Consider the following 566,994-nt stretch of genomic DNA (forward strand, 5'->3'; position numbering starts at 1 on the left):
GAGTGTAAAGTGGCATGGAAAACAGTATAAGAAAGTTGAGAATAGACCCACCATACGATCCAGCTATCCCACGTCAGGGTATTTATGAAAGAATACAAAAGCACTAATTTGAAAAGATGTATGTATCCCTCCATTCACTGCAGCCTTATTTACAGTAGGTAAGATACGGAAACAACGGAAGTGCCCATGTGGTGCACACATATAAAAACACGGGCAGAAGTAGATAGAGACACAGACAGACGCATACCATCAAGTGCCACTCAGCCGTCACACATGGAGTCCTGCCATTCGCAACTAATCGTATGGAACCTGGAGGTATTTTGCTGAATGAAATAAGCCAGATGGAGAAAGGCAAATGCCATATGAACTCACTCTTATGGGGAATATAGTTGGTGTCCACTCGCCCAGTCATGCCTGACTCTCAGCAATACCTGGGACTGCAGCATGCCAGGCCTCCCTGTCCATCACCATCTCCCAGAGCCTGCTCAAACCCATGTCCGTCGAGTCAGTGATGCCATCCAACCATCTCATCCTCTGTCATCCCCTTCTCCTCCCACCTTCAATGTTTCCCAGCATCAGGGCCTTTTCCAATCAGTCAGCTCTTCACATCAGGTGGCCAAAGTATTGGAGCTTCAGCTACAACATCAGTCCTTCCAATGAATATTCAGGACTGATCTCCTTTAGGATGGACTGGTTGGATCTCCTTGCTGTCCAAGGGACTCTCAAGAGTCTTCTCCAACACCACAGTTCAAAAGCATCAATTCTTCGGTGCTCAGCTTTCTTTATAGTCCAGTTCTCACATCCATACATGACCACTGGAAAAACCATAGCCTTGACTAGACGGACCTTTGTTGGCAAAGTAATGTCTCTGCTTTTTAATAGGCTATCTAGGTTTGTCATAACTTTCCTTCCAAGGAGCAAGCGTCTTTTAATTTCATGGCTGCAGTCACTATCTGCAGTGATTTTGGAGCCCAAGAAAATAAAGTCCATCCACTGTTTCCCCGTCTATTTGCCATGAAATGATGGGACCAGATGCCATGATCTTGCTGTTTTGAATGTTAGAGTTTTAAGTCAGCTTTTCCACACTCCTGTTTCACGTTCGTCAAGAGGCTCCACAAACAAAATAAAATACATGGACAAACCAAACCGGACAACCAAACAGGAAAGAACAAGCAGGAACAGAACAGTGGCTACTAGAGGGGAAGGGGCTGGGGGAGGGGAAGGAGATCAACTGAATGGCGAGAGGCGGAGAGTAGATATTCGGCAGTGAGCAATGCCGCAAGGCATACAGAAGCAGAAATATAATGTCACACACCTGAGACTCATATAAAGCTATAAGTCAATGTTAGCTCAATAAAAATAAGTAAAAAGAAACCCCTCGAAAGTGTTTTTAACACTGGAAGAATTAATTAATTTTAAAAATAGCATCTTACCCATTACTATAGAGTCAGAGATACTCTTTACAATATTCTAAGGACAGCCAAAGAAACAAGCCTAAAACTCTTTTACTGAATTTTTAGTATAATATTCCTGAAAATGTTGTGTTTTTATACACAATTCTGGATCTTTAAATAGAAACACGAGAGAGAGTGAGGTCATTTCTTTGACTATTATTTTACTTGCCAACTCTGGTCAGAATCCTCCTTGATCGATTTTTTTGGGTTTGTCAACATTACAAAACCTGTGTGCGACCGCTATTAGGTATTCTCCCTTGAAATAAATGAAAGTAAACAGAAAAGTATAATAACATAAAACAATTTTAACAAGTCAGGACTAGGGGTTTTTAATGCAAATTAATATTTAACAGCAAATCTTTAATGCCTGTGAATGAAGATGCTGAGTTCAAGAAAAGCAATGAGCTGTTCCAAATGGTGAAATTATAAGTTTCATTATATAATATGACTTTCTTATCCTTCTGGGACTAAATCCAAGGGATTTTAAAATTTTTATCAGACTCCTTAAAACCACTTTCAGGAAACAGGACCCGACTTCAGGTGTGTGTAAGGAGACGGGGGATACAGTTCTCTGAGCAGCTAGAGTCAGAACTGGCTTGAGAGCAGAGCCCACTGTCACTGCCAACTCTCTTGCAGAAGGCGCACCGTTCCGGCAGAGGCGGAGTCAGCAGCTCCTGAACCCAGCCGGGCAAGGAAAGGTGGGCAAAGCGAGGGTGGTGCTGACCTGCACGTCTGGAGGTGGAGTCGCTCCTCAGCTCCGACTGCCTTTTGGAGGTAGATGGCATAGTGTATTCACATATTCACGTGTTTCTTATTAAATACATTTTTCTCTTTCTAAAAATTTCAATCATTACAGAAAAAGCTACAGTCTCTCTCAACCATTCCCCCACCATCCCCATCACGCTCCCAAAGGCAATCCAATTCCTAGGTTGGGTATATAAACTTCTAGTCCTTCCCTCCCTGTGTTTCTTGTATGAATTGTTTTATTTTTTTCTCTTCTGAGTTCTGTTTTCTATGTCATGTATCTATTTTTCTAAATCAATGGAAATATAAAGACTATAAAACACAGACACGAGAGAGGAAATATTTGCAAATTACATATCCAACAACGATGTGTATCCAGCCTATTTAAAGAACACTCAGATTCAACAATAAGACGTTCAACAGTCCACTTTTAAAACCAGCAAAAGAACTGGACAGACCCTTTTCCAAAGAGGCTTTATAAATGGAAACTGAGGACGCGGAAAAGTCTTCACCATCACGAGGAAATATGGAAATACAGCTTTAAACTATAGCTACACATTTACTGCTGCTGCTGCTGCTAAGTCGCTTCAGTCGTGTCCAACTTTGTGCAACCCCATAGACGGCAGCCCACCAGGCTCCACCGTCCCTGGGATTTTCCAGGCAAGAACACTGGAGTGGGTGGGCATTGCCTTCTCCAACACACTTACTAGAAGGGCTAAAATGAAGGTAAAATAAATACATGGATACATACATAAGTAACCAGTCCATCCTAAAGGAAATCAACCCTGAATATTCACTGGAAGGACTGATACTGAAGCTGAAATTCCAATACTCTGGCCACCTGATGCAAAGAGCCATCTCTTTGGAAAAGACCCTGATGCTGGGAAAGATTGAAGGCAAGGGGAGAAGAGGGCGATAGAGGACGAGATGGCTGGATGGCATCATCGACTCAACGGACATGAGTTTGAGTAAGCTCTGGGAGATGGTGATGGACAGGGAGGCCAGGCAAGCTGCAGTCCATGGGGTCCCAAAGAGTTGGACACGGCTTAGTGACTGAACAACGACAATATACAAGTAAGGAAGCAAGTTGGTAAGTTAACAGAGCCTGACAAGGCGCACAGCGGCCGGCACTCTCACACACTGCTAATGGGAATAAAGAAAGTGCAGTCCAGTCACTCTGAAAAACAGCCTGCAGCTCCTTACACATCGGAACATCCACTTACTATACAGCCCTGCAATCTCACTGTGTTTGTCCTAGAGCAGTTAAATTGTGTGCTCAGCCCCAAACCTACACGTAAGTGTTTGCACAGCTCTGTTCATCAAGATCAAACTGGGAAACAACCAAGTGGGACATCGAGGGTTGCTTCTGCACTGATGGACGTGGACGAGGAGGGTAAGAGGCCAGTATGTACACTTAACAGCTTTCAGGGGCTTAAAGGACAAAAACTGGAGTCCTGGGTCCTGGTTGTTGCTCTTGGCAACAATCCCCCATTTTAGGTGGAGACCCCAAAAAGGTGAACTCATATGGTAATAAGTAAATTTTCAACAAATAGATCTCCACGATAAAAAGTCCTGACTTGTAACATTTGCTGGTTTCTATGGTGTAAATACACCCAGGAGAGCCAATTTCAAGCTACCACTGTGACCTCACTGAACATGTCACTGGGAAAAGCCACACAGAATCAGTTCTGATGAGCCCGTGCTGCCTGGCCCCGGCACACCACTTCCTAGAAGTCGGATGAACGTGAGTAAGCTGCCTCTCGTACCAGCTCTGAATCAGCAGGATGGTGCAGAAAAATCTCTCAAATCCTGAGACTAGATTAAAGTGACTGCAGATTGCCAGTGACTCACAGGGGCCACGCATGTGACTCATAAGAAATAAACTCCTCTGAATGAAGAAAGCACAGCACACGTCTCAGTTGTCCCCTGGGAAGAAGATAATGCACTGCCCACCCCACCAGCAAGGGTGAAAGATGACCAGGCAGGTAAGTAAGCAAGACCACGGAACAAGAACCAGCACGAACAACAGACTGCAGCGACCGGCCTCCAAGGTCCTCCAAGAAGGGAAGAGCAGAGAAGAAGCCTGCTTCTCAGGAAGACCACCGTATGGCTACTTCCATTTAGTGAGTGTGAAAGTGTTAGTCGCTCAGTCGTGTCTGACTCTTTGCGACCCCATAGACTGTAGCCCACGAGGCTCCTCTGTCCATGGGATTCTCTAGGCAAGAATATTAGAGTAGGTTGCCAGTCCCTTCTCCAGGGGAATCTTCCTGAGCGAGGGATTGAACTTAGGTCTCCTGCCTTGCAGGCAGATTCTTTACCCTCTGAGCCACCAGGAAAGTCCTGATTCCATGTAGCTGGTGGTAAAATGGCAAAATGAGATTTAAGTGTTTGGAGAGGCATACTCAGGTTGAAGCCTGTAAGGAAAATAGGAAGTCAATACAATAAAAGCCAGCACTGTGGCTGGTTTGGCGGGTGGTAAGGGCTGTTGCTGGAAGTGCACCTGAGGGGAAGTTGTTTCTTCTCTGGGATGATGAAGCCCTGAGGCTCACTGCACAGCAATCTGTTAAACTGGAGATGTTTGTCTTCTGCATTTTCTTCTTTCCATTCTGTTTCACAGGGGAAAAAAAGTTTAAAATAGTCCATTACATGCAAGGAGTCTTTATCCAAGTAATCCAGAGGTGACCCAACATGTGGGAAATAGATCAGTGTCATCTCTGTAATAGATGAACGGAAGAAAGACTCTTAATTTTTATTCACCAAATAAAAGGGCTTTGATGGATTGAAACCACGTGTGTGTGACTGAAAAGAAAACTCTTAGGAAACTAAGAATGAAAGAAAACTTCTCTCCTTGATCAAAAGCATCTACCGGTTACGTAAAGCGATGACCATACTTAATGGTGAAGTCGCAGAAGTGTTTTTCACTGATGTCAGGAAGAAAAGAAACCCTGCTCATTATCCTCACTGTCAGGCAGCGTTTTAACCAGAAGTTGCAGGCAATACAAAGCGAAGAAAAAGGAATTCAGGGACTGACAATTCAAACAGAAGAGAAAATAATTGTCACTCTTGGCAGCGTACGTTTATCGGCAGAAACCCCAGGAGAATCAAGTGGTTCCTCCCAGATGCTCACCTCTCAGAGCTGCCATTTGAGAGCAAGCTTGTGTGCAATGTGGCTAGGAAGGCACTAGGTTTGAGAAGAGTGTTGGAGGAGACAGGGTCGAAGATGGAGACACAGCATTCACCTCGAAAATGTAACAGGAAAGGATCCCTCAGTCACAACGTCCACACAAACTAAACAGCCTCAGAATGCATCCAACAGGAAGTATGCTTTGTCTAAAAGGAGCTGTGAGGGTGCATGGAAGGAGTTTGCTTACTCTGACCTCCAGAAAACAGGGAAGAATGGCACCTATGTTGATAAGATTCAAACCATATAGACACCAACGCTCCCGGAAGTTAATCCAAGAATTTGATGAAAATCTAACCAAAATTCGACCAAGATTTTACACAGAGGGTTTCAAACGGCTCCTACAATTGGTGCAGAACACTCACGAATAGTTAGGAAGGTTTAAGGAAACAGCAGTGGAGAACACTTGCCAGCCGGATGTCAAAATCCATCATAAAGCCACTTTAAGCGATGAGTGCGGAGTCAGCTGTGAACTGACAGGTCGGTCCTGGTTCCGCTCCCTGGGGAACCCATGGACGAGCCAGGTAGCAGCCCCACGTGGCTGTGGGAGTAGCCAAGACACACCAGCTCAGCCGTGGTCAGGAGTTGCTGGGGCTCCTGTGGCTACTAGTCCACAGGTGTGCTCACAAGTCTTGCAGAAGATTCTGAACTTCATTAGAATCTGGAGTTGGGGAGGAGGCAACTTCTGCAGGGAACGTTCTCTGTTGATGCAAAGGGCAGGAGGCTCCCAGCTGACATAGGAGCCTCGCGCATGTGTCCACCATTAAAAGGGACGTAAAAAACAACAGGGGATCCATGAGGTAGAGAGTTGATTAATAATCATGTGACCTTCATTCATCGTCAGAATTTTCTGAAGTTACTTTTCCAAAGATTTATTTCATTTCCATTTAAAATTGTATTAATTTTTATTATTACCACATGCTTAACGTAAGTTTTTTTTTTTCTTTTTTGCATTTCTTTCTCTTGGGGATGGTCTTGATCACTGCCTCCTGTACAACGTCATGAATCTCCGTCCGTAGTTCTTCAGGCACTCTGTCTATCAGATCTAACCCCTTGAATCCATTTATCACTTCCACCGTATAATCGTAAGGGATTTGATTAAGGTCATACATGAATGGTATAGTGGTTTACCCTAAGTTCTTCAATTTAAGTCAATATTGCAATAAGGAGTTCATGGTCGAGCCACAGTCGGCTCCCGGTCCTGTTTTTGCTGACTGTATAGAGCTTCTCTATCTTTGGCTGCAAATAATATAATCAATTGGATTTTGATATTGGAAGAGAAACTAAACGCAAAGGAGAAAAGGCAAGATATACCCATTTGAATGCAGAGTTCCAAAGAATAGCGTGGAGACGTAACAAAGCCTTCCTCAGTCAGTGATCAATGCAAAGAAATAAGGAAAACTATAGAATGGGAAAAACTAGAGATCTCTTCAAGAAAATTAGGGATACCAAGGGAACATTTCATGCAGAGATGGGCTCAATAAAAGACAGAAATGGTCTGGACCTAACAGAAGCAGAAGATATTAAGAAGAGGTGCAAGAATACATGGAAGAACTGTACAAAAAGGATCTTCGTAACCTGGACAATCACGGTGGTGTGATCACTCAGCCAGAGCCAGACATCCTGGAATGAGAACTCAAGTGGGCCTTAGGAAGCATCACTACGAACAAAGCTAGTGGAGGTGATGGAATTCCAGTGGAGCTATTTCAAATCCTGAAAGATGATGCTGTCAAAGTGCTGCACTCAATATGCCAGCAAACTGGGAAAACTCAGCAGTGGCCACAGGACTGGAAAAAGTCAGTTTTCATTCCAACCCCAAAGAAAGGCAATGCCAAAGGATGTTCAAACTACTGCACAATTGGAAACATTTCACACAGTAGCAAAGTAGTGCTCAAAATTCTCCAAGCCAGGCTTCAACAGTGTGTGAACCATGAACTTCCAGATGTTCAAGCTGAATTTAGAAAAGGCAGAGGAACCAGAGATCAAGTTGCCAACATCCGGTGGATCATTGAAAAAGCAAGAGAGTTCCAGAAAAACATCTACTTCTGCTTTATTGACTGCCAAAGCCTTTGACTTGTGGATCACAACAAACTGTGGAAAATTCTTCAAGAGATGGGAAAACCAGACCACCTGACCTGCCTCCTGAGAAATCTGCATGCAGGTTAAGAAGCAACAGTTAGAACTGGACATGGAACAACAGACTGGTTCCAAATCGGGAAAGAAGTACATCAAGGCTGTATATTGTCACCCTGCTTATTTAACTTAAATGCAGAGTACATCATGTGAAATGCTGGGATGGATGAACCACAAGCTGGAATCAAGATTGCTGGGGGAAATATCAATAACCTCAGATATGCAGATGACACCACCCTTATGGCAGAAAGGGAAGAGCCTCTTGATGAAAGTGAAAGAGGAGAGCGAAAAAGTTGGCTTAAAGCTCAACATTCAGAAAACCAAGATCATGGCATCTCATCACTTCACCTCGTGGCAAATAGATGGAGAAACAGTGGAAATAGGGACAGACTTTATGTTTGGGGGCTCCAAAATCAGTGCTGATGGTGACTGCAGCCATGAAATTAAAAGATGATTGCTCCTTGGAAGAAAAGCTGTGACCACCCTAGACAGCATCTTAAAAAGCAGAGACATATTTTGCCAACAAAGGTCCGTCTAGTCAAGGCTATGGTTTTTCCAGTGGTCACGTATGGATGTGAGAGTTGGACTATACAGAAAGCTGAGCGCTGAAGAATTGATGCTTTTGAACTGTGGTGCTGGGAGAAGACTCTTGAGAGTCCCCTGGACTGCAAGGAGATCCAACCAGTCCATCCTAAAGGAAATCAGTCCTGAGTGTTCCGTGGAAGGACTGATGTGAATCCCAATGGTTGGGATGATTTAGGAAAGGAGGCTTTCTGTTGTGATTGTTTTCTGCTTTTTTTTTTTGTCTTGGTTTGGGGGGCTTTTTCAGATATAAGTAAGGTGGAGCGCAGCATTCAGAGAACAAACTCTCAGGGAATCTCACAGCTTTTACCAAAACAAATCGCTTATACTTTCTGAAGCTGATCATTTATACTTTATAGTTGCCTACGGAGTCTGATGGCTTCCCTGGTGGCTTAGAGGGTAAAGCGTCTGCCTGCAATGCAGGAGACCTGGGTTCGATCCCTGGGTTGGGAAGATCGCCTGGAGAAGGCAATGGCAACCCACTCCAGTATTCTTGCCTGGAGAATCCCATGGACGGAGAAGCCTGGTGGGCTACAGTCCATGGGGTCGCAAAGAGTCGGACACGACTGAGCGACTTCACTCACACTTACTTACTTATGGAGTCTGATGGAGAAGGAAATGGCAACCCACTCCAGCATCCTTGCCTGGAGAATCCCCTGAACGGAGGAACTTGGCCAGCAATAGTCCATGGGGTCGCAAAGATTCAGGCATGACTGAAGCAACTTAGCACATGGAGTCTGAAGGAAGCGGTAGGGAAATGGCAGGCCCTTACCCGTGCTTCGTCCAGCCAGGGCCGGCTCCCTGGTGGCCTGAGGAGCCGTGTGTGGTCCCAGAGCCTGGCCTGGCCGCGTGAGAGCGTCTCTCGGGAGGGCTCTGGGGACCGACCGCGTGCGCGCCCGGCCGCGCAGCACCACCCGCGGCCCACGCGGGGCGGCTGGCCCCGGCGCATGCGCTCCAGCTGCCGCCTCAGGCCGCTTGTCCTCGCGTTTGCGGCGGGAGGGAGGACGGCGCTCTCCCTCGTCTGTGCGCGGCTAGGAGAGCGAGCAGTTTTGCATCCGTTCTCCATTGAGCTCACTGTACCGATCGTGAATCAAGAGTTAAGGAAAATTTTTAAAATTAAATCTGAAACCACAGGATATGTACAAGAGGGTGATGATTATGCCTGGGAGTTTTTATCAGCCACAGCTGTTCCATTATGTTTGTTTACTTTAGGGTAGAAATGGTCCTTTGAAATACATGACCGAAGTAAACACACTGGCAGCTGTAGTTAGCATGGGTAAGTGAGCAAGCGAGCAGAGCCTGCCCGGGAGGCTGCGGGTTCACAGTCACCCCTGTCAACGGCAAAATAAATAACTCTGTGCTCTGGGCCTAACGACACCCATGAGCAGAAATCTTCTATGAAAAATCCTTTTGGAATCTAGAAGTTAGGAAATGTTGTGAAATGCTGCAGTTCCAGCAAAAGTCAAATGGTTTTTTAAAAAAGCAAAAAACACTGGATATGGAATTAAGTGTGATGCTACAACAAAGTACAATGATAATACATTTGCACTGACCATAATTAATATGCAGAAAGACTGACTGAGCGCTTGTTATGTGCCAGGCTTGCTACTCAGTGCTGGGCACTCACAATAAAATGGAAAGTAAAAGTTCCTCTCTCATGGGAAAACCAAAATTAACAAGAAAACCAATACATAATATAATTCCATGCAATGATTAATGCTATTAAAATGTTTCAGTAGCAACTACTTTAGTTTAAATTATTAAATCTGGTTGATCACATATGTATAAACACATGCTCCTTGAATTAGGTTAAAAACTTTATATGCTTATGAACCCCAAACCGTCTCTAACCAAACATCAAAAGAGGAAAATAAAAGCAAAGGGGGTCCCCAGGGACGTGTTCTCATACAGAGAGTGTGCATGGCCTGTGGATCCACAGTGTTCCACTCCCTTTACTTAACTTTCTCAGAACGTTGGGAAGGAATCAAATATGAGAGTTTGAAAACAAGTAAATTTGAAATGCTGGCATTGGTGTCCCAATCTGAGATAATTTCATTACGGTTTCTGACAGTGTTTCCCTTTTTATTGTAATTGAAACCACTCCATGAATAAGGAACTGCTTATACAAACATGTTGTATGCAACTATCCGTTTCCAAGACAGAGGGGCTCTCAGTGATACCATCGTTCTCTGAGGTAATGGCCCAGAGAAAAGGGGATCTTGTTTGCTTCTCACTCCCCAGAACACAAAATGCATCAAAGGAGATGAAACAGAACCGGTGGGACCATTCCGTGAAGAGAGACTGTGCTGAGACAGCCAATGGATCGTCCACCCCGAGTCTGATTCTGACTTTGCTGGAAAAGGATGGGCTGGAGGCAGTGCCCACCCTGCGCGGCTGCAAAAGAGACTGGTGCAGACCGGGGAGTGCTTTGTTCTTGGAGCGACTGAGAGCAAATCCCAGTCTCGGGCTGCTGCAGTTCCTCCGTAACAGGGCCGTCCTCCAGTGGCATCAGAGGACGGGAACTAACAGACACACCCAGATGTCAATACCGCTTTCCAGAAAAGCATATCCTTCAGTCTCACTCCTGGGTCCTCAGCGTCGGAGCTGTATCTATTTCCATCCAAGATGTCTGTACTAAGTGTGTCTGTACCGCATGAAAATGTGGCGGAATTCGGTAGGACGCTCTAGATTACAGAGAGCTAAATAATGCCCACTGTGGTCCTACCCGCCCTGAGTGCGCGTGAGATCATCTTACTTTGCTTCTATTTTGTCTGCACTGGTTCCGCATTGCAGTGTGCAGTCTTTCTCTCTAGTCGTGGCCTCAGGCTTGGCTGCCCAGTGGCCCGCGCCATCGGTCTCCACTGTTATCGTCATCGTTCAGGTGCTAAGTCGTGTCTGACTCTTTGCAACCCCAGGGGCTGTAGCCCTCCAGGCTCCTCTGTCCATGGGATTCTCCAGGAAAGAATGCTGGAGCGGTTGCCATTTCCTTCTCCGGGGGATCTTCCTGGCCCGGGGATCAAACCTGCATCTGCATTGGCAGGTGAATTCTTTACCACCAGCACCACCTGGGCAGAGAAGGCGATGGCACCCCACTCCAGTACTCTTGCCTGGAAAGTCCCATGGACGGAGGAGCCTGGAAGGCACAGTCCATGGGGTCTCTGAGGGTCGGACACGACTGAGGGCCTTCACTTCCACTTTTCACTTTCACGCATTGGAGAAGGAAATGGCAACCCACTCCAGTGTTCTTGCCTGGAGAATCCCAGGGACGGGGGAGCCTGGTGGGCTGCCATCTCTGGGGTCGCACAGAGTCAGACACGACTGAAGTGACTTGGCAGCAGCAGCAGCACCTGGGAAGCCAGGGAATGAAACATAGGTAGCTTTTAAAAAGGTAGCAAATCATCTTCACCAGAATTCTTAAAGAAGGAGCTGCTTTTGTTGGGAGAGGACTAAGGTAGAGAGGAAGACCCAGGGGAATGGCTAGGACTGTCCCTTGTGAGGCAGGGGAGGGCTTTCTGAAGATGGAGGGGGAGAAATCCCGGAAGTTCTTGGGAGCTGTTCTGAGCTGCGCAGGGTATTGACTTACTCAATCCTCCCTATAGCCCTGTGAGGCACTGCTGACCCCAGAGAGGTTCGTTTGCTTCTCAGCCCCACAGCTGCAGGGCTGGTCCCTGTGGCCACGCGTCTGTGCTGTTATCCAAAGAGGAAGAGAAGGGGCAGCCCCCATGCAGGGCCTCTCCTGCGCCTCCTGTGGGGACTGAGTCCACAGATGCTTGAGTGGATCTTGGAGAAGGAAGGGGCATGTGCCTACAGGCGTGAGAAGGGGGAAGGACAGTGATGGGGATTCAGGAAGCTGACTCAGTGGTTGCGGGCCGAAAAGTATGGAATTTGAGTTTCCATCAGGTTGCCCTGGCTCTGTGAAGGATGAGGGCCGGGCTGACATCTGGGCTCTGCCCAGTGAGGACTCTGCAAAGGACAGTGTGGACATGGCTGTGGCTTATGGGCAAGGGGGGCTTGCTAAATGTCGATTGGCTTGGAGAGAGGGCACAAGGATGCGGCTGCCCCAGAGAGCCAGGTTCGCCTGAAGAGAGTGGACAGAAAGTTCCCGAGGTGTGGTCTCATATCTCATTCTGGGGCTCCAAAGAGTCGGACACACGGATCCACTGAGCACCCCCCGACACACGCCACCGTGACACTCTGCTTCCAAAGATGCTAAGGGTACCGTAAACCGCAAGCCTCTGAGTGTCTCATCCCAAGACTCAGAATCCAGAGTAAAAAGATGCCAGTGTTCAGGTGAACACATAGAGAGGACGTGGCACACTCATTCAGTGGAGCGCTGCTCGGCCGTAGAAGCGGAACAATGCCGTCTGCAGCAACACGGATGGACCCAGGTCTTACCACACCGCATAAACCAGATAGATACCGTATGATGCGACTTACATGTGGAATCAAAAACATACGCAAGTGAGCGGAGTGTGAGACATAGACAGACTCACAGAACAGAGAGACAGACTCACGGCTGTGAGTGCGGGGAGGGGAGGGACGGACTGGGAGTTGGGGGTCAGCAGACGCAACCTAGTGTACAGGATGGATGAACAAGATCCTGGTTGGAGAAGCCTCTTGAGAGTCCCTTGGACTGCAAGGAGATCCAACCAGTCCATTCTAAAGGAGATCACCCTGAATATTCATTGGAAGGACTGATGCTGAAGCTGAAGCTCCAATACTTTGGCCACCTGAATTCAAGAGCTGACTCGCTAGAAAAGACCCTGATGCTGGGAAAGATTGAAGGCGGGAGGAGAAGGGGATGACAGAGGATGAGTCGGTTGGATGGCATCACCGACTCAATGGACATGAGTTTGCACAAGCTCTAGAAGATGGTGTTGGGCAGGGAAGCCTGGCGTGCTGCAGTCCATGGGGTCACAAAGAATCGGACACGACTGAGCGACTGAACAACAACTGTATAGCTCAGGGAACTATACCCAATATCCTATGATAAATCATACTGGAAAAAAACAAGAGGTCCATGTTGCCCAGGCATTTGAGATGGGGGTGGGGACGGGGACTCAGGGCTCTACGTTGTGAGCGCAAGAACCGAGAGCCTGGGTAGGACCACAGAGGCCAGCGGGCGCCTGGGGACGCTGAAGGCGCCTGGGGACGCTGAAGGCGCCTGGGGATGCAGGGCTGAGTGTGGCTCCAGGGCAGGCGGTGTGTGAGCATCGAATCCACACCCAGACTTCAGGCCTCGTGCCAGCGTTTCTCCCACCAGGCTGGGGTGGTCCTCAGGCCTCCAAAGGAGCTGCCCCATGACAGCTCTTCCATGTGCTTCTTCCCAACCCTCCGATAACCACAGGGATCTCTCAGAGCAAGTGTCCAGGGACTCCCTGCTTTGCCTGCGGATGTGTCCGGGGCATGGCGTCAGTAGATGGGGCAACTGACATGAGAGCGTCCGAGCCCCAAGAGTGATGCTGTGCGCACCATCGTGTCCTCGTTCCTCCTGCTGGCCCGTTCTTCTCTAACTCTGGAACACGGTATCGCGTGTGAGCCACGGCTGACATGCTGACGGCTCTTCCTGCCTCTCTTAAAAATGTCATTGTAAAGAGCACGATGCCTTTACGTTTATCAAGGCCCTCCTCTGCCCCAGGCTCACGCTTCTGTCTCCAGACACTCCAGTAAGCCTCACCCCAGCCCCACAAGTACCCACAAGCGAGGCTGCCTTGCGTGCAATCTTCATTTTGATTGGCGTGTAAATTTCAGGTGCTCTCAAGAACCATCTTTCTCTGTCCTTCCTCTGAAACTACCAGTCTGACTTGACTTTTTCTCTCTTAAGGTCTCAGTCTTGGCCTTGTCTCACAAATGATGTTTCCAGGTCTCATGCACGCTTGTAAAAAACAGTTAGGAAAAGTCGTTTTCCACCACGTTGGACCCCCGAGTCCCCGCCTCAGCTGTCACTCAGTCCTAATCAGCCAGTCCTCTTCCTGGGCTGGGCTCTCTGGGGCAGGTGCTGGGCACTCAGTCTTCACTGGGACCCTTGGGGGCCCCGACGGGGGCTCTAAGGATCAGCCTGCAGTGCTTGGTGCTTGGAGAGACAGTGTCAAGACTGAGGAGCCGCCCTCATGTGGGCCCTGATGAGCCTGGGGTACAGACCCCTTGCCCCCCACCCCACGCTGCCAGCAAGCCTGCCCCTGAATACTCAGGTCCCTGGCAGGGAGGACAGAGGACGCCTGCAGCAGTGCTCCCTCAAAGCCAGTGAAGGCCCAGGCAGCCACGGTCAAGGATGCTCTTTGAGAAGTTCTCTGAAGGAAGCCACTCAGGGCTGTAACCGAGGAAACCCGGGACCCTGCACCAGAGGGGGTGCCCGAGAACCAGCCGGTGGCCCCAGCCTCCCTGCCCGGGGGCCGTGGGCTTCAGCGGGGGTAAGAAAAGAGGACAGGTGTAAGGCACTGACTAAATCCAGGATCGGTATTCCTCTTTTTCATAAATACATGCAGATGACTTTAACGTGATCAGCACACCTGCCCACACCTGCACGTTTGTACTGACCCCCTGTACCCGTTTGAAGGTCCTTTCCTGTCCTCTTTCTTGACTTCCACCCTGCTTTTTATATTCTCAAGGGTAACCTTCTTCTCAAAATATGGGGAATGGTTTTTCCAATCGATCCCTTTCCTTCCTGGTCTGCCCTGCCTCCCACAATTGCCCGAGCTCCTGTTGCCTGACTGGCGGGGTGAAGGCAGGGACCACAGATGGAGGCGGCGTGGAGAGTTCATCTATTAGTGTGTGCTGAGCACTCACAAGTGTGCTTGGCCAAAACTGAGGTTCTCACAAAGGTAGCTTGGTAAATCACGGTTCTAATTTCCCAGTTATACTCTGAGTTCACCAGGGAACCTCTACCGGGAAAAAAAGAACAAAACAACTTTCAATATTTAAGAGGATCACTGGCAAATCATAAAGTCTACTGCTAAAAACAAAACAAAAACAAAAACAACTGTCTCTGACTTTGAGTCCAGATTTTCATATGCTCAGATTCAGCATTTCACCCCTAGGGGCTGTGATTTCCACCCACGTGTAGCCATAGAAGGTCATGCGGTGTGTGGGAACATACATGGTCCGCCTCTGGTCCTCAATTATCTAGCTGTGCGGCTTTGGGAAGCTGCACAGAGTCTCGAAGTATTGCTTTTCTCTTAGGGAAAGAGCAATAATAATAGAGAGGGGCTTTGCTGGTGGCTCAGCAGTAAGGAACCTGCCTGCCCATGCAGGAGACGTGGGCTCCATCCCTGGGTTGAGAAGATCTTCTGGAGAATGAAATGACAACCCACTCCAGTACTCTTTCCTGGGAAATCCCATGGACAGAGGAGCCTGGCGGGCTATAGTCCATGGGGTTGCACAGAGTCAGACACGACTGAGCGACTGAAACACCAGCAATAGATACAGATTCTGGGTTGCAGCAAAGAGTGGTCCATATGTGAGATGCACACGGGGCCAGGCAAAACAAAGATGCTCGTGAGATATAAGTTCTTTTTCCTGCTCATCCTAGTTCCCTTAAACCACTCAGGATAAAAATAAGAATCTTACTGGGTAAGAATACATCCCAAATAATCCTTCAGTATGACCCTCCTGTCCTCAGAATTTCCAGGGCAGTCTCTCCCTACCACCCCTCTAACTGGTAGGATCACATCTAGTTGAGCTTGACAGTCAAGATCTGAGATCAAGAAAGATGCCACGTCAGGCGGCCTGGCTGGGAGGGGGTTTTGGGGGAGAATGGACCCATGGGTCTGCATGGCTGGGTCCCTCTGCTGTTCACCTGAGACTGTCACGACTTTGTTAATCGGCTATACCCCAGTACAAAATAACAAGTTAAAAAAAAAAAAAATGATACATAAGAAGCCCAAGCCTGAGAGCTTCATCTCAGCAAAAGTGGGGATCCTGTGAGATGGCCATGAAGGGGGCTGGGAATCGGAAGTGAGGGGCCCTGGGGAGACTCGCCCCGCACCCCCACCCATCAAAATCCTCCAGATGAGAGTCCCCTGGAGCAGAGCGAGCCCGACTACAAGTCTGGGCCTGGAAAGGCAGTGCTGCCCAGGAGTGAGGGTCCAGGCGCCATCCCCGAAACAGCCCTGCCCTCTCACTCCTGCCAGACCTCCCCCCCTCCCCGCCTGCCCCAAGATGAGTGCTTCAGCCACACCCACCCGCTAAAGCCCAGCTCCAGTCCCAACTCTTCTGTGACCCTTCCCGGCACTTCGCAGAAACCCCGGGGAGTTTCCTCATATGCAGCTCACTTAGCACAGCGGTTTGCAATCCTGGCTTCCCACTCTTGATAGACTTCCAAAATTACTCACTCCCGGGCCCCACCCTCTCAGGTACAAGTGTGTGTGAGCTACTGCGCTGAGTGCTGGGGGAGACGAAGATGAATAAGAGAGGGTCCAACCCACAGATGTTTTCAGTCCAAAGGGAAAATAACGCATGCGTGCAAACAACGTTACACAACGTGGGGACTGTTGAGTGTCGAGAGAAAATTATGCTGTGTTGCAAAAAAAGTTCAAAGTAAAGATTTCTTCTGTCCGAGGGATCAAGGAGGCTTTGTGGAAGAGAAGGCATTCAAACGTGTCTTTAAGCATGAGAAATATGGGGATAGTGTCAGACTTTATTTTTTTTGGGCTCCAATATCACTGCAGATGGTGACTGCAGCCATGAAATTAAAAGATGCTTACTCCTTGGAAGAAAAGTTATGACCAACCTAGACAGCATATTCAAAAGCAGAGACATTACTTGGCCAACTAAGGTCCGTCTAGTCAAGGCTATGGTTTTTCCTGTGGTCATGTATGGATGTGAGAGCTGGACTGTGAAGAGGGCTGAGTGCTGAAGAATTGATGCTTTTGAACTGTGGTGTTGGAGAAGACTCTTGAGAGTCCCTTGGACTGCAAGGAGATCCACCCAGTCCATTCTGAAAGAGATCAGCCCTGGGATTTCTTTGGAAGGAATGATGCTAAAGCTGAAACTCCAGTACTTTGGCCACCTCATGCGAAGAGTTGACTCACTGGGAAAGACTCTGATGCTGGGAGGGATTGGGGGCAGGAGGAGAAGGGGACGACAGAGGATGAGATGGCTGGATGGCATCACAGATGGGATGGACATGAGTCTGAGTGAACTCCGGGAGATGGTGATGGACAGGGAGGCCTGGCGTGCTGCAATTCATGGGGTCGCAAAGAGTCGGACACGACTGAGCGACTGAACTGAACGTATGTATTTGGATGCACTCCTTGTCCTCCCAACCACCCTGTTGGCTCCTAGGGGTCCAGGCACACGAAATCTAGATATTTTCATTAGTATCTTGAGTGTTTTGAGTTGGCATTGGAATAAGTTCTTTTTTAACATTTATTTTTAAATGGAAGATAATCATTACAGAATGTTGTGTTGGTTTCTGCCATCCAGCAACGTGAGTCCGTCACAAGCATACGTATGTCCCCTCCTCGTGAGCCTCCCTCCCACCCCCTCACCCCGCCCCACTAGGTTGTCGCAGAGCCCTGGGATGAGCTCTCTGTGGCGCAGCAGCTCCCCACCAGCTGTCTGCTTCACACACAGCCACGCGCTGTTTCAATCCTACTGTCTCGGTTCGCCCCACCCTCTCCTGCCCTTGTTGTGTCCACAGGTCAGTTTTCTATGTCTGAGTCTCGACTCCTGCCCTGCTAATAGGCTCATCAGTACTATTTTTCTGATGCTAGAGTTTGAGTGTCCCTTGGACTTCAAGGAGATCAACCAGTCAATCCTAAAAGAAATCAACCCTGAATATTCACTGGAAGTGAAAGTCACCCAGGCATGTCTGACCCTTTGTGACCCCATGGACTATACAGTCCATGGAATTCTCCAGGCCAGAATACTAGAGTGGGTAGTTTTTCCCTTCTCCAGGGGATATTCCCAACCCAGGGATAGAACCCAGGTCTCCCGCATTGCAGGCAGATTCTTTACCAGCTGAGCCACAAGGGAAGCCCAAGAATACTGGAGTGGGTAACCTACTCTTTCTCCAGTGGATCTTCCTGACCCAGAAATCAAACTCGGGTAAGGGCTGATGCTAAAGTTGAAATTCCAATACTTTGGTCACCTGATGAGAAGAGCCGACTCATTGGAAAAGTCCCTGATGCGGGGAAAGATTGAGGGCAGGAAGAGAAGGGGATGACAGAGGATGAGATGGTTGGATGGCAACACCGACTCAAATGGACCTGAGTTTGAGCACACTCTGGGAGACGGTGGAGGACAGAGGAGCCTTGCTTGCTGCAGTCCCTGGGGTTGCAAAGAGCCAGACACGGCTTAAGAGACTGAACAGCAACAATATATATGTGTTAGTATCCGATACTTGTCTTTCTCCTTCTGACTTATTTCACTCTTCATAACAGGCTCTAGCTTCATCCACCTCGCACTGAAGAAAGAATTCAAAACCTCAGTCCACAAGGGTCACCCACTCATCTAACTCACTGCCTCAGAAGACTAAAAAAACTCCAGCTTCTGCTCATGGCATTTTCTTAAGAAGTGATTCAGTGAGAACTGGAGCTCCATGAAGAAGAAAGGGCATATCCTATCAGAGGCCTCTGGTCCCATTGCCAGACACAGCTTAGGGCCCAAGAGGGCAGGCAGGGGCTTGTCCGGCATCCACCTCGGGCCACCTCTACAGGAGGCCAGTGGATCAGTGCACACTGGCGGCATTGACCTGACTGCCCGCTGGCCTGAGCGTCCTGCAGGATGGCCCAAGACGCCGCCTCACATGGACACGCGTGCTCCACCCAGTGCTCACGGGACCAGTCTGGGTTAGGGCAGTGCCAACCCTGATGGTTGCCATGTCTGCGTGCGTCTTCCTCCACGGCCCACAAACATCACCCTCGGGAAGTGCCATGATGGTGGGCTTGCATTTTCAAGCAGCAATTGGCTATCAACTCCCCTGTGAATCTGTTTCAAGAATAAAAGAATCTTAAAACCCAAGGTTCATCCTGGGAGCTGGAGTCTTTGTCTCGCCTCCTGCCCCCTGTTTTGGAGAGTGTTCCCGTCCGCGTCGTCCTCTGTGGGAAATGGATTGTTATCAAGAGGGCAGGCGCTGGAGAGGCCCTTCAAGGGCAGCAGACAAAACACAGCCTTTCAGCGTGAGAAAGAGGATTTATGGGCGAAACGCAGCTATTCCGAGGCTCCTCAATAAAGATATACAACCTGAACAAAAGGTAAGTATTTCACTCAGCCTATGAAAGCCCGTGAAATTTATTTTTTGCAAGCTTTTACAGTCCATGGCCTTCCCATTCAATCCTGAATAATAGCACTGAATTGAGCTGTAAAAGCTTCCGAAGTTTGAAGCCTTTTGACAAGTTAATTTAGCAGTATGGTAAAAAGTTTTTCCCCAAGATAGAATAAAGCCATCCTATCATGAACGTGGCAGCCATCCTGACGAAAGAAAACACCATTAGGATTAGAAATGATGTGCTTTATGGAGCTAGTTTGTGGTTTCGCGTAATCTACTATCAATATTTCAGGAGAAAGGTGCTCTACTCCTCAGTCAGCTGGAAGTCAATATCTCCACTTAAAACCAACACCCAGGGGCCAGATCACATGTCTCTGTTATTGGAAAAATAACATTCTGTACAGCTTTCCTTCCTGCACTTCTCTAGATTCTAATCGTGAGGGGGTTTGTGAGATATATATATACATAAAACAAAGAGGTCCTTTTTTTTGGTTTCTAGAAAAAGAAAACAAGGAAAAGACAGAAGTGATGCTTTCTTTGTCTGTCCCCGACACACAGCACCTGCCACCCACGCTTCTCCTCCAGCGGGTGGAAGTCGCTTTTCCTTGGCCATTCAAAGTGAAACAGAATAAGCTTAGTCACTTTCTTAGCAAAGAGGAAGGTCAGTTCTATGTGGTGGTGGTGGTGGTGGTTTGCTTGTCGAAATGTAAGTCAGGAGCACAAAGTCCGGGCCAGGGACGGCCCCCCGTTTCAGGAGACATGCACAGCAAAGGCAATACCACTGCTGCCTGCCTGCGGGCACGGCGTCTCGGTGGCGGTTGCTGAGACTCTTCGGGGAAAGAACGTTTGCACCAGTAAATAGGATGAATGGTACAGCTCTGGCTTTGTCATGATGGAGGAAAAAAGCCAGGAAAAATTAATTATATTTAACAAAGAAACGCTCAGATGCCATTTGGTCCTGTGCCCTGAATATAAATCTCCAAATGTTTCTCACTTGAATATTTTAGTGGGAAAATAAAATTAAAATTAAAAAAACAGATGCCCTATTACTGTGTTTACATAGTGAACGCCCCGGTTGCTTTGTAGCCCTCCTGGCTAGTCAGGCAAGTTTGGCGATGGTCTAGGGATGTGAGTTCCCCAGGTTTTGGCTGGTGGGGTCTCGGGAGAGGCCTGAAGATGCCAGTGTCCAAAGACAAACTGCAAACTGTGCCAGAGTGGAAAGGGAAACCCTTCCTGGATGACCCTCACCTTTGGCCCAAAGAGCAGGGAGTGATATTTTCCTTTAGGAAGGGAAAGGTTATTTAATTATTCCTGTTTTACTGGAGCATTTTAGCAGGACAATGTCCAACAGGTTGGGATTGAAGAGAGATTTAACAAAATTTATGGGCCTAATTCAAAAAAAGAAAAGGCACGAGCTTTGAATCAGCTAGACCTGGGGGCAGACGCTATCTCCACCTCAGTAGAGGATGCTCCCCGAATAATCCGCTGAGAGGGTGCTCTCTGAGTGCCTACTATGTGCTGGGCAGTGTGCTAAGCACTAGGGCTGCATTTTGAGTGTGACAGACTTGTCTCCCCACACCCACCCTCATCCGCTCCCCCCCACCCCCACGGAGTTTATAGTCCAGACGTGTGTCTGCAGGTAGGGTCTTCTTCTTGTCTTAATTTTTATTAGCGTATAGCTGCTTTAAGGACTGATGCTGAAGCTGAAACTCCAATATTTTGGCCACCTGATGCAAAGAGCCAATTCACTGGAAAAACCCTGATGCTGGGAAAGATCGAGGGCAGGAGGAGAAGGGGATGACAGAGGATGAGACGGTTGGATGGCATCACCGACTTGATGGACATGAGTTTGAGCAAGCTCTGGGAGTTGGTGATGGACAGGGAGGCCTGGTGTGCTGCAGTCCATGGGGTTGCGAAGAGTCAGACACGACTGAGCGGCTGAACCACAACAACAATAGTCGCTTTACTCTGCTGTGTCAGTTTCTCCGCACAGCAAAGCGGATCAGCTATGTACACACACATATATGTGTGTGTGTGTGTCCCCTCTGTTTTTGGATATTGGCAAGTTCTTAGGTCACCAAGTCTATCTGTCTTCATCCGCACTGCAGATGATGAGAATTCCTGTCTGGGGAGGCTGCTGTAAGGCTTAAGTGGAAAAAGGTCAGCCTGTGTGCCTGGCACGAACTTGCTGCACAAATGTCTAGAACACAATTCGGTGGCTCAGTTGGCCCAAGCTACAAACTGTGGCAACGTTTTGGGGGTCAAATGTTTAAAAGATTTGCAGAAAAATAATCATTTTCACTTAAAAGTGAAGTCATGATAAAATGTCGTGGCTCCTAAGACATTTCTCTCTTCTAAACAAAAACACTGCGACAGACGTGGTCGCTGAAAGGTAAAAAGTTTGTCCCCTTTAGACATTTATCTGAATGATCATTATGATACTCTGAAATTTCTTTGGTGTCTACAAATAGCAACTACTTGTTGGTGAACCTGTAATTTGATTTTCATATAGAAATAACTGACTGCAGCAGCATCCATAAGACATTTATATTTAAGACTAACAGCCAATGAAATTTTATGAGTTTCAACTGTGCAAATGGGTCTGCTCCTAAGTGCAGTTAATACACAATGCACCAGTCTTGTCTTTTCGGGATCACAGAAATGATTTTGTCCACTCAGGATACGTTTATTGAGGCCTCAGGAGCTGAGTGAGGTGGACAGAGTCCGTTCTAGGGAGCTTCTTGTCCGGTGTGGAAGACACGCATTGAGGAAATGACCATTGGCATTTAAATACTAATAATATCTTGAAAGAGAAAGGTTCTGGTCTTGAGATGTCCCCCATAATTTTCTTACATAGGTATGTGTTTTATTTTGTATATCCCTGTTAAGTATTTCAAGCTTGCAGAAAAGTAGAAAGAACAGCAAACGCGTGTTCCACTGTGTCCCTGCGCGTCTCTGTGACGGTTCGTTCCGTGTTACTTTGCTCCGTGTCGCTGCCGTCCAGGGCACCGAGCATCTCCGCGACGGTCACTCCGTGTCGCTGTTATCCAGCGTCCTGCGCGTCTCTGTGACGGTCACTCCGTGTTGCTGTTATCCAGGGCCCTGCGCGTCTCTGTGACGGTCACTCCGTGTCGCTGTTATCCAGGGCCCTGCGCGTCTCTGTGACAGTTGCTCCGTGTCACTGTCGTCCAGCGTCCTGCGCGTCTCTGTGACGGTCACTCGGTGTTGCTGTCGTCCAGCACGTCTCTGTGACGGTCGCTCTGTGCCGCTGTCGTCCAGCACGTGTCTGTAACGGTCACTCCGTGTCGCTGTTGTCCAGCGTCCTGCGCGTCTCTGTGACGGTCACTCGGTGTTGCTGTCGTCCAGCACGTGTCTGTAACGGTCACTCCGTGTAGCTGTTGTCCAGCGTCCTGCTCGTCTCTGTGACGGTCACTCCATGCCGCTGTCGTCCAGCGCGTGTCTGTGACAGTCGCTCCGTGCCGCTTTGCTCCGTGCCGCTGTCGTCCAGCACGTGTCTGTGACGGTCGCTCCGTGCCGCTTCACTCCGTGTCACTGTTGTCCAGGGCCCTGTGCGTCTCTGTGACGGTCGCTCCGTGTCACTGTTGTCCTGTGGGTCTCTGCGACGGTCGCTCCGTGCCGCTTTGCTCCGTGCCGCTGTCGTCCAGCGCGTGTCTGTGACGGTCGCTCTGTGCCGCTTTGCTCCGTGCCGCTGTCGTCCAGAGTTCTGCTGTGGGCACGTGCCGCCTTTTGTGTATTCACTCAGTGCTCTGATACTCTGAAATGTCTTCTGTGTCTACAAATAGAAGCTACTTGTTGGTGAACCTGGAATTTGATTTTCATATAGGAATAACTGACTCCAGCAGCATCCACACACGTTCATATTTAAGACTAAGAGCCACTGAAATGTTATGAGTTTCAGTTGTGCACGAAAACGACCTGCGGCTTGTGTCCAGGTTAGGGCTGTGGCAAACAGAGCTGCCCTGAGCCAGCATGCGTGGATTTTCACGTGAGCATCGCACAGGCGTAGATCTTCACGGGAGCAGCACTTTCATGCCTCCAGGGGAAATACCTGAGAGCAGGCTTGCTGGGTCACATGGCAGGTGTATGTTTACCTTTAGAGAAAACACTGCCAAGCAACTTTTCAAGTGGCTGTGCCATCTTGCATCCCCCCAGCCCACTGTGAGTGTTCTGACGGCCGAGCATCCTCGCCAGTGCTTATTATCGCCACTAATCTTCACTCACCTCTCAGAGAGGTGTGAAGCGGTTCCTCATCGTGGTTTAATTTGCATTTCCCTCATGGTTAGTGATGCCCAATTTGTTGATATTTTCCTTTACAGTTTATGCTTTCTTGTGTGTCCTAGAGAAAAATCTTTATAAAAAAATAAAGAATCCTTCCATGAATTACAAAACTGTCCCACATTTACTGCTAAAACTTTAAAGTTTTGCTTTTTACATATAGATTTTTTTTCTGCCAAGTTTAATTTTTGGATGTGAGATAAGAGTTGTATTTTTTTTTTTCAGCATGGTTGACCAATTGTCCAAGCATCAATTATTCAGTGGTCCTCCTCCGCTCCTCGGTAATGCAATCACTGTCAGAGATCAAATTTCTATAGCCCGTGTGTCGCTGTCTGGATTCTACCCTGTTACACAGCTCTGTCCCCCCCAGCCAGTACCACATGGCTGAATTCCTAAAGTTTAGAGAGATCATGACACCGGGTAAATGCAGCTTCCTCCACCACCATGTATTCGTTAACATTGCCTTGCCTGGTCTCAGCTGTTTCCTATTCAATGGTCTTCAGAAGCAACGCGCCAAAAATTGCTCTTAAGTTACAAAAGACCCTGGCAAGAGGAGCCAGTTTTCAGTCTTTCCATCCATTGACATGGTACTCATTTAAACTGAATCCAAAGGCCATTGAGTGAAAGACATATTATTATTTTACGTGCTGCACAAAGAGAAAACGTGCTGCTGATTGTCGGTTACCTGTGACACAGAGTCAGGGGCCATTAATTTAAAGACATGTCTGATTTTTGAGATGTTAGAAAGGTGAAAAAATGCATGTTTCAGAAATGATGAAATTTGGTGTATGTCTCCAGTTATCTGGCTCCTTATTAGACGTTTTTCAGTTAAGTTTCGCGTGTATCCATAGATAGATTAGGCACACTTTGCTGGATATATGCCTAGGAATCATGAGGCTTTTGCTTTATAAATGGAACTTTCCTTACAGTAGAGTGTTTCTTTCCACCTGGTATGCAGAGACACAGTTAAGTTTGATAAATGGATCTCATATCCAGCAATCTTATCAAGTTCTCCTACTAGTTCTAATAGTTGGCTTACAGATGTTCTTGGAGATATCTCTTAGGAATTGCTTTCTAACTCAATCACGTTGTAGTAAAAGAAGGTGGTCTGTGTGGCTGGTTCTTTGGACTTTGTTGAAATTTGCTATGTAGCCTAATGTGTGGCCACGGCCAGTGTTTACGTGTTCTACATGTACCTGACAAGAATGTGTACTAATTCAGGAGGGCAGAATCCCTTTGCTATGGCATTTGTATAAACTTACTAATTTTATTATGCAAAACTTAGTTCAGTTCAGTTCAGTTGCTCAGTCGTGTCCGACTCTCTGTGACCCCATGGACTGCAGCACGCCAGGCTTCCCGGCCATCACCAACTCCCGGAGCTTGCTCAAACTCACGTCCATGGAGACGGTGATGCCATCCAACCATCTCATCCTCTGTCGTCTCCTTCTCCTCCTGCCCTCAATCTTTCCCAGCATCAGGGTCTTTTCCAATGAGTCAGCTCTTCGCATCAGGTGGCCAAAACTTGGAGTCTCAGTTTCATCTTCAGTCCTTCCAGTGACTATTCAGGACAGATTTCCTTTAGGATGGACTGGGTGGGTCTCCTTGCAGTCCAAGGGACTCTCAAGAGTCTTCTGCAACAACACAGTTCAAAAGCATCAATTCTTCAGCGCTCAGCTTTCTTTATAGCCCGACTCTCATATTCACACATGACCACTGAAAAAACTACAGCTTTGACTAGACAGATCTTTGTTGGCAAACATATCACTGCTCTTTAATATGTCTAGGTTGGCGATAGCTTTTCTTCAGAGGAGTAAGCGTCTTTTAATTTCATGGCTTCCATTACCATCTGCAGTGACTTTGGAGCCCAGAAAAATAAAGTCTGTCACCGTTTCCATTGTTTCCCCATCTGTTTGTCATGAGGTGATGGGACTGGATGCCATGACCTTAGTTTTCTTAATATTGAGTTTTAAGCCAGGTTTTTCACTCTCCTCTTTCACTTTCATCAAGAGGCTCTTTAGTTCCTCTTCGCTTTTTGTCACAAGGGTGGTGTCATCTGCATATCTGAGGTTATTGATATTTCTCCCAACAATCTTGATTCCAGCTTGTGCTTCATCCAGCCCAGCTTTTCTCATGATGTACTCTGCATAGAAGTTAAATAAGCAGGGTGACAATATACAGCCTTGATGTACGTCTTTCCTGATTTGGAACCAGTCTATTGTTTCATGTCCAGTTCTAACTATTGTTTCTTAACCTGCATACGGATTTCTCAGGAGGCAGGTAAGGTGGTCTGGTTTTCCCATTTCTTTAAGAATGTTCCACAGTTGATTGTGATCCACACAGTCAAAGGCTTTGGCATAGTCAATAAGGCAGAAGTAGATGTTTTTCTGGAACTCTCTTGCTTTTTCCATGATCCAGCAAATGTTGGCAACTTGATCTCTGGTTCCTCTGCCTTTTCTAAATTCAGCTTGAACATCTGGAAGTTCATGGTTCACATATTGCTGAAGCCTGGCTTGGAGAATTTTGAGCATTCCTTTGCTAGCGTGTGAGATGAGTGCAGTTGTGCAGTAGTTTGAGCATTCTTTGGCATTGCCTTTCTTTGGGATTGGAATGAAAACTGACCTTTTCTAGTCTTGTGGCCACTGCTGAGTTTCCCAAATTTGCTGGCATATTGAGTGCAGCACTTTCACAGCATCATCTTTTAGGATTTGAAATAGCACAACTGGAATTTTATCATCTCCGTTAGCTTTTTCCATAGTGATGCTTCCTAAAGCCCACTTGACTTTGCATTCCAGGATGTCTGGCTCTAGGTGAGTGATCACACCATCATGGTTATCTGGGTCATGAAGATCTTTTTTGTATAGTTCTTCTGTTTATTCTTGCTACCTTTTAATATCTTCTGCTTCTGTTAGGTCCATACCATTTCTGTCCTTCATTGTGCCCATCTTTGCATGAAATGTTCCCTTGGTATCTCTAATTTTCTTGAAGAGATCTCTAGTCTTTCCCATTTTATTGTTTTCCTCTATTTCTTTGCATTGATCGCTGAAGAAGGCTTTCTTATCTCTCCTTTCTATTCTTTGGAACTCTGCATTCAAATGGGTATATTTTTCCTTTTCTCCTTTGCCTGTGTATATCAGAAGTTGTATATTAGTTATTAAAAGACTATTGTTCTCCAGTACTGTGAGTTTGTAAGTTTCTCCTAGGAACTTTGAAAATCGTTGTTTTATATTTTTGGAGGCTGTTGTTCATTTGTGTGAATGAAAGTCGCTCAGCTGTGTCTGAACCTTTGCAGCCATGTGGACTGTCATGCGCCAGGCTCCTCTGCCTGTGGAATTCTCCAAGTAAGAATACTGGGGAGAGCAGCCATTCCCTTCTCCAGAGGGTCTTCCCAATCAGAGACTGAACCAGGGTCCTCTGTACTGCAGGCAGATTCTTTAGTGTCTGAGCCACCAGGGAAAACCTGCTTTATATTATTTGAATGTTACTATTACTAGGTGGAAAAGTGTTTAAACTGACCATCTCCCTGAGGAGCGTCCCTCTTGCCATTACGCAGCGGCCACTTTCATCACTGATGCAGTTTTCCCTCAGAGTCAGTTTAGGTGATACTCTAGTGACAGGGACTTCCTTTGATCAGTGTTGGCCTATAACATCATTTTTTGCCTCTGCTGACTCTCAGTTTTTAGCGTTTTCATGTCTAGGGCCACCACTTGAAAACATCTGGGAGACGGATCACGCTTTTAAACCCAATCTGACAACCTGTCTCTAACTGGAAAATTTAGTCTGATTACGTTTGTTGTGATAACTGGCACATCCTGACTTGTTCCCACTGTTGTTCTAGGTTTTCTATTAAACTTGCTCTTCCCATGATTCTTTCATTCTTCTTCCCTAATTTCTATTGGGCTGATTTTTCCCCATTTTCTTCTTTTTTCCCCTCACCCGCGGCATCCCGGCTCTATGGCCATGAACGTGGTATATTCTGTTTTAAGTCTTCACGTGTTTTCTTCAGATCTTGTAACAATGCTTTCACTTAACAAAATCTAAAGTTCAGCCACTCGGACAACACCAGGATGCTAAAATGCCCAAACTGCGGTGTCCCCAGCTGCCTTTCCAGCCCCCCGCACTAGGCAGCCCCAGAGAGCCCCCGTCACCTTAGTCTGCGTCCTGGTTGCTGCAGTGCACGGCTGCACTGCCTCACCCGCACGTTTCCAATTGCTTGCTCAGAATTCTCTCTTCAGCTGATGCATGGCCTTGAGCCAAGCAGGAAGCGGGGTCAGGGCGCCAGGAGGCCTGTGAGAGGGCTTCCCCGTGGCCTTTCCAACCATGATAACTGTTACTCCACAGGTGAGGGGACCAAGGGAAGAGCTCCGCCACCTTCAGGATAAGTCCACCCCAAGCTTCAGTTCAGGTTCGTGCACGGAAAGAGTTCTGCACGCCTGGATCAGCAAGCATCTCTTTTTGGGCATGTATGGAACACTGGTGACCTCTGGCCACAGCCACATACTGAGCCTCGAAGCAAAACCTTACCCAGTCCCGTGAAAGGAACTGGGCAAAGACCGCAGGCAGCCTGCAGACCCAGAGCCCCACGGGAGAGACTTGGGGTGTGAGGAAGAGTGCCCTGTACCCCAAGATTCAGAGCCTTCTGGGTCATTTCCAGCTCATCTCCCTCTGGTGGCCATGGCAAGTCTGGCCCGCCCGTCGTCCACTGCCGGCCACCGTCTCCACGTTTCCAGGGGAAGTCCTGGGAATCTACGAGTTGCGGCTTCCGCTGTCCTTGCCAGGACCCTGAGCAGCGGAAGAGGACTGCCCTCCCTCCCCTGTTCACATGCCCCTCTGCTTCTGCTCTGCCTGGACCACAGGAACCAACTCCTGCCATGGGAGCTGTCAGCCCGCTGCCCGGCCCACGCGTGGAGCTGACCTTCACTCTAGAAGCCAAGAGGGCAGGTGAGGGGAGTCTTGAGCTGGGCAAGAGGGGCCACCGTCCCAGCTGAGGCCTCAAAGTCCCCTCCTCCTGCCCGGTCAAGGACCCTCCTTCCAGGAGACCGCAGAGGCTGAGGTTCTGGGCACACTTTCTCAGTACCCTCTGCACTCGGGATCTATTCCTCCCCGACCAGGCCCTTGGCTTTAGCAGCAGAAACTTGAATGGGAGGAAATCAGCCTCCCTGGTAACTCAGCCTGCTGCACTCAGAGGTCACGCTGAGTTTTCAGGACAGTTTGCCCTCCAACCGCAGAAGCCGAGGCCTTTTCCAGCGTGGCCTTCTGCCCCAGGCGTTCTCTGGCCGGTTGGCCTTTTGCTTTCTTCCTTCCAGGGCTTCTGCTGCAGCCAATAACCGCGAAATCAACTCCATCATCCCTAAAATTGCCCTTTGCGCCCCATCTTTCAGGCACTGGGGGTGGTGGTTTAGTTGCTAAGTCATGTTCGACTCTCTATGACCCCATGGACTGTAGCTTACCAGGCTCCTCTGTCCATGGAATTTTCCAGGCAAGAATACTAGAGTGGCTTGCCATTTCCTTCTCCAGGGGATCTTCCCGACCCAGGGATCAAACCCCTGTCTCTTGTGCTGCCGGTGGTCTCTTGCAATGCACCCGGATTCTTTACCAACTCCAGGGAAGCCCCCTCAAGCACTGCAGCCCCGCACTACTCAGAGCACTCGCCTCCTCCTTGGTCTGTGTCCACCCACTGCAGGGGCCAACTTAGTAACTGTGATGCCTGGACTCACAAGGTTTACGCCGCCCCACGTCCCTCCAGCAGTGAGGCCCTGTCCTGAGAGTCAGCTTCGTAGGACCAGTTCTGGTGTGGGGTCTCCAGCTGGGACTCCATCTGTCCCTCAGACAAGGGTTCAAGCGCAGTAGCTTATCTGGGGAGGTGACCCCCTGGGCACAGGACAGGAAAGCAGGGGCCTGAGAGAGGGAAGGAGGAGGCTAAGGCAGGGTGTCTGAAGGCACAGCTTTGGGCAACTGGGACTTGTCCTGATGGGGCCCCTGGAAGTTGCCCAGGGCACCCCACAGAGGGCCCCCTGCAGGGAGAGGAGCCTGGTGTTACCCACTCCTCTTGGCCACTGGAAGGCTGGTCCAGGGCACCATGTCCTGCCGTGTGCAGGCTGCCCTCGGGCAGAAGGCAGCAGGCACAGCTGTGGGACTCCTGGGTGCTGGTGGTCCCGAGCCCGAGTGCCCAGGGACGTGGGGGTGGGGGTCACACACAATGGCTGGTCTAATGTCCTTGCTGAGTTCTGTCAGTGAGCCTTGCCTTGGTGGATGCTTTCAAAGTTTGTCTGGGAAATGTCATGATTTTACCTTCATCACTGAATGAAAGGTTCGCTGGCCCAGAATTCTAGGCTAACCTGTATTTTCTCTTCGCACTTGGAACATGTGGGTCCTAAGACGTCCAGAAGGCGGCTGTCGACCCAGCTGCCGGTGCACAGGAAGGGGTCTGTCATTCCTTCCGGGGGCTTCTATTTTTATTTTTAAGCTGAGGATAATTGCTTTATAATATTATGTTAGTTTCTGCCATACATCAACGTGAATCAGCCATAGGCATACATATGTCCCTTCCCTCCTGAACCCCCCTCCCTTCTCCCACCCCATCCCACCCCATCCCACCCCTCTAGGTTGTCAAGAGCACCAGATTTGAGCTCCCTGCGTCATGCAGCAAATTCCCCCCAGGTGTCTGTTTTACAGATGGTAATGTATATGTTGTGAAGACGAACTAAAGAGCCTCTTGATGAAAGTGAAAGAGGAGACTGAAAAAGCTGGCTTAAAGCTCAACATTCAGAAAACTAAAATCATGGCATCTGGTCCCATCACTTCATGGCAAATAGATGGGGAAACAGTGGCTGACTTTATTTTTCTGGGCTCCATAATCACTGCAGATGGTGATTGCAGCCATGGAATAAACGTTATGACCAACCTAGACAGCACAGTAAAAAGCAGAGACATGACTTTGCCAACAAAGGTCCGTCTAGTCAAAACTATGGTTTTTCCACTAGTCATGTATGGATGTGAGAGTTGGACTATAAAGAAAGCTGAGCACCAAAGAATTGATGCTTTTGAACTGTGTTGTTGGAGAAGACTCTTGAGAGTCCCTTGGACAGCAAGGAGATCCAACCAGTCCATTCTGAAGGAGATCAGTCCTGAGTGTTCATTGGAAGGACTGATGTTGAAGCTGAAACTCCAATGGTTTGGCCACCTGATGTGAAGAGCTGACTCATTGGAAAAGACCCTGATGCTGGGAAGCATTGAAGGTGGGAGGAGAAGGGGATGACAGAGGATGAGATGGTTGGATGGCATCACCAACTCGATGGACATGGGTTTGGGCGGACTCCAGGAGTTGGTGATGGACAGGGAGGCCTGGCGTGCTGCGGTTCATGGGGTCACAGAGAGTCGGACACGACTGAGCGACTGAACTGAATGTACATGTTTCAGTGCTACTCTCTCAGTTCGTCCCACCCTGTCCTTCCCTTTAGGGAAGTTTCTTTCACGTTCGGTTCAGTTCCCCTTAGTCGCTCAGTCGTGTCTGACCCTTTGCCACCCCGTGGACCGCAGCACACCAGGCCTCCCTGTCCATCACCAACTCCCAGAGCTTGCCCAAACTCATGTCTATCAAGTCAGTGATGCCATCCAACCATCTCATCCTGTTGTCCCCTTCTCCTCCTGCCCTCAATCTTTCCCAGCATCAAAGTCTTTTGAGATGAGTCAGTTCTTCGCATCAGGTGGCCAAAGTATTAGAGTTTCAGCTGCAGCATCAGTCCTTCTGATGAATATTCAGGACTGGTTTCCTTCAGAATGGACTGGGTGGATCTCCTTGTAGTCCAAGGGACTCTCAAGAGTCTTCTCCAACAACACAGTTCAAAAGCATCAATTCTTCAGTGCTCAGCTTTCTCTATAGTCCAACTCTCACATCCATACACGACCACTGGAAAAACCATAGCTTTGACTAGACAGACCTTTGTTGGCAAAGTAATGTCTCTGCTTTTTAATATGCTGTCTAGGTTGGTCATAGCTTCTCTTCCTAGGAGCAAGTATCTTTTAATTTCATGGCTGCAATCACCATCTGGAGTGATTTTGGAGCCCCCCCCCAAAAAAGTCTGTCACTGCTTCAATTGTTTCCCCATCTATTTGCCAGAAATGATGGGACCAGATGCCATGATCTTAGTTTTTTGAATCCTGAGTTTTAAGCCAACTTTTTCACTCTCCTCTTTCACTTTCATCAAGAGATTCTTTAGTTCTTCTTCACTTTCTGCCATAAAGGTGGTGTCATCTGCATATCTGAGGTTACTGATATTTCTCCCAGCAATCTTGATTCCAGCTTGTACTTCATCCAGCCCAACATTTCTCATGATGTACTTACTCTGCATATAAGTTAAATAAGCAGGGTGACAATATACTCAACATTCAGAAAACTAAGATCATGGCATCTGGTCCCATCACTTCCTGGCAAATAGATGGGGAAACAATGGAAACAGTGACTAACTTTATTTTTGGGGTTTCCAAAATCACTGCAGATGAAGACTGCAGCCATGAAATTAAAAGACACTTGTTCCTTGGAAGAAAAATTGTGACCAACCTAGACAGCACATTAAAAAGCAGAGACATTACTTTGCCAACAAAGGTCTGTCCAGTCAAAACTATGGTTTTTCCAGTGGTCATGTATGGATGTGAGACATGGACTATGAAGAAAGCTGAGCACTGAAGAACTGATACTTTTGAACTGTGTTGTTGGGGAAGACTCTTGAAAGTCCCTTGGACTGCAAGGAGATCCATCCAGTCCATCCTAAAGGAAACCAGTCCTGAATGTTCATCGGAAGGACTGATGCTGAAGCTGAAAGTCCAACACTTTGGCCACCTGATGTGAAGAACTGACTCATTGGAAAAGACCCTGATGATGGGAAAGATTGAAGGTGGGAGGAGAAGGGGATGACAGAGGATGAGATGGTTGGATGGCATCTTCAACTCAATGGACATGAGTTTGAGTAAACTCTAGGAGTTAATGGACAGGCAGGCCTGGCCTGCTGTAATCCATGGGATGGCAAAGGGTCGGACACGACTGAGCAACTGAACTGAACTGAACTGATGTACTCCTTTCTGGATTAGGAAGCAGTCTGTTTTTCCATGTCCAATTCTAACTCTTGCTTCTTGACCTACATACAGATTTCTCAGGAGGCAGGTCAGGTGCTCTGGTATTCCCATCTCTTGAAAAATTTTCCACCGTTTGTTGTGATCTTTCACGTTAGCATTGAGCAATAGCACCACAGTATGAAAAGCGTGTAATTAGTATCATTTCCCATCTTCAGGACTTGGAGGGCTTCCTGAAGCTGAAGATCCTCTTCATCAGTTCTCGCAATCCCTTTGGCAGAATCTTGCCCCTCCTCCACTCTCCGCCATTGGAACGCCTTGCAGTGGATCAGGTACCCCAGAAGAGCTGGAGTCAGGATGCTCATGCAAAGATTTCAATGGGAAACTGCTCTAGGGGCAGCACGGTGGGGCAGGAGAGAAACTCAGCAGCCTTGTGATTCAGGCTCAAGCCTCAGCTCAGCCTAATTCCATGGGGAACGCAGGGGGAGCTGGCCTTTTCTACCACTATCAATCAGACATTGGCCTTTTTGGGAGGGTGTCCCCTCTTGGGGGAAGGGGGTGACCTCCCAAGCACTTCCAGGTGAGGCAACTCCTTTTGCCGAAGGACAGCACTCTGCAGGATGCAGCTGGGGGCTGTAAGCAGACCACTCGTCCAACAGCTGGGGCTGGGCATGCCCGGGGCAGAGGAGAGGGGCTCACGGCGTCATTACAGCCCCTCTCCTCCTGAACCTCTCTTTCCACCTCCTCTTCTTGCTGGCCTGCTTTGGGATAGCTTCCTCAGAGCTGTCTTCCAGTTTGCTAGCGAGGTTTTCTGTTTTTCTAACATGCTTTTGTCTTCCCCACTGAATTTTTTATTTTAATGACTTCACTCTGCATGTCTGAAAGTTTTATGTGGTTCTTTCAAAAATTCATCGTCTTGTCCTTTTGTTACTTATTCAATTCTCCCTCAGTCTCCGAGTGATCTCTCATACGTGTGTGTTAAGCTCTCCTCCCTGACCTCAGTTCCTTGGGTGGAAGTGTGGTCCTTCTGTCTATTACCCTGCTGACTGTTGTCTATGGTTGAACTACTCCCTTTGGGTTCTGTAATCTTAGGTTGTGAGCTCATTTCGATGAGGCTTGGTCTGGGGGTTGCAGTGTTTCCCTGGCTAGAGCTGTCACTCCTGAGAGTACCCCATCCCTGGACTAGTTTTTATGTGACCTTTTGGGCCTGAGTTTCCAGATCCTGAAGGTGGTATGAATTCAAACCCGAGAGGGGAAGCCCTGTGCCAAGTTCCCAGGGGAGCCCTTTCCCTACTGAGAGTCAAGGTGAAAAGAGATACTCTACCTGGTCTGTTCCAGTGGGCAGATTTCTTCCGAGTCTGTCCTTTCACGCAGGATGCAGAGCTTGAAAACCCCAGCTTCGTACAAGGACCTCACACTCAACTCCACAGCTGGGCATCAAAACCCAAGCCCTGGTTAGAGCACCCAGCAAAGGATCCTCCTGACGAAAACATCGCTGAGGAGACTGCTCATCCACGTTTCCTTCTTCACAGCTGCCCTCTGGGGACTACCCTTACTATCTTGTGCAGTTGGCTCTGGGTTTTTAAAAGCCTTATCTTCGAGACAGCTTTCCTAGGTTTCCTGCAGGAAACTCTTTCCAGGCTGTCTGAGTCCTGCTCTCGGCCCTTTCCTCCACTGCCAAAATTAAACTGCAAGGAACAAATCTTTCCCTGGCCTTCCACATCTCCAGATCTTTCTGCCCCTAACCTGAGCCTGCCTGTCGATGCAGCTCACAAAACCCCCAGTTTCTCCCCTTGGCCCTTCTTCTAGCACTCCCCACTTCCTGTCCCATCCAGCTGGACCCCATGGTGAGTCACACCCCCACTGTGGCCAGCACCCAGGGTCTCCATTCTTTGGCTCTTCATCCCAGCCACCGACCCTTCATCCGTCCAACTGTACACCTTCTTTGCATGTAGCTTCTGAGTTAACAGAAAAAACAAAGGGCCTGGTGCCATCAAACACACACTACCTGAGGCTTCAGCCAGGCCCTTGGCACCACTTGGTATGCCTTCCAGCCCCCTTTCCAACACCCATTCAAGCTGCTTCGGACACACTAGGCTCAGCAGGCACGCGGGTACTGCTGGATGCCGCCACTATTACCAGCCTGCACTGGTTCCTGTGTCTCAGCTGTGACCTTATCTCTTACACAGTCAAGATGCCATCCCCAGCCTCCCACCCCTGCAGCTAGAAACACGTCTCTCTCTATCCTTGTGCCGTAAAGAAGGCTGGGTACCGAAGAACTGATGCTTTGGAATTGTGGTGCTGGAGAAGACTCTCGAGTGTCCCTTGAACAGCAAGGAGATCAAACCAGTCAATTCTAAGGGAAATCAACCCTGAATAGTCATTGAAAGGACTGATGCTGAAGTTGAAACTCTAGTACTTTGGCCACCTGATGCGAAGAGCTGACTCATTGGAAAAGACCCTGATGCTGGGAAAGATTGAAGGCAGGAGGAGAAGGGGACGACAGAGGACGAGATGGTTGGATGGCATCCCTGACTCAATGGACACGAGTCTGAGAAAGCTCCGGGAGACAGTGGAGGACAGAGGAGCCTGGCGTGCTGCGGGCCACAGGGTCGCAGAGTCAGACATGACTGAGCGACTGAGCCACAGCAAATCCTTTCACACCCTTTCCTCTTTGTCTTTCGAGTCTCCTTCCTGTCAAGGCTTTTCCTGCCTGGGCTTTCCGGTCCTTCTCTTTGGCCGGAGAAGAGGGTCCCCCGACCTGGACTCACGCTCTCCAGGGCCCCCTCTGCCTCTCCTCCAGCAGGTCTTTCCCCCAGAGTGGGAAGTGTGTGGGGCGGGGTGCTGGTTCCCACCTGGGGCCCAGGCTCCCCTGTTCCAGGTCTGATTCTAGTAACTGGAGCCTCAGATTCCCAGTCCAAATGGCAGAACCCATTTCCTGCAGCCATGCAGGGGCCTCTTCTGCAAGGGAGCACTCGCCCCTATCCTGCCCTCAGTGGACAGTTCTGGCCAGTGGGACAACAACAGCCTGGCATCGACCCTCCCTACTTCCCAGCCCCTTGTCCCCAGCCCCCCTTTCCGTCACCCCAGGCCCTGGGATCATGGCTCCGAGCAGCGGCTGGGGCTCGAGCCCTGTGTCAGGCTCTGCTCTGGGGGACCTAGGATAAGACCTTCGGCAGTTAAACCCCTCCAAATACCGTCATGCTCAAATGGATTTTCTCATCCCCCATTCAGTCACCTCTCTGCTTAAAACAGCAATGGCCTCTCACAAGAACCTCTTCCAGGCGCCCCTGCCTCCAGCCTCTGGGTCCCCTTCTTCCTCCTGCTGTTTACATGCAACCCTCCTGCCCACCCCCTCCTGAGCCTCCCTCCTCCCATGACTGCACCTGCGGCCACACACTGCCGACCTCCAGATTGTATCTCAAAACCTGAGACGACTGAGAACAAACAGAGAAGATGGGATAGCCCTCTCTGGCAGGTTTCGATGGGAGGGACCCAGTCGAGGTCTCCTCCACCCAACAATGATCGGAGCCCGACGCCTGGCTGGGAGGAGCCCAGTGGGGCAGGGCTCGGGGATGCGGAGACCGTCAGGCCGCAGAGAAAGGGCCTGGAAGAGACGGAATTCTCAGGGCTGGGGGACGAAACTTGAGCCCACCCCCTAGAACCCCCCGCACACCGCCCTCTCCAACTTGGCAGCCTCTCCCACCTGCCCTGCCGTCCTGCGCATCACTGACGGGCTTGACAAGTCTCCCAGCTACTTGCCCCACATGTTTCTGGGTCAACTTCATGTCCTTTCGGAGACTCTTTTTTTTTTTCACGTGGAAGTAATCCGTGTTCACTGGAGAATTCAGAAAGCTAGGATGCACAGATGGAGAGCAGCACCTTGTAGGAAGCAAGCCCTGGAACTCTGATGGGTGTCTTCCTGCCTCCTCCGTGTCGGCACATGCTCGCGTTTATAAACCCTGTACCGAGCTGTGACAATGTTTAAAGCTCTTCTTTGTCACTTAGAACTATCATGTGAATTTCCTTCCATGGTATCAAGTCCCCTGTCGGGAAGCATTTGACAGGAGGCTTCCTGTGTGCTCTTTTGGATGTCAGGAATCCTCTGTTCCTTATTGATGCCTGAACATTCAGGAATTAAGAGGAGGCGAGCCTCTCCCGGGGGCTGAGGGATCCAGGCATTTCCTTGGATAGTTTGTCTGTATGGTGATAAGTACCCTCTTCCTTCTTGTGAGCCATACGGTAGAAGTGACTGTTTACAACTCTCTCTCTCTTTAATATGGATCGCCTATGTTTTGTAAGCCTGGAATTTAAATCTTTATCTTTCGTGAGAATAACTACCTTGTTCAGTTCAGTTCAGTCACTCAGTCGTGTCCAACTCTTTGGACCCCATGAATCGCAGCACGCCAGGCTTCCCTGTCCATCACCAACCCCCGGAGTTCACTCAGACTCATGTCCATCGAGTCCGTGATGCCATCCAGCCATCTCATCCTCTGTCGTCCCCTTCTCCTCCTGCCCCCAATCCCTCCCAGCATCAGAGTCTTTTCCAATGAGTCAACTCTGCGCATGAGGTGGCCAAAGTACTGGAGTTTCAGCTTTAGCATCATTCCTTCCAAAGAAATCCCAGGGCTGATCTCCTTCAGAATGGACTGGTTGGATCTCCTTGCAGTCCAAGGAACTCTCAAGAGTCTTCTCCAACACCACAGTTCAAAAGCATCAATTCTTCAGTGCTCAGCCTTCTTCACAGTCCAACTCTCACATCCATACATGACCACAGGAAAAACCATAGCCTTGACTAGATGGACCTTAGTCAACAAAGTAATGTCTCTGCTTTTGAATATACTATCTAGGTTGGTCATAACTTTTCTTCCAAGGAGTGTCTTTTAATTTCATGGCTGCAATCACCATCTGCAGTGATTTTGGAGCCCAAAAAAATAAAGTATGACACTGTTTCCACTGTCTCCCCATCTATTTCCCATGAAGTGATGGGACCGGATGCCATGATCTTCATTTTCTGAATGTTGAGCTTTAGGCCAACTGTTTCACTCCCCTCTTTCACTTTCATCAAGAGGCTTTTTAGCTCCTCTTCACTTTCTGCCATAAGGGTGGTGTCATCTGCATATCTGAGGTTATTCATATTTCTCCCGACAATCTTGATTCCAGCTTATGTTTCTTGTGTCCAGCGTTTCTCATGATGTACTCTGCATATAAGTTAAACAAGCAGGGTGACAATATACAGCCTTGACGTACTCCTTTTCTGATTTGGAACCAGTCTGTTGTTCCATGTCCAGTTCTAACTGTTGCTTCCTGACCTGCATACAGATTTCTCAAGAGGCAGGTTAGGTGGTTTGGTATTCCCATCTCTTTCAGAACTTTCCACAGTTTATTGTGATCCACACAGTCAAAGGCTATGGCATAGTCAATAAAGCAGAAATAGATGTTTTTCTGGAACTCTCTTGCTCTTTCACAGTATATATGCCCACACCATGTTGATTAAAACACCTTTGCTCCATCAGAGCTCTGGTCCCCGTGTCTTTCTCTCTCACACACTTTTTCAGGCTGATCCCCTGGAGTGCAGAGGCCCTCTGAGTTCACTTTCCTACCCGGGCTTCTAAGACCCTCTCGAGAAGGCGCTCTGCGCCTTCACCCCATTGAGAGGGTGCCTGAGGCCCTCGTGAACAGAGCAAGCCCCGTGTAGGGGCTTTATTGGCTTTCTGCGTAAACCAAGGTAGATCAGCCTCTTTCTCTCTCCTTTACTTTCTTATCAGTCGACTCCAGACCACCAGGTTCCAGTTCATTAAAGGACCTCAACAGTCCCCTACTTTTGTAAACTTGGAGATATACAGATTTCCATATATCTTCCAATCACTGTTGGATACTTTTAGCTAAATCTGTGTCAACATCCACATTTATTTTCTTAGAATGAAGCTCCAGAGGTGGGGGTCACAAGACGAGAACACGCACACGCTCAGGCGAAATGACTAGTATGTGTCTGGTTAAGCACCCGTCTGAAGGTTTCTGCCTGTTGACGCCGCTGTTAAGGTGTGAGTTCTCACTTCGCATCTGCTGTTATAAAATGGGTGGATAAGGCATCAGACTTCTCTTTTGGTTAGGGAGCGGGGTGTTGCGTCGTGTTCACAGGGCATTTCTCCCTCTGTGCTCCCTCTTCATGTCCCAGCCCGCCCCGCTCTTGGAACGTTCATCTTTGTCTCTCTTCTTGAAAGCAGCATACCTGTGAAGGAGACCCGGATTTCCTGAGATGCAGTGACCTTCCCCAGTCATTCAACTCAACTGTCTTTTTACGCACCAGGAGGCCCCACTCCTCCCCTTACTCCTACCCCGTATCGGGGCCGTACTGCCTTCAACACTCTTCCTTTGGAGGTTAAGATCTCTCTGTGACGGGCACAGCTCTTAAATCTCAAGAGATTTGCTCAGTGTTTACCCCGTGTGACTCCAGCCCAGTAATGTGTCTCCACCGCTTCAGAGAGTGCTCTTATCCTTGGTTCTCAGTTGGCCCCGTCTGCCCCACCACAGAACCAGGTTGCTGACTGCCATCCTCATAACCAAGGAGTGGTTCCCGAAGTTCATGTCAGTGGAGTCATGTAGTATCTAATCTTCCGGGTCAGACGTTTTTTTAACCACATTTTGACGTCCATCTATCTGTGATCTGTGTCAGCAGTTCATTCTTTATATTACTGAGCTGTCTAGTCAAGGCTGTGGTTTTCCCAGTGCCCATGTATGGGTGTGAGAGTTGGACTGTGAAGAAGGCTGAGCACCGAAGAATTGCTGCTTTTGAAGTGTCATGTTGGAGAAGACTCTTGAGAGTCCCTTGGACTGCAAGGAGATCCAACCAGTCCATTCTGAAGGAGATAGGTCCTGGGATTTCTTTGGAAGGAATGATGCTAAAGCTGAAACTCCAATACTTTGGCCACTTCATGCGAAGAGTTGACTCATTGGAAAAGACTCTGATGCTGGGAGGGATTGGGGGCAGGAGGAGAAGGGGACGACAGAGGATGAGATGGCTGGATGGCATCACCAGCTCGATGGACACGAGTGTGAGTGAACTCCAGGGGTTGGTGATGGACAGGGAAGCCTGGCGTGCTGCGATTCATGGGGTGCAAAGAGTTGGACACGACTGAGCGACTGAACTGAACTGAACATTCCCTTGCAGGATATGTCCCAATTGGGATTTATCTAGTTCCTTGCCAATGATGCTCCAAATTATAATTGTAACATAGTCAAATTTATCCACATTTTCCTTTATGACTGTTGGCAGTGTCCTATTCCATAACCTAGAGAGACTTCAACTCACAACTTTTTCTTAACACTTCTATGGCCTCTATTTTTTAACACTTAAATCTTTACTCCATCTGATGACCTAGGAATTCAACTTCATTCATTTCTCTCTGAATGATTGACAAGGGTCCTACCACACCGTTTTCTCACTGATTTGTAAAGCTGCCTTTATCATATTTTAAATCCTTACAGGAGTGATGTTCAAAATATTTAGAAAGTGGTGCTCTCACAGAGCGCACATACTGGCTGGATATCTGATAGAGTTCTTCCCCTTGCTTGGGGCTGTTTCTTTACTTTCTATTATTTCCCATCGTTCTCAGCCAAGACCGTGCAGTTGTCATTATGGAGCCTGGATAATATGTATTGTTTTCTGGGAGCACAGTTTCTCTCTGATTTCTCTTCTTTTGGACTGTTCTCAAATGTTTATCCTTCCAGCTGAATTAGTCAACCATTCTGTCAATTCCCATGAAGTCCCACTGGAATTTCACGTTACATTTAGGTATTGAAAACGTTCTTTTACTAATGTAGATTGGGCAACTTCCATTGTGTTTTTCTAATGCATATAAAGTGCTTAACACACGGTTGCCACATGGCAAAAATTCAATACATATTAACATATATAATTATTGTTTAGAATATCAGTTTTTTTACCCCCCTGCATGGATCACAGCCTTATCCTAGAGCAGGGGCTTGCATAACTCGATGAGTCCTGCTGCGCAGGGTCACCAAAGATGGATGGGTCAGTGAAGAGTTCTGACAAAACGTGGCCCACTACAGGAGGAAATGGAAAAACCACTCCGGTATTTTTACTGAGAGAACCCCATGAACAGTAAAAAAAGGCAAAAAGATATGACACCAGATGAGCCTCCTGTGTTGGAACGTGTCCAATATACTACTGGGGAAGATCTTTATAATTGAACACCTTGCTGAACTAATTCTAGACTTTTAATTTAATTTTTTCTGAGTCTTTAGTGGCATCTTTATTTTTGAGCAAAGGACTTTTTTTATTAACACCGGGATTTGTGTTCTTCTGAAACAAAGCCCTTTGAGTTGGGACCCTGTCCAACACCTTTGTAGGAAGCCTCATGAGGACCTTACTTGGTTTCCTGGCCATCCCTTCACCTTGAATCTCAGCCCCAGCCTTAGAGACCCCCCTCATAGTGTGCAGACCTGCGGTATTGAGCTCTTGCTACCTGCTGTGAACAGGTCTCCTTCGGCCAGATGGCGTCTCAGAGACCTGTGGACAGACACAGCCGCCCAGGCCCCCATGTTCCTCTTCTGCAGAAAAGGGAACTGGGCCTCACCCTTGCCAGGCCCTCACTCACCTGGAGGAGCTCTCAGGACTCCCAGGAGGCCTAAGTGTCAGAGAAAGGAGCCTACTCGTTTCTGGGCTGGAATTCCACCTTTTAATGAGTCCGGCTTAGAATCCACATCCCAGAACTCCTTGGTGAGACTTTTCCTTGTGGCCCGTCTCTCTTGCTCTGCACTTATACGAGTTTTACTAGACATATAGGCAGCATTTTCCCCTGACTGTTGTACACATTAAATCACCTGTGAAATGACTTTGTACCTTGATTTTTATCTAAATGTTCCTCGGCCTCTGGTCTTGTTTCACCTTCCATGAAAATCTGATAAGGGCACTGCTTCCGTTACTGCCCAGGTCACTAGTAGTCATTTCCTTCAGCTGTGTCTGTTTTAGATTTTTGCCATTCACCACTCACTTGCTTCATAGCTAAGCTACCTCAGGACAGGCATTACTATTTACACTGCCCAAGGTTTGCTAGTCATTACTTGTTATTTCAAGACATTTTCAGTTCAGTTCAGTTCAGTTGCTCAGTCGTGTCCGACTCTTTGTGACCCCATGAATCACAGCACACCAGGCCTCCCTGTCCATCACCAACTCCTGGAGTCCACCCAAACCCATGTCCATTGAGTCGGTGATGCCATCCAACCATCTCATCCTCTGTTGTCCCCTTCTCCTCCTGCCCTCAATCTTTCCCAGCATCAGGGTCTTTTCAAATGAGTCAGCTCTTCGCATCAGGGGGCCAAAGTATTGGAGTTACGTATTGCAAAATACTTTTTCATTTTGAAAATTGTGTTTTAACCCATGCAGCTACATTTCTCCTAAGAGAATCACCTGCCACAAATATTAAGGCCAATCTCTGCTCATTTCTGAACGGAAAGGCCCTGCTGAGGCATCACAGGTCTCTGTCGGCATCCTGGTCATTGGCTCTGCCGGATACTCCGACAGCTTTCAGCTCTGTCTCTAGGGCTGTTCTAAGACTGACGGCTAAACTGGCCTACTCTCCAATTTAAACTCTGAAGAATTTAACAAAATAATTACAAAAGATAACACAAAGCAGTGATTTTTATTAAAACAGAATTACTTCTACTCTTCTACTCTGAAAAAGCATCTGGGCCATGAAACTTAGAAAAGCTCAAGCTTTAAGCCAATCAGTGATGAAGGTTATCAGTGCCTATTTTTCTTGGTGTAACAATGGCTATGAAGACCTACCAGACCTTTTAGAACTAACACCCAAAAGAGATGTCCTTTTCATTATAGGGGACTGGAACGCAAAAGTAGGAAGTCAAGAAACACCTGGAGTAACAGGCAAATTTGGCCTTGGAATGCGGAATGAAGCAGGGAAAAACTAATAGAGTTTTGCCAAGAAAATGCACTGGTCATAGCAAACACCCTCTTCCAACAACACAAGAGAAGACTCTGCACATGGACATCACCAGATGGTCAACACTGAAATCAGACTGATTATATTCTTTGCAGCCAAAGATGGAGAAGCTCTATACAGTCAACAGAAACAAGACCAGGAGCTGACTGTGGCTCAGATCATGAACTCCTTATTGCCAAATTCAGACTCAAATTGAAGAAAGTAGGGAAAACCACTAGACCATTCAGGTATGACCTAAATCAAATCCCTTATTATTATACAGTGGAAGTGAGAAATAGATTTAAGGGCCTAGATCTGATAGAAAGACTGCCTGATGAACTATGGAATGAGGTTCGTGACATTGTACAGGAGACAGGGATCAAGACCATCCCCATGGAAAAGAAATGCGAAAAAGCAAAACGGCTGTCTGGGGAGGCCTTACAAATAGCTGTGAAAAGAAGAGAAGCAAAAAGCAAAGGAGAAAAGGAAAGATATAAGCATCTGAATGCAGAGTTCCAAAGAATAGCAAGAAGAGATAAGAAAGCCTTCTTCACTGATCAATGCAAAGAAATAGAGGAAAACAACAGAATGGGAAAGACTAGAGATCTCTTCAAGAAAATTAGAGATACCAAGGGAAAATTTTATGCAAAGATGGGCTCGATAAAGGACAGAAATGGTACGGACCTAACAGGAGCAGAAGATATTAAGAAGAGGTGGCAAGAATACACAGAAGAACTGTACAAAAAAGATCTTCACGACCCAGATAATCACGATGGTGTGATCACACTTCTAGAGCCAGACATCGTGGAATGTGAAGTCAAGTGGGCCTTAGAAAGCATCACTACAAACAAAGCTAGTGGAGGTGATGGAATTCCAGTGGAGCTGTTTCAAATCCTGAAAGCTGATGCTGCAAAAGTGCTGCACTCAATATGCCAGCAATCTCAGCAGTGGCCACAGGACTGGAAAAGGTTAGTTTTAATTCCAATTCCAAAGAAAGGAAATGCCAAAGAATCCTCAAACTACCGCACAGTTGCACTCATCTCACACGCTAGTAAAGTAATGCTCAAAATTCTTCAAGCCCGGCTTCAGCAATATGTGAACCATGAACTTCCTGATGTTCAAGCTGGTTTTAGAAAAGGCAGAGGAACCAGAGATCAAATTGCCAACATCTGTTGGATCATGGAAAAAGCAAGAGAGTTCCAGAAAAACATCTATTTCTGCTTTATTGACTATGCCAAAGCCTTTGACTGTGTGGATCACAATAAACTGTGGAAAATCCTGAAAAAGATGGGAATACCAGACCACTTGACCTGCCTCTTGAGAAATCTGTATGTAGGTCAGGAAGCAACAGTTAGAACTGGACATGGGATAACAGACTGGTTCCAACTCGGAAAAGGAGTACATCAAGGCTGTATATTGTCACCCTGCTTATTTAACTTCTATGCAGAGTACATCATGAGAAACGCTGGACTGGAAGAAACACAAGCTGGAATCAAGATTGCTGGGAGAAATATGAATAACCTCAGATATGCAGATGACACCACCCTTATGGCAGAAAGTGAAGAGGAGCTAAAAAGCCTCTTGATGAAAGTGAAAGAGGAGAGTGAAAAAGTTGGCTTAAAGCTCAACATTCAGAAAACGAAGATCATGGCATCCAGTCGCATCACTTCATGGGAAATAGATGGGAAAACAGTGGAAACAGTGTCAGACTTTATTTTTTTGGGCTCCAAAATCACTGCAGATGGTGACTGCAGCCATGAAATTAAAAGACGCTTACTCCTTGGAAGAAAAGTTATGACCAACCTAGATAACATATTCAAAAGCAGAGACATTACTCTGCCAACAAAGGTCCGTCTAGTCAAGGCTATGGTTTTTCCTGCGGTCAGTATGGATGTGAGAGTTGGACTCTGAAGAAGGCTGAGCGCCGAAGAATTGATGCTTTTGAACTGTGGTGTTGGAGAAGACTCTTGAGAGTCCCTTGGACTGCAAGGGAATCCAACCAGTCCATTCTGAAGGCGATCAGCCCTGGGTGTTCTTTGGAAGGAATGATGCTAAAGCTGAAACCCCTGTACTTTGCCCACTTCAGGCGAAGAGTTGATACATTGAAAAAGACTATGCTGGAAGGGGTTGGGGGCAGAAGATGAGACAGCTGGATGGCATCACTGACTCGATGGACCTGAGTCTGAGTGAACTCCGGGAGTTGGTGATGGACAGGGAGGTCTGGTGCTGTGATTCAAGAGTCGGACACGACTGAGCCACTGAACTGAACTGAACAATGGCTAGAGGGTGTTGGCTCAGCACCCTCCCTTAAGGCAACTATCTCAGATAACATCATCACTTTTGACAGTGTGTCCACCCGATTTTTCTTCTCGACCAAGTTCTCCAGCTAAGAAATGTTCCTGTTTTATCCGACCTGCCTGCATGTATATCCTCATCTGTGCTGCTGTGCTTAGTCGCTCAGTCGTGTCTCCCTTCTTTACGGCCCAAGGACTATAGCCGGCCAGGCTCCTCTGTCCATGGGGATTCTCCAGGCAAGAATATTGGAGTGCATTGCCATGCCCTCCTCCATGGGGTCTTCCCCACCCAGGGATGGAACCCAGGTCTCCCGTATGGCAGGTGGATTCTTTACAATCTGAGCCACGAGGGAGGCCCATCCTCACCCTACAACTCTGGTCTTCGGGTTCACGTTCCAAAGCCTGTCACCTAAGGACATTTTACCTTTGAGGGGAACATAATACCCTTGGATGCAGTCCTCAGGTGAGCTCCCCATATTCCGCTTTCTAGGAAAGAATCCGCTTTAGTTGAAACACAACACTGTTATCTAACAACATTTGGCTGTTCAATCTCAAAAGTTTTTTGAGCACGGGTCACTATGTTTGGTGTGACATATCCTGAAAGGTTCAAAGTCTCTTGCAGGAAATCAAGCTTCATGGAACCGAAGTCATTCTAGAACCATAGAGCTCCCAGGCAGCATTTTCACTACAGCAAGCGGTTTTTTTTAAATAAAACAGTTCCGAAAGGGCTGCAGTTTGAACGTCACTGTTCTAGGTGCTTTCTTCTCTGGAGGCTCCATCCTTCGCAGGAGCACCTCCCTACGCCGGCAGGGCTGTCCCCACGCAGGTGTGACACTCGGGATGGGCTGCCCAGTGGGCTTCACAGCTCCGACCTCGCCGCAGACCCCATCACGCCCCCCTGGGGTGCGACCCAAGGGGAGTCTCTGAAGGCCTCCGCAAGGCACAGCACGGACTCTGAGCACTCGGGGTGAACGGATTGGCCCGGACCCCCGCCCAAGGTGCATGCGAGCCCGGAACGACCGTAAAGTGGGTGGGAAGCCGTCTCTGCGGCCTCCGCCCGGGACCGGGGAACTCAGACCAGACTCGGAGAGCGCTCGCGCAGCCCCTGGCCCTCCGCCGGCGCAGGCGCACTGCGCTCGCCCCGCGCCCGCCGGGAAGGCCGGCCGGTCCGGCCCCGCGCCCCCAAGGCCGCGTTCCCGCCGCGGGGCAGGGCGGGGCCCTCCGCGCCTGCGCACTCGGCCTTCGCACCGCCCCTGCGTCGCCGGGAGCAGGCCGCACCACGTGATCGCTGCCCGTACCCAAGATGGCGGCCGCGGCCGGGCCTCACCGGCTGCCCTCTTCAGCCCGCGCCTCAGCCTCCCCTCGCCAGGAGAGCGGCCCGTCCGGCCCTCACGGCTGGGCCCCGCGGCGAAGCTCTCTGGGGGCGGCGAACGAGGCTTTCCGGGGCTACGGCCCGTGTTGACAGTCACCACCCGCCTGGACTCCCAACACTTTCCCAACCATCAGGCGTCCACCGGCTGGCGCCTGTAGCGTCCTCTGATAGCCCCGCCCCTGGGATTGGCAGCTTCGGCAGCCAATGGGGACCAGGAGGCGGGCGGGGGCGGAGCATCCCTGGCGTTCGGAGGGCGTTGGGCCTGGCGAGTTGGACGCCGCGGGGCCGATGGGCGGGACCAAGCGGGGCTGTTCCCGCGACCCCCCAGTGGGCCAATGGGAGGGCCGCCGGGCGCCCGGGGAGGGCGGGCAGAGGGCGGGGCCGAGCCGTAATTGACGAGCTCTTCATTAGAAACCGGGCGGGAGGGAGGGACCCGCGAGGGGAGGTGATGCAAGGCTGGTGCAGCCAATAGCCGCAGGGCCGACGGCGGGAGGGCGGGGCCGGGGCCGCTGACAGGCGTCGGGGCTGGCCTATCAGCGCTCGCCTCGGTGCCGGAGGGGGGGAGCAGCATCATGGTTCAACGTGGGTCAATTTTTTGTGAATGAGGAGGGGAGGTTGTGGGGCCGCCGCTTGCGGAGCACCGTCCCCGCCGCCGCCGCCGCCGCCGCGCCCGAGCCCGCGCGCCCGCCCGCCCGCCCGCGCCGCCGCCTCAGCCGCCTGGGCCCGGCGCGCCGCGGCCGCGTCCCCGCCGTCGCCGCCGCCCGAGCTCCCTCCCGCCCGCCCGCCCGCCGCCGGCGGTGGTGGTGGTGGTGGTGGTGGCGGCGCAGGCTGAGAAGATGCGGCTCGGAGCGCCCGCCGCCGCCGCCGCCGCGGTAAGCGCTGCCCCGGCCCGGCCCGCGGGCCATTGTCCGCCCCCCGCCCGCCCGCAGGCCGCCCGCCCGCCCGCCTCCACGCCCCCGCCGCCCGGCCCGGCAGGTGGACGCCGGGGGTCCGCCCGCCCGCCGGCCTGGCCCCGGCCCGGCCCCGCGCGCCCAGGCCGCGCGGCCCCGCGGGCGTCCGGAGCGGAGCCGGAGCCCGTCCCGGACCTTCCCCGCTGCAGCCCCCCGGCCCGGCGGGGGCCGCCCGCGGGGCGGGGGCGCAGGACGGCCGGCGGGCCTCCCCAGGGGCGCCCGGTCCCGTCCAGGCCGAGCCCTCGGCAGGTGGGCCGGGGGGCTCCCGAGCCCCGGCGGGCGCCGTTTATGTAACTTTGTCGAGGCTGTGAGTTTGCAGAAAAACGTCCCTCCCGGGGCTGGCGGGCGGGCGGGCGGGCGGGGGTGCGCCGTCGCCGGGTGTGTGTGCCCCGGACCGGAACGGCAGGGGTGGGGCGCCCGCGACCCGAGGGGTGCGGGCAGGCCGAGCCCTGGGCCCCGTCCTGCCCAGGTGACGGGAGCCGCGCTTGGCGGCATCGCAAGCTCACACCGTGGCATCCGAAGCAAATTATCTCGTATTTACATTGAGCGTTGAATTATTTGACACTGTTATAGCAGGAGATCGTGCGTATCAGTCGGAAAGGCCGGGGGTGGAACCCAGTGTACTCATTTAATGCACATCAGAAATTTGTAATAACTTGCAGCAGCTGATACGCGTGTTTTCTTTATTGCATGTTGTAAATTGACCTGCTGTGACACAATTTTCAAATAAAGTGTTGCAGAAATTAAGCTCAAGTTATTTTAAAACTAATGACTTTCTTAACTAAATCCTAATTGCATTACTGTAGAGACCTACCTAATTGCTTGCAGCAGCTCTCTGCCTGCCCTGGGCGAGGGAGGGAAGGGGCCTGTGGAGTTACTTTCCTTCCCCTTTTCCCTCCGCTCAGGCTTTTCTGTTTATTCCCACAAACCACCTAAGCCGGGGAGGCCTGGGAGTAAACATGTAAACAGCCCTCGCCCAGCGCCAGCCTAGCAAGACTGGGGTAATACTAGTGGGTCTGCACCTTGGCCTGGTTTCACTTTTTCTTTTGTACTGTGATCGTCCGTGGCCTGGAGTTTTAGTTGCTTTTGATAATTTTCTTTGGGTTGAGCCAGGAAAGGTGGTGGTGGTGACTGGCGGAGGGGGACAGGCAGGGGGAGGGAGAGGGATTGAATTAAGAAAACTCAGCTGCTTGTACACAAATATACACTACAGCAATTACAAAGCAACAAAAGTTATTGCAGAATTTTGCGGTCACTATGGCAACACAATTACTCTATTATAATTGGAAATGCAAAATGCCACCCTCTTAGAAGTTTCATCAGAATGGAGTTTGGATATCAAAAATATGTGAGATTTAATTTTCTTTTTCAGGTAGCTCCTGAGCATTCTCAAATCTGTGTTCAATCATCTATTTTTAAGACCCAGCAAGCTTTCCCAGATATTCTGTTCCCTGGGCTCCGTGGCATCTCCCCCAGAACTCACATTTGTGTGGGAGGGAAGTATTTTCCTGCCTTAAAAACACACACCCTGACACATTGTTAGACTTGTATAGCTTTCTGTGTTCTGGGCTTTTATTTTAAAGATCAAATACCTTCCTAAAGAGAGCAGTAATCAATCAGAAAAGAAGCACGGTTTATGCGGCAGGCAGATGTAACACTGCCCTCTTTAGGGTTAGTTCTCTCTCCTGTGATCGGAACTGGCAGCAGGAGCGCCCCTGGGAGAGCCCTGGGCTGGGGGTGTGTGCGGGGGCGGAGGCCCGCGGGGCCTGGGGACCAAGGACAGATGTGGCCTCAGCAGCCCTGAGCCAAGAGAGAATGTTCTGTGGTCAGCAGCTTCACAGCCATGAGAAAGAAAAATCTCTAAATGCCATGTTCTCGGAGGCCTTGGGGGCCGTTACTGTAGCAAGATGGGCAGAACAACATGGCCCCTGGGCCACGTGGGTCCAGAGGACCGAGCTTGGCTCAGTGGCCAGAAGTGTGCTTTCTAAGGATGCCCCTCGTGTTTACCAGGAGGACTCCAGTTCTGGAAGTTTCCGCACGTCTTTGGGTTGCTGCAGTTGAATTTCGTTCTAACTCTTTGCTTTTAACTACTGCATATTTATGTCCAGTAATCGACTTCCATTTTCCAGCTGCATTGTGAGGTTTCAATGCAGCATGAAAGGCTTTGAATTCTCATCCTTTGATGTTGGGGGTGGCACCGGAGGAAAGGCGACTTTGTGCCGTCTTAATTGCCAGAGCAGAAGAAACATTTCATCACTTCTGGAGAATCCGTCCCTACCGTTCTCTATTGAAAACGGCTGGGCTTTCATTGCTCAGAAGCTGCCTGAGCTATAGATTGGTACCTGATGGAGGGAGTAGGGGAGATGCAGAGAGCGGGGTACGGCTCTGCTGGGGTGGTGGGATGGCGGCCCCTGGACCCGAAATCCCTGCTGGGAATCAGCTGCCGAACCGCGTTAGCCCCGCCTCCGCGGAAGCTCCCTCGCTCTGTGGCCTGCGAAGCTCAGCCCGAGTCCCCGCTGTTCTAGCCGGAGGGCAGGTTCTGCCCCAGCGGTTGCGGCCCTTGCTGGTTCTGGGGTGGGGACTGGGGAGCCAGTCTGGAGGGGGCTTGGTTTGAGTCTCAGACGGTCAGTCGGGATACGTTGCAGTGTGCAGTGGGTTGTGGTCTTTTGGCCTTGAGTTAGAGAAAAGCAAAGGGTCTCTGGTTCAAGTCAGATGACGGGCCCTGTGTCAGAAGTGACGTTGCGTCTTCACACGCCTCAGCAACGTGTGTTCACAGGCCGCTTCTTTGGGGAGACGCGTCACCGAGCTCAGATCAGCGAGTTCTGTTAGGAGGTCATTTTCGTCTCTTGGGCTCGTGTGGCTGAGGAGATGGAGTAGGTGGCTCTGTTTCGGGAGCGGGGTGGGCTCTCGGCCGCCTTTTCTGACCGGCGGACCTTCTGGATTCCCTCCAGTGAAGGGCCAGGGCCCCACACAGGTTGCCTCCCGTCACGGCGGGGCCAGACCGGCCCGGCATCAGCAGAGATGGAGCCTGCCTGGTTCTCTTTCCTAGTGAGGAGATGATTGCACTCGTCCAGTTGACCCTTGAACAGCGTGAGCTTGAAGCACGTGGGTCCACTTATCCGTGGGTTTTTCAGTGGATACTACCCCATCTGCTGTTGTCTGAATCTGAGCTGTGGAGCCTCGGATGCGGAGGGCTGACTATAACGTTATCCTTGGGTTCTCCACCGTGTGCGTGGCTGGCGCCCCTCTCCCCCACGGTGTTCAAGGAGCAGCTGTGAGTGTAGCTTAGCCCAGTAGCTACCGTTTAATGAGCAGCTACTTGGGGCCATGTGCTGTCGTAAGTAGTCACCATGGGTACCCCATTTCTCTCTCCCCACGGCCTTAGGAGGTGGCTCCTCTTACCGGTTTTGCAGAGGAGGAGCCTGAGATGGACCTGAAGCGCCTGGTGCGCTTGTTTGTGTTAAGCCTCCGAAGCGGACTCCTCCTCTTCCATGCCTCTGCTCTGGGCCCCTGATGGTCTTGAAGCTGACGCTCAGCATTGTCCGTGCTGGTGTTTGGGAGAGCACAGCCTCTTTGAGAAGAGGGCCGTTTGGAGCACCTTTTAGGCGTGGGTGTGTTGGGTGGTGTCGCGCTGTCGTAGGCGCGTCTGTGTTTCCTAGGGTTTCTTGCTGTGTTCTGTGCTGGGAAGGCTCTGGACGGTCCCATCGACCAGCGGTGGTTGGCCCCACGCTTGGCTCTTCTGGGGCCGCCTGCGGGCGGGTGAGGGTGGGGGGGCACCCAGCGCCCTCCGCCCACTGCAGCCGGAGTGCAGTGGCCTCCACCGTTCTGTCTGTGGGGTTGCCTTGGAAGAGAGCATCCCGAAGATCAGAAACTTTGAAAACCACTGACTTAATCCGTTCATATTGTATGAGTGAGCCAGAAACTTTAAAGAAAACATCGACAGATTTAACACTCTTAAGAGTTAAAGAAATTCTCCGTGTCAAAAGATTGCATAAGTGAGGTTAAGGCATAGTGAGAGAAAAAAGAAGGTTAATAGTCAATATGTAAAGAGCTCTAACAAACCAATAAGAAAGCAGTGACCATTCCTATTGTACGATGAGCAGAGCACATGAATCTGCGAATCACAGTGGCTGACAATAAAAAGACCCAGCTTTCCTGATAAAGAACTTCAGCCGGAAGCATTTGTTTATGCCCCCGCAGCAGCACAGGCTGTTTGTCAGCAGCTGTTGGTGGTGATAACAGTAATTCTCTTCCATGGGTTTTGTGAAATTTAAATAAGCTAATATATGAGAAGTGCTTAGAGTAGTCTGGCACAGTAAGCACGTTTAAGCTTTGGCCTTTATCAGTTGTTAATTACTTGGTTACTCTCAGGAAAAGTTTCTGTGTCAAATTTTTAAATGGCTATTCCTTTTCTTCCAACTATTCTATTTATTGGAATTCATTCCTAGGAGGAATGTGATAAACACATGGGTATCCAGATATGTACAGAATGTTATTGCTGCATTGTTCATAGAGGTGGAACTTACTAAATACATTTTGGCATTTTTGTCCTGTGGAAATCTCTGTGCAGGCTTGCTGGGCAGCAGAAGCGTTCGGCGTGTTAAGTGAAAGGAAAAAGGGGGTCTGGGACAGTATCCAGGGGACCCGTCCTTTCTGCTTTTCAAGTTCACGGGTCTCCAGAGTGACAGCAGTGGGCTTCTGGGGTGCCAGGAAAATGGGATGTGAGCAACTTTCATTGTCTCTGTATGTTTGTGAAGTGAAGTAAGTGGCAGTCACTCAGTCGAGTCCGACTCTTTGCTGCCCTAGGGACTACACAGTCCATGGAATTCTGCAGGCCAGAATACTGGAGTGGGTAGCCTATCCCTTCTCCAGGGTGTCTTCCCGACCCAGGAATTGAACTGGGGTCTTCTCCATTGCAGACAGATTCTTTACCAACTGAGCTATCAGGGAAGCCCCTTTTATGTTTGGTGATATTGTTTAAATTTTACACAATATATAAAAATGGTTTCTGTAAGCATGTATGGCTTTTTAATAGTAATACTTTCTCTTAAAGAGTCTGATATTTCCGTGGGGGCGGGGCGAATACTCTTCAACCTCGTTATTGTAAGGGAGGAAAACCAGATCCTTGGTAGGTTGACACATGTGCTTGGCATTGAAGAATCGAGGGGATCTGTTTCTCTGGGTCTCGTAAGCTCTCCGAGGCAGTGCTGGCCTCCTGCGTCTGGCAGGCTCTGGCCCGGGCTGCGCTGTGCAGATGGTACCTGGGTGGCCGTGACCAGGGCAGACCCTTTCCGCCATTCCCGTGCTCACGCCCTGCCGTGCGGTAGGATCCTGGAAGGCCTGTGATCCTGCCCTCTGTTCTGCCTCCTCACCCCGTAGCCCCTGTCCTGCTCGTCTGCTTGCTTCCCTGCTGCCTGCAAGCCCCCTGGGCCCCTGGGCCTTTGCACACACTGTTCCCAGTTCTTGGAACTGGCTGTCTTTATCTGGTGTCTTCTCTGGCCCCTCAGTCCAAGCAGTGCCTTCAGTCCCCGTTGAGCATGGTCTCACACCCTCTCCCTCCTCCCTAGCGGGATCTGCTGTGTAATTTCAGTGGCTCGTTGCGACATCAGCGGTTGACTGTCACCTTTCTTACTGGCAGGGGCCTCCGTGCGGTGGAGGGGCCCCGAGGGCCTCCTGCCGGCTTGGTGCTCGGCGCCTGGCAGTGTCCGCGTGAGCCGCTGGGAGGCTGGCTGCAGAGTACCGCGCGGGACCAGGAGGAGAGCCTGGTGCGGGCTGGCCCCCTGACTCCAAGGAGCTGCCCGCTATCTGCCCGAGTGCTGGGATTGCCTGCTTTCTCCCACCTCAGTCTGGGGACTCCTGATTCCCGAGATCATATGCTCTTAAGTAGATGCCATAAATACAAGGGAAGTGGGTTTATGATGCAGAGAGGATCGAGGGGAGGAACAGCTTTAAACTCGCAGCTGTCAAGTGGCCAGCGCGGCCCTCATGCACAGCCCGCAGCGCAGTGCGACCTCGGCCGGAGGCCTGGGGCCCGTGCTCCCGGCGGCCAGCCGCTGCCTCCGCCACAGGCTCTTTCCCCTGCTGGTTCCAGATCACAGTTAGTGACAATATTTAGTCTTTTCTTGTTTAACCTCATCATTTTAACATGGTACCTTCACATGGGCATGTTTTTGAGCATTTTGAAGTCTGCTCCCTTTAAAAACACGACTGTTCGGCTGTTTGTTCACCATTGTTTATGAAGTATTCTGTCTGTGTGGGTCAAGTGCTTCCGCTGGATTGCTGTTTGAGCTTGAAACAGTCAGTCAGTTCTTAGGGCCTAAAAGCCCGAGCTGGCCTTCCAAGTGGGAGGGTGGTTGTGCCTGTGGTTGGTGGAGCTGCATGATCTTTTGGGAGCGACCGTCAGCTGGCTGGCATGGTGCTCTTGGCTGCAGTGGGTCTTTTTCAAACTCGGGGAGAGCAGTTTTGGTGACTCTGTGCCCCGCCGCTACCCCGTTCCCCCGTTCTCCAGCCCCGACTTTGACAGGGGAGGGTGAAGGGTGGCGGTGGTGAGAAGGAGCCTGTTTCTAGAAAGTTTCTAATTGATCAGTTGCTCAGTGGTAAAGAATCCGCCTGCCATTGCAGGAGATGCAGGTTCCATCCCTGGGTCGGGAAGATCCCCTGGAGGAAGAATTGGCAACCCACTCCAGTATTCTTGCCTGGAGAATTCCCTGGACAGAGGAGCCTGGCGGGTACAGTCCATGGGGTCCCAAAGAGCCAAGCATGACTGAGCGACTGAACAGCAACAGGAATTTTGCAAGCAGTCTGCGCCTCGCCCACGCAGGATGCTTTCCACGAGCGAGGAGGGAGTCGAGCAGATGCTCTGGTATCGAGGGGCCCAGAGGCGGTTCCCGTGGCTCCGTCTTGGTCAGGCCCCAGCCGCAGGGAGCTGAGTCGTTGGTGGGGACGGGCTAGGGGTGGGGTAACCCCACGCAGGTGCGCCAGGCTGTGGGAGGCTGGGGTGGGCAGGCTGCTCAGCTGGGGCGGCCCATACTGAGGGGCAGGGGTCCTGGTCCCACACCCTCCAGTGGGGAGGCCCTTCCTCTCTCCCCGCCACCTGTGTGACCTGAAGCCCTCTCCCAGGCCCAGGACTCCTAAGAGTAGCCGTCTGGACCCAAGCCTTGGCAGTCAGCATCAGGAACATTCTGGAAGGGGCCTGAGCCAGCGTCTCATCCAGCTGTTGGTCTTAAACATCGGGAGGGAGCCTGCTCTCAGCCCTTCTGGCCCCCGAGGGGCTTCCCGGCAGACCCTTTGGAGTAGGACGCCAGCAGGTCAGCAGAGCCTGGGCCTCTGCTGAGGAGGGTGGTGGGGGCTTCCAAGACGATGCTCGGAGCCCTCCCAGAACGGAGGTTCCACCCTCAGGGCTGAGGGGTTGGGGGGCCTGGTGAGCCCGCCCCCCAGCTCTTGGGGGTGCGGACGTAGACGACCCCCCGGGGCAGGGGCCTGTCGTTGATGACGGAAAGTGCAGAGGGGAGCACTCCGGGGGTGTGACCTGTGAGGAGAGTCATGGAGAAGCGGCCGGGCAGTGCTCCAGTGGGTCAGAAACCTCTCTGCTAGGAATTCATGCAACATTTTGCACTGAAAATCCATAGTAGGTGTTTCAGCCCCGTTCTTTGGAAAGCCTGCCCTTGCCAGTGTGAGGGCTGAAGCGAGGTTCCTTCCCGGCCCTCCGGGTTGGAGGGACGCGCCACAGGGCTTGTCACAGGGCGCATACGTGCCTCCTTCTGTCTCCTCTCGAGGTTTGTGGTCCGCATCTGGCTGGATTTGCAGCGGCCTAAGCATGACCTCTGACCGCTCCCAAAAGGCGTCCCACCCTCCCCCGGGGAAGTGTGTCCCTGTCGGAGTAGATTGTCTTCGTCCACACTTGGGTGCGTCTTGAGGGAGCTCCTGTTTTCAGAATTCCTCTCATCAGAGAGGACGGAGCTGAAACGCAGAGAGGCACGCGGTGGGCCTCTGCTCTCGTCTCGGGGGCCTCCTCTCCTCGTGGCTCCTCAGACCTTGCCCTATGGGTGTGGGTCCCGCCCCTGTGAGTGTGGGTCCCGCCTGTGGACGTGCTGCGTGTCCAGCAGCAGGCATTCAGGACGGTGTCCGCAGCCATCCAGGCTTCTTGTGGCACGGGGGTGCAGAGGACAGACCCTGGTGTTAAGGCGGCTGGGCCTGAGGGCTCAGCTTCATGGTGTGCTCGCCCAGCGGGCTGCCTCTTCTCTGGGAGCTGGGTGTCCTGAGCGGGGGTGGAAGAGGGCTGCTCCTCAGGCGGCCGGGAGCCTCTCCCCAGGCTGGGTCTCAGGTGGGATGCTGTCTGCAAGGGGAGGGCTGGCGGCCGGGCCTTTGATGTACGTTACACACTCACAGGCTCCCTGAGGCCCCCACGCCAGCTCCAGGCATCTCTGCCTGCGTCTGCTGAAGTCACGGCTGGGCGAGCACCTCCCTGGAGGACCTCAGTCACGTTTGGGAGCCAGTTGTTGTCTGTCTTTGTCCTCGCAGGCACCCTTTCGTGGCTTGCAGAGATCCTGTTCTCGAAAGCTCAGCAGCACGCCTTCAAGTGTTGGCTCCCAGAGCGCTGCCCTGCGTGAGAGGCGCCCAGCGCGGGCCCAGCGCAGGCAGGGGCTGCTCCGCCACCACGCAGGGCCTCGACCGCTGCGGGATCTGTCCCCAGCCGGCGGTGCCGAGGTCCCTGGTTGCCAGGTGGTCCGTGAGCCGGGGCGGTGGACGTCCACGGCGCTTCCTGGTGTCCACAGAGGGGCCCCTCCCGGGACGACGTGGATGTGCATTGCAAACCCAGTTGCGAGTTTGCGTTTCCCCCTCTTTCCACTGTTGTTGAGGAGGCACCAGCTGGGACTCCGAGGACAGCATGCCCCTCACCTGCCGCGGCCTTGGGGAAGCGGTGTGGCCTGAGCGCCTGGGCCAGGATGGAGCCGTGGGGCTGGCTCCTGGTGGCAGTGTTCCGGGGATGTGCTCCCAGGATGGGGGGAGGGGGCCGATTTAGAGACAGAAAGGTGGGTGCTTCTGGCGCCCAGGGGTGCAGCCCTCTGGGGGTGGCTCTGTGGGTGTGCCCCCAGGGCAGGCGACAGTGCGTCAGATAAGGTGGCTTTCAGCAGATGGAGGAACAGGCCGGGGCCAGACTGTCCTCCCTGAGGTTGTGGGACCTGCGCTTGACCAGGAGTTCTCTGTGAGCGGCGCTCAGCGTGAGCAGGAAGGTGTCTGCAGGAGGTCTCGCTCAGAGGGGACCCATCACGCAGGGAGGACCTCTCCACGGAGGGTTCCGAGCGCGCGGGGTGGACTGATGTGCTTTCGGGGAAGTGCAGGTGCGGCAGGGCTCAGGCAGGGCTTGATGCAGCCCCCCTGCAGCTCATCAAGGCCTTGTGTCTTCCCCCTGCTTTGGGCGAGTCCGCTTCCCGGTGCTGAGGTGGCCCTGCTGGCTGCCCTCGGGACTGCACGCTCACCAGTTGCTGTCCTCCAGGACGGACAGCAGAGCTTCCTGGACTCACTTGCTCACCCTGGCTGAGGCCTCTCGTCCGCTCTGAACGGTTGCTGTGGCCAGGCAGGGGTGTCGGGTGCCCCGTGTGGGTCAGCCTCTTCCAGAAGCTGGCTGGGGAGTCAGCTGCCCTCCTGGGAATGTTGCTGCTGATGGAGAGGAGAGGGAGGGGCAGAGGCTGAGGTGGGCCCGCGGGCAGCGTCCCCCTCGGGCCCTGCCCTCTGTAGCCCAGGCGCAGTTCCAGACTGGCCTGCGTGTGGGCACCTTGTATGCAGCGACATGCTGACCGTCTCACAGACCCTGTCTCTCGGAGCCACGGGCAGCTCCCAGGAGAGCACTGGCACTCGTTCACGAGGAGGAGGGAGGGCTCAGCGAGGTCAGAAAGCGAGGCCTTGGTCAGGGCTCTCTGCTGGCCTCCTGGGTTTTGTTCCTCTGCCTGGTCATGCGCTGGGCCCTGGAGGCCGGGCTACTGCCGATGGCACAGTGGGGAGAGGTTGAGTAGGAGCCTGTCAGGGGTTCCCTGCCCTCCTCTGATGGCTGACGCGCAGGGTGCGGCAGTCCCACGGAGCGGCCCGTAGAGCAGGGACAGCGGAGCTGGGAGACGGGGGGCTGGGCCCTTCCAGCTGGCCTGCTGCTCTTGGAGGTGGCCACGCGCCGGGATATCCTGAGACTGTGCCAAGCTGGTCCTGTCCGCCCCGCCCGCCCCGTCACCTCAGCCTGTGTGCGGCGGGCCTGAGGACGAGACAAATGGGCTGCCACATTGGGGTGCCTCAGTCTTCTCATCTGCGAACTGGGCACGAGAGTTTCTGCTGTGGAGGGTTGTCATCGGGCTCAGGGGCGATCGCAAGGGGCCTGGCCCAGCCCTACCAGGCTGCACCAGAGGAGGACACGCCCTTGTTGCCGGGCTCCGGTTCCCCGGATGGGAGCCTCCGCCTGTGTCTGGTGGCGTTCCTTTTGCGCCAGGCTCCCTGCTGTGGTTAAACACGCTCTGTTCGCCCTGCGCCCCTGTGGCTTGGCTCCCCTTCCTGCTCCCGGCTGACCGTGGGGCAGCTGACACCAAGACAGGGAGCCTGATGGATGGGCTTGCCCCTGTGCCGGGTGGCGCATCTGAGCCCGTGCCTTTGTGTTCACGCGCGGGTTGGGACCCTAGGTCAGAAGCGCAGGCGTTGTCCTGGGCTGTGCTGCTGGGTGGGAAAATCGGAGTGTGCAGGCCTTGCTGCAGACAGGCCCACGCCGCCCCAGGGTGCCCTGCCCTTGCCCCTGGCCTCCCCTGCTGCAGAGTCCGAGCAAAGAGCCCTGGCTTGGCTGCGTTGTGACAGCGGGGGGGCGCAGGCCTGCTTCACTCCATCCCTACTCACTGTGCTGGGTGCTGGCCCCTCCCTGGGGTGGGAGGTGCCCCCAAGGGGGAGGCAGAGAACCTCTGGCCTGCACCCTCCCTGCCAGGAGCAGTTCTTTCTTGAGGGGGCTCTTCCCTGAGCCTGGAGGTGGAGACTCTCCTGGTGGTGTGGCTGGCCTTGGGGTCCCTGCCGGGCAGGCCCCGTGGGATGGTGTGAGGAGGCACAGCCTGAGCTGCGGAGGGAGCTGGAGGTCTGCAGGGGGTGCGGGGCGGGCGGGCGGGCAGGCGCCCAGTGCTGGCGCTGGAGCCGTGGGTAGGCCAGCCCTGCTTCAGCGACCTCCTCTGGGCCCCCCTTCTTCAGCCCACAGTGAGGTTCTGGGGGTGCAGCCTTGGCAAGGGCGGCCCTCCCTTGCACACAGCCCAGGTACGCACGCACACAGACGGGCACATGCGTGAACATGTGTGACCCTGGTTGGCCAGCTCCTGTCGCTGTCCTGTCGGGTGTGCAGGAGCTGCTGGCTGGGCTGACCCCAGCCCCGCTGCCGAGGAGCAGATCCCAGGGCCAGGGCGCCCAGACGCTTGGGTGCTGAACCCCCTCCTCGCGGCTCAGTCCTCCCTACTTCCTCATCGGCCGAGCGGAGGTGCTCTGTGCTTTGATCCCTGCCAGTCGGGCGTCCTCGAGCACAAGGGTTGTGAGAGCTGTCCCCGAACAGGGCTGGGGGCTGGGTGGGGCGGGACCTGCTGGTTCTGGCAGGCTGAGCTCCTGAGGCTGCCGCATGGCAGGGCTTCCTCCAGCCGCGCGGCTCTTGGCCTGCCGCCGGGCCGCCACGTTCCAGCGCTCCGGCTGGCCTGGAGGCGTGTCCCAGCGAGCAGGGCAGGCGCGGCGGGGGCCTCAGGCCTGTCGGTCAGCGGGCCCCCTGGGCCCGGCACCCTCTTCTGTTCTGAGCCCACCCGTGAGAGCACCCTTCTCCCCTGCAGCCTCAGCCCGCAAGTCCGCGCGGAGGGGCCGCGGACCCGTGTCGCGTGGCTCCTCCTGTGGCTGGGCGGCCGTCACGTGAGTGCGGTGACCCGCTCCCGCTTCCCGTCTCTGCTCTTTGCTCTGCCAGCGCCGACTGCCAGGGTGCCCTGGCCTCAGTGGGGCACCGACGTGGGCAGGGCCGTGTCTTGTCGCAGCTCTGAACCACTCCCTCGTCCCGGGCTCGCGCTCCTGCCCGAGTCGGGGCCGCGCGGCCGCCACAGGAGGCTCCTGGCTGCCTCTGAGGGGTGGCGGTGGCCCCCTTCAGCTTTGGGAGCGAAAGAAGGTGTCCTCCCTTCCTGGAGCCTGTGACCCTGGCCCCTGCTTCTCCTGCCCCCCGGTGCCCTCCGGGGGCCGTCACGAGGAGTGGGCGAACCTCGGTGGGGCCTCCGCGTCCTGCTGTCGCACGGTCCTTCAGACGCACCCAGGGCGGGGTCCGGGCGAGGCTGTCTCCTGAGCCTCGGCCCTTCCCTGTGGCCCCTCATCAGAGAACAGGCGCCATCCACGCTTCCCCAGGACTGACCCTGCTCTAGCTCGGGACTCAGGACGGCCGCCTGGCGCCGAGCCGCAGCTGGGCCTGCCTCCTCCAGCCCTGGCCCCGCCGTCGCCTGGGCCGGCTCCCCAACTGCTCAGCGGAGGTGCTGAGCGTGGGCACTTTTCTTTGCCCACCACGATGTGAAGAGGTTTGGGGGCCTTTGAACTAGGGGCACCGAGGGTCAAGATTTCTCCATAAGGCCTGGAGTTGGGCTGTTACCTGGGGGGCTGGGGGAGGGATTGCTCCCACAGCAGGAGGGGCCCTGGGCCTGGGACCACGCCAGTCCCACGGGGGGCTGCGTGCAGTGCCGAGGGGCCTGGGCTGGTGAGAGGATCAGGAACGGGGGACGGGGTCCCCGCAGGCACCCCTCTGCCCGGGCCCTTGCCGTCTCCCGCCCCTGGGTCCACCTTGTCCCGTGCTGGCCTGTGCTCCAGGGGTACGGGGGGAGCTGGGCGTCGCCAGGCCTTCCTGCCCCAGGGACTGCCTTACTCGGGGGTTTCCTTAAGCTGTTGTGAAGACGCCATCTGGGTGTACTCTTTATTGGTCAGAGGTGGGGCGGGGCCCTTGGGATTGATGGTAGTGCAGCCTGTCTCTGAGACAGCTGACCCACCTTTGGGGTCCTAACGATGCAGAGTTATTTTCTGTTTTATTAATGTTTCCCTGTGAGAGAGACACTCAAAAATGCCATCTCGCATGCCACTTTAGGGACTTCCTGGACCTTTTCAGCCCATCAAGGCCCAGGCTAAGCTTCCTGATAAAGGGGAGATGGGGTATGAGCAGCCCCCGCAGCTGCTGAGGTCCGGAGAGCCCCAGCTTCCCGGCCTTGCCTGGGGGCACGGGGTGCCCGGGCCACTCTTGTCCCAGGGTGTTCGTGGCTTCCCGTCTTGAGAGGTGCACGCAGGTCTCATCTGTCAGTCGCTGACACGCTCAGGATGGCCGTCCTTGCCCTCGCGTCGTCTGCCCTGTTTCTGCCTCGCGGCCGGCTTTCTCGGGCTCCAGTGTCCGGGCACGTCCCCGCTGAGCGCTCCGAGCTGGGTCAGGGCACCGGGGCGCACACCTGCCTTCCAGCTGCAGCACTGGCGGCCTTGAGGCACACATGGGGCAGAAAGGAGTCAGTTGTCATTGGTTATCCGGCCGGCCTTTCAGTGGTCGGACTGGAAAGCGAGCATTTCTCTGTGGCGTCACCGTGGACTGTGTGTGTGTTGAGGACTTTGCTGTGATTTTCGGGGAAGTTAGGCACTGAGGCCCCTGATCTGGCCGGGTGGTTAAGAAACCGGGCCCTGTCTCTGCCCTGCCTGCGTCCCCGTGCCGGCCCCTGGCCTTACCTCCGCCACATGTTCCCCCTCTGGCTCCATCTCCCAACAGCCAGTCTCATTCTTTTGGAATCCCAGCTCAGGACAGGGGAGTTTGCTCATGAACAGGCAAGGCTGAGTTGCAGTGTGAGTGACGGGTCTGCTTAGCGAGGCTCAGCAGTGCAGGATCTCAGGAAGGTGGGCCCCAGGAGGCTGCTGGGGGAGCAGGTGGGGGTGGTGGGCACCAGAAGTAGGTGTGTCTTCCTGGGCATTGGCAGCCCGGCCAGAAGCTGGTGAAATCAGTGGGTGAGACACCTTAATGTGAACATAGACATGCGTGTAACGTGGGTGTGTTTTGAAGCAGGATGCATGCTTTACCTGATTTCTTAGGTAAAATAGAAGCTGTTACCTGAAGCTCCCACCTGGGGTGGGCTGGCTTCTCCTGGCCTCCCATTGCCAGGAGCTCAGCGAAGGAGCCAGGGAGACCCTCTGCCCGTGGCCCTCTGTGCCCGAGGTCCTGCGGGCCCGCCGTGCGGAGTGCCCTGTGGCGGTGGGGCTGTCCAGTCCCTGGGGAGCCGTCTTGGTCACCACTGGGTGGGCCTGCAGCTCTGGGGTCAGAGAGGCGGGGAGTAGAGAGGATTTCTTGTAGGGCCTCGGAGTGTTTCACTGAAGCGTCTCCAGCATCATTAATACTGGGCTTCCTGGTGGCTCAGTCAGTAAAGAACCCGCCTGCAGTGCAGGAGACCTGGGTTCAGTCCCTGCGTCAGGAAGAGCCCCCACTCCAGGACTGCTGCCTGGAGAGTCCCCTGCCCAGAAAAGCCTGGTGGGCCAGCGTCCATGGGGCCACAAACAGTCGGGTGTGACGGAGCAGCCAATGGTAAAGGAACAAAACGGGGAGACGAGATCAGCAGTAGAAACAAGCAGTCACGTAACTGGGAAGATACTAATGATTTAATTTGCATACATGGCCGAAGCATTTTTTTATGACTGCCTCGATAATAAAAGACAGGCTGACGATCACATTGAAGCAAATAAAGAAATCCATTAATTCGCCTATTCATTTTCTAAAAAAAAAAAAGGTACTCCTGGCTCTCACAGTGACAGTTTAATGATTAGGGTGCCTAATTTTAATCCGTTACGTGGGTGCGTGCCCCGCCGAGCTTGGGAACCCAGCTCCCGTTGGTGTGCTTGTGTGCGGTGAGGAGTACAGAGATCCGGGGGACCTCGGGTGAGATCAGAGCCTGGCAGCCCTCTGTCCCCTCCTCTCCCTGCGGGAGCGCCGGCCTCGGTGGGCAGAGCCCGTGTGCACGATGTCCTGGGTGGTGGCCTCAGGGAGGCGGTTTCTCGCCCCAAGATGATTTGGAGGTCGCCAGAGCCAAGGTTGAGAAGCCTTCCCGTTGAATGCAGAATATACCATTTCCTTAAGCGTGAAGGCAAACGGCACTGCATTTGGTTCAAGGTGGATTTGGTTCTACCACACAGTCATATAACTTGAAACAGTAATCTTGAATCCACTTGGGGACAAGTTACGTATGTCATTTACCAGCTTGGGGTGAGGACCTGAGGTCAGCTTGCAGTTACATTTTTTTGCATGTGAATAAAATGCACCTTTATTCTCTCCTTTTCATTTCTTTTGAATTTGAGAAATGGGTTTCAGTTCCCCAGACCTTACAGTTTCCTAGCTAAAGCGTGTTTCGCATGCAGATGTAGTTAGATAACAAAGAGGCATGTTTGTGTTGTAGTGACTACATTAAAAAAAAAAGATGTTGCTGAATTGTAAATTGCATTTTTAGAACACGCTAAACTGAAGTGCGAGGGTCATTTGTCTGCCGCCGCAACTCAGCTGGCTTCCTGTTTCCCTTATAATGATTGAGAACGGCCGTTCAGGGAGGCCACGCCCCTACTCTTAATTCTTAGGGCCTGCTGCTTCCATCACGAGTGCGCGTGCTTGTCACCCACTCCGGTGGCAGCTCAGTTGCCACACGTGTTTTTTACGACGTGTTTGCTGGGTGAGGGTGTTTTACTCAAGTTTGGTCATTTTGTCAGGTTACCAGGACACAGGCGTTTGTTCACCCTGTCACATCCTGGAGGTTATGCAGCAGAGGGGCCTCTGATGAGTAGTCAGTATCACTGTGTGCTGGGAAGTTCAGATTCCGCGTGTTTCCTTAGTTTCTGAAACGGGATTGCAAGGCTAGGTGGAGAGTGACGCTCAGCAGGCATCCGTGAAGTTGGGGACCAAGAAGGGAAAGAGTCCATGTTGTAAAGAAGCTGGGCAGTGCACAGGGTGTGTGTGTCTCTGAGGAGAGAAGGGAGCAGGGCACAGCCGTTAACAGCAGGAGACGAGAGCAGAGAGCAGCCACCGGGCCCGAGTGCCGGAAGGGCCCGGCTCCCAGGAGACCCCGGGCCTCGCTACGCGTGCTGCAATGTGTGTGTGTAGAGGGGGCTCATTGTAATAGATTCACATCTAAATGACACACCCACCGGAACCTCGACCATAAAAGGCCAGAAGGTGGGCGGTGCCCCAGTTCCTGGAAATGCCCACCCTTCTTGAAGACAGAATATTCCTCCCCCTTGTCATCCTGTGACGTGGCCCTGCCCATAAACTCCAACCCCCCTGCACTAGGGGCCCTCTCACACTTTCCAAGATGACCCCATGCCCTCGGGCTGCCTCTGGACTTCTGAGAAGGTCTGCGCTGTCTGTGTAGCGTGTGTCTCTTTAAACAAGCCTCTTTCCTCACTCTTGAGTTCTTTCCTGCATGAGCCAAGGACCCTCACTTGGCAGCCCGTCCCAGGAACTCACTTAGTACCTGGGACACGACCATCCTCTTGTGCCCCATTTTCCCCCTGCGGCATCTTTTCTGGCGACCATAAAGGGACCCCAAAGGGCATAATCCCGATCTCCTGTTGGGCTAGGGCTCCCCTCACCTCAGGGCGGCTGGGGCTTGTACTGAGCTGTGTCATCTGTTTGACTCAGGGTCTAGCTCTCCCTTCCTCTGTCTCTGAAGGGCTCCGGCCCTGGGACTCTGGTTGCCTTTCTTCCACTGACTGTTGTTGTTGCTTTCCTTGACTAATCCAAGGGGCCTCCTCAGGCTCACCAAACAGACAGGTTTTTGGGTGCCCACAAGGACCCCACTGTTGCTTGCTTAATTAAATACTTTTTCTGCTGAATTCCAGGAGTCAGGGTTTTTACAGATCAGTCCAATTATTCCATCTCCTGAATTGCCGTTGAACTTTTCTCCATGGCACTCCCTTAAGGGGGTCCACCCATGAAGGTCCCTGCAGCACACTCCCTTGGACTCTTTGAATATTAGGGAGAGCACGAGGACAAATGGCCACTATCTGCCCAGGATCCATCAGACCCATGTCCTGTGGCGTCTTAACCAAAATGTACGGGAAGACCCATACATCCAAAAATTCACAAACCTATCCCACAGTCCAGGTCTAAAGACCTCCTACTGGGTGTGCCTGGCTCACACCCCCTTAAAGGTTCCTTCTTTCCCAGCAGGAGCCTGGTGTTTTAGACAGTCCCTTTATGAGACCACCTCCCCGAGGTCCACCACTGGGAACTGATGCCAGCTGCAGTTCTGAGAGGCTGACGGTCTGCTGAACCATCTACCGCCAGTGTCACGACTGGGGAGCTGGAGATCCCAGACCCCTGAGAGTCAGCTCATGGACTTGGCCTCTGGAGCACCCAACGGTAGAGATAAGGTGAAGAAGAAGACGATTCAAGGACAGCAGCAAGAGTCACCATTACTGGTGGCAGCCCCAACGCCTGCACCACGTCAGGCTTGCATCCCTGCAGAAGCCCATGGTGGGGACAGGGTCCAGGAAGCCTGGGTCAGAGCCACTGCCTTTCCAGGAAAGGGTCGATCTGTTTTAAGTGCGGCCAAGAGGACCACTGGAAAGACGAGTGCCCCCTGCATGGGGAAAGTCCGTCGGGACCCTGCCCAGCACACAGATGACAGGATGATGGCAAAAACTCAGCCCCCGTGTACCAGAGCCGAACCGAATTTTGGAGACAGTGTTTTGGATGAAATAGAAAAGACGAGCTTTATTGCTTTGCCAGGCAGAGGGGACAGCAGGCTCCTGCCCTGAAAAGCTGTGTGCCCCAACCTGGGAGGATTTGGTGAGGAGTTTCTAGCAGCGGCTCGAGGGCAGGGCTGGTGGGAAAGGTAAGGATGAGTGCAGGGCCTGCACCCCTTTCATCTGGCCTCAAGGGGCCCTGATGAGCTGCTCAGGGATATCAAACTGTGGTTTTTTTCTCTGGAAGGAAGAATACTAATGTCTTCCACTTGTCGGGGTTTTTAGTTCTGTAAAAAGCTCAAAGACACTGTTAACGTGTATTCCGTGAGGCAGAGTCAGGACCTCGCCCCAGGCTGCACGCATCCTCTCCTGTCCCTGATGAGCAGCTGTTTGAATCTGCCCTTTGGAACTCAGGGAAGGTCAGAGATGAGTCTGTTCCCTACAAACGAGAGATGGGAGACATGGGAAGCCCGCAGGGTTCTGCTTGGTTTCTGGGGCCCCTGAAGGAGGGCATTCCCCAGTCCCAAGGGGGCCTCAGGGCTCCCAAGCCAGTGATGGCCGAGAGGATCAGAGCCTGACGGGCCCAGGACCTTCCCTGGCTCCCAGACGACACCTGGTCGTTTCTCCAGCGGAGCCTCGGGTGACCCTCGACAGACAGCTGGGACAGTTGTTTCCTTACTAGATAACACGGTTGCCCGCTCCTCACTGGCTGGTATCCGGGGCCCCTTGTTCCTCCAGTCCTGTGTAATAATGGAAATGGAGGGAAGACCCCAAGCCAAGTGATGGACCCTGCCCTGCCCCCACCCCCCACCCCCGGCTCCTTTTGGGAGACTTTGCCAAGGAAAATAGTTGCCCTTGGTCAGGGGAGCCTCCTGGTCCTAAGCCAGAGGAGGTCTCCATTCTACCCCATCTGCATTTTTAAACTGTTTCACAGAGCTGGAACTAAAGGTAAGTTTCTTCTGCTTTCCCCCTGCACCCAGACTCCTAGAATCTCTTTGCCTTTGAGTGGATGAATCCAGACAGTCATGGACAGCAGGAACGCCCACACACTGTGTGCTCGTAAACTTGAGGTTGAGATGGAAATGGGATGGACAGAAAAGTTGGGTTAAAACTGTCAGGCTACCTTTAGAGATGGGACCGTCTGAGGCTGTAGGCAAGCCTCTTAGATCAAAGGCCACACTGCTTAAATTCAGAGAGGATCCTCGGAAGTGTTTATGAATGGATTACTGAAGTGGGAGGCCACTGTCTGACAAAACTGACCAGAGTTGAGATTCAGAGCCTGGTAGGGATTTTGGGGGAGGCCTTCTCCCTGAGCTCAATGACGGTCAGTGAGACTTGCCGACAGAGCTGCATGGCCCCATCTGTCCTTTGATAATCATTGAGGTAAACCACCCAGTTTCCTTTGAGGAAACAAACGATCCTTGTTTTAAAAATCTAGGCTCTACCAGACAGATGGGTGGCTCCCGAAATAATCCAAAGCCCACCAATTCTTTTACCACTCCTAAGACCTCCCCTATTTATTTTCAGAGACCAGTAAGTACTAAAAAAAAAAAAACAAAGTCTGGCTTTAGAGGAGGAAGTGATCCAAGGAGGAGCTGGTATTTCTCCTACACCTTTGAGACGACAGTACTCGAACCACTTTCCTCCAGGAGCCCTTATTTCCCCTAGCCTTTTAAAGCTCACGTGTCAGGAAAGAGGGTAGGTGATTTGGAACTTGACTTGTTCAAGAAGAATAGGAACCTCAAGTGTCTCTTCCATAAGTAGTAGTAAAAAGAGCTTAGTCGTCTAGACAGTGAGCATGCTTTGTTTCACCTGCCTGAAGTCCAATTTGAATCCAACTCCTTGTAACTGATAGACTTTACATTGTTGTACCTGAATCACGATAAAACGTGATCACTGGAGGAGGAAATGGGAAACCATCCCAGTACACTTGCCGTGAGAACCTCATGAACTGTATAAAAGGGCAAAAAGATATGATGCCAAAAGATGAGTCCCCCAGGCCTGAAGCTGCCCAGCATGCCCCTGGGGGGGAGCAGAGGAGCCTGAAGGTGTCCGCATGCCCCTGGGGAGGAGCAGAGGGGAAGTACCAGGAGCCCCAGAGTGAGTGAAGCAGCTGGGCCAAAGCAGATATGATGCTCAGCTGTGGCTGTGTCTGGCAATAAAAGTAAAGTCTGATGCTGCAAAGAACAGTATTGTTTAGGAACCTGGAATGTTAGGTAAATTTACGAATCAAGGTAAACTGGACCTGGTCAAGCAGATGATAAGAATAAACGTCGGCATCCTAGGAATCAGTGAACCAGAATGGACTGGAATGGGCGAGTTTAACTCAGATGACCACTGTCTCTACTACTGTGGGCAAGAATACCATAGAAGAAACGGAGTGACTCTCATAGTCAACCAAAGAGTCCAAGATACAGTCCTTGAGTGCAACCTCAAAAATGACAATGACCTCTTCATTTCCAAGGCAAGCCATTCAACGTCACAGTAATCCCAGTCTATGCCCCGGCCACCAATGCTGAAGAAGCTGAAGTTCGTCAGTTCTGTGAAGACCTTGAAGACCTCCTAGAACTAACGCCTAAAAAAGATGTTTAATCATCACTGGTGATTGGAATGTAAAAGTAGGAAGTCAGGATTATACCTGGAGTAACAGGCAAGTTTGACCTTGGAGAACAAAGGGAAGCAGGGCCAAGGTTAACTGAATTCTGCCAAGAGAATGCACTAGTCGTAGCAAAGACCCCTTTCCAACAACACAAGAGACGACTTTACACAGGGACGTCACCAAATGGTTAGTACTGAAACCAAATTGATTGTGTTCTTTGTAGTCAGAGATAGAGAAAGCAAAAACAAGACCTGGAGCTGACTTGTGGCTCAGATCATCAGCTTCTCATAGCAACATTCAGGCTTAAACTAAAGAAAACCAGGAAAAACACTAGGCCAGCCAGGTATGACTTCAGTCAAATCCCGTATGACTTCGCAGAAGAGGAAACGAGTGGACTCAAGGGGCTAGATCTAGTTACCAGTGTGGTTGAAGGACGACGGGCAGAGCTCTGTAACAGTGTGCAGAAGGCCACGAGCAGGACCGTCCCGAAGGAGAGAGAGGCGAGAAAGCAGAGTGCTTGTGAGGAGAAGAGTGAAGAGCAGCGGAAAGCGAGGGAGAGAAGAGTGAAGAGCAGCGGAAAGCGAGGGAGAGAGGGGAAACGACATCCAGAGGTTGCCATTTCCTTCTCCAGTGCATGAAAGTGAAAAGTGAAAGTGAAGTCGCTCAGTCCTGTCTGACTCTTAGCGACCCCATGGACTGTGGCCCACCAGGCTCCTCCATCCATGGGATTTTCTAGGCAAGAGTGCTGGAGTGGGGTGCCATTGCCTTCTCCGAATTAAACACAGAGTTCCAAAGAATATCTAGGAGGGACAGGAAGGCCTTCAATGAACAGTGCTTAATAATATAGGAAAGTAACAAAAGGGGAAAGACTGGAGATCTCTTCAGTAAAATTCGAAATACCAAGGGAGCGTTCTGCCCAAAGATGGGCACAATAAAGGATAAAAATGGTAGAGACCTAGTAGCTGCTGAAGAGATCAAGAAGAAATGGAAAGAATACATGGAAGAGCTGTATAAAAAGATCTTAATAAACTGGGTTACGACGACGGTGTGGTCAGTCACCCAGGTCAGACATCCTGGAGTGTGCAGTCAGATGGTCCTTAAGAAGCAGTGGATGTGATGAAATTCCAGCAGAACTATTCAGATCCCTAAAGGATGATGCCGTCAAGGTTTTGCACTCATTCCGTCAGCAAATCTGGAAGCCCAGCAGCGGCCACAGGACTGGAAAAGGTCAGTCCTCCTCCCAGTTCGCACGAAGGGTAGTACCAGAGAGTGTGCTAACCGTAGAACAGCCGCACTCGTCTCCCGTGCTGGTGAGGTCACGCTTGGAACCTTGCCTGCTAGGCTTCAGCATTATGTGAACCAAGAACTTCCAGATGTCCAAGCTGGGTTTAGAAAAGGAAGAGAAACTAGAGATCAGATTGCCAACTTTTGCTGATTATAGAGACAGCAAGGGAATTTCAGAAAAACATCTATCTCTGTTGCATCAACCTCACTAAAGCCTTTGTGTGGGTGATGACAAACTCTGGAAAGCTCTTAGAGAGATGGAAGTGCCAGACCATCTTACCTGTCTCCTGAGAAAGCTGTATGTGGGTCAAGAAGCAACTGTTAGGACCCTGTACGGAACAACTGACTGGTTCAAGATACAGAAAGGTGTCTGATAGGGCTGTCTGCTGTCAACCCGTTTGTTTAACCTATGTGCTGAGCACATCATGAGCAGTGCTGGGCTGGATGAGTTACAGGCTGGAATCAAGAGAGGCGGGAGAAACATCAGCAACCTCAGATATGCTGCTGACACCGCAGTAATGGCAGAAAGCGAAGAGGAACCAAAGAGCCTCTTGATGAGGGTGAAGGCGGAGCGTGGAAGAGCCAGCTTAAGACCAAATATTGAAAGAACTAAGATCGTGGCATCCGGCCCCATTACTTCATGGCAAACAGAAGGGGAAACAGTGGAAGCAGTGACGGATTTCCTCCTCTTGGGCTCCAGAATCACTGGGGACGGTGGCTGCAGCCGTGAAGCCGGAAGATGATCGCTTCTTGGCAGGAGAGCGGTGACACGCACAGTGCTGAGGAGCAGAGACGTCGCTCTGCCGACCAAGGGCCGTGTAGTCAAGTCTGTGGTCTTCCCGGTGGTCACGAATGGTTGTGAGAGCTGGACTGTAAAGAAAGCTGAGCGCTGAAGAACGATGCCTTCGGACTGTGGTGCTGGAGAAGACTCCTGAAAGTCCCTCGGATGGCAAGGGGATCCACCCTGACTGTTCCCTGGAAAGACTGATGCTGAAGCTGAAGCTCCAGGATTCTGGTCATCTGATGAGAACAGACGACTCATTGGGAAAGTCCCTGATGCTGGAAAGGATTAAGGGCAGAAGGGGAAGAGGGGGCCAGGGGATGAGGCGGCTGGCTGGCATCACCGAGGCAGTGAGCGTGGACTTAGGCAAACTCCGGGAAGTGCTGCGGGGCAGGGAGGGAGGCCTGCTGCAGTCCATGGGGTCGCTAAGAGTCAGACTCGACTGGGCGACTGAATCCACAGCAGCCAGCTGAATCGTGGCTGAGGTTCTGGAACGGGAACTGTAAGGTCTCTATGTTTTGTGTGTTCATACGAACCTATATGTGTCGTCCATGTGTGGCACTGCCAAAACTACTTCATAAAAGGGCTCCAGTTAATTGGAATAAAGAAACTAAGAGCTGATAGAAATACTCAGAAATTAAAAAAAAATCTGGCCAGAATGCATTTCAGGTTCACACGACCTGGGAAGTTCTCAGTACTGAATTGATGTCTGGTACTGAAGGTAACTTAAGCGTGTGGTTCGGTTCGTATAGACATGTCTTTACGAGTCACCAGTAGTAAGAAGAGCACTTCTGTTGTGCCTAGGCTTGAAAAAAAGTGAAAGTGTTGGCTGCTCAGTTTTGTCCGACTCTTTGCAACCCCTGGGCTCCTCTGTCCATGGATTTCTCCAGGCAAGAGTACCTAGGTTTATTAGAGTGTAGTAAGGCCGTCTTATATCTGTTGCAAATTTGTCAGCAAGGAAAGTAAGTAACTCGTAAGTAAAATCAAACAAAAAACATTTGAAGAAAGTAAATGTAAATGAGATAAGAACGTTTAGGTAAACTGTAGAAATAATTGTTTTGGGCCTGTCTATCTAAAATAGTCTCTCTATATTTTGGTAACTTAAGACTTGACTAAATTAAATGGTGAGAACTCACTGACTATCTGGGTCATTTCAGATAGGATTTGTATTAGAGTATTAGTTGCTGGGTGGGTCGGGGTTGGGGGGGGCGGCGTCTAAATTTACTAACTTTGCCTTAGGAGAGGAAGCATAAAACGTAAGTTTTCCAGCCAGGAAGTATGGACATGACCGTTTACAGTTACTTTCTGCTCATCAGTTTTGCTGGAGGTAAGGTTGTTAAGGGTTAAAATGATATAATGTTATTAAGCGAAAGAAAGTGGGAAAAGTGAAAGTCACTCAGTCATGCCTGAATCTTTACAACCCTGTGGACTATACAGTCCGTGGAACTCTCCAGGCCAGCACACTGGAGTGGGGAGCCTTTCCCTTCTCCAGGGGATCTTCCCAACCCAGGGATTGAACCCAGGTTTCCCGCATTGCAGGCAGATTCTTTACCAGCTGAGCCACAAGGGAAGCCCGAGAATACTGGAGTGGGCAGCCTATCCCTTCTCCACGATATCTTCCCGACCCAGGAATTGAACCAGGGTCTGCATTGCAGACAGAGTTTTTACCAACTGAGCTATCAGGGAATTAAAGCTAGTAAAAAAGAACCATTTCAGTGCATCAGGAAAGTAAGGTGTGAGTTTCAGTGAAAGAAGATGAGGAATGGAACACATTTGTTAAAGGGAAAGAAATTGCCAGTCTTTTTTGTCCTGGAGCTGGTCGTTTCAGAATGGGAAAAAGTTAGGGACAAATAATATGGATACAGATGGTTGTAGAAGGTTCCTGGAAGAGAGGCCCTGAGACATTGAATTGACCAGCATTATTTAATATGTTCAACTACATGGGAAGCAATGTCAGAGGAGTGGCAAGCCTCTGATTGTGCCCTGGGTCGACGGTATTCATAGCGATAGACTTCTGTAGAATTTATGTGAAGTTTCCATAAGGCTGAGGGTCACAATCCTGGTGATTCCTGCCAAGTTCCTGTGTCAGTTACAGCGTCGGTCGTCAGACGCCTAACCTGCCTTCCAAGTCTCCCGTCATTTATAGGCCTGCACTGCTGGGCTCTGGTGCTGCTGCAGAGGAGCCTCGTGAAGACCCCCAGGAAGGCTCTGGAAGCAGTTATGAGGGTTCCACACCGAGATGATGCCTTTGAGGACTCCAGCCCGTACTGCCGCCCAGACTTAAAGCCAGATGCCCTCCTGCCCCTGGGGCCCCCAGAGGAGGCACTCAGAGAGTGTTTACTCCCTGACAGGCAGGGTCACACCCCTACTCAGCCCCCAGAGAAGCAGCGGCAAAGATGGACCCTTGTCCCTCTGCTTCTCATGATCGTGGGACTCAGCCGCAGAGGCAGGAATGAGACTGGAAGGAAGGGGGCAGGACACGCGCTTCACAGAAGGACACAGCCGAGAAGAGCAGCAGGATGCGACAGCCGGTTCCAGCCAGCTCAGCCGAGGGTTGCAGGAGGTTGGGTTTCCAGTAGACCCGAACCTCGTTACCTGTTCACTGTAACACCTTAGCATCTAGATGGCGCACCTACAGGCGCAGCTGCGCTGGAAGGCCAGAACGCGGGTGGCGCCCCAGTTCCAGGAAGTCTCCCCACCTTCTTCAGGACAGGCAGAGTCTCCCTCCCTCTTGTCATCCCGTGAGATTGCCCAGCCCGTGAACCCGAATCATCCCGCACTCTGTCCCTTTCTAAGATGACCCAGTGCCCTGGGGCCGCCTCTCGCCTGCTGGGACAGCTCACACTCTGCTTATGGAGCGTTCAGTTCAGTCGCTCAGTCGTGTCCGACTCTTTGCGACCCCATGAATCGCAGCATGCCAGGCCTCCCTGTCCATCACCATCTCCCGGAGTTCACTCAGACTCGGGTCCATCGAGTCAGTGATGCCGTCCTGCCATGCTCCTCCCTAAATGCACCTGCTTGCCCTTCACTGCCTTGCTCTCGCTTTCTTTCCTGTGTGAAGCCAAGGACCCTCGCTTGGAGGCTCTTCCCAGGGGCTCACTTGACCCTGGTCTGGGAACGACCACCCTTTGGCAGCCCTGTTTTTTCCCTGCACCACTTCCAGCTTTTTTTTTTTTTTTTAATTGTTAATTGTGGTACTTGGCATTTAACATAAAATTTAGCATCCTAACCATTTCTAAATGTATATAGGTCACTGGTGTTAGGTGAATTCACAGGGTTATACAGAAGTTCCCTAGAACCTTATCTTGCAAAATTGCAACTCTGTACCTGTTAAACATCAGTTCTGTTCGATTTTTAAAAAGACATGTTGCTCTTATTCTAACATTTGCCAGCTCTAAAGGAAAAGATGGTGAGAGACGAATGTATATACAATAACTATGTGTATACGGAACTCTATAAAACAAGATGTACAATAAATATATACCGCTTGGCACACTCTATATGAGGTTAACATTAAGTGATACACTGAATATGCACGTGTGTGCACACGTGTGTGTTTGTGCACGTACACAGGAGCCTTGTCAAACCTCCTTTACGAGGAGCCTTTGGGGACTGTCTCTGTGATGGTCGCCTAGCGCATCCCCCCTTATCACTGTGGTCCATCTTCTCAGGCCTGACCCCGTCCTCTCCCCTCAGTGGCCCAGCTGCCAGCACCAGCCAGGCCTGTGCCAGGTCCAGGGCCCCATGTCCCACCCTCCCGCTTCACCCTGACAGCCCAGAGAAGCAGACATGCCCCTGGCTGGGGCTGAAGCTCTGGGTCTGGCCCTCCCCCGCGCCCCCACACCCAATGCCCCCTGGCCTGGCCTGTCAGCGCCTTGGTTCAGGACAGACTCCTGCTGTCCTCCCCCATCCCTCAGACAACACCGCTGCAGAGGCTTCCAGGGTCCTGGGGAGGCGGTGGCCGAGAGGCCGGCAGCTGGCGGGCACCCCGAGGAAGGGTGGTACCCTGCCGGGGTTCAGCCGGGCGCTTGGGTGGGCCTCGCGGTCCCTGAGCTTTCTCCCAGGGATGCAGAGTGGAGGGGTGTGGGTGGCTGGGACCGGAGTTCGGGGCTGCGGGGAGGCCTGGAGGTGAGCAGGGCCCTGCGGACACATGGCATCAATTCCCGGCTCGATGGTCACCAACAGGGCAGATGTCACGGTGCTTTCTCCTCTCACCGTTGCAGCTGCTTGTCTGCCGGCGCTCACGCACCTCCAGCGAGGCCCCAGGGCTGCAGGAGGCCCCCGTGGCTGGCTGGCCCCCGGCCCCCACCGCTGACCTCCCCACCCACGCCCCCAGCACTTGTGCGGCCCCTTCCCTCCAGCGGGGTGGCCCCCCTTCCCGAGGCCCAGCCTTCCTCTGGGCTCGCCTCTCCCCTCTGCTCAGCCCTCCCCCAGGGCCCCCCGCCCCGATGGCGACGCTTCCTCCTCACGGTGCTGTCCACCCCTAGGCCCGCGGGGCCTGCTCCGAGCTGCCCTCCCGCCCTGCCGCTCTGGGTCCCACGACACACCTTCCCTTAACCTGCCAAGGGAGTGGCCAGAGCGAACGTGGGGTTGTTTTCCTTGGGATGAGGGAGGAGAAAAGATGGTCCTGGGATGCTGGACAGACGCCGGAAGCCTGCAGAGAGGCCTGTCTGCTTTCTGTTCGTTTCTGGAAGGCAGTTTCACCCAAGGAGGCCAAGGAGAGGGTGGGCCACAGCTGAGCCTTCGGGTGGAAAGCGGGGTCTGGGGACAAGGCGGGGTAGCTGAGAGCAGCCCAGGCAGCGTTCTGCTGTGAGCGGCCCCTCGCCCCAGGCTCCCAGGGCCCCCTCGGCCCCCAGCATCCCCGGCTGCCCCCCACCGCGTCCTGACTGCCCTGGCCGCCTCCCAGCCTTCAGCACCCCGAAATGTCGTGCCTGCTTGCCCATCTTCCAAGGCCCAGTGCGCCGCTTACCCCGGGCACCTTCCCTCCGCTGGATGGCCTGGCTGGGCTGTGAGCTGCTCGGATCTGTGCTCCAGGGACCCCGTGCGCCCTGGGTGCGGGGCGGGCTGGGCCGGGGCATCAGGAGCCGGGAGTTGCTCAGTTTCCCCTGCGGCCGCCTCTGTGTCTCACTGTGTCCTCCCTGCCTTTCTTGAAATTCAAGGAGAGTTTGGACACCAGTTTGATTTCTGCCCAGGTTCAGTGTCTGGAGGAAGGTGGATGTCCTGGAGAGGGGCAGCGTTGGGCCGGTGTGGGGAACAGCATCCACTTCTGGGCTTAGCGGGGGCGGCAGGGGGTGTGCCAGGGCCTCCCTCTCGGGGCGCAGACCTGCCAGCCTGCGTGTGGGTCATATCAGTGAGGTGTGCCCGAGGCTGCTGGGTGGTCTCGTTGCTCCGGCCGCTGTGCTGAGGACTGGTGTCAGCAGCTGGACGTGCTGCCTGCCCTGTGCCTCCCCGGGGAGCAGGGCTCTGGGCTCCCTGCCTGCTCACCTCTGGGCCAACGGGGGGTTTGCCTCCTCTGGGTCACACTGGGGATGTCTGGGGTTGCTGAGGGCAGGACCCCTGGGGCCCGCCTTCCTTGCTGGAGGTGACAGAGATGTGTAGGCCCTGCCAGTGACTGGGAGGGCCTTGGGGCTGGGTGCAGCCAGCTGGACAGGGGTGCTGTGTTTGGGGCGGACGGTGCTTGTGGAACCAATGGCACATGGACTCACGCGACGGGGAGGGCCCCGGACGCCTGGACACAGGCAGAGGCAGTGGGCACAGCTGGGCGGGTCTGTCTGGTGACGTTTTCCTGGGCTCGCGTCGATGATGCTTTCAGAGGCGACTCAGGTCAGTGACAAGGTCACGGACAGAGCCAGAGAGGGTGTTGTTTGGAGGCACCGCCGGCCCTGAAACAGCTGTCACTGCGGCCGTGGGCTGCCAGGGCGTCTGGGGAGGAGGTGTGGCCCTGTCCCGGAGCCCTGCGGTGTCCATCCGCGCGTCTTGGTGTCCAGGTCCAGCGGCTGAATGGCGGGGGCGGCAGGAGGCAGCCTCTGTCCAGAGTGGGCTGACTCAGAGCCACCTCCCCCTGTCAGTAAAGACCTACCTCCTCTGAAAAGCCACGTGGGTGCCATGCAGGCACTTTCTCTCTGTCGTCCCGCAGCTCCCTCGATGGCCAGGAGCGTCCTTGCTGCTGCTGCTGAGTTGCTTCAGTCGTGTCCGACTCTGTGTGACCCCATAGACGGCAGCCCACCAGGCTCCCCCGTCCCTGGGATTCTCCAGGCAAGAACACTGAAGTGGGTTGCCATTTCCTTCTCCAGTGCATGAAAGTGAAAAGTGAAAGAGGAGTCGCTCAGTCGTGTCCGACTCTTCGCGACCCCACGGGCTACAGCCCACCAGGCTCCTCCGTCCGTGGGATCTGCCAGGCAAGAGCACTGGAGCGGGTGCCGTCGCCTTCTCAGAGGAGTGTCTCTGCCTGGGGCTTGTTCATGATTGTGAGTCCTGATTTTGCAGCGGCCTAGGGCTTCTTGGCCCTCTGCTGGGGCTTCACTCTGCTTCCCTGTGTAGCTGACAAAGTTTTGTGCGTGTAACCTGTGTGCGTTGTGAAATGATTCCCATGATCAGGTTGACTAACACGCGCATCCCCTGATGCTCGCCTTCTCACCGAGTCGCCTTCTTCCCGTGTGGGGGCCGCTCACAGTTAATCTCAGCACACTGCCGGTGCGCGGCGCAGGTGACTGACCGAGGTCACCACCCGGCACATGGGACCCGCACTCATCCGTCTCAGGACTTGGGGTGTCGCCACCCAGCCCCTTGCTGCTGCTGCTGCTGATTCTTCGCTGTCCCGGGTCTTTGTCGCTTCGCACAGGCTTTCTGTGGGCGAGCAGGGCTGTGCGGTGTGCGAGCTTCTCTTGGCGGCGGGACTCTTGCGGTGCCCAGGCTCTGGAGCACAGTTGCAGCAGCTGGGGCACATGGGCTTAGCTGCTTTGTGGCACGTCGAATCTTTTTGGAGCAAGGATCAAACCCGTGTCCCCCACCTTGGCAGGTGGACTCTTAACGACTGCACCATCAGGGAAGTCCTTCCCTGCTCTTTTCTTAACTAACCATCACTCAGGTCTGGCCACTCAGGCTGTGTCCGGGGACACATGGAGCTGAGAAGCATCAGGGTCTGAGGCAAGCGAGGTCATCAGGAGGGCTCTGGACTGGACCTGTCCACTTTCTGTCGGGTCCGTGACTGATGGGCGTTAATCACCTCTGGCTGGCCACCAAGCACAGTGGCCAGGAGGTCACAGATCTGGGCCTGGCCGGGGAGGCCCGCGTCACTTAACGCAACAGACGCACACCTTAGGGCCAGCATCTCCTGACTGTCGCAGCGACAGGCCCTGTCTAGAAGGTTCGCCGAGGGGGCCATGACCAGATGTGCCTTGTTTGGGCTGAAGGAGGATTTGGAGCTCGGGAGCCAGCGCAACAGGCAGCTGGCCCCCTGCTGCTGATGAGAAGCGCAGAGCCGCCCAGTTCTCACGTTCTCGGGCTCTCGTGTGAAGTGCTTCCCTCTGAAGCTGCAGGAGCTTCTCTTCACACTGCTGTTCTGACATTTTATAACGTGGGACTTAGATTTATCCTGGTGGGTGCACAGGGAACTCCTTCTTGTAAGGGCTTATTGTGGGCTCATTTAGAGGGGAGTTCCCTTTTCCTTCCCTCATCACCATCATCGTTCACCACCATCCCCACCATTATCTCACCATCACCAGTATTCACACCACCACCACCATCACCATCATCCACCATCCCCACCATTATCTCATCACCAGCATCACCACCATCACCATCATCAGCAGCAGCATTCACACCACCACCACCATCACCATCACCAGCATCTCACCATTATCTCATTATTAGCATCATCACCACCATCACCAGCATCAGCAGCAACATTCACACCATCACCATCACCAGCATCCCCACCATTATCTCATTATCACCATCATCACCACCATCACCAGCATCAGCATCCCCACCATTATCTCATCATCACCAGTATTCACACCACCACCTCCATCACCATCATCACCACCATCCCCACCATTCTCTCATCATCAGCAGCATCACCACCATCACCAGCATCATCACCAGCATCCCCACCATTATCTCATTATCACCATCACCACCATCACCAGCATCAGCAGCAGCATTCACACCACCATCACCATCGCCAGCATCCCACCATTATCTCATTACCGTCATCACCACCATCACCAGCAGCATGACCATCACGACCACCATCACCATCACCACCACCATCGGCAGCATTCACACCAGCACCACCATCACCAGCACCAGCACCACCACCGTCGTCACTGTCGTCATTTCCTTGCTCTCCTCCGTCTCTGCTGCCTGTTGGTGGAGTTCCCGTGGATCCATCCAGGGCACCAGCTTTGTCCTCAGGTTTACTCGGCTGGGAACCGCCTCCCGGCCCCGCCCCGTTCCTCTGTGGGTTTCTTCCCTCCGTGCTTGCCTGCTTGAGTTCTCAGCATTCTCCCTGTGGCCGGCCGCCCCTGCTGGCATTTCCAGGGCTGTGTTTCGCCCTTGGTGTCGCATTCTCTGTGTCACTTGTTCGGGGGCTCCAATTACTGTGGTGTCTTCTGAGGTCAGTTTTTCTATTTATCTTGGTCTTATTTTTTTCTTGTTGGCAAAGTAATGTCTCAAAATATGCTGTCTAGGTTGGTCATAACTTTCCTTCCAGAGAGTAAGCATCTTTTAATTTCATGGCTGCAATCACCATCTGTAGTGATTTTGGAGCCCCCCAAATAAAGTCTGATACTGTTTCCAGTGGTCATGTATGGATGTGAGAGTTGGACTGTGAAGAAAGCTGAGCGCCAAAGAATTGATGCTTTTGAACTGTGGTGTCGGAGAAGACTCTTGAGAGTCCCTTGGACTGCAAGGAGATCCAGCCAGTCCATTCTGAAGGAGATCAGTCTTGGGTGTTCTTTGGAAGGACTGATGCTAAAGCTGAAACTCCAATACTTTGGCCCCCTCATGTGAAGAGTTGACTCATTGGAAAAGACTCTGATGCTGGGAGGGATTGGGGGCATGAGGAGAAGGGGACGACAGAGGATGAGATGGCTGGATGGCATCACCGACTTGATGGACGTGAGTTTGGGGGAACTCCGGGAGTTGGTGATGGACAGGGAGGCCTGGCGTGCTGCGACTCATGGGGTCGCAAAGAGTCGGACACGACTGAGCGACTGAACTGAGCTGAACTATTTTTTTCTTATTTCAACTTTTCCTTAAATGGCCAGTGAATTGCCTGTTCATGTTTAAAGAAGATGAAGGGAAGGTGAATTCCAGCAGGATTCAGCGTGTCAATAGAAAAAGCAGAGCCGTAGGAATCTGCAGTGACAGTCACCCCGTCGCTGGGCCCAGGGTTCCCAGAAGCTTCAGAGGACACCTCTGACAGTTTAAAATTTAGGACTTTTGATCGGATAAGGATACCATCAACAAAGTCCAGGAGTCAATGAGAGGTTTGGGTAAAACGTGTGTGACATTTGACAGCTAAGGAAGAATGTTTCTGTTCTCCAGAGGCCTCTTCGAGACTGGAGTTTAGGAACCAAACATGGGGCTTCCCTGCTGGCTCACTGGCAAAGAACCCGCCCGCCTGTGCAGCAGGCGCGGGCTGGAGGCCTGGTCTGGGAAGATCCGCAGGCTGTGGAGCAGCCAAGCCCGTGCACCGCACTTCCTGAGTCTGCACTCCAGAGCCCGGGCGCCGCGACAACTGAAGCCCGGGCGCGGCTGAGAGCCCGCTCTCCGCAGCTGGAGAAACACCTGAGCAGCAGCGAAGACCCAGCACAGCCAAGAGTAAATACAGAAAATTACACATAAATATAAAATTAAAAAAAAAACGCGTGAACAGAGACTGGGCGGCACAGAGAGCGCATCACAGGGCAGAGATGCTCAGACGCCCCGTCGGCGGCGTGAGGAGACGCAGATCCAGGTGGCGGGGACTCTGCGTCTCGGCCGGAGCGGCGGGAGAGAGACGTGACGTCCGCTGCAGGCGGGACTGTGGGGCCGCGGTGACCTCGCGTGGGGCTGGAGCAGGTGTGAGCGGTGGCCCGGCTCTGAAAGACGTCCCGCAGCTGTGTCCTGAGACGGGAGACACGTGGTCCCCGACTCAGCGCCCTCCCCCAGGGAGCCCGGGCACCCGCAGGTAAGGGTGTGTGTACTGAGCCGTCCGGCAGTGACGCCGCGGAAGGAAGCCCGCAGCCCTGAGTAGGGCGGTGACGGGCTGGATTTTGGTGCACCCGCACGATGGGTGGGACGTCCCGGGAAGTACTGTGGAGGCAGAGAGGCCAGACGCTGAGGAGGCTGTTGGTAAAATCTCGCTTGTGTAAGGCAGAGTGTGAACACCTGGGGTGAGTGTGTGCCGCTCTGTGTGTGAATATGTCTGAGAGAAGACGGAGAGCAGTATGGACCGTACCCACGCAGAGGTGCCCTGCTGTGGCTGGTGGAGAGGGGAGGAAAAAGAAGGAAAAAAGGCAAGGACTCCAGAGACGGGGCGGTGCGGATGCCCTGCGCTTACGCGCACCGAGTGCGTGCGCTAACGTGCACACGCCGAGCAGGGGAGACGCAGTGCAGCTCCTGGCAGGCAGGGCAGGCCCTGAGGCCGCAGAGTGCCGGGGTGAGCGGGAGCCCACTGGGCAGTTTGCAGGCCCGTCTGCCGGTGGGGGCCGTGGCCAGCACAGTGGAAGTCCTTGCACGTCTCCGCTGCGTCGATGCGCTTGGTAAACGGAAGGACGAGGATGGAGGGTGGCTTCCTGGGGGTTGAGGGGCCCCGGGGGTGGGGGTAGACCCTTGAGTCCCTGCTCGCTTCCAGCCTCTGGGATCTGTCCTCAGGCCTTTAGTGGAACACTGGGGACATCGAACCGCCGGTACCTCCCCACCCCTGGGGATTCTTCACAATCCTGGGTTTGCACTGGTTTTCTCCCTTGACCCCCACTTAGTGAGACCAGGCGGGGAACCACATGGGGGCTTAGCACCCCACCTTGATGCGGAGTGCCCTGGGTGCTCCGGCCGTTGGCGTGTCCGGCCTGTGCCTGCCTGCCCCCCACCCCCCATCTGACTCCTCTGCTCCCAAGTCAGATTTCCAGCCCCTGCCTGCCTGCTGGAACCTTTTCCTCTAAAATTATTTTATTTAGCAGCTCAGGAAACAAACGTTGTTTTATCTGGACGCTATATCTATTTGGACTCTCAATTAATCTAAAGTTTGTTTATGTGGCTAATTATCAATCAACAGACATGGCCGTGTGGAGAAGCGATCCAGAGTGCTGGGAGGCTGCTTACTTCGGGAGAGAGGGTAGATTCTGTCATGCTTCGGATGGCGTGTGCACACGTGTGTGCGAAGGATGACACAGTGCCCGTTCCCTTTCTCCTCTCGGGGTTAGACCTTCTGGCCTCTCCAGAGCAGGCAGAGGGAGTCAGGACTGATGGAATCGTATCCCTCTGCTCACCACAGAGCCTAATTTCAGAGTTAGTGAAGTTCCTGTTGGAACACAGAAATGAAGTCTTATTATTTTCAAGTGTAGAGCCTATCGGCTCTTTTCCAGGTGGCGCTAGTGGTAAAGGACCTGCCTGCCAATGCAGGAGGCATAAGATAGGCGGGTGTGGTGCCTGGGTCGGGAAGATCCCCTGCAGAAGAGCATGACAGCCCACGCCAGTATTCTTGCACGGAGAATCCCATGGACAGAGGAGCCCAGCGGGCCACGGTCCATAGGGTTGCAAAGAGTGGGACCTGACCGAAGCAGCGCCTCACACGTAGAGCCTGCTGTGCAACTGAAATATAAAACTGTCCGCACAGACCATGGGGAAAACGTCTTGTCTTCGACGTTTGACGGTGTGACCATCCGTCATCAGATGTCACTCTTACAAAACGTAGTTGCTCGACCTTACAGCCCGTATTTCATGAAGGGTGTCTGGTGAACAAAACGATGCTTATTTAAGAAGCTGGCTATGGATAAATAGGGCTCAGAAAAATCATACAGTCAACAGTCTGTTTTTTGACTGAAACGTATTTAAACTTATTAATCTTAATTCAAATTAAATTTACTATTTAATTGAAAAATATTTGAATTAAAATCATTCCACTATACGTTTCTCTGTCTGACAGCCCGGCTTGGGGCCTCCTGGGACTTGCCTCGGTTTGAATCCACTGCCCCCGCCCCCGTCACTGTATTTGCGTTACAGACTCGCACTCACGCACCCTGCGCGGCCTCGGTGAGCGTTTGCTGTTTCCAGACGAGGTGATCCGGTAAATATTTCCCGAGTGCACGGTGGTTGTGAGAGCGCAGCAGCAGGAGCCTGCTGCGTCGTGGGAGCCGGAGCCCAGAAAGCCAGTGCTGCTGAAGCCGCGCAGGTGGAGTGGGCCCGCCCAGCAGGCACGATTCTGAGTCTTTCTCCCTGCGAGACGACCTCTGAGTGCTTGGTTCCCTGTCTCTGTTAGGCAGCCCAAAGCATTCAGCTGGGTGATTTCTGCCCCTGCATGGAGTTTTCACTGGGGTCAGGAAACAGAACCCTTCCGCACACCCCTTGGCTCTTCCTTGCACACCCAAGGGTCATGTGTGTCGGCTTCTCCCAGCGCAGGTTGTTTGACCTGCTCTGGCGTCTCACACCGGGGCCCCCGCACTGTGTGCTCCTGAGTGTCTGCTCTGCCCCGGCCGCAGAGCGCGGCTGTGCTCTGCTCCTCGGACCGCTCTGTGTGGTCTTGTTGCTGGACCACGCTCTCCGCAGGATTGGATTCTGATTCACAGTTATTTACTCTACTGCTGATGAACACGAGGCAGGTTCCCAGTTTTCACCGACTGCGGACGGTGCTCCTGTGTCGCCTGGGCGTGGCTCCAGGGAGCCTGCGTGAGCCTCAGCGGGTGTGTCTGCAGGGTATCACTCGTGCATGGCTTGGGGGAGCCCGCGTGAGCCTCAGCGGGTGTGTCTGGGTGTTACCCTTCATGCATGGCTCCGGGGAGCCCGCGTGAGCCTCAGCGGGTGTGTCTGGGTGGTATCCTTCGTGCATGGCTCCGAGGAGCCCGCGTGAGCCTCTGCGGGTGTGTCTGCGTGGTATCCTTCATGCATGGCTCCGGGGAGCCTGCGTGTGAGCCTCTGCGCGTGTGTCTGGGTGATATCCTTCGTGCATGGCTCCGGGGAGCCTGCGTGAGCCTCTGCGGGTGTGTCTGCGTGGTATCACTCGTGCATGGCTACGGGGAGCCTGCGTGAGCCTCAGCGGGTGTGTCTTCGTGGTATCCTTCGTGCATGGCTCCAGGGAGCCCGCGTGAGCTTCTGCAGGTGTGTCCGCGTGGTACCCTTCGTGATGGCTACGGGGAGCCCGCGTGAGCCTCTGGGGTGTGTCTGCGTGGTATCCTTCGTGATGGCTCTAGGGAGCCCGCGTGAGCCTCAGCGGGTGTGTCTGGGTGGTATCCTTCGTGCATGGTTCCAGGGAGCCCGCGTGAGCCTCTGCGGGTGTGTCTGGGTGGTATCCTTCATGCATGGCTCGGGGGAGCCCGCGTGAGCCTCTGCAGGTGTGTCCGCGTGGTACCCTTCGTGCACGGCTCCGGGGAGCCCGCGTGAGCATCTGCGGGTGTGTCCGTGTGGTACCCTTCGTGCACGGCTCCGGGGAGCCCGTGTGAGCCTCACAGGCCGCTTTGAGTATCCCTTTCCCACAGTTCTTCTGTCCCGCCCACTCTCAAGGCAGCACCTGAGAGGTCTGGTCGTTCCGCCCTTGCTGGTGCCAGGTTCTGCTCTGCTTTTATATTTTCGACTTTTGTGGGATCCTGTTGTGGGCTTGATTTGCATTTCTTTAGTATTTCAGTTGCTGAGAACCTCTTCCTGTGATGATTGACCGTTTGAAGTCCTGTTTTGTAAAAATGCCTGTTCATAGTTTTTGCCCATTTTTTATTTGGGTTGCTTGCCTTTTCTTTATGATTAGTGAATTACTTATTTTGGATTCTGATCCTTTGTTGGATGTATTGGGCGGATTATCTTCTGCTCTCTGGGTTACCTTTTTGCTTTTCTGCTGGATTTCTCTACAGACTGAAGTTCTTCGTTCTGATACAGTATAAGATGTCATTTTCTCTCCTCCACAGTTAATGCCTCACACTTCTAAATTATTACGTAGGTTTAAGGAATCTTTGTCTGCCCACAGATCTTTTCCTTAAGCTTTTGTCTTCTAGGTGAGGCTTTCTCGTCTTGCCTTTAACATTTAGGTCTGTCGTCCATCTCACATCAATTTGCTTGTTGATGTGCTTCCAGGTCATAGTTCATTTCTGTTTCCATAAAGATCCTAGTAACTCAAGCACTGTTTACTGAAAAGACCCGCCTGTTTCCCTGTGGGTTTGGAATGCAGCCTTTGCTATAACCATATTACTATGTGTGTGCTGGGCTCAGTCTAGAATATTCTGCTCTTTGTTTTATTTATCTACTCTCTCACAATGTCTTAATTTCATAGGTTTACAATGCATGTGTTACCCACTCAGTCTTGTCCAAGTCTTTGCGACTACATGGACGATAGCCCAGCAGAATCCTCTGTCTGTAGAGTTCTTCAGGCAAGAGTATTGGGGTGGGTCACCACCGCCTTCTCCTGTACAGGGTATATGCCTCCATTTGTTTAGACCTGTGACTTGTAATTTGTTTCATGGACTTCCCTGTAGCTCAGATGGTAAAGAATCTGCCTGCAATGCAGAAGACCTGGGTTTGATCCCTGGGTTGGGAAGATCCTCTGGAGAAGGGAATGACAACCCACTCCAGTATTCTTGCCTAGAGAATCCCACGGATAGAGGACTTTGGCAGGCTACAGTGTGCGGGGTCACAGAGAGTTGGGCACGACTGAGTGGCTAACACCACTACTGTAGTGTTTCATGGCTTAATTAGAGTTCTTATATATGTATCTTTCGGTGGACTTAGCCCTGGGTATCTGCGATTTTAGGTGTCATTGTCAGCGGCATCCTTCTTAAAGATGGTATCTTCTTCTTTTCTATGTGCTTACTGCTGGCATGTGGAAAAACAGTGGCGTTTGCATGTCAGCCTTGTACCCTGTCCTCCGGTTAAGTTCATTCAGGAGTTTTGACGGTTGTTAGTGAATCGTTTTGGGCTTTCCGTGTGTGTAGCATGTCGTCCATGAGCAGTGCAGTATCTTGCCTTTCCCCTCCTTGGGCCTTTCGTTTCTTTTTCTTGCCTTGTTGTGTTGGCGAGCGTCACCAGCGTGGTGTTGAATGGGCATGGTGTGGGGACACCCTGGCCTCCCGCTTGCTGCCGGGAATGGCTCTGCACTGTCCTCGGCTGCTGACTCGCTTCCTTCATCCTGCTCTGGGGCGTTGCCGGCTGTGGCTCTTGGTTCTCTTTTCGGGCTCGCTGGCAGCCTGCTGTTTCCCCACCAGCCTGGCAGGCCGAGGCCACGGTGGGGAAGAGCGTGGAGTCTGGGCTGCGGTCGCTGCTGTCTGTGTGACGGGATGCAGAGGGTTGCAGGGAGTGGCAGAGCGTGTCCTCCTTGTGGCTGCTTAATAAGATTTTTTAAAGAACGTTCTCTTAAGGATTTATAGTTTCTAAGACTTTTACCCTTTGGAACATTTATGGCTTATTTTGTGAAATTAGGTCAACTGAAATTTCCAAGGGCCGCTGCAGGAGGGAAGAACTATGGGTGATTCTTGAGTCAAAGGGTTTGGTGAAGGGAATGTGAGCACACACAGGCAGTGGTGATGCGTTTGGTCTCATCTGTTTTGTATGGAGCAGAAATAAATAAAGAGGTGTCTTCATATAAATACATGCATGGTGTCAGAGATTGCTTATTTGTGGATGATCATTCCTGTCTTTGTAAAAGTGCTACTGACTTAGAATTACACATTCCTTGCTAGTGTTCGCCTTCACAAATGTGGGCTTTAATTTATATGATAAATCAGGAAAGAATGAAATTATAAGTGCAGTTGCTTTTGTAGTCATCACATGTTCAACATTTGTCTAATATTTACCAGAAATATATAATTCAGTTAGAGCTGTACAGAGCTATATTTAAAATGTTATCCATGAATGGTTCTCACACACCTTCAGTTCAGTTCAGTTCAGTCGCTCAGTCGTGTCCGACTCTTTGCGACCCCATGAATCGCAGCACGCCAGGCCTCCCTGTCCATCACCAACTCCCGGAGTTCACTCAGACTCACGTCCATCAAGTCCGTGATGCCATCCAGCCATCTCATCCTCTGTCGTCCCCTTCTCCTGCCCCCAATCCCTCCCAGCATCAGAGTCTTTTCCAATGAGTCAACTCTTCGCATGAGGTGGCCAAAGTATTGGAGTTTCAGCTTTAGCATCAGTCCTTCCAAAAAACACTCAGGACTGATTTCCTTTAGAATGGACTGGTTGGATCTCCTTGCAGTCCCAGGGACTCTCAAGAGTCTTCTCCAACACCATAGTTCAAAAGCATCAATTCTTCAGCGCTCAGCTTTTTTTCACAGTCCAACTTGCACATCCATACATGACCACAGGAAAAACCATAGCCTTGACTAGACGGACCTTTGTTGGCAAAATAATGACTCTGCTTTTGAATATGCTATCTAGGTTGGTCATAACTTTCCTTCCAAGGCGTAAGTGTCTTTTAATTTCATGGCTGCAGTCACCATCTGCAGTGATTTTGGAGCCCCCAAAAATAAAGTCTGACACTGTTTCCCCATCTATTTCCCATGAAGTGATGAGACCAGACGCCATGATCTTCGTTTTCTGAATGTTGAGCTTTAAGCCAACTTTTTCACTCTCCTCTTCACTTTCATCAAGAGGCTCTTTAGTTCCTCTTCACTTTCTGCCATAAGGGTGGTGTCATCTGCATATCTGAAGTTGTTCATATTTCTCCCGGCAATCTTGATTCCAGCTTGTGTTTCTTCCAGTCCAGCATTTCTCATGATGTACTCTGCATGGAAGTTAAATAAGCAGAGTGACAATATACAGCCTTGATGTACTCCTTTTCCCATTTGGAGCCAGTCTGTTGTTCCATGTCCAGTTCTAACTGTTGCTTCCTGACACACACAAACCATAAACTCCTCTAATGTTTCGGTTCTTAATACCAGGTGTTGTCTATGTGTGTGTGTGTGGTTTTTTTTTTTAGAAAAGCAGCAATCTGCTGGTTGGTAAAGTGTCATCAGACATTTACGTCAGGAGGAAAGGCACTGCTTCACACTTGAGTTTCATTCTGTGGAGAGGGTAGAGTCCTAGTCAGTGTCTTCGTGGGCTGTCCACCCGCGGCGATGGTGATGCGGTGGGGCGGGGCAGACGAGAGATGCGGCCACGCCGGTGGGTCACGGTGTTGGTGGGCCACCCCCTTAGGCTGCGTAGAGCAGCCTTGCTCTCCTTGTGGGGTTGAGCGGTTTGCTGCCTTTGTTAGGAGCTACCTTAGTTTCAGCTGTGAGACCGTTTGCTCTTGTCATTTTCTCCTATGCCCTGGCATCTTCATGACAGTGAGCGGGGTCCTCATGTGACCCAGGAACCCCGAGGGTTCACAGGCGCCTCAGTCACCCACAGGGTCCTTATGTACCCTAGGGTCGTACCGCTCAGAGAGGGCGGGAGACCGGTCTAGGGTCATACCGCTCGCTGGGAGATGCGGGGCTGGACAGAGCTCAGCCCCCAGCTCCAGGGATGGGCGCTGTGCGGGGACAGACGAGTGCCTGCTGGCTCCGCGGCACCTCCCGTGAGCGCAGGAGGCAGACGGTAATCTGACGGGGGCGCCTGCGGGGGCACGTCGGGGAGCTGGGGAGGCCCCAGCAGTGCTGCCTCTTGGGGGACCTGCGTCAGTCCCCCTGAGTGTAACGCTCGGGCCCCATCCTGACCCCTCACAGCAACTCCTCTGGCCTCTGGGGAGAGAGCCCTCCCACTGGGTTCACTCTGAGGGGCTGCCAGTCGAGACGTCCGGCCCCGGCCCAGCCAGGAGGCGTGCATCAGGGCTGAGCCCTGGAGCCCTCCTGGGAGTCAGTCTCACCGGCTGCTGAGGGCTGCCCCTTGCGTCCTGCCTCCAGACCCCCGCTCCTGCGTTCTCCAGATCCTTCCGGGGGGTCTCTGCCCAGGTCGTTCAGGGGCCTTTTCTGTCACCTGTGACTCTGAAGCCCTGGCGGGTACGCCTTCCTCCTCACAGGCCTGTGTTCCGGAACCCGAGTTCTTGCCTTGCTCTGCTCTCTGGAGAGAAGGGCTCACTGTCCAGGCGCCGGCATTTCGCCTTGCGGGTTTGGGAACTGGCTCCCCTGTCTCCTGGCTCCTCGAGCACAGTTCCAGACTCTCTCCAGAGTCTATCCTCCATCCCGGCTCCTGCTACCTTTCTCCCAGGGGAGCCAGGGGCCCTGGCGCAAGCTGCTCTGAGACGGGCGTGACCAGCGCCGAGCGGGGGCCGATGGCCCCGGCGGACTCCTGGCCCGGGGAGGTGCCCTCTGGAGGAAGAGGCGCGTCTCCGTTCACACTGTTGCCTGTGCTGGGCCCGGCCCCACGTCTCAGCACTGCTTCAGTGCCCTCCTGCTTCCCCCGAAATAGAGGGCATGGTGTCGTGCAGAGCGCATCGTTTGTAAGAGAACTGGATCCTGAACACACCAGATCACAGGGACTGTCTCACGCAGCAATAGGGTTCCACGGGTCCCCCCTGTCGAAACTGCAGCCACCTCCGGGCGTTGCGGTGCGTGCCGCAGGGTTTGCAGGGGAAGCCGGCCTGGCAGGGCGCCTGCCGACAGTCCCCGGGTCTGGGTGCTCAGACTCGTTATCCGACTGTGTTTACCTCGTGTAGGTTTGAATATTCTGTAAGACCAAAGCTTGCTTTCTTTAAGCAAGAGAAGTTCATGATCAAACCCTGTAAAATCTTAAAACATCAATATGAACATGTGTGTGGTGGTTTTTTTTTTAATATTTAAAAAGTTTGTATTTCTTACTCTTCATATGTCCAAAAAACAAACAGTTAAAACCAACCAGGATGTGGGAAGAACCAAAGTGAAACACACACACTGGCAAAGGAACCGAGCTCTAGCACAGGTACATGAGCCCCCGCACAGAGGGGTGCAGAAGAGCGGCCCGGGGCCACCGTGGGGCCTGGGGACTGTGTCCCGGCCACACACTGCGAGGCTGGAGGCAGGGACTGGGCCTGAATTCTGAGTCTTGTCACGTGTGTGCCGCTTGTGTGCGGGCCAGCTGTTCTGAAAGCACTTTATACTAGAGTTGTATCCTGGAGGTGAACAAGTAAGCAGCTGGATTGTAACCAGTAAGAACCAGGTTTCTCACTGTTGGAGAAATCAGTGAAAATCGGGAAAGGAGGAGACTGAACTCAGCCTGTGATGCTGGGTTGAATCTGAGGTGTCATTGTGAACTCATGGTTTAACCAGTGTACGGAATATGGATGTGTGAGTTTGCATCCAGCGTCCCGGGTGCAGGACGGGTCCTACGGCAGTGGCACCCAGCTCTCGCTGCCCACACGCAGTTCACCAGAAAAGGGAGCCAGGACCTCCCGGAGAAATGGTTGAATCCCAGGTTGTGGCAGGGGTATCTCGTGGAACTGGAAAGTAAGACAGTGCCAAAAAAGGTAAAAGTTGGGGATGGGGGCTTGTCAGAAAAACATAGGAGCTCCCAGTGGCCAAAGCTTGAACGGCAAAATAAATAATGATGGTTGTGATCACGCACAGAATAAAATAAAAATCCATAATTTCATAATGATGCAAACAGATGATCAAACAGCAAGAAGGGCAAGTGACAGGCCCTCCCCGCAGTGGAATTCCGATAATCGACACGTGCAGAAGGAGGGGAGGTAAACATCACCCTTAGGCAGATCACAAAGACAGGGAGAGTCGCGGATGGGACGCAGTGGGCGTGGCAGCCACGAGAAGCCCGGGTGCTGACTCGGTCTCTCTTTCCTTGAGTGAGCTTTGATGGTTGGGGCCTTTTAGGCATTTATTTATTTCACCCAAACTGGCAGATTTATTCACATAAAGTTGTTCATCGTCTCCCCTTATCATCCATTTAGTATCCGTGTGGTCTGTGGTTAATTCCCCCTTATTCTGGATTTCGTTGATTTGCTGCTTCTTTCTCTGATTTTTTTTATGATCTGTTTAGCTAGGCTCAGATGGTAAAGAATCTGCCTATAACGCAGGAGACCTGAGTTTGATTGTTGGGTCAGGAAGATCCCGTGGAGGAGGGAATGGCTGCCCACTCTAGTATTCTCGCCTGGAGAATCCCATGGATAGACGACCCTGGTGGGCTACAGTCCATGGGGTCACTAAGAGTTGGACACGACTGAGCAATTTTACTATTGCGAAGAATCAGCATTTAGTTTCATTGATTTTTATATTTTGTTGATTTCTGCTTTTTGCTATTGTCTTTTTTTCTGCTCATTTTGGGTCTGATTGATCCTTTTTCTAGTCTCTTACAGTGAAACCTGAAGTCACTGACTTGAGACCTTCATCTCTGACGCAGGTTTTCAGTGCAATAAGTGTCCCTTTCAGCACTACGTATTTTGATATGTTGTGTTTCATTTTTGTTCATTTGAAAATACTTCATAATTCCCGTTTTACTTTTTTCGTTGACCCGTGTAGCGTATTCTTTAGTTCTGGGTTTAGATGTCTGGTCTATTATATTTGTTATTTAGATGTTTGGTTTTCCAGATATCTTTCTGTTACTGATTTCTAATTTAACTTCATTTTAGGAAATGAAATTAAATTCATTTTATCAGAGGACAGTCTTTCTATATCTTGACTTGAGTGCTTTTAAACGTACTGAGGCTCGTTGGATGGCCCCAAAGACGGCCTGTCTTGGTCAGTAGTGTGTGCATTTTAAAAGAACGTGGGGCATGTGCATTCTGCTGTTGTCCGCAGCGTTCTATAAATGTCATTTTGATCAGGTTGGGTGATGGTGGTGGTCACATCTTGTACGCTTTTACTAATTTTCTGTCGCTTGTTCTAACCACTGCCACGAGCAGGGTGTTGAAGTTCACAACTACAGTTTTGTCCACTTCTCCTTATACAGACTTTCTGCCTTTCCTGTCTTTTGCTTCATGTATGAAGCTCTGGTATCAGGTGCATACGTGTTTAGGAATGGTAAGTCCTTTTGGTGAGTTGACCCCTTGATCGTTATGAAACGACCTTCTTTGTCCCTGGTAATATTCTTTGTTAACATTTACCTTGTCTGAGTAAGTGTTAGCCATTACAGCTTTCTTTTGAGGAGTATTTGTATGCTGTATCTTTTTCCATCTATTACTTTTAACCTACTTGTGTCTTTATAAATAAGGCCTGTTGCTTGTTGGCTGCTATAGCTGGGGCCTCGCATCTTGGGGAGGATTCGTTTTACAGTGAAATGCGTGCCCTCTTCTCCGCCGTTTTCAGGCCTTCCCCGCACAAGTCCTCCTTTACTCCGGAAGCAGGGTCTGGCCGTTTCACCCGCTCTGGCAGCATCTGCCCTTTGAACTGGGGGTGTTTAGACGGTTGGTTGTCGACACCGTTCGGCTTAAAGCGGCCGCCATGCTTTGTGCCCTCCGTCTGCCGCTTTCCTGCCCTTTCCCCTTTTGCCGGCTCGGTTTGGGCTGCACCTTTCTACCATCGTGTTATATTTCCCCTGTTGACCTGTCAGTCGCTTGCTGACTAGTTAGTCAGTCATTTTCTAAGTGGAGGCTTAGGGTCTCTGGTCTGCATTTCAGCCTGTCATGGTTCTATCTTCAAGGGTAAACCACTCCCTGTCTCGTGTAACAACACACAGCAGTACGCCTCTCTTCCTCCTCTCCTGGGCTTTGTGTTGTTTCTGACATGTGTTTTCTTGGTGCATATGATCTAAACTTCTTAATACATTGGTATTTTTGCATTAAACTGTTCTCTTTAAAAGACATTCAGCATCAGAGAAGAATCGTTTACATTTACACGTACAGCTCTCATTTCTGAAACTCCTCTCCTCTCTGTGGATCTGTGTTTCCATCTGACCTTGTTTTCCTTTTGCCTTTGAGATTTCTTGCAGTGCAGGTCTGCTGGTAAACACCTCTATTTCACCTTTGTTTTTGAAAGATTTTTTTCATGGGGTGCAGCATCCGAGGCAGAAGTGTGAGTGTGTGTGTGTGTGAGAGTTTGTGTGTGTGCGTGTGTGAGTGTGTGTGTATGAGTGTGTGAGTGTGTGTATGTGTGTGTGTATGAGAGTGTGTGTGTGTGAGAGTGTGTATGAGTGTGTGTATGCGTGTGTGTGTATGAGTGTGTGTGTATGAGAGTGTGTGTGTGAATGAGTGAGTGTATGTGTGTGTATGAGAGTGTGTGTGTCTGTATGAGAGTGTATGTGTGTGTGTGCGTGTGTGTGAGTGTGAGTGGGTGTGTGTATTTGAGTGTGTGTGTGAATGAGAGTGAGTGAGAGTGTGTGTGTGAGTGGGTGTGTGAGAGAGTGTGTGTGTGTGAGTGTGTGGTGTGTGTGTGAGAGTGTGTGAGTGTGGTGTGAGTGGTGTGTTGAGAGTGTGGTGAGTGTGTGTGTGAGTGTGTGAGTGGGTGAGTGTGAGTGGGTGTGTATGAGAGTGTGTGTGAGTGTGTGTGTGTGAGTGGGTGTGTGAGTGTGAGTGAGTGTATGAGAGTGTGAGTGTGTATGTGTGTGAGTGGGTGTGTGAGTGGGTGTGAGTGTGGGTGTGAGTGTGAGTGGGCGTGAGTGAGTGGGTGTGTGAGTGTATGAGAGTGAGTGTGTGTGTATGAGTGTGTGTGAGTGGGTGTGTGAGTGTGTGTATGTGTGTGAGTGGGTGTGTGAGTGGGTGTGAGTGTGAGTGGGTGTGTGAGTGTATGAGTGTGTGTGTATGTGTGTGAGTGTGTGTCTATGTGTGTGAGTGGGTGTGTGAGTGTGTGTGAGAGTGTGTGTTCACACACGTGTGCATGAGTGTCCCACGGAAAGGGGCTGCCCCGTCGTCCTCTGCCTGGCATTCTTCCCACTGAGAAATCTGCCTTTCCTCTTGTTTTTGTTTCTGTCTGTGATGTGACTTTTCCGTCCCAACTGCCTTTAAGACATAATCTTAAAATTGGTTTTAAGTAATTTGATTATGCTCTGGCCTGGTGTAACCTTCATAGCGTGTTTGTGCTTGGAGTTGATTGAACTTCTTGGATCTATGGGTTTATGAAAGTGAAAGTGTTAGTTGCTCAGTCACGTCTGACTCTTTGTGACTCTCTGGACTGTCACGCGCCAGGCCCTGTATCCATGGGATTTTGCAGGCGAGGACACTGGAGTGGGTAGTCATCCCCTTCTCCAGGGGATCTTTCTGACCCAGGGGTTGAACCTGGGTCTCCTTCATTGCAGGCAGGTTCTTTACTGTTTGAGCCATCAGGGAAGCCCTGTGCGTTTATGGTTTTCATCAAATTTGGGAGCTTTTAAGCCGCTCTCTCTTTAGGCTTTGTCTGTGTCCACCCTGTGCTGCTGCCTGGAAGCTCTCGGTCACCTGGGCAATTCATCAGGTGTGTATCTCCTCAAGGGCCCCACGCCTGATGTCAGCGTCTGGAAACCACACAAATTTTGTCTTTTGTAGGTGCTTCGTGTGGGGGACTAAATCTGGTCTGTATTATTCTTTTTTGACCAGAAGCAGACTTCTGATGTTTCCCAAGGAAGTTGTCAAAACTGTATCAGAAGCTCTTGGTTTGGAGTAAGTAACAGCCGTAGCGATGGCTGGTGTGCGGACGTTGCCGTGTGCCAGCCCTGACACGGGGCTCCTCCTGCGCCGGCGCCGTTGTCGCCCTTTCACACCCCTGTGATGTTCCCAGTGCTGTGTGCGCCTCCCTCCCCATCTCCGCAGGTGAGCAGCTGAGGCGGAGCGCGCTCAGGTCACTTGCTTGAGGTCACGTCCATATTAAAGTGCTGTTTCTGAGCTTCACATCTGGCAGCCTTGGTCCTTCTGCTCGCCCTCTCAGCTGCTAGCTAGACTGCCACCGACAGTGGGCTGGAAGTTTCTGGTTAGGACTCTGATTCCTCTCGGAGACCCAGAGTGCAGAGTCTCCCGACAGGCTCGGTGTGGCTGAGGTCAGAGCACCCAGGCCAAATGAGGCATCCGGAGGTTCAGCGGAAAGCAGGGAGGGAGACCCTGCCCCGCTGCCTTCCCTGGACGCACAGCGTCTCTGTTGGGCTCTGTGCCACACGGGGCTGCTCTCCAGACCCTCTGCCTCTCTGCCTCGTGGTGTTAGGGGCATCCAGCGGGAGCTGGCCTGTGTGGGATGTGGTCTGGTTGTAGTGCAGGGGTTGAGAGATGAGGAGAACGTCAGCTTCACACAAGGCTGGTGAGGCTGGCGGGGAGCCCCTAGGGGAGGCCTGGGCACCCTGCCTCCTAGGCATTAGGGCTGGCACTGTGCCTCCCTTCCAACAGCTACATTGCAGTCCTAACCCCCAGCACCTCAGAGTGTGACCCCATATGGAGACAGGGTCCCTGTAGATGTAACGCAGACGAAGTCGTGCTGAGGTCAACTGAGCCTCTAATTCTGGGTGACCGTCCTGGGAAGTCGGCCAAGTGAAGGCAGACACACGAGAGATGAGGAAGGCAGGGTTTGGAGCTCTGCAGCTGCTGGCCCGGGGACCCCAAAGATGCCAGCAGTCCCCAGAGGCGGGAAGAGGCCAGGGCGGGTTTCCCTGCAGCTTTGGACTTTAGATTCCTGGAGACGAGACTCCACGGCTCCTGACCGTGAACAGTGCGTTTCTGCAGTTTTTACACCGCTCAGTCTGCGGCCCTTTGTTCCTGCGGCAGCAAGAAATGAATCCACCGGGGTTGGGAAGGTCCTTTCACGCACATCCCCCCTTGGAACAGGGCATGCTTGTGTGACTCAGAGTGGCTCATGTCCTCCCTGCACCTGGTGGGGAGGTGTCGGTGTGATGCAGACGCCGAGCTGGGTCCACTTGGCTGTTCCTGCTTCAGCAATGCTTCTTAACGTCAAGGAGCAGGGTGTGGCCACTGGGGACCCTGGAAGGCGCCTCTCCCCCCTCCCCCCACCCCACCGCGGCTCCCGCCTCTTGCTCGTGTTGGCCGTGTGCTCTTTCTCGAAACCGGTTATTGCGTGGTTTCCTCCATCTCTGTACGCTCTGTCCCGTTCCGTGACCCAGAAGCTTCAGTTCTCCCTCTCAACCTCTCCCGTCACCCCGTCGCCCCGTCGCCCCGTCGCCCCGTCGCCCCGTCTACAGACCTCTACCTTTGCGGGACATCGTACACGGGACTAGGGCTTTTACGTGTCTTTTTGGAAAGTGATGACTTTAAAACTAGAGTTAGTATGGATTTGGAGCATCCTAGTCATTAAATTGCAGCTTTTGATAGTCTGCTCCAGCCTGTTCCCCCCCGCTCCATAAACCCTGGTATTTTTATGCAAGTTTTCGGAGCGTGAGATTTTCCCAGAGTGCGTTACTGTATTATAGCAGAAGCTTCTTAATACAGAGGCGCTTATGCAGGTCAAAGCTGTGTTGCAGCAGTTCTGCGTCTCGTTCTGTCTGCGTTTGGTTTGTCCCAGCCCCTCAGCCCTGGGCTAGCTGAGAGCCTGCTGACGCTGAGCACTTACCTTGGGTTCTGTGCGTGTCAGCTGCCAGAGGGGCGGCTCTGAGAAGCGTTTAGCCACTGTCGCGGTGGACAGAGGAGGGGTAGGATCAGAGGTACAAAGTCTTTGGGCAAAACTGAGATCTAGGCCACAGTTATGTTCACTTGAGGATAAACAAACAGAACTGAATCCCCACCACGGAGTCTTGAAAGGTATTCTGGCACGTGGTGGAAAGGGAACTCTCCTGAAAGGCAGAAGAAACCAGTCAGTCGTCAGAATCAGAAAAAAAGAAATTTCGGAAGGCTTTGGCCAGAACTACACAGAACAGAGGTCGTGAGGAGGGACTCAGCTGAGAGGAGAAGGCAACGGAGTGAGTCACGAAGGAGATGATTGAAGACAAGAAGCTTGGTTTAGTTAGAACTTGTGCGAAAAGCCGTAGGAATGAAGTGGAGATCATGGGAATTAGCAGCAGTGACCTGGCGAACACTCGGGCAGAGGCACCTGGGGTGCAGAGTGGAGCACGAGGCACCAGTGCTGAGATACGATGGGTTTCGGGTTCCAGCCAGACGGTGTGGGGAGCTATGAAGATGCCAAGACAGGTGTGGCAGAGCAGCCACCAAAACTCGATCAAAGAGCATTTTCCTGAGCAGAAGAGAGGACCTGTGCGTACCAGAAGGTTCATGTTTGGAGCAAGTTAAATGAAAAGAGATTCTTACCATACATCTTCTGACAACATTTTTGAATTTCAAGATCAAAGTAACGGCAAAATCCTGGCAGAGTGCAGACGGAAGAAAGCATCAGAAACCAGCCCCAGAGGCTCCCTGGAAACGCAGTGCTGCCTGGCTGGCCAGAGGGACGGCCCCTAAGGCCATGAGGGAGAAACAGTTGTGACGCAAGGCTTTTATACCCAGCCACGCTGTGACTTTTGGGTGGAGGATCCAGAGATTTGTTGTTGTTCAGTTGCTAAGTCGTGTCCAGCCGTTTGCGACCCCATGGACTGCATCACGCCAAGCTTCCTTGTCCTTCACTATCTCCAGGAGTGTGCTCAAATTCATTTTCGTTGAGTCAATGATGCCATCCCACCATCTCATCCTCTGCTGCCCCCTTCTCGTTTTGCCTTTGGTCTTTCCCAGCATCAGGGTCTTTTCCAGTGAGTTGCCTTTTTGCATCAGGTGGCTAAAGTATTGGAGCTTCAGCTTTAGCATCAGTCCTTCCAATGAATATTCGGGACTGATTGCCTGTAGGACTGACTGGGTTGATCTCCTTGCAGTCTCAGATTTGTAAGAGCTTGCAAAATATACCACCAACATTGCTTTCAAGACTGCACTGTTTCTTTCTGGTCAAGAGATGAATAAACGTTCTGTTTATTTTGAAGTTTTCCTGAAGTACAGTTAATTTACAACGGGTGGATTTCTGCTGTACATCAGAGAGACTCAGTTGCACGCAGACACATCCCTTTTCATACTGTTTTCCATTCTGATTTGTCTCGGGGTTGAAGGCAGTTCCCTATGCTCCGCAGCAGGACCTTGTTGCCTCCTTCCTGTGTATGTTAATGATAGTTGGCATCCGCTCACCCAGAACTCCCAACTCATGGCTCCCTCACGCCTCCTTCCCCAGTCGGCGGCCACAAGTCTGTCCTCTTTGTGTGGCTGTTTTTGTTTTGCAGATATATTTATTTGTGTCTTGTTTTAGATGGTTTTTGTCTTGTTCTTTCTGTCCTAACGTCACTTAGTATAATAATCTTTAGGTTCATCCACGTTACTGCAAGCGGCGTTATTTTTTTGTCTTTTACGGCTGAGTAATATTCCGTTGTATATGTGAACTATATCGTCTTCATCTATTCAGGAGGAGAGTAAAAACTGTGAACGTGAGATAAGTCATTGTGTTTCCTAAGGAAGTAACCATGTACAGAATAATAAGCGTAAAGATGCTGGTCAGTTATGGGTGGATGTGTTATTGGGTACCACCTCAGCAGACACCTTTTGGGATTTAGTTCTTTACGTGATAAATAGGTTGGAGGTCTTTGGTTATAAGCAATAGGGGGAAAATCCTTGAACAGTTTAATCAAGAACAGAAATTTGTCACCTGGTAAAGGAGCCTTAGAGGAACCCTGGCCGGGGTCAGCATGAGGATTTTCATAATTAGCGTGTTCTCAGTGTATGTCTATATTCCAGCTGTAATGCATGCTCATCGCAGCAAGGAATTCAGAGAGTCCTAGGTGGTGCCGTGCTGCAGAGGCACGCGCTCGGCGGGGGGCGTTTGTGCCCCTGTTTCTGTGGGTTCTTCTGTTAGTGACTGTGATCTGGGGAAGAGGCTGGACTTGGGAAGAGGGTTGGTGTCTGTCAGGTGTCGCCCTCCAGGGGTCTGGGGACGGGACCTGTGATCTGACGGCCAGGGCTGCCAGACCCACCCACGGTGGGGGAGGAGGCAGGCGGCTCCCAGCACAGCCTCAGAGCAGTGTTCCCAAGAGCAGATCCTGATGCCGGGGAGTTCCCAGCCGTCATGCTGGCAGAGAGGGCAGGGCGCCTGGCTGTGGAGCCAGCCGTCTGTGCGGGGAAAGGTGACGGAGCCCAGCGCCAAGGACACGCGTCACAATGCTCCCAGCATCTGCACATGTGTCACGGCGTCGGGATGGCTCTTTAGACACTTCCTGTGAGGAGCGTGTTGTCCTCTTAAAATCAGAGCATGGGAGTGGATCGAGGAAATGGTTATCGTGAAGGTGGAGATCAGGGAAACTATTTCAGGCACAAATGAGCTGAATTTAGAGAGACTCTCAGATTGTCGCTGTGTAAGATAGAAATTTTGCTGGGGTTATCGCGAGAATGGAAGAATGTGTGTGTGTGTGGGGGGATGGGATGGGCTTCAAGTGATTTCTCTTTTAAAGTGTTTTCCATCAACAGTTCCGAGCTTGCACTACAGATACATTATTACACGTATCCACATAGATATATTTACTAACAGAACCTCAAGTACAGGACGTCCCCCATCTATGAGCCTTAGAACTGTGAATCTTCAAAGGTGCAAATGTGTGTTCACACGTCAAGTCACATAAGTCAGCTCACGTGTCTGACGTTATCTGTAAGGCTGGGTACGTAGATGAACTCGGTTGGGCTCATGAACAAAGCAGACTTATGGATGGGCTCTCGGGGGGAACTCGTGTGTACGTAAGGACTTCTATAGTCTGTAGGACTAGAAACGGTGAGTCCACGCGAGTGTTTTAGCACTCCACCGAAGGGGCGGGTAGGGCTAGAAACGGTGAGTCCACGCGAGTGTTTTAGCACTCCACCGAAGGGGCGGGGGGGCATGCACATGACTGAGTCCTGGCTGCACCTCCTAACCGAAGCCGCCCCTTTCTCTGCCCACACAGGTTGTCTCCTAAGAGCCCCTGGAGATCCCCACCCTCCTCTGGATTTCTGGGCCCACGACGTGGTCAGCGAGACCAGGGTGCTTCGGTGGCTGTGGGCCGGCCCTGCCCGTTGCTGGACTTGTATGTGCCGCTCGGACTCCGGGCTCCTTGGAGCTCTCGTTTACGTGGAAGTTTTGAGCCATTTTGAATCTTTTGAAGGAGAAGCCGCTGCTCGCAATGAGCTCGCAAAGCCATCCAGGTAAGCCGGACCCTGGGTCCTCGTGGCGGTTGGGTCCCAGGTCTATCTCTGTGTTCATGATCACGAGCGCAGCTGGTTTAGGTCAGCCCCAAGGGCCGGGCAGCCAGCTCTCCGTCTCAGCGGCAGAAAGATGAGTGGGGCCTCTCGGGGGTCGGGGTCCAGGCTTGGCCCTGACCCGCGTGCCGATGTGGGCAGCGCGCGCCTCCCCAGCGCCTCAGGGAGGCAGTGGGTGCAAGGCCATGTGTGGTCTGGAGAGCTGCTTCCTTCTCCCTCTGCTTTGATTCTGGGGGTCATGGGAGTGGGCTGCCCCTGGGCTGGACACAGTTGGTGCCCCTCGGTGGTGGGCGCCCACAGGCATCAGTCCTGGTGCCCAGGGCTTCACCAGGCATGGTGCTCGCATCTACACGCAGCGAGTCTTCACAGGCCCGGAACGTCCCCCACCTGCTGGGAAGAGGTGACTGGTCCAGGGCCACAGAGCTCGTGGCCCGGTGGGATTGGGGAGCATGTTTGTGCGGCTGTCAGGTTCAGAAGCGTGCAGGGACACAGCACTCAGGCTTCTCCAGCCCCGTCACCAAGTCACCTGGCCACCCCATGGCAGCGAGCCGTGGCTTGTCCAGCCTGACCATCCGCTGCAGCGTGGCCCCTGGGCCGCTTACACTGTCGTCCTGCGTCCACTCGGGCCTCCATCAGTGTGGCTGGGGTCCCCACTGGGTGAGAGTGGGGGGCTTGGTCTGCTCTCCTCCCTGGGGATCGGACCCCTGCACGTCCTCTCCTGCCCTGAGCAGAGTTGTCTGAAGCTCCAAGCGCAGGGTTCCCGCTTGTACTTAGATACGAAGGCTTTATTGATTTAGATTGTTCGTGTATTGAGTGATACTGAGTGTAAAATATAATTTAACAGTCTGGATCGAAGTGGGTGAACGTGGACTCCCTTCCACCCAGAGCTGGGGAGCCTGCCTTCGTCCTGTGTCTGAAGATAAGGGTATGTGTAGAAATGTTTTAATAGAGGATAACCATCCTATCTGTGGAGTTCTGTTTCATTTGGCTTTTTTTTTTTTTTTCTCATTTAGTACCTTATGAGCATCTTTTGATGTCAGTATGTGCATAAACCTAACTCATTTTTGGTAGCTTACAGGTAGACACTTCTGTGGCTGCAGCAGCGTTTAGAACAGCCCCAGATCATCATCGGACGATGATCAGCGTACCCGTTTTGTTCGCACGCTTCTGTGACTGTCTCTGTTGGATCACTTCCAGGCAGCAGAATTGCTGGGTGGGTGGGCACCTGCACTGGAAACTTTGTTTCCTCTGCCTCAGTTTCTCCCCTTATCCTCGTTTATGATCATATGCATTTTTCTACATGTCCACAGGCACTAGGTGGATTCAGTTTATTTTGTTCTTTTCAGCATGCCAGGGGAAATTTGTATTGTTTGAATTTGCATTATTGTATAAATGAGGGTGCACATTTTTAAAAGTTTTATTTTATACTGGAGTGTAGCTGATTTACAGTGGTGTGTTAATTTGTGGTGTACAGAGTGATTGAGTTTTATATGTGTGTGAGTGTGTGTGTGTGTGTGTATGTACATATCCACACATACATCTGTTCTTTGTCATGTTGTTTCCCACTGAAGTCAATACAGAATACTGAGTAGATCTCCCTGCGCTGTGCAGAAGGACCTTGTTGTTATCTGTTTTACGAATAGTAGTGTGTGCCTGTTAATCCCAAACTCTTTAGCTTCTCCCTCCCACCTTTCTCCCCTCAGTTAGCCATAAGTGTGTTTTCTAAGTTCGTGAGCCTGCTTCTTTGTAAGTTCATGTGATGTCTGTCTCTCTCTGACTGAGCCTCACTTAGTGAGACACCCCGCTTTACCCACTCCTCTGCTGACGGACGCTCGGGCTGCTCCCATGCCCTGGCTGTTGAGTCGGGCTGCAGTGAACGCCGGGGAGCTGGTATCTTTCCAAGTTACGATTTTCTCTAGATATACGTCCGCATGTTGCCGCGTCATACAGCAGTTCTGTCAGTATTTTAGTTTTTAAGGAACCTCTATATTGTTCTCCGTAGTGACCGCCCCAGTTTACATTCCCACCAACAAACGGTGTAGGAGGGTTCCCTTTTTTCACACCCTCTCCAGCGTTTATTGTTCATAGACTTTTTGATGATGGCTATTCTGACCAGTGTGAGGTGATACCAGATTTTTTATGAGCTGCTGTAGACATAAATCTCATACATGCCAGTAGGCATTTGAAGAGAAAAAATATTCCCCCCCCCCACCATTTTTTTTCTCGCTCTTTCTTTAACCTAATGACGTCTATGTGTCTGCATCAGGACTGTGTGTGAAGTTTTCTCCTGCATGTGTGTTGTGTACAGCTGGCCCTGGGCCAGCCTGGGAGTCAGGGGTGCCAAGCCTCCGCACAGTGGAAGATCCATGTGTGGGTTGTAGTTGGTCCCCGCATCGGAAGTTGGCTACTCTGGATCTGTGAATCCAAGCCTGTGGATTCAGCCAGTCACGATGGTGCGGTGCTGTGCGTGGTAGTAACCATAAAAAACCCTGCTGTAAGCAGACTGTGTGGTGGTTCAATCCCATGCTGTTCAAAGGTCAAGTATATTTATATATAGGAGTGTGCGTATGTATTTTTCTCTCTGTGTTATCCATACATAATAACTTCAGGTACTTAAATCAGTGATTAAAGTATTATATCAGCATAGCCTTATCCTCTTTGTCTCCTTGATTTCTAGAGAAATGTGTACTTTCTCTTATGATTATAGTTTGTGGTTTTCTTTTTACAATAAGACGCTTGTGGCTTTGTTTTTCAGTGCTTAAAATCTAACGAACGTGTCTTGCTGGCCCCGGTCTCTTAACAAGATGCAGTGTGTTTCTCTCTGTTTCGTGCCTCTTTGCCCCAGAATTTATCAGTCTCCTAAAAGTGTTTCTGCCCTTGGGTTCTCTTGGCTGATGAACGTTTCTCCACCCACTTATCTCCAGTGCTCTCACCTGGAAAACCTCATGGACGGGGGAGCCTGGTGGGCTGCAGTCCATGGGGTCACTAGGAGTCAGATATGACTGAGTGACTTCACTTTCACTTTTCACTTTCATGCATTGCAGGAGGAAATGGCAACCCCCTCCAGTGTTCTTGCCTGGAGCATCCCAGGGATGGGGGAGCCTGGTGGGCTGCCATCTATGGGGTCGCATAGAGTTGGACATGACTGAAGTGACTCAGCAGCAGCAGCATCTTTGCGTCTCAGACCTCCTCCTCATGGCTGGTCCCTGTGAGCAGCAGAGATCTAGCGGGGTGTTGCTTTCCCCTCCTTCCCAGAGTCCTTGCGTCTTGCGCAGAGTCCTTGCGTCTTGCGCAGAGGCCTTGCCCGTGGCTGTTAACTGAGGTCGGGTCCTGTCTGCTGTGCGTGACCCTCTTGGTGGATGGGCCTGGCCCCCGTCCTCCTCTCTGTCTGACGCCCCCTCCTCCCAGGGCAGTCCTGCAGCGGCCTGGGTAGCTGATGCCCGGCAGTAGCATCTGCCGACGTGAGGGTGGGCTTGCTGGTGGGTCTCTTCCGGCTGCTCTCCACCCCCCCCATCCCCACCCCGGGTGGGTGCAGGCTGGGGGTTGGGCTGAGCCGTGGTCGGCACGCACCCCCCTCCACCGTCCGCAAGCCCGTGGCCTGCCAGGGTGACCATCTGCTCACTCGTGGTGGTCCCCCATCACTTGGATCCCCCAGATGGGCATCTCCTAGGGGGCCCCTCCCCGTCCCGTGTCAGCTGACGCCGCTGTGTTCCCAGCGTGCAGACCCGCTGCGAATCTTTCGTGCTGGTGTTTGTGCCTTGTCATTTCAGTGGATTTGTGGGAGGAGGAGAACACTTCACACCAAACGTGTTGGGTTTGCTGTTCGGAGCAGGGCCCCTCCTGGGGTTCCCTGTCCCGTCTTCGGCCCCAGCCTCCCTTGAGTCCCGCGTCCGTCTCTGCCTCCCTGGGTCGTGCGGTGTCCGTCTGTCTGGCCGCCCGCCGGCCCCGCCGCGTCACTGGCTGTCCCCCATCCCTCCCCGCCGCGGCCCCGCCAGCCCGTGTGGCCCTCGGGCGCCGCGGGGCCCCCGGTCACGCCTGCGGAGCCGGCCGGCTTGGCCCCGGTCACGAAACGAGCTTTTCAGTTGACGGGGAGGTCTTCTCCCCGGCCCCCCGCGCGGACCCCCTCTGGTGCTGGGTGAGGCGCGCATTATGGTTTTATTGCCGTTCCTTCTGCGCTTTGCCAGAGCCCGGCCCTGGTGCTCTGACGTAAAACTGCTGACTGGTGGGGCTTTTATTGCTCTGAATAACGATTGCGAATGCTGTGAGCGGCCCCGAGCAAGCGGCCCGGCCTGACTCAGGCTGAGAGAACTCTCCTTGGAGAGCAGGAGGAGCGAGCAGAGGTGCTGAGACGTGATGCCTCTCCCGCCCCAGCGCCGCACGCCTTCCAGCGCGGGTGTGCGGGGCGGGGGGTCGCTGTGAGGACGCGGGGCCTCCACGTGGAGGGCGAGTCCCCCTCCCACACTGAGGGGCCGGGCACAGGCCCCCCGCCTTCCCTGCCTCACGAGTCCCCCACGTGGAAGGGCGAGTCCCCCTCCCACACTGAGGGGCCGGGCACAGGCTCCCCGCCTTCCCTGCCTTCGTGTTCCTCAGATGACAGGCTGTGGCCGTCCCCGTAGCCCGAGTGTGCTGGGAGGTGGGGGCCTGGGTTGGCTCAGAGTGAGACCAGAGGCTGTCCCTCGGCCACGTTGTTAGCACCGCCCCCCCCGCCCCACCCCGAGCAGCTCAGCTTCCTTGCAGCGACATTTCTGCCCAGAGGGCATCTGAAGGAGCAGCTGTAAACCTGAGGGGGCTGGCGTGCAGTCCTGTGGACCGCTTGTGGGCATCTGAAGCCCGCTCTCGACAGGAAGCTGGCCGAGCAGGACTGGGATCCAGTCACTCAAGTGTCCCGACCCTCCTGGGAGCTTGGCAAGAGGCTTGCATGTGTTAAAACACAAGATGAGCCATTTTGAGGGAAACCTGTGTATTTTAGACCCGTGTGTTAGTTTGGACCACACTCTGATTTGTCAGCATTCTCGTCAGTCTGAAATGCCTCGTCCACATGAAAGCAGCTGAATGTCTGCGTCAACAGTGACTTGGTGATTGATGAGTTTCGACACAGTTTGATTTCTTCCGACCTCCATGGAGTTCTCATCCTGCGGGTCCCAGGAGGAGGCTCTCAGCTCCACCGGCCCGAGCCCGAGCCCTGGTCTTGCCCTGTTGGATCTTGAGTCTTGTTTCTTTCCACTCGGTTGGCCACCAGGGTTATATTATATTTCAGTTTAGAAATGGCCTCAGAAGGATGCATTTTTCTGTCTTTTAGATTGTGCTGTGCAAGGGTGGAAGGTTTTAGGAGTATGTTTCAAGGGGAGGAAATGAATTTTGAGGACCTGCAGGGAACACAAAGGGAGCATTGATTCTGAGCCACTGGTGGTGGGTCGTGGGCCCTGTGTGAGGCGCTGGGCCACAGGGAGAGCTGGGGCCCTGGGAGAGGCCGCGGACGAGGCCCCAGGAGGCCCAGGTCAGGGCTTTCGGGGGACAGGTGTACAGCCAGCAGGGGCAGCCCTGTAGTCCTGGGGGCTCGGGCCCGGAGACCTGTGCTCACACCCTCAGGGAGCCGGGGGAGGCGGGAGAGCTTCTTCAGGACGCATCTGGGAGGCGAGGTGACTCCCCAGCCGCTGGTGGGCAGGCCCAGGGGCTTCTGGACAAGACCGAGGCTGGGTCCCCAGTGTCCTGTGGAACGCAGAAACAGACTCGAGAGCCAACAGAGCGAGACCAGGGCTCTGGAGACCAGTGGAAGCAGGTGTCCTGTGGGGAGGGGCAGCCTCATTGTTTTAGCCTGACCTTGGGGAAGGAGGCGCTCACGGGCCCCTCATGGCACCTGCTTCTGCTTCCTCCAGGGCGGGTGCAGAAACGGCCTGCGAGGCTCCCAGCTGCGTGCGGCCCCAGGCTCCTCCGGGCGCCCGCCCGCGCAGTTACAGCTCCTGAATTGTCGCGGCCCGGATCCTCCATGCCATGATTATCTGGGATCTTAATCAGTCAAGGTTTGTTCTGGAAATCATGGAGACATAACGGCTTCTTTTGCAGCCTCCTTTTTTTTTTTTTTTTTTCCTTTTTTTCTCTAAATCCTCAAATTGTGTTTTGTCTTTTAAAAATCACGAATGTTCAGTCGTTATGAAGAGCGGAGAAAATCTCTGTCAATGGCGCGCTGATGGTTTATTTTGGCAGCTCTCTGAAAACTCTTATACGGTTTGTGGAACATTTGCATCTATGTCCCCTTTTTCAAAACCGCCATTGTAGAAATGCAAATTCCTGAATTCCAAGATGCTGAATGTTGGATGATTAATGATATTGAAACTTAAGAATGAACTCCCGGTATGTGTTTGACATAGAAAGCCCTGAGCCGGGATCATTAGAATCCACAGCGCACAGCTTGTCGGTGGCACAGAAGCGTGGTGATTGAGGCGCCCAGCAGAGGGGCAGGTGGACAGGTGGGTGCTGGGCGCCCACCCCAGACGCTGGGCTGTGAAGGGCCGGGGCTGCTGTGTCTGCAGAAAACATAGACGTTTCAGGCTTCTAATAGTAGTAGACCGACACTGGTTCCTTGCTTACTGCCAGCCAGACCTTGCTGTGCGCTTAGGGGCCTGGAATGAATAGCGATGTGGTTCTGAACGGTGCTTTATGGTTGCTTCATGGTCTTCCACGATGAGCCCAGCAAGTGAGATGCATGCACGCGTGCTAAGTCGTTCAGTCGAGTCTGACTCTCTGCTATCCCGTGGACGCCTGGCTTCTCTGTCCATGGGGATTCTCCAGGCAAGAATACTGGAGTGGGTGGCCACGCTCTTCCCCCAGGGGATCTTCCTGACCCAGGGATCAAGTCACCCTCTCTTTCACTTCCTGAATTGGCAGGGAGTTTCTATTCCACTGGTACCACCTTGGGAGCCCGGGAAGTGAGATGGAACATGGTCATTCCTGTTCTGTCCACGAGGAAACCAGCACTGACTGCCGTCCAGGGCTTGGGCCAAGGCCAGGTATCCACTCAGACACCATCCTGGAGCCAGAATGGGTCGTCTGCCCTTGAGGGACGTGGGCCCCTCTGCCGAACAGACGCTGGGCACCCTGGACCAGTTAGCAGTGGATCCCGACCATTTATGTGGGGTGCCCGGGCAGGGCCAGGTGGAGGGAAGCACGGAGCCACGTTGACACAGCGGGGTTCACGGGAGAGAGGGGATGGGCGGGGGGTAGGGGGCACAGCGGGGTTCACGGGGAGAGAGGGGATGGGCCGGGGGGTAGGGGGGCACAGCGGGGTTCACGGGGGAGAGGGGATGGGCCGGGGGTAGGGGCACAGCGGGGTTCACGGGGAGAGGGGATGGGCCGGGGGTAGGGGGCACAGTGGGGTTCACGGGGAGAGAGGGGATGGGCCGGGGGTAGGGGGTGCAGTGGGGTTCACGGGGAGAGGGGATTGGCGGGGAGAGAGGGGATGGGCCGGGGGCAGGGGGCACAGCGGGGTTCACGGGGAGAGGGGATGGGCCGGGGGTAGGGGGCACAGCGGGGTTCACGGGGAGAGGGGATGGGCCGGGGGTAGGGGGCACAGTGGGGTTCACGGGGAGAGAGGGGATGGGCCGGGGGTAGGGGGTGCAGTGGGGTTCACGGGGAGAGGGGATTGGCGGGGAGAGAGGGGATGGGCCGGGGGCAGGGGGCACAGCGGGGTTCACGGGGAGAGGGGATGGGCCAGGGGTAGGGGCCCCTGAAGGGACGTGTGAGCAGAGGGTGCAGGGCAGGAGCTCCACTGCCCCGTGGGGCATAGAAGGGCCTGCAGGTGCAGGTGGGCTGGCAGAGGAGGGAGGGGGTGGAGAGGCAGGCATCGGGAATGGGTCCAAACCAGGAGGGTCTGCTGCGCCCAGGTCCACACGGGCCCACCCCTGGCTGTTCTGAGACCCTGTTGGCCTGGAGAAGGGGCCCCAGCCCCCCTCCCAGGACGCAAGCCTGTTCTCTGCTGGTTTGAGGCAGCAGGTCCCTGCCGCGCCTGAACCTCTTGGCTCCCGCAGCGTTTCCAGTGTGTCTGAAGTGTGCTTCTGAACTTCTCTTGAGCTTCTCTCTGCCGATCCTTAGAGCTGGCTGGGGGTCTGGCCAGGTTAACGGGAGAGATTTTGGTTGAAACCTTTTGTTTCACTTCCACTTTATTTGCTTATTTCACGAGACCATGATGCAAAAGTAAACATTTTTTTTGGAAAATGATTAAGAAAAAAAATCAAATGAGGCAAATGACTGTGAACTTTGTCGAATCGTCTCTCAGTTCAGTTCAGTCGCTCAGTCATGTCCGACCCATTGGGACCCCATGGACTGCAGCACGCCAGGCCTCCCTGTCCATCACCAACTCTTGGAGTTTGCTCACACTCATGTCCATTAAGTCGGTGATGCCATCCAATCATCTCATCCTCTGTCCTCCCCTTTTCCTCCTGTCTTCAATCTTTCCCAGCATCAGGGTCTTTTCCAAGGAGACAGTTTTTCACATCAGGTGACCAAAGCGTTGGAGTTTCAGCTTCAGCATCAGTCCTTCCAATGAATATTTAGGACTGATCTCCTTTAGGATGGACTGGTTGGCTCTCCTTGTTGTCTCTGCTGCTGCTGCTGCTGCTAAGTCGCTTCAGTCATGTCCGACTCTGTGCGACCCCGGAGACAGCAGCCCACCAGGCTCCCCCGTCCCCGGGACTCTCCAGCCAAGAGCCCTGGAGTGGGTTGCCACTTCCTTCTCCAATGCTGTCTCTAGCTCTGTGTTTTTAAATGGGTTTTCTCGTCCCCACTTGGTAAGAGTAGGGGTATCAGCCTGTGACAGGGAGTGCTAGGCAGGGTGTGATGGAGAGAGACCTCATTGTGTGATTTTTGTGTCCCCCCCACCCCCCACAAAAGAGGCAGAAACGAGGGGGATGGACTTGGCTTCTCTTAGACGCAGACACTGGTCCTCAGGTGCTCTCGGTCCCGGCAGGCTCCCGGCAGAGCTGCGTGGGGCTCTCGGCTCTGGCCGTCGGCGAGGTCAGAAGCCCTGCAGTCCGACGACGGCCTCATCCTGTTGGGCTTTAGGCTGTGTGTCCCCCAGCCCTCCTCCTTCTCCTCCTTGGCACAGGGTTCCTGCTGCCGCTGCTCAAATGGGGCAATCCTGACTCGGAACCGGAACATTCCAGGCTGCGGCGCACCTTCAGCGCTTTTGGGATTTTAGCGTGAAAAGCAGTGTTCCGTGTTACAGCCATTCTCTCGCTTCTACAAATATTGGATACTTCTGAAGGGTAGCAGGAGGCTTGGTTAAAGGTGATATGAAGAAAACTACATATATATGTTACATCTGCTGCTTTTTTCTCTGTTTGCAATAATGTTTGTAAGGACTTGTGTGAGATGGTGTCAGCATCCCGATGGAGGCTGTTCGGCGCTCACTGCCTGGGGGCTTCGTTCGCCTGGGGCTCCCACGGGCCCTCTGATACTGTACCCTTGCTGGATGTTTATGAATTGTTATTGTTAAGCCCTGTCTTCAAGCCTCTTCTGTTGAGGGGACTTTTGTGACTGATGGCGAGTTATTTCTACCTTTAAACTCCGAGGCTGTCTTGTAGAAGATTGCTTCTGACGGTGCAGTTGTTCAAGGTGCTGATGCCAAGGGAAGACCTTGTGATCCAGGAGCTAAAGATTCTGTTTTGATTTGCCTGCATTCAGAGCCAAGTTTCTTTCTTCTTAAGTGCCGTGTTTTGAATTTCCCTGCGACGTCCTTTGTAGAAACTGGGCGTTTGTTAGAGCTGCACCTCGCGCTGACCTGCTGATCCAGTAGGATTTGTGCGGTGCTGCTGGAGTTAGAAGGGATTCCACGGACTCTGTTCTTAGCACAGCCTTACTGGACGTTGTGCTGTACGAAGGGCCCTTTCTGACGTGTTCCCATTTCTTGCAGTAGATGTATTCAGCGAAAGTTCCTCCAGTGTTGAACCGCGTGATTCAGAATTCTTAATGCTCCTCATTTGCACATGTTTTATTGATTTCATCCAAGTCAGGGGCTGATTGACTATTTCTAAGGGCCCCGCCCTCACCAGGGTCTGACACACAAAATGCAAGCCTGCTTGCCACTTTTTGTGCTTGAAAAGCCGCCCATCCCAGCGCTTTGCCCAAACACCTGCAGTCTCCACGTGGCTTTTCATCCAGACCCGTCACGCCTGGGCCCGGGGAGCTGACTGCTTTATTTCACTCTCACTGAAAGAATCAGGGAGTGGGAGGAAGGCGGGGTAATGGATCTCTTTCTTAGGTGCTAATACACAGAAAGGGCTTTTAGAAAATTTGGGAAGGCACTGGGGAGGGCGGAGACCTTGGAGGGCAGAGGTTTTCGCTGGGAGGTTTAGCCAAAGCTGGAGATGAGGGCTTTTGTGTTTTGCCATGCCGGACACTCAGAGCGTGTTGGAATCGAGTCACTGACGGTGATAGGATGAAGACCGGGCGGTGGGTCAGGATCACATTGGCGGCTGGTGGGTGTCTGTGGTCGCCTGTTAGCTGTAGGTCCTGAACGTGAGCACAGTTCCCTGAGTGACAGGGAGAAGGCGTTGCTGCCGGGGAGGAACAGGTCAGAGAGGCGCTCCTCGTGGGGGGTCTGAGGCTCTGAGTGGGGGCGGGGTGCAGGCGGCTGCTGCCTGGGGGCTGTGCATGTGGGGTCCCCGTGACCCGGGCCCTTTTGTGGGACCCTGCGTCTCCGTCCTCTCAGACAACGCTGCACCCTGGGCAGCTGCTGCTTTGCTGGATACGGTTTTGGCCGTCAGTGTCCTGAAAGACTTTTGGAAGGGGTGGGTGTTGGAGCCAAGGCAGGTGAGGGCTGGAGGATCGCAGGGGAGAGTCTGACCTCAGTGCTGCAGGAGGCCTGGCCTGGAAGTGCTGAAACCCCACTGAGGCTTTTCTGGCCCAAGGAGCCCAGCCTTCAGGAAACACCCTGCCTGGGGTCTGAGCAGCCGGCAAGGCGCCCAGTTCAGCCACGCCCACCAGGGCCGCTGGGGCCTCAGAAGGGTGCAGCCGTCTGTCTGCCCTTCCGTCCTTCTGGGATTGGGCTCCTTCTGTTACGTCCCCGGCATCTGTGGCGTTTGTGGTGGCGTGGAAAGGGGGCTGGGGCCACACTAGCCGGTGAGGGGCCACCTGGGCACGCCGGGTTTCGCGGAGGGGCTGGAGCGGTCCCGGAGGCGGGGGGCAGCAGGGCCTGGTGGGTGATGAGCCGCCGCGTGGAGCCGGGAGACCCCAGACCCGGGACGTCCGTCTGTCCCTGCCCCGACGTGCTGCAGAAGGAGACCCCGGCGGGGGCGCGTGCTCCCCGCTCTGCCCCCCTCGGCATCCAGCCTTCCCACCCCTTCCTCTCTCGTCTCAGCGCCTCGTGCTCCACTGGCTGGCCCCTCTGCCCAGCGTCAGGCTCACACGGCTGCTGGCCCTGGCCTGGACCGAGCCGCGGCCTTCTCGGTTCTCAGCTGGGCTTTCTCTGAGCTCCCCATGGGGCCAAGGACTCGGCGCCTGAGACCCTCGGGGCGAGGGTTTCTTCGTATTTATAGGCACTCCACTTTCTAAACCGGAAACTCCAGCATCCAGTCCATGTTATGTGGACCCTGTTATGAGTGGATCGGTGACCGATTGGCACGGACACGGCCTCAGCGGCTGTGGTTCTGAAGGAGATGCTGTCTCTAAGGGCTTTCCCATGTGTGTTCCTACGGGGTGAGCCTGCTCTGACTGAGGGGTACGGTTTCAAACATCCGTATTATCTGTGAGAAGAAAAGAGCCTTTCTCACGTCCCGTGTTGTCTGAGAGAACATCACGCTAGTGCTTCTTAACTAGTGTTTCCAGTTCTGGAACAGCTGGAGGTGCTGGGGGTGGACGGGGAGGCTGGCCTAGCTACTGGCCGAGCAGCCACGCGTCCCCCGGCTCCTCCGCGGGAGGATGGCTGGGCTCTGAGCCTGCCGTGGTGCCTCCCAGTGGGGGCTGCGCTGTGCCAGGCCTTCACCCTTCAGGAAGACATGGGCCACTGGACTTTGCCTTCAGCCTGGTACCTGCCCGTGTGGAGGTGGTGCAGTGAAAGGTGGGCAACCCCGTGTCTCCTCCTTCCGGAACCCCGCACTGGAGCAGAGGGGGACAGGGGTCTGTGTAAGGTGGCCCCATATTCACTGTCAAAATCCAGACCTTTCTACCCTGGAAAGGGGTGGGCATGGCCTGCCACCCCTGGGTGGACAGCCACACAATGGAGGGGTACGTATCCCCCCCACCCCCCAGAGGGCAGCTGGACTCCACCTGGACGGGGCAGACAGGTGGCTCGAGGTATGAGTTTTTACATTCATTTTGAGACATTGGTTAAAATCACTGATCAAGATAACATCTTCACCCATAGTTTCTACAAAGCCAGGGTCTATATTTTCCAGTTTTATGGCAACTAAACCCGTAGTTTTCCCGTTTCACTGTTCAGTCGCCAAGTCACGTCCGACTCTTCGTGACCCCATGGTCCGCAGCATGCCAGGCCTCCTGTCCCCACTGCCGTCCAGAGTTTGTCCAAGATCTTGTCCGGTGAGTTAGCGATGACATCCAGCCATCTCATCCTCTGCTGCCTTCACAATTATTGTGGAGCCCTTTCAAGTGAGTTCCATGCACGCATGCTTGCTGGAAACAAAACTCTGCCATAGGAAGCGGAAGCTCAGGTCCTAGTGGACGCCGGACAGGGGCAGGAGCTGCTGGGCCTGCCCCATGTGATCTGAGCGTCTTGCCCTGGAACCTTCCGCCACTGGCTGAAGTGCTGTTTGCAGCGGAGCCTCCCTCATCCTTTGGAAGCTTCTGGAATCTCCTAGACTGACTGAGCTCAGAGCCCCCCTGATTGCACTGGCCTCTGTCACTTCTAAGCTAAACTCATCCAAACCCAAAGAAGTTCCATGACAGCTGTGGCAGATTTAAGAAAAGGCCTGGAAAAAGTACGAATTTGTCTCACATTTTATAGTGATATCTCAATTCTGAATATCAAATTCTAGTTTTGGATTTAAAAAGCAAACATGAAAAGACTGAGCGTGGAATGGTACCTTGTTTAGCATCATGGGAGTTGGAACGTTCACTCCATTGGATGTTGACACCCGTCCTGGCGGCAGGGGTGGCTGAGGGTCAGCCTGGAGAAGTACACAGTCCCACGTGCTCTGCAGGGGCTGGAAACGCCTTTCAGGTCCTGCCCCAGAGAAGGGGAACAGGGACCTGGGCCTGCTGGGGTGTGAGGAAGGAATAAGGGGCTGAGCAAGGAGTGAGGGAGAGGAAGCCCCCTGCCCCCGGGACACACCAGCTTTGGGGTGCCAGCGAGGCGCACCGGGGGGCCTCAGGGGGGTTTGCTTGGGGACCAGGGTGAGCCAGTGCCCCTGGGGTCCTGGACCCCCAGCCAGGAGCTGAGCTTCCCCTCCTTGCAGCCCGCTCTCCTCTATGAGCAGCCGGGACCTGGTGGGTGAGTGGGATGGAGGTGCCACTTCCCCAGGGCGCGGGCGTCGTGGGGTGCCCTCCCGCAGCCTGCCTCGGACTCGGGCCAGAGACTCACAAACTCGCCTCCACTCCTCTCTGCCCGCGCCTGTGCGCAGGGAGGAGGTGTCCGAGCCACTCCTCCCCTTTGTCGCTTTCCTTCCCTCCCGGCCGAGACAGCAGCGAGGAAGAGCGAGCCAGCAGGGCTCACTCTCTGTGTGAGTCGTCACTTGCCCGAGCCGGGCCGCTTCCAAAGCTGCTCGCGGGTCCGTCGGGGCCGGGGCCGTCGGGGCCGGGGCCGAAGCAGCCGTTTCCCCCTGGGCACGTGCCGTTCCTGGGAAGGCAGGGCCTGGGGGTGCGCCCTTGCCGTGGGAAGCTCGTGGGGCCCCAGGGGAGGGCCAGCAGCGGCGGCCGTGGGACGCGGCTGCCCGTCACCAAACGCGCGATTGGGACGAAGCCCCGGCTCTTCTCCCCGTCTGCCAAACTTGGGCTCACTTTGTTTACTCTGATGAGTCCTAATCTCCTCCTCTTTCAGAGAGGTAGCCAGCTTCCTTTCCCTGGAGTGTTTGGTCGATGTGGCTGCCTGCTGGTGAGATGGGAGGGAGGCCCCGCGGTGTGCCAGTGCCGGAGTGAGCCCGGCAGGCACCCCACGACCTGAACCTGGGCCGTGTGTCCTGTGGTGAGGCCGCTGAGGCCCGCGTGCGCCTGGCCGCCGGGCCTTCGGGGGGCCGTCTGCCCGGTCCCCTTGGGGCTCCTGCTGTGCCCGCTGTGCTGCCCGTGCGGTGGAGTGCGGGCATGTGTGTTCTCTGGGAATTTCCGATTAAGTTGCGTGGAGATGATGGCGCCTTACCTCTGTGATCTTCCTGCCCATGGGGCAACCTCGAGCCCTGGTCGTGCCAGCCATCCGACCCCCGTAGAGGTGCGTCTTGTGATACACCTGCCCAGGAGCCCTGCCCCATGCCTCCAGACCATCAGCGTCCTCGGCAGCCAGATGTACAGCCCAGGGGAGCCTGGGGAGACAGATGTGAGGACTCAGCACAGCGCGGGGCCCGGACAGGCTCCTGGGGTGGATACGAGGGGATCTGAAGGGAGCAGTGACCTCAGTCAAAAATGCCGTCATCAGTGTAAAGAATGGACTGTGGCCACGGCGGCAACGCGGGTGGACTGTATAGATGGCCACACTAGGTGACTAGGACAGACAGAAAAATGCCATATGACCCCCTGTATATGTGGAATCTCAACTGTGATACACGGGAGCTTCTTCACCAGTATATTCAGCGTCCTGTAATCACCTGTAACGGAAAAGAATCTGAAAAAGTAGATATCTGTAAACTGGGTCCCTTGGCTGTGTGCCCGAAGCGTTGCAACTCACCCGCACTTCACCAAGAACCGAGGGGAGCCGAGTGCGGGCTGGCTGGTGGGGCACACGGGAACTCTGCCTGTCTACTCCACGTTCAGTGAAGTCTGCCGATAAACTTAGGAAAAATAAATGCATAGGTGTTCTCTCTTGCCCAGTCTCTGTTTATGAATGATAATAGACTGCAGATGCTTAGGCACCCAGCTTTTGAACTTTTTTCTTTGGGGATTGTTCTAAATTGGTACAGAAAGTGAACGTGAAAGCCGCTCAGTTGTGTCCGACTCCTTGCGACCCCGTGGCCTAGCCCGTGCACTCCTCCAGGCCAGAATCCTGGAGTGGGTACTGGTTCCCTTCTCCAGGGGATCTTCCCAGCCCAGGTCTCCCGCATTGCAGGCGGATTCTTTACCAGCTGAGCTGCAAGGGGAGCCCAGATTGGTACAGAACAATGTCCTGTTCTTTTTTATGGTTGTGTGTGGGTGTGACGTTGCCCGTTTAAGGAGGCCCTCGGGGTGGATCCTGGGTTTCTTTCCAGCCCTCTCACTATTGCTGCCGCCCCAAACAGCGCTGCCTTGAGGGTCCCCACTGCTGAGTGAACTTTGTACTGGGGTAAGACACGCGTCTTCTCTAGATGCACAAACCACCAGTGCTTCTCTTGAATTCTCACGAGAGGAAGACACTGGTGAGCGCTGTGCAGAGTGGGAAGAGGGGAGCTCGGGGGACCCCAGCAGCCCTTATGCAGCCCCTTCCCTGCCCCCACCCCCCTCCCGCCCCTCTTTTTCAGCTTCTCACACCTTGGACCAGCCCCTCCTGGTTTTGAACCTAATATAAACTCAGCCACAGAACATCTGCCTGTTCTGTCCGCCTTTCTTCCCGCAACAGTTTGTGAGGCTGACACCGCGTGACCCAGGCTGTGTGCTCCTTTGCACGGGTGTGTGATATTTCATTGTGTACGCAGATCACACTTTGTCTGTTGTCTGTTGACGACACCTGGGTGGTTTCGGGCTGCGGCTTTTACACACAGCTCTCCCACGCGTTCTTTTGATAAGGTGTGCGTGAGCCCGCTGCTCAGATCTCCTGTGCCGGGTTACGCTCCGGGAGGCCTCCAGGCTGCCCGCCGGCCAGCATGTGGCACTGACTCCTTTCTGTTCCGGCCACTGAGACGCGTCTCCTATTTCCCCAGTCACTGAATTTGCTGAGCATCCTGTCATATATATGTCAAACAGCTGGATGTCCCCTTTGCTGAAGTGCCTGTTTAAGTCTTTTGCTCATTTAAGAGACTCGATTGCCTTTATTTTTCCTACTGACTGGTCGTTGTTTTCGTAGGCGAGAGATGAATCCTTTGTTGATTGTTTCCTTGGCTGTTTTCTCTTAAGTCTGTGGGTTGCTTCTTCACTTTCTTAATGATGCTCTTTGATGAACAGATGTTCTTAATTTTCACATTGTCCAGCTACTGGTCATTCTATTTATGCCTGCTTGAATGCAGCAGAAAGAGTCTGTTATTTTCTGTTGTAGTTGCTGTTCAGTCGCTCAGTCGTGTCCGACTCTTTGTGACCCCATGGACTGCAGCACACCAGGCTTCCCTGTCCATCACCGTCTCCCGGAGTTTGCTCAGATTCATGTCCATTGAGTTGCTGATGCCTTCCAAATGTCTCATCCTCTGTTGTCCCTGTCTCCTCCCGCCCTCAATCTTTCCCACCTTCAGGATCTTTTCCAGTTGAGTCTGCTCTTCGTATCAGGTGGCCAAAGGACTGGAGCTTCAGCTTCGGTATCAGTCCTTCCAGTGAACATTCAGGGTTGATTTCCTCTGGGATGGACTGGTTGGGTCTTGCAGTCTGTTATTTTCTAGAAGTGCCATTTTACCAAATGGATCTGTGGTCTACCTATAATTGATTTTTTAAGAAAACAGGATGTGCACTAGTGGCTGAGGGCTGGTTTTCCCGTTTGGATGCTCCTTTGGCCCATCAGCTTGTTAAAAGCTGCTCCCTTCCTCCACTGCTGTGTTGCCACTGTGTCCGCAGCCACCGTCACACACGCGGCCCTGTTCCTGGGCTTTATCTGTGTGTCAGTGAACACAGAGTTAACTGATGGGGCTGTATGATTGCTTCTAACAGCTGGCATTGTTTGTCCTCCAGCTTTTTTGAATCATTTTAAAGGCTGTCTTGGTTCTTCTTGGCCCACTGCCTTTCCATATGAATTTTAAAATCAGCTTTTCAATTCCAGCAGAATACCTACTGGGATCTCAATTGGCATTTCACTGGTTTGTGTATAAAATCAGTTTGTTTTAATCTTCCAACCCGTGGATGTGATGCATCTTTCTGTTTGGGTCTTCTTTAATCATTTCGATCACATTTTTCATTTTGTATTTCACAGGGCAGAGTTCTTTCACGTTGTCTATTTCATTTGCTTCTAGGTATTTTATGGGGTGCCTTTAAAAAATTTTACCGTTTGTTTGTATTTAGAAATACAGTTAGTTTTTGTGTAGCCACTGTGTCTCTAGACAGCTTTCAGAGTTGGCTTATTATTATTCTAGTTTACCTGTAGACTCTTTGGGATATTAATGTATACTGTTTGTGGATAGCAGACGTTTTAATTTTTTTTGTTGCCAAGTTTTCAACTTTCGATGTATTTTTCTTGCTTTACTGAACTGTCTGGGGCCTTCAATCAAATGTTGGACAGAACTAGTGGTAGTGAGCATCAGTGTCTTGTTTGAACATCAAGGGAGAAGCTTTCACATTTCATCATTAAGGATGAAATTTGCTGTAGGTTTTCTGTAACAGCCTTAATCAGACCAGCGCAGCTCTCTTCTGTCCTTACTAGTTGAATTTTCTCAGGAGTCAGTGTTGCAATACTAGATTGAACCACATGGTATGCAGACGTTTGATCTCTTTCAATCTACAAAAATGACACTTTGACTTGGTTCACCTTAATATATTATAGGGCTTCCCAAGTGGCTCAGTGGTCAAGAACCCACCCGCTAATGCGAGAGACGTGGGTTCAGTTCCTGGGCCGGGAAGACCCCCTGGAGAAGGAAATGGCCACCCCCTCCAGGACTCTTGCCTGGGAAATCCCACGGACAGAGGGGCCTGGTGGGCTACAGTCCATGGGGTCGCAAAGAGTCAGAGGTGACTTAGGGCTAAACAACAGCGACAAACAACAATATATTGCATTTTGTTCTGCATCCACTAATTGTATGATTCCCCCCTTCTGTTTCATTAATGTGGTGAATTTTCTTGAATACTTTCTGAATGTCAACCAGTCTTACCTTTCTGAGTAAATCTGACTTGATTATAATATATTATTCTTCTTTTATCTGAAATCATTTTGCTTCTATTTTGCTTAATTTTTTTCATCTAAATTCATGACTGAAATTGGTCTGTGGTTTTCTTTCCTTGAAATGTCTTTGTTCAATTTTAATATGAAGTTTATACTGGCCTCTTAAAATGGAATGAGATTATCTTCTTTTTCTATTCCTAGAGTTGACAGAATTTTTTTAAAAGAGTCAGATGGTAAATATTTTGTGGAACACATATGGTTTCCGTTGCATATTTTTCTTCTTTTTTTAAAAAACAGGCACTCAAACTTGTAAAAACCAGTCGTCTTACTTAGCAAATTGTACAAAGTGAGGCCACAGATTGATACAGCTTTGGGCCATCGTTGTCTGATCTTCGATGGATTAGAGTTTATATAAGGGTACCTTGTTACTTCTTTCTTAAATATTCGGAAGCGTTCACTGGTGAACCTATGTTGTAGTTTTCTCAGTAGGATGATTTCTAAACTATACCCTCAGCTGATGTAGGACTATTCAGAGTTTCTCGTTTTCTTGTGTCAGTTTTGATGTGTTTAGTTTTTCTCAGAATTTTTTTCTTTCTGTCTAAAATTTCAAATGTACTGGTGTAGGTTTTAAAATGCTCTTGTGTTATCTTCGTAGTGTTTGTAGGATTTATACTGATGTCCCTTTCATTCATATTGCTTGTTTACTCTTTCTCTTTTTTTTCCTCCGCTGGACTTTCTGGGACAGTTGTTTTAATATTTGCAAACAACCATGTTTGATTCTCTTCATTCTGTTAGATATTTTTTAAAAAGAATTAATTTCTGATCTCATTGCTAGTATTTCCTTTTATTCTCTGGATTTTCTTTGTTTTTTTTTTTTAAAGTAATTGAGGCAAATATTTATGTCCATTGAATTTATTCCCAGATTTTCTTCTTTCATAGTGCATGTTCTTAAAGCAGTAATTTTCACCTATATTTGACTTTTCTGGATCACATAGGTATTTTAATGCCATTTTCATTATGAGTCAGTTTGGAATAATGGCTGATTTTCTTTTTGATTTCTTCTTTGACTCATGGGTTATTTTATTTCTTTATTTCAGCCTTTGGTGCCTTTCTTAGTGTTTTGCTTTTGTCACTGATTTCTACTTTAATTTCATTGTGGTCACTGAATTTTTATTTACTTTCAGTTTTTAAAACCTTTTGTATTTTGGTTTATCATGATATAGTCAATTTTGTAGGGTTTGTATTTATTTGAAGAGAATAATTGAGATTTGTCAATTCTGTGTGTGTCTATTAAGTCAAACGTGTTAATCACCGTGCTTAGCTCTTCTGCTGCTTGCCTGGGTTTTGTGACCTGCTTTTTCTGACAGGTACTGAGAATGATATTTTAAAATTCCTTGCTGTAATTGTGAGTTGGTGTTCATTCTTCTGCTGTTGTTCATTGTTCAGTTGCTAAGGCCTGTCTGACTCTTTGCGACCCCGTGGGCTGCAGCGCGCCAGGCTGCTTTGTCTTTCCCCAACTCCTGGAGCTTGCTCAAACTCAGGTCCATCGAGTCGGTGATGCCGTGCAACCATGTCATCCTCTGTCGTCCCCTTCTCCTGCCATCGATCTTTCCCAGCATGAGGGTCTTCTCCATTGAGTCAGCTAATAAGTAAGCGTCCCAGCTAGGAGGCTTGCATGAACCCTCCGCACGGGCAGGCTCTGAAGGCGTTTCACTCCCCAGGGTCTGCTCCTCACCCTCCGCGTGGAACCTGGTGAGTCAGCAAATGCCTCCTGAGGGAAATGGGCTCAAACCCTGCCCTCCTCTCCCTTTCTTTCTCTCTCCTGCCTTCGCCCCTCGAGTCTGACTCCAAAGCCTTCATGGTACACATGTATGTTTTTATGTTAACCGCTGTGCTGCAGGGCTGGCCCAACGTGGGCTAGTTGGCCGGAGCCGAAGTGGAAGGTGCCACGTAGTGTGTGGAAGGGCTCCTGGGTGACTGTCCCGGCGTGCCCTGACCTTTCTGTTCCAGTGAAGTAACTGCCGAGCACACTTTATAGCGGACCGAAGCGGGCCTGCGGCCCCGGCTGCTCTTGCGGCACTGCTGCTCGGGTGTTTTACGAGGTGATTGATGTCACACCTTATAAACGCCCAGCCCCCAGATCTGAGTGCAGCGCACACTTGGCGAGCGCCTCCCTGCCAGCCTGCCTCCCCCGCCTCCCCCCCTTGCTTCTAGCTGACCTGTTTTCCCCCCAGAGTGAATGAAGAATCCACCCCAGGCTTAGCTTGAGCATTGTTTCGTAGGACATTGCTTTCCATGCCGTCAGTGTCGAGGCTGCAGCAGCGGTGGTCTCTGCGCTGGGCAGGGCGGAGCTCACGCAGTCCTGGGCCCCATTTCCATTGTGTGTTGAGAAGGGGGTGGGGTCGGGTAGTAAAGGATCCCTCGGCTCCTTCCTCCTCTGAGATTCCACGGTTCTCACGTTCAAGCGGCAGCCAAGGCTGGCAAGGTTGGAAGTAAGCCACAGGTCCGCAAACAGCGGCCTGGGGATCTTCGTGCTCAGGGGCAGCGTTGTGAGACAGCACCTCGTCTTTAATGGCTTCTGGTTCTGTGTGTGTGCGGGGGAGGCTGTGGGTGGAAACTGCTTTCCCCATTAAAATTCACTTTTTCTGTTTTCTGACACATGCGTTGCATATAATGTGGTTACCTTGTAAATACCACGTTTGGCTTTTTAGAAGTATATTTTCCTCCTATAGTTGCTAACTTAGACCTTTTAAAAATAAATACGATTTTGTTGTTGCTGTCCCGTCAGTAATTCTGCTGTTGTTCAGGCGCTCAGTCGTGTCTGACTCTTTGCGACCCAACCCCATGGACTGCCACACGCCAGGCCTCCCTGTCCATCACCAGCTCCCGGAGTTTACCCAAACTCACGTCCATCGAGTCGGTGATGCCATCCAGCCATCTCATCCTCTGTCGTCCCCTTCTCTTACCCTCAGTCTTTCCCAGCATCGGAGTCCGTTCTTCACATCAGGTGGCCAGAGTATTGGAGCTTCAGCTTCAACACATAATTTTACTTACAGATAGTTGAATTACAGATTACTAGTTTTCAGTATCGGAGAAGGCAACGGCACCCCACTCCAGTACTGTTGCCTAGAAAATCCCATGGATGGAGGAGCCTGGTGGGCTGCAGTCCATGGGGTCGCTAAGAGTCGGAGAGCGACTTCACTTTCACTTTTCACCCTCATGCATTGCAGGAGGAAATGGCAACCCACTCCAGTGTTCTTGCCTGGAGAATCCCAGGGACGGGGGAGCCTGGTGGGCTGCCGTCTGTGGGGTCGCAGAGTCAGACATGACTGAAGTGACTTAGCAGCAGCGGTAGCAGCAGTTTTCAGGATACGGAGAAGGCAATGGCACCCCACTCCAGTACTGCTGCCTGGAAAATCCCATGGACGGAGGAGCCTGGTAGGCTGCAGTCCATGTGGTCGCTAAGAGTCGGACACAACTGAGCGTCTTCACTTTCACTTTTCACTTTCATGCACTGAAGAAGGAAATGGCAACCCACTCCAGTGTTCTTGCCTGGAGAATCCCAGGGATGGCGGAGCCTGGTGGGCTGCCGTCTATGGGGTCGCACAGAGTCGGACAGGACGTGACTGAAGCGACTTAGCAGCAGCAGCAGCAGCAGCAGCAGTATTCAGGAAGTCAGCGTTTCCCTCCCTGCAGGAGGTGAGGCCTTATGACCAGGAGACCACCTCAGCACTGCAGTCAGTTACTTTGTTTTTCTGGAATGTGCATCCTGAGGGCTGGCCGACCTGGGAGCCCCGGCTCCTCCCTGGGATCAGCGGAGGTCCGTGCCTGCTTGGTGGCAGGGAGCAGCCTCTCTGAGGGCCAGGCCCCGGCAGGCCTGCTTGGCCACACGCCTCTCCGTGGCCTGCTGCCGCCCTGCCTGCCCTGCTGAGCGCCGAGGCCTGTGTCCAGGCAGCTGACGGGGCCCGGCAGTTCTCGTCTAGAGACCCAGGCAGGACATGCGGCTGCTGCTGGCCTGGCGGCTCCTGCTCTTGCACAGAACTCCTCCGCCCTGGCCTCTTGGGGTGCTTCACTCCATGTCACCAGGACGCCACAACCAGGCTCCCCCGTGTGGTCTGGGAGGTGCTGAAGCCAGCATCCGTGTTGGCGAGTGAAGTGCCATTGTGACACGATGCAGGGGCTTCCCTGGGGGGTGGCAGCTAGTGGGTCGTCAGTTTGGGGAGGTGGAGGCTTGACAATGGTGTGGCCTCCCTGTCCCTTCTCACTGTGCCCCCAGCAGCCGGAAGGATAGGGTGCTCGTGATAGGCCTGGGGAGGCGCCATCGGGCGCTCACAGCCTCCTCCGCCGAGCTCCCAGCACTGAGTGTCCTCTGGGAGTGGGCTGCGGGGCTCCCACCCTGGCCCTCCAGGGAACTGGTGACCTCCGCTCTGGGCTCAGCTTCTGAGAATGGAGGTCACACGGAGAGGCCAGTCCTGGGGGTCTGCCGCGAGGGTTGGCGGGGTTGGCGGGGCCAGCGTGTGCCCAGCGTGGCAGCTGCCGTCCTTGTCACGAGGCCCAGGCCCGGCCCCAAGTGTCTGGCAAGTCTCACGCTCATCACCCTTGTCAGGCTCAGGCCCTTTTGATAAACATAAACACCGCGTGTCTTTTCGTGTTTGAAACTTGAGAACTGCTGACATCATTTCTGAAAGCAGATTCCAGCGAGGGTGTTTGCACACGTCTGCTCATCGGCACGCCCCCCCCCCGGCCAAGACCAACTGCCGGCCTGGTCCAGACGGTCCCACCTGCTGCTGCCTGGGCACAGGCGGCACAGAAGGGGGCTGCCAGCGAAGGGGGGCGCCTGGCAGGCAAGGGCAGGCGCATGAGGCCAGCAGGCGGGTGGGGGGCTGTGCGAGCTTGTTCTCTGCCCTCCCCGCCCCCAACACCGGCGCACAACTCTTGGGCCTGCTGCCCTGAGACCGTGGACCGGGACCAAACGTCTGTGTTTCCACGTTTTTCTCCTTGGTGATTAGTGACTGCAAACTTTAAAGGCCAGCTCTTGAGGAAGGCATTTTGCCAACATGAAGGATGGGGGGATGCATCGCCCCAGCAGGAGAACCTGCCTGCAGGTCTGCCCAGCCTGCCGTGGTCCCCCAGGACCTTCTGGAGTCGCCTGGGCCCTGGGAGGGCTGGCGGAGGCCCTGGCTTCCGTCTGGGGAGTAGTGGCCCGCGGAGGGCAGGGCGGGCCATGCGGCTGGACTCCGCACCCAGTTCTGGGCCTCGCTCTCCCGGCCTGGGAGCTCTGCCCACGCTCGGCCCTGTGGCCTGTGGGCCCCGGGCATGCTGCCGCTCCCTGGCGGCCCGGGGCCTGGAGGGAGAGCTCCGCTTACACTCTCAGCCCGTCAGGCGGGCCGTGGCCTCCAAGTGGTCTCTGAAAAGAATTCCTCCTTCCGCGGTGGATTTCTGGCATGCAGCGTCGGGGCGCTCTCGCGTCAGTCAGTCGTCATAAGCCCTCCGTTGTCCGGACCAGACATAAACAGCCTGCCCAGCCCCGCCGTTCCTGACTCCCGGCCAGCTCAGCGGCTCTGGGAGTGCCAGCAGGGGCGGCCGGGGGAAGGCGCCCAGCGCCTCTTTTGTGCGGCCAGGCCCTTCCTCCAAGGGCCCGAGCTCCCCGACCGGTCACTGGGGCGGGGCTGGCAGAGACGTGCCTTCTGCTCTGAAGTGTGCGTTTCCTCCCCCGTCTTCCGTGTCAGTGACACGATGTCTTCACCGTCAGGAGTGTTTGCCTCCCCTCAGTGGGGCGTCTGTGCATGGGTTTCAGTCTCATTTCGGCCTGTGGGAAGCCCACACCCTGCAGACCCTAAGCCTGTGCAGCCTCCTGTAAAACTCCTCTGAGGCTTTACATCAGCACCTGCGATCCTCCGCGAGTCCCTGGGCCGAGCCCCATCCCGAAATTCTCCCTGTGGAAGCTTTTCCGCCAAGGCACCCTGGCAGTGCTCCCCCTGTGTCATCAGAAAGGGCTGGAAACCAGATGGCACGCCATCCCCAGAGTCCCAGTTTACAAGGGGGCGGGCTCAGGCCTGCGTCATGGATCCTCCAGGGGGACTCGGAGCCGGAGCCTGGGCCTCCAGTGTTTCCGTGGGTCATTCGGGCAGTTGGCACAGTGTAACTGAGCCCGCTGCAGGTGAGTCCTGCAGAAATCCTGGCCTGCAGGACGTCTTCAAGGAGCTTGCCTTCCTAACCAGAGTGGAGAGGGGTCCAGAGGGATGGGCCTGGGGGGATTGGGCTTGCTTCCACCTTCAGGAGGAGAAGCGATGGGCCATCTGGGCCCCTGGCTGGAGGGTGTGCAGGCAAGCCCTGAGAAGGTGGCTCCGGCCACCCAGGAGGCCTGTGGGATGCTTGCTCGCAGGTGTAGGAGGTATGGGCACAGTGTGGCCACTCCCTTGGGCTCGGCCAGTGGGTCTGCAGGCGTGCTTCAATTTCCAGGCGCCCGCAGGGCCCAGATGCTTTCTGGGGACCTGTGTCCGGGCCCTGTGTCCCGATTCCGGTCCTGTGAAACAGGCACAGGTTTTTAGGGAGAAGAGCAGCCACCGGGCCAAGTCCGCACCAGCCAGAGGCTGAACCCAGCCGTCCGGCCGCAGGGCCCTCCGTGTCTGCGTGTTGCGGCCTGTGCTCAGGCTGGGCTGAGGACCGCGCTTTCCAGGAGCACCCGTGAGTGAGGAGCGGAGACCAGGCGTCTGAAGTGCTAACTTCCTTGCTGGGCTGATGAGGGGACCGCCCTGTCCCGGGTGGGCAGAGGAGGCTAGTCCTGCCACCTGCGTCTCGGGGCCCCACGCCGTGGCCGGAAGCAGGGTCTGGAAGCCAGTGTGCCTTCTGCTGCGGGGGGTAGGGCCCCTCCGCTCCCCTGGTGTGCCCCCCCTCCCCGTCACCCCAGAAGGAGCCTCCCGGAGCATCAGCTCAGCCGCGGCGCTGGGCGCTGGCCCCCTGGGACGCCGGCGGGCTGGCCCGCGCTTCCTCGCGGCTCCGCACATCAGAGGCTCGCAGACACTTGCGCGGGAAGGCCGTTGGTTTATCGTTGGGGCTAAAGCCTGGCGCTCGCCAGAGCGGGTGCAGCTGCGAGGAGCCGCAGCTGAGGGCTGTGGTCGCCTTGTTCTCTGCGTCTTGTGTGGGGGCCTCTGGTTTGTGTCTCTTTAGGAGCCCGGCTGGGCGTGTTCCTGGGGAGCCGCTCGCCCACCCCAGGTGGCTGCCGCGGTGGAGGCAGGGGCTCCGGCCGCTGGCTTGGGCAGTGCTCAGCAGGAGGGCCGGGGAGCTCTTGAGAAAAGTCACCTGGGTTTAAAGAGCCACCTGTTTGCTTTTCCCAACCAGCCCCTCTCTGTGTTCATCCTTCCATCCTCAAGTTTTTTCCGTATTAGTTAATAAAATGACTCCTCATTCTCTTTAGATGCTTGGCTGATGCTCAGTCCCGTTACAAACTCGTATGCCAGTGTCTCTGTTTGCTGTGCCTTCTTAATTGTTGTGGAATATAAATAGCACAGACTGGCGATCTGAGCCGTTTCTAAGGGTTGTGCCTTCAGAGTGCTGTGTCATCGTCAGTACCATCTATTTCCAGAACGTCTTCCGCATCCCAAACAGAAGCCCTTTCCCTGTAAGGATTAGCTCCGTTCCTCTCTGCTGTTAGCCCCCGGCTTGCTTTTCTGTCCCCGTGAGCCTGTCTCTTCTGGAGGCCTCATACAGGTGGAATCGTAGATGTTCATTCTTTTGTGTCTGGGTCATTTCACCTGGCGGAGCATTTTCAGCGGTCATCCGTGTTGCACAATGCATGAGAATTTCGCTCCTTTTTAAGGCTGGTGACCCCCCACTGTGTGCACGGGTCGTGCTTTGTGTCCCCATTCACCCGCTGATGGGCCCCTGGGCCGCCTCCACTTGTTGGCTGTTGTGAGCAGCGCTCCTGTGGACACTGGCGTGCACGCTGTCTGTCAGTCTCTGCTTCTGCATTTTTGGGGAAGATGCCTAGGAATAGAACTGCCGGGTCATATGGGGATTCTGGTTTTAACTTTAGAAAAACGACTGAACTGTTTCCCACTGTGACTGTGCCATTTCGCATTCTCTTTGGCAATACCAGAGGGTTCCAATTTGTCCATATTTCCCCCACATTTGTTATTTTCCTTCTTGGTTTGTTTGCTTGTTTGTTGATGATAACCTTCTGCTGGTGTGAAGTGGTGTCTGAGTGTGGTTTTAATTTGCGCTGCCCCGATGTCTAATGGACTGAACATCTCTTCCTGTGCTTGTCGGCCATGTGTGTCTCTCCTTCAGACAAATGTTTATTCAAGTCTTTTGTTCAGTTTTGAGTTGAGCGGTTTGTATTTTGTTGTGGAGTTGGGGGGGGTGTTTTCCATATATTCTGGATTTATGCTCTGCAAATAGTTCCGCCTATTCTGTGGGTTATCTTTTTACTCTATAATGCCTGTCCTTTGCTGTGCAGACGTTTTAATTTTGATGAAGTCCAGATCTATTTATTTATTTTTCTCTTGTTCCTCATCCTTTTGGGGTCGTAATGAAGCTCCGACTGCCGACTCTACTGTCATGAAGGTTCCCCTCTGTCCTCTTCTAAGAGCATTCTGGTTTTAGTTCTTTTATTTAGGTCCTTGATCTGTTTTGAGTTCAGTTTTGCACATGGGGTGGAGTCGGGGCCCAGCTGCGTTGTCTCTGGGATCCCTTTGTTTCGGCATCGCTGGTTGAAGAGGACATGACTTGTTTAAAGGTTTTCTTTGGAAGCATTCAGAGGTACAATCTCAGATCAGTATAGATCTTGCTTTTTGTAAAAAGTTGGTTAAATATCTGGTACATCTTTGGCTACTCTCGGTCTCCATCACTGCTCCCGGGCTCTCTCTAGTTGCAGCGGCCGGGGGTCTCTTTGTCGCGGGTGCAAGGGTCTTCTTGTTGGCGTCACTTCTCTTGGGGAGGGTGGGCCCCAGAGCCCACGGGCTTCAGTGGTTGTGGCACATGGTCTCAGCTGCTCCGCAGCGAGTGGGATCTTCCTGGACCAGGGAGGAAACCCATGTCTTCTGTGTGGGCAGGCAGATTCTTAACCACTGGACCACCAGGGACGTCCTGGATCTTGCTTCTCCTAAAGAGACGTGGTCTCCAGTTACAGTCTCTCCTTCTCTGGCTCCAGTCCCTGCCGCTGTGCCTCCCGAGTCCGCACCTCCCTTAACCTCCCCCACTCAGGTGCCCCTCTCTCCAGGGATGCTCCAGGGATGCAGAGTTTGAGAGCAGTGGGCTCGACTTTATACAGGGGACAGAGCAGGTGGAGTTCAGCCGAGGCTCACAGTTGACGCCCCCTCTTACTTGTAGCCTCACGGGATTAGAGCCCTGCCGGCCACATCCTCAGTTTGCCAGCCTGGAGCCTCTTGATTTTCTGCCCAGGGATGCAGGACATGATGTCCACGCTGGCGATGTCCAACACCTTGGGGGCACACACAGACCCCCAGCCTCGCCCAGGGCCCACTGGGAGCACACACAGAGAGCCGTGGGTGTCACGGAGAGCTTTCTTTATGCAGGATTTATTTATTTTATTTTAATGGGCTTCAGCATTGCTGCTCTCATATTTAATCAACACTATTTAGAGACCCAAGTTGCTGTGTCCTCTTGGCTTGCGTTTTCCGTCTTTTCCTAACTCTCCGAGTCCGTGCAGAGCGGACACCTCTGTTCACGCTGGTGATTTGCAGCAGGACAGGCTTTCTTGTCCAGTGCCTCCGGGCTGTGTTTCTTTCCACTGACTGTGGTTACATTTTGGCCTTTGCTTGTCCTAGTTGGGTTTACAATTCAGGTTCTCTCAGCACTTTCTGTTTGAAAATACTCCTCAGATGCCAAAAGTTTCCCGTTGTTATACTACAGCTGTTTCTTTTTCTTTTTTAAAAGCTGCCGCCCAGTTTCACACTTTCAATTATCTTAATCCTTAGCCTTTGAAGAGTTATATCAGACTTCCTCGGTGCTTAATAAATGCACACCCTTGTGTATGTATCCTCGTCCAGATAGACATTTTGTAACGTACATTATAGAGGGCGCTACAGAAACTGTATTTCATTCTGAAATTGTTAGTGTTTCTTCCAAGTGAAACATTTTAAGAGCAATGCACAGGTCTTGCCTTTTTTATTGTCAGTGAGTTCACCTTTTGTTTTTTATTTATTTTCTGGAGTGAGCCATTCCTAAAGTCTCCGTTCGCTTCGGCACACCATTGCTTCTGTTTTACTCTTTGGGATTTAGCCGCGGGAGCATGTGGAATCTTAGCTTCCGGACCAGGGATCGAGTCTGCACTGCCTGCGTTGGAAGGCGGGGTCTCAGCCACTGGCCTGCCAGGGAAATCCCTGAACTGAGTTTTGTGCCCCTTCCGCCTGCTCGGAGGCGGGTGTTTCTTCCCGCACAGGCCCTGTGGGTCTGTGACCTGGCTATCCCCGGGCGCAGCCCTCCCTGGCCCTGGGCCTGAGCTGTTGTCCTTCAGACGCTTCCCTCAGTCCTGCGGGATCTTCCTTCCTCTCCAGGCCTGGGTGGGGAAGAGCTGGAGACAGAGGCGTGGCTGCAGGCCTTCCTCCGTCCTTCTGCGTGATCCGTTGTGTTGCTAGGCTGTGTGTCCTTGGAAAGTGGAGGCTGACCTTTGTGCCTCTGTAGGCTTGCCCGGCGCCCAGCAGGTAGGCTCCACGGAGCAGCTTCACCAGGAGTTGGCGAGAGTTACTGGGTGGCTTTCGTCTTCGTGAAAGCAGTTTATTTCGTAAATGGACAGGGGTCCCCTGACCCCTTGGGGGTGGTCTGTAGGAGTTCTGAGACAGGGCTTTCCTTCTCACTGCGCTGCTGTGTCTGCTGGTGGCCGGGAACAGCAGTGGTGAGCGTGCCTGGGTCCCAGCTGGCAGCAAAGCGGTGCCGCAGCACACCACCCAGGGCTTCCTCCCCGCCGGGCGCCGCACGGAGGAGCCAGCTTCAGTTGGGAATATTCCGCACGAGGCAGGATGACGGTTCCTTCCACGCAGCGTCTCCATCCTGGGGGCGCACGTCTTTCTGACATCCTAGACAATGAGGGGACGTGCACAGATAGCCCTTCTGCACCGAAGCCGAAGCACCTCGATCCGCTCAGCCAGCGAGTTGCCAGCTGACCTAACCGCTCTTTTCACGGGACACGGTCCTCGCCAGAAAGAACCACCACAGATGAGCTATGGTTATTCAGATCTGAGGACCTGCCACGATTTCCCTTAGAAGGAAGTCAGTCCGTCACGTGAAGGGAAAGAGCCACCCGTGTGAGCCACCAGGGTGACCCTTCAGCTGGAACCCAGCATCCTGGAGCGGTGCATCCCTCCGGGTGTCTACTGACCCGAGACGCCTTGGGCAGCCCCCGCGGGAACAGCCTCTTCCCGGGACGAGTGCTGGCGTCGGGGCACGCGGTGCGGGGCTGCGCCGGGGTGGTGGGCATGGCCGGGTGCATGAGCTCACCCGGGACCAGCCCCCCCCCCGAGGTCCCTGTGCGCCCGGCCTACTCCCGGCGTCACGTCAGACAGGCCCGCCCACGGCCATCCTGCAGCCGCAGAGATGCTCCCCCGGATCCAGCCGCGTCTCCTCGGCACTTCCCCGCATCACTGCCGCCCAGACACCTGTCACAACACACGAAGCTCGGAAGCAGAGGTGACGGCTCCCCGCCTGAGCGATCCCGTCGGGGTTGGCAGACAGCGCCTCCTTCCACCAGCTTTTTTTGGTTTTAGAAAAGGTGCTTTTTTTTTTTTTTCTCCTAAAAATAGGTGATCTGTGTTCATCACTATTTTGAAATGAATTAGGTGAATGTTTTTTAAAAACTCTCCGTTTCAACTTCTAATACGGTAAATATTGATTGGGCTTCTCTGCTGTCTCAGCAGTAAAGAACCCGCCTGCCAATGCAGGAGACGTGGGTTCAGTCCCTGGGTTGGGAAGGTCCCCTGGAGAGGGAATGGCAGCCCACCCCAGTGTTCTTGCCTGGAAATCCCATAGGCATAGCAGCCTGGCAGGCTGTGGTCCATGGGGTCTCAAAGAGTCAGACACGACCTTGCAGTTTAACAGCAACAAATACCATTAGGTCCCACCACGTCATGAAAGGTCTTTGGGGTCCTGGGTAATTTTTAAGAGACTTGAAGTTGTGGGAGCTGCTGTTCTAAGCCGTTGGGGGTGGACAAGCATATATTTCTTAAGACACTTCAAAAGACTTTGTCCTCCGTGATCTGAGGCCCCAAGGAGGTGTGATGGGCTGTCAGAGGGAGTGTTGACCTCCTTGGGTGTGTGTGTGCCTGTGCGGGGGCTTGGGGGGTGCATAGGCCTGGCAGGTCAGGGTTTTTCCATGGTCCCCCTGAGCGGCAGGTGGTCTCAAGGGTGCCAGGAGGCCTGCTGCAGGCCCATAGGCACTGCCACACAGGACTTGCAGCCATTTAAAGCAATTGATTACCTGCGCGTGCATTATACTTACGTTACATTGAATTAGGGATTATTACGCTTATCCCATAAATAGGTGCTAGCTGATGCAGAGGAACTTGCTAGAATTTTTCTTCTCATTGAACCTTTTGTCATTTTGCAAAAAGATAAACGTCAGGGAAGACAGTGGACCCGTGTGGATCTTTGGAAAGCTGCTTCTGAACCCAGGTTCTCAGAATAAATATAGTCACCTTGAAGATACATGCCAATGTTCGAAGTGCCGAGTCATAAAGAAAACAAGCAGGAGGAACTGGCCGAAATCTCCAATAAGAAGCTTAGACAGAAACACTCTGAGTAAATAGCCTTTTCTGCCTTCCGTAAAAGGAAGGCTCTGCTCTTAGAAACTTTGAACTCAGGCTTCCTGGCCTTCATAGGCAGTGAGAGTGTGCTGGGGGCTGGTGGTTTGGGGGTAAAGGACCCATCTCAATGTTTCTTTTCTTAAAAAACAGTTTATTGGCGCATATTTGATTTATACTGCTGTTAATTTCTTCTGTGTAGCAATGTGACTCAATCATACATATATATACATTCTGCTTCGCACTTTTCCCATTACGCTCTGTTACAGTGTATTGAGTATAGTTCTGTGTGCAACACGGTAGGACCTTATTGTTTATCCATCCTACAGATGGCAGTTTGCCTGAATGTTTCTTAAAAGCACCTACTCCTTACTCAGTATTTTCCCAAAGTTTGTGTGATGTCGACCCTCCTTAAGATTGCCTCTAAACCTAGGAAAATATTATCAAATTCCGTGAAACTGAAAGTGCCTTCATTCTAGAACCTGCTGGAGACAAAAATGAGACAAAACTTCTGTGCAGCTTGTACTTACATGTGGAAACGTAAAACCCTACACGGAATATTGGGGAAAGACTTCGAGAGCAGCTTCTCTGGTTATTCCCAACCTAAGGCTCTGTTGCAAGAGCGTTGTGGCCCAGGGAAAGTAGAGAACTTAGGAAATATGTGAGAATGTTTTTTTTTTAATAAAAACGATGAGATAAATATTCCAGTTTTCATAATGAATACCAAAAAGTCCCCAAATTTGGAGGAAATGATCAGTTTGTATAAATAGTTAAGGATTATTTGAAAGCAGAAGCAAGCCTTTTTCACAGTGGGAACTTCTGGACGCCTTGTCCTAACAGCAGCAGTTCAGCAAGTCACCTATTGATTACATTTGAGACGTCGACACGGCTTCCCCGATAGCTTGCTTGGTGAAGAGTCCGCCTGCAATGCAGCAGACCCCAGTTCGTTCCCTGGGTCGCGAAGATCCGCTGGAGAAGGGATAGGCTACCCACTCCAGTATTCCTGGGCTTCCCTTGTGGCTCAGCTGGTCAAGAATCCTGCAATGCGGGAGACCTGGGTTCGATCCCTGGGTTGGGAAGATCCCCAGGATAAAGGAACAGCTACCCACTCCAGTATTCTGGTCTGGAGAATTCCATGGCCTGCATAGTCCATGGGGTCGCAAAAAATCGGGCACGACTGAGTGACTTTCACTTTCACTTTGAAATGTGGACAGTGTCAGAAAAGATATGAAAAACCAGCAGAGATAAACAGGAAACTCTCAACAGATTCTCAGATTGTAAGAAACCCATGATAATCCGTCTAGTTTGCACTTGCCAGTAATCAATAGAAAAGTGCAATAACAAAGTAGACAGTTTTGATTACATGAGATTCCCGATTTCTGCAGAGAGGATCTCAGACGCTGCATTCCCTAGTTTCCCTGTTTAGCACATCTGGACCTGCCCATATCTTCTGTCCCGGGCTGGTGGGGTGCCGCAGTCAATTCTCCACGATTCCCTTCATTTTTCTTTTCTGTATTGACTTATTACTTTCTTAGCCCGCTTCAGGTATACATTTAAAAATTTTCCCACACATTTTAAAAAAATTTTGATTATGGAATATTTTACCTCCTGAAGAATGTGAAGAGTGTCATTTAAAGGAGAAAACAAGCCGGAGCCGTGCACTCACTCCCTCCCCGCTGTAAGCCAGGGGCTGTTGGCGGGGCTTCTGTGTTTTTGCTTTAAGAAATTCATCCCTTGGTTTTAAGAAATTCATCTGTCCGTGTTCCTCAACAATGCGACTTCATCTTACGTGTCTTTGAACCTGATGTTAATGGAATTATACTGTATGTTTCATGCTTTTTGTTTTTTTTGAACACGACTATTTTGGAGGCTGATTCACGTTTATGCGTGTAGCTGTGACTGATTTTCGCTGGTGCTGAGCAATCGGTTGTCTGAGTTTTCACAGCGTGCTCATTTTCCTGTGGATGGCCCTGCAGCGGACCTTGGGGTGCTGCTACCTTCAGACGCGGCTTTCAGCATCCTCCGCGGTGCTTTCTGGCACACGTGCGGGGTCCTCTGAGGGTCACTGTGCCAGTCCATCCCCACGGGCTGCCCGGCGCCCTCCTTCCCTCACCCCCACCCGGGCCCCTGCCAGAGGCTCGGAAACTGCACCTTACCGTGTTCGCCTTAGGGAACGGAGCGCCCTGGTTCCGGCGTCGATAGCTTCTCTTTTGATGTCCCCGTTTTTCTGTTCAGCTGTGTGTTCTCTTTTCTCTTTCATCTGTAGAACTGCTCTCTCTGGCTGTACGCATGTGTGTGTGTTTGTGTGGGGCACGCACGTGTGTGTGTTTCCTTCCAGTAGCTGGATGCAAAGCCACTGTCAGGCGTGTGTGTTGCCCTCTGCACGCGTGCCGGATCTTTTCACTCTGTGTCCTTCTTAATGAGTCCAGCTTCCTAGTTTTAATCTCATACTTATTCTGTTTGCACACCATTGCTTCTCTTTGGATCTCACTCTGCTGACAGTGACACCCCTGAGAAGTTTCTCTAGCAGTCCTTGCAGCGATGAACTCTCGCACGTTCTGTCTGTCCGAAACGGCGTTCTCTCCCCAGCACCGCGGTCTGCCGTCCCGGGGTGGACCCTTCTGGGTTGACAGCTGTTTCTTCCAGCACTTTGAAAACATTGTCAGCCCGCAGAGTCCCACCGCCGCTGTCTAAGTGTCCCTGCCCGCACTCCTGTCCGCCGCTGTCTAACTGTCCCTGCCTGCAGAGTCCCTCCGCCACTAAGTGTCCCTGCTCGCACTCCTGCCCACCGCTGTCTAAGTGTCTCTGCCCGCAGAGTCCCTCCGCCACTGTCTAAGTGTCCCTGCTCGCACTCCTGCCCGCTGCTATATAAGTGTCCCTGCCCGCCACTGTCTAAGTGTCCCTGCCCGCACTCCTGCCCACCGCTGTCTAAGGGTCCCTGCCCACACTCCTGCCTGCCGCTAAGTGTCCCTGCCCGCACTCCTGCCCACCGCTAAGTGTCCCTGCCTGCAGAGTCCCTCCGCCTCTGTCTAAGTGTCCCTGCCCGCACTCCTGTCCGCCTCTAAGTGTCCCTGCCTGCATTCCTGTCCGCCACTGTCTAACTGTCCCTGCCCGCACTCCTGCCCACTGCCATCTAGGGGTCCCTGCCCGCACTCCTGTCCGCCGCTGTCTAAGTGTCTCTGCCCGCAGAGTCCCTCCGCCGCTGTCTAAGTGTCCCTGCCCGCACTCCTGCCCGCCGCCGTCTAGGGGTCCCTGCCCGCACTCCTGCCCACCGCTGTCTAGGGGTCCCTGCCCGCACTCCTGCCCGCCGCTGTCTAAGTGTCCCTGCCCGCACTCCTGCCCGCCGCTGTCTAGGGGTCCCTGCCCGCACCCCTACCTTCGCAAGGATCTGCCGCTTCTCTCTTGGTGCTTTCGTGGTCTTGGTCTCAAGTATTTTCTGCTCCGTTTTCACTGAGTGTTTTCATCTCATCCATCTTGACGTTTTTTTGGAGCTGCTGAAGGTGGGGGGTTAATGTCTTTAAAAAAATTCTGGGGACGTTTTAGCCCTTTTTCTGTTTTTCCTTTTAACTTTGAATTTTGCTATAATTTCAGACTTACAGCAGCGAGAATAGTACAGAAAATTACTGTATTCGTTTGTATTTTTAAAAATGAACTTTCTCAGACTCATTTGAAAGTGAGTGGTTGAGATGACAGCCTTCCCCCAACTAATGCGTCGCCCAGGAACAAGGGCAGCTTGTCAGCAGCCGGCATGGCAGCCGACCTCAGGGAGCTATTAATACCAACCACGCCGCAGCGTTATCTCCTCGGGGGCCTGACGCATGTTTTGCCAGGTGTCCTAATAAAGCCCTCGATCTCAAGAGGGGCCTCCGCGGCATCCAGGCCCCGAGTTTCTGACTCTGGTTTCTGTATCCAGCGATGATTCGTGCCTGAAGCCGCTGCTGTGATGATGGTGCTCTTGGTGATCTTCCAGTCCTGTCTTTCTTGTTAGTTCAGCCGTTGGCTCTTTCCTGTGAAAAAGAACTTCCCTTTCTTATACATTCGTTTATGAATTTATGTTCTGCTCTGTTTAGTCGCTGAGTCGTGACCGACTCCTGCACCCCGTGGGCCGTAGCCCGCCAGGCTCCTCTGTCCATGGGGTTCTCCAGGCGAGAATACTGGAAACTGCCATTTCCTCCTCCAGGGGGTCTTCCCGACCCAGGGGTCGAGCCCACGTCTCCTGCTTGGCAGGCAGATTCTTTACCACTGCACCACCTGGGAAGCCTGACAGCTCTCCAGCCGTCAGAGAGATCATCCTTGGGTTCGTTTGGACTAGTGGGCTGTTGTGCTGACCGGCTTGTAGTCCTGTCGTCACCATGATCTCGTGGGAGCCCCCCGGGCCGACCCCGCACCTGTGAGCCCTTTACTCTCTGCGACACAGGGAGGTGTTCTCGTGTCCGCCTGCCCCCCTGCCCCGGAGTCAGCTGGTTCTCCGCAGAGGCCGGGGTCTGTTTCCAGGGGCTGGTATTTAGGAAGCAGGCTTGGCGTGCGGGAGGTGCCACCCAGCGCCTAGCACAGGAACACGGATGTCCGTGTCAGCACTGACTCGGGCACACACGCACACACACTCACCTAGAGCCCCATGGACTCGCACTGTGCTTCCAGCTCCTCACAGGGTCCCTTAAAGGCCCTTGCTCTTTGCCATACGTGTGACTGACTCTCCGTCCGACACTGGGAAGCGTGGCTCCCGGTCTCCATGATGTATTTACTCATTTGCTCAACCCCAGAATGCCCAGAAGTTGTTAATCTACGCCTCTGTGAGAAACACTCTTATAACTGGAGCTCAGTCCTTGCTCAGGGGTGAAGTCCAAGCATCGTCCAAATACCGTGTCCCCAGGCTCCGTGATCCGGTTCTTCCCTGCCCCTCCTCTGGCCCAGGGCGTCACATTCTTCATCTGCAGTGGGTTTGGGGTCATCCTTATTGCTTTTATCTCACTGTGCGGTATTTTCATTTGTTTATTTTTACTTTTTGAGTACATAGAACATGAGTGTGGCCCCCGAGGCCGGTGCTGTGTAGGAACCTGGATTGAGCAATGGTGTCCATCCCCCCCACCCCTCTGGCTTCCGTCCCTGGGCCCTGCGCCCTCCCCACCCCCACTCTCGCCCTCCCGCGTTGCCTCCTGGACAAAGGAGGAGCATCCCACAGGCTGCTCCTGTGCACTCGGCTTTTCCGCCCCAGCACACTCGCCCCATCCCTCCCGGGGCTCCTCCCCGCCCCATCCCCTACCTGTGCGTGTTGCCGGGTCTTGCTCCTGCGTCCGGCGGTCAGGCCTCCAGGAGGGGCCCGTATCGTGCCTGAGAGCCATGCCCCGTGGTCCTCTGGTGCTGGCGCGCTTCCCTGCCTTGGGAGGTGTGTCTCCAGACTCAGGAACCGAGTGCCACGGACCGAGGAGGAGCCGGCGTCGTGCAGGACCAGGGGCCAGGGGCTGGCGCCAGGCAAGTGGGTGCGCACAGGCGTTCCCGGCATGGCCTGCAGGCGGCCCGCTCTGTCCCCACACCGCGCGGGCAGAGGCCCTTACCGTTTGTCCATCTGACCGATAAGGGGGGACCGCGGCGTGAGGCCTCTTCTCTGTCTTTATGCCTTTGACCTGGTTTTCGGTCAGAACTTTAGGCTCTGTTCCCACAGTTTCTAAGCCTTCTTTATATGCAGGGGTATTAGCTTTTATCTGTGAGTCTGCAAACAGCTTCTCCCAGTTTGTCAGTTATTCTGTGAACTCTTTATGGTGAATTCTCCATATTCTTCACGCTTCTGCCCTGTTGACTGCCTCTCCCGCCTCCCCCTGTGGTGGTTCAGACGTACCAAGTTCTGTTTTTTCAACTGCATCTGGCTTTTGAGTTGCCGTTAGGAAGCCTCCCTCTGTCCCCAGGCCACCTCCTCCTCTGGGCTCGTGTCTTCCATCCTGGGCAGGTGGGGCCCGTGTCCGTGTGGAGGTTGCTGGGACCTAGCTGTACCTTTTCCTGGGGGCAGGCACCCAGCCCTCCGTCAGCGCCAGTCTCCCCTTCTCCCGTCCTCCCTCCAGCTCTGTCTAATCGACCATGTCGCTCACTCGTTCGTCTTCGACCTTTCACCATTAGCTTTCTTATTGCTACCGGTTCTGTTCAGATCATTTTCAAACGTGCCTGGCCGTGTTCTGCATCAGCAGCGCTCGTTCGCGATCAGCGGAGCCCACCTTGACGGTCTCATTCGCCCCTCCCTCCGCGGTCTCTCGGGGAAGCTGCAGCTCTGTTTCTTCTGGCGGGTGAGAGCCTGAGACGCAGACAGGGCCTGGGACCCAGGGCCGAGCAGCTGCTGAGTGCAGGCCCCGTCACCCGCTTTCTGCTCCGTGACCCTCCGGTGGCCCCGTTCCCTCAGGCCTGTTGCAGCGGTGATCTTGGGGGCACATTAGACTTTCCTGAAATCGCAGTTTGCCCTGGCCTGACTCCCGCCGCCTGGGCTTTTTTTTTCCCTGCACTGGGATCTTCAGCTGTGACTTTCCGCCCATGCAGTGTTCCCGGGCGTCCTGTGTGGCTGACAGCACGCTCGGCCAGGGAGGATGTGTGCCTCGTGCCGGCGCAGAAGCAGCCCCTGTGGGTGCAGTGCTACGCCCTGGTGTTGGCCGGGTCTCCCCGGCCCCGCGAGGCGGTCTGTGACTAGCGATCAGGTCTCCCTGGCCCCGAGAGGCGGTTTGTGACTAGCGATTGGGTCTCCCCGGCCCCGCCAAGTGGTCTCTGACTATTGATCGGGTCTCCCCGGCCCCGCCAGGTGGTCTGTGACTAGCGATCAGGTCTCCCTGGCCCCGCGAGGCGGTCTGTGACTGTCCACTCCCGGGGGGCTTCCTTCTTGGTCCACCCCTCCCAGCCAGCGTCTGGCACAGGCGTGGACGCATCCCTCCAGAGGAGCTGCAGTCTTTCTGCCCTGGGCGGGACCCGTGACTTGTCCTCCTGCCCTGAGGGTCCTTAAACAGTGACAGTGACCCCATGAGCTGTGGCTGAGGCAGGCAGCCTTGGGGCAGCCTCAGGAGAGGCCCCCGTCTCCATGCCCTTCCTTCTCCCTGAGTTTCTGCCCTTGCTGTCCTGCCGACTCAGCTGGACGCAGGTTTCAGACAGTCGCCTGCCCCCTGGCGAGACACGGACTTCTCTCAGGCCGGGCTCGGTGGCCAGTGCCCTAAGCTGGCTCTCGAAACGATGCTGATTTATCTCCTCGGCTTGCTTATTGGCTGCACCGGGTCTTCAATGCAGCAGGCGGGATCTTGGCTCCCCAATCAGGCATCAAGCCTGGGCCCCCAGCACTGGGAGCGCAGTCTTAGCCTCAGGCCACCAGGGAAGAAGTGTTGGCAGGTGGACAGCCTGGAAGGTCCGGGGTGCGGCGTGCTGGTGAGAGACAGAGAGAGCTGCCGGCGACCGCTGCCTTGGCCTCCTGGTAGCTCATGCCGAGGCCAAGCTGCCCTGTCACAGGGCTGTGTAATGTCACATGGAGAAGGGGCCGGGTGAGCTGCATGCCCCGAGCCTCAGTGCTGACCTTTTCCTCCCGGAGAGCAGGGCATCCCCGGGGCGCGAGCCTCTCACGTGTCCACTGCTGAAGCTACTCACCCGCTGCTGCAGGGACGTTGGCATCGAATGGTTCTGCACCTCCTTTTGTGGCTTTGCGTTCAGCGTGTTAGTCGCTCAGTCGTGTCCGACTCTTTGCGAGCCCATGGACCGTAGCCGGCCAGGCTCCTCCATCCATGGAATTCTCCAGGCAAGAGTACTGGAGTGGGTTGCCATTCCCTTTTCCAGGGGATCTTCCCAACCCAAGGACTGAACCCAGGTCTCCTGCATTGCAGGTAGATTCTTTACCATCTGAGCCACAGAGAAGCCAGTGTAGCTAAAAATACAAAATAAATTCAGGCAGCAGCTGGACTCCGGAACTCAGTGCATCCGTCTGCCGGTCGGAGGGAGGGGCCAGGCTGGGGTCGGGGGCAGACTCCCGACCCTCAGTCTCTCCATGTTCCCACGTACAGAGGTGCAGCCTGAGCGACAGGACCCCCGACCACCAGCTCTTTCTTCAGCCCATGGGCTCCCCTGTGCTGGGCGAGGCACCCAGCCCTGTCTGCCTGGCTCGTCTCCTCCTTGGCTCCTTGCCCCTCACCCCTGCTGGTGGGGAGCACGCGAGGGCCCTCCAAGAGCCCATGAGCACAGCGCTCCTCGGGGTTCGGATCTGGGAGGGACTGGAAAGCTGCACTCTGCAGAGGAGGCCTGAGCCCTGTGCTCCAGCCAGCCTGGGCCTGGCACCGGGGGCGTGCCCACCGCCGCCACCCTCTCGCCCTCCGGCCAGGCCACGTTCTGGGGAACTCGTGACGGGCCACCCCGATCTCTCCTGCCTGCTGCCGCGTGAGTGCAGGGGGCCCCTCCTGGGGGTCACAGGACATCGGCAGTGCATCCTCGGGCCAAGCCGGCGAAGCGCCGTGGTCCTTTTTCTTGGGGCCTTTCTCCTCGTCCCAGACAGTGAACAAGGGGGCTTTACCTTAGTTGGATGCACAAAGGAAAGAGTGGGCTTGGCTCTCCCGTGCGGCGCTAGAGAGGCTCATTCTTCTAGAGAAAGTTACATGTGAGCATCAGTGCCTCCCTGCTGTCGATTGAGGACGGCAGGGGACGTTTCTACTCCTGGGCTTCACACCGAGCTCCAGCCGGCCGGCGGAGGACCGAGGAGGAAAGCGCAGGCTGTGGAGCCTGGCTTGACCCTCAGGGCTGCGTTTCACGCAGGGCTCGTGGTCTGGGAAGACGGGCCCGCAGGCCGTCTGTGGGGTCTGGGTGTCTCTTAGCTGTGGTGACAGCGTCTTCCTTGTCGCCCCCTCGTAGCCTGGAGACCAGGGCGGGTCATGACCCTGGCCCTGAGGTCACTTAGGAGGGGCGTGGCCCCCAGACCCAGGTCCCTCCATGCAGCAGGCCCACCTGCAGGGTCTAGCGTCCAGTCCTTGTCCAGGTGGTGCCCTGCGTGGCCTCCTTGGGTGGCAGTGGGCACTCTGGGTGTCTGGATGCCTCTGATAGTGAGGCTTTTATCTTAACGCTGCACGTGAAAGTGGAAGTCGCTCGTTCGTGTCTGACTCTTTGTGACCCCATGTACCATAGCCCGCCAGGCTCCCCTCTGTCCGTGGAATTCTCCAGGACAGAATACTGGAGTGGGTTGCCATGCCCTCCTCCAGGGGATCTTCCTGACCCAGGGATTGAGCCCAGGCCTCCTGGGTTGCAGGCAGATTCTCTACCGTCTGAGCCACCAGGGAAGGCCCTCAATGCTGAGCTCCTTCAAATGCCAGCTGAGGATATCTGCTTGTGGTCTTCGTGACTTGGGGTTTTCCCTTGAGACGTTCGTGGAGAAGTCTTCTCTGTCTGTTAGTTCAGCGCTGCGGGAACCACGCCATCCCGCCTCCTCTCTGAGCTCTGTGTCCCCGGGGAGGCCTGGTGCACCCCTGGGATGAAGCTGGCCCTGGCCCTGAGCTCCCCCCGGCCCCCGCATAGCACGCCTGGGAAAAGATGCTGCTTCGTCATCTACAGCACGAGCGTGGTCACAGTCTCCGCAGGGGAATCTCACATGAAAATGCAGTTTAGCACCTGCCTTTTACTGTTTGTTTAAGATGGAAGCGTGAAGTTCTGTAAAAAGCTTGAGTCTGTGTGTGCCCTTGAGGGTCTGGACTCTCCTCTCCTGCCGGGCCCTTTGCCCTTTCCTCAAGCAGTGATCACACCAGTCCTCTGCACTCAAGCGTCATTCATATCTGGAGTCCCATTTTCAACTTGCTGGTAACACTTGGGCCTTGCATTTCCCGGATGTTCCGGATGTCAGTGGACAGAACACAGATGTCCCATGTATCTGTGGACAGGGACAGCTGACGCCCGTGAGGATGCCTCCTCCTGCCCTCTGCACGGCCTGTGACACGTGCCGCCTGGTGGGCCCATGCCAGATGTTGCGACACAGGGCAGAGCCGGTGTGCCGTTGGCTGCAGTCATCCTTACTCACATACCATGGAGGCTGCTGAGCACCAGCCTGGCCATCCCGGCGTCCAGGTGCGCAGAACGTCCCAAGGAGGCTATCAAGCTTTCGCCTTGGGCTGCTGGGCACCCTTTCTGGGAGATTCTGTCTTTTTTCTTGGTAAAATAGAATGTGCTCTTCCTGAACCGATAGAAATATTACGAACCAGTCAGTTTATCCCGTGCTTGTGTGATTTTTTTTTTTAACTGTAGGTGAACACCATTGAGGTCTGTTGCAGAGATGATTGTGGATGGGTTTGCAGTGGGGTAGATAACTGTCTCGCCTTTGCCCCGAGGCCCACCTGCTGACCCTGCCCAGGCTCAGCCTCCTGATGAGACGCAGCCGGCAGGGGGTGAAGCCAGAGGTCAGACGCCAGGAATGCAGTGGGCACCCCTCCCTGAGACCTGCCTGCCACTGGCTCGGGCCAGCAGCCCCGTCCAGGGCTCTCAGACAAGGCTGCACAGGAGCAGGGAGCCGGTGGGCAGAGAGCCAGCCCTGTGGTGACGTCCAGCCCGCGCCTCCCACAGGGCTCAGGGCCTCTCCTCAGCCAGCCCCAGGGCCCGGTCAGTGCCTGTCTTATGACCAGCCTGCGCCTGCAGCCTGTGGAGTGGCCCTTCCCCGGCCACGTCCGAGGCCCCTGCCGTGGGAGGAGAGTGAGTACTGAGGTCCCGTCGGCCCCGTGCTGGCTGTGGAGCCTGGAGCAGCTGGGGAGATGGAAACGCACGGAGCCCCGGGGGCCTCCCCCGACCTGGCCCCCGGCCCCCAGATGCACTGGCCGTTCGGGTTTTCTACCAGTCAAGCCGGCCTTGCCCCTGGCGTGCGCTGCTTGGAAGAAAGGTTAAACTCCCGCGAGCAGAGCGTCCGCCCCGCGTCGCTGTGGGGTCGGGCTCTGTTTACCCGAAGCCCGGGGGCTGCCTCGGCCGCCAGGCCTGGTGCTCGGGCAGGTGGAGGGGGCAGAGGCCCGCCCGGGCTGGGAGTGGGCAGCTGCTGGAGCTCCCGTGCCGGGCATCGCAGCATGCACCTCCTGCGGGGCGGGTCCCTGCGCCTTCTTAGCCAGCTCTGCGGCCTCCCGGGGATGCGCGCCCCAGGACCCCTGCTCCACCCTCCCCCGCACCCCAGGGAGCCGACCGCCACCCCTCCTGGCTGGGCTCCACCTCCTCATGTCGCAGGGGCTGAGGCCTCGTCCCAGGTGTGGCCTCAGGTGACTCCTCCGTCCCTCACATTTGAACGCGCATGGAGGGATTAGGGACAGCTCGGCTGAAGTGAAGAGCTGCGAGCAGGCAGCGTGGTGTTTACTGCATGTGTGGTGTGTCGGCCAGGGTGTGCGGGGTTCAGCCAGGGTGTGGGGTTCAGTCAGAGTGTGGGGTGTCAGTCAGGGTGCGGGGTTCAATCATTCTGTGGGGTGTCAGCAGGGTGTGGAGTGTCAGGGTATAGGGTCAGTCAGGGTGCGGGGTGAGTCAGGGTGCAAGGGTCAGTCAGGATGCAGGGTTCAGTCAGGGTGTGGTGTCAGGGTATGGGGTCAGTCATGGTGTGAGGGGTTCAGTCAGGGTGTGGGGTGTTAGTCAGGGTGTGAGGTGTCAGGGTGTACAGGGTTCAGTCAGGGCGTGGCGTGTTAGTCAGGGTGTGGGGTTCAGTCAGGGTGTGGGGTGTCAGCCAGTGTGTGTGGGGTTCAGTCAGGGTATAGGGTATTAGTCAGGGTGTGAGGTGTCAGGGTGTACAGGGTTCAGTCAGGGTGTGGGGTGTCAGTCAGGGTGTGCAGGGTTCAGTCAGGGTGTGGGGTGTCAGCCAGGGTGTGCCGGGTTCAGTCAGGGTGTGGGGTGTTAGTCAGGGTGTGCAGGATTCAGTCAGGGTGTACAGGGTTCAGTCAGGGCGTGGTGTGTCAGTCAGGGTGTGGGGTTCAGTCAGACTGTGGGGTGTCAGTCAGGGTGTGCAGGGTTCAGTCAGGGTGTGGGGTGTTAGGGTGTGAGATGTCAGGGTGTACAGGGTTCAGTCAGGGCATGGTGTGTCAGTCAGGGTGTGGGGTTCAGTCAGACTGTGGGGTGTCAGTCAGGGTGTACAGGGTTCAGTCAGGACGTGGCGTGTCAGGGTGTGGGGTTCAGTCAGGGTGTGGGATGTCAGTCAGGGTGTGAGATGTCAGGTTGTACAGGGTTCAGTCAGGGTGTGGGGTTCAGTCAGGCTGTGGGGTGTCAGTCAGGGTGTGCAGGGTTCAGTCAGGGTGTAGAGTTCTGTCACACTGTGGGCTGTCAGCCTGGATGTGCAGGGATCAGCCGGGGTGTGGATTGTCAGCAGGTTGTATGGGGTGTCAGCCAGAGTGTGTGGGGTTCAGTCAGGATGTGTGGGGTTCAGTCAGGACATGGGGTATCAGCCAGGGTGTGGGGGGTGTCAGCAGGTTGTGTGGGGTGTCAGCCAGGCTGTGTGGGGTGTCAGCGGGCTGTGTAAGGGTCAGCCAGGGTGTGGGGTGTCAACGGGCTATGTGGGGTTTGGTCAGGATGTGGGGCATCAGCCGGGCTGTGCAGAGATCAGCCGGGTGTGGGGTGTCAGCGGGCTGTGTGGCCTTGGCGCTGAGCCTGGTCAGGTGGCCCTGGCCCTGTGTGAACAGCGCTCCGGCTGAGCCCTGAGCCCGAGTCTGGGGTGACCCTGCGTCTCATCTGCTCGTTATGTAACGTGACAACACGGGCATGAAATAGAAACCAGATGTCGGGGCGGAGCCAGGGAGCGCGGCGGCACCACTGGGGTTTCTGCTGCGATCCAGCCCCGTGCCCTGGGAGGCCCGAGACGGAGGCCTGGTGGGAGGTAGGGAGCAGACACGCGGGCCTCTCTCTATCGGGAACTGCGGGGGGCTTCCTCCGTGCGGTGTAGTGCTCGTGGTCCTGGGAGGCCCGTGACTTGCTCCTGAGGGCCCGCTTGGACGGTGAGGCCAGCAAGGGGTGAGTGGGCTCCATGCGCCTGCCGGCGCCCCGCCTGGGCCGAGACTGCAGGGTGTGGGTCTGGGGCTGGGGAGTGGCCGGAGTGCATGGTGGGGTCAAGTGGGGGGCTGCTGGCAGCCTGCGGAAGGACTGGGGGGGCCCACTCTGGGCGGCTCAGGGCAGCCTCCTGCCGGGCCAGGCCCCTCCCGGACACCCAGAGGCCTCGCTGAGCACCTCTGGCTGGCCCGCACCCGGGGTGCAGGTCTCTGCCTCTGTGAAATGCGATGAACTCAGCTTGCCCACAGACGTCGAGCCTCCTCCAGGAAACGTCAGATGGCCACGGGCGGTGGTTTCTCACCCTCGTCTAACAGATAAGAAGATGCCCGTCACTGTTACTTTCCGGAACGTGATCCTCCAGTGATCCACGGGTTCCAGACTCTCTGTGGAGACCCTTCTGGAAATGGGCCTGGGTTCTTGGCTGTGAGCTTCACACTGGCCTGCTTGAAAAGCTCGCGGAAGTGTTGCCTTCTCAGTAGGGAAGCCCCGCTGGGAGCCGCTCAGGTCACAGTGTGCTCCGGTGTCCAGGGCCTGTCCCGCAGAGCCACAGAGGGACGCGGGCGCCTAGTTCTGAGTACAGACACTCCTCGGGGTCCTCGGTCTAGTGTATCTAGAGTGACTGCCCACGCATGGAGTGCTTTCTGGGTGCTGGGCTACGCTCATTGTGTTAAAGAGCTTCTTACACCGTTCTCAGAGCACTTCTATAAAAGAAGGCGCAGGTGGTCCCCGACATAGGAGGTTCGACTTGACGATGGCGTGAGAGTCATTTGAGGTCAATAGAAACCATACTTTGAACGCTGGTTTTTTGCTCTTTTCCGGGTCAGCGGTGGGTCCGACCCCATCTTGTGATGCCGGGCAGTGCAGCGCCCCCCGTCAGCCCCGTGATCCCAGGGAAAGCGACCGATACACGGACAGCCACTCTGTCTTCAGGCTCATGTTCATGATGTCTCGTGAGATAGCCAGCGTCTTGCTGTAAAGTGGGCTTTGTGTCTGACGGTTCTCCCTGACTGTAGGCTGACGTTGAGTGTTTTCTCTGACTGTAAGCTGACGTTGAGTGTTCTGAGCACCTTTAAGGTAGGAGGCTAGGCTGTGATGGTCAGGAGGGCACGGTGTTAAGTGTGTGCTTGACTGACCATGTTCTCAACTTACCGGGGTGTAACCCCGTGGTGAGTCAAGGGGGATCTGTGCTTTTAGGACTCCATGTCACAGATGAGGAAACGGAGGCCCAGGGACAGCGAAGGATTGGCCCCGGCCGTCCCATGGCAGGGTCCCGCCTAGGCAGGGCCTGGACACAGCACGGTCACTGGCGTCCGGATGGACAAGGGGCCTCAGTGGCATCTGCTGCTGGGCCTGTGTGCTGTCCACCTGCGGACGTCAGCAGTGAGGGCAGCAGTCCTGGTGCTGACGGAGCGGGATACTGTGGAACTGTGTGTGCAGCGACTCCTTAGTCCGGGTCCTGGGAGGAGGATGTGAAACACTGGGACATCTTTATTCCATTTCGCGTGTTCTAACAGAGAGCTCGGAAGAACCCACTGGCAGTGTTCAGCAGGCCAGATGCGGTCATTAGGAAATGCTCTGAGTAAGGAGAACGTCTGAAGCCATTCTCTCGAACAGGCGTTGCCTTTGACGGTAGAAAAGCGTGTTTAGAATTGCAGGTGGTGATGGCGCCGTGGAGCTGCGTTCTGTGGACGAAGTGGGGGCTGCCAGGTGGTGGGCGGATGCGTCCTTCTGACCGGGGTCCCGCGGTCTCCCTGTATGGCCCTCTGCCCTCCCGGGCCCCTCGCCTGGGTCCCAGCAGTGGCCGCTGTGCAGCACTGGGAGGCCGCTGTCGTCTAGGTCTCAGGCTCAGTGAAGTTTTGTTTCTAAATGTGACCCCTTCTTCACATTCCCCAAAATAGCCCTGCCCCCGAGGGTCCTGGGTTTGGCCTCGCCCTGGCTGAGGGCATGGAGCCCGTTCCAGGACCTGGGCTCTGCGCCCAGGGCCCTTCTCCTCTTTGGTGTCAGGTTTGCAGACCCTGCTGGGCACCTGAGGCTGGAAGAGAGCAGAGCGTGCAGGGGCCTGGCTTGCAAAGGGACAGCTGACCGCTTGGTCATGGAGGCTGCCCTGCACTGTCGCTCCCGGAGCATGGACCGGAGGCCACGGATGGGCCGCCCTCAGCCCTAAAGCCCCGCGGTCCTGCTGCTGCCTGCTCAATGCCGGGCTTGTAACATCCAGTGCATCTCAAGCCTTTTCCAGAGGCTTCTCCCTGTGAGCAGCCGCTGCCCAGCACAGGGCTCGGTGGGACACAAGGCTGGGTCATCAGTCGTCATCCGGTGTGGTGATGTGCCTTGGCTTTCACGGCCCCCGCACCCCCGCTCACCGTTTAGAACCGGACGTGGGTGGGGCCAGGCTCTGCTGTGTCCGGCGGCCTCCGTCCTGCCGTCCTGCTGTCAGCCCAGCCCTTGGGGGCTCGTGGGGCAGGGGCCCAGCCCTGACGCCGAGCAGGTGTCCTGTGGCTCGTTTGAAGACTGTGTTTTCCAACATGCGCTTCATGTGCAGTCATGAAGGCTGTGAAGCTGGGGTGTGTTCAGAGCTGCCTCCGTACTGATAGGCCAAGTGTGGGCCCCAGACGTGTATTTACTCAGGAAGGAGCCCGCAGGCTTGGAGCAGGGGTCAGGGAGGCTGTTGGGCCTTGGCACTCAGCTTGACACTCAGCAAGCAAAGAGCCTGGCCAGGTCACCTCTCAGGTCCTGGTGCCCATCATGGAAGTCAGATCCTGGGTCATCACCAGTGACCTCAGGGCCCGGGTCAGTGGCTCACATCTGACCAGTGGACCCTGGGAGTCACTGCAAGCCTAAGCACAGTGCACGAAGGGGTGGGAAACAAGAGCAAAACAAGTGGAGACCAGGGATTTGTTCAGAAAAGTGACTTCCTGGAGGGGAGAGCTGGGATGCCTGTGACCCCACACTCGTCTTCAGTTTCTAGGAGCGAGACTGACTGGTCGGCCAAATTCTTAGATCTTGAGTCCCCAAAGCATCATTTTAATACTTACACATTAGGCCAGACCGCCCAGGGCACCGGGAATGATCCCCGCTGTGGGATCACCGTCGAGTGAGTTCACCCACAGGAGTCCATTTCCATTCATCTGGTTGCTTCTGTGTCCTGGCTGCTCGAAGGTGCTGCTGTCCAGCTTCATGGCCTGTGAGGGCAGTGACCACTGTGTCCCCAAAAGCCTCCAGATAAAGGGAGGTGGAAAAGTGTTTGCCGAAGATTCACCTGTATAAACTCAAAAGTGTGTGTGTGTGTGTGTGTGTATTTACACTCGAAATACAGGCTTGATTGTTCCATTGGTCTGCCATTGTTCAGTTGCTCAGTCATGTCCAACTCTTTGTGACCCCGTGGACTGCAGCACGCCAGGCCTCCCTGTCCATCACCATCTCCTGGAGCTTGCTCAAACTCATGTCCGTTGAGTCAATGATGCCATCCAACCATCTCATCCTTTGTCTTCCCCTTCTCCTCCTGCCTTCAGTCTTTCCTAGCATCAGGGTCTTTTCAGTGAGTCAGCTCTTTGCATCAGGTGGCCAAAGGATCGGAGCTTCAGCTTCAGTATCAGTCCTTCCAATGAACATTCAGGGTTGATTTCCTTTAGGATTGACTGGTTTGATCTTATTGCAGTCCAAAGGGCTCTCAAGAGTCTTCTCCAGCACCACAGTTTGAAAGCATCAATTCTTTGGTGCTCAGCCTTCTTTATGGTCCAGCTCTCACATCCATACATGACTATTGGAAAGACCCCAGCTTTGACTGTCCCGAGAGACCCATCGGTCTAGGGATGGCTGGAATTTAATAACTAAGTGACGTGAAGCTGCACATGTGCAATAATTTGAACATTATTGAAAGCCAAACAAAGTTTTCATTTACCCTGCCTACAAATCTGTAAACTTCTAGAATTCATTTTGGAAAACTTTTTCGAAAATAGTTCATGCAGAAAGTGTTATAGCCAAAGATAGCCCGACTCCTGTATCATCTGCCCATGTGTCTGCCCTCACCTTAAACCCAGCACCTGCAGTGGGTGTGAGCACTGACCACTAGGTTACTGTCCTTACAGTTCCAGAACATGGCAGAAGCAGTCAGATGAACGTGACTACATTTATGCTACTTAGATGGATTTATCACTAGTGGTGAAGAACCCACTGGCCAATGCAAGAGACGTAAGAGACAAGGGTTCGATCCCTGGATCAGGAAGGTCCCCTGGAGGAGGCCGTGGCAACCCACTTCAGTATTCTTGCATGGAGAATCCCTTGGGCAGAGGAACCTAGCGGGTTACAGACCATGGGGCTGCTCGTTAGACAGGACTGAAGTGACTGAGTGCGCGTTGTCTGCACTTGAAGGAAGGAACCCTAACTGCCTTCAGCATGTGCCCTCGAGGCAGTGGGTGTGTTTGCCCCACAGGCAGGTCTTGCTAAAACCGGGGCCTGCAGGCCAGGTCCTACCCTCTACATGCCCCCAGCCAACCGCTCCAAACGCCCTTTGCTAGGCTAGAGGGAAGGGGCTCACCCTGAAGACTTTGGCTCCAAGTCTTTTGCATTTTTATAGGGCTTTCTTTGTTTGTTTTTTGAATCCTGTTCCTCTGAGGGTAGAGGCTCTCACTGCCCTTCCTAATCCTCATCAAACAGTTTAGAAAACAGTTACCCCGCTGTCCACGAACACAGGGAGCAGCCCTGGGGCTCCTGACTCTGGGGGCCTCGGCACAGGAGCCTGGCAATGGGGAAACGCTCCTGGGCCAGCTCCTCTTTTAAAACAGCCTCTGGAAGGGGCAAGGCGTTTAGAGGACTCGGGCAGTTAATTCACCACGAGTGTTTAGGATGTTCTCCTGTGTGTTCTGTTATTCCATCTGAGCCTCGCGGGAGCCCCGAGAGAGTTAAGCCGGGCCTGGTGCGCGTTAATCTGCTTTTTCAAATTGTTAATAATGAAAGTGACACAGGCTGCCATCCAGTATCACTTCATGCTCACGACCAGTTTACACAGCTTAGCGCATGTGATCCTCATAGAGGTAAGGTTCCTGCACCAGGGGCTGGGCTCGTGGGCTCCCGCCGGGTGGAGCAAGGGCCTCCCCAGCTCCAGCTGCTGTGCTCCCCATCTTGGGCTGTGCTCCTCATCTACCCTGTGCTGTGCTCCCCATCCTGCGCCGATCCTGTTCACGCCTGGGGTCCGCTCAGGTAGACCTGGCTGAGGTCAGTGGTTGCTGCCAGGGCAGCCGGGCTGGGGTGCAGGCCATTTGGTCCCAGTGCTGGGCTGTGCCCTCCACGGGTGCTCAGCAAGGCGGGGAGCAAGGCGAGACGAGTCAGGGAGGACCCGGGAGACCTCGGAGGCAGTGGAGAAGGGAGCGAGGCCCTGATGCTGGACTGTGCCGGGGACACCAGGGCAGGGGCCTCCCAGGAGACTGAGTGAACACAGGGCGCACGTTTATGCAGGACATGTGGCGGCCAGAACTTTTGTTAGGAATAAGGAACGAGGCCTCAGGTCGCTGGGGGACGCAGTCTACAGATGAGCTGTTTTTACTGATGACACGGCGTTCCGGCCCACCTGGACACTTTCACTTGATGGGCAAATCGTGGAAGCAACTCAATGGGTTGGTTTTCTCAACTGTGAGCTAAAAAAAAAAAAAAAAAGCTGAAAACTCTATGATGACAAGTGATTTCAAAAAGAGAACAAAGCAAAACAGCTGGGAGATAAACAGAAACAGACTGGCCCCCCGAGGCTCGGCCGCTGTGCTCAGGACGGGCCGGCCTCCACCTCGGGGCAGGCCACACCAGAGACCTTTAGGGGTGATTGCAAAAGAGTGGGAAATATTTCCCTTTACAGAGAACAGGTCTCGAGGAGAGGAAGTGGAATTTTAAGCAGGCACTACAGAAAGACAAAAAAATAAACACGCTAGAGTAGATAAAAAGAAAGAAAGAGCTCCTTCAAATCATCAAGCCCTCAGGGCTTCCTGGGAGCCCAGTCCTTAGACCACCGCACACCTGTCTTTGCCCTAGTCTCCAGGCCAGGGCTGAGCATGGGGGGACAGGCCTGGCCAGCGTGCCCCACACGAAGGGGGGGTTCCCCCCATTGCCCGGGCATCTGGGTGCCCTCCCAGGCCTCTCTGGCTCTGTTGCCCGGCTCGGGGCACCAGTCTTCACGTGCTAAACTTGCAGCAGGCCACCCTGGGGAAGAGTGGGTGTTGTCTCTCGGGTGCTGTGATCACCCTGGCCTCCGCAAGACGAGCGAGCCCTGGTTGGATGCTCTGCTCAGCATCCTCACCAGCAGCGGCCCCTTGGCGATGGCTCCGTCTTCTGCTCGCGTTTTTTTTGTAAAGAAGCAAATGGATGAAGGGCCAGCAGGACTGAGACGTGCGGACCGGTGTGGAGAGCCCAGAGTGGCCTCTCCCGCTCATGCAGACTTGAGCAGGAGGAGGACAGTCCCTCTGGGGGGACACACAGGCGGGAGGGACGTCCTGCAGGAGTGAGAAGCTCACAGACTCAGACGCACCCCGAAGCCCACAGTTGCTCCTGTTAGTGGCCTTGACGGAGGCTGACTTGTCAGGATGCGGGCGCGGGGAGGGGGAGCCTTCTTTCACCAGGGGGCCTCCGGCTGGTGTTTACAGGCTATGGAGACAGCCCCCCACCACCACCGCGGGGGGGCGGCTCAGGTGCAGGCGTCTGGCCCTGCAGGGGGCGGGGAAGGGACAGGGCGGCCCTGCAGGGGTGGTCCCGTGTGGGGGGAGGCCCGGGGTCGGGGTTGGGGTGAGGAGCCCTCGCCCGGGAAGGCGGGTCCTGGAGCCGCTGGAGCGGAGGGGCGGAGTGAGGCGTAGATCGTGGACGGGGCGGAAGGGGAGGGCCTCGCTGAAGGGTCCCGGAGACCGCGCGCCAACGGTGGGCTGGATGCACTTCCGGGTTCTCACGCCCTTTCAGCAGGCAAACTCGGTCAGATTAATCCACGTGTGCAGCAGAGAGTCGCGTCTACTTAAGAGGGCATTTTCCCTGCTCACCTGGAAGAAGAGGAAAGACTGATAGACGATGCTTAGTGAAGAGGAGCCCTCCTCCCGGCCTCCAATCCAGGCTGTCGACGTGGCGGGGTGGGGGTGGGGTGGTCTCAGCTCCACCGTGGAGACCACTTGCCGCGTGTGGCCGTCCAGCACTTACATGTGGCCGGTGCAGCCGAGGAGCCAAGTTCTCATTTTCCTTTTAATTGATTTCAGGGTTAGTTGTCACAGGCGGCTCGTGGCTCCCACACCCCAGCTGTGAGCAGGGCTCCAGGCTGAGGGCTTTCTCCAGCTATTGGAAAATACCCCGCTGACTCCTTTCGAGTTTCCTGATGAGGATGAAAAAGGAGGGGGCTTGTGTGGCGATGGGGCGCCCTTTAAGTGATCCTGCCGCGCTGGGTATTAGCTGTGGTAGGCGAGATCCCGATCCCTGACCGGGGACTGAACTCGCGCCCTGTGCACTGGGGGCACTCGGTCGTAACCCCTGGACCAGCAGGGGAGCCCCGGGCCCGCCTGGGCAGCCCCTTCTCACGGTCATTAGGAGGGCGGGCAGGGGATTTACTGAGCCCCTGGGGGCCGTCCCCGTTCCGGGGCGCGGCCATCTGGCCCCAGAGGTGTGACAGAAGCGGGGGTCGCTGAAGGACCGGGGAGAAGTCCTGGGGCCGCGGCGCCTCCCCCGCTCCCGTCTCAGCCGTGTCCTGACACCGGCCCGTCCGCGGCGGCCCTCTCGGGTTACAGTGGGAGCAGGGCGGGACACCGGACGTGCAGGCAGACGTGTCCAGATGGGCCTTCTCGGGCCGGAGCCAGCGAGCCCGCAGGAGCCACGGCCAGCGGAGGCAGAGCCGCTCCGTGGGCCCAGCCCGGGCCCTTCTCACGCGGGGAGGCGTCTGCTGTGGCCGTGTGGACGGTCGGCAGTTCCTCGGCCCGTAAGTGACCGCCGGCCACCAGCCTGTGAGGCGTCGGTGCGGCCGAAGACGTGCGGGTGTCCCTCCGCTGCGCGCATGTGGCCGGAGCCCCCAGCCCCGGCCGCTGCTCCTCGTTTCTGATGCCGGGGCGTCTGCGTGCGCCCGGCCCGCGCAGAGTTCCTTAAGGTGCCGAGATCACTTCCAGCCCTCTGTGCTCTGTGCGAGGCCTCTGTCCAAAGCAGCTGTGCTCGGTGCGGCCGTCCTTCCTAAAGAAAAAAGAGATTAGACTGTCGGCGTGTTGATTGTGGGGACTCTTCTCTGGTGGCAGGCTGCCAGCCAATCCCAACTTTTAAATACGTGACAAAGGAGGGGGTTTTCCCGACTCGTGTGTATGTAAGGGAATAATGTCCGCTGCTGCTGCTGCTGCTAAGTCGCTTTAGTCGTGTCCGACTCTGTGCGACCCCATAGACGGCAGCCCACCAGGCTCCCCCGTCCCTGGGATTCTCCAGGCAAGAACACTGTAGTGGGTTGCCATTTCCTTCAATGCATGAAAGTGAAAAGTGAAAGTGAAGTCGCTCAGTCGTGTCTGACTCTTAGCGACCCCATGGACTGCAGCCCACCAGGCTCCTCCGCCCATGGGATTTTCCAGGCAAGAGTGCATTGCCTTTCCTGGTTGTCGGCTGCATGACACGGTTGTCTGTGAGAGGGCCTCATAGTTACGTGAAAATGGTTCTAGAGTTGTATTCCTCTGCGGTGCTTGTCCCAGCTCCTGCAGGTGAAGTGCGTTGCGTGTGCGTCGCCGGGCTCTGGGTGCCTGAGCTGGGCTGTGGTTTCGGGGCTGTGGATGTGGTCAGATGTCTGTCTGTGTTGCCCAGGCCTGGGTTGCCGGCTGGCAATTAGCTGAAGCAGACTTCAGCAGAGGACGGCTGTGAAGACAGTGAGGAGTCTCCTGCAAAGTGCGTCCCCCCCCGGGGACTCACCCACTCGAGTGACAATGGTGACAAAGGGACCTCAGCCCTGGGGGTTCAGGGTGTGCACACACGAGCTGAGGAGCCCTAGGGTGCCCCCTGAGAGGCGAGGGCCGCGGTGTTTGTGGTTCCGGCTGTGAGTCAGGTTCTGGAAGCGTCCGCCCGCTCCCTCGTGATGCCCGGGTGGGCTGCCAGCCGCCACTCGCCCGGGGGCCAGCCAAACCCAGTCCCAGAGCCTGGACGCGGGCCCGGCCTGGCTGCCTCCGGACGCCCCGCCCTCCCCCCGCGGCGCCCCGAGCTCACTGCCCTCCCGGGTTTCTGGCTCGTGGTTTAGTCTTCGGCGTTTTCTTTTGACCCTGAGGGTGTGCTGCGTGTGGGCTCACCTGTGCTGGCCTCAGCAGACTCGCTCGCCGGGGCCGCGTGGGTCTCTCTCCTGTGTTTCCTTCAACCTCTGTCCCTCCTGGGCATCTTCTCGTGCCCGCGGTGCTGTGGGCAGACGCGGGCACAGCGGCAGTGGGCGTAATGGGGGCGACCGCCCCGCGGTTAGGAGATCTTCAGCCCAGCTGCGTTGAGAGTGAGCTGTCACTCGCTGGGCCTCAGTTTGCTCCAGGATTCTGGGGGTGAACGCAGCCTTCTGAAAGTCCCTCCCTGTGTCTGAGGTCAGGCAGCCTGGTGTGTCAGAGAGTCCGGTGGGCCTCAGCAGGGAGGCCTGGAGCTGCAATGGCTTGGCATCTCCACTGGCAGCAGGGTTTCTGCAGGGCGTGGGGGATGCTGGCGTGGCCTGCTTCCCCATGGAGCTTCATCAGCTCATGAGGCTGAAGCAGTGAAGAGGGCTCCTGAGGACATGCTGTCCTCTGGGTAGAGGGGCCGTGGACACAGGTTCGCGGTCACAAAAACTGACCTCTGGTCTGAACCTCGGCTCAGAGCCTCTGTCTCTGCCCTGGGCTGCCCCATATCTGAAACCACGAGCTCAGTGCACCAGACACACACGTAAAGGCCGAATGTTCCCCTCTCTGCAGGCCATGACCCTGCTGCGCCTGAGCACAAAATGGGGTGCCCACCCTGAGCCCTGGTCCCCGAGCACCTGTGCTGAGCTCATGCGTCAGGCAGGCTGGTTTTTGACTTCCCGAAGGGCAGGGCTGCCAGGCACAGCCCCTGAGAAGGCAGGGGTCCCTCTTCCAAGGCCTGTCCTCTGAGCAGACCCTGCATCCGTGGAGTGTGGGGGCCACTGGTCCCCCATATTGGGGAAAGTGCACACCCTCGTGGGAAGTGTAGATGCCGCCTGGCCACTCATTCTGACCCCTATTTACTCCCTGCAGAGCTAAGAGCCTGGCTGGGTCAGGGAGCAGGCTGGGAGGGGACCTGGGCCCGGAGGGGAACCCAGGCTGGGAGGGGGTCCAGGCCAGGAGGGGACCTGGGCTCACAGGACCGTCTGATGTTCCTGCCCTGGGGCGGGGAGTCCTCCCCCCGGGTGAGAGCACAGCCCAGCCTTTATATTAAGTAGCATAAAACTAATTCCTTTTTTTAAATACAAAAATAAACAGAAATGAACGTTTTGTTATTTTTTTTTCTGTGCCCCAGGGAACATCTTTTGGAAGCCATCGAGATCACTGTGTCATTTCTTTGGCAAGAATAATCAAATATTGAATGTCAAGGAAAATTAGAGCAAATAGTTCCAAGACCATCTGATTCATACAGGCCTGATGAGCAGGTTTCACCGTCAATCAATCCAGCGTTTTCTAAACGTTTCCGCCAGCCCCCTCTGCTCAGGTGCAGAGCCCCAACCCTTGGGCGCCCCCTCAGCCCCACAGAGCTGATCCGCAGGGTCCGGTGTGTGACCAACACCCAGTCCACTATCCCCAGGCGGTCGGGGAGTCTTGCCTAGGTTTCTGATTTAATGACTGATGTTCAAGAAAGAGAGTCAGAAATTATCAGATAAATGCTAAGTCCAAAAAAAAAAGCAGTGAAGGTTCTCTTAAATGCCAGCCAGCACGGTGGCCCTGACCGCAGGAAGCCCTGCAGGGAAGCTGAGGCCCCAGGAGAGACGGTGACCTTTAGAGGCTGAGCGTTAGTGCTCAGTTCAGCCGGCTGTCTGCATGGAAAATACAGATAGCAACCAGTGGGACCAGGAGAAAGCCGCGGGCCGCGGCGCTGCAGGTGGCGGCCGGGCCGGCCGGGCCTGTGTGGCCTCGGCACGGGGGCTGTGCTCCGCGGCTCGGGATGAAGGCCTCTACCGCCTGTGCGTGCCATGTGTGCCCACGTGTGTGTGGCGTGTGTGCTGCATGCGTGCTTCCTTTCTGTCCACGCCAGTGGAGGGCCTGGGGCGGTGCTGGTCCCCCCCTGCTTAGGCTCCTGCGAGGGTGCTGTCCTTTCCTCCCACTGACCCTCTGGGCCTCAGTGGGGTCATCCATAGAATGGGTGCTCACGTCCTCAGAGATCGGAGTCCCCGCTTGTGAGCTCCAAATCCCTGCCTCTGACTCCAGGGCCGGGTTGACCCAGGGCCCTGTCAGAAGCCGCTACAAGTGAAGCGTGAGTGTGTGACCAAGCAGGGAAGTGTCTTAGAATGTAGGTCACGGGGCTCTCCGTTCTCGAGATGCTCCCCACCTGGTTTGGAATACAGGTGGCTGCCCCTCCGGTCTATTCTTGGAGAAAATCGTCGGTGGTTTGGGTGAGGACATCTTACTTAAGAAATTAAATGAAGCTCAACAGGAACAGTCAACTGGACACAAAACAGGGAAGCTTTAGGGAAGTTCCAAGCCTGAGAGGAAGTGAGAGATTATACGGGAATTGGGGCGAGAGCACTCTCTTTGAAGAAGCAAGGGTGCTTTGTCTTTTTTCGATTGTAAAGATGGGAACTGTTTATTGCGGGACATTTTTAAGAGTGTAAAAGCGGGTGCCTCCTATCTCCTCCTCACCAGATCATGGGGTCAGCGCTGCAACCACGGGGGATGGCCTTTGCAGCCCCTTCTCTCGCGTCCTCCCTGTGTCTGGTATCTCCAGCTCAGCTTCTGGGTGACCGTGAGGTTTGCTAGCTTGCCCCCACACGGACGGTTGCTGTCATCACCTGTATCAGGGCCAGGGAACCCTCCATGATGGCTGGCCTCCAGAGCAGTGCTGGTGGGCGTCGTCCCGAGCTGGCCTGGCGCGTCCCTTGCCGCTGGGCATGGGCAGTCTGCAAGTGGCCTGTGGAATGCGAACAGGAGCAGACCCCTTCTGCCTGCTGCCCGGTGTCACCAGGCCTGAGCAGGGACGCCGACGGGACAGCGAGGGAGATGCGGAGGAGCTGAGGCTGGAGCGGGGTTCCCTCAGCCCCCACCTCACCCCCAGGCCCTTCTGTGTCCCGCTATGTGCCCTGGCCTGAGCCTGGCCCGCCGTGGACTCTGGGGGCCTGGGGACAGGGCTGTGTGTGCCCAACTGTTCCCGCCGTTGTTCCCCCACCACGGAAATGACAGCTCACCCTGAGAACCTGGCCTGATGGGCACATGGACAGGCCCCTGCTCATGAGAGGGGCCTGCTCTGTGTGCGGGAGACGGTGGCGGGGAGGGGGGCGGGCGGGGTGACCAGTGGAACAGCCCAGCGCTTTCTAGAAACTTGCGTCCCCTCTCGCTGCAGCATTTGGATGACTTGATGTCCCCTTGTTGCCTCTAGCTGTCGGGGCCCCAGAGGTGCTTAGCGAGAGCGTGTATTTTGGTGTTTTCTCGCTGAGGTCCGAGGAAGCACGGGGCCGGCGTGCCTGCCTTCGGGGTGCTCGTGCTGCCCGTGTAGACCTGTTAGCCTCACAGGCTCAGTGCCAGGGTTGCTAGGTGGAAAGGTGGCCGGGCGGGGGCCGGGGAGGCACGCCCAGTGCTCCCTGAGCCCTGGTGGAGGGGGCCACCCCGGACCTTGGGCACAGCCTGGCGGCCCCAGCGGCTTCCACGGGCCTGTCTGGACCCTGTTCCTCTCTGTGGTCCCCCGGTTCCGCCGTGCTCAGGTCCGGGCTCCTATAGGTGCGGAGGCGGGGTCCGCTGCTTCAGCATTGCCAGAGTCCCCAAGTGTGAGGGCTCTGGAACCCCTGCATTGCAGGCCTGCCAGCTGGGGCCCTGTCTGTACTCCCCTGGCGGGTTCCTCTCCACCTGGACTGCAGGGCGGCTCTTCTAAGATGGGGTTTTCTGGAACCCCGGATCTTACAAGATGTTTACACTCACCTGAAAAGCTGGCGGGGGACCAGGTCAGGCGTCTGAACCCAATAGAGTCCTTAAAGGGCCTGCTACAGCCCGCTGTTTGAGCAGCCTGCCACTGGTCCTCCAGGGGGGACGAGTCTGAGGGGCAACTGAGCAGAAGGCGGCAGCAAGAGGGGCACTGTCCCCAGGGCTGCCTCCCGGGAAGCCTGCCCGGTGGGCAGCCCTGCCTCATTTCTGGATGGGTGTGCAGCTCCTTATTTTTACTTTTACTTTTAAAGGTAAAAGCACATCTAATGGGGCTTCCCATTTGTTATTTGGACGGAAACTAACGTGGAAAGTCCGTTTCCCACCCAGGGTTCTGCCTGCGCTCGGCTTCGAGTGCTGACAGGCTGACTTTTAAAGGGGGCCGTCCATCCCACATACCCCGGAAACATCTCCTGGCTCTTGGGAGCTTCTCCTACTGCAAGTGCAGAAAGAAAAAACTGGAACCTGTGTTTTCCCTACCTTCCCCCCACCGACCAACTCACTGCTACCAGTGAGTGGAAAACCGGCGTGGTCCAGAGTGACACATGGTTTTTGACTAGCCTGCTCTTTAATGTCCAGGTAGGATCCTGTCCTTTGCTCGTCTGCAACTGAAGTTAAACATTTTAAATAACGTCGGGGTTGGGGGTGGTGCCCTGTGTCTCCCAGGCCCTGCCACGGCTGGCGGCTGTGTCCAGGGCCGGGATACCTGGTCCAGCAGTGCCTTGGCCCAGCGCCCCCTCCCTCTGCCCGTCGTTGGCATGCTCACCCTCCGCTGCAGTCCGCACACAGGTGTTGGGCAGCCTTGGCGTCACACTTCGAACAAACAACAAACACCGGAAGGGTTTATGTTCTCAGCCAGGGGAGCCGCCAGAGCCCCGGGTTTACTGCGTGCCCAGCGGGGCTCCTGGGGGCCCTGGGCCCAGCCGGGCTGTGACGATGCTGTGCCGCAGGGCCGTCTGCAAGGGTGTCCTGGGAAAGGTTCTGCTGGTGCTCTTAGACCCCAGGGCCTGGTGGCTCACAGCCTCCCCAGCACCTGTGTCCTGGCCCCAGCCCACCTTCCAGCCTGGGCCGGGCCCAGAGACAGCTTTCTGCTCAGGGAGCCTCTGGGTGCTGCAGGCACTGAGCGGTGCCCTGGGAACGCCTCTGATCAAGGCTCTCCATCCTTATGCAGGGCAGTGAGCCGGCACCCAGCGTGGCACCCACTCTCTGGAGCACCTAGGCCCTTTTCTCCAGGGTGCGGGTGGATGTTTGAAACCTTCCTGACGATATTTAAAATGTGTGGACTTGGGAGAACAAAGCGAAAAAACACCCACATAGATGTCTCCAGGGCTGGCCCCCCCTCAACCTGCCAACCCGGGCTGCGAAGTAGAAATTAACCTAAATTAGGAAGATAATTGTTCCCATGTTAATTGCAGGTTGTCCTCTAAAGCTGTTTTCATTTGTGAGGTCTCAGCGGCAGGCTGGCTTCGGGCCCGCCGGGGCCTTCCTGCATGCTGGGGCCCCGGAGCCTGGGTTCCAGAAGCCAGCGGTCGAATCCAGGCATTTCCTGAGCCAGCCTCCTGCTCCACGGATGCTCCCCAAGTCCCTACTGCCGGCTGCGTGTTCCCGCAGACCCCTCGGCCCAGCAAACCCTGACAAAGGGCCACGAGGCTGCCTTGCAACACAGGCGACATAAACAAACAGGCGGCTATTTTCGGCAGGCCCCGTCACTGTCACAGCTGTTCGGGCCTGTGCCCTGGCCAGCGCGGCTGGCCCCCGGCCCTGCACTTGGCCTTGGCCAGCTCAGGCCAGTGCTGGTAGGCGGCGATGACCTAAAACCTTCTTGGAATAGGCTTCATGGTAAGGATCATGTCCAGCGGGGCCTGGGACAGTTCTCTTGGGTTATTTTTTGTCAGGAGCTTGGTTTTCCATTTGGAAGAGCCGTTAGAATGGGGTCAGCTGTGTCCTCTGTGGCACCACCAGATGTAGGCTTGGCTTCTGAGGTGCTTTTTTCCCTGTTTTCATCAGTCCTTACTGGATAAAAGCCTTGAAGGAGAAGAAAACCCAACCCCAGTGCTCCCTGTGTGATGAGTAATCGCTGGTGAATGATGTGGCCCTTCCCCCCACCCCCCGCCCTTCCCAGTGGCTGTGCAGAAACAGTGTGATGGCTGACGCAGTTGTGTGTGTGCACGTGTGTGTGCCTACATGTGTCTTGTGCATGTGTGTCTGTATGTGCGCCTATGTGTGCCCGTGCACCTGTGTGTGCCGTGCACCTGTGTGCCCGTGTGCGCCTGTGTGTGCCCATGTGCACCTGTGTGCCCATGTGCCTGTGTGTGCACGTGTGTCTGTGTGTGCACGTGTGTCTGTGTGTGCGCCTGTGTGTGCGCCTGTGTGTGCCCGTGTGTCTGTGTGTGCCCGTGTGTCTGTGTGTGCCTATGTGTGCCCGTGTGTGCACGTGTGCATCTGTGTGTGCACGTTTGTGTGTGTGCCCGTGTGCGCCTGTGTGCACGTGTGTCTGTGTGTGCCCATGCACCTGTGTGTGCCTGTGTGCACGTGTGTCTGTGTGTGCCCATGTGTGCCTGTGTGCACGTGTGCATCTGTGTGTGCCCGTGTGCGCCTGTGTGTGCATGTGTCTGTGTGCATGTGTGTGCCCATGTCTGTGTGTGCGTCTGTGTGTGCCTGTGCGCCTGTGTGTGCCCGTGTGTCTGTGTGTGCCCGTGTGTCTGTGTGTGCACGTGTGCATCTGTGTGTGCACGTTTGTGTGTGTGCACGTGTGCACCTGTGTGTGCCCGTGTGTCTGTGTGAGCCCTGTGCCTGTGTACGCACGTGTGTGCCTGTGTGTCTCTGTGTGCACCTGTGTGTATGTGTGTGCACACGTGCGCCTGTGTACCTGTGTGTGCACGCCAGCGGCCCTCCCTAGCTGCAGCTCGTCCCGCCTGCTCTGCAGACCACTCCTCTGCATCCTCTGTCCTTGTCCCTCCATACCCTCCGGGGGGACATCTCTAGGTCATCGGTCTAGCAGGTGAGATGGGCTGCTCATGGATCTTGTGTGTCTTGCGTCGGTGCTGCTGGGCGTCCCATAGCCTGACTGCGTTATGGTCTCGAAGTTGACTCAGAAGGTAGGGAAGTGGGTATGAGGAAGTCTGACCATTTGGAAAATGTTAGCTCACACTTGGGAAAGAAATAGCAAATTAAGTTTAGTCGTTGACACATGCAAGCTTTTAAACAGAGACTTTCTGTTGGTGAAGCCTGTGTTTGGAGCGAGAACTTGCACTCTTAACTCCAGGTAGCTTCTTCTCTTTGGGGCGCTCTGAGTAGAAAGCGCCACGCTTCTCTGTGGCTGACGGAGCCCTGTTCCCTTTGCTGTTGCCGTTTAGTCGCTCAGTCCTGGCTGACGCTTTTGCAGCCCCACGGGGTGTTGGGAGCAGGGAGACCGGGTGTATGGAGGGGTGTCTTTAGAGGCCAGGCAGAGCCACCTGGGGCGGCCAGCTGCAGGCCTGTATCGGGCTGGTCGTCTTGGGGTGTTGCTCCAGGCCCTTGTGGGCTCCCGTGTCTGGCGGGCGAAGGCAGGGCCCACCTTGCAGCCTTGCTGCTCCTGACCGGGGGTGACTGCCTCGCCGCTGCTGGGGCTCGTTGCCTCGAATCGTACTCGTCCTTTTATTTTCTGAAGCACGGTCCTGGGCACGTGGTTGGGATTCACTGGAGGCTTAGGAGCATGTTGATGTTCACTCTTGCCATCTCCTGTTTGACCACTTCCAATTTGCCTTGATTCACGGACCTAACGTTCCAAGCTCCTCTGCGATACTGTTCTTCATGGCCTCAGACTTTACTTCCATCCCCAGTCCCATCCACAGCTGGGCATGTTTTGCTTTGGCTCCGTCTCTTCCTTCTTTCTGGAGTTATTTCTCCACTCTTCTCCAGTAGCATGTTTGGCACCTGCTGACCTGGGGAGTTCACCTTTCACTGCCATATCTTTTTGCCTTTCATACTATTTCATACTGTTCAAAACACAAACAAGTGGCGTGCAAAAATTGTGCCTCCAAAATTACGACTCACCCATGCCCAAAAGAGCCTTTCCTTTTGTAGTTAATGCTTATTAAAAACAGGATACCAAAGAAAACCTGCCAAACCTCAAGGTCATGGAGGTCATGTTGGATAGTTCCCTTCTGTAACTTCTTTCTCCTGACAGTGAATTTTCTTATTTAAAATTGCTATAAAATACACACAACATAAAATTTACCATTTTGGCCATTTTTAAAACTCATTAGACTTCAGGTTTAGAACACTCTTAGCTTTACGGAAAATCGAAGCGTGACAAAGAATCCCCGTATACCCGCTCCCTGGCACCCGTTCTTCCGTTACTAACATCAGTATGGCACGTTTGTCGTCGTCATTCAGTTGCTCCATCGTGCCCAGCTCTGCGACCCCGTGGATGGTTCCCCTGTCCTCCACCATCTGCTGGGGCTTGCTCAAACTCATGTCCATTGAGTCGGTGATGCCATCCAATCATCTCATCCTCCGTGGCCCCCTTCGCCTCTTGTCCTCAATCTTTCCCAGCATCAGGAACCAATGTGTGTGTGCCGACTCGGACTCTTTGCGACCCTAGGCCCACCGGGCTCCTCCGTCCATGGGATTCTCCAGGCAGGAATGCTGGAGTGGGTTGCCATTTCCTTCTCCAGGGGATCTTCTCACCCAGGGGTCGAACTCAGGTTTCCTGCGTTGTAGGCAGATTTTTTACCATCTGAGCTACCAGGAATGCCCCAGGGAACCAATACTGATGCATAATCATTTTATGTGATTCTATAATGATAGACACATGACATTATGCATGTGTCAAAACCCACAGAACTGTACCAAGAGGGAACTTCAGTCCCTCCTGTGACTGTCCGTTTTGTCTCTCACAAGGAAGTCTTTGATTGCTGTGGGTGGTACAAGGCAGGGGTCGGTTCCATTTTCTTGATCACGAGCTATCCCATGCCTCCCTGCTCTGTCCCTCTCCTCCAAGGGTCCCAGCTCGCCTAGGCCTGACCCCACAGATGGAGTTCACTGGACATGTTCCTCTAAAAAACTGAGTTGGAAATTTGATTGGAACTGCATTGAATACACGGATGATTTTGGGGAGAAATGGCATCTTTATCACATCTTCCCCTTTCTTTGTTTGCTTGCTTTTTCATTGATTAGATCTTTTAATAGATTTTTCATAATTTTCTCCATACAGACCTTGCACGTTTTAGGTTATATTTAAGTGTGGAAAGTGGAAAGTGAAGTCGCTTGGTCGTGTCCGACTCTTTGCGACCCAATGGACTGTAGCCCACCAGGCTCCTCTGTCCATGGAATTCTCCAGGCAAGAATACTGGAAACCGTTCCCTTCTCCACAGGGCCTTCTTGACTCAGGCACTGAAACTGGGTCTCCTGCATTGAGGTGGATTCTTTACTGTCCGAGCCACCAGGAAGCCCTATAACGTTAAGATACTCTTTTTTTTTTTTAAGCAATTTGTCCATTTCATCTAAATTTTCACTTTGGTAGCAATGGAGTTTTTCAGTGATATTTTCTTATTGTTTTGAATCTCTGCTGGACTTGTAGTCATGCACCCATATCCTTCTTTCTGAGTAATCTTTCTTAAATTTTCAGGAACCAGGTTTTGATGCTCGATGGGCTTAGCTGTTAGTGAGCGCAAGGTTTTGGGGTTTCTCGTCTTCCTCCTCCTCGCTCTGGGTGTTTCTGTGTTCTTTCTTTCATTTCTGGGGTTGGGTGGACCGCTCATTCCTTCTCATCCCTCCTTCTGTGGAAAGTCACACGTGTCCTTGGAGTACAGTGTGCTGTGCGTCCACGCTCAGCGTTTTTATTTACATTCTGTCACCATGATCGTATCCACCCGTGGTGTGATGGCAGGAGAAGGCACTCATCTCCATGGTCTTCCTGCTGAGCACACAGCCCCCCATCCAGGCCATCCCCACCAAGGGACTCGACAGACCACCTGACTCATCCTCCTCAACTGCCAAGGCCGCCAGCAACAAGGAGCGTCCTGGGACCTGGGGGGACGTGATGACTGAACGTCACTTGAAGTCCTGGGCGGGGTCCTGGGACGGCAGAAGGGTGTTGGGGGAAAACAGAGGAACCTGAGCAAAGTACAGGCTTCAGTTAACAATGGCATGTCACTGCTGGTTCACTCGTCACTAATGCTGTGTCCCTGGGAGCTCAGCTGGTAAAGAATCCGCCTGCAATGCAGGAGACCCCGGATCAATTCCTGGGCCGGGAAGATCCGCTGGAGAAGAGAAAGGCTACCCACTCCACTGTTCTTGCCTGGAGAATCTCATGGACAGAGGAGCCTGGTGGGCTACAGTCTATGGGGTCCCAAGAGTCGGACATGACTTAGCAACTAAAGAAAGAGAGACACACACACACGTACATGTGCACAGATACACACAGGGACAACACGTGGAGGACTCTGTAGTCACTGGTAACAGTGGGCACCTTGGGGGGTGTCTCTGGGTCCGTAGGGGCTCCGGGTCCCGGCGGAAGGCTCGTGTGTGACCCCTCGCAGGGTGGTCTCCTCCCGCCCTCTGTGCTGCTGTGAGCTGGTGCTGAGTCGGGGCTGCTGGGGGTCAGGCAGCGGGCTGGACTCAGTCATCGTACCCAGGCCATGCCCAGAAGCAGCTCTGTGCTGCTCAACATCCCTGGGGGGACGTTCACCTGCGGGGCACTTGGGGCAAAAGTGTTTGGGTCCGAGGCTGGCTTCCTTTGGCTGAGCGTCGCAGAGGGACGCGGCACGCTGACCTCTGCCCCGTCCCTGCCTCGAGGGCCGTTGGCGGGGTTACAAACGGGAGAATGTGGAGGAAGAATTTCCAGGTGACCGACATGTCTTCCAGGGCTGACAAAGCAGAGCCGGGCGTGTCTCAGGTGTGTCAGAACTTTGATCACCGTTCAAGCCACTGACAAGCCTGGAATCCCAGAGCTCTTGGAGACGAGGTGCTCTAGGTGGGGGGGGTTTTAGAGTCCTCCCCTCTCTGGGTTCCTATAACAAGGAGACACTCGCGAGCAGGGACTGCACCCTCCCCACGTGGAAACCATCTCCAGGGACTCTGGGGCATGGGGAGGGAAACGCAGAATCTCACGGCTCTTGGCCTCAGCGAGACGCTTGTCAGCCGTCCTCCAGAAGGCGTGGAGCGGCCCAGCACCCGGCCGGCACGCGCCTTCTCTCCCTGGAGGCCACCCTCCGGTCACTCAGGCAGCCGGCTCTGCACGGTCCAGAACGCGTCTGCCCCGAGGGGGAGACGCTCATTCCCTTCCCTGCTTTCCCGTCTCTCCCCGCAGCCCGGGCGGTTTCGGGTCCCAGGGTCACCTGCTCGCCAGAGGCCTCTGTTGGTAGGTTTGCGGCTTCACTGCTGCTGTGTCTGTTTGAGGCTCACTCCTCCACTGCCTGCCTCTCCGGCCTTTGGCTGGACCAGCCCCGTCTGAGCTCCATGTGGGGAGGGGATCCAGGTTCTGCCGGGACTGGCTTTGGAGTCACAAGACCAGGACCGAACCCCAGCTTTGCTGTTTAGATAGCAGGTGCATATCTAGTTTCTTGCAGCCTCGACTTCCCTAATCTGTAAGATGGGCATACGTTTATCCTAAGGCTTTGGGGCGGGTGTGAGTATAAACGTGTACCTTGGTGCAGTGTAGACAGTCTGTTCCCTGGACCATTAATAATCAGTCAGTTGCTCTGTGTCTTCATCACCTCCGCGGGCACAAATTTCAGGCCTGGGTCTCGAAGGACTGCAAATCATGACTTCGTTTCTGCAGGTAAAGGCTGGTTTTGAGTGAAAGTGTCCGGAGACCTGTGCTCTGGGGTCTGGAGGAGGCCCTGGGGGGCCGCTGCTGTGCTGAGGCTGCCCTGGGCACCTCCCCGCCTTGCACCTGCCCCGCCCTTCCCGTCTGGCGCCTGCAGTGACCCCTGACGACGGCCTTCTCTGGTTAAAGAGAAAGGATGCTGCGTGCGCATCTACAGGCAGGGAAGCCAGCTTTGCAGAGAGGTCCAGAACTGTCTGAGGAGGCAGGTTGCAGCAAGCCTGGCATGTTATTGGGACACAAGGTCCAGACACGTCACTGCACTGGAGTCCTTTTTTTCTTTGCAAGTGAGATGGTCAGTATTTCTACAATGCCCCTGGTAGCAGAGGCACCTCTTTTTTGGGGACACCCCCTCTCTGCGGGAGCTCCCTCAGAGATAACTGGGCCACACCACTCCTGGGCCCTGACCCTCTCTTGTGGTCTGTGTTTCTTTCTTCCCATTTGAAGATGTGACAGTCTGAAGCCCGTGGCGAGCACACACCGTTTCTCAGGAGCCCCGCAGCCTCCAGGTGGGCCTGGCCGGTGGGGAGCCGGGCGCGGGTGGCACCACGTCTTGGGGAGAAGGGTTGTCTGATGTATCTCCCAGCCCGGAGAACCTGGGCTCTTGGAGTCACCGCAGACCGTCTGGGGCCGGTGGCCTCGCTGTAGGAGAACCAACCGGCCTTCAGTCCGCAGGCCAAGTGCTGGTGGGAGTGGGGGGCCTGGGGCAGGGGGCTGCGTGCCCCGGGACCGGGGGGCAGGGGCGGCTTTTAAGGTGCCCAGACAGGCCTGGTAGCATGCAGAAGCACCCCAGAAACAGAGGTCTCTGCTTTGGACTGTTTCCTAAAATTTCATCAAGGACATTGAGAAACTTGTCTTTGGGTGTGTAGCGGGCTCAAGGTGGGTCGCGGTTGTGCCGGAGATGTCAGCGTCTCTGCTAGACTGCCCATGCCCCGGAGGGAGTGGCCCTATGCCCCCACCCGCACCCGGCCCCACCCTGCGCCCCCACCGCCCACCTCCCCTCCCAGCCTTGGCCCCACCCCGTGAAGTAAGACACAGGAAACGGGAGAGAAACGGCCGTGCCTCTGGGGGAAGCGAGAGGAACCGCCGTCAGCGGCCGCCCCCCACCCCCCAGCCACGCCGAGGAGGCCGCTCTGGCGGCTTCTGTTCCTCCTCCGCAAGCGTGCGGCCCCCGCTGTGCCCGGCGAGGGGCTGCCGGGCCTGCTTCCACGGGCCACGGCGAGGAAGGAGACGGTCCCAGAACGCCTTCCGGGCCGGGGGCGTCCCAGGGCGTCCGCGGAGGCAGATGGAGAGCCGGGGAGGCACCCGACTCCTGGACGCGTCCCCGGCGCCCGGGGGGTGCATCTGGGCGTTTGCGCAGGGGTTGGGGTGGGGTTGGGGTCTTTGGGGGCGTTCTGTGAAAGAGGTCCGAGAGTGACGATGGCGGCAGCCCCGGCCCGCTCTGTCCTCCCCGGGCCTGGCTGCTCAGACCGCTCGCCGGGCCGCGTGCACGGAGCCAGCAGCTCCCACCTCCCCCGGCCTTCCTGACCCGCTCTGGGGGAGGCTCCCGGGGCCCTGGAGAAGGACGCGCCACCCCACTCCAGTGTTCTCGCCTGGAGAATCCCAGGGACAGAGGAGCCTGGCGGGCCGCGGTCCATCGGGGCCCACAGAGTCGGACAGGAGTGAGCGACTGACTCGCCCACGGCCCTACAGGGCCTGTCCAGGCCGGCTGCGGGTCCATGAGGGCCCCTGCGAGGGCGGCGCAGGCGCAACCTGCCGACCCCCAGGGCACCTGTCCCACCCGGTCTGGTGAGCGGAGCTGCGGTCTGACGGCCCTGCCCGGGAAGAGGGCACGAGGGGGCCGGTAGACCCATCAGCAGCGCAGACGCCCGGCTCACAGGCATCTTGTACGTTGTCCGCTCCCCGGTGCTGGGGGTCAGGCCTCCCCTTCTCGCTGGGACCGGCCCCGTCTGCCGACGGTCAGGGCCGTGTCCTTGTTGGCAGCGTGGTCTTCCCGGCATCATCGGGCTGGGTGTTTCCTGTGTCGGGTCCTTCTGTGGTTCTCCCCACCCCTGGAGGAGGGCACCCCCATGCCTGCGAGCGGTCCCCCAGCCCCGTCCCCTTGTGGGCCTACCATCCCCCCTCTCTGAGCCTCCTGCCCCCGCTTCCCTCTCTGCCTGAAAGCAGTCTGCCCACCCCTCATCTGCCAGGCTCCGGCTCCCTCCTCAAGCCTCAGCTCCTCTGGGACACCCCCAACCGAGGCAAGACCCGGGGCTGCGTCCCCCGCGCCCCGCACACAGCCCCTCGAGGGGGCACTTGGCACTGAGTTTCTGGGGCACCCTCATCTCACCTCCCCAGGGGTGGTGGCTTAGTCGCTCAGTCGTGTCCGACTCTTTGTGACCCCATGGGCTGTAACCCTCCAGGCTCCTCTGTCCATGGGATTCTCCAGGCAAGAGCACTCGCTCGGGCTGCCATGTCCTCCTCCAGGGGATCTTCCTGACCCAGGGATCGAACCCTCGTCTCCTGCACCTCCTGCACGGCAGGCAGACTCTTGACCACTGAGCCACCTGGAAGGCAGGGTCCTGGCTTTCCACCTTGCCTCCTCACCCTCCCCTCATCTCCTCACCCCCCGGGGGGAGTGGTGGTGCTGGGAAGTCAGACCAGGGAGCTGGTGTAAGAGGCCACTGCCCCCGGCCTGGAGTGCCCTGCGCCTGGGCACACGCGCAGCAGAGCTGGTCCGGGCTTCCGGAGGCTGCCCTGTCGCACGCCTCCCTGCATCTGCCCCGCGATCCTCCCTGTGTGCTGTGCCCGGCCTCACCATCACACTCTCAGCGGCTGAGTGCACGCGACCACTTGCAAGTTTGACCCGGCAGCGCCTCCTGGAAAGGGGGGCATTTCCCAGTGACTCAGCAGGCTTGCACCCGCCCCGTCTGCGTGTGCCCTGGGCCCGGACCATCGTGAATCACCCGCTTGCCTCTTGATTTGCGTCAGTCAAACCACATGTGAAGAAAGCAGCAGCCAGGGAGGTTTTGCTCGGGGATGCTGGCCCAGGACGGCCGGGGCGGCCCCCCAACCCCCACCGGCCCTTCCCCGCCGCAGTGACCCAGGCGCTCTCTGCTCTTCCCTGTCCCCTCCCCACCACCTCGCAGCCCGCAGACAGAGTCACAGTTCTGGGAATGCTGACGACCCAGGGAAAATATTGTCGGAAGTTGGCTCTCTTTGAAAAGATCTCTCGTAAGAACGGCTTAATTCAAAAGGGCTGTCACGTGTATGACTGGATTGCTCTGCTGTCCCCTGAAAGGAGCACGATGCTACAAATTAGCTGCGCTCCAACAGAAAACAAAAATTTTAAAAAGGAGGGGCTATGGCCGTTCCCCGCCCGTCTGCACCCGGTGGAGGGGACGGTCCCCACGGCCCTGGGAGCCTGCGGGACCATGGGCGACCGGAGCCCCTACCTTGCCACCCTGGGAGTGCTGAGCCTTGTCCAGCAGGCCTGGGTGGACGTTCTGCCCCCGTGCGTTGCCTGGCAGCTGTGCCCTCTGCCTGCAAGGAAGCCCCCCCAGCCAGGGGCCGGCTGAGGCAAGGCCGGGGCACTGCTGGTTTCCTGGTTTGGCTCAGTTAGTTCTGTCTGAAGCAGGCCCACGAGGTTCTCATTTTGAGTGTAAAGGTTACTGATATTGCTCTCGTCCTTTAGACCGTAGCTGACGTCCACATTCCCGGCCGCTCCCAGCTCCAGCCGTGTCTGGGAGCACCGACCCTGCCCCGCTGCCTGGCTTTACCACCAGCACATCCTGCTCTGACCTCAGAGGGTGGTGGGCCCAGGCGTGCCTGGCTTACCCGGTTCTGCCTGCTTCGGCCATGACCGGAAGCGTGCTCCAGGGAAGGCAAGGAATGTGGGTGCCCCCGAAGGCCTGTCTTTGGAAGTTTCTCTCTGGACCAGCTTAGAGAGTGTGGCTGGTCCAGACCCGGAGCCCAGGTTTGCTTCTGAGCAGCCTCCAGCAGCCCGTCAGCATCGGCCAGGAAGCAGCGGAGGAGCCGCCAGCTCCAGGTCCAGCCCTTCTGTCGGGTGCCCTTCTCTTTTCTGTTACATAAACTCTCCAGCGTTTACAAAGGCAGAACAGGACCCCGAGTGGCCAGGTGGCTGCCCCGTGGCCTCCAGACCCCCTCCAAGGCCAGGCCTGCTTGCCCGTCGCTCCTCTGTCTGGCCCCGGCTGTCATACGTCTGTCCTCAGAGATCAGGACTCTTTATGGTGACCTGTGGTCACCATACCATTATCCCGGGTGAAACACTGATGCTTAAAGGCCATCGAAAGTCACTTTTTAAAATCCTTGATTATCTGAAAAGATTTTTTCCCCCCCTGGGTGTTTTTCAGATAAGTGTTAATTGGGGTCCACATGTGGTCTCTTTCCTTGCAGTGTGTTTGTTGAAGAAACTGGCTGGTTGTCCTGGCCTGTCGGGTGTTGCCAGGTGGGACTTCCCTGCTCGTACTCGGTGGTGCCTGCAGCTTGTCACTGGCAGCTCAGGGCTCCCTTTTGGAGGCAGGGACGCACCGGCTGCAGCTTGTCACTGGCAGCTCAGGGCTCCCTTTTGGAGGCAGGGACGCACCGGCTGCAGGCTCTGATGGGCAGCGTGGAGCCCAGGGGCCAGCTTCTCCCCCCAGTGCCCATCTGGCCTCCTTGCGTAGGGTCCCGGGCCGTCCCGGGCCGCTGGGTGCCCCTTGGCAGAGGGGGAGGGCTCTCACTAGCAGGGATGGAGCGGGGGCCTTGGCTTCCTGGTGTTCGGCCTCAGTCAGTGTGCCCTCGGGCCGTGCGGCTGTCAGTCCTCTGCCTGTTAGCATTCCCGCCACTTGCGCCCAGCCCCTGGGCAGCCCCGGGCACCTCTACCCAGGTGTCTGTGCCGGGCGTTTCTTTCCACGGAGCAGCAGTGGGCGGTCTCTGTGTCCGGCTTCCAGCATCCGCGAGTTCCAGGTCCCCACGCTGCAGCCTGCGTCACTTCCCACCCCTTTCCTGTTGCTCCAGGTACAGGGTGTGCTTGTCCAGGTTTGTGTGGGGTATTTGTTCTCAGCTGTGGTGGGGATATGCCTAGGAGTGGAATTGCTTGATCAGGTGGTAGCCTTATTTACCTGTTTGGGAGGCCGCCACACTGGTCTCCGCCGCCTTCCGTTGCTGCCAGCCATGTGCGAGGCCCCTGGTTTCTCCACTTCGTCACCAGCACTGGCTCTTGCCTGACTTTCTGACTGCAGCCTTCCTAGTAGGTGTTAGGTGGTGTCCCACTGTAGTTTTGATTTGAGTTTCCCTGACGACTAATGATGCTTAGTGTTTTTTCATGAGCTGATTGGCCACTTGTATATCTTCTTTGGAGAAATGTCTGTTTCAGTCCCCTGCCTTTTTTTCTTTTTTTAAGTTGGGCTGTTTGCCTTTTTGCTGTTGAGAAGTAAGAGTTCGTCGTATATTCTACCTGCAATTTGTTTGTCAGATAAATGATTTGCAAGCGTCCCATCCCTTTTCTGCGGGTTGCTTTCTCATATTCTGACGGGTGTCCTTAGAGGCACAAAGGGTTTCGATTCTGATGAGGTTGTTTTCTTTTGTCACTTGTGTTTGGTGTCGTATCAGAGCTGTTTACTGAAGTCGCGTCTGATTGACCGTGACGGCACGGCCCCCTCTTAGGGCTCCTGACGATCCGCTTGCTCGTGTCGAATGCAAACGCTAAAGGGCTTCTCCGGCTGTTACAAGAAACACTTTCTTCGTTGCCTCGATGGGCTCTGCAGCCTTCTGACCACGATCCTCTTTTCCCACAGTTGGTTTTAATTGAATGTCCATGGGAAAATGGCCAAGTGAATTGAGTCTCACAGAGGGAAGCGAGTTTCCTTGTTGATTTCTTTCAGCTGTGGTTTTTGGTCGTTCCTGGGCACGGTGTGTTGGAGTTTGGCACCTTGTTGTGAATTTTCATTGAGAGTGGTGTTGCTGGTCTTGCTGACTATCCCGGCATTATCCCCTTCTCTCCCCAGACAAAAACTCCAGAACATTCTGCAGGCCCTGGGTACCGTACAGAGGGCCCTTCCTCCACTGGTGGGGCACACACCCATTGCAACTCCGTACAGGGAGCCGGGCATCCTCGGGGAGGCTGGGAGTGGGGGCCCTGGCCCTCGGTCGCTCGAAGTCACCAGGCTCGGCCACCCAGGCTCACGTCTATGAAACAGGGCCAACAGCAGCCTCTGCCTGAAAGTCGGGAAGACTCACTGTTAGGCATGGAAGCTGTTGGCCTTGGGGACGGTCACCCCCAATTCAGTGCCACTTTCTGTTCTTCAGTCCCCTGAAGTGTTCTGGCCACTCGGAAAGTGACCACATTGGACACTCAGCAGCTTGTGAAATGTGGGTGACTCCCAAGTCAGCTGCAGTTTCTCTGGCCCTCTGAAAGTGAAACGCTCAACATCAGTTTCCTCCTAGGATGAGTTCTGCGTCTTTCATTTCCTGCAGATACAGTTTCATGAGCGAGTAGAGAGCTGTGTGTCTTCGTAGGGTTAAGTTCTGCAAGAATTTTTTGAGCAGTGTAACTAACTCAGGCCTGCTGCTGTTCACTCACTGAGTCGTGTCCGACCCTGCGACCCCCGTGCACTGCAGCACGCCAGACTCCTCTGTCCTCCGCTCTCTCCCAGAGTTTGCGCAAGTTCATGTTCGTTGAGTCAGTGATGCCATCCGACCATCTCATCTTTTACCGCCCTCTTCTCCTCCTGCCTTCAATCTTTACCAGCATCAGGGTCTTTTCCAATTTGGGTCTAGTTAGTGTTAATCCTGAAATCAGTCCTGAATATTCATTGGAAGGACTGATGCTGAAGCTGAAGCTCCAATACTTTGGCCACCTGATGTGAAGAGCTGACTCATTGGAAAAGACCCTGATGCTGGGAAAGACTGAAGGCAGGAGAAGGCAACGACAGAGGACGAGATAATTGGATGGCATCACCGACTCGATGGACATGAGTTTGAGCAAGCGCCAGGAGTTGGTGATGAACAGGGAAGCCTGGCGTGCTGTGGTCCACGGGGTCACAACGGAGTGACTGAACTGAACTGAACTAGTGTTCATCCAGATATTCAGTGTTGCTGTGTTTTTTTCTTTCACAGTGAAGAAGTGTCCCTTTGCGTTTTCTTTACGAAAAGCCAGACTGTCGTATGTGACTTACTCTGTATTCAGTTTTTCCAAGTCTACATGTATCGGTCTGAACCGTGAGCCGCCGGGCGCCTCCCAGGTAATGCCTCCATGGTGGCCTGTCCGCCGGCTGGCTAACTTCCGCGTGTTGAGTGACTGTTTCAGTGATTGAAGGATGCAGGCCGTTCCCTGTCTGCATGCATAGCACATCAGAAAGGTTTTGAGTGTGTGCAGAACTTACTTGTTGGGGACAAGGAGCTCGGTCCAATTCCCAGGAGCTATCAAGCCCCTAATTAAGGTGCTCCTGTTCGCTTTCTTGCCCCAGCAACTGCGTGCTTCCTCTCAGTTCTCACTTGGAAGCCTTTTCCTCCTCTTCTTTGTCTCTGCGCTCCGCTGCAGCGTTTCCTGATTCTCTCTTTTGCGCTTGGTCAGCTCGCCCTTCCCTTTCCAGCTTGCCACGAGGGGGCCACGGCCCCGTCCCCCGACTGGCTGAGCACGCCCCCGCCCGTCACCACCGTGCTGCCGTCAGAGTTCCCACAGGTCCTGACGTGGTCCAGGCAGCGAAGGTTGGCACAGGCGCCCTGGCGAGGCTCCATGGCAGCTGACAGTCAGCGTCGCCGGTGGGCAGGGCTCCCCGGGTGGCCCTGGGGTGTCCGGGCTCTGGAGGGCCCTGGGCTCGAGGGCCGCCCTGCACAACGAGCTCTTCCGCCCAGAGTCACCTGTTGTGTTTTGTGTCAGCTCCTCATTTGAGGGGAGAGAGCAAGTTCGGGGAGTGGGCGCCCGGGAGGCCTTGGCAGGTCCTGCTGAGCCATGGCTGAGGCAGCAGGACGCGCCCCGGGCCTGTGGCCACCGGCTCGTCCTTGCATGTGGCGTGGGTGCGCACACTGTCACCATGTCTGGGGGGGGTGCTCCCAGCTCAGAGTCACCTTCCTGTGTCCAGCCTCTGTCCAGCTCAGCTTCTGAACACACGGGGGCTGGTGGGGCTGGCGAGGCAGGTGGGCCTGGGGCAGGCATCCCGTGGCCGGGGACTCGGCACTTCCTGCCGCCGCCCTGCGGGGCCGGGAGGCCCCCCAGTCCCAGGGGGTCACTCGGAGGCTGTCGGAGCCCTTCTGGTGGCCGGGGTGGGCGGCGAGGACACGTGGGTGCCTTTCATCCATTGGTGGGCTAAGTGCAGATATGCACGTCGGGGTGCTTCTCAGTGACGCTGTCCACAGGAAGGACGGGGCTGCTCTAAGCTCGGCCGCGGGAGGAGCTGACCCTCGGCCCCCCAGCCAGTGCCCTCCCTCCTTCCAGGCTGCAGAGTTCACGTCCAGCTGCCGGGGCGCCTCTGGGCCTTCCGCCCTTCGGCCCCAAAGGGGGCTCCCAGTTGGCCTCTCTGCTCGAAGCCGGACGCTCGTTTCCTCCCAGAGCTGCTCATTTCCCCCAGGTTTTTCTGATCTACGCTTGGCTGATGGGGATGAAAGAGCAAAGGGAAGTTCTGCCTCCTGCCCCGGGTGACGCGGCTCCTGGGGAATCCTGTTCCCTTCTCTGCCACAGCCTCGAGAGGGTCCTCGCCTCCAACAGGAGGCCGGGCGGTCGGCTGGCCCTGCCATCCACCTGGGGCCTTGCTCTCCCGAGGCCTCCAGGTGCTTCTGGCTGCTGGGGAGGGGCCGTCCCCCAGGCGGTTCGGAGATGAGGCGTGTGTGTTTGTGGAACACTTGGTAAACGTCAGCACGATGAAGTATGTTGATTCCTCTTTGCGATAACTCAGACTCGAGGACAGAAATGTGTTCACTTTTCTGATGAATATCTTCATGCTTGACATACAAGCATGTTGACTCAGCATCTTTCCAGAATCACATTTAACCCAAGAAATTCTAAACCTCTTCCAATCTTCTCTCTGATCTCTTGGCTTGTCTGAGGCTCCTTGCCCGTCCCTGAGAGGCTCAAGCTTGCTGTGGGCGGTCAGTGGCCTGACCCGGCCACCCCCACCCAGCACCCATTCGTGCCTCAGATGGAGAGGGAATGAGTGAAGTTAGGTAAAATTAAAAATGACCGTCGAGTAGATTGTTCGTGATTACTGTGCTAAACCTTCGATTTCATTTAGACAGGAAAGAAAACGCCGAGTTATGTATTCAGTTGACGCGCAGCTCATGGTTTGGTGTACAGCTTTTTTTAAATGTTTGATGATCTTTGTCTTTTTAGGAGAACACCTTTGTTCTTTGGTGAGACGGCATTCGAAAGACTATGCGTTAGTAACATGAGGAGTTACTCTCTGAAAGTCCAGAAGCTGGAAACCATGAGCAGCAGACATTGAGAAAAAAAGTGGCCAGCTGACCTAGCCCGGCCCCTGGTCCTCCGCACGGACAGTGCAGGCGGCCAGTGCCCAGAGGCAGAGGCTCTGGGGAGGGAGGGGCCGCCATCCGCCTCCTCCCCAGGGTCTCCTCCCTGCAGCCCTGCGGCAGCCACATGGAGGCAGAGGGCTGCTGGTGCACAGGCCCTTTCGTGTGACAGCCCTCATGGTCCACTTGGACACTCACACCCTCCCCGTACTCTCCTGAGGAAGTGAGTGCTGCAGAGCTGTGGTTTGACATTTCCGGCTCGTGGTTAGTTTTGTGAGTGTACAATTCTCTCTATAGCCGTCGGCGTGTGTGAAGCCCTTCCTGGAACAGTTAGAGATTGTAGTTGTCTCCACGGCGTCCTGAGGGGTCAGGTCACCTCTGCTGATGGCTGTGCTCTGGAGTCTGCGGCTGTGCTGGGCTGAGGTGTGGCCAGATGCCCCTGGCGGGACCGTTGGAACACGGTACCCTGCAGACAGGATCAGCTTCCCTGGGGAGTCCAGCTCCCAGCTGGAGGGGTCTGGGCGCCTCCAGCAAGAGAGGGACACTTTTCCAGATGGGGGCAAAAACCCAGAAGCAGGTGGCTGTCCAGTCAGCGTTCTCTTGCCCCCTGGGACTGTCCTTGGTCCCAGCGCTGCTGTGATGGCACCCGGAAGAGCTGAGTGGCCTGGCCAGCTTTGTGGGCTGGGGGCAGACACTGAGGTTTTTGTTTTTGGAAAGCCTGTTTCTGAGTGTGAGCCCTTGGCTTCTCGGAGGAGTGATTTTCTTTCTGAAACCACACCCATTGTTGGTCTCAGAGTGATTTCCTGATAAGAAAGTCAGTTGTATTTGCTGAGAAATCACGTTTGGAAAGGAAGCAGTTCACAGTTCCTTTTATGAAGGAGCCTCGTTAGAAACTGTGATTTTTTTTTCCTTTCCTGAGAGGTGTGCCTGACCCTGGGGGCCAGCACACCTTGCGCAGACGGCCTCTTGTCACCGGGGGTCCGGAAGCTGTGTGCTGGTGCACAGGCTGACCTTGGGTGACCCCAGGCCGGGGGGCCAGGGGGGCCAGGACTCACTCCCAGCCCTCAGCTTCAGCGGAGACTCAGCCGCCAGGTCCCGAGCCCCTGCCTGCCTCCGTGGCCTGGGCCCTAGCGTCCATGTTTGGCCTCTGGCCTGCCGTGTGGAGGGAGAGCCGTTTCCCGAGCCTGGAATGTTCTGAGCCAGCTTCCAGAGTATGGACAAAAGAGAAACGGGGACAAAAGAGAAACGGACTGACGTGAACAGCATGGGGGGTGTCCTGATCAGTGTCTCATCCCCAGGAAGGAAGGACAGGGCAGGTGTGGCCACCCCCAACCCTCCCCCTGCTCCGAGGGTGACGGCAGACCCTGGGCCCCGACGTGGACACTGCCACCCTGGATGGAAAAGCGTGGCACAGCCTTCCTAGGAGACAGATCCTGCCTGGCCTGGAAACTGCACCTCGTCTCTGGGGGAAATGAGTGGAGACAGAGGTGCCTGCAAAGAGACCCAGGGGTCCTCCTGGGAAATGTTGCTTTATTCTCGCCGCCCTGTGGCCCCAGCACCCACCTCCTCCTCTGCGGGGCCTGGAGTGGGCGTGTAGAACCACGCGGTGAGAGGGTCCTTTGTGGACTGCATGGGATGGAGAGCCTTCATCACCCATAGGGAATGTTCTCAGTGAGTCATGTGTGGTTGGCCATCGCGCGGTGCAGCGGACACCACGTCTCTCTGGCCAGGACAGAGCATCCAGGCTGCTGAGTGACCTCCACGGAGTCCCACGCTCGCACATTCCTTGTAAACACTGGAAAACCAGCCCAAGGAAACCCACGCTCTCTCAGTGCCCTCACAAGTGAAAATCACATTTGGAGATGCCTGTTCTTGCCTGGAGAATCCCAGGGACAGGCGAGCCTGGTGGGCTGCCGTCTCTGGGGTCGCAGAGTCGGACACGACTGCAGCGACTTAGCAGTAGCAGCAGCAACAGCCGTGCTTACATTTAAAACCTACACCTGATGTATCCTTCAGCGAGGCTCCAGAGTTTTAGCTGAACGGACAGAGGCAGCTGCACCAGGGCGTCCTGCTTTCTTCCCCGGAGTCCCAGGGAGCCCTGCAGGAAGCTCAGCTGGGCAGATGGGAAAAGGGAGCCCTAGCTCCCCTTGCTAAAGGGGCTTCCCAGGGGGAAGCCACCTGCCAACGCAGGAGATGTGGGTTCAATCCCTACGTCAGGAAGATCCCCTGGAGAAGGAAATGGCAACCTACTCCAGCATTCTTGCTTGGAAAACTCCATGGACAGAGGAGCCTGGAGGGCCACAGCCATGGGGTCGCAAAGAGTCAGACAGCTGAGCACAGTACAGGAGTGACCTCAGGCCCCGCTGAGTTGACTCCCCTCCTCCATGCCACCACCGGCTTCCCCGTTTGGACCAGTGCAGCGAGACTCCCTCCTTCCCGGGCTGCACCGCCATCTCGCCCGCACCTGGCCCTCCTCGGGGCCCTGGGCAGCACGGGGGATCCGGCAGCCTGGAGGTGGTGCCCAGCCAGGGGCTGGTGACCCCGGCCAGGTCCCAGCTCCCCGGTCCCGTCTCAGGCACAGAGCCCGTGCAGTGTCAGCCTCCCCCCTACGTGGGTGGTTGACGCCCTCCAAGCCCCCCTAGACGTGCTGACCCCGAAGGCTCTCCTCTCCCGTGCCCACCGAGAACGCACCCTCAGCGGTTCCTTGTGAGCCATGTGGGTGGGGCCTTCCCTTCCTGACTCCTGTCCCCGGCTCCCCATCCTGCACAGTAGGTCCACCAGCCTCACAGGACCACCTGGGGGTCAGGGCTGAGGGTCACCCTGCCCAGGGGAGCCTTTCCTGGAGTATAGAGGATTCCAGAGCATCTCTGGGTGGACATCGGACCTCCACTGAGAGAGGGCCCCCCACCCACTGAGAGAGCCTCACACTCCTCCTCGCCCAAGACACCAGCCGATCAAACAGAGGCTGGCGCAGCGCTGGAGACAGGCTGTCCAGCTGCTTCAGTGTGTCAGAGCAGGCCCGGAAATCTTCCTCCTGCACGGGAGGACTGGGGGTGTCCTCACGCGGCCCCCGCATTATCAGCTGGGCCCCCTGCACCTCTGCTGGGTGTGCCGAGCGCTGGGACCTCGGGACCTGGGCTCTCCACCTAGAAATGTATGCACCGTGGGTTGTGGTCAGAGGGTGTCCCAGATGCTGTTTCAGGAAGATTGCGCTGGCAAGAGCGTTTTCAGTGGATTAGCAGGAGTGAAGGACTCAGGGGAGGCCCGGGGGTGTGGGGGGAGGGGCCGGACCTGCAGCGTGACCAGGCTGCTGGGCCTCCCGTGCCCTTCAGCCTTGCTCCCTTGTTTCGCGCCGAGGCGGGGCACGCCCCTTGTGAGATGTGCCCCTGGCTGGTTGGTGCCCATTAGCAACCTCCGCTTTTCCTGCGGTGCTGCTGCGTGCCTGCTCAGTCGTGTCCAGCTCTTTGTGTCCTCATGGACTTTAGCCCTCCAGCCTTCTACATCCATAGCATCTTCCTGGCAAGCGTGTTGGAGTGAAGTGCTGTTTCCTTCTCCAGGGGATCTTCCCGCCCCCGGGAGTGAGCCCACGTCTCCCACCTCTCCTGCACTGCGGGCGAGACTTCTTTACCACTGAGCCCCCGGGGCCTTTGGTTGACCTTGCTGCATTCCAGTATGACTGCATCTGGAAATTCTTTGTCGTTTTCTACATGGTGATTGCCAGCGGTGACGGTTGTGTTTTTCTTTCCCATTCTTTATGTCTGTCTGTCTTTTTCCTGCCTCGGTGCGTTGGCCAGGAGCCCTGGTACCGCTTGAATAGTGGTCATGCTCCCTGGCTCCGGGTCTCAGAGAACTTCCTCTGTGTCACGTCGATACGATGTTGTGGTGGGTCTTGCTGGCTGGTTGGTTTTGGTAAGAACCCATCATCACATCGCTGTTGTGGCTTTCTGTTTCTGGTTTCATATGAGGTTAGTTTTTGTTAATTTCCTCATGAATGTATGCAGAACTATCAGATGCTTCTTTTCTCTCTATTGAGATGATATAAATTTTATTTTGTTAATGTGGTTAATTATACTGATTAAAGAAAAATTAAACCCACCTTTCATTTCTGAACTGAACTCACAGTGACCAAGATATAGTATCCTTTTTGTATGCTATTGGATTTGGTTTGCTAATAGTTTATGATTTTTGCTTTTGCCTTAGTGAATACGTTTAACACGTAAAATTTTTTTCCTGCCAATTTTTCATATCAGGGTAATGCTATCTCATGAAAAAAGTCGAGAATTATTTCCTTTCTTTATATTCTCTGAAGGGCTTTGTGTCAGATTGGAAGTTTTCTTAACTGAAAGCTTGATAGAACTTTCAGGTGAAGTCATCTGTGTCTGGAGTTTTCTTCCTGGGGAAGTTTTAAATTACAGATCTTATTTCTTTCAAAGTAACTGGACTATTGAGGTCCTTTATTTCTTCTGATACCAGTTTTGGTAAGTTGTAGTTTTCAAGCAGCTTTTAGATTTTATCGGTATTTGCATGGAGATTGTTTTAAGGTCCTCCTGGTTAACCGTTTTCATATCCATAAGAGCTATAGTAGAGTTTCCTCACTGTGAGACTCTTGTTCTTTGGGGCCACTTAACTCTTTGTTTGCGGTGCTGTCCTGCACATTATAGGATATTGAGCAGTCTGGAATCTCTCCCGGCTTTCCTGGTGGCTCAGTGGTGAAGAACCCGCCTGCCAGTCCCATGGATAGAGCCGGGCGGGCTGGGGGTCGTAAGAGAGTCAGACACGACTTATTGGCTAAACAACAGCAACACCTGGAGCCTCCCAGACGGACGCCAGTGAGGCCCCCGGCCCCGGCCGTGACAGCCTAGATCCTTCCAGTGGTCTTACCAGAGCTTTTTCTATTCTATTAGGCTTTTCACAGAACCCATTTTTTTTTTGTTTGTTTAGTTAATCCTAAGTTATTTGTATCTCTTTTCTGTTTTATTAATGTTTACTCTTTATAATTTCCTTTCACTTTTCCTGAGTTCAGCTTCCTGTTCTTTCATAAACCCTTGAGCTGACTCATTGGGAAAGACCCTGATGCTGGGGAAGATTGAAGGCAGGAGGAGAAGGGGACGACAGTGGATGAGATGGTTGGATGGCATCACCGACTTGATGGACAATGGGTTTCGGTAAACTCCGGGAGTTGGTGATGGACAGGGAGGCCTGGCGTGCTGCGGTTCCATGAGGTCGCAAAGAGTCGGACACGACTCGACTGAACTGAACTGAACTGAACTGGATGGACCCTCACACAGGCATTTTAAGGCTGATTTCTTCTCTCCAAAGCTTCAGCTTTTTTCTGGTTGTCATTTAGGTTGCGTGCTAAGTGGCTTCAGTTGTATCCAACTCTGCGACCCTATGGGCTGTATGTAGCCCGCCAGGCTCCTCTGCCCTTGGGATTCTCCAGGCAGGAATACTGGAGTGGGTTGGGACTAGGCTGAGACTCAAATGACCTATCTCATCTTAAGTTGCACCTTGTGTTTTTTGGAGAAGTCTCGTTTATCCGTCCTTCAAATACTGATGTTCTGAGTGTATTTTGTCCAAGCCAAATCTCTTCCTATATGAATCTGGCGGAGGGGTGAGCAGCAGAAGACGTCCAGCAGTTATCTGGGGAAATTAGTCAATTCGAAATGTAATTAATAATGAAATTGACCATTAAAGGGATTGTTAGAAGGTCTAGAGTTATCTGTCCAAAGAGACATTGTGGAGTTTTAACGGCAAGCTTATATGAGAGCAGATGTTCATTTTGAGAGGCCTCTGAAAGTACCAAGGCCCGCCCCCTTTCCTCTCCAGCCCACTCCATGGAGATTTCCGTCTAGTGAGTCTGATCGGTGATATGTCTGCATTCTGTACAGATGGAATGGTAAAATTAGTATTGTTAATGTTTTGAGATCCCACTGTTTCCAAGAACTCTTGATTGGGTAGAGATCTGGAGGCTGAATGTATTTGGAATCTGAAGAGTCTCAGGCCAGTTTTTTCACATTATCTGTTTCCTCATTTAGAGCGTGATTTATTTCATCCACACACCCGTCCACCCATCCATCCACCCAGCTTCTACCAGTACTGAACTGGTCATTGATTTAAGGGCATGGATTTAAAAAGAAACACTGTCAAGGTGTTTGCAGGAAGAAAACTCCAGACACATTTTGTCCCTGTTAGGAGCTCTCGATTCTGTGGCAGAGACAGCAGAGGGATCCAGTGATCTTAGGATGGCAGTGTTGGCCAGGAGCCTCCCACGTCGGCACTCTCATCGCAGACGGAGGACGCGGTGGGGTGAGGGCAGAGCTCTCTAGGGGAGCAGCCTTGTTCCTGCGCTGGGCGCTCTGATAGCAGCCTCATGCCACCCAGTGTCTCCTTTCCAACACGCCTTTCTCTTCTGAGTGTATTTTCCCAACAAAAGAATTTATAAAAGGCAATCCTAATTTTTCCTTAGAACCATTAAAAAAGAAAATCCCACACAGAAAGCCCAACTGCTCCAGAAGCAAGTTCTGGAATTCGCTCTCGGATTTGTTCCTCTCTTGCCTAAAAAGCGAAGAAGCCTCTGCAAGAGCCGCAGGAACCGTACCCCACTCACTGGCTTCCTGCTCTCTTCCCTGCCCTTCCTTTTGTGACGCTGGCTCTCTGGAAATCTGCTTCAAGCTCTAAAAAGCAGCTGGAACACACTTGAGTGGCTCAGCACAAACTACAAAGCAGTGGCATTGACTGTGCAAAACAGATGCTGTTTGCATTCAAATAAAAGACAAACATAATATTTGCATTAATAGCATTTGCAAAAAGTCTTTGCATAAAGTGGTTTATCCCTTTCCAAGAGCTGGTTACTTTGTACTAATTTCCGAATGTAGCAGAGGATAAGCAATCTTTTGTTGATTATGTCTCACAAAGAGCTGCTTTTGCACAAGTATAGCTGATTTCGGAGAAGGGCTCTCCAATATGCAAATACAGTGTCAAGTGGAACACCATATTGATTGCTGTCAGTCATGTTCTTGTAGCTTCTTGTGTTTAGAAGTTGGGTTGATGAGCTATTACTGTGTTCTCAGTGCTACCAAACTCTGCTTCTGCAAAGAGTGTTGTAAAGAGTTACTTGGGCTGGGCCATGTCTCACTGGTTGCCTCCTCTTTGTGAGGAGAAGAAGCCAGACCGTGTGTGGAGCGCTTTGGGACTCAGCCAGTGCAGTTTCAGAGGTAGCTATAGTTAATTCTTATTTCATTAACAAGGGCTAGATGAGTAAAGATACAGAAATCAGAGCAAAGTACAGATGATGGTTCATCAGAGAGAAGGAGAGCGCAGAAATGCATATTTTTAAGTCCTGCTCACCAGCTTGCTAAGTTGCTTTAGTCGTGTCTGACTTTTTGTGACCTCTATGGACAATAGCCTGCCATGCTCCTCTGTCAGTGGGATTTCCCACCCAAAAATACTGGAGTGGATTGCCATTTCCTTCTCCAGGAGATCTTCCTGACCCAGGGATTGAAGCTGTGTCTCCTGCATTGACAGGTGGGTTTTTTTAACCACTGAACCACCAGGGAATTATTCAAAAAAGTGAAGAGGGGAAACTTGTTTATGTTGAGGATTTTCATTGTTTTTTAAGAGGAAACCCACTAGGTATTTTAGACAGTGAGTTTGAAACACACACACAGCGGCACTGCAGCCAAGGTTTGAGGAACCGGGATGACCCATAGTGAAAGTGACCTTCGTGACTCTGTGGCGCTTGGCGTCGTCTCAGCAGCCAGTCCTTATCTGTATGCACTTACACGGTTAGTGGTGCATTTCCTTGCCCTTGCTTCTAGCATCACACTCTTCCACGCTGGAAGGGACTTTCTGAAATAAACCATTAATGGTTATTTCAACAGGAGTTTGTTTGTGGTAAACTTTCTGAGTTTCTGTTTGTCAGAAAAATGTCCTTTTCTTCTTCTTGAATGACAGTTTAGCAGGGTATAGAACTGTAGGTGCGGAGCAGGCAATGGCACCCCACTCCAGCGCTCTTGCCTGGAAAATCCCATGGACGGAGGAGCGTGGTGGGCTGCAGCCCATGGGCTCGCTAGGAGTCAGACACGACTGAGCGACTTCACTTTCACTTTTCACTTTCATGCATTGGAGAAGGAAATGGCAACCCCCTCCAGTGTTCTTGCCTGGAGAATCCCAGGGACGGGGGAGCCTGGCGGGCTGCCGTCTATGGGGCCGCACGGAGTTGGACACGACTGAAGCAACTCAGCAGCAGCAGCAGCAGCAGCAGAGCTGTAGGCGACTTGTATTTCGCTTGGCTGTCTTAAGGTATTTTATTGTCTCTTGGCTTTTTTGGCGGAAATGCTAGCTCTCCGTCCAGTGTTGTTTCTTCTTAGGTAATCTGAAAATTGTATAGAGTTCTCCGGATGACTTAAACCTAACCAGGTTCAGGAGCCCAGAGGCTCCTGGTTTTGTGTCTTATTCAGTTTGTAGTCGATTCTATGTCTTGTTCACCTCTATGCGTTGGGTGCTCGTGGTGGCCGTGTTTCCCAAAGTGTGAATCGGTTTTTGCTACAGGTGCCCCTGTTAATTCAGATCGTCAACCAAGCGACCCAGATTTGACCACTGTTGTTTCCCAGTTCCTCTTTCCTGCAGCTGCATTAGAACGTTTGCCATTCTTTCTAATTGTCTGCGGTTACTTTAATGCTCCATCAGTCATAACTGAGTACCCACCTAATGGTGCTCATTTTCATTTCATTACAGATGGCCCTCATGCCTAAGCAGTCAGACATAATCTGTCTGTATAGGTATAAGAACCAAAGGAACTGGGTATAGATTAAGAAAGGCTCCTTTTTCTTGGTTTTGGTTTGGTGAAATTTCTCCAGATTTCTTTTGCCTCATGACTCTATTAGTTGTTGGTAAATTAATACAGTGGAGGGCTACACACATGATTTCACATCTGTGTTGAATTTTGAGGGATAGGAAATGACTCTGTTCCAGTGATTATAATATCTTCTGAGAAGATGAAGATACGTCATCAGTTCAGTACAATCCATCAAGGAGGTAAACTTTGGGGATAGAAAGATGCCCCAGGCTCTTGCTTTGCTCCTCCCACTGTGGGCGCCCAGGACGCTTGCTGGGCAGTGAGAGGGTCAGGCAGCTTAGCCAGGTGGAGCCGCTGGCCGCCCAGGCCAGGGGGCTGTTCTTCCTGAAACTGAAATAGGCAGGCAGGGAGCAGGGCACAATATTTAAAAGGATATCCATATCCATAGGGCATGACGAAAGCTGGTTAGAGCCACGTAGGTCCAAGATGGTGGGAGATTTGACTTCCTGCAGGCCTTGAGCATCATTGTACACTCATTGTGATGCATCAGTTCAGTCGCTCAGTCGTGTCCGACTCTTTGCTACCCCATGAATTGCAGCACGCCGGGCCTCCCTGTCCATCACCAACTCCTGGAGTTCACCCAAACTTACATCAACATATGCTAAGTAATGCAGAAACGTAGGCATCATGACCATGTAAGGCCAAAGAGTGGGCGGTGACCCCGTTGCTGGAAATCCCCGCCTCTTCCCCCCAAATAGTCTGAATAATCCTCCCACTCATCAGCCTATGAAATCGCCCAGCCCATAACTTGCCCACCTCGTATTTCAGGGCCTCTTGCCTTCAGAGGTGGCTCACACGCTGCCTGTGCAGTGTGTGTCTCTCTAAATAAATTCACTTTCTTACCTAGAACTTTTGTCTCTCACTGAATTCTTCCTATGAAAAGACGAAAAGAACCCGAGCTTCGTCAAGTCCAGAGACCACCTGTGTGATTTCACTAAAAAGGCAGGGAGTCCGAGTCCCAGCCTGGGGCGTGCGGTTTCCAAACCAAGGGCAAGTGAGCGTTAGCGGGCTGATGTGCCTTTAGAGCACCATCCGGATGGTCAGAGTGTGCATGTCTGTGTTGAGGGGAGGAGGGGAGAAATGCTTTGTTTCTACTTTCTTCTTCTTTCAAAAATTAGTCCATATGGAATACAGAAGATAGAGAGTATCGTCTGAAAATTTGGATATATCTCTGTTTTTAGAACAGTGAAGCTTTCAAAAATTGGAAGGTTGTTTGAAACAGCCATTTTTAACATAGTGGCGACTGGGAAGCAGCCTGCCACTTTCCAGCGTGGCTGGGGGCCACGTCTGTACTTAGGAAGAGCAGGTTGGGGGGCTGGCAGGGGCCCCTGGGCCCGGCCCATGAGGGCTCCACAGGACACTGGAGCTCGGGGGGCAGGAGCTGCCCTCCTATTCTGCTTCTTCCCTGTGCCTTCTTAGTTACTGCTAAATCTTCTGAGAACTAACCCACCTGCTGGCGGGAGGGAAGGGGGCCAGGCCTGGCTCTGGGGCTGGGGTTTCCCAGGTAGCCTGCCCCTTGGGCCTGGGGGTCACTCAGGGTACTACACGGGAGCCCCTTCTCATCCCATCTGCCCTGCTGGGTGAGGACCGCCACTTAGCCCATTTTACAGATGTGGAAAGTGAGGTCAGGGGCACCAGGAGCAGATCTGGGCCATGGCACCGGGCACCCGGTCTCGGTGGACCCAGCCAAGCCTCGGTGCCACCCACCAGGGTGCCAGGCCACCCACGGAAGAGAAGGCAAAGGACAGAAAGCCGTATCCTGTCACCGACATCCGCACAGCTAGTGTCTAACAGCAAATTGCTGCTCCTGTCAGTAGCTCTATTTTTAGAAGGTTAAAATAGAACACAGTGGAGTGCAACCGCGGTATTTTTAGAAACTGAAGTTCGCAGTTGTGTAAAAACGGTTCTAAGAGGAATAATGATAAGGGTTAGTTCGTCTTGTTTCAGGAGAAGCTGCGCTCCGTACAGTGGATCCATATTCTGTGTGAGTAAATGGAGCAGTGATTCTGCTGCTTGTGTACCAGCCTTTCACAGCACCTGGAAAAGCTACTGGAGGAAGGGGTGTGCTGGGGAGTTTTGGATTAAATAATGATGCCATTCTCCTGCGTGCGTGGCCACCTTCGAATGACCGGCGGCTAGTGCTTCGAGACAGCATCCCCTCGGCCACAAGGGGTTCACGTGTGGTTCCGGGCAGGTGGCGGTTCAGCAGCGCCCCCCCCAGGGGACTGTCGGAGCAGCGCCCCCCCAGGGGACTGTCGGAGCAGCGCCCCCCCCCCAGGGGACTGTCGGAGCAGCGCCGCCCCCCCAGGGACTGTCGGAGCAGCGCCCCCCGCAGGGGACTGTCGGAGCAGCGCCCCCCCCCCAGGGGACTGTCGGAGCAGCGCCCCCCCCCAGGGGACTGTGCCTTTGCAGGGGTGGCCTGTGTGTCCCCTCTTGTTTCTATAAAGTTACCTTTTGGAAAATCAAGACAATGGAAATCGTTTTTAAAAAACCAAAACTACAAGCTGTATCTCATTAGGTAGCACAACCATGAGAGAAAGGCAGCTTCCTGAGAAGGTTCAAAGCCCGTGTTGCAGGCCTCCCCGTCCTCTCCGCGGCGGCCACTCAGCTGCACATGTGAGTTGACTTGAGATGATCGTGGCTGCAAGGGGAGGCTGGCGCGGGTGCCGCGCGGGTGGAGGCGGCCTGGTCCGGGCCCCAGCTCCTGCAGCTGTTGGCCTGGCGTCACTCCCATGCCAGTCCTCTGCCGCCTTCCTCGGGCCGTGACCTCCCAGCACGGGAGTCTGTGCCCCCAGAGCCTGCAGGGTGTGTCCCCCGTGAGTGCGCTCTAGCCACACTGTCAACTTGCCTGCGTAAACTTGCTCCAAATGGCCATTGTGGGTTTATTGTTCTGCGTTCGTGACTCACTTCTCACAAGCTGCTTATTAACAGGCACCTCTTTTCTGGCTTCCTGTTGCTTAACCACCGACACCTTCCAGCTAGTCTTTAACGCTCGGCAGTGTGGAAGGCGGGCTGGGCACCGGCTCATCCGTCCAGTGGTTTTCCTCGCTGACTCAGGGTTTCAGGAGGTGCTTCGTCCCATCAGCCTCCGTGGGACTGGGCGTGTGTTGGTTCTGCCCGCAGATGGGGTCGCGCGTGTCGCAGAGGAGCATGTGAAGTGAGAGGGGCACGTTATTGTCCTTCATTTATGTTCTTTTATTTACCCTGGGTCAGTTTACGTCCCCACTTGACACATGAGGAAACTGAGCCTGGGCTGAAGCGACATGACCACTCACCACCCTCTGTGTTCGGGGGAAGCCTGGCCTGGCGGACCCCGAACAAGACGTGGCCTTGTCCCACGCAGAGGGCCGCTGTGTGCCGGTGAGGGGGTGGCCTCGGGGAGTTATGCCCATTAGACCGCTCAGCAGTTCAGAGGTCGTTAGTTCAGAAAGTAGGAAGCCTGCAGAATTCACGGTGGCGGGTTTGCCTGTGGCTTTTCAGAGGCGTGCGGGCTGGTCTGAGCAGCTGGAGGAAGCCTGCTTATCGACAGGTGGGCCTCAGCTGGTTCTCAGTCCTTGCCAGTAGCTGTGTTCCTTTCTGCCGTTCTTAAGTCACGGAGATGCAGGCTCACCGTGTGCGCCTGCTCGGGCCCCTGTGGACCTTCTGTCGTCTATGATTTCTTGCTCAAACTCCGAGAATCTGCACGTTCTGCCTCTGAGGTCGTTTCCCACAGCTTTGGAATGACTCTCCCAATCGTGTCCTCCCCGCAGGGCAGGTGGACATCCTCCCCAGAGCAGAGGGCTTAGGACACTCTCTCCTGGTTGAGCTGGGCCAGGCTGTGGGGACAGCTGAGAGCTGTGGGCTCCACTTGGGGAGGCTGGGGAGGGGCAGACAGTCCCTGGACGACCATCATCCGAAAGGCGGACTGGGAAACTCCCTCCAGGAAACGCGGCCCTGGGCCAGGGAGGACAGAGCCGGCCTTTGTCTGGCCTCCGGGGCTCCAGCACTGCCCACCCGCGAAGCATCCCTCCCTGGCCTTCCCTCCTTCCCGTCCTGCAGCCCGAGCTGGACGTGAACCCCAGGGATGGGACCGCGTGTGTTCCACCGTGGGCGGCTCTGTGGTCCAGGCCCCTCCGGGGAGCTCGTGATCAGGCTCACTGCACGTCCTTCCTCACGACCCGGCTTTCTGGTCCGTGGGTCGTGTCTCACGTAGGTGAGGGCCAGTCCACCCTGACCAGGGCTGAGGTCAGCCTGACATCAGCTGGGATCTGTGTCCCATGCATCTCAGCAGCTGAGGATCCAGTCACCTTGCAAAATGGTCAGCCTCAAAGTTGAGAGTTACACCTTATTCCGTGGGGATTTTTAGGACTTCAGGCCAGGGAGACGGCATCTCAGTAGCCCTGAGAGAGCTGCTCTGAGAAGGCAAGGGGAGGAGCCAGGTTATACAGAAGTTTTACGACAGAGGGCAGGTGGTCTGAACATCACGAGGTGATTGTTAAGTAAAGGAAACCAGACAACCCAGTCTCAGGGATTTAGTGCTTTTCTGCGTACGGGAAGATGCGAGAATCTGGGCTCACTGAAATCACTCCTTTCGCATGTACCCCAGCTCTCTGGGGCCAGAGTCCCGAGCTCCTGGGTGCTGCCCGCAGGGCATGGGTGCAGCCGCGTTGCAGGTACTGTTCTCCTTCCTGAGCGCCCTCAGGACTCAGAAATTCACTTTAGGAGGGCCGCAATCGCTGATGACTGTGGCATCCGTGTTTACTGATATGGCAGGAAATACCCCTTTCTTGACCCCTTCGCTGAGTTGAATGTGTGTGTGGAGGGTTCGCTTGCCTGCACAGCTGGGGGCTGGTAATCAGCTGGAGATGGTTAGGAACGCTAGTGAGAGAACCGGTTAGACCCATGTGCAGGCCTGTGTGAAGTGAGGACAGATGCTCCTGAACAGGAAGCGAGGGCTTGTCTTGGCACCTCTCGGAAACTCTTACCGTGAAGAATTCCAGGGAGAAAAAAAGATGAGCTTTAGTTGGTGCAGCGAGAGCCCCCTGTGCCCATCAAAACCCCAGGCTTTCTGACCATTCCCACGTCATCAGACCCCCCTCCCCAAGCTTTATCTCCTGGAGAACTTAAAACAAATCCCAATGTCACAGCACTTTCCCATGGACACTTTAATGTGTGTTTGTAACAGGTGTAATCCCCTTATCACACTCAACAAAATGAATACTAATTCCCAAATATCTTACACCCAAGCTGGGGTCCACTTTGCTGGTTGGCTTTATCGCTTTTTCAGGTCAAGGTGCAGACCTGGGCCTGAGCCCCTGAGCTGTAGTCCCTAGCCTGTAGAGGCTTGCCCACCACCCCGGGAGCCGGGGTGTTTGACCTGCCATCCTCTCCTTCCCACCTGCCTGATCAGAGCCTCCTGGTGGCCCTGATTGAACCTGTTCCTTGAAATGTGTATTTCCTGCAATCTGGTAGCTAGCTGGAGGGGATTTGATTTTCAGGGGCAAGGACAGGAAAACCTCATAGATCAGCCTTCACCTTTGTGAAGTTTGCCTGATTTTCCTGCAGGAAAAATACTGCTCTAGAGGAAAAAGGTCCTGCTTCCATTTTTATTTTCTCTTAATAAATATCCGCAAACGGTATTGGACGTGCCTCAGGAATTCATAACACTTAGCTCATTAAAGCTTAATTCACATTAATGGGCACACACAAGCTTTATTATAGAACTGGGCCATTCTTCCACAACGTGCATGATGAGGACACGAAGCATCTAATGGTTCGGGATGCTGTTGGCTCTTAGCAGAGCTCACGGGGGAGGCGCCCGCCTGGCCGTCCTGAGTGTATGGAGCCTGGAGCGGGGCTGGTGTCAGCTGGGCGGGGGCCCCGTGGGACGTGGACTGGGAGGGAGAGGGGTGCCCGAGGGCCTGTTGGCAAAGGAGGCAGGGAGCTGAGCGGCGGGAGGCCAGGATGGAAGGGCCCAAGTCCTGCCGGAGTGGGCGACGGAGACTCCTCCACGTCAGGCGAAGGGGCCCTGGGGGACGCAAGTGTGTTCTGACCTCGTGAGTCGCTTGTGGCTGTGACATTTCAGTCTTCTGAGCCGCCTTCCTTGGTGTGAATGAGCAAAAGGGTCAGGCTCCCAGCAGGAGGGCGCCACAGGTCCACGGGTCAGGGGCAGGGCACACTGGCGTCCTGCAACACCCCACACGCTCCGCACAGACCTGTACAGCATGGGAGGGGCTGAGCACCCCCCGGGCCAGGGCGGGGGTCAGCAGGTGAGCCTGGCCCGCAGACCCCGCCCTGTGCGCCCACCCTCCCGCCCAGGCCGGTCCCTTCCGTCCTCACTGGGGCTCGGTCAGCAAGCCTCTGACCAGGCGCGGGGACTGCCTGCTGGTTTTGTCCTTCTTATAAAGGGGGCTGGTTTTTATGAAGCTCTCTTCTGTCGAGTTGAAAGCAGCCCACACACAGCAACGCACACATCCGCACCGCAGGAGCCTGTCTTTTCTCCTCGAGTCCGTCTGGAAGGACCCAGGGCATCTGTCCGGGAGGATCGGCCCTCGTGGTGGCCCCACACCGAAGCGCTGAGCACCTTCCCTCCGACAGCCCCGGTCTGCCAAGCCCAGCCCACCTGCGGCTCCAGATTTGGAAGCCTTCTCCTCGGCTGAGGCCCCACGTCCAGGAGTCGGGGCCACCTCACCCTTGGACCCTCATTGCAGACGTATGCCCGGGAGCCTTCAGGACCCAGGCGGCAGAGGGAAACCCCAAACTCAGACACGTGCTGGGGAGGAACTCCCTTTCCTTTGCAGACCTTGTAGCAGTTCCCTGTAATGCTGAGTTCACCGGGAGGGAGGGGAAAGCGGGGACTAAGACCTTTATTCTTACTGAGCTGTGCCAGCTTCTCACCAGGCCCTGGAGCCCTGGAGGTGCGGAAGTAACTCGCACGCTGACCTTGCAAGTGCATCCGGGAGACCAGACCGAGGGCCGGCCTCCCGTCTGCCCTGCTGAGCCCCACTCAGGGTCCCGGCCGGGCCCTGCCCCCCGCACCTGCTCCTGCCTCCTCCGGGGGTCCCACGACTGGGCAGGCCCACTCTTCCTAGCTCCTGAGGAGTGTAGGGAGCAGAGCTTGGGCCCTTTTGACACGTGTGGGCAGCTCATAGTGGCTTTCTTCCAATGAGCTCTGTGTGGAAGGGGAATAAGCAAGCACCTCTACTGTGGAGAGGCCTGGCGGACGGGTGTCCACCCAGCTGGTCAGCCCCAGCACCAGCGCGGGTTCAGTCCTTGGTCAAGGAGCTCAGATCCCACGTGCCTTGCAGCATGGCCAAAAAATAAAAATGAATAAAACAGCAATAAGGGTAATAAAACAATTCTAAAACTTAAAAAAACAAACCGGGTGACAGGCAGCCTTGTCACCCCCGCTTCATTTTGGTGACCTTGAGAAAGGCCACTAAGCACCTCTCAGAATAGTACCTTTTCCTGTTCTTTCACGTGCATGATGAGAGAGCAAGCGTGGAACTAAGGCGGAAATGCGAGGCTGGGTTGCCAGTGCTTTGGAATCAAAAATAGAACAGAGTCCCGACCTCGCTCAGATTCCATCTGTCTGTATGACTTTAGCCTTTTCTTTTGTCTCAGAACTCACTGGACCTGACCAAGTCCATTTACCGCAGAAATGCAAGTTGGTTAGACACAAGAAAAGGAAATTCTCAGATGAAAAGGGGAATTATTTAACTGTATGAATTGATACAGAAAAGTTTAATAAAGTTAAGCACACACACGTGATTTTAAAGTAGTCTTTGCAAAGTAGAAATAGAAGGGAACTTTTCTTAAACTAATAAACTTATGTCAGAAACCGACAACAAATGTTATACTTGCTGGTGAAATAGTTGCAAACATTCCCAGTAAGATGGCAAGCCAGACAAGGGTGTTCCCTTTCACTATTTCTGTTCAATAATGTACCCTAAGTCTGAGCTGTAGAATAAGGTGAGAAAAAGACACAAAAAGGCTGCAGGTCTGGAAAGGAAGAGCAGTGATTATCAGAAGTGATGTGGTTCCGCATGTAGAAAGTTCAGAATAACTTCAGGTGAATGATTAGAATGGATGTGGGTTGGTTAGCAAGATGCTATAGTGCAGAGCTGCCATATAAACATTGATTGTGTTTCTATATACCAGCAAATAGCAGTTAAAATTTAAAGTACTATACATAATATTTGGGGGCTTCCATCGTGGCTCTGAGGGTAAAGCGTCTGCCTGCAACGTGGGAGACCTGAGTTTGATCCCTGGGTCGGGAAGATCCCGTGGAGAAGGAAGTGGCAACCCACTCCAGTACTCTCGCCTGGAGAATCCCATGGATGGAGGAGCCTGGTAGGCTACAGTCCATGGGTTACATAATATTTTACTTCAAGTATCAAGTATCTGGCAATAAATCTAAAGATGTTCAAGATCTCTGCACTCAAAAGTCTAAAACTGTTTTGAGAGAAATGAGATGAAGTGATGCTCCGTGTTCATGGGTTGGGAGACACGGTACCGCCAAGGTTCTCTGCCCCCAAAGTCTGGGCACGGTGCGGTCCCAGTCAGGCTCCCTTTTTCTTCTTCTTTCCTCCCTTTCCGATTCTCCTTCCCAGCCCGTTGTAGTGCGTGTCCTGTCCCCTCCATCGCCTTCACAGAGGGGTCCGGGGCACTGGGGGGGGTCCCAGCTCTGGGCCCATCAGGGGGCAGCAGGCTCTGTCCTCAGGCCGAGGGAGCAGCTCTTCACCTGCCATGGTCTCCTCCTCCCCCTTCTCCACGGAGGACAGGGGGGCCGCCGGCACCCCCAGCTCTGCCTCACAGTCGGGCATGTGGACCGGGGCCCCGGGAGTCTGGGCCCGGCTCTGAGGCCCTGCTGCCTCCCCTGGGCCGGCTCCCTCGGCGTGAGCGCCCCCTCTCCCTGTTCCGAGCCCCAGCTGCCGCTGTTGTGGAGTGTTGTGTCGGGGGCCGAGGGGAGGGCTGGGGAAGAGACCACAATGCCTTTTTTTGGGGGGGTAGGAGGCATTTGAGTCATGTACGGATCAATAAGAGACTTTTTAGTTTGAAAAAAACAACGCCCTCCCTTCCTTTTTCTGTCTGTCTCCCCACCTCTGTCTTTTTCTTTCTTTGGGACTTAACTGATTCTCAGATTTCTGTGGTTAAGGCCCAGTACCGCCCAGGGTGATTTTGCAGAAGACAGAGGCTTTCACCTGGCTGGGTGGTAAGACCTGGTGTCAAGTTATGGCTGTTAGTGTGATTATTGGCACAGGTATAAACAAGTTGGCCTAAAGGACAGAAGTTTGCCTTGTAACAGAACCAGTGTTGCCGAAAGTTCCTGAAAGTAAGGCTTCTTAATAATGGTAATGGGACATTTGGCTGTTCTCATAGAAAAAAAAAAAAAGACATACTTTATACCGTATACAAAAGCAATACCAGAGAGATGAGATCTACACACAAAAGGGAAAACCACGACACTTTCAGATGGCCATAATGTAAAGTATCTTTGCAACCTCCATGGGAGGAAGAGCGTCTTAAACCTGATACAGAAAGGAAAAGCTGTAAAAGAAAGACTGATACCCATGACCTTGAAGAAGGAACCTATGCTCTCTGAAACCAGTCCTGAATATTCACTGGAAGGACTGATGCTGAAGCTGAAGCTCCAGTACTTTGGCCACCTGATGGGAAGAGCTGACTCATTTGAAAAGACCCTGATGCTGGGAAAAGATTGAAGGTGGGAGGAGGAGGGGACGACAGAGGATGAGATGGTTGGATGGCATCCCCGTCTCGATGGACCTGAGTTTGGGCAAGCTCTGGGAGTTGGTGATGGACAGGGAGGCCTGGCGTGCTGCAGTTCATGGAGCTGAGCTGAACTGAACAGCTTTGCTTTGTGAGCCCTGAGACCGGGACCTGGATTTGTGAGGCCCTCAGGGGTACTCGTCACCAGCTCTGGTCTCCGACGTGACATGGAGTGACATCCCCAGGGCTGATGTCCATACCTGGCACAGTCATGCACCTGCTAAGCTTGCCTGCCACTTGGGGCCCTGCTGCCCCCATCCGTGGACGCAATGTATCTTCCCTCTGTGTTCGGGTCTGAATCCCCCAGGGGCTCAAGGGGGCCCCACACGCCTCCGTGTTCTCAGCCTGGGTCGTCACCTTGTGACCTTAGGAGTCCTCCTCCTGTGCCCAGGGCCTCACGCCCTGAACTGGCAGCCTCAGGCTCCCAGAGCTGCCGGCAGACAGAGAGAGGAGGCCTGGCACCTGTGTGTCCTCCCTGTGGCCTCATCTCCTGGTGCCCAGTCCCGCCTTGATTCAGGTCCTGCCCCCTGCCGTCCTGACTGCTGCCTTCTGCGAGAGACCTCTCACGTCTGAGCCTCTGAGATCCCCCTTTCGGAGTGAGGAGTGCAGAGTTTGCTGGTGGCATCAGGCTGACAGGGTGGTCTGTGGAGGAGCGGGGAGAGGTGGGCTGTGTACCCGGCACTCTGGGCTCTCCCGGCTTCCCGGCTCCACGCTGCGGGCGTCGGAGCTGGGCTCCAGCCCCTGATGGCCCCTCTGCGGAGACGCCTCCTAAGAGGCAGGGCGCCTCCTCCGCCCTCACACTGAGGCGGGGTAGTCCTCCCGCTCAGCTTCCCTGCCTGACCTCACTCAGCAGGGCTGGGAGGATGTGCGCGTGGGGCTCGGACTTGCAGCTTGTGTGAAGCACAAGCTGGTCCAGCCCGAGAACGGGGCCCAGCGGTTCCCCTCCCTGACCCGGGCGGGCAGGCCAAACATCAGCTCGTGTGTGGGGTCCGTCATACTCTGAGCAGAGAGCTCCAGGCCCATGACGCCGCAGAGGCCTCCCTGCTTCCTTGGGAGACACTGCGGGGTCTCCTCAGGGTCATAGTGTTTGTCCTTGGATTTTGACCGTCTCCAAAGACACACCAGGGTCATGGAATAATGCACTCGAAGGCCGCGAGGTGATGTCCATTTGGGGTGAAAAGCAAGGCTTTAGTATAAAGTTGGGAGACCTGCTCTTATCTTACTTGCTTTTGTCCCAGTTTGTAAGCTGGCCCGAGAGAGCCAATGGCTGCCCTGGGAAACCAGTGATTTCTCCTGAAAGTCACTAGCGAGAGTGACCACAGGCCAGCGTCTGTGATGACGCCCTTGTTACCATGAATGTTCACACCCATTGTTGGAGCTAATTTTACACCCAAGTGTGTGATTCCTGGAAGTCTTCCCGGTGTTTCCTTCTCATCTGTGGGAGAACGTGGTTTAATGGCACCCTGTGCTGAGTCGGGGCAAGGGTGGTTCTGGTTCTGCCATCTTTGCGGTCAAAATACAACCGAAACCTGTAAGAAACGGTCCCTTCGGCTCTGGGAGCCTGGGCCGGGCTTTCCCGGGAGCGGGTTTGCGAGTCTTGGTTTCCTCGCCCGTCCTGAGAGTGGGAGCAGCCTGGGTGCTCTTGGCGGGGCCTCGGGGCTGTGGCCTAGTGGCCCCGGGCCCCTGGGCTGTGTCTGGGAAGGCGTGAGCAGCTCTTCTGTGTGTACTCCCCTGCTGCTCCTGGTCGCTCCGGAAATGCGCCATGGCTGTCAGCTGCCTGTTTGCCTCAGCCAGACGCCCGCAGGCCAGAAACTGGTGTTTGCTCTGTTGGAGATCCGAGCTGGTTAGGTTGTTGTGCACGGGGTCTTTTCTTTTTCTGATTCCCCTAATCAAAATAGAACCCGTCTCCTTTAAAAGTGAGAAGGACACATGGACTCCCATTGTCTGCAAGGAAGTGCTCCTTGCAGGCTCGGCGTGTGAAATGCTTCCACTGAATCACGAGCAGTTTCTGAAGCCCATTGCTTTCTCTGTCCTCCAGATGGACTTTCTGGCCGAGACCAGCCAGTGGAGCTGCTCAACCCTGCCCGTGTGAACCACATGCCCAGCACCGGTGAGTCCACTCCCCAAGCCCTGCTGGGCCCTGGGCGCCCCCAAAGGGGTGTCTGGGGCTCCACCGTCCTGGGGGGATGTGGAGAGAAAGGGGCGGGGTCTCAGGTCCAAGGGGGTCGCGTGCTCTTTCCCGGGGTAAAATAGGGCGACGGTTTTGGATATGAAATGGGCGCGGCTTAATGCTACTTAAGTGGCAGAGAATTCCGGGTCCTCTGTGCCCTGAGCTCCGACAGAGTGTGTTCTTCCCAAAGGTGAGAACGGCTTGTTTGGGGTCCAACCCCAGGCCTCGAAGGAAGGAGCCCTGCACTTGAGCTGGGGACACCACGGGCAGGTCTCACTGGGTCCAGGGCCACAAGCTCCTGGGGGAAAGTGTCACTGATGTTCCTCGAAGCGGCTCTCCTTCTGTAATTAGCAAAAGGCGTCGGCTGCGATTAGGCGTTTCTCATTCCATGTACGCTATTTCTGCATGCTGTGCCCTGGGCAGTGTTTTTCTAATCTACACGGCTGTGGAAGCCTTTCTTTCTCTTTCTTGTAAAATGCTTGCCTTCCATCTGATATCCTCCAGGATTTCAGCTCAGAGACTGGATCCGTTCCTCTCGGGCTTCTTGGCCTTACTGAGAATAAAACAGACCCCGAGAAGGCCTGGGGTGGATGTAAGGGAGCCACTGTCAGCATTTTGAGGTCAGCAGTGCCGGGCCTGGCTTGGCCGTGTCCTGAGGCAAGGCCCCTGTCTTTGTGGTTTGCGCTCCGTGGCACCTCCTGGACGCCAGCCTGCCTGCACCCACCGTGCCCGCTGTCTGCATGTGCAGGGCCGGCTGGGACGAGGAGGGGCACGCGGACCCCAGCCCCCAGCCACACCGCCTGTGGCTGCACCCTCCCCATCTGGCTGGAAAGAAGTCGAGGCTGAGCTGGAAGCGGCAAAGGAGAGACTCCCTTCTTTGCTAGCGACTCTCGGAGGCCTGCCGAGCGCCGTCTCTGGCGTCTCCCCAGACATGAGCTCGGGTGTCTGCGGTGCTCCTCGAAGGTGCCACGGCCCCGGGCTGGCATCCACCTGCCCAGCAGGTTTACATTCATCCAGGACGGCGGGCGGTGGGGGGGGAGCGCTGAAACGAGCAGCTGGCGATGCTCCGCTGTCCTGTCTGACCCCCGCAGAGTCAGAGGGCCACTTTCCCTTTCCCTGAGTCCGTCTGGCCAGGGAAGCTTTGGTTTAAACACCGAGTTCTTGTGTAGCTCAGGCCTCTCCAGGCAGTTTGCTGATGCTTGCCCAGGTGTGGGTGGAGGGGGTTTTCAGTAGCTTGATAGACTGTGGAAAGTTGGTTCCCAAGTGAGCCAGAAAGTGGGTGGCTTCCCGTTTGCCCCCCAGCTTGAGAAGCACGTCCTGCTGGTGGAGACTTCGTGCGGGCCTCCTGTGTACGAACATGGACCGCAGTTCTGGATGGGGGTGCGGGGGGAGGCCTGGAATCCTGGTGACCCACGGACTGGGTGGCTTCAAGCAAGCTGCCCAATGTCTTGGTCTCAGCCCTGGATGGGATAATCACGTCATCTCTGCAGGATTCTCAGAGACCAAGCCTGTGTCTGTTGGTGGTGGTCCCTGGGTAGACATCAGGTGGCTGGACGCTGGAGACAGCGTGGACAGGGCCGTGGCCGTGCCGGCTCTGATCCCAGCCCAGTCCTCGTGGTCTGCTACCCCCCGTCTCTCTCTTTTGGGGAAGCCCCCCACTTCAGAGATGGCGTGTCGGGGAGGGGGCCCCAGGACACAGGAGCCAGTAGCCCCCCACCTCCAGATTCCATTGGTCAGAGTCAGAGGATGACGCTGCGCTTGCTGGTGACCCCATGGGTCGGCGTGTGCAGCGTGGCTCGAAAACCCGGAGAAGAGGCGCCCGTGAGCACCAGCCTGCAGGAGGAGGGCCGTGCCGGGGGGCTGCCCGTGCCGCACACTGGCCACGGAGTCTTCTCCGTGAGCTCCGCCTTAGAAGCTGCTGAAGCGAAGGGCATTCTTTAAAAGTCTATGCTTCCGGTCATTCTGAGCACTGTACTGGAGAAGGAAATGGCAACCCACTCCAGTATTCCGGAGAATCCCCTGGACAGAGGAGCCTGGTGGGCTGTAGTCCATGGGGTCCCAAAGAGTTGGGACACGACTGAGCACATGCTCCCCATTTACATAAGCACTGTACAGTGCGTTCAACACAGAAATACGAATCTCAACCTATATAATAATTTGAAAATCAGTATTGACAGTTTCTGTCAAGCCGCGTTTAAATAGAATATTAATTTATTTTCCGCTGAGCTGGGTCTTCTCTGCAGCGGGCAGGGGCGCCTCCGGTCGGGGGCACAGCCTTCTCATTGCGGAGGCTTCTCCTTGTAGAGCACGGGCTCCAGGCACGCGGGCTCAGTAGTTGCAGCTCACAGGCCAGGTAGTTGTGGCTCACGGGCTTTGCTGCCCCATGGCACGTGGACTCCTCCAGGACCAAGGGATCGAGCCTGCGTCCTCTACATTGGCAGGCAGATTCTTAGCCACTGGCCCACCAGGAACGTCCTAGAGCCACATTTTTACGATACGGGGGTAGAGACATTTTCAGGTGTGTTATGTCAATCCCGGTTGAGCTTAAAGTACTCTTTTGACACTCGGCAGTGTGAAAACAGACTCTATGATTTGCAGGAATTACTCCAGCAGTCCCTGTGGGAACTTGCTCTCGTGAATGCATGCCTTTTACCGTGAGCGGGCAAGCGCCCACGTGGCCCTCCCCACCTCCACCTTGTGCATTTCTTGTCTGTTCCTGGCTGTGAAAGGCAGCCCTCTCGACAGCCTTTCTGACAATGGTTCTCTTTAAACACAGTCAGTCCTTGTGAAGTCTTACTTCAAATAAAAAAACACCGTTCATCCCTTCTATTTGTGGGCCATCTTGACTCAAGACTTGAGATCATTCCTACAAGAATCTCTCTCACTAGAAAAGTTTGCATTGTAGCAGGCACACGCTAAAATGCTCTTTGTTTTGGGGTTCTTTCTGATTTCTCCACCTTCCCCCTTAACTTTTTATATGTTACAAGCCTTTCCTTCTTTTTTGCATTTTTTTTCTTGTTTTAAAGTTTTTAGTTGTGAATAGTTCTATCATAAAAGGGAGAAAACATATAACGATTTGCCTACCACTGGGTCATAACAGCGCCTCCATTACTGTTGTCCTGTGGGGAGGGTGTGTGTGTGTGTGTGTGTGTGTGTGTGTGTGTGTGTGTGTGTGTGTGTGTGTGTGTGTGTGTGTGTGTGTGTGTGTGTGTGTGTGTGTGTGTGTGTGTGTGTGTGTGTGTGTGTGTGTGTGTGTGTGTGCGCGTGCTCAGTTGTGTCCAGCTCTTTTGCAGCCCCATGGACTGCAGCCCTCTAAGCTCCTCTGTCCGTGGGATTCTCCAGGCAAGAATACTGGAGTGGGTGGCCATGCCCTTCTCCAGGGGATCTTCCTGACCCAGGGATCTGTGTTAGTGTCATATTTCCTCATTTTTTGGATGAAGTGGAGTGTCACCACCTCATCCTTCCCAGGGGGGGTTGTCTTTTCCTTCCTGGGTGGGGACTTGGGGTGCAGGCAGAGTGGCAGGCACCCTGCGGGCTCCCGGGAAGCTCAGAGTATAGTGGGGGAGAGACATTGACTTGAGGGCAGAGGAGGAGGCGAGAGCTGGGCCCTGGCAGAGAGCTTGCATGCCTGCTGTGCCAGGGGACTCTACAAGCACTTTGGTCCTCCATTCCTGAATCACTTTCGTTTATTTTTTTTTGAAAGTAGCATACTTTTTTCCTGATTATAAAAGCAGCGTGTGTTTAGTCTGGAAAAGAGGCCTCGTGGTGAGCGTGTGGGGTGCAGGCTGTGGACCCGGCAGGCGAGCTCCCTCGGAGCCGGACCGTGGAGATGCTCAGCACCAGGATGGGTGCAGGGGCTGAAGGAGAAGCCCCAGTTGCCGGGAGCAGCGTGGAGGAAGCAGCCCTGGGGGCCCACGAGAGGCTCATCTGGGCACCACTGCGGTGGCTGCCAAGGGCCCGCTCCCCACCAGAGGCGAGGGGCAGGGCGGCTTCCCCAGGATCAGCCGGCGGGTCCGCAGCGGGGCAGGGGCCCATTTCTGCTCTGCAGGGGCCACCTCTCAGAGAAGGCCGGGGACCCCTAGGCCGGCCCAGCCACCAGGACGAGGTGCCGACCACACAGGAGCCTCGCCGGGGATGCCGTTGCCCTCACCGTAAATGGGCGTTTCCATCAGCGTTCCCGAGCTGTCCTTTCAAGGCTGTGTGACAAGGGTGTCATTTTTTTAAAGAGAATAATGGAAACTTGAAGACACTGCCGAAACTCTGGAGAACTTACCCAAACCTGTTATGAAAAAGTGAGGTCTGGCTCCAGCCGCAGATTCCCGAATCTTCCCGAGCATCCGACCACCGCGCCATGCAAGGGTTACCGAATTGCTTGACCCTCCTCAGGTTTTAGAGTAGGGACCACTTGAGGCTGGCTGGAACTCAGGACGGTTCCCAGGCACGCCTTGCCGTTCTTGTTGTCCGTTCGCTCTGGCGAGAGGAGAGGCGGGGCAGGTGCCTAGCTGAGGACGCAGGAGGCCTGGGGAAAGCAGCTGGCCCGGCCCTTCCCCCGTGGGAAGCAGTTCATCCCGGATCGGATCGTAATCCCCTGCAGCAAAGCCTCACCCGTCGTCCTGCCTGCTGGCCCCTCCTTGGTGTGCTTTTCCCATAAGGCTGGGCTCCTGGGGTCGGGATGGGGCTCAGTGAAGGCCTGATGGCCAGCTTCGGGGGCCCCCACGGCTGCCGCCTGCTCAGCGCTGGAAGGGAGAGCGGACTTGGGCTTCCTCGTCCTGGGCCCATCCTGACGCTACTCGTCTCTGTTCTGCACGGGCCAGGGAACTGTCTCCTCTGCTCACAGCCTCTCACATGGCACACACCAGGCTGTCTTTTTGTCCAGTGTCTCCTCCTCCTCCTCCTCCTCCTCCTCCTCCTCCTCCTCCTGGTTCCCGAGGCTCCACCCTTGCCCTCCCTCTTTGGGCTCCGTGGTAAGGAAGTCAGTGCAGGGTCACGGCTGGGCCCAGCTGTGTTAGCCGCTCAGTCGTGTCTGAGTCTTTGTGACCCCATGGATTGTGGCCCGCCAGGCTCCTCTGTCCACGGGATTTCCTAGGCAAGAATACTGGAGTGGGCTGCCGATCCATTCTCCAGGGGATCTTCCCGACCCGGGGATTGACCCCGGGCCTCTGGCATTGCAGACAGTCCACCGTCTGAGCCACCTGGGAAGCCTCGGTGACTCCGCTGAGCTACTGTTGGTGCAATGCCTGGGGCCCAGGAGCGAGACCTGCCTGCCTCCCCGAGGCCGTGTGACCTCGAGCCACTGGCACGTCCTCTGTCAGCCTGGCAGAGCATCGGGGGCCCAGAAAGCGGGGGGCTGGGCGGGCCCCACAGTGCTTCCGTCCTTCTCTGTCTGCTGACCCCCGGCTCACTGGTACCCTTGGGCCTGCTCGTCCCAGTGCCCCCAGCTCTGCTGCTTCCTCCAGCATGACTGTGGCCCCCCACAACCAGCCCAGAGGCCTTAATGATGCCCCCGCCCCCCAGGACAGCTGTTTAAAAGGAAGCAAAACCAGCCCGTGTAGAGCAGCTCAGTGACAAAGCACTCGGAGTTCCGTTGAGCACCAGGCTTCACACCTGCTCTGGCCTTTTCTTGGAGTCACGTCCGAGGCACGCCTGCTCTCTGCTGCACTGAGCACAGACCTCCTGAGTGATTCATGCCCACGTAGCCGTCTTTAACGCCGAGCCTGGCGCACGGGTCTGCCCATAGAGGGGGAGACTCGGGTTGCCACGGATCCACCGGCTGGTCCGGGCCCCCCCCTCCCCCAACCAACGGCAGCGCAGGTGCCGCGTCTGGCTTCGAGCGGCGGCCACAAGAACCGCCGCAGCTCAACCACCAGCGGCTAGGCTGCCCTCAGTGCTCGGGCCGAGGGGTGCTCCCTGGAGCCCCCGCCTGCCTGGGGACTGAGCTCCCGAGAGAGGAGGGACTCAGGGCTCAGCGCTGGCCGCTCCCGCCGAAGGCCTCGCCCCCTGCCTTGGAGGAACACTGGGCAGTGGGATTTACAGGCAGGGAGGTGGATGCCTCCCCCCGGTGGTTCTTCTTGGGAGAAAGCTGTGGGTTCTGCGCCGTGGATGGCGTCTCCAGAGGAGAGACAGGCGTGCCCCGGCGTAACTGCCTCTAGACCTAAATCCAGCCCCGCTTCCCACCGTGACTTGCTGCCTTGGGCCTTGACAGTCGGTCCCCAGCGCCCCGAGCGCGCCGAGCGTGTTCCTGCAGCTGCGCGGCCTTGGGGGCAGAGCTGCACCCGCTGTGCTGTGTGCACCATCGGGGCCTGCGTGGACCCCTCGGTTCTGAGTGGGCTGGGAGCCCGCAGACCTGGCTGGGCTTGCAGAGAAGGGAACACACGCCCTCTGGCGCTGCCGCTGCTCCTGGGGACGCTGCTCCTGTCTCTCCCTGCTGTCTCCTTTCTTCTGTGTTCCCTGGTGCTTTCACTCGGGTCTCACCAAACCCGGGGCTTCTCGGATGGCTTTGGGGAACGCTTTCCCTCCCTATCCTGAGGCCCGGCCCCCTTGTCTGCTGAGGTCAGCTTCCTCCCTGAGGGACATCCGGGCAGTGGGGCCACCCTCTCTGTCTGTTTTTAAAACCGTTTATTTATCTGGCTGCACCAGGTCGTCGTTGTGGCAGGTGTGTCTGGTCCCTGATCAGGGACCGAGCCGGGCCCCTGAACTGGGGGCGTGGGGTCTTAGCCTCTGACTGCCACTCTTCTCTCTGGGATGGCCCTGCTGGCCGGCTCCCTTCTCCTTGGGCAGCAGGTTCCCTGCAGGGTCCTGTCGTCTGTCTGTCTGGGTCTGCCTTCCGTGATGATGGCTTTCCTGGCCTGTCTGCTCCCCTTTAGGGCAGGGCACCTAGAGACCGGGGACCTTCCGGGGGCGCCGGCGGCCAGGGCCTCCTGCCCTGCTCAGGCGTGTCTTCCGCGGGGCTGGGAGGCAGGCGCCCCTTGTTCACACGTGTGTTTTCCCCTAGAACCCTGCTCTTACTGGTTTGCCTTTTATCTGCGATTGTGTAGGTGACCTTTTTTTTTTTTTTTAAAGCGCACACAGCTTTAGTGGGCTCTGGAGGAGTGTTCCATTTGCCATCTTTAACCGCCCCCCAACGCCGTGCCCCTGGGTGCCCCGCCCCGGGCTGGCTGCTCGCGCCCTCCTCCCACACCCCCGCGGCCAGCCACCCCTCCAGGCCCGCTCTGTCCCGCCTGGCGGTGGCCCGGCTCCCAGCTGCGCCCTGCAGTCCCCACAGTGCTGGCCGGCTGCCCCTCCAGGCCCGCTCTGTCCCGCCCGGCGGTGGCCCGGCTCCCAGCTGCGCCCTGCAGTCCCCACAGTGCTGGCCGGCTGCCCCTCCAGGCCCGCTCTGCCCCGCCTGGCCGTGGCCCGGCTCCCAGCTGCACCCTGCAGTCCCCACAGTGCTGGCGGGAGGGAGACACAGGCCCCCCTGCCAGGTGGAAACTGGGTTGTTTGGCTTGTTTCTGTTTCTCACCAGCTGTCCCACCCCACTAAGTTTGTATTGTGGTTGTTGCCGTAGACGCCGAGTTAGAGCCTGCTGGGGGGCCCGGAGCCGTGAGGATTGAGCAGGCCCCAGTTCAGCGAGGCGGGCCCCGAAGGCGGCCAGGCAGGGCCTAGCGCCCCAGGGGCCCCTGATGCGGAAGCCGCCCGCGCCCGCTGGAGCCCAGTGCGGGGAGGCGGGCCACTGGCTGGCTGTCCGCCTTACAGGAAAAAACGGGGCTCCGGCCGCTGTGACCCTACAGTCTGCACTGATACAGAAACTGTAGCGTGAAACGTTGGTGTCCTCGTGGTGTATCTATCTAGAAGTGGTTGTTAAGTGGAAGACACGGCGTTTTTCCGGCCCAGGACTTGGTTCTGTTTGGGCGCTGGACGCACACCTGATGCCAGGAAGGGAGGGGGTGTGCGCACGTCATCGGTGGGTAGAGCGCTTTCCGTCTTTTTTTTCAAGCAAGCTTTTCTGCTCTCTTCTTGGGGCTGCGGGGTGCGAGGGGGCTGTGTCCAGAGTCTGTGACCCCCTTGCGTGTGTCTAAAGGAGTGTGTCCTGCCAGAGTTAGTCTCGTCCACATCTGTTGTTGTCTGTTGGGAAAGCACTCACACTTAGCCTGCTGTGACTTCTCAGCCTCGTCCCCTAGGAGGGCAGAGTGCTGTCCTTTATGGAGAAGCCGCACAGCGACCCGCACTGTCCCGCAACCGCGGACCCACACCCCCGGCCCCCGCGTCCCTGGCAGGCGGGCTCCCGGGCGCTGTAGTAGGCCGGGGTCTGACCAGTGACTTTGGGCGGCCATGCGAGATGGGAGCGGCCGGGGAGCAGAGTTGGGAGCCCGAGGGGAGGGGGCAGCGTGCCTTTCGGTCCTGCAGGTGCCCCCTGAGCGCCCCTGTGTCCAGCCCGGGAGGCCCGCCGAGGGGTGCCCACAGCGTCCTGCTGGTCGGGTCTCCCCCTGAACCTGCTCCCTGACCCCCCAGGTGTTTCCAGCGGGACAGGGCGCATGCAGAGCTGGTGTCGTGGGAGCCTGTCTGTCTGATCTGGCTGTGTCTGTCTGTCATCTGTCAAAGAACCAGCTTCTGCCTCTAGTGATAGCTGTGTGTATTTATTTTCTCCTCCCTTTATTCCTATTCTGATTTCTGCTTTTGGTGAGCGGCGTGGGCTGCGAGTATGTGGATATCCTTGCTCCAAGCTCTCAGGTTGAACATCCTTTAGACCACTTACTTTTTGGCCTTTCTCCTTCCTGAGGGAGGTTATGGGGCTCTCTGGAGACAGGTGCAGAGGCTCTGGTAAATTCCCACTTGTAGGGTTCAAGTTCTACTTCATAGTAGCTAATTGGCAGCCTCTGGAAACTTTGATGCTTTTTTTTTCTTTGAAAAAAATGACACGTTTACAAGTGTTTTTCATCTGGAGGTGTAGAGTTTCCCAAGTTATCTTTTTGTTATTGATTTCTAATATTATGAGTAGCGAGCACCCAGCCTCTGGATTTGTTTGGGAGTTGCTTTATGGCCAGTGTTTGTGACCCTTCAGTGTGTGCTTTAGAAGAGTTTTATTCTCTAGCTGTCAGATGCAGGATTCTAAAGATGGTCATTAAATCCTACTTGGTGGCAGTAGATGATACAGAACATGAGCAGATGCTAGAAGGTCACCAGTGTTGTGGAGGAGAAGCAGCAAGGAGGGACGGGAGAACTCTCGTGGGGAAGGGGCTCTGCAGTTTTCAATAACGGGGTCTGGAAAGGCTCATGGTCAAGGCGGGCTTTGGTCCCACTCACTCACTCACTCACCCCCTCCTCCATAGTGATCGTCCTTCCCAGGCATCCATCAGTACCCTTGGCGCTTGGGACACGTATATTTATGAGTAAAGCCGAGATCCGTGTTATTTGTGGAGCTTAAATTGTGGGCAGGGGTGGGGAGCTGGCATGGATGCAGTGGGCAGGCTTAAGCTGCCCCACATATGGAAGTAGGGGGCTCACTGAGGGGCAGGCAGGCCGGGATTGATGCAAAGGATTGCACGGTGGCCCCAGGGTCCCCGCTCTGCGCGTCGTCGGGAGGGCGGAGCTGCCAAACGAAATGGGAGCTCCAGGGGGCTGCCCGCGGAGGCTGGTGAGGGCTGGCATGGGACACGGGCGTGCTGGAAAGGGGCTCTCAGAGCCCCCGCTGGGAGGGGGCTGGGCTGGGGCTGGGGACCTGGAGTGGCTGCATGGAGTCCACGTGGATGTGACGTCTCCGCAGGGGGCCACGCCCCCGTGTGCCACCTGTGTCCTGGACAGCGTCCGTGGTGTCGTCCTCCAGGCAGCGCTCTCCCAGCCAGGGGCTCCACGCCGCAGATCAGGCAGCCCACCGCCCTCACGAGGGCTTGGCATCCCTGCACTGGCACTGTTGCTGGTAGGGGTGGCGGTAACCACAGTAACGGGCACTCTGCCAGCCTGCCGGCCCTTCAGCCACGACCTGTGCTGGTCGCTGCAGAGGCTCGGTCACTTCCGCCCTGTCCCTACACATGCATTGTCAGTCACCTGGTCATGGCTGACTCTGCGACCCCATGGACTGTGGCCCACCAGCCGCCTCTGTCCGGGGGACTCTCCAGGCAAGAATGCTGGAGTGGGTAGCCATTCCCTTCTCCAGGGGATCTTCCTGACCCAGGGATCGAACCTGGGTCTCCTGCGTTGCAGGCAGATTCTTCACCATCTGAGCCACCAGAGGCTTCAAGTGCATTGAATTTTTGACAAGGGTCCCAGGTGTTCCTTTCAGACACTGGAATCTGAGCCTGACCACCTTCCCTCCCCACCCTCAACACACATTACCTCCCCATACCTCTGGCCCTACTCCCCATCCTGCAGAGCCCCCAAAAGATGCTGCCTTCCTCGTTGGACACCTTGGTGTCCAGGAGGCGCTTGCTGAAAGAGGCCAGGCCAGCCCACCCCCCGAGAAGCTGGGGTTGCTCCCTGCTTCACCCCCTGCCTGCCCTCCCTTCTCTCTCTGCTGCCAAGTGGAAGAAACACCTTCTATTTTTAAATATTTCGACTGTTACTATTAAGTAATATTGGCTCCTACTGCAACCCAGCTGTTAGGTGAAACCCATAAGCAAACGTTAGGGGGTTGCTAAGAGGGAAATTCTGAAATGCTTTCTTCTCTCTGTTATGTAAACTTGACCTTACATAACTGAAATGGCAAGGACGCTTGCAGAGGAGGTCTGTGGCTTTCCTAGACCACCGGAACTATTTTTAATTTTCAGATAATGTGTTTTTTATCCATGGGGTTTAGGGTAAACCAAGTGGCTTTCAGGGGGGAACCTGATGTATGGTAGAGTGAGCACAGCCCAGGCGCAGAGTGTGGGCAGGTGAGGAGGGCCCCGGCTGCAGGGGTGTGGCCAGATTGAACCCAGGGGTCAGCAGTTACTGTCTGAGCAGCCGGGCAGGGTGCTGGATCGGGCAGCCTGGATCACCGGTCCCCGCTGGGGCCACAGCTGATGGCCTTGGGGGCTAGAGGGGGGCTTTTTTAGTAAATGCTTGAGGATGAAACGCTGGGCTTTCTGCTGTTGTTTCTGTCTCACTGTCCCCGCATTGTAATTGTGGGAGAGTTCTCGTCCACTCGCACCGTTTCTGAAGTCATCACGGCCGCTGGATTCCTCCGCCAGGCACCTCCTCTGGACTCACATTTGTCTTCGTCGGCTGCCTTTATATGGGAGAGCTCGGAGCACGTCCCCCCACCCCCACCCCCGTTTTTTTTTGCACCGAGCTGGCCTGCTTCTATTTTTAGTTCCCGGAAGCACATTTGTGCACTTCTCGAAAGCCAAGTTCCCCCACTGCACGCCAGGTTTTTATTTACAGCCTCTTGCTCAATTTGCGCTTGCAAATATTTCCCGAAGACAGTTTCTCTTCTTGGGGGATGCAGAACAAATTAGAAACAGTCAAAGGATTTTCTGAAGAGCTTAAGGAGAAGTTCCCCAGATAGAGAGTGGGGAGGGAGTGGGGACCCGACCCCTGGCTTCGTCTGGACTCACAGAGCGCCCTTGGTCTGCTCTGTTCATGCACTCCAGATTCCCGGAAAAGAACGCCGGCTCCGGGCTCCGGGGAGGCCCGGGGAACTGCAGCGGGCGGCGGGTGTGTCCCTGCGCCAGTCACCTCTGCCCTCCTTCTGAACCGCCCCGAGAGGCGGGGTGGGGGGGGGACCCAGAGGGCTGTACCTGGAGACCCACGTGCCATCTAAGTCACTTTATTTTCTGTAGACTCGGGTTTGGAATGCTTTCTTCATTGTTGATACAGTGTGTTTATTACTCTGGAGACTCTGTTAAAGAAAGCCTGTCTCTTCAAGCGGCTCCCCGGAGGCTCAGATGGTGGAGTCCGCCTGCGCTTCAGTAGTTTCAGCGGGTCGGATGAGAATCAGACTCGGGTGGCGGGTGGTACAGCGGCGGCTCCACGCCCCTGCAGCCGGGCTGAAGATACGATTGTCCGGTTGAGCGTCCGTTTGGAGCAGTGTGTGGAACGGCTCTTGTTGGCCCTGACGTTTTCCCGTGTCCTACCCTCGTCACTCACGGATGGGATCGCAGAGTCGGACACGACTCAGCAACTGAACAACAGCGATGTTGATGTGAAAAATCTTGTTTCTTTAACAAATGACTCATTTGCCATCTTTTATCCGTTTAAAGCTGAGATGTTTTATCCCATGCAGTTACCAAAAAAAAGATGGATGTTAACAGATGAAACAAAATGTTGATCATTGTACAAAGCTGTATATGAGGGTATTCCCAGTAATCATCTCTGGTTTTGTGTATCTTTGACGATTTCCACAGGGAAAGGGCTGTTTTGTTTTGCTTGTGATGCTCCAGCCTGCCTGGTTCTTCAAAACCTCCTCCAACTGTCATTTCCACATTTTTGCTCCCTTTAAGCACAGACAAACTTTGTCCACATGCCACGTTTTAGCGATTCTATGGATTTTCTGTTTCTTGAGTGAGTATTTCCTTTAATTTCTTTTACTATTATCGTGTTCCTCTTTTTTTCTTCAATGAGATATGGCTTAATTTTTTGGTTCCTTTTCGAACTTTCTGAGTCCAGTGCTTAATTGTTTCGATTCCTTTTTAAAAACGTTGCTTACGTGTGTAAGACTGTGAATGACTCTCTCTCAGTGTAATCCAGTCCTGAAATTTTCAGTATGTGATGAGCTCATTAGATTTATTTTATAAATTTTCTTCACTTTCCTTTCAGATGTGGAGTGTTCAAGAGAAAGGCGTTCAGTTGAATTTCCGTTTTTCTTCTGGTTTTATTGATTTCTTTTTCTGTGGCAGTGTGCACAGGACTTGGGGCCTGTATGTTGGGTTCTGTGTATTTACCTGGAAACTTTCTGTTTGTGTGGCTTGCTCGTCTTAAGTGTTTTTGGGAGTTTGAAAGTCACCCGTTCTCTGATTGTGCAGCCTTTTCAAGGCTCGCTTGGCTGCGATGTTAATTGTGTTATTCAGGTCCTCTGTGTGCTCACGTTGTGGGTCACTGGTGCCAAGTGCGCCAGAGCAGGTTCAGGTCTGCGGTCGGCTCTGTGTTCTGACTTCTCTGCACTGTCCGTCTTGGCTTTCATTAGAGCACACACAGCTCCAGGACACCCTTTTCTCACGGTAAACTGTGTACCGACTGGCTTCCCTGGTGGTTCAGTGGCTACAAAATACGCCTGCAATTCAGGAGAGCTCGGTTTGGCCCCTGGGTCAGGAAGATCCCCGGAGAAAGGAATGGCAATCCAGCCTATTATTCTTGCCTGGAAAATTCGATGGACAGAGGAGCCTGGTGGGCTACAGTCCATGGAGTCACAAAAGATGACTGATTTACACACACACACACACACACACACACACGAAATGGGCCTCGTCTTGTGACTTTCACACACACACATGCGCGTGTGTGCACGTGAAATGGGCCTTGTCTTGTTTAGGTTTTGCTTTAGGGCTGACCTTTCCAACACTGATGCTTCGACCTCAGATTCCTTTTGGTTGCTCTTTGCCTGTTCTGTTCTGGATGCTTCCTAGGTGGACAGTAATTGTCATTTTGTTTTTACCCGATCTGCTCGTTTCTGTGTGACTAGATCCCATTTACACTCAGTGGCGCGACGGATGCGCTTAGTTCTGAGCGCCCCGTCCAGCTTGTGTGCCCCTTTCCTATGCCACGTGCTTCTGCTTTGACTTCTTGTCTGCGGGCTCTCTGGCCTGCTCTTTGGTTTTAGGGTGAGTGGCTGTGTTGTCCTTCTGGCCACTTGGGAGGCTGTATCCTCTGTCCACATGTTCCTGCCGGATTGTTTATAAGCCCACGTTTAGCTAAATGGCTGTTTCTTGACACAGCCACTCTAGGCAGTGTTTGTGGATGCCTCGTGAGAGATTAGATAATTAGCACATACAGATTCTTTAGCCTTTTTTTATCATGTTCACTTTCCGATTTTGCTAGTTACAGTGTTATTTTTCATTCAGGCTATTACGTTTATAACATATAAATGATATACTTCAGTTCAGTCGCTCAGTCGTGTCCGACTCTTTGTGACCCCATGAATCGCAACACGCCAGGCCTCCCTGTCCATCACCAACTCCCAGAGTTCACTCAGACTCACGTCCATCGAGTTGGTGATGCCATCCAGCCATCTCATCCTCTGTTGTTCCCTTCTCCTCCTGCCCCCAATCCCTCCCAGCATCAGAGTCTTTTCCAATGAGTCAGCTCTTCTCATGAGGTGACCAAAGTACTGGAGCTTCAGCTTTAGCATCATTCCTTCCAAAAAACACCCAGGACTGATGTCCTTTAGAATGAACTGGTTGGATCTCCTTGCAGTCCAAGGGACTCTCAAGAGTCTTCTCCAGCACCACAGTACTTACTGTCTACCATTTGCTGATTTATTAACCTTAAAGCAGCAGTATTGCCCAATTCCTGAGAAAGCTAAGAAAATGAAAATACGTTGTTCCTTCTCCAGCACCTTGGTTTGTTTCATTACAGCTCTGCAAAATGTGAGGAACTTTAAGTTAACCCTGAGGTGTCTAGCAGTAGGGCCCAAATATTCCGCCGGCTGGGTCCTCACCGAGGCGAGGAGGGCACCCTGCTCTTTGGGGCAACGCTGCCGGCCGCCGGGCTGCGCCAGCGGGACCACCCCATGTGCTCCCTCCTGCCTGGGGGCCGGTGACCCGAGTCCACAGGGTGGCCGCAGGGTTCTGTTTGTATGTGGAGGGTTTTCAGTGAACCCCCCTTGGGGGTGATGTGCTAGTGTGGGTTGGGGGACGGCCTGAAGTGGATGCTTGTTCAGACACGTCTTCTGCCGCTTACTTCTCTTCAGCCCAACCAGGGAGTGTGGCAGCTCGGCGCCGTCGAGGATCCAGGTCCCCAGAGGGACCTTCCCTTGTGTGCCAGCTCTGCCTGTGGGGAGGAGACGCGTCAGGGTTAAAAACCGCAGCTTCCCTTCCACTGGCTCAGTGGTAGAGAACCCGCCTGCAAGGTAGCAGACGAGGGTTCGATCCCTGGGTGGGAAAGATCCCCTGGAGAGGGAAATGGCAACCCGCTCCAGTGTTCTTGCCTGGAGAATCCCAGGGACAGAGGAGCCTGGCAGGCTACAGCCCATGGGGTCGCAAAAGTGAGACACGACGTAGCAACTAAACCATCGCCAAGCAGCCCGCCGGAGGTTCTGAAGGCCGAGTCATCAGTGGGTGGGGCTGCAAAAGCTGTGGGTGTCGGAGCATGGCGTCCAGGAGGCCGGAAACTGCCCTGTTCAGGCGCCCACGATGCGCAGGTGTAAATACTCAGCGATGCCATGCCATCAGCTCTGTTTGTTCCAAGGGCAGTGCGAGTACAATCTAATCACTTAGAGCCAATGCGTTCTGGAGGCTTCTTCTGTTTTCCTCTAGGAGAGTAAATGCATGTATCGTGCTGAGTTGCTTCAGTCGTGTCTGACTCTTTGCAACCCTTCACACCATGGCCCACCAGATTTCTCTGTCCGTGGAATTCTCCAGGCAAGAATACTGCAGTGGGTGGCCATTTCCTTCTTCAGGGGATCTTCCCCACCCAGGGATCGAACCCTAGTCTCCTGCATGGCAGGCAAATTCCTTACCACTAAGCCACCAGGGAAAGCAGGGGAGGAGTTCTAGCCTGACGATTCTAGAGTCTGCACCATGGCGGCATGTCTTGCCTTTCTGCTTGTATTGTTACCCCTCAGCCAGCTCCACTGCAGGGTGTTGCCTGGAATCTTGTCTCAGTCAGCATTCGCCTTTAAAAGCGATACTTGCTGTATTTTTTTTTTTTAAGAAATCCCCTTTTCAGGCTAAAGAAATTTTATTCACAGTTTGCTAAAGGCTTTAATAATGAATAGTTGTTGGATTATATAATATGCTTATTTTTATTATGATGGAGTCATTATTAATGCAGTGAATTACATTTATAAATGTTCTATAGAGATGTTGCATTCTCATTTTAAAATGCCACATATTTTGGTCAATTACCGTTTTGGGGTTTTGGGGTTTTTTTTTTTGTAGACTGCTGGATTAAGCTTGCTAATAATTCATGTGGGAATTTTGAGGCTGTATTCATGGCCAGGACTGTAATTTTTCTTTCTTATACTGTCTTTGGTTTTTGTAACAAGGTTTTACACTAGCCTCACAGAGAATGAGCATATTTCTGTAGGGTTTTTAATTGACTGGCTTCAAATTTGTCATTGTATTTTCCATTTCTGCTGTATCTGGATTTTGGTGACCTCTTACATTCCTAATGTTTAAGTCTGTGCTTTACTCTTCATTCTCTAAGTCATTCTTATCAGAAGTTAGTCTATTTTATTGATCTTTTCAAAGAACCAACTTCTAATTTTGTTGCTGTGTAAGGGTGATGGACATTTTCCATTTATCTATGTGTTTACTCTCTCCCCTCCCATCTGTTTTCCTTGGATTTGTTCTAGAGTTTTTTCCTAAAGATACATCTTTCTAGCTTATGAATTATATCCTTATTATTGTCAAGTATAATCATTTAAGTTTGTCAGTTTCCTCCTAGTAAGACCAGAAACTTTCAATTTACTATAGGTAATTTTTTTCATTATCTTTCCATTCTGCTTATTTTTAAGTGGTTCTTAGGATTTCCTATTTGACTCAGAAGATATTTAGAAATGTAATTAAAAATTTCTTTTTAATTTTGTATCATAAAAAAATTTTAGACACATTCAGAAGCAGAAAGACAAGGAGCAGGGCTCCTCACCTTCTCTGAGCCAACTTGGCAGAGTCAGGTCCTGTCCAGCCATGTTTGGCCAGTGCCCCGCCTCACCTCTTACCTCCAACCATGGATGTTTTGAACCAAATCCCACTCAGTGTATCATATCATCTGTAACTATCCCAGGGCCTGCATCTCCAAAGGAAAAGGATCCTCTTGTTTTCAAAATATGTACAATGCCATTTTCATATTAATGCAGTAATTGGATGTAATCTCAAAAACGACAGGGTGATCTCTGGGACGACCTCTGTTCATATTACAGGCAAACCATTCAGTATCACAGTGATCCAAGTCTGTGCCCCAGCTAGTAACGTTGAAGAAGCTGAAGTTGAATGGTTCTATGAAGACCTACAAGACCTTCTAAAACTAACGCCCAATAAAGATGTCCTTTTCATTATAGGGGACTGGAATGCAAAAGTAGGAAGTCAGGAAACACCTGGAGTAACAGGCAGATTTGGCCTTGGAGTACAGAATGAAGCAGGGCAAAGGCTAACAGAGTTTTGCCAAGAGAACGCACTGGTCATAACACCCTCTTCCAACAACACAAGAGAAGACTCTACACATGGACGTCACCAGATGGTCAACACCGAAATCAGATTGATTATATTCTTTGCAGCCAAAGATGGAGAAGCTCTATACAGTCAGCAAAGACAAGACGAGGAGCTGACTGAGGCTCAGATCATGAACTCCATATTGGCAAATTCAGACTTAAATTGAAGAAAGTATGGAAAACCTCTAGACAATTCAGGTATGACCTAAATCAAATCCGTTATGATTATACAGTGAAAGTGACAAATAGATTCAAGGGATTAGATCTGATAGATAGAGTGCCTGATGAACTATGGACTGAGGTTCATGACATTGTACAGGAGACACGGATCAAGACCATCCCCAAGAAAAAGAACTGAAAAAAGGCAAAATGGCTATCTGAGGAGGCCTTACAAATAGCTGAGAAAAAAAGAGAAGTGAAAGGAAAATGAGAAAAGGAAAGATATAAGCATCTTAATGCAGAGTTCCAAAGAATAGCAAGAAGAGATAAGAAAACCTTCCTTAGTGATCAGTGCAAAGAAGTAGAGGAAAAGAACAGAATGGGAAAGATTAGAGATCTCTTCAAGAAAATTAGAGATACCAAGGGAACATTTCATGCAAAGATGGCCTCGATAAAGAACAGAAATGGTATGGACCTAATAGAAGCAGAAGAGGTGGCAAGAATACACAGAAGAACTGTACAAAAAAGATCTTCACGACCCAGATATTCATGATGGTGTGATCACTCACCTAGAGCCAGACATCCTGGAATGTGAAGTCAAGTGGGCCTTAGAAAGCATCACTATGAACAAAGCTAGTGGAGGTGATGGAATTCCAGTGGAGCTATTTCAAATCCTAAAAGATAATGATGTGAAAGTGTTGCACTCAATATGCCAGCAAATTTGGAAAACGCAGCAGTGGCCACAGGACTGGAAAAGGTCCATTTTCATTCCAATCCTAAAGAAAGTCAATGCCAAAGAATGCTCAAACTACCACACAGTTGCACTCATCTCACACGCTTGTAAAGTAATGCTCAAAATTCTCCAAGCCAGGCTTCAGCAATATGTGAACCGTGAACTTCCAGATGTTCAAGCTGGTTTTAGGAAAGGCAGAGGAACCAGAGATCAAATTGCCAACATCCATTGCGTTATCGAAAAAGCAAGAGATTTCCAGAAAAACATCTCTTTCTGCTTTATTGACTATGCCAAAGCCTTTGACTGTGTGGATCACAATAAACTGCGGAAAATTCTGAAAGAGATGGGAATACCAGACCACCTGACCTGCCTCTTGAGAAATCTGTATACAGGTCAGGAAGCAACAGTTAGAACTTGACATGGAACAACAGACTGGTTCCAAACAGGAAAAGGAGTACGTCAAGGCTGGATATTGTCACCCTGCTTATTTAACCTATATGCAGAGCACATCATGAGAAACGCTGGGCTGGATGAAGCACAAGCTGGAATCAAGATTGCTGGGAGAAATATTAATAACTCAGATATGCAGATAATACCACCCTTATGGCAGAAAGTGAAGAACTAAAGAGCCTCTTGATGCAAGTGAAAGAGGAGAGAGAAAAAGTTGGCTTAAAACTCAACATTCAGAAAAGCAAGATCATGGCATCTGGTCCCATCACTTCATGGGAAATAGATGGGGAAACAGTGTCAGACTTTATTTTGGGGGGGCTCCAAAATCACTGCAGATGGTGATTGCAGCCATGAAATTAAAAGACGCTTACTGCTTAGAAGGAAAATTATGACCAACCTAGACAGCATATTAAAAAGCAGAGATATTACTTTACCAACAAATGTCTGTGTAGTCAAGGCTATGGTTTTTCCAGTGGTCATGTATGGATATGAGAGTTGGACTGTGAAGAAAGCTGAGCGCCAAAGAACTGATGCTTTTGAACTGTGGTGTTGGAGAAGACTGTTGAGAGTCCCTTGGACTGCGAGGAGATCCAACTAGTCCATCCTAAAGGAGATCAGTCCTGGGTGTTCATTGGAAGGACTGATGCTGAAGCTGAAGCTCCAATACTTTGGCCACCTGGTGCAAAGAATTGACTCATTGGAAAAGACCCTGATGCTGGGAAAGATTGTAGGTGGGAAGAGAAGGGGACGACAGAGGACAGGATGGTTGGATGGCGTGACTGAATGGACGTGAGTTTGAGTAAATACCAGAGTTTGGTGACGGACAGGGAGGCCTGGTGTGCTGCATTCCATGGCGTCGCAGAGTCAGACACAACTGAGCGGATGAAGTGAACAACTCTTTAGCTTTATTCAATGTTCACCTGGTGTTTATATGTTCCTGATACAAGTTTGTGTGTATGTGTTAATTTAAGTAAAATTGACATACAAACCTGTGTTGGTTCTGTGTTGGTACTACACGACACAGTAATTCCCTGGTTCTATACATTAACAAATGTCATCCTGATAAGTCTAGTTACCACTTGTCACCATAGAGAGATACAGTCAGTCCCCTACATACAGACCTTCAAGTTGCGAACTTTCAAAGGTGCGCATCTGCTTTCCGTCAGCATCAGGCGTGGGTGAGACAGCAGCTCGCCCTCCGTCTGCTGTTGCTGACGCCCCTTCAGCTCTACCATCTCCCCTCCTCGCCCTCCTCCCGTCAGTAACGCTCCTTAGCTGTTCTTGTCATGCCAGGCCCTGTGTGCCAGCTGTTGTGTTAGACTACTGTGCCTTTCAAGGTGCTGAACTGTAAAGTGGAAGATGGCTTGCTCTTTCCTGTATTGTGTGAGAGAAGTGGCATAAAGCTGTAGCAGCGCAGTACTGCCGAGCTGGTTGTGTTAGTCGGGGACCCAGGCTCACGTGGCTCACCCTGTGAACCAGCTGGACGTCGCGAACGCGCTCTGGGGACGGGACCTGTTCGTGTGTGGGGGCCTCCCGTGCTGCCGTCCGCTGGCTGTGCTCCCTGCGGCCGACGCCACACCCCGTGACTGCCTGACTTAATCTGCGAGTCTGGATCTCCCATCTCCCTCGCCTCTCACTCACGCCCCAGCCCCCGTGCCCTCTCGCACCCACCAGTTGGTCTCTTTCTGTTTTGTTTGTTCGTGGTTTTTTTTTTTTTTTTAGAGTTCACATATGTGAGCTCATGTGGCATTTGCCTTTCTCTACCTGACTTATTTCACTTAGTGTAATATCCTCTAGGTTCATCCATGTTTTCACAAATGACCAGATTTTCTGCTTTCCTACGGCTGAGGCTCTATTGTATTTATATACTGCAGCCTCTTTATCCCCTGTCTCGGCTTCACAGCTATCCTGGCTTCCCTGATAGCTCAGCTGGTAAAGAATCCGCCTGCAATGCAAGAGACCCCGCTTCAATTCCTGGGTCGAGAAGATCCGCTGGAGAAGGGATAGGCTACCCACTCCAGTATTCTTGGGCTTCCCTTGTGGCTCAGCTGGTAAAGATTCCACCTGTGATGCGGGAGGCCTGGGTTCAACCCCTGGGTTGGGGAAATCTCCTGGAGAAGGGAAAGGCTACCCACTCTGGTATTCTGGCCTGGAGAATTCCATGGGCTGCATAGTGTGTGAGGTCACAAAGAGTCGGACATGACTCAGCGACCTTCCCTTCACTTCTTTATCCCTTCACCCTGATGGTGTTTAAAGCAGGTGTCTCTGTATTTCATTGTTTGACACGAGGTCCACTGAATGTTCGTGTGTGGTGGCTGGTCTGTCCCCAGCTCATCTGTAAGATTCCTCCTGCCTTTTTGTGAGCTTTGCAGTCTATCTCTGAAGACACTGGGTTGTCTGTCCTGCAGGGTCTCCTGGGGTTCTAGATTTCGCTTGATTTCCTCCCAGAGTTATCTTTCAGAGCAGGCCTCTCTTGCCTGAGTTTCCTGTCCGTCGGTGGTTAGACCTGGAGGTTTGATCAGAGTCAGTTGTGATTATTTCTGGCTGGACTCTAGGTGCAGTCGTGTACGTCCACTGGGAGGACCAGCTCTGTGTGTGCAGGTGGGGGCGCTTAACAGCCGTGTGTCTTTTTCTTTCTCCTTAAAATCATTTTACTGACCTAGCCACACCTGCCGCCACTGCCCTGAGGGCCCTCCTCTTGGTCTCCAGCAGGTCTGTGTGGCAGCCTCTGTCTTCTACCTCCACCCCTGTGGGGGGCAGGGGTCCCAGGGCCCTGGGGCGCTCCCACCTCCCCACCGGCCCCCAGGGTTCCTCCGTGACTCCATCCACAAGTCGGACGCTGCCGCCCACCTCCTTGCTGTTCGTGTGGACTCGTTTCCGTGTGTGTCGGGTTCTCTGCTCGCCGTTCCTCCCGCGTCTCAGCCTCGCCGTGGGCTCCTGCAGCCTTCTCAGTCTGATGCGGCCCCGTCTGTGTGTACTCTGCATGCAGGCTTGACTGCTGTTCCCCAGCACGTGGTTCTGGCTTGGCAGCTGTTCCCCTGCCCTCGGGGCTGACTCGGGTTCTCTGGCCCTTTCCACGCACCCCTTGTCGGCAGCTTGCTCGTCCTCGGGGTCCACTGACCCTCTTCTCGCGAGTCTGTGGCTCCGCTTGGAAATTGCCTTGATTCCTGCCATTTGCTGGGGTCCCTGCTTGGTTGAGGCTCCGTGTCTCCCACCAGTTCTGGAAATGCTCAGCCATCTGTCTTAGGTGCTGCCTCTGACCTCCGACCTTCTCTGCGGGGAGGGGGTGGGCCCACACTTTGGAACCCACCGCGGGGCCTGAAACACAGGCTGCACCCTCCCTGCTGGAGGTGGGGCTGCCCCGCTGCAGGTGCCCAGGGGCCTGGGCTGGGGGATGGAGCAGGTGGGGTGGGTGAGAAGGGAATGGGAGGGCCTCGATGGTCTGCTTTTGCAGAACGGTGAGATGGCCTGGATTCTGCCCCATTGTCTGAGTTCTCTCCCCTGCATGCTCCCGTCCTACAAAGGCCTTTTTCTTTCTTTGACAAAAGGAGAGAAGGGGGCGGAGGGGGCCCTGACCTACACTCCTCAGCAGCTGCCGCGGGATCGGCACTCCGCCCCGAGGAGATGAGGCCGGTGCTTGTCCTCTGTCTGCATCAAATACACGCCCTCTCGTCCTTGTGAAGCCGGCGTGTCTCCACATCCTGTTCCCATCCTTTCAGTTGAGAAGCCGTCTTGGCTCCATGTCTGGGGGACCTGGGGCCCCTTACTCGCGCTGCGGGCCTGCCCTCCGGGGCCTCCACCCCTGGTGTGCTGGAACCTGAGCCTGGGGGCCGTGGATGCCTGTCCCCAGGCGCGCTCGTGACCCGGCCTTCAGTTGCCACGCGTGCAGACGCTGAGGGCCAGCCCGCGCCCTCCTGGGGGTCTCCTGCGTCCTGACCACCAGGTCTTGCCTTGGGTCAGTAAAGTTGCCTTCTGGGCCCACTTTAGGGGGAGGGCGTTCAGCAGCTCAGGAGGCAGGACAGGCTCAGCTCAGCCCGCCGCGCCCAGATACCCCTCCGGCCAGGTCAGCTCCTCTGGAGTCTTCTCCCTGCATTCACACCTCCCTGCCATGGGATCTCCCGGCTCGAGGCTGCGTCCTGACTCTGGATGAACGCTGGTCACATGCAGGGCCCCTGGGTGGCCGCTGGTCCTCAGGGGGATTTGGACTCACATTAGCCCCGACCCCACACTGGACGTTGGAGACCAGGTGCCTGTGCCAGGGGCCCGGCCTCTTCTCTCTCAGCAGCGTTACCTGGACACCTGCCCTGGTGCCTGGAAGTGGGGCCCTGGGCCTGCTTTCCACGAGTGGTCCCACCTCCCACCTGCTGGCCCCCGACCGGGTCCTCACTGGTGTCCGCAGACATGCAGGCACAGCGGGGACCTTAAGAGGAGGATCACGGCAGCTTCAGGAGAGGCCCTCACGGTGGTGGGTGAGGGGTGGCCAGGCGCCGGTGTGCTGATGGCCTTAGACTCTCCGCCAGGGAGAAGCCCGCTGAAAACTTGGCGCTTAGGGAGGAGGTGTGAGTGAGTGGAAGTGAAACCCAGCTTTGAGGAAAAGACAGCGGAGAAAGACATTACCTGGTATTAATGGTGACTTGTTGTTTTTGGCAGCGAAAGTGAGCTGTCAGGAACTTGCTGTTTGCGTCTCTGCTCGGCAGCCGGGTTTGCTCGGCGGTGCTGTTTCGCCTGTTTTCCGGGACTGGTTAGGTGGTGCAGACCCAGGCTGGCTGCACCCTTGGGGCTGTGTCTTGGCCATGAGCAGGGGCTCTTGGAGCAGACCCCTGTGAGCCTTTCAGGAAGAGTAGAGGCTTTTCTTGGCTGGAAAGCATGGGCCTGTGGGGTGCTGGAGCCAGCTGGCGATCCTGGGGGGACGCCCAGCTCTTGGTCAGGACAGAATCTACAGCTGGAGCCGTGGACAGGGACCTAAGGGATCCGCCGGCCCTGGTGGCAGGGAGTGCGCTCAGAGCCCCAGAACATGCATGCTCGGGCTGCAGGGGACCTGATCACCGAGCGCTGCTGGAGCCCTGGGCTCCCCGAGCACAGCAGCTGAGCAGGGCCCAGCCTCTGTGGCTCCCAAGTCCACAAGCTGCTGACCACCCCGCCTGAGAACCACAGTCCCACCCAGGGTGGCCTGTGCCGCCCTGCCTGAGAACCACTGCCCCAGGGTGGCCTGTGCCACCCCACCTGAGAACACCCCCCGGTGACCTGTGCTGCCCCGCCTGAGAACCAGAGTCCCACTGCAGGGTGGCCTCTGCCAACCCGCCTGAGAACCACAGTCCCACCCAGGGTGGCCTCTGCTGCCCCGCCTGAGAACACCCCCAGGTGGCCTGCGAGCCCCCTCCTCCCGGCTCTTCCTGCTCTGTCACCTGTGGGCATCCCGTCGCCCCTGGTTAGTGTCCGGTTCCGAGTTTGCCAGTGAGACTTGCTGTGTAGCCTCGGGCACGTCACTTAGACTCTCTGAGCTTGTTCCCTGCCCGTCAGTGGGGATGATGCTGGCATCCACCCATGTCCTGCAGGGTCCCTGTTGACATATGAAGCTAGCCCAGGCCAGCAGCGACTCAGGCCCGACCTAGGGGATTGCCGCGTCTGCCCCTGACGCCCTCTCCTGCCTTCAGCTTGAGGCACTTGCTCTGCTCCCGCCTGTCTCTGCTTGCTTTTGAAGGGTAATCCACTGCCTTCTTGTCTGGAGGCAGAGCCCAGGCCGACCAGGGCCTGAAGGTGCGTGCTGCTCCCTCGTGATGGGCAGGTATGTGCAAGGCACCCACGTGCAGAAAGCGGCTCAGAGGCGCCGCGCGTCGCGTCTCTCCCCGCCCCAGGCCAGATGCATAGAGCCTTCCCATGTAACACATGGGTAAAGTGGGAGTCGCTCAGTCCTGTCTGACTCTGTGTGACCCCGTGGACTGAAGCCCACCAGGCTCCTCTGTCCATGGGATTCTCCAGGCAAGACTACTGGAATGGGGTGCCATGCCCTTCTCCAGGGCATCTTCCTGACCCAAGGATCAAACCTAAGTCTCTGGATATACGTGTATAAATACCACTATATATGTTTATTTCTTTACATTCTGATCTCGGCTGAAAACAAAACAATATAAAACAGAATAGTATGTTCTTGCTCCATACTGTTTGTTTTTTATTTTTCAAGCATAATTTATATTCTCCTGAGTTGCTCACATAAGCTCATTTCTTTGGCGTCGCCTGTGTACATACATCTGAATGAGGCGAAAAAGCAGGGAGAGCCATGCTCATCTACATGAGAAACTGAGATGGGACCACTTGTCTTATTTACCTTTCCTACAGAATATTTTTAAATGTTTACATTGAAAAGCACTTCTGACTTCTCTACCTCATTTCCCCTTTATACACACACACACAGTCTTACATAGAATAATTGTAATTCAGTTAAGAGCACCTTTGGGGAAAATGATACTGCACATAAATCAGTATTTTGAATGGAGCTTGATAATGACTGTTCAGCCGTTTTGAATGATATTTCTAATAAGTTATGCACCCAAAGTTCCATGGTGAGATGACAGATCAAATGCATAGATCTGATTTCTCTCACTCCTGAAATTCACAAAAGCTCCAGTAAGGATATACACGTTATAAAATGTGGCAACCAAAACTCAGACCGTGGTCTCCGTGTTTCCCACTGAAGGAGCCCAGGTGTCCTTGGGGACATCGCTGGTCCCTCCTGGGGACCGGGGGGTGCAGGGGCATTTCGGGACAGCTGTCACAGCCACACTGAGGGCTGTCCCCAGGGCCGCTGGTGGGTTCTGGGTGACCTGGTGCTGTCACGCAGGCTGCCCGAGGACGCGTGTGAGCATCAGGACAGGACTGCAGAGGCTCGGTTCATTGCAATCCCGAAGCCAGACCCAGCATGGCCAGCTCAGTAGTGTTGAAAATTGGCAAATAAAAGATCGTCAAGGACTGGCCCTGCCTCTGCTAAAAGCTGTCTGTGGGGATAACGTGACACTTGACTTGGAGCCCTTTCACACCAGCCAGCAGCTCAGGACTGGCAGATGGGGCTAGAAGGGCTGTGTTGACAGGCCCAACAGCATCAGCGGGGAACACCTTAGCTGCTGGCGACACAGGAGTCCGGGGGACACCAGACCCTCTGGGGGCGGCAGCCCTGCTGGGAATCGGAGCTGCGTCCCCCGGGCCTCCAGACCCATTCCTGCTTCCCTGGGCCACCAGGGAAGTCCCTGTTCCCCCATCTCTGAGCTGATGGCCTTTCCCTGGAATACAGATAGATAATTTTTTAGGGAAAATTAAAAAAAACAAAACACAAAGCCAATGATAATGGTATAATCACCTCCCAAGGATCCGTCAGCCAGCTCCAACAACTGCCGCCCTGTGGCCAGCCTTTCCTTCCACACCAGCCCACTGCCCTTCCTTCTAGATTATCCTGGGGGTCCGTCGTGTGGGTCTGCACCTCAGGTGCAGTCAGCGCGGCCCGGGTGACCAGGGTCTTCGGCCCGTCAGCTGGAGAGGGCATGGGCGAGAGGGAGAAGGGGCACCTGTAGGTTGGAGAGAGTGCGCAGCTGCACCAGCCGGCTGCCGCGTGCGGGCCTCAGCTGCGTCCTGATTGGTTTCTGGCTGCGCAGGGTCTTCGGGCCGCCACGTTTTCTTTCAGCAGATTCTCGCGCTGAGGCTCGAGGGCTTAGTTGCCCCATGGCCTGTGGGATCTTAGTTCTCTTGACCAAGGATCAAACCCACATCCTGTGCATTGCAAGGCAGATTCTTAAACACTGGACCAGCAGGGAAGTCCCCAGTTGAATCTTGAGTTGAATAAAGTCTCAGAAACGTGTATGAGACTCTAAAAAAAAGTGATAATACTTTCTGGCTATTTGATAGCATCATGGAGTTGTTAACTTATTTGGGTAGGTTGACTGTTTTCTGAAGAGTTTATTAGAGATACCACAGTCCTTATGGGTAAAGTGCTCTGCTGGCGGGTCGGCTGCAGGATAACCTAGAAGGAAGGGCAGTGGGCTGGTGTGGAAGGAAAGGCTGGCCACAGGGCGGCAGTTGCTGGAGCTGGCTGACGGATCCTTGGGAGGTGATTATACCATTATCGTTGGCTTTGTGTTTTGGTTTTTTTAATTTTCCCTAAAAAATTATCTATCTGTATTCCAGGGAAAGGCCATCAGCTCAGAGATGGGGGAACAGGGACTTCCCTGGTGGCCCAGCGGCTGAGACTCTGCGCTCCCAATGCAGGGGCCCGGGCTCAATCCCTGGCCAGGGATCCAGATCCCACCCGCCCCAGTGAAGATCAAAGACCCCACGTGCTGCTGCTGAGACCCAGTGCAGCGAGACCTGTAAGGGGCATTCAAAAACACAGGGCGGGGAACAGAAAAGGAAGCAGCTTCAGCAGCTGTCTGGAAGGTGGAGATTGAAGTCACAGGTCACACTGGATTTGGCCAGACTCCACACCGCCCTTGGGTGCAGCCAAGATCCCAGCGGGTGGATGCCATGGCACCCTTGGAAAGCAGCCCCACATCCCGCCTCCAGGACAGGACCGGGGCAGGAGGGGGCCGGGCTGAGTGGAGGGGAGGCTGGAGGGCAGCAGGCACGGTCACCCCCCCACTGCTACAGCCTCCTGCCCTGCAGCTCCGGGTGCCTCAGACCCCAACCATGGGTGCCGGGCGTGTCCTGACGGACGCCAGCTCCACGTACCACCTAGCGAAGCTCAGCCTTGAGTCCCCTCTCCACTCACAGCTTAGGATCCTTGCCTCCATTCGTCCTCAGGGACACAGCCACAGAAAGTATGCAAAACCCAGTGAGAAACTTAGAAAATACATTTAAGGGAATCTTGAAGAGAGTTGAGCATTAGACACAGAAAATGGGGGAGAAGCAGAAAGAAAATCAGCGATTGTTACAGATTTACCACCAGGTACTGGAAGTTCCCAAAGGGGAAAAAGGAGGAAAGGGCGATGGTCTGCACGATGACCCAGGGAGATTCCCCACGGCTGGGGTGTGAGCTGCCAAACTGGACAGGTGGCGTGGAGCTCCACAGTGGGTGAGGGAAGACCCTTGCTTCCAGAGCCTCCTAAGAACGCGGCAGGCAGGAGCTGGTCTGCCAGAGGGAGAGCAAAGGGCACACGTCCAGAGTCAGAGCTTCTCAGTAACAGTCTTGGGAACAAGGAGGTAGGGATGTTGTCTCCACCATCCTGGAGGAGGTCACTGCTCCCTGGAGTTCTGTGCACAGGCAGAGGGACGATCCCTGGACGAGGGCTTGAGCACACGTCCAGACAGGACACCATGCGCCTCCTTCCCGAGACACAGGAGGAGGCTGAGCTCCTGCCAGGAGCGGGCAGCCCAAAGGAAGAGGAGTGGAATGAAGGGGCACGAACGGCGGCCCTGGGCAGCCCTGGGAGGCCTGGGGCCAGCCTCGGGGAGGGCGCAGCTGCGCGGGAGGCGCTGTGCAAGAGCTCTGCAGCCTCCAGAGCGTCTGGACCTCCCTGCCTCCAGCCCTCACTCACATGAGGCCGTGCTTCTCCATGGGGCTCCTGTGCCCCGCACCTGGAGGGTGCACGTGGAGGGCACACGTGGAGGGCACACCTGGAAGGCACATGTGGAGGGCGCACGTGGAGGGCACACCTGGAAGGCACATGTGGAGGGCGCACCTGGAAGGCGCACCTGAAAGGCATACGTGAGGGCACACCTGGAAGGCACACGTGGAGGGCACACCTGGAAGGCACACATGGAGGGCGCACCTGAAAGGCATACATGAGGGCACACCTAGAAGGCACACGTGGAGGGCGCACCTGAAAGGCATATGTGAGGGCACACCTGCAAGGCGCATGTGGAGGGCGCACCTGGAAGGCACACCTGAAAGGCACACGTGAGGGCACACCTGGAAGGCACACGTGGAGGGCGCACTTGGAAGGCATACATGAGGGCACACCTGCAAGGCACACGTGGAGGGCGCACCTGAAAGGCATACGTGAGGGCACACCTGCAAGGCGCATGTGGAGGGCGCACCTGGAAGGCACACGTGAGGGCACACCTGGAAGGCACACGTGGAGGGCGCACCTGGAAGGCACACCTGAAAGGCACACGTGAGGGCACACCTGGAAGGCACACGTGGAGGGCGCACCTGGAAGGCATACGTGAGGGCACACCTGCAAGGCGCATGTGGAGGGCGCACCTGGAAGGCACACCTGAAAGGCACACGTGAGGGCACACCTGGAAGGCACACGTGGAGGGCGCACCTGGAAGGCACACCTGAAAGGCACACGTGGAGGGCGCACCTGAAAGGCATACGTGAGGGCACACCTGGAAGGCACACAGGGAGGGCGCACCTGGAAGGCACACAGGGAGGGCACATCTGGAAGGCTCATGTGGAGGGCGCACCTGGAAGGCGCACCTGGAAGGCACATGTGGAGGGCGCACCTGGAAGGCACATGTGGAGGGTGCACCTGGAAGGCGCATGTGGAAGGCACATCTGGAAGGTGCATGTGGAGGGCACATCTGGAGGGTGCACCTGGAGGGCGGCTGGCTGGAGGGCACACCTGGAAGGCACACGTGGAAGACAGCAGGCTCAGGCAGCAGCAGGAGGCAGGGCGGTTCTCGTCCCAGCGTTGGTCCCACTGCGGGGGGGTGGCCCGTGGTTTTCCCGGGGTCACTTTTGGCCTCGCCCCAGAGGAGCTCTTCCTGTCAGCTGTCCTGGAAGCTGAAGCAGCCTGGCCCCAAGACTCTCGTTTTTCCCTGGGGGCCTTCGTCTTGCCTCCCCGCACCCACAGCTGCTGATTGCAGAGGACGCGTGTTTAGGGGTGCGTCCTGGAAATTGTGACCGCAACACGCGGAGGTGCTGAGCAAAGTCAGCACGGGGCTGGGGGCCTGGGGAGCAAGGCGGGGGTGTGCCAGCGTGCCCCGGGGGTGTGTGACGCGTTTTGCCATAAACGTTGGAAACGTTTTGAGATAGGCTATGCATTTTTAATAGACCCCCGTCCTTCCTCCTCCTCCTCCTCCCCGCCCCCCGCAGGCGTCTCTCTCCTCCCCTCACACAGGCAGACACACGTCAGTGTGAGAGGAACTTGCTGACACGGATGAGGCATCTATTATTGTCCCCTGGATTTGAATGAGCCGTTCTTCACTTGAACAGAGCCTACACTCTGGCCCTGCTTTCTAAAGAATAGACCTTCTCTTTGTTTGCTGTCTATGTGATGACATGAAATAGTGTTATGAACAGAAGAACCAACCCATGTAATGGAAAATTACAGTGTCCTTTTTTCTCCCCCCGATCATTTATTTTTTTAAAAAAATTAGAGACTAACAGATTTCTTTTCTATTTCTGATTGAGAACTTATAGGTCACGGCCCAGCCTCGCCATTTCTTATTGAAACTCTGAATATAGTCTTTGTGCTGTTACTAACGTCACGAGTCTGATTGTATTAATATGTTTCTCAAGGCACAACCTATAAAAGCAATTTTCTCCTCTGCCGTAAAATATTCATGAGAATACAGGCTTTTTTGTTTTGATGCCACATTCTTTAAGTAGAGAAAGTCTCATTGTTTTCTTCGGGGAGCTTTGGGTCAAAAGCACCAGCAGCTTCTGTTGGGAACTCGTGGCATTTCGGCGAGTTTTTGATACAGAAATAGTCGCGGGCATGTGTGACGCACCCTCCAGCAGCGGAATGAATGGGGACTGTGGGTCTGATCCCTCAGCTGGGGCTCCGGCCGCCTGGGGGGCCCGCCTGGCCTCCCGAGGCTGAGCTCAGGCGGGGAGAAGTGCCTGGCCTGGGTCCACGGCCCCGCGTCCACGCCAGGGCTGGTGTGCATGCCTGTCCACAGGGCCATCTCCCGAGGTGCCTGAACGGCCGGCGCAGCTGATGTCTGGCTTTGCATTCTCTTTGCATTGGACTTTCTTTAGCAGAGGATGAAGTCTTATGTGAAACCTCAAAAGGGGAAATTCCAGCAGGCCTCGCCTCCCTTTCTCACAGTAAAAGGACCACCCGTGACCACCCCGCCCCCTGGCCTGGTGCCCCTCTCTTCTCTGCAGGCAGGATGATGTTGCCCGGGGGTCTCTTTGCCGTCCCCTCCCTGGGCCACCTGCTCTGGTGTCCAGAATGACTGGAGGGGTGGGGTGTGTTTCCTCCTTACGTTCCCTGCAGCTCTAGACTCAAAGGGAACCCGAAGGAAGGGGCAGTGAACACAGGGAACCTCGGACCTCCCCACCTCATCCATGCTGGGGCGCCTGCCACATCCTCCCTTCCCGCCCTCGGCCCCCGCCCCCTCGTCTCTCACGCCCAGTGCCCTGATGCCAGCCCCTCTGCATCTGAGGCCCGGCCTCTCCCTGCCGCTGGCACCCCCACCTAGGCCTACAGGGCCCCCCAGGATCTGCGGATGCAGGCCCTGCACCCCAAGCGAGCGGTCCAGGCGCCTCCTGTGTCTCCGCCCCCATGCCTGCCCTCTTAACACTGGCCGTCTGGGACCTGGCTCGCCTGCCTCTTCCCACTCAGAGCTGCAGCCCCCGTGTGGGCCCTTCCCCAGGGCGTCCCTCAAGCCCTCTGCCCTCTCCTGTCCCTTTGCACGGCAGACCCACTGCAGGCTGGACTGGGAACAACGCCCCAGCACCCAGCACAGAGGAGGAGGCCCTGGCGTTTTTCTGCAGTGAGGGGATGCAGGCGTAGGAAACATTTGGCCCGTCCTATTTTTGAAGTTAATAAAACAGATCCCTTAAAGTTGTTTCATGTTCAGCTCTTTAAGAGGTTAACTATTGGACATTTCTGATCGTCCTCCTGACCTCGCCGGTGAAAAATCCGGAATGGGGAGATGGCGTGGCGCAGTTTCCCTGGTGGCTCCAACAGTAAAGACCCACCTGCCAGCGCGATGCGAGTCCATCCCTGGGCCGGCGAGATCCCCCGGAGGAGGGCCTGGCACCCCACTCCAGCACTCCTGCCTGAAGAATCCCACGGACAGAGGAGCCTGGCACCCCACTCCAGCGCTCCTGCCTGAAGAATCCCCCGGAGGAGGGCCTGGCACCCCACTCCAGCGTTCCTGCCTGAAGAATCCCCCGGAGGAGGGCCTGGCATCCCACTCCAGCGCTCCTGCCTGAAGAATCCCCCGGAGGAGGGCCTGGCACCCCACTCTAGCGCTCCTGCCTGAAGAATCCCCCGGAGGAGGGCCTGGCACCCCACTCCAGCACTCCTGCCTGAAGAATCCCACGGACAGAGGGCCTGGCACCCAACTCTAGCGCTCCTGCCTGAAGAATCCCCTGGAGGAGGGCCTGGCACCCCACTCCAGCGCTCCTGCCTGAAGAATCCCCCGGAGGAGGGCCTCGCACCCCACTCTAGCGCTCCTGCCTGAAGAATCCCCCGGAGGAGGGCCTGGCACCCCACTCCAGCGCTCCTGCCTGAAGAATCCCCCGGAGGAGGGCCTGGCACCCCACTCCAGCGCTCCTGCCTGAAGAATCCCCGGAGGAGGGCCTGGCACCCCACTCCAGCGCTCCTGCCTGAAGAATCCCCCGGAGGAGGGCCTGGCACCCCACTCCAGCGCTCCTGCCTGAAGAATCCCACGGACAGAGGGCCTGGCACCCCACTCCAGCGCTCCTGCCTGAAGAATCCCACGGACAGAGGAGCCTGGCACCCCACTCCAGCGTTCCTGCATGAAGAATCCCACGGACAGAGGAGCCTGGCACCCCACTCCAGCGCTCCTGCCTGAAGAATCCCACGGACAGAGGAGCCTGGCACCCCACTCCAGCGCTCCTGCCTGAAGAATCCCACAGACAGAGGAGCCTGGCACCCCACTCCAGCGCTCCTGCCTGAAGAATCCCACGGACAGAGGAGCCTGGCACCCCACTCCAGCGCTCCTGCCTGAAGAATCCCACGGACAGAGGGCCTGGCACCCCACTCCAGCGCTCCTGCCTCAAGAATCCCCCGGAGGAGGGCCTGGCACCCCACTCCAGCGTTCCTGCCTGAAGAATCCCCCGGAGGAGGGCCTGGCACCCCACTCCAGCGCTCCTGCCTGAAGAATCCCCCGGAGGAGGGCCTGGCACCCCACTCTAGCGCTCCTGCCTGAAGAATCCCCCGGAGGAGGGCCTGGCACCCCACTCCAGCACTCCTGCCTGAAGAATCCCACGGACAGAGGGCCTGGCACCCAACTCTAGCGCTCCTGCCTGAAGAATCCCCTGGAGGAGGGCCTGGCACCCCACTCCAGCGCTCCTGCCTGAAGAATCCCCCAGAGGAGGGCCTCGCACCCCACTCTAGCGCTCCTGCCTGAAGAATCCCCCGGAGGAGGGCCTGGCACCCCACTCCAGCGCTCCTGCCTGAAGAATCCCCCGGAGGAGGGCCTGGCACCCCACTCCAGCGCTCCTGCCTGAAGAATCCCCCGGAGGAGGGCCTGGCACCCCACTCTAGCGCTCCTGCCTGAAGAATCCCCCGGAGGAGGGCCTGGCACCCCACTCCAGCGCTCCTGCCTGAAGAATCCCACGGACAGAGGGCCTGGCACCCCACTCCAGCGCTCCTGCCTGAAGAATCCCACGGACAGAGGAGCCTGGCACCCTACTCCAGCGTTCCTGCATGAAGAATCCCACGGACAGAGGAGCCTGGCACCCCACTCCAGCGCTCCTGCCTGAAGAATCCCACGGACAGAGGAGCCTGGCACCCCACTCCAGCGTTCCTGCCTGAAGAATCCCACGGACAGAGGAGCCTGGCACCCCACTCCAGCGCTCCTGCCTGAAGAATCCCACGGACAGAGGAGCCTGGCACCCCACTCCAGCGTTCCTGCCTGAAGAATCCCACAGACAGAGGAGCCTGGCACCCCACTCCAGCGCTCCTGCCTGAAGAATCCCACGGACAGAGGAGCCTGGCACCCCACTCCAGCGCTCCTGCCTGAAGAATCCCACGGACAGAGGGCCTGGCACCCCACTCCAGCGCTCCTGCCTCAAGAATCCCCCGGAGGAGGGCCTGGCACCCCACTCCAGCGCTCCTGCCTGAAGAATCCCACGGACAGAGGAGCCTGGCGGGCCACAGCCCATGGGGTCACAGAGCTGGATGGGACTGCGTGACTAACAGCAGCAACATGACGCAGTGAGCGGACAGTGCATGGGTGTCTTCTGTGCAGCGTCTCAGGCTTGACCTTGTTCCTGTGTAACATCTCAGGTCGCCTTCACATGTCGCCTAAGGGGACCACCCCCTGACCACCCCTGCCATCAAGGCAAGGGAGGTGATCCTGCTTACAAAAGGCAGGCAGTACGGTTATCTCATTAATTCTCTGTGGCTTCTTGAGCTAAAATACTGTTCCCTGACCAGATAAGAAGAGTGTCAGAGACACTGCAAGCCAGTGCACACATATGGACGTGGACCCAGATGTGCCCAATGAAACGGTTGCAGGCTCAATCTGTCAGTGATTCTGTGTGTGTGTCTGTAACCCAGGTAGACAAAGTCAGCTTTATCTTTACAAAGCAAAGGCCAGCTAACCTGAGGGGATCTGCTGAGTAACTCACCTGTTAATCCATGAAAGAACTAGGCAGGTTAACCGGTTAATGAAGAAAAATTTTTCATCCTCTTCCAGGGAAGCAGAAAGAAGAGCCAGAAAGCCTGCCGTCATACACAGACATGATGTTTTCCAGGCAGCATTCAGCACCGTCATTAGTGAAAGCAGGAAAATACTCAGCCCTTCCCCACCCCCGGGAGAAAGGAAAGCAGGATTTCCTTTAAGACGTCAAGTCACTTTCCCCTCCTCTGAGTCCCTTTCCTGAGCCCTGCTCCCTGTCTTCCATAATATTCTATTCCTTAAAATAGAGTCTGAAGCAAATGGAGGGAAATACTGAGGTTTTATAAAACCGGTGTTGTTTACACAGTTTTTCCATCCTGCTATGTTTCATAATAAAAATGATCAAAGAAAGAAAATAAAGGAAGTCAGTAAAGCCCCGTCTCTGCCAGCTGTGTGTGGTGGGGGTGGGATGGGGCACCACTGTCGTCTGGGCCTGTTCACGCGGACAGTCACTTGTGTCCGCTTCTGTCACATAAATATAAAATAAAAAGCCCTTCACACGTCAAGCCTGACACCCAACTAGAAAAAAACAAATACATTTAAAACGGAGTTTGCACCTCACTGACTTTGGGAAAAATCGAAGAGCTGGTATTTACCCAGGGCTTGTTAAGACGTCAGAGAGAGCAGAATTAAATGTTTTCTGAAAAATGATTGAATATTGAGGATTTTCCTCCATTCCCAGGGGCCAGGGCCCAGGCGTTCCGTGCATGCAACCTGCCCCGGGCTCTGGGGGCCTCAGGTGGAATCCAGGCTTAGTTCTGGCAGCGGGAGAGGGAGGTGGTGACTACAGCCCCGGAGCCAGGCCCCTGCTGTCCCGGGTAGCGCCCCACGCCCTGCCCAGGTGAGCAAGCCTGCAGGTGCAAGGCCGCATGTCGGTCTAGGACACCAGGGCCCCCGGCGTGGGCTCGGCGTTTAGGACCCAGGACTGAGCTGGAGCCAGGCCTCCCCACGTCACTTCACTCGTCAGCAGGACGGCCGGCAGGGGCCTGCCTGTGTGGTGACCACTGAAATGGGCTATCCCGAGGGGTGGTTCCACTCCTGGGTCATTTTCCGAGAATCCACCAGAACCAAGGTGGGGCCAGCCTGCTGTGTCTCTGATAGTCCACTTACCTCATCAAGAAGCAGTATTTTAGCTTAAGAAAATAAGCACAGAGAATTCATGAATGGCCATACTACCTACCTTTTGTAAGCCTCTCATTTGCCCCAGTGGCAGGGGCGGTCAGGGCTGCATGGCACTTCCAGAGGCACTGGGTTAGATCCGGTCTCACCCAGGGAGACCCTGGGACCAGGTCCAGGGCGTCAGAATGCCTGACTGCAGAGGTGCTGCGACGAGGCCCCCTCCTGGGTGGCGATGACTCTGGAGGGGAGACTGGCCCGGGAGCCCTGTCTGCTGAGCGGGGTCTCCCCCAGACCTCTGAGCCCCCGGAGAGGCCCAGCCTCCGGCCCTCGGGCCTGTGGCTGGGCAGGTTGTGAGCGGGCTTTCTGGTCGAGGCGGGGCCCCGGGGTCTCTGCTGGGCTGTCTCCACTTCTGGGGGTCGGGGGGTATCTCTGACAGAGACCCTCAGGGAGGCAGCCCCGGAGCCTCTCTGGGAAGTCGGAGGCCCACAGCCAGTGGCCCAGCTTTTCTGATATAATCCCGTCCTGAGAGGAGCACCCACTTGGGGGTATTTTGTGAGACCCGTAATTGGAGACCTGGTTTCTGCCTCCTCTTCGCTTTTAATTTGGCGTTGATCTACAAGCCTTTAGATCAATTCTGCTTCCGTTTCTAATCAGAGCCAACTCATGGCTGTTCGTGGGCCACGACTCCGTGCGGTGAAGGCAGTTTGTTTCTTAGCAAAGCGCAGAAACGGCCCCCTGCAGCATGAGCCAGGCAGGCCATCCGGGGGAGCCTTGTGCTGGCTGTCTCCCGGAGGGCGCGCCCATCACCACTGAGACGTGCTGCGCCCTGGCGCGCCTGTCTGGACCACTTCGAGGGCACACGCTGTTCCAGGGGCCCTTCACACAACTCTTCTGTGGCTTCTTGCAAAGGAGAAAAGCATGCCGCTCGCCCCTCTGCCTGCAGGCAGCCAGGACTCATTAGAGCCGTTTTCCTGCTTGCTCTCTGGGTCAGCTTTCAAAAACGGCATCAGAAAAGGCCACCAGGCCTGCACCCAGGTCCCCTGAACGAGCAGGGCCTCTTGGTGCAGTGGGCCCCTCGGAGGAAGAGGGCGGAAGGCCCAAGTCCTGCCTTTTGAGCCTGTTGAGTAGGAAGGAGGAGGAGGCATCTGAAGTGAGCAGTGGCGCTCACTGCGTGGGCGTCCCCTTGGTGGCAGCGTGGGCGTCCCCGATGGCAGCGTGGGCTTCCGGGGAGGGTGGCTGGGGCCGGGCCAGGACGGCGGGCCACCTGGTCACCGGCGCCTCTGTTCTGTGCTCTCTCCGCAGTGGACGTGGCCTCGGCCCTGCCTCTGCCGGTGGCCCCCCCGGGGGTGCCCATGGACCTGCGCCTGGACCACCAGTTCCCGCTGCCCGTGGCGGAGCCGGGCCTCCGCGAGCAGCAGCTGCAGCAGGAGCTCCTGGCGCTCAAGCAGAAGCAGCAGCTGCAGAGACAGATCCTCATCGCCGAGTTCCAGCGGCAGCACGAGCAGCTGTCGCGGCAGCACGAGGCCCAGCTGCACGAGCACATCAAGGTCAGTCCCCGCCTCCGGCCCGGGCCGGCCGGCCGCGCGCCCAGACGCCACCCGCGCGCCCAGACCCCCGCCGCGCGCGCCCAGACCCCGCCGCGCGCCCAGACCCCGCCGCGCGCCCAGACGCCACCGCGCGCCCAGACCCCGCCGCGCGCGCCCAGACGCCACCGCGCGCCCAGACCCCCGCGCGCGCCCAGACCCCGCCGCGCGCCCCCCCCCGCGCCCAGACCCCGCCGCGCGCCCAGACGCCAGCGCGCGCCCAGACCCCGCCGCGCGCGCCCAGACCCCCGCGCGCGCCCAGACCCGCCGCCCGGGCCGGCTGGCCGCGCGCCCAGACCCCGCCGCGCGCCCAGACCCCGCCGCGCGCCCAGACCCCGCCGCGCGCGCCCAGACCCCGCGCGCGCGCCCAGACCCCGCCGCGCGCCCAGACGCCACCGCGCGCGCCCAGACCCCGCCGCCCGGGCCGGCCCGCCGCGCGCCCAGACCCCGCCGCGCGCCCAGACCCCGCCGCGCGCGCCCAGACCCCGCCGCGCCCAGACCCCCGCGCGCGCCCAGACCCCGCCGCGCGCGGCCCAGACGCCCCGCGCCGCCCAGGACCCCGGCCGCGCGCCCAGACCCCGCCGCGCGCCCAGACCCCCGCCGCGCGCCCAGACCCCGCCGCGCGCCCAGACCCCGCCGCGCGCGCCCAGACCCCGCCGCCGGCGCGCCCAGACCCCCGCCGCGCCCAGACCCCCGCGCGCGCCCAGACCCCGCCGCGCGCGCCCAGACCCCGCCGCGCGCCGCCGCCCAGACCCCGCCCCGCGCGCCCAGACCCCGCGCCGCGCGCGCCCAGACCCCGCCGCGCGCGCCCAGACCCCCGCCGCCGCGCGCCCAGACCCCGCCCGCGCGCCCAGACCCCGCGCGCGCCCAGACCCCCGCCGCCCGGGCCGGCCCGCCGCGCGCCCAGACCCCGCCGCGCGCGCCCAGACCCCGCCGCCGCCCGGACCCCGCCGCCTGGGACCGGCCCGCCTCGCGCCCAGACCCTGCCGCCCCGGCCGGCCCGTCACGCACTCAGACCCCGCCGCCCGGGCCGGCCCGCCACGCGCGCCCAGACCCCGCCGCCCGGGACTGCCCGGTGTCCCCCGGGCCGGCCCGCTCTGCTGCCCCAAAATCTTGCCGCCCAGGACCATCCCCGAGCTCCCGGACTGGTCCCCTGTGTGTACCCACAATTCCACAGCCCAGGACAAACTCCAAGCCCACAGGCCAGCCCACTGTGTGTGCCCGAAATCCCGCTGCCCAGGACCACCGCCTCCAGCCCCCAGCCCGGCCCGCCCCGCCTGGCGCTCTATCTCGCTTCCGGGGACCTCCCCAATGATCTGCTGCCAGTCTGAGGTTGATGCCTGGGGATGTTCCTCACCAGGCCGTGTATACCTGCGTGTCAGCACTTGGAAGCTGGTTGTGGCCAAGAGTGGAAACAGCATTTAAAGGCACCCTGTAGAAGCTTAAGGCAGGGGAGAAATCTTTTCGTTGGACTTCACCTACAAACGTATGTCCCTAAATAGCGACATTACCAACAAGAAGAAGCGCCAGAATGTTAGCAGTGGTCACCTCTGGGTGAGGTGTTTAGGAATTGTCTTTATTTTCTTCTTGGGAGTTGTCCATCTTCTCTCCATTTTTCCCACTGACTTTTTATAATTGCAGGGGCTGCTGCTGCTAAGTCGCTTCAGTCGTGTCCTACTCTGTGTGACCCCATGGACGGCAGCCCACCAGGCTCCCCCGTCCCTGGGGTTCTCCAGGCAAGAACACTGGAGTGGGTTGCCATTTCCTTCTCCAGTGCATGAAAGTGAAAAGTGAAAGTGAAGTCACTCAGTCGTGTCCAACTCTTAGCGACCCCATGGACTGCAGCCCACCAGGCTCCTCCATCCATGAGATTTTTCCAGGCAAGGGGGGGCGAGCTAATATTTACTTTCATTTAGATGGGATAAGGAAAAAACTAACATAATTTTTTCTTTTTGGTATTTACTGTCTGGTGCGTGCTAAGTCACCTCAGTCATGTTCTTTGCAACCCTACAGACTGCAGCCCCCCAAGCTCCTCTGTCCGTGGGATTCTCCAGGCAAGAATGCTGGAGTGGGTTGCCATGCCCTCCTCCAGGGGATCTTCCCGACCCAGGAAATGAACCCTTATCTCTTACGGCTCCTGCCTTGGCATGCAGGTTCTTTACCAGTAGGCCACCTGGAAAGCGCCATTCACTGTCTACATGTATTTTTTTCTGATTGCAGATTTTAAAAGCAAACGTTCCAGGAAGACACGTGCACTAGTGAGGCACAGAGAGGTCATGTCACTTGTTTGAGGGACCACTTATAACGTCTGTGATCACGTGTGTCACCGCACTTAGAACCTGGCAGAACCTTGCTGTTCAGTGGAAATGTGTACACGTTAAAATTCATAGGAAGTTTTACATTTCCTGTAGCCACCTTAAAACGCCCAAAGAAACCAGGTTGTGTGAGTGATTTATTGTTATGTAACAAATTACTCAAAAGGTTTTTAGCCGCTTGAAATAATAAACGTGTTATCAGATAGCTCAGCTCCCACGGGCTGGGGATCTGGGGGCAGCTCGCAGATGGCCGGGCCTCTCGTGAGGTGTGATCGGGCGTGGTCAGGGCAGCGGTCTCACCTGAGCATGGGGCCGGGCCTGCAAGATCCCCTTCCCAGCTCACTCAACCCCTGGTGTGGGGCAGGAGGCCACAAGTCCTCCTCACCTGGGCCTCTAGGATCCAAGTGACCAAGAAGGAGGTCGCAGTGTCTTCTGGACAAATCTTGAAGGTGACCCCCCCACCCACCCCTGCTACATTGCTCTGCTATCATAGGCATCAACCCTCCCGGCAGGAGCCCAGCCGAGGGGTGGACACCAGGAGGCAGGAAGGAGTCTTTGGGGGGCCACTGGGGACCTGGCTGCTAAAGGTAAAAGTAATTTCAGGCTATTTTATTTAACCTCGTATTTCTAAAGTGTCGCTTCAACCCGTGACGCACATAAGCGGTTGTGGCCGTGCTGAGTCTGGGTGCACCCCGTGGACCAGACACGTAGAGCCCGTTTCCCTGTGGACCAGCTGCCCTGCAGCCACACGTGGTCAGTGGCTGTGGGACTAGGTCCTCACCAAAGTCAGTCTAGATAACCGCCGTTCGGTACCAGCGAGCGCCGCCCGCAGGCCGCCGGATCCGTTTTGCCCTTGAAGCTGCAGCCTCCTGTTTTCTGTGAATCCCGAAAGCCATCTGAAGCGCCCGCCCCGCCCACTCGCACTGCTCGCCCCTGGGGCACGGTTTCCTCTCCTCACCAGCAGGCTTCTTGAACTTTCTCCACCAGACTCCTGCATTCATCTCAGAAGCCTGAAAGGTCAGGGCAGCACATCTCTTCCGAGTCCTTTCCCCGGCCTCCCGGTGACCCGAGGGCCCCCATCTTTGGAGGCAGACCCCCTCCACCAGGGGTCCCCCAGACCTTCAGGCCAGAAGCCTGCAGATCAGGCCAGAAGCCCACAGAGGATGGAAGCCCCAGAAATGCAATTCACAAACCTTCTCAAGGTGACCTGTTCTCTGCGCTCTAATTGTTTCTTTCTCCATTTACAGCAGAGATCATTTGTCTGAAGCCATTTAAAACTATGTAACCGTCATCCCATACGCCGGCCTCTGTTTTGACGATTTCCACTCTCTTCACAAGCCATCATCTTTTGGTGACATTTGGCAGTGGTGTTTGTCAGACAGATTTCTTGAGCACACAATCTAATTAGTGTCATTAAACCATCAGTGAATTTGAATAGGATTTTATAATTAAAAAGAGAACGGTGTTTTTAAAAGGGCTTCCCTGGGGCTTAGATGGTAAAGAATCTGCCTGCAATGTGGGAGACCTGGGTTCGATCCCTGGGTCAGAAAAATCCCCTGCAGAAGGAAATGGCAACCCACTCCAGTATTCTTGCCTGGACAATCCCATGGACAGAGAAGCGTGGTGGGCTACAGTCCCTGGGGTCGCAAGGAGTCGGACACGACTGAGTGACAAACATAGAGTGTTTGAAAGGTAACCGAAGTTGTTAACCTTGGGTAAGGATGCTCTCTTTCTGGGGTTCCGACACTCAGCGTCGCACTGCTTCTGGACGCTTGCTGGTTGTGGCCGCTCAGAAGCCTGTCCCCGTCCTGTCCTACACTTGGTTCTTTCCTCCCCGGAAGGGGGTCCTGGAGCGTGGCCAGTGGGGCCCAGGCTCCAGGGAGTCGTGAGTGTGGGTGTCAGCGAGTGTTTGTGTCCAGAAAGTCTTTCATCAGCTGGGACTGCTGAGCGGATCACCCGGCGGATGCGGTGTTCTCTGGCTTTGCCGCTTTGGTGTGTCATTTTAAATTTTCTAAGCATGTTATCGAGGGAGTCGCTCCATCTCATGTTCCCAGCTGAAGCGCAGCGCGGTGAGAGCAAGCAGAAGCGGCCCTCCCTGCTCTGCCTCCCGACCCCTGAGAGCCCACCTCGGCTCCGTCCGCAGCTCGACCGGAGCGGGCCCGGGACTCCCTGTCTGGGGCTCTCGTCGGCAGTCTCAGCGGCCTTTGTTCCACTTGCTGACAGAGCTTCCAGCCCAGCCGTTGCCTTCTGTCAGTCTCTAGACGTGACTCGTGGATTTTCTCGATGACTGTGGCTCCAGCGTAGAGAGGAGACGGGTCTTCAGAGAGTGCTTCCAGGAGGGTGACAGGTGGTTCTGTCGTGCCAGCCCCAGGACCCCGTGGGATCGCTGGCTGTGGATGGACAGGAGCCTGAGGGCGCCGTCAGGAGCTGGTAGAGCCTGCACACGCCGGGCGTGAGTGGCCCCAGAGCCGAGGCTGAACCCCGTGACCCTGGTGCTGCCGCCTCCCCATCTACACTGCAGGCTCCCCTCCCCTCCCCGTCTACACTGAGCCTCCCCTCCCGTCTACACTGCCACCTCCCCTCCCATCTACACTACAGCCTCCCCTCCTGTCTACACTACAGCCTCCCCTCCCGTCTACACTGCAGGCTTCCCTCTCGTCTACACTGCAGGCTCCTCTCCCCGTCTACACTGCAGCCTCCCCTCCCATCTACACTACAGGCTCCTCTCCCGTCTACACTGCTGCCTCCCCTTCCGTCTACACTACGGTCTCCCTTCCCCATCTACACTACAGCCTCCCTTCCCCATCTGCACTGCCACCTCCCTTCCCCATCTACACTGAGCCTCCCCTCCCGTCTACACTACAGCCTCCCCTCCCGTCTACACTGCAGGCTCCTCTGCCCATCTACACTGCCACCGCCTCTCCCCGTCTACACTGCCGCCTCCCCTCCCGTCTACACTACGGCCTCCCTTCCCCGTCTGCACTGCCACCTCCCTTCCCCATCTACACTGCAGGCTCCCCTCCCCTCCCGTCTACACTGAGCTTCCCCTCCCATCTACACTGCCGCCTCCCCTCTCGTCTACACTACAGCCTCCCTTTCCCGTCTACACTGCAGCCTCCCCTCCCGTCTACACTGCCGCCTCCCCACCCGTCTACACTGCCGCCTCCCCTCCCGTCTACACTACAGCCTCCCTTCCCCATCTACACTGCAGGCTCCCCTCCCCTCCCCATCTACACTGAGCTTCCCCTCCCATCTACACTGCCGCCTCCCCTCTCGTCTACACTACAGCCTCCCTTCCCCGTCTACACTGCAGCCTCCCCTCCCCGTCTACACTACAGCCTCCCTTCCCTGTCTACACTGCCGCCTCCCCTCCCGTCTACACTGCCGCCTCCCCTCTCATCTACACTACAGCCTCCCTTCCCCGTCTACACTGCAGCCTCCCCTCCCCGTCTACACTGCCGCCTCCCCTCTCGTCTACACTACAGCCTCCCTTCCCCGTCTACACTGCCGCCTCCCCTCCCGTCTACACTACAGCCTCCCTTCCCCGTCTACACTGCAGCCTCCCCTCCCCGTCTACACTGCAGCCTCCCTTCCCTGTCTACACTGCCGCCTCCCATCCCGTCTACACTGCCGCCTCCCCTCCCATCTACACTACAGCCTACCTTCCCATCTACACTGCAGGCTCCCCTCCCCTCCCGTCTATACTGCCGCCTCCCCTCTCGTCTACACTACAGCCTCCCTTCCCCGTCTACACTGCGGCCTCCCCTCCTGTCTACACTGTGGCCTCCCCTCCCCATCTTCACTGCTGTGTCCCCTCCCGTCTACACTGCAAGGTAGAGACCCGTCCTGACGCCTCGGTCTGACAGGTGCGATCCTGGGGGATGGGGCTGGTTTTCTGCAGTTCCTACTTGTAGCCCAGACTGTTGGCACCGTCCGTTAGGCAGATTTCCTCAGAATAAACCCCTTCCTATGAAAGATACGCTACGGTGTATTTCGGTGGTCTTATCGGGTCTCCGTCCAGAAGTGTGCCTGCTCTCTGCGAGGCTGTGTCCAGCTTGGCTCTTCTCTCCCCAGGTCTCAGGGTATCTCCTGTCTAACACGTGAAAAATAAAAGCGCTTTCCACTCTCTATTTGCACGTCCTTTTTCACTAGTGAGGCTGAGCTTGTATGTATGAGAAGCCTGCTGTGGTTGGTACCGTCTCTCTGGACAGGAGAGCTTTAGGAGCTGTGTGTGAAGCCTGCTGTGGTTGGTACCGTCTCTCTGGAAGGAGAGCTTTAGGAGCTGTGTGTGAAGCCTGCTGTGGTTGGTACCGTCTCTCTGGAAGGAGAGCTTTAGGAGCTGTGTGTGAAGCCTGCTGTGGTTGGTACCGTCTCTCTGGACAGGAGAGCTTTAGGAGCTGTTTAGCAAGCACATGACACTTTTCCTTGCAGGGAAGTGGACAGAATTGAGAGGAGCCTGCTTTTCCGGCCTGGGAGCCAGGCCGCCGTGTTTACTGTCTTTATTACCTGCCCCAGGTGGCTGAGCGATGCTGCCTGGACCCCAGCTTCTGGGTCGTCTGAAGCAACTTGTAATGAGCCTGGAGGACACGCTTCGGCGGCCGTAGCCCTGGTGCCCGGGAAGGCGCGTGGCTGCCGCGAGTGCCGCGTCATTCCTGAGCCCGTCGGCACCCCGTGAGCACACGTACGGTCAGGGCTGGCTCATAGCCTGCACTCCGCGTTTCTAGGAAGACGTCTGCCGCCCTGGGGGCGTGGATGGCCGCTCCAGGCCGCGCTCTGCCCTGCGCCGCCCCCGGCCGGTAGGAGGAGAAGCGCCGAGCGTGTTTCCAGAGCTGGCAGCCGAGGATTGTTCTGCAGAGAACACCCTCTCGTGTGGCCTTGCACCACGGCCTCTCTCTCATCTCTCCTCACTGGCTCTCGCTGATAAACGCGCTGCCTCTGGTCCGGCCCGGGACCCTCACGGGCGCACGTAGACCTGCTGTGTGCTGGATGGCAGGGAGGGGCCAGAGGACACAGCCTGGGTTTTCATCAGCCCTGAGCCACCGCGGGAAGTGTGTCCAGGTGGCGGTGAGCCCCGTAAAGAGGAGGGGTCGGGGTGCCCTGCAGGGTGAGGCGACCCTCCGCTGGTCTCCAGGGCGCCCGCCTGGGCGGAGGCGGCATGTCCCGGGAGTGGGGCTGGGCTGGTGGGGGTGGCGGCCCCCCCTGGGCCGCTGTCACTGCCCGCCTCCCCCACCACTCGCAGCGGTGCCCTGTCCGCGGCGTCCGCACGTCCGGGGCGCCAAGCGTCTGTGATGCAGGCCCTCCTCTCTCTGACCCGCCTGTGGATGGCTGACCCTTTGTGGCATCTGAGTGTCCGATTTGGGGGGAACCTGAGTGACTTGTCCACGGGACCTCTTGATTACTGCTGCTGTGCTCCATGAGGCTGGAGGGAAGGGTGATTTGAACTTAACTGAAATGAGGGTGCCTCTTTGATTTGAGCCAGTAACTCCAGGGAGATAAAGATGGACATGGTTCCATTTCGGAGGACCTCGTAGGCAAGAATATTTTAGTCTCGCGTGGGTCCTGACCACCGTGGCCAAGTAGCTCGTGAGCCTGGAGATGAGCAGCCTAGAGGAGGTCCCCTCCATCAGACTGGTGCTCTGGCCCCCGGGGGTTACTGGTCTGTCCTGGACTTCTCCCCGAAAGCGGGCCACCTGAGCCTTAGAAGCTCCTTGACCATCTTGGAAAAGCTCCATGACTGCCGCCTGTCGGGGCTTGATGCACAGAGCTTCTGGGTCCAGCCCCAGGTGGACATGGCCTTCACCGTGGCAGCCCCGTGCCCCCAGGGTGACCCCTGCTCTGCCCGGCCACGCCAGGCTGTGCTAGCGCTGTGTGTTCTGCGGTGAGGGGCCACCTGAAATCTGTGCGTTTATTTTCACAGTGACTCAGGAAGTGGGTGGCAAGAGCAGCCACCGCGTCAGCCGGAGGCAGGGTCGAGAGGCCTCAGCCAGCTCCCCGCCTGCTGCGCCCACTGCGTGTTGAGGTGGAGACAGTCCCACGAGTGGCTTAGAGGAGCCGGGAAGGCCCCGCGCCAGCCCACTTGCTCAGCTCGGGCATGGCCTGGGCCCCTGGTGGTCCTAGCCCCGGGGGACGGCTCAGCCCCCACGGAGTCTGGCCTGCCTCTCCGGTCCTGGCCCTGCCGACCCAGGCTGTCCTGTGTGCGGGTGTGGGTCTCCCCAGCCTGAGCCATCGGCAGATGAGGAACAACAGGGGCAGGCGGTGCCCACCACCTGCGACCAGGAGCCCTCCTGAGACAGGCCAGGTGAGCCTCCAGCTGCCCTTGGCCTGGAGCAGATAGGCAGCTGCCAGCGGCCTCTGCTTTCCCCTGGGGCCTGGGCTGGGCGCAGAGACCACGGCACATCGCGCATCCTTCCTGTTTGGGCACGAGAGCTTAGGGGCAGAAAACGAGCTGGACCCCTGTGTTCAGTCGGCCAGTCGTGTCCGACTCTCTGCGACTCCACAGATTAGAGCACGCCAGGCCTCCTTGTCCTTCACCATCTCCCAGACTCTGCCCAAGTTCGTGTCCATCGAGCCGGTGACGCCACGCAGCCATCTCATCCTCAGCTGCCCCCTTCTCCTTCACGCCATGACGCTGGGGATGCCGGAGACCTGGTTTCTTAACGTGCCTTTCACTAAAACTGCGCAACAGTCGTTTTCTGCGAGTCGTGTCGTCCTGTGAATTTTAATCACCGGGATCTAGGCTGGTTGTTTCCAGAGTCTCTTTGTAATGATAATTGAAAGATCTCACTTTCCTTTTCTGGGTCCTGGCTGAAACGTAAATATTGTGAGACCAGATTCAGCAGATTTCTGTCTGTGCCTCATTTACGCGTTAAATGAACACTGAGCAGTGGAAGGGGAGCCCAGGCTGTGTGTAGGCAGTTTGAGGGCATCGGTAATACCAAGAGCGCCAGGTTCTTCATCCCAAGACCTGCTGTTCCGGGCACTGTCTTGGCTTCCCAACACCACACAGCCCTTTGAGGTGTCCGTTTCCGAAGGCCAGCGATGCTGGTGGAATCCCAGACTGGCTGACAGTGGCCTGGTGATGCCCATGAGGGCCTGTACCCCTGGACATCAGGTACAGTGCCATTGGGCCCCAAGGCAGGATCCTCTGCATCCAGGCAGATCAACAGACATTTTCTCTGGTAGAAGAACCTCCCTGGGTGAGCAGCCCTCCTTCCTGGAAGGAAACTGGCAGCAAGGGTCGTGGCTGCTTTCCACTTCGGCTAGTCTTTTACCCCAGCGGTGTCATTCCATGTTCCTTTCAGAAGGGAAGAAAACACCCCTTTTTAAATCATTTGCAAAGTTCTCGAGCTGGTCTTACAGACACGCTCAGTAACGCCAGCTGGAAGCGCTGAAGGTCAGACCCAGATGTGCTGACCACGGGCGACGGTCACTGCAGAGCTGGGGAGCCAGGGTGGAGAGCTACTCTTGAAGCCCCGTCACCCAGAGCCGCCTCTGCCACCCCCGTCCTGCCGCAGCTCCTGTCAGCCACCTGTTGGGAAGGCGGTTGTTTAATTTCTGCCATAGAGAGAGGTCGGCCATGACGCTCAGCGTGTATGGAGCACACGGGTGGGCGCTGAGCTGGGCGTCCGCTCCTGCCCGTTGCCACACAGCCTGCTGGACGATATGGCCTGGGAGCCCCGGGCCCTGGCGGGGGGCAGGTGCACTGCCGCCCGGGGGCCGTCTACACCCCTCCCCTGCCGCCCGGGGGCCGTCTACACCCCTCCCCTGCCGCCCGGGGGCCGTCTACACCGGCTCCCCTGCCACCCGGGGGCCGTCTACACTCTCTCTCCCCTGCCGCCCGGGGGCCGTCTACACTCTCTCTCCCCTGCCGCCCGGGGGCCGTCTACGCCGGCTCCCCTGCCGCCCGGGGGCCGTCTACACTCTCTCCCCTGCCGCCCGGGGGCCGTCTACGCCGGCTCCCCTGCCGCCCGGGGGCCGTCTACACCGGCTCCCCTGCCGCCCGGGGGCCGTCTACACTCTCTCCCCTGCCGCCCGGGGGCCGTCTACACTCTCTCTCCCCTGCCGCCCGGGGGCCGTCTACACCGGCTCCCCTGCCGCCCGGGGGCCGTCTACACTCTCTCTCCCCTGCCGCCCGGGGACCGTCTACGCCGGCTCCCCTGCCGCCCGGGGGCCGTCTACACTCGCTCCTCTGCGTGAGCCCCGTCCCGGCACCCTCTGTCCAGCGGCCGCCTCCCCCTCCCTCCCTCCCGCGCTGAGTCTGGGCTTCCTCACACCCACGCCTCTGCATTCTGCCTCCCGTGGTCCCGGCTGGGAAGGAGGGAGGTGGCAGGGCTTGTGGCTGGGGGCCCTGGGGGCCCTGGGGGCCCTGCTGTGTGTGCGGGCACCGCTGTGACCACAGGGGCGTGTGTGTGCGTCACAGCTGTGATCTGCCTGCCGGGGCTCTGTCCGGTCGGGGCTCAGCCATCCCTCCTTTTCCACAGCGGGCTGGCGAGGAGGTGTTGACTAGGGGCCCCAGCAGTGGCCACGGGGGTGTCCGCCCTGCTGCGTCTCACACGCTTGGTGGCTGACTTGGGGGGAAGCGTGCTTGTCCACGGAGAGTCCTGGGGCCTCGCAGGAGACAGACCGCGGCGCCCCCACCCGCCATGGGACAGGGAGAGGGCGAGACCCGCCCCAGCCGAAGGAGAGGGGTTGGGAGTGAGTCACGGCCGGGACACAAGCGCCCCCCGGGAAGGTGCTGTGGGCAGAGGCCTGCCCTGGGCGGGTGGCCAGGTTGGCAGGGGAGGCCCTTGGGGCTTCCCGAGGCCCCACGTGGCTGGTGGGAAGCTGAGGCTGTGCAGGGGTGGCCAAGCACTGGAGCGGGAAGGCGGGGGTGGGGCCGGACAGATGGCGGGAGCATGAGTCGGAGGGGCTGTCCAGTGGGAGCAGGCGGCTCTGGCCGCCAGCGGAGGACTTGGCTGGTTGATGTTCCAGGAAAACCTGTCAGGTGTCTGGGCTTGATCGTGTCTCTCCCACAGCCCCGTCAGTGCTGGCCCGCTTGTCCGTTCTTGCCCTTTCCAACGCGCTAAGTGAAAATGGGATTTGATGGCTGGTGAAGTTGAACATTGTTTCCCATTTATTTTTAACCACCCTTTTTGGTGACTGGTTTGATCTCCTTGCTGTCCAACGGACTCTGAAGAGTCGTCCCAAAACCACAGTTCAAACCAGTCCGTCGTAAAGGAAATCAGTCCTGAATGTTCATTGGAAGGACTGATGCTGAAGCTGAAGCTCCAGTATTTTGGCCACCTGATGGGAAGAACTGACTCGTTGGAAAAGACTCTGATGCTGGGAGGGATTGAAGGCAGGAAAAGAAGGGGCCGGCAGAGGATGAGATGGTTGGATGGTATCGCTGACTCAATCTACAAGTTTGAGCAAACTCTGGAAGACAGTGAAGGACAGAGAAGCCTGGCGTACTGCAGTCCATGGGGTCGAAGAGAATCGGACATGACTGAGCGACTGAACTCTTTCTGGTGAATCTCCTGGCCTTTTTTTTTGCTCACCTTTTTAGTAGCTGCTTATCATATTCGTATTAACATGAAACGGCCATCTGCATATAAAAGTTAGTCTGTGCACCGTAAGTGTGGCAAGGAGCTTTTCTCATTCACCTTTTGCATTTTAATTTTGTTGACAATATATATTGTGAAGGTAGCTTCTTACATTGTCAGTTACATCATTTTTGGAAATGTGATCTCACTTACACAGAACAGAACACGCACATCCTGAGTGTGTGTCCGTGGACAGTCATGAGTGTCTGTGTAGACGCTGCCTCCAGCGGACAGTGCATACCCCAGGCGGCTCCCCCGGCTTGTCCACTGCCTCACCCAAGAAGCAGCCTTCTCTGACTTCTATCTCCGTGTCTTGGGATTTCCTGCTCCAGAACTTTGTGTAACTAGAGTCTGCAGGTGGGCTCTTTTCTGTCCTGTTTCCACAGCCGACACGAGACCTGATCATTTTGCTTGCTTTATAGCCCATCCTTGTTTTCGCCAGTATGTCAGTTAATTCTTCCGCATCGCTGGGTGGGATTCTCATATAAGAACGCGCACTCCTGTCCCTGGGCTCACATCCGGAGGACGTCGGGGCTGTGTCAGGCAGGGCTGCTGTACGCACAGCGGCCACGCGCCGTCCTGCACAGGGCTTTGCCCAGAGGTGTTCCCGTGTCTGTTGAGTTAGTCCTGGGTGTGGGATGGCTAGGTCTCGGATGGGTGTGTGTTTAACTTTGTAAGAATGTGCCAGGCAGTTTTGCAAAGTGACCACGCTCTTTCGTGCTCTTTTGTGTCACTCTCGAAAAGGCATTCCAGTCGCTCAGTCGTGTCCAGCCCCGCAACCCTATGGACTATAGCACACCAGGCTTCCCTGTCCCCCACTATCTCCTGGAGCTTGCTCAAACTCATGTCCATTGAGTTGGTGACGCCATCTAACCATCGCATCCTCTGTTGTCCCCTTCTCCTCCTGCCTTCAATCTTCTCCAGCATCAGGGTCTTTTCTAATGAGTCAGCTGTTCAGGTGGCCTAAGTATTAGAGCTTCAGCATTAGTCCTTCCAATGAATATTCAAGATTGATCTCCTTTAGGATGGACTGGTTTGATTTCCTTGCAGTCCAAGGGACTCTCAAGAGTCTTCTCCAGCACCACAGTTCAAAAGCATCAATTCTTTGGTGCTCAGCCTTCCTTGTGGTCCAACTCTCACATCCGTACATGACTCCCGACTTCCTAGATTGCGTAAATCGTCATGTGTATTTTCTTCCAGGAGGTCAGTCGTTTTTATTTTCATTTACAGCCTTCAGCATGAAACGTGTAGGAGACGTCCCCGAGCAGCCCTGCTTCCTCCTTGGCGATGTGGGCCCTGCAGGGGGGAGCGAAGCCCGGGGGCCACACCGGCAGAGAGGGGACCCTGGCCCCCCGCCGCTCTTCTCGTGCGTGTCTGCCTCACTGTCCCTTCTGGGGCGAGGTTCTGACCGTCTGTGTCTGCTGCTTCCCACCCACAGCAACAGCAGGAGCTGCTGGCCATGAAGCACCAGCAGGAGCTGCTCGAGCACCAGCGGAAGCTGGAGCGGCATCGGCAGGAGCAGGAGCTGGAGAAGCAGCACCGGGAGCAGAAGCTGCAGCAGCTGAAGAACAAGGAGAAGGGCAAAGAGAGTGAGTGCGCGCCGGGCGGCGGCGGCGGGCGGCGGCGGGCGGCGGCGGGCGGGCGGCGGGCGGGCGGCGGCGGGCGGCGGCGGGCACCCTCCCCTCACCTGCCCCTCACCCGCGATCGCCTGGGACCCAGGCCCCAGAGCCAAGCCGCGTCAGGAGCCACCTCGCCCGTGTGTTTCTGGTCACCCCAGCTTTAGGGCTGGTCCCTGGCTCTGTCTTTACGCAGGGACTGCAGAGGGCGTCTGGCCCCACTTTTGGTTTGGCTTAAGCATTTACAGGAAAGTTTGCAGGCTCTTGGTGGACTTAGACGTGACTGAGACCCGGAAAGCATCATAGTGAGCTTCACCTATGAGTTCAGCCTCAACTTTTTCAAAGTTGCTTTGTCTGAGAGCGTTTCTGAGCGGCAGACGGTAGGATGGCCTGTCACCTAGGGGAGGCGTGATGACTCCTGGGTTGCACATTTTTGCCCTTTGGCCCCAGTGTTTGCTTTTCATCCTAGCTGTGCTTGTCTGAAGACCAGCAGAGTCCGTTTTCTTGCAAGAGTCGCCCAATTGATCGTAGACAGGAGACTCTTCCATGTGCTTGTCTCTGGAAATTAGGTAGACTTTCCCAGGCTCTGGTCCTTTCTCCCAAGACCTCAGAGCTCAGGTGCACGTGTGGGTGCCCTGTTAATCCTGCAAGTATGTCAGGCCGTGCACTTCTACCCATGTCAGGATTCGATGTCCTGACCAGATGGTGCTTTACTCGTCTCATTCTCACGAGTAAAACAAGTCTTTACACACTTTACCAATACATACTAACCTCCAAAAACCTCGAAGCTCCTTTATCCTCACCTGCTGAAAGTGGTTGGGTTCCCCCAGTGGCTCAGCGGGTACAGAATCCACCTGGAGGAGACGCAGGTGACGTTGGTTTGATTCCTGGGTGGGGAAAATCCCCTAGAGGAGGGCATGGCAACCCACTCCAGTGTGGACAAAGGAGCCCGACGGGCTATAGTCCAAAGGGCTGCAAAGAGTCAGACATGACTCAGCGACTCTGCACACGGGCACACACTGAAAGTGGTTAGCCATCTATACCAGTCATTTTAACAAGCTTTAAAGTTTATATACATAGTTTATATACACACAGATACAGCATAACATGTCTTGAAGATTCTTGTAAAGTCTGTTATTTGAAATTGTTTTAAAAGTCTTCTTACTGGTGTGTGTTGTACATAAAGAATAGTGCACAGACTTCCGTGTGCAGGGAATTACCCACAAGTACACCTCACTGAGCAGCCACCCCCAGCACAGCACCTGTGACCAGTTCAGGAGAAGCCGCCCCGCCCCTCGGCCCTGCAGCTCCGACACACAGCACCGCTTTTGAAGCTGATGTCAGTGGACTCACTAACACGTAGGCTTTTGTATTTTTCTCCTTTCACCCCACACTATGCGTGTGGTGTCTGCCATGTCCTTGTGTAGCAGGAGGGCTTCACTTCCTGCTGAGGTCCCCGCAGCTGTGTCCATCCACTCGAGAGTCGGTGGATGTTTGGGCTGTCCCTGGGCTCTTACAAACGCTGCTGCTCCATACGCTTTTGGCCACGTCTTGTGGAGCAGGTCAGCTTCCACAGGTGAGGCCAGTCTCCAGAGGGGCTGGACCGCTCATCACCCCCATCAGTGACATCACAGAAGTCCTATAGCTCTGCATCCCTGCCGTGACTTTAAATCTCAGCTCCGAGCAGCAGCCCCTTGGCTTCATCTGCTTCCTCTGGTCATAGCGGGACTCAGCGTCTTCTCCTGGGCTCCTGCTCATGGGGATGTCCCGTCCAGTGGGGTCCTTGTTCCAGTCTCTTGCCCGTTCTCTGGTCGGTCATGGGTGTTGCGAGGGTCTTCCTTCACCTGCCCTGTCCCTCTCCTGGTGGTGCCTTTGAAACCACAGAAGTCTCAGCTCTAATGCAGCCTAAATTACACTGGTCTTTTCTAAATTAAAATGGAATCTAATCTGTATTATTATGCCTATATTATTTTGTACATTTTTGTAAATAATTTCTTTCATAAAGCATATTATTTTTCCTCAAAGGATATAACTAATGTAGTCTCTTCATATTCAATTTATGTCTGTTTATTTGCACGTTCTTAGTCATTGTTTTTATACACAAAATTAACAGCTTTTCCAGTCAGTTACTACAGCATTCACTCTTGAAATAATAAATGTATTTTAAGCATATTTGCACTTTCACTGTCCAATAGAATTTCAGTGTAAAAAGCAGGTCAGCAGAGTTTGTTTCCCACATGAAGTCTAGCTTGTGTGCCAGTATTTGAAAGGAATCGGTAAATCCGAGTGGGATAGCTCATTACAGCTCAGCGATGAGGCGGGTGACGACAAACAGACTCACTGGGAGCCCGCAGCCAAGACTTCATACATGAGGGTGGAAGGTTGGCGGGAGAAGTGGGTTTGCAGGCGTGGCCGGCCACCTGCACCTTGTTCTGTGAATTCAGATCGTGGCCCTGCTGTGGGCGGCTGTGCCAGATGCACCCATCACACGTGGTCCCCACTTCCCTGCCCTCTGCTTCCCATGACCCCCATCTGCCACCTGCCAGGCTGGTCCACACCAACAGGCTCAACCACCCCCGGAAGCTGGTCTACACCACAGGCCACTCACCACCACCCGTGCTGAGGGTATGGCTGGGCGCTGATCACACCTGAGCCTGCAGCGCTGATGTCACGAACCACCAGCACACAGGCTGTCATGACGGACTTACCTGGGGCGGAGGATGGGCGCCAGCTTTCATTGCTAATACTCCCGGGATGACTGTAAGGTGCAGTGGAGACTGCGAACCGGGGTTGGGGTGGTTGCCCTCGCTCTGAGTTAGGGGCCTGAGGATCCTGGAGGCTCCGTGGCCTCCCACTGTGTGCACCGCGTGGGGGCTGCCTTCCATAGACCCCGCCCCACAGACAACAGCATGTGGTCCCACAGGTGCCCTGTGAGGCGCTTTGCTGTGGGACAGTAGGCATGTGGCACCCAGAGCCCGCTGAGTTGCCCATGTGGTCCCCGAGGGCACCTGCTCTGGCCCCGCCCCCTCTTCTGCCCCGCCCCCTCTGCTCCCGCCCAGCCCGCTCCCCGCCCCATAACCTGCCCTACCCCTCTCCTGCCCCGCCCTTTGCTCCAGCACCACCCTCTGCTCCCTGCCCCGCCCGTCTCCCGCCCCGCCCCCTCTCCTGCCCCGCCCTCTACTCCCACACCACCCTCTGCTCCTGCCCCGCCCCCTCTCCCACCCCGCCCTCTACTGCTGACCCGCCCTCTGCTCCTGCCCCGCCCCTCCACTCCAGCCCAGCCCACTCCTTGCTCCATAACCTGCCCTACCCCTCTCCTGCCCCGCCCTTTGCTCCAGCACCGCCCTCTACTCCCATCCCAGCCTCTACTCCCACACCACCCTCTCCTCCCATCCCACCCTCTACTCTCGTCCCACCCCTCTCCCGCACCACCCTCTGCTCCCTGCCCCGCCCTCTGTTCCTGCCCCACCCCCTCTCCTGCCCCACCCCCTCTCCTGCCCCACCCCCTCTCCTGCCCCGCCCTCTGCTCCTGCCCCGCCCCCTTTCCTGCCCTGCCCCCTTTCCTGCTCCTGCCAGCTCCTCGCTGTGATCCTACAGGGGCTCTTCTTTGCAGTGATGGTAGGTTGTTCTTTGAGGAACGAGGGCTAGGTGGTGAGGGTCAGCAAGTCTGTGCGCCCGGCTCACCAGCAAGCCCAGGGACTCACCAGGTCGCTCAAAGGCAGCTTGGTCTACAGTGCTTCCTCCCGGTCTGCCAGAAACTTCCAATAAAAATAACATCTCAGGCCTCACAAAATATGAAAAGATTTGACTTCTGAAAACAGCTTCAATCTGTTCAAAGTCAAAAACAATTTCTTCTGCCTGCCGGGCAGCCCCTTGACAGGCTGTAGGAATGTTCTTTGCTCCCCTCCAGGCTCATCGCAGCAGCAGCCCCAGCGATTCAGCTCGTGGGTTTGGGTGGTCGGGTTTATTATTAATAAGGGACTGTGTACAGTGGGTACTTGGCATGCTTGCATCGGCCCTGCAGCTCTCCGAGTGTGGTCTTGAGAGAAGGCCGGCTTGGCAGGCCGCATGTTGGGCGCTGCTCGGGCCTCACCTATGAAGGAGATTCTTGTTTGTGTGGCTCACGGAGGCCCTGGCGTTAGCATCTCCAGTTTGTAAGCGTTTGAAACTGTAGTGCAGAGCTTCTGTTGTGTCGTTTCTTGGGGTTCTTTAAAAGATGGATTTCTTTTTGAATGTTTCATTGGAAGGTTTGTTACCTTTAACATCCACGGTGCTGTTAGATTATTCTGCAGCTTTCCTGGTTGATGCCAGTTAATGCTGTTGATTTGGTAAAACAGTGACTTCTTAGAGTTGATGGCAGTTTTCATCTTAGTCAGCATGAACACATGCTCTTTCATCTGTTTTATTTAATAGAACCATGTTTAAGACTCTAAGGTACACTGTCTTTAAATTCATTTAAAAACAAAAAGCTCAACAGAAGACCTGTCTTTGTCCTCTGGACAGTTTGGAACTAACACAAGTGCATATTTTTCTCTGGTCGTTACAACCACAGCCTGGGGGGCGGGGGGAAGGCGCCCTCACTTGGAGAAGTTGTTAGCTTTGCCTAAAAATGACTCAAAAGGGTGGAGATAGGGACTTCCCTAGTGGCTAGGTCCAGTGGCTAAGACTCCCCATGCCCAATGCAGAGGGCCTGGGTTCAATCCCAGGTCAGGAAACTAGATCCCACATGCCACAACTAAGACCAAATAAATAAAATTTTAAAAATATGAAAAAAGTGTAAAAGGGAAAAAAAAAAGATGGAGCTAGAAGATGGGACACCAGCCCGCGAGAGTCATTCTTTGTCCCGTTTGTAGGGTGATCACTCCTTCCCCAGGCGCTAACCTGGGAGACATGTCTGGTGGCACCTGCTTCAGGGACCATTGAGCCCCTGGCCTCTGCCCCCAGCAGGTGGGCCCCACCCAGAGCCCCTTCCCTGCCTGGGTTTCCTTGAAAGCTTGTCCTCTGACTACCCCGACACCCCCCGGGGCAGAAGGCTGCCTGTGTCTTGCTTACCTCTGTCCCCGCCAGCTAGTTCACTGCTGGCACATAGTATATTCCCTGTAAGGCTGTCAGATGAATGAGTGATCGTCAGCAGAAATAAATTTAAGTAAAAAAATTCAAAACATGTGGACTCATTTGCTGAAGGTGTTTTGTCACTGCTGGAGCCTTCACTTAAGGTGGAGAAGTCTTTTGAGAGGCGAGGGCGTGTGTAGCTAGAGGACGAGGAGCAGAGCCAGCATCGTCTGCTCTGAGTTCTCTACTGTCAGGGAAACTGCCAGGTCTTTTTTATGGGGGAGGAAGTCAGGGTTTGGGGACTTGCATTTGTTTCCCTCTGTCTCCATGAGAGCCCAGCAGGGTGCCCGCGCCCACCCTGGAGCTGGACAAGGGCCTCGTGTGTCTGCGGCGGCCCAGGGCCCGTCAGATGTACCTCCTGCTGTGAGGACCCCGCAGGCGGCTCAGGGAGCAGGAATACCATCTGTGCCCCGGCCTGGTGGGCGCCTCCGAGGTCCCTCAGTGCCCCCAGGGTGGCCGTCTCCCTGGACGGCACAGGCGCCTCTGCCCGCGTCTGGGCCCTGCTGCCCAGCCTGGCACTGTGTTTATCATGGGTGTGTCCTCTCTGCTGGCACCGGACATCTGTTCTTGTTGCTCCTCAGAGCTCAGGAGCCCATGGTGTGAGCCTGGGTTGTGGCTAAGCGGGGAGGCCAGCACTTCCCCAGAGTGGCCCGTGCTGTGCACTCTGCAGGGGCAAGTGCGTCCGTGTTCACAGGGCTCCCTGGGCAAGTTGGGCCAGCTGACACCCAGGGAGTGGGGTCCTGTGCCCCGAGGACCCTGCTTCTCATCTGCTTGGTTTACTCCTTCGGGCCCTTTGGACGGACCTGAGGGTCAGCTCCTTGGACAGGCCCTCTGGTCGTCCTGCTGCCTGTCCTCCCAGTGGACTTCGCCCCAGCCCAGCGCTGCAGCCAGGCACCAAGCCCCTCCCTGGGCCCCCGTTTCTCCTGGCCCCGCCCCGGTGGGGGTGTCCTGCAGGACCTTGTGTCCTGCTGTGGTCTACCATTTGCATTCTGTCGAGTGTCCACCTGGGGCTAAGAGGCCATCCGGAATGCCAGGGGGCTGCGTGTTGGGCACCTGATATGCAGATTTCGGCATTTCTGTGCGTGGGATTTTTCAGACCAGACAGACACAGACAGGCTGAAAGTGTTCCGAACGGTCCGAGCCCAGCCCTGGCTGCATTTGGAGGGAGCCCAGGGAGCCTTGCTCGAAAGCGGAGGTGTGATCTTACACCTCCGGTCACTTCCCACCACCGGGTCACATCACCATTCCCTGGCCTTTCGTGCTGGTCTCGCTGGGTCTGTAACGCGGTCTGGGCTGCTCTGCCAGGCAGCTGGCTCACCCACTTGCCCTTCACACATGGAGCCTGGGCGAGCCTCGCTGCTCCAGCGATGGTGGGTTGTCTCCTGGGACACCAAGAAGGCCTGAGGCAAAAGCCCCGAAACCCCAGTGGACTGTTCGCCGTGCACTCAGTGTCTGGCACTTTCCTTGTGCCTTCCTGGTGGGTCTCGTTCAGGTCCTGCTGCAGCGTGGACCGTTCTGTGCGCAGGGGGTTCGTTCTGCCTGACCCTCATCCACGGCACCCTGAAATCTGTCGTGAAATGGCCTCAGTGGAGTGCTGCCTTTAACGTGAACCTATTTATGAAAACTCAACACAAGAAAAACAAGGATACAATGAAACTGATTATTTTCCCGAACCAGTGCAAAGATCAATTTCAAAACTTCCAGGAAATCGGAAAAAAAAAAAAAAATCACAATGAGAAAACTAGAATAGACTCCATAAAAACAAGCTCTGGAACATTTGAGTTAGGAAAAATCAAGCCTTTTCTTTCCAGTGTTGGGAAAGCGCAGCTCTTTGGTCTCACGCTTTTCCTTTGGTCTTGCGTACACTCCGGTCCCGCAGAGGACTTCACTCCTGACACTGCTGGTCACCAGGCACGTGGAGGATTTCCCCACAAGAGGCAATTCCTGCAGCACTGGGTGGGGCGGCCTGCAATTTAGCTCAGTTCTGATACTATCTCCCCAGAGGAAGCATCAGATCTCACAGTCTAAGGGATGAGTCAAACAAAATGAGGGACTCCCCTGCTGGTCCAGTGGATAGGAATCTGCCCTGCCAGTGCAGGGGACACAGGTCTGGAAAGAGTGCACATGCCCCAGAGCCGCTGAGCCCGTGGGCCACGACCACCGAGCCTGCGCTTGGCCGCAAGTGAAGCCGCCGCAGTGTGAAGCCCCGCAGCACGACTGGAGAGCAGCCCCCGCTTGCCGCAGCTAGACGCAGCCCACGGGCAGCGCCCAGGACCCAGCACGGCCAACGAGAGAATAACGAAGCCGAGTGCTTCAAAAAGATGAGCCGCCCAGGAACAGGTACACAGGTGCTGTGGAAAAGCTCCGAGTGCAGAAGCCCCTGGTATGTGGAGTTGGGCCTCCCCTCCTGGTGTGGATGTGCTCACCAACCTGGACACCCTCCGAACCCCTACAGTTGGGGTTTTCGGAGGCTTCCTCACGTGAGCGTGATCAGTTACCAGCTCCACCTCCATCGAGCCCCTCTCCTCTCTGGAGGATTCAGGTGGAGCTGAGAACTGCGAGCTTCTCCTGAGGCTTGTCTTGCTGGTGGCCCTCCCCCCACCAGAAGGCCCCCCAGAGTCACCCCATTAAAGCTCAGGGCACTCCTCATGCTCCCGTCACTCAGAAGTGACAGGGTCTCGGGAGCTCTGTGCCAGGCACTGAGGGCAGACAGGCATTTGCTGCCACCTCACAGCATCAGAATATAAGCCACACTTTAAAGAGAAACAAGAGACCGAGGCCAACCTCGTGTGAACCGCAGAGTGTGGAGCTGGGAGCCAGGGGTCTGATGAGACTGGACATCAGAATGACTTCGCCGGGACTGCCCATCCTGAGTCCCCCTGGACCACGTGATGATGTTAACACCTACTTACAGCATTAATCACTCCAAAATCACTGCAGATGGTGCCTGCAGCCATGAAATTAAAAGACGCTTGCTCCTTGGGAGGAAAGCTATGAGCAACCTAGAAAGCATACTAAAAAGCAGAGACATTACTTTGCCGACAAAGGTCCATCTAGTTAAAGCTATGGTTTTTCCAGTGGTCATGTATGGATGTGAAAGTTGGACCATAAAGAAGGCTGACTGCTGAAGAATTGCTGCTTTTGAACTGTGGTGTTGGGGAAGACTCTTGAGAGTCCCTTGGACTGCAAGGAGATTCAACCAGTCAATCCTAAAGGAAACAAATCCTGAATATTCATGGGAAGGACTGATGCTGAAGCTGAAGCTCTGATGCTTTGGCCACCTGAAGTGAAGAACTGACTCCTTGGTAAAGACCCTGATGCTGAGAAAGATTGAAGGCGGGAGGAGAAGGGGACGACAGAGGATGAGATGGTTGGATGGCATCACTGACTCAATGGACATGAGTTTGAGTGAACTCCAGGAGTTGGTGACACACAGGGAGGCCTTGCGTGCTGCGGTCCATGGGGTCGCACAGAGTCGGACACTGAACTGAGCAACTGAACTGAACTGAACAGCATTAGTGATGAGGTTTAAACATGCCTTAACGTGTGATGGCTGACAATAAGTGTATTACTGCAAAAAAAAAAAAAAAGTCACGCTAAAGGACACAAATGTTAACTGTTCACACAGACCCGCAGCACCACCACTACACACACCGCGGGAAGCCTCTGAGAAAACCGAGCCGAGAGCATCACTGAAGAGCATCACTAGAGAGAAACACCAGGGCATCCTGGTGGCCATCAAGGGCCTGGCAGTGAGACTCGGTCTTCTCATTTGCAGCAAGTGGCACTCCTGAGTACTGTTATAAAGGGTCAGGGTACTCTCAAATACTGTTTTAGAGATGCTGGGTCAGGCAGTACTCATAAGTGCTAGTAGACAAGATTGAGTGGTACTTCAGAATCCTGACACACAAGGATCAGGTGGTACTCTTCAGCACTCTTATAGAGACATGGGGTCGAGTGGTACACATGAGTACTAATCAACAAGGCCAAGTGGTATTCCTGAGTATTGATAGATAAGGATCAGTTGGTACTGCCTAGTATTGATGGATACTCAAGGTCAGGTGGCACTCTTGAGTACTGAATGAGACTCAGAGTTAGGTGAGACCCCCAAGTACTGGTAGAAAAGGGTCAAATGGTACTCCCTGAGTACTGTACAGATGCAAGGTCAGGTGGTACTCCCAAGTACTGATCGAGACAAGGGTCACGTGTACTCTGAGTACTGATGGATACTCAAGGTCAGGGGGTACTCCTCAGTACTGATATAGATAGAAGCAAAGATTAGGTGGTACCCGGGAGTACTGATGGAGACACACGGTCAGGTGGTACTCCCAAGTACTGATCGAGACAAGGGTCACATGGTACTCTGAGTACTGATGGATATGCAAGGTCAGGGGGTACTCCCAGCTCCTGAAAGAGGCACAAGGTGAGGTAGTACTCCTGAGTGCTGATAGAGAGTAAGAGTCAGGTGGTACTCTTGAGTACTATTATAGACAGAAACACGGGTTAGTTGGTACTCTCAAGTACTGATAGGGAAACGTTGGCTCCCAGTCTGTGGCCAGTGGGTGGCATGTGGTGGTCATTGTATAGAGACATTTTGGAAAACAGCTTAGATTCTTCAAGGGTTATAATGTTGTTTTGTTGTTCACAGCTGCTTTGCTCATCCCTTCTGTGGGAATAATCCTACATGTGGGGGATGATAAGTGTTAGTTGCTCAGTCACGTCCGACTCTTTGTGACCCGTGAACTGTAGCCTGACAGCCTCTGTCCATGGGATTCTCCATAAAGAAGACTGGAGTGGGTTGCCCCTTCCTTCTCCAGGGGATCTTCCTGACCCAGGGATTGAACCCGCGTCTATCCTAGCCCTGCAGGCAGTCTTTACTGTCTGAGCCACTGGGGAAGGCGGTGGGTGGGTGATATTCACTCGTAAATGTTGGCCAACATCGTTTCTAACAAAAACAACGAAAGGGAATGTCTGAAACCGTCTCCCAATCCGGAACGGGTTTTCTGAAGTGGGCTTTGCTCACCTCGTGAGGCCTTTTCCCACCATTGCAAATGCTGTTTGGATACTGGGACAACAGGGACGACACTGTGTCTCTGATGGACAGATCCCATGTGCCCTGGTGCCTCACTGCAGCTCTGAGGAGCACAGATCAGATGCCAGCGGCCCCTGAGACAGGGCGGTGGCTTTGGCCTTTATTAGTGTCTTTTCTCCGATTTGCTGGTTTTCTTTAACAGGGCTGTGAACAACCGCCACCACCACCAGAAAAGCACAAAACACAAGATTTCAGCTTTAGTCCCACTTGGTGAAACACGCCTTACCTCAGGAGGTAGCTGTAGGCTAGAAAGAGCAGGACTGTCCCTCTGGCACGCCTGGCCAGGGCCACATCGCTGTCATCACTCTCGTCCCTGTCTAGACACGGTTCTTCAGTTGGCACAAAACCTCTTCTGAGGCTCGGCCTCGCTTTGCTGCCATGAGAAAGAAACCACACAGCTGCACTCCTAACTCAGGCCCTCCTCTTATGGAAGACCATTAGAACTTCCTTCCGCAGGGGATTTATGTTAGGTAGCGCTCAGTCTTTGTGCTGATTCCGTCTGCACTTTAAATGAAATGCAGTTGTGTGAAATGTTCCTGGGAAGAAGCTCTCTCCCTTCAACCCCGATCCCCCTCTTTCCCATGAGATGCTCTCTGGTGTCGGTGGCATCCTGAGTGGGGACCACCCCTGCCCATCACTGTCCTGCCTTTTCCGGCATGCAATGCAGGGGGCCCTGGGCTGGAGCCCGCAGTCACTCGCCCCCGCTCTCTCCCGCGCCAGGCGCCGTGGCCAGCACGGAAGTGAAGATGAAGCTGCAGGAGTTTGTCCTCAATAAGAAGAAGGCCCTGGCTCATCGGAACCTGAACCACTGCATGTCCAGCGACCCTCGCTACTGGTACGGGTACGTGGAGGGCCCCGGGCACACGGGGCCCATGGGAGACCAGAGGGGCGCTCGGTTCTCCCCCTGGGAGGGCGTGGAATTAGATGCTCCCTGAGCCAGCAGCAGACGTGGTCAGACCCGAGTGGTCCAGTGGTCAGGGCACATGGCTGTTGTCCAGATGCAGAGAGGGCTGCTCTTTAAGCAAACATTAAAGGGCAACTCGTGGGGCGGTGTCTGACCATATTCTTGGCTTCTCATGCAATTTTTGGCCACAAAAGGCACCTGTGAAACCGGAACTCTGGTCTAAACCGTCCATATGCACCTACTGAATTTCTGCCCAACATGTTATTGATTACTGGTCAAGTCAAAAGCACCTGTGGTCTTTTTATTGTTTTTATACTAAGAACCCTCCCAGAGCCTGCGTAACTGACAGAGACCACAAACTGCCTGTTAGTGCTCAGAGGCCGACGAGCCTGGCAAAGAGGACTTGAACTTGGTGGCGGGATTGCTTGTGTTGGGTCTTTCCTCTGGGCCCACGTGTGGCTCTGAGGGGCTGGCCACCGACCCAGGCCAAGCTGGAAGTGCAGTGACGAAGTTCTGTGGCTTCAGACCATAGTCCAGGGTGCCCCACGGGTTTTTTCTGCTTTGATATCGTTTGCTTCTCCTTTCAAGGGTGATTCTGTCCTGGAAGAAGCCTCATCGGCAGCTTTTTTAGATAAAACGGGATTATCATTCATTCATGGAGGGAAAGCATAGCTCTTCCTGGAGCCCCGAGATGGACAGCAGTCTTGCTAACATGCTGCCAGATCACATAGAAATGAACGCGTTTGTTTCAGTAGATTTGGCCTAAAGGACGTTTGGTTCTGAAGCCAGCTCCGCTCTGAGTGTCGGCAGCCCCCACAACACACAACCGCTCCGGCTGCACCCACACCCGCCGGCTGCGGGCTCAGCAGCGCCACCACCCGCCCACAGCCGCGACGGCAGCGGCTGCCTCGAAGAGCCGCCCATGGCGCCCACGTGCCCCAAGCGCTGGACACTGGGGCCCGGGGGCAGTCCTGGGGCCGTGCTCCTGGGGCCCCCACTACGTGGCGGCACTGATCCGTCATCTCCCCGCTAGTGACCACCCCCTGGGTTTTGTGCTGGGAAGGCTCTGTTGTCCTCCTTTGTAGAGGGGGCTACCAGGCAAATACCCTGCACTGTGGTAGGTTGGGCAGGGCAGGAGGAGAAGCTGGGTGGGGTTGGGGGGGTCCAGGACCCCAGGGAGTAGCCTGTCGGGTAAAGGTGGGCAGTGCTCCTGGACCCTCCCTTGGGAGGGGTGATGTGATCTGCAGGCCAGGAAGCTTTTCAGCAGAGGCCCTGTTCTGAGAGCAGCAGGGGTCTTCAGGAGCAGTACTAAGAAGGCGGTGGGCCCAGAGGAGGTTGTGGTGGGAGGAGGGTCATGGTTGACCATGCCAGAGTCAGTGGATGATGGCCACAGGGATGCAAAGGGAAGATTGGGGTGTCAGGACCCCCGTGAGTGGAGAGGTGGGGCGTCCAGTCTCCAGGAATAGATGCCATGATGATGTACTTGCATGTGAAGAGGAGGACAGAGTCCATGGGCTGGGAGCTTGCATCACCTCAGTGCTGGGGGCTGCTGGGGAGGGGGGTCAGCAAGCAGCGCCTGGGAACTGGAAGGGGGAGGCGGGGGCACGCAGGCTGGGCCTGGGGGCAGGGTCGCAAAGGGTTGGATATGGCTCCCTGGCGGGCAGGGTGGCCCAGATTCGGAGGAGGCTTGCTTGCCCCGGTCCAGGGCTTGGTGGGGCAATCCCTCTTTCCTGCTGCAGTGGGGGAAGGCCTCACCTCGGTGGCGTCAGAGGGAGTGGGCCTGCCTGCCTTGGACGTGGGGGGCTTCTTGATTTGTCACACAAGCCAAACCAAATCGTGGGTCATGTTCACTTGCTGCATGATGGCAAGGTGGGGAAACCCATCTCTATAGAGAAAAACCTCACCTGGACTCCAGCTTCACTCCACCCGTGTGGTCAGCTCAGGTGTCATGGACCTGAACATAAAAGCTGCATTGTTAAGACTTCCAGAAGAAAATGTAGAAGAAAGTTTTCATGACGTTGGTGAAGAGGTAAGCAAGGAGATCTTTGAACACCAAAATCATCAACTATAAACCAAAAATGTAAACTTAATCAAAACTTAATACTTTCATCCTTTGAAAGGCACCTTTAAGAAAATAAAAAGGCAAGGCACAGACAGAAACAAAATATTCACAATGAATGTGAGCAGCCGAGCCCTTGATCCAAAATACATAAGGAAGTGCTACAACTCAAAGAGCTTCCCTGGCGGCTCAGATGGTAGAGAATCTGCCTGCAATGCAGGAGACCCAGGTTCGATCCCTGGGTTGGGAAGATCCCCTGAAGGGAATGGCAACCCATTCCAGTATTCTTGCCTGGAAAATTCCATGGACAGAGGAGCACGGCAGGCTACAGTCCTTGGGAGCACAAAGAGTCAGACACGACTGAGCAAGTAACACTTCACTTCACAACTCAATAACAAAAAGACAAGCACCCTACTGAAAAAATATAGGCAAAAGACATGAGCCAATACCTCACAATGAGTTTGAGCAAGCTCCAGGAGTTGGCGATGGACAGGGAAGCCTGGCGTGCTGCAGTCCATGGTGTCGCAAAGAGCTGGACACGACCGAGTGACTGAACTGATTACCTCACAAAATAAGATGCAAATGGTCAGTAATTTCACGAAGATCATTAGTCACCCCGGAAATGCAGTGCACAGCGGGACGCCCCCTCACACACAGGAACGGCTGGAACTGAGCAGACGCAGTGCCAGCTTTCCAGGTGGCTCAGCCGTACAGAGTCCACCTGCCAGGAAATGCAGGAGATACAGGTTCTGTCCCTGGGTCTGGAAGACTCCCATGGAGGAGGGAATGGCAACCCACTCCAGTATTCTCGCCTATATGCCCACTCCGTGACCCGTGACCCATTCTCCTAGGTGTGTCCCTAAGAGCAGGTGAGGCCTTCCGTCCGGGCAGTGACTTGTGTTCTGATGGTCACAGCAATTCTGCTGACTGTCTCCAAAGCATGGGAGTAGCTGAGTGTCCGCCAGCAGGTGATGGCAACACGGGCACCTGCTTTTGCATCTGCTCAGCAAGGCCTGGGGCGGCCTGCCCATGCCCAGAAACATCAGGCTTTGGAGAAGACGCAGAGTCTGTGCCTTCAGATGCCATTCGCGTGTATGTGGCCCTAGAGTCGGCGCAGCCAGTCTGCAGGGACAGGAAGCCGAGTGGCAGAGGCCTGGGCGGGGGCAGAGGGCCTCCCCCTGGAGGCGGCTGTTCTCTGTGCTTCACTGGCATGGCTCTGCGGTGGACCTGGGTCGTGACCCCCAGTTTCAGGCGCGCCGGAGGAGACCGTGCTGCCTGCCACGGTAGCCGCCAGCCTCGTGGGCTCCGGGGCCTCGGAATGGACTGTTCAGATGGACACAAGCTGTGGACGTCAGACACGCCGGATGTGAGGGACATGGGGACCGTCTCCTTAGTACTTTTTAGTCGCACTGATAGGATCTGGGGTGTATTGGATTAAGAACACTGAACGTGATTCCACTGCTTTCTTTTTGTTCCTGCTCACGTGGCCAAGAGAATTTTAAATTGCACACGCAGCCTGTATTACTTCTGTTGGACAGTGCTGGTGTGAGCGATTACAAATGTTATTCACCTGCATAAACCTGAGGTCATGGGAAAGGCCAGTTGTTGGTAGAATTTAGTTAAATGGCTAAATTTACTAAATTACTTGGTAAATGGCTGAGTTTGTGTTCGGCTTTGTTCCATATCATGGTCAGAGCAATGTTTAGAAAGAAAAAGCAGGCGTGTTTGTCTTCCATCTTCTTCACTGAGGACCGATGGTCTTTAAGACACGGTGCCCCTTCCGTCAGCCAGGATCACAGCAGAGCTACTCCAGGCGCTTCCTCCCAGCTGGGAGGGCAGGTCGAACACCTGGACAGTGATTCTGGTTGGAGCTGAGTTAGAAGAGCAGCGCCTCACGTTCTGCCCCCGGGGTACAAGGGGTGTGTGTGGTATGTGTATGAGGTGTATCTGTGTGTGTAGTGTGTGTGTGTGTGTGTGTGGTATGTGTATGAGGTGTATCTATGTGTATAGTGTGTGTGTCTATGTGGTGTGTGTGCGTGGTCTGTCTGTGTGTTTGTGTCTATGTGAGTGTGTGGTATACGTGTGTGGTCTGTGTGGTGTGTCTATGTAGTGTGTGTGTGTCTGTGTGTGTCTGTGTGTGGTATGTGCGTTTGTGTGTGTGTGGTGTGTGGGTATAGTGTGTGTGCGTGTCTGTGTGTGTGGTATGTGTAGGAGGTGTATCTGTGTATCGTGTGTGTGTGGTATGTGTGTCTGTGTGTGTGTGTCTGTGTGTTTGTGTCTGTGTGTGTGGTGTGTGTGTGTGGTATGTGTATGAGGTGTATCTGTATAGTGTGTGTGTGTCTGTGTGTATGTGTGTGGTCTGTGTGTGTCTGTGTGTGTGTGGAATATGTATGAGGTGTATCTGTGTGTATAGTGTGTGTGTGGTGTGTATGTGTGTGTAGTGTGTGTGTCTGTGTGGTGTGTGTATCTGTGTGTGTGGTATATGTGGGAAGTGTATCTGTGTGTATAGTGTGTGTGTGTCTGTGTGTGTGGTGTGTGTGTGTGTGTCTGTGTGGTGTGTGTGTGGTGTGTGTCTCTGTGTGGTGTGTGTGTCTTTGTGTGTGTGGTATGTGTAGGAGGTGTATCTGTGTGTATAGTGTGTGTGATGTGTATGTCTGTATGTGTGTCTGTGTGGTGTGTGTGTGGTGTGTGTATCTGTGTGTGTGTGGTGTGTGTAGGAGGTATATCTGTGTGTATAGTGTGTGTGGTGTGTGTGTCTGTGTGGTGTGTGGTGTGTCTGTGTGTGTGGTATATGTGGGAGGTGTATCTGTGTGTATAGTGTGTCTGTGTGTGTGTCTGTGTGTGTCTGTGGTGTGTGTCTGTGTGTGTGTGGTGTGTGTGTGTCTGTGTGTGTATGTGTCTGTGTGTGTATCTGTGGTGTGTGTGGTGTGTGTGTGGTGTGTGTGTCTGTGTGTGTGTGGTGTGTGTAGGAGGTGTATCTGTGTGTATAGTGTGTGTGGTGTGTGTGTCTGTGTGTGTCTGTGTGGTGTGTGTGTGTGGTGTGTGTGTCTGTGTGGTGTGTGTGTGGTGTGTGTGTCTGTGTGTGTGTGGTGTGTGTAGGAGGTGTATCTGTGTGTATAGTGTGTGGTGTGTGTGTGTCTGTGTGAGTGTGAGTGTGTGCCTGTGCGGTGGTTGCGTGTGAGGGTGGGTGTGCGTTCGCATGCCCCCGCAGACAAGGACAGGCCTTGCCCTCGCTCGCACCCCCAGCCGTCGCCCACTGTGGCGAGGGCCAGGTCCCACAGGAGGGCCGGTGGCCACTGCTCCCTGGGAGGCCTCGGCCTCTAGCGATGAGCTGGTTTTCCCCCGTTCTGCATGGTGTTTGGAGGCCTGGGGAAGCCTGGCTGCTGAGAAGTCTGGTTCCATCCTCGCGGCCACCAGCGGGGGTCCGGCTCCGCTGGGTCAGCCCGGCCACTGCCCCGGGCCCGAGTGCCCTCTCAGACGGCGCGGAGCAGCGGCTCGGGGGCCAGCCCCGCCTGTGCTCCTCCACGTCAGGGCTAGACGGGAGGGAGGGTTTCAATACTGACGGCATCTCAAGAGATCAAGACAGAGGAGAGTCTGCTAGCCCTTATACTGAATGTACTTCTGGCTTAATTGCAAAGTCTACCATCGGAATCTAATGACAATAGTTATTATTATTACCTATGAGGCTTCATTAATCGTAATTATCCATGTTTTGAGATTACGTAGCACACACACAGGCCTTTCCATGTTTCTCATGAAAGAGAAAGTGAACTCTCTCCCAGCTTACACCTCGGCAGTGATGGCACGGTTTGGGGCCGCTGAGGCCACGCTCCCTGGAGGCTGTGGCCTGGAGAAGTCGGGTAGAGAGACGCCCTCAGACCTTCCGTGGGGTCGTGCCAGACTGGACCCCCGAGTGAGGCCTGGCAGTCCGACGCAGTGAGGGCGCAGACAGCATGAGTGTGGCTGGTCCAGCCCTGAGCCCGCGGCCCTGGCCCCCGACGTGCTTCCTGGGGGCGGTGGGGCTGCAGGCGGGCAGCAGGCCTGTCCCAGGGATCTGAGCGCCCGCTGTGGCCTGCCTGCAGGCATTCATGGATCCGGCTCTGTGACCACCGTGTTCTTTACACCCATTTGCGCTCTCAAATATTTAAACATCCACCTGTAAGCGTTTAAGTGCTCACATTCTCAATTCAAACACCACCAGGTGCGTGGGGACGTGGAGTGCTGTGTATGCAAATAAATAGTCTAACAAATTCCAAATAAGTAAGTTGGCTAATTTGTTTCAAGTCATTAAGCAGATTACACCGTGTACAGACTCTTGGAATTCATTACACCTTCAGTGTTGCCAGCGAGACGCAGCACGTTTGCGGAGAGTCATCACCAGCACGGCCAACACCCCCTCCTGAGGCCTGAGCCCACCTCGAGCCGCCTCTGGCAGCGCCCTCCTGTCATTCCATTTGGGGCTGTGTCTGCCAACTCACAGAGGAAGCAAATTTCCTGGGGTCAGCTCCTGGGCCCAGGGTGCCGCCGATCCCTGCCTCCCCAGGGGAGGGGAGATGGCCGGGGTGACCGTCCCCAGGAGGGGGACAGTCCCCATGTGGCCTCTGCCCTCCAGGACCCAGAGGCCGCCAGCACTGTCCCTACAGGCCCCGGCCAGGTCTCAGCCGCCACCAACAACAGCTGCGTTCCTTGCACCTGGAGCCCGCTGTCTCCCTCCTGCATCCTAGGGACAGGCCCCTCAGTGGCCAGGGGCAACACCCCCCTCAGCCTGAGGCCTGCCAGGCCAGGAGACCCCAAGAGTGAGGGGGCCAGGCAAAGCCCAGGGATTGGACCACGCCTGGAGCCCCGCAGGCCGGCCGTCCTCAGCCCCTCGGGCCCAGGGAAGGCTGCACGCGGCCGGCTCCGCAGGTTCACAGGTGGCCTTGTATCATCATTTCAGTTCTGCCCCGGGAGGAAGCCAGGCTGCCCAGCAGGCTGGCCACCGAACCAGGCCCACACATCAAAGGGAGAACCGCCCACGCGGGCGCCCAGGGGTGCTCTTCCTGCACGGCCGGGGCCCCAGGTCCCTGAGGGTCACTCAGCCCCTGTCCCCCCCTTTCTCTCCAGGAAGACGCAGCACAGCTCACTGGACCAGAGCTCCCCGCCCCAGAGCGGGGCGTCGGCCTCCTACAACCACCCGGTCCTGGGCATGTACGACGCCAAAGACGACTTCCCCCTCAGAAAGACAGGTGGGTGCGGGGCCACTGCAGGGGTAGGGGATTGGGGGGCCCACCAGGGGGTCCTCAGGGTGGCGTCGGCCGCTCTGTCACAAGCCAGAAGAAGGATGTTTAGACACAAGTGAGGTGCCCGGGACGCCTGGACCCTGTCCAGCGGTGACTGTAAGCGGGCAGTGGCTTCTAGGAAGGATCGGAGCAGCCCTGGGTCTTGCACTGGGGCGCTCAAGTGGGCAGGAGCCAGCGAAGCGAGCCTCTCCCCAGAGCTGTGCCCTCAGGCAGCCTGGCCGCCCTCCTGGTTGTGGAGGGTGGGGCTCTGCTCTCGGCGGCGGCAGGTGCAGCCTGGCCCTCGAGGGAGATGCCGGGCTTCATGGAGTGGCGGTGGGCGGCAGCTGCTTTTTCACGAGCATGAATTTGTCTTCATTCAAAGGACTTTGGTCAGTTCCGGACAGAGAAGCTTTGGAACAGCTTCTCTGCCGGAGTGGTGGGGTACAGGGAGCAGGGCTGGGGGCCCCTGCCTCCCCATCCTAAGGACACAGGCAGGCCCCCTGTAGGCAGTGCACCCCAGAGAGGACGTGGGGTCACCAGCCCCAAACAGGAGCCGGACATAAAGGGGGTGCTTCCGCTCAGCGCCAGGGAACTTGCCCCGCATCCTGGGTGCAAGACGGAGGGGCCCCATCCCAGAGCTGGACCCCAGTGGGCAGCGGGGCCCACAGAGCCTTGCCCGGTCAGAGAGACGTCTGCACGCGTGGCTGGGGTCTGGGTAGGCTGGCAGCACTATTGGTGACTGTGTGAGCGTGGCTTCTGCCCTCCAGTTTGAGCGCATGGTTGTCCCCCGTCGTGTGCTCAGAAGGGCCGTGGCTCTCAACTAGAGAGCCTGCAGGCTCCACAGAAAGAAGCGTCTGTTCGGATCCGGGCCAGCCGCCCCCAGGCCTGTCCTCCACGCCCCATCCTGGAGCTGACGCTGCAATCAGCCACGCTGCCGCCAGTCAAACAGGGCCCTGTGCAAGGAGAGACCCCGGGCACCTGCCCCAGGAGGCCTGGGCCTGGTGGAAGTGGAACCCAGGGGGGTGGAGAGCTGGCTCTGAGCAAGTGGCTGGCGGTTCTGCAGCTCAGTGGGTGTCTCCCTCCTTCTTTGCAGCCCTGGGCTCCAAAGCTTCCTTAGGCTCTCCTGACCTCAGTTTCTCATCTGCAAAGTGGGTACGCTGAGTGCACAGCGCTTGTGCCCACCCTGGGGCAGGGGAGGACATGAAGGACAGAGCTGGCCACCGAGTAGAGCCACCTTCCGTGTGGCCCTGAGCTGCGTGATTATCGGCAGCGCCGCCCCCAGCCCCGCATCCCCAGGACAGGAGAGAGGCCCCACCCCGCGCTGCGTGGGCTGTGGAGGAGCTCAGTAGAGACGCGCTTGCATGGCCTGTCTTCTAAAACGGCAGCCCTGGCACATTAGTGATGGCAATAAGGCCAAGGCTCTGGGGGAGAGTCTAAACCCCTTAGGGGACAGAGTGCAGCGCAGCGACCTGCATCTTTCCTGAAGCACCTATTTTCAAGCACTTGTCGCTGCTAATTCTAGATAATTCACATCTACCTATGCATTTAGCTCCCGGGCGGCTCAGGCAGTAAAGAGTCCGCCTGTACTGCAGGAGACCTGGGTCTCATCCCTGGGTCAGGAAGATCCCCTGGAGGAGGACATGGCAACCCACTCCAGTACTCTTGCCTGGAGAATCCCATGGATGGAGCAGCTTGGCGGACTGCAGTCCATGGGGCCGTGAAGAGTTGGACACGACTGAGCAGCCAACACACTCGCTCAGCTAATCCCACGGTGATCCGCCTTCCCTCCATCTTTACGGGCAGTTTGGGGCAAGTGAGCCTCAGGACAGTGTCAGGGACGGCTCCTCCCGGGGGGTCCTCTCTGGGCCCTGGGGACAGTCTGTGTCTGCGGGAGCTGTGTGTCTGTGACGGACTCAGGGCTGTGGCCCCCGGGGCGGACACTCATGCTCAGGCCTTGCTAGGTCACAGGGCAGAAAGCTGGGGACCCTGGGGTTCCTGGCACTTAGTCAGGAGGACATGTGCTCACTCCGAGGCAGGGCCCTGAGCCTGAGCAGCGGCCGGCTCCTTGCGCATCTCCGAAGTGGTTACGGGGCACACTGGTCGGGCGCTCCCCAGGTGCCCAGCCCTGAGCTGTGTGGCAGGCAGGGGACAGGCCACCACTGTCCACGTGCTCCAGTCCTGCAGGAGGAGGGGAGCTGCAGAGTCCAGGCCCAGGGTGGACCTGTGGGGCCCTGGGGGAGGGGGCCTGGCCCGTGGAGGGCAGGGCTAGCTTTTTACCCCAAATGAACAGAGGGGACTGAGGCCCCCCATCAGGTTTGCACAGAAGCCCTGGCCCGTTGGCTGCCTCTGGGCCTCAGGGTCCCCCTCCGCAGCCCCCGACCCGGTGGGGCCCCCGCCGCCAGGGAGGGCCTGCCGGGGCTGAGACAGTGGGCGGTGTCTGGTGGAAAGCCGGGGCGTCTGATCACTGAGACCCCGTGACATGTCGGTGGGTGTACGCAGCTCGCCCTGCAGTCATCCCCTTCCTGCTCATCCTAGCCATGAGTAGCGTGGCTCGAGGTTACCAGGGACGCACGTGGCACGCCTCTCTGCAGTTTGGGAAGGGCGGGTCACCTCGCGGTCCGTCTGGCTCTGATGTGGTTTGTGGACTGGGGGCAGCCTGCTGGCCTGGGCAGCTGTGGGCGTGGCCCGCGCTGCACACCCCTATGCCTGGGTGTGCTTCATGTGGGTCTGGGAGGGGCTGGGGGGGTCGGGGGTAGAGGCCCTGCGGCCCTGGCGCAGGACAAGGCACCATCTTAGCTCTCCGGGCGGTGTGAAGGGGGCCGACCCCGCAGGGCCCAGCCGTGCCGGCCCCAGGTCCCAGCCCTCGGGGGGCTTTTGCTGCTACGTCTCCCCTCAACTTTGTGCTTGTTGCAAAGTGGGTGTGGATATGTTCAGAGGTTTCACAGAGGCTTTGTTGTGCTTTACCAAAGAAACTTCCAGAGACGACACGTGTGGTTAAGTATTCATACTAGGCAGTGTCTATGTGGAAAAGGACCTCGCTGTCCATCAAACCTGGGCTCCTCTTCGCATGAGAAGTGCCCAGTGAGACCTGGACTGATCTTGTCCGGATGCGCCCTGTTCATACCTGAGCTTGGCAGCCACCTGAGATATGCTATCGAAATGATTGGTGTAAATACCTGTCTTAAACACCATGTAGAGTGCTGCTTTTTTTTTTTTTTTTAATTAAAAAATCATGAAAGGAATGCATTAGTTCAGTGCAGTCGCTCAGTTGTGTCCGACTCTTTGCAACCCCATGAATTGCAGCACACCAGGCCTCCCTGTCCATCACCAAATCCCGGAGCTTGCTCAAACTCATGTCCATCGAATCAGAGATGCCATCCAACCATCTCATCCTCTGTCGTCCCCTTCTCCTTCTGACTTCAATCTTTCCCAGCATCAGGGTCTTTTTCCAAGGAGTCAGTTCTTTCCATCAGGTGGCCAAAATATTGGAGCTTCAGCGTCAGCATCAATCCTTCCAATGACTATTCAGGGTTGATTTCCTTTAGGATGGACTGGTTGGATCTCCTTGCAGTCCAAGGGACTCTCAAGAATCTTCTCCAACACCACAGTTCAAAAGTATCAATTCTCTGGCACTCAGCTTTCTTTATAGTTCAACTCTCACATCCATACATGACCACTGGAAAAACCATAGCTTTGACTACATGGACCTTTGGTGGCAAAGTAATGTCTCTGCTTTTTAATATGCTGTCTAGGTTGGTCATAACTTTTTTCCCAAGGAGCAAGTGTCTTTTAATTTCATGGCTGCAATCACCATCTGCAGTGATTTTGGAGCCCAAGAAAATAAAGTCTCTCACTGTTTCCATTGTTTCCTCATCTATTTGCCATGAAGTGATGGGACCAGATGCCATGATCTTCGTTTTCTGAATGTTTCGCTTTAAGCCAACTTTTTCACTCTCCGCTTTCATCAAGAGGCTCTTTAGTTCTTCACTTTCTGCCATAAGGGTGGTGTCATCTGCATATCTGAGGTTATTGATATTTCTCCTGGCAGTGTTGATTCCAGCTTGTACTTCATCCAGCCCAGCATTTCTCATGATGTACTCTGCATATAAGTTAAATAAGCAGGGTGACAATATACAGCCTTGATGTACTCCTTTTCCCAATTTGGAACCAGTCTGTTGTTCCATGTCCAGTTCTAACTGTTGCTTCCTGACCTGCATACAGATTTCTCAGGAGACAGGTCAGGTGGTCTGGTATTCCCATCTCTTTCCAAATTTTCCACAGTTTATTGTGATCCACACAGTCAAAGGCTTTGGCATAGTCAATAAAGCAGATGTAGATGTTTTTCTGGAACTCTTGCTTTTCAATGCTCCAGTGGATGCTGGCAATTTGATCTCTGGTTCCTCTGCCTTTTCTAAATCCAACTTGAACATCTGGAAGTTCACGGTTCACATATTGCTGAAGCCTGGCTTGGAGAATTTTGAGGATTACTTCACTAGCGTGTGAGATGAGTGCAATTTTGCGGTAGTTTAAGCATTCTTTGGCATTGCCTTTCTTTGGGATTGGAATGAACACTCACCTTTTCCAGTCCTGTGGCCACTGCTGAGTTTTCCCAATTTGCTGGCATATTGAGTGCAACACTTTCACAGCATTATCTTTTAGGATTTGAAACAGCTCAACTGGAATTCCATCACCTCCACTAGCTTTGCTCGTAGTGATGCTTTCTAAGGCCCACTTGACTTCTCATTCCAGGATGTCTGGCTCTAGGTGAGTGATCACACCATCGTGGATATCTGGGTAGTGAAGATCTTTTTTGTACAGTTCTTCCATGTATTCTTGCCACCTCTTCTTAATATCTTCTGCTTCTGTTAGGGCCATACCGTTTCTGTTCTTTACTGTGTCCATTTTGCATGAAATGTTCCCTTGGTATCTCTAATTTTCTTGAAGAGATCTCTATTCTTTCCCATTTTATCGTTTTTCTCTATTTCTTTGCATTGATCACTGAGGAAGGCTTTCTTATCTCTCTTTGCTCTTCTTTGGAACTCTGCATTTCATGGGTATATCTTTCCTTTTCTCCTTTGCCTTTTGCGTCTTCTCTTTTCTCAGCTATTTGTAAGGCCTCCCCAGACAGCCATTTTGCTTTTTTGCATTTCTTTTTCTTGGGGATGGTCTTGATCCCTGTCTCCTGTACAGTGTCACAAACCTCCATCCATAGTTCTTCAGGGACTCTGTCTATCAGATCTAACCCCTTGAATCTATTTGTCACTTCCACTGTATAATCATAAGGGATTTGATTTAGGTCATACCTGAATGGTCTAGCGGTTTTCCCTACTTTCTTCAACTCAAGTCTGAATTCCGACAAGTTAACACATAAGTCAGACGCGTGCATCCTGCGTGTGACCTCCGGAAACAGCTCCTGTGTCTGGTTTGGAGCCTACAGCGCAGACGGGGTCTATGCCGGCGTGTGGGGTGTGTGTCTATGTGCGGGTGATGCGCGTAGACTGTCTCTTTGTCAAGAAAACTTCTGCTTTGCACTTCCGCTGTCGCTCCGCTTCTCAGTTGCCTGGGGTGCCACTCCATTTCAACGCTTATGGTCAACACCTTTCCTGTATTATCTCAGTTTACAATTATCGTAGCAGTGGTAACTGTTTTCTAGCTTTTAGTTCCGCCCTCAAATATGGGGGCCTATAGTCACTCTGCAGGATCGACTCCTGAGCTAGAAAGCGTGTGCAGAGCCTACAAAGCCCAGCTTGCTGTGCCGCACCCTCCGCTCGTGAGAGGCCCTCGTCCCCCTTCACTCACGCGATGCCTCCACGGGTCACCCCAGCCAGCCTGATGGGTGCCGAAGCCATGACCTCTCTGCCTTTTCAAAGAGCAGTTCCGTCCCCGTCAGGGACATGCATGTCTGTTACGTCCCATCGTCCCTGCTCGGGAGTAAGCTGAGCACCGCATTGCAGAACCGCTGGGCCTCGTTCCCGGGGCCCAGTGTGGCCCATGCCCCTGAGCCTGGTGGCGTGCGTGCTGGCCAGGCAGTGTCTTCCTTGTGCACCCCCCTGTGCCCAGTATCTGCTGCCACGGTGGGCACTCAGGGACAGTCCCTAATGTCGGCGTTTAGTGGCAGCTCCCCCATATGCTTTTCTCTCGGCCGGCTTTTTTTTTCTCGTTGCTTTATATGTTAATATCCCTCCTGCGTCTGTCACGTATGCTACAAAGAATTGTATTCCAGCCTGTCCTCTGTCTTTCTAGAAAAGAAGAAAAGTCGCTCAGTTGTGTCTGACTCTTTGCGACCCCAGGGACTATACAGTCCATGGGATTCTCCAGGCCAGAACACTGGAGTGGGTAGCCTTTCCCTTCTCCAGGGGATCTTCCCAATCCAGGGATCAAACCCAGGTCTCCCGCGTTGCAGGCGGATTCTCTACCAACTGAGCCACCAGGGAAGCCCTTGTCTTTCTAGAGTTCTCTTTTTATTGTTATCAGAGTAAGTAACTGTCCATAAGTCACAGAGCCCCACAAGGCAGGCTCCCTCCAGGAGCAGCTGGCCCCAGCCCGGCCGGCCCTGTGTCATGATGACATTGCACAGAAAGGGCACGTAAACCGCCCGTGACCTTGACTGCGTCCTCGTTCCTGTGTGACTTCCCTTTATCCTGAAGTTGATGGTTTCTTTCATTTGCTTAGTTTTCTGTCTGCCTGTGTTTTTAAAATTGAGGTATAATTGATGTACAGTATTATACAGCTTTCAAGTGGACAATTGTTTAAAGTTGTATTCCATTTGTAGTTATTATAAAATATCAGCTCTGCCCTGGGTATCTCCCTGTCCCTGGTTTTAATTCAGCCGCACGATTTGGCAGACGGAGGAGGCTATCCTCTGGGGCAGGCGGTCCAGAGGCTCTGCTCCCAGCCCTGACTGCCCTTCACGGCCTCCCGGGCCTCTTCCCTGGACTCCACCTGCTCCTGGGTCTCGTCTCCTCCTCCACCTTGGTTGTGCAGCTCCTCCGAGCTTTCTGAGAAGCTATGTGTGGAACGTGACTCTCTGGAGCCCTTGCCTGCTGGCAGGTGCCTTTATCCTGAGTGATGGATAGTGTGGCTAGGTCCAGCGTCACCTTCCTTCGGGGCTTTCAGGCCCTTGTCTTACCCTGCAAATGACTGGAGCCTGACCCTGCTCACAAGGCTGACCCTTGGGCCCCGAAGCTCTGAGACCTCCCGGGACACCCCCGTCAGGACCAGGCCGCCGACAGGGCCCCCCACGCTGGGGCGGGGACCGTGCTGTCCTTCCTGGGTCTCAGGCAGACTCCTCCCCAGGACGGACATGTGGCTGTAGCAACCTCGTGCAGGCTCAGCTGGCATCTTGCGGGGAGAAGGATTGTGCCTGTTAATCTCACGGGGGAGCTGGGCTTTTTTTTTCTTTTCAAATAACGGTAAAGTAAGAAGCTCAGCGTAGAAATAGAAATAAGTGAAATGTGAAGCTCCACTTCTCAAAAATGTAAAAGCAGCATTAAATATTTAAAAACACAGAAGCGGGTCCTCTCGCTGGCAGGGATGGCTGTTCCGTTACTGGGTCCTTTTCCTCTTTGGACACGAACATCCTGCTGGGGAACCTGGCCATCCAGACAAACACTGCAGAGCAGAGGGCGTCTGCCCTGGGAGCGGGGTCTCCGGAGCAGGCTTCGCATCTGGCGAGGCTGCCACCTTGCTCGCACCTGACACTTCATTTCTCTGGGAAGCACCCTTCAGGCGGGCTGCTCCTCCCTCCTCCCAGGACCCGCCTTTACCTCCCAGCACCTCCCAGGGTCACCCCACTGCCGGCACCCCCGGCCCTGCCCCCAGGCTCCCCAGAGGATGGAGTCGCAGTGGCCGTGAGACGCACGCGCGGCCTCATTCTTACAGCCCCAGCCAGCTTACTTCCAGCTCTGAGGGGAAGTCTGACCCCGTTGCTTGTTGCTCTAGAGAGCGGTAAACTTCCTGTTCCAGAAGGACTAAAGTCAGCTGCTGATTGCAAACAAAAACAAGAGGTAAAAGAAACTCGCCAGTTTGCGGATCCACAAGTAGCAGAAGCTTGAATGAACTCATAACGACTCCAAAGGCAGGGGTCTGGCGGTGAGCTCACTGCTGCTACGGGCTCCCGGGGGGCTGACTCGGGTGTCCAGAGGCCACAGGGAGGGCCCCGCTGAGTGACGCTGCCCCCTTCCCAAGGCAGCCATGCTGACTGAGACTGGACGGGTCCAGGGTGCGGTCTGCGCTCTGGGTGCAGAGGCCAGACCGCTGAGGGTTTGCAAAGGGCTCCATTCACACAAGCGGGGCTGTTACCAAGAGCAACCCGAACACCTGTGCTGGGGGGTCACCTGCAGGCAGGTGGCTGACCCTCTCCTCAGGTGGGTTGGCCTTAGCACCTCTCAGTGGCCGGGATCCGAGTGGGCAGCCGGCCTGGGCTGTCACACGTGGGGGGATCTTTGACTTGCAGGTGAGCGAGGACATGTATAACGTAGAAGTCATGGAAAACCGCCCCCAGTCACCTTGACCCCAGTTGTGTCTGCCTGCCGGTAATGACGTCTCCTTTTCCTGCAGCTTCTGAACCCAACCTGAAATTGCGCTCCAGGCTAAAGCAGAAAGTGGCTGAGAGACGGAGCAGCCCCCTGCTGCGCAGGAAAGATGGGCCAGTGGTCACGGCTCTGAAAAAGCGCCCCTTGGATGTCACAGGTACTTTGAGTGTGAACCCCACCTCCTGCCTGCCGATCTCAGAGAGGCCAGCCTGCACGCTCTCCCTTTTGCAGGGAAACCTGCATCTCTCCGCATCCACACCCGCCCTCCGAGTCCCGAGGGCGGTGCCAGCCCCCAGGACTGAGTCCGAGGGCCCCAGGTGGCCCCCAGAGGCGCCGGAGCCCTGTTCCTGGGCAGCGTGTCCAGCCCCCAGGCTGGACCCGCAGGGCAGCTGAGAGCAGTCAGGCCCCCAGACATCCCGGAAGACGGTCAGGGATTCTAAGTGGAGGGTTCTCTGGAGCTGGGGTGTTTAACAGCTCCCGCCCTGCTGGTGGTGAGCCCAGGTCTCTTACCTGCCCCTGCCCACTAAACGGCAGAGTCTTCCTGGGAAGGAGGCGGGAGCTTGGGAGTCTCCGCGCCCGGATCCGCGCGCTGCTCTCGGCCCCCACCTAGTGGCCGACGCGCGGAAGCACACCCACCGGGCCGAGGCCCTTCCTGGTGGTCCCGAGGATGCACCCTGCTTCCTGGGCCTGTGCGGTCAGGAGGGCACGCGCCACTCTCAAGGGGCACCCCGCCTCCGGAGGGCGCACCCCTCGTGCAGAGGGCGCACAGCCCCTGTTCCTAGAATCACAGCACAGAGGGGTTGCCCAGGTGGCCTGGAAACAGGCGGGGAGGGCCCGAGAGCACCAAGGACAGGGTTTGATGGAGACCCGCGGCTCTCAGGGCCGCCCCCCAAGAAGGAGAGGCTCCTGGGCGCCGTGGGAGGGGCCTCAGCTCTGAGCGCCCTCAGCCCTGCCCTGCGGCCGGGGTGGAGCCTGCCAGAAGTCGGGTCTGAGGCCGAGGGCCTGGGGCCCGGTGGTTCTGATAGAGAGACCAGGCCGCCCTCACCGCGGGTTCCGTGCAGACTTGGGCCTTGCAAGAGGCAGGGCGCGTGTCCCCCCGGCACCGAGGCCTAGTCTCTTCGGGGGGCAGCGGCCCCACCGGTCAGGCCTGGCCACTTCTGTCCTGGGACTGGCTCTGGCCTTCACGCCCTCAGCCTGTGAGGTCAGGACCAGGCTGGGCACTGCAATGCTGAGCCACGTCCTCCCCTCCCAGCAGCTTCCTCTCTGACTCCAGAGACCAGGGCGCCACACTGGGGCTGGGAACACACGGCCTGCGGCACCTGCTGGGTGCTGGGCAGCATCGCCCAGAGAGGGCGCCATGCGGGAAGCAGGAAAGGCGGGCGGTGGGGGCCCCGTGGGCCAGGGGGAGCTCGATGGATGGGCACAGGCTGAACGGAGATGGGGGTGGGTTTCCGGTCCAGCACAGCCCCAGGAGGCTGGGGGCTTGCGGAATGCTCTGAGCAGAGCTGGCTTTCCAGAAGACGGGAAAATAAGGAGCTCTGGACAGGTTGGGGTCCCCTCTCCTGGGGTCCTGGGGAGGAGAGGGCCGCGGCATCCCAGACGTGGCTCCTCTGGCCTGTACAGGGAGGCCAGGAGGGACGGAGGTGAGGACACGGCCAGTGGCGGCCCTCATGCTCATGAGACGGGTCGGGGGCGTGGCCACGTTACACCGTGTGTGCCTGGTCCCTCATCAGGGCTGCGCCTGGCAGGGCGAGCAGACAGGAGAAGCAGCCGCCCCCTGACCTGCCCAGAGAAATGCCGTCAGCCTCTGGGTGTTTGTCCTTCTGGTCCTCTCTGTGCAGGTCTGGCATGCACCCTGTGTACACTCGGCTCCTTTCCCACTCAGTATTAGTCACAACACTCTTGCGCCTTTAATGATATTCTGCTGTGTTGATGCAAATGATACCGTGGTGATTATGTGTTCTTTCTTAGACCGGATTCCTTGAAGTAGAGTGAGAAAGTAGTCCAAACACTGTTGCGCTGAAGATGGGTGAAACGTTGGCGAGATTACATATAATTTTTATTGCCCCCAAAAGTTGTCCTGGTTTCCCACACACTCTGAAGGGTTTACCTGTCGACAGTGCTGGGCGGGCCTGTTTAAAGCAGGGCCAGAGGGGAGGCTCTGTGCAGCCCGGGGAAGGCTGACAGCAGGGAGGGTGCCCAGGCAGGGGGATGCCTGTGGTGGGTGTTGGGGGGTGACCAGCCCAGGTGGCCTTCCCAGCTGCCCCTGTTCAGGGAGGTACGTGTGAACGTGACTTAACCTGGTGGAGGCCAGGCTCTGGATCCGGTGGGTGGGGAACCAGGGCCTGGGTTCACCATCAGTGCACGGGGTAGATGAGGGGGTCCCGGGGGACCTCGAGTGGACAGAGGCACTTGCTGCCAGGGTGTTCCCAGGGGGACGGCTGCTCGGTGGCGAGGACTCGAGTGCTCATGGTCCCCTGGGTGGAGGGTGTCATGCATGTGGCCTTGGGATCGGGTTTCCTTCTTCATGATAGCTGGGCCTGCGAGAGTGGGCACTGCCATCCATCCGCATGGCACCCCCAGTCTCCTCACTGTTGCCCCGACTTCAGCTGGAACCAAGTCTCAGAGTCCTCTGGGCCCCACTGGCAGCTCTGTGGGCTTGCGCTCCTGGGCCGGGCCTCAGTGGCAGGGAGGGGGGCGTGGAGAAGATTTGCCCTGGAAGATGCCTGTTGAGCCCCTTTGGGATCCAGTTTCAGGAGATGGACCAGGCTTCCCCTCCGCATGCCTGCAAGTCTAGGTCGGGGTAGAATGTTAAGTCATCAGAGGTCCCGTGGTCAGTGTGCTTGGGGCAGGCAGTGAAGTGAAAGTCACTCAGTCGTGTCCAACTCTTTGCGACCCCATGGACTATACAGTCCATAGAATTCTCCAGGCCAGAATACTGGAGTGGGTAGCCTTTCCCTTCTCCAGGGGATCTTCCCAACCCATGGAGCGAACCCAGGTCTCCCACATTGCAGGCAGATTTTTTACCAGCTGAGCCACGAGGGAAGCCCAAGAATACTGGAGTGGGTAGCCTAGCCCTTCTCCAGAGGATCTCCTGACTCAGGAACTGAACTGAGGTCTCCTGCATTGCAGGCAGATTCTTTACTAACTGAGCTATCAGGGAAGCAGGCACTCTGGAGGGAAAGGCAGACAGCTCAGGCTGGTTCCCTCTGAGAGGCTGTACCTGGAGGTGCCAGTGTTGGACACCATCCAGCCAGACAAGAACTCAAAAACGCAAGACACACCCTCCTGTTTCATAGAGAGTCACAGGGGCTTCCCGTCACGTGTTTGCACACGCAGCAGTAGTGGCTCCTTTGGCAGTGAGGGTGGGAGGACCGGGGTGGGACACGCTCCATCCTCAGCCCCGGCCACGGTGGCTGAGATGGGGCCACACAGGCCATCACAACTGCTCGGAGACTGTCTGGGACGCATTGTCAGATAACCTGGTCAGTCACAGAGGCCAACAGCTGAGCTTTTCCCAGGATGTCTGAAAAACTCGAGGATTGGCTCAAAGCAGACGTTGACAGAGGAGGCTGTGTACGTGAGCACAGCGCACTTGACCTTCCCCTGTTCACAGGCGTCTGGCCTCTGTGCTTTCTCATCTCTTGTTGTTGCAATATTAACGATTGTTCAGGGCTTGCTTTTCTGGTGTTTACGATCATTTACAAAAGAAGAGTAAAATTGACAGTGTGTGTTCAGCTCAGAAGGTTTCAGGGGCACGTCTGGGGTCACAGGTTTGTGAAGGTCTCGAGTCGACAGCACAGCCGGGAGCAGGGAATTAGCTCCATGGCCCCTGGGTGGGGACTGTGGTCCTGTCCTTTCCACCGTCGGCCAGCTCAGAACAGAGGGCCACCACAGCGGGAAGCCAGCCCAGCTCATACCTCGGGGTCCTCGCTAGGACCTGGGTCAGGCTCACGAGTGTCTCTCCCTCCTAGACTCGGCGTGCAGCAGTGCCCCAGGCTCCGCGCCCAGCTCGCCCAACAACAGCTCCGGGAACGTGAGCACCGAGAACGGGATCGCGCCCACCGTCCCCAGCATCCCGGCCGAGGTCAGTGCGCGGCGCGCTGGTCCGCAGGGCGATGTCCAGCCGCCCTTCCATCTTGACCATCGGGGCAGAGTCTCCGAGGCATCTCAGGACTTCCGAGCCTCAGGCCATGGGGGGCGGTGCCCCTCAACTCTGCCGAGCAGACCCCAGCTGTGCTGCAGGTTGAGAGACGGCTCCTGGACAGCCCTCCTGGGGCTGCTCCAGCCAGGTGGGGGGCCTCAGGGCTGGCTGCAGGCCGCACCCTTGACCAGACCTGGGTCAGGGCGATGTTCCAGAACCTTCACTCCATGCTTTCTCTTTCTTCCTTATTCACTTTGCTCCCCCAGCTCATGCCACAAGTGTCTGGAGCTCCCACCTTGTGCCAGCCGTGCGGCCCCCCGCACAGGGCCAGTTTCCACTCGACTGGGGAGGGCGGGTGCTGGCCGGAGGGGGAGCCAGCTGCATGCCACGCTTCCCAGGACTGAGCCGGCTGTGCCGTGTGCTTCCTGCTTGGATGGTCCTCCTGACTGTGAGGTTCTTGTGAGGTGTTTTTTTTTTAAGTTCCTTTCAACTTACAGGAGGATGTCTGCCATTTGTCAAACACAGTACTTTGCTCTCTTCCTTAAATGTTTAGAAATGAGTCCTACCCCTCCAGAGGGCTGACAGGTTTTGGTTGGAGTACACAGGCCCACGTGTCCACTCCATTTTCAGGTTTTAGACACTTGAGATGAAAAGCAGATTTTTAGAAACTGAGTTCATTTTATACTGCTGCCTCTTGCTTGTTAATCCCCCTTTGTTCTTTTCCTTGTACGTCTTTATTACCTGTGCATTTCAGCCTCCCTGTTTAAAGGCTTGTTTAGATTAAGAGTTTTAACAATCCTTCTCTGTGAGGCTGAGGTCATAACTGAGATCTATCTGTTATCAGCCTTAGAACTTGCCCTAGAAATTGCTTCCCAGAATGAGCTGTAAAGGCTGCGTGTGGCTTGTCAGTTGTGCTCACAGATCCTGGTTTTATTTCAGTGGGTAGTCACCTAATGGTTTCTACTGTAGAGATGCCTTATTTGAGTGGATGCCAGTTTAAGTTGCATGTTAATTTTTACAAATTGCATTTTCATGTAAATTAAGCTACTGGAAATTAACAGAAGATGTCAAAGGATTTGCAAGAAACAAAGATTGCAGTTCGTGTGTTTTATGTTAGATATTTACTGTGATCACAGGGCTAGCCCTTGAAAACGTGGTCACAGTTGGATGTCCTTCGTGGGTTTCAGTTGAGTTAGGCCTGGGCAGTTCCCTGAGTGCCTCTGTAATCTCGAGGCCAGAGCTGGCCACTCCTTCCTCCTCTCGTCCAAAGGCGGCCAGGGGTCCTCACGCGGGAGGGGGGCCACTGGCCCAGTTCTGCAGCCCCTTTCCCTGCTGGACTGAGGGATGCTCAGCATCGTCCTTACACAGTAGGGAGCAGGGCTCCCCAACCCTGGACAGCCTCTCCCCAGGGAGGGAGCTTCATGCGATGCTGAAAGCCAGGTGGGATCTGGGGACGTCAGTGGGGGTCCCGCCTTGGCCCTGGCCTTCCTGGGCAGCTGAGGGGCATGCCACAGGGCAGATGTAGACGGCCAGCAGCAGAAACGTGGACCAGTCAGCACATCAGACGAAGGCTGCTTGACTTCTAAAAGTAAAGTAGGTTTGGTTTGTTTGTTTTTTGAAAAAAAGCCTTGGTTATAAAGAGGAAATGGCAACTTTCAAGCATTCAGTGTTTGCTTGTTTTATTCCTGGACAATGATAATACAGTGGAATCATGCTTTCCTTGGCAAGCTCAGTCACTTTCTCTAAATCAGAGCTTGCTGATTTTTTTAAAACCAGAAAAAGCTACTTTCAAAGTCGCCCTTGAGTCATTACTGTGCCATTTACTATGTGAACAGAGTAAAGTGATGCAGCCTTCACTAGGAGAGACGCTCTAACCTCCCTCCCGAGCGGCCCTTCCTACGGTGCCCTCGGAGCACAGGTGTGTGTGAGTTTCCACTGACACCGGGCGTGTGACACCAGGAAGCCACCCAGGGACTGCTGCCCAGCACGGGACTCCAGCACACACAACCTGAGGTGATCATCACTCCGTCCTCAGATGGACCGAGGGGCACTTACCGCCCGGGGCTGCAGTCCCGCCCTTGTTCACAGTAACTTTCAGCTCATATTCCTTCTAACCGTGCCAGTGAAATCTTAAAGCAGGCAAAGTGTTTCTCAGCCTTAACTACATAATCCGTTGTGAGAAGAGCTGGGAGAAACCCGGTTATAAGTCCATCCTCAGTGTCCTTCTCTCCTACTGAGAGGGGCAGTGCAAATGCAACAGTGTCCTTTCTGCCAGGAGCCTGCATGCTAGAGGCGGAACGACGTGGAATGCGGCCATGATTCCAGTCCTCGGAGACCGGCACCTAAGCACACATGGCGAATAAGGCTGCAAGTCATCCACAGGACTTTTCCGACCTGAGCGTCCCCGTGGATGACTGTGTCCTTGTGTGTGACACACCTCCTGGATTTACCCTCTGGCTGGCTGTAGGGCCCTGTGAACGCTGCCGTAGTCAAGTCCGTCTGTGTCCAGCTTCCTCTCCCAAGAGCACGTCCTGCGAGTGGAGTGGGGTTTAAGATCAAGGCTAGATCTGGTTTTAAGACTTTTGACATGGATGGCCAAACTGTCCTGTGGAAGGAGCAGGCTGATTATGGTCCCCCCAGCAGTGCGGTTATGTTTCTCTGGGTCAAGATGCTGTTGGCATTCTAAAATATCTTTGCCAACTGCATAGGTTTTTTAATGTTTTTTTTTTAGATCTTTTTTCTTTAGATTACTGCTGATTTTTTTTTTCAAATGAGTTTCTTCTCCACCCTGACTCTTCTTTGTTGCTTCTCACTCATTGTTGTTTGATTTGCTTGCTCTTTACACATGGCCTTTGTCTGTACTGCAGTCGCCAACTTTGTCAGCACTGTTATTTGCCTTTTACGTGAAGGCATTTTTCTATTATCTGCGTTTCCCTCTCTGGCTCCTACCTCTCCCATTATGTTTGGAAAGACATTCCTGACCCTAAGACTGCATTTTTAAGTATATTATCCTAGGTTTATTCTGACAGTTTTACGGTGTCGTGTGGATTGAACAAGAGCAAACAAGAGAGGGACAGGTCGCGAATCAGTTGATGGCTTTGCGATGCCGTGTCTGCCTCCGAGCTGTCCTTGTTCACACGTCTCTGTCCCGGGGACCTCAGCCTGCCCTGGAGGGTTTCTCTCGTCGCTCCCTGTGGCCCAGGCGTAGGGCCACAGGCCGGCCGTGCAGCCTGAGTGACGCCCATGTGCTCTGTCCGCAGACCAGCCTGGCGCACAGACTCGTGGCGCGAGAGGGCTCGGTGGGCCCGCTGCCCCTCTACACCTCACCATCCCTGCCCAACATCACGCTGGGGCTGCCCGCCACCGGCCCCTCCACGGTAAGTGGGCGCCCCTGGGGTCTGCGAGGCGGTGGTGCGGGGCAGCCCCCACCAGGCCCCTGACCCGGGCGCCCGGCTGTGCCTGTCTGTCCAGGGGGCAGCCGGCCAGCAGGAGGCCGAGAGACTGGCCCTCCCCGCCCTGCAGCAGCGCGTCTCCCTCTTCCCCGGCGCCCACCTCGCCCCCTACCTGGGCACGGCGCCCCTGGAGCGTGACACAGGGGCGGCCCCTGGCTCCCTGCTGCAGCACGTGGTCCTCCTGGAGCAGCCGCCTGCACAGACGCCCCTCGTCACAGGTGAGCGGGCCGCATCGGGCCGTCCTGGGCTCCCTGGGTGGGGCGGGCGACCTGTCCCCCAGAAGGCCTGCTCCCAAGCCCGCCCACGCCAGGCTATGGCTGGAGAGGCCGAGTCCACTCACAGAGCCGGGGCGTGGAAGCCAGAGCCTCAGACACACCTTCTGTTGATATCCCAAGAGCAGGCTGCCAGCTCCCTGACGTGTCTGCCCTTTGGGTGCTCAGGGTGTGATGGAGCACAGAGCTGGCCCTGCTGGGCAGTGGATTCCTATCAGCAGCGTTTTTTTTTTTTTAAAAACGTGCCCCATCTAATGGGTGGTTATGTTTAGAAAAAAAAATTAAGGCTTTCCTGGTGGCTCAAATGATAAAGATTCTGCCTGCAATGCAGGAGACCCAGGTTCAATCCCTGGGTCAGGAAGATCCCCTGGAGGAGGGCACGGCAACCCACTCCAGAATTCTTTCCTGGAGAATCCCATGGACAGAGGAGCCTGGCAGGCTACAGTGCATGGGGTCACAAAGAGTCAGACATGATTGAGCGACTCACACACACACACACAAATTTGCTATAAGATTTGCATAGCAACAGCAGTGTAAAGGTGTTACTTTCCGAGTGACAGAGTGCTCAGGGTTCGCTGTGAAATGAGGGGGCCCTGCTACAGAGCTGACCTCCCAGGTCCAGGCACCATCCAGCTGGGTCTTTAGCTTCCACCCCCGGTTTTAGGAGGGCCGACAGAGCCCCCAGTATCAGTATCAGCAGGGGAGTCCCCCCTCAGGTGTTGGTTGCTCTGGTGGAGACATTTGGTTTTATCGTTCTCAACATTCGCCCTTGCTCTCTCCCTTACTTCCCAGCTGGCCTGTCTGTCCTTCCCAGCGTCGTGTGGGCCCCTCCCTGCCCCACTCCCTGTTCCTGGGTCTCCCTGGGGTCGCCTTACACTCCTGTAGGTTTGCCAGGAAGCCCTCCCCAGGCCCAGAGCTGTGGCCGTTCACACTGACACTGGAAGTTGTGGTTTTTTCACTTTTTTTTTTTGCTCTTTTCACTTTTTATTTTGTATTGGAGTATAGCCAATTAACAAACAATACTTCCCTGGTGGCTCAGACACTAAAACATCTGCCTGCAATGCAGGAGACTCAGATTTAATCCGTGGGTCAGGGAGATTCCCCTGGAGAAGGGAATGGCGACCTACTCCAGTGTTCTTGCTTAGAAAAATCCCATGGACAGAGGAGCCTGGCGGGCTGCAGTCCATAGGGTTGCAGAGTTGGACTCGACTGAGCAACTGAGGCTTTCACTTTCATAGTGAAAATCTCACTTTCATTGTTAACAAACAGTGCGGTGACCGTTTCAGGTGGGCAATGGAGGGACCCAGCCACTCATACACACATACCCGTGCTCCCTCAAACCCGCCTCCCGTCCAGGCCGCTACACCACACGGAGCGGAGTTCCACGTGCTGCTCAACAGGTCTGTGAGTTCCCCATTTTAAACCCAGCGGTGTGTATGCGTCCATCCCAAACTCCCCAACGACCCCTGCCCCCGTCCCTCCCCTGGACAGTGCCAGTTAAAAGCGGGGACCGGCTGTGGCTTCTCCAGGCCACGTGTGATTCGCCACGTTCTCATGTGGCCACTGGCTGAGGCGTGGTAGGAACAGGGACCATCCCACCAGCATGGGTAGCACAGGCAGACAGCTCCGGCCTGGCGCACAGCCTCCGGCCCGAGGTGCGCTCGGGGTGCAGGCTCACCCAGCGCTGACGAGGCCCACATCGCCTGCTGCACGCCCGGCCTCAGGGCCCTTCCTCCACGCCAGGCCCAGCTCGGGGGCCTCCCGGGCGCTCAGCACGGGCAATTTCTCTGCTTACCTCCATCCTCCGGAGCGCAGACACCGAGTTACCTTGCGCAGCCCCTCCCGGCACCCCCTCAGCGTCTGATGCCAGAAAGGGCACAGCAGATACCTCTGCGGTGGCACCTGGTGGCAGGCGGTGTCTGAGCCATGTCAGGAAGGGTCGGGCTTACACTGCAGGCTGGCTTCTGGTAGGTTCTCTGAGGTTCCCAGGGCCCACAGACGTGCCTGCTTGCTGGTGGTCACTGTGGACAGATGGTGTCAGAGCTAGGGCCACATCATTCCACAAAGGCTGACCGTGCGGGAGGAGCAGCCGGCCTGGGTCTGTCGGGGAGCAGGCATGCGGGTGTGAGTTCCACACGGCACCTGCTCAGAGTGGCTCCCACAGCCTGGGTCCTCGCCGCTGCAGGAGGCTCCTGACAGTTGGTGATTGTGTGCTAGTCTTCTACTGAAAAGAGCCCAGTGCCCCCAGACAATCCCCAGGTTGAACTCTGAGCAGCTGGTCAAGGTGGGGTGTGCAGGTCGACACACTCCAGCTTTAAAGACTCTTTAAGTTGGGCAGTGGTTGTGTAAGGGCTCAGGCCACAGGAGTCACCTGCCTCACGTGGATTTCATGTGAGAATCCACGTGGACTGAACAGGATCCCCAGTGCCAAGGCCGGTGCAGCCGAACCGGGCCCAGAACAGAGGGCGGTTTGGCTTTTCGACTCCTCTTTTTCTTGAACCCCCACACCTGGGGGGGGGGCGCCTGTGCGGCACCTTTGTTTGCAGAGTTGCTCGCTGTTAGTGCAGGTGAAGGAAGCCTTCAGCCCAGGTGTCCGCGGAAGGGCTGGGTGCTCACCGGGAGCTCCCGTCCCATAGCCATCCTTACCCCCTGCTCCAGAGAGGACCTGTGAGGAGGCCGGCCCGCCCTGCCCCCGGGAGGAGCCGCTCAGCACCGGCCACCCTCAGGTCCCTTCACTGGGGCTGAACAAGGGCAGCCACAGGCTGCCAGGGCCCTGCTATCCAGCCAGCCTCCACAGGCCAGCTGGTCACTAGGACAGAACTGGACCCTAATGTGCTGGGCCCTCTTGCTTGGAAGTTTCACAGCACATACCGAAAACCAACCAGTTTCCAGTTACCATCAAAAGCTCCTGTGAATGGTCTGAGGGGTCATCTTCCAGTTCTGAACCAGAAACTTCTGAACTCAAGTGTGGCCTGAGTCCACATTGGACCAGGTATGGGGTATTTCTCCTGGAAGGTCAGATGTCCAGTTTTAAGGGGTGCTGATCGTGACACTTTCCTCAAGTGTAGGGGCCCCACAGCTTTACCCATCCCCCTGCCAGAAGATCTAGAGCCTAATCTGGGGTGAAGGGGGTGGAGGTAAGAGGTGAGGGGAGGGAGGGGAACCAGACCGGGGTCCAGCCTGAACAGCCGGGGCTCCGTGTAGACACGGGCTCCCCCGGCATCGGGGACTGGAAGTCAGGCCTCTCTACCACCAGCTGCTCGCACCCTGCAGGGACAGAGGCCTGTGTCCCCAGGGTGGAGTCTTCCTGGCCAAGGCGGGCTTTTGGGCCAGCATCAAGCGGCTGGAGCCCCAATCGCAGGGAGGGGGCCCTGGAGCACCCAGAGTCCCCGCCTTTCCAGCTTACTTGGGGTCCTGTTTCCCTAACAGGGGTCACAGCAGACACTGGATCTCTGGAATTGTTTCCTCCTCTAAAACCGAGAGCCGCTTCCCTGCAGATATGATGCATGGCCAGCCCAGTGGCCCCAACGCAGGGCTCTGCAGCCCTGCCACCTGTGACACCCTCATTCTCTGGGGCCCAGGAAGCTTTAAAAACAAGCGATGTCTTCTGAGAGGGTGACTTTCAGTGACTAAGTGGACTTTTAATCCCATAAGTGCAGCGTCCCGTGGCTGACATCATTCTTCCCTCCATGAAACGATTTGCATGCTGAGTCACTTAGGGCTTCCCCAGTCACTCAGCTGGTAAAGAATCCACCTGCAATGTGTGAGACCTGGGTTTGACCCCTGGATTGGCAAGGCCCCCTGGAGAAGGGAAAGGCTACCCACTGCAGTGTTCTGCCCTGGAGAACCCCATGGACCGCATAGACTCAGTGACTTTCACAGTCATGTTCGAGTCTGTGCCTTCTCACGGACTGCAGCCCACCAGGCTCCTCTGTCCACGGGATTCTCCAGGCAAGAATACTGGAGCGGGTTGCCATGCCCTCCTACAGGGGATCTTCCCAACCCAGGGACTGAACCCACGTCTCTTATGTCTCCTGCATTGGCAGGAGGGTTCTTTACCACTAGTGCCGCCTGGGAAGCTGGTGAAATGATTTAATCCCCCGTAATACCCAGACCAAGTGAAAGAAAGTGAAAGTGAAATCGCTCAGTCGTGTCTGGCTCTTTGCGACCCCGTGCACTGTAGCCCACCAGGCTCCTCCGTCCATGGGATTCTCCAGGCAAGAGCACTGGAGCGGGTTGCCGTTTCCTTCTCCAGGGGATCTTCCCGACCCAGGGATTGAACCTGGATCTCCTGCATTGCAGGCAGACTCATGACTGTCTGAGCCACCAGACCAACCACTGATGAAAGACCTTCTCCATGCTGATGCTGTGTTTTTGTTTGTTTTTAACTTTTCTGTCAATAGAAAACCCAGGACAGAATTGGTTCTACCTTTCGAGTTACTCACTTTAGTTTACTAGCCAAGCAGATCATAAGGTTTAAGATAACTTATCTTTCCAGAAAACTGTTTGGGTTGGATCAAAAGTGATGGTGGTTTAGGTAACTGTGACTGGTTAACTTTTTGAAAAGGTAGTGAAGGACTATTTTGCTAGAGTTGAACCTTTTTTTCTATTTGTACACAAAGTAAAAATTTTAATACAGAAATAACCTCCAGGAAGGGACTAGTAAAAGACTGACAGTCAGTTCCCCCTGGAGGGGGCTTGGGTTCGACTAAACATGGCAACACAGCCTCCTCCAGGAGTCAGCGCTGGGCGGCTGAGAGCTGGCGTGGCCTGTCCACCTGTGATTTTCCTGGTCAGACGCCCTGATCTGGGGTCACAGGCAGCCTGAGTGATGTGGTTTAGTTTCTCCAGCTCTGGTGCCGGGGGACAGACACTCAGGGGGCCTGGGAAGGGTCTGTTACACCCTTTTGCCTGTGGTACCAGGGAAAATGGTAAACTGTCTAAACCCACAATTTGTAAAAGAAAAAGTACTGATGGTTGAAAGGAATATAGAAGGAGAACATTCCCCCTCCTGGTTCACATGAGGAGGTTGCATTTTGAAGCAAGATTCAAACACAGATTCAAACCTACCCTCTTCTGTCCACACAGATTCTTAATTTAAACACTCAGCCCAGACACGGTGCAGCCGAGCTGCCCTTCTCCTGGGCAGCAGGTGACAGCCTTTCCTAGAAATTTGCAGAGATTTTGACAACATGCATCAGAATTTTTTTCAAGTGTTGATGCCCTCTTTGTGTATAAAATCGACGTCTTGAGACCGTTAAAATGGTTTGGTTCATAAGGGCAGGTGTATTCCTCAAACCTGGGTTTCTGAGGCTGTCAAGAAGGTGCCCCCTCGCTGGTCTTCCAGAACATTCTGGAGCCACCAGACCCTGGCCCCTTCCTCTGAGGGCGCCTGTGCTGGGGCTGCCCACTTACGACCTGGACTGGGTATGGGGGGACCAGATGACTGGCCACTGCCTCTAAGTCCAGGCTTCGGGTGGTCAGCGTGCAGGAGCGGACCTGGCGGGCTTCGGGGAGGCTGTGGCGGCCAGCCTCCGTCTCGGACTCACCAGGCCTCGTCCCTCCCTTCTGTTCCTCCCCTCCCTGTGCTCTCTCCAGACCGCTATCTTGCAGGCCTGGGCGCGCTGCCCCTGCACGCGCAGCCCCTGGTAGGGGCTGAGCGCGTGGCACCCTCGGTGCACAAGCTGCGGCAGCACCGCCCGCTGGGCCGCACGCAGTCGGCGCCGCTGCCTCAGAGCGCGCAGGCGCTGCAGCACCTGGTCATCCAGCAGCAGCACCAGCAGTTCCTGGAGAAACACAAGCAGCACTTCCAGCAGCCGCAGCTGCACCTCAACAAGGTGAGGCGCTGGGCGGGGCCAGGAGTGGTGGGGGCGGGGCCGGGGACACGTGGGGGCGGGGCCGGGGACACAAGGGCCGTGAGCAGCTTGTCCCATTGGTGGCATGAAGGAGGCAGGAGTGGGGTGGGCTGTTCCCGAAGCGTCTGTGTCCCTGGGTGGCTTATTCTCCTTGCCCCTCAGGAGTCTCTGGGGTTTCTTAAGGGGATTTATCCTCTTAAGCAAACTTCCAGCAGAGAGTCCCCAGCGGAGAGTCCCCAGCGGAGAGTGCCCAGCAGAGGCACAGGGCCCCCGAAGCACAGGTTCCAGGCCCCTGGACACTGGCGCTCTGCCTGCCCATTGCAGCAGCCTCGGCCAGAGGGCTCCTGCCCAGAGGTCTGCGTCCCTCCATCCAACATCTGGTCGGTCACTCCCGACCTGCTTTTAGCAGCAGGCGGCACCGAGGTCAGTGTGGCCCCCCCTGCTGGTTATTGAAGCAAGAGCAGCAGTTTCAAATAACTGGTTCCAAATGCTAACATTGGAAGCAAAGCCCTTTTCTGGTAGAGAATGAGAGGAACTACTCTGGAAAGCTGTCCAGCGGTTCCTCCAAAGGTTAAACGCAGAGCCATCACACTGCCCGGCAGCTCCCGTCCTGGGAGAACGGGGCCCTGAACAAACAGCAAGCTGCCCCAGACCAGGCCCTACTGCCTGCCCAAGCGCTTGGACACAGGCTCAGCACCCCTGCCCCGGAGCCCCTCTGCCTGGCGGGCTCCCCTACCAGATGGCACAGGGCAGGGTCAGGAGTGGGTGGGGCGGCTGAGCGCAGCCCCGCGGGGCAGGAAAGGCACGTTTAAGGTGGGCAAGACGGAGGCCGAAGTGTCAGAGGCGCTCTGTGTCACCTTTCTGGTGCCGACGGTCTTCTTGCTCGCGTTGTGCCGTTCTCTGAGTGATAAGGCAGGAGACTAGAGAGACGGGGACACCTGTTCACGAGTGGCGTGTTCTCCAGCAGAGAGACAGACGCGGCTGATCTCTCTGGATTTCCTCCGTGATTGATTTGCTGTTGCGAGCGACAGCTGATTGAAGTGTTTATGCACTGATCTCCCAGAGGGTGCGGGGAGCTGACAGTCGCACCCAGCACTGCCAGCACCGACATTTCTGCCCCCTGTCTTCCGGGCCCGCGGCCTGAAGGCTCCTGAGCCAAGGCCCGCAGCCCTGCCTGGAGTGCACCAGGGTCTCAGCCATTCCTCGCATGGGTTACTGCTCCTCAGCCCAGTTGTGAACGTGAACACTGGGTCCCAATTGTTTGGGCATCTAATGGTGAGCGTGTCCAGTAGTCTTAAACGCTGGCCTGCTCACCAGTTTGGTGTAGGTCCTGAACTCCAGTCTGGCTTTTAGAAGCTTGCTGTTCCAAGCATGGAGTTCCCTCCGTTCTCGCTCAGTTGGTGAGAGGGTGCTCCTGAGGCCCAGAAGGCCTTGGGGAGGCAGAGTGGCTCTGTGTGTGCTGTCTGCTGCTGGGTCAGCGCGGTCGTTCCCAAGGCCACGCATGCCCACTCAGAGCTGACCTCCTGGCAGGCCCGGGGGCAGCCCCAGCTCCTCCAGGATCAGCCACGGCTTCTCCAAGTTCCCTGGGAGAAGCCCTGCCTCCGTTTCCCTGCTTCTTCATCTGCCTGCTTCTTCCTAACCATCATTTCCAGCCCTGGTCTATCGCCCGACCCCTTGCTCCGATCCCCCTTCCCAGGACAGCCCCTCACAGGTTGCCCAGAGTTTGGGTCTCAGCCTCTCTGCGGCAGGCCCAGGTCCCGTGCCCCTCACGCCCCGACCTCCCTCCATGCAGCTGTCCTCAGGCGCCTGGCCTGGAATCCCCGGGGTCCCCTGGCGCGCCTGGACCAGCCCCTCTGCTGATCTTCCGCCCCCTCCCGACTGAGCCCCCAAAGGGTCATTTCTCTGCAGGCAGTCCCCTGACCCCACCCGTTCTCAGCCTGACTCTTTATCTTCCCACAGCAGAGAGGAGCTAGCCTCCCGCTCTGAGACAGCACCTGCCTCCCAGACCATCATCTGGAGGCTTAAGTCTGTGGTGCTGGGGGCTCCCGTCCCCATGTCCCCCCCGCTGTCCACGCCCCGTCCCCGTGTCCTCCTCCCTCCTCCCACGCAGTGCCCACAGCCTCTTCCCTCACAGCCGCACCCTGGAGCACACCACAGGGGCCTTGCCCACTCCCACTCTCCCCCGTCCTTGTTCCCTCCCCGTCAGTCTGCTGTGACGTCTACTCACCAGTCTGTCCCCCAGCCACCTTCCCAGGCCCTGCGCTCCCCAAACCTCCCGTCAACCCCAGCCTGTTACCTGTTGGGCTCTGCATCAGACGCTGAGGGATGACAGAAGCGCGAGCGCTTTGGCCCCGCGGACCATAAAGCTGAGGCTCCTGATGCCACCTGCTGAGGTTTCCAGGCCCCTGTGGACCTGGGGGGCCCAGGAGAGGCCCAGAGCCCTCTGCTAGTGGAGATGGGTCCTCCTGCCCCCAGCCTGGTCGGGAGGTGGTGGTCTCACCCCAAGTGGACTCTGTCTAAGCACAAAGCTCATAGTGGGGCCTCACCAGCTCCAGGTATGTGGGAAGCAGATGAGATGGACAGATCCCCAAATCTTCAAAGACAGATTTTCAGAACACTTTTTGGATGAACCGCTGTGAGAAGTCAGTCAAATCACCAGATGTAAGGTTGGAGGATTGTTTACTCCAAATGGTTTGGAGCCTGTCTGCCCCCTGCCCGCCCTGTGGCTTTGTCCCCACTCACACCTCTCACCTTCCACTGAGCACGGACCTGCTCCGGAAGCTGTGTCCTCTGTGTTCCAGCTGGATTGGAACTTCCTGAGGATATGCTGCCTTGGGGCGGATGTAGAGAGGGGCCGAGCTTGCCTTTCATAGCGTGCTTCCTTTGCAGAGCTTAGCACAGCAGCTTAGGGGACGGTCACTAGAACAAGTCCCTAGCCCAATGGAAACTGTTCACTCGGCAGAGCAAGCCAGCTGCCCGGGAGGGTGTCAGTGGGTCCGTCCTCCTCTGGGGCCTGGCCCTGGGGCCCCGGCTGCTCACCGCACATGCAGCCCAGCCCTAGCACGGGCGTCCCCAGTCCTCCCCTCATGGGCCAGGCTGCGCTCGTCCAGCTGTGGGTCAGGGAGCAGTTGCTTCCAGAAGGACTTTTTAAAACACAAGTGCTCAGGACTAAAACTTGAGGCTTCTTGGAAGCCCTTGGTTTCCTTCTAGAAACAGTCAGGATGTGGGGAAGGGTCCGTCCTCGCTGGCAGGGCGGGGCTCTTGCGCATGGAAGTTCAGCAGGGACGGGGCATGGTGTGCCGGCTGCGGGCTCAGGGCCAGCGGCGTGGGTGCGCGCACTCAGAGGCCGCCTGTCCCTGTGGTGCCTGGCTGTGAGCTGCTGGGGTGGTGGGTGGGGTGACTGAGAAGGAAGGAGGGTGCACCCCCCCAGCCCCACTTCACACCCAGGTATGGACGTGGGTCAGCACCTTGCGATTGTGGTGAGTGACTGCATTGCGATTCACTGTGCCTGGCAAATAAGCACGTGGTAGCAGGTACCACACTAGGCTGTTCTATCTCAGCACTACGGACAGCGCCCGGCGTGCGTGTGTGTGTGTGCGCGCGTGTGTGCATGTGCACACATGTGCACCGCGAACAGCTCCTGGCGTGTGTGTCTGTGTGTGTGCACACACACGGGCACACACCACAGACAGCGCCCGGCACGCGCGTGTGTTCGTGCGTGCGTACGTGTGTGTGTGTGTGTCTTTGTGTGTGTGTCTGCATGTCCCCTGCCTCAGCCCAGAGTGACAGTGTCCTCGGATGGCCAGCCCCATTGTTCCTGAGACATGGGCTATGTGTGTGTTTGTGTGTGTGTGTCTGTGTCCTGTCCTGCCTCAGCCCAGGGTGACAGCGTCTTTGGGCGGTCAGCCCCATTGTTCCTGAGATGAGGGCTCAGTGTATGTCTGTGTGTCTGTGTCCTGTCCTGCCTCAGCCCAGGGTGACAGCATCCTCAGACGGTCAGCCCCGCTGATCCTGAGATGTGGGCTCTGTGTGTGTCCTGCCTCAGCCCAGGTCAGCTCTGCTGATCCCGAGATGTGGGCTCTGTGACCACCCCCTTCCTGTCCCAGCACCTCCCTCGTCCCCATCCCGCCGCACTCCACCTAGTAACCCTGTGTTACAGATGATCCCCAAACCCAGCGAGCCAGCACGGCAGCCCGAGAGCCACCCCGAGGAGACGGAGGAGGAGTTGCGGGAGCACCAGGCACTCCTGGAGGAGCCCTTCCTGGACCGGCTCCCGGGGCAGAAGGAGGCCCACGCGCTGGCTGGGGTGCAGGTGAAGCAGGAGCCCATCGAGAGTGATGACGAGGAGACGGAGCCCGCACGGGAGGCGGACCCCGGCCAGCGGCTGCCCACGGAGCAGGAGCTGCTCTTCAGACAGGTGCCCACAGAGCGGGGGGGATGGGCAGCAGCGGGTGAGCACAGCCCCTAGAGCAAGTCCAAGGTCTTCGTCCACCACACCTGCCGGTCCAGGCCCCCAGCTTTCCCTCCTGATACGGGAGGCAGATGTGACGTGAGCCCTGCTTTGCAGGTATCACCCCGAGACACTGGCCCTCTGTCCACTGTGTATTTATGCACCTGCTTCTCAGCTGAGCAAGCCCCAGACTCCCTAGGGATGGCTCCCCTTCAGGCCCAAAGGCTGCAGATTAACGCAAATCCGAATGCTGGTGGATTCAGCATAGAAGGGGGAGAGGGAGGCTGACTTAATCATTGATCAAGAAGGTTTGCAGCATCTGGTCAGAAGCCATGACCTTTGGGCCCAAGAAGACACTAGTGGCCAGCCTGGCAGATCCAGAAAAGCAGCCTGGTCTGGACACCCGGAGCCAGTGAGGTTCCCTGGCACTGACAATTGACAGACTCCTAAGAGACGATGAATACACCCAAGGAGTGACTCATTAACTTACAGTGAAGAGTAAAACGGCCGGGACGAGAAAGCACTGGGACAGCCAGCTAACCAGTCGGAACCCCGTCTTAGGCCTGAGTGCCCCCAGGGAGCAGTCTTGTTCCTGAGAAGCTGGGCCAGGGCGTCCGAGGGGTGGACTCTAAAATCTAATGGTGTCCTTCATTGTGGAGCTCAGCACCTAGGGTGTGGGGCCCTGGCTCAGCCAACCCTCCCCGTGGGCCCAGTGCTAGCTGCCCAGGCATACTCCCCCTCCCCCGACAGCCCAGGGGGTGCCTGCCCCACCGCCCCTGGGACCAGGGTGGGAGGTGACACCAAGGCTCAGCTCAGTGCCTCGGTTTCCCGGGAGCCCCTCTTGGGTAGCAGGTCAGCCTTCTCCCCGGCTCCGCATTTAAAGGCAGGACCACAGGTGGCTGGCGGTCACTTTTGCTAGTTCTCATTCAGAGGGCAGCCTGTCTCACGTCTCAGCCAGTGTTAGTGCTAAACCCCTGCTCTTCAAGGGCCCCTGGAGCCAGTGCTAATGACAGCAAGGAGGGCAGGGCAGGGGAAGCCACTGTCCCCGCTGCCGTGTGGACTCGGCAGTGTGAGCGCGCCAGGCGGGCCATCCAGGCCGCGGGCCTCGTTCCCGCGCCGGGGGCTTAGGTCAGGGCCTCGCCCGTTCACAGAGGCGGCGGCTTCCTCTTATAACTGGAGTTCAGCATGCTCTTACTGCGCTGGTGTGAAACCGGGAGGCAGTTTTTTAGGGCTGGTGTCTTGCCAATGATAAGGTGGTTGGCATTCTCTTAGGGGAGTCATCCCTGGGCTCTGAGTCTGAGGCAGTGATCAGAGGCGCTGGGTGTCTGGTTCTCGGGAGAAGAACCGCAAGCTCGCCTCGGGGAAACGCGGTGGCCCGCGCAGCAGTCTGCAGAGTCACCTTGAGAAGGGCACCTGCTCCGGGGGCGTCAGGTGTCACATCTGGAGAGGCTGTGGGACGAAGCACCTGCGGAGGGAGGCCCCAGGCAGGGGCTGCAGTCTGCTCCTCATCCCCCCTGCAGGGCAGGCTCCAAAGTAGGGTGTCCTGCCCTTCCCTCCTCGGCCGTGTAGGGAGGAGACCCCCTGGGTCCCCACAGAAGCAGCCATGCTCCTGGCAGGGCCGGGCAGGCCCCCCACCCGTCCCACCACCTCTCCCTGGGTTCCATCCGCCTCCCTGGGCAAAGCCGGACCCGCCCCGAGTCCCTGCCTTCACACTGCAGAGTCCACCCCCCTGCCAGCACCCTCTGCCTGGGTACTGCCACCCCGCCCCCCAGGTGTCACCTCCTCAAGGAGCCCTCCACGGCCCCCAGGCTGCCCAGGCCCCCCATTAGCTCTGAGCAGGCTTTTCCGCTGACGGTCTGTCTTCCCATGGGGATGTCCAAACTCATCAGCAGGGCCCTAGGCCACCGCCTCACTGGCTGCCCTCCTGGCCCAGAGGGCAGGCTTCTCCCCAGCAGCCTGGCACGAGGCTCTGCACTGGTGGGGCAGAGGGTCTGGGAGAGAGGGGCCCCGTAGCCCTACAGCCGGGGACAGGAGATGCCGGGAAGCAACAGAGTGGCCCCTTTCCTCCGCCCCCAGCAAGCCCTCCTCCTGGAGCAGCAGCGGATCCACCAGCTGAGGAACTACCAGGCATCCATGGAGGCCGCTGGCATCCCCGTGTCCTTCGGCGGGCACCGGCCCCTATCCCGGGCGCAGTCCTCCCCCGCGTCTGCCACCTTCCCTATGTCCGTGCAGGAGCCCCCAGCCAAGCCGAGGTTTACCACAGGTACCATGGGGCGGGGTGTTGGGGGCCGGGGGAGGGCGAGGGCCCCCTCTTGGGGCAGCCGCGGCTGCAGGCATGAGGGAGGTGCCACGCGGGGCCTGCGGGGCCAGAGGGCAAGGCTCAGACTGGGCGAGGCTCCCGGGTGGTGCCCAGCCTCACACCCACCTGACCTTCTGCCCAAGGCTCAGCCCCAGGCTGGGGACACTAACAGAGAGAGGTCACCAGGGTCTGTCCTGGCCAAGAAGCCCATCTCCTCTTCCCCAGAGAAGCATGGCCTCAGAGAACTGCCCATCCCTGGGCCTGCCCCCACCAGGCAGCTTCCTGCCCAGGGTCGGCGGGGTCACCACCTTGCCCTCCTTCGTCTGTCCTGGCCTTGGACCTAGGCTCCGCCCAGGGCCCTGCTCATGAGGCCCGGGCGATGCCTGGACGTGCAGGTGGAGTGGGTGCAGGGCGCGGCTGGCCCAGACACTCGCTTCCGCTCCTAGACGGCCCACGGCCTGCTCCTGCCTGTGGTCTTGTCGCACCCCCACCCACAGCCTCCCAACCCTGCAGAAGTCTCTCTCCGCCTGAAAGCGTTCCCTGGTAGTCAGGGCAGAGGGCTGAGTGCAGCGTCTGCCGGAGTCAAGGCGCTGGACTGGCTGTCCCGGCCCATGGGCTCCGGGTCGGCCCCTGCCACTGGCCCCCACCCCGCCTGGGACAGAGGGCCCCAGGACAGCGCCTCACCCCGTCCTGTGCTAATGCGTCGGGTGTGTCTTCAGATCTCACCGAACACTCTGTTTCGCTGTAACGTGCAAACGTGGCTACGTTCTCCTTGTCAGATTTTGGAAGGAGACTGATCATATTCGGAGAAGAGTTTCGTAGTCAGTTTCCAGAAGTTTAGTTCCTGCTTTGCAGTAAGAAAACCAGAGAACTGCAAGGTGTCACGAGTAGTCAGCAGGGGCTCTTTAAGAGTGAGTCCTTGGCATCGGCTGAGCTGGGCCCGTGCTTAGGAGGCACAGCTTGGACGACCCCAGGACCCCAGTGGAGACACTCTCACGTCGCGTGTGCCCCCTGGGTGCTCGGGGGTCCCCATGAGGGAGCCCACGGGCCAGCATGATGTCACCACGAGTGTCCTGGCCGGCGAGCCCCGCTCTGTTGCTGTTTCCCAGTTTCTCTTCATTATTCCTTTATTGACACTTATGAAACAGTGCATGTTCCTTGAAAGAAAGCACACAGAGTGGACACCCTGAGCAGGCAGTGGGTGGCCCTGACCCCACCCCTGGGGGAGCCACTGTCAGCATCAGGCCACACGTCCAAGGTTGTGTCTGTACGTAGCCAGACAGGCAGGTAGACACAGACACGGTGTATTTTCCGAAGCCAGGACTCTGCAGGGCCCACACTGCCGTGGGCCACTCTGGGCCTCTTCCTGCGTCCACACACGTCTCCGCGGTGTCCTGGCCACTCCCCGCTCGCTCGGCTGCCGCTCCCCGTCTGCGAAAGGGGCGCGGGTGGCTTCACCGTGGAGCTCCCGCCTCACACCCTGAGAGCAGCAGCACGCCGCTGTGTCGCCGTGATGCCGTCGGGTGGGGCCCATGTCCTGGAGCTGTCCACACACGTGCGCACCTGCAGTCCACGTGGACAGGCGTGCACGTCTGTGTTTCCGTCAGTCTGCTCCCGTCCTGCCGCTCTGCTATTGGAAGGCCGCGCCCCACCCTCCCCCGCCCCACTGTCTAGGCTAATTTCAAATGCAGTTGAGTCCCTGCATGTGTCTGTGTGTGTGTGCCCACGCGTGTGCTCCTGTCCAGCGGCTCTGCACGTTTCCGCAGGCAGAAACCGAGCCTTCTAAGCCCCAAGAACCTCGGACGGATGGATGTCAGTCCACAGGGGCAAACTACTCCATAGACCAGGTCCCTGGCAGACCTGAGTTTGGGACCAAAACCTCCCCGCTGTCTGGGTCAGCCTGGTCCCTGTGATATGAGAGCCCTGAGTCCTGGGGACAGGGCTGCCTTTTCATGTCTCCCTCCCTCGCCAGCTCCCCCGGGTGTTGCGGACTCTGGCTATTGGGCAAGTGCCCTGAGCTCAGCTCCCCTGGCAGGGGGACCAGCTGCCGGGTACCCCGAGGGCTCCTCTGAGCGCAGCCACCCCTGCCTCCTCCGCTGCAGGCCTCGTGTACGACACGCTGATGCTGAAGCACCAGTGCACCTGCGGGAACACCAACAGCCACCCAGAGCACGCCGGGCGCATCCAGAGCATCTGGTCGCGGCTGCAGGAGACCGGCCTGCGAAGCAAATGTGAGGTGAGGGCAGCCCTACAGGTGTTGCGAGCCAGGCCGCGTGTGATGACCTGGGGGACGCCACCCTTGCGCAGGCAGACATGCAGGCCTGCCCTCTGGAGGAACCCGAGGGGCCCTTCCCCGGCCCCTCTCACCTACTCCCCTTCTTGGTCATCCTCTGGGAAGCCTGCCTTTCGCCAGGCTCCCTCTCATCGCCCAGGACGCACAGCCAGGCCATCCCAGGGCCTCTGCCACGGGATGGGATCTGGGGGAAGACGGTCGTTTCGGCTGGCTCTTCATCGAAGGTTCTCTTCCTTGAGTTTTTGGGAAAGCTCCTCTCAGGGTGTGGGTAGAGCCTCAGGCCTGCAGGGTGGAGGTGGTGGGCAGGCTGACTAGTCTGCCCGGAATTCGGCCCCCACCTCTGCACCCCTGAACATTGGGTCCTGGAGGACAGGCCTGCTGAAGGACTCTGTGAGGTCCCTCCACCCCTCTGATGCAAGAGTGTGGCCTCCGTAAGGGACTTTGGGTCTGGGGCGGGGGGTCGGGGTAGAAGGGCATCTGTGCACAAGCAGGGGGCCTCCAGGCTGTGGACACCATAGCACTGTCATCTGTGGAGCAGGCAGGCGACACCGCCTCCCGGGAGCCCTCCAGGACGACGGGGCCTGGCCTCCCATGTGCCCACCCAGTGGGGACCTGCTGTGTTCCCCAAACCATGAACCCCACAAAGCCAGGGATAGGGTGCTAGCAGGAGGTTGAGCTCTCCAGGGTGACCCTGGAAAGCCCAAGCCTATGGCTGAGCAGAACTATTCCGTCCATCCTTCAGAGCCCAGCGCCGTCTGGAGGGTGTGGTCAGAGCCCGCTCCCCATCTGCCCCTCATCGGGACAGGGTGTTGAGGAGTTGAGGTCAGCCCGTCTCCGGTGACCCCACATCTTTGCCAGCTTATGACGACTCACAATCTTTGGAGGAGATGGCTGGAGGTCTGGGCCCAGAATCCGGCCCAGGAGTCCCTCTGGAAAGACGATAGGGACCCCAGGCAGAGGGCTGGAGAGGCCGCACCTGCTTCCAGACACAGTGAGGACGCGCCACTGGGGGGCAGCATCGGTCCGGTGGACACGCCTCCTGCAGAGGACCCCCTGCCCGGCCATCCTCCCAGCCACTACTCGGCCTGTGGGGCCCTGAGCTGCTTCTACGCTCACAGGACGGTCCCCTCAGGCCGGCAGCCACTAGGGTAGTTTCCAGGCAGGAGCTGGAAGATGGGGGCGAGGAGAGCAATGCTGAGGGCAGTCACTGACAGCCACAGGGGTCCCCACACCCAGGAGACAGGCCTGTAGACAGGCTGGAGAATGGACCCGGGGTGAGAGACGCAGGCTGAGGGAATGGACCTGGGGTGAGAGACACACGCTGAGAGGACGGACCCAGGGTGAAGAGACACAGGCTGAGGGGGGACCCGGGGTGAAGACACAGGCTGAGGGGACGGACCCGGGGTGAGAGGTGCAGGCGGAGGGGGGGACCCGGGGTGAAGACACAGGCTGAGGGGACGGACCCGGGGTGAAAGACACAGGCCGAGGCGATGGACCCGGGGTGAGAGGCGCAGGCGGAGGGGGGGACCCGGGGTGAAGACACAGGCTGAGGGGACGGACCCGGGGTGAAGAGACACAGGCTGAGGGGACAGACCCAGGGTGAGAGACACAGGCTAAGGGGACGGACCCGGGTGAAGAGACACAGGCTGAGCGGGGACCCGGGATGAAAGACACAGGCTGAGGCGATGGACCCGGGGTGAGAGGCGCAGGCGGAGGGGGGGACCCGGAGTGAAGACACAGGCTGAGGGGACGGACCCGGGGTGAAGAGACACAGGCTGAGCGGGGACCCAGGATGAAAGACACAGGCTGAGGCGATGGACCCGGGGTGAGAGGCGCAGGCGGAGGGGGGGACCCGGGGTGAAGACACAGGCTGAGGGGATGGACCCGGGGTGAAGAGACACAGGCTGAGGGGACGGACCCGGGGTGAAGAGACACAGGCTGAGGTGGGACCCAGGGTGAAGGACATAGGCTGAGGGGAACCTGGGGTGAAGAAACACAGGCTGAGGGGACAGACCTGGGGTGAGAGACACAGGCTGAGGGGACGGACCTGGGATGAAGAGACACAGGCTGAGGGGGACGCGGGGTGAGAGGCACAGGCGGAGGGGGGGACCCGGGGTGAGGAGACACAGGGTGAAGGGACGGACCCCGGGTGAAGAGACGCAGGCGGAGGGGGGGACCCGGGGTGAAGACACAGGCTGAGGCGATGGACCCGGGGTGAGAGGCGCAGGCGGAGGGGGGACCCGGGGTGAAGACACAGGCTGAGGCGATGGACCCGGGGTGAGAGGCGCAGGCGGAGGGGGGGACCCGGGGTGAAGACAGGCTGAGGCGATGGACCCGGGGTGAGAGGCGCAGGCGGAGGGGGGGACCCGGGGTGAAGAGACACAGGCTGAGCGGGGACCCGGGATGAAAGACACAGGCTGAGGCGATGGACCCGGGGTGAAGAGACACAGGCTGAGGGGACGGACCCGGGGTGAAGAGACACAGGCTGAGGGGGGACCCGGGGTGAAGAGACACAGGCTGAGGGGACTGACCCGGGGTAAAGAGATATAGGCTGAGGGGTCGAACCCGGGGTGAAGACACAGGCTGAGGGCACGGACCCAAGATGAATAGATACAGGCTGCGAGGATGGACCCGGGATGAAGAGACACAGGCTGAGGGGGGACAGACCCGGGGTGGAGCAACACAGGGTGAGAGGGACCCGGGGTGAAGAGACACAGGCTGAGGGGACGGACCCAGGGTGAGACACCCAGGCTGAAGGGACAGACCCGGGGTAAAGAGACACAGGCTGAGGGGGGACCGATCCGGGGTGGAGGGGTGCTTCCTCGCAGCATTATGCTTGGAGGCCAGGCCCGCCTTCCGCACACTTGGGAGCACTCACCATGCAAGGCATGGTCCATAGGACATGGCTGTGGGACTTGACCCGAGGCAGGGGAGGTTAAGGGACCTGCTGTGCCATGAATTCCTGAGACCCCCGAGCCTGCAGCCAGCACCCCGACTCTTTGGGTCGGCTCCCCTCTTTGAGCCACTCTGTGTGGAAGGTCATGGTGTGGGTGGGTCAGCTTTCCTGCCACCTTGTACCCCTTCACGCTGGAAGCCAGGCCGCGAAAGTCTTCGCCACAGCCTGCCCATCTTGGGCTCCCTGTCCTTGGCTCCTGGTCAGCAGGCAGGCGTCTCTGGGAGCCTGTCATACTGTTAGGAATGGTTCCAGGGCCCCCTGGGGGTTTCCATGGGAGTGCAGCTCCTGGCCCACTTCTGTACAGGGTGCGTCTGGCCCCGAGAGCCCAAGCCTTCCCCCTGCAACCCGGAGTCCGGTCGGTTACCCCTGCATTACTCCGACTCGGAAAGTGTAAGGTGTCGACCAGAATCTTGCTTCACAAACTAGCCTGCTTCTAAAAGGTTAAGTAAACGTAGCTCAACTCAAGAGTGATGTTCATGGCAATTTCTGGGGAACATCTGAAAATAGCCCAAGATCTGAGGAATCCCCAGAGTGAAGAAGCATGCAGACGGAGTGTCAGACATGTGCCAGTCAAACCAGCCCGGGGTGTCAGGCTGGTTATGGGCTGCCTTCCCCTCCAGGAAGGCTCTCGGTACCCGGAGAGCTGGGGTCTGGCCTCACGAGAGCTGAGCGCAGCCCCACGTGTGAGGCGGTTTCTGTCTATTTTAAGACCAGACAGTTGGAAAGCAAAATAACAAATTGATGCCAAATCATTGACGTGACAGTGAAGGCTAAAGCGTTGAAGGCTGGAATTATCTCTTTTTTTTTTCTAAAACGTCTAAGTTGTAATTAAAGTATACGCCCTCTAAAATATTTCCCAAATATTTTTCAAATATCATGTGGGGTGGTGTTTGCTTTTGATTTCACAACAAGCGAGTCACACTGTGCTCATGCGCACGTGAAACCCCGCTCCGTCTTGGGTGCTGGTTTGCTGCTGTGGCTGACCGTGGTGGCCTCCCATCCCCTCTTGTCCCGCAGTGCATCCGTGGACGGAAGGCCACGCTGGAGGAGCTGCAGACAGTGCACTCGGAGACGCACGCCCTGCTCTACGGCACGAACCCCCTCAACAGGCAGAAACTGGACAGTAAGAAACTTCTAGGTATTTCAAGGCCTTCTTTACCTTTACCGCGAGGCTGCTCCCAGCCCGGCCCACGCCTGAGGCCCTGCCATCCCGCCCTTGGGGCCCTGGCTGGTGGCCAAGTGTCGCCCACCGGGCTGTGTGTGGGCAGTAGGGGCAGAGGCGGCCCTTCTCCGTGGTGCCCGGGCCAGGCTGTCAGGTGAGGGTCCAAGGAGGAACCCGCCCTTGGCGTTCACATGGGCGCTTGGCTTCCTGCTTTGCATTGGGCGTGTTGGGGAGCAAACGGGCTGAGCACTGCTGGTTTCGCAGAATCTCGACTAGCTGAGTTGTGACGGGCGAGGCTGGTCGGGGCCCGCAGCCACCACCCTGCCACCCCTTTCTGGGCCTGGAGTCCACCTGGGGACGCTCGTCCAGGCTCCCAGGGGGACGGCAGTGGCCTGAGCCTTTCCTGGGGCCCAGGGCTTCATTTGGAACAGGCAGCCCCCCAGATGAAGTAACAGGATCTGGGCCTGATGGAAAGAACTGCTTCCCCCTAGGGAGGTGGTCAGGGTCCCCATAAGGCAGGTGGGGCTGACACACAGGTGGAGTGCCCAGGCTCACAAGGGCAGAGCCCCCCCATCAGAACACTTCCTGGACAGTTTCCGCCCGCTACCACCACTACCACTTCCTAATCATCTTGAGCCAGGACAGTCGCCAACCTGGGTTTCTCTACCTGTCCCAGCCCCCTGGGGCGAGACGCCCCTCATCTCCCTTGAGCCAAGGCAGGCAGAGAGGGTCCCAGAACCAGACTCTCGGGTCCTGCTGGGGTTGGGGGAGATGGGCCGTGCCCTGTTTGCTCTCATTTCCAGGGTGGACGTGGAGAGGGTTGGCCTTGTGCCTGGCCCTCACTGCATAGGTGTCATCCCCCTCCCCGGGGACCCTGCAGTGCGGCCCCACCACCTCCCCGTGTGCCCATGGGCCCCTTCACCCCCTCATGCACCTGGGTTCGCATCTTTCCTGCTGGGCACCTTGTAGGTGCTGAGTGCTTGGAAAGCACATAGCTGGAGGTGGGTACAATAGGAAGTGTGCTCGGGTCTGGGCAGGGGACTGTGTGCAGTGACTGGGCTTTTAGACGTCAGAATCCACCACACGTAGGAGACGGGAAGGGGCTTGAGGCGCGGAGCTGGGCCGCACGTGCCAGGAAGTGGGTCCAGAGCTGGCCCCAGGGACAGACGCCCCCACCTCCGCCCGCTGTCAGCCAAGTGACAGGGACTGTAGAGACCCTGGCCCTGAGGTGCAGGCAGGCAGGACTTAGGGGAGCAGGCCACAGGGCCTGAGAGATCTCCATCACGTCCCCTTGGCAGCCCTGTAGCCCCAGACAGACAGGCAGGGGGCCCCTGGACTGGGACAGACTCAGGCCCAGAGGAGGTGAGGCCGCCGGCCCTCCCTTCATCCTGGGCTCCCGGCATGCTGACCTTTACCCCCCCGGCAGAGATGGGGGACCTCCTTCAGGGTCCGTCTGCCCAGAGGGAGCTGACAGTGGGGCACCCCAACACATAGTGCCTTGAGATCCTTGACAGTGGTGATGACGGTGCCTGAGCCCGCCGTGTCCCTGGACCTTCCACCAGCTTCACACCCTCACCCTCAGCCAGAGCAGAAGGTCAGGGGTTGCAGGCACCTAGGAAGGTGCTCACCACTCGGAGGCCAGACTTCTAGGAGTTGCCACAGAAGCCAAGACTGGCCTAAGAATCGTTAGAGGGGAGGCAACATGTCCACAGAATGCGAGCCAAGACAAGAGAACAGGAGAAAGACAAAAACATTCTGGGGGAGTAATGTGAAACATGGACTCAGAAATTGAGTTCTGGGCTGGACAGGACAGGGAGTCGAGGAACTTGACCAGGGCTGAACACCAGGAAGCCAGAGAAGAGAAGAAATCCAAGGAGCGTCCCTAGCACGTGGGCCCGAGAGCTTCCGGAGGACGTGGAGAGGAATGGCAAGCACTGGGGGGCCACTCGAGGGTCCCAGGGCGGGAGGACCCTGCAGCGAGCACCCTGGAAAGTCTCAGAGCATGGGGGCCAGACGCAAGCATGCTGCTGCCTCCCAGGAAGAGGACCAGGGCTGCTGGGAGCCAGGACGAAGTCAGGCCACAGCTGCAGGGCAAGGCTTGGCCAGCTCTGAGGAAGGCTCTTTCCAGTCTGAAGTCTCCAGCCAGCCAGGCTCAGGCACGTTGTCCAGACGTGCCCCTTGCCCCAGGACTGGACTTGTGTGTTCAGGGTGCCAGCATGGTGGGTAAGGGCCTCTGCCTGGTTCACAGCCGATGCCGCCTCATGGTGGGAGGGGTGGGGAGCTCTCTTTTTATGAAGAGCACTGACCCCACTCCTGCGGGCTCCACAGCTTAGAGCCGCTGCCAAAGGCCCCACCTCCCAGCGTCACACTAGGGTCAAAGTTCGACTTGTGAATCCAGGGACACGTACACTGAAGCTGGACCAATCACAGAGGCCAGCCCTGGAGGGTGAATGCTACCCCGCTGAGTTTTCCAAAGCTCGACCACATGGTTTAGGATACCACACAAGAAACCAGAAGGAGCCGTGCAGGTTCACTCGGCCCAAAGCTGGGCAGGGCCCTGATCGCCATGGAGGGGCACTCTGCTGTTCCCTCTCCTTGGCTGAGGCCCTGTGCGGTCCCAGTCTGCAGACTGGACACAGACTCTTCAGTGTGGACAGCATCCTCCACTTGGCCCCCGAAGCACGTCTCTGTCCTCTGAGCTTGGGAGGGGGTGTCGGGAGTGTCCAGGCCCCACACCCAGAGTCACTGGGGAGAGGGGAGGGCAGGGTGGTCCAAGCTGGCCACTCCTAGGAAGGGGAGGACAGGGGACACCGAGGAGCCCAGAAGCCAGCCTGTCGCACTGGAAGTGGCAAGGGTACGAGCCGAAACGTCTAGAAATGAGACGGCACCAGTGGGGGGCCCAGAGGAGAGGGCCTGGCCTGTGGCTGAGTGGGGCTTGGTGAGAAGGAGCCCCCAAAGACAAGGACGGTGCAGCTAGGGGACCGTCAGAGGCCACGGAGGGAGGCCTGGAGCCGGCCAAGTGCAAGGTCTGCAGCCTGGCCCCGGATCCTAGGGGCAGCTCAGCTCCTTCCCGCAGGGAGCCCCGCTCCTGGAACGCTCTCCAGCACCGGTGGGGCTGCCCGTGGGTCCCATGACAGCGCTGGGCTGCAGTCCCAGTGACCCCCGCTTCTGCAGGGCCTCAGGCCAGAGAGTGGTCGGACTACCCCTGAGCACACCCCGCAGCCTCCAAGCCCACTCACGTCCTTCTCTGACCAGCGCGGGTCTTCCCAGCTCACCCTGACGCTCCACGTCCACCCTCTTGGTCAGCCCACCCCTTTTGCCCACCCGCCAGGCATGTGACACTTGAGGGACAGGAGACGGGGTGATGGGGGACTGGGCCCCATGCTGGGGTGCAGGTGGACTCAGGTCCCCCACCAGGAGGATGGATGAGGTTTTCAAACTCGTTCCAAAGTTTAAGGCAGGTGATCAGAAATGAGAGAGATGCCAGAACAGGGGTCACTGGGGAAGAGTAAACGGGGCGGGGCGGTGAGCCGGGAGCTGTCGCTTCCCGCCCGCCGAGCCAGGCCCGCCCCCATGGGGGCCCTCCTCAGTACATCCAGTATCGTCCTCCCTGGAAGCCCCTCTGCTGCTGTGGTGTCTTTGTTGAAGTGTTCCTCCATCATCTCAGACCCCAACCCCTGTCCTCGGCAGCTGTTAGTGTTTCTTTTATGAGCCAAGGGTATCGTCACACACGTGTTGTGTGTGTTCCATTTGCATTAATGACAGTACAGCCCGTTCTGTTTCCTCTTTCTCTACCGAGCTCTGTGTTGTGACGTGTGCTTGCTTGGCCATGACTGTGTTGTGACGTGCGCCCACATGGCCGTGAGGATGCCCGGGCAGATAGTCTCACTGCCTGAGACCTGTTTACATGTCTGGTGACTGTCCTGACATCAGGACATCTTTCTGAGTATCCCGACCTGGTGGTGACTGGTGACCTCTGATGATGGTAACGGTGCCCCAACACTGCCCTGTGATCTCCCTGCCACTTTCAGTTGAATCCGCACATTTCTAAGCCATGTGCAAAGAGACGTGTGTGGTTAGTATGGGGCGGTGACATGGCTTGGCCACACTGATGTCAGCAGCAGACCCTGGAGGGAGCTGCCTGATCACCGCCTTCTCACGGCAGCGAGCTGGGGAGGGAGCCTGGTCTGGTGGCTGAGGCTCACGGGTGCAGTAGGAGACGCAGCCATGCCCGCGGCCTCACAGGGAAGGGGGCTGGAGGCCGTGTGGCTCTGACAACGGGCAGTTTGGGAACTGCAGTCCAGAGCCGCAGTGGCAGGCGATGGGGGAGGCCCTGACCTGGAGGAGAGCAGTGCGTACAGGCAGGACAGGTCCACCGTCTCGAGGGGCAGGGAGGGTCCCCAGCATGGTCCCGGCCAGGAGCCCGGATGAGGTGGGCACAGGCCTTGCCTCCCTTTGGAGAAGGGGCGCCTTCTAGGCTGGTTGTTGTCCTGCACGCGGTTCAAACCGAGGAGGAAGACGGTCCCTGGCCTTGTCCCTGGGCGGGGACAGTCTGAGCCTCATGGACCCTGCGCAGGCCTTCCTGGATGGCCAGCCCCACGGCTGTGTGGCTTCTTAGCTGGGCACATCCCGGTGAATCTGGAACACTCCTGCATAGGGAGGGGACCCTGCCGTGACTCGCATTCCACATCTAAAGGGCTACCCCAGGACGGGGCGGGGGGCAGCGACAACCCCAAGTCTCCTGCTCACTGCTGGGGAGGGCAGCAGCCAGAGCTCAGGGCTGAGAGTGCGTGTCCGCGGCGGGAGCTCTGGACGCTGCCGCTCAGATGGTTCCCCGCCAGGTTCCCCACGGGGCTCCCCGCCCCTTGAGGAGCAGCTGGTGCCCTGGGGAAGGCGGGGTCTCTCCCCGGGGCTGGGCCCGCTCAGCCCAGGACCCTCTGCTAGCCAGGTGTCGCCCTGGCAGCCGCACGTGCCCCCTCGGTGGACACATTGCGTCCCTACTAGTGCCTGGCGACCCTGCCACCTGACCCGGGCGCTCTTCTCCCCGCAGGCTCATTAACGTCCGTGTTCGTCAGGCTGCCCTGCGGTGGTGTCGGGGTAAGTGTTTCTTTAATGTGTAAATAACGTCCTGTTTGTTCTCGGGGTCCGGTGGTCACAGAAACCGCCGCCCCACTCTCCGAAGAGCAGGTAATTGCTGCCAGGTGTTTTCCATAAACAGGGTCCACAGGGCGGATCGCCCCACCGCGCACACGTGAGGCTTCAAAGGCCCCGTGAGCCTGTGAGGGTTTTGATGGTGGGTCTGGGGCACCATACTCCAGGGAAGGCCGTCTGGCAGCCGGGCTGGCTTCAGGAAACGGGATCTGGTGTGCGGCCCGTCTCATCTGACCCGCCCAGCCACGGTGCCCCCTGGTCCGGCTCAGCTCGCGAATCCCATCGCCACATGGGAGCGTGTCGATCCCGATCCCAGAGCCGAGCTCCAGCCCGAAGCCCCCAATGCCGCTCTGACTGTGGGCACGAGATTTATGGGCCATGAGAGGCGGGCAGAGCCGCGCCCCTTGGGTCGAGCCCTTGAGCAGAGGTGCGGGGGCAGACACGGGAGAACTAGGCTCTGTTTCACCGGGGCTCTCCCTGCCTGTGGCAGGGGTGCTGAACCCGTCTGGGCCCCCAGCTGACCCCCAGCAAAGCCAGAGCTTCTCCTTCATCCAGGGGGGTCTGCCCCCCAACCTGCCGGCCTTTGGATGAGGAAGGGTGCAGGCAAGGCGAGTGTGCTGGGTTCGGGGGTCAGAGCAGCCCCCTCCCAGCCAGCCTGCTGGCCGTGGAGCTCCACGGCTGGTCCTGGTTCCAGAGAGGCCAGAGGCTGCAGTGGATGCAAAGGCGTCCTGGCTGGAACTGCGCAGCGGTTAAAGGTCCGTGTAATGACAGATCGCACAGCGGAGCCCAGGTCTGGATTCTGTTATGGAAATGAAACAAAATTGTTTTCTTCCTGAGTCTTTACAAAAATTGCTGCTTTGAAAATTATCCCGTCAGAAAGAGAATAAACGGCATTTATTCATACCACCACCAGGCCCTCCTAGAGTTATTGTATTTTGTATTGTAAATAGGCTGCAATCTCTTAATTCGGGGCAAATTTTTGGCCAGACTTGAAAAGGTTTGGATCTGCAGTGCCCTGCAGCCGCTCCGCGCAAGGCAGGATTTATAATCCACAGACGAAAGCGAAATGGGGCCTGGGGCCTGGGGCCTTGAGCCAGGCGACCCCTCCCCAGTGTGAAGTCCAGGTCCCACCCCACCACGGCAGGCTATGGCATCCACCTCCACGTCTGGGCACAGAAACGCTCAGGAGCACGGAGACCTGTAGAGTCTTACCAAGAGGAGCCAGGTCAAGAGGGGAGTCCGTCAGTCAGAGTAATCGGGGGAGTGTGAGCCGTGCAGTGTCCAAAGGGACTGTTCACTCCCAACTGTTTGCTGTAATTACTCCTAACAAGAGGGCTTCCCTAGTGGCTCAGATAGTAAAGAATCCGCCTGCAATGCAGGAGACCCAGCTTCTATCTTTAGGTCAGGAAGATCCCCTGGAGGAGGGCATGGCAACCCACTCCAGGATTCTTGCCTGGGGAATCCCATGGACAGAGGAGCCTGGCGGGCTACAGGGGTCGCACAGAGTCAGACACAACTGAGCGATTGACACAAATAGTCGGGCAGAGGGTCGAGGTGCCCGTCCTCCTGCCAGGCTCAGCGGCGCCTCGCTACGCCGCTGGTGCAGCTACAGCCCTCCTGGGCCTCAGTGTCTCCTTCCAGACCACAGGGCCAGCCCCCGGGGTGTCGAGGTGGCTGTGGAGACCCCAGGGACCCAGATGTGGCTGGGAGGGTGTGGGTCAGCTGTGGAGACACGGAAGGAAAGGTCGCTCAAGTGAACATCCAGGTTGTGCAATGCAGGCTTTTCTGGTTTTACACTTTTTCCCCCAAACCAAGGTAACAGCAACTTCTGCTTTGCTCTCCTCCCGATTTTTGCATTTCCCTTCCAGCCCTGCCATGGCTCAAGGGGGCAGCCCCTCGCAGGCCCTGGGGGCCCGCAGCCCACCCAGAAGGGCTACCCAAAGGGTCCGTTTGAAACCTCCGTGTGAGGTCTCCCCAGCTGTCCTCCCATCCACCTTCGCTGTGGGGAACTGTGGAGGAATCGGGCGGTGGGCCCTGTTTCCCCCGCCTCCACCACTCCCGTGTATGGCGGTCACCCCGAGTGGGGTCGCCTCTGTGGTGTCGCCCTTCCAGCGCCCTCCCTAGAGCCTCGTCCTGGAACTCAGGGCTCCAAACCCTCCATCCAAGTGGAACCACGGGGAGCTGCTGGCCAGCAGCTGGAGGCCCCGAGGCAGTGCAGATCACCTTCAGTTTCTCGGGCGGCAGTGGCAGCCTCGGGTCTTGCAGTGGGGCTGGGGGTCTGTCCCTTACCCTGGACACAGTGTTACCTATGGGAGCTTCTGGACCCTCGAGACAAGAGCAGAGCACGAAGACCCTTCACTCAATGCGGAGAGTCGGTCCATCTTCCCCCCTGGCTCTGGTTACTTAGCCAAAAGCCCAATTTATTGCATTTGGAGGAGAAAGAATCTGAGTAATTTTTTTGCCCAAACCACCCCTGAGTATCAGGGATGGTACTCTTACGGACTGAAGCACACGCCTGGGACTCCCATGCCCTTCCTAGAGAGGGCTCTGGGAAGCCTGAGTGACAAGCCTGTCCACCTGGAGTGGAGTCTGCAGGGTCCGTAAGAACCTGCTGCCCACAGCAACCCCTTCCAAGCCCTGAACACTCAGGGCCCAGACACGGGCTGAGCTGCAGGTGAGGGTCTGGCACCCCGCCCCCGCCAGGGTCGGCGCCCAGGCCATGATCATTACGTGGGATGGATGGGTTTCTTTCAATGAAGTCTTGAGGCTTCATCTTCAAAGCAAGATGATTTAAAATACATTTACGAGCGGTTCGAGCTATTTCCTGAAGAGCGTTATTCCGTGCGGGTTCTTCTTTTCAATGACCAAACCGCTGTGTTCTTTAAATAGCTTCCAAATGTCAGAAGAACGCTCTGCACTTAGTCCGGTCTCCACGGCATTAATATTCAACGTTCAAAGACAGGCTTCTGTTCTAAATAATGGTGTGCTGTTATTCATTGCAGTAGCCTCTCAACTAGAATATTGGGGACCAGTTATTTCAGCTCAAGAATCAGTTCAATAAAATCGACATGAGAGCCGGCCTTCCCAGAGACTGGGTTGGGGATCTTCCCAACCCAGGGATCAAACCCCAGTCTCCCACATTGCAGACGAATTTCTTTACCGTTTGAACCACCAGCAAAGCAGGAGATACAGGTTCGATCCCCGGGTTGGGAAGATTCCTTGGAGAAGGAAATGGCAACCTGCTCTTCTTGCCTGGGAAATCCCATGGAGAGAGGAGCCTGGCGTGCTGCAGTCCATAAGAGTCAAACACGACTGAACAGCAAACAGCTAATCCTAACCCTTCTTAACATTTGCTTTTGCTGACTGTGAGTGTAACTCAGCTGCAGTTGCAGTTTGAAAAAAGAGGTTGGGGGAGCTAGGTAACCTTGACATCACGACTCTTAGCTTGGAGTAACTTGGAGTCACTGAGGAAAGAAATGACACCTCAGAAAGCAGTGAGAACGCAGGTGTGCTATTTTGGGTGCATTTACCATTCTTTTCCTGTTCAGTATTTTTTGGCGTGTCTTCAAAAAAAAGTAAGCTGGAATGTGAGCCGCGTTCTATAATTAGTCAGGGAGAGACGAGACCCTCCAGTTTCAGAGGCAGAGCACAGGGGACCCGGCAGGGCGGGGGCAGTGTGGCCCTCAGGGCACTGGGCTCACCGCAGGCGCACTCTCTCCACAGGTGGACAGTGATACCATATGGAATGAGGTGCACTCGTCGGGGGCTGCCCGCCTGGCTGTGGGCTGTGTGGTGGAGCTGGTCTTCAAGGTGGCCACAGGGGAGCTGAAGGTCAGTGAGGACCCGCAGCAGGAGCTTGGGGTTGGGGGGAGAGTGCCCGGGGAGGGGGCAGCCGGCCGCCTCTGCTCCCCGCTTCTGCAGGGCACCAGGCAGCTGCGAGGGGGGCGGGGCGCCCAGGTCTGTCCCCGCCGTTGACCCGCAGGGGACCCTGCCCCTTGGAATACACACAGCCACGCAGCAGTTCTCAGCGAGGCCGATCTTGGAGCCCCGCCCTCTCACGGTGGCTGAAAGACCAGGAGAGCTTTTGTCTGTAGGAGTTGTGTCATCCACATCTGACTAGTCATCAGAGATTGAAAAAGGAAGCCTTGTAAATATTTGTTAATTTAAAAATAATAGTACATCTGGCTTCGTGGCTCAGCCGGGATCGTCACACCCGCTTCTGCATCTGTGGCTGGCGGCACGCAGCCTTTGTTGAAGCACGCGAAGGCAGTGCAGCCTGGCCTAGTGCAGGGCAAGGGGAGGGGGCTCCTCAGGGGGCTGCAGGTCTGTGTCTCTGACCCTACACCCCAGTTCAGCGAGGGGCGCTGTCCTGAAGACATGTTGCTGTGCAGACCCTGAAACACACCAGCGGCCTCTGTCCTCCTGCTTCATGAGGGGCCCTGCACGCCAAGTGCGTCGTTTATCCTGACTTTGCACGGTGCTTGGTTTTCTGGAGATGAGAGGTCACGGAGGGCCCCAGACCCTTCAGTCGCCTCTTACTAGGCAGTGTTCACTGCAGCCCACACCCTGGGAACCGTGCCTGTCACCTCCCATCTCGCCAGGAGGGTCTCCTCCGCACAGGCAAGAGCTGGTTTTCCAAAGCTCTCATTTTCACCAGGAAGCTCAGATCCCACGCTGACCACAGTCTCGCTCTCCCCAAGATGACAGCCCTGTCGGGCTGGTTACACACCCCCTATCTCTCTGCACGGGTGTTAAAGAGACGTCCAGGTTTAATGACGTTGATAAGTTTCACTGCTTCCTCGGGACGCTGGCACAGAGGTGCTGTTCCTCTGAGAACCTGTGTGCTCCCCCTACCACCGCCCCTGCCGCCGGTCAGCTCTCAGCTACACGGGAGCGGGCACAGAGCCGTGGGGGTACTGGAGAGGCCCGGGGTGTGAGGTCCTGTCCAGGGACAGGGAGATGGCTGGGTGGTGCTGAGGGGGCTCGCACCAAGTGTGCCCCCAGCCCAGTCTCCGCAGCAGGCTGGACACACTTCCCACGCCTGGCCAGCGTGGTCCACGGCCCTGGGGCCTCCGTTGCAGACCTTGACCACACAGCTTCCTGGGCTGGCGAGACCGGGCGTGCTGGTCTAAGCCGTCTTTATTACGGTGGCTGCAGGATGGTTTGCAGATGGTCCTTTTAGAGCCTGAGTGATTTCGGGGCCTGGAGGGGGCAGCCTGCAGCTCTTCTCCAGCCTGTCGACTTTGCTCACAGGCGATAGTGGCCCTTTTTTTGCACTACCCATTCCCCGGGGAGCTGAGCCACAGAGACAGCAGGGAAGCTGACATTACAGCCCAGCCAGGGTGCAGCCAAGTCCCGTCAGATTCATCTGCTCCAGCATTCCCATCCAGTTACTTCCTGATGGTTATAATCAGAACAGGGCCACAGCCACCCCTTCCCCTCCTTCCTAGACTCCCCCGCTCGGCAGCCCACAGCCTGGCCAGAAGACTGTTATGGATAGAAAGTCAGGAGTGAGTTGACCTTTTGTCTCCGTGATCTGTGATGACAGCAGGCCTCACAGAAGGGACCTGGGTGTCTCCGAACCACTCACAGGGAGCCCTGGGTCCTGCCCGCGTCTGCGCCCGGGGGCAGCTGGAAACCATGCAGACTCTGCCTGTGCTCAAGGGCAGCCTGTGATCTTTTTCTCACTGACCTGAAACCAATCTTCTGTCCATCTCTCCCCGCTGGTGTCGTGCCTAGAACGGCTTTGCTGTGGTCCGCCCTCCAGGACACCACGCAGAGGAGAGCACGCCCATGTAAGTGGACATGTGGTCACTCACGGGCAGGGGACACGACTGTCTCACACCCCTCCCGTGTGCCAGGCCAGCAGGATGTGCAGCTGGAGTTGACCGTGACTCTGGAAAGAGGCGGGGTGGGGTGGCGGGGGGCACAGAGGGGAGGCCGAGGGTGCAGAAGTGAGTCCAGAGGTGCCGCCTCCTTGTCTAGCCCAGGAACCAGCCCAGGAAAGGGAACGCCAGCTGCCCCAGGAGGAGGTCAGGGGGCGCGTCCTTCTTCTCGGGCCTGCTCACATGTGGCCTTCCAGCCGACCTGCTCATGCTCTGGTACCATGAGGCTCAAGTCGCCAGGCCACGACCACAGTGGTCAGCTGTCCAGCCTGTGTTTGGGGTTGTGGAGCGGGGAGGTGGCAGGGGGTGGCATGTGGACTCAGGGTCCATCCCTGTCTAGGAGAAGCCCCCTGCAGGAGTCACAGGACTTGACCCCACAAGTTGTGCCCAAAGTAGACACAGAAAACCCTCAGCGAGTGCCATATGGGGCTTCTACCCGGGGCCTGAGACAGAAGACTCAGGGTTGGGGTCATCAGGATGAGGCAACGGGCAGAGCCTGGAAGGCTGAGTGCCAGCCTGTCAGCTGGTGAGGCACACACGTGCAGACAGCCGCGGGGAGAAGCAGGAAGCACTCAGGCAGGGAGCCACCTTGACCCCAGTGGGGTCGTCGGGACCCGGCTACAGTAAGGGCCCTTGCTGTGGAGGGAACTGTCGTCACCCGCGTGCATCCCTCCCTGGCCCAGGACAGTCCACGTGGCCCAGCAGCGGGTGCTGACCGACTGGGTATCTGCTCTGAGGTCACCTTTCTAATCTGAGTCTGGCTTGTCACATGTTCTAGAGACTGGGCTCAGGGGGACCCGGATGGAGCCTGGAAGAGTCTTGCCCCTGAAGGCTCTCTTGGGGGTCCCAGAGGCCAGCAAGGCAGGAGAGGCTATGAGTGCTTGGTACCCCTTCCAGACAGCCAGCCTGCACCCCCAAAACAAGCCCACCCAGGCTTCTCAGCTTCTGTGGCAGTTCAGGTTTAGGAGATTTTCATTTTTACTCGCCTCACTTTCTGAGCTTGTTTTTCCCGTCCTCTCGAAGCCTCTCTAGAATCACTGTATTCATCCTAGAACACGGAAAGATAAGCGGGGAGCAAGTAAAATAGCAACTTCTGTGTTCCGTGGGCCTTCGTGCCTCTTGGGAGGCTGGTCAGTGTATGCCCCAGGAGGTGTCCCAGGACACGAAGTGAAATGGACTCTGTCACCCTGAGAGCGTGGACGGGCTGTGTGCAGGGTCTGTGCGTGCGTGCGTGCGTGCGTGTGTGCGTGCGTGCGTGTGTGCGTGTGCATGTGCGTGCGTGCGTGTGCGTGTGCGTGTGCATGCGTGTGCGTGCGTGTGTCTCCATGATCAGCGTCAGTTAAGGTGTCCAGATCGCGTCATCAGAAGCCGTGCTTCACCAGACTTCTTAGATCCCTGGGATTCTCGAGTGTTCTCGTGCAAACTGTGTACAAACTAATCAGAGCCCACGTTTTCTCTCCGTTTCTCCTGATTCTCCCCTGCAGGGGGTTCTGCTACTTCAACTCCGTGGCCATCGCTGCCAAGCTTCTCCAGCAAAGGCTGAGCGTGAGCAAGACCCTCGTGGTAGACTGGGTGAGTTGGGGGGCGTGGGGCGCTGCCAGCTCGTCCCTACCCCACCCCCCCCTCCAGCAGACAGAGGGGAGGCAGACTTTCCCACCTCCGCTGACGACTGGATTTGTGGACCTGCACTTTGTGGAAACTCCCTCAAAGATGCAGAAAGTAAAACCCCAAACCTGAGGAGTGTGCCAGCTCCTACCAGCCCGTCCTATCAGTGACCATGGTTCTGAAGTGTCCGGAGACAGGCCGGTGGTTGAGGGCAGCAGCTGGAGAGTGGTCTTGCCAAACCTTGTAGGAGGGTGGGGGGCGGGTGGGGCTCGTGGGCCCTTGGCACTGACGGGGGCCTGGCCACCCTGCCCCAGCCAGCCCAGCCACCCTGCCTCCCTGTCACTCCTGCTTCTGCCGGGTGACTGGGTCTTTACCAGTTTAACCCCCTGTCCCATTTTCCCACGTGACGGGCCACTTCTGACAGTGCCCTGCCTGAAAGGGCACAGGCTATGAACAGCGCTGTAGGATAACTGAATTCCAGAAGTAGGAGGCGGGCACTCAAGGCGTTCACTTTATTACTGCTTTTCAAGCCATAGATGGCAAGGGGAGGGGAGAAAACTCCCTTTGGATTTTATGATCCATTTCACAATTATTTTAGCTTAAAAAAATCAGGTACCTCGGGCGGGATTACCCTTTATGCTGCAGAGTTCCTCCTGGGTTTGGGAAAAGTTAAACCAGAACACAGCCCGGGACACCCCGAGCTCCGGGCAGCGGGTGCTGGTCAGAGGTCCTTGGTGCCGGGGCTGCAGGGCATCGGCTGCTGACCCTGGTCCTCACACGCCCAGTGCCTGCTCTGTTCAGCCCAGGGAGCCCCTCGTCAGCCCCCCATGGGGAGCAGTCAGAGATGCTGGGGGCGTGAAGCCCCTGGAGAAGGCGGGCACTCGCCGGCTGCCATCCAGGGCTGTGCGGGAAGCTCTGCTGTGGCCGCAGATGGCGGCGGGTGGCACCTCCCCCGCCCTCACCCTCAGGCCTCGGTGGAATCCGGCTGGTCCCCCACTTCCAGCTGTCCTGCGTTTTCTCCAGTGAGCTCAGACAGCATTCATGCGCAGATTCTCAGCAGTTCCTGGGCTGAAAACCGCGGCTGGTCTGTAGCCCGCAGCTCACGCACTGGCCGCCAGCCACCCCCACTCGTGTGGCTTGTCACCCCACTCGGGGTCTGGCACCCCTGGTGTCCCGGGTCTGCCCCCAGCTCTCAGCCCCTGGCAGAGCTGGCCCTGAGCCTGCCCTCCCAAGTGAGCAGCCGTGGGAGCCACAGGCTGGCGGGAACGACGTTTACTCCAGCAGTGACAGTGCTGCCAAGCTCCCCCCTACCAGCCCCTGACCCCCGGGGTTGGGGCAAGACACTGATCAAATGACCCTGCCTGGAAACGGCAGCCCCCGGGGCAGCGAGACACCCTGCAAACCTGCCACAGGCCGTGCCCTGAGGGCCCCGAGCCGGGGGGGGGCTCATCCCCGCTGGCAGGAGGTGCTGGCCTCACGGGAGGGCGCCGGCGCTGAGCACCCCCCGCCCCACAGGACGTGCACCACGGGAACGGGACCCAGCAGGCCTTCTACAGCGACCCCCGCGTGCTCTACATCTCCCTGCACCGCTACGACGACGGCAACTTCTTCCCAGGCAGCGGCGCACCCGACGAGGTGAGCGGGGCCCCGTCCACGGGCGCAGCCCGTGAGCAGGGGGGCCCAGCCTGAGTGGGGGCGCCATCAGCCCGGATCCCTCACGTGTGCCCCCGTGGCCACGTCTGGTCCGTGTGCCGATGACATCCTGGGAACGCTGGTTCTAGCCTGAGCGGGCCGAGGGCTTGGGCCGGTGAGCGCAGGCGCCCTCGCCCTCAGGAGAGGCTTCTGCACAGTCACCACATATGTCCAGGGCAGCGGCCCTCTCGCCAGTCGAGTGCCCATGGTGAGCTCCCAAGTGACCCCCGAGACTCCAGCGAAGGTCCCTGCTCTAAGCGGAGAAGCCCGACAGTGGGGAATCCTGTCCAAGGAGACGGGCCTGCCCACTTCGGGGTCTCGTCCTAGAAGGGATGTCGGGGCAGACCGCCAGCTCGCAGCGGTCCCCGCAGCCCTTCATGGTGTGGCCCCTCCCTCAGGCAGGGTGCGCGGCCCCCACACTCTGCACGTGCAGGGGAACAGGGTTCCTGCCTCTGAAAACTCCCCATCCTGAAAGGCAGTGTGTTGGGGGCGGGTGGGTGGCTGAGGGGCACACCCCAAGGGCTGCCCAGGTCGGGTCATGGCATGCGTGTCTCTCCTCTCTGCAGGTGGGCACGGGCGCTGGCGTGGGCTTCAACGTCAACATGGCTTTCACCGGCGGCCTGGACCCCCCCATGGGAGACGCAGAGTACCTGGCGGCCTTCAGGTGAGGGTCCTGGCTTCTGCCCCGTGGGGCACTTAGGGAGCAATTGGGAACCCCCCGCGGGGGCCCAGCTCCTGCGGGCTTCACCGTTCTCCTCTGACCTTCACCTTCCCTTGTGAGCACCCCCGCTCCGTCCCCGGGCACTGCTTTGTGCTGGCACCGCGGGGACCAGTCCTGCTGTCTCTGCGTTTTGGGGGACGAACCCCGAGGCTTCTCAGTCTGCTCTTCAGGCCAGAGGTGGCATCCCCAAGACTGTTTCTCACCTTCCGTCTGCAGGGTTCCCGTCGTGTGCGTCATGTGGAAACCAGGGCTCTATCTGGGATCTTGATAGTAAGAAAGTGAGGGAGGCTGGGGGAAGGTGTCAGAAAGCATGAGGTTAATGAGAATCAGGTGCTGCGGTCTGAAAAGGCTCCTGATCTCCTAATTCTCTCAAAAAACCTTCTGTGAGATGGTGGGAAACAGAAGTGAGCATCCCTCTTCTGCTGACTTAAAAATTGGGAGGTGACTCCCCTAGTCACTCCGGTTCCGATGTGTTAGGCTGGGCTGGGCGAGTCGGGTACAAGGCAATTCGTAAAACCGTCTTTGCTTTTGTCATCGAGCCGCGATTTCTGCTTCGACCTGGGCCACACTGAAGGGACCCCTAGGGCTGGCAGCACTGGTTGCCTCCTCCTGTTGCAGTCGGAGCGATGCCTGGGGGGCGAGCGGCGGGGGGCGGGGGGCAGCCCCTGGCAAGTGTGCGTCCAGGGCCCCTGGGAAGGAGGAGCGCTCTGATCAGTAGCAAGGCCCAACAGACCTTCCATCTTTGTTTGAGACACGGCCTCTGCACCGGGCTTTGGAGCCCATCAAGTTTCCCAGTGACTCTCCTCCCTTCCTCTTGAGTGCGTGCTCTGGTCTTCCTGCCTGCGGGCACGTGTGTGTGTGTGTGTGTGTGTGTGTGTGTGTGTGTGTGTGATGTGCCTGTATCTGTGTGTGTGTGTGAGATGTGCCTGCATCTGTGTGTGTGTGTGAGTGATGTGCCTGTATCTGTGTGTGTGAGAGTGTGATGTGCGTGTATCTGTGTGTGTGTGTGATGTGCCTGTATCTGTGTGTGTATCTGTGTGTGATGTGCCTGTATCTGTGTGTGTGTGTGTGTGTGATGTGCCTGTATCTCTGTGTGTGTGAGATGTGCCTGTATCTGTGTGTGTGTGTGTGTGAGGTGTGCCTGTATCTCTGTGTGTGTGTGATGTGCCTGTATCTGTGTGTGTGTGTGAGATGTACCTGTATCTGTGTGTGTGTGTGAGGTGTGCCTGTATCTGTGTGTGTGTGTGATGTGCGTGTATCTGTGTGTGTGTGATGTGCGTGTATCTGTGTGTGTGTGTGAGGTGCGTATATCTCTGTGTGTGTGAGATGTGCCTGTATCTGTGTGTGTGTGTGATGTGTGTGTATCTGTGGGTGTGTGATGTGCCTGTATCTGTGTGTGTGTGTGATGTGCCTGTATCTGTGTGTGTGTGAGGTGTGCCTGTATCTGTGTGTGTGTGATGTGCCTGTATCTGTGTGTGTGTGACGTGCCTGTATCTGTGTGTGTGTGAGGTGTGCGTGTATCTGTGTGTGTGTGTGTGACGTGCCTGTATCTGTGTGTGTGTGTGATGTGCCTGTATCTGTGTGTGTGTGTGATGTGCCTGTATCTGTGTGTGTGTGTGATGTGCCTGTATCTCTGTGTGTGTGTGTGTGTGAGATGTGCCTGTATCTGTGTCTCCGTGTGTGTGTGTGAGGTGTGCCTGTATCTGTGTGTGTGATGTGCCTGTATCTGTGTGTGTGTGAGATGTGCCTGCATCTGTGTCTCTGTGTGTGTGTGTGAGGCGTGCCTGTATCTGTGTGTGTGTGTGTGTGAGATGTGCCTGTATCTGTGTCTGTGTGTGTGTGAGATGTGCCTGTATCTGTGTGTGTTTGTGTGTGTGTGTATGTGTGTGTGATGTGCCTGTATCTCTGTGTGTGTGATATGTGCCTGTATCTGTGTGTGTGTGGGTGTGTGATGTGCCTGTATCTGTGTGTGTGATATGTGCCTGTATCTGTGTGTGTGTGTGTATGTGTGTGTGATGTGCCTGTATCTGTGTGTGTGATTTGTGCCTGTATCTGTGTGTGTGTGTGTGTGAGATGTGCCTGTATCTGTGTCTGTGTGTGTGTGAGATGTGCCTGTATCTGTGTGTGTTTGTGTGTGTGTGTATGTGTGTGTGATGTGCCTGTATCTCTGTGTGTGTGATATGTGCCTGTATCTGTGTGTGTGTGGGTGTGTGATGTGCCTGTATCTGTGTGTGTGATTTGTGCCTGTATCTGTGTGTGTGTGGGTGTGAGATGTGCCTGTATCTGTGTGTGTGTGTGTGTGTATGTGTGTGTGATGTGCCTGTATCTGTGTGTGTGTGGGTGTGTGATGTGCCTGTGTCTGTGTGTGTGTGTTTGTGTATGTGTGTGTGATGTGCCTGTGTCTCTGTGTGTGATATGTGCCTGTATCTGTGTGTGTGTGGGTGTGTGATGTGCCTGTATCTGTGTGTGGGTGTGTGTGATGTGCCTGTGTCTGTGTGTGTGTGTGAGATGTGCCTGTGTCTGTGTGTGTGTGAGATGTGCCTGTATCTGTGTGTGTTTGTGTGTGTGTGTATGTGTGTGTGATGTGCCTGTATCTGTGTGTGTGATATGTGCCTGTATCTGTGTGTGTGTGGGTGTGTGATGTGCCTGTATCTGTGTGTGTGTGGGTGTGTGATGTGCCTGTATCTGTGTGTGGGTGTGCCCCACCTCTGTGTGTGTGTGCACGTGCGTGCCTGTGCACATGAGCATGTACGTGGCGGCACGCGTGGGTGTGAGCACGGCTGTGTCGCGCCTGCAGCTGGGATCCTTGCGAAGGCCAGGCCGTCAGAGCTTGACCGAGGGCCCTCCCTGCCGCCTGCCCTGGGCTGGGCTCTGGGTGGGGTGGCCTTAGGGGTCACACGGCCTCTCGCAGCGTCTGTGCCCCAGCCTCAGGGGCGGCTGTCTGGGTCTGGCGATGCAAAGGCCAGGCCCCAAGCGTGGCTCCCCCGGCGTGAGGCCCCGTCTCCTGCCACTCAGTTCCCGTCAAACAGCGGCTCAGACAATGAGCTGTGCAGACAGTGAGAGCGGCCGGTTCAGACAGGACCCCATCGCCTCCTCAGAAGGCCCACCCGGACCACTCTCTCCTCCGATCTCAGTGGCTTAATGCTGTTGTTTCCTCTCCCTCTTGGTAAGATGTAATGCAGTCGTGACATTGTCCCCCTCCTTACTTAGGGGAGAAGGACTCCCCCCAAACAGACACCACATCTGAAAACTGCTCACGTACACAGTTAAATGTCAGCTTCAGGAAATCAAAACTGGCCTTCACTGTGGAGGCCATCGCCACCCGCCCCTGGATGCCCTCCAGCCACCTACATTTTGTCATGCCCCACCCCGAGAACTAGCCCTCCTCAGGGGCTTCTTGGGGAAGAAAAGTGTCTGGACTCAGCCCTGAGAGGCATGAATACAGCCCAGTGACCTCTGATGCCTCAGGGGACCCAGCATGGCTGAATTCTGGTGGAGGCTGTCTTTAAACTACAGGTTGCTACTGCTGCTGCTAAGTCACTTCAGTCATGTCCGATTCTGTGTGACCCCATAGATGGCAGCCCACCAGGCTCCCTCATCCCCGGGATTCTCCAGGCAAGAACACTGGAGTGGGTTGCCATTTCCTTCTCCAATGCATGAAAGTGAAAAGTGAAAGGGAAGTTGCTCAGTCAGGTTTAAAGTGATAAAAATGGCGGTTCCCTCTTCCTTCGGACCGGGTTCCGACTGAACCGGCCTCCAGGGCTGTCTCGGGATGCTGGGCATGCTGATGAGGTGGGAAAGCGGGCAGGAGGCGGGTCCTGGGGGTCGCCCCCTCCCCGCCCGCCAGCGTTACGACAGACCCCTCACCCCTAGCTGCTGTTGATGTCCCGTTTTTAATCTTCTGCCAAGTGTGTACATGGTGATGCCCTATCAAGTGAACTTTTTAAAGCTCAAATGGCCTCTTTGAAAAGGAAAATTGTTTCAGGGTTTTTTTCTTTTATTGATTTTAATGTAAAATAGCACTTTGAAGTTTACAATTTATGGTTCCCTGGGCATCGATCGGAGTGGGGAAGGAGGGTCAGAAGCCATTTCCCCTCCTCTGCCCGCTCCCCGGGGGCCCGGACGACGCTCGCCCCATGCCTTCCAGGCGGCACCTTCTGCTGAGACCCTCGCCTGCCTCGTTGCATTTCAGGAGATCAAGCCCGAGATGAAGAAGAGATAAGAAAATTGCCCCTAATGAAAGCCAGAGGCAGCGGCACTTTCTCCTGGGCCTGAGACTCTGGGAGAAAAGGGGACCTTAATTCAAACCAGCCAGGCCAGCAGCTTTGAAGTCTGCTGAGCAGCGAGCGGAGGCCTCCGGGCCAGGAGATGCTGGTGTACTTTTCTTAACCCCTCACTTCCCTGCCGCCTGGCAGCGCGGGGTGCAGGGGCCGGGACTGCCGCTGCCCTCAGAGCACTGTGTGGGGAGAAAGGCCTGTTACAAAGGTGCTCAGGGATGGTGGAGCCAGACCATCCCTAAGATGATAGAGCCAGGACTGCTCCTGCTTTCAGAGCCCAGTATGGGGTACAGGCCGTGATCTAAAGGTGCTCAGGGATGGTGGAGCCAGACCATCCCGGAGATGGTGGAGCCGGGACTGCTCATGCTCCCAGAGCCTGGTGTGGGTTTAAAGGCCATGTTCTAAAGGTGCTCAGGGATGGTGGAGCCGGGACTGCTTCTGCTCTCAGAGCGCCGTGTCGAGGGAAAGGCCATGTTATAAAAGCTATCAGAGATGCTGATGAAACTGCCTGCTTGCAAGTGCAAGCCTTCACCTCTCTCTGAGTGAGGTTGGCCTCTCTTCTGAGCAGCTGGGCAGGTTCATTTCATTTACCCAGCCTTTGAAGCCCTGCAGGAAGGTTGAGGGGCTTTTGTTTCTCCCACGTTTTTCTTTCTTAAAAACACTGGTTGGTTGTTGTTGAGCTAAACTGTACATAAAACTTGACTCTCTGAAACACGTGTGAACCTCCAGTCCGGGGCGCTGGCTGTGTTCACGATAGTGTGCCTGCTCCGGGGAGACTGTCCCTGAGGGCCCAGCCCCCGGGGGCCAAGAACACACCCACCTGGACCCCTCTGGCGGCCACTGTAGCTCTTCAGGGGCATCTAGGTCTTCTCGGCAGAGCGTTTATCCGAGGACATTTCTACTGCAGTGGTCTTAGAAGCAGAAGATAGAAGTAAAACCTCGGAGTTGAGCGATGCAGCGTTTAGCCCACGGTTGCTGCGCCTGTGTACAGGTGGGGGTTGCACGCGCCTGTCCTCGTGGGTGGCAGGGCCCCGGGTGAGGCGGGCCTGTGCCGATGGCATGCGGCGTGCTCCTGCCCTCGGGTGGGGGCCTCGTGGTGTCGGGGCGGGGGACGCACCCACGGCCGGTCACGGAGCTTTCAAGCACAAGGCTTCCTGGGGGCTGACGGGCGGGGCCCAGAGCGCAGGGCCGGGAGTGGGGTGAGGTGCCCGCCCGCTGCCCAGGAGCCTGCCGGGGGTGGGGAGGAGGGACGTCCACACCTTGGCAGATGGAGGCTGCCGAGCAGAGAGCGAAGAGGCCAAGCCTCAGGGACACAGCTCCGGTCGGGGGCGGGGCCGGTGTGGGGAGACGGCAGCAGGGGCGGCCTTCGGCGGCTTTCAGCCTGGCCGAGGCCACGGCATCACTGCTGAGGGGCCCGGCCCAGGCAGTCACATTCCCGTCATCCCTGTCTTGCTTCCCGTCCCGACTCTCAGCAGAGCTTGGGTACTTGATAGCAGGTGCTGGGCCCCTGGCCTGCGGTCCTGGTGGAGGGGGCGGGGTTTCAAGAGGATGTGGGCCCCCAAAGCAGGGGCTCAGAGGCCGGGCCCCCAAAGCAGGGGGACTCAGAGGCCGGAACCCCCAGGGCAGGGGCTCAGAGGCCAGGCCCCCCTGGGCAGGTGTACAGAATTCCAGATCCCAAAGGGCACATACCTCCCCTCGCAGAGTATAAACGAAAGGAAGTTTTTGATGATCAAAGCACCGTCACTGAAATCATGCTGTCGGGCTCCTAACAGCAACCTCTTATAAAACCGGGCCTGGATTCGGGGCTCAGCCACAGTCAGCGTCCTCTGCCTGGTGCCTCCAGCCAGTGAGCGCTCTCCTGGCTGGAGACATGAACTGTGGAGCCAGCAGAAACACGGGCGTGAGCGTGAACAAGGAAGCCTGTGGGGCGAAGGCTCCGGGGCCCAGCTTACGTGACAGTGCTTCCAGGGCCTTCAGAGGGTCAGAAGGGAGCCAGGGGCAGCGTAGCCGCCAAAACCCTGGTTCTAGCCAAGGCCCTAGAACCAGTGGGCACAGCCACCGAACACAGCGCCGCAGCCCACTGGCCACCAAGTCGTCTACCCCTAGCTGGCGTTGACCGCCAGTCTGGTGGATTTGTGCGGGCCCCAGTTGGGTGGTGTATCGAGAAGTCATTTCTTTTTTAGAAGTTGGAGCCAGCTGTTGAATCAGCTCGTGCACTGAGATTTCACTGTGGGTTGGGATTGGCATGTTGGCACAGCAGAGTCTGGCCGTGCGAGGCTACAGTGCAGCTAATAAGACATGATTCTGGGGGCTGTAGGGGCCCTGTAGCATCCCCGGGCACTGCCGCCTTCGTGGAGCCACCAGGCTGGCCCGAGCAGGAACAAGCCCGTCAGCGACGTCCACCCTGTTGTCCAGCCTGCCGAGCCCTGGCCCCCAGCCTGGCTTTTCCCCGTGGAAACCAGGCTGCAGGTATGGACTGTCCAGCGAGCAAAGGATGGAGGGGTAAAGGGGTAAAGGATGGAGGGGCAGAGCGTGTGTCCAGGGTGGAGGCGCCGGGCTAGGTCACAGGCCAGGAGCTCAGCTACGCGGGTGGTTTGCGCGTTTGCATCCCACCCCCCGGGGTGCAGAGGCCCCAGGACCTCCGCCGCTTGTCCCTGTTGCCATCTCCCCCCAGCTTTCCCACATCCAGAGCAGCACCTGGCCTCCTCCTCTCTCAGGGTCTCCTCCCTGAAAGCGGACGATTGGTAGTCTGCTGCCCTGGGAGGCTCCTGGCCCTCAATGCTATCCTCGGTTGTCCCCCCGAAGGTCGCCAAGGACTCCTAGACCCACTCACCTTAGAGCTTGGACTCTAAGGTTTGAGGGAAGGCCTTCAACGGATATTTAGATCTTGTTATTTTCAGACTAAACTGCTCATTAAAACTTCATCCTAGAAATAAAATGTCAGGCAGTTTCCCAGTTTCTTTGCAGCACCTGTTAACTGGTCATGGGCTGGCAGCTTGCTTCTGGCACCAGGGTCCCGGGCAGGGTGATGCTGGGAGGTCCAGAAGGCAGGCTGGCAGACAGTCAGTAGTGACGCACCCAGCCCTCTCCTACCCACGAGGAAGCCGAGTCAAGGGGAGACGACGTTTCTCGGGGCTTAGGGCACACTAAAAATGTGTGCTGCACACCCACTCAGCACACGCCGGGCAAACAGCACCATTGCAGATTTTCTTACTGTAGCAAGCATTCGGGATTACAGTGTCAACTGTCCCAGTCAGGAAGAGGAAAGTAGGGTGTGCACACGGACATCCGCTTTCCCAGGTGCTCAGACTCCCGCCTGGACGGTGTGCCAACCCCCCTCCCCAGACCCTGCACACACGCACGCACACACCACTCACCCACACACCAACACGTGGGATCAGCCGTGCTTTACAACTTGTTATGATTGGCTTTGGAGCAAAGCCACACACCAAGCAGAGACACCAGGGACCCTCTCGGTATTCACCTCCTTTAATGATGATTTTCACAGGGCTGTTTTTTTTTAATTTTGTGGGGGGATTAGAAATGAAATCGCTCCGCGATACTTCAAAGCAGAGCAGCAGAGCGCCCACATGCACTTGCTTCAAAACGTCTGCTGGAGCTCTCTGAATGAGCCAGCGTCTGCTTGAAACGTCTGTGGTTTTCATTGGAACACCGTGCCGGCTTTAAAATCCCTACCAAGATTGCGGCTGAAGCCGGTCTCCCGCCCAAAGACAAAGTTTATGTGACAAGAACTTCATTAAAAATAATTGAAAACCAGCCTCGCTGGAATGATGAGGGCTCGTGCAGAGGGGCCCGCCGGGTGCTCAAAGTGGGGAAGGGTGGCCTGTGCCTTTGTGGGGACGGACAGCTGCCGGGCGTGGAGGGAGAGCAGACGGCTCTTCCTGGATTCTGAGGCGGGCCCCCTCCCACCAGCCTGGACCAGGAATTTCCACACAAGCCCCAGGGCCTGCTCTGATGCCTGTGTTGTGTTTAGAAGACCGGGCTTATAGACTTCCCTGGCATCCAGCAGTTAAGGCTCTGCGCTTCCAGTGCAGCGGACACCCGTCTGACCCCTCGTCGGGGAACTGAGATCCCACATGCCATGTGGTGCAGCCAGAAAAAGAGGCTGTGCTCTCTCAACGTCGCGTCTCCAGTTCCTGTGAGCTCTCGTTCCACTGGCGCCGAGAAGCATTCAGAGCTGGGGCTGGCGTCACGCGTGGAGCAACTTCAGCAGAGTCGGAATGGCAGAAGCCTGGGGCAGGGCTGGTCGACAGCAGCCCAGGGACCAAGTCCCACCTTGTGTTTTTTAAGTCAAGTGGCCCAAAGATGGAAGTGTCTGCTCCCTGGCCCTCGGCAGGAATGCTCTCAGCCCCTGGTCTGATCCACACGCAGTGTTGCTGGGCTCTGAGGGGTGGCCCCCGAGGCCCAGAGCCTGAGTCCTTGAGAGCACTTCCTTCGGCTCTGCAGAGGCTGTTCAGGAGTAAACTGAACTGGGCACAGCCTCAGAGGAAAGAATAGAAGCTGCGAGCTGCTGAAAGGCCCACCTAGCCTGTGACTCCCTGGTTCCAGAAGGGGGTTTCCTGGTGGACCAAGGGCCAGGGTGAAGGCGGTGAGTCTTGGTGGTAGATGCTCCCAGCACCTGACCCGTCGCAGGTGGACATCCCTTGGGAAGCCCCCCGGGCCGTGTGTGGTCGCAGGAGTCCGGCCGGGCCTCCTAGCTCCTCACCGCGGACCCTGCAGAGGAGGGACCAGGTCTTCACCTGTGTGTGGCTCTCCGGGGTTCTCAGCCGCCCCCACCTGCGATCAGAGGGACCTCTCAACAGGACTGCGACCCAGGATAGTTCCTAGATGGAGAAGTATTTAATGCTGAGCATTCTGTTTCTTACGGACATGGGTTTGGGTAAACTCTGGGAGTTGGTGACGGACAGGGAGGCCTGGCCTGCTGCAGTCCATGGGGTCCCAAAGAGTCGGACACGACTGAGCAACTAACTGAACTGAACTGAACGGATTCTGTTTCTTTGACCAAAGTTGTCATCTTCCAGAGCTGACTTTGCTGTCGTAAGTGGTGATTTCATGTCATCCTGATGAGAGCCTGTGGGATTGTAGGGGGTGCTCTGTGGCCATGATCCTCCCTGTGGCCTGGCCCGTGGCCACGGTGCTCCCTGGGGCCCCGCCCGTGGCCACGGTGCTCCCTGTGGCCCGGCCGGTGTCCATGGTGCTCCTTGGGGCCCGCCCCGTGCCCATGTGCTTCCTGGGGCCCGGCCCGTGCCCATGGTGCCCTCTGGGGCCCATTCCGTGAGGGATGGGGACCATTGGTCATGCCTAGCACACTGAGCCCCCTCATGCAATCTTCTGAAGACCTGGTGGGGGCGAGGTGAGTCTCAGAGGTGAGGAGCCGGGCAGGAGGAAGACAGAAAGTCGGGGTAATTTTCAGGCCCATGAGGCTGGCTCCGGGCCAGATGTTGGACTGGATGGGAGTCTTCCCGGTCTCAGCAGGAAGCGAGATTTCCAGGCTGAGCCATACACTCAGGCTGTGAGCTCCTGAGGCAGTTAACAAGAGCTTCCCCCAACTTTTCTTGCCTTGTTTCCCAAATGTAACTTAGCCCCTGACCTCCTCAGTGTCTGTTTATACTTCTAACCAGTTGGTTCTCTTAAACTGGAGCATTGGTTTTCCCTTTAGGGATCCTAAGTGTTGAATTTCTTTCTAATTAACCTTACACGTCCCTCCTGCACCCCAGCAGCAGGTCATTTGGTCCATCGCAGCTGACGGCGTGGCCTCGGGCTGGGGTTGTGGAAGCCCAGCGCAGGGGCTCTGGGACACCGTCACCAGCTCAGGCACCCGGCCCCAGGTCCCCAGTGCTGGGCAGTGCCCCAGAAGCCCCAGCAGCCGGCGACGGTGGTTGCCCTGGGCTGACGCGGCGTCTCCCAATCTGCCCCCTGCAGGACTGTGGTCATGCCGATCGCCAGCGAGTTTGCCCCAGATGTGGTGCTGGTGTCCTCGGGCTTCGATGCTGTGGAGGGCCACCCCACGCCCCTCGGAGGCTACAACCTCTCCGCCAAATGTAAGTTAGGTTTGCGGGTGGCCAGGTGTCAGATGCGCAGTGTGCACAGCAGGCTTCCCCTCCGGTGGCTGTGGAAGGAACATCCACCCCAAAACCCGAAAGACATCTTACTGAAACCATGATACCCACTCCCCAGAGAGCACAAGGCCTGCGGCAGGCATGTAGCCAGGAGGCCAGCAAGCCTGGGGCCTGCCCGCTGCCGCTGTCAGCTGGGGCCAGGTCCCCCTCCTCCTGGGGGCTGTCGTCCCACGCAGGGCCTGTGGGGGAGCTGGCCCTAAACGCTGTGAAGACAGAAAGAGCAGAGAGCAGGCTCACTCCAGTCAGGGGAGGAGAGATTTGTGTGTCCTCTCTGTCTCAGCAACTCACGGAGGTGACAGCACCCCCCACCCCACCCCAGCGCCAGCCACAGAGAGGCCTGGACGCCCCCACCCTGACCAGCGACCTGGGGGTTGCAGTGTCTGGGTGCCTGGGGTTCCAGGGGGACAGGGAAGGCTTGTCAGGGGAGCCTGTCCCCCGCCCCCATGTGGGGAGAGCATGGTGCAGCGAAGAAGCAGCCCAGCCTCAGAACACAGCCTCGCAGAGCCCACCTGCCCGGCCGGGGGCCGAGAGGCTGAGTCCCGGGCAGACAGGGCACCAGCGGCCTCCACACCCAGTGCTTCCTGGGCCCCTCGCAGTCCCCCCCAAGCCAGCATTACTGTTGCCATCGGAGACGAGACCGAGGCTGGGGGCCCCCAGGGCCTCGCCGGCACCCACAGCTGCCCAGGGGCAGAGTCCAGCCTCGGGCCCGCTCTGCCGAGTGCCAGCCTCTGCGGACAGATGGGTCAGGCGGCCTGGCTCCCGAGGAGGGGCATTCCCGTCCCCGTGGGGAGGGCGCCGCGCTTCCCGTTCCCCGTGGGGAGGGCGCCGCGCTGCAGTGCAGGGACTGTGGCTGCTGAGGAAAGCCAGATGGGGACGCAGGAGGGCCCTGGAGGGGCACAGCGGAGACACGGCGGTGACACGGTGCGGGGGCCTGGCGGCGGCGCGCGCGTGTTGCCACACCTGTGCCCGGCACCCGGCCGACGGGAGCGCCCTGGGCTCTGGGACGGACGTGGCCGGGCCCCGGCAGCTGCCCTGCCCGCCACCCTCCGGCCTCCCAGCTTCTGTGGTTCTGCAGGCGAGATGGGGGCTCCCCCGGGGCTCCTCCCCGCCCCTGAACGAGATGATTTGCAGCATTATAAAATCAAAGCCCCGAAACCGTAATTCCTACTCCCACGGAGATCAAAAAGAATCCCAAGCCGAAACCCTCCAGTGAATTTATCACAAGCCAACCTGACTTCCATTAGGTGTCTCACTCGGAGTGCCAGCCTCGGGGCCTCGGTAAGGCAACGTGATGCGCCCCTGGCCACTTTGGTCTGCTGCCAGGCACCAGCACCGCGGCCTGGCCTCACCCGCCACTTGCCTCTCCCGTGTCCCCCGCAGGTTTCGGGTACCTGACGAAGCAGCTAATGGGCCTGGCCGGTGGCCGGGTTGTCCTGGCGCTAGAGGGGGGCCACGATCTCACAGCCATCTGCGACGCCTCGGAAGCCTGCGTCTCTGCTCTGCTGGGGAATGAGGTAGGAGGGCCCCGCCCTGCCCCACTGTCCCGCAGCCTGCACACCTGCCACTCGCATCCGAGAGGAGGCTTGCCCACCCGGCAGGACTGTCTGGTTGTGGCCAGAAGTGGGTGGGCAAAAGGACAGTTAGAAGCCATGTCCCCTGAGCAGATGGCTCAGCATCTGTGTTTTAAAGGCACCCGCCTCGATGCGGGGCTCGCACGGGATGCCTTTACCTGGTTTCCTCCTCGCAGGTGGTCGGTTCTCTGGGACGTCCTGAAGCAGGTCCTGGGGGAGGTGTCACCACGCCATCTCGGGGGCTGGGGCGTGGGCCTGGGTCCCTGTGGCTCTCACTGCTCTGACCCTCGGGCGATGCCCAGCGGGGATCAGAGGGAACCATGCAGGGTTCCATGGAGGGAGACCCGCTGGGAGGGAGCTTTCCAGGCTAAAATGCCATCAGGCCAGGACGCTCACGCCCACTGGCACTCCTGGTGGACAAAACTACCCGGCCGCCGGCAGGGCAGGACGGGGGTGGGGATACTGCCTGGGTCGGCTCTGAGAATCTGAAGTTCATGACGGAAACCCACTCTGTAGCTTCCACCTCGGATTTTGGAACCGTGCTCTCGCTGAAGCTTTAAATGCATCCACGGCCTTGGACACGAGGCCGCATCCCAGCCTCCTGACCCCATCAGGGAAGCGTGGGTGGTTCCCACGCCTGCCACACAGCTCTCTCTGGCTGCTTTTCCCATGGCATTGCCGGGAGGGGCCAAGGAAAGAGCCGCTGGTGTTTGGGCAGCAGGGCCAAGTGGCCCAGGTCACCAGCTGGCCCACGGCCGAGCAAGGCCCAGGGTCCACACTCCCCAGGCACAGAGGGTCTCGTGGGGGCCTTAGGGAGGTGCAGGCCCACCCGGCAATGTTTGGAGGCTGCTCCCCTCCCCAGGGCCTGTCAGACGAAATGGGGCTTCTCCACGTTCTCAGAGTGCGCAGACCCTCTCTCAGTAGGGTCAGGGTTATCTGGTGCCTCGTGAGGGTGCCTGAGCCCCGCCCCTGGACAGGTGTGTCCTTCCTGCAGTAGCAGCTCCCAACAGCCGGGCCCAGGGGCTCACAGGGGGCATCTGAGACTCCTGGCAGGGAGGGAAAGAGGCAGAATTGCAGGGCGGCTCCCTATAAGGCCTGCCTGCAGTGCTCCTTGGCCTGGACTTGTGCTCCACGGCCCGGGCTTATGCTCCACGGCCCAGGGTTGTGCTCCACGACCGGGGCTTGTGCTCCCTGGCCCAGGCACGTGCTCCCTGGCTGTCTGCTGGGACAGGCCACTGGCTGGCAACAGGGGTGGAGGTGGTAAGCTTGGGTGGGCAGTCACCGGGGCGGGCTCTGTTTTCTCCTGTCAACCTCTGCGTGTCCTGGATGGTGTCCATTGTAACCGAAGTCACACCTGGGTCCAGGGGCCTGCTGGAATCTCCCGCCTGGTCAGCTTGTTAGCAACATGTGTGAATGTTCTCTGGCAAACCCCCACCTGCTTTTGCTTTCCGAAGTGTGCAGAGCTCCCCACCTCTCTTCTCTCCCCGTAACGTGGTCTCCCCACCCCTTTTGCTGGGAGAAGGCAGCTGCCTTACATACTCAAGCCACCCTGAGGGCTTCTGATTCTGAGAGCCAGCTGTTCTAAAACAGCGGCAGAGAGCTCGGCTTTCAGCTCCGCTGCTTGTGCTTTCCGGACAAAGTGCTCCTTTGGTGAAACACATCAAAGAGCAGGAAGCCCTAGTTTTATCGAGGTCTCTTAAGAATCTTTTTAACGCCAGAAAGTTGGAGGGAGCCTCACCCCTCGGCCTTTGATGAGGCTGATGCCGGGCACGGGGACAGCTTGCTCCGGGGCTGGGGAAGCCGACTGTGCGCGGCCGGCGTTGCCCACCCGTGGGGGTCAGCAGAGGGGCACGCACGGGGCTGGGCCTGGAGGGCTGCCCCACCCCAACAGCCATCGTACCGACTACTGAACTGAAGCCGTGTGGATTGACCATTGGACGTGAGGCCGCCGCATTGACTAGTTTCAGCTTCACGCCATCTGCAGCCCTTGGGGATGGTGACAGTGAGATGTCACTTACGGGAGCTGGGTGGGTGGGGTGCCAAGCAGCTGCAGCCCAGGGCAGCCCAGGGCAGGTGGGGAGTCACTTCCCCTGTCACAGGTCGCCCCCAAGGGGAGGCTCCTTTGGGGCCCATTTTCTATTTAGCCGTGCGGCTTCTGGGGGTCCCATGGCACTGTCTCATTGAGCCCAAGTCCAAGAGCCCGCGCAGGAGGTGGTGGGGGATCAAGTGGCTGGCAGCCGCGGTAGTGTCCCTCCCTTGCCCCGCTGTGCTGCCTCGCCAGGGCACAGAGTGAGGCGGCCCCGGGGGGTTAGAAGCGGCGGGTGGACGCAGGAGATGCGGGGTTGACCGAGCCCGCTGTCAGCTCCCAGCCCGCCAGCTGCGGTTCACCTGTGCTCACCTCACCAAAGCGGCTGCACGCAGGCCGTGAGCATGGAGCAGGCTGTCCCCCAGTCATGTTTTGGGACATGGCTTACGCTGGGTCGGGGAGGTGGGCCGCGTGTCCGAGCTGTGCCTCCAGCGGGCCCGTCAGCTCCCAACCCTCCCCTGGAGAAGTGGCCCTGCACCCTCTGCGGGCAAGAGGGGACCCGCCCCGGAGCTCCTGGGCCTCCTGCTGTGGGGGAATGGGGACCTGAGCCCGAGGGTGTTACCGGAACCCACCTCAGGGGCCCCGGGAGCGTCCCGCCATCCTGGGTGCATGCCTTCCGCAGTCCTATCAATGGAGCCTCAGTCTTTTAACCTTTGTCCAAAGGAATTGTGGGTTTTTGGTGCCATGTGGTTCATTTTCGCTAGTGTTTAAAAACTGTTGAAAACCAGCCACGTCCTCCAAGCCTCTGCGCCGTCACCAGGAGGCTCAGGAAATACCATGTGGCTGGCCCCGGATAATCGCTGAGTCCGGCCCTGTCGCCAGATGCCGTCCACACGCTGAGGCCACAGAGCCTGAGCAGACAGACAGACGTGCAGGCCCTCCTGAGGGGGAGGGGACCCCACCCACAGCCCAGCCCCTCAAGGACCCCGAGGAGGGGATGGCCCAGGAGGGCTCAGCGCCTGCCCTGGCGGGAGCGTGCTTCCCTAAAGCCCCCGGAGGAGCTCGGCCAGCATGTGGAAACCGTAGTCAGAGGCGACCGCAGGTGGCCCCCGGCCCCTCCCCAGGGGAGCCAGCAGGGAGGCTGGGGCTGGGCCTGAGGGCGGAGGACTCGGGAGAGGAGGCCGACCAGAAACCCATCTCTGGAAGTGGTCCTGGAGAGGCCGAGAGAGGAGGGAGGATATGGGAGAGCAGGCTGGGGCGGCCCCCGGGCCCCCATGGCTGAGTCCTGCAGGGCCCTCTGCCCATGGGGAGAAGGGATTGAGATGGGGAGAGGGGGTCGCAGAGCCAGCCTTTGGGCAGGGGGTGGGGTGGGCCAGAGAGACCTGGGGGACGTCGTCTGTCTCCTTGGGAAGAACGCAGGGGCTGGGGCACCTGCCGGGGTGGCCGGGCGTCTGAACCTGGGCGCGGCCACGAGAGTCAGGACCGTCGCAGGCTGGGCGGATGGCGGGGCGGCTCCCGGACAGTGGGACGGGGCGTGAGCCCCTGAGGATGGGCCGGGGGCCTGGGCTCCGTCATCCCGTGCTCCCGGCAGGCCCAGAGATGCCCACCAAAGTGCGATTTCGTTTTCTGGAAGACACGCGCTGTGACCTGGGTTCGGCCAAGATTTCGTGAGGACCGTTTTCTCTGGTGCTGTAACCTCTCTGGTTTCTGCTCGCTCAGGGTGTGGTGTGAGCTCTTGTAAACTGCAGAGTAGAAAGCCACACCCACACCCACAACCAGGCGCTCTGCACAAGGGTTTTCTTGCGCACTTTCCCCGAGGCTGGCTTGTTAAAGGCCGAGCTTAGGACGAGCCTCCTTTCTGATTCAGTTGTGATGTGGAATACGCGCGAGGTGAACGTGCCCCGGGGCGGCCAGGGACTCCCATCTATCACTCAGACTCGGCGTCACCCACAGCCGGCCCTCTGTTCTCTTCCAAGTGAAAGTGAAGTCGCTCAGCCATGTCTGACACTTCGTGACGGTGTGGACCATAGTCCACCAGGCTCCTCCATCCATGGGATTCTCCAGGCAAGAATACTGGAGTGGGTTGCCGTTTCCTTCTCCAGGGGATCTTCCCGACCCAGGCATTGAACCCCAGTCTCCTGCATTGTAGGCAGACACTTTACCGTCTGAGCCCCCAGGGAAGTCCTCAAAGCCTCTCCAGCTTGGCTCCTTCCAGACACAGGCGGGCAAGTGAAGGCACACAGCCCAGCTCTCCGAGCTCGCACGGCCAAGCCAAGAGCAGGATGGTGGCCCCTGTTTGCTCTCCTCCTGGGGCCACCATACGCCTCCGTGTGCCTCAGAGCCCTCTGCCAAGCCCGATTCCCTGCTCCCAGTCGCACCTGCCCCCCAGGCCCTCCCCTGCTCAGCACAGCCTGACGCCTTCTCCCCTGCTTTCCCTGCGGCCCGCCGCCCTGGCCCCTACGTGAACATCACCCCTCACCCAGGCCAGTCCCACGGACGTGGGGCCCTGCTCTGTGAGGCCGGGCAGAGGTCTGTCTCTTTTGTTCCCTGATGTTTCCTAGGTTTGTAGGGTGGATAGTGGTTGGTTCTCCCTGGGCTGCTCAGTGATGTCTATTAAATGAAAAATAAGACCCCAAGTAATGAGAGATTTATGTATTTTAAGAGCTAGAGCCTCCCCCACTGCCCAGTCCTTGCGTGTAAAGTGGAGGCTAGACACATGCTAGGGGCAGACTGATGCCCAGAGCGGCTGGAGATGGGGAGCCGCCACAGAAATGGTGGTGGGGAGGCAGACGGCAATGTGGGCGCCAAGGTGCTCACCGGACGTGACCCGGGCAGGGGGTGCTGGAGGAGAGCCATGTAGCCCCCTGGAGGGTCAGCCCCCAGCCACGTCCGGGCCCCCTGGGGAGGTTAGACGTGGGGGTCCCCCCAGGACTGGGAGCAGCAGGACCCGGGTTGCATTTTAGAAAATTCCTGGCACCGTGCTCTGACACACCTCTCTGCCTTCAAGTGATAGGCATTTTATGGAATGAGTTATTTTCTAAAGACTGCTTTTTTCTTAAAAGGGATAAAATCCTAGCAAACTATCAGAGTTGTACTGCAACAATAAGGCCACAGCTGTTTATGCCATAATGAGGACCCCAAACCTGAAAGGCGTGCTTTCTGCTCCAGCTTCATACACACAGGGGACCCGGGCTCTGCCCTTGGTGGCCCACTGACGAAGGTGCTTAAGGACATTCCTGTCTTCACGGGGACCTGTAGGTGTTCCCAGAGGGGCTCCCCATCTGTATCTGCTCTCTGGCCCAGGACTCACCGGGTTGGCCCAGGTTGGGAATTACATCAGGATCCCACCCTGTGCGGTCAGCCATGGCCCTGCGTCCCTGAGGCAGATCCCAGTGGAAGGAGGGGTGGTCCCACGTCTACAAGGTGGCATCTGAGTGTTTGTCCCTCAGGCCCTCAGTAGTGGAGGACCAACCTCAGCAACATGGCATTTCATATTTGAACCTATAAGTCTGCAGGACAACACAGAACTCAGTTCAGCTGGGGGGTCACTTCCTCGTTCCTCAGAGGCTGAGCACCTTTTCACGGGTCTCTTGGCCACTCAACATTTCTTTTCCGGTTTTTTGCCCATTTTTCTATTAGACCATGTTTTTCCAATCAATTTTGGGGGGAGAATTGGTTGGATGGGTGGGTGGATGGATAGATGAACTGGTGGATGGATGGATGGTTTGGTGGATAGATGGATAGATGGATGGATGGATGGGTGGATGGATGAATAGATGGATTGGTGGATGGTTGGATGGACAGATGGGTGGATGGTTGGATGATAAGTGGATGACGGTGGGTGGTTGGATGGATGGATGGTGGATGGATGGGTGGGCAGATGGAGGGATGGATCAATGGATAGATGGTGGATGGTTGGATGGGTGGGTGGATGGATAGACAGATGGACTGATGGATGGATGGATGGATGGATGGATGGATAGATGAACTAATGAATGGATAGATGGATGGTGGATGGTTGGATGGATGGATGGGTGGGTGGATGGATAAATAGATGGATTGGTGGATGGATGGATGGACAGATGGGTGGATGGGTGGATAGATGAGTGGTTAGATGGACGGATGGGTACATGGATGGGTAAATTGATGGATTGGTGGATGGATGGATAGATGATCAATGGATGGATGATTTGGTGGATGGATGCATAGATGGGTGGATGGTTGGATGGATGGTAGATGGTTGGATGGGTAGGTGGATGGATAGACAGATGGATTGGGGGACAGTTGGACAGATGGGTGGACTGGTGGATGGATGGATGGGTGGGTGGTAGATGGGTGTATGGATGGATAAATGGATAGATGGTGGATGGTTAGATGGATGGATGCGTATGTGGATGGGTAGATGGATGGACTGATGGGTGGCTGGGTAGATGGATGGATAGGTGGATTGGTGGATGGTTGGATGGATGAGTGGTTGGATAGTTGGATAAGTGGATGGATGGTGGATGCTTGGATGGGTGCATGGATGGATAAATGGATAGATAGTAGATGGTTGAATGGATGGATAGATGGGTGGGTGGATGGATTGGTGGTTGGTTGGATGGATGAGTGTTTGGATAGATGGATGGATGGATGGATGATGGATGGTTGGACAGATGGATGGACTGGTGGATGGATGGATGGGTGGGTGGTGGATGGGTGTATGGATGGATAAATGGATAGATGGTGGATGGTTAGATGGATGGATGTGTATGGATGTGTATAGGTAGATGGATGGACTGATGGGTGGCTGGGTAGATGGATAGATAGGTGGATTGGTGGTTGGTTGGATGGATGAGTGGTTGGATAGATGGATGGATGGATGGATGATGGATGGTTGGAGGGATAGACAGACCGATGGACAGCTGGGAGTACCCTCTTTGTAAAAGTGAATGTAGGGTCAGAATAATCTGTTCCTTGACTGAAAGGGCTTTCCTGGGCCGTGGGTCTCCTTTGGGTGAAATTTTTAAGTGACCGATTTTGTCATTTATTTTTTATCCCTTCTTGAGTAAATTTTGAAAGATTACATTTTACCAGGAATTTTTTCTATCTCCGCCAATTTTTCCAAATTATCGACTGAAGTTGACAGCGTTCCTGTACCGTCTCTCATCTCTGCTATTCCTGTAGTCGTGGTGCTTATCCTAACATGCTTATCTGTGCTGCCTCTGATTTTCGTCACCAGCCCTACCAGAACTTAATTGTTCATTTCCGTTTTAAACGATAAAGTAATCATTTTAACATATTAAAAGTAAGACGAACCAGAAATCGCTGAAACTGAAATGGGATAGTTTAAAGTTAGCCAAATGGAACTTCTAAAAATGAAAGCGTATTAGCAGAAAATAGAAACTCGGTGAGGTCAGCTAGAGAGAAGACTAATAACCTGGAAGGGATGTGTGTGTGCTCAACTGTGTCTGACTCTGTGCCACCCCGTGGACCGTAGCCTGTCAGGCTTCTCTATCCATGGGATTCTCCAGGCACGAGTACTGGAATGGGTTGTCATTTCCTTCTCCATGGGATTTTCCCCACCCAGAAATCAAACCCTCATCTCCTGCCTTGGCAGGAGGATTCTTCACCACTGAGCCACCAAGGAATCCCACAACCTGGAAGCAACAACTGAAGGAATGGGGCTGAGCACAGCCCAGAGACAAGGGGTAGAAGGGGGCTTGTGTGTCTGTTCAGCGACCCCACCAGAGTGCGGGGTGGATGGCTGAAAGTGCCAGCGGCCCAGGATCTTCCGTGACTGATGGAGGCACCATTCTCAACTCTGGAAGGCAAGGGGGCCCAACCCAGAGAGTTTAAAAAAAAAGCTTGCATCCAAGCTCATCTGAGTGACTGCAGGACCACGAAGACAAACAGGAAGCTGTGAAAGTAGCCGGAGAGAGCAGACAAGCAACCCACAAGGAGCAGTGTGAGCCAGACACCAACCGCTTCACAGTGAAGGAAGCAGAAGACAGCGGGGCAAGGTCTTCCGTGTCGAGAGGAAGAGCCCACCAGCCCAGAGCCGCAGGCCCAGCGGGACTGTGGCCACGGGGCTGGGTTGGTGGGAAGAGAGAAATAACCTGGGAAAGCTTGACCCATGAGACCTTCTCCAAAGGAGACTCTGTAGGAGCTTCAGGCAGGACGACAGCTCAGGCAGCTGTCTGTTGAGCAAGACGGAGGCGTCAGTGCAGGAAAGCCCGAATCAACAGGAACTTCAGGAGACAGTAACAACGATGCCACGTCAGTGAAAGTCAAGAAGGAAGCAGAGTGAGGGCCGCGAGCCCTCAGTCAGGGGCGACGGGGAATTCGGCCGGGCCCTGGAGCAGGGGCTGCCTGTACCGCAAATAAACATGGGGGACGCTGGCTGCAGTGCACTTGTGAGGAGCAAGTACTTTGTGATTGGTTTAGCCCACGTGCTGGGCGGCTCTGTGGCAGACACCCGGCGTGCCCTGTGGCCGTCAGGCAGGTGGGCCGTGTGCGCCTCCCCACTCCACCTGCGGCAGGGACTTCAGGGAGGAGCTCGGAGCAGAGATGCTCACACCCTCTGTCTACCTTTTCTCTGATCATTGGAAGAAAACCCTGAAGGGCAGATGTGCTTGTCGCTCAGTTGTGTCTGACTCTTTGTGACGCCCTGGACCATAACCCGCCAGGCCCCTCTGTCCATGGGATTTCCCAGGCAAGAATACTGGACTGGGTTGCCATTTCCTCCTTCAAGGGATCTTCCTGACCCAGGGATCAAACCCACGTCTGCTGCTTGGCAGGCGGATTCTTTACCGCTGAGCCACCAGGGAGGCCCAAAGTGGGGATATTCAAGCCCTGTCTATAAAACCCTTGTTTACAAGTGTGATGAAACTGATGTTTCCAAAAAGTCATCATCCCTTTCCCTGACGCTGTGCCGTGCATCCAGCGGTGGAGCCCACGCTGCCGCCCCTCTGCGCCAGCTGCCTCTGGACACCAGCTAGTGTCCTGCCCACACGGGCACCCACGAACATACCCGAGAGCCTCCTAGGGGAAACACCTTAAGGAAAATAAGTCTACTTCTGTGAAAACATTTATGTAATGCCACAACCACCTCTGGCTTTTTCAAGCTGTCTTCTCTGTTAGCACGTGCACGTGAGGAAGACGCTGATCTGGACGTCCCATCCGAACACGCACGGGGATTCTATGATCCGGACGTCCCATCCGAACACGCACGGGGATTCTACTGACGGCCTCGAACTCACCGTGTATTCTTCTTTCGTCCCCAGCTCGATCCTCTCCCAGAAAAGGTCTTACAGCAGAGACCCAACGCCAACGCCGTGCGGTCGATGGAGAAGGTCATTGAAATCCACAGTAAGTGGCCTGGCCCAGGGCTCAGCAAGGAGACCCCCCCAAGGGAGGGGCCCGACTCCACAGCCCTTCTCCCACCCCCCATACCGCCCCCACCCCCTGCTTCTCTCTCACTGCCAGGCCCGCCTGTTGAAACCTGGCTTTCAGGGCAAATGTGATGAGCTGGTGACTCTCCTCTCACCCCGCTTAACGTCCCAGCAACCTGCCACAGCCAAGTCACCAGCTCTGCTTTGTGGGGCAGAAGAGCTGCGGTTCAGGGGGTGTGTGAGGTCCCTTCTCCAGGCTCCCCGCTGACAGGCTGGGACCCGCATGGAAGCCTGTGTCCTCAGGTCTGGCCTCTGCCCTTGGACCAGCAAACCCCACTCCATCAGTTCAGGGTACCCTTGGCCCAAAGACCAGCCCTGCCCCTCAGGCGACGGGGCCCAGGAGCCCAGGGGCGGCACACGGACTTCTGCCCCGCCTTCATCCTGGGTCTGCGGGGTGGCCCAGTCGCGAGTGTCCGTGTCAGTGGGCGGGACCCAGGGTCTCCTGCTGTGCACTGAGCTCCTGGCCTCCTGAATGAGGAGCCCTGAGGCCCAGGAGACACCAGGAGGCTGCCTGCACCCACCCCCATCATCTCGCGACTCCAGCAGGGAGTCAGGGAGTGCTCGGCCCAGCCGCCCCACCCTGAGGGAGGGGCCCTCCCGGGAGCCCACCCCCACCCAGGTGTCCTGCCCCTGAAGGGCCCAGTTCTCCTGGTCACGAGGAAGCTTTTCCAGACTGTCACCCTCTGTGAGTTTCTAACCAGGCCACCTTGTGGCTTCTGTCTCTGGAGAGCGCGGTGCTTTGGAGTCACCAGCGATGGGTGCTGCTGGAGCCCCGTGGGCCCAAGCACAGGGTTGGGGTCCCGTATCTGAGCAGTCACCCGCCCCTTCCGCAGGCCAGTACTGGCGCTCCCTGCAGCGGCTCGCCTCCACCGCCGGCTACTCCCTGGTCGAGGCCCAGAAGTGTGAGAACGAGGAAGCCGAGACTGTCACTGCCATGGCCTCGCTGTCTGTGGCCGTGAAGGCCCCTGAGAAGAGGTGAGCACGGGCACTGGCCGGCCGTGGGTGCTGCCGCCATCTGTGGGTGCCCCGGGTCTTTGCTCCCGGGTGTATTGGGGGCACATGCACGCTCAGCAGGGCGGGGAGTGGGTGAGCTCAGCAGGGCCTCACCCTGGCCCCAGGGCAGACTGCACCACACCTCTTTCCAGAAGCAAGAGCCTGAGAAACACTTGAAGGGCGGCTGGGCCAGAAGAAACACTTCCCTAGGGGAAGAGTGGGGGTCGCTGGGAGTTGAGGGGGCGGGGTAGCTAGGAGATGGGGGTGGAGGTGGCTCGGGGTTGGGGGCGGGGATGCCTCGGAGTTGGGGGGCAGAGATAGCTAGGAACCTCGCACACCCACCCTCTCCTCTGTTGCCACCCCGCCCGCCCGCCCGCCCCAGCAGACCCGACGAGGAGCCCATGGAAGAGGAGCCGCCTCTGTAGCCGCTCCCGCAGCTGCGGGTCTCTTGTTTGTCTGTCTCCGTCTTGAAGCTCCGCCGAGAAAAGTTGCTGCCGCCCTGCGTCCTGCCGGCCTCCTCCGAGCCCGCGGGCGCGGCGGGGCGAGCCGCAGCCGGCGGCCCTCTGCCTGCCGGACCCGGGCAGACGCCGGGACGCGCCGACACACGGACGTGCGGGAGCGGGCGCTCCGGGCCCCGCAGGGCAGCCGCGGAGGGAGGGAGCCCGCGGGGGCTCGGGGCAGAGCCGCCTGCCGAGCGAGCCGACCCGAGGAAAAGAAAATGAAAATCAAAGATCTCACGACACAAAACAAACTTGATTAAAACTGGTGCTTACGGTTTGGTGATTCCCCACAATTCCACAGTCTCCGTGTAAACCACTCAACTCATCCTGTAGCTTATTTCTTTTTCAGAGAAGAGTCAGCCGCTCCGGCGCTGGCCTGCCCCTGCGCACCCCGTGTGTGCGGTGGGGCTGGGACACGGAGCCGGCGAGCGTTTAAGGGAAAAAAAAAAAAAAACTGGACAAAAGCAGAAATGTGAGCCCGTGCGGCTTTGGTTTCTCAAAGCCGACGGAAGATGCGCGTTTGTGCCTTTTTTTTTACTGCTCTGATGGATTTTTGTGGCTGGGTTTTCCGAAGTCCGAGGAACAATGCCTTAAGAGAAATAAACAGCAGGAGTCGGTGGGACCGCTCCCTGTGGCCGGTGGGGCCGGAGGCCGGCTCGCACTGGCCTGGCGCTTCACAAGTGGTCCCCACCACGGCCAGCAGCTCTGGAGGGCTGAGGTCCTGCCACCCTGTTTCGCTTTATTGCTGTTGAAGAAAAATGGAGGTAGTTCCAAAATAGTGGCAAATACTGTTGGGGGTTTCGAAGTCCAACAAATTTTAAATGAATCCAAAGTGTTCTTTTTCTCGTACATCATATAACAATTGAGCATCTCCATTTGGTTGTGAAGCATGTCCTAGGCACACTTTCAGTGTTACGATCGGAATGCTTTTTATTAAAAGCAAGTAGCATGAAGTATTGCTTAAAATTTTAGGTATAAATAAATATATATATGTATAATATATATTCCAATGTATTCCAAGCTAAGAAACTTGATTCTTATGAAATCTTGATAAAATATTTATAATGCATTTATAGAAAAAGTATATATATATAAAATAAATGCAGATTGTAAAGGTCCCTGGCGAATGAACGGCTTGTGACTCAGCTCTCAAGGTGCTTGTGGAAAGGGATCTAGTTTGAAGCTCATGTTATTTCTGAACTCCAGATTGGAGAGCTTTCAATCACAGGTTCGCCATGGGACACCTGCCCTGCAAGATTGTACCTTCATCTTAATTATTTTCTGACCTGACCCCCCTCCCCACTCCAAGCCTCCATGCACATGTGTACCTGATAAGTTTTTATAGCAAAGGATATCAATTTGCTGTTGATTTTGTATGAATTTTTTCACAAAAAGATCCGGAATAAGCATTGTTTTGTGAATTTTACATTTTTTCTCACCATTTAGCAGTTTTCTGAATGGTAATAACGTCAACCTTTTTCCTTTCTAAACTTTTGCTTGTACATTTTTTTAACTTTGGAAGGTATTTTTTTTATTATTATTATTTTCATTTTGTTTATTTTTGTACAGTGAGCACAGAGTTTATTTTCAGAGTGAGCGCGGAGCGTGCAGTGGGGTCTGAGGTCTGCCCACCTGGGCCCGCCTGTGGCTGCACACAGAGCGTGGAGCCTTCCTTTGCTGCCCGTGCTTTCTGGGCAGGGGGCACCCTCGCAGCGCTGAGCTGAGGGGCTTGCCAGCCACCATGGGCCATCAGTATCCATGAAATTCACGTGTAGACGTCTCTGACCACGTGGTCAGGATAGCATTTTTCACTTGGCTTTTCCAAAGAGCTTGTAAACTTGTCGGCCACGCGTGGGGCCAGGGGGCCTGTGCACCCTCCCCAGGCTCTTCTGCGGCAGCCACGTGGCAGGGCCCTGGCTGGGAGCAGTAGGCCTGAACTTTGAAGCCTGTGGCCACGGAGAGCCTGGACCCTTGCTGCCTGGTGACCCCGTGGGGACAGCAGACTCCCCATCAGGACGTCTATCCTTGGCTCTTTTTTTTCTCTTTGACAGTAACTGAAAAGGATCAGTTTTTAGTGGTAACTCATTTTCCAGCCCTCGAAGCCACCAGTTTCATTCCAGAGTGTGCATCGGGTTCTGACGAGGAAGTGCAGACACAGCTTGCCATGGGCAGGGAACCCCAGCCAAGTCTCAAGTCTGGTGACATTTACAGGGTAGCTTCTGGAAGAGACTCTGACGCAGCCAGACTTGGGACCAAAGGAGCCCAGATTCTTGGACCGGCTTGGTCATCGGGTCGCTATTGGTCACACTCAGGACAGTGGTCAAGAATAGGACAGGAAGGTCTTGGGCCATGCCTGGTGTCCCCTCTCCTCCTGGCCCCTTGCCCTGAGGCCCAGGTTGGTGGGGGAGTTGGAGGCACCCAACCCCCAACAGTGGAGGCAGGCCCCAGCCAGTCATGTCTGCTGGCCTCCTGGGACCCCCCCTGCCACCTGCCCACTTCCTGCCAGCCGTGGCTCCTGGGGAGAAACATCACCTGACATTTTTCCAGGTGATGGGATAACAGGTGACCTTGGTGGCCAAGTTCCTGTTGGAAGGGTTTGCTTCTGATCTCGTCCAACAGAGACCTCCTCTGCAGAAGGCCCGACGGGGGCCGTTTTCATTTGCCAGCTCACTCCAGCTTCACAAGCGTGCTTAAAGCAGTACCGTGTAGCCTTTTGTTTTCTTTGAAGACACACTCAGCCCTTCTCCACAGCCAGCCGTCCGGGGCAGAGGGCGGCGGGGCCACCCGGAGCTCCCACCGCCTCAGGGAGGGCACCCACACCTTCCCGCTGTGGTCTCTGGACCTCTAGCCTTTTTGTTCCTTTTCAGAGGCCTTGGGGGCACTGGCCGGGGGTCAGCAAGTGAGCACTTTATACCCCTTCGCAGGAAACCCCGTGATGCCGCGCGACTCGTGGTGTCCCCCTGCCCTTCGGGCCTTCCAGCTGCGCCTCAGGGCGCCCGAGCCCCACCAGCAGGCGGCCGTCCCCCGGCCGCCCCCCGGCCGCCTGGGACTAGCCGCCCCTCCGGTTCCGAAGGGCCTCTTTGTCAAAGCGTTTGGGTTTTTCTTGACTTCCTTTCCAAGTTTGTTTCCAGAGGAAGGACCGTTTTGTCCTGGTTCTGACGCGAAAGCAAGTCTGATTTTTGCAGCACTAAGCAATGGAGTTTCTTGTTTTTAATTTTCGATCGGAACATTCCTCCTTTCCTGGTCACAGCCACACGCTCATTCCATTCTTTTTGTAGACTTTCGGGCCCACGTGTTTTACGGGCATTGATACGTATATAAATATATATATAAACACATATGAGTATATTTTTTTAAGTTTCCTACACCTGGAGGTTGCATGGGCTGTACGAGCGGCATGTCTTTATATTGTATATGGATTTTGCACGCAAACGCGGCAGCTTGGGGAAGAAGAGAAATGCCTTTCTGTTCCCCTCCCATGACATTTGCAGACAACAGAAGATGGGGATTTTTTTTTTTTTTCTGTAAAACGAAACCTTGAAGGAGAGTGGGGGAGGGGGGAACGTTTGCGTCTTATTGAACTTATTCTTAAGAAATTGTACTTTTTATTGTAAGAAAAAATAAAAGGACTACTTAAACATTTGTCATATTAAGAAAAAGTTTATCTAGCACTTGTGGCATACCAATAATAGAGTTTATTGTATTTATGTGGAGACAGTGTTTTAGGGAGCTTATGCGGAGGTCGAGGCGGACCACCCGTCTCCCGCAGCTGCTCTGGAGGAACTTGTCCCGTTGGGTTTCTTCCCTGGTCCCCCTCCCCGGGGAAGCCGCGGCCCCCGCGGCCCTTTCCGCACAGCCTGGCCCGCTTTTCCTGACTTCCGGGTGATGTTCGGCTAGGATTTCACCCGACATTCAGCAGTCACGAATTGTGCTGCACTGAGGTTTAAAATCATGCTTTGCATTGAAAGGACACCATTTCTTCCTTGTAATGAATCAGAGCTTTCACAGCTGAGCTCACTTTGTGTCTTTGACATGATTATAAGCCTCCTATTGAAGGAAAAAGAAAGCAGACATTTTCTGTTTGTGGTTTTTTTTTTTTCCAATCTTTTTGGTGTGTGTGCTCCACAGTGGAGGCGCTATTTTCCAATTTATGAGAATGACAAACATACTATCATGTGTCTGTATAAGAGGGGGGTTGACCCTGTTCACCCAAGAGCTCCTCACGGTCTGTCGCAGAAAACGCGGTGGGGACGTGTTCCCGTCCCCGCCCACGCCCATTTCCGGCTCCTGCGGGCGCCAGGCGGGCGGCAGAGACCCGTCTCCTCTGTAACATCGCATCCGTTCTCTCTTGATTGTCTGGACCTTCCCGGGGTCCTTTCCCTTTCTCAGTGGAGTTGGAGATTCTGTCCTTGGTTTTCTCATTCTTGTTTCATTCTGTGTGGGGGGGTTTGCACCAACTGCGGTGTCCTCCCCCGACGGCCGGCTCCACTTCACCGGAGTCCAGTATTTGTACCTCATCATGCGACTTGTCACTCTTGTGGTGTAAATAAAGAGCATTAATTGCCCTCCAACCCGTGGTTTCTGCCGTGTGCTCTCATGCTCGCCGGTTCCACGCCGAGTCCCTGCAGGGGGCGGTGGGGGCAGGGAGTCACCTGGGCACCAGCCCATCAGCAGCCCTCCCACCTTCCACCGGTACAGACAGCCCACAGATGTATCTTCACTTAAATGTCCAGTAATTCTATCTATTTTCTCCCCAAAATCCTGGTCTGGAAACAGCCTTGGAAAGGATCGAGGCTGAAGGGAAAGGACCAGAGGCCTGGCCTCTCTGGAGCTCGACACTATACCTGAGGCTGTGAGCCTGCAAACACGGCCACCTCCACGTGGCACCGCACCTCCCCGCCCGTTGCACCCTTCCCAGGCGCTCGCATCCAGTGACGTAACGGGGGGAGGGGGGGAGGGTCCAGTCCCATGGGCCCAGACAGAACAACTCAGGGGCACCTCAGCGAGACCTATGGAGTACAGCCACCTCCAGACACAAGCAGAGCTGACCCAGGCGAGAACCTAGGAGCTGGAGTCACTGAGCTGGGGGGAGGGGGGATATTTGTTATACAGCATCATTGCAGCAATAGCTGACTGATGCAGACAGTGTAAAGAGAGAGGAGGCTCCAGTGTAACCTGAGTCTTTTCATGCTTTGCTGGTATTTATGAAGACATATTTATTAATTTATGCAAAATGAGAGGATCTTATTCCAATAGGAATTCTCTTTTCCAAACAGACTCAAATGTAAAGAAGCCTTGAAAGAGTGTGTCCTTTCCAAGCTCTAGGCAAGGAGATTTGTGAGGGCAGCTTTTCTTCAGGTTTATTTTTGCACTGTAGGTTTTTTGTGACATCTTTTGGATAATTTTTATCTGAAAATTATTTTTTAATGTGTGTTATAAAGCAGTGTTGTTTTTATTTTTTTAACCTTTTTGAAGTGTGAAATACCGCAACCACATTGAGCAGAGAAAATAACACGTGTGCGTGCCCATCCTTCAGGGTGAGCACACAGCCACACTTTGCTGTGAGCGTTGTGGTAAATAGATGCGGAGGACGTGGGTCAGCTCTGTCCTCTTCCCTTCCTCCCTCCCTGGGTAAACGCTGCCCTGGAATCGGTGTGTGGACCTCGTGTCCATGTTTTTGCGTCTTTACTGCATAATTTTATCTCCATAGAAGTGGAAGTTTGTGCGAAGTTGCCAGAATTTTCTGTAAATGCCTTTTTCATCCACGGTGTGTAACTGGGCTCACCTTATGGGCTTCCCTGATAGCTCAGTTGGTAAAGAATCCGCCTGCAGTGCAGGAGGCCCCAGTTCAATTCCTGGGTGGGGAAGATCCCCTGGAGAAGGGAAAGGCTACCCACTCCAGTATTCTGGCCTGGAGAGTCCCATGGGTAGTCCATGGGGTCGCAGAGAGCCGGACATGACTGAGTGACTTTCACTCTCGCTTTCTCTTTCTACCCCTGCGTGCGCCTCTAGGGACTCATTGCAAGGCTGCATGCTCGTGCGCTGAGTGGCTGTCCCCACACGCACAGCCCAGCCCTCCTGACTTAGGCACGTAGCACTCACCGCGTGGTCTCCCCCACACATCACACTGCCCTGGGTGTCACGGGGGCTCCCTCTCCAGGGGAGTTGCTGGCCCTGCAAGGTGTCAGCTCTTGTTAAATCAGAATGGTCACTCCGCAGAGCGGTTCACCGACTTTCGCCTCCACCAGCACTGACTGGATCGGGAGTCTGGCCGGATACAGAGCAGCAGAAAGAGGGGTCCTGAGACGATACGAGTCCCGAGGTATTCTTCCTGCAAACACCCCACATCTGTGGGCACTGCGCCTCTCCCCACAGACAGGGCGGCTTTGAAGCAAATCCCAGCAGCACATCACCCACCCGCAAATACTTCCGTAGACATCCCTGGAAGATAAGGACTCTTCACAAACATGGCACAATACCACATCATGCTTGAAAAACAGACAGTTCCTTCACATTGTCCAGTAACCAGCCAAAGCTGAGGTCTCATTTTTCATCCTGTTTCCTTGCTTGCTTTTCGCAGTTGGTTACAGTGCCTACAGGGAAAAAATAAGCCCTGGAAGGTGACACTTAAAAAAGGAAGAAGTTTCCCATTCGTATCTCAGTGATACTAGATATTTCAACTGAAACTGAAAGGGTAATATTACATGGTTTAACTCAATATGTAAGACTCGGAGTTTAATTTTAAAATGCACTTCAGATTTCTGTTCAAAATACACCCTTAGTGGGCTTAAACTATTGTCTTGGTTTGAATGTAAAAGTACCAACATGTTTTATTTCTCCGCCAGTAGCGTGAGCTCCAGTTTGGAAAACGGGGATGAAAAGTGTGCATTTTGATTCGTGCACGAAAAGTGTTGGGATTCGTGCACGAAACTAAAGCAGTGGCGCATCCCCAGGGTCTGAGGCCACTTAAAACCCCTTGATCTGGTGCTGAGTGTGTAAAAACAGGTTCTCCTCACCCGCTGCTCATGGTTCAGGCCCTGCAGCAACTCCGCCAAAGTTTAAGCCCCCCGTCCTTGGAGGGGGTAGTGTGGTCACACCCATTCGCCCTCGCGGAAACAAAGGCTCAGAAAGTCTAAGTGCTTTGCCCGAGTTTTCACATCAGGCATAGGGTCCTAGGTGCAGGGCAGTCCCCTTGCTGAGCCTCTCGTTTGAATCCCTGTCTTCTGTCCCCCCGGGCCACACTCTGACGCACAGGCCACGGCTGACAGGAGAGGGTGAGGACCCACGGGGACCGATGCCTGTGGTGTCCGGACCAGGGCTGGTCCCCTCCGCATGAGGACACGTGGGGCCGGTCCTAGGGGCGCCCTGTACACGGCCCGATGTAGAGTGAGCTGGGCAACGCCACCCCCACCCCAGGGAGGGATGAGCTTCTGGGCTGCTCCCCTCCCCACCCAGCCATCCTCCCTGAGATGGGTCCAGCCTCCCAGCTGCATTCAGACCAGGTGCCCCAAGCCCTGGCCCCTGTGTGGCATTGACACTCAGATCTCAGCGCCGCCAGGAGGCCCAGGCACTGCTGGGGGCTCAGGCTGTCCCTCCCAGAGGCCCCACACATGGAGTCCCTACCCAGCTTCCCGTGCAGGCCAGCTGCGGGCAAAGCCCACCCTCCCTCCAGGAGAGCGTCCCTCCAGGCCTCGCCCTTCCCAGATCCCTTGCCCGAAGGGGCAGAGGAGGCTTGGAACTGTGGTGTGACCTTTGACCCCATGGGACCGCAGTTTTCTCCATAAAAGGAACAGGTGGGCACGTGGCCCCTCAAGTCCTCAGCTGTCCCCACAGTCAAGCGGAGCCTCTAAACACAGGAGTAGCAACTGGATCGTTCCAGCCGCTGCTCCCGGGGCTGAACTTGTGCCCCTGTAAACGCTTCCCTGCAGCATTTTCCTAGGGGCAGCGTTGCTGGTGTGACTTCAGGTCAAGATTTGAACAGAAATTAGATGGGGTGGAGGGGATTGTATGCAAATGATGCCCTCAGCTCAGTTCTGGGAGGGTGTGAGGACCGAGCTCCTCCCTGGCCAAGCCAGGGTGGGGAATGGTCAGGGCTGCAGACAGACCTGTTTGCAGATGGCTGAAGCTCAACCTGGTAATTCCACTCCAGGAATTGGTCCCAGGGACAGAAATCTAATCACAGAAAGCGTTTTCTGTGCAGAGATGCTCACTTCAGCATTATTCAGTGGAAAGCTGGAAACACCTGGAAATATGAATGTTTAACAGTCGGGAGGGGGCGGGTGCCAGGTTGCTGGGCACGTGGGTTGCTGGGCACATGGGTGTTGGCACCCCTCTGAGGCTGGGCTGACCGACACCGTTGCTCACCACATGGAGCACATTTTTCAGGGCCAGAGGGTGGACGAAGCACCATATTCAGTGTCGACCTGATGAAGAAACCCAAGCTGGGACTTTGAACCTGGCGTCCAAACAGCATGGGGAGGGGCCGTCACAGCACACTGAGGGCAGTTCTCCTTTCCTTCTGTCATAGAAGGAAGTATACAAGCTCCGAGTTCATCCCATTTACATTCATGAACAACGACCCTAAAGCCATTGTCGACTTAAAAAATATACACGCAGTGTGAAAATTGGGGTTAAGGTTCACTTGGGCAGAGTGAGGACCGCGGCCCGGGAGACAGCACCTCTGATGGCTCTGAGAGGCTGCTCCAGACGAGGAGGGGAGGTCAGCGTGTGTGGTTTTGGTGATGGGAGCACACGCAATCGAGCACGTGCTTCTTTGCCGAAGGTTACTCCTGGTCGTGAGGAGCAGATGTGATCGTGAAGGGTTTCGGTGCGTTTTCTGCATTTCTAGGTGTAAGGAGCTGCAAGAATTGGGCTGGTCAAACCAGCTCCTGAAAATACCGATCTGAAGACCCGTTCTGCCTGTGTTCCCAGAGTACAGAGGCCTCGTTTCTGCTCTGCACCCTGACCTCCTTTCAGGGGGCGGTTGAAGGTCAGTGGCTACAGAAGTGCCTGATTTAATCCTCGTAGGGGTAGATGGCCAGTGTCCATTGGAATTGACAACATGTTTCCAGCTTCTGTCCCACAGAGCCGTTTCCTTATGGCGTCTGTTAGCTGTCCTGGAGGAAAACCAAAAGTGCAGGGAAAGTGGTTTCTAGCATGTTCCCCAAGCTCCGCCCCAGCCCAGAAGGGCATTCCTGCCTCACCTCCTGTGTGCTGAAGGCCTTGGAGGTTCCCCCCTGGGGCACAGCCCCTGAAGAAGCCCACTGCTGGGGGCGGGAGGTGGGGGGAGATGGTGCAGGACACCCAACGCAAGGCGAAGGCCCAGGGGAGGCAGCTGAGCTGTCATGCAGGACCGCTAGGAGGACCACCTGAGCACCCCCCGGCCTCCGAGGGCTGCCGTCAGCCCCGTGACCGCCCCACTGCAGTGTCGGCTTAAGAATAAGCACAGCCTGAATACTGAGCGTGCCCGCACCGTCACGTCCAACTCCTGTGGCCCCGTGGACCAGCCCGCCAGGCTCCTCTGTGCGTGGGGTTCTCCAGGCAAGAGCACTGGAGTGGGCTGCGTTTCCTCCTCCAGGGGACCCTCCCAGTGCAGGAATCGAGCTCACGTCTGCTGAGTCTCCTGCACTAGCAGGCGGGCTCTCTAGCCCTGAGCCACCGGGGAAGCAGTTCGTTGGCTGGGGAGTTTTAGGACTTCAGGCCTGGGAGGCAGCATCTCGAGTGACACTGAGAAAACTCTTCCGAGGAGGATGGGGCGGGAGGGGGCGGTGGCGTTGGGTCACACAGAAGTGTGCAACAGGGGGCAGGGGCTCTGAACATCGAAAGACGAGCGCTAATTAGGAGAAACCAGATATCTCAGGTTAGGGAGCTTAGCACTTTCCTATGCATGGGAAGACGCGAGAGCCTGGGCTCACTGAGCTCATCCCTTTCTTGCTCGTCTCAGCTGCCTGGGGCCAGCATCCTGCGATTTGAGTTTCACATCCTTCGTTTCTCGCTCACTGGTCGCACGTGGCAGGCTCAGAAAGTCACATCTGAAGGGCCGAGTGGCTGCTGGCTGAGACGCCCTTGTTTACTGAAATGGCAGGAGACACTCCATTCCTCAGTCCTCCCCTTGTCCCTAGCTGCTCCACGTGCTTACAGGAGTGAACCTGGTTCTTGGAGGGGAGAGGGCACAAGTGCCCCTGGACCCTGAACAGTGGAAGGTCCAGCCCTCAGCCCTCAGCCCAGACCCAAGATCATCAGGGGCCCACGGAGGGCAGTCCCTCACCCAGGGCCCAGCAGGGTGAAAAACCATCCATCCCTAGAGCTGCAGCAAAGCTGAGGCCTTTGCTGAGACCTCATCGCAGCTCAGCATCTCCCGCTGCCCAGCCCTGCCCCCACCCCTGGCCTTTCTGCGGGCAGATCCCCGTGGCGCCCAGCAGGCCGGCTTCCTGGGGAAGCAGCGTAGCTGCTACCACACTGCAAGGAATGTGCTCTAGGAAGGTGAAAGTGGGGCAAACGCCTGTCTTGGAGCAGAGCAGAGAGAGCCTCCCTGAGGCCGGAAGGACAGAAGCGCCCCCATACCCACCCCACAGCCACGGGTAAGGAGGCGCCCCGGCCGCAGAGGCGGGCGGGTGAGGGGATGGACAGGGAGGTGCCCAGCTCCTCCCTGGGCAGCACCCTGCTTGCTCGCCAGCTGCCTGAGCCGAGGGGCCTCCCGTGTCCTGTCCAGGTGCCCACGGCCCGTGAAACAGTGAGGGGCCTGCCTGGGGGCCCGGCTGGCCGTCCCTGAGCTCGGGACCTGCTTCCACACGTGCACCCCCCGGAAACCACCAGCCCGGGGCAGGATGCCACTCTTGACCGTGGGCGGGCCTCCTGGAAGGCACCATGGAACCTGCCTCCCGGCCTTGGCCTCTGCCAGGAGTGCCTTCCTCCCATCTCCCTGGGCCCTCTCTTCCCTACTGAACCCCAGCTTAAGTGGAGCCACCTTCCCGTCCCCCTCCCCAAATACTGCAGAGACAGAGGTGACGGGGCAGGCAGGGCTCTTCCCAAGACTGGGGTGGCAGCTCTTCCTCCCGACGGTGACCTCAGGCCAATCCTACGCCCCAATATCCTCTGGAGACTTGGCACCAGACCCTCTGGGCGACAGGGAGATCGGGCAGCAGCCCCACGAGGGTGGGCTCTGCTTCCACTCTCTCCATGGGCACGGGCGGCCAGTGGCCCCTGAGGCAGCGAGGGTGGTGGCCGGGATGGACGGTGATGGGTGGGGAGCTCATGGCCCAAGGACGAGCCCTAATGCTGCACACGAATCGGGAGCATCCTTGATGGGCTTCGGCCCCTCCCTGCACTGACCTGGATGGAGCGGGGCACTGGCCGCGTTTGCCCAGAGACGCTCACTCTTGGCAGCCAGTCCCTCTGACCTCAAGACAGGCAGCAGTGGGTGAGTGGTGGTCCCTCAAGAGGCACCCGTATCCTGCCCCCGGGGACCAGCAGGTGTGTGGATGGAATCACGTGAGAATCTCAAGTGGGGATCATCCCGATGGCTCAGGCAGCTCTCAACCCAGTGATAGGCGCCCCTGAAAGAGATGGAGGGGGAGCCCCATGGGGACAGAGGCAGAGACCGGGGTGGTGTGGCCACAAGGCGAGGGGGGACGAGAGCCCCGGATGCTGAGGGGTGGGGAGGCTGTGCCCCAAGCCTCGGTGGGGCCCTGCTGGCACCTCACTTCCAGCTTCTGCCCAACAGACTGCAAGGGAGTCAATTTCGGTTGTCCCGAGTACTCTCTTTACGGTGAGAACTGGACCATAAAGAAGGCTGAGCACCGAAGAATGGATGCTTTTGAACAGTGGTGCTGGAGAAAACTCTTGAGAGTCCCTTGGACAGCAAGGGGATCCAACCAGTCCATCCTAAAGGAAATCAACCCTGAATATTCATTGGAAGAACTGATGTTGAAGCTGAAACTCCAATACTTTGGCCACCTGATGCAAAGAGCCAACTCATTGGAAAAGACCCTGATGCTGGGAAAGATGGAGGGCAGGAGAAGGGGACGAGAGGATGAGATGGTTGGATGGCATCACCAAGTCAATGGGCATGGATTTGAACAAACTCCAGGAGCTGGTGATGGACGGGGAGGCCTGGCGTGCTGCAGTCCATGGGGTCTCAAAGAGTCAGACACGACTTAGCGACTGAACAACAACAAGGCCCCCGGTTTCTGGTGGTTTGTTACCAGACCCCCGGGAGACTCTCACGGAGCCTGCAAGGGGGAGCCAGGGGACACTGGCCCTGCTGGGTCAGTGTCTGAAAGGGTCCATTATATCAGGCTTCTTGACCTGGTGTCACCCAGGAGTCTGGGGGCTTCGGAGTTCTGAGACCTGACGCCCTTGACATTTCACGCAGTGTTCTCTGAAGGGAGGGCATGGCGCTTCCAGCAGCTCCCCACATCTCAGGGCAATTTTGAGCCTCTGTCCCCATCCTTGGGGGCCCCCCAGGAAAGGCGATGTCCATCCTCCACCTCCTGTGGGGCTCCTGGGCACTGGACCAGGGCCTGGGCCGGTGTCCCCAGATCCAAGCAGAATGGAGCAGAAAAAGCAAGCGTCACCTGCTTGGCAGACCCCGCCCAGCCTGGGACCCTCTGTCCCTTGTCCTCCGGGGTCGCCCAGCTGCACCTGTGGGGTCTGGGGAACTGAGGGCCGGGACAGGTGGTGGCCCAGGGAGTGTAGGGTGCTGTGCCCTGGAGGAGGGCAGGGCCTGTGTGGCATGAAAGGGGAACCAGAGGTGAGCGAGAGCAGGGTGGCCCCACGAGACCCTGGGAGCCAGGCGGGGGCAGCCCTGGACCATGGGCCCTTCCTCGGGGATGGATGTCGTCTCAGCCCCAGCTGTGGGTCGGACAGGAGAACCGGGCAGAAAGCCAGGACCCAGATGCTGCGGAGTCCCCAGTGATGCGTGAGCGGGGGTCTGCTCAGCCCAGGGAGGGGCAGAAGCAATGACACCCACGAGGGCCTCTGGAGGGTCCCACGAGCACCAGTTACCAGGGGCCCCTTCATCTGGAACCTTCCGGGCCACGAGGCAGAAGGGCTTGGAAGACCCCGCTCGGCCTGTCTCGCGCCTGAGGCCCTTGGGACCCCCTCTCTGCTGCCTCCCCCCTCACCCCGCCCAGGTTTGGGCATCACTGAAGACACTGCCCCGACTGGATTGGGCTCTGTTGAGCACCACCCCCCGCCTGACCCCCGGATGCATGGCTGGGGCTGCAGAGCCGCCCCCCTGGGGCCTTGGGGAGGTGGAGATTGATGTCGCCTCCAGACAGGGCTTGTAATTAAATATGTCCAGTGGGCTTGACTCAGTGTGAGACACGGTCCGGCACTGGTCACTCAGTCTGATGGATTTGCAGAAGGCCCTGTGGGAGCCAGGGTTGGGGGGGTCCGCCCTCTCCAGGCCTCTCTCCCTGGACTGGGGGGTTACTCGGGCCACCCCTGGACCCTGTCCTGCCCTCATCAGAGGCTAGAGGGCAGCAACAGAGAAGGCTTTCTGAGGTTTGAGGAGACCTCGCCACCATAGGGCACCACAGAGGGGAGCAGGCTGCCCTCTGGGGGGCAGAGAGGAGAGTGGGTGCAGCCCCATCCTGATGCTCCTGGGGGAGCCTTGCGAGCCCAGCGCCGCCTGCTGGCGATTCCTGGAGCTGCAGCCCTAGGCAGATTCCCAACCTTGTCCACATCCCCCTGAAACCCCCCACGCCACCCCCGCCCCCCAGAGCCTGAGCCCCAACCCTGCTTATACTTTGGGCGTGACAGTGGCTCAGCTCGTCAGACACCGAGAGCCACCCCCACTATCCCGGGGAAAGGCTGACGTAGCGAGACTTCCTGGTGTGCAGGCTTAGGGTGGGATTCTCCTAACATCCCCTGCTCTGCTGGGGGACCCTGGGAAAAGCCCACCACCCCAGGGAGCGGAGAAGACCCCCGGCTGCTCTGCCGATCAGGGCCGGGGGCGCCCGGCACCCGGGAGAGCCCGGCCTGCTGGCCCCGCAGCTCAGCCACCATCTGGGCCATCACTGCCTCCATGTGGACGAGCCAGGTGGTCTGTCCACCTGGGCACTGGCGGGTGGACAGGAGAAGTGTCCATAAGGTGGCTCACATCCCTTTGGGGGCCGGAAGGCAGAGACACAGCACAAAAGAAGGCGCCTGTCTGCGTGCCGGAGGGTGGGGCAGAGTCAGGGGCTCCAGGGTCCTGGGACAGCAAGCAGGGGCGATCCTGAGCCAGTGCCCAGTCCGGTCAGAGGAAGCGGACCCAGGCTGCCGGCTGCTGGAAGCCCGGGAGGTCAGCCGGGAGCAGGAGCGGGGTGACCGCAGCTCCCCAGGACCCATCGTCCTGGGGGACAAACTCCTCAAACAACATGGTCCCTGCACACCTGGCCCCAGGAGGCCCTTCACTCAGGGACCCCCACGTGTCTACAGCTTCAACCCGATGACTGTAGTGAGATGATTGTGTTCACGGACCCAGGCTGCTGGCTGCTGGAAGCCCGGGAGGTCAGCCGGGAGCAGGAGCGTGGTGACCGCAGCTCCCCAGGACCCATCGTCCTGGGGGACAAACTCCTCAAACAACATGGTCCCTGCACACCTGGCCCCAGGAGGCCCTTCACTCAGGGACCCCCACGTGTCTACAGCTTCAACCCGATGACTGTAGTGAGACGATTGTGTTCATTGGGGGTCACGATGCTCCAGAAGCCACGCCACCCATTTGTTGTTCAGTCGTCAGTCGCGTCCAGCTCTTTGAGACCCCATGGTCCACAGCACACCAGGCTTCTCTGTCCATCACCATCTTCCGGAGTTTGCTCAGACTCATGCCCATTGAATTGGTGATGCCGTCCAACCGCCTCTGGGTACAGGGAAGGGGGCCAACCAGCTGGGACTCAGCGGCCAAGGCTGGTTGCCTGTTTTAACATCATCTGCCCCAGTGCCCTCCTCAGAAACAGAACCTTGATTGTGTTCAGGCCCGCAGGCACCCATTTCCACCAGACAGCTATGGCCATGAGACTGAGTTCGGCCAACGGTTGGTGAGCAGAAGTGAGTGTGGGATTTTCCAGATGGTTCTTCACAGGGGATGCACCAACCTGCAGGTTCAAAGAAGTCACTTCCAGCATTAGAAGCAGAAAGGGGCTTCCCAGGGAAAGAGTCCGCCTGCCACTGCAGGAGACGCAGGTGCGATCCCTGGGTGGGGAAGCTCCCCTGGAGGAGGGCACGGCAACCCACTCCAGTGTTCTTGCCTGGAGAAGCCCATGGACAGAGGAGCCTGGCGGGCTACAGTCCCTGGGGTCGCACAGAGTCGACAGGACTGAGCACGCACACGTATTAGAAGCAGAAACAGATTCAGCCCGTGCTGTAAGGACTTAAAGATGCCTGTGGGCTAGGGCAGTGAAGAGGGTTTCTGCTCACACAGGCAAGGCAGCGGTCCCACCCCTGAGGCCGAGGAGACCAGGAAGCCCCCGCCCCGCTTTTGCTGTGACCATTACCACCTTCGGCCACACACGCTTGCCAGCCCCTGCCTACAGTGGCCACGTCTGCCTTCCAGTCGCTCCTGAATCCCTGCAATCAGGCCGCACCCTAACTACATACAGAACACCAGCTATAAGGAACTCTGGGAAGTACAGTTTTCCTAGTGGTGACCAGACGGGAAGTACAATTTGACCTTGTTATGAAAGAAGCAAACAGATTCATCCAAGGAGAGGAAGAAATGAAAGTCGCTCAGTCATGCTCGACTCTTTGCAACCCCACGGACTATACAATCCATGGAATTCTCCAGGCCAGAATACTGGAGTGAGTAGCCTTTCCCTTCTCCAGGGAATCTTCCCAACCCAGGGATCGAACCCAGGTCTCCCGCATTGCAGGGGGATTCTTTACTGGCTGAGCCACAAGGGAAGCCTGTAAAGCTGTTATAGTCCAGCACAAATTAAAACCAAAAAAGCACCCGTCACTGCAGAAGCCTCAGAGGTAAAGTTGTGTCTGCAGAAAATGGTGGTGAATGTCGTACCCAGAATTTGGAAGGAGACAGACTTAGTAGTGTTGCTAAGGTGGAAATTTCTGAATGGGAATGTCAATATACCTTAGCATTTCTATCAGAAATCTTCCTTGTGTTTAATCTCTGATGGTGCCAGAGGATTTAATGTCTCCTCCAAACCGAGACGAATTCTACAAAAGCTGAGATGCTGATGGAATCTGTCACAGTCACGGAATGCACGTAAAGAATCTGCCTGGAAGAAGAGGGACACACATGCCCAGTGGAAAGAGCCCCTGGCCCGGGGGAGGTGCGGATGTGACCGTGATACCAGCCGGGGTTCTTGCTCCTTAATCAGCAGAAATTGACCAGAGGGCAGACGAGAAATCCAGGCGCGGCTCTGTCGGGGCCCTGGTGCAGCGGGAGGACAAGAACAGAAACAGCTTCTGCTGCTCTTTCCCCGGGAGGGGCGAGCTGGTTCCTTATATGGAGCGAAGGTGGGGGCGAGTCCGGGGGTCGGGCCCGAGGGGTGGCTTGGGTGGCACGCCCGCCCCTTGTTGGTGTTGCGTGGAGGGGCATGCACAGTGCCCTGCTTTTGCGCCTGGCTTCTCAGAAGTGGCAGTTGCTAAAAGGAATCAAAGATCTAGATAATTGGAGAAATATCCCATGTTTAGGAATTGGAAAGACTCAATATCCTCAAAATCATAATTCTCCCTAAATTGATTTATACAGTCAATTAAATCTTATAAAGATCCCAGCAGAATTTTTTAGTAGAAATTGGCCCACTGACTGTAAAATTTATTTGGAAATGCAAAGGACTCAGGATATCCAAAATGATTTTGAAACAGAAGAACAAAAGGATGATTCATACTTAGAGAGGATTTAAAACTTTCTCTAAAGCCGCAGTAAGCATAGCTGTACACCTCTGGCATAGGGTAGACACAGAGACCACAGAGTGAAAAATAAGGGTTCATAAATAAATGCTTACACTTATGGTCGCTTCATTTTCAACAGAAGTGCTAAGGAAAACCAACAGAGAAGAGTCTTCCCCATGAGAGTCTGGGACGAGTGGACATCCACAGGCCAAAGGATGAATTCAGACCCTTACCTCCCGTTGTCCACAAAAATTAACTCAAAGAGGATCGTGGACCTAACTGAATACTCTAGAGGACGAACACAGAAGAAAATCTTTGGGAGTTTGACTTAGGCAACGTGTTCTTAATCTTGATGCTAAACGCGTGATCTATGAAAGAATAAAAGGATACACTTCATCAAGATTAAACCTTTTGCAGTTTAAAGACATCATTAAGGCAAGGAAGAGACAAGTCAGGGACAGGGGAAAATTGCTTAGAAATTATGTGTCTGGTAAAGGACCTGTATCCAGACTACGTGAAGAATTTTGACAGTTTAATAACAAGATAAACAATCCAATTAAAATGAGTGAAGATCGGGACTTCCCTGGTGACCCAGCGACTAAGGACCTGCTTGCCAGTACAGGGACACGGACTCGATCCCTGGTCTGAGAAGAACCCACGTGTGGCGGAGCAGCAGAGCCCGTGAGAACTCCCGCCGGAGCTGCTGAGCCTGGGCCCTAGAGCCCGTGAGCTGCGGCTACTGAAGCCCGCAGGCCCTGAGCCTGTGCTCCGCACAAGAAAGGCCACCACAGTGAGAAGCCACACACCACAGCCAGAGCAACATCTTCACGCAGAGACCAAGACCAGAAGCTAGTTAATTAACCAAAAAGTAAGATCCTAAAAAAAGTTTTTTTGAGAAATGGGTAAAAGACAGAAACAGCTATTTCACCCAAGAAGATGCACCAACAGCTAATAAGGCCATTAAGAGATGCTCTTACTTTGCCAACAAATGTCCATCTAGCCAAAGCTATGGTTTTTCCAGTGGTCATGTATGGATGTGAGAGCTGGACTATAAAGAAAATTGAGCACCAAAGGATTGATGCTTTTGAACTGTGATGTTGGTGAAGACTCTTGAGAGTCCCTTGGACTGCAAGGATATCCAACCAGTCCATCCTAAAGGAAATCAGTCCTGAATATTCATTGGAAAGACTGATGCTGAAGCTGAAATTCCAATACTTTGGCCACCTGATGCGAAGAGCTGACTCATTGGAAAAGATCCTGATGCTAGGAAAGATTGAGGGCAGGAGAAGGGGACAACAGAGGATGAGATGGTTGGATGGCATCACCGACTCCACGGACATGAGTTTGAGTAAGCTCCAGGAGTTGGTGATGGACAGGGAGGCCTGGTGTGCTGCAGTCCATGGGGTTGCAAAGAGTCGGACACGACTGAACGACAGAACTGAGGAGATGCTCAGGCTCATTGGACATGAAGTTCATGCAGGCAAACCACAGAGACTCTCCGTTTCTCATCAGCTGGAATGGCTGTCATCAGAGGAACAGGCAGTCCTAAGTGGTGGAGTAGAGGGTGGAGGAACTGAAGCTATGGCTTTTGTCCAGTAGGGATAGACAGATGTGAGAGTTGGACCATAAAAAAGGCTGAGAACCTTCTTTATTAATGTTTTTGAATTGTAGTGCTGGAAAAGGCTCTTGAGAGTTCTTCGGACAGCAAGGAGATCAAACCAGTCAATCCTAAGGGAAATCAGTCCTGAATATTCTTTGGAAGGACTGATGCTAAAGTTCCCATACTTTGGTACCTGATGCAAAGAGCTGACTCACTGAAAAAGATCCTGATGCTGGGAAGGATTGAAGGCGGGAGGAGAAGGGGATGACAGAGGATGAGATGGTTGGATGGCATCACTGACTCAGTGAACATGAATTTGAGCAAGCTCCAGGAGATAGTAAAGGACAAGGAAGCCTGGCGTGCTGCAGTCCGCGAGGTGGCAAAGAGTCGGAAACGACTTGGAGACCAAACAACGGCAACAACAGCAATTCGTGGCTGGTAGGAGTGTCAAATGGCAGAGCCACTGTGGGAAGCCGCTGGCGGCTCCCCGAGATGTTGAGAGTCGAGCCTCCATTAGTATCTGCCTGCTCTCGTCTGAATGTTCCAGTTCCCGCAAAATTCACACGTTGAGATCCTAATTCCCAAGGTGACAGTGTTAGTTGGGGGGGGGGGGGGGCTTCGGGACATGGGTGGATCGTGAAGGCGCAGCAGTCATGAATGAAATCAATGCCCTTATGAAAAGGACCCCAGAGAGCTCCCGTCCACAGCGCGAGGACTCAGCAAGAAGACGGCTGCTTACTAACTAGGAGGCGGCTTCCCACCTGACACCTGATCTGCCTGCACTTTGATCTTGGACATCAAGCATCCGTGACTGTGAGGAATGAAGGCTTGCTGTGTTCAAGCCACCCAGTCTGTGGCGCTTGTTGTAACAGCCCGAGTAGGCTAATCAACACCCCAAAGAAATGAAAACACAGATCTTCACAAGGACTTGGACGAGAATGTTCCATTAATTGGTGACTGGACACCACAAACGCACAAAACGTGGCGTTTGTACAGTAGATACGCTCGGGGATAGGAAGGGGCAGAGTGCTAACCAGCTGCATGGATGCATGTCAAGAACGTTATGCTCAGTAAAAGCCTTGCCGAGTCCACTCATGCAGAGCATCAGAAGAGGCAAGTCTCTGCTGAGAGAACACATGCAGTGCTTGCCCGGAGCTGGGCACGGGGGCCGAGACTGGCTGCACACGGACACACGGAACACTGTGGTTTGGGGTGATGCAAATGTTTCAGAAATGTCTTTAAATTGGATTGTGGTGATGACTGCACAACTCTATAAATGCACTGAAAATCATTGAATTGCACACTTATCATGGGTGAATTCTATGCTACATAAATTATACCTCAATAAAAATAAACCACGCTCTGAAAGAAAACTGCTCAGTAAGATCGGCATCAGAATAAAAACGCAGTTTTCGCTTTTCCAGGCTTTGCCGAGTGAATGCTGAGTGAACGCTTGCTGCTGTTCAGTCGCTCGGTCGTGTCCGCCTCTTTGTGACCCCATGGACTGCAGCCCCCCAGGCCTCCCTGTCCATCACCAACTCCCAGACCTCACTCAAACTCATGTCCATGAAGTCGGTGATGCCATCCAGCCATCTCATCCTCTGTCGTCCCCTTCTCCTCCTGCCCTCAGTCTTTCCCAGCATCAGGGTCTTTTCAAATGAGTCAGCTCTTTGCATCAGGTAGCCAAGGTACTGGAGTTTCAGCTTCAGCGTCATCTTTCCAGTGAATATTCAGGGTTGATTTTCTTTAGGATGGACTGGTCTGAGTGAATGCTTAAATAGGTTAATGAGAAGAACCAGTTGCATTGTTCACAGTGACAGGGAATGCTGTGTTACTGGGGAGTCTGTGGGAGTTCAAAGTGGAGAGCAAAACCATGTGGGTCCTTCAAGGCGGAAGAAAGTCCATGCAAGGAATGAGATGCTTATGGTTGCAGGGAGGGCTCAAGTCCCAGGCTCCACCTGGACCTCAGGCTCTCCGGCTCTGAGATCATCCTCAAGTGGCTTGGGTCCCAGGAGGCTACCCAGCTGGGACCCTCTCTCCAGGAAGCAGAGAAAGCGTGCGAGACGCTACGTCACAGGGCCTGTGGCTTCCAATCCCCGGTGCTGGGGAGGGAGGGATGGGCAGTCCAGGTCTCAACCCCCAGGGGAAAGCCATCCCAACCCGGACCCTCCTGGGGCGGTATGGAAGCTCACAGGGGATAGAGCCTGCCCCCGGGACCCTCTGCCCGTGGTGAAGCGTCCTCGTCCAGGCGTGGAGGCTGCCCCTTCCGGGGCTGTTGGCCCAGCACCTCCGGGTGTGGAAATGCTCTGCCCAGAGGACTCCTGGAGGCCTGGCCCGTGCCTCACACTCCGGGGGCCATCCAACGCCCCTCACCCTGACCGTCAGCCTGCCCAGGAGCAGGGGTCACCGTCCGCATTTCACAGGGGATGCACGGCCTGAGGGCACCCGGGCCCCTGGCGGAGCTGTTGAGCCCGGAGTCCTGGCCTCAAGCCCCGTGCTGTGATACCTCCTCGGGAAGTGGACGCTGGCATGAGAGTTGGTTGATGAAGACAGTCTATTCAGGAAGAATGCTTCCAGGAAAATCGACAAAGCGTTTACTTTATTCATTCAGTGAGTGCCTCCCCGTGCGAAAGGGCGCCCTCTCCCTGCACCTTGCGTCTCGGCCCTTGACCTGCCGCTTGGCACCCTGAGTCCCCAGCCCTCGTGGTCTGCATCTCAGACCTGAGAGGGGCACTGCGTCCTGGGAGGGGCGCTGTGCCCTGGGAGTGGCTTGCGTCTCCATCGTCAAACACTGGAAGTCTGGCCTGTCTGGAGACGGCAGTGCCCACGCTGGGGCGCATCTCCCCCTGGTGAGGTCACTCGTGGTGGTGGACAGCAGGGTGCTGCACCCACAGTTGCTGGCTCTGCCGCACTCCTCAGCAGCAGATCCATCTCACTCCCAGCATCTCGACAGCTGTTCACTTTTTAACAATCCCACGTTTTACCCCTGGGGCTTGCCATGTCCCGTTGGGGGCCACGGGCCAGGTGAGGCTACTTAAATCGAAATGAGTTCAAGTCAAACGAAATGGAAGATGCGAATGTCGGGTGTCGGTCACCCTGGGTGCATCTCGACGCCCCGTGGCGCGTGGGGAGTGGCTGCCACAATTGGGATGGGACTTAGAGGGGGGTTGTGGTTGGTGCTGCTAGAGGTGACGGATGCCCTCGCTCACAACGAGCCCGGGAGGCAGGCGGCTCGGGGCACAGCCTCGCCCCCCACTGACCCGCCGCGGCCCCAGGCCCTAAGGACAGCCTTCCTACAGGCCGGCCAGCAACCCTGACCCCACGACCGCCCCACCTGGTTCATGCCGACCAACCTGCTAGGGGATTTGGTGCTGGGAAGTCGGGGGGTGAGTCAGGCCCTGGGAAAGCCCAGCAGAGCAATCACAAGGCCAGCCCGGAGAGGGGCGGCTCCAGGGGGCACCGAGCCCAAGGAGGGGACAGAGGGTGGGAGGACGGAGCTGGACAGCAGGAGGCAATCCCTGAGCATGGAGCCACTGAGCCTGCTCTGTGAGCCAGTGCCCCCGGCGCCTGCCTGAGTGTGGCTCTGGGCCCCTCAGGGTCCTGGCAGCTCCAGGGGCCTGGCCTGCTCCCCGTGGCACTGTGCGCAGGGTGGGCCGTGGCCCTTCCCCTGTTTGGAGAAACATCTGGATCTGATTGTTGTCCTAGAAAAAGATGAAAACTCTCCTGGGGCGACAAGGAGGGAAGGAAGGGCCCGATGGGCCGGGGGCCTGGTGTCCTCCCCGCGTGCGGCTGGGCCTGCCCATCCCAAAGGCTGCCTGTGGGGACCTCAGCACGTGCCCAGCCCGCCTGGGAGAAGCACAGAAATGCCAAGTCTGCCAGGGGACTCAGGCCCCTAGGGGCTGTTGGCCGGGGCTGCCGTGGCTCCTGACACCAGGCCAAGAGGGGGTCCTCAGCCCGTCCGCTTCCCACGGTAGAAAGTTCTCTTCACACCCCTGGAGGGGTCGTCCTCACAAGTCCAAGACCATCTTCCAGCGGTGACTGGCCCTCGGGGTGTCCGCGGGGATGGCGGGGCCTGCAGGGCGGGGCGGGCCAGCCTTCCCGTCCTCAGAGAAAAACGTCCACTCTGCCCTCAGGCCTCCTTGTTTCCTTCTCTACTCCTTGTTGTCTAAACCCTTTGTTGTTTTCAGGGTTTTTTTGCTGTTTTTTTCCTAGTGTCTCGAAAGTCCTGCCCATATTTCAAAGCACGCTACCCTGAATGAGACGTGAGCTGTCGCTGAGTCTGTCAGACTCCAGGTGGACAAGAATAGGCCTGGACAGATGGGCGTCCCGGAGAGTGTTTGCCCGAGGCCTCTGGGCCTCCTGTTCCCGCACCAGAGTTCCGGCTGGCGACCTCCAGGAAAGAATGAACATGCTTCCTGAGAAAACGTGTGTTCTCATTGCTAATAATGGACTGGAAGAATGTTTTCTTCTTTCATCATACATTTAGCTGTATATTTATCTTCCTATCACCAATGTGAGTTAACAGCTTGCTTTAAGCCCCTCAGCTCAGCACAGCTGAATTTTAGCCATGCTGCCAGGAAGGTACCGTGGTACCTCAGATGGTAAAGAATCTGCCTGCAATGTGGGAAATCCAGGTTCGACCCCTGAGTCAAGAAGATCCCAGGAGAAGGAACTGGCAACCCACTCCAGTATTCTTGCCTAGAGAATACCATGGACAGGGGAGCCTGGTGGGCTACCATCCATGGGGCTGCACAGAGTAGGGCATGACTGAGCGACTCATGCAGCTGATTTCAGCTCGTGCTAGCCCAGGTGGCCCAGTGGTAGAGAAACCTGCCAAAGCAGAAGACACAGGAGACGTGGGTTTGATCCCTGGGTCGGGAAGATCCCCTGTAGGAGGTAAGGCCACCCTCTCCAGGGTTCTTGCCTGGGGAATCCCACAGACAGAGGAGCCTGGTGGGTGACAGTCCATGGGGGTCACAAAGAGTCGGACACGACTGAGCGACTAACACACACGCTCCCCGGAGGGGAGGTGGCTGATTTCATCTCACACTAGCCCAGAAGACAGGGTTTGCTCTGCGGGGATGCTCCGAGGCTGCGGTGGTGCGGACGGGCTGATGTGAATGGGAGGAGCGCCCCGTGGGCCAGTGAAGGGCTCCCTGGTTGGGCGCACAGGCAGTTCCCCTCCAGCTCGCCGGGGCATGCGATCGCCTCCCAGGTTGGCAGACGCAGCCTGAAGCTCTGCGGGTCCGACCAGCCACTGCCTGAGCATCGAGGTCCAGAGGCAGCTCAGGCCTGGGATCATAGGGAAACCATCACTCTTGTCGAGAGGCTCTTAGGACGCTGATTTCAGTTCGATTCTGTTTCCCCGGAGGCCCTGACCTACTCTGCTCAGGCGTCAGGAGATGGAAACCCTGGTGCAGGAAGTGGAGCCTGTCGGAGGTCCCCTGGGTGCTGCTCCCAGTTTCCAGGGCCTTCCCCTGGGGAGACCCCTGTGTGGCGGGGGGCACTTATCTGGCTGGGCAAGGCCCTGGGAGCGCATGGGGTTCCCGGAGCCTGTGGGAGTCAAGGGTGGGGGCCCTGGACAGCTGCAGGCCCCTGGTGGGGTCGCACATGCTTTTCTTTACGAGCTTCCCCTGGGCTGGCCCGCACGGGCCACGCTCCCTGGGCCTGACCCCCTGCCTGGCCCCGAGCGCGCTGGGGGGACAGACCGATGCAGCTGCGGCCACCCACAGACGCGGCCACGTCCAAACGCCGGGGAGGCGAGCGTGGTGAAGTGAAGCGCATACTTCTGTCCGAAAATAGATTTTATCTGAAAAAGAAAACAGATGGAGCTGGAGATGAGAGCTTTCTTCTTTTATGAAAAGCACAGGAAGACGCAGAAAGCTGCTGTGTGCTCCCCTCCCCCACCCTCCAGAAGCGCTTGGAAATCTCTAAGGACCCCGATCCACGCTGGCTCAGCTGATAAGGTCTGCCCGGGGGGACGGGCTGCAAGGTCGGCAGGTTTCCTAACCAGAGCCGGTCAAGGGATGCTTCCCCTCCCCTTCTCCATCTGTGGGGAGACGGCTTCAAAGAGGGCCGCGGGAAGTGCCTCTGTCCTGCAGGGTGGATCTGGAGTGACCGGAAAGTCAGCGGTGAGAGACAGTGTCCTGGGGGAGCCCAGAGCTAGGCGGTCGGGCCCTCCTGGCTGGGAGGAGCCCTGGGCAGTATCTCTGGGCCCTCTGAGCTGTCTCCCCACTGGGCCTTGCAGCAGTCAGGCCTGGGGTTCTGCTGTTGGGAGCAGGGCGCACTGAACAAGCCCAGTGAGGGGAACCAGCAAGCCTTTCATAGTGTGCTCGAGAGTGAGTCTGGAAACAGAGGATCTGAGAGAGTGTCCTGGCTGCCTTTTACAATTGACTGTAAGTTCTTGTTTGGGGAAAGCCTTAGAGTGTTAACAGGTCTGTGTCATGATAAATACTATCTGGGTAAAGCCTTGAATCAGCAAAATTCCTCTTGACTCAATTTGTCATCACATGACTCACCGCGGAAACATCAGGGGAGAAAAGTCATTAAACTTCCCCGTGAAACGGCTCCATTTATTTGTGTTAAACTTGTTCTACTTATCTGGGATGATTAGGAGCGTGGATCACAAACCTAATTCTTAAGATAAGGTTTTATGACCAGCCATTAGCTTAGAGAGATGGGTTTCCTTCTATTCGATAGGTTATGGATTTGTGCCACAGGGAAGGATGCATTCCTTCCCAGATACCCTCATGGTGTGGCGGTCATAGGTGTGTCTCCAGCAAGAACTCAGGACCCTCACCTTACACACAGACAGAGCCTCTCAGCAAGATCCCAAGGAATTCACGGCCATTTAAAAGGCTTTGGTTAGCGGGTGAGGCCAAAACCATTCCCAAACGACTAGCAAGAAGGCAAATACCCTGCAGCGGCAGAGAACTGAGCTCCACAGTCCTTCAGAGTGCATTGCTACCTCAGATCCTGTGACCAAAATTTAGCCTGCGTAGCTGCGGCTGCAGCCACGTCCCATGGCCACGACCAGTGGGGCAGAAAGCAGAGGGAAGGCCTGGGTCACTAGGGGACAGGGACTGACAAGTGCGTTCACAGGGGCGGCTCCCAGGCATAGGCGTGCGGAGATGAAAGGTCTTAAACTGCAGGACGGCTCTGAACACCCGGGGCAGCCGAAGCTCTCTGCCATCCGCCAGGCCCCGCTGGAACCACAAAGCAGGACCTGGTGACCGGGGAAGATGGGGGTGTCTGTTTGTCCCTCGGGCTGGAAGCGGCTGAGCATTCTCGCGGTAGGCTCCAGGGGCCTGATCGGGTCTCTGGGAACAGCTGAGCCGTGAACTGCTCTGGTGAGGGAGGTCCTTTCACCTGGAATCGGGGGTCCCCTCAGGGCCCCGTCCTAGCTGAGAGACAAGCGCCCACAGTCTTCAGGATGCCCCGGCCCGCTGCACAGACGTGGGGGGTGGCTCCCAGACCCTGCAGGGCAGTCGGGGAGGGTTTGTGTTTGTGGGGGACAGCATGACCCCTCTTCTGCTCTGGGCTCGGATGGCTCCCCAGAGGACGCAGAGCCCTGCCCACACAGGGTCCCCCAGGACGGGGCTCTCCACGAGGCCTGCATGGCGGCCACAGGGTAGGGCTGCTAGAGTCCAGAAAAGGGGGACTTCCCACCCCTCACTGCCCATCAGACTTGGCGCTGATCACCCCTGAAAGACCATCCACGGGCTTCCCAGAGAGGGGTGTTTGCAGACGGTGAGCACCCAGCCCTTGCACTGAACCCAGCACCAGGACGGCCACACCTTCATCCCAGTGCGGGGGGTGGACAGAGACCACCACGGGGTCGTGAGCGAGGCTGCCCTCCCCCCACAGACTTTCCTGGCACCACCAGGCTTCCCTGATGGCTCAGTGGGTGAAGAATCCGCCTGCAACGCAGGAGACGTAGGAGAGGTGGGTTGGATCCCCGGGTTGGGAAGATCCCCTGGAGAAGGGAATGGCAGCCCACTCCAGTATTCTTGCCTGGAGACTCCCATGGACAGAGGAGCCTGGCGGGCTGCAGTTCCAGAGTTAGACAGTTACTGAGTAAGCACACACACACACACACACACACACCTGTCAAAAACATGGATGCTGTGAGAGGCATTGTGGTGAAGGGAGTAAGTAAGAGAAACTGAGGAAGACAAGAGTCTAACAGAATTCAGAATGAACTCCTTGTGCCCCTCTGCAGTTGTTGGGCATGAGGGTGCATGCTTGCCTGCTAAGTCACTCAGTCGTGTCCCACTCTCTGCAACCCCATGGACTGTAGCCCACCAGGCTCCTCTGTCCATGGGATTCTCCAGGCAAGAGTCCTGGAGTGGGTGCTGTGCCCTCCTCCAGGGGGTCTTGCCGACCCAGGGATCGAGCCTGCGTCTCTTAAGTCTCCTGCACTGCAGGCAGGCTCTTTACCACCAGCGCTGCCCAGGAAGTCCCTGGGCAGTTGCTGGGGGTGAGGGTGGGGGTTGCAGATTTGGCTGTGAACTTTCTAGCGACCAAAGCCCAAAAGAGAAACTAGCAACTTCCCTGATGGTCCAGCGGCTAAGATTCCTAGCTCCCAACGCAGGGGCCTGGGTTCCATCCCTGGCTGGGGAACTAGACCCCACATGCTACAATTAAAATCCTGCGTGCCACAGCGAAGACCCAGCCAAGCCAAATAAGTGTGTTTTTCTTTCTTTTTTCTTTTTTTTTTTTAAAAAAAAGGGAAACTAGCTTTTGTCCCATTTCCCTGGAATCCTCCAGGATCACCCATGGAGACCCTGAGGTCTTGTTCATTGTTCTTAGACTTTGGGTTTAAAACTAAGAAGAGAGAAAGGAGAGAAATTACTCAACTTGGAAACAACACTAACTCCTCTCAGGAAAGGGTGGTGTTTTGTGATGATCTTGTCCCCCCAGGGCCACAGCTCAAGGCTGCACAAACGGGGAGTGATTCATAGATGTTTCTGGAAGATCTCTCCGTCTCCTCCATCGCGCCCTCGTCCGGGGCGGCATCGCCGTCAGCGGTGCGTCTGCCCTGACTCCTAACCAGTCTGCACCATCGTCCTGCCTCTCTCTGAACCGCCCCAACCCCGGCCCAGGGACCTCGCTTCCCCGCCCTGTGCATGGCAGCAAACTCCTTCCACCCAGGTGTCGGCTCAGACCCCTTATTCTAACTGTCCAGTGTTCTCCTCCCGACCTGACAGCTGGCCACACCTGTTCTGCCACAAGGTTTGGGGAAGAGGTGAGGATCATGCAGACAGCAAGTCCACCTCCTGGAAAGGAAGCCCTAGATCCCCCCGACAGAGGACACACAGAGGGGAGGCCCCCCGGCTGACAGCGTGTAGGAACCTAGCATCCCTAGGAGCTCATGTCTACTGTTTTTTCATTGAAATGTACAAATTATTTTTTATCCAAGTGTCTAATTAGTCTTTATAAATCATGATTGACAGACCAAGAGGGGGCATTACTTCCTTATGAACCAATCAATTGATTTGAATAACGTTTCCACGATGCCATGTTGGTGAAAAAGGATGGGTTTCTTCACCTGCTACCCCTGTGGAGGTGGATGCTCTGCCAAGGTGGGCAGCTCAAGGGCACTTGCTTCTATCGAAGGGGTTGGTTCTGTTATTATTTACCGTATTGCAGACGAGTGCATCTCACACCGTCTGTGATTAGCATTTCAACATGTACAGGCCCCTGGGGACCCAACTAGCATGGCCAAGGCACCCACAGCTTGCTCTCAGTTTTGCCCGGCCTCGGGGTAGATGGCTTGAGGACTCAGCTGCAGGGCTCCCGACCCTGCGGGCAGTGCTGAGGCCTCTGGACCGAAGCCTGTGCTCCCCGCTGGCCACGAGTGACCATCCCTCGATGACCCAGGGAACGGGCTGGAAGCGGGTGGCGCTGAGTCTCCACTGATCAGCCCTCCAGCCCCCTCAGTGGCCACTGGGCACGCTCGGTCATTTTGGAGTGACCTCACTGATTTAGTGGCACTGACGTGCTTCAGGCACCATCTGTGACGAAAAAGGCAAACCTGAGCTGTCAATGGTAGGATTTCAGACAGCTTTCCTCCCCACGGCCTTGTGTGCTTCTGAGACTCACACACAAATGGAGGAGCAGCTGTATGCAGAGTATTTTCAGGAGTGAGGAGGGCTGGCCTCAGGCGTGAGTGAGGGAGTGATGTCGCTCAGTCCTGTCCGACTCTCTGTGACCCCATGGACGGTGGCTACCAGGCTCCTCCATCCATGGGATTTCCCAGGCAAGAGTACCAGAGTGCATTGCCATTTCCTTCTCCAGGGATCATCCCTTCTCCAGGGATCGAACCCAGGTCTCCCGCATTGCAGGTGGATGCTTTACCCTCTGAGCCACCAGGGAACACCCCAAATAGTAAGCCAGTCCCCGGATCCAGCAGGGCAGAGCATGATCCCTCACCTGTGATCCTGGAGGCAGGCAGCACGCTGTCGCCTGGGCAACGAGACCAGATTCCGGGTGGTCCTGCACTGCTCCGCGTGAGTCACTGCGGGGAGCAAGCCAGGCTGGTTCCCTGGCCCCTCGCATCCTCACAGCTTGATTATTCTCTGCACAGCTTGGTATTCGCAGGCAAATCTAGGGACTGTTATAAGCTTGTAAAAAACACAGCTATCGATGGCAGAGAAAACCATGTCTAAGCTGAAATGCTGTCCAAGGGCAGAAACAGGCTGGGCTCTGGGTAAGGCAGAAGGAGGGGGCTCCCCCAGGACTGAGGCTCAAGGAGGGTCTCCAAGAAGCCACCCCTGGCGGGCCCACCTCTCCCTTCCTTTGGGATGGCCCTAGGGTCCTGGGCACTGGGGCGCCCTCGGTGCTCAGCTTCAGGGCGCTTCTGGGAGTGCCGGCCCCCACCCACCCTGCCCCCTCACAATGCCATATCCCAGGCCACGTGATCCGACAGCTAGAGCCCAGTGGTCCGCCCGGGCCGTGCGTGTCCCCTCACTCAGCATGGCCTCATGGAGTATCCCCGGGGCTCCTGGAGGAGCAGCTCTCCAGACCCTGTCAGCCGGTCAACTTCAATCAATAATTCTTCTCCAAGCTGATCCCATTCCTCCTGATCTCCTAGAGATTCCTTGTGATCCTAGGGATGGGAGATTTTTCCAGCCTAGCCATTGGCTAGCTCTTATTCTGAGCACTCTTCCATCATTTCACTAGGGCTTGGGGGAAACGAAGGCACACGTGGACACGGCCTTGCGGGAACATCCCTGCCTGCTTCGCACATTCCCGAGTGCATCCCTCACCAGGGCCTCCGTCCTGAGCCCTGACTGTGCAGATACATCCCTCAGCCCTTAAACTCAAGAGCCTCCTGATGAAGGTGAAAGGGGACAGTAAGTCGGCTTAAACCTCAACATTCAGAAAACTAAGATCATGGCATCTGGTCCCAAGGCTTCATGGCAAATAGATGGGGAAACAGTGGCAGATTTTATTTTCTTGGGCTCCAAAATCATTGCAGACGGTGACTGCAGCCATGAAATTAAAAGATGCTTGTTCCTTGGAAGAAAAGCTATGAAAAACCTCAGTTCAGTCTCTCAGCTGTGTCCGACTCTTTGCAACCCCATGTACCGCAGCTCAGCAGGCCTCCCTGTCCATCACCAACTCCTGGAGTTTACTCAAACTCATGTCCGTCACATCAGTGATGCCATCCAACCATCTCATCCTCTGTCATCCTCTTCTCCTCCGGCCTTCAATCTTTCCTAGCATCAGGGTCTTTTCAAATGAGTCAGCTCTTCGCATCAGGTAGCCAAAGTATTGGAGCGTCAGCTTTAGCATCAGTCCTTCCAATGAATAGTCAGGACTGATCTCCTTTAGGATGGGCTGGTTGGATCTCCTTGTCTAGAGAGTGTGTTCAAAACCAGAGACATTTCTTTGCCAACAGAGGTCCGTCTAGTCAAAGCTATGGTTTTTTCCAGTGGTCATGTATGGATGTGAGAGTTGGACCATAAAGAAGGCTGAACACCGAAGAACTGATGCTTTTGAACTGTGGTGTTGGAGAAGACTCTTGAGCGTCCCTTGGACTGCAAGGAGACCCAACCAGTCCATCCTAAAGGAGATCAGCTCTGGGTGTTCATTGGAGGGACTGATGCTGGGGCTGAAGCTCCAGTGCTTTGGCCGCCTGATGCTGAACACTGACATGTTCAGTCCGAGGAGCCGCCAGCCGCTGGAAGAGCAGAGCCCAGGCACTCGTCTGTGGAAGGAGGCCGGCAGGGGCCTGTCAGGCTGGTCCCGACACCTCGCAAGGCCAGGGCCACACTGGCCTGTCCATCTTCACTCCCAGAGTCCAGCCTGGGCTGTTGTGGAAGGGGCTGCAGAAATGTTTGTTGATTGACTCTCCAATGAACGCCCCCCACCCTTTCCCGGCCCCACACACTCGGCGTCTTCTCTGGGTACACCATCTGTGAGGACACGGGACCCCGCTGCAAGATGTACGCGGTATGCGGCACTGCCCGGGGGCCGCCAGGCAGGGTGAGCCAGCACTGCCTTGGGACCACGTAGGCTCTGCACCCCCCCAAAGAGACACCCGGCCTTGGGTTGGGGGCTGGGAAAACTCAGCTCACAGTGCAAAGAGGAAGCATCTGACCCAACCCTGAACTTTTCTGGCAAGGAAGTGAAATCCACCAGGAGATACGGGGAGCCTGGGCTTCCTCACGCTCTGCGGGGAGCCGTCTGGGGGGCGGTAAATCAGCGTGGGAAGCAGGCAGGGAGGTGAGGAAGACAGGGTGGGCGCAGAGGCTTTGACTTGAGGAGGTTTGCTTTCTGGGAACAGTGACGTTGCAAAGTGCGAGCTTGTGTGAGCGCATGTGCACGTGTGTGGCTGGACTTGGCAATGCACACTTGCTGTGCATGCACACATGTGACTACGTGTGCGTGCACCTGTGCGTCTGTGTGCCTGAGTGTCTGTGAGGTCCTGACATCCTCCGCAGGAGATGCGTGTCTGCTGCAAGCCCTGTGGAACTGGGGGGCCCCATCCCCCAAAGACTGCTCAGCTCCCCTGGGAGGACAACCCCCCTTCACCTCAATCCACATCGAGGGTCCCCGTGGTCACCCAGGCCTATCCAGAGCCTTTGGGAGGGTCATGCGGGGTCCCCACGGAGGACAGCTCTGTGTGCAGGGACAGAGGTCCCGTGAGCATGCCCGCGGTGGTCCTCCCATCCCCTGCCCCGCCGTCTCTACAAGCAGAAGAGCCCCGGCCCCGCCCCCTTCCCGGCTGGTGGTGAAGGCAGCCCGCGGCCGGTGGTCTCCTGAGTCCACCCTTTCTCTTCTGTGCGGGCTAGGGGTACCCTTAGCAGAATCCCTGATGGAGTCTAGGCCACACGGCGCTGGGCCCTGACCGCTCCCCAGGCGGTGTGGGGGTGGATGAGGTGAGGTTCAGAGTCTGGCCCCCAGCCCCAGCTGCTGTGGTGCCTCATCCTTTTTCGACTGACGCTCACGCCACCCCTCGGAGGGTCACGCTGCTGAACACGGGGGCCCATTCGGCCGGAGATCGCATTCTCCTGGGGCTTCGGGTCCTTTGGGCCTGGGCATGAGGGCAGCCTGGTCATCGTGGACCGGCAGCAGGAGTGCCTGAGGCCCTGAGGTCCAGCCCCTCTCGGGGTGCTCACGGCCCCCACTCTCTGTGAGAACCCCACAACCTCACCCTTTGCCCCCAGGAAGTCCTCCTGCAGAGGGGTGGTCCCCACAGAGCCATGTGGTGTCCTGAGGGGTTTGCAGGACGGATACTGGCGAGCAGCAAGCTTGAGCTGCCGTCCAGGTGGATCCCTCACAGCCGAGCAGATGCCGCCGCCCTCGCAGCAGCCCAGGGGCGTCAAAAGCAGTGGCCTGATCGGGCGGGAACTGTCCAGGAAGGTACCTCCCGCCACCCCGCCTCGGGTTCCAGCCAAGTCCTGGAGGCTGGGGTCCACCGAGGCCGGAGCAGCGGGTGCCCGGGGCGTGAGCTCACCCGCACTCAGCCCTGCAGATGAAGCCAGCTGTTCACAAGGGCGAGGAGTGCCCACGCGGGCAGGGCCAGGACCAGGCAGGCTGCTGGGACCGCCAGGCAGACTTCTGACAACTTGGCAGAAAAGCCACGGTCCAGGCAAGGGCCATGGCTCCTCCCTGGGGGCGAGGAAGGAGGACGCGAGGGGGGGCTGAGACCACGTGCAGGGGCGTTGAGACCACGTGCAGGGGCGTTGAGACCACGTGCAGGGGTGTGGCTTCTCCACGGCGGGGGAGGGGCGCCGACGGGAGGAGGTGCCGGGGAGTGTGATGTTTTGAAACTTGTCAGCTCACGAGTGTCCTGGAGTCTGGTGCCCAGGAGAGGGACGGGCAGGACCCCGAGGAGGGAGAGGCAAGGTGGGCAGCGTCCCCCTCTGCCCCTCCCAGGACAGGCCTCACCCACGGTCTCTCTTCCTTTGAGACCCGGACAGAGCATCATTGGCGTCCACTCCGTGCTCTCCCCTCCCAGCACAGCCCAGCCCAGGGGTGACCTTCCCCCCAGCAGCCATTTCCAGGGTTGCCTTGGTAACCTGAGAGCTGGGCCTGGAGGCCTGGCCTCCTCAGCTGGAGGGGCGGAGTTCAAATCCAGGGAGACGGCCACTCTGCTTGCCGAGTCCGTGTGTCCTGGCTCCCATCAGCAGGTCCTGGCGACCCCCCAGGTCTGGCTCCATCTCTCCTCGGTGCTGGCTGCTGGTGCGGTTCAGTGTGACCCGAGTCTGTCTGGGATCTTGGACCCGTTTTGCCCCTTTGCACCCAAATCAGCCAGGCTCTCCCTTTCTGCTTCTGCTCAGAGATGCCTGTCCTGTTTCCACATCTCCGAGCTGCCCCCAGCCCAGATTCCCCGAGCCGCCGTCACCATGGAAGGGCCCTTCAGTGTGCAGTCATGACGCGTCCTCCATCCCGCACCCTGCACCCCACCCCCCACTTCCCAGCACCACATGGAGGCAGAGGCTCCACAGGTGGGGACCAGCCCCGTCCCACATACCTCTGCCATGGAGCTCGGGTCTCTGCACAGCGAGCCCAGCACTTTCCCACCAACCAGCAGGAGCTGAAAACCATTTTCCCACGTGGGGGCCCATTTCTTAAAGAGGAGTTGTGATCAGAGGGTCAAGGACATGAGCTGCCGAGGGCGGCAGGGCAGGGTGGCAGCCACGGCCGCTTGCCCGGCACCCGCCCCCACGAGAACCGTCATCCCTGGGGACCTGCTGGGGTCCCGGGAAACCAACTGAAGCCCCTCAGGCCATACTGCCACGTAGTGTAGGTGAGTGTGTGTGTTAGTCACTCAGTTGTGTCCGACTCTGTGACCCAGTGCACTGTAGCCCACCAGGCTCCTCTGTCCATGGGATTCTCCAGGCAGGAATGCTGGAGTGGGTTGGCATTTCCTCCTCCAAGGGATCTTCCCGACCCAGGCATTGAACCTGGGTCTCCGGCATTGCAGGCGGATTCTGTACCGTCTGAGCCTCTGGGGAAGCCCCAGTGTGTGTTCCTGTTCACCGTTACTTCACGATGCTTTTTATCTGGCTCTAGCCAGTGCTCTGATCCTCTCTGTAGTCTGCATGGGACGCCGTTGCAGGGAGACTCCACCGCCGGTAAAACCGGTCCTTCAGTGCTGGAGACTTCAGCTGCTTCCAGCCCCCCTGCCTTTTTAAACTTGTCATTGAAATTTTACATCCATGAACGTTTCCCATTATTATTTTTTTTAATGGAGACTTTAAAAACAGCCAAATAGCTGTCTGCTCTTGAGGAAGAAAATGAAGCAACTTTGAGGTCACATGTGTTCCTCCTCCATCCCTGATTTTAGCAGAAGAATTATGTATGTTTGCATTTGCCCCCATTAGTCAAATGCTTAATGCACAGCTCTTCTTCGCAAAGGGGAGAGTTCTGTCTCTTTTATGAATCATCCAATTCCCAAAGGTGGAAATACTTCACGGAGCAGATTAAAATGATTCAAAATTAACTAACCTGTGTTGGCTGGAAAGAGCCGCTCCTGAGAGGAAACAGTGGAGAAGGGGTCAATTCCGAGCTGCATCTGCAGCTGAGTTGCATCATCGGAAAAGACGGGGCACCCAGATGGGCCACGCAGAACCTCTGCACGGGCCCCTGACTGCCCCTTCTTTCCCTGGATCCCCAACTGCCCCATGGCTTGCCCCCGCTCCCTAACTCCCCCAGATTCCCAGTCCTCCAACCCCCGCCCAGCTTGCCCTGATCCCCCCACCCCTCCATCCTCACCTGATTGCCCTGGCCAGAGTGGTCTTCCCCAGAGGTAGCTCTGATCGGCCACTCTGTCCCAAAGCCCTCCCTGGGCTGAGCTGCTCCTGTGACATCATGCCCCAGTTTCCCCAGCGTCCCAGAGTAACGGGGGCTCTGTGAGCTCCCTGAATGGACTCAGCCCCAACCTGGCTCAGCATCTTAAGGAAGCTGTGGCTCAGTAAAGTAGTTCAGGACTACCTCCAGCTGGCAGCCACTCTGCAGGGCCTGCCTCCCACTCTCCTAGGGACCCTCTGTCCGTCTCAGGCTGGGCCTCTTCGGTCTGCCAGGAATGCCCATCATCCTGGCCCTCAGCCCAGGACCAGCCCAAGGCCACCTCATCCTCCAGACTCATCTGGGCGTCCTCTCTCCAGCCTTCCCAGATTTCCCTTTGTTATGCATGGTGACCTCGGCATTGATGTGGACACAGCCTGACAGCTGGAGGGCAGGCCCCGGGCTCCCGGCAGTGGTAGGGGTGCTGGATGGGCAGGGATCTGGAGGGGCTGAGCCCCCTAGACTCTGGTCCCTGAAAACCTCTGACTGCAGAGCGTTGCCAGAGGAAAACTGATTTCCTAGCAGAGGGAAGAGCAGCAGCGATTCTTGGGCCAGAGGAGCCTGTGGCTGGTGCAGGCGTCCTGTCTGCTGGGGCCGAGGGCCTGATCAAGGTGTTGCCGCAGGAGACACAGGGCTTGAGAGGCTGTGCAGACCGCCACGGGTGCCAGGCCTCCGTGCCCAAGTGCCGTTTCACCTTCTCAGCAGTATCTTTTCCCTCTGCCTCCCTAGCCCTTCTCTACAGAGATGAAATCATGAAAAGAAAGTGAAAGTCGCTTAGTCGTGTCTGACTCTTTGTGACTCCATGGACTACACAGTCCACAGAATTCTCCAGGCCAGAATACTGGAGTGGGTAGCCTTTCCCTTCTCCAGGGGCTCTTCCTGACCCAGGGATTGAATCCAGGTCTCCCACATTGCAGGGGGATTCTTTACCAGCTGATCCACAAGGGAAGCCCAAGACTACTGGCGTGGGTAGCCTAGCCCTTCTCCAGCGGATCTTCCCGACCCAGGAGTTGAACTCGGGTCTCCTGTGTTGCAGGCGGACTCTTTACCGTCTGAGCCACAGGGAAGCCCTTGAACATACTGCAGGAAGGCGCTCCGCTCGAGTGGAGGCGCCGTCAGGCGATGCTGCGCCCATTGTTCTCCTGAAGCCGGTTACCACCGCCGCTGCCTGGTCTTCCAGAAAATTTCCCCACACGGATGAAATGATTCATTCTCCCTTGAGAAAGAGAGGTGATCCAAACCAGGGCTCCCCAAATGGGGGTTCCCTGAAACACTGGTCCACTGGGTTGTTAACCGGTTTCCTGTTCACACGGGGCTTGAGACGCGCTACACGGAAGGGGTTTATGTTATTCGTTGAAGGGCTTCTTGGGACCTTTGGTGCTTGTGGCGAGCTGGCCAGCCTCCCAGGGCTGTGGCCCAAGGTGTCCCCTGCATGTGTGAACAGGACGGGTCTCCCTCATTGCCTTCCCCGCTCTGGGGGGAATACCCCCAGCATCTCCCAGTAGGATGCCCCATGGCACCTGGTATAGAAAAGGGAGGTCTAGGATGCACTGGGTGAGGCTCAGACACAGACCTGCGAGGAGCTGCATCCCACCAGGGCTGATGACTCAGACGCCCAGAACACTGGGTCCCAGACAACGTGAAAGAAGCTGCCTCTGTCAGCACCAAGCTTGACATCCCAACAGGTGTACTGCCCTTAAAGTCATCTGTGAGCCCCCCTAAACGACCACCAGCAGGACTCATCTGTACCTGGCAGTCCCCAGTGGACCCCAGCAACACCCACAATTCCCTACAGACCTGGCCATACTCAGACGTCCTTGGCCATAACCATCAACACCCCCAAAGCACCTTGCTCACCCCTGTTTGGCTCGCCAGCAGTGTCTCCCTGTTGTGTTCACAGCTGGGAGGGAGGGGGGCCCTGGATCAGCCCAGCCTTGCGGCCCCGTGGAGCCACAGGCCGTCTCAGTGTGGTCCTCGGAGCGGGCTGGGACCTCTCCATTCTAGCTCTGCCCCAAGCCCTGGGGAGCCTGCGCTGGGCTGCCAGAGGGCTGGCCTGGGGGTGCTGCTGGGGGTCCGGGGTGCTGAGCTGCTTTGCCCCCTAGCTCCAGGGCTGGCATGCAGAGCGCTGCCCTCCAGCCTTTCCTGTCCCCACCCGGCCATTCTCCCCACACCCGGTCCCTGCCCACATCTGTTCCACCCCCACCCGTGTCCCTCTAAGGGCCCCTGCAGGCCAGAACATTCTGTGCTGGCCACGCAGGCAGTCTCTCCATGGCTCCATCCCCTGCATCTGCGCTCCGGTGCCCGCACTTCCTGCCAAAGTTGCCAAGAAGGGGACAGTCCTAAAGAAGAGGTGGAATGGTTGGGCTGAAGGTGGGCCCAGGAAAGAGAGGGACATCTTCCTGGCCCGAAGCTAAAACCTTGAGTGTCGATGTAATGTGTGTCTCTGGTGTGAGAGCCCACCCACTTTCTGAGCCGGCCACACACGCTCAGAGAGAAGCCTCCTCAAGAAACCAGCCAGCACCCAGCCCAGCAGAGGCACGACCCCCCAGGAGCCCTGCCCAGAACGGTGAGCCCTCGCTCTGGTCGGGAAACAGCAGGGCAGCGTCTGCTGAGAAGTCTGCACCAGGAATTGTTATCCAGTCATGGGGTGAGTGGCTGAGCGGCCTAGAATGCCCTGCAGAGAGCAGGAATCAGGAACGTGCCTCCTGGGGTCCCGGCAGTTCCCTGGGGAGCCACTCTCTGGGGCCCCGCAAGACCCGCTGGAGAGGCGGTCAGGGCGCGTGCCGAGCTCAGGGAGGCCGGCCAGGCAGACGGCAGCTGCTGAGACTCCCTTGGGGGGTGTCTCCGGGTGCCCCCAGAGCATGCTGGGAAGCTGCTCTGGGGAAGGGAGCAGCCAGCTGGCTGGGGGGCCCCTCGTGTGGTGGTGTCCACGCCCTGCTGGCAAGGACACCTGGGAGCAGGGGGAGAAGCCCCTTTCCTTTGCTGGGCCTGGCGGTGGCACCCCGTGACAAAGCCTAACGTGCGCCATTGGCGACGGGTTGCATAGTGTGAATGGCAAGTGGACTGTGTCTGGGGTAACAGTGTGTGACATCGCGATTCGAGGTCTGTCTGTAACTTCACTTTATTGCCTACAAAGTCAGGTAGGTCCAAAGAATTGATGGTTTTGAACTGCGGTGTTGGAGAAGACTCTTGAGAGTCCCTTGGACTGCAAGGAGATCCAACCAGTCCATCCTAAAGGAGATCAGTCCTGGATATTCATTGGAAGGACTGATGCTGAAGCTGAAACTCCAATACTTTGGCCACCTGATGGGAAGAACTGATTCATTGGAAAAGACCCTGCTGCTGGGAAAGATTGAAGGCAGGAGGAGAAGGGGATAACAGAGCATGAGATGGTTGGATGGCATCACTGACTTGATGGACACGAGATTGAGCAAGCTCTGGGAGTTGGTGATGGACAGGGAAGCCTGGTGTGCCGCAGTCCATGGGGTCACAAAGAGTTTGGACATGACTGATCGACTGAACTGACTAACTGACTGAAGTGGAATAATGCATTAACTGGCTGTACTTTCTAAGCCATGCAATCAATTTTCAATTCCATCCATCAATCATGCAAGGATTTTGGTTAAAATTTTGCATAATCAATATTCCTTTTCCCTGATGTTAATGAATAATTTGTTCTTGCAACTTAATTGGATGGAGTTGTGTTTTTCTTTTATTTAACTGATGGATTTAAATCTCACTCAATCCTATCATTTGAAAGATTTTTAAACAGGCTAGAAAATTTTGTCCATAAGTTTTTAAAGCATCCAGATACAAGAATTTTTGTGGATGACAAATAGTAAGCCTCAGTGTTACATAACAGTGGAAAATTTTCAAAACACCCTTGTTCTAAGTACAGTCAGCAGAGAATCATTTTCTGAAGAAACTACTTTCTCACTCTTTACTAAAATGTCAACTTTACCTCGAAGGGCAGACTGTGTTCCTTTTTCCAAAAAAAAAAAAAAAAAAAATCTACAAATAGCGCACAGTTGTCAGCTTCTTGTCATCCAGAAAAGGTCAGCAAATGGAAAACACTTGTGTTTCAAAAACAAAAGTCATCCCAACAGTGGAGAGGAAGTCTGGGAGGGGGTTGAGGGAGGGCTGAAGCCTGGACCGGCTTCCTTCCACCCCAGGTCCTCTCTAGAGGGCAGTGGCCACGGGCCCGGGGAGCACTGGGTGGGCCCACTCAGCCTCTGGGAGCTGGGTGGTCAGTGTTAGCAGAGTCAGGGCCCGGGGGAGAACCGAGGCTCTGCAGGAAGTGGACCTGAGAAAGGGGGCTTCATGGACCACATCCAGGAGCTGAATGACTGTGTCTTCTGTGTAAAAGATCTAAATTCCAGCCCTGAAAAGAGTGCCCGAAGCTTAAAAACGTGATTCGACATGGACACATCCAGCAGGTTAACTCAAGAAGAGGTGGGGATGCAGCCCTTGAGGAGCAGTCCTGGGAGAAAGAGGACAAGAAATATCTCAACAGACAAAGCAGGAGGATAAAGAGGAAGATGCAGCAAAGGAAAACGGGGCTGGCCTAGGAGACAGAGCAGGTCTAACCAAATTCCAGAGGCGGAGAAACCTAATGGCTGGGAGAAAGGCCACAGCTGGAATTGGGAAGATTCCTCTGAGGCGAGGGCAGTCTGGAACCTGCACGCGGAAGGGCTCATCGAATTCCAGGGTTGTGAGAAGACGTACAGCCTGCGCGGTATCATGAGGAGGATTACAGACTCTGCATTCGTACGGTTGGGTGTCAGTTGCTAAGTCGTGTCTGACTCTTTCGTGACCCGATGGACTGTAGCCCGCCAGGCTCCTCTGTCTGGGGATTTCACAGGCAAGAATACTGGAGCAGGCTATCATTCCCTTCTCCAGGGGATCTTCCGGAGCAGGCTATCATTCCCTTCTCCAGGGGATCTTCCGGAGCAGGCTATCATTCCCTTCTCCAGGGGATCTTCCGGCCTCGGGGAGTGAATCCGCGTCTCCTGCATTGGCAGCCAGATTCCTTCCCTCTGAGCCGGCAGGGAAGCACCACACATCTCAGTTCAGTTCAGTCACTCAGTCGTGTCCTACTCTTTGCGACTCCGGGGACTGCAGCACGCCAGGCCTCGCTGTCCATCACCAACTCGTGGAGCTTGCTCAGACTCAAGTCCATCAAGTCAGTGATGCCATCCAACCATCTCATCCTCTGTCATCCCTTTCTCCTCCTGCCTTCAATCTTTCCCAGCATCAGGGTCTTTTCCAATGAGTTGGTTCTTTGCATCAGGTGGCCAAAGTATTGGAGCTTCTGATTCAGCATCAGTCCTTCCAGTGAATATTCAGGACTGATTTCCTTTAGGATGGACTGGTTGGATCTCCTTGCTGTCCAAGGGATTTTCAAGAGTCTTCTCCAACACCACAGTTCAAAAACCATCAATTCTTAGGCACTCAGCCTTCTTTATAGTCCAACTCTCACATCCAGACATGACTACTGGAAAACCATAGCTTTGACTAGACAGACCTTTGTTGGCAAAGTAATGTCTCTGCTTTTTAATATGCTGTCTAGGTTGGTCATAGCTTTTCTTCCAAGGAGCAAATGTCTTTTAATTTCATGGCTGCAGTTACCCTCTGCAGTAATTTTGGAGCCCAGAAAAATAAAGTCAGCCACTGTTTCCCCATCTATTTGCCATGAAGTGATGGGACCGGATGCCATGATCTTAGTTTTCCGAATGTTGAGCTTTAGGCCAACTCGTTCACCCTCCTCTTTCACTTTCATCTAGATGCTCTTTAGTTTTCTTCACACATTTTATCTATAGTAATAGAAATCAGACCAGTCATTATTAGGGGCCAGAGGACTGACTGGGATAGTCATGGAAACTTTTAATAAATACATGATGCATAAATTCGTCAGACTCACTGACACATACAGTTAAAATGGTCCCATTTTTGTTATATGCAAAGTTTGCCTAAATATATTTGAATAAAGATGAAAAATTCTAGAGTTTCTCCTTAAAGAAAAGTAATCCAGCAAACTTTCAATCAGACAGAATAATTTGCCTCAAAGAGCAAAACAATCAGAACGCGGTGAGAGCTCTTATGAAGAACACTAGATGCTAGCAAAGCGGAGGAGCAACAACAGTTTCAAGAGCCCAGGAATCCCTGTTGCCGGAAATGATGCTATTTTGTCTTCAGTGTGAAAAACATATGAGCACAGAAAAATAATTCACAAGCTGTAGTACCTAAGTTGGGGAAGGCGATGGCATCCCACTCCAGTACTCTTGCCTGGAAAATCCCACGGACGGAGGAGCCTGGTGGGCTGCAGTCTGTGGGGTCGCTAAGAGTCAGACACGATCCAGTGACTTCCCTTTCGTTTTTCACTTTCACGCACTGAAGAAGGAAATGGCAACCCCCTCCAGTGTTCTTGCCTGGAGAATCCCAGGGAGGGGGAGCCTGGTGGGCTGCCATCTCTGGGGTCGCACAGAGTTGGGCACGACTGCAGCGACTCAACAGCAACAGCGGCACGTAAGTACTCCATCTAAGAAAACAAAATCCTATTTATTTAAGACATTATTGTCACATATTCTGTTACTTGAAGCTGAATGCATTCTGAGTGGGTATAATTCTTGATATTAAATTCTTAGAAAACCAGGGAATAGATGGGTTCTTTCTTTTTCTTTTTTTTAAAAAACAACCTAATATATCAGTATTTGTAGGTGCTGAGAAATGATGACCACAGTAAGTCTGCCGCCGCTGCTGCTAAGTCACTTCAGTCGTATCCGACTCTGTGCGACCCCATAGACGGCAGCCCGCGAGGCTCCCCCGTCCCTGGGATTCTCCAGGCAAGCACCCTGGAGTGGGCTGCCGTTTCCTTCTCTGACAATGAGTCTATTAGCATCAGTGAGTTCTTCCTTAAACTGATCAAAAAAGTGTATAGCCAACAATGTCACAAGTGATATGTGGAAATTATTCGAAGTTTTCTATTAAAGTCAGAAACAGGACATGAGTGTCTCCGTTCCTGCTTTTGAGGATATTCTTGAATCTTAGCCAACACAAGAAAAATAAGATGTTAATAGTAAAAAGTAGAAGAGAAAATAATCATCATTTGATGATGATTTAGCTGTCCAAAGGAAATCCAAAAACGTGTGTGAAAGGTGTTATAACCGATGATACACTTTAGTAGGTTACATAGGAAATAGATAAATCGTCACTTGCTTTCTTACACTGGGAGGTATTTTATAGCAGAGAAAATTATATTGGCAACAGTAAACCCAAATATTTTAAAAGTAGGAATTCATTCCATTAGAAAGACCCCAAAAAGACAATTATGAGATTTTTATGGAAGATAATAAAACTGAACTGAACTAATTAAAGAAAAATTTAGTAAGTGGAGAAGAACATAATGTTCGTATGTGTGAAAAGTCTGTATTGTAAAGTTATACGCTTCTCTAAGTTTCTCCATTTATCAGTTCAGTTCAGTCGCTCAATCGTGTCCGACTCTTTGTGACCCCATGGACTGCAGCACCCCAGGCCTCCCTGTCTGTCACCGACTCCCGGAGCTTGCTCAAACTCATGTCCATCGAGTTGTTGATGCCATCCAACCATCTCATCCTCTGTCGTCCCCTTCTCCTCCTGCCTTCAATCTTTCCCAGCATCAGGGTCTCTCCCACTGAGTCAGCTCTTCGCATCATGTGGCCAAAGTATTGGAGTTTCAGCTTCAGCATCAGTCCCTCCAATGAATATCCAGGACTGATTTCCTTTAGGATGGACTGGTTGGATCTCCTTGCAGTCCAAGGGACTCTCAAGAGTCTTCTCCAGCACCACAGTTCAAAAGCATCGGTTCTCGGGGGCTCAGCTTTCTTTATAGTCCAACTCTCACATCCATCCAAACCATAGCCTTGACTAGATAGACCGTTGTTGGCAAAGTAACGTCTCTGCTTTTCAATATGCTGTCTAGGTTGGTCATAGCTTTTCTTCCAAGGAGCAAATGTCTTTTAATTTCATGGCTGCAGTTACCATCTGCAGTAATTTTGGAGTCCAGAAAAATAAAGTCTGACACTGTTTCCACTGTTTCCTCATCTATTTGCCATGAAGTGATGGGGCCAGATGCCATGATCTTAGTTATCCGAATGTTGAGTTTTAAGCCAACTTTTTCACTCTCCTCTTTCACTTTCATCAAGAGGCTTTTTAGTTCCTCTTCACTTTCTGCCATAAGGGTAGTGTCATCTGTATATCTGAGGTTATTGATATTTCTCCTGGCAATCTTGATTCCAGCTTTTGTTTCTTCCAGTCCAGAGTTTCTCATGATGTACTCTGAATATAAATTAAATAAGCAGGGTGACAATATACAGCCTTGACGTATTCTTTTTCCTATTTGGAACCAGTCTGTTGTTCCATGTCCAGTTCTAACTGTTGCTTCTTGATCTGCATACAGATTTCTTAGGAGGCGGGTAAGGTGGTCTGGTATTCCCATCTCTTTCAGAATTTTCCACAGTTTGTTGGGATCCACACAGTCAAAGGCTTTGGCATAGTCAATAAAGCAGAAATGGATGTTTTTCTGGAACTATCTTGCTTTTTTGATGATTCAGTGGTTGTTGGCAATTTGATCTCTGGTTCCTCTGCCTTTTCTAAATCCATCTTGAACATCTGGAAGTTCGTGGTTCATGTACTATTGAAGACCGGCTTGGAGAATTTTGAGCATTACTCTGCTAGCATGTGAGATGAGTGCAATTGTGCAGTAGTTTGAGCATTCTTTGGCATTGCCTTTTTTGGGATTGGAACGAAAATTGACCTTTTCCAGTCTTGTGGCCACTGCTGAGTTTTCCAAATTTGCTGGCATATTGAGTGAGTGCAGCACTTTCACAGCATCCTTTCTTAGGATTTGAAGTAGCTCAACTGGAACTCCATCACCTCCACTAGCTTTGTTCACAGTGATACTTCCTAATGCTCACTTGACTTCATATCCCAGGATGTCTGGCTCTAGGTGAGTAATCACACCATCGTGATTATCTGGGTTGTGAAGATATTTTTTGTATAGTTCTGTGTATTCTTGCCACCTCTTCTTAATATCTTCTGATTGTTATGTCCATACCATTTCTGTCCTTTATTGAGCCCATCTTTACATGAAATGTTCTCTTGGTATCTCTAATTTTCTTGAAGAGATCTCTAGTCTTTCCTATTCTATTGTTTTCCTCTATTTCTTTGCACTGGTCACTGAGGAAGGCTTTCTTATCTCTCCTTGCTATTCTTTGGAACTCTGCATTCAAACGGGTCTATCTTTCCTTTTCTCCTTTGCTTTTCACTTCTCTTCTTTTCACAGCTATTTGTAAGGTCTCCTCAGACAACCATTTTGCCTTTTTGCATTTCATTTCCATGGGGATGGTCTTCATCCCTGTCTCCTGTACAATGCCATGAACCTCCATCTATAGTTCATCAGGCACTCTGTCTATCAGATCTAACCCCTTGAATCTATTTGTCACTTCCCCCGTATAATCGTAAGGGATTTGACTTAGGTCATACCTGAATGATCTAGTGGTTTCCCCTACTTTCTTCAATTTAAGTCTGAATTTGGCAATAAGGAGTTCATGATCTGAGCCACAGTCAGCTCCTGGTCTTGTTTTTGCTGACTGTATAGAGCTTCTCCATCTTTGGCTGCGAAGAATATAATCAATCTGATTTCGGTGTTGACCGTCTGGTGATGTCCATGTGTAGAGTTTTGTCTTGTGTTGTTGGGAGAGGGTGTTTGCTATGACCAGTGCATTCTCTTGGCAAAATTCTGTTGGCCTTTGCCCTGCTTCATTCTGTACTCCAAGGCCAGATTTGCCTGTTACCCCAGGTGTTTCTTGACTTCCTACTTTTGCATTCCAGTCCCCTACGATGAAAAGGACATCTTTTTTGGGTGTTAGTTCTAGAAGGTCTTATAGGTCTTCATAGAACCGTTCAACTTCAGCTTCTTCAGCATTACTGGTTGGGGCATAGACTTGGATTACTGTGATATTGAATGGTTTGCCTTGGAAATGAACAAAGATCATTCTGTTTTTGAGATAGGATCCAAGAACTGCATTTCAGACTCTTTTGTTGACCATGATGGCTACTCCATTTCTTCTAAGGGATTCCTGCCCGCAGTAGTAGATATAACGGTCATCTGAGTTAAGTTCACCCATTCCAGTCCGTTTTAGTTCACCGATTCCTAGAATGTTGAGGTTCACTCTTGCCGTCTCCTGTTCGATCGCTTTATATTTACCTTGATTCTTGGACCTAATATTCAAGGTTGCTGTGCAATGCTGCTCTTTACAGCACTGGGCCTTACTCCCATCACCGGCCACATGCACAGCTGGCGTTGCTTTTGCTTTGGCTCTGCCTCTTCATCCGTTCTGGAGCTACTTCTCCACTCTTCTCCAGCAGTGTAGGGGCACCTTCCAACCTGGGGAGTTCATCTTTCAGTGTCATATCTGTTTGCCTTTTCATACTATTCATGGAGTTCTCAAGGCAAGAATATTGAGTCAGTTTGCCATCCCCTTCTCCAGTGGACCGCATTTTGCCATGGCCCGTCCATTTGGGTGGCCCTACATGGCATGGCTCATAGTTTCATTGAGTTAGACAAGGCTGTGATCCGTGAGATCAGTTTGGTTAGTTTTCTCTAATTGTGATTTTCATAAACTCCTCTAAGTTTCTCAATTTATATGTTTAATTAAATGTCAATTAAAATGTTATAGAACTTCCTTCTTCCTATTTTTTTTGAGGGAAACTCACAAAATACTTCTGAATGATCCTTTAATGCTCACTGGGATGAAATATTGTAAAAAGGGAGCCACAACTGTGTTCAAAGTTAGGATAATTGGAGAACAGAAATTTGAAATCTGTTATGATGTATCATAAAAATACAGTAATTAAATTGTGTGATATCAGAGCATAATTAGAAGGAGGTAACTCAAGATGCCCAAGAAAGTCCAGAAATGGATCGTAACATGGCTGAATTTAGTATTTGCCAGACTAATGAAAAAAGGTGACTCATTTGATAAACCCTAAAACAACTAGAATAAAAAGTATGTGCACATGCTCTGATATCAAAGGTAGGAAAATCTTTCCTAAGATTTTCTCTAAAGGAAAACATGACTATGTTTATTATATAGAGACAAACAAAATTCCCTATAGCAAAAGAAATTAAAACTGGCAAGTTACTATATGTCAATTACATCTTAATTTTTAAAAAAGAATAAAGCCTGTATTAGGAGAAAGTGGCAAGTTAAAGGTCAAAATCATTTGCAAAATCTATGATAGATAAAGGGTACTGTGTTCAACCCATATTTGGCTTTAGAAACTAATGCAAATCTGCCGTCCAGTAAACAAGAGCAATATTGAGACTCGGAGCCAACCCCTGTCACAGCCCAGGCCTGCACCATGGCCAGAGACCCCACACCTGGACACCTGACCTGGGAGGGCAGGACTGAACCCACCTCAGAGGCGAGGCAATGGAGCTGCTGGGGCCAAGGGGTTTGAACCCAGAGCCTGCGTGCTTTCCCAGTGTGTCATTCTAGCCCAAGAGAGTGAGAGATGAAAATGGTCCACGGACTCTGGAGGAATCTGAGTAACAGCCGTGAAATGTCATTTTCCGCCTGTCAAGCCAGCTGAGTGTGGAGAGAAGCACGTGCCCCAGCAGGCTTGTCTGCCTTCCTCTTCCTCCCACAAAGGCGGGCTAGAAGCTGCATAGCAGCCCTCCCTGCACAAAACAATGATCCTCCCTCCACCCCGCGCAAATTCAAGAGACCCCCTGGGAATGACAGGGGGCAGGGCTGACCAGCTGTGCATGAGCTGGGCTCCCCAGGACAGCAAGCATAGTCATGAAGTGGGCGCTTTCCTCCCTGATGTGCTCCTGGGGGTCCTGGGTCGGCCTGGCCTGCTGCCTTCTATCCAGCACATCCCCACCCTCCATCCCTCCCTCCATCTTCACGCTCCATCCCTCCATCCCACTCTCCATCCCTCCATCCCTCCGTCCCTCCGTCCCACCCTCCACTCTGCCTGGAACCTGCTTCCTGCGAACGCTCTGAGCATCATCACAGGCCATCTCCTTGCTCACCTCCTCCACGGCCATCTTCTCCGTGCTCTTCATGAATCACATCCATCTTAACAAACACTTCTCCATCTGCCCTGGAGAGGATTCGTTTCTGCATCCTATCAGGCTGGGATGGGAGCACGTTTAAACTTTACTGCCCACAAGGATAATGTGTACATACTTTTTAAAATCTCCATGATAAGGAGCAACTCGTCCTGTCTCCTTCAGAGTCCACAGTTTCATCCGACACCAGCCAACGTTGACAGGAACCAGCAGGCCCAGAAATCCCCAAGGCTCTGCTGGAGCCAGGGGATCCCACCCTTGCCTTGTCTGCTTGTAAAGACGGACATGATTCATGAGCAGCATGGAGAAACTGGCCTTGGAGAAGACGAGCAAGGAGATGGCTGGTTCCGGAACCAGAGAGGGTCGGCCTGAGGCCTGGGGCCACACTGCCCTTGTTTATCCCCAAGAACTCAGCTCGGTGGGGCTTTGGTCTCTGCCCCAGCATCTGTTGATCGATGCAGTGCTGAATCGGGCGGCACTGGCGGGGAGGAAGCCCCTTCCCGCTGCACTGTGATAGTGGCCCCTCCCTGACTCTGCAGGGCGTTTATCCTGTGCTGTGCACGGCAGTCAGGGCCTGTCGGGAGCCGCCACGGCTGCTGAGCGCCCACCACGAGCCCTGTCCTCTGTTTTCATCCCCAGCACAGGACATCTGCAGCCACCTGCTGTGTGCGTTGCGTGCGGGTCCTGGGGCCTGGGGCGGTGAAGGACAGGGAGGCCTGGCGTGCTGCAGTTCACAGGGTCGCAGAGTCGGACGCAACTGAACAACAGCAGCTGTCTGCGCTGTGTGTGGACTGTGGGGCCTGGCGCGGTGGGAACAGGGAGAGAGGTGAGGGGCCGCAAAGACTCAGTGGGCAGGGGAAGACACCCTGTCCTCAGGGGCCGGCCAGCCTCTGGGGTGGCCAAGGCATGTGCAGAGACCAGTCCGCTGACCCATAGCGACCCTCCCAGAGGAGCAAAGAAAGTAACCAGAACATTCTACTGGATTAGAACAGACTGATTCGAGATTGCTTAGAGTGGGAACTGCGGAGCTCCACTGCAGAGGCTTCCAGTTGTCCCCTATTTCCTAGAAATGAAATATTTTTTAGCCACACCCGTGGCTGCCTGGAATGAAACCACACTGCCCAGCTTCCCGTGCATCTCTGCAGGAGCCTGTGACCCAGCGGGCGGGAGCGGGTCGTGGTGCCACCTTCTCTCCCCCTTCCTGCCGCCCAGCACAAGGGCAGACTGGTCAGAGCTTGGACACCTGTCTGTGACCACGAGGGCTGCCTGGTGACGCTGGAGCAGGGGATGGAGCCCAGGACCCCGGCAATCACGTGGAGCAAAGCTGCCCGAGCAGCCTGGACATGGCTTCTGGAGCTCTGGCTTGAAGGAACGAAGCCATGCATGGTGAGGCCAGTGCTCAACTGAGGTCCCTCCCGCCTGAAATAAAGCCAATCCCAGCGGGCTGAAGTGCCTGCTACGTGTCAGTGCCTGGTGGAAAAATGGGGGCTGTGCGGACAAGCAAGACTGAAACAGTCCTGCTCCCAGGGATCGTCTACTCAAGCGAGAGAAGCAGAGAAAAGGCACTAAACCAGAAACATGCATCTTTCCAAGCCCTGATAGGTTTAAGGAGCTAAGGCGGCAGCTTGGGCTGCCCAGGTGGCTCAGTGGTAAAGAATCTGCCTGCAATGCAGGAGATGTGGGTTTGATCCCTGGGTCAGGAAGATCCTCTAGGGAAAGGAATGGCAACCTACTCCAGTATTCTTGCCTGGAGAGTTCCACGGACAGAGGAGCCTTGCGGGCTACAGTCCATAGGGTTACAGAGAGTCAGATATGACTCTGTGGCTTGTGGGTCGCCATTCCCTTCTCCAGGGGATCTTCCCAACCCAGGGACTGACCCCGGGTCTCCTGCATCAGGAGCAGATTCTTTATCACCTGGACCACCAGGGAGGCCCTCAACAGCAGCAACAAGGTGATGACTCGCAAAGCCCGGGAGGGGCAGGGACGGGGGGAGCAGATGGGGAGTCTTCCCAAAGGAGGCAGGTCTAGGGAGATGAGACGAGGTTATTGGGAACTGGTCAAAAGGTGGAGCCAGAAGAGATGGGGATGTGCCTGTGACGGACCAGGGGGCCACTGCAGGGATGGATCCGAGCTGTGGAAGGTGTGGGCTCTCGCGTGTGAGGAGAGGGCCCCTGGGTGGTCTTCTTCTGCAGCAGCCCCTGGAGCTAGAGCTGGCTTTGGTCAGGGTGTGTCCAGCACAGGAAATGCCTGGCCACTGGCCACAGTGTCTCCATGCTCAGGGTGATGCTCTTTGCAAAAATGCTAATTCCTAGGCCCTGCCTGCTGGAGGGCAGGGCTTGTCTGATTTCCTGTAATTGGATTAGCGTTGATGACGTCTAACAGCCCAGTTTTAAGGGCCTCAAGGTCATCTGGCCCAACACCCTCCGCCGGCCTGAGAGCCCTCCTGCCCTCTGGCGACGGGCCCTGACTTCCTGCAGGACGGTTGTCCTTGAGGGCCACAGACCTCTCCTTACAGGAGGTTGTGCTGTGCTGAATTGGAGTCTGACCCCTCTTCGAGCGCTTCCTCTGGAACTACTGAACATAAGATGAATCTCTTTTCAAAACAAGAAGCCGTCAACCACATACACTCACTCATTATGACCTATAAGTTTCCTCTTTTTCTGGTTGAATGTCTTCAAAATCCACAGTCATTTCTCTATTGGCTGAAGCTCAGCCTCCTGGGGCAGTGGCTTAGGAAGCACAGTGTCTTCCCTGAGCCAGCTCAACATCGCTCATTATCAGAGTTCAGTTCAGCTGAGTCACTCAGTCATGTCCAACTCTTTGCCACCCCATGAATTGCAGCATGTCAGGCCTCCCTGTCCATCACCATCTCCCAGAGTTCACTCAGACTCACGTCCATCGAGTCAGTCATGCCATCCAGCCATCTCATCCTCTGTTGTCCCCTTCTCCTCCTGCCCCCAATCCCTGCCAGTATCAGAGTCTTTTCCAATGAGTCAACTCTTCATATGAGGTAGCCAAAGTTCTGGAGTTTCAGCTTTAGCATCATTCCTTCCGAAGAAATCCCAGGGTTGATCTCCTTTAGAATGGACTGGTTGGATCTCCTTGCAGTCCAAGGGACTCTCAAGAGTCTTCTCCAACACCACACTTCAAAAGCATCAATTCTTCAGCATTCAGCTTTCTCACAGTACAACTCTCACAACCGTACATGACTACTGGAAAAACCATAGCCTTGACTAGGCGGACCTTAGTCGGCAAAGTAATGTCTCTGCTTTTGAATATGCTATCTAGGTTGGTCATAACTTTCCTCTAAGGAGTAAGCATCTTTTAATTTCATGACTGCAATCACCACCTGCAGTGATTTTGGAGCCCCTAAAAATAAAGTCTGACACTGTTTCCACTGTTTCCCCATCTAAATCCCACGAAGTGATGGGACCAGATGCCATGATCTTCGTTTTCTGAATGTTGAGTTTTAAGCCAACTTTTTCACTCTCCTCTTTCACTTTCATCAAGAGGCTTTTAAGTTCCTCTTCACTTTCTGCCATAAGGGTGGTGTCATCTGCATATCTGAGGTTATTGATATTTCTCCCGGCAATCTTGATTCCAGCTTGTGCTTCTTCCAGTCCAGTGTTTCTCATGATGTACTCTGCATATAAATTAAATAAGCAGGGTGACAATATACAGCCTTGACGTATTCTTTTTCCTATTTGAAACCAGTCTGTTGTTCCATGTCTAGTTCTAACTGTTGCTTCCTGACCTGCATACAGATTTCTCAAGAGGCAGGTCAGGTGGTCTGGTATTCCCATCTCTTTCAGAATTTTCCACAGTTGATTGTGATCCACACAGTCAAAGGCTTTGGCATAGTCTATAAAGCAGAAATAGATGTTTTTCTGGAACTCTCTTGCTTTTTCAATGATCCAGCGGATGTTGGCAATTTGATCTCTGGTTCCTCTGCCTTTTCTAAAACCAGCTTAAACATCTGGAAGTTCACGGTTCACATATTGCTGAAGCCTGGCTTGGAGAATCTTGAGCACCGAAATCAGATTGATTATATTCTTCGCAGCCAAAGATGGAGAAGCTCTATACAGTCAGCAAAAACAAGACCAGGAGCTGACTGTGGCTCAATCAGGAACTCCTTATTGCCAAATTCAGACTTAAATTGAAGAAAGTAGGGAAAACCACTAGACCATTCATGTAGGACCTAAATCAAATCCCTTATGATTATACAGTGGAAGTGAGAGATAGATTTAAGGGCCTAGATCTGATAGACAGAGTGCCTGATGAACTATGGATGGAGGTTTGTGACATTGTACAGGAGACAGGGATCAAGACCATCCCCATGGAAATGAAATGCAAAAAAGCAAAATGGCTGTCTGGGGAGGTCTTGCAAATAGCTGTGAAAAGAAGAGAAGCAAGAAGCAAAGGAGAAAAGGAAAGATATAAGCATCTGAATGCAGAGTTCCAGAGAATAGCAAGAAGAGATAAGAAAGCCTTCCTTAGCAATCAATGCAAAGAAATAGAGGAAAACAACAGAATGGGAAAGACTAGAGATGAAATAAAAACTACGGCGAGGTACCACCTCACTCCAGTCAGAATGGCCATCATCAAAAAGTCTACAAGCAATAAATGCTGGAGAGACTGTGGAGAGAAGGGAACCCTCCTACACTGTTGGTGGGAAAGTAAATCGGTGCAGCCACTGTGGAGAGCAGCGTGGAGGCTTCCTTAAAAACTGAAAAGAGAATTACCATGCGATCCTGCAACCCCACTCCTGGGCATGTATCTGGAAAAGACAAAAACCCCAATTGGAAAAGATACGTGCAGCGCCCATGTTCATGGAGCATCGTTTACAATAGCCCAACATAGAAACCACCTGAATGTCCATTGACAGAGGAGTGGGCAAAGCAGATGCCGTACTACGTGTACAGCGGGATTCTACTCAGCCACAGAAGGAGTGAAATAAGGCCGTTTGCAATAACACAGATGGACCCAGAGATTACAATACTGAGTGAAGTAACTGAGGGACAAATACCACGTGATATCGCGGACGTGCGGAATCTTTAAAAAATGATGCAAACAAGTTTACTTACAAAAGAGAACCAGAGTCGCAGACTTAGACAACAGACTGATGCTTACCAAAGGGGAAAGGCTGGGGGGAGAGAAAACGGGAGTCTGAGATGGACATGGTGAGACTCAATACGTCACATTCAATGTTATGTGACACACTGAACGTTAGTCACTCAGCTGGGCCCAGTACTTTGCAACCCCGTGTACTGTGGCCCACCAGGCCCCTCTGTCCATGGGATGCTCCAGGCAAGAATACTGGAGTGGGTTGCCATTTCCTCCTCCAGAGGATCTTCCCACCCCAGGGATCAAACCAGAGTCTCTTTTATTGCAGGTGGAGTCCTTACCACCTAAACCACTACGGGAGATCCCATGTACACACACTGCTGCTACTGCTGCTAAGTCACGTCAGTCGTGTCCGACTGTGCGACTCCACAGACGGCAGCCCACCAGGCTCCCGTCTCTGGGATTCTCTAGGCAAGAACACTGGAGTGGGTTGCCATTTCCTTCTCCAGTGCATGAAAGTGAAAAGTGAAAGTGAAGTCGCTCAGTCTTGTCCAACTCTTCGAGACTCCATGGACTGCAGCCTTCCAGGCTCCTCTGTCCATGCGATTTCCCAGGCAAGAGTACTGGAGTGGGGTGTCATTGCCTTCTCCATGTACATGCACAGTACTATACCTAAAACAGATGACTGATAAAGACCTACCGTATAGCACAGGGAACTCGGCTCAACATTCGTAGTAACCTATCTGGAAAAATAATTTGAGAAAGTATATCTACATATATAACTGAAGCATTTCGCTGTACACCTGAAACTAACACAGCATTATAAATCAACGACACTTCAATATAAAATAAAAATTTAGAGAAAGTAAAGTCACAACTTAAAAAAACAAAGACTGGAGGTAAAATGCAGATGGCAAAGGCAGCAGGCCTTGGGCAGTGTCCCTTGCTGGTTCTCCCCAGATGCAGCTCCACTTTTGCTCACAGACTGTGGCCAGAGGACCCTTTAAGACTCTGTCGTTCACCCTCCAGCCTTAGCTTTCTAGGGCCGCCATAACAAATGACCACAAAGTGGGTGGCTTCAAACAACAGAAACAGACGCTCCGTCAGTTCTGGAGGCTGGAAGTCCAAAGTCACAGCCCTGGCGGGTTGGTTTCCCAGAGGGTTCGGGGAGAAGACACTGTAGTCTCTGTCTGGCTCGCAGAAGGTGCCGGCAGGTCGGGGGCCCTCGGCCTGCAGGGCATCACTCGGCTGCCGCTCCTCGCCTGGGCTTCTCTTTGTTTCTGTGTGTCCCGCCCCCCTTCTCTGCTGAGGGGGATCACTGTCTCTAGGGCCCACCTTAATACAGGAAGATTTCTTCTGAGATCATTACGTTAATCGTATCTACAAAGGCCCTTATTCCAAACGAGGTTACATTCTGAGGTTGCTGGTGACCACAGCTCTCGGCTCAGCCAGTCAGTTCATCGCTCAGTCGTGTCCGACTCTTTGCGACCCCATGGACTGCAGCATCCCAGGCCTCCCTGTCCATCACCAACTCCCGGAGTCCACCCAAACCCATGGCCATCGAGTCAGTGATGCCATCCAACCATCTCATCCTCTGTCGTCCCCTCCTCCTCCTGCCTTCAATCTTTCCCAGCATTGGGGTCTTTTCTAGTAAGTCAGTTCTTCGCATCAGGTGGCCAAAGGATTGGAGCTTTAGCTTCAGCATCAGTCCTTCCAATGAATACTCAGGACTGATCTCCTTTAGGACGGACTGGTTGGATCTCCTTGCAATCCAAGGGGCTCTCAAGAGTCTTCTCCGACTTCAGTTCCAAAGCATAAATTCTTCGGTGCTCAGCTTTCTTTATGTAAGTCCAACTCTCACATTCATACATGACCACTGGAAAAACCATAGCTTTGACTAGATGGGCCTTATCAGCTAAGCTCTCAGAGGTGACCCCAACCACCCCGCTACACCTCTGCACCTGACAGGTGAACAAAGTGAAGGGGTTTGCCAGGGGGTCCCAGCGACTCAGTGAGGGGATTGGACAGTAGGGCTGCGAGGCCACAAGACAGGCGTGGTGAGACCTGCTCACTGCAAACAGTGTTTCTGGGAGTTTCTCAGATCACCAAGGCTCATCTCATTTAGAGACAAAGTTCTGAAAAAAGTACCATTGTGAAGATAAGCATTCTAAACAGTATACACGTCCTCTCCCAACTTACTAAACAGAATTTAAAGCAAAAAAGTCCATCTCCATTTTGTCATCTTGTTGGTAACCTTCGGTCATTGCGAAGCAGAGGCAGTGACGTGGTGATGCTCAGCTGGGCTGCGGTCCCTATACATTCCTGAGCTTCCCGACTTCCCCAAGAATGCTCAATTCTCAGAAGGGCAGCTCATTCATTCATCACCAGCTCTCACAGGACACTTGTCTCTTAAGAGATAAGCTGTAAAATTCATGGAAATGCTCTATTTTGGGGGGAATATTAATCTTTATCTGCTTTCTGTATCTTTCATCCTCATCCCATTTCCAGCAGATCACCCAGCTCTTTGTCAGTCTTTTGCCTCAGGGATTTTTTATTTTCCCAGGCAGAGAGCCAAAGCAGCTTGAAGCCAAATGCTCTTTCTGTCTTTTGTAAAAAGCTAAGCCTGTTTCATAAAACTCTAATCCCAAAGGGCGAGTGGGAGGGAGAGAGAGTGATTCCCTGAGATTTGGAAGAGAACAGTCCCGAGGGTCCTGGATCTGAGCAGAACCAGGCTGAGTGCAGGAAGGGTGTGGGCCGGCCATACTGTGGCCCAGGAAGGCTGAGCGCAGGCGCTGTGGGCTTCCACTTTGGCGAGGATCCTTGAGCTGCAAGCATGGCCTGACCTGGGGGCAGGAGAAGGGCGCTGGGGAAAGGCCTCTGCTAGGCACGACCACTCGAGGCTTTCTTTGCTCTTTGGGGCGTCATGGAAGCTTCTTGATTCTGGAGCAACTCCAGGACAGGAGTTGTTGCTCAGTCACTAAGTTGTGTCCAACTCCTTGTGACCCCATGGACTGCAGCACACCAGGCTTCCCTGTCCACCACCAACTCCCAGAGCTTGCTCAAACTCACATCCATTGAGTCAGTGATGCCATCCAACAATCTCATCCTCTGTTGTCCCCTTGTCCTCCTTCAATCTTTCCCAGAATCAGGGTCTTTTCCAATGAGTTAGCTCTTTGCATCAGGTGGCCAAAGTATTGGAGCTTCAGTATCAGTGCTTCCAGTGAATATTCAGAGTTGATTTCCTCCAGGATGGGAGGGAAGGGTTGAATTTTCTGCCAGCCCCATAGGGCGGGGCTCAAAGTTGGGCTTAAGCTGACATAAGAAGATAAAGAAATGAACTTTCTGGATTTCTGGACAACATGACACTGTAAGTTAATGCTTTGTGGCTTCTTCTCTGCTCCAAATCCATAGCAACACGCACAGAAGTCACAGCCACACTGCAGAACAAGCCGGACACCTCAGATTCAGGTACAGAAGACAGGAAGCAGTGATGGGTGTGGGCTGGAGGCGTGCTGGGCTTCGGGTCCAGAGTCAGTGAAGGTAGTAACCGTAACAGTGACTGAAAGAGCCCCACCTGAGGGGTGGAGGATAGGAGGACAGAGGCTGGCCCCTGCGTGGAGCTCCCACCCGCAAGAGGGAGTGGAAATTTCCAGCTGAGTGCCTTCTACAGATGTGGGGACCAGCGTGGGGAAGCAGCCGCATATCCAGAACCTGCTCAGCGACTGTGGCCAGCACACCCAGCGGGCAGCTCCAAGACTTTGGCCTCCTGATGTGAAGAGCTGACACACTGGAAAAGCCCCTGATGCTGGGAAAGACTGAAGGCAGGAGGGGAAGGGGGTGATAGAGGATGAGACGGCTGGATGGCATCACCGACTCGATGGACATGAGTTTGAGCAAGCTCCGGGAGTTGGAGTTGAACAGGGAAGCCTGGTGTGCTGCGGTCCACGGAGTTGCAAAGAGTTGGACATGGCTTGGTGACTGAACAACAACAAGGCAAGCTGTTAGCATTTCAAAAAAAGAGACAAGTAACAGCCTACGAATGGCTGTTACTATAAACATAAAATGAACTATAAACAAAAACTGGCAGAAACAAAAAAGACCCAAGCTGACAGAAATGGAAAAGATCTAATCAGAAGCCTTTGACTGTGTGGGTCACACAAATTGGAAAATTCTTAAAGAGATGGGAATGCCAGAGCACCTGACCTGCCTCCTGAGAAATCTGTATGCAGGTCAGGAAGCAACAGTTAGTACCGGACATGGAACAACAGACTGGTTCCAAGTTGGGAAAGGAGGACGTCAAGGCTCTATGTTGTCACCCTGATTATTTAACTTCTATGCAGAGTACATCATGCAAAATGCCAGGCTGCATGAAGCACAAGCTGGAATCAAAATTGCAGGAGAAATATAAATAACCTCAGATATGCAGATGATACCACCCTTATGGCAGAAAGTGAAGAGGAACTGAAGAGCCTCTTGATGAAAGTGAGAGAGGAGGGTGAAAAAGCTGGCTTAAAGCTCAACATTCAAAGAACTAAGATCACGGCATACAGTTCCATCACTTCGTGGCAAATAGATGGAGAAACAATGAAAATAGTGACAGACTTTATTTTCTTGGGCTCCAAATTCACTGCAGATGGTGACTGCAGCCATGAAATTAAAAGACACTTGGTCCTTAGAAGAAAAGCTATGAGAAACCTAGATAGCATATTAAAAAGTAGAGTCATTACTTTGCTGACAAAGGTCTAGAGTCAAAGCTATGGTTTTTCCAGTGGTCATGTATGGATGTGAGAGTTGGATCATAAACAAGGCTGAGCATTGAAGAATTGATGCTTTTAAACTGTGGTGTTGGAGAAGACTCTTGAGAGTCCCTTGGACAGCAAGGAGATAAAAATCAGTCCATCCTAAAGGAAATATTTATTGGAAGTCCTGAATATTCATTGGAAGGACTGATGTTGAAGCTCAAGCTCCAATACTTTAGCCACCTGATGTGAAGAGCTGACTCATTGGAAAAGACCCTGATGCTGGGAAAGACTGAAGGCAGGAGGAGAAGGGGACGACAGAGGATGAGACAGTTGGATAGCATCACCAACTCAATGGATATGAGTTTGAGCAAACTCTAGGAGCTGGTGATGGGCAGGGAGGCCTGGCATGCTGCAGTCCATGGGGTCACAAATAGACATGATTGAGTGACTGAACTGAACTGAACCAGAAACCTGGAGCCAAAAAAATGCTCACTGAAGTAGAAATAAGCCAGTGGACAGAATAAAGCTAAGTGCAGTCAGAGGGGTTGTAGATGAATTGGAAGATAGATGGAAGGGATTCACCAAGAATGCATCCCAGAAAAACAGAGATTCAGAGGTCACCCAACGTGAAACAGCGACTCAGAGACATGTGGGTGTGGTTGGGCAACTCTGGCAGGAGGAGAGGAGCCCCAGAGAGAAGAACAGGAAGAGGGGAGAGGTCATATCTGAACAGACACCAAGAAGGATCCCAAACTGAAAGGAAACACAAATCCTCAGACCGCAGCCACCTCTGACAATCAAGCAGGAGAATAAAATGAACCCTCAGTCATCTCTGCTATAGATTGTAGGGGAAACCCCAAAAATGAATTGCTCAGTGTAAGAATACTATTCCATATTTTTTGCATTGTGTAAATAATAATAATAACAAAGTTGCAATAAAAGATATCAAATCTCTTTTCTGGTTCAGAGAGAAGATGTAAATACTTTAGACTTCATTTGAGAAGACTTAGAGTTCAGAATGTCGACGGAAGACACAGCCTAACTGGCACAAGGCTAGAGATAAAACCTGCAGCCCCCGCAGCATCGTGGAGAAGAGAAGGACTCAAAGAATCCCACCATGCCTGGAAAGGGCAGACGAGAGCAAAGGGAACGCGGGGAGCCACAGCGTGCGAGCTGTCAGACAGAACAGGAGAAACCATCCCACCATTTCAGCATCCACTGCACATCGGTTCAGTTACATTCAGTTCAGTCGCTCAGTCGTGTCCGACTCTTTGCGACCCCATAGACTGCAGCACGCCAGGCCTCCCTGTCCATCACCAACTCCCGGAGTTCACTCAGACTCATGTCCATTGAGCCTGTGATGCCATCCAGCCATCTCATCCTCGGTCGTCCCCTTCTCCTCCTGCCCCCAATCCCTCCCAGCATCAGAGTCTTTTCCAATGAGTCAACTCTTCGCATGAGGTGGCCAAAGTATTGGAGCTTCAGCTTTAGCATCATTCCTTCCAAAGAAATCCCAGGGCTGTTCTTCAGAATGGACTGGTTGGATCTCCTGGCAGTCCAGGGTACTCTCAAGAGTCTTCTCCAACACCACAGTTCAAAAGCATCAATTCTTTGGTGCTCAGCCTTCTTCACAGTCCAACTCTCACATCCATACATGACCACTGGAAAAACCATAGCCTTGACTAGACGGACCTTAGTCAGCAAAGTAATGTCTCTGCTTTTGAATATGCTATCTAGGTTGCTCATAACCTTTCTTCCAAGGAGTAAGCGTCTTTTAATTTCATGGCTGCAGTCACCATCTGCAGTGATTTTGGAGCCCCCCAAAATAAAGTCTGACACTGTTTCTACTGTTTCCCCATCTATTTCCCATGAAGTGATGGGACTGGATGCCATGTAAAAGGGGTTAAATTCAAGTACAAAGGCTGGAGACTGCAGGACTGAGCCAGTCTCCCCCAAATTCAAATAAAGCCCGCTTCAAAGACACACAAAAAACGGACGACAGGGACAGGTCAGAAAAAAAGAATGAAGGAAGCAAAGTGAACACGGATGAAAGAAAGTCCTTAGAATAGAAAGTTAGATTGAAGACCGAGCCTCCACAGTGCCATGCGCAGGATGGGCTGGTTACGCTGAGAGCCCACTTGGGTAGCTGGCAGCCTGCACCCTGTCGTCCTGGCTCTGCAGTCAGGACCTGGGCAGTCAGAGGGGCCTCTACCTGGGCCGTTGCTGGACAGAGACCCCCCAGAGCCACAGGCTGGCTCTGAGCACGTCTGCCTGAAAGCACCGCCGCCCGCAGCTCACTGGCCAGAGCAGGTGGCCTGCGCTCCTGAGCTCAGCAGAAGGGAGCACTCAAACTCGCCTGGGAGACGGCGGACAAAAGGCTGCATACGGCGACGGATCACCCCGGCCCCCGGCCCCCAGTGACCACGTGGGAAGGGGGTCCAGCCGGCCTGAAGGTGAACACACACCTAAGAAGGTACATTCGTGCACAAGCTAGATTTTTCACCCTGTGGGGCCTGGCAGTGGGCGGGGTGCCCTTCCTTCCCGTTTCCTCTGCCGACTGCTCAGGGAACGTCAGAGCACCCGCTTGTTTTCCTTCTGGGGCCCCCCATGCCCAAAGCTTCCTCCCAGGCATGTGGGCCCCCCGGCAGAATGGCACGGGCCCTGCCTCGTGGGTCAGGATGAGCGCCGACCTCCCCTGAGAGCTCTGCTCGATGGGGACATCCCACAGAGGGTCATGACAATGAGGCCAGCAGCCATCCATGGGGGCTGTGGGGAGGTAAGACCCCAAGACACGAGTCGGAAGCTGGAAGCTGGGCAGAGGCCATGTGTGGAGACCGCAAGCCGTGGAGAAGGGCGGTCCGTGGTGGTCAGGGCCTGGCCAGGGAGCCCCCACAGTGAGGGACAAGCAGGCGTGGCCATCCAGTTCTGAGAGGTCTGCCCCGACCTGTGTCCCGTCTCTACACTCCCTTCCTGGGTCCCGCTAGCCTCAGCTCTCCTTGCCTTGTACCTGGAGCTCGTCTTGTTCCCAGACACCACCGAGGGCTGCAGATGGCAAGCTTGGTCTCTTCATGATCCTAATATTACACTTAAGGGCCTTCTGGTGGGAAGATTTTTCTTAGATTGTACTGAAGCATAGCTGGGTTACAAGGTTGTGTTAATTTCTGCGGTACAGCAAAGCGAGTCAATTATACACACACAGATACTCTTTTCCACTACGGTTTAGCCCAGGTTATTGACTATATTAATCGTCCCCTGGGCTCTGCAGCCGGGCCTGTTGTTGACACATCCTGCACACACTAGTTTGCACCTGCTGGTCCCAAACTCCCAGTCCTTGCCTCCCCCACGCCCCTCCCCCATGGCAGGCACCAGTCTGTTCTCTGCATCTGTGGGCCCATTTCTGCTTTGTAGGTATGGCGGGCCAACACTTATGCAGCGGCTCAGGGAACTTCACTCCCAGCTTCTCAGTCAGACATCAGGGCGCAGGGTTTCTGAAAGCCCCGGGGGTTCAGCAGGAGCCCAGGGCTTGGAGTTGCCCGACTTGACTATTGCAGTTCCTCCAGCTTTTAGCTCGTGACCTCGGTCAAGATTTAAACTTCCAACTTTATTTTCTCTTGTAATGAGAACACCTTCCCCGCCTGCTTGAGGGCCCTCAGTGCCAACACCGGGCAGACCCAGGTGCCATGGGGCTGTTTGGGAGGGCGAAGCTGGGGCCACCAAGCCCGCTGCTTCCCTGCTTGCCTGTCGCACAGCCGGGGTATTTCTCTCCTGGGCTCCCCCTTCTCAGAACCCATGCCAGATTCTTCTCCTCACCCTTGAACAATGACTGCACTTAGACAATGTATAACGCTTAGATAATATTAGAATATTTTAAAATACCCATTTTAAAAACATAAACCCACATCTTTACTAAGCATCACCGACTTGATGGACGTGAGTTTGAGCAATCTCTGGGAGTCGCTGATGGACAGGGAGGCCTGGCATGCTGCAGTCCTTGGGGTAGCCAAGAGTCGGACACGACTGAGCGACTGAACTGGTCTTTAAGAAGCACAGGTAGGCCCCGCAGGGGTTTGGGGTGGGTTTGCCTGGTTGGTGGGCAACGCACACGTGCACCTGGAGCCTGGCTCTTCCATGGGGACAGGGACGTGCTTCCAGGCTGGCCAGGCTCTGCTTCCCCCATCCCACCCCGTGACAGAGTCCAGCTCTGAGGGGAGTTAAACAGAGTGTGCGGCCGGGACCCCGGCATGCGGGGGGCTGGCTCCCCCCACCTCCTTCCTTAATTTTTATGGAACTGGCCTCCCTTCCCAGGCTCCTGCCTTCATGGGAGGTTTTGCCATTTTATTGCTCAAAGTTTGCGAAATGTTTCAGCCTTTGACTTAAAGGCGTGGAGAACCCATTCCCGTGCCTCTGCAGCGGGCCTCCGAAACGGTCACAGGCTGCCCTGGGGGAGGCAGTGGGTGGGCGCCACGCCCCCGGTGAAGGGTCCGCTGGGCTTTATTTCACCAGCGCCTGTTTACCTACATCTCTTGCCTCCGTTAACGACTCTCACTTTGCGATTCTGCAGCCAGGAGCAGCAGTTTCGGGTCCAGGACGGGATTAACAGTTTTAATCTCCTTAGTGTTCCTAGAGAATTCCAAAGGCAAGGCGCTGGGTATATCTGGGGGATGTGCTTCCCCACAGGGCTGTCCGGGGACCCCAGCCTTCGTGGGATCCAGGCTTTGGCAGAGAGGACCACTGAGGTTTCAGGGTTGGAGGAGAAAGGTAAAATTTTCAAGAGCTTTTGATCTCTCTGAGTGTTAATTTGAGGTCATAGAAAGGTCAAGCGAGCCCTTTCCAAAACAATAAAGACATTGTGGAACCTCCTTGCTTGGCATGCTGAGCGCAAGAGCCAGCTGTGGACACCAGGCCTCAGACGACGCTCTGTGAGTCTGGAAAGTTCTACTATTGAACATGGTGTGGCCTTGAGCCTCCAGGCTGGGCGAGGCTGCCAAGAGGCTGGCACGGTTTTCACAAGGTGGCCAGCAAGCCGCTGGGGACCAGCACTTTGTCATCTTCTATTCTTACATCACATGTTCCCCCCTTTCATCCTGAAAAGGAATTCAGCCCAACGGCCAGGAAGATGCTCTCGGTGGATGTGGATGAGAAGCCTCTGAAGCAGCGCACCCGGGGCTGGTGCTGAGCCTCCTGAGAACAGACAGGGGACCGGGGGCTCGGGGCTCAGGGAGGGGCTCTCTGACCCTAACGGGGCAGGGACCGCAGGGCAGGGGACACGTGTTCAGGTGATGGCTTTCCCAGTGTGGTGCTGTTCCTGAGTCCAAACTCACTCTGCTTGCCGCATCACAGGCCAGTAAATAGGGAGATGAGCTGTTGGGCAGAAATAGCGACTCTACTGGGAAAGCCAGCAGGTGAGAAGATGGTGGATTCGTACCCCAAAGACTATTTTACCTGAGGTAGAATTGAGGCTTCTTCTATACTTAAAGGGCTTCCCTGGTGACTCAGCTGGTAAAGAATCCACCTGCAATGCGGGAGACCTGGGTTCGATCCCTGGGTTGGGGAGATCCCCTGGAGAAGGAAAAGGCTCCCCACTCCAGTATTGTGGGCTGGAGAATTCCATGGACTATTAGACCATGGGTCGCAAAGAGTCGGACATGACTGAGCGACTTCTGCTTCGCTTTTATACTTGCAGGGGAGAGGGTGTGGTTGCTGTCCCAGATCTTGTGGTGTTGGTATCCTCCGTTCTTGCAGCTGCCCATGTAGGTCAGGTCTCCTTTCTGTTCTCTGTTCTGAAGCTTTTTATCTCCCTGTGAAAGGAAGAGAGTTATACTCTTAAAGGTCAGAGCCTTGAGAATAGGTTCTTCTGTTTATTTCAGGCTCTAGGCAACATTGAGCTTCCCCGGTGGCTCAGAAGGAAAACAATCTGCCTACAATGCAGGAGACCTGGGTTCAATCCCTGGGTCGGGAAGATCCCCTGGAGAAGGGAATGGCAACACACTCCAGTATTCTTGCCTGGCAAATCCCATGGACAGAGGAGCCAGGCGGGCTAGAGTCCATGAAGTCACGAGGAGCTAGACATGACCGAGCAGCTAAGACACACAGTGGAAACGCTCTTTTACAAAGCATGCAGAAGCAGCGCGGCCGCTCACGCAGCAGAGCGCAAGGCTGCAGTGACGGGGGCAGAGCCCACACGGAGCCGCATTCGCTCCTCCCCGTCGCCGCGTTTGCAGGAAAAGAAACCCAAGGGTGCATCCTGCTCCCCATGGACCCGGGCCGCTCACTCCCCTATGTGGTTTCTGAGCAGCCTGCATAGAAGCCTCGGCAATATTCAAGCTGCCGGAGATCTTTGGAAGGCCTGACATTGGCCAGGCCCAGCAGGAGGCAGGCTCCGGCAGCACCCAGGAGCCCCGCTCCCCTCTGCAGGCTGCCTCCCTGCCTTCCTGGCCTAGAGTAGCCCCGGCTCTCTGCTCAGGCTCCACCTCTGATCTTCAACCTGGAGGGACGGGGTGGGGAGGAGATTTGGGCATTTCAGAGACTAAGTGCAAAGTCAGCCCTGTTGCTCACTGGGTAGGTGTCTCAGCCTTGAGTAGACCCCCTCCTCAGCCTCACTGTTCTATTCCTCCCTGGGGGCTGTGAAGACACCACAGTTCTAGGACGTTAAGCTCTAAATAGACGCAGAGTGTGCTCATCCATGAGGGAAGGAGCTGAGATCTGTGGGCCTGCTTCTAAAGCTGGGAGCACCCATCGGCCTCCAAGGGCTGCAAAGAGCTAGGTGGGACCACGTGGGGGCTTCCACCTTGTGGTTGCTGTGAACGATGGTGCTGTGAACATGTCCTTCACTTCCTATGACTTTGCCTTTTATTTGGCTGCCCCATGAGACATGCAGGATCTTAGCTCCCTTACCAGGAATCAAACTGACGCCTCCTGTAGCGGAAGCAGAGAGTCCTGACCACTGGCCCAGCAAGCAAGCCCCAGGGCTGACCCTTCTGAAGAGTGTAGAGCAGCCATCTTGTAGAACGCCCTTCACCTTGCGTTTGTCTAATGTTTTCTTTATGATTCAATGTCTGTTTAGCATTTTTGGCCAGGACATGATAGGATTGGTTGTCCTCAGTGTGTCACTTCAGGAGGCATGTGAAGTCACCTCGTCCCATGGTTAGTGATGGACCTCAATCACTTGGTGAAAGGGTACTTCCAGGTTTCCCCACTATAAAACGACCCTTCCCCTCTAGCAGTTTATAGACTGTGGGGGGTACATTGAAACTTGGGGATAACCCGTTTGCTAATATACTTTGACTCACTGATCTTGGCATCCACTGATGACTCTTGCATGAATCATTTTTTCCATGCCATACTGATGGCAATATTGCGATTTTCTACCTCTTGTCATTCCTTCTGCATTTACTGGTTGATATTCTGCTATAATATGAGGCTTCCCAGGTGGCACAGTGGTAGAGAATTCGCCTGCCAATGCAGGCGATGCAAGACTTGGGTCAAATCCCTGGGTCAGGAAGATCCCCAGTATTCTTGCCTGGAAAATTCCAAGGACAGAGGAAGCTGGCAGGCTGCAGTCCATGGGATTACAAAGAGTCAGACACATCTGAGTGACTGAGCAGAGACACACGCATTCTCCTGCAAAAGGGAGATTTCCGCTCTCTTGCTCGCTCTCTACAATTTATATGGAAACACGGTCTCTCTCTCGCTTTGCAAAATATCATGCATTCTAGCCCATTGCTGTCAATAATTAATCTTTCTGCTCAAACTGTCTTAGACTCAACCCTGAGAGCACCTTCCTGCTACTCTGCTTTCATCGCCTCCTGGGCACTTTTTAACCTTTGGGCAGAACAAGACCCTCTAGTCTCATCCTGTTTGCTTCAGTCCTAGAACCAACCATTTTCTCAGGGAAACCTGGTTTCTTCCAGTGGAGAATGGTTGATATTTAAGGACCAGATCTGACCCCTAGTGTGCTCAGGCATCACTGTTTCTAGGCCCTTTCCATGGACAGAGCCAAGACATCAATACAAAGAAGAAAACACAGAAATTTTAAACTCATGATCTGACTCTGACATGTCTATGTGAGCCCAGCACCACAGAACTCTTCCCTGCCTCCTTCTGTTCCACATTCTTTCCTCCCCTTCTCCACAATATCAGTCTGCTTACTCATTTACACAAACAGAATACATATGATTCAACAATGAACGTACTGAGTAATGCTCAAGATTTATACCCAGCAAAAATGTCTTTTTCTCTTTAGACTGAGGTTATCTTCAAAAGTTACTTAAATAAACTCCTTTTTTCCTGCTATATGGTTAAATGCTACTGTGTAACAGACCAGGCTTCCCAGGTGGTGCTAGTGGTGAAGAGCCCACCTGCCAACGCAGGAGACATAGAAGAAGTGGGTTTAATCCATGGGTCAGGAAGGTCCCCTGGAGGAGGACTTGGTAACCCACTCCCGTGCTCTTGCCTGGAGAATCCCATGGACAGGGGAGCCTGGCGGGCTGCTGTCCACTGGGTTGCAGAGTCGGACACAACTGAAGCGACTTAGCATGCACGCACATGTAAAGAGGCCACACAAAGATGTAGAGGCTTAACAGTTTGTTATTATTATCCCTAACAGTCGTGTGAGTTGCCAGTGTTCAGCTGAGTGATTCTGTCTTGAGGCTTCTCCTGTGGATGGTCAGATAGAAGCTGAGGTCGGTGTCATCCAAACGCTCAACAGGGCTGTTCATTCAGGACGGCTTCCATGGTTTGGGAGAGCACGTGCACAGCCTCTTCCGGCCTCTCTCACAGAGCAGCTCAGCCCTCCAGGAGGGAGAAGCTGAAAGCTGCCAGGTGAGCTTTCAGTTACGGAGGGAGCCAGCCCAGTATCACTTCTGCCAGACTGGGGCTGAAGCTGGGTTCCATGTGGGCTGGATGTCCAAGGCGGCTTTATCACTCGCACGTCTGGGGCCTGCCTCTCTAGCACAGGAGCCTAGACTCCTTACATGGAGGCTCAGGCCTCCAAGAGAGGAAGTAGAGGCTGCCAAGCCAACTAAGGCATATTTCAGAGCTGGCTCAGCATCACTTCTGCCATATTCTATTCATCCAAATAGTTACAGGAATCTCCCCAATTCAAGGGGCTGGACAGATAGATGCCACCTCTTGACAGAGGCCATCTCAGGGAATACTAGGCCATTATCTGTGAAATGTGTTGCAGACATTTCCCTCCATTGATTACCTTTTAAATTCTCTCTAATTGGGTCTGGATATTTAGTCATGGCTAGAAAGCATTTCCCCGCCCACACTTATAAAGAAAGCCACATGTATTCTTTTTTAGGGCATTTAGATCTCTGCTGACTTCACCCCCTCTTCTCCATCCCTCCCTCCTACAGTGAGGAAGGAAGCTTAAGGACACCTCACCCAGCTGGAGTGCTAATGAACCAGGAAAGGCCCTTGGGGAGACAGAAGGAAGTCCAGGCAGCAAGAGCCCACCCCTCCTTCAGCCAGAACCTGCAAGATGCTTGCTGGTGTGAATATCCAAGGGGCTACCTCCTGATTGACAAGAAGAAGCAACTTTGCCTGAAGCAGCAACAAGTGACATCTGAGGAGCCTGACCTCATGGTTTTCCCTAGAAGGCAGGAAAGGCTATACAAAACATGTTCAGTCTTGTCTGACTCTTTGTGGCCCCAAGACCTGTAGGCCGTCCGGCTCCTCTGTCCATGGGATTCTCCAGGCCAGTGTACTGGAGTGGGTTGCCATTCCCTTCTCCAGGGGATCTTCCCAACTCAGGGATCAAACCTGGGTCTCCTGCACTGCAGGCAGATTCTTTACCACCTGAGCACCAGGGAAGCATACAAAATAGGAAAACAATTACATTTTTTATTATGAAAAACTCCAAATATATAAAAGTAGAGAATATCAGAAACCCCCCACGTACTCATTACCCAACTTCAACACACGTCTCTAGTTTGGGATACTGATTCACGGAGAAGGATTCAGGAAGCTCCCAGCCAGGCCTCCCAATGTGCAGTGTGTCCTGAGATCTTGGGCAAATCCCCATCTACCGAACCCTGAGAACTTGCTGGGTCTCAGTCCAAAGGAGGGCCTGTCTTCATGCTGGCAACCTTGAGTCCCTGGAGGGAAGGATCCTGGTTAGTCTTCTTCCCTTAAGAGGCGGGAGACATGGGTATTCCCTGTGAAAAGAAAGAGTCCTACTGAAACGCATCACAGCTTTGATGCTGAAGGTGACGGGGGCCCAGCCGTGTGGAATCCGTCTCACTGCGGAGAGTTCAGCGTCACTGACGTCCCCTGTTCTGTTTCCCTGCAGACCTGGGGTCCTCTGCAGCTGCTGCGACTCTTCCTGCTCTTTCTGGTTTTGGAGTTAATGCTGGTTTTCTGGGTTATCCTCTGACAAGCCTGAGGTTTCTACTGAAAAAACTAACAAAACCAAAAAACAAGCAGAAAATAAACCCATGCCAGCTGCTCAGTGTTGATACATGAGAGAGCAATGCCCACCAGCCTCAGGTCAGGACAACGCTGTCTTATTCGTTCTGGTGGCTGTGACAAAATGCTGCTGCTGGATGGCTCGCGGTGGTGGTGGCGGTTTAGTCACTAAACTGTGTCCGACTCTCACAGCCCAGTGGACTATAGCCCTCCAAGTTCCTCTGTCCATGGACTTTACCAGGCAAGGATACTGGAGTGGGTTGTCATTTCCTTCTCCAGAGGAATCTTCCAGACCCAGGGATCACACCTCGGTCTCCTGCACTGAGGGAGATTCTCATAGACCCCGGGAATTCATCGCTCACCATCCTGGAGGCTGGGAAGCCTGAGACTAAGGGGCCAGCACAGTCAGGTTCTGGTGGGGCCTGATTGCTTGTCCAGCCAGCACCTTCTCACTGTGCCCTCTCGCATCGGAAGGGGCCAGGGAGCTCTGGGAACGACTGTGATGAGAGCACCAATCCCATTCAGGAGGGCTTCACCCCTTATGACCTAATCACCTCCCAAAGGCCCCACCTCCTAACACCATCGCCCTGGACATGAGGATGTCAACATATCCATCTTGGGAGGAAACAGACGTTCAGATCACAGCAGCTTCCCTTAGCCGTCCTCACGTTTTCTCTGGGTTTCTCTCCCCAGGAGGACATGACTTCCGTGTACCGTGGTCATCGGGCTCCCCGGGGGGCTCAGTGGTAAAGAACCTGCCTGCGAGTGCAGGAAGGGCAGCAGACACAGGTTTGGTCCCGGGATTGGGAAGATCCCCTGGAGGAGGAAATGAAAACCCACTCCTGCATTCATGCCTGGAGGATCCCGTGGAGAGAGGAGCCTGGTGGGCCACAGCCCACGGGGTCGCAGAGTCGGACACGACTGAGCAACTGAACCACACGTGTGCAGCCCCTCCCAGGGAGCACTGCTGGGGAGAAGACGTGAAGGCACCGCCACTCGGGGAGGCCAGGTCGAAGGGGAGAGGAGAATGCCCGGGGAGAGGAGGTGTCCCTGGGGAGGCGTCCTTCCCTCCCAGGTGGGTGGGGGCAGACCCAGGATGACAGGCGGAGTGAATGGCGAGAGCCAGAGAAACAGACCCCACGTCAGAGTCCACACGCGCCTGCCCAGAAGACACACGCGCAGGCGCACCGCTGCGGCAGAGGGCAGCGGGCAGCAAGACGGGGAAGGCTGAGGCTAACCCTCGATCGTCTCTGGGGAGTGTGGCTGGGGACAGCAGGGTGTGTGAGCCAGCCTAAGGCTGAATAGGAACCTTGGATGGTGAGGATTCCCAGGGAAAGGGGGAGAAAGACCCAGAAGAGCGGAGGAGCGCTGGGTCTGGAGTAACCCTGGGCCTGGAGTAACCCTGGGCCTGGAGTAACCCTGGGCCTGGAGTAACCCTGGAGGGGGCAGCTGGCTGGCTGCGGCTTTCCCGGGGCTGTGCTGTGCCCGCCTCCCCTGCACCCCTGGCCATCTGTGTGACCCGGGACAGGCCAGGGCCATCTGCATCCACAGCAGCATCTCACTCCCCCGGGGTCTGGACACATTGCCGTGGTGGGGACCACAGTAAGGCCCGTCACAGGACCATCAGGTTTTCTGGCTTAAACTGGCCACAGGGCCTGGGTACTTCCAGCCTAAAGCCTCTGTGCCCTTGTGGGTTCTTGGGCCTCTGATGGCGGCCCTGGGCTGATGCTGGGTGTATCAGATTCTGATACTGGCAGCCTGAGGCCTGCCCCAGAGCAGCCCCATGTGCGAGTGGGCTGAGGCTAGAGATGAGGCTGGAAATGAGGGAAAGGCGTGTTTGCAGGACCTGCGGGGTGCTGGGAAGCAGCTTATGACTGTTGAGGGAGGGCAAGGCTACCCTCTGGGAACCAGCACAGGCTCTGCACCCCCAGGGGGTCCAATCAGCCAGTGGTCCTCACCCCTTTCATGCCACGAGTCTGCAGCCTCGCATCGTAAAGAAACAGACCCTTAATTTCCAATCAGACGGCCGCCGGTGCGGGCAAGGAAGACGCGGTCAGTCGACCTTCATTTTGGTTAGTTTCGCTGACAGCTGTGTCGCTCACTTTGTTGTAAACCTGGCAGCTCCAGGGTCTGCCTCTGATGGGAGCAGAGGCTTTGGTTTCTTCTTTGAGCCTCTGCAGCTCCTGGAGTCCTGACTGAGCGAGCAGAGCATCCTTAAATCAGAGGAAATGGGGTCGGCGGGGAGGCATGAAGGACGATTCCACAGCTTTCCCTTTTAAACACCTGGCATCACTGGTCCATACTGGGGGCCAGCCCCGCAGGGGCCCATGGGGTGCCGCTCCCCCGACCCACCCACCCTGGGGGGGAGAGGACTGGCCTCACTCCTCGCTTTCTTCTTGATGACAGACCTCAGAGAATTTCTGGAGCAGAGGAAAAGAGCATAATAAGCTTAATTTTGGAATTGCAAAGGTTATTATTATAATCATTTCCCTCTGAAGAATTGTAAATAATTCATTTGCAAAGCTCCAGTTGAAGTCTCTAATTAGCCTCTCTTGGGCACTTACAAAGCTGCTTCCTCCTGCAGTTGCGAAATCTGTTCTGCTTGGGGTTTTTGCTTTGTTTTGACCCTCTCCATGCAGCAGGCTAAGGAATCAGCCCCACATTCTACTTTACGTTTGCAATCGTGCTTCCACAGTGCCTGGCCTCGCCCGACACTCAGGCGGCCCTCCTGAGGGTGGGGACCACGTGGGATGGTGGGGAGGCCTGGTTGCTGGGTGATCTTTGGGCTCTTCTTGCACATAAGGCAGACCCAGCTCACAGGGTCAGAGGGTACCAGGTCTCTCAGAGACCAGCTGCTTTGTAGCCCCTGCTCGCCCCCAGCTCCACCCCAGAATCCAGGCAGATGGGGCCCTAGGTGGCCAGGCAGACGCTCCCCAAAGGTGGTCAAAGCGCTGGCTCTAAAGTCCAGTGGGGGTGAGAGGGGGCGGTGCGGGCCTCTGGGGCATCACAAAGAGCCTGCCTCCCTCTTTCTGGTCCCACACAGGTGATGGGCCCCGGGTACATGGAAGATGACTGGAAGATGCCCCAGGGACTGGAAGATGACTCAGGTGCCAGCCTGTAGCTGGAGGAGGGGCGAGAGGGTTTCTCAGGATTGTGCCCAACTAGACCCAGCTAGATTCTGAACTTCATCTGCCCCGAGCCTGGGACCGAGGGGTCAGGGAGGCGCAGGGCATGGGGCAGAGGCGACAGGGCAGTCGGCTTCCAGCCCAGAAGGACAAACGTGGAGCCCGTCCTGCTGACCTCGCAGCACCGGAGTCCAGAAGGGGCCTTTGGGGGAGACCCCTGGAAACATCACCCCTGTTGGGGGTCTGGCGCCCCGCGAGTAGGGTTGCTTCTGTGTGTGGTGCAGGCCCTCCTCCCCAGGTCCCTGCTGACCACGTCCCCACCCCACCCACCCGAGGCCCCGCCCCTCTCCCTGACGCCCAGTGCACTCCCCAGGGAATGCATCTCAGGCCAGGGCAAGCATTTCTCCCTGAATTACCCGAGGCTGTTTTTAACTGGGGGCTTTAGGGGTTACCTGAGCCCACTGGACTGCGGAGATACACGTGTACCTCTGAGTCTGGACCCGGCACGCAGTCCACCTGGGCCGGGGCTCTGCCGGACCACTGTCCCAGGTGGGAGTGCCCGGTGTCAGGAAAGGCCAGCTGAGGATGACCCTGGTGGGCTAACTCAACGACCCCCTTCCCACACCTCCTGCCAATCGGGCAGGCAGAGCCCCGCCAGACTCCTGCAGCCCACCACCCCCAGCCCCACCACCCCCAACCCTCACACCTGCTGTTTTAATGGGGGGAGCTCCTGTGTATTTACATCTGGAGGGGAAGGGCCCCAGGGGGATGAGATGGGACAGGGTGGGAGAAGAGGCGGCTGGTGGTAATGGAAGAGGTGAGCGAGGGAGGGACAGCGGGAAGGGCCGGGGGGCACTGGCATCTCTAGGGGCTCCCACGTGCCAGGCTGTGGACTGTGTCCTGGGTCCTAGAAGCCTCCTGGGCGCATTGTCCAGGATGGCCCCCTTTGGGCTGGCGTTCCATCGAGGCCCTGGGGCAGGCAGCCTTCCCCACACCCTGGCGGGGCACCCTGACCCCCTCCCCTCCCCCCAGACTGTGCCCATGGAAGCCCCTGCAGGTCTGCTGGCAGTGCTCAAGGCCCCCGCCCCTCACTGCCGGTTGGGGAGCACACGTGGGAGGAGGGGCCCTTTCTCTCGCTGCTCTCCTGGGGGACACCAGCCTCTGGGCCCCTACCTGAGCTCCCCGTGGGACCCAGGCGACAGCAGATGATGACCCACACGCCGTCCAGAGGAGGGCCGCTCTCTTCCAGAAACACACAGGCGTGTGGGCCCCTGGACTGTGACAACCTGGTGGGCATGGCAGAGGAGAATTAAGTTAAGAAGTTCATGTTTGACAACAGCGTCGCTGTCCCTTGAAACAGCATCAGGATAAAACGCAATACTTTCTGGAGCATCAGTTCTCTGGGAGCCCAGACCCAGGCGGGCCCCAACGCACACTTTGGGAACAGGCCCCAGGGTCCCTGCACTCAGTGGGTGAGGCGGAGAAGCCCTAGAGCTGGCTCCCACGGGGAAGACGAGAGCAGGAGGGGCGAGACCCTCCCCCAGGGACCACGTGGGCTGGGAACACCGGGCCCAGGGCTTCCCCGGCCGGTGGGACTTCTGGGACCAGACTCCGGGTGGGGCTTCGTGCCCAAAGGTCCAGGACAGGCTGCCTGGCTGACCCCCATCCCTGCTTGGTTTCTGCACGGAAAGCTTCCGTCCGTCTGTTTGTCATAAGGCCTGCCCCACTTGAAATGCCTGGGTCTGGGGAGGCGGAGGCTCAGAAGCTGACTCCATTTCTTTCCGGTGTGAAGGTAGCTGGCCTTCTGAGGCAATGAATTCATAAACTTGGCCTTGGAAACACTGAGCACTCCAGATGTGATGTCACCTCTATAGATGGACACCTTCTTAAACTCACACACGCAGAAGTGACTCCCGAGCAACTGCCACACAGACGGGATCAGCTGGGACCGTGTTTATCTGCCATGAGACGGGGCGAAAGTGCCCTCTCTGGGTGCCCCCCTCTCTAATTACACTTACCCCGATCACTGCTCTGGGGGGACCTCTGAAGAATCCTAGATTCTTCTCTGGGCCTATAGACTCCAGGAAAGTTGGATGAAAGCTAAAGTGAAGGAGCTCAATCCAGATTTGTAGAAAAATGCTGTGTGATGTTTAGGAAAGAACAGAAGATGTCTGCACAAAGCGAAATATGTATTTTAAAATCGTAGTTAAGTACACACCCATTTACCTGAATTGCACCAGTCTCAGTGACTCCTGCACTTTCGTTTTTAGGGAAAGCAGCTTCCCCCTCCCCTCCCCACAGAAGTGAATGCTGGAGTCAGATGGAGATTTACCACACTGGAGCTTACTCCATTTAAGTGAGAGACCTTGCATATCCGACTTCCTCAAACTTCAATCTGTACGATTTTGAAATATTTCACTAAACATAGAGCCTATCTTCAGATCACTCAGACCGTTTCTTGGAAATCATGTGAAAAACATTTAAACGAATTTGGATCAATTAGTAATTATCTTCCCCATCTCTGAGTCAGATGCCTGATCCAAACTTAGTTTTATAGCTAAAAACACATGAACCAAGCTGAACGCCAAGTGGGCTTTGTGCTTCCTTTTGTTACCTGCTAAGAAGTGACACAGAGAAGGCAATGGCACCCCACTCCAGTGCTCTTGCCTGGAAAATCCCATGGACAGAGGAGCCTGGTGGGCTGCAGTCCATGGGGTCGCTAAGAGTTGGACTCGACTGAGCGACTTCACTTTCACTTTTCACTTTCATGCATTGGAGAAGGAAATGGCAACCCACTCCAGTGTTCTTGCCTGGAGAATCCCAGGGACGGGGGAGCCTGGTGGGCTGCCGTCTCTGGGGTCGCACAGAGTCGGACACAACTGAAGCGACTTAGCAGCAGCAGCAGCAAGAAGTGACAGGCTGATTATACAATCAGGCGATAGGTTGGTCATCCATATACGAAGAAAGAACTGATTCACGACTTGAAGCAACCAGCCCAGGAAACTGACCCTTTCTCTGAAGTAGCCATCCCAGGAAGCCACTTGCTGCCCACAGTTGTTTTAGGAAGGCAGACCTCTGTCTCTAGAGACAATTCAGAAAGTGAAACATGCAGGCCTGTAACAACTGGCCCCAAATGACCAGGATGGGATTAGTGACTGACAGCTTCCGTAATATCTGCTCCTGCTTCAAAACCACAACCGACAAGAGAAAGCCAGCTATGCACGTCAGCCAACGACACGGGGTGCCCCACTTGCAGCTGGGCCACCCCTGGCTTCCCCAGGGCCCCAGCCTCTGAGCGGGGTGCTCCAGAGCTGTCTCTCTGCCCACCACAAAGCTCCCCAGTCCTCTGCCTGCCCCGAGTCTCCACCAAACACTGGTGGTGGCAGCTCTCTCTGGCTCGAGCCAGACTTTGCTTTTTCACTTGGGTGGCCTTTGTTTATTTCCACAGGAGGAAGTTCTCTGAGGAAACTAGGGGACACATTTGCTAAAAATAGCAACATTTTGGGGGCTCATCTAAGAGCAGAATTGACGGGTCAGGAAATAACTGCGATAAAATGACCCCCCTTCAGGTGATGTGTAACTTTGTGCCAACTTGACTAGGCTATGGTGTCCCCAGATATTTGATCAGACATTATTTGGGGTGTTTCTGTGAGAGTGTTTTCAGTGAGCTTAACCTTTAAATCAGCAGGCTAAGTAAAGCAGATTGCACTCCCTTAACGTGGGTGGGCCTTATCCAATCAGCTGAAGACACCAGGAGGAGGGAAAAATGGATGAGCCTCTCCCCAAAAGATGGAATTTCTCTTGCTTGATTATTTGCAAACTGGAGCATCATTTTTGAAACAGGGAAGAATAAATCTAAATTCATATTAGATCTGTTTCTTTTACTTTAACCTTTAACTGCTTTTGGTGTGTTAAGAATGTTGCCTATAGCTGCAAATAAACAGGAAAACCCAGTCCCAAGGTTCTGACCTTTGAAAGTATAACACTTTACCATTCACATAGAGATAAAAAATTGCAGACAAAATTACGTTTGTCCCATTGGAGGTTTGCAGGAACATCATGACCTGACCTACATGGACAGCTGCAAGGACAAAGGATTCCAACACCAAGAAATTTGTAACCCCCAAGCATACTCCGCCCCCTCCTTTAACGTAAAAGCAGCCTGAAGTCTCATTGGGTGAGAAGGTTCTTTGGGACACTAGTCCGCCACCTTTTTGATCTGCTTGCTTTCTGAATAAAGTCATTATTCCGTGCCCCCCCAAAACATCTCTCGATTTAGTGGCCTATTGTGTAGCAGGCTGTACAAGTTTGGACATGGTATTAATAACAGTTTTCTCCATACTTTTGGATTTTCCTGGGACTTGAACCTACTGGCCTTCCTGGGAGGGCTTGCATCTTTGCCTCTCCTGGGTCTCCAGCTTGCCAATCTCCCTTGCAGATCTAGGGACTAGTCAGCCTCTATAGTTGCATGATCCAATTCCTTATAATAAATCTCCTTTATAAATACATATGTAAACACACACACACACAAGACAAGGTATAAATTTTTCGGAGGATGATAGTGACATTATCGTCATGACCTTGGGGTAAGACAGAGAAAGGATTAACCATTAAGGAAACGACAGTTATATTGCTCTTCAATAAATGTAGGACCTTCTACTTGATCATAAGATGTTACAAAGGGATTGAAAAGAAAAGCCAAAAAGCGCGACAGCCTGTACCACATACGTAGGCTTCTAATTGACGTATACTTGAGTTATGTTTCAGATGTACAGCAGGGTGATTCAACTATACGTATCTATCTACTTCTTCTTTTTCAGATTATTTTACATTGTAGGTTATTATAAGATATTGACTCCCTGTGCTTCACAGTAGGTCCTTGTTGGTTTTCTATTAATATTTTATATATCGTAGTGTGCCTCTGTTAACCCCAAATTCCCAACTTATTCCTCCTCTCCTTTCCCCTTTGGTGACCATAAGTTTTTTCCCTGTGTCTGTGAGTCTATTTCTGCATTTTAAATAAGTTCATCTGTATAATTTTTGTTTAAATTCCACATACAAGTTCTATATGGTATCTGTCTTTGTATGACTTCACTTGGTATGATAATCTAACTCCATCCATGTTGCTGCAGATGCTGTTATCTCTCTTTCTTCATGGCTGAGAAGCATTCCATTGTGTGTATACACACACACATATGTACACACACACACATACGCACACACATATACACACACAGACATATACACACATACATGTGTACACACACACACACACACACACATTGCCTCTTCTTTATCCACTCACCAGTCGAAACGTCTTGTTTCCTTCCATGTCTCGACTATTGTGCACAGTGCTGCAGTGAGCACCAGGGTGCATGTGACTTTTGAATTTGAGTTGTCTTCAGATATATGCCTAGGAGCCACACACGTAATTTCCAAGGGGCTCATACCTAGGCTACACAAAGCATTTCTATGAAGTATTTATTAATAGTAAAACCCAGAAAACCCATGAGACAAAAATGGGCAAAATTCTTAAGAGGCACTTCATAAAGGAAGACATTCAAATGCCAATAAATGAATGAGAATGTGCTCCACTTCCTCAGTGGTCAGAGAAATCCAAGTTAAACCACAATGAGATACCATCACACACCCACCAGATGGACAGAAATAAACAAGTAAGATAGTGCCGGATGTCGCTGAGGGTGTGGGCCACTAGGAACTCTCACACAGGGCAGAGGGAGCGCACACTGTTTCAGCCACTTCTGAAGTAGAAGCGTTTTCTAGTAGGATCGAGGCTATACATCCCTGGGAACTGCTTTGCCCTTCATTTGCTCTAGAGAAACATGTGCCCCTGGGTACTAAGAGGAAGTTCCAGAATCTTCAGAGCAGTACTCATAAATACCCCAAATATCCTTCAGCATATACAGGATAGATAAACAAACTGTGGTGTAAACTGTGACATATTTATTCAATGGGTGAAGAACTCAGGGAACTCGAGTGACCTGCAACAATACAGAGAAATGCAGAAACATGATGAGCTAAAGAGGCAAGAACCAAGTAAGCACCTGAGGTACAATTCCATTAGTACGTAGTTCAAAGCCAGGTTAAACTGTGCGTGTCTGGGGATCAACAGAAAAGCAAGGGGTGGTCTTTGCAAAAGTTAGGACAGTGGCCACCCTAACAGGAGGGTGGATAGAGGAGGTTGGAATTTTAAAAGGCTTCTGGGGGCTGACGCTCTATTTTTTTTTTTTTTTGTTACATAGGAATTAGCTTTGCAAATTTTTTGCAATTACATTTGTTTTTTATTAGAACTAATCTCTCTCTTTTTAAAATAGAAGCAGTGTATTCCTTTTGTAGAAAATTAGAAAACAAAAATAAGTAAATGGAAACCTTACATTCCCATAACCTAGAAATTGCCACTGTTAGTAATTTATTACATATCCTTTCACATTTTTTTTCTAAACATGTGTAAGACACAGACGCATTTTCTACCCATATGAGATCACACTGTTACATAACATGTTCAGTCACCAATTGCAAAATTCTGTGGGGTTTTAATATATTCAGAAAGTTGTACAATCATCACCCCTACCTATTTCCAGAACATTTCTGAGACTCTGTAGGGAAACCTCATGCCCAACAGCAAGTACACTTGCCTTCTCCCTCCCCCAACCCCTGGTAATCATTAATCTACTTTCTGCCTCTCTGGATTTTTCTATTCTGGATGTTTCATGTACATAGCATCACAATATGTGGCCTTCAATGTATGGCTTGTTTCATTTTGTGTAATGTTCTCAAGGCTTATCCATGTTGTAGCGAATATCCATTTTTACTTCATTCCTTTTAAGGCTGAATAATATCCTGTTGTTACAGTCCTTGGGATTGCAAGAGTCAGACATGACTTATCGGCTAAACCACCACCAGTGATGGTAGCAGAAAGCCTAGCAGAATATCCTGTTATATGGATAGGCCACGTTTTATATACCTGTTCATCACTCCTTGGAAGAAAAGCTATGACACACCTAGACAGTGTATTAAGAAGCAGAGACATCACTTTGCCGACAAAGGACCGTCTAGTCAAAGCTGTGCTTTTTCCAGTAGTCATGTATGGATGTGAGAGCTGGACCATAAAGAAGGCTGAAAGAGAAAGTGAAAGTCGCTCAGTGTGTCCAACGCTTTGCAACCCCGTGGAAGCCCAACCCGTCTTTGCAACCACCAGGGAAGCCCAAGAAAACTAGAGAGGATAGCCTATCCCTTCTCCAGTGGATCTTCCTGACTCAGGAGTTGAACTGGGGTCTCCTGTGTTGCAGGAGGATTCAGCACTCAAGAATTGATGCTTTTGAAGTGTGGTGCTAGAGAAGACTCTTGAAAGTCCTTTGGATAGCAAGGAGATCAAGGCTGTCAATCCTAAATGAAATAAACACTGAATATTCATTGGAAGGACTGATGTTGAAGCTGAAGCTCCAATACTTTGTCCAGTCCACCTGTTATGAGGAGCTGTCTCTCTGGAGAAGACCCTGAAGATGGGAAAGATTGAGGGCGGGAGAAGGCGGCAATGGAGGATGAGATGGTTGGATGGCATCATCAACTCAATGGACATGAGTTTGAGCAAACTCCAGGAGATGGTGAAGGACAGGGAGGCCTGGCATGCTGCAGTCCATGAAGTCACCAAGAGTCAGCCATGACTTAGTTACTGAATACCAACACTATGAACATGTATGTGCGTTTTTATAAGAACACGTTTTCATTTCTATTCGGTATATGCCGGAGTGAAATTTGTCTGAGTCATATGGTAACGATATGTTTAACATTTTAACTGTTTTTTGAAGTACCTGCATCATCTTACATTCCCGCCAGTACAATATGAAGGTTCTAATTGCTTCATATCCTTATCAATACTTGCTATTGTCCATCATTTTGATATAGACACCTTGAAAGTGAAAGTGAAAGTAAAGTCATGTCTGACTCTTTGCGACCCCATGGACTGTAGCCCGCCAGGCTCCTCTGTCCATGGGATGCTCCAGACAAGAATACTGGAGTGGGTTGCCATTTCCTTCTCCAGGTATGAAACCTCTTAGTAGGTATAAAATCTCACTGTGATTTCAATTGCATTTTCCAAGTGACTTATGATGTTGAACATCTGTTCACATGCCTATTGGCCATTTGTATACCTTCTTTGGAGAAATGTTTATTCAGATCTGTTGGCTGTTTATAACTGGATTATTTGTACTTTTATTGCTGAGTAATAAGAATCCCTTATATATTCTAGGTACTGGCCCTTTAACAGATGGACGGCTTGTTACTATTTTCTTCTATTCTGTGGGGCTTTAAGCTTCATCAACAGTGTGCTCTAGACCACAGAAGGTCTACACTTTGATGAGTTCAGTACATCTCTTATTTTCTTCAGCTGCTGCGCTTTTGGCGTCATGGCTGAGAAACCGCTGCTTAATCCACAGTCGTGAAGATTTGCAGGTGTATTTTCTTCTACATGTTTTATAGTTTTAGCGCTTACATCAAGGTTTTTTAAGCTGACTTTTAAACTAACATTTTTAGTTAATTTTTTGTATGTGATATGAGGCAGGGGCACAGTTGTATTCTTCTGTGTGTGACTGTCCAACTGTCCCCGTGTCCCTCGTTGCAGTGACTGTTCTTTCTCCACTGACTTGCTTTGGCAGTCTTCTCCATACATCTTATATCTTTTTGGTTTCTCTATTTCTGCCCTCTTTCATGTAGGAAAGAGGTGTTTTTCCACATAGTGTTTTAATTCTCTTGTCATTTCTTTTTCCATATATTTTTGAGATATTTTATTAGTGGTTGCCCTGAGGATTACAGTTAACATCTTAATGTATAGCAATCCAGTTCTGATTACTACAAACTTAATTTTAATAGTGGACAAAACTTTGCTCTTAGGTAGAACCATGGTTTTCTTGTTCTTTGTGCTACACAATTCTCACACAAATTACCTATTTATATGGTAACACAGTTTTATCGTTATTGTTTCATATTTTTAAGATAAGATAGAAAAAATTAACCAGTTTCAAGATACATGCACGCCGTCTTTTATATTTACTGATGTAATTGCCTTTATGAGTGTTCTCTATTTTCCCATGTGGATTTTGGATACTGTGTCTTGCCCTATAATTTTAACCTGAAGAATATCCTTTAGTGTTTCTTGTAGGGCAGTTAAATCAGTGAAAAATCCTCTTAATTTTTTTCTATCTAGGAATGTCTTAAGTTTTCCTCATTTTTTGAAGGACAGTTTTGCTGGATATAGAATTCTTGGTTGACAGCCTTTTCCTTTCGTCGCATTGAGTATGTCGTCCAAATACCTTCTGACTTCTATGGCATTTGATGTGAAATCAGCAGTCAGTCTTGCTGAGGATCCCATATATGTGATGCATTGATTCTTTAGGCCTGCTTTCAAGGTTTCTCTTTATCTTTGGCTTTGAGATTTCGATTATGCTGAGTCTATGTGTGGACCTTTTCTATCCCATCTACTTCAAGTTAGTTAAGCTTCTTGGAAGTGTAGACTCAGGGTTGTCATCAAGTTTGGAAGCTATGCATGTTTTTCTTTCTTTTTTTTTTTCTTTCCACTTTTTCTTTCCCTCATTTATTTATTTATTTATTTAACTTTTTATTTTAACTTTATTCTACTTTGCAATACTGTATTGGTTTGCATGCTGTGTTTCCAATGTTCCTTCTGTCCCCTTTCCGATCTCCTCCCTCCCTGGGCCCACCTTTCAGTGAATGTTATGCTTGACGATGCCGTCGGGTCTCTGAGGCTCTGTCCATTTTTCTTCACACCTTTTTCTTTCTGTCCCTGGACTGGAAAACCTTTACTGACCCATCTCCAAGCTGGTTTATTCTTCCTGCTTATAGCCTGAATGCGCTGCTGTTCCTCTAGTGAAATTTTTCAGTTCTTGTGCTTTTTGACTTCATAATTTTTATGTGGCTCTCCTGCTTTTAAAATGATTTGAGCTCTTCACTGAGCTCCTGTATTTGGTGAGACAAAGTTCCGTACTTTCTTTCAGTTCTTTAAACACATTTGAAACAGCTGACTTAAACTGTTTTGTCTAGAAAGTCCAACATCTGGGCTTCCTCAGGGACAATTTCTAGCAACTGCTTTTACTCTTTTGTATTGGTCATATTTATTTACTTGCCTCATACTTTTTTTTTTTTAACTGAACTTTTGAATAATATAATATGGCAGCTCTGGAAATCAAATTCTCCTCAGGATTTGTGCTGCTATTTGCCTATTTATTGATTCTTCTGAGTGAATTCTGTTTTCTTTATCATGTGTGAACACCAAAGTCTGTGTTTAGTTAGCTTAGAAGGCTGCTTGTGATTAGACAGAAATTTTCTCAAATTCCTGGAACCAACAAATCTCACAGCTTTCTCTGATGGACTCTGTCCGTGTATTAGGGGCAGTCCTTCAGTTCTCAGGCAAATAGGCTGCAACTCTGCGTAAGCCTTCACTCCCTGCTTGCACAGAGCCTCAGTCCAGCCACGGGCGAGACCTGAGTCCTCATCAGGTCTCTCCTGGGCACGTGCCCGGGTCTGAGTGTGCACACAGCCCTGCACACTCGTGTGGACTTCCAGACTCCCAAGAACACGTCAGAGGTTTTCAAAACCCCATTCTGAACAACTCTTTTTCTCTAGTTTTTACTTTTATTTTATTTATTTATTTTTTTGATCATCTTATTGTTTTGCCCTAATGGTTATTGCCACCTCGGGCTGTTGTGATGATAAATAATTGCCATTTTCTGGGAAACTGGAGCAAACAGGCTGAGTGGTGACAATTCTCAGAGCATGGGGCCCTGGAGGAGCTCCAGCTCAGGTTTGGCACCTGCAGCGGCTGCCAAGTTGCCAGGTTTCGCTGGACGCTGGGACTGTTGACTCTCAAGGTTACCACAGAGCCGGGGTGGAGAAGATAGGAACGGAGCAACTGAAAATGCCACCAAATCTCTGTTTTTCTGGCTTCACCCATTTTCTTGAATAAATGCCCCCCTGGATTGCTGTACATCTTTGATTAATTTCCAGAGCTCTGAAAAAATTGATTTTGATAAATTTGCCAGTGTTCTCATAGCTTGCTCAGAGAAGATTTTTCAGAGGTCCTTGCTCTGATGTTCCCACTGACATCACCCTGCAATTATTCTTAATTTTATGTATGGCTTATGTAGTCATCTGTGTTTATAAGACGAAGAACAAAAACAAAATCTGTGTGATGTCTTCTTGCGCCCAGACACAATAATAAATAGTGTCTTTCTATCTTTGGGGTGTTCAAAGGAATCTGCAGTGCTACAGGATAGCTAATCCAAATTTCATTGTTAGATACTGATGCCAGTAATTAATCCGGACACAGGAAAGCCTAGATGTGCAATGACGGTCATTGCAACCGGAGTCATAAAGTGAAAAACTAGAATCAATCTCAAAGTCTGAATTAAGAGAAAGGGTAGGTAAATGATCCTGCATTTTCTCACTAGATAGAATGGCATGTTCCATTTTCTGAAGTAATTGTGAAGACAAAGTAACATGGAGGACTTTTGAGAATGTCTTTATTTTTTTAAAAAAGGGCAAATCCTAATAGCACCATATTTATAACTCTGGAACAATTATATGTGTGTGTGCACAATGGCCAGAAGACAAGAGAGAAAAATGAACAGAGAAAAGTTTGTTAGGGTGGAGAGAACTGGGGGTGTTTTTAAATTAGATGTTTTTCCATCTTATTCTTATGCTGTGAGTGCAATAAATGTGAAATTTGAAAAATAGGTCAGCATGTCTAATAGAAAAAAAATGATTTTCCCACAGCCCTTCCCTGTTGGATGGGGCACAGGTCAAAGGCATCCTTGACAGGGTCTGTGAGAAGGCCAGGTGATTCCTCCGTGACATGACCCAGGGACAGAATGCTGCCTCCTCAGCCATGGTGATGGGCCCCGGGGACCTGGGATGGGATGGAATGCAGCTCCTGGCCAAGCTGCCAGGAGGAGGGGAGGGGGAGGAGGGGACAGGGAGGAGGGGAGGAGGAGGAGGGAAGAGAGTGTTCTCTTCCTCCCCTCCTAGAAGAGATGTTTTTCCAATAAATAACTGTGAAGTCCCAAATGAAATATAAGCCTTGAATTATTTGGCCTTTGAGGGATCCAGGAATCTCTCAGTGTCTGCACAGGGTCACTGAGGAGGCTTCTGAGAGACGCCCATATCTCCCTTGGGGAGGGGGCACTCCCTTCCTGATGATAAAGGGTGACCAGCCCATTCCACCTCTCCTCCCATCCCACTCCTTCCCCCTGAATCTAAGGGCTTCCAGCCTCACTCAGTAGTCCAGAGCTGTCCTCCTGCGTTTCTGTCCTGTTATTTATTTATTTAGGTGTCCAAAGGGGAAGGAAGAATCAAATGGAATGCGCTGCGGAAATAATTTGTCAGAGCATTTTTCCCAAAGAGGGTTCCGTGTAGGCTGACCAACCATCCTGGTTTGCCTAGGCTCAGGTGTTTCCAGGACACAGAGTTTTTCCTGCTAAAGTCAGCAGGTCCTGGGCCAAGTCCTGGGATGAACTAGTCTCCCTGGTTCCATGAATCTCTAGTTTAGTGGGAGACTCAGAAGTAGTATTTGAAAATGGTTCCAGAATCACACTGGTTGGCAAAATACTGGACTGAACAAAGTCGCACAGATGTCTTTGCTACAGGACTTATCAGAGCCTTATGTTGTATGCTATATGCCTATACATATAGTGGCTCAGTGTAAAGAATCCGCTTGCTAATGCAATCTCGGGGTTGGGAAGAACCCCTAGGGGAGGAAATGGCTACCCACTCCAGTACTCTTGCCTGGGAAGTCCCATGGACAGAGGAGCCTGGTGGGCTACAGTCCATGGGGTCGTAAAGAGTTGGACACGACTGAGTGTACGCACGCACATTCAAGGCAAGGTGCCCCTGGTGTAGCAGGTGGGGAGCCTGAGACACACCAGGACACTTGGTAGGACGGGGCACCCAGGGCCAAGCAAGACATGGGAAGAGTGGGCACCTTCTGGGGCAGAGAGGACAGCGGTAACATCAGGGGCAAGAGGGTCCCTGTCCACTCTCTGAACCCCACGGGCTCCGGCCCGGCCACAGAAGAGTGACTCAGCCTCTGTCTGCAGCTGGGGGGCAATGCTGCCCAGGCTGGGGTGAGCAGGGGAGCCCTGGGTCAGCCTCACTGACCGGGAAGCGGCCCACAGAGTCAGCGCTTCGGGCAGTGCAAGGCTGTTGCAGTTGCAGATGGCAGCCACCAGGGGGCACAGGAGCGTCCAGCTTGGGCGGCCGTGGCCGAGTGTCCTGCCAGCTGCCCAGAAGGACTCGGGAGCCCGGGGCTCCAGACCCGGCCCCTCCCTGCCTGCAGCCCACCCCACCCCACGCCGTCTCCAGGTGAGGCGAGGCCTTCTGCGAGTTCCAGTGGCCTCAGACTGACTGTGAGTCCTGGCGTGCCAGCGTGCGAAGGGGAGTGGGACCGAAAGCCCCCTCCTCTCACTGGCACCAGCGGCTGAGGCAGGGGCCCAGGAGCAGAATGGAACAGCCCCGGAAGTGCAGGAGGAGGAGGGCCAGGAGCAGGGAAAGTGGGGGCCTTCGTCCAGGGCGCCCAAGCTCACGGCGCGCTCCAGCCGCGGGAACAAACCCTGCAGAACCCTGTCCTGTTTCCCACAGTACTGGACATTTTCGTCAAGGCTAGGTGGCACCTGTCAACGCAGACCGCTCATTCTTGGAGCCCTCCCTCGGGGCCGGAGGGCCCTTCTTTCACCAGGACCCTGTGTGTGTGTGTGTGTCTGTGTGTGTTGTGTGTCTGTCTACGCCCACGTGTGCGTCTGTGTCTGTGTGTGTGTGTATCTCTGTCTGTGTCTGTGTGTCTGTGCCTGTGTGTGTGTGTCTGTGTGTGTGCCCACATGTGTGGCTCTGTGTGTGTGTGTCTGTATTATGTGTATGTCTCTGTTTGTGTCTCTGTGTGCGTCTGCCCGTGTCTCTGTGTGTGTGTCTCTGTGTGTGTGTGACTGTGTGTGTGTGTGTGTCTGTGTACGTCTGTGTACGTCTGTGTATGTTTGTGTGTCTGTGTCTCTGTGTGTGTGTATCTACATGTATGTCTCTCTGCATGTGTGTGTGTGTGTCTGTGTGTGTCTGTGTATGTGTGTATGTCTGTGTCTCTGTGTGTGTGTGTCTGCATGTATGTCTCTCTGCGTGTGTGTGTGTGTGTCTGTGTGTGTCTGTGTACGTCTGTGTGTCTGTGTCTGTGTATGTTTGTGTGTCTGTCTCTGTGTGTGTCTGTGTCTCTGTGTGTGTGACTGTGTGTGTGTGTCTCTGTGTGTGTGTGACTGTGTGTGTGTCTGTGTCTGTGTCTGTGTGTGTCTGTGTCTGTGTGTGTGTGACTGTGTGTGTGTGTCTCTGTGTGTGTGTGACTGTGTGTGTGTGTGTGTCTGTGTCTGTGTGTGTCTGTGTCTGTGTGTGTGTGACTGTGTGTGTGTCTGTGTACGTCTGTGTATGTTTGTGTGTCTGTGTCTCTGTGTGTCTGTGTCTGTGTCTGTGTGTGTGTCTGTGTCTGTGTGTGTCTGTGTCTCTGTGTGTGTGTGTGACTGTGTGTGTGTGTGTGTCTGTGTCTGTGTCTGTGTCTCTGTGTGTCTCTGTGTGTGTGTGACTGTGTGTGTGTGTGTCTGTGTCTGTGTATGTCTGTGTCTGTGTCTGTGTGTGTCTGTGTCTGTGTGTGTGTGTGTCTGTGTCTCTGTGTGTGTCTGTGTCTCTGTGTGTGTGTCTGTGTCTGTGTGTGTGTGTCTGTGTATGTGTGTGTGACTGTGTGTGTGTGTGTGTCTGTGTCTGTGTGTGTGTGTCTGTGTATGTGTGTGTGTCTGTGTCTGTGTGTGTCTGTGTCTGTGTGTGTGTGTGACTGTGTGTGTGTGTGTCTGTGTCTGTGTGTGTCTGTGTCTCTGTGTGTGTGTGACTGTGTGTGTGTGTCTGTGTCTCTGTGTGTGTGTCTGTGTCTGTGTGTGTGTGTGTCTGTGTGTGTGTGTCTGTGTGTGTGTGTCTGTGTGTGTGTGTGTGTCTGTGACTGTGTGTGTGTCTGTGTCTGTGTCTGTGTGTGTCTGTGTCTGTGTGTGTGTGACTGTGTGTGTGTGTCTCTGTGTGTGTGTGACTGTGTGTGTGTGTGTGTCTGTGTCTGTGTGTGTCTGTGTCTGTGTGTGTGTGACTGTGTGTGTGTCTGTGTACGTCTGTGTATGTTTGTGTGTCTGTGTCTCTGTGTGTCTGTGTCTGTGTCTGTGTGTGTGTCTGTGTCTGTGTGTGTCTGTGTCTCTGTGTGTGTGTGTGACTGTGTGTGTGTGTGTGTCTGTGTCTGTGTCTGTGTCTCTGTGTGTCTCTGTGTGTGTGTGACTGTGTGTGTGTGTGTCTGTGTCTGTGTATGTCTGTGTCTGTGTCTGTGTGTGTCTGTGTCTGTGTGTGTGTGTGTCTGTGTCTCTGTGTGTGTCTGTGTCTCTGTGTGTGTGTCTGTGTCTGTGTGTGTGTGTCTGTGTATGTGTGTGTGACTGTGTGTGTGTGTGTGTCTGTGTCTGTGTGTGTGTGTCTGTGTATGTGTGTGTGTCTGTGTCTGTGTGTGTCTGTGTCTGTGTGTGTGTGTGACTGTGTGTGTGTGTGTCTGTGTCTGTGTGTGTCTGTGTCTCTGTGTGTGTGTGACTGTGTGTGTGTGTCTGTGTCTCTGTGTGTGTGTCTGTGTCTGTGTGTGTGTGTGTCTGTGTGTGTGTGTCTGTGTGTGTGTGTCTGTGTGTGTGTGTGTGTCTGTGTCTGTGTGTGTGTCTGTGTCTCTGTGTGTGTGTCTCTGTGTGTGTCTGTGTCTCTGTGTGTGTCTGTGTCTGTGTGTGTGACTGTCTGTGTGTGTCTGTGTCTGTGTGTGTGTGTCTGTGTCTCTGTGTGTCTGTGTCTGTGTATGTGTGTGTGTCTGTGTATGTGTGTGTGTCTGTGTCTCTGTGTGTGTGTGACTGTGTCTGTGTGTGTCTGTGTCTGTGTGTGTGTCTGTGTCTCTGTGTGTGTGTCTCTGTGTGTGTCTGTGTCTCTGTGTGTGTGTCTCTGTGTGTGTCTGTGTCTGTGTGTGTGTCTGTGTCTCTGTGTGTGTGTCTCTGTGTGTGTCTGTGTCTCTGTGTGTGTCTGTGTCTGTGTCTCTGTGTGTGTCTGTGTCTCTGTGTGTGTCTGTGTCTCTCTGTGTGTGTGTGTCTGTGTGGTGTGTGCATGTGTGTGCACTCAGCTCCGTGGCGGGTCACAAACCCAAGGACCGTTTATAGGATGTGCTTCTCTCTTTTCAGGTCCAGAGTCCCTTGTGTGATCCACTCTGCACGTGGTTTCTGGGAGGCGGCTTTGCGGTCGTGCAAAGTCGCCGAGAGCTGGTCACAAGGTGAGAAGCGCCTTCTGGAGCTGCGGCAACTCCGGGGGGCTCGATGCCCTGGCTACGCTTCCCAGGAGAGGGCCCTGGGCAGACATGCCTGAGGAGGCCGTGCCTGTAGGGAAGGCCTGGGGGAAGCCAGGAGGAAGCTGGACCTGCCCCGGAGACGGGGGACCCGGAGCCTCGAGGGTACCCGGGGAGCCGGGGCCTGTGGCCGCAGCCCCAGCTGCCCTCCCCAGGGCCAGGGCGGCAGAGGTGGCTAGGCCGACCCCAGCTCGATGCATTCATTTTTAAACAAACTCACCACAGCCCCGGTTCTTTCCTGGAAGGCCTTGTCACATAAATTTTCATTTAGTGCCATTGCGTTCTCATCCAGGGAGCTGTCAGGGGTATTTTGAGAAGGAACTGGGAGGTCAGCTGGTCGGGCTTCAGCGGCGGCGCGGATTATGGCTCGGGCTGGGTGCCAGACTTGGGGAAGACTAGGGGGGCTGAGCCGCAGGCCATGTCTCCTGTGGGGTCCTCAGGACGGGGGCGCTTCCAGGGAGCTGACCCTGCAGACAGAGAAGCGGCGACTGGGGTTTTACGTCAGAGGGGCCGGGACTGTCCCCCTCTCTCCTGGGTGTGGAACCCACAGAGGGGAGGCTGGTGAGGCGTCTCCCTCAGGGCTGCGGATGGTGGCCTGGACGTGTGAGGGTCTGTCTGTGCGAACTTCCGTCTGGCCAAAGCGCTCTCGTGTACATCACCCTACTGGGCTCTCACGTGCACCTGGAGTGATGCGGGCCAGGAGCTCGGCCTTCTGTACAGGACTGAGGCCCCGTGGAGCTGGCAGAGGCCCCAGGATCACTCAGGCAGAGGGGTCTGCAGGGGCCAGCCACCCCCTGCCCATCTGAGAAGTACCTGCTCTCCCCAAGTCACTGTTTTATGTACATGTGAAACCTTACAACATGTGCAGAAAAGAATGACTCCTCCCCCTACCAGAACTGGGGCAGATGGAGCTGGGAGGGCGGGTGTCTGACATCCTCCTCCAGGACCCACAGCCACTTAATTAACAAGAGAGCCTTCAAGGCCCCAGGCGTTAGCTCTCTCTACCACATCTGACAACTCCTAACAGATCTGGGCCTCACCTTGAACGTTGAATCTGCTCTAGAATTTTCAGCCCAGAAGAAAAGAGGCATTAGGGTTTCCCTGGTCAGCTGGGCCTCTCCAACATAAGAGATTAAATTCACCAAATATTTATGGAGATGAAAAGGTACCGCAGGTTTGGGGCAAAGCTGGGTGCAGTGGGGAAATGGAGGCAGTCTCCCAGCAGAAACCCAGGAGGCCTCACAGAGGTGGTGTCCCGGGAGCCCAGCCTCAGAGGAGCCTGGCTGTGCTGGCAGAGACAGACGAAGGCTGGGCAGAGCCGCGCTGCGCGAGGGCAGAGCAGGCGCCCCAGGAAGCATGTTTTTGTTGGCAGCCCTGTCGCTAGAGGCATTCTGCACTTGGATGGCTGTGAGATAGGAGAATGTAGGTCAGTGGGTTTAAAAAAACACATCTCCGGACATAGAGTGTGTGTGTGTGTGCAGAGAGGCTCAGCCACTTGCCCGAGAGTCAGTGCGTATAAAGCCCACTCTGGTTGGGAAGGGTGGAAACCGGGAGATATCCCAGTGGTCCTGGCAGGGGACGGGAGGCAGACGAGGGGAAAAGACGCTCACGCCTTCGTGAGAGACTCACGGGTGCAGAGTGTCCACCGCGACCCTGTCCGCGCGTGTGCCACAGATACCAGTTCAGGAAGCTGCAGAGGAAAGAAAACGCCAGCTGGTGAGAAAGCACAGAAACTGGTGCACCTCCATGGTGGAGAAGGGGGCGGGGGCCTGGAGGCGGCCCTGGGACCAGAGGCCCCAGACCGACGGGTGAGGGAGGGAGCTTGGAGACGGAAGAGCAGGGCCACGCGGGCCGCGCCCGAGGAGCTGACGCCTCCAGTCTCAGGTGGAACCGAGATGTCTGAACGCTGACCACAGTCACAACCTCAGGGATGAAGTACGGGACCCTTTATCTCGGTTCGGGTGGATTTTCTACTCATCTCCCGGCAATAGCTGTGGTTCTGGGAGGTGCACACCAGAGCTCAGGGCTCGAAGCACCCTGGGTGGCCTCGGGAACACTTAATTAAACGGAGAGCCCGTCACCAAGGGCCGATGACAACCCCCTGCCGGTTCCAGGACTCAGGACACGGCTGACGCTGGCAGAGGTGGTCTTGACCGCAGGAGCCCCAAGGATCCTGGGGGGTGGAAACAGATGGGGGTCGTGGGGGCTCACCGGGGCTGCAGACGGCCCAGAGCATTCCCCTCGGCAGGGGCACGCCCGGGGGTCACCGTAGGAACTGGGAGCTGCATCCTGGGTTGGCCACTAAGCACGCAGGTCTCGGCCTCTGCGAGCCTGTCTCCTAACTTCACGTCGGGGCCGTTGCAGTCCTCGGCCTCGGCCCCTGCAGGAGGACTAGGTCCCGGCTCCACGGGCCCCTTCCTGCATTTAGCACGGAGCTCCCTCCCAAGAGCTCAGAGGGACAGGCTTTGCTCCTGGGCACCTGGGTGCTTTGCCTGTCTGTGGGACTCCAAAGCAGCTCCCCAGCCTCCCCCTTCTGAGGAATTTCTTGGCTGCAGAGGGGAGATGCTGAGGATAAGAAAAACACCTTCCCGAATACCAAGGAGCAACCCCGAGAGTTAAATCACCTTGGTGGGAGTCCTGAGCCTGCTTCCTCCACTGAAGTAATTAATGGCAGGGAGAGAGCAGCGGGGCGAGCCCGCCCTAGCTACAGTGAGCACCAAAAATTTACAGCACGTTGTTTTAGCTGGAAAGAGCCCTTGGGGCCCTTCCACCTGCAGGTCAGCTGGCATGGACGCCTGTCCCAGCCCCGATCGGTATTTACTGAGAAAATATCGCGCGCCTCCCCATCTGCTCTTACACTTAATATATGAAACGGATCCACACAAAAACAAGGGGATATTTAGGAAAGGGGGCAGGCTCTCCCTTGCTCAGGCAGAACATCTGATCTGAGTGCGTCTGCGGGTCCAGGAACCTCATGCAGGCTGCTTCCTCCTCCTCCTCCCGCCGGGAAGCAGCGGTGATAACCCTCGGTGCATCGGAGAGCGAGGCGGGGCCGGAGGGCCAGCATGGCTGGGGGCTTCAGCCCTGGCCACTAGCCTGCCCTTCCTTCCTCTGGGCTCTCCCAGGATAGCCTGCTTTTCTGCCCTTGAAGGTCTCATTTGTTCATTCACCAGTGTATGATGTATACCTACTAGGAGCCAGGTTTTGTTCCAGGAATACATCAGTGAAGAAAGGAAACTATATCAAGATCTCTGGCCTAGTGGACTGTGTTCTGGTGGGTGGGGGGGTCGGCTCACAGGCAAAGGGCAGCAGTGAGCTGGATGGTGGCCACTGTGGGAACGGGGGTCGGGTGGAGCTGCTGAGGGGTGCAGGTGGTCTGCGTTTTGGCCACGGCAGGCCAGGTGGACCTCAGTGTAAAGGCAGCTACTGTACCGAAATCTGGAGGGGGGATCGGGGTTGGACAGGAGCCCCTCGTGGTGGAGGAAGGCGGCCAGCGGGGTGGGAGAAGAGGTGGTGGGCCAGGACCACCGGGGTCCAGGTAGTGGTGTCCTGGCGCTGGTGCAAGATGACCACAAACGGGGCGGCTTGAGGCAGCAGACATTTCCTTCCTCACTGTTCTGGGCCAGGAGTTTAAAATCAAAGTCTCCGCAGGGCCGTGAACCTCCAGAGGCCCCGGAGGAAGATGCTTGCTCGTCTCGCGCCAGCTCCTGGTGCAGGGACAGTCCTCAGCTGCATCGCTCCATCTCTGCCTCTGGGTCTCTCTCCCATTTCTTTTCTGATCGAGCCTCTTGTCATTGGACTTGGGGCCCATCCAGTGAGACCAGGATGGGCTCACCTCAAGACTCTTGATTTAATCCCATCTTGTTATCGCTGAGTCGCTAAATCGTGTCCGACTCTCTGCAACCCCATGGACTGTAGCCCACTAGGCTCCTCTGTCCATGGGATTTCCCAGGCAAGGAGACTGGAGTGGGTTGCCATTTCCTTTTCCAGGGGATCTTCCAAACCCAGGGATCAAATCCGCATCTCTGAATTGGCAGGTGGGCTCTTTACCACTGAGCCACCAGGCAAGCCCATCCCATCCACAGAGACCCTTTCCCCAAACACGCTCGCATCCACATGGATCAGGGCCTAAGAGCTGGATGCATTTTGGGGTCCCCATTCAATGCACCGCAGCCTCTAGGGCAGGCTCATGGGATGAGTGGGATTGGAAATCTGGGCGTCCTGGTTGGGAGAATCACGGTGCAGTATGGAAACCCAGATTCTAAGCAGGAGAGAAGGGCCAGGAAGGTTCTAGACTTGACTGCTCCAAGGCCCACACCCCGGCGTGGGCTGGGGGTTAGCAGGCCTGCCTTGGGCTGGTCCCCCTCCTGGACAGGCATAGTCAGGATACAGGGTGGGTGGGGGTGGGCTGTGCTGCTCACCAGAGGTTCTGCGCAGTGAGATCACTTAGGCACATGCTCAGCAGGCATCAGAAACGCCACGGCGTGTGGGCACTGTGGTTAGAATAGAGGGTGAACAAGCCCCGCTCAGCCGGAGACGCACCCGCAGCTCAATGGTGATGGCGATGGAGAGGCGTCGGGGCAAGGAGGGGAGGGGGCTGAGCCTGCAGGAGGCTCGGTGAGGCCCCCACAGAAATTCCGGGGGTCGAAGCCAGCTCTGCAGGGGCCAGCATGTTGGGAGGGCGGGTGGGGAGGGAGTGACAGGGGGATGCAGATGCAAGTGGTGGGGACAGTGCATGGGGCCGGAGGTGGGCTGGAGGGACAGGCAGGGCTGATTTGGGGAGACTGACTGGCAGTGCTGGGATGGGCCCCTCGCCGGGGAGCCATGTGCGGGTCCACTGTGTCATAACCGGGTCCCCAAGAAGGGGCGTCAGGATGCATTCAAGGTTAAAGGCACCCGAGGTCGGTGGTCCCATCAGTGTTTAGTATCAGAGCACAGACGCAGCACAGCTGATGTCCGAAGCACTCCCCTCACCGTGGTCTGACAGCCTCCTGAGCCACGCCTGCTGGGTGGTGGGGAGGCCTCCCTGCCTGCTGTGGGAAGCGAAGGCAGGAGGCGACGCATCGCAGGAATAGTTTAAACTTTTCTTTCTCAGTCACTTGGTGTTCCAGTCGTGGCTGGAAGGTTGAAAAGGTTCGATGTCCCATCCCTGGTTCCGGCCAATTGCTGAGGTCAGGAGGCTGCCAGCAGGGGCCCGGGGCCTAGAAGGGAGTGCCTGGCACGTATTCTGTGCTGGGAAAGCAGCGGACTGACTTCCTAATGGGAGAAGAGGAAACACGAAAAGAAACAGAGAAGAAAAGGTTTCAGGTTGCAAAGCAGGGCTGAGAAAGGGAATCTTAACTGTATTATGCGAAGCCAGGACTGAAGAGAAGAGAGGCCTCTGTGCCCTTTCCATTTTAAGTGGGGAAAGAATCGATCAAATAATTGCAAGATAAAATAACATCTCATAAGAACACCCAGAGCCAAGGATGTGCAAACTCATTTGCTGACTCAGTAAATATCAGAACAGGTAGGATTTAAGCCTCAACCTCTGCCTGGTCTGCATCCCAAGTTTCCTCCTTACTGGGCAACCCCCAGCTCTGAGCCTTGGTGATTTCATCTGTAAAATGGGGCTGAAAGAGTGCTGACTTCTTAGGGCTCTTGTGAGAGTTAAACGAGATCACGTGCAAGAAAGTCTTCGCATATTGCCTGGTAAGCACTGAATAAAGGTTATTGTTATTACTCTTATCACAGTTGTTTAAATGCCAGTCACTGTATCAGGGGATTTATGTCTAATCATTACAAGAACTTCCTTCTACAGTGCGAAATTTGGTGGGGTACACAGACAGGGAAAAATCGTTACAGTTGTATATGAGTTACTCTGTGCTTTGAGATACGGAAACAATGGGTGTTTTTGGAGAGAGCAAGAAAGGGCTCTAGTGCAGGCCAGTTGTCGCTCAGTTGCTCAGCCGTGTCCGACTCTGCGACCCCATGGACTGCAGCACGCCAGGCCTCCCTGTCCATCACCAACTCCCGGAGCTTGCTCAGACTCATGCCCATTGAGTCAGCGATGCCATCCACCGTCTCATCCTCTGTTGTCCCCTTCTCCTCCTGCCCTCAGTCTTTCCCAGCATCAGGGTCTTTTCCAACCAGTCGACTCTTTGCATCAGGTAGCCAAAGTATCGGAGCTTCAGCTTCAGCTTCAGCGCCAGTCCTTCCAATGAATATTCAGAGTTGATTTCCTTTAGAATGGACTGGTTTGATTAGTCCAAGAGATTCTCAAGAGTCTCCTTTAGCACCACAATTCGAAAGTATCAATTCTTTGGTGCTCAGCCTTCTTTATGATCCAACTCTCAGATCTGTACATGACTACAGGGAAAACTATATGGACTTTGTCAGTAAATTGATGTCTGCTTTTTAACACACTGTCTAGGTTTGTCATAGCAGGCTATGTAGAGACTAATAAAGTTACAGTAGACATGGCCGTTTCAGTGTGTTCTAAACGAGCCAAAGATGGCCCTCTATCCTAAAACTCACTACTAGATGCTGAGGTCAGAGCTTCACCCACAGAACAATTCGGGGGTTAAACAACTTAAACATCAAATAAGGAAGACCTTGTATAAAGACATTGAACATAGAAAACATGAGAACTAGAAAAGAAAAGAATAAAAGAATTTAGAAATTCCAATTTGAAAAATGTGGTGGAATTGAAAACAAAATCAAGAGCTGGTCCTTTTTAATAAGATTAAAAAATCGACAAAATCACTGGCTAGCCTAACTTTTTAAGAAAGAGAAAAAAGAGAAAATTAGGAATGGAGAAAACAGATTATGATACACGGTGGGAAATGACATAAAAATTTTTTAAGTCTTAATGAAATGGATAAATGAAAAAAAAATCACAACATTAGTTTCAGAAACACTGAAATCTAAAGAAACCAAAAGCATTAAGATTTGAAAACATTGTGAGAGTATTATTTCCAAAATAGGCGCCAAGTTTAAATGAACTGGGTTGAATTATTTCAAGCATCAGTAGGACATATGATTCCTGTGTGTTCCACAATGATGTAAGATATGGAAAAAGATCAAACATTTCTAATATATTCTATAAACATATCTATATAACTTTAATTCTCAAAATTAACAAGAATAATGCAAAAAAGAAAAATACTGTGTCGCTTAGGAAGGGAAGCCCAAGAATACAAAATAAAATACTTGCAAGTCAATCTCTTTGTCTACTAAACGAATACTACGTCTGCAGCAAGAAGGATGTATTGCAGAAATGCCGGATGATTTTCTATTAGAAAACTTGTCTATTCCATTTCATTTAATAAGCCAAAAATAAAAAAAGGAAAAAATGTAATAAAAGTCTGTGCAGCATGGTCAGAAAAAGCCAAGAATACAATACGGAATGTGCAAAACCTTCGCAAATAGAATCTCAGGACTTTGTTAGGAGCCAGAAGGAAATGGCAACCCACTCCAGTGTTCTTGCCTGGAGAGTCCCAGGGACGGGGGAGCCTGATGGCTGCTGTCTCTGGGGTTGCACAGAGTCGGACACGACTGAAGCAACTTAGCAGCAGCAGCAGCAGCCGGACCCCTGCAGGAGTGCAGAGGCGGGCCCTGCCCCTGAGCGGGAAGAGTCCATGCTGAAAACGCAAAACTTACCCAGCGTTGATTTCGGGGGAGGATGGATACGTGTGTGTGGCTGACTCCCTCCACTGTTGACCTGAAACTACCACAACATTATTTGTTAATCGGTTATACGCCAATACACAATAGAAACTTTAAAAATTCCCCCAAATTAACCAGTAGATTTTCTATTATTCGAATTTAGGTTGCAGTGCACTTGGAGAGAAAGACAGAAGGAGAGATTTGATGATTCTGGAGTTCGTTACACTCTCTCTCTTTCTCTCTCTCCCTATATACACATATTTGCAGGAAGTGTTCATTTCCCATCAGGACTGGAGATTTTGTTTAAGGCATATGTGACAGGAAGAACCTCAGCGCTCCTGGGACACTGATGGGCAGATAGGAAGCTGCGAAGGGATGGAGCCAGGAGGCACCATGAGGCCCCGGGGGCTGCAGCGGTGGTGCCCTTCTCTGGCCCTCCACCCTCGGGGACCCAGCCCACGCGCGTCCTTGCCTGCAGCTGGCCCTCGGCTTCTGCCAGCCCCTGCCGCACCCCCTAGGCCATGCTTCTCCCCTTGCCCCGTGGCCTTTGCTGACTCCTCCTACAGTCCGCTCTGAAGGTCAGCTACATGTGGTGGGAAACGAGGCTTTAGGGATACGTGAAGCACAGTCAGAGGGGTTGGGTCCAAGTCTAGGAATGCACCTCCATCAGGAGAGCGAGGGGAAAACTGGGGAAGCGCTTCAGACGAGGAAAGGACATCAGATGATGCAGGCAGAGGATGGGGAAGAAGGGCTGGGGCCTGCCATGGCTCCAGGAGACGGGATGGTCCCCAGGGGTGCTTCCAGGGGGAAGGATGGGCCCCAGGGATGCTGAGACCGCCTCTGGGAGCCCTCCTCCTGCCTCTCAGCACATTTCATCATTCTTGAGGGTTCGGGGCCGGATTCCAGGACTGCGACTCATGAGGTCAAGCTTTCCAAGGGTGAAAGGTTGGGTCACTGGGGCCTTTCCCGCTGGTGCAGACAGGCAAGCTGTGGGTCTGTGATCCTCTCTTCCTCTGAAAGATTTTGGAGAAACTGGGTAGACCTCACACATTTTAAGTTTACACATAAATATTTTAGTCATGTTTTAAAAAGTTGCCAAGTCTATAATTTCCAGGATATTATAAATGATAAATTTAAACTAAACTGTTACTTCTATATTCCAAAAGTGTTTGTCAGACTCTAAATATCATAATGAATCCCTTACTAATATTAACTTAGAAAGTACGTCATAAGCGTTACCTGTCAGGATGTGCGTGTCCTTTCCTTTCTTTTAACTCCTAATTCTTTCCCATTTCCTCCACCTATGTCTGTCTTAATGTATATATTTTCATGCTGAAAAGCCTCTTATGGATCACCCTGTCATTATTCTGTCTCCTACTAATCCTATCACAAATGACAATATTTACATATATTAAAATTAAAAAATACATTTTTCCCAATAACCATGAAGCTCTAGTATTAAAACATTTCTCTTTCTTTTTTTAATATTAAAAAAATTGACCACACCCAGGGACCAAACCTGAGCCCCCTGCATTGGAAAGCAGAACCTTAACCACTGGACTGCTGGGGAAGTCTCTAAAACTTTTTGATTAAAACAATTAAATTAAATTAAATTATTGTTGACTAAATTAATTAATTATTAAAATGTCATTGCTATTAATTATTAATGATCAAAATTATATAAATATGTTTTAAATTTGGTAAATATCAAGCAAAAAAGCAGCATTTTCTCACAAATTGCGCTCAAACTTTTCCTATGCATTTAATAAAGGAAAGATGTATGTTGCCAAAATGAGTTGCCCAGACAGCTGGACTATTCTTTTGCTAATACAAGACAGAAAACCTGAACAATTTTCTAAAACAGACAGGGTGAAGAATAACTGAAGCAGAATACATATTTAATGAAATGTTATGAAAAGTATGTTTTAAATATTTGATTAAGGAGCAAACATCCCATCTGAAAAAAATCACATGAAACATTTCCCCATGGTGTCCCAGAAGTTATATTTGTCAGCTTTTGCTGGGTTAGGCTGCATAACAAATGAGCTCAAAATGCCCAGGGCCCGCAGCTCCCATTGCTTGCTCAGGCTCCTGGGGGCTGGGTCTCCACTCTGTGGATCTCCACAGCCCAAGACCCAGGCTGGCTGAATCAGTCACTCTTCAGGACACCCATCCTCCTGGCTGAGGACCTGGAGCAGGAGAGCTGGTGTGAGGAGGCTGGGGTGGGCAGCGTCTCTGCCAGGAAGGAGCTGCCACAGACGCAGCTTGGACAGGTGGGCCACTCTGGACCAGGCGCCAGTCACGCTGGGGAGAATCACCACATCTCACCCACACTCCGTGACTGCTTGCAGATGCTTTCTCCCCAGCTGGGGACACATCCTAGCCAACTGCTTTTGCTTAATCGGGCGGCATAAGACCTGTGTTCAGTACCCAGTGTCCCTGGTGATGCTGCCTCTGCTTTGCCTAGAGGCGTTCTCAGCAAGAATGCATTATTTGATAGTGACCGAGGAATGAAAGAAGGAAGTCAGGAAACAAGGGCCATCATTGTTTCTGCCCCCAACAAGCACATCTCTACCCACACACCTCACATTTTACAGAAGTGTGTGCCCAGCAGGAAAAGGCTTGATGCCTGAGGGCTGATTGTTCCCAGACTCATCATTAAAGTAGGCTTCCTTGGGGGGAATGGGTCCAGACATCTTCCCACTATGGATGGGTGAGCACCCTGGTTTCCTTTGCAAAAGAGGAAAACCGCTCCTGGGGGCTCAGGCAGGGCCAGGCAGGCCCCTTTCAGTCTGGAGCCTCTGCTCTGAGTGGCTCTGCCCTCGCTGGGGGCATGGGGACTCAGCCTCAGGTTTGAGTCAGGCTTCCTTCCTGTTTGCCCTCAAGGTGAATCTGTCCAGGGACCACACCTGCCCACAGCCTGGGACAGGCCTATTCTGAAGAGTCTTCCCCGGCAGGTGCCCCCACCCCGGGAAATGTGGGCCCTCACCCAAGTCCAGCTTCAATGGGTCAGACAGTTGCCCACATCACACAGACTCCTCCAACCAAATCTGGGCAGGGGAGGGAGTGGCAAGTTAGTTGGGGAGGGTGCCATGAAAGACGTATCAGTCACATCTCGGTAGATGCAGAGAAAGCATTGACAAAGTTCAGCGTCTCTTTATGATTAAAAAAAAAAATCTCTGAGAAAACTAAGACTAGTAAAGAACTTTTCAGCTCAGCAAATGAGGCTTACTGAAAACTGTGGCTAGTGTAAATTTATGGTAAGAAAAGAAGATACTTTCTTCCTGTGATTGGGAACCAGGCAAGAACGTCTGTGCTCACATTTCTGTTTAACATGGTGCTGGAGGCTTCACTGTAGCAATAAGGCAGCAAAAAGAAATGAAACTCACACCGATGGAACGAACAAAGAAAAGCTGTCGAAATGCACAGGTAACAGATTGTCTGTATAGAAAATCCTAAAAGATCTACAAGAGAGCTGCCAAGAGTGATTAATTTTGGCAGGTCGCACAATAGATCAATGTTCAAAAATCAACTGCATTTCTATACACTATTAAGAATCAAATGATAATCGGATTTTTTTAAAGTAGTACCATTGACAATGAAATACTGTAAATACATTTAACAGAAAATGTCCAAGACAGGTGTGCTGAAAAGCAAAACAACAACAACAAAAAATCAGAAATTAAAGGTGCCCATCTTAGTGGAACGTTATATCATGTTCCTGAGTCAGCAGACTCAATACTGCTTCAGATGGCAGTTCTCAAATTGATCCAGGTTTTAAATGCAACCCCAATACAAATCCTAGCAGCTCTGCACTTCCCTGGTGGTCTAGTGGTTAAGAATCTGCCTGCCAATGCGAGGGACACAGGTTCAACCCGTGACCTGGGAAGATCCCACATGCCAAGGGGCAGCTAAGCCCATGATCCCCAGTAAGAGAAGGCACCGTAAGGAGGGCCCTCGCACCCCAAGTAGAGAGTAGCCCTGCTCACCACAGCCAGAGAAAGCCTGCGTGTGGCAACGGAGCCCCAGCGCGGCCAAAACTGCCTAAGCGAGCAATTCCAGCAACTTCCTGGGGGTAGAAACCACACAGCTGATTTTCAATTTATATGAAAGTACAAAGGGCCTCCGATAACCCAAATAATTTTTAAAAAAAACATAAAAAGAACAGCGTTGGCGGATTTACGCCACCTGATTTCAAGGCTTTCTATAAAATTACAGAAATCAAGACTTTGACACTGTCATACAGACGACCATACAGAGATATGGAACAGAACAGAGAGTCTAGAAAAAGGCTCAAGCAGATATGGTCTCTTAACTGAGATGAGAGCAGATCACGTTCCAGCAAGAGGTTGGTGCCTTCTCCCTGGTGGGAACTGAGGACTGATTCTTATTTTCGATTTTTTTATTTTTAAAGGAAGGTCCTTTTTTTTTTTTTTCACTGTGTTCTTTGAACATCACTGGAAACAAAAGAAACAGAGTTTGTACTGAACAGGAATGTCTTTTACGACAGGAAAAGGCCCGAAAGAAGGAGCCGCCAGGATTCTGGCCGCAGGGCTGACCTGAGAGGAAAGAAAAACAGTGAGTCAGGCTGCGGGGGAGCCAGGGAGAGGGGGCTCTGCCCTCGCAGCCGCCTGGGAGGCGGGGACCCGTCCTGCAGATGGAGGCACAGCCGGGCAAGGGTTAGACCGGCTGTGGAGCCGGGGACACTGGCCAGACGCCCCCCACCTGCTGCTCAGCCCCGAGTGGGTACTGCCCGCAGACGGCCGTGAGAAATCACCAGGTCCCAGGGACAGCTGGCCCTTCTGAGGGGCCTCTCGTTTCCAAAGACCTGTAAGTAGCCACAGAGAGAGAACGAAACCCTCACTGCAAAGCTCCGAGGCTGCCTGCCGTGTGGGGAGGAGGGCAGCCATGGGAAGCCGGGTCAGAGCCCCCAGGAAGTTACCTCTGAGGGGCTGATGCTGGCTGATCTGGAAGGTTCTCTGGGGCAGAGCTGGACTGCGAATTTCGCTGTCCTAACCTCAGGCTGGGAAACCGTCCTGGCTTGCAGAGGGGCCGAACCTCTGGGCACTGACCCTTGCTCAGGCCGGGAGCACCTGCTGGGCGTGGCCTGGGCTGGTTGCCAGGGACCCGGAGCTAAATCTTCAGACATTTGGGTGACAATGAGGGGCACACAGAACTGTCAGGTCACGGAGGGAGGAGGAGCTCTTTCCTGTGTCATCCACTGGGAGACAGTCTGGGTCCAAGGGGGTCAGGAGTGCAGGGGCGAAGCTGGGACATCGCCGAGGGGACCCTCACAGGCGACAGGATCGGATCTCAGCAGCACCGTCTTTGTTCTCCCGTCTTCAGGGATGTTCATTTCCTGGGGCTGCTGTAACCAGTCGCCACACCAGAGACTCAAAGCAACAGAAATGCGTTGTCTCACAGCCTGGAGGCTGCGAGCCCCAGATCCAGGGGTTGGCAGGGCCACCCTCCCTCCTGCGGCCCCAGGGCAGGGTCCTTCCCTCCTGCCTCTCGCAGCTTCTCGGGGCTCCAGCCGTGCATCCCTTGGCTTGGGGCTGCAGCCTCCACTTTCTGCCTTTTCTTCGCACGGCCTTCTCTCTGTGTCCGGGTCCCCACCTCGCCTGCTAAGGACCCTGTTTACTGGATTGAGGACCCAACCTACATCAAGGAGGGTGTTCCCCAATGGCTCAGCAGGCAAAGAATCTGCCTGCAACGTAGGAAATGAGGAGGATGCGGGTTCGATCAGGAAGATCCCTGGAGGGGGAAATGGCAATCACTCTAGTCTTCTTACCTGGGAAATCCCATGGACCGAAGGGGAGCCTGGCAGGCTGAAGTCCATGGGGTCACAAAGAGTCAGACGTGACTGAGCACGCATTCCCTGCATCTAGGACATTGCCATCCCAAGATTCTCACTTAACTGCGTCTGTGCAGACACTCTTGCACTCTGGTTCTCGGAGGATGTGAATCTGGGAGAGGGGGTACTATTCAACCTGCAGCACCAGGCACCTAAGTTTGTTTGTATCTGTTTTCCCCATTTCTGTATCAAGATGGGGAAAGTGATCTCTATACAACCTTTCCTCAGGGACACAATTCACGTGGCTGGTGGGGACACATTGAAACCAACTTGGGTGGACAGTAAGAAACTGGGGCAAACTCAGCATCAGTAACCAGTCATAATAAGCTGCTGCTTTAGGGGCTGGGGAGTTTTCCTCCAGGGTTTTGCAGGGCTGGGACCAGGGTCTAGGAAGCAGCCGATCTCAGGCTCCAGGAGGGAGGAGAGGGGAGGGGAGAGGCCTGCTTTGTGGTGGTGCCAGAGAGTGAGGCAGGAAGGGGATCTCAGGGACTCACACCTGGAGAGACTGGGGAGTCCTCTTCTCTGCCTTTCCCTACAAAATGGTCAATGAGAAAAATGGTCAATGAAATTCACCCCTGATGCTTGGTGGAGAGTGCTGTTTCTGGAGAATTCTCTGAGGAAGGTATAGGACAAGAATGAGGTTTGCCTGGGGGAAAACCAACATCCCGAACGTGGCTCCTCCCCTCCAAAAGGAGCTGGGAGCTTGCAGCCTGCACCCAGGGTGGGTGGGAGGAGGTCAGCTCCTGACCGACAGCACCCCTCACCTTAGAAGAAAACACGTGGACGAAGGTCTTGGTCTCTGGGAAGACGAGGCCCAGGGCCATTTGTTGTCGGGACTGTGGAGAGCGTGGACGGCAGTGGTCACGTCCTTCAGCTCTTGGAGGGACAGGCCCTCCTGACTGCTCTCCGAACCCCACTCACCACGTGTTTGTGTCCCAGCTTCTGACTCCCTGGGACTCTTTCATCCCCATTGCTGTCTGGGAGCCCAGCCCTGGAACAGCTCTCCCCACCCCCAGATCTGCAGAGGTCAGCCCCCAGCCCGAGCCCAGTGACACAGGGCACCCTGCAGCAGGATGAGGGGAGGTCGCTGGCCTCAAGCTCCTTTGCTGTCCCTGCCAGTCCCCACAGCGGCCCCTGCCTGTCTCTATCACTCGTGAGGACCGGGGCTCCTCTGAGTTTCTGGAAGAATGCAGCCTCTAGGGTCTTCTCCTGAGCACTCCCGTCACTAAGCTCGCTCTCTCTGGGACACTCCGCCATCCACCTGGTGGTCCAGTCGCCCCGGGGCCTCCTGGAACCTGGGGTCACGTTGGCCGAGTTCCACGGCTCCTGTCGGGTGCCACTGACACATGAACCTACTGATTGCTCTGATGACCGAGGGGGATGGTGTGGGCCCAGGCTTGTGCTGTGTCAGGAAGCAGGGGACCCTGTGTCCTCTCAGGCAGGGGAGCACTCGTGGTTCACAGGATGGAGGGGGCTCCTCGGCAGGAACTGGGGGGCTGGACGCTTTCTAGGGTATCGACTTGGCGGTCCCCATCCTGTATCTCAGGGTCCTGGGCTTTGCTCCGGTCTTTGCTCCCCACAGGGCCCGGACCTGGGCTGAGAATGGAGTGCTGGTCTGGTCTAGGTCCTGGTGGACAGGGCCTGCGGCGGGCCCCCAGGAGCGGTACGCGTGCCCTGGGTGGGGCTGGGTCGCAGCGGGAGCTGGAGAAAGAAGGACACACGTTCAGAGAAGATGAGATAGGATGAGGCCTCCCCTCGCCGGCGGACACAAGAGCACACGTGTTCCTACCCTCTCCCCTCCTAGATGGGCCGCAGGCAGAGTCTGGAGCCCGCCCTTCCTTCTCTGGACATAGTGAGCCACGGATGCGGACAGGAACGCAAACAGGTGCCCAGCCACGCGGTGATGGAAGACACTTTCCCCGGAGACGGTGGGTCCTCGAGGAAATGAAGAGTAAAACGCAACTATAAACATAAAGAGAGCGCAATCGGACTTGTTACACGGGAGGAAACTGAAAAAAGTCACACGTAAATCGAAGGACTATGGTCGCGGCGGCACCGAGTCTGCAGCGTATGACCCAAGAAGGAAATAGGAGGGAAAACAGTAAAAATCAAAATAGATCACCTTAGCAGACGTGAACATACATGGCGTGAAGAGTAGAAATAAATATTTAAAATATGGAAAAAGCTGAGATCAGTCACAAAAGCCAAGGGCTCATCCAAACAAAACAGATGAGAGGATATTTGGACAAAACCTAGAAGGGGGTTTCTCAGCCTCTGTTATTGACATTTTGAAGCAAGTCATGCTTTGCTGGGGCTAGGGTGTGCACCCTAGGGTGTTTAGCAGCAGCTTCTACTGGAAACACCCCCCAGATGTGACAGCTTAACATGTGTCCAGATATCGCCAGATGTTCCTGGGGGCTGGAGGGAGAATGGCCCCTGGTGGGAAACTGTGGCTCTAGAATAAGATCAGAAGTCCCCAGACCCTTCTGATGGATTATCTGGTTGACCTCCTCTTTTCAAGGACAAATGATTTTCATGGTACCTAATTTCTTTCTGAATATTCTTTGAGGTATATATCCCGTGATGAGAAAACCTGAAGAAGATTTCAGATGCAAGATTATTATTTAGATAGAGTGTGAGAATCAGCAAGGAATGAAGGGAGAGCAGACTGACCAACTGGTAAATTTTGCTTCCGTTCAAGAAAAATTGGGAAAAGACCCAAGGTTTTGCAACAAGGTGAGAGAGGAACGTCTCTTGTTGATGAGTGATGACGAGAGATCTCTCATAACATAGCGTCTCCTAGATGGACCACTTTCTGGAAGAGAAGGCTAAGAACTTGTCACCCAGACGAGGCCAAGAACCAGTAGGTCGCGGGCACCAGCTGAGCCACGTTAGTGTCAGGAGCGCCCAGTCCCAGGCACACACCGGCTCTGCAGGGGCCTGCTACCCCTCCCAGGCCTTGCAGGCAGAGCCTCTGGTCACGAAGACCCTCACCGGCCGCCGGTGCACCTGGGGTCTGTCCCCGTGGCTGCCATTTCACGCCCTGTCCCCTGGACGGCGCTCACCTCCTTCCCCAGGACTGGGAGAGGTCTTCCCTTCAGCCTCAATCCCTGGGTCCCGGGGGCTCCAAGTGCCCAGGCCTCCAGGCATCAGAGCCAGGCCACACCCCAGCAGACGTGGGCAAAGGAGCGCCTCCCCACCCGGCTGGAGCGGCTGCACCTCTGGGGGCCTGGTTGGTGGGATTCCTTCAGGGGGAACGTGATGGCAGAGGCACCGGGAGGGAGGCCAGCTCCCCAGCCTAGTCTTGCCCGGCCAGTGTTGCACCTGTTACCAGCCCACAGGCGTCTCCCTGCTCCTGCACAAAGACTGCAGCCTGAACGGGACACTTCACAAGACAGTTCATTTTCAAACCATTCCCGTAGTTAGCTGCACAGAGAGCGGCTCACCCGCCTACTCAGGTGGCCAAATATGTGAGTGGCCACGACTGCGGTCTTGGTCCTTTGGCCCCGTGGGATCCTTACTACCCCCCCCCAAGTCGTGCACACACACAAATGGCACCGGATCCCAGAAATCCTAATCGAGATGCCTGGCAGACTTTATCCTCTGAAGCAGCAGGCCACGAGGACAGTTTAGAGCCATTGTGTGCAGAAAGCCGGAGGTCACCTGGAGTCTGTCTTCTGCAAGGGGACCAGGGGCTGAACAACTCCGGATTCCCCGCCCTCCCCCCTCCCCCCTGCCTCGTGCCCTCCCCCAGCTTTCCCCCGCCCTCCCCTGCCCTGTGCCAGTCCCTGGACTCACCAGTATTTCTTCAAGCGCTTCACCAGCGCCATCTCTCCATCTATACCCACCGCACCGCCCGCCAGAGTTGTGTCTGTAGGCTGAATCCCGGCACATCCCCTGTCTAAAAGCTGCACCGTCTCCCCTGGACTGGGGGTGCCTTAACCCCCACAGGTTGATGCCTGCTGTCCCGGCTCAGATGGGGCTGAGGGTGCCGGCCGTGTGATCCTCACCTGGAGGTGGACAAGGGCTTCAGGAACGGCGTCCTGGCCCAGACGCGGGAGCATGTGGGGGCTGTGGACACATGCGAGGTGGGGGTCCTGCCGAGCTCAAGCACGTTTCCTGGGGGAGGGGGTGCCTAGGCTGAGTCTGCTAGGGTGTAAGGAATGGCCGGGGAAAGGCACGGGGCCCTCCCTGCAAAGGGGCCAGACTGAGAGCCGGCAGGTGACAGGCAAGTGTGCTGAGCCCGTGCGACGTGGACCTGGTCACACGTGGGCACATGCGCTGTGCAGGGGGCTTGGGAGGCCCGAGCTGCCTGAGAACTCAGTCTAAAGAGCCTGAATCCCCTCTTTCTGGCCCCGGGCCACCAAGTAAGGTCTCCTACAAAGTCATAGCTTGCCTTCCAGAAACATTAGCTACCAGGTTAGAAGAACCCCACAGGACAGGAGAGCAGGGACCCCACAGTACAGGGGAGCAATCCAGCCTGGGACATACAATGGCTCCTGAGAGGGGCCCCCAGTGACTACGGAGTGCCAGGTATGCTGCCTGGGACCAGAGTCTGTGGACTGAATGAAGACCACCCAGACGGGGACAAAGCCTGTCCCCGCAGTGCTGGCTCTAGCGAGGGGCTCGGCCGGCACAACCTGGTCTGGCAGAGACGCTGGGCAGGCCGAGGCCAGGGCAGCTGTACAGTGGATAGAGGTGGGGGCCCAGGGAAGTGGGGGTGGGCCAACCAGCAGTGGGGCGCCCCCATCATTCATTAGGGTGCAGATCTGGCTTTCTCTGGGAAACTGGAAAAGAGGACAGAAATTAGAGATGCTGTCAGTTATTAATCAAGCCCCGGTTGTTCGGGGCCAGTTGTTACAGGGGTTATTGTCTCACTTCCTGGACCGGTTCCTAGAGATAGTTGTCTGCCTTCCTACATAAGACAGCCTGACTCAGAGCAGCTGCCTGCTGGCTGGTTAGTGCAGAGAAGGGGTTGGTGGTCCAGCTGGTTAGTGCAGGGAAGGGGTTGGTGGTCCGGCTGGTTAGTGCAGGGAAGGGGTTGGTGGTCCGGCTGGTTAGTGCAGGGAAGGGATTGGTGGTCCGGCTGGTTAGTGCAGAGAAGGGGCTGGCCTCCTGGCTGGTTAGTGCAGAGAGGGGGTTCGTCTCCTGTCTGGTTAGTGCAGAGAAGGGGTTGGTCTCCGGGGCTGGCTGGCTGCTGCAGGCCGTGAGTCAGAGTTCTGCTTGCACACAGTCTTGCCATCCTTCGCTCGAATTTCAGTCTCTCCGGTGAAATGGGGGTTTGGGACATGGAAGTTGGTCATCACACTAGAAACACCCCACGTTCTGACACCTGCCAGGCTGGAGCGTGTTTGGGTACAAGTGCAGTCTGGCGGTTCATGGGGGCCTCTTGTGTCTCGCGTCTGACGTGGCCACAAGGCAGGGCAGTCCCAGAGTGCGTGGACACAGCGGGGTCATGTCAAAGGGGAGGCATATACCCAGCTCCTCCCGGGCCCGGCTTCCGTGAGAACCATTTTATTGAGACGGATGGTATGCAGCGATTGAGAAACTGCCGGCGGTTGGGAAAACAATGAAAAAACCTCCCAGAACAAAATACTGAAAAGGAAAGCGCCCAGATTGAGGGAGGAAGGTGAGGAGGAGCATGTGGGAAACTGCAAACTAATTTAAAAAAGGGAGCGGAGGGGAGCGCAAGCTGACTGTGCTCCAGCGCGGGGGAACTTGGCCGGACGGTGCTTCTGACTGCGTTTCGAGAGTAAGATACACTTTGATTAATTTCTCTGGACTTCACCAGAGTTACACCAGCAACTCCCAGAACACTAATTACGGAGAAGAGGCGGACAGTGACTCATGCTGGAAGGAACCCAACTGACGAAACCCTCCCAGCCCTCGGAAAGCATCCGCGGTCCTCATGCGAGGGAACCGCCTTGATCAGGCAGCTTTGGCAGGAGGTCAGGGAGATAGTGGAGACAGAGCTCTGATTAATGTGGGTGTGCGAGTGCGTGTGTGTGCGCGCGCACGTGCATGGGCGCTGGGTGTGTGTTCCCGAGGAAAGCTGGCAGGGACATCTGGCTGGCATGCTTCCTGTGGGGGTCGCCCTGCGGGAGATGGATGGACCTGCCAGCGTTCTGGGGTTTCGATTCCTGGGAAAACAGCAGAAGCCAGGGCCGCGGAGGCTGCCGGGCCCCTCGACCCACCACCACCGCGGCCTGGATGTCGCCTCTCCCAGATGGACCCGACCACGCAAGGCCATGTTGGCTGACCTAGCTTTGGCTTGAAAGCCTGGGGGATGGAGAACAGAGCCATTCATTCCCCAAATGCAGTGGGGACGGGACGGGGCAGAACTAGCTGCCTCCCGCCTCCGACCTGAAGCACGTGAGAGCCCAGGAGGACGCCGAGACGTGCGTTTTCTCTCCAAGTGCGGAGTGGCCCCAGGCCCTGCCGTGACGGGACACCCCGGCTCAGAGCTGACGGCCTCCTGGTTGGTCCTTGGAGGGCCCACAGCCTGGGGCTCCTTTGCGAGTCAGATGGACTTCCCTCCATGCAGAGACCGGATGGACCCTCGTCGTGGTTGATGGACCCCCCGCTCCGTGGCTCTCAGTTCAGAGCTGGGAGCATCCCTTCCACCTACAGACATCCCGGGGCACAGGCCCTCCTGGGCCTCCTGTGGGAGATGGGAAACATCACACTCCACGAGGCCCCTTCACCCTTGACCCCTGGGCCCAGACTGAGGACAGATGAGAACTAGCAGAGGCGGTATTAATGGGGGCTGCCTCTCTCATAACCGCCAGGGAAGGCAATGGCACCCGCTCTAGCACTCCCGCCTGGAAAACCCCATGGACAGAGGAGCCTGGTGGGCTGCAGTCCATGGGGTCGCGAAGAGTCAGACACGACTGAATGACTTCACTTTCACTTTTCACTTTCATGCATTGGAGAAGGAAATGGCAACCCACTCCAGTGTTCTTGCCTGGAGAATCCCAGGGACAGGGGAGCCTAGTGGGCTACCATCTGTGGGGCTGCACAGAGTAGGACACGGCTGAAGCAGCAGCAGCAGCAGCAGCAGCTTTCATAACTGTAGGGTGTGTGTGTGTGTGAGAGAGAGAAACAGACTGGGAAACAGGGAGGTCAAGAGCAAGGACTCTGACTCCCGATTCTGCCCATCCTGGTGGGTAAATAACCTGTGTGTGTTCAGCTGTCCCACCTGTGGGCAGGGACCGTGAGACCTCCCGGCCCACAGAAGCCCGTTCAGGCAGCAGATGGGAGAAGTCTCAGCCTCCGGGACGTGCTGAGTCGTCATGCCAGGAAGCATCTAGGCTGGCCAGGCTTGGGGTGGCCAGGCAGTGGTGTGGACTGTGGGGGGCTTCACGCTTCACGTCACGGCGGTGGGGGGGTGGTACGTGAGAACCCACAGGGGAGTGTGCTCCCTTGGATGAAACCTTTACAAGTCTGTAACCAAAGCACCAGCAGAGGAGGAATCGTCATAATTTTTAAAATCATGATTGAAACGCAGGGGAAGGGCAATGTAGGGGGAGGGGAGTGAAAGGCCAAACTGCTGCTGCTCCTCCTGCTGCTGCTGAGCCGCTTCAGTCGTGTCTGACTCTGTGTGACCCCGCAGATGGAAACCCACTAGGCTCCCCCGTCCCTGGGATTCTCCAGCCAAGAACACTGGAGTGGGTTGCCATTTCCTTCTCCAGTGCGTGAAAGTGAAGTCACTCAGTCGTGTCCAACTCTTCTCGACCCCATGGACTGCAGCCTACCAGGCTCCTCCGTCCGTGGGATTTTCCAGGCAAGAGTACTGGAGTGGGGTGCCATCGCCTTCTCCGGAGGTACAAACTATTAGGTATAAAAGAAGCAGCAAGGATTTATTTACATCCCGGGGACTACAGCTAACATGGCTTCAACGTTTTTAAAAATGTATTTGTCTTTAATTGGAGGATAATTGCTTTACAACGTTGCGTTGGTTTCTGCCACACATCAGCATGAGTCGGCCACAGGTACACACGTGTCCCCTCCCTCTTGAACCTCCCTCCCACCCCATCCCACCCCTCTAGGTCGTCACAGAGCACCAGGCTGAGTTCCCTGGGTTATGCAGCTATCTCTATAGCTGTTCGACATCTAGCTATACAGTTATGCCCCCGAGCCCTCTCTTTTGTACACGGTGATGCATACATTCCAATGCTGCTCTCTCAGTTCACGCCACCCTCTCCTGCCCCCGCCACGTCCGTAGGTCACTTCTCTCTGTCTGAGCCTCCATTCCTGCCCTGCAAATATGTTCATCGGTACCATTTCTCTAGATCCCATACATGTGATATTTGTTTTTCTCTTTCTGACTTACTTCACTCTGTATAACACAGCCAACATTTTATAGTAACCGTCCATGGAGTATAACCTTTAAAACCGTGAATCACTCTATTGTGCACCTGAGACTCACATGGTACAGCAACTAAACCTCAATTAAACAAAGGAACCTACGTCGAGACTGAAAAAAACCCAACAGTCCCAAGACATTTAAGTGCTCAGTATATAATGAAACTGTGACGGTTAATCTTATATTTCAACTTGATTGGGCTAAGGGATGCTCCGATAGCTGGTAAGACATGTTTCTGCACTTGTCTGGGAGGGTGCTTCCCAAAGAGATAAGCCTTTGGAACGGTAAACTGGGTAAGGATCACCCTCCCAGCGGAGGTGGGTGTCATGCAAGCTCTTGAGGCTCGGATGAAACGAACAGGTGGAGGGAGGGGAAACTGCTCTCTGCTTGAGCTGAGACCCTGCCCTCGGCCGCCTCAGACATCCACTGCCTGGGTTGTCTGCGCTTCTCCTGGGTCTGCATTAATTGCCTGCTTTCCTGGCTCTCCAGCTTGCAGATGGCAAATGAGGGACTTCACAGCCTCTGAGAATCCATGGGAGCTGATTCCTGTAATTGCTCTTTAATCGCTAAGTTGTGGTTCTTTTGTGACCCCGTGGACTGGATCCTGCCAGGCTCCTCTGCCCACGGAATTCTCCAGGTAAGAATACTGGAATGGGTTGCCGTTTCCTTCTCCAGGGGATCTTCCTCATCCAGGGATTGAACGCACGTCTCCTGCTTGGCTGGTAGGTTCTTTACCACTGAGCCACCTGGGAAGCCCAATTCCTATCATAGATCTCCTCTTCTGTATCTCTATGTCTGCTGTCTGTCTGTCTGTCTATCTGCTGTTGGAACCATTTCTCTGGAGAACCTTAACTAACACAGAAATTCTACGGTAAATATCAGAGTTTGCCTTAAAAGAAGAGGGCAGCTTGATGGGCAGCGTGAGAAGGGCTGACACTGCAGAAGCAAGGGAACAAGCAAGGAGATGGAGAACACACACCCAGAAAGTACTTCTAAGAGGTGCCTGCGCCGCGCGGGGGGCCCTGGGGAGAAAAGGTGTGACCGGAACTGCTGTGTGCGCCCCAGGACTTGTGTTCACTGGTGTGTGTGCACTTCTCATTCAGCTGTGATTTGCTAGAGCACTCATTGTCTTGTGCTGGGAGAAATTAAACAGGAGTCAGTCACCTGATTTGGGCTTCCCAGGTGGTGTGTGTGGTAAAGAACCCGCCTGCCAGTGCAAAAGACAGACGCAGTTTCGATCCCTGGTTCGGGAAGATCCCCTGGAGGAGGGCATGGCAACCCACTCCAGCATTCTTACCTGGAGAATCCCATGGGCAGAGGAGCCTGGCAGGCAACAGTCCATGGGGTCGCAAAGAGTTGGACACAACTGAGTGACTTAGCACAATCAGCAAGTGGAGTGAATATTCACACAGCTGCAGGGAGGCTCTCCCATGAGAGGCTGAGCCCTCTCCGTGGATCAGCAGTCCTGGCTGGCACGCCAGACCAAAACCGAAACAGGCTTGCCACTCAATCAGTTCAATACTTCACTGAGCAGACCCTGTATGCTGAGCTCCATGGTAGGGCCTGGAGAGCCAGCAGGGAACAAGATAGAGAACAATCAGACCCTCCTGGGGCTTACGCTGCAGTCAACGAGCACACAGACAGACAGACAGTGCAGGCAGAAGAAAGATGCAGGCTCTGACCATTGTGCTCTTGGGCATCACGAAGGAGCTGAAATGAAGATTCATAGCTTAGCAGATCAGAAATACAGACCACGAGGCAGACACCACCATGACACCAACAAGCACAGACTGTGCTTCCAACTTGGAAGGAAAACTTTTGGAAGATCGTGGGGGCTTTTGAAAACATGCCTTCTTTCACCTCTCACATGAGGAGTGGGGACACCCAAAGCAAGGCAGCGACCTGCTGAAGGTCCACTGTGACCCCACACAAGGTCCCTGCACTCGCCCCAGTCAATCACCACTCTTTCCAACGTCACCACACACAGAGAGGTGCCTTCTTCACAGTGGAGAGCATCCACTTCATTCCGTTTTACTTTTTAATTAAAATGTTTATTTCGCGACAACTGCTGATTCCCATGCAGTTGGAAGGAATGATACAGAGACCCCACGTATGCATCACCTAGTCTCCCCCAGTGGTGAAAGCGAAAGTCACTCAGTCATGTCTGACTCTTTGAAATCCCACAGACTATACAATCCATGGAATTCTCCAGGCCAGAATACTGGAGTGGGCAGCCTTCCCCTTCTCCAGGGATCAAACCCAGGTCTCCCGCAGTGCAGGCAGAATCTTTACCAGCTGAGCCACAAGGGAAGCCCAAGAATACTGGAGTGGGTAGCCTATCCCTTCTCCAGGGGATCTTCCTGAACCAGGAATCGAGCTGGGGTCTCCTGCATTGCAGGCGGATTCTTTACCAGCTGAGCTTAAGGCTGCAGTGCAGTATCACGTCCCGGAAACAAACTGACGCGGGCATGCTACGGAGCCTCTCATCACTCGGTCAGTCCACACGCCGTCACCACGAGGGCCCCTCACCTTGCCGCTTTCCATTAAGGTACACCCACTTCCTTTCTGCCTCCTCTTCCTAACCCCTGGCAACTGCTATTCTGTTCTCCATTTCCATAATTTTGTCATTTCAAGTATGTTACATGAATAGAATTGTACAGCATGTCATCTTTTGGAACTGTCGTTTCGCTGACCATCATTCCCTGGAGATCCACCCAGGCTATTGTGTGTATCAGCAGCTCATTCCTGTGTCTTGCTGAGTGATGTTCCGTGCTGTGGGTGGACCATAGCTTAACTACTCACCTGTTGAAGGAAATCCAGGTTGTTGCCAGTTCGGGGCTATTTTCAGTTAACCTGCTATAAACATTCGAGTACAGTTTCTGTGTGAGCCTAAGTTTTCGTTTTCTGGGGTAAATGCCCAGGAGTGAAACTGCTGGGTCATATAGTAGTTGCATGTTTAATGTTTTGAGAAACTTCCAAAGCACTTTTCCAGAGCAGCTGTGTCGTTTTACGTCTCCACGAGCCACAAATAATTCAGTTTCCCCACATCTTCATCAGCGTTGGGGGCTGTCGCTAATGTGTGTTTTAGGCATTCTGGCGGCTGTGTGGTTATACGTTGGACTGTAATCTGCATTTCTCTGGCGGCTAATGAGGCTGAGCTTATTTCTGTTCTGGGTGTTCTCTCTGGTGAAATGTCTGTGCACATCTTTTGTTCATTTCCCAGCTGAACTGCTTGGATTTTTCTTCCTGTTGAGGTTTAGAAGTTCCTCACGTGCCAGCCCTTGGTCAGGTAAGTGGTTTATAACTGTTCTCGTCTGTCATTTGTTTCTGTTATTCTCTTGACACAGTCTTTCACAGCAAATGGTTTTAAATTTTGAAGAAGCTCAGCTTATTAATTTTCCTTTTTTAGGTTGCATTTGAGGTATCAACGCTAAGAACTTTTTGCCAAGCCTAAGATATAAAGTCTTTCTCTTCTTCTTTTCCCCTAAACTTTACGGTTTTAGATTTTACGTTTCCTGTGTGATCTGTTTTAAGTTAATATTTTATAAAGAGAAATACTTAGGCTGAGGTTCATTGTTTTGCCTTTTAATGTCCAGTTGCTACATTTGTTACAAAGTCTTATATTTCCTCCACTGAATTGTTTTTGTCCTTTATCAAAAACCAGCTGAGGATATTTGCATGGGTCTATTTCTGTGTTCTCCATTCTATTGCGTTGACCTATATGTCTGTCCCTTTGCCAAAATCATAGAATACTGATTACTGACGCGAAACAGTGAGTCTTGGAGTAGGACTGATTGATCCCTTCTACTTTCTTCTGCTGCAAATTATTTCAGCTATTGGTTACTTTGCTCACCACATCAATTTTAGAATAATTTTGTCTCTAGCTATAAAAGTTCCTGCTGGGGTTTTTGTGGGGGTTGCTTTCAACCTATATACTGATTTGAGGAGAATTGGGATCTCAGCTGTGTTGATTCTTACAACCCATAAACCTGGTGTGTCTCTCCATTTATTTAGGTCAGCTTTGGTTTCTTTCACTCACATTGTGTGGTTTTCAGCATGCAAGTCCTGTACATGTGTTGTTAGGTTTATATACCCAAGAATTTCCATTTTAGAGATTAATTGTAAACGGTGTTGTGTTTTAAACTGGGGGGGTCTGTGTGTTCATTGCTAATATATATAAACGCAATTGATTTTTGTATGTTCAACTTGTATCCTGTTGCCTTGCTGAACGCACACACAAGTCTTCGGAATTAAAAAAAAAATAGACTCATTAGGATTTTTTATGTAGACAATAAGGTCATCTGCAAATAGCAACAATTTTATTTATTCTTTCCAACTGTATGCATTTTATTTACTTTTCTTGACCTACTGAACTCGCTAGGATTTCCAGCTATATGTTAAGCTGGAGGGGTAAGAGTGTCGTGTTCTTTATTGAGAAAGTCCCCCTTTCCGAGAAATTTATTTACTTTTATAATGAATTTTTTATCATGGATTTTGAATACTTTCAAATGCTTTTTTATGCGTCAGATAATAAAGTCATTTGATTTTTCCTTTTTAGTCTTTTAATATGATGGGTTACATTGATTAACTTCCTTGCATATCCAGAATAGATCCTACTTGGTCATCAGTTCAGTTCAGTTGCTCAGTCGTGTCCAATTCTTCATGACCCCATGGACTGCAGCAGGTCAAGCTTCCCTGTCCATCACCAACTCCCAGAGCTTGCTCAAACTCATGTCCGTCAAGTAGGTGATACCATCCAGGCATCTCGTCCTCTGTCATCCCCTTTTCCTCCTGCCCTCAATCTTTCCCAGCATCAGGGTCTTTTCCAATGAGTCTGTTCTTCCTGTCAGGTGGCCAAAGTATTGGAGTCTCAGCTTCAGCATCAGTCCTTCCAATGAGCATTCAGGACTGATATCCTTTAGGATTGGCAGGTTGGATCACCTTGCAGTCCAAGGGACTCTCAAGAGTCTTCTCCAACACCACAGTTCAAAAGCATCAGTTCTTCAGTGCTCAGCTTTCTTTATAGTCCAACTCTCACATCCATATGTGACTATTGGAAAAACCTTGACTAGGCAGACCTTTGTCAGCAAAGTAATGTCTCTGCTTTTTAATATGCTGTCTAGGTTGGTCATAGCCTTTCTTCCAAGGAGCAAGTGTCTTTTAATTTCATGGCTGCAGTCACCATCTGCAGTGATTTTGAAGCCCAAGAGAATAAAAGTCTGTCGCTGTTTCCATTGGTTTCCCATTTGCTATGAAGTGATGGAACCGGATGCCATGATCTTAGTTTTCTGAGTGTTGAGTTTTAAGCCAGCTTTTTCACTCTCCACTTTCACTTCATCAGGAGGCTCTTTTGCTCCTCTTCACTTTCTGCCATACGGTGGTGTCATCTGCATATCTGAGGTTACTGATATTTCTCCCGGCAATCTTGATTCCAGCTCTAGTGTATATTTACTTTTATATGCTCTTGAACTTATTTGCCAACATTTTGTTCAGGATTTCTGCATCTATATTCGTGAGAGATGTTGGTCTATAGTTTTCTATTTTTGTAATGTCTTTCTCCAGTTTTGGCGTCAGGGTGTAACTTCATAGAATGAACTGGAAAGTTTTCCTCCTCTTCTGTTTTCTGGAAGAGAGTGTGCAAAACTGGTGAAAATTCTTTTTAAACAGTAGAACCCTCAGTGAAGCCACCTGGGCCAGAGAGTTCTATTTCCTATTAGGTGAATTGCAGTACTTGTTTTGTCTGAGGAATTTGTCCATTTCATCTAAGCTGGCAAATGTACGTAGAGGTGCTTGTAGTATTTGCTCAGTCGTGTCCGACTCTGTGACCCCATGGACTGTTGCCCGACAGGCTGCTCGGTCTAAGGATACTGGAGTGGGTTGCCATTCCCTTCTCCAGGGGATCTTCCCGATCCAGGGATCAAACAGGGATCTCCTGCACTGTAGGCGGATTCTTTACCATCTGAGCTACCAGGGAAGCCCAGGATTTGCTTACTACCCTCTTAATATCGAAAGTCTCTAGAGTAAAATCCTGTTTCCTTATTAGCAATTTTTGTCTTTTTTTTTTTTCTGTGCTAGTATTTCTGGAGGAGTGCCAATTTTACCAGTTATTTCAGAGCACCATCCCTCCTTTACTCATGAGTTTCTCTGCTGCTGTGTTTTGAGTGACGCTGCTTTCTCCTATCTTTATTAACTTCTTATTTCTGCTCGTTCTGAATTCTTTTGTTGTTTTGGGGGTTTTCAGGCGGGAGTTCAGATGCTGATTTGAGGTTTTTCTTCTTTTCATACCCAAGCCCTTAGTGCTATAGATTTCCCTCTCAACACTGCTTTACCTTTGAATCTGCATTCGGGGGCAGTTTCTGTTTGTTCTCTCTGCTCTTCATTTCCCTGCTATCTTTCTCCTGCTGCCTGTGGGTTACTTGGTCGGGTTTTCGAAATCCTGTTTTCATTTTGTTCTGGCCACAGAGTAACACAAATTTAAGGTGCACACACGTCAGGGGTGGCTCGTGTTTACAGCGCCTCACGGGTGTGTCTCCTTCTCCACTCAGCTCCAAGTCACCAGTCCTTAAACCCCTCAGTGTGATCTGGGACAGCAGGGGTCCATCTGGGGGTCTCAGATCCATGTAGACAGGCTCTTTTATTCAACTGCCCATTTCGAGAGGTTTCTGCATCATGTAAACCCACGCAGCCCACGTTGTCCTGAGTCTCCAAATACCCTCAGGCCGCAAGCCGCTGCCACACTGTGTCTTGGGGCCCCGTTTCCGCCTCCATTTTAGCCTGTCAATTTCTCAGCATCTTGTTTGCTCTTCCCTGCTTTTAAGAAGATTTTAAAAGACTTTTTCCCCAGCCCATTGGTTATCAGCAGGAATTTCGTTTGAGTCACCAAGTTCATCATGTTCCTGGAAGTCGAAGTGTCAAACTGCCTTGTAAAGCACCTTCTGGATGGTGGCTTGTGTAGCCAGGAAGAGAGATTCGTTTTCATCGCCTCTAGAGAAGGGTTGTCCTTGCTTGGCTTCCCCTGCAAAGCACAGTCTGAGACGACACATTTTTGCCCAAGTGGCTTATTCCATAAAGTTTCCAGGGAACGAGAGATGGGGGCACTGGGTAAAGGAAGCCGGGGAGGAGGGGAAACTGAGCTAAGGGTGCCTGGCTGTGCTGGGGGAGCGGTGGACAGGGGGCTCCATGCTGCTGAGGGCCTGCTGAGCAGAGCTGTCCTCCCGAGCCGTGGAAGAGGAATGTGTCTCCTCCGGCTTGTGTCCTGTGGGTTGAGTATTGCCCCGGGGGTGTGTGAACTCGCTCCTGTGCATTTGAAAGCACGAACCAGAAGGGACCAGGGGTCCAGGACAAGTGGCTGGGAGCCACAGGGCAGAGGCTGAGAAATATCTGAGCCCTGAGGTCACGCAGTCAGGACAGGGTTCCAACAGCTCATCTCTCCGCAGAACTGGAGAAGAGCTGGGTCAGGAGGATGCAGGATTCCCAGGTGGTAAAGAGCTCTCACCTGCCGCTGCAGGAGACGTAAGAGAGGCAGGTTTGACCCCTGGGTCTGGAAGATCCCCAGGGACAAGGGCAGCCCACTCCAGTGTTCTTGCCTGGAGACTCCTATGGATGGAGGAGCCTGGCGGGCTGCGGCTCAAAGCATCGCCAAGAGTCAGACACGACAGGAGCGACCTAGCCTGCTCGCAGGGGGAAGTGAGCGAGGCCCTGAGAGACATCTGGACCTCAGAACGCACGGTCTGGAAGGTGAGGACAGCAAGGATCAGATGGCCCCTCTCTCTACTTGCTCCTGGTGTGGGGCGGTCATCCCTGCTTCTCTCCAGGGCTCCCCGCCAGCCAGCTCTCTCTCCTCCCTCATAGGTCCGGCGCCTTTCTCTCTCCGGTTTCTTTGGGGACCGAAGTCTTCGCACCTTCATCCCAGCTGTGACTCTAGAGATGTAGGCTTATGGCCTCAGCTCCCGCTGCCACCAAGACATGCCTGAATCCCAGTTCCCAGGAGGATGCTGCTTGGCCCATCTTCTTGACCACGGCCACCCAGGCCACATGCCCTTGGCATCTGAGCAGCCAGCTGCACTTTGTCCAGCGTCCACCCTGTTACAGATAGCCTGGGTGGGGCACGGGGGCAGGGACTACGGTGGCTGCACAGAGGGATGGCTCTTTGCTCAGAGGAGCTGTGGGCAGGAAGGCGCTATCAACACAGAGGACACCAAGGAGAAGGCAGGGAGCTTTCATTTTGGTTTTTATTAATTCTCACAACTCCCCACGCAGACAGTGGGAGGAACCAGGTCTGCAGGGTCAGCAGATCCTCCGATGAACAGAATGTGCAACTCTTTCCAGCGTGATTAGTTTTGCTTTTTTTTTTTTTTAATCTGTGAATTGTTGGGTCAATTCCCAACATCATGAAGAGCCAGGTTTTGTTCATCTTGGCGTCCAAATGATGTTTTCGAAATCGGAACTAAAATAAAGCAGTAACAAGACGAAAGAAGCAACATCCTGTTTTATGGAGGGTCTGATTGAAAAAAAAAATACGTGAGAAAAAACACTCTGTGTGCAGAGTAAATATTTACCCATCCCTACCCCCACCCCCCACCCCCACCCCCACTTTTGGGAGATTGAGTATCTGCCCAGGACATGAGAAGACGAGTCTCAGGATGGACACATCACCCCCTCCCCCTCCCCGAGGCCTTAGTATGACTCACTGGTCACGTTGCCTGGTACCATGCAGTCCCCGCCCTCCTGAGGGCTGCGGCAGACGGAATGTCACCACAGACGGAGAAGAGCTCAGTGAGGCACAGGTTGTGGGGACCTTGACCCCGAGAGGCTGTGCATTTTCAGCAGGTCAGCTGGGGGTGAGAGTCGTCCGCCTTCCCATTCGCAGACCTGGGTTCATGACCTGGTCCTGAGATCAGGGTGCTGGAGGCCCTCCTGGAGGTTCTTCCAGTCCCTGGGTGTTGAGAAGGTGGGTGTCGATACAGCCCCCCACAGTCTGCAGCGAGAGAACGTGTCTGGGCTGCCCTTCCCAGGAGACGGGCCCCATGCTGTTACATTTATGTCCCCAGGAGCTCTGCGGATCGCAGCCGGTCTCCAGGACCCCTACCTCACAGACGAGAAACGGGGAAAACAGGCTATTTGTTGTCGTCGTTTTTTTGTGTTGTGTTTCATCAAATCAGAGACGGGTCTCCTGGTTCTTTCTGCTTCTATGCTCGCAGGGCCCCTCCGGGCCTGGGCAGGCGTGAGGGCGCCCCTTGCACTCCCCTGGATCCCCACCCGTCACCCTGGCTGTGGCACTCTCTCCTGGGGGTCATCGTGAAGGTCACTATTTGGTGGTGGGTTATGATGAGGCCAGTATGTCCAAAAGGCTTTTTTTTCACCTAGTAAAATTCTGAAACCGTGACAATTGTTGGCAAACGATGGCTTCACTTCCATTTTGGCGGAGTTTTGAGCACGCTGTTAGGGCTGCTTGCGTTGTAAGGGGATAGGGAGCTCCGCTCAGAAGGGGGAGGCTGCGCAGACCGTGCCCTGGTCTCACTCTGGGGGGGAAGGACGGGGTTTGGGGTGAGGCTGGGTCAGCGTTCAGGCACGCTGCTCCCCTGTCATAGCTGCTGGGTCTTCGGGTCCCCTCTCTGCACCCTGCACTCTGCCCTGAAGGGCGACTGTCCCCAGCAGGAGCCCCGGGCTTCATTGAGCCTCCTTCCTGTCCCTTCTGGGACTCACAGGTGTTTTCCTGAAGCATCCAGGTTCCCAGGTGATGGGGCCCCGCAGGGACCATGTACCGGGGGGCACTCGTCTGGAGGGGCCGTTTGCTGAAGGGCTCCCCTTAGAAGCCCAAGGATTGGAACCCCATGGGGTAAGGTGGCTCAGAGGAGGCCCACCCTGCCAGCACCTTCTCTGGGAGCTACCACGAGCACCTGCTCCAATCCCCGGCCGCTCAGAGCCAGGGGAGACGGGAGGCCACGTGGCTACCTCCCCTGTGTCCGTTCCTGGGCCCTGAGGCCAGGCACCGTCCCGGCCGCCCTGAGGACCTGGCCCTCCCGGGCACAGCGCTGCTCCTGGAGCCATTCTCCTGCGGTTTCTTTGACTTTCTTGAGCTTAGCCGGGGCTCCTCCAGGAAAGCACCCCTCCTCCAAAGCGCCTTCCCCCAAGGCTCTTATTCTGAGCTCCTTCAGATGTCTGACTAAGCCAAGGGTCTCTCGGCCTCTGCCTCCCCCCAGCACCCACGAGTCACTCTGCATGACCTCCTGGGGCGGCCAGGCGGGTGGAGGAGGGGCTGTCTCCCCCGCCCGTCCCCTCACCGGCTGAAACTTCACTCTCCGCTGGTTTGAGAACCGGGGACCCAGCCCACAGGCTCAGCTGAGCTTCCGCTGACCACGCACTCAGTGTTTTGAAACAGATACTGAAGACCCGTGGGGAGCCGGGGTCGTGCAGAGAAAACCTTCTCCCCGACTTTCTCCGCGGAGGGGGTGGGAATAGGCACGTGTGAGGAGACCCAGCCTCCCTCCCGCTTGGTCCCCGCCCCAAAGCCCATCACCTGGTTAAAAGACAAACCAGAGAGACACACAGAAACGCCGTGGGGTCAGCAGAGCGTGGTGGTGCCCCGGGTCTGCTCACTCCGGGACCCTATGGGCAACCTACGGACAGGGAGCCGAGGCTGGAGACGGTTCTACACAGATGGCCTGGCCGGTTGTCACAAAGCCCCACGAGAAAGGCAGCAGTGGGGTTTTATCCCCATTCCACAGCTGGGGAGACTGAGGCCTCAAAGCCAGTCCCCGACGGTGACTGTGCCTGCTTGCTCCGGGACGTCGTGTGATGCTGCAAACAACAGCTGTGGGCCCACCAAGAGGAGAGAGAAGGCACCAGTGAAAACGGAGCTGGAGCCACCCCTCTCTCTGGGGCCCCAGCTGTTCACGCCTTGGTGGGCAGGCTGCGTCCTCCGAGGCTCGGGGCGGGGGGCACCTTATTCAGGCCAGGGAGGGTCAGGCCTCCATGCCCTCCTCTGTCCTCTAGTCCCAAGCCTGGAGCACGAGGGCCAACGGCCAGCCCCAGGCCTGGGGCGGCTACACCCTGCAGGGAGCACAGACAGCCCCCCACTTCCTGGGTCAGGACGTCCACCCGCCCGACGGCAGCCGCCTCCCCCGGACTGGGCGCTCAGAGCTCCGGTCGCCTCTCACTCAACCTGCTGCCTTCCCAGCAGGTGATGTGGGTTGCGTAGCGATGCCGGGAAAAACTCACACGCCTGGGTGAAGCGCGCAGACTGGTGCTGACGCCAGCCAGCGAGAAGTGAGTGCTGAGCGCAGCTGGGCACCTGAAGCCCACTAAGGAACCCAAGATGGGTCCCTGTCCACTCACAGGGGGACACTGTCACCCAGGCCACACCAAGGGGTGCTCTGGGAGGGGCCTTCCCCTTGAGCGTGACGGGAAGTCCGGAAGGTGTGGAGCGGGGAGGGGCTGGGTGCTCGACCACCCCTGTGGTCAGAACACCTGCTGACCTTTTCTCTTTACATATTAGTGGGTGTGGCAGCCAAAGCCTTATCAGAGGGGTCCCCAGCCCAAGTCCACCTGGCGCCAATTCTGAGCCTCTCTTCCCATGAACGAAGTCTGGAGACTTCTCGGCCTGGAATGTCTCAGTGAGCAGAGCTGGACCACGGCGTGGGAAGCAAGACACATCCAACATCCAGCCCAGAGAGAAGGCTGGGAGCGCCACAGCTCAGCCCTTCCAGCAACACTGAGGAGCCAGAGTCCCTAGAAACTCGGCACCCGCCAGCCCTGTTCACACACGCGCAAGAGCAGAAGCGTCCACCGAAGGGGACACATTCACAGCAAAATCTAGAACAGCAGGGGTGTCGGGACTTCAGAGCTTCCATCTCCTTCTTGCCCCTGTGATACGGTGTCTCAGGATTCTGGTGAGCTCATCTATAAATGCCCTGGGGTTTTATCGTTGCCCGAGAAGACGTGCCCAATCCGCCACATCCCAGCTGGAAACATCTTGTGTAAAAACACCCCAAGGTGGCCTCAGGCCTGGCGGTAAGGGACCTGTAGTTGCAGCAGGCCTCCTCCCTCCCACTCTCTGGGCACGCTGGGCTCTGGGGAGCACTGAGTTTCTACGGCCCCTGCAGTCCCGCAGTTTCCTCCCTTGAATCAAACCTTGATCTTTGAAGCTCCAAGTTTTGTAGATTTACACTGGCCTGAAGGGACCGGGAAAGGACTCAGTGAGGCCGGGAGTCTCCTCTGCAGCTCTGAACACAGCAGGGAAGGGTCGGATTGCTCACCCCTCTGGCTGCCCCTCGGAAGGGACTCCCACACCGCAGCAAACTTTGCAAAGACTCCTGAGGTCAGAAGGGCTACAGGGTAGGCCCCGGCTGGGAGCGGGGTTATGGCTTCTGCCCCCTCCCCACCGCCCAAGGGGGCTTTGTAAAGTAGGGGCTCAGACTGTGAAGGATTTGTGCCTGTATTCAGGTTTATTTTATTTTTCACTCTAAGCAGGACATTTTGCTTTGAAGGGAGAGGTGACCGAAGAACTAGAGGCCAGAGAGGCTGGACACATACCTGCAGTGGAGTGGGACACTCACCAAGAGCTAGAGGGCCTCTCTTTCGGGCAGTGATCCTGCTGTCGGCCAGGCAGCCTGGCTCAACTGCTAATGGTGATGTCTACTTTCAGTCGGGAGGAGTCCAGCGGGTTCTTCTCCTTGCACGAGACCTGACGCGGTGCTGGGAGAACGAGCTGCCTAGACGGCCTCCTCCAGCTGTTGCTAAGTGGAACCCGGAAGTGTAGCAGTTTTATCCAGAGCCTTTTCTGTGATGTGTGTTCAGGGCCCCCTAGAAGGGTCCCCTTGGCTTTGTCAGTTCCCGAGACCCAGATGGACACCACTTGTGCTATTGAAGGATGCTTCTCATGGCCTAGGTATTACTCCTCTTCCCACATTTCCATGGAAAACTTGTGGATGGCAATGTTAACTTAAGAAACTCTACCTGATTAGGTAGAGGGAGGGAGACATAGATAGGTGAGCCCTCAGACAACACAGTAGGTAGAGAGTGGCTATCAAACCGCTAACTGGGGTATCACTATTCTCATCACTGGACCTGGAGGCCTGGACCTGGAGAAGTGGGCTTCCTCTGAGCACGTGTCCACACAGGGGAGGGATCCAGGGGCAAAGAGTCGGGTTTCGTGGGTCCCAGGATATGGCCTGGGTTCTCTCCTTGGACTTTGGCCTCGGGGTCTCCTGACTCTCTGGTGTGGGTACCTATGTGCCCACCTGCATGGGCACTCCTTGTTCCTTGCCCCCTCTGTGGTCACCCCTGGCCAGGCCCTCTGCCCTGGGCTTGGGCGTGGCAGGCTCACAGGGCCTGTTCACTGGACGTAGAGACAGAGGGGCTGGTCAGTCTGCAGGGACGCAAGACACCCCTCCAGCTCGAGGAGGAGGGGGCACGGACTTTGCAATTCGGAAATCAAGAACGTTCTCTATGGCCACCCCATCCGTAAGTTTTCGATGATTTGATCTGGCATTCCCTCCAATCAGCCCCTGGAGGACGACCGTGACCTTTGCAGTCTTCATGACCTCCAAAGGCCTCAGGGACCCTGCGGGACAGCACAGGACATGGCGGGACTTCATTGCCAAGACAGCAGCTCTGCCCTCCAAGGTCTCAGCAAGAAGCCCAGGTGCATGCACATGTATGTGTAGGCATCTGTCTGTGTTTGCTGTATGCAGCGGCCCCTGGGGCTCCTGCTGCAGGGCGCCGCACCAAGGTCACTTCTAGCAGCCAGCAAAGTGATGGAAGTTAACAGACTGGCATTTCTGGAGCACCTGCCTTTCTTGTGGGCTCGGGAACAGGAGTAAAGACTGAGGTGAGAAGGTTCAGGGTCCACCACGTTCTGGCACAGACCCCACTCTCCAGAACCCTGTCTGGAGGCGGCACGGGGTCTGCATGGCCTCTCACCCATGGACAGCTCCATCCAGCTGACCCAGGTACCAGCTGTCCCCCACGAGCTATGCTTCTGGAGCCTCAGGGTGGTGAGCAGGTGACCTGCAGCTCCCTGGCTGGAAACCCTTTACCTGGGGGTCACCCCAGCTCCTACTGATGCCCGCAGACACAGTAAGGAGGCCAGCAGGTGGGGAGTGGGACTTCCCGTCCCACGAGGAGCGTGTCTGCACCGTCCCCCTGCCTGCCCGGGCCAGAGTCTCCTCGGTCACACACTGGAGCCTCCGCGGGGCCTCTGCCCCAGGGCTCCTTCCTTACCTGCACACGCAGGCCTCGCACCCTCACCCTCGCCCAGCTGCACAGACCGGGCTTCAGGGGATGGGACAGCTGCGGCGGGCGGGTCAGCTGCCACGGAATTCATCATCAGGGAGACTGAAGGCACACAGAGCAGACAGCGACCCACCAGGAGATAAATGTGAGTGAGCTCAGAGGTCGTGCCCGGCAGAAGCAAGGAATTCCACCTGGGAAGGCTCTGCCGGGCTGGCCCTGGCTGGCACTGACCTCAGACCGTAGGGGTAGGACATAGGATGGGTGGCTGACAGGGGCCGGGGGTAGCAGACGGGCATATGGAGGGGCTGAGGCCAGCCTTCCCAGACCTGGGCCCGCTGAACATGCTCAACCACATCAGCGCTGGTGGTTCTAGAAAGTTCTAGGGTCACGCACAGCCTAACACGTCTCACATCCCTGCTGATCCCCTTTAAAGTGACGCGACTGTTATTTTTGCAGCTGGTTCCAAGTTTCTCAGGCCGTGCTCATGCTGCAGTGTAGAGAAAAGAGACGGGAGACGGGGGCTGCAGGGACGTCTTTATTGTTCCTGGGAGGGGAGCGGTATACACAGCCACACTGCAGTCACTGAGCTCGTTAGAGACATCTCAATAAATAAAACAAAGAAGCAACATATACACTGAAACAGAAAATATTAAAAGAAAGGTTAGCTGAGTGAATCACAGAGGAAGAGCAAGGGGAGAGGTGAGGACTCCAGGCTAGCTTGAGACAGCCATGCAGAGGCTGGGGCTGGGGCTGGGGGGGTAGCTCGAGGTTCCTTTGTTAAGAGCCTTGGTCCAGTTGAAACAGAATGTACAGGAAGGCATTTCTGGTTTATTTTTTAAAAAATATACACTAAAAAAAGGCACTTAAAGGGAAATACAAAATAAAATCCTCGTAAATGTGTTCCTGAATTCAGCGACCTTCAGAATCAATCCCCGCCCCCCCCAAAATAAAAATGAAATAACAGAACCCAGGGTTGGGTCTATGAACACTTTCATCAGCGGCGAGGATGGCACCGTGAGCTATCCGGCGAGATGGACCGCGAGAGGTGGACCGGCGAGATGGACCACGAGCGCCACTTCCTGGGGGGGGGGCGCGTCTTGGGGGCGGAGGCCGCGTGGTCCAGGGGGGCTGCCGCTGGGCCCTTGTCTGGACTCCGTGCGGGAGCGCCGAGATGATGGGGCGGGGGGTGCTTCCTGGAGGTCGCTGGGTTTCAGAAGCTGCAGACTCGGACGTTCCCCGATGCCAGCTGCACTCAGCCCCGCAAGAGTCTGGAAGACAAGGTACAGGGACGTTGAGAAGCTGCTGCAGCCCTCGTGTCCCGGGGCCACGTGGCCGTTTCAGCCCGTGGCCTCCCCGTGACAGGACATGACAGCTGTGAGCTGCTCTGATACCTGCCTGCCCCATCCTCCCGGCAGGAGCTGGACAGTCAGCCGTGGTCAGGTCCACCGGGCACCTGCAGGCCGCTGCCCCCAGGGACCCAAGCCCAGCCCAGAGGGCTCCCTGTGTCCCCACCTCCACACTCGGCTGCCACTCCCAGACCCCGAGGGCCGGATGCCCTGCCTCCCGCGCCCACCAGAGCCTCGGCCCGCACAGTACCCCGAAGGCCACTGCCGCCCCACGGAGGAGCTGCCCCTAGGTGGGCTCCCGTGGACAAAAGCGGTGCCCCCTGGCAAGGGAAAGGGGTTAGGGTGAGGTCACTGTTGGGGCTTCGGGGTCACGGTGAGAGCAAAGCCAGCCGTGGTGGGGGACGGGGAGTGAGGATGAAGAGCAACGGGGCAGCCGTGGAGTCGGGGCTGGCAAAGGGAGGTGACTGTTTAAACCCAAGCTTTTTACAAAACGCGCTTATTTACTTACGCTGCTTGGGTCTTAGCTGCAGCGCACGAGCTCAGCAGTGGTGGGTGAGCTTAGTTGCCCCCTGGCCTGGGGGACCTTAGTTTCCCGACCAGGGACCGAAACTGAGTCCCCTGCAAGGCAGATTCTAAACCAGCGGACCACCAGGTCAGTCCTTAAACCTGTGCTTCTGAAATAACCATATATTCAAAGACAGCTGCAAAAAAAATGTATAGGGAGGTCCCACGCATATCTCACTGGGTTCCCCCACTCTTATCACCTTGCACTAGTCAAGTGAGGTGTCTCAACCAGAAGAGGGGCCTGGGCGTGGCTGGCGGGCTGACTCACACTTCACTCATGCGTGTGTGTGTGTGCACGCGTGCGCACATGTGTGTGTGTGTGTGTGTGGTCTGATCTGCTGGGCAGTGGGCAGCAGCAGCAGGGAAGTGCCCCGCCCTCCCCTGGAGCCTGGGCTCCACACTGAGGCCCTGTAGCTCAGGGGGCTCTGGGACCCTTGACTGTATCCAGACAAACCCCTGCAAGCGTGAAGACCCTGCCTCCCTGAACCCCAGTGCCTAGAGACACACACACACTCCTTTTTTCCAAGTTCTGAGCACTCCAAATATGTCAGCCGTTTAAAGTGGTCCTGGGCAGAAAGTCAAAGGCTGCTCTCTCAGAGAACGTGGTTGTAATTAGATAATTAATAAGGGGGGCAGCTAGAGAAAGCTAAATGGAAGCCTTCCTCCGCGGGAGGAAGTCATTACAACAGGTTTTGATATATGAGCCTCACCAGCCCTCCAAGGGGAAACGGCATCATCCGTGGAAGCCAGGACGGCAGGGCCGCCCTGAGCAGTGTGGGTTTCGGGGTTCGCTCTGCACGCCCGTGGGGCCCGGGGCTCAGGGCGAGAGCAAGCGGCAGGTTCATTAGTTTTCCTGGCTGAGGGCCCCTGGGCCCGCCCCCTTGATGTCACCCTGACCCTGGCCGGGTCTGCTGACGTGGGCGGCGCTCTCAGCCACAAATGTGAGACAGCTGGGGCCCCGACTGCCTCCTGCGTGGGACAGCCACCCGAAACTGTGTGTGTGCGTCCTGCGCACAGCTCAGCCGGCCTCAGTCTGCCCGGTCCAGAAGGGGGGCAGGTGGAGAGGCCAGGCGGGGCTGGACTGAGAGGGTGGCTGCCCCCCTCTCTCACCCAGGCCAGGCCACAGGGCACTGAGAAGCAGCGGAGGGTCTTACTCCAATCTGTGTCCCAAGGGCTTGACACGGGCAGGGGCGCCCCGATAGTTCTCCAGAAACAGAGGCAGGCGGGCTTAAGGGAGAAGCGCTCATTCTAGGGTCTTCCGTTCACTCACTGGTCCCACCCATACACCCCTCCACCCACGCTCTTCCCTTCCTTCCTCCCTCTCTCCCTCCCATCCTCTTCCTTCTTTCTATCCACCCATCCATCCACCACCATCCACTCACCATCCATTCCTACATCCACCCACCATCCATCCATCATCCATCCATCTACCATCCACAGAACATCCATCCATCCACCCACCATCCATCTACCATCCATCCATCTACCATCCACACAACATCCATCCACCCACCCACCATCCACCCACCATCCATCCACCCACCCACCCACCATCCACCCACCATCTATCCACCCATGCATCCATCCACCACCACCCACTCACCATCCATTCCTCCATCCACCCACCATCCATCCATCTACCATCCACACAACATCCACCCACCCACCCACCATCCACCCACCATCCATTCCTCCATCCACCCGCCATCCATCCACCATCCATCCATCTACCATCCACACAACATCCATCCACCCACCCACCATCCATCCATCCATCATCCTTCTCTCCTCCCTTCCATCCACTCTCCCTTCCATCTATCCCCCCATCCACCCACCATCCACCCACCATCCATCTACCATCCATCCACCCACCCACCATCCATCCATCCATCATCTATCCACCCACCATCCATCATCCATCCATCACCCACCATCCACCCACCATCCATCCATCCATCATCCTTCTCTCCTCCCTTCCATCCACTCTCCCTTCCATCTATCCCCCCATCCACCCACCATCCATCCATCCACCTTCCACTCATCCATCCATCCACACGTCCATCTCTCCATCCGTCTTTCCAACAGGCACTGGGCGCCTTTCATGTGCCAAGAATGCTGCTAGCTGTTTGAAAAGCCCAGGCATGGATCCAAGAAGTCCATCAAAGGAGAAGAAAGGTGCTGACAAACAGCTAGAGCTCAGCGTAGACAATGGCAACATTTTACAGGAAGTGCAGCTAAGACTCTGCAACCAGAAGGGAAGGGACAAAATACCCTGACTTTTGTCAGGGCTGCCAAGAGAGGCTGCCAGAGGGACACTGAAGGGTAGAGGGGGGGTCAGGGGACCAGGAGCTGCTTTCTGAAGTCCAGGGCTGTGGCTGTGGGCCGCAGCACAGAGCAGACGTCCAGGGCCCTGCCCCAGCTCCCACTGCCCCTTCACCTCCATAGACCCCGGCACCCACGGAAGGGGCCAGGCTGCTCTCGCTGCCACAGCTCTTCCTTCCTCCCACTCGCTGCACCTAAAACAAAGACCCTCAACTCCTGGGCTCCCACGGACGCTGGGGTGGGGTGGGGGTGCCAGGGGAGATGGCAGGAATGGGCCCAGTGGCGGAAACGCCGACAGCTGCCCCCCACCCTGGCGGGTCTCACCCAGTCTGTGCAGGTCGGTCCTCCCGCCTCTGGGGTCTGTCTAGCACTGCCCTTCAGCTGGGGCCCTCTGGCCCCTCACCGAACCTGGACCCAGCCTCTGACCGTCTGAACACAGCTCCCAAGAGCGGTTTGGAGGGAGAGAACCAACAAAATGCGCCATCGATACAGGTAGAAAACAAATGACGATTCATAACAGGGGACTGAGGGCCATAGAGCGGAAACGGCCTTGCTGAGCAACACACACACGCACACATGCATGCACACGCATGCACACGCACACACACGCATGTGCATGCACGCACACGCACGCATGCACACGCACGCACACATGCATGCATGCGCACGCACGCGCATGAACACATACACACGCAAGTGCACAGGCACACATGCACACACATGCACGCACGCACACGCATGCACGCACACACACACAGCCCCATGAACAGGGACCAAACCCTCAAACAAGTGGAAATTACCATCTCGGGAGAAGCCAGCAGAGTGTGTGAAGATGAAACAGGGACACTGCTTTGAAAGAGAAGGAGCAACAGGAGACAAGGGAAGAGCTCCAGGAAACCACGGCAAGACTAGAAGCAAAATAGCAAAACAGACACTGGCGAGAAACCATTCCTAAACTGGAGACTGACCCCTGGAGTCTCCCAGCATCTCAGCCAAAAGACGAGGCATGTGCAAAGGAGGGAGCGGACGCAATCACACACGAGATCCAGAGGGGAGGGTCCCATGCTCAGGAAAGACCGGGGGCGTCAGGTTAGAAGGAACACCCAGCTCTGGAAAGGACACCGAACGAGACAGGCAACCGAGCCCCAGCACACAGAAAGTTCTGGATCCTAAGACTGGAGAGAAGCTCCCACAGGCCTCCAGACGCAAGAAGACCCGGCCGGCCGGGGGTGACGGCCCCCGTGCTCACACCACTCGCTAACTGACCATCCCAGGTCGCCCAGAGGTTGGATGGAGAAGGGTGGGGCTCCTGGAGCTGCTCCCTGAGAATCTGCAGACCCCCAGGAAGGAAAAGAAACCTGAGGCACTGAAGTCCTCAGCAAGCGCCCCTCTCAGATGCCACTTCCGGGAAACACTGCCAGGAAACGCCTCCCATCCGGATGAAGAGAAGCCTGGGCTCTGTCTCCACAGGCACAGCGACAACTGGCCCGACAGTCTCCCCACTGCAAACCAGAAAGGCAGACAAGATGCTGTGTGCAACGCTCTTGTAATCCCGGGAGGGCCGGGCACCGCCTTTTCTCCAGCCAGGTCCCTAGGGTCTAGTGTGGCACCTGGCATGCAGTAGGTGCTCAATAAATACCTGCTGAAAAGGGGCTCCAGTGAAGACATCGGACTGACAGCAGAGGAGACGGTCATCCAGGCGTGGTGCTGCTCAGCCGCTCAGCTGTGTCCGACTCTTGGGGACCCCACGGACCGCAGCACGCCAGGCCTCCCTGTCCATCGCCAACTCCAGAGTCTACCCAATCTCATGTCCATTGAGTCGGTGATCCCATCCAACCATCTCGTCCTCTGTCGTCTCCTTCTCTTTATGCCTTCAATCTGTCCCAGCATCAGGGTCTTTTCAAATGAGTCAGCTCTTCACCATCAGGTGGCAAAGTATTGGAGTTTCTGCTTCAGCATCACTCCTTCTAATAAATATTCAGGACTGATTTCCTTTCAGATCAACTGGTTTGATCTCCTTCCTGTCCAAGAGACTCTCAAGTCTTCCCCAGTGCCACAGTTTGAAAGCCCAGGTATGTCGGTCGCCCAGGTGTGACATTCTGTGCTCTGTGCAGCGCCCTCCCGACATTAAGCGCTCGGACTCCCGAGCATCCTAAGCATCTCTCCTCCAGACCAGCCGTGGTGGCACCAGCACACGGAAGCCTGTGAGAAGTGCAGAGGGCAGGCCTCACCCCAAGCTGAGGACTCAGCATCTGCACTCAGGCAAAACTGCTGCTCTTTGGAGAGAGTCTCGAGCAGGGAGAACTGGGTGTGGGGTGCCCAGCCCCTATCACCTGCATCCCTATTCAGAGATTAGACCACGGTTGGGATGGGCAGAGGCGTGCCAGGGGCACATGGCTGGGTGGAGAGCAAGAACTTGGGCATCATGATGCTCCCTGTTGGGGGTGGGGCCCACTGTGGGCAGCCAGGCCTGGAGGTTGTGCCCACTGCTGAAATCTTGCCTGACAGTTCCAGACCCAGAGACGCCCGGGGCCCACCTGCGACACCCAGTGGACACAGCCATGCAGCCAACCTGTGTCCAGCCGTGACTGTACCTCGACGATCACCCACCTGAACAGGCGGGCAGCAGGGGTGCCAGTGACAGGCCCCCGGGGGAGTCTGAGGGTCACCCACTGATCTGGCCGGGTTCTCTTCTTCCCGCTGGGTAAGGCCTCTAAGAGACCCTGGGGCCCCGGGTGCAGCAGGCTCTGCACACCTCCTTGCCTGCTCCTGGCCAGACTGGGATGGGCAGGGTCAGTGCCCAGAGCCACGTGTCCGCCCCAAGGCCGTCTCTGTGACACGTTTGTCCAGGGATGAGAGGAGACAGGGGCTCTGCTTCCACGGGCGAGAATGGGAAGCCGGGGCTCCAGGCACCGAGCTTCTATCTGGCCTGGCTAACAGGAAAGCGGGCAGGCGGTAAACAGCACTGCCCCTTTGGGGGCGGGGCTGAGGCCCGCAGGGACGGGGTGGGCTCCCCTGGACCATCGGAGAGGCCGGGGTCCGGCAGCCCTTGTTGGGTGCTGGGCGGGCGAGGGTGGCTCAGAGGCGGGGCGTCCTGCCTTTCGGGCCCCGTCCTCCCTGCGACCTCTGGGCACCTCTCCGGGCTGGAAGGCCAGCGGGGCGGAAGCGTAGAGAAACGGCCATGCCGAATGACAAAATGGACCTGATCCCGCGGCTGCTTGGGAACCCATGCCTAGCAGGCCAGGACCGGCCGGAAGCCACTCTCTGCAGGTCCGAGGCTATTAACCGCGCCTCGATTTTCAGAGACGCTTAAGGACACATTCCTGTGAGATGATGGTGGGCCAAGGAGGAGCAAAAGCAAAGCCTGCTTCCTCTCCCAGCAAATGGAAATCAAAAGGTGCCCGGCCTGTGAGAGCACCGCACTGTTACCAGCTCCCCCTGAACGCATCCCGCTCCCTCTCCCTGTCCTCCCTGCCCTTTAAGGGGCTGTAAGTGGCCCCTGAACCAGGCAGTGGCTTTAAGAGGCAGGACTGGTCTCTCTCTGCAGGCCCCTGGGTGCTTTGTCAGAGAGGGGGACAGAGGCCGTGGCCACGTGAGTCTCCTTAGCCCAGCCACCAGCCACTTGGCAGTATAGGGGCCAGAGCTAAGACCCCAAGTTTCTCTGCTGGGGGCCGGCCCATCCCCCCTGGACAGGCCTGCTCACTCCGGATTGGCTGGGTTGGCGGGATCCCCTGACCACACCTCGAAGCTCTTAGGACTCCTGGCAGGAATAGGGGCTTCTACTCCTCTGCAGAGAAGCTCGGGCCCTGGCCACTCTGCTCAGCTCTGCTGGGACCACAAAGATTCCAGGATCTGTATGTCCAGCTCCAGAGTGACACTCAGGACCGCCGCTCTGACCCCGGCGCAGGCTGTGGGCTCCAGACGGACCGTGCCCGTCTGTGCTGGTGGCCTCGGACCCTCTGGGGGCTCTCTGTCCCCTCTCAGCCTCCCAGACAAGCCCCCAGCTTGCAGGCCCCATTTGCCTGGGGCCCCTGCCCTGCTCAGGGTCTGGGGTCAGTGGGAGGGTGAAGAGGGGTGAGGACCCGTCTCTCCAAACTCGGGGACTCAGACGACTGAGCCCAGCCCGTCCACCACCCGTGAGAAAGAGGATTGTCCTCTGGAATGGCCGTATTTGTGATGCCAGGGCACTTCTATGGCGCCCTGGTGGCTTGCAGGCGAGCTGTTGGCCTTGCTCCTGCAGGCAGCGAGAACTTCACATCCACTTAGAACCGGAGCTGGCGTATGCTCTCTCTCTCTGTCTCTCCCCCTCATCCTCTCCCTGGACTTGGCCTCAGTGACTCAGGCTGACTGTGTCTGGAGTGGCCTGTCTGCCAAGGGGAGATCGCCCTGAGAACAGGCTGAGGAGGGGGCGAGCTTGCCTCTGGGAGCCCCGGCAGCTCCCTCCCGCTGGCTGCTTCCCAGCGTCCAGGCCTGGAGAGGCCCACCCTGTGGAGCCCACCCCAGCGGCCTGCGCCTCCGCAGGGCCAGCCCAGCTCCCCCGGGAGCTACAGCAGGAAGGCCCCAGGCCCCTGCCGACCCACCCTCAGCGCTATCCTGTGCAGCCTGCCTCCGAGGGAGGCTGTCCCATTTCTTCTCCATGAGTCACGAGACGCTGCCAAGGGTCCTCCCATGTTTCAGAGACAGAGAGAGAGTAAGTCAGCAGACAAGGAGGGTGCAGTCTCTTCCTGGTACACGGCCTCCCGACCTGGAACTACTCTAACCAGTAAACCAGCGTTTCTTCAGATGCCACTGCATCCAGCTTCCACGTAAAACTCCTGAGTAGAAGAGACGGGACCACACACCCACCCTGCAGGCGCCCCCTTTCAGCCTGGATGTGCAGCAAGTGCCTTTAGAGGCAGGCTTCCAGGGGCATCATTTCAGAGGTGACTAGAAGGAGCCTGGGGGTGACTTACCCCAGGTCACCGGGCGGGTGTGAAATCACCTGCAGAACTTGGGTCAGCTAAGCCCTGGCTCAGAAACCCTCCCCCACCCACAGCCAACTTCATTCCCACGACACCCTTCACTCGGGTCCAAACCTGGGGGTACCGACTTAATAAATGTCCTTACGTGTTTGACAAGTGAGTGTGTGGACACACAAGCGTCCTCGTGATGAAGGCACCAGCTTGAGAGAACATTAATTGAAGGTTCTGACGCCACGTGTTCTGCTGGCACTGCTGAGTGACGGTCAGCGGCACCTGGTCCCTGCTTCCAGCCAGCTCACAGTTCGCTTGGGGACAGACATTATCACAAACTGCAGTGTGTTCTAATGAAGGTATAATAAAGGTACATAAAGGTCTCCGATTATTTCAGTGAAAGTCGCTCAGTCATGTCCGACTCTTTGTGTGTGGCCCACCAGGCTCCTCTGTCCATGGGATTCTCCAGGCAAGAATACTGGAGTGGGTTGCCATGCCCTCCTCCAGGGGATCTTCCCGACCCAGGGATCAAACCCAGGTCTCCTGCCTCGCAGGCAGATTCCTTACTGTTTGAGCTACCCATGAAGCCCTCATTTAAAAAATCCCAGATCCCAGAAGTCACTCAGTCGTGCCCGACTCTGTGATCCCATAGACTGTAGCCTACCAGGCTCCTCTGTCCATGGGATTTTCCAGGCAATAGTACTGGAGTGGACTGCCATTTCTTTCTCCAGGGGATCTTCCCAACCCAGGGCTTGAACCCGGGTCTCCCGCATTGTAGACAGACGCTTTACCGTCTGAGCCACCAGGGAAGTACAAACATATAAATATCAATGATTATATAAAAATGTAAGAAATGTTGGGGTTTCCCAGGTGGCGCCAGCGGTAAAGAACCCACCTACCAGTGCAGGAGACATAAGGGACCTGGGTTCGATCCCTGAAAGGGAAGATCCCCTGGAGGAGGGCGTGGCAACCACTCCAGGATTCTTGCCTGGAGAATCCCACAGAGGAGCCTGGTGGGCTACAGTCCACGGGGTTGCGAAGAGTCAGACACGGCTGAAGTCACTGAACACGTATGCACATGAGAAATGTTGTAACAGAAGTAAACCTATAAAGACACATCGTGAAAGCACAGAGAAAGCAAAGGTCAAGTTTCCAGGCTGTGGGGAGCTCTTCAGAGAGTCAGGGGCTGGCGCTGGGTCTTCAGGAAGCCTGGTCTTGGGCAGGAAGGGGGAGAGTCTTGTGGGGGGAGGCGAGGGCACCCAGGCACAGACAGGTGGGCTGGAGGGTGGGGAGGACTGGGGGTGATGGAAAGGCAGCTCTGGGGGTCAGAGGTGGGCAGGACCCCACGGGGCAGCGGGGAGGGAGTGGACAGGGAGGAGCACCCTGCAAGACGAGTTGGGCTTTCCAGAGATTGTGGTGGGGAGGCCCCACGGAGGCCTGGTGGGGAAGGAGCCCGGCAGGGCCCCTGCTGCCATCCAGGAGGAAGGGGCTGAGGACCCCAGGGAGACCCAGCAGCTGCAGAGAGTCAGCCAGAGGTGAGGCGGCCGGGCAACAGAGCAGGCCCCAGGAGGAGCCGTGATCCCAGGAACTAAACGGGGGTCAGGGGAGAAGGCGTCTTTGTGGGGAAACAAGACTAGGTCTGTTTCCTAGTCTTGTGAGTGGCGGGTGGTCTCAGGATTCCCTGAAGGTCAAGTTCAGCCAGCAGGATGCGCGGCTCTGGCCCCAGGAGAGGGCTGGGGGCCTCAGACTTGGGAGCAAGACCCTCCCCTTGGAAGTGATGAGGCACCTGCTTTGCCAGGATTTGAACCCAGGCCTCTGGATCCCAAACCAGGCACCCTTCTCCATTCCTGTGCACCCTGTTGGGGACAGAACCAGGGGACACGGGCCTTTGGGGTCACATGTTCAGGGAATGTGTGGGGCTGAGCTTGAATCTTCTGTAAGAAGTCTTTGCAAGAAGACTCTTCGAGTTCCTTGGACTGCAAAGAGATCCAACTGGTCCATCCTAAAGGAAATCATCCCTGAATATTCATTGGAAGGACTGATGCTGAAGCTGAAGCTCCAATACTTTGGCCACCTGATGTGAAGAGCTGACTCATTTGAAAAGACCCTGATGCTGGGAAAGACTGAAGGCAGGAGGAGAAGCGGACGACAGAGGATGAGATGGTGAGGATGGCATCACCAACTCAATGGACATGAGTTTGAGTAGGCTCCGTGAGCTGGTGATGGACGGGCAGGCCTGGTGTGCTGCAGTTCATGGGGTCGTAAAGGGTCGGACACGACTGAGCGACTGAACAAGTGTGCGCAGCTGGCCAGCAGTGCCCCCTCCTGGCGGGAGGACCACATCGCAGCAGAAAGCTAAGATTTTCACCCGGCCCTGGGGTCCCCAGGCGAGCGGGGCTGGCTGGGAGCAGTCTTCTGCATGTTGGAAGGAACAGGGCGTGCCCGGAGCTGGCTCTCCACAGGCGATTCTGCTCTCGTTCCCACATCGTCCACGTTAACACACCGTGTGAACCGCTGGGGTCAGAGCAGAGGAGCCAGAGCTGGGGAGGAAACCGAGAACCCCGCTGTTTGAAGAGGCCGCCGCCCCATCCCTTTCAGGGGAGCACGGCCTGGAAAACGCTAAAGAACACTTCCCATGAATGATGAAAATGGGGGACAGAAAACTGTTTCCAGGAACACGTCGGCTGTGATGACGACCTCTCCCTGACTACTGCCGGCCTTCAGTTCCCAAACGAATCTCAGAAGAGCAGGCAATTTTTGAAATGCAAAATGGTTTACAGAGAAATAGCTTCACCTTGATTTATTTTACCAGACACTCTTTCTTCCAACCACCAAGAAAAAACCTGCTACGTTTGAAACATTATGTGCACAGGCGTGCAAACCCAGGAAGAAACAAAACCTTGGTAAGCGGCAGGAAAACTCCTACTGTGACCCGGTCCCCAGTCGCCCCGTCTCTAGCAGCCCTGAGTCTGGCGATTGATGTGGACAAACCAACAGCACACAGGGGCTCCTGGCAGGAGGGTGTCCTTCTGGGCATGGGGATACCCCAGGTGCTGGGGAGAAGCCGGGGGCTTGGCCAACCCACCCCTTCTGCTTCCCAACCCCTGGACTTGGGTGCTCTGAGCCCACTTCCTATTCTCAAGCTTTAGCACCACCTGAATACAACTGATCTTTGCTGGGAAACATCATACTTAGAAATCAACCAGGGATTTTCCTGGCAATCCTACAGTTAAGATACCTCGCTTCCACTGCAGGGGCCAGGGGGCACAGGTTCAATCCCTGGTCAGGAACTAAGATCCTGCATGCCTCTGGGCACAGCCATAAAAGACAGAGAGAAAGACAGGACAGAAATGAACAGGTCCTCACTTAAGCGCAAAAGGCCCTCAGGTGTTTGGGTAAGATGAGCTCAGAGAAGCAGGGCAGGGTGAGTGAGCGGCCCTGGGCCGGACAGGCCAGGTGGCTGTGAGCAGTCAGCACTGCCCTCCGGGTGGAGGCCAGGCCTGGGGTCCAGAGAAAAGGTGTGCATGGTGACAGCCCCTCCTGCAGAGCCCGGTCTCCGGCCCCCGGTGGTCACTAACTCTGACCGAAAGACACCTGCTTGCTGGGCCTGCAGGACAGGTGTTCATGTGTCTCAGGGCAAATGCAGAGAGCCGGAGCAGTGCAGACACTGGGGACTGGGGGCCAGGACTGGCCGCTCTGCCCTGGCAGCCCCCAGGCCCCAGGCCCCAGGCCAGTGGCTCCCACCCTGTCTTATCCCTTGGCCTCCACATGCTGCTCATGACCATGGCCTCCTGCTGGCAGGGAAGCCGACACCCTCGCTTGTACAGACACTCGAGCTCCTGGTAGCAAGGAAGTGGGGTCCTTGGGGTGTTAACAGGGGGCTCTGCTGTCAGCTGAGGAGGACCAGCCGGGGGTCTAAGCCCTCCAGATATGTGTGTGTGTGTGTGTGTGTGTGTGTGTGTGTGTGTGATTGTGAGTCGCTCAGTCTTGTCCAACTCTTTGTAACTATACAGTCCATGGAATTCTCCAGGCCAGAACACTGGAGTGGGTAACCTATCCCTTCTCCAGGGGATCTTCCCAACCCACGGATTCAACCCAGGTCTCCCGCATTGCAGGCGGATTCTTCACCAGCTGAGCCACAAGGGAAGCCCAAAAATACTGGAGTGGGTAGCCTATCCCTTCTCCAGGGGATCTTCCCGACCCAGGGATTGAACCCAGGTCTCCTGCACTGCAGGCGGATCCTTCACCAGCTGAGGTATCAGTCATGGTTACCCTGCTGATCTTCAAAGAACCTGGAGCTGCTGCTGCCTCTGGGAAATGTGTTAGATAATTCCTCCAAAACAAAGTCATCCATCACTCTCCTTCCAACAAAGAGCACAATTCCCAACGATTAGGTTTTGAGATTCAAACTTCTAATTTCACAATACACAAGTTTAAGGGCTCTTTTGTCTGCTGAACAGACATAGGTCCACTGAACCTAGAAGGGCTTGCGTGTGTCAGCGAAGACTCTTTAAATCGAATGATTGCTGGTATACCATGCTGTGATGATTTCAGTTGGCCAGCAAAGTGATTCAGTGATACACAGATATATTCAGTCTTTCTCAGGTTCTTTTCCATTACAGGTTCTTACAAGACACTGAGTCTAGTTCCCTGGGCTATACAGTGGGCCCTTGCGGATTGTGGATTTCACGTATACATGTTAATATATGCCTGTGCGTATCTGTTAATCCCAAACTCCTAACTTACCCCGCCCTACTTTTCCCTTTGGTAACCAAAAGGTGGCTTTCCATGTCTATGAGTCTGCTTCTCTTTTGGAAATAAATATATTTGTATCATTTTTTTTCAGATTCCACAGTAAGTGCTATCATGTGGTACTAGTCATTGTCTGACTTACTTCCCTGAGTGTGAGACTCTTACCAGGCCACTGGTAACTGCCCGCTGCTGACTGTCACTGAGGGGCTGAGCAGTCCAGTCTGGGAAGGGTGGATTCTGGGGGACTGATGCCGCTAGGGGGGCCTTCTCGGCCTTGGCTTCCACGAGATAATTCTGGGTCACGCCCTTGTCCCGGACAGCTCGCGGCCCCTGGGGCCAAGGATAGAGACACAGAAATATGCTCATTATTGCTCAATTTTTAAAAATTCAATTTTCCTGGACTGAAATCCCACATTTATAAATTACAGAAGACTCAAATCCTACGGAATAGACTGTTTTTAAAATATTTTGGAATCGGAAAAAAAAGAAAACCCCGAATTATTCTGTATTTTCCTACCCAGTGTCTTTCCACAGAAAGTGACAGGAATGAGAAGTGACCGCCGGGTCCACACACTTCTGCCATCAGACCTCAGCGGCACAGCCCGTCCTAGGCCATGCGGTGACCCAGTGGCCCCTCTATTTTAAAGGCTTCGTGGAACGGCTGGCTCTTCGGAGACTCTTCCTAAGCTGAGGGCTGTGGCAGTGAAGCATTTGAAAATAAACGAAACCCCTTCCTAGACGCTGACCTCTGCCCAGGGGATGTGACCAGGCCTGACCTGAGGACGTCCTGCAAGGCTGGGGCCGGGGGTCTGTGAACCTGCAGCCTGGTCCTGTCTTGCTCATCTACAGCACGGGCTGCTTCTATCTGCCCAGGTGCGTGCACACCTGCTATATGACGGATGCCCACTTTGTGTCTGTGGGGACGTTAATGAACGAGCTGGCTGGCATTCCAGGGACGGAGCCCCATTTCAGGTCACACGCACCGGCTCCCCCGGATTCGGAATGACCGTACGGCACGGGCTGAGCAACTCGAGTGGCCGGATTGGATGGTACAAATACAAATAGATGTTTCTCTGAAATGCGGCCGTGTATATCAAAGATCTGTTGTGCACAGGCCACGTGTGGGGCTCTGCTGTAGACCCAGCAGGTGGAGTGGACGGGGTGGGGAGCAGGCCTTCGGCACCTGGATCGCACGTGAATTTGTGTGTACACACACGCTGCCATGGTCCACCTACCTGTGTACATACGCACGGGGCACACATATACCAACACCACACACACATACGTACACGTACCGCCATGCTCCTCTCTCAGAGGGCTCTCCTCTGTCCCAAGTCTGCTGCTGACTTAGCGGTTTGGGGGTTGAGATCATGCACTCACGTTGCTCCTAATGGCCCACCGCACAGATGTTGGCAGGAGTTCAGGGCCAGCTTCAATCAGACCCAGCTACTCCCCTGGGCGTGATGGCTCAAGGTGCCTCCACAGTTCCTCCGCTGAGGCCAGGAGCCCTGGGGTGGCCGGGCGTGGCCAGCAGATGGAGAAGGGGCAACTCTGCGCCCTGGAGTCTCTGCCCAAGGAGGACACCGGATGCCCTCTTCTTAAAAGTACCTCTCCGATCACTCACGCTAACACTTCGCGTCTCTTCCTTTCTGGCTGAGTTGGCCTGACAGTCACTCATGGGAATCACAGATGTCCACGTGCCACACAGACCTGTGTACTCGCCCAGTACTCCTCTGGAGTCTTTCATTGGTTGCAACCATATTCCTGAGTTTGCAAGCCAGAAAAGACTACTTTTATTAGAAAGACAGCAGTGCCAAGACCCAGAGATAGGGGATGAGACTGCAGAGTTAGGGTCAAATCAGAGTAGGTCTGTCTCTGAAAGTGTGATCTCACGTTTTTGAATAAACCAAAGGCTGCTGCTCCTTGAAGGGAGTCACTCTTCCATAGTCACCCACTTTTAACGCGTTTATTTGCCATTCGGACTCCAGCCTAACATCCTACAGTAATTTCTTTTGCCGAGACAGACCCATGAATAAGGAAAGCGGTGTGTATGTCAGTGTTTATAAAGGCACTCAGCTTTCACTTTGAGTCTTAGACCCAGCAATCCACCTTCCCCTCTAGACGCTCTTTAATCAAGCTTTGTCAATAAATAGATGCGATGCAGATGTTCTGTGCAGTTTTAAAGAATTCAGGTTGAATCCACTTTAAAATAAAACACTACCGAGCCATCACGTACAGAGGAGAGACGTGAAGAGACTGAAGAAAGCTTTAACAAAACCCGAAATGGAGGCAGGATTCCGAGAATCAGTGAATACACCTTGAACCAGAAACAAAAATTTGAATAATGCTTAGCAAAAGCACAGAAAGACTGAAACACTTTCAACCTCTAACAGGAGTTACTTCAAGGAAATCTGGGGTCTCACATTCGGTAAACAAAGAAACGAAGCCGTGGTTACACTCCAAAAAAGCTTTACGATTTGTTAAGAACTTGAGTGAAAAGTGCCCTCTTTAGAAATGGAGCTGCCCTCCCAAATGAATCTGAAACGAGTTCATTTAGACAGTTTTCCCAAGCACACACCCACTTCACAAAGTACAGTGAACAGGTCTAAGGCTTCAGAACATGAGGGACCAACCCCTGCGTTGTCGAACTGTCTTCCCTCGAGTCACAGGGCGGCTCCGTTCGGGGTGAGGACGGTGAGGCTGCAGCCACAGACATGCGCCGCCTTTCCCGGAGCGACGCCGGGCCTCGGTCTGGTCTTCCTGCTCCTCCAGGCCGGCTGGGACTCAACACACAGCCACTCAGGACTCAGGCTGGTAGAGTCTCGGCTCTCTCGAAGCTGCCCCATGGGGGCGCACAGCCCCCCAGCCACTCGGGACGGCGGCGGACAGACCCGAAGCTGTCCACACTGACTGCTGCACACGTCCACCCGACGTGCCACCCCCACTTCTGCCAGGAGCCCCCCGGCTGGTGCCAGTCACCTGGCCCGGCCCGACCGCAGGCTCTGAGGAGTAAAGCTGTGGGGGTGCCGCTGAGTCCACCCCAAGGGCCAAGGCAAGGTTTTAGACAAAGGCTTCTCCAAAACACAAACAGTAATTTGCAGACAGTCACTTGGGAGACCATCTGATCATCTGATTACATCATGTGTGTGTTAGCCACTCAGTTATGTCCAGCTCTTTGGGACCCCGTGGACTGCAGCCCACCAGGGCTCCTCTGTCCATGGGATTTTCCAGGCAAGAATACCAGAGTGGGTTGCCATTTCCTTCTCCAGGGGATCTTCCTGACCCAGGGACTGAACCCAGGTCTTCTGCATCACAGACAGATTCTTTACCAGCTGAGCTACAGGGAAGCCCCTGATTAGACGACTTTCTCTAAATGTGGGCCTCAGAGTCCTGACAGTTCCAAGTGGCAGAATCATGCCCAAATCGTGCCTATGAGGGCAAAGGTGCAGAGAGCCAGACACTGGATGGATGTGTGAAAGAACGCAACGTTTAGAAAACAGTCACTGAGGTCAGCCACGCTGGAATCAAGATTGCCGGGAAAAATATAAACCTCCAATATGCAAACGACACCACGCTCATGGCAGAAAGCAAAGAGGAAGTAAAGAGCCTTTTGATGAGGGTGAAAGAGGAGAGTGAAAAAACGGACTTAAAACTCAGTGTTCAAAAAACTAAGATTGTTGCATCTGGTCCCATCATTTCATGGCAAATAGATGGGAAAAAAATGGAAACAGTGACAGACTTTATTTTCTTGGGCTCCAAAATCACTGCAGATGGTTACTGCAGCCATGAAATTACGGTGTATTAAAAGACAGAGACATTGCCGACAAAGGTCCATCTAGTCAAAGCTATGGTTTTTCACCTGGAGAATACCCAGGGACTGAGGAGCCTGGTGGGCTGCAGTCTGTGGGGTCGCAAAGAGTTGGACGTGACTGAGCAACTAAGCACAGCACAGCACGTGGTTTTTCCAGCAGTCATGAATGGATGTGAGAGTTGGACCATAAAAAAGGCTGAGCAACAAAGAATTGATGCTTTTGAACTATGGTGCTGGAGAAGACTCTTGAGAGTCCCTTGGACTGCAAGGAGAACAAACCAGTCAGTCCTAAAGGAGACCAATCCTGAATATTCATTGGGAGGACTGATGCTGAAGCTGAAGCTCCAATACTTTGGCCATCTGACGGGAAGAGTCGACTCACTGAAAAAGACCCTGATGCTGAGAAAGACTGAAGGCAGAGAGAAGGGGCAACAGAGGATGAGATGGTTGGATGGCATCACCGACTCAATGGACAAGTTTGAGCAAGCTCATGGAGATAGTGAAGGACAGGGAAGCCTGGTGTGCTTCAGTCCTTGGGGTTGCAAAGAGTCAGACACGACTGAGCTGCTGAACCACCACCACCACCACAAAGATCAGCCATAATAGCAAAACACCAAGGTGAACACGATGAAGTCAACCCCGCAGCGGCGGGGCCTCACTCACTGCCGCACGCCCTGGTAACTGAGACGGTGTGGGGCTGGAAGAGAGGGGAGGAGGGTGAGCGCCGGGCTCCCAGGCGCCGCCCCCGCTCTCCTCTCCCCGCTCCACAAGACGGGCCATCTGGCTCTCAGGATGGGGGCGGGTGCGCTGCCGTGACAGCTCCACCGTCACTTCAGGAGGCTCGTCACTTCAGGAGGCTCGTCACGGCGGAGGGGACAGCCGTCCCTGCTTGATGCCCCAGGGCTTTGTGAAGGCTCCTCGTTGAGCTCAGAAGACAGCTCCACGGGACACTGCTAAATCATTAATTCCAAATCCAGCATCCCAGGGCTCTGGAAGGTCTCCCCCCTTCTTGCTGGTCACTTCACTCCCATCCCGACCAGGAGGTGTAGCTGGGCGGCTCACTTGGGATGTCCTTCATGGTGAAGCTTCTCTGTGCTGGAGACAGAGATCCCACTGACCCGACATTCGACTCCCCCACCTCCCCTCCCCGCTAGCCCCATTCAGCTCAGAAAGACCTCCCAGAGCCCTGCACAGAACTGCAGCCTGGGTGCTGCACACACACCCAACATCCCCCTGGCTCCAGAAAACAACCTGAAAGCCAGCTCTCTGACCTTCTGAGTGAGGGGAAGTCGGGGCTGGATGAGGGGTAGCCATGCACACCACGCCCATCTAGCTTCAAAGATCCGGGAACCCTACGGCATATTCTGGGCGGGAACTCGGGTTCTCTCTCGTACCTTGTCTAGAGGTACCTTGGACTAGAGAAGCATAAATGAACGCTTTTCAGTGAACCAAAAGGATGTGGAAGGAAACCAGTTCCTCCCCCCTCCCCCAATATAGTTCAGCTTAAGTTTCAAGAATTTTAATCATTGAGTTGAGGACAGAATTAATACTAAGTAAAGCTGTGACCTGGGATATTTACAGGGCTTCAGAGGTTAATGTCATTTCACTAGCAGCTGGGGACTCAGATCCCAGAAGAGGCTCTAGGCAGGTGGGAAGCATGGGGGCTGTTCTGTTGGTCTTTAGAATAAAATTCACGACACAGTGGCTGTCTTAGTGGGGATTTACAAAAGCTAATGGTTTTCCCAATAAGACGTCCAATCAAGGTCCGTCTAGTCAAGGCTATGGTTTTTCCAGTGGTCATGTATGGATGAGAGAGTTGGACCATAAAGAAGGCTGAGCACCGAAGAATTGATGCTTTTGAACTGTGGTACTGGAGAAGACTCTTGAGAGTCCCACGGGCTGCAAGGAGATCCAACCAGTCCATCCTAAAGGAGATCAGTCCTGGGATTTCTCTGGAAGGAATGATGCTAAAGCTGAAGCTCCAGTATTTTGGTCACCTCATGTGAAGAGTTGACTCATTGGAAAAGACTCTGATGCTGGAAGGGATTGGGGGCAGGAGGAGAAGGGGATGACAGAGGATGAGATGACTGGATGGCATCACTGACTCGATGGACATGAGTCTGAGTGAACTCCGGGAGATGGTGATGGACAGGGAGGCCTGGCGTGCTGTGGTTCAGGGGGTCACAAAGAGTTGGACACGACTGAGCGACGAACTGAGCTGAACTGAAGTTCAGACGGTGAAGATCACAAACATACTTAGAAAATGTAAAATCACCTTGGTTTCCTCAGGAAGTGATGCTACAGCATTCAGTGACATTCCTTCCACCGCCCCAGGGCCACCGAGGGCGCTGATGACCTGGTCTGCAGGATTCTTGGAGGTCCCCGTGGTGAAGTCTCCTCACCACCCTCAAGCTCTCCAAACAGAACCTCACCTGTTGACTGGCACTGACATACAGGGCAGCCAGGAGGCACCACCGCCAGACCCTGACGTCCCTGCTGGGCTGCAGGCTGACACAGTGGACCCCGAGGGAGCCACACAGCCACAGGGGAAGAGTCATCAATAAACCTCCTGCCTGAATTCATCCCTTGGTCAACTGTGCAAAGTAAGCTCAGCTTTTCACCTCCTGTCACTTTGCCCGGATGAAACAGACCTGGCCATGCCAAGCAGCAGGTGGCAGGGCCTTGGCAGGGCACCCTGTGGGCCACTGAAGCTTAGAGCGATGAGTGGACATCACGTACAGAGGGGGCGACCTGCCAGCCAGGGAGTGAGGCAGGGGCGCTGGGGACCAGACTTCGAGGGCTCCGAGAAGGAGATGGCTCAGCTGCCCGCCACCACCCCGTCTCCCCCGTTTGTGAGAAGCCGCCCCAAACCACTCTGAGTGTCTCAGGGGTGAAGCTTCACGTGTACCCTGGGCCGCCGTGTCTTTTCTCATGGGGGAAACTCAATGGATGACACTGCAGCCCCTCTGCCCCTTTATCCGCCCCGCTCAGGGGAGGTGGATGTGGGGAGGGAAGCCGAGTGCTCAGCGCAGGCCCCTGGGAGCTGGGTGCAGGGAGCACATCCCCACCCCCCACCCGCAGCTCCCCCACTCCGACACCCCAGCCCCGCAGGGAGGCCCCGCTTGGCCCAACTCTGCCAACACAGAGCTGCGTCTGCCTGACCCCGAGCCCTCCATCTCAGCCATCATCTGTAAAAAGCGGGGGCAGCCCACTCCAGGAGGAGCTTCAGAGCCTTGGGGCTGGGGCTGTCCTCGGGGATCAGGCAGCTTCACAGAGGAAGCTTCCATCGGCTGAGCCCTCCCGCCTCCCCTTCACCACTGGCCATCTGATGACCTTGGTCACAGCTAATCCCTAGGCTGGACCTCACATCTCCCGGGTGGAAGCAGGCACCTGGCTTGAGGTCTCCATGGCCCTGGGGTTCTGCTGATTTTTGAGAATCTCAAGGGAGATGTGAGAGCTCACTCACCTGTCTCCGTGGGGACACAGCTCATCACTGTTTAGTCCCTAAGTCATGTTTAATTCTTTGTGACCCCGTGAACTGTAGCCCTCCAGGCTCCTCTGTCTGTGGAATTCTCAAAGCAAGGAATATTGGAGCGGGTTGCCATTCCTTTCTCCAGGGGAATCTTCCCAACCCAGGGATCGAATCCGCGTCTCCAGCTCTGGCAGGTGGATTTTTCACCTCTGAGCCAGCAGGGCAGCCCCAGGGGCGCAGGTAGCATTTGATAAACCTGTTTGAAGACCTGGTTGCTGCTGCTGCTGCTGCTAAGTCACTGCAGTCATGTCCGACTCTGTGCGACCCCAGAGACGGCAGCCCGCCAGGCTCCCCCTTCCCTGGGATTCTCCAGGCAAGAACACTGGAGTGGGTTGCCATTTCCTTCTCCAGAAGACCTGGTTAGAGCTGTGGAATCCTCAATTTTCCCGGAAGATGCTCAGCACGGAAAGCACGCACACACCCCCTTCTTAAGGAGGAGGCTGGTTTAAACAGCAGATTTCTGAAGGGAAGCGAGAGGCTAGAAGGAACCCAGATAAACACTGCAGGGTCGGGGAGGCCAGGAGCAGTTGAAGCTGTGGATCCAGATGGACTGAAGCCAGACGTGCCGCCCACGGCCCTGGCTTTGTGGAGCGGCCCTTATCGGCCATCGCTTCCTGACGCTTCGCAGATGCACAAGAAGAGAAAAGCTGGTTTCATCCACCTCACAGCCGGGAGGCCAGCCACATGCAGTCCTCAGCCATCCACTCCCGAGAGCGGGTGCCCTCCGCCCCGTCCTCCCTCTGGAGGCCCCAGGAGCTGGGGTGCCGCTGACCCCTCTCCCTCCTTGCATCAGAGCTCCTCCCTGCCCAGGCCTCTAGAAAACTCTTCTGCGCCAGTGCTGAACGGCTTCCCCGCTCTGTCTTCAAACCCCCGGCCTTTTCTTTCTGCTGGAACGGAAGGAGGATGTGCGGTGACGATGGGGCGGCCTCACTCTGCCCTGTCTCCATCCTCCGCCTTGGCTCCTGGTTTTTCTCTCCTTATTTCTCCTGTTTAACTCAGGAGAGCCAGCCCGGCCCCTCAGGTACATGTCGGTGCAGGAGGGAGTGGGAGGCGGATTTAAATCATGGAGAATTTAAGAAGAGGGCCGTGGTCACCGTCCATGCTCCCCACCTGTGCTCCCGGCTCCCCCGCTTCTGGGCGAGGATGGAGAGGCACAGGGCGGCTTCAGGGGTTGAGGAAGCAGCCCCCAGCTCCATCCTCACGGTAAAGCAGGATTCTCAGCAACGCCACGCTCTCCTCCAAGGGACAGCAGGCATCAGAGGCAGAAAATGGAGACCCAGGAACCCAAGGTCTCTTGAATTAGCAGAAAAATAGATGCTCGAAAGAGAATCATCAAAGAGACATTCAGGTTCATCTCGCCCCAGACCTCCCCTGGGCTGCGTCCCCAGGGGCCACGCTGTCCAGCCCTGTCCGAACGCCCTGGGCTTGGGGTCTGAGGACAGGGCAGACTCCCGCACCCGGGGGGCAGCTCCAACTGTCTCAGGTTCTGAGACTGGGGTCACACTGGACGATGCCCTTGGCCCGTCACAAGAGGCTCTGCCGTTGAACACCAAGGCCCCTGGACACAAATCTCCCTGGGTGCACACCTGGACCGGTCTCCTGTCCCCCCGGCCGTCACCTGCCCTGGCTCTCAGCCGCTGGAACTGTCCCCAGCGCCCTAGTTTCTGAAGGGCTCCTCAGGAAGCATATTCTGCTTGCTAAAAGAAGCTCTGTCCTTGCAGAACTCTTAAAACCGAGTTATCGCTTCTCAGTGATTCAAACAGACTCACTCCCCACAAGCTTCCTCACACAAAGCAAAGTGAACCCGTGAGCTACAGACAAATGTGCTCCTCCCAAGGAGTTCTCGTCCTGAACTTAAGTGCTTTTACAGGTCATTGACTCCCTGGCCGAGGGGCTGGAGCAGGGAGAGAGCTGAGCTGGGGTCCTGGGGGCTGCCACCCCAAAGACCAATCAGAGTCGGCCTAAGAAGCTCTGAAATCATAGTAACATGAGTCAACATTTAGCCAAATGAAATTTGCACATGCTTCTGAGTGCTGTCTGCTCTCTGAGGCCGGGCATGCTGGCACGGGGAGGGCCTTGGGGCTTCTGCGTTTCTGTTTGGGCCACGGCACAAAAGTGGAAAAACGTCCTGATCTGTTTTCCAGCCGTTATCTGATTTCAGGTCCCGGCAGTTCGGAGAAGGTCAGTCAGTGCAGGCGGACGGCGGCACTGGTGCCAAGGGGCCCTGGGCTCCCAGGAGAGCTCGCAGCAGGGGTGTGTCCCGCTCGGCGCCCTGGGCTCGTGGGACCCAGGCTGCTGCTGGGGCGGCAGGAGAGAGCCCTCAGAGGAAGAGGAGAGGGGGCTCGGTGTGGACAGGGGTCAAGGCCAGAGGGGCCTGAACCTGAATCCTTACCCTGTGTGCTCGTGAGCAGTGTGGGTCTGTGTGTGTATGTGAGACAGAGAGTGAGTGTGTCTAAGTGTGAGAGAGAGTGTATGTGTGTGTCTCTGTGTATGTGTATATGAAAGAGTGTGTGTGTCTGTGTGTATGAGAGTGTCTGTGTGAGTGTGTGAGTGTGTATGAGAGAGTCTGTGTGTATGAGAAAGAGTGTGTCTGTGTGAGCGTGTGTCTGTGTGTGTCTGTGTGTGTATGAGACAGTGTGTATGTGTCTGTGTGAGCATGTGTGTATGAGCGTGTGTGTGTAAAAGTACGATTGTGTGTGTGTGTATATGAGAGAATGTGAGTGTATCTGTGTGTGTATGAGTATGTAATAGTGTCTGTGTGTATATATGAGAGTGTGTGTCTGTGTCTCTGTGTCTGTGTGAGTGTGTGTATGTGTCTGTGTGAGCATGTCTGTGTGTATGAGTGTGTGTATGAGAGAAAGTGTCTGTGTGAGCATGTGTGTGGTGTGTATGAGTGTGTGTGTGTAAGTGTATGTGTGTGTTTGTGTGAGTGTGTGTGTCCGTGTCTGTGTATGACAGTGTGTGCATATGTGTGTAAGCGTGTGCGTGTATATTTCAGAGTGTGCGTATGAAAGTGTGTGTCTGTGTGAGCGTGTATCTATGTGTGTATGTATATGAGAGTGTGTATGAGTGTGTGTGTGTCTATGTGAGCATGTGTGTATGTAAGTGTATGAGAGTGTGTGTGTGTGTGAGTATATGAGAGTGTGTGTATGTCTGTGTATGAGAGTGTGTATATGTATGTATGTAAGCGTGTGTGTGTATGAGTGTGTGTGTGTATGTGAGCTTGTGTGTCTGTGAGTGTATGTGTGTGTGTAAGCGTGTGTGTGTATGAGTGTGTGTGTCTGTGTGAGCGTGTGTGTGCATGTGTATAAGAGTGTGTGTGTTTGTATGAGTGTCTGTGTGAGCATGTGTGTGTGTGTATGAGAGTGTGTGTGTCTGTGTGAGCATGTGTGTATGTGTATGAGTGTGTGTGTGTTTGTATGAGTGTGTGTCTGTGTGAGCATGTGTGTATGTGTGTGTAAGCGTGTGTGTGTATGAGTGTGTGTGTCTGTGTGAGCATGTGTGTGTGTGTGTGTGTATGTGTATGAGAGTGTATGTGTATGAGAGAGAGAGAGAAGGACACCTGATTCATGGGTTGGAGTGGGGCTGGCGGTGCGCATGGACCGGAAGCCCAGTTCCGCTCGGGTGGGCACTGTCCCCTCCTCCAGCCCTGTGATGCCCAGCATCCCCATAGAAGGCTGAGCAGCCCCCAGAAAGCACACAGACACAGGATCCCACCGGATCTGCACAGAACTGCCGGCACAGGTGATGCACAGGAGACGTTTGCGGCACAGAGCTGAGCGTACTGGGGACCGGAGCTCGCGGCCAGGGAGGCGAGCCCAGCCCAGCTCTGGGCAGCAGCCCTGCGCCAGGTGGGCACGTCCTCCCAGCCCAGCCCAGGTAGGATCCCGGGAATCCTCCCTGCGACAGAGGCAGGCTGTGGGCACTGGTGAGTGAGGGCATGGATGAGTGAGGCGCAGAGAGGCATGGGTGCTGACCGCCCTCTGGACCCCCGACCCCCGCTGGGGGATGTGCATGCTCCGGGCTCAGTGGCTGGAGGGCGAGCGCCTGCTGCTCACTCAACAGTGGTAACAAGTGATAGCAATGCCCCATTGCTGCCCCTGCCCTAAGGCATCGGCTGCCTCAGACTGCCGAGGTCCATCTCTGCCCACAGGGCACACACTCTGCCTGGGGGCTTCCCTCCCTCCAGGCCTCCAGTCACTCCCCACCTGGCGCCGCCCCTCACCCCACCTTGACCTTCCACGTGGAGACCCGCACTGTCTTGAGCAGACGACTGCAAACAAGAGCGCCGTGAAAGAAGGTGACGGATCTCTGAGTGGAGTGCCCTCTCTTCTGGGAGCCCTTCCTGACCCCAGCCCAGCCCTTCCTCCACGTGTCCGGCAGGCTTCCCACCAGGGCAGCCTGACCAGGGGCTTGGTCAGTGTGGCTGTGATGAGCACAGTCCGGGATGGGGTCTTGCTAACACCGGGCTTGACGCAAGGTCCCTGCTATCACGAGGTGGGGGCAGCACTAGGCTCGGGGGGGGGGGCGGGGTGGGATTTCAGCACACGCCTCTAGCCGGGCAGGAAGGGATGGGGAGCGGGGAGCAGGGCAGAGAGAGGACGGAGTGTTGTAGAAAGTGAGGAGCAATTCTAGCAAACATCCCCGGGAGCGGCAAGCATCAGAGAACAGCTGGGCAGCCCTGGAAGGAGGCTGTGCATGTGTGTGTTTGTGTGTGTGTGTACACGTTTGTGCATGTGTGCGTTTGTGTGTGTGTGTGAATTTGTGTCTGTGCCCGTTTGTGTGTTTGTATGTGTGTGTGTGTGTGTGCACATGTGTTTGCACGTGTGTGTGCACATGCACTCACTGACAGGATGACCACCGGGCACATCAGTTAAATTGAGACACTCCTGAGAGTGACGGGCACTGTCACTGACCAGGGCTGAACCAGGGTGGCCCCAGGCAGATGGGCAGGGACAGTCATCCTATCGACAGGGCATCCATTTCTTTCCTCCCCCGGACCACAGCCTCGCCTCAGCCCAGAGGAGCCCTGCGTGGTGGACCTCACCGTGGGCGCACCAGCCCCGCGCGCCTCCCTAAGATGCTCGATTCCCGGCAAGACGCACAGCCCCAGCGGGCACAGGTCCGTGCCAGTGCGCCCACAACAGCGGCCCCCTCCTGCCTTCCATGCAGAGCACCCAGTGCCCCTGGTATTACACAGTCAGAATTCTTTCCACAGCCATGGCCTCGGGTTTATCCTGGGTGTCCCAGTCCCTCCAGCGATGACATGCCCTCACTGGGTATGTGTCATCGACAAGCGCTCGCTGCGGCCTCCAGCACTAACATTTAATGAAGCGTGCGGAAGAAAAGTGGCTCCTCCAGGGGTGGGCGCGTGCGGTTTCCAGCTGAGAGCACAGATCCCCCACACCGCGAATCTGAACGCACGAATGGGCTGGTGCAGGGGTTCCAGACGGGGCCTGATAAAGGCCGGCTGCGGGGCCTGCATCCTGCAGACGCCCAGGCCTTCACTGCTGAGCCGCCGGCTTGTGTACGAGGTGGGGGGCAGCTGGGGAGCATGCTCGCTTAAGTCTGGGGGCCGTGCTCACTGGCAGAGAATCTGGCTCTGCACAACCCCATGGCTGTTCCTACAGAGACCTGGCAAGCCTCGCCTTTCTGGAATCACACTCTGAATAGTGGCCCCTCTGCCTGCACAGATACTGGGGTGCCTCTGAGCTTTCCCTAGGGCTCTGCTTCACGCCATTTCCTTCTGGTCTTCGACCCCTCCTGTGATTCCAGTCCAGGGCTCTCTCGGAGACCCTAGCCTGGGCCATACTAGTCCGTCCTCCACACTCTCCCTCATCAAAAATCTCCTCGCTGTATCTGCCGTCTTCATCTTCTGTGTTTCCCTGACAACTTTCTTGAACTAAAAATTATATTAAAAATATTAATTACATTGGGAAAGAAAAGGCTCCTTCACTATCGTATGTGTTTCCAAACAGCCTCACAGTAAGTGGAGCTTCTCATTCAAAAAAATATCGTGTTGGATTCCCCAGCTGAGAGAGGCGCCTTATCAAGGCACAATCTACAGACGGCACAAAAGACAGAGAGAGAGAGAAAGAGCTGGGAAAGGACTAGCAAGAGCCACTGACCCATCAGGACGGGTGTGGAGAGAAAACTCTACGTGCGTGTGTTAAAGCTGGCGGGGTGCTGTGCTCAGCTGCACTCTGCTCTTTGAAACCCCATGGTCTGCAGCCCTCCAGGCTCCTCTCTCCATGGGATTCTCCAGGCAAGGATACTGGAGTGGGTTGTCATTTCCTCCTCCAGAGGATCTTCTCAGGCCAGGGATCGAATCTATGTCTCCTGCATTGCAGGCAGATTCTTGATTGCTGAGCCCAGTCACCAGGGAAGCCCATGTTAAGTACCAAGAGTTTAAAAAAAAAAATGCGATAAACAGACGCAGCAGAGTCGTGGTTCTTACCGTGAAGGCACACACAGAAACCTTCTCAGCTCTTGTTCAAAAAAGTCCTTCCCTCTCCTCATTAAGGGTATGGGCGGTATTATCTAGTTTTTGCTTCTCTGAATGGAATCTTTTTGCTTCATTATATAATCTGATTGTTTATTCCTAGTGTGTATGAGGACATTCTTCACATTTATTTTCCCTTAGTAACTGGCCTCCATTCTAAATGTTTGTTTGGTTGGTTCTAATGGTTCTGAACTGGTTTCTTTTTTTGTTGCTGGGGCCAGAGGGGCAGGGCAAGGTCCCAGGTAGATGACTGTGCTGTTCCAATTTCCCATAGTCCTGTCTCTATTTCTTTTTCCTGTTTCCCAGGCAGTGTCGCGATACAGAACGCTGCTGAGGATGCTCTTGACCTTCATGCCGAGGCAGCGACGGCCACAACAGCTTCTGGAACAGGTCCGCTTGGTGAGGCTGAGGACGAATCTTACTGTAGCTTCTGGAGACTTGAAATACCAGCAAAAGAGATTTTAATGTCGGGAATGCGTAACATTTTCCCAGATGCATCTTCAGCGTCTACTGAGACGATTATACTCATCTTCCCTTTTGACTATGGGTGGACCGGACGGCGCGACTCAGGGGAGATGTAGGAGCAATACCGGAGCTTCTGACGCGTACTGACAGTGCGTCCAGAAACCCGGCGCGCGGGCATGTTCAGCTGCTTCAGTCGTGTCTGAATGTGGCCCCATGGACTGGAGCCCGCCAGGCTCTTCTGCCTATGGGATTTTCCAGGCAAGAATACTGGAGTGAGTTGCCATTTCTTCCTCCAAGGGACCTTCCTGAGCCAGGGATCGAACCCGTGTCTCCCGCATCGCAGGTGGGTGCTTTTACCGCTGAGCCACCGGGGAAGCCCCAAAACCTGGCCAAGAGACCCAAATGTTCAGCTGGTCGTCTAGTCCATAAACGAAACCTCCTTCCAGGTTTCCAATGAGACCGCCTTAATCTTTGGAAATACTGCTGAATTTATTTTTCCTATACTTTATCTGGAATGCGATCTAAAAGGAGGTGGGTCTGTCTGTTTTTTAGATCTCCTACAGGTTTTCGTTCATAGATATGACAAACACTGAGATGTTTTTTTCTTTTTCTTAACTAGTTTCTGGGTGGAGGAGGTGGTCCCCAGAGGGGGACTCTTCCTCAGTCCCCAGGGGAAGTGGGTACACCGGGGTGCCCACTTCCTGTCCGAAGGATGCTTCAGAGTAGGAGGAGTCACCTGGACAGAGCTCACCTGGAGCCTGACGTCTCCAGAGGCTCTTCATGAAACATCCGACAGCCATTCTTTTCCCAGGCTCTGCTCCATACAGTTTTGAAATTCTTTAGGAGGAAGTTAAGAGCCGCTCAGAGCCGCCTGGTCCCCAGTGCACAGCTGCCTGTATGTCCTCTTTGACCCTCGACTCCCCTCTAGTGAGGGCTCAGCGGCTGCTGCGTCTCCGGAGGGACCCCCAGTCATCCCACAGTCACCCAGAGTGCCGAGGCGGGCCAGGCTGCTGGGGCTAAGTTCTGCCGGCCCCCTCGCCACAGGCAATGAGTAATTTTGGACTTGAGCCCTGGTCTGTGGGCCTCGGGAGCCCCCTGCCTCCTGCCATCCTGGCGCCTCCCTCCAGCCTTCCCAGACAGGGGAGCCCCACGAGAGATGGGTCCCCTTATCTTTTTCCTGCCTTTTCTCCATTGCATCAGAATCTTCTGATGCAAATGTGCACTTGGGAAGGAGCTTTGCGATTCCAAGGGTCTTTGCCAAAGGTCTGCGAGGTGACGTTTGCATCTGCTTATTCATTGTTTAGTGCTTGGGGACAGGGCAGAAATGTGCAGACACCCATGACCCCCAGAAAGCGGGCCGAGGGAGTCACCATGGGGATCGGTCCGGCTGATTTACGGCACTCCCGTGACCCAGGTCAGGAAGCTCAAGTTCACAGCATTTTCTTGGCGCCCCTCTATTCCTAAACGTCCAGCTCACTGCAAGCCAGTCCCCATCTCAAGGTGACGTGTAATTCTTCAATTTCCTAACAAGTAACAAACACCAGCCAGGCTAAAATGGAGCACCCAGGTCGCACCGTGGGTTGGAAGGCTTGGCCGCCATCACACACGCTTTTCATTGCTCTTCTTCGATCTTTTGAGTCTGCTGGTTCTCCCCTCCAGGGAGGAGGCTGTTGGAGCCTGTCCCAGGGGTCGCACCGCTGCAGGAGTCTGGGAAGTGGCCTTCTGAGCCTCGGCTAAGCCCTGCAACTAGACCTTCCCTCTCACCTGTCACCAGGGCTCCCTGAAGGGCCAAGTGTCCGCCGTGTCCCACCCCAGAAGGAAGACGCATAGCTCTTTCCACTGCGGCCGAAGCCGTGGCAGCTTGCAGATGTCCCCTGTCCGTGGCTGGGGTCTGCCTGCTTGAATCAAGCCGTGGAAGAGGCGGGAAAGCCAGGGACAGCTCTGCGTTGCTTCCCGAGTCCTCTGGTTGTAAGACAGGAGATCATGTGAGGCTGCGGACACCCTGCCGTCCTTCACTCATTTCTGCGCTTTCATGCATTCAGCACCAAGTCACGGGCAGAGTTTACATGAGCACAGGCGCTCCGCAGGGAGGGGCCCGGTGTGGCAGAGAGAGGGAGCACGTCCCAGTGACAGAGGAGCACGTGCCCCTGCACCTGGACGGCTCAGGTGCACGGGAGCCCAGGGCAGATACCTCTCTACCTGACCACAGCAAGCATCCAAACAACGCCAACCTTGACCTTGCCAGGGAGGCGGGCCCTGCCGGTGCTCCGGGAGAGGAGCAAAGGGCCGGAATGAAAGATTTTTTTTAGCAAACTACCTTGAGGCAGTGGGAAATGGGCCCGCAGTGGCAGTTGGTGGAGGCTGGCATCCACCAGGGAGAAAGTCAGTGGGCCGGGGTCCAACCAGGACACAAATCATTGCAAAAGTTCAGCCTTCTGTTTGGAGGCGAGGGACATTGCAATGTCTCGTTGGGCTGTATCCTAACATTTTTTCCATTCTTTTGCAAAAGGCGAACATTAAATAACTAAATTGGACACTTTAAGCCCCAGTAACATGGGACTGAAGAGGAGCACTGTGCTTGCAATTAAGATAACCACCAGAGGAAAGGCGGGAGCTTTGAGCAAATGAGGTTTCCATTCTACTGGGCTCAGTAACGCAGGAGGAGTCCACCAAGGGCCTGCAGACAGCCGTGTCCCCACATCCTTGCTTCCCTTGAACAACGGAGGCCGCTAACCGCCCTCATCCCCGCCAGGTTGCCGTCTCGGCCTGCCGTGCCACAGGAAACCCGTCTTCTGGGAAGATGGTGCCCACCCCTCACCAGCCTGCCCAGCTCCCTCGTCTCCCAGAAGGGCTCCTAAGTCCTTCAAGACACAGATCATATCTCAGCCTGATGGAGAACAGCCAGTGATTATCAGCAAGGTTAGAGCAAGTTACAGCCCAGCTTTGGGGTGACACAGTGTCCCTGTTTTCAGGGCAGGTTTGGGGACAGGGACCGTAGACCAGAGAAGCGTAGGTTTCCAGGCTCATCCGAGCGAGATGTGAAAAAACACATTTCATTATTTTGTTTTTGGCACTGAGACGTTCCAGAACATTCCTTACAGGCTCACTTATCAAGTCGTTCAAAGACAAATGGGACTCTGGGTAGAGTTTGGCTTCTGTCCTCCTGGGAGGCGGGGTTGGGGGGGGTGGTACTTGGTAGCACATAGCTGAGGGGGGACGTGCAGGTGTGGATTCCAGCCGGCTCTGCAGCCTGCCCCACCCCCACGCACACCCCACACCCTGGATGCTCACATCCCATGCCTGCTGTCCCCTGCTCCCGGGTCCCTCTGGTGACTCTGCTCAGCTCTGCTAACCCCTGACCTTGGTGGGACCCCCTCACTCCAGGCAACCCTCTGCTCAAGCTGCCTCTTCAGAGAAGCCACGAGCTGCCAGGGTGATGCCAGCCTCCTGTCCCCCCTCCCTGCGCCCCCAGCTCTGCTGTCCTGCACAGCCCCCCCGACAATGACTTGAAATCTCATGATGTGTGCCCTGCCTGCTGCCCCCGGCCCATCAGGCCAAGCTCCTTGGAGGCGGAAACCGCCTTCCTCTGCCCTGAATCGCAGCCTCTAATAGGAGCCGAGCACACAGACGGAGCTCAACCAGTTTCTGCCCCAATGAAGGGCCGAGCCCACAGAGTGCCACACCTCTGTCTGGCCTTCCCAGGAGACGAACCCACTGCTTCCTTGTTTGCAAACCACTCTCACACCACGCTGACATCCCGCATCACAAGTGGGGGCCTGCACGTCTGTCTTCCCAACTGGGTCGGGGTTCCTCCACAGGAGAAACTCGATCACGATCGCCTTTAGTCTCCGAACAGCCAGTGCTCAGTAAATGGGTGCACGACTTGGAGACAGGGCTCTGAACGCCAGCGCCTCTGGACCAGCCCAAGGACGTGTGCTCCGGGCCGCACATCCCAGACCTCACGCCTGCACCTGCAGGGAGGCGAACCGGCGCCTGCTGCGCCCAACGCACCCACCGCCCCGGTGAGGCCACCTGCCCCCAGGTGCGTCCCAGCACCCAGGATCTGTTCCTCTTCTTGAAAGTCTTTCTTTAGATTGTAATGAAAAATACACAGCATTACACATTACCATACATAAAACAGGTAACCAGCGAGGACCTACTGTATGGCACAGAGAATTATACTCAACGTTTCACAACCACGTATAAGGGAGGAAACTCTGAAGGATACATTGGTGGTGCTCACTCATTAAGTCAACTCCGACTCTGCGACCCCATGGACTGCAGCACGCCAGGCTCCCCTGTCCTCCACCACCTCCCGGAGCTTGCTCAAACTCATGTCCATCGAGTCGGTGATGCCATCCAGCCACCTCATCCTCTGCCTCCCTCTTCTCCTTTTGCCTTCAATCTTTCCCAGCATCAGGGTCTTTTTCCACTGAGTCAGCTCTTCGCATCAGGTGGCCAAAGTACTGGAGCTTCCACTCCAAGGATATATGAATGCATACTCCAAGGATATACGTGTGTGTGTATCTACAATATCTTGCTAGTTTGGGCATGCAACACAGTGGTTCAGCTTTATATATGAATACAGACTGTTATAGACTGTTATTCAGTCACTAACTTGTGTCCAACCCTTTCACTACTGCATGGGTCGCAGCCAGTCAGGGTCCTCTGTCCATGTGATTTCCCAGTCAGGAATATTGGAGTGGGTTGCCATTTCCTTTTCCAATAGATTACACACACACACACACACACACACACACGCACGCACACACACACATATGTGTATAATTGAATCTATGCTCTATACCTAAAACTAACAAACATGCTGTAAACTATACTTAAATGTTTTAAATAAATGTGGGAAAAATGCAGCATAAAACTTACTGTCTTTACCATTTTAGGTGTATAGTTCAGTAGCATTTAATTATCACACAGTTGTGCAACCAGCCTCTAGAGCTTTCTCATCTTGGGACCCTGAAGCTTTGCACCCATACGACAGCACCTCTCCTGTTTCCTCCTTTGCCCAGCGTCTGTCTCTAGGGCCCTGACCATCCCGGAGACCTCACATGAGCGGAGTCGCACGGTATTTGTCTTTCTGTGTCTGGCTCATTTCTCTTGGCCTAAGATGCTCAAAGTCCACCCACAGCGGAGCCCGTGACAGCGGGCCCTCCCCTCACAGGGCTGAGCGACATTCCACCCAAGGGATAAACTCCGTTTTGCTCATCCATTCAGCCCTCAGCGAATACTCAGGTGGCCCCCGCCGCTTCACTGTCCTTTCGGGGGATTTTCCGTTTCCACAGCCGCCGCACCGTCGTCGGTGCCGCCAACAGGGCACGCTTCCCCACAGCCTCGCCAACACTTGCTGCTTTCCTGCTTCACGGAAGCAGGCACCGTAACAGGTGTGAGGCGGTATCTTACCGCGAGTTTAATTTACATTTATCTCATGACGGGCAACGTTGGGTATCTTTTCCTGTACTTGTCAGCCATTTGTATATCATCTTTTCCAGTTCTACTTTTTTATGTTTTTTGATGCAGACAGTTTTTAAAGTCTTCATTGAGTTTGTTACATTACTTCTGTTTTATGATTTTTTTTTTGACCCTGAGGCTTGTGAGATCTTGGCTCCCCCATCAGGGATCAAACCCGCACACCCTGCATTGGAAGGTGAAGTTTTAACCACTGGACCACCAGGAGAGTCCCTGTGTATCAACTTTGCAGAAACGCCTATTCAGGTATTTTACCCATTTTAAAATCAGATCTCAGTCGTTGCTGTTAAGGTCAGAAGTCCTTCATGTATCCTGGACTTGCATGCATCTTCTCAAACACACGACTGGCACGCACCGTCTCCCATCTGTAGCTCCCTTTTCACTCTGCTGAGTCCTGTCGTGCACAGAAGTCCTTCCAGTGGATGGAGGCCCATCGGCCTATTTTTGCCTGCCTTGCTTGTCTCCTGAAAGTTTTACTGCCAGAGCCCAGATTGTTCTTTTTGGAAGGAGAAGATTCCGTCTCCGCAGGGTAAACAAGCCGCGGCAACAGCAGCCAGTGCCAGCGCGTCTCGCGGACTCCCTTCCTCCAGAGAGCTCCTTGCGCACTTGCCTGGCTTCCGTCCTGTGCCCTCGAGCCCATGATGCCCCCTCCTCCTTGAGCCGTGCCCGCCTAGCCACTTCTCCGTGGAGTCCTCCCTGGCCTCTGCAGGAAACAACTCAACCTTCAGGCGTCTGCATTCCCCACTCCATGCCATCTGACTGCCCACGGTCAGCATGGTCCACCCCGTGGCACCCCCATCACCAGCGTCAGAGTGGGCAGAGACCAGGGTGCAGGGCGTCCCACCGTGGCTGTGCTGAGCCACCACCTCTGATCCTTTTTCATTCCCATATCTCCCCCCTACTCCACCCAGAGGCTGGACTGTCATGGGGACTGGTGGGTGCAGGACCAGGCAGGCAGGGGCTCGCCAAGCCTGTGTCCCATCCACGCTGAGCCCGGCCAGCCACATCTGCACGTGTGAGCGACAGAGGATGGCATGGGGGCCCGGGGCCCGGAGACTCAGCCAGCTCAGAACACGGCTCACCTCGCAGACCGAGCCCCAGCCCACCCCAGAGGACAGCACCTTCTGTCCTGGGGGACCCGCCAGGGGCTCCCGTGGGCCAGCTGGGGACGGCAGAACAGAGTGACTCGGCCCCCTCCCCTCCCCTGGCTGAGGAGCAGGGTCATCTCTGCCCCAAAACCCACTGGACTGGAGCTTTGCCCAGCGTGTGCTGGGGTGAGGGGTCAGCTCTAGGCAGATGTCAGTCTGGGGGCTTGGAGCCCACCAGCTCTCAGCCCCAGAGTCCCACTCTAAACAGGACGATGTGCCAGACGGTGCCCAGGCCCTTGAGTGCCCCAGGAGCCTCGGGCTGGTGCGGCCAGCGGAGCCCTGGCGCCCGGGCTTGCATCTCAGGGACACAGTCCCCGCCGCGCTGTGCCGGTGCGTGCTCGTCGGGGAGGTGGTCCAGGGGTGCCAGCTGCTGCACCGGGCTTCCGCTACCTCCGTTCCTTCTTTGAGCCATCCTCTCATTCCACGTAAAGAGCTTCACTCAGGCGGGAAGCGAGCCCTCCTCCTGTCTCAGTCCTGCAGGGCAGGGCCTCATCTCCTCCTTCTGGCAGCCACCTGGCGCACCCCACCTTCTGGGCCCCACTGGCCCTCCTTCTCACATCATCCAGGCCCTTGGGGATGCGCCCAGAGGCCTCGGGGGCAGGGGTGCCACCCCGCCCCTGGCCGCCCAGCCTGCTCATCAGCTTCTTTCTGGTGAGGGTGCTACTGAATTTCAGCCCTGGGCTCGAGGCACATCCCAGGCGCGGCAGGATGACCCGGAGCCCACGCCTGGCAGCCAGTCTGTCCACCCTGGCCTCTGTCTCTGGAGGCTGTTTGCTGGCGGCTTGCCCAGTGCCCACCCCGTGCACCTGGGCACACAGGGTGTCCTGCAGCCTCCGCAGCAAACGCGTCTTCTGTCTTCTCCATGGCTACCCAGACTCACCTCCCTCCTATTGCAGCTGCCCCACTCCAGGAGCCGGACTGGGCTCTTCTCGGTGTGCCCTGACCCTCAAAGCCACTGTAGAGAGCCTGGTGAGTGTGCGTGTGTGTGAGACAGTGTATTGAGGTCGGAGGAGATATCACACAGCGTAGAGCATCTCAATTCTCGAAAATCACCAGTCACACCCACAATTCACCAATTACCCACCCCTACATCCGGATATGTGTCTTCTGCATATCATCAAAAATCACCACTCAGGCCCCCCAGATCGGAATGTGTGTCTTCCCCACATCACCTGCCCCAACCCCAACCCTGCTAGGATGCACTGTGGCAGCTCTCTGTCCCTCCCCCTCCGCAGAGAGCGGCTCAGGAGCTGTGGCCCCTCCAACGTCACAGCCCGCCCCCACTCCTGAAACCATCACCGGCTCCTAGGATGGATGAGGCCGAAGCTCTGTCATCCACAAGCCCAAGGCCCCAGCCAGCAGCCGGGGAACTGCACATCCCCAGCACTTTATCCCACATGCTCTTTTGTGTCACAGACGCAGCGTGATTTCTTTGTGCACTTGGTAGGAGACAGAGGGCCCTCCCACGACCCCCTCGCCTGTATTTTCCATCATGCAGACACGCCCCGTGTGCAAGCCACAGGCCGGGCCTCGGGCTGGGCCATAGGCAAGCCGTGGTCCCCAAGGTGCTCAGGCCATCCTGAGGGTCAGGCTGGAGAGAGTTCCAGCACCAGGGCCAGTGCGGGGAGCACGGGGCGTCGGGGGCGCCACACACACCACAGCTGGCGGGCCTCAGCCAAAGCCACTCGGCTTCCCCGTCTGTGGGCTGAGAGTAAGAGCGCCCACTCACGGGCGGCTGCAGGAGAATAGGCGCTGCTCGTCAAGTGCCGGGACCCGGAGGGAAGCGCTGCCCTCACGGCCTCAGCGGGCCCTCGCTGGTCTCCCTGGCCCCCTCTGCTTCTCCTGGGCCGTGTGGCTCTGCTCCTGACACCAGTCTGGAGGGGGGGCCCTCACACACCCACGCAGCCGGGACTGTGGGTGGGAGGCACCTCCACCAAAGCCACCCCCAAGCCTGGTCTCACTCAGCTGCTCCCTGGGGGCCTCTGACCCCCATGGACCCATCCATCCCTTAGAGCACAGGAGTCCAGAGAAGGGGCTGCTCGAGGGGAGGTGCCCAGAAGGCAGTCCTGAAGGGCGGGGTGCAGGGCACGGAGCAGTGTCCCATCTGGGCCTGAGCGGGCCGGGCCGGAGGCCCCCAGGGGCGGGTGGGCCCCAGGCGTCTCTGCAGAGCAGCCCAGGCCGGCGCCCCTGACACATCCCACGCGGTCCTGGCCCCAGCCTGGGTCCTGGCATCCTGGGCCCCTCGTCCCCTCGCCCAGGCTGACCCTCAGGGGCTGGGTGCTGCCTCCTGCCCCGGGCTCCTGGCGCCCCATTCAAGCCTTCCTGCTCTGTTTGTTCGCACAGCCAGAAGACAAAAAGCCGTCGCTCTGAGTCACTCCTGTTCCCCAGTCGGCTCTGATTCATGCAGGAGGCCCACGGCGGGGACTAACCCGGCCGTTAACCTCTTGGTTTCTTTATGTCTCTACAGCAAAGGCATGTGTGGTTTCGGATTGAGAATTCAAGCACGGCCCGCTGCATCCGCGTGCTCGTGGGCGAGCTGCTGAGGACGGGCGGCCCATAGGAGAAGGCCTGCCCCGGGCTTCCCCTCCTGGATACCTCAGAACCACCTCACCCGGCAGTAATGGAAACTTACAAACATTTCAATCATCGTCCTGCAAAGGATCGGGCCATCTGACAAGGGTGGTTCCAGGATGTTCCAGAAGTGTGCACCAACATAGCCCTGGGTGTGAAAGAAGCGAGGCTCAGAGATAATTCGATCATGGTTCAGAATCAGAAAGGAAACGTGAGGCTCAGAGCCGGGCTCAGCCTGGGGACCCTTGGCTGGGAGGCTGCAGGTACAATTCAGACCCCAGAGAAGGCTATAAACAACCAGGGTCCAGGGCTGCAGAGAATCTGACTTGCCCAGATGGGAGGGAGTGGAAACCCACCAGCACCGCCAACCTCTCCTCGGGTCCTGAATGTGTGAGGTTCGTCCCGAAGGCCAGGAGCGAGGGGTGAGCGATTTCTGTCTCGAGTCCCAGTGACCAGTGAACATAAGTGCCCCCAGAAGGTCCTCTCTGGGTCCCTCTGAGTCTGGATTAGGGGGACCGCCTGTTCACTGTATCTTCTCCACTTGCTTCTATTAATACAAATCTGAAGCGGTTCGTGATTAAGAGCAAATATCCCCCACTACAGAGAGAAGAACAGAAAAGAAAGACAAATGAGGAGGCTGAACCCAAACCGAGGGCGGGGGTGACCACGGGGGCAGAGGATGAGCTAAGCGCCTGTGCCGATCTGCCCCGGAGATAAAGGGCGGAAAACGGAAAGATGCCCGCCCCCAGACCCCACAAGCCGGCCCAGGGTTCTGCTAGGGAGCCCAGCTGGGCCAGGTTGGCCGGTTCCAGGAGAAGACAGCGGATGATCACGGCATTAAAGGCACTGCGGTGCGAATACAGACGACTGGGGATGGAATGGGGAGCAGGGATCATGGAAGATGCAGAAACTATCTCGGAGTTACTTCCGGAGGAGGTGAAGCTGTGACTGGGAAAGGAAGCTCCAGCGAGGGTGGGTCTGTGGGAGGGCAGAGGGCTTCTCGGGGTGGGGGGCTGGGGTGGGAGGGTGAACAGAGCCTGGAGGAAGGGGTGCTTGGGATGAGCCCTCACTCTCTCTCGCTCAAAAAGTCCCAGTGGCTTTTCTCAAACCGCATAAGTGATACACGACATTTGTGGAAAATTTGGAAAATAAAGGAAAGCAATAAAAATAAGGAGGAGAGTTCGAGGCTCTTGCGTTGATTCTAGTCCACAGACACCTGCCCTTACCCTTTCTCTGGACAAGGACGCCCATGCAAGCACACACACTGAACCCCCAACCTGAGGTCGTACAGGGTCGTATACCTGTTTCCCTCCCATTATTACATCTCTGCTGAGAGGTGAAGCCACGTGAAAGTCGCTCAGTTGTGCCCAACTCTTTGTGACCCCACGGACGATACAGTCCATGGAATTCTCCAGGCCGGGATACTGGAGTGGGTAGCTGTTTCCTTCTCTAGGGGACCATGCCAACCCAGGGATGGAACCCAGGTCTCCTCCACTGCAGGCGGATTCTTTACCAGCTGAACCGCAGGGTGAAGCCTTACATATCTGCTGACACCACGAAATTTGCTGACTGTCTAGCGCTCCAGCGTAGGGATAAAGCAGCTATGCAGCAGCTTCCCAGGGCACTCCCTAGTGCTAGCAAAGCTGATAAGAGGGTCTTCGTTGCAAGACAGAGCCACGGTGATTCACTCAAGGTAACTCCTGAAAGTGGGTTTGCTCCGTGCAAGCCGCTTTCCAATTCTTCAGTCTTTTTTACCTACTGTCAAAACCTCTTTAGAAAGATATTACAACTTATCTTCTCCCTGGCAGGGACAGAGGCCCTGGCTCCTCACAGTTTCCTCAATAATGGGAATTATCATCATATATTATATGTATTATTATATAATAAATAAATAATAATAAATAAGGCGAGGAACCAGAGATCAAATTGCCAACATCCACTGGATCATCGAAAAAGCAAGAGAGTTCCAGAAAAACATCTATTTCTGCTTTACTGACTATGCCAAAGCCCTTGACTGTGTGGATCACAATCAACTGTGGAAAATTCTGAAAGAGATGGGAATACCAGACCACCTGACCTGCCTCTTGAGAAATCTGTATGCAGGTCAGGAAGCAACAGTTAGAACTGGACATGGAACAACAGACTGGTTCCAAATAGGAAAAGGAGTACTTCAAGGCTGTATATTGTCACCCTGCTTATTTAACTTCTATGCAGAGTACATCATGAGAAACGCTGGGCTGGAAGAAACACAAGCTGGAATCAAGATTGCCGGGAGAAACATCAATAACCTCAGATATGCAGATGACACCACCCTTACGGCAGAAAGTGAAGAGGAGCTAAAAAGCCTCTTGATGAAAGTGAAAGAGGAGAGCGAAAAAGTTGGCTTAAAGTCCAACATTCAGAAAACGAAGATCATGGCATCCGGTCCCATCACTTCATGGCAAATAGATGGGGAAACAGTGGAAACAGTGTCAGACTTTATTTTTTTGGCTCCAAAATCACTGCAGATGGTGATTGCAGCCATGAAATTAAAAGATGCTTACTCCTTGGAAGAAAAGTTATGACCAACCTAGATAGCGTATTCAAAAGCAGAGACATTACTTTGCTGACTAAGGTCCATCTAGTCAAGGCTATGGATTTTCCTGTGGTCATGTATGGATGTGAGAGTTGGACTGTGAAGAAAGCTGAGCGCTGAAGAATTGATGCTTTTGAACCGTGGTGTTGGAGAAGACGCTTGAGAGTCCCTTGGACTGCAAGGAGATCCAACCAGTCCATTCTGAAGGAGATCAGCCCTGGGATTTCTTTGGAAGGAATGATGCTGAAGCTGAAGCTCCAGTGCTTTGGCCACCTCATGCGAAGAGTTGACTCAGTGGAAAAGACTCTGATGCTGGAAGGGATTGGGGGCAGGAGGAGAAGGGGACGACCGAGGATGAGACGGCTGGATGGCATCACTGACTCGATGGACATGAGTCTGAGTGAACTCCGGGAGATGGTGATGGACAGGGAGGCCTGGCGTGCTGCGATTCATGGGGTCACAAAGAGTCGGACACGACTGAGTGACTGAACTGAACTGATATAATGCATAAAATATATTATAAGATGTGTAAAAAGCGGAAAATCCACTTTAATATAAAATCATGTCCTCTTATTTTGAGTTTCTTGGCTACTGTTGAGGCTCAACACTTTTTTATGTGTACTGGCCAACTGAATGTCCTCTTTTATAAATTTATATATTTTGCCCTTATTTTCTGCTGGGTAATTATCTTTTCTCTTATGGATCTTTAAGCGTTCTTTGTCTTGTTAAGAATATTGATTCCTTATGAAACAGACTGAATACTTCCCAGTTCCTTTCAAAACTCTGGATATCCTAGTTCTTTGGTGCTTGGAAGTTTAATTTTTTAGACTTTTTCTCTGTGACTTGTTTGCTGTTCCCAGATTAAGCTCTGAACGCAGGAGCCACGCTGTGAAGGCTCCATCAGCAGCGCCTTCAGCCCCCTCCGTGTCCCCTGTCAGACTCTGGGGTGGGTGCACCCCAGGGTGGGGGGGGGCATGCATGTCAGTGATTCCTGCCAAACAGAACTGCGGACCTTGATGGGACAAACTGCATTCACTGTGTCCGCCCGGATTCACTGGGAGGCCTGATTTGGTGGCAGACGTTTTCACGGAGAGGTTGGGTGACACCTGACCAGCTCTGGGCACAGCGAGAGCACGAGATGGCTAGACGGTGCTCCCCGCGTGTGAGTATCCAAGGGTGCCATCTTAGCTCCCATCCCCCTGATGGTACAGGGCTAGCCAAAAATTTCACTCAGGTTTTTCTGTAGCATCTTGTGGGAAAACCCAAATGAACGTTTTGGCCAACCTGATATCTCTGACTCGATGGGATCATCCACGAGATGGACATGGGTTTGGGTGAACTCCAGGAGTTGGTGATGGACAGGGAGTCCCGGCACGCTGCGGTCCACGGGGCCGCAAAGAGTTGGACACGACTGAGCGACTGAACTGAACTGATATTTCTGAACCTAGCTGGAGGAAGGATGGAGACCCAGCACCTCCAACCCTGGATAGTGCCCTCCCTGGAGTGTTGGCCCAGCGTCCACAGAGTGGCCCACAGGGGAACACGGTGAGCCCATCGCTCAGGGCGGAGGTGGCGGGACAGCAGAGCAGCGTCCCCGGGCACCGCAGCGCTGGACCACACATGTGCTCGGCGCCCTTGTGAATTAAAGCTCACGCCCTCTGCATCCGGGCTCTGCGCTCGCACCTGCGGGAGGAAACACACCGCATGGAGGCATCGGGGTCCCCGGATGTGTCTGGCTTGTGGGGGGCCCCCGGGTTCTGGTCAGGGAACCAAACCACTTAACTCAGGGAGCCGGCAGGCAGCCGGGGTCCTGCCTTGTGTCTCCACATGAGTCCTCGCGGAGCAGCTTGGGGGAATCTGCCTCCCTTCTTCCCCTCCTGGTGGCTTTCTTTTTTTGGGGGGAGGGTGTAGGGGACCAGGAAGAGGGGAACAGCAGCAGCATCTCTGCTTGCACCCCTCCTGGGAAGAGTCTTCTCTCTCAGCTTCCAGCTCTCCTGGGCCCTCTCGTCTGGATTCTCCACACAGACCGTGAGCCCAGCCCCACCTGTGGCGTTTCTGCAAGCAAGTCAACGTGCGGACTGGGCAACACCATGAAGGCGGTGGTGTCTTTAGAAATGGACCCAAACCCCAGCAGAGGAAGCCCCAGGTGAGCACACACCCTCCAGCCCTCTCCGCGGGTCCCCGGGGCGGTGGCCAGGAAGCAGGTGAGGGGTGAACACGTTCATGAGGGCACCATGCCCGTCGGCAGCCCGGCACTGCTGCGCCCGGGGACATTGGTCTGCTGTCCGAGCGCCTCTGCTCAGAGCAATTGAACCGGGGTCTCGCCCCACCCCTCTGGGCGCCACACCCTGTGGACGCCAGGGCAACACTCCAGGGGGGACAGAGAGCACGCATCCACAAGGGAAGGAGAGACGACCCCCAGCTGGCCCTGAACGATGTCCCACCCCACCTCCTCCCCTTGCCCCTCTCTCTGCGGGCAGCCCCCAAGAGGCTGGTCACATGTCCACTCTGCACTGGGCCAGGGTCCCAGCCCTGCGAAAGGCAACTCTGGAGAAAGAAAGGGATTCATTCACAAGAGCAGCTCAGGGCTTGAGGCCCCCTTCTCAGGAATCGCCACGTCAGGGCGGCCACAGAATCCATCCCCTTTGAGCCTGAGAACTGGACTGAAATGGTCTGATGAGTGGGTGGGCCCTGGGCTTTGGGGAGCCCAGTGTTGGATGCAATGGGCTCCAGGGATCCCGGGCCAGCCACTCGCACGGGTGTGGAAGATGCTTCTGCTCTGGTCCATTGGTCGCCAGCCAGCAGGGCAGAACCCTGGGGCCACTCACTCCCCTGCCCCCTGCCACCCCCACCCCAGTGCCCAGCCCCCAAGCAGAGGCTTCGAGAGGTACAATCGACAGGCTGCCAAGTGTGCTGTCAGAATTGTTTGAGGAACTTTTCTGATGAAGATGTAAGAGAGAGATTTCGAAAGGAAAACGCTTTTAGGCTGCACAAGCCGACAAGATGAGAAGCCTCTGATAAGGGCTGAACCACAAGAAAGTGGACGAAAGCGGATGGTCTAACCCACCTCCACCCTCGAGGCCTACTGGTCACCAGAGAGGCCCATGGTCTGACTCATACGGGGTTTTTTTGGTGCTAAAATACACATAATATACAATTTATCATTTCAACCATTTTAAAGTATACAATCCAATAGAATTTCACTCAGTTGTGCAAACATCACCACGATCGAGTTCCAGACCTTTTCCATCACCCCAAACAGCAATCCCACACCCGTGAAGCGGTCCCATCCCAGTCCGCCCCCACCCAGCCCTGGTCCCCGGCAACCACGAATCGGCTTTTGCTTATCCCGGATATTTCATACAAATGGAGTCACACACTTTCCGGTCTTTTGTGTCTGAGTTCTTTAACTCAGCATAAAATGTTTTCAAGCCCCGCCCGTGTTGTATGAATAGCCTGAGTCAGAGCACCATTCCCTCGGCCAAGTAATACTCCACTCGTCAGACAGGGCACAGCACACTGACCCCCCTCAGCTGGTGGACGTCTGTATCGCTTCCACCCCTGGCTGCTGTATGCAGTACTGCTATGGACATTAGTGAACACTTCGGTCTGAACACCTGCTTTCAATTCTTTGGTGTATACACCCAGGAGGAAATGGCTGGGTCCTACTGGCTCTTGGAATGTTGATAACCACAGAGCTATCTGCACCTTACTCTGCTTTTTTAGACACAAGAAGACTGAGTTCCATCGAGGCTCTGACATGCCTCAGCCCAGAAGTGCAGGGCTGAGAGCAGGAAAGCGGTGCCCACTACCTGGTCACATCCAGGGAAGTCCTACTCAGACCCTCCCTCCCTTAGACACAAGACAGCGGGCTTCCCCCAACAGATTCACTTGGAGACCTAACCTGCTCCCACAAGAGCAAAGCCTTTGCTTTCTAATTATAGTCTCCCCAAATAGAAAAAGACCATGTCAGAGGAGTTCTTTCCAAGGGAAAGAATTACAGACGGTTTAGTCCAGAAACAGTATTTTCACTGAAGAGCAAAATGCATTGTGGAGAGACAAGGTGACCACATACAGTCACGGACATTTAAGACCCTCAGAATTCATGAGTTACTGCTCCACCCCATGAAGCGTAAACAGAAGAGAGCTCAGCGCGTGATGGAGACACACCAGCTTTGCCCTCTGTGTCCTCACGCCCCCTTCGCCTCTTTCTGGTTAGAAAAATTGAAATTATGTAATTAACACTGAATGACACTCGCCGCAACTTTCAAAAAGTACACAACACAAGCAGATTGTCTAAGAGCGTGCTTCATAGAATCTGCACATTGACACACTGCTGAGGACAAGCCAGGAGGGTGAGCTCTGTCGTCCCTGCAAATAACACTTCATCACCGTTAGGAGCTTGGCCCCTCCAGCAGAAGGACACTTCATGAGATGGACACTCAGCTTCTCTCAGCAAAGCCAGGCTTGTCTGTTTCCCCTGCAACCCTCGGAGGTGGGCAAGTGTCTTTAGATAGGGGGAGCTTGGAAGTGAAATTGACGGAGGGGCTGGAACCCCAGGAGAAGGAAATAAATGCTGAGTTCCCACTGCCTCCCGTTAACCTTGGCAAAGACCGAGCCACACTGGGCTCATGCTCAGGCATCCATCCGCGTGACCTGAGGGTGGATCAGGAGCAGGTCCAAGACCCGTCCAGTCCAGCTGAGCACTGTGGAGATCCGCATTGTGGAGACCGCCACCTGGGGTCCCCACCCCTAGGCGGAGGGACCACCCTGGCCACAGAGCTCTCAGGGACCTCTGCTTTCTCGGGCACCAGAGGCACCCAGGGACGGGGGCAGGGTCCTGCAGTCAGGGGCCACCTCTGGGACGCCTCTGATGCCGTCTGGGGTGATGCTGAGCCCTGGGGGCACGTGGCAGGTGAAGGCTCTTCAGGTCTTCTTTTAGAGGCCCCGCAACCTCTGGCCCGGTGTGTCATCCCAGCCGGGTTGAGGCCCTACCGGATTTTACAAAGTGCCACCTTCTGGGAAGACCAGCAGGGTGTGGCTCTGATAAACTACTCTTTTCTAGGTTCCTGAGGGAGACTGGGGAGGGGGAGGGTGGGCGATGGGTCTGCAGGGACCAGCAGGGGGAGGTCCAGCTTCTGTTTCCTTACCAAGGGGGCTCAATCCCCTCGATCACCCTATTTCTGTGTGAAGTTCTCCACACACCACTTTTCCTGTTCATACCTTCACTTTCTCTTTTATTTTGCCACTCCAGAAAAAGTAACCTTTGTCATATTATAAAGCTTTGAGTGATTGATCCGTGTTTACAGCATCACTGGAGATGCAGACAAACACTGAATTACTCAAACACAGTTGTTCAATGTAATAAAACAGAAGTGGGTGTAGATAATAGCAATCTTTGAAATGAGCGGATAAATATATCATAGTCCCTGCTTTTTGCTTACCGTTTAATTAAAAGAGAATCTCTATCCTCAAAAAGTTGTTTTAAAGAGACCTCTGGAACTGGCAATAATTTAACATCCAGCAAAACAGCCTTGACTTAATTCTGCCCTTAGATACCTGACTGTGTGGACTCTTGACACGAGAGGGAGGCGCGTGGAGATCGCGTGCGGTTCTGACACGGGCTCTATGGAATCCCAGCCCCGGACGCTCCGGCTGGTGGCATCACCATGAGGTCCATGCAGTTCTGGCCGGCTGAAGCAGGTCATTTTACACAAGAGAAATCAACAAAACAGGACACACCACGCTTCCTGGGGTACAGATATCCACTGCGGGACTTCCAGTATCAGTGAAGCGATTTTCCTAGACAATGTTAGCAACGGTCACTAAGGAGAAGGAGTCGCCAAGCACAGGGGTGTGTGTGGTGGGGGCAGGGGGGCGGATCTGACTGCACATCTACGGCTGAGCCCACTGGACTTCCAGAACACCCGGGACCGCTCAACTCGGAGAACCTGAGACGCGCGCTTATTCCCTGTGCCCGAGCGTGATACTGTGGGGACGTGATGATGGCCTTGGCGCGCCTCCTGTATCACCTACTATGATATAGAACCTTATGTGGACTCCAGTCAATAATCGTGATAGAGTTCAGCTAAAGAATAACCACAAGAAAGGGTGTGGGGTTGTGGGGGTCGGGGAGGGGTAGGAGCTGAAGAAGAAACAGTCACGAGACCAAAAAAAAAAAAAAATGCACAAAGGACCAAATCTGTCTCAGGTTAGAGACAGACCTGATGCTGTGCAGATACTGTGAGACAGGGCAAACAGATACTGTGAAAGAGGGCAGCCACTTGGCTGTGTGTATCCTGAAGACTTTGAACAGTTTAGGCCCCCGTGTATAGTATGCAGTTTGGAAAGATTTAAATTCAGGAAAATTAATCTTCAGGGAAGACATTATTTGTCAATTGAATCCAATTATGTGACCAGAGTGGCTCCATCCCTGGGTTGGGAAGATCCCCTGGAGAAGGGCATGGCAACCCACTGCAGTATCCCTGCCTGGAGAATCCCATGGACAGAGAAGCCTGGCGTCACGGTCCATTGAGCTGCCGAGTCAGACACGACTGAAGCGACTTAGCACGCACAGACGCATGTGAACAGAGACGTGCTGATGCTCAACTTGAGACAGAAAATAAAGACTCTTCCCCCCTCCTTTCCTCTCCAATTTGCAGTGAGGCAGGCACTTCCCAAAGAAACAATAAGCACCTGTGTATTGGTCAAGGTGGTCTCATTAAGGACAGGGCTTTCAATGTGCCCGGCCCTCCGGAAGTGACCCAGTAAGAATCGATCCTGCTAACGCTGCAGGCAAGCTCGCCTTGTTCTTCCTCCATGGACTTGAGCGTCTGAGATGTGAAAAGCACACGAGCAGGGAGCAGGCACTTCTGCACCCACGGGGCCAGGAAGTCAAACAAAGCAAACGGCTTTTGACTTCTGATCCCACCGCACTCCCTGCAAACGAATCTACTTAAGGGACTGAGATTAATGAAAGGAAATAGCAGCTCAACGTCCATTTCTGGGTCTCCTTGATTGAAAGAGCACACTGCCTGCTCGCGTTCTGACTTCCAGGATGTTAAATCAAAGCGGAACACACAAAGAAACCCACCGCGGCAGCCGAGTCAGAGACGGTAAACCGCGGGCCTGTGTTTTCTTTCAGGGAGTTTGTTTATCTTACAAGCTGTCCCTCAAGAAGCCCTCACTTGTCTCTGGAGCAGGCAAACGTCTCCTGACTCTCTAAGGAGAGGGAGACTCTCAGAGAGAAGGTAACAGAAAGGCCAGTGTGACATTTCATTTGTACAGCCACAGAAGACTGCAGAACAACAAAAGCCGGGGCATCTGTCCTCCACGGGGAGTCGGAAAAAGGCTCCCCACGCCTCCCTTCTCCAAGCACAAGGCTAAACGCCCACCCACAGGTTGCCTTCTGAGTTGCTCTGCCTGACTCTCCAGAGAGGCTCTGGCTGTGACCCCGCCAGAAACCTCAGCCCCCGGGGTTGGGGTTGGATGTTTGGCCACCATCAAAGGGTTAATACGAATTACGGTCTTTGCCCAAATCTTTCCTGCCAGTCACACGCCAGATCTGCACGTCCAGAAAACCAAAAGCAAACTCTCCATCATAAACAGCAAGAAAAAGGAATTTAATGCCAGACAACTCAGTTGACCATTCCCCCCACCCCAAACATGCAGGTGGCTATTTTCAAGGCTGAATATAAGCTAAAAAGAAAGGAGTATTTTTCAGAATAACCGAATTTGATAACTTAAAGCTCGTTGGATTCAACCCCGCCCTTCATTCAACCGACGGGAAATTCTGGTCTAAAGAAAGGAGAGACGTGCCCAGTTTTAAGAGGCACCGCTCTTAGGATGGGAAAAGTGAAATGACCATTCCACAGGAGCTGTCATGAGAAGCTGGGTCATCTTAGTCTTTCCCTGATCAAATAACAGGAAAACAAAATGATGGGAAGAAATTGAGCAATAACTAACAGCCTCCACAGACACACCATGCCTCAACCCTCCCAGTCAGGTCCCTTCTTACACATAATCACAGGATCATATTATTCTGAACGAGAGAGCTGTGGATTAAATAATACAGACATTCAAAGCACAAAAGACATTGTTTTGATTCAAAATGACTCTCTTTTCAACTAACCATGAAACATTTCTCTTGTGTCGGAATAAAGTTACCTGTTGACTTTTCCAATTTCTGATTTGAGTCTGCTCTTAGCGTGACAACTGCTAGCAATCACGGAAGCAAAATCCCACCGTGCCTTAGTTGACATCAGCATGAAAATCATAGTGTTAATGTCACCGTGTCTCACTCCAAAACAAACATTAAATTAAAGCTCATTTAATATAACTAAATTTCATTCAAATACTTACTACTGAACCTACACACAAAATAACGTCCCTATTAACAACAAACAAATCCTAATGTAAAACAAACATGACTGAGTTTAGGATTTGATACCGGTCTGTCTTTCTCTTTCTCCGTCTGTCTCTCTGGGTCTCTCTGTCTCTCTCTCTCTCTCTCTCTCTCCACCTCTCAACTGTGTATGACTCCAAATACTAAAATTTCAATCTCTCCACTTCTTGGATGAATAATTTTGATAAATCATTGGCTTTAGAACAGTTGTGTGTGTGAGAGAGAAGCCTAAGTCAATGCAGACAGTATCTTACAAGCAAATGTTGTCAGTTTCAGACAGTATCTTTCAAGGAAATGTGTCAGTTTCTATATTTCCTAAAATTCCTCTGAAAATATATATTCTTGATTAGCATAGCAATAAATACATTGATTGGTATTTCTCCTTCAGATTTCTATGATGTTACTCTTTGTTTCTGAATGATAAGGAACCACTTTTAAACAGTTACATGTTGAAAATATGAGCAGTCCCTTTATATTCTGAAAAGTGTGGTAATGCAAATAACATCAGGAAAAAAGTGTATTTTTTCTCAAAGCATATTTTTGGCTTATTACTCTGAGATGGGTATAATCCTTCCTTATATAATTTGCTCACTTGAATGAAACTTTTAAAATTCTTGTGGAATATCTTTTCTTCTGTTCTAAAGTGCTTTTATGTCTTTTATGTCGTTTTTTAGTCTTAATTGAACTTGTTACAGTATCGCTTCTGTTGCTACACTTGGTGTTTGACCATGAAGCACATGGGATCTTAACTCCCGGACCAGAGTTGGAACCTACACCACCAACCCCCCGCCCCTGCAATGGAAGGCAAAGTGTTAACCACTGGACTTCCAGGGAAGTCCCCTGGAATATCTTTTCTTTCAAACTTTTTATTTTGAGACAATGTTAGATTCACATGACGTTGTAGGAAATAATACACAGAGATTCTTTTACAGTCTTCATTTCCTTTCCCCCAGTGGTAACATCTCAAAAACCTATATGCAATACCACAGTCAGGAGGCTCACACTGATACCCTCTCCAGATCTTACATAGATTTCCCCAGTTTCATATGCACCCATGCGTGTGTGTGTGCGTGCACATGTGCGTGCATATTTCATTCTATACAGTTTTATCACATATGTGGACTCGGGTGACCATGTAAAATACGGTTTTAAGCGGTTTCCCCGTTTACGGTTCCATCCTGGCTTTACTTTTGACGCATCCACGTCCGTCTCCCTCAGATTCTGTGTCTACTTTATGGCTCTCTCTGCATCTTGGCTACGCTAACTTAGTCATCTCTTCCTTGAATCTTACTGCCTCATCCATGAACTCTTTCTCGCAGAAGGCTTTGTTTTTGGTTTGCTTTTTGCAGCACATTTATCCTTTCCCAGGACAAGACACAAACATAAACAGACATTCCAGCATACATTCACAGGGTTTTTAAAGACACCAGTGAGAATAGATTAATATAAATACTAAGCTTAAAAACTGTCATAAAAGTTCAGCCTTTAAAATTGGCTTATTAAAATATTTGTTTTTTAAAAGCCCAGATTTAAACTGCAGTTATGAGTTATAGTACTCCGCTCAGAAAGAGTTTACGTTATGATCTTTCTGCCAGGCAAAAGGGATCTGGCATCTCTGCCGTCTGTCCAAAATATAGAGAAGCAGCGAGCATGAAAACTCAATTCTTTCAGGCTCGAGACTTGTCTGAAAAGAGTACAGCCCTCAGAAAACCTCAATAAAGTACTACATTTCAAATGACCTCAAACAGCCACTCTCAAAGTCCCACGCTTCCAGCCCCCACTCTGGCCAGATGGGCAGCGAAACCTGCTTCCTGCAAGATGGAAAGAGTAACTACAGACATTTAAGGGAACAATATCCAGAAAGGGAGGTCAGCCCCTACATCGGATCTTTCCAATGGGTGTTTTATAACAAAACGTTGCTTACATTTCAAGTAGCTGGGTCATTCATTCTACTTCTTCCCATGACCAAGCTAAAGGTCAATTAGGATTCTGCATTTCCATTTTCCATAGGCAATTCATTTTCTTTAGAGACCAGCTAGCATTCCGAATGTAGCTGTTGACAGGTACCTCCAAGAAGTCAGTTTTCTGAAGAGAGGAAAAGGCTTACATGTATTGGACAGTTAGAGGGTTACCCTCTGTTTCTCCAAAGTAACTAAAAGTTCTCAGGGAAACAAAGCCAGTATGTTGGGAGAAGGGACCTGTGGGAAACCCGCACATAGGGCTGAAGTTAGAGAGATGTCTTCTTTATCCACAAAGCGGGGAACAGGAAAAATGTCCGGCAAGTAGCCACCTCAGCCAGGTGCCTCTGACCATGCACTGGGACTCAGGCATTCATTGAGAAAACGGAAAACTCCTTTAGAGATTTTCTGCTTAGATGAACGCAGATGACTGTCCAAAGGCACCTGATTTATTGTGTATTTGCATTTTTAAATACCAGGCCAAAGAAGAAGGTCAGGATAAACGTTAGCACCAGCCAAACGCCAACATTTCCTGTGTCTCTTTGTACTAAGGGACAGTTTCGGCATTTCATAGCATTGCTGCTCATCTAAACACAGACTTTCTCATGCATCTCAACAGACACTAAAACTGCACACCACTGATGGGAAGGTCTAGAAATTCTTTACTAATACATACGCCTATGTTTTAACATCAACATAACCTACGTAGCAACATTTGGAGGAAATCAAACCAATTATGCCTGTATTCACACTCATACAGACTAACGGGTTAAAAACGGAAAGAGAGCAAAAGTTGGTCAAACACGCCTGATAGTAAAAACACGGCAAGTCCAGAATCATCCGCGTGTCAGCAATTTTCACATTTTCCTTCTCGTCCTATACACAGTGGGCATCTGTCTACTAAGGAAACTGCTTTATCAGACCTGGTCAGTTACACTTAAGTATATGAAAGTAAATAGTGGGTCCCACAAAGATCATTTGCTCTCCAGCTAAATGTGTTTCTCCCTTACATTTTGCAGACTTTTCCCCCAAGTAAACTCTTCAAAGCTTTTCATTTATTCATTACAATTAATACCTTTTACTGTACATATTGTTTAATTGTGATCTATGTCTGATAAGTTTCAGGAATGCAATTCTTTTTAAGTGAATTTTAAATGATCCTAAGAAATTCTTGCATTAAGGTAATACCTCTTGCTTTTGCTTTCAATAATTTTCTGGAGGGAAGCCTTAATGATAATTGTGTTGACATTTTCCTTAAACAAGGCTATATATGTGTACATTTTAAAAAGATGACCTTCCTCATCTGTTTGTTCTTATTTCAGATGTGCTATAAACTATGCATGGTGGAAAGGGTAAATGGAATTAACTAATGGACGCTCATAATTTAGGCAGCAAAAACCAGAATTAATGTATTATCCCACTGTAGCATTTTAGTACTCGCCAATCCAAACTTTCTTTCCTGGGAAAATATGTGATTGAGACATTTTCCATCTGCTTTCGACAGAGATCGGAGAAGATCCCCATAAGTGACTCTCTACTAAAAATTCTTAAAAAAAAAAAGCCTATAAAATGATTATTATCTTAGAGGCCTATTTCAAAAGTGAATGTTCAGTGGCACCGAAATAAAAACTAGAAAAAAAGAAGAAATAAAATCCACCTGTGCTAGAGGAGCCATTCCTCCCCACAGCAAAAACGTGTGCAGATATTACGTAGCACGTAGGAAAGAAAGGGGTATGCTTGGGAGAGTGGGCGGCTGCACGCCCGCGATTAATCTAAACTCCTGTGGGCCGTGGAGACGCGAAGAAAAACACTGCAAGATGAGCGAGAAAGTCCAACAGACCAAGGAGGGAGGATTTTTAACTGGGCCCTCTCCCCACCAAAAATCGTGAGCTCTTCCTTCCATCGTCCGAGAGAGAGCCACGGTCACAGAGCCTTCTGGAAGGGACAGAACAGCATCTCCGCGGTTAGGGACGGTCTGAGGATCTCCCGAAGTGTCCGGTCAAAGGGTGCCGGCACGGGACGCCCCGAGCGCTCCCCTAGAGAAAGCGGGGACTCGCCGGGCTCCGACGGCTGCACTCCTTGGCCCGCTCCCGCGCAGACCCCCGCTGCACCGCCTCGCCTCCCTTTGCCCCCGCAAACCTGTTTCCCAGCCTGGACCCTTCGGACCGAATGCTCGGCCCCCGCCCAGACTCTCGAGGGTCAAAGCTGGGGCCAGAGCCCGCCAGCTCCGAGGTCTACTCCACCTGCCTGCGAGCAGCCGGGGTTCCCCGCGGCGATGTCTGCCCCGCGCCTCCGCCTCGACCCTGTCCTCCGCCTTTCCGATGCGGACGGTCCTCGGCTCCCGGGCTGCACTGGCCCCGGCGCCGCCCGCGCGGGGCAGGGTCCTCCCGCCTTCCCCAGGCCAACCGAGGCGCCGCCGGTCCGTACCTCTGCGCCCACCCTGGCAGCCAGGGCGTCGACGGCCGGGTCCCCGAGGCGCGGGCCGGGGTACCTGCACGAGCAGCCAAGGAGAACCGGGTGTCCGCACGACGAAAGCGCCCTGCCTCTCCCGGGGAACCGGGCGAAGCCACCGTCAGGCCCGGCAACTTCGCGGGCGGCCTCCGCTCCGAGAAACGCAAAGAACAACTGGTCCTCAGCCCTTTGCCCCCGGCCAGCTCCAGGCAGTTCTGATGTCCACTCCCCGACGGTCAACCACAGACCTTTACCCAACACTCCCACAGCAGCAAGGATGGAAAATGACGACTGTCACCAGTCCGCCCGTTCCCGACCGATACCCTGCCTGGGAGCTTGCCCCAAACCACAGGGATGCCCCTGGGACCTGGCAGCCTCCCCGACCGACCCCCATCTCTGGCCAGGACGAAAGGCGCACCCCATCCTCGCAGCCGCGGCCCGCGGGCCTGCGCCCACCGCACGCGCAGCACCTACCCTGGCGCGCCGGTCCGGACGTGGGTGGCGCGGCGCTAGTGGGAGGCGGACATGGACCACGCGCCCTCCATGCGCCACACGGAGAAGGCGTAGCTGAGGCGCTCATGGGCCACGTAGCTGCAGCTGGTCATCTTATTGTCCATCTCGTCGCTCTGCAGGACCTGGTAGAGGAAGTCTATGTACCTGGCGGCCAGCTTGAGCGTCTGGATCTTGCTGAGCTTGTCCGAGGGCAGCGTGGGGATGATCTTGCGCAGCGCGGCGAAGGCCTCGTTGAGCGACTGGGTGCGCTGGCGCTCGCGCACGTTGGCCAGGATGCGCTGGCTCTGCAGCTCCTCGAAGGACTGCGCGCTCGGGCTGCCCTTCTTGCCGCGCTTGCCGGGGGTCGGGCTGCCATCTTCGCTAGACTTCTTGCTGTAGCGCCGTTTCCGGCCGAAGCGCTTGGGCTGCCGCTCGAGCTCCTCCTCACTGGTGCCCAGGCTGTCCACGGGGGACACGGGCGAGCTGGAGCCCTCCTCCATGGCGCCCGCCCGGCGCGCGAGGGGCTGGGGGCGCCGGGCGCAGAGCGCGCGCCGCTGGCCAAGCCCGCGGTCGCCGAGCACACGCTCCCCGAGTTGCTCGAAAGGCTCTGATTTCAAGGCCGGCTTGTGCAAAACCGAGGTCTCCGGGAGAGGAAGTTATTCTAACTTTTTTGGAAACCCTAGCCGGGCTGGGTTGCTAAATAGTTGTCAGTAGCGAGGGCGGCGCGCTGATTGGTCGCCGCGACCGGGGGCAGGACGAGTTCTGGGGCCTCCGCCGGCCGCCCCCGCCCCCCGGCGCGGCGCTTTCAGTTTTGCCTCCCCCTTCGGCCCCGGCCGCGGCGGGCACCCGGGACTGCCTGGCCCTCGCGCGCGCCGTCCGCGCCTCCGCCCCGGGCTCTGACCGCTCTCCGGCCGCGCCGCGGGCTCAGCCGATCCCGCTTTGTCTGCTCCTTAACTGGAGATCGGGCCCCGCCGGGCTGCGGGGTCTCTCCCGCGGCGCGAGGGGTGCGGGAGGCAAGTCCTACCCTAGATGCGCTCCCAGGAGGTGAGGACGCGGCGGGGAGCCCCCGGGGACGCCCGGGCCAGTGTGAGCCTTGCCTGTCCCCGGGCGCACAGAGAGTCGGCGAGGTGGCCCGCACGTTCGGCCAGGGGAGGGGGACGTGCGGGACCAGTGGCCCCGTCCGCGGGCGGCCTGACACTCGGGTGCCCTCGGAGACGCGGCTACCTACGGCCGCGCCACGGGGATCCTTGGAAGCGCGCGGCCCGCTTTGCCCAGCTGTTATATGGGGGGCGGGGGGTGTCTCACCCCAACTTGCTGAGGAGTCGCGGCCCCCGACGCCCTTCGCAGCCGGTCCAAGTGCACTAAAATCTCAGCACCAGCGCGCGCCTCCGCAGGAGCCCCCGGGGCCCACAGAGCCCACCTGCCTGGCCCAGCCGGGGGTACGAGAGCCCGGCGAAGGCGCAGGCTAGGCCGCGGGGCCGGGCCCCCGCCCCGGGGCTCCCTCTCTGCGAATCGGCCGGGGACGGAGGGCGGTCTGGGGAGGCGCTCGGCCTCCCCTACGCTGGGCGCCTGCGGGCAGCCCGAACGGCCGCGGCGCGGGGCCCGGCCGGGCTTCGGCGGGCGACCTCGGGCGGGGGGCCGGCGGCCCCGCGCCATCTGGACGCCGAGCGCGGGCGCGTTTGAAGTGGTTCGGAGACTCTTTGTTCGCCAGGCCGCTCTGGCTCGGGGCCTGGAGGTGGTTTACGGCCTGGATGCCTTTGAACCTATTCCCAGGTGAGCCGGGCTCAATTAGGCCCGGGCCTGAGCGGGCTGTCAGGCAAGCCGCGTGATCAAGGGCGCGCTGGGCCCTTTTATTGGAGTTGCACTCCGGGCCGGGGGAGCTCGGCCTCGGCTGCTCCTAGGCGGGCCGCGACCCCCGCGTTAGGAAACCCGAGGGTGAGGGCTGCGCTTGCGGCCGGGCGGCTCAGGGCGGCCCCCACAGCCAGCGATTGCGGGGCAGAGCAGCGGAGCAAGGCCCAGCACAACGCGGTCGCGTCCCCGCTCTTTGGGCTTGCAGCTTCTCCCGGGCGGGCCCGTGGGCCTCAAGGTCCTAGGACTGCAGCGTCCTGGGAGCCGCCGCGCCCCGTCCGCCCCGCCTGACCGCCCGCCCCCTTCTCCAGCTCTGCCATAGCCCTCACATTATCCAGAGCAGCGCTTTCCTCGTCTTTTTTTTAAAAGGTCTAAAATAAAAGCTTAAAGAGAGGGCGAGAAAGGCCCAGGGGGTGATCTGGCCTCGAAGGGCCCCAGCTTCCCCGAGGCTTGGCTCCCCTAAGGACGGACGTTCGCCTTCCGGAGACATTAAGAACTTGCTGCTCTTAACCTCCTCTGTGTCACTCAGTGTGCGGAGCCAGTGTGCGGAGCCAGTGTGCGGAGCCAGTGTGCGGAGCCAGTGTGCGGAGCCAGCGCCCACAGCACCGCTTCCGCCCAGCTTAAATAAGTCCAGAGACATCCCTCCGCCCTCCGCCTGCCCTTGAACCCCGCGGTCTAAGGAGCAGAGGAGTTGGCCTGGTAGCCTGCTCCACCGGGCTGTCTGTCTCATTGCGCTTGGGCCTAAGAATAATGTCTGGAAGTTGGGGTCTGAGAGCCGGTCATGTAGCTCAGCTGCCGCAGTAGGTGGAGTGGGCTTGTGAGGGGCTGACAACTGATGTCCAAGTAAAACTGTTGCGTACAGGTAAGATTCTCCTGTAGGAAAATCCACTTTAAAAATTTCCCCTTGAAAGGTCGCTCAGGAGGGCACAGGACAGGCCCTCATTCTGACACTGGCGCCCTTGCCTTGCACACTCGCTTGCTAAGTCGCTAAGTCGTGTCCGATTCTTTGTGACCCTGTGGACGGCAGCCCGCCAGGCTCCTCTGTCCACGGGATTCTCTAGGCAAGAATCCTGGAGTGGGTCCTGGAGTGGGGTGCCATTTCCTCCTCCAGGGGACCTTCCCAGTCTTAGCACAACAAGGCTTAAAAGCATGGTTCCCGCTGTACATGGTGGGTGTGGTGGACAGGTAGGTGCTCACTCTCCTTTGCATCCTTGTTCTACTTTTCCTTCCTGAATCGCAGGGGATGAAAGGCTGCAAATGACCTCACTCGGCCTTTGGCAGCCCTGGTCTGCAAGATGTCGTCTTATGGGGTGTGAGAGGGAAGAGGGCCGCGGCCCTGCCTGCCCCATCCTTGGTGAGTCCAGGGTGGAGGTGTTTGATTGCTCCTGGTAATGCAGTGTCTGGTCACATCTAGAGGGGAAGGAAGGCGTCACTTTTCTGGTGTGGAACGCAGCAGCCCAGGGGGCTGGCAGAGATGGCGGTGGCAGTCGCTCCCTGATTCCAGCCTGGTTCTGGAACCAGTTTTCCTGATACAGTGAGTTAAGGGCTCCACTTCTGCACTGCAGTTTGCAAGTCAGTCCAAAACACTCTACCTAGAGTCTGTCATCAGCTCTGCTGCAATTATGTGATAGTCCCTAATAAGTTGTTTCCCACATAAACCAGCCACAGCGTGGGCCCTGTCCTCTGCCAAAGAACCCCGAGACACCCCCACTCTGGACTGGGGTGTGGAAGACAAACACCAGGGCTCTCCCCAGGGGGCCTTGTTTTCTTGACAGCACTCGCTCACAATGTGAGATAACGCGGGCCTTTGCCACACATTTAGAAATGCCTTTAAGATCAAATCAACAACTAACTCACACTCTGACTTTTTTTTTCACGTGGAATGTATATACCAAATTTCAATTTAAAAACAACCCTGGAAAGATCAACAGTGGCCTAAAAAGAATGTAAAGAGAGAAGAGAGTGTAGGACTCTGGGACAGAAGCCAGTCTCCTCTGCATAAACCTTGTTTTGTAGATTTGACTTTGGAACCATGTAAGTGTTCCACATAATTATTTAAAAATTGAAGCAAAATGAGGAAAAATAAAAAGTCAAACGCAAAGTCAGACAGATGTACCTAATTTTGTATCATCTTGGTGGCTTACCGAAGCAGGCAGGAATAATTAAAGATCACTTTAAATGCTATGATTTGACTGCACGCATCCCTGGAGGGGTACACTGCAAAGGGGAGAGGGAAGAAGCGCATCAAGTCTGAATTTGTTTTCGGTATTCATATTCCTAGTAACGGGATTGCTGCTGTCATTCTGAAACTGTGAGTTAAAGCAAGGTATTATGTTTACATCTTTGGGAGCCAAGATTTCCAGCCTAAAAGAAGAGAGATACAAATATACAATGAAAGAAGTGAGAGCGTGTCTTGCTAAATTTGCTGGAATATCAGTGTGAGCTCACTTAGTACTTCCTCTTAAATCATGCATCTGCTGAGCCTGACCATTGAAAAGACAGAAGCACTGAGCGACCCAGGGGCAGAGAGCGCCCCTGGGGTCCAGTTTACAGTCTCTCCCTGGAGAAATGGCTGAGCTAAGGGCTGGAGTGAGACGTGGACACGGTGGACAAGGTGCATCTTCTCACCAGAGAGCCGGGAGCTTTCGGTGGCTCCTGGTCTTGCGGGGATCTTGTCACTGCACAAGAGCTTCCCGACAATGGTGGACTGGGAGGGGCCATCATCCAATGCGGTTCTAGGAGGTGCTTTTCAGTCGCTGAGTCGTGTCCAACTCTTTGCAGCCCCATTAACTGCAGCACACCAGCCTGAGTTTGCTCAGAAATGGCACCCCACTCCAGTACTCTTGCCTGGCAAATCCCATGGACAGAGGAGCCTGGTGGGCTGCAGTCCATGGGGTCGCTGAGTCGGACATGACTGAGCGACTTCCCTTTCACTTTTCACTTTCATGCATTGGAGAAGGAAATGGCAACCCACTCCAGTGTTCTTGCTTGGAGGATCCAGGGACAGGGGAGCCTGGTGGGCTGCCATCTATGGGGTCACACAGAGTCGGCCACTTCTGAAGTGACTTAGCAGCAGCAGCAGCATGTCCATTGAGTTGTTGATGCCATGCAACCATCTCATCTTCTGTCGTCCCCTTCTCCTCTTGCCCTCAATCTTTCCCAGCATCAGGGTCTTTTCCAATGAGCTGGCTCTTCGCATCAGGTGGCCAGAGGATTGGAGCTTTAGCTTCAGCACCAGTCCTTGCAATGAATATTCAGGACTGATTTCCTTTAGGATTGACTGGTTGGATCTCCTTGCAGTCCAAGGGACTCTCAGGAGTCCCACCACTCTCCAACACCACAGTTTGAAAGCACCAAACTTTATTGAGCTTCACTCTAATTCATGACTCAGGAAGGCTTGTTTTCTCTCCCCGTCCCCACCCTTTTCAAATAGTTCCTTTGAGTTCTCACTGCCCTGTCGTTTTGGTTTTTAATCTTAAAATCTGTTACTTACATCGTCTGCCCTCTCCTTCCCCCTCACCATCAAACCCTGCTCTTCAGACTTTGCACTTTCCAGTGGAGCCCAGCAGATCCTGTTGACTCTGATGGGGGCAGAGATAATATGGCTTGTGGTCACACTCTAATAGAAACATGCACTTTGTTGTACACTGCAGACAGAAATGAACGGAAGACAGAAGAGTATCAGTACAGGCCTCGTAACTACCACTGACTGTGCACTTGGTATCGAAGCTAAGGAAGGGAGGGGGAGCCACACAGCAGAGACTTCATGGTGCAGCACGTCGAGGGGTGTGGTGGAGTGGTGAACCCAGGCTGAGAAGGCAGAGCACGGCAGGTCAGGGGGGCTGGGAAGGACATCAGCCAAGGGTGAGCAAGTCCACCAGGAGAGGTGAGGGTGTGCAAGGCCCGCAGGGTGAAAGAGGCATGGGCATCCCCACTGTAGGAGGGCTCCTGCAGCTGGGAGCTCAGAAGAGCAGTGGCAGGCACTCCCGCTGGCAGGCGATACACATATAGCCTGTACCTGCTTAACAGAAGGAGAGTCGGCTCACTACTCGGGGAGCTCAGGCTCCGGCGGGCGTCAGGGTCGGCTGGGTCCAGAGTTTCAGTGCTGTTGGATCTCTCTGTTCCTTCTCCACCCTGCAGCTGCGCTTCCCTCTGTGTGTGGGCCTCACTCTGTCTTGGTGCAAGGGGGCCTCCCCCTTCTGCCTGAGGGTGACAGGCGTCACTCTCCAGGGTCGCATCCCCGTGGGGTGGCATCGCTGATTCGACAGTTTTCTCCTCTCGCTTCAGCATAAAAGGTGAGCATGGAACCCCGTCTGGCTGGACTCCACCATGTGGCTGAGGGCCCCGAAAGTGGGTAGGTTCCCCCAGAAGAGACACTGGGCCCATGAGCAAGGCGGGGTGCAGCAGCACCATGGGTGAAGTTCGGGGCCAGGCTCTCCACAGTCTCAGGAGACCAGTTACCAAGGCTGGATTTCCTTCTGAAGGTGATGGAGATCAAAGCAGTGTTCTAAGGAAAGATGTGATGACCAGCTTTTACTTTGAGAGAGGTTGACAGCCACGTGGAAGGTGACAGCCAACTGGGAGGCTGTTGAAAAAACCCAACCAGCTGACCTAGGAACAAAGAAACCAGGGAACCAATGGACCAGGGAAGCAAGGGACGGGGAAGCAAGGGACCAGATGACCGAGGGACCAGAGGACCAAGGGACCAGGAAACGGAGGGACCGGGGACCAAGGGACCAGAGGACCAAGGGGCCGGGAACCAGGCAAAGGCAAGGCGTGAGGGGGGGAGGATGAGGAGGGATTTAAGAGAGAGGCTGCAGGATTTGATCTGAGGAGGTGTCAGGATTCGATGTCCTGTCATTGACCAGGGTTAGGGCCAAGGTTAGTCCTTGGATTAGGCACTTGGCTTAGTTTCTTCCTCTCAGTGGGACTCAGTTTCCCCTCTGTGAAATAATAGGCTGGGGTGAAAGATTCCTGAGGTTCCCTGAACATGACAGTGTCTAGGCTCTGTTTTCAGAAACTGAAATCCAAGTTTGGAAACTTAAGCTTCTTGTCACACTTGGATGCACTGTGGAGTTTTAGAAAGGCAGGGGGCAGGGTGGCTACTTCCAGAACCTAGGGACTCTGATTTTCTTTAATCTAAGTAATGTGCAGGGGAGCCTTGGTGACCACACATGCCCTGACCCCTCATAAAGCCCTTGCCCTCCCGTGGCCTGGTCATAAACTTTCCTGAAAAGGTCATGTGGATTTATCGTCCCCAATACTTTACAATTAGAAATTACGATCTCCCTTCCACATGACACTTTTGAGTTCTAGCAGATCTTAAATTAAAACTGTATACATGTTTCAAAATGTTCTTTGGGAAACTTGAAATGCGCAAGTTGAAAATTCGATAAGGTCCTGAACGCTTATCTAAATAAACATACAAATTCAACCTCAAATGTTTTAGAGAACACATGTGGAATTAAATGTGTGCGTTAAAACTCTGATTATATCTTAGATATAAAATCTCATCAAAGAAGTCTTCTAGGGGAAACACTTCAGGGTGTATGGCAAATTTCTCTTTTATAGAGGTCAGCAGAGCAGTGAGGAAGTGGCTTGCAGGGCTCTCCCAAGTGACCGGGAGACGGAGCGATTGGCTGCCCTTGTTTAAAGAAGAAAATGTGTGTTTGTGTGTGTGTGTGTTTACGTAGGGAGAAAGGGCAAGATGAACTTCCCCAGGCTACACACTTTTTAAAGCATTTTTAATTATTTTACTTGACTCTATATTCCTGCTTCCTTCATTTCTTTATCTCGTACTTTAGGGAAGATGGGTAAATAACAACCAAGAATGCCTCCGTTTCCCCTCCTTTTGGGTGGAAGTCTGGTCGGAAGCTGAAAGGGGCCTGAGTCCCACCCCAGGTTTCCCTCTAATTTGCCTTCCCCCTCGTGGCTCTGCTGACTTTCCCTTCCCCCTCATCAAAGAGGCCCTCACACCTAAGTCCAAGGAGATGCTCTCTGAACTCTGAATATAAAGGAAAGCTGGTTTTCTTTTATTTTTCTGATGGATACTGCACCCTCCCCCCACTGAGGAACAGTTCATAAACACTGATATCAAAGGAAGGAGGTGGCACCTTTATTTCCCTGGGCCACATGGGAAGTATTTTGCCCATACATGGTACATCTTTGGGGTGTGACTTCTATACTCTGGATCCATTCTGAAATCTGTGGCTTGCTGGCTCACGGCTGAACAGCTTGGATCATAATCGATCATATTTTTGGCTGTACAGAGGTTTGCAGTTGAAGAGGAAAATGTTTGCACTCATTTTCCATTTTTACAGTCTTCGTGTAAAAACTCTGGAATATTGTGTTTTTTAAATCCCACAGGAAAAGTTTTTGGATATACTAATATGGAAATATCAGCAGCGCAAAGAATGGAGATCCTCAAGTAACTAGGTGTTTTCTTACTGATCAGACTGATGAAGAGCAAGGTGAAGGAGGAGGAGAGAAGATGATGAAAATGCTGGTTACGTTAATTAAGAAAGAAAACAAGAAACAAGCCAGCCTGCCAGCTCTTGTCGCTGGGGTGGGTGGAGAATGGTCCAGCTTCCCTCCCCACGTCCTCCTCTGACTCCTTTGTTGTGTGTTTGAGACCCTGAGATCCCCAGTCAATAAGCAAATATATTCCATATACTCAGGCAGGAAAGTGGTTCTAAGTTATGGAATGAAGAACTGGGTCTCTTTATCCTTTTTGAAGGCATGTGTGTGTATGCTCAGTCGCTCAGTTGTGTCCGACTCTGCGACCTCATGGACTAAATACAGCCCACCAATCACCTATCCCAGTACACTGCACCCATTTTGAATTTAAAATGTGATGCCTTTTGACGAATGGGGAACCATCTCTTCAATGCAAACATTTCCATCACTCTGGAAAGTTCCCCTATGCCCCTCCTCCTCCCCAGCCACCAGCACCCACAGATCTAATTTATGTGCCTGTTTTGCTTTTTCCAGAAAGTCATAAAAACGAAGTGGTACAGGACATAGCCCTTTGTGTCCGGCTATTCACGCTTAGAGCACTGCCTTTCGGATCCACCCACACTGTGCGTGCGTGCTGAGTATTCCGTCGCAGGGGGACACTGCAGTCTGTTCATCCATCTGTCAGCCGGTGGATGTGGGGGTTGTATCTGGCTTTTGGTGATATGAATAAAGCTGCGTTTAAGTCCTTTTTCTTCTCTCAGGTAAATACCTAGCAGTGGGATTCTTGAATCCTATGTAAGTAGATACTTAAGAAGAAACTGGTCAACTGTTTTCCAAAATGGCAGGACCATTTTGCATTCCCACCGACAGTGTATGAGATTTCAGCTGTGGATGGCTATGAACAACAAAAACCCAGAAAATAGAAAGAGTGGGCAAGGATGTGGAGACATTGGAAGTCTCACACCTTGCTGATCGGGGTGTAAAATGGCTCAGCTACCCAGAATGACAGTTTGGTGATTCCTCAATAGGTTAAATATAGAATGATCACGTGACCCAGCGATGCCACCCTTGGGTACTAAATACCCCAAATAATTGGAAACAGGTGTTCAGCAAAGCCTGTACACAAATGTTTATAACAGAGCTATTCGAAATTGCCAAAACATGGAAACAGCACAAATGTCCACTGATGGATGGACGGATTTACAAAACGTGGTGTAGCCATACAACGGAATATTATTCAGTCTTTAAAAAGGATGAAGTTCTTGTTGGGTATCACTTATATAACATACCAGTGACAATAACAGAAATGCAGACTCAGAGCTAGAGAGCAGGCCAGTGCTCACCCGTGGGGGTGGCGACGGGAAATTGAGCATTGGCGGAGTGGGAGGCACAAACTGTTGGGTGTAAGATGGGCTCAAGGATGTATTTACAGCTTGGGAAATACAGCCAATGTTTGGTAATAACTGTAAATGGAAAGTAACCTTTCAACATCATGTAACAATTTTTAAAAGTAACGAATGATATACTGATGTATGCTACAAAATGGATGGACCTTAACACCATTGTATAAAATGAAATAAGCCAGGAAAAAAAAATCACGTATTGTATGGTTCCATTTATATGAAATGTCTAGAAGAGGCAAATCCATAGAGACAGAAATTAGATTAGTAGTTGCCAGGGGTTAGGAGGAGGGGATGTATTAATCATGCTCTCCATCTTCTGTATTTTATAATGCTTTGACATCTTGGGGCCTCGTGGGCCCAGAGAGGGACTGTCCCCCCCCCAGAGGCAGCTGATTCCTGGAGATAGCAAACAGCTTGCCTGAGGACATCCCTTTGATATGTAAACCAACCCAGCTCCTCTGTCTGGAACACGGTTCCTTCCCTAAAGCATCCCAGGGCCAGTTACCAACAACTTGGGACCATCTTCAAGACCCAGCTGCTCAAAGCGTTTCACTCTCCAGCCCGAAGTCTGCTCAACTTGCTACCCCACTGAGCCTTGCCTGTCCCACACAGACCATGATACAGGCTCCCACCCACACACCCCCCTCTCATCTACCTCCGGACCACCCTGGCATTTCTCCAGTGGCCCTGCTGTCTCTTTCCTTGGATCTGGGAGAATAAAATGTTCCTGCTTCCTGACAGTCACATCTGTTTCTAGGTGCCTTAAAGTGAAAGTGAAGTCACTCAGTCGTGTCCAAGTCTTTGTGACCCCGTGGACACCAGGCTCCTCCATCCATGGGATTTTCTAGGCCAGAGTACTGGAGTGGGTTACTATTTCCTTCTCCAGGGAACTTCCCGACCCAGGGATCGAACCCAGGTCTCCCACATTGTAGATAGACGCTTTCCATCTGAGCCACCAGGGAAGTCTTAGTTCATCTAATTATAACAAACCTCAGGAACATTTAAAACAGGGGGGAATAGGAAGTGACTTTAAAGTGTACAGGTTTACCGTTTTGATTGATAAAAATATTCTGGAATTAGGTAGTGGTAATGGCTGCTCAGCACTGTGAATGTGCTAATTGTCTCGAAAGGTAAACTTTATCCTGTATTTCCCATTTCCACACAGACAGACACGTTGTCTCTGAATAAAATGTTTGCATTCGTTATTATGTGCCCTTTTTTTTTCTTGTCTTATTGCACTGGGTAGGACCTCCATACAATTCTGAAAAGAAAAAAAAAAAAACAAATGTTGTGGGCAGAAACCCTTGCCTTTTTCCCAAATGCAGGAGGGAAATATTCAGATTCTTGCCATCAAGTATGATATTAGATGTAGGCTTTTCATAGGTTCTCTTTATCAGGTTGAGGAAATCCCCTTCCAATTTTAGTGTTCTTAAAGTTTTTGTAATGAATAGGTGTTGGATTTTGCCAGATTCTCCTTCTGCATCTACTGAGTGGCTCACGTTGTTTCCTCTTTTTCAGTCTGTTGGTACAGCAAGTTACGTTCACTGATTCCATATGGTGAACCAGTTTTGCATCTCTCGGGTGATCTCTGCTTAGACAGGATTGATCCTTCTCTTTATACATTGCTGGATTTGATTTGCTAACATTTTGTTAAGAGTTTTTATGTCTAGTGTGGCTGTTTTCCTTTGTAGCATCTTTCCTTGGTTTGGACATGAAGGTATTATCGGCCTCATGAAATAAGTTGGCAGGCGTCCCTTCCACCTGTATTTTCTGGGAAAGGTTGTGGAGAATGGATATTCTTTCTTGCTTGCTGTACTCGGTCATGTCCAACTCTTTCTGCCAGGCTTTTCCACCCATGGAATTTCCCAGGCAAGAGTGCTGGAGCGGGGTGCCATTTCCTACTCCAGGGGAGCTTCTCAGCCCAGGGGCTGAACCCACGCCTCTTGCAGCTCCTGCACTGACAGGTTCTTCACCAGCAGCGCCACTTGGGAAGCCCCACTTCTTTCTTAAATGTTTGGTAATATAAGCTCATGCAGACATCGAAGTCTGTACTTTTCTTTGTAGAATCCAAAGAAATTCAAAACACTATGAATTTAATTTCTCTAACAGACGTAGGATTATTCAGATTATCTGCTTCTTCTTGGGAGAATTTTGGCAGCTTGTGCCTTTAAGGAAAGTGCTTCATCTGCCTGGTAAAATTTGTGAAGCTGGTCATCACATTCTCTGATTGTTCTTTAGTCTCTGCGCTCTCTGCCTTATCCTTAATATTTGTGCCTTGTGTACGCTCGCTTTCCTTCCTCGCTCTGTATGTGTGGTTATCAGCTTGGCGCTTCTGTTGACTGTTTCTCTTGTTTCTGCGTTGCTCACTCCTGGTCCTATCTTTGTTTTCCCTTCTGTTTGCTATGGCTTTAGTTTGCTCTTCTTTCTGCAGTTTTCCAAGTTGGAAGCTTGGGGAGTCGATTTGAGGAGTTTCCTCTTTTCGGTATTTATTTGTGTTTTTGTTTCTTTCGCTGCCCAGCCTTGGTTGTAGCATGAGGGCTCGTCTTCCTTCATTGCAGCGTGGAAGGTCCTCAGTTCCCGCATCTCTTGGTTGTGACATGTAGGACCAAGTTCCTTCACCAGGAATTGAGCCTAGGCCCCCTGCAAGGGGATTGTGGAGTCTTAGCCACTGGGCCACCAGGGAACCCCCCTCTTTTCTAGTATAAGTAGTTAATGATATAAGTTTCCCTGAAGCATTGCTGTACCTTCATCCTGCCAATTTTAGCATATTTTCCTTTCTGAGTATTCAAATTATTTTCTAATTTCTCATTGTGTCTTCTTTGACTGGACTATTTGTTGGTTAATAGTCAAATATAGGGATGCCCAGATCTTGTTCAGTCGCTGGTTTCTGGGTTAGGTACATTACAGTGAAACCATATCTATATTCTGTACAACTTCAATCTTTTAAATTTTGTTGTGACTGGTTTTATGGCTGTGTGTTCTATTTTTGTGAATATTCAGTAGACGCTTGAAAATAATATTCAGTGCAGTGTATTAAAGCATGTCAGTTAGTTCAAATTGATGGATCTTTTCAAATCATCAACAGCCTCATTAATTTTTTCTATATTTTGTTGGTATCAGCTACTGACAGAGGAGTGTCGAAATCTCTTGCTATCTTTGTGGGTTTGTCCATTTTTCACCTTAATCCTCTCAGCTTTTGCTGAGTGTGTTTTGAGGCTCAGTTAGTAGGGAAAGACACAGTTAAGATTATGTCTTCTTGATGGATTGGCTAATGTGTCCATTTATAAGGTCCCCCTTTTTCTCTGTAACCGTCCTTGTTCTAAATTTTAGTCTTTCTAATATTCATGTAGCCCCTTCAGCTTCTGTTGACTGGTGTCTGCATGATATACGTATTTTTCTGAATATATTCTTTTCTTTACTTTTAACCTTTCTGTGGCAGTATACTTAAAAGGTTGTTGTTTTTTTTTTAAAAGTGTATAGTTGTCTCGTTTCCTTTCCAACTGTGCAATCTCTGTCTTTTAAAGGGAGAGTCTGCGTTTAATGCAGCCGTTCGCATAGCTGAATTTAAATCCACGTCTTACATCTTGTGTTCTGTTCTGCTACCTCGTTCCTTTTTCCCTGTTTTTGAGTCTTCTTTCAGATTAAGTAAATACTGGTGTGTATTCAATTCTGCTTCACATCTGGCTTATTCTCCTCTCCCCCTACTCTCTGTCGTTGTCCCAGGCTTTACAATGTGCACCTTCACCTTACCATAGCCGGTCTCCAGATGACAGTCTTCACTCCACACGCTGCTGCGTGGGGCTCACGAGCTTATTCCCACCTTCCCTCGTGCTCACTCTGCTTCTATTATCATGCTTTTCCTTCCACACGTGTGAAAAGTCCTGCCATATCATTCCCGTGTTTTGTTTTAGACAGTTGTTTACCTTTGAAAGAGATTAAAATATAATTTTATATTTACTCATTTGTACCAGTTCTGGCATTCCTCATTCATGTGTGTGGACTCAGATATATATCTGGTATCATTGATGTCACAATTTCTGCCTGAAGAACTTTCTTTAATATTTTTTTTTTTTTTTTAGTGGAAGAAGATGGGGAAAGAATTGACTCGGTTGTTATGGTCTTAAAAAGTGTGTGTTTTGCTTTCTCTTTTGAAAGATATTCGATATTTCCATAGTTTATAGAATACTGGGTGGACAGCAGCTTTTGCCTTTCATCTTTCAAAGGTGCCACTCTGCTGTCATTTGGCTTTTAAAGTCTCTGTCAAGGAATCTTCTGTAATTCTTATCTTTGTTCCTCTGTATACAGAGTATATTTTTTTTCCCTCCAGTTTCTTTTAAGATCTTGTCTTTATCTTTGGGCTTTAAATATTCAGCTATGACTGGAAGAGGTCAGTCCTCATCTCAGTTCCCAAGAAGGGCAGTGCTAAAGAATGCTCAGGCCAGCGGATGATCGCACTCATCTCCCATTCTAGCAAGGCTATGCTTAAAATCCTCCAAGCCAGGCTTCAGCATTACATGAACCAAGAACTTCCAGATGTTCAAGCCGGGTTTAGGAAAGACAGAGGAACCAGAGATCTAACTGTCAACATTTGCTGGATCATAGAGAAAGCCAGGGAATTCCAGAAAAACATCTACCTTTGTTCCATTGACTACAGTAAATCTTTGACTGTATGGATCGTAACAAATGGTGGAAAACTGCTAAATAGATGGGAATACCAGACCACCTTACCTCTCCTGAGAAACGTGTCTATGGATCAAGAAGCAAGAGTTAGAACCCTGTATGGAACAACTGACTGGTTCAGGATTGAGAAAGGAATACAATAAGGCTGTTTATTGTTACCTTGTTTATTTAACTTATGTGCAGAGCACATCATGTGCAATCCTGAGTTGGATGACTTACAAGATGGAGTCAAGATTTCCAGGAAAATATCAATAACCTCAGATACACAGATGCTGCTGCTGCTGCTGCTGCTAAGTCGCTTCAGTCGTGTCCAACTCTGCACAACCCCATAGATGGAAGCCCACCAGGCTCCCCCATCCCTGGGATTCTCTAGGCAAGAACACTGGAGTGGGTTGCCAGTTCCTTCTCCAATGCATGAAAGTGAAAAGTGAAAGTGAAGTCGCTCAGTCATGTCTGACTTTTAGCGACCCCATGGACTGCAGCCCACCAGGCTCCTCCGTCCATGGGATTTTCCAGGCAAGAGTACTGGAGTGGGGTGCCATCGCCTTCTCCTGCACTGCAGTCCAAGGGGTTCCAAAGAGGCAGACATGACTTAGCAACAGAACAACAATCTGATAGTTCTAACATCTAGACCATCTCTGGGTCTGGTTTCAATGCCCGCAGCGTTGTGGAATCTTCTTCCATGTTCACACTGCAGCCTCAGCTCCGGTTTCCCTGTGCTTCTGCTCCACAAAGAGGGGTTTCTTGACCCTCTCCCGATGGTGGTCTGTGGTTGCAGACCCTGCAGGCAGGATTCAGAGAGGTTTCTCTTCTCTTGCTTGGGTCTGTCTCAGGTCTGCACCGAGGTCTTAGGCGTGAGGCTTTCTCAGCATTCCTGCCCTTCCCTCCTGACTGCCAGATCCTCCCTTGTTAGCGTGGGGGAGAGTCTTGGGTTCGCGAGTTTCCTGACCCTCTTCCTACTGAGTTGGTCTAGCCCCTCCCATGGGGGAGACAGCTTTTGCTTCTTTCCCGCCTCTGAGGTAGAGCATCTTCCCCTGGGCCCTGGGGGCTGACCCTCCCCGCCAGCTTTTCTTTTGCTTCATCATAAAAAAGGAAGCAGGAAGGGTTTCTTGCCTCTGCACCACTGAGAGACCCTCCAAGGTCTCCTTCTCTGCCCCTTATCTTTCTTTTAATATTTTTTTTTTTAATGGGGAAGGTTGAAATTGTAATTTACATGTTATTTACTTATTGGGCACATGATATGTGGGATCCTAGTTCCCTGTTCAGTTCAGTTCAGTTCAGTCGCTCAGTCATGTCCAACTCTTTGTGACCCCAGGAACCACAGCACTCCAGGCCTCCCTGTACATCACCAACTCCTGGAGTTCACTCAAACTCACGTCCATTGAGTTGGTGATGCCACTGAACCATCTCATCCTCTGTCGCACCCTTCTCCTGCCCTCAATCTTTCCCAGCAGCAGGATCTTTTCAAATGAGTCAACTCTTCACATCAGGTGGCCAAAGTATTGGAACTTCAGCTTCAACATCAGTCCTTCCAGTGAACACCCAGGACTGATTTCCTTTAGGATGGACTGGTTGGATCTCCTTGCAGTCCAAGGAACTCTCAAGAGTCTTCTCCAGCACCACAGTTCAAAAGCATCAATTCTTCCACGCTCAGCTTTCTTTATAGTCCAACTCTCACATCCATACGTGACTCCTGGGAAAACCGCCAGAGGTCAAACCCATACCCCCCACGCTGGAAGCATGGAGTCTTAACCACTGGACTGCCAGGGAATTCCCCCTCCCTCCCTCCCCCGACCTTTCTAGAAAGAACTTGGTAAAGGCTCATAGGAAAATGCTGGGGACCGAGTCCAGACTCCCCTCGCGTCTGGAATTACCAGGGATGCTGAGCTGCCTTGCGAGCCATTGTACTAGCTGATTAGCGCTGCCTTAAGGAATTACCACGGCTGCTGGTTTAAAACAACAGAAATTTGTTCTCTGGCAGCTCTAGAGGACAGAAGTCCTCCTTAGGCCCTAGGGGAGACCTGGTTTCTTTGCCTCCTGGAGCTTCTAGCAGCTGCTGGCATCCTCCGTTTATGGCCACCGCACACTGGCGTCTGCCTTCACACCACCTCTGTGTCTTTATGTCTGTCTTCTCTGTGTGTCTCTTAGAGGGTAACTTGCCATCTGACCTAAGACTCACTTGAATAATCTGGGGTGCTTTCATCTCAAGATCCTCAACTCACATCTGCAAAAACCCCTTTTCTGAGTAAGGAAACAGATTCCAGGGATCAGGACGTGGACATAGCTTTCGGAGACCACCTCTGGGGCTTCCCAAGTGGCTCAGCAGGTAACATCCACCTGTCAATGCAGGAGATGCAAGAAGTGAGGGGCCGATCCCTGTGGTGGAAAGATCTCCTGGAGGAGGAAATGGCAACCCACTGCAGTATTCTTGCCTGGGAAAGAGGAGCCTGGCTACCTGTAGTCCGTGGGGTCACAAAGAGTTGGGCACGACAGAATGACTGAGTACACACATTCAGCCCAATGCACCCATGTTCTGAGTTTAAGAAATCATTAACTTTCATTAACTGTTTCTTTTTGCCTGTTTGTGTGCTGACTACCTCTTTTTACGCCCTGTCAAACACAGGGCAATCCACGTGGCCCACCTCCCCTCACACGTGGGACTCAGTTCCTCTGTGGCCTTTTGAATTCAGTTCGCTAGGGGCTAAAGGAACATGATGACCTTGTAGATTATCCAGCTTCTCACTGGCAGAGTGAGAGTGCTGGTCCTCGGCAACTTTTTACAACCCAAGTACAAACAGTTCGCACAAGCTCAATCGCCCCATCGCTCAGTCGTGTCTGATTCTTTGCGACCTATGGACTGGTGCCTGGCAGACTCCTCTCTCCATGGAACTTTCCAGGCAAGAATACTGAAGTGAGTTGCCATTTCCTATTCCAGGGGATCTTCCTGATACAGAAATTGAACCCACGACTCTTATGCCTCCTGTGTCTCCAGCACTGGCCGGCGGTTCTTTACCCCTGAGTCTCCTGGGAAGCCCCAGATGGAAGCAGATTCCACTGAAAGCTCTCCCCAGCCATGCCTCACTGCCACTGTCCCCCTGCCAGTCACTGTTGCAGGCAGACATGAGACAGGCTGTGTGGTGGCCTCACCCGTTCATGGCTGTTTGTGGTCAAGAGAAGCATCTAGCTTGTCATTTACATCACTTGTTACCAGAGCTTATATTCAACTTGCATCTCATGAGTCTCTTTGTCAAAGTAATTTTGTTAGTCTTCCAGGGCTTCAGTTCAGTTCAGTTCAGTTCAGTCGCGCAGTCGTGTCCGACTCATTGTGACCACATGAATTGCAGCACACCACGCTTCCCTGTCCATCACCAACTCCCGGAGTTCACTCAGACTCACGTCCATGAGTCGGTGATCCCATACAGCCATCTCATCCTCTGTCGTCCCCTTCTCCTCCTGCCCCCAATCCCTCCCAGCATCAGAGTCTTTTCCAGTAAGTCAACTCTTCTCATGAGGTGGCCAAAGGACTGAGCTTCAGCTTTAGCATCATTCCTTCCAAAGAAATCCCAGGGCTGATCTCCTTCAGACTGGACTGGCTGGATCTCCTTGCAGTCCAAGGGACTCTCAAGTGTCTTCTCCAACACCACGCTTCAAAAGCATCAGTTCTTCAGTGCTCAGCCTTCTTCACAGTCCAACTCTCACATCCATACATGACCACAGGAAAAACCATAGCCTTGACTAGACAGACCTTAGTCGGCAAAGTAATGTCTCTGCTTTTGAATATGCTGTCTAGGTTTGTCATAACTTTTCTTCCAAGGAGTAAGCGTCTTTTAATTTCATGGCTGCAGTCACCATCTGCAGTGATATTGGAGCCCCCCAAAATAAAGTCTGAAACTGTTTCCACTGTTTCCCCATCTATTTCCCATGAAGTGATGGGACCGGATGCCATGATCTTCGTTTTCTGAATGTTGAGCTTTAAGCCAACTTTTTCACTCTCCTCTTTCACTTTCATCAAGAGGCTTTTTAGTTCCTCTTCACTTTCAGCCATAAGGGTGGTGTCATCTGCATATCTGAGGTTATTGATGTTTCTCCTGGCAATCTTGATTCCAGCTTGTGTTTCTTCCAGTCCAGCGTTTCTCATGATGTACTCTGCATAGAAGTTAAATAAGCAGGGTGACAATATACAGCCTTGACGTACTCCTTTTCCTATTTGGAACCAGTCTGTTGGTCCATGTCCAGTTCTAACTTTTGCTTCCTGACCTGCATACAGATTTCTCAAGAGGCAGGTCAGGTGGTCTGGTATTCCCATCTCTCTCAGAATTTTCCACAGTTTATTGTGATCCACACAGTCAAAGGCTTTGGCATAGTCAATAAAGCAGAAATCAATGTTTTACTGGAACTCTCTTGCTTTTTCGATGATCTAGCAGATGTTGGCAATTTGGTCTCTGGTTCCTGCCTTTTCTAAAACCAGCTTGAACATCAGGAAGTTCACGATTCATGTATTGCTGAAGTTTGGCTTGGAGAATTTTGAGCATTACTTTACTAGCTTGTGAGATGAGTGCAATTGTGCGGTAGTTTGAGCATGCTTTGACAATTCCTTTCTTTGGGATTGTAATGAAAACTGACCTTTTCCAGTCCTGTGGCCACTGCTGAGTTTTCCAAATTTGCTGGCATATTGAGTGCAGCAATTTCACAGCATCATCTTTCAGGGTTTGAAACAGCTCAACTGGAATTCCATCACCTCCACTAGCTTTGTTCGTAGTGATGCTTTCTAAGGCCCACTTGACTTCACTTTCCAGGATGTCTGGCTCTAGATGAGTGATCACACCATCGTGATTATCCGGGTCGTGAAGATCTTTTTGTACATTTCTTCTGTGTATTCTTGCCACCTCTTCTTAATATCTTCTGCTTCTGTTAGGTCCAGACCATTTCTCTCCTTTATCGAGCCCATCTTTGCATGAAATGTTGCCTTGGTATCTCTAATTTTCTTGAAGAGATCTCTAGTCTTTCCCATTCTGTTGTTTTCCTCTATTTCTTTGCATTGATCACTGAAGAAGGCTTTCTTATCTCTTCTTGCTATTCTTTGGAACTCTACATTCAGATGCTTAAATCTTTCCTTTTCTCCTTTGCTTTTCGTCTTCTTTTCACAGCTATTTGTAAGGCCATTTTGCTTTTTTTGCATTTCTTTTCCGTGGGGATGTCTTGATCCCTGTCTCCTGTACAATGTCACGAACCTCATTCCATAGTTCATCAGGCACTCTATGTATCAGATCTAGGCCCTTAAATTTATTTCTCACTTCCACTGTATAATCATAAGGGATTTGATTTAGGTCATACCTGAATGGTCTAGTGGTTTTCCCTACTTTCTTCAATTTAAGTCTGAATTTGGTAATAAGGAGTTCATGATCTGAGCCACAATCAGCTCCCCGTCTTGTTTTTGTTGACTGTATAGAGCTTCTCCATCTTTGGCTGCAAAGAATATAATCAGTCTGATTTCAGTGTTGACCATCTGGTGATGTCCATGTGTAGAGTCTTCTCTTGTGTTGTTGGAAGAGGGTGTTTGCTGTGACCAGTGCATTTTCTTGGCAAAACTCTATTAGTCTTTGCCCTGCTTCATTCCGCATTCCAAGGCCAAATTTGCCTGTTACTCCAGGTGTTTCTTGACTTCCTACTTTTGCATTCCAGTCCCCTATAATGAAAAGGACATCTTTTTTGGGTGTTAGTTCTAAAAGGTCTTGTGGGTCTTCATAGAACCATTCAGCTTCAGCTTCTTCAGCGTTACTGGTTGGGGCATAGACTTGGATTACTGTGATATTGAATGGTTTGCCTTGGAGACGAACAGAGATCATTCTGTTGTTTTTAAGATTGCATCAAGTACTGCATTTCAGACTCTTTTGTTGACCATGATGGCTACTCTGTTTCTTCTGAGGAATTCCTGCCCGCAGTAGTAGATGTAATGGTCATCTGAGTTAAATTCACCCATTCCAGTCCATTTTAGTTCGCTGATTCCTAGAATGTCGACGTTCACTCTTGCCATCTCCTGTTTGACCACATCTGATTTGCCTTGATTCATGGACCTGACATTCCAGGTTCCTATGCAATATTGCTCTTTACAGCATTGGACCTTGCTTCTATCACCAGTCACATCCGCAACTGGGTATTGTTTTTGCTTTGGCTCCATCCCTTCATTCTTTCTGGAGTTATTTCTCCACTGATCTCCAGCAGCATATTGGGCACCTAATGACCTGAGGAGTTCCTCTTTTGGTATCCTATCATTTTGCCTTTTCATAGTGTTCATGGGGTTCTCAAGGCAAGAATACTGAAGTGGCTTGCCATTCCCTTCTCCAGTGGACCACATTCTGTCAGACCTCTCCACCATGACCCGCCTGTCTTGGATTGCCCTGCGGGCATGGCTTGGTTTCATTGAGTTAGACAAGGCTGTGGTCCTAGTGTGATTAGATTGACTAGTTTTCTGTGAATATGGTTTCAGTGTCTGCCCTCTGATGCCCTCTTGCAACACCTACCATCTTACTTGGGTTTCTCTTACCTTGGGCGTGGGGTATCTCTTCACAGCTGCTCCAGCAAAGCACAGCCTCTGCTCCTTACCTTGGATGAGGGGTATCTCCTCACCACCGCCCTTCCTGACCTTCAATGTGGGATGGCTCCTCTAGGCCCTCCTGTGCCCGTGCAGCCACCGCTCCTTGGACATGGGGTTGTTCCTCCTGGCCGCTGCCCCTGGCCTCGGGCGTGGGGTTGCTCCACCCGGCCGCCGCCCCTGGCCTTGGACGCGGGTTAGCTCCTCTTGGCCGTTCCTGCACCATTGCAGCCTGGCACTCTCAGCCGCTGCCCCTGACCTCGGACATGGGGTAACTCCTCTTGGCAGCTGCCTTTCAGGCATGGGGTCCTCCTGGCTTCTGCCCCTGACCTCGGACATCGTATAGCTCCTCTCAGCTAAGCTTAGTGCACCGGTCGCAGCTGCCTGGGCTTAGGGGAAACTAATTTGTAAATTGTCAAAGGTGGGAGCTTTCCAAGTGAGAGTTCTTTCCCATGTGAAATCTAGTATCAGGAAGTGCACTGTATCCACGCACCCCTCGTCCTATCCAGGACACAGATGGACGAGTCGTGTCTCTCTCTGCCTGCATCTGCCCATCTCTGACTGAGATGGCCACATCCAGAGAGGTCCCTAGTTTCTGTCCTTGCCTTCCACCCAGAACACTCAACCAGGGCTACCACCTCGCAGGAGGTGTGAATCACAGATCCCAGGGTGGCTATCAGAACACTCTCATTCGCTCTCAGAAGTGTCACTTTTTGGACAATGTATTAAGCAGGCACCCACCTCCTCGGGGATCAGGTGACCCCGTGCAGCCAGAATGTCTTGGCGCTAGGTTCGTCTTGCCCCTTGAACTGCTCCTGTGTTCTCCCAACCCCCAGCCTCTTGCTTGGTCCCATCCTCATCCTGAGTGATGACCGCTCAGGGCTGACCCTCACTCTTGGCCATGACACTTCTTTTGGAAGCAGCCTTGGGGAAGGGTGCTATTTGTCCCCCTCTGCCTCAAGGTCCCTTCCCAGGTGCTGACTCAAGTGACCCAGGCTTCTGCGCAGGAACAGGGTTGGCTCGGCGCTGCTGCGAGGAATCCAGAGCCCAGAGAGGCAGAACTCTCACGTGCAGAGTCTGCATTGAGTGGAACAGCTGGCCCACACATTTGTGGATTTATCTTGAAATCCAAGCTTGTCGGATGCTGAGGGCGCCTCTGAGCTGGGGATCTGTACAGACCCAGGAGCCATGAAGCAACTTCCCTTCTTTCTGGATGAACAGAGAGAGGCGCCTGATGCTGGTCACGTGGCAACTCATACTCATCGTTTGGCACCTTCCTTCTTTTCGTTCTGACATTCCATATCTTTGGCGTCATGAAGATATTTCATATGATGCACATTTTCCTTTGAGTCTTTCTCCTTTGTTCAGAGGAGCTGTCCGCCCCCCCCCTCCTCTTCTCCGTAGGGAAGGGAGCCCCCTGAGCCCTGGACTTTTGGAAAGACATCCTACCATATTAGAGCACGCACCCACAACCTTTGATCCTTCCTCTGACACATGGCACACTGATCATCCTTCACGGACTTGCATTGTCTGTGGCTTACATCATGAAGCGTGGTCCTGTGAAGAGACTGGATCTGAAGAACACATGAGAATGCGTATTGTCAAGTTGATTTAAACTTAGAGGAATCAGCAGGAAATTGTTGGCATCATGAATCATGGGTGAAAGATCTTTGCATCACAGGCAAAATGCTTCATTCCAGAGTCTGACGGTCTTACCCTGACGGTCGTTCCAGTAAGGACTGCCCCTTGGAAAGCGTCACGAAAAATGAAACGGCACTTTCCCAATTCTTTTATTTCTTCAAGTTTATCTTTAGAGCAGTTTTAGGTTCACAGTAAAATCTAGAGGAAGAGAATTTCCGTATGCATTTTGCCCCCCACCCCAAGCACAGCCTCTCCCCGATCCACATCCCCCGTGGGGGCGGTGGTGCCTGTTACAGCTGATGGCCCTGTGCTTCGTGGCGCTTATTCAGTCGCGCAGTCGTGTCCGACTCTCTGCGACCCCATGAATCGCAGCGCGCCAGGCCTCCCTGTCCATCACCAACTCCCGGAGTTCACTCAGACTCACGTCCATCGAGCTGGTGATGCCATCCAGCCATCTCATCCTCGGTCGTCCCCTTCTCCTCCTGCCCCCAATCCCTCCCAGCATCAGAGTCTTTTCCAACGAGTCATCTCTTCACATCAGGTGGCCAAAGTACTGGAGCTTCAACTTCAACATCAGTCCTTCCAATGAATATTCAGGACTGATTTCCATTAGGATTGACTGGTTTGATCTTCTTGCTGTTGAAGGGACTCTCAAAAGTCTGCTCTAGCACCACAGTTCGAAAGCGTCAGTTCTTCATCACTCAGCCTTGTTTATGGTTCGACTCTCACATCCATACATGACTATTGGAAAAACCATAGATTTGACTATAAAGCTTCCCTGGTAGCTCAGTTGGTAAAGAATCTGCCTGCAGGGCGGGAGACCTGGGTTTGATCCCTGGGTCGGGAAGATGCCCTCGAGGAGGACATGGCAACCCTCTCCGGTATTCTTGCCTGGAGAATCCCGTGGACAGAGGAGCCTGGGGGGCCACAGTCCACGTGGAGGTGAGAGTAGACACGACTGAGTGACTAAACCTCCAGTGACTGCACAGACCTTTGTCAGCAAAGGGATGGCTCTGCTTTTGAATATGCTGTCTAGGTTTGTCATAGCTTTCTGTCTAAGGAGCAAGCGTCTTTTAATTTCATGGCTGCAGACACCACCTTCAGTGGACCTGTGCTGGTACATCACAATCACCCAAGGTCCATACTTTATATAAGGCTCACTTTTGGTGTTGCATATTCTGTGGGTTTGGACAAGTAGATCCACCATTATATACATAATATCAGACAAAGTATTTTCACTGCCCTGAAGATCATCTGTGTTCCTCCTGTTCATGCCTCCTCCACCCACGGGCAGCTGCTGGTCCTTTAATAGTCTCCATAGTTTTGCTTTTTCCAGAATAACATAAAGTTGGAATCATACAGTGTGTAGTTTTCTCAGATTAACTTCCTCTCACTTCGTTGTTTGAAGGCTCGTTTCTTTTTAGAACTGAATAATATTTCATTGTCTGGATGTACCACAGTTTATTTATCCATTTACCTACTAAGGGGACATTTTGACAATTATGAATAAAGCTGTTATAAATATCTGTGCTAATTTTTGTCTGAGCATGAGTTTTCAGCTCCTTTGAGTCACTATCAAGGAGAATGTTGACTGAATCCTATGGCTAGAGTATGCTTAGGTTTGTAAGAAAATAGACTGTCTTCAAAGCGGCTGTATCGGTTTGCATTCCCACCAGCAGTAAACCAGAGTTCTTGCTGTTGCATATTCTCAGCAATGCTGGAGGTTGCCAGGGTTCAGATTTTGCCTCTGATAGGTGTGTGGTAGTATCTTGCTGTTTGCATTTACCTGGAGGCCTGTGATGGGGGCATCTCTATTGTCATCTGCACATCCTTAGTGAGATGTCTGCTAACATCTTGGACCACGTTTCAGTTAGGTTGGCTGCATCTTTAGTGTTGCGTTTTGAGACTTCTTTGTACATTTTGGGAAACAATCCTTTATGATTCTTCTGCAAGTATTTCCCTCTTGTCCACAGTTTGTCTTCTCATTCCTTCAACATTGTCCCCCAGTGGCTCAGCCGGCAGAGAATCCGCCTGCAATGCAGGAAACTCAGTGTCAATCCCTGGGTTGGGAAGATCTCCTGGAGAAGGGAATGGCACCCCACTCCAGTATTCTTGCCTGGAGAACTCCATAGACCAAGGAGCCTGGCGGGGTACAGCCCACGGGGTCACAAAGAGTCAGACGTGACCAAGTGACTAACACACTTGCAGGGCTGAAGTTTTAGATTCTAATGAAGTCCAGCATATCAATCCTTTTTTTCATGAAGGGTGCTTCTAGTATTGTACCTAAAAAGTCATCACCACACCCAAGGTGATCCAAGTTTTCTCTTATTTTATCTCCTAGGAGTTTCAAAGTTTTCCATTTTATGTTTAGGTCTACGACCTATTTTGAGTTAATTTTTGTGAAGGGTGTGAGGTCTGTGCCTTACACAGACCTTAGGTTCAGGGTTTGCACGTGGATGTCCAATTGTTCTGGCGTCATTTGTTGTAAAGATCACCTTTGCTCCATCCTGTTGCCTGGACCCCTTGATTGAAGATCAGTGACTATATTTGTGGAGCCCATCTGTGTTCTTTATTCTAGTCCATTGATCTATTTTTCTTTTCTTTCACCAGTTAGACACTGTCTTGATTCATAGGACTTATGCTTTCATGATTCTGAAAATCTTCCATTAAGTCTTGAAATTTAGTACTGTTAGCCCTCTGACTTAGTCCTTCTTCTGTATTGCACTGACTATTCTGGGTTTTTTGTCTCTATGCATAAACTCTAAAATCAGTTCTTAATGTCCACCAAATAGCTGGCTGAGAGTTTCAGTAAGATTGCTTTGAACTCGTAGATTTACATGGAAAGAATTGACGTCATCACAATATTGAGTCTTCCTGTTTGTTGGCATGGGCTTCCTCTCCATTTATTTAGTTCTTGGATTTCTGTCATCAAGTTTTCTTCATATGGATCTTGTACCTGGTGTGTTAGCTTTATACCTAAGTATTCCATATTTGGGGAGTGCTAATATAAACGGTATTATGTTTTCAATTCCACTTGATCATTGGTGAGTTTATAGGAAAGAAACTGACTTCCTCGTATCCTTCAACTTTGTTGTAATTAATACCTTACTCGTTCCAGGAGGCTCTATTTTTTTGTAGGTATATTGGTGTTTTCTACATTGACAGTCATGTTATCTACAAACTGCGGCAGATGTATTTCTTTTCCCTATGCCGTATGCCTGTATTTCTTTTTCTTGTCTTATTGCATTAGATAGAACTTCTGCTCTCATGCTTCTGAGAATCTAACCGCATCATAAGAGAGGAAACTGAGTATCCGTGCCTCAGTTTGTGTTCAGACTCTGCCACTGACGACAGAGGCGCACAGAGTTGTGATCTTGGGCGAGTAACTTATTGTTTTGTAGCCTCAATTTCTTTTTCAGTAAATTATGATGCTGATGGTATGTACTCCAACCAGCTGTTGCAACGAGTAAGAAAAGGAAGCAGAAGATGAAGCCTGATGCAGACATTAGATATCGTCCTCACCTTCCTTCTCACACGTGCTGCCTGAAGATGTTCAGGCTTCTCCTTTACTGGCCTGCTTCCCTGTTCCCAGGTGATCCCAGCGGGGCCCCACAGCCAGTACAGGCCATCATCTTCCATGATTCCGCTCCCAGAAGGAGCAGCATCATCCTCTGATTTAGACCGCTGTTCCAATGAAGCAGAATTGTTCAGTCACCTAGTTGTGTCCAGCTCTTTGCAAACCTATGGACTGCAGCACGTCAGGCTTCCCTGTCCTTCACCATCTGCCAGAGCTTTCAAAAACTCATGTCCATTGAGTTAGTGATACCATCCAACCATCTTGTCCTCTGTTGTCCCCTTCTCCTACTGCCTTCTATCTTTCCCAGCATCAGAGTCTTTTCCAGTGAGTCAGCTCTTCACATCAGGTGGCCAAAGGATTGGAGCTTCAGCTTCAGCATCAGTCCTTCCAATGAATATTCAGGACTGATTTTCTTTAGGATGGACTGGTTGGATCTCCTTGCAGTCCAAGGGACTCTCAGGAGTCTTCTCCAAAGCCACAGCTCAAAGCATCAGTTCTTCAGTGCTCAGCCTTCTTTATGCTCCAACTCTCATATCCATACATGACCACTGGTAAAACCATAGCTTTGGACATTTGTTGGCAAATTAATATCTCTGCCTTTTAATACCTTGTCTGCTTCTGCTGCTGCTAAGTCACTTCAGTCGTGTCTGACTCTGTGCGACCCCATAGACGGCATCCCACCAGGCTCCCCCGTCCCTGGGATTCTCCAGGCAAGAACACTGGAGTGGGTTGCCATTTCCTTGTCCAAAGCATGAAAGTGAAAAGTGAAAGTGAAGTCGCGTTTGTCAAAATTTTTCTTCCAGGGAGCAAGCATCTTTTAATTTTATGGCTGCAGTCACCATCTGCAGTGATTTAGGAGCCCAAGAAAGTAAAGTCTCACTGTTTCCACTGTTTCCTCTGTTTCCCCATCTCTTTGTCATGAAGTGATAGGACCAGATGCCATGATCTTAGTATTTTAAATGTTGAGTTTTTCATTATCATCTTTCACCTTCATCAAGAGGCTCTTTAGCTCCTCTTCACTTTCTTCCATAAGGGTGGTGTCATCTGCATATCTGAGGTTATTGATATTTCTCCCGGCAATCTTGATTCCAGCTTGTGTTTCATCCAGCCCAGCATTTCCCATGGTGTTCTCTGCATAGAAGTAAATAAGCAGGGTGACAATATACAGCCTTGTTTTCTTTTCCAGTATGGAACCAGTCCATTGTTCCAGGTCCAGTTCCAGCTGTTGCTTCTTGACCTGCATACAGATTTCTCAGGAGGCAAGTCAGGCGGTCTCCCCATCTCTTGAGGAATTTCCCACTTTGTTGTGATCCACACAGTCAAAGGCTTTAGCGTCGTCCATGAAGCAGAAGTAGATGTTTTTCTGGAACTCTCTTGAAGAATAGTAGCCCTCTAACATGCCTCTGTCTTAATCCCCAGGACCAGTGGACTCTTCACCTCACACAGCAAAGGGGGCTATGCAGATGCAACTAAGTTAAGGGTCCTGTGACGGGAAGTTATCCTGGATTATTTGGGTGAGTCCAGTGTAATCACAGGGATCCTTAAAGAGGGAGGCAGGATGCTCTGAATCAGAGAGATGGTGACAGGACATCAGAAGCAGAAGCTGAACGAGGCAATGAGGTCATGAGTCAAAGAATGCTTTGGAAACTGGAACAGATGAAGCAGTGGACTCTCCCCTGGACCTCCAGAAGGATCAGCGCCCTGCTGCCGCCTTGATTTTAGCCACATGAGACCCCCTTCAGACTTCCTACTTCTAGAACTGTAAGATAGCAGAAGTGTGCTACTGAAAGCCTGTGAGCTTGTGGCAACGTGTACGGCAGCCGCAGGAAGCAAACACGGCTCCGTCTGGATTGATCACCTAGGTTAAGCCCAAGTTGATGAGGCCAAGTGGCTTGGTGTCCGCTGCCCCGTTAATGCTGTTTGCTTTGCTGGTTGAAGTCTGGCCTGGGGAGCCCCTGTTGCACCAGACAGTTGGATTTGCTTAATTGCTGTATTTGCTTTCATTTTCCCCCTAAGAGTCACCATCTCCAGGCCCTCCCAGGAGGCCTCTGACCAAATATGATAATGGCTTTCATGGACTGTAGTGAAAAGTCATTAAGATCAATAATTATCCTTTCACAATCAAAATCTGCTCCAAAAAGATCTGGCTGGGCTTGTCCTTGATGCCCTGGATTTATTCCAGCAGTGGTTCTGGGCACGAGGGTTACGGAGAAATGCCTTATCCTCCCTACACTGCTTACACATTTGCCCCAGAGCCTTCTCCTGAGTATACCAACCTCCAGGCATATTAGAGAAATTATTCAGGAAATATTTACGGAAACCGTGTAGGACCCGGGGTAGAGGAAGCTGTACATTTCTTGCCCCAGAGAAATGTAAAAATTTACTGTCAATTGAAAAATCACTCTGGGGCCTTCCCTGGTGGTCGAGTGGTTAAGACTCCTCTTTGCAATGCAGAGGATGGAGGTCAGTCCCTGGTCTTGGAACTCAGATCCCATGTGCTGTAGAGCAATTAAGCTCAAGTGCTACAACTTCTGAGCCCATATAACACATCTAGAGAATCCATGTGCCTCACTGGAAGATCCCGTACACAGCAGCTGAGACCCGATGTAGACAAAATACAGTGTTTGTAAAATTAATAAAAACAATCACTCTGCATTGCTCTAGCTTCGACATTCAAAGCTGCTGTCAGCTGTGTAGAACTGAGGAACGTGACTCAATAAACTTTAGGAGGAGTTGGCAGTTCATTGAGAATAATAACAGAAGCAAACGTCATGAAAACCTGTGTCACTCAGGGTCTTGTGCAAGAAAAACAGGTCTTCTCCAAACCTGGCATGTGTCAGTGGTCACTGGACAGGGATTTCTGAGCCACCCGGGCCTTTAGGAGGCTCGGGCACATGCAATCTGTGTGGTTTTGTCACCAGGCAGCACCCTGGGACCTCCCAGCAGGCGGTCAGCCCTCTTTAAGCTGCAAAGGCAGACGCAGACCAAGTGCTCCAGAGCTGGCTTTGGAGCTAACGCGTCCACAGTGGTAACACTTGTCTGAAACAATAGTGCTGAGTTAGCCTCAGGGCCAGTGTTGGAGCTGCTTCCAGGGCCCAGATGATATCTGAGGGCTTTTTAGTCACTGTCAAGTCAGGATTGGCCCCTTCTAGGACACGGCACGTAAGCGAAGCCTCAAGGATGGTAATTCACATTGCTGATTGAGCCCCACGTGCCAGGCCTCCTGCGAGCCTGGGAAAAGGCCTTGGACAGAAACTGGGGCACAGTATGTGTCCAATCACTGTTGGCTGCTGGGATTGTTAAGGCCACTGCGATGGCTACTGAGGCACAGATGCGAGGTGGTCTCATCTCTGAGACAAGGTGGGTGCTCCGTAGAGGGGAAAAAGCCTTTCACCTCACGCACCACTCCACACCCCCAGCAAATGCACCCAGCACTCGCCTTCCATCCGTGCTCACCACGCTGTCCTCGACTTGAAACGCTGTCCTAGGCACATTCTTTCTTAAAGTCTACTATACAGAACCGAGAGCGTTTTGTAGAACTGAATGAGAAAGGTTCTGCCAGCGTCCACTGGCTATTTAGTGAACACGTGTGTGTTTCATGGGCTTTGTTACCAAGGAGCTGGTTTATCCTCCCCTGAACCTAAAGTGAAATCACAGCTCTGGCCTTAATGAGATCATTCTTTCCATTTTGGACAAATAAAAATGTTCAATAAAAGTTCTCTTCAAAGTCTGCTTTGAAGAGCCAGTGTGTGAGTTTGATAACAGAGCAGGATGCAATCAGAAGTAAATTGTGGCTTCCTGCCTCCCTTTTTTAAAGTTCTGATGAGCCTTCTCTCGTGGAAGCCTCTGTTATGAATACAACACCTTGTAGATAGAGACAGGGGGTCCCTGGAAATGAAAGCATATTGGAGGCCAGAGTGGGCACGAAGCCCGCCTCCCCCTCCCATGCCATCCCTTCCCTGTGACACCACTCACCATCAGGTGGGCTCGTTGAGATCCTTTTACTGAAAGACCTCAAAAGATCCAGTTCCTTCCCCAGGCTCACGAAACCAATAAGAGCTGTAATCAGTTTGAATAGAAGCCTCCTAACGACCAAGCATGGGGCTTCCCAAGTGGCGCTGGCGGTAAAGAAGCTGCCTGCCGACGCAGGAGACATAAGAGATGTGTGTTTGATCCCCGAGCGGGAAGATCCCCTGGAGAAGGAAATGGCAACCTACTCCAGTATTCCTGCCTGGAGAATCCCATGGACAGAGAGACCTGGCGGACTACAGTCCACGGGGTTGCAAAGAGTCAGACATGCCTGAGTGACTAAACAGCAACAAAACGTTGATTGAAGTGGGAAAGTAAACAAACGTGAATGATTAAACAGCTAGTACCAACACATGATTACTGAAATAAACATTTCAGCAGAATATTTGGAAGATAAAAGTCAAGAAACTTTTTCTCCAAGAAAAACACGACAGTATGACAAAGAAACAAGCAAGCCAGAGCCAGGATTCTTCCAGACTGTCCCGGATCAGTTCCAGCGCAGGAGGGCACCTGCTCCAGCCTCAGACTGACTCGCCTTCCTCACCACCATCCTCGGTGGCTCGTCTGCAATGGATCCCCGCTCGACACCACCACCCGTCAGTCACACCCCAAACCCGATGAAGTCATCTTTCTTCGTAAGCTGGTGGACTTGCTTTCTTGCAGCCTTGCTTCGCCAGTCAGTTTTATCTAAAGCCTGAATCTTGTTCCTTACACCCCAAGAACAATCCACTGTTACACACATAATCTTGTTCAGCCCAACCCTGGACTCACATCTCCAACAGTACCTCGACTTCACGCCGTCAGATTGCCAGCTGACCCTGGTGCCAAGGACACACGCTCACCTCCTTGGAAGAGGAAGGGGACAACAGTGGTCCAGATGGCAGCCCAGCAGGGTCTGGAGAGGCAGGCCAGGAGGAAGCACTGTGATCCCAGCACGGCATCAGAGGATCAGCCTCATCAGAGGTGGGGAGTGTGGCCTCTGGGGCGGCCTGCACTTGTGCGCGATGCCCAGGTGGGCAGCACCCAGCGCAGATCAAGTACTCAGTAACCACTGGCTCTGTCTTCCCGAGGATTCACCACCGCTGAGTGCCCTCAGCCAGAGCGGCTGGTTCTAGCTCCCCCCAAGGAAGCAAGGAGGCCGACTTGGCCTGCAGTTCACTCCGAAGTCTTGCCGAGGATGTGCCATAACCTCCAAGAGGCTGTGAACTCTTAAGAGTGGGAGGGAGGCAGGAAGCAAGGCCAGCCTCTGCGGCTTGTCCTCTCCCCAAGCTTCAGCTCAGCGTTCTAACTTCCCTCCATCCCCTCCACACCCTCAAGGCAGGGCTGATCTTCTGTTTGCAGGTGAGGAAAGGGAGGCAGCAGTGAACCAACACTGTTTCCCAAGAACCAGGCAGAGAGGAAGAGGCAGGGCCAGTCCCTGGACCAGCCATGTGCCCGGGGAGGTTGGCAAGCGCTCCGTGACAGGAGTGGAGAAGAACACTTCCTGCTCTGGTTGGCTGTAGATGTCAGGGGTGGAGGCTCAGACCCCTACAGTAAGGACCCCATTCCAGCAGCTCAGGGGACCCCAGAGGACACAGGAAGCACCGTTTACAATCTCCAGAACAGATAGAAGGAGAGACGAGCATCCCAGAGAGAGTCTCCTTACATCAAGGAGGACACAGATGAAGGGTCATAAAGCTGTGCTGTGATGCTGAGGGGCTGAGGGTCTAATAGCCGAAGAGCATGCTGAGAAATGGCTACGGGGAGAGAGAGAAGGGAACGCATACCCTGAGCTTGCAAGGCTCAGACTAAGAGCAGAGCAGAGATTGCCCATCACACAAGCGCTCTGGCGTGGCCCAGAGTGAGGCAGGACGGATGCCCAGAGTCCCCTTCATCCTGGAGCACTGAAGAGAGGCCTCCAGAAATGGGTTCTCAGGGAGCAAGGTGGCAGGATGGGCGTGGGAGGAGGGTATGTGGGAAAGCCCTCTTCCAGGAGCAGGGGCTGGCGGTGGGTTCTCCTTTGGGACCAGACGTCTGAGAGAAGGGGCAGGAGAGCTGTCCCAGGGATAGTGATTAGGACCATCTTCCTGGGAAGGAAATTGGCGTCGGGAGCTGAAGGGAAGCAGCCAGGATGCAGGAAGGGGTCAGGTTGAGGAGGGATGCAAAGCTGGACCAAGGTTCTGAGCTCGATCGCTTAAAGATGTCAAGAAGGACCTGCTTCTGGTAATGATGGATGGAGGGCTTTAGATTAGGAAATGCTGGGCCTAGGGGTGCTGGCCAGGAAGGTACTCGGAGAGCCTGGGGAGAGGAAGGATGTGGGAGTCTGATGAAACTGGGATGCAGGGACAGAGGGAAGCAACAGGAGCATGAGCGGGAGAGGAAGGAGAGGGAGGCTCGTCCAAATCCTGGTTACTGTCAGCTTCCCAGCACAGATCACCCAACTGCTGTGAGCCAAAGCTTCCTCATCTTAAAAATGTGGGTATCCTCCCCCTCCTCCCATCCTCCTCCTCCCCATTCCCCCTCCTCCCCATTCTCCTCCTCCTTCCCATCCTCCCCCTCCTCCCATCCTCCTCCTCCCCTTCCCCCTCCTCCCCATCCTCCTCCTCCCCTTCCCCCTCCTCCCCATCCCCCTCCTCCCCATCCCCTCCTCCCCTTCCCCCTCCTCCTTCCCATCCCCCTCCTCCCCCTCCTGCTGTGCAGAAGTGTGTGTGTGTCAAGGACGTTATGAGAAGCTGCAGGTAAAGGGCCCAGGATGATAGCTTGCACATAGCCCTGAATGCAAGGGCAGAGATGACCACTGGCGTCCGTATCCAGGAGGCCTCGCTGTGACCAGCGACTCAGCGGCTGCGAGACTGAAAGAAGGGGTCAGCGTGGGTGCACTGAAGCCACGTGTACAGGAACCGAGGGTGGGGCAGTTCCTGGGCAAGGCGGGGCTTTGGCCCCGCCGTCTCACCCAGCGCTAGGTGATGTCAACTGCAAACTGTCAACCACTGAACAACAAAGACATTCGCCATCTGCCTCTGCAGAGACTGAACCCCTTGCTGCTATAGCTGTTGACCATCAGCAACCCCTGAGGGAGTTCAGGGTGGAATAAAGCTCTCCGTGCTCCAGGGAACCTGGTGGGGCAGGTCTTTAGAGAGTTTGATGTTTCTAGGAACAGATTTCATGATCTCAATCCTTGCATCTCCTCACGTCTAGAGAAGCACTAAATCCCTTCATCAGATCCTTGGGGTTGGCAGAAAACCTTTCGTAAAACGAATGCTTCTCGGTATTGAACGCTGCCTTCCCAAACCTTGTATACCGACCCTTGCACTGCCTCTTTGGAGCAGGCTCTCAGAGCTGCGTGACGTGCCACCTCCCAGACTACAGTCCTCATTTTGCCCCAAATAAAATTTAACTCACAACTCTCAAGTTGTACATCTTTTCAGTGGACTCTGAGTAGTGGGGTGTGATTTCCTGCCACTGTCTGAAAGAGGGAGAGGGTCTGCTGGGCACCACCATAAGCTCCATCCTGCCCACTTTATCTCCCAAATGTCCAGCTCTCCCCATCTGCTCTGGCAGTTCTATAATGCAAAGAAGCCGGAGAGCTGGTTCGTGTGCCTCACGTCCATAGCTGCCCTCCAGAGGACCGTCTCCTGTGAGGGGTGTTTCTTACTCAGGTTTCCAAACACGAACAAACAAGTTACAAGCAAGAGCCCTTGGGCTGAGGCTGCTTACTTGGAGACCCTGGCCTCCGGGAAGGTGGGTCCTGGCCCAGGAATGAGGAGCTGAGAGGCTTCAGGCACGCTCAGGTCTATGGTGCTTCCTAGCTGTACTCGGATGTGGCTGAGGTCAAGGCCAAGAAAGGCATCCGAAAGGGCACTGGCGTCTTAAGATGCCGAATGGCTGAAACGGGAAGTGGAAAAGCTGCATCCGTTGGCTTCTTCGGCCATATGGAACCACCACTTGCATTGTTCCCATTAAAAAAATCTTACGAAGATTGTACTCAGCCAGACCATTTACATACTTAGGCCTAACCTGGGATTAACTCAATATGAATTGCTGCGTGTCCATCTGTTTCCCTTTCTGTTTGATCCTTAGACATTCTAATGTAATCAACATTTTTTGGGGGGAGTTGAAGTTGAGGATGGAGGGGAGAAAAAAGAACACTTAAAACGAACGTGGGCCGCGTGAATGCTGACTTGATCCTGACAAAAGGAGGAAGAGGGAACACAAGTCCCGGGTCTGCGCTGGAGCCTCCAGAGCTGGACCGGACACGTCTGTTCCCGGGCCCCGGCCGCCCTGCCATCCGCATGCCTACGTCTCCTCCGTGCCTGTCCGCGCCTGTGCGTCACGCTCTTGATGTCTCATGTTTTCCCTCCACCCCGTATTCAGAAATATTTGAGAAGAGTCAACAGATGTGGTTCTATCTCTGTGTCTCTTTGTTATTCAAATTAGGGAGGAAAGCAAAATTTTAGGGAAATGGTTTTAATTAGCAAATGAAATAACAACGTCTTCCACTCTCAGACCAGTAGATCTGAAATTGATTTGCAAATAGGAGTTTTGTTAATCCTTTCAATGTTTCCTAAGATATGGTTGTGGAAAATCTTATTCTGCTTTTAAGCGGAGAAGCTGGGCTCTGTGAGAAGCAAGTGGCCATATATTAACGAGGACCCTTTGAGAGGCAACCGCTTTAAACTCCTTGTAAACATCATTCGAAATGAAAACCAGAACGAGGCTGCGTCTTCATGAATCACTCACACCCAGATGTGGCAGAGTTAAGTGGAGAACTTTCTTGTTCTGATTTCCAGATGACTTAAAAAAAACACAACTTTTTTTTTTTTTTTTAATCATTGGACTGTATCATATCAGCCTTAGGAGATGGTGAAAACTTCCTGCTACATGGTGGGGTGGGGGGACTGTCAGAATGAAACAGGCCATCTTTCCTGCCTGGGGGCCTTTTCTATTGTTCTTGGAAGGAGCCTGGAACAAACTAAACTGAACGCGAAATTCCAGAGAAGAAAGGACTGTCTTGGGAGGAGGGCTTTCAAAACTGGCATTCTGGCTCCAGAGGTCAACTCTTTCCTTCGGTATGACTGGGTCTTAGAGTAAGGTGGATGGTTGCCCCCCAAAAGAATATCCATGCCCCAAACTCTGGAACCTGTGAACACGACCTTATTTGGAAAAGGGGACTATGTAGATTAACACAAGGATTTCAAGACGAGACCACCCCGGATTATTCAGTTCAGTTCAGTCACTCAGTTGTGTCTGACTCTTTGCGACCCCATGGACTGCAGCATGCCAGGCTTCCCTGTCCTTCACTATCTCCTGGAGCTTGCTCAAACTCAAGTCCATTGAGTCGGTGGTGCCATCCAACCATCGCATCCTCTGCTGTCCCCTTCTCCTCCTGCCTCCAATGTTTCCCAGCATCAGGGTCTTTTCCTATGAGTCAGCTCTTCATATCAGGTGGCCAAAGTTTTAGAGCTTCAGCTTTAGCATCAGTCCTTCCAATGAATATTCTGGGCTGATTTCCTTTAGGATGGACTGGCTTGATCTCCTTGCTGCTCAAGGGACCCTCAGGAGTCGTCTCCAGCACGGACCCTAAAATGTCCTTACAAGACCCAGAAGAGGAGAGACGTGGAGGGAAGAGAAGTCCGTGTGGAGACAGGGGTGGAGTTTGGAGCAACGCAGCCACGGTCAAGAGGCACCTGGAGCCTCTGGAATCCTCCTCCGAAGCCTCAGAGGGGCCTGGCCCTGCTGACACCTGGACTCTGGAGTTCCGGCGCCTAGAACTGTGAGCGAACGCATTCCTTTGGGAGCACCTCATTCCGCGTATCTACCTCAAACCCTTCAGGGCGTGTTGACGGGCAGAGACTGCAGTGGCCAGTGACTCAGCCCTTGTGGGGGCAGATCACTGCTGTTCTTGCTGTTTATCACTAAGTCGTGTCCAACTCTTTGTGACCTCACGGACTGTAGCCCACCAGGCTCCTCTGTCCATGGGATTTCCCAGGCAAGAATACTGGAGTGGGTAGCTGGCCCCTTCTCCTGGGGATCTTCCCGACTCTGGAATCAAACCCGCATCTCCTGGGCCTCCTGCACTGCGGCAGAGTCTTTACCCCTGAGCCACTAGGCAAGCCCTTGGCAAGTTGCAACATTTAGTTGGCATTTGAAACCACCAGGTTTGTGAGACTTCCTTGTGGCGGCCCCAGGGAACTTATTACGGGCCTAATACAGAGAACCTGTATTAGAACTCACCTGTGGTAAGTGAAGGAGCCACTGGGGTCACCTTCCTGTCTCTTAAACCCACTGGAGGGGAGGAAGCGGGGTTTGAGCAGAGAAGGGATGGAGGGGGCCCAGGCTCTGGCCAGCAAAGAGAGGGGACAACTGTTCTGAGCACCTTCCTGCTGGCTCAGATGGGGAGGACCAGCACATTCATCAGGGGGCCCAGCAGAGGCCTAGATCGCCACCCAGATGAGGTGGGCCAGGGGCTCAGCCTCCCCAAAGAGCAGAACCCACACCTGAGGCTTAGCACCCAGAACTGAGTCACAAAGCAGCTGCCACGTTTACATTAAGATCCACAGGCTTCAACTAAAGTAGGGAGACGGGCAACTGAAGGAAGTTTGTCTTACTGTCAGGGGGAGCCACCCAGTCTCCAAAACTGGGTTTCCCCAGGAATCCAGGCTCTACTTTTAGGGTCCTTAGATTAGAATCAACCTTAGTGATAGTGAGGAAGGCCTCACACCTGATCTGATCACCAGGCAGACCGCAAGCCCTATGGAGGGAGGACTTGTGTCTAGCAGAAGCCCCTGAAGGTTCAAGCATGGAAATCACGGATTGAGTAACCTGTGGATACAGGGGGCCTCCTCACTACAGGGTGGACCAGTGCATGTGAGTTAACTATTTATGGAGGTCTGGTTTTGCAGCTTTAAAACTGTACAGGGTTCACTCAAAGGCATTTCTGCCTTAAGTAAGGTTTGAAATATGACGTGGAAGGACATGGTGAGAAATACACCATTTAAAAAGTCATATGTAATCTATTTAATTCAGCAGTGGCCACAGGACTGGAAAAGGCAAGCTTTCATTCCAATCCCAAAGAAGAGCAATACCAAGGAATGTTCCAATGACTGTACAATTGCACTCATTTCACATGCTAGCAAGGTCATGCTCAAAATCCTTCAAGATGAGCTTCATCACTACATGAACTGAAAACTTCTGGATGTACAAGCTGGGTTCCAAAGAGGCAGAGGAACCAGAGATCAAATTGCCAACATTCACTGGATCATGGAGAAAGAAAGGGAGTTCCAGAAAGATATCCACTTCTGCTTTATAGACTATGCTACAGTCTTTGATTGTGTGGATCACAGCAAACTATGGAAGATTCTTAAAGACATGGGAGTAACAGACGACTTTACCTGTCTCCTGCGAAACCTGCATGTGGGTCAGGAAGCAACAGTTAAAACCAGACATGGAACAGCAACTGGTTCCATACTGGGAAAGGAATACAAGGCTGTATATTGTCACCCTGTTTATTTAACTCATATGCAGAGTACATCATGCAAAATGCCATGCTGGATGAATCACAAGCTTTAATCAAGATTGCCGAGAAATATCAACAAGCTCGGATATGCAGATGATACCACTCTAATGGCAGAAAACAAAGAAGAACTAAAAAGCCTCTTGATGAGGGTGAAAGAAGAGAGTGGAAAAGCTGGCTTAAAACTCAATATTCAAAAAACTAACATCATGGCAGCTGACCCCATCACATGGCAAATAGATAGGAAAAAGTGCAAGCAGTGACTGATTTTATTTTCTTAGGTTCCTGGATCTCTCCAGATGGTGACCGCAGCCATGAAATAAAAAGATGCTTACTCTTTGGAAAGAAAGCTTTCATAAACCTAGACAACATATTAAAAAGCAAAGACATCACCTTGCCAACAAAAGTCCATATAGTCAAAGCTATGGGTTTTCCAGTAGTCATGTTTTGATATGAGATTTGGACCATAGAGAAGGCTAAATGCTGAAGGATTGATGCTTTCAAATTGTAGTGCTAGAAAAGACTCTTGATAGTCCTTTGGACTGCAAGAAGATCAAACCAGTTAATCCTAAAGGAAATCAAGCCTGAATATTCATTGGAAGGACTGATGTTGAAGCTGAAGCTCCAATACTTTGGCCACCTAATGGGAAGAGCTGACTCATTGGAAAAGACCCTGATTCTGGGAAAGATTGAAGGCAGGAGGAGAAGGGGGCAGCAGAGGATGAGATGGCTTGATGGTGTCACTGACTCAGTGGACAAGAATTTGAGCAAACGCGGGGAGATAGTGGAGGACAGAGAAGCCTGGCGTGCTGCAGGCCATGAGGTGGCAAACAGTAGGACTTAGTAACTGAACAACAACAGCAATCTATTCAAAACAAAGATGCAATCCACAATAATGGATGCTTGAAAGATATAGCTGAAATAGTAAGATCAGAAACACAATGGATGGACTCAACGGCGCAATGGAGAGTGAAAAAGAGAGAATCAGTGAACTTGAAGAGAGAGCAGTAGAAATTACCCCCATCTGAACACTGGAGAAAAAATAGACCAATAAGGAGCCTCAGGATCTATGGGCTTACAACGAAAGATCTAAGCTTTTTGTCTCTAAGGAGGAGAAAAGAGAGAGGAAAGCCCTAAAAGTGTTCAAAGAAACAATGGCTGAATAATTCCCCAAGCTTGGCAAAAGATAAAAGTTTACAGATTCAAGAACTTGAGAAAAACCCAAATAAGATAGATTCAAAGAACCCGATGCCAAAACACGTTATAACCAAACTTCAGAAAACTAAAGACAAAGCAGAAATCTTGAAATTAGTGAGAGAGAAATGACGTTTTACCCAGGGAAGAAGAGTTTGAATGACATTGGGTATCTGGACAGAATTCACGGAAGCCAGAAGGACATGGCACAACATTTTTTCAAGCGCTGAAGTAAAAGAACTCAGCTACGAATTCTGCATCTGACAAAACTACCCTTTAGAAATGAAGAGGGGGGGAAACACACACTCAGACAAAGGGAAGCGAAAGGGATTGAGGGCCGCAACCCTGCTTTGCAAGGAAGGAATTCCTCTAAATAGAAAGAGTGGGAAAAGTCTTGGACCAGCAGGAAGGGAGAGAGAAGAACTGAAAAAGCAAATATCTGGATCTCGGTATTTTGGAGCCCTGAGCCAGCAAGTGAGAATGGCTGCTCTGAAACTGCCATGCAGAGAGCCGCATGAAGACGCAAAGATGAAGCAGGGGGAATTCCAGTACAGCCTCAGTGCTTGTTATTCCCACCTTCTGCGAATGGGTGGGGCCGTTATCCTGGACAGCCTGACCTCATCAGCTGATCCCTGGAAAAGACGGTCCAGAGGTCAGAGATGTCCCTGATGACTCTGGAGAAGCTCTTGTGAACTGCTGCCCACAGGAGCCGAGGACTCAGTCCTACCACTGCTAGGAACTGAATTCCACCAGCAACTTGGAGGAGCTGAGAGGAGGACTCTGCACTCTCACTGAGGATGCAGCTCAGCTAAGAAAACGCAGCTAAGCTGTGCCTGGATTCCTGACTCACAGGAACTATGAGGTAACAAATGGATGCTGGCTTAAATCACAGAAGGAAAAAAAGGCATACATAGTCTTTTGACTATAGATGGAGAAACAGTGGAAACAGTGGCAGACTCTATTTTGGGGGGCTCCCAAATCACTGCAGATGGAGACTGCAGCCATGAAGTTAAAAGACGCTGGCTCCTTGGAAGGAAAGCTATGACAAAGCTAGACAGTACATTTAAAAGCAGAGATATCACCTTGCCAACAAATTTCCATACACTCAAAGCTATGGTTTTTCCAGTAGTCATGTATGAATGTGAAAGTTAGATCATAAAGAAAACTAAGCGCCAAAGAACTAATGCTTTCAAATTGTGGTGTTGGAGAAGAATCTTGAGTCCCTTAGACTGCAAGGAGATCCAACCAGTCCATCCTAAAGGAAATCAGTCCTGAATATTCATTGGAAGGACTGATGCTGAAGCTGAAGCTCCAATCCTTTGGCCACCAGATGCAAAGAACCCACTCATTGGAAAAGACTCTGATGCTGGGAAAGATTGAAGGCAGGAGGAGAAGGGGACGGCAGAGGATGAGATGGTGGATGGCATCACTGACTCAAGGGACATGAGTTTGAGCAAGCTCTGGGAGATGGTGAAGGACAGGGAGGCCTGGCGTGCTGCAGACCATGGGTTTGTAAAGAGCTGGTTTGTAAAGACTTGGTGACTGAACACCACCGTTTAAACGTTGACGGCGAAGCAGCTGAGTTGCACCAGTGCCTTTGCTGTCGCTGCCGTCTGGTACCTACTCGTGTCCACTCGAGTTGGTGCTGAGAGCGCTGCACAGCCTGATGTCTACGTGGTGGTGTGTTCACGCAGGCGTGTGCCATACGCCATGAGAAAGAACGGTCTACCGCTACACACACAAACCCCACGTATACAAGTCAGTGAGTGAAGCCAGACACAAAACATGTATGCTCCGTGCTTTCATGCCTATAAAAACAAATCTGTGGCCAGACGAACCTGTGTTATCAACAGTTTCGACTGTGGAGTTTTTTTCGTGGGGGGTGCGTTAAGGCCTGGAAGCAGGCCGTGTGAGGGACTTCTGGGCACCGTTAGCTCTGATGGCTGACTTCGGAGGCGTGTTTACCTTTATTTACACCTGTACTCTTTTGAATGTATGCTGTGTGTCATTAAACTTGTAAACGATGAAGAAAGGTCTTTCAACAATAAAACGTAAGTGAAATCTTGATATGCGGGAGAATCTCACTGCCCTGCCAGGCTGAAGATTCACCTTCTAAGAAAGGTGCTGTGGCAACAACTGCGTCTTTAAAGTGGGTGCCAGAGAGTGTGAGCAGAGCTGTGATGTCTCTGGGGCAGGAGAGTCAGCTGCATCACCCTGTCGTGGGGTGGGCTATGACAGCAGCTGGCGTGTACGCTTGCAGAGAAATCATCTTCTCCCTGATTTAAAGCCCCCAGTGAACACACACATCTGCCTCCAGATGAAATGCTCAGTGGCCCGCCGGGGCAGGTGGCTGTCTAGCAGCTGCCCCGATGTGGCACTGTACCAACTCCCCTAACCCCACACCCGGGGGTCAGTGCAGAAAAAGAACTGTGGGCAAGAGTCAGCTAAGTCACTCCAGGAAAGAAGCAAAGTGGGGTGGGGGTGCCAGCCCCTTTCCTTTGTTCTGAGTGGGGTCCTGCCCTGCTTCTGCCCTGCAATGGGCAGCACCCCACCGCCGCCTCACCCTGCCTGCTCCCAGTGGCTGTCTTAGGAGGTGGGAGGGAGGGAGGAGTCAGAGCACCCTCCAGCAACAGTGCGGGCCGCCCCGAGAGCGCTGGACCCCCCTGGACTCTGGAGCACGAGTGTGACTCTGCAGCTGGGCCGAGGGGCTGGTGGGGGTGAAAGCCACCGCGCTGGCGCTCTTCCCTGCCCTGACTGGGAGCCAGCCTGGTCCTTGGTTCTGCGGTTTGTGAGGCTAGCCCCCTCCCAAAGGCCGGGTGACCCCTGGGGTGGACCCTTGCTCCTTCTCCCGTATATGTGCATCAGACTTAGACTTGGGAGAATTTTTACCTGGATGTGGGATGGTGCTCAGCTGCTCAGTCGTGTCCGACTCTTTGCAGCCCCATGGATGCTAGCCCACCAGGCTCCTCTGTCCATGGGATTCTCCAGGCGAGAATACTGGAGTGGGCTGCCATTTCCTTCTCCAGGGGATCTTCCCGACCCAGGGATTGAACTCGCGTCCCTTGTGTCTCCTTGTCTCCCGCATTGGCAGGGGGACTCTTTATCACTAGCGCCACCTAGGAAGTGCGTGGGGTGGAGGTGTCACGTGCCGCAGGTAGTAGGCGCTCAAAGGCTGTTCTTCCTCCCGTAAATGATCAGAGAGCTGGGGGATTGCTTTCAGCCAAGGCGACACTTCATCACAAGATACTCACAACCAAATTTTCAAGCAGCTGTTTCTTTTAATTCCTTCAACATTTTTAAGATAAGAGTCTGCCTATAACAATAACCACCATAAAATGATTAACAACTGTTTAGTGGCATAGTTAATGCAGAAAGATGAGTTAGACACGCCCGTGCATTTTGGAAGGCTAGTGCGCAAGTGTGAAAGCTGAAGGGTCCCTCCTACGTCTGTGCTTTACTTGGCTTTGGGGTAAAATGCATCAATATGAGAGGAGAGTACCCTTTTTCAATCACCTAAACCTGTCTCCCTGCAAACTGAGATTAACTGTTTACTGGCCTACCGTCCCTGTTCATTCTTTCAGACTTCCACGCTTTTCTTGTCTGCTTCAAATCACAAGGCTACGCTATGTCTGAAGCCCATTTAATTTCACTTTTCAGTGCAACAAAGCTCCCACAAATCAGCTTTTGAGGTCTGCAGGAGACTCGTCATATTTATTTTCTCAAGTTATTGGATCTGATCCCACGCCCCGATAGATGTAGTGGAGAGGGAGTCTGTTTGTCCCGCAAAGCGTGCTTTCATCAGTATTAAAAGCCTTCACTGTAGAGCTGATTAATAGAGAATGTTTGAATTAACTAGTCATTTCATGCTTCCTCTGAATACGTTTTAACTGAAAAAGGCAATACCATTGGTATGAGGGGACTTCTGAAAACTTCTAGGGGAGGTGGATATATGATTGTTTGAGCAGGAAAAATACTCTTCTAAATTCTTAAAATATCAAAATTAAGTTTAAATTTCAAAACATATTAGGTAACCTGTTTCTGTCTCTGGCTTTTTAATCTAAATTTTAATTTAATTTTTAATTTAAATTGAAGAGGCAGGAGTTATTTTTTGGAGGGTGGAGGAAAGACCATTCTCTTTTTCAATTAGCACAAAAATAATTTTATAATTCTTTCATCGGCTACTACTCCACTGATTTTTAAGGTGTGGGTTTGTTTTTTTTTAAGTATTTACCTTAATGCTAATAAAATTAAGTCCAATGACAGGTGAAGAAATTTTGTGAGAGCAAACTACTCATTACCAAACTCCCAGTGGTCCCCCAAAGTGGCTGGGCAGTGCCTGTACTGTGCAGCGGTGTGTTGCAAAGCTCTACAAACACTCTTAAAGGGACACACGTTTGTAGGAGAAATTGCAACACAGTCGTGGAGGGGGCTTTCTCCCTGTTAACTATTAACGATCTCTGAGACAGTCACACTCAGGAAAGGAGCTGGTTGATCAAACTGTGGTGGGACAAAGATTCAGGAAAGCTTCGACTCCTCCTCAGAGAGGAGCTGGAGACCTAAGGGGGAATGGTGGTGGCCAAGAGCTCTTAGCAGGAAAGCACATCACGGCCTTAGTGTTCCTTTCAAAAGCGCTTCCCGCACGTGGTGGAAAGGCTGCAGACATTCCCTCTGCAGACCTGCGGCAGGAGGGCTCGATGCTGAGCAGGGCGCCTGCGGGGTTGCGGTGGAGTGTGCTCTTTGACCAAATCCAGAACCAGGCTCTCTGGGATCCCTCTGCTTTAAGGCAGTCCCGGCACAGGGCTCCCGCAGCGGCCACGGCCAGAGCCAAGCTGATTATCTCTGCTTTTTATCTGCAGGCGGAAATGGGAGCAACACATGCAAAATTAGCTCCATAAATAAATGCTGGGGTCTGACTGCCTGGTCGGCCCAGGCCGGGAGGCAGTGGGTCCTCCCGTCTCTTCCATCTCTGCTCATGGCTGCCCAGGGTGTAGGAAACCTCGAATTTTCTGCCTGCACAGGCGAGCTCTGGTGGCCTTCATCCGTTTTCGCAGCGGAGGAATGCTTGCTTTGTACTAATTGGTCTCCCTCTTGGCAGCCCCCTGTGATGGCCCCAGTTCTTGGAGCTGGGGCTGAGTTTTGTGTGGAAAGGAGAGAAGGTGACAGGCGCCCTTGGTCAAGGGCAGAGAGCTCATGGATAACTGCAGTTACTATTCTAGAACCTTCTCACCAAGTGATGAGTCCCAGAACAGGGACCCGCTGTCCTCAAAATCACACAGGAGCTTATCTCCCTAGAGAAAAGTTTCTGACACCAGCAACACAGGGTCATTCTGCAGGCAACATTCTGAGCCATTCTTCAGGTCAAAGGGATTCTCTTTCTATCAGGGGCTTTAATTTTCTTCAACATTCACTATGTTGCTGTGCTTTATTAAAAAGTAGCCCTGTGGTAGAAAACTTGGAAAATGCAGAAAAATGTAAAGAGATTTTAAAAAAGAGTCATCAACAATTTAGGCTCAGAGACGACCACCCAAACTCTCGAGCAGCTGTGTGCTCGTGGCCCTTCCACGTGCCATATCATCGCCTGCTTTTTTTTCACTTAGCTTTATCCCAGGTACATTTTCTGTTATCCAAAACTCTTAGGAAATTGTTTATACTGCCTACTCAACATTTCATCACTTAATTTTCATGATTTATTTGGAGACGTATCTCTGATGACGGACACTGTGGTTATTTTCAGATGTCGTTATTATAAATGAGGCGGTGACGAATATCTTCAGGCATAAATCATTGTCTGCATTTTTGATTATTTCTCTAAAGGAGATGACTCAGCTTGGCAAGTCTGGGTCAAAGACAATGGACACTTCATCACTGTTAATATGTACCTCCGGATCACTTTCCTAAAGTGTCCTATCAATTTGTAACCCCACCCCTGCCAAAACCTAGGAAAATACCTGCCGTTCCCCTCACCCTGCCCTCAGCATTGGACATTAACGTTAAAAAAAAAACTGTTTATGATAACATTGCTTTGATCTGCGTTTCTTTGAACATCAGCGAAGTTAAACATATTTTTAACTTACTCATATCACATTTTGTACTGCCCTTATTTTTGAAATGAACTCCTTAATCTTAAAGACAATGACTGGATAAGGGAGACGCAGAATGGGTTTTTCTAAGTAGCTAACTACTTCCATGAGCACCGTTCACTGGGTGGCTCAGACTGTAAAGGACCTCTCTGCAATGCAGGGGATCGGGGTTTGATCCCAGGGTCAGGAAGATTCCCTGGAGAAGGGAATGGCAAGCCACTCCAGTATTCTGCCTGGAGAATCCCATGGACAGAGGAGCCTGGCAGGCTGCAGTCCCTGGGGTCGCAGAGTCGGACAGCGCTGGGCGACTAACTCTTACCCTGACCCAGTCACTGCTTCGTGACACCTTCTTTGTCAAATATTTGTGTCTCTTCTCTCTTTCTGGGTTACCTATTCTATTCCTTTAGTCTGTTTGTCCCGGATCAGTCAACCGACATCATGATTAAGGATATTATTTCTCTGCTTTCTGACATCTGGTCAATAATGAGGCATGGAGGACTGTGACACTTTTTCCTTCACCGAGTGTCTTTCAATCACTTATGTCTTTCATAAACTGTCTTTTTATCCCTGGTAGCTTTTCAGATTTTCCCCCCCTTATCCTTGATATTTGAAGTTTGCTATGTCCTGTCCTCATTTAAATTTCCTTTTATTTATCCTGTCTAGGATATTTATCCTTCCTGAGCATATTTTAAAATCACAGCACTCATGTTTTCTTTCAAGTCTGGAAAAATTTCAGGTGTTATCTCTACATATACCATCTGTGCCCAAGTTTCAGCATTCTCTCTTTCTAGAAATCTTATTGGATATTTAAGCATCTTAATTGCCTACAAAGATCCATATAGTCAAAGTTACGGTTTTTCCAGTAGTCATATATGGATGTGAGCGATGGACTATAAAGAAGGCTGAGTGCCGAAGAATTGATGCTTTTAAATTGTGGTGTTGGAGAAGACTCTTGAAAGTCCCTTGGACAGCAAGATCAAACTTGTCAATCCTGAAGGAAATCAAGCCTGAATATTCATTGGAAGGACTGATGCTGAAGCTCCAATACTTTGGCCACCTGATGCGAAGAGGCGACTCATTGGATAAGACCCTGATGGTGGGAAAGATCGAAGGCGAAAGGAGAAGAGGGCGGCAGAGGATGAGACGGTTGGCTAGCATCACCAACTCAATGGACGTGCACTTGGGCAAACTCCGGGAGGCAGTGGAGGACAGAGGAGCCTGGTGTGCTGCAGTCCATGGGGCGGCAAAGAGTTGGACACAACTTGGTGAGGGAACAGCAGCAACGTTTTATTTGCTAAGTTCCCAGTTTCTTACTGTGTGCCCACTTCTTTATGTGCTGTGTGCTGATGAGTTTTCAGACTCTTTTCCAGTTTGCTATTTCTTTCTTCAGCTACATTATGTCTACTATTGGAACTTTTAAAAATTCACTAACCTGAAGTTTCTACTTGATCGTATTTCAATTTTTTTCTCTCTCTTTCATTATCACCTGTTCTTGTTTTAAATGTTCTTACCTCTTTTGAGTCGTTGACTATTTAGAGTGTTTTTGGTTTAGAGTTTCATACATATTATTCTGTTAAGTCTAGCTCCTTGGATGTGAATTTTCCCCTTTTGGGGAGTGGATTCCATGTGATCCATCTGAGGTGACTCTGGACTCATCTGCAGTCAACTCTCACCTGTGGCTTCGTTTTCAGTGTGGTGCTTCTCCGGGAGAAGACATGAACCTGGGTTTCACACCCAGCACAGCACAGGCTGAGTTTCTTCTCATCTTCCTAACAATCTCACAGCTTGTTAAAGGCAGTTTTCTCCCAGGATACGACGTGGGGCCAGAACACAGGGTTTTCTCTGCTCTTTGTTCGTGTGTGGAGTTCTCTGCTCTTTGTTCATGTGCGGAGAAGAACTTTCTGATTTCCCGTCTCCTAGGTTCAGATAAGAACAGTTCCAGATTCTCGCTGCTTAGGATCACGTGCGGCCTCTGCTGCTGTAAGAATGCCAGCCCACACCCCCTGCGGAGCACGAGACCAAAACTCCTGCTTTTAGCCGAAATTTTCCTCCTTCCTTCTGGGAACTGGAGATTTTGCCGTTCTTGCTTTTATCTTGGCTCAGTATTTTAGATTTAAATCAGCAGTTCTAAGTGTTTGGAACAGGCATGAACAAATCTCATGACTGCTGAGTCTTTTGTAAGGATTAGAATCTACTTACTTATCATGAATTGAAAATTGCTGTAAAGTCCTTTCTCTTCCCATTCTTAACTTTCTTTTCCCTTCTTCTCTTTCCCTTTTTCCCATTTTTACGTAACTTTTTTTTCAGAGCCATCTGTTTTTGTGAAGTTAGAGAAACCTTGTGAGAATTTTAATTTGAATTAATTCAGGAGGGATTTTATTTATAGGATATTTCATCTTCTTTATTTAGAAACATGGTGCAATCAACCCTAAATTCAATGCCCATCATTCTGCTGTTCGCTCTTACACTTTCTTTTTCCTTCAAAATGTTCGTTCAAATATATGCAACGTTTCGGGTCATGATTTGATCAGTTTTCAAAGTTTGCCTGTTCAGGTATTTCCAAAGAGCCTACAAAAGTTTTCTTCAACTATAACCTTGATTTGCCTACTATTTGCCTTTTTTTTAAACATGGGTTTCAAGGATCTTCATTCTCTCTCTTCTTCGTCTGTCATTTTCTCTCTCATAATTTTCTTATTTTAATCTGCATTTTGAGATAACATTTCAGAAGCTTATTCTCTTCACTACAGATTCACCTTTCACAGGGGAGCTTAGTGTCTGCTGTGTCCCCTATGAGGGGAGCTCGGGGGCCTCTGTGTCCACTATCGGCCCGCAGCCTCCATGTAGCCACGTCTCCCCTCGCTGAGCAGCTGGCTCTAGTCTCGTCACCCTGGCACCTGCCCCCCAAGGCTCCACATCCACACGGCTGGTGCAGACACAGAGCTAGGAGTGACCGGGGGAGCCCCACGGGCGGGTGACTCTCCACCCTCTTACGCATCATGCCTGCTCTCTTCTGGGGGAAAGCGAGCTTTGATTATCCTTTTTGCTCCTCAGCCCACCTTTCCTGTCCCCGTAGTGGTTAGAAGCCCCTCCTCTCTCTGACATGCCCTCCCATCCCGCCCCGCCACCGCTGCTTTGGACCAGATCCGAGGTTCTGCGTGGCGCTCTTTCAGGACTTCCTTCTCCTTTGTCTTGTCTCCTTTCACCTGGAAAGGGCCTTGGAGCTGTGGCTGCACCCTCCCGGAAGACCAGCCCGCTCCCGCCTCCAGGGGAAGCCACTGGTTCATGCAGGGAAGGATGAGTTCCCCAGAAGGAGAGAGGATGGATCCCAGGAAAGGGAGGAGACCTGGAAAGAGGAGAAGAGTTTGTAGCCACAGTCTGGTCTGTATTTAGAATTGAACACTGGTCCTTTCCAAGGTTCCAGAGCAGCCTCTGAGTCAGTTAATGAAATGAAAAAATGTTGCCAATAGCTTGTTGGTGTCCCGGGGCTCGAATATCTGTCAAATCCATGGAATTCTTCAGTTTGTAACCTATTGTTTCTCCCTTTTTCTATTAAGGCATGCTTTACTCAGTAAAAGTAACCCCTTTTGGATTTGACAAACATATATAGCTGTGTAACCACCAGCACAGTCAAGATATGAAACAATTCCATCACCTTCCAAAATCCCTAACCTATTTTTGAATCAAGAAACTATAACCAGTGGTGCATCAAAAAAATGAGGTTTCGTTTTAAAATATTTAATACGTAAAGAAACAGTCACAGTTCTCCTCCATCATATTTATAATTGAATTAGTCTAAATTTAACAAATTTAGAATGGGGCCAGTAAGTGAATGTGTGCGTGTGTTTAACGCCAGCAATCCTAATTCGACAAAATTGCCTTCAAAAGCCACCCAAGTATTCTCTTTCCTGCCAACACGCATTTCACAGCCCCCACGTCCTTGAGATGCCCACCCAGGTTGAGTCGCACGTCCCTTTGCAGAATTTAGAGCAGCGTAGGAGTCCCACTTAGAGCGAAGTGGACCAGGCCCCCGTGGGAAGGGAGGCAAGAAGGACGCCATTGAGCCACCGATGTCTTTGCGCCTGACGGAAGGAGAAAGGCTACAGAATGAAGGGAGAGGAGCAGAAGGGGTTTGGTGAGAAGCCGGCACAGAGCGGGCCTGGGGCGGACCAGAGATCAGGGCAGAGAGAAGGCAGGAGACGCTGAGCGGGCCAGGGCCCGGGCTGAGGGGCCCAGCAGAGGCTGCGATGTTGGTGGGAGCAGCGGCCAGCTCCCCGCCCACCGCCCGGGCACAGCTAGGCAGCCGGTCTGAGTAAAGCCTCTCAGAGATGACGACAGGGCCACCAGGAGAGCGCTTGGCCAAAGTGTTTTTGTTTCTCTCTAACACACATGTGTGATCACACACGTGACTCTTCTCTGCAAAGGCCTTTCCCCAGAAAGCAAACCTTTCATGATGAAGCCCTCTGGAACCTAGCTGCCACACAGAGACCTCTCGGGTAAAGGCAGTGTGAACCAGGTCAGAGTCAGATGATACTTTTTTATTCTCAAAGAAAGGTAGCATCTAGAGGCGGACAAGACAGGCCTCTGGGTTCAGGGACAACACTCAGAACGAAGGCAAGCAGGAGGAGGCACCCTCCCAGCTCTCTGGCAGGTGTTTGCTCCAAGTCAGACCTGCAGAGGCAGCTCAGGTGATGCAGCAAAGCCCCGCCTGGAACCTCGGCCGCCAGCGTGTGGGGTCCTGGGCAGCCCCGTGTCTTCCCAGGAATGGCCATGCTGGCTGCGTGCAGCTGACATTTCCACATCTGCAAGGTGAATGCCTTTTACCAAGCAAATAGCACGGTCAATGTCATTATATGCCTTCAAACTAGAAGAAAGAGTTCTTGCAAACTCAAGGAAATTGTGTAGCCTATTTTTCCAATTTTTCACTGAAGCACAGTTCGCATTCAGTGAAAGTCATCCTTTTTGCTTTTGACAAATATATATTCATGACATGGGTTTCCCAGGTGGCGCTAGTGGTAAAGAGACCTCTGTCAGTGCAGGAGATATAAGAGACGCAGGTTTGATCTCTGGGTCAGGAAGATCCCCTGGAGGAGGGCATGGCAACCCACTCCAGTATTCTTGCCTTGAGAACTCCAAGGACGGAGGAGCCCGGGATGGGTTGCAGTCCCTAGGTCCCTAGGGTCGCAAAGAGTTGGACACAACTGAAGTGACTTAACACGCATGCACATACTTACTACATGGGGTCTCAAAAGAGTCAGACACGACTTAGCAACTTTGGCCACCACCACCACAATCAAGACAAATTCTGGTTTGTCACGGAGTAAATTCAAGGTCAGGACAAGCTATACTACCGCTGCAGAGCTGCTTAACCACTCAGCTCTGACGGCGCGTGGTTCTCAGCTTCACGTCCTGGCCACGCCCCTGGCAGCTGAGTGACTCTGGATAACTAACTCGACCTTCCTAGGGTTTTCCCAGCTACAGGGGGAGAGGACAGCACCGGTCACCTAAAGGGGGGCTGTGCATATAAGGAAGGGAGGAGCTGAAGGGAAGAAGGGAGGCATCTCCTGGCATGTGTTGTCATCAGCCTCCCTCGATCACTGAGCTGGGCGTCAGCACACTCAGGAGTCTGCCCTTGGCCTGAGATTCCGGGTTGTGTTTCAGCTGGAGGTGAGGCCCCCTGCGAGGAGTGGGGAGCCACAGCAGCAAGCGACAAGCAACACAGCTGCCTCTCCCATGGTATTGTCTGCTCCAAGCAGGATTCTGAGTGTTTAATGGAGATTGGCTCTTTTAATCCCCACAATGCCTGCTGAATCTCCATCCTACAGATGAGAAAACCGATGTACACGGGAGGCCATTTGCCCAGGAATTCACAGCCGGTGAGGGGTGGGGTGAGGTTTGTGGCAATGTCTGTGTTTTTAACCACTACATGACCCCTTGTTTCATGAGCGAACACACAGTGAGGAGGCAGAAAAATAAGCTGGAAACCATGAAAACAGACGTGCATTTCTCTCCGAGGAAAGATGTTCCCCACGCGTAGGGTGAGAAGAGACCACTATGAATCTAGGTGCGCCAAACAGCAAGAGAAACAAATGATCCAGCGGGAAAGTGAGCAAGAGACCCAAGCAGGTGTTTCTCCAGGGAGATACGCAAGCGGCCAGCAAGCCGTGGAAAGAAGCTCAGAATCACTGATCGTTCAGGAAATCATTCAGATCCTCATGTCTTTCACTTCATGTCTATCAGGATGGCTGTTATAAACAAACACAAAAGTGCTGGCAAAAAGTGGAGAAACTGGAAGCCTTGTGCATTGCTGGTGAGAACGCAGAACGGAGCAGGGCCCGTGGGAAGCAATATGGCAGTTCCCCGAAACAGTAAACGTGGAGTTGGCACAGGCTCTGGCAGCTCCAGCCATGGGCATCAACCAAAAGTAATTAAAACGGGGATTTAGGCAGAGGGGTGTGCACCCACGTTCCCAGCAGCATTGTTCACTCTCGCCAAGAGCTGGAAGTGATCCAGAATCCATCCACAGTTGAATGGATGGATAAATAAAATGCGGTCTGCCCACACAATAGAATACCATTCAGCCTTAAAAAAGAAAGACATTCTGATGCAAGCTGCAACACGGATGAGCCTTGAGGATGTTATACTTGGTGAAAGAAGCTATTCACAAAAGGACAAATCTGTCTGATTCCACTTAATGTGAAGTACCTAAAATAGTCAAATTTGTGGAGAGGGAAAGTGGAAGGGTGGTTGCCAGGGGCCAGGGAAGAGGGGAGGGGCTGGGGTAGGGGTCGTGTTCAGCAGGGCCCAAGTTTCAGTTTGGGAAGATGACAAAGCTCTGGAGATGCTGGTGGTGATGGGTGTCCAAGAGTGTGAGCGCCCTTAAGGCCACGGCATATACACTTACAAACGATTAAGATGGTGTGTACATGTGTTGTGTACATCTAATCAAAATACTGAGGTTTTATGTCATGAACCCATTTGCAAGCCCAGAAGGAAGGAAGGAGAGAGATGATCAAATGCTGTCTCTGCTGTCTGCTCGGTGAGGAAAGACCTTTCTTTCCTCCGTTACACTTTCCATACTTTCTGACGCACTTTTATGACAACTCTAGGCCATTTACTGAAATCTCTCCCCTCTCCCCCAGCCCTCCCTCCCCACCCCCGTCTTCCATTCACACCTGCCTTTGTGCTTCTGATGGGTCCTCCATGGAGGGGGCAGAATACAGTGAGACCCATTCTGCAGACAAACTGAAGACTGGAGAGGCACCTCCAGTGGGCCCCCCCACACACCCAGCCCCAGCCCCTCACTCCCCCAGCCCCCGGCTGCCTTCCTCCAAGAAGCGGACCGCTGGACCCCTGATCCCAGCTCAGCGTCACTATGGGGGATGTGCTCGTTTTGCAAGGGTGGGGGCCTGTGCCTATGAAAGTCCTGGTGCAACAGGCAATGGCGGTTAGGTGTGGGGTGTGGGTGTGTGCTCAGCGCCCAGCAGAAAGCCAGGCTGTGCTCGCCCCTCACACGTGCAGACCAGCCGCACTCTGACTGCGTCATCCAGGGAACAGGCAGCCAGGCCCTCACTTCCCACCCGGTTGACCTTCACCCTTGACCCTGCAGAGGCGAGGGCTGCCCAGACCACAGGGCCCTCTGGAGCCAGCACCACTGACTCAGACTGCCAGCTACCACTGGACTCTAGCTTTTCAGAGTGGTCTTGGTAGGAGCTATACTAAAGGTCAGTTTCTACTGTGTCTGAGCCCCATTTGTAAATCTGTTATCTTTTCTCCTCCCTCAGATGCAACAACCACAAATCACATTGGTTTACACTCACTTTTATACTCCACTCACTTATGTTTATTATCTGCAATCCTAGGAGATTTCTCTGGTAATCAAAACTGTTTCTACACATCCAGTAACCGGAGCCGCGAACCAACCGCTAGCTGCACTTGGCCAGGCTCTGTGAGACTTCGAGCAGTGCACTGGCCGGGCCATGGGGTGCTCAGCCTGGGTCTCCATCAGCGTCGGGAGGTGCTGTGTGCTCCAGCTGGGGGCCACGGGAGCCTGGGGGGCAGGAGGGAGCCAAGGCAGACAGCCCCCCGCCTGGACCAGTCACTGGCCTCTTTCCCAAGCTCTGCTCCTTCTTGGAGGTTAGGCAGCCACAGCGGCTCCATCTTCGATGGAGGAGACCAGGATCTGTAGTTTTTCTTAGCATCTGTCCTTTCCAGCTCACATCGTGCAGGCTCGGGCTGTGTTTATTTGGATCTTTCCAAGGAACCCTCTAACCGTATCCATTTCTGTAGACAGACTTGGCAGAGTGATGGAGCTTTCCTCCTCTTCTTTTTTTAAGTTGCAAATGCTTAAAATTCTGCTGGCCTTTAAGCTCCCAGGGGGACCCCCCAGCCCCAACCCCCCTGTGCCGTTACCATGGCAATCTCCCCTTCCCTTTAAAGTCTGGAATGCCACATTCCATAAGACTCGCACAGAAAGTCGCTTGATCATAGGCGAAGCTCTGGCTGTCGATCTCGAACATTCTGTATCAATAAACATGCTTGAGACCCTCTTGCTGCCTTGCCCTTAGAAATCAAACTTGCAGACTCATTTAGGAGACTCTGGAGGAGTCCAGGATAAGAGAAGCCCCAGCCTGGGTATAGCTCGAATTATCTCCTGATTCTTTCCCTTGGCAGGCTAGCATTTTAAACTATTATTACAAGAACAACGGCCTGCATTACAGAGCAGTGGTAAAATTATATGTGTAGTCGAACCCAACACCGACCAGGCTCAAAATACTGAATTTTACACAGACACTAAGGCCGTTTAAACTGTTAAAGCAAATTTAAATCCTTAAATAAATAACTTTAATTACATAAAGCACTAGATTTCAAGGAAATTATGGTTATTTGCTAGAGGAAAATAACCTCTAAGTTGTCTTTACGACTTAATGGCTAGTAATTTTTGAAGGAATATTCTCTTCTCTAAACCCATGTGTTCAACCATTTTCTGAAACAGGGACAGGACTAATTGCTCTTGAGTAAAAGATTGTTCCTTATTTGTGTCAGTTCAGAGGGATGAAAATAAACAAAAGATACAATGTTTCTTTGTACAGAGAACTTGCTTTGTCAAAAACAAGAGTTTCCACAATCAAAATAAAGCATCAGGAAGAGAATTGCTATTTTGTTACAATGAAACCTTATAATTCCTCTGTATTGAATAATGATGGATTTCATGTTTGCTCCTAAGCGGAGGGCTTTTAAAAAATTATTATTATTTTAGGAGTGTGTCCTTCCTTGTTTGTAACTATGCTCGCCTTGTATTAAACAGCGAGGTGTTAGCAACTGATTAAAGGAGCAAAAGAAAGCCCTTCCAATTACAGGGCGACCTGGGAATCGGTTTCTGTTGCTGGGCTAGATGACAGCTGACACACCTGCAAAGTTTTACAAGCAGGAGCAGTGTGGAGACAGTTCGGGCAGTCGGTGCTTGCAATGAATCCAGGAAAAAGGACGCAACTTGTTTTCCCTTACAGACAGAGGCAACACGGCAAGGTTTTCAGATGTGCTTGGCTGGAGGCTGGGGGCAGGGGTCCCTGCAGGTGTGTCCACTGCTATAAATCTGTTGGGAGCGCTTGCATGATAGAATAAGAGAGTGTAGCGCCTGCTTCAAGAAGACAGCTCCAGGAAATTGCGAAGACAGAATAACGCACACGAGTCCAAGCAGGGAGGCTGGCTTCCTCGTGCCTGGACAATCAATTCCCCAAACATGCAAGACCACTTAAATGCAGAGTTTAGGCTGGATGGGGTTGAATCTGCGTTTTTACCCTAAACAGAGAATGTCCACTGGAATATCGCATCAAATTAGCCTCAGGAAACTTTCCCCTCCTGCTATATTGTTTTCTCATTGTAAGATATACTTTCTATAACAAGGCTCGGTAAAGAACCAATAATCCTAAGCCTGATTTTTTTCCCCATAAAACCTTTATTGTGTAACAAGTCGATGAGCCAGAAGCATTCACTTTTAAACACTGTGGGTATATATATTAGAAACATGCTCGACTCTGCAATGACTGTGTCTGTGTATCTGTGTCAATGTG

General features: G+C 54.3%; 2 protein-coding genes and 1 long non-coding RNA gene across 5 annotated transcripts; 2 read left to right on the forward strand and 1 right to left on the reverse strand.

Moving 5' to 3' along the window:
• Positions 47,091–340,420, forward strand: HDAC4 (histone deacetylase 4). Of its 3 annotated transcripts, none has more exons than XM_018040130.1 (27): positions 47,091–47,165; positions 98,450–98,687; positions 193,535–193,606; positions 230,221–230,465; positions 243,836–243,986; positions 254,938–255,058; positions 262,284–262,405; positions 270,998–271,129; positions 274,947–275,059; positions 278,377–278,493; positions 278,588–278,786; positions 284,439–284,677; positions 288,855–289,112; positions 291,222–291,408; positions 293,547–293,680; positions 297,711–297,831; positions 302,906–302,952; positions 306,730–306,837; positions 308,746–308,801; positions 310,376–310,463; positions 312,012–312,131; positions 312,755–312,852; positions 323,130–323,248; positions 324,707–324,840; positions 334,189–334,273; positions 335,190–335,331; positions 335,735–340,420. In XM_018040130.1, the coding sequence occupies exons 2-27, from the start codon at positions 98,666–98,668 to the stop codon at positions 335,772–335,774; spliced, it is 3,270 nt and encodes a 1,089-aa protein (XP_017895619.1). In that variant the 5' UTR covers positions 47,091–47,165; positions 98,450–98,665; the 3' UTR covers positions 335,775–340,420. The 3 variants fall into 3 exon arrangements, with proteins under 3 accessions (XP_017895619.1, XP_017895630.1, XP_017895625.1); XM_018040141.1 differs by having other exon boundaries at positions 297,711–297,816; XM_018040136.1 differs by having other exon boundaries at positions 254,938–255,052.
• On the reverse strand, positions 459,126–512,610 carry TWIST2 (twist family bHLH transcription factor 2). The gene is made up of 2 exons (XM_018040147.1): positions 511,915–512,610; positions 459,126–459,871 (listed from the first exon to the last, which is right to left on the reverse strand). The coding sequence occupies exon 1, from the start codon at positions 512,430–512,432 to the stop codon at positions 511,950–511,952; it is 483 nt and encodes a 160-aa protein (XP_017895636.1). The 5' UTR covers positions 512,433–512,610; the 3' UTR covers positions 459,126–459,871; positions 511,915–511,949.
• On the forward strand, positions 512,721–520,984 carry LOC102179832. The gene is made up of 3 exons (XR_001917232.1): positions 512,721–512,976; positions 520,147–520,345; positions 520,771–520,984. It is a non-coding gene; the product is annotated as an uncharacterized LOC102179832 (long non-coding RNA).

The sequence above is a fragment of the Capra hircus genome, chromosome 3, assembly GCF_001704415.2.
Source record: "Capra hircus breed San Clemente chromosome 3, ASM170441v1, whole genome shotgun sequence".
Classification (NCBI taxonomy): domain Eukaryota; kingdom Metazoa; phylum Chordata; class Mammalia; order Artiodactyla; family Bovidae; genus Capra; species Capra hircus.

What these genes read in the sequence shown, in the direction of transcription:
- HDAC4 (XM_018040130.1), top strand. Translation starts at nt 98,666, where the DNA reads ATGAGCTCGCAAAGCCATCCAG. An exon ending in AGCTGCACGAGCACATCAAG is followed by an intron (nt 230,466 to 243,835) that starts GTCAGTCCCCGC and finishes TCCCACCCACAG; the next exon opens with CAACAGCAGGAGCTGCTGGC. An exon ending in CGCAGCTGCACCTCAACAAG is followed by an intron (nt 284,678 to 288,854) that starts GTGAGGCGCTGG and finishes CCTGTGTTACAG; the next exon opens with ATGATCCCCAAACCCAGCGA.
- TWIST2 (XM_018040147.1), bottom strand. Translation starts at nt 512,432, where the DNA reads ATGGAGGAGGGCTCCAGCTCGCCCGTGTCCCCCGTGGACAGCCTGGGC.